General features: G+C 37.6%; 2 protein-coding genes across 2 annotated transcripts; one reads left to right on the top strand and one right to left on the bottom strand.

Moving 5' to 3' along the window:
- Positions 1-110,451: 110,451 nt before the first annotated feature.
- On the bottom strand, positions 110,452-392,682 carry LOC103041514 (leucine-rich repeat and fibronectin type-III domain-containing protein 2). Its single transcript, XM_022673189.2, has 6 exons — positions 392,253-392,682; positions 290,191-290,328; positions 214,551-214,657; positions 182,481-182,574; positions 124,262-125,663; positions 110,452-112,082 (listed from the first exon to the last, which is right to left on the bottom strand). Exons 5-6 carry the CDS (start codon positions 125,641-125,643, stop codon positions 111,122-111,124), a joined length of 2,343 nt encoding a protein of 780 aa, XP_022528910.2. The 5' UTR covers positions 125,644-125,663; positions 182,481-182,574; positions 214,551-214,657; positions 290,191-290,328; positions 392,253-392,682; the 3' UTR covers positions 110,452-111,121.
- LOC125780978 (uncharacterized) lies at positions 235,546-243,073 on the top strand. Its single transcript, XM_049463500.1, has 9 exons — positions 235,546-235,813; positions 238,432-238,692; positions 238,910-238,957; positions 239,156-239,337; positions 239,490-239,586; positions 240,238-240,585; positions 240,697-240,847; positions 241,197-241,324; positions 242,401-243,073. The coding sequence occupies exons 1-9, from the start codon at positions 235,685-235,687 to the stop codon at positions 242,731-242,733; spliced, it is 1,677 nt and encodes a 558-aa protein (XP_049319457.1). The 5' UTR covers positions 235,546-235,684; the 3' UTR covers positions 242,734-243,073.
- Positions 392,683-506,167: the final 113,485 nt, after the last annotated feature.

Raw genomic sequence — 506,167 nt, 5'->3', positions numbered from 1 at the left:
ACTGTATTTTTAAGAAAGATTAATAACTTTCAATGGAGGTCAATGTGAAAAATCTGATTTTATTACGAGTCATTTTGACTTGATTTAATAAAGAACAGCTGCCAGGTTGAAAGAGTATCAAGCATTTACATTACCAGTGTAAGATACCAGTTTTTTTGCATGATATACTGCAAATATATTGCAACAATATATAGCCAATGAGAAGAAGTAAGAATTTGATATAGAGTGAGTCCTGCCCTATGAAGACGCCCTTTGGTGACCAATAGTTCATTGGTCACCAATTGGAAGACTAGAACATCTTATTAAGACTGTATGGTGTATGTATGGTGAAAGGTCAGCAGAAATGCGTCCTCTGCATTTTGCATTTTTTAATTTCTTCATCAAAATAAATTACAATTAAAAACTAACATTTTAAATTGAACTCATTTGAACATTTTTCACATTATTTGCCAAATTCTCACATTGTATCTGTGGCACACAATTATGGTTAATCCAGAGTTTAGAAGGATACATCAGCTGCGTCCTCAAAATAAAAAAATAAATGTCTTCACTTTGGAACAGGCTTTTCTGACATAGCGACCGATAAATACATCCTAATATTACTGCATTTAGGCTTTGAAATGCAGCTATTATTTATATTATATTAAGTGTGTTGGAGTCTATTACTCATAAGGGTAGTCAGTAAAAACAGAGCATCATCATCTAGACGAAGCTCTTCATTGGACCCGCAGCTGCTTTCAGCTGTTTTCTGCTTCTGGCATCTATTGTTGAGCGGTTTGGGCATCCATGCAGGCAGCTAAACCATGTGCATACAAATGAGCTAATATCGCTCCCTCGTATATATCACTGTTTGTTCTCCACCAAGTGCCTGATAAACACGGAGGGACTGTGCAAACAGAGCAACACTCTACAATAGCGCTGTTGACGAGCCACTGGAATTAAGAATTGATGTAAAACAGACTGCTAAGGAGAAAACGGACATTGATTGAACATCTAGCTCTTTGTTAATGGAGTCAGTGTTGAATTAACATTGACATCCTGTGTGGTGAAGCATGTGGGAAGAACATGTGTCATGAAAGCATGTTTGGCTACGTCTATAAACATAGTCAAATTAATGCAAAAATAAAGAATTTAATCCTGGATTTTAGCCTAACAAACCCATTTCAGCCAATCGGGGACCTTTGAAAGTTGGTTGGATCTGGTGATGGATACTGGGGTTGGATTCAAATTATTTGGATCTTTTTTATATATATATATTTTTTATTCACCATTTTATACCCATATTGATAGGCCGAATACAGTGGCGTGAAAAAAGTACTTGCCATTTACACATTTTTTCATTTTTTTCATTCTTATATTCTTCAGATTATCAAAGAAACTTTAATATCAAGCAAAGATAACCTAAGTAAATATATAAAAAAGAACTTTTTAAAAAATGATATTTATTAATGGAAAAAAAAAAAACTATCCAAACCAATCTAGCCCTTTGTGAAAAAGTGTTTCATCACACTTTTTTAAAAGCAGAGTTATTTTTTTAACTATTGATTAAGACCAGACCTGTAGAATCAAGAAATCACTTAAATCGAACTTGTACAGGTCTGACAACATGAAGCACCTAAGAGATCTCAAAAAGCAACACATTATGAAGAAATTCAAAAACAGATGAGAAAACAAAAGTCACTGATCATCTATCAATCATTTCAAAGGCTTTGGGACTCCAACTAGCCAAATAAACAGCTATTATTCACAAACGGAGAAAACATGGAACACTGGTGAACCTTCTCAGGAGTGGCCGGCCAACCAAAATTACTCCAAAAGGGCATGGCCAACTCATCCAAGAACCCAGAACAGCATTTTAAAAAACTGCAGGTCTCACTTGCCTCAGTTAAGGTCAGTGTTATTGATTCAATAATAAGAATAAGACACTGGTTGAAAATGGTCTCCATCAGTATCCTGCTATCAATTGCTAACGTTCTCCGGATGTCAGGGCAATCTTAAACAATGATCTTTACTGATTTTCTTGTTGTGTTGGGAATCTATAATATAATCTTTACTCCTTCTACAATCTTCTTTCAGTGCAGTCGGGGCTACCCCTATCCTGAATTGTATTGAATATTCAATATTTATGACTCAGTATCCTGTAGTGTGGAGTGAACACCGACTGTCGACCAATAAGAGCTGAACCGAACTTTTCAGATACGGACAACAGGGCTCATACATACTGTAACGCGAGCCTGAGGTCAGAGAACACATACACTGTACTTACAGTACATATATACATACACATACTGTAACAATGCAGAAAAAAATAAAAACAAGCATTGGTGAACTATAAATAAAACAAGAATTATTTTTTCCGTTTCAAATTCATATTTGATATCGTTTGAGCTAGAAGCACACAGGTTGGGTCTCCCAGTCGTAGCATAGATTTCTACAAAACCAACCAAAAAGAAAGAAACTACAAGAACACTCAGACTTATTAAGTTTGAAACTGGTTAAAAGTTAAAGAAATGTTATAGCTTATAGCTGTATTAATTATTGCATACAGATTTTAGCCTACTCAGGAAGCAACTATAAACCTTTAGCAACTATTTCTTTTTTTATTCATGCAGCATTAAGTTATAAATAGTAGTAATATCAATAATTTGAAGCATCACAGGCCTTAAACTATTAAAAATCTTACCACAATCCAATAATCTCTATCGCTATCTTCCCTGTGCTTTAAACCCACCACGTCTCAAATCTCAACACTTCTGACCGAAAAAAATCTTCTTTTCTCATCCTGTAAAAGCTCAGTGAGTCACTGCTTAATGAAACATCTGTTTCATGATTCATATATCCACAAGCAAACGTCTTCCAAGGTCAAGCATGAAGGGCAGTATATGAAAGCAGGGGTAAAGAAGCTAAAAGCTAACACCATGCTCACTGGAGAAAACACATCTACAGATATCAGTGCAGGTCAGCTGAGGTAGGGCCTGGGGGCTGTAAATGCTAAAAGCTAACCCAGACAGACAGTCTCTTAGTTGGCTTACCACACTTAATGATATGATAAGTGGACGCTGAGAGGATAGCAACACATTTATTCTGATAAGATATAGAGCCCTATATTAGCGATCTATAGTGAATCGGTCAACTGTGCACCGGTGAGCTGAATCCAGGGCGTGTCAGTGAGGGCGCAAAAAATATGCCTTGCGTGGCTTGGAACATGGAAAAAGCATCTACTCTCTATTTTCTTAATTAATCATGAGTAGGCTATCAGTTGTCATTTGCTTTAAGTTGCAGATGCTCTCAGACTTTGGCGCATTCCTATCTTAACAGGGCTGACTGTTGTCAGGGTGTTAATCAGTCAGTGGCGCACCTGTATTTCCCTTCGCCCACATAAAAACACGCCAGAAACACACCTGAACACACCTCACTTCCAGACCACCACGCCCATCAGTGCCTTGTGCAGGGTGTACAATAAGGCCTCGCACAGTTCCAAAGAAGCCAATCAAAAAATAGCATTATAGTATCCTTCTATAAATAGCATTATAGTATACTTTTTAAAGAAGACATTGCAGACAATGCATTTCATGCATATTCTACTTTACAGAAAGTCATTTGATCATCATTTGATTAGTTTTTTCCAAATGAAATCATAAAAAAAAAAAAAAAAAAAAAAGAGAGCTAATGTTTGGGAATATTGTCTCCAGCTAATAATGTTAACTACTTACAACAACTTACACAACACCAATCATAAAGGCCACATTCCAGTTTTTTTCTTTTAATTAAATAATATAAACCTTTTACTATCACATATGCACATGGGTCGTGATGCTCATTGCTGTCTCACACCCTGCCGATAGTCTTTTTTTTTTCATGCCTTGCAGCTCACACTTAAAAATATATGTGGTGGTCTGGAAATGAGGTGTCTTCAGGTAAATTTCTGGCATTTTGTTATCTTGGCAACAGAAAACACAGGTGCTTCACTGACTGATTTGAACCCTGACAACCATCATACAATCATTGTTTTGTGTGATGATCTCCAGTCTCCAGACTATAATACCCAGAATGCACCACACTCTGACATCACTCCCGTTCTAAGCCAATCACCTGAGTATTGATTTGTCCTGTTACACACACTATACATACTCTCTCACTTTACTTACTCCCTGCTGAGTATTGATGGATTTTTTTCTCATGCAAACTGTTTTGCACTGCTTGTTTTTTTGTATTTTACAACCCTTATTCTTGTCTGTCTTCTGATACTGCCTTGACTATGTATGATCCTTGGACTGTTTATAGTTTATGGTATGTTTTCTGCCTCTTGCTGCTGTTTACCGCTGTTGGCCCTGCTCATTCCAACTACTCTTTTGCCCACTACTTTATGCTTTCAAAATGCTCTCAAAATGCTTCGTAGCTCACTAAGAAACTGAAGAGTGCACAGAGTCATGAAGCACCTGTGTGAGTCAATGCGTGGTTCCAGCCCTGGTGAAAAAAAAAGTAGATTAAAGTTTACTAAGCATTATTATGCTTTAGTGCACTAAAGTGTTCTCGTAGCCACATTAATAATCAGTATATTTATAGAGTGCTAAAATGGAACAACTTTTTTGTACTTATTTAATTATACTTATTTAATTATACTTTAATTGTATAGAAATAGTACATTAAAAGTCTTATTTAAATTAAAGTGCTATATGTACTTAACTGTACTAAAATGGAACTATTTTAAATATACTTAAGTAACATTCAAACATATACTTAATGTATGTAGCCCGATATTTTAAACATGCTTAAAGTAAAATTCTAATACATTTAATCAGTATTACAGCGTTAATCATTATTATACACCAGGTATATTAGAAATGAACTAAGAATTGATGTTATATATATTTACATTAGAGTACAAATATGCTTCATGTTCCTGTCTTTTTAAGTAGCACACTTCTAGCATACTGTGTTGGATATAAAAATATATATTTTTAATATACTGTACTACAATCTTTAGCGTGTTTAAAATGTACTTTTTTATTTTTTATTAATAGTAGTAATTTAATTAACCTTCTAAAAAGTTACATGATACATTGCACTTTAAGTGAACTGCTGTAACAGTTGTAACCCTTTGCTAAAATGTACAAAAGTATCTTTGGAAATAAGTATTTTAAAAGTATACTGAATTACATGTTTTTTTTTTTTCCACCAGGGTGACTTTACATTGCAATTGCTGCTTCCTCACTTTGGTTCACCGGGTAGATATTGTGTGGCATTATGTCTCTGCTACTGTCTCTGCTTTCTGTAGCCATTTCTTCAAATTAAAAGCCCCCTGCTGAGTTTTATAATTGCGATTTAATGACGTTTCATAAAATCGTGAAGCTGCAGCAGCAGATATTTTGCAGCGAAAGGCCGCTGCTGTAAAATATATGTAGCAGAAACACAGTTTAAGACAGGCTCAACATCAAGGAACATCAAGACAAAAAGGTTAAGAGTTCACGTGGGGGTTACCAGATGTGAAGCTGATTACAAATCACCAAAATTACAAGTTTGAGACGGAGAAATTAGGTTTTATAGTCTCTAGAGCATTCAGGTGTGGTTCTCCATTGCTGCAGGAGGATAATTGACACATGCAAATGTCTGCAAACAGGTCAAGAGGGCTGATGGAACCATAGCAGGCATGTCACACTGGGATCCTCAGTCTGCATTGTTTTATGTAGTAGAGTACAAATAGAGCCCATCAAAGATAAAAGAGATCATAAGAAACAACTAGTGAAGTGTTTGTGTAAAAAAAAAAAAAAAGAAGCCAACTGGGACACTTTTGAAACTGCTATGAAAAAGTTCCCCTATGTTTTATGGAAGCAATAGAAGAGTAAACTTGCAAAATATTATGTTTAGTTAGGTAGTCATGTTTTTCCTTGATTTTACCAAATTAAAAAACCTCTGGAATATAATCAAGAGGAAGATGGATGATCACAAGCCATCAGATTAAGCTGAATGAATACTGCTTGAATTTTTACACCAGGAGTTGCATGAAGTTATTCAAAAGCAGTGTGTAAGACTGGTGGAGGAGAACATGATGCCAAGATGCATGAAAACTGTGATAAAAAAAGGTTATTCCACCAAATATTGATTTCTGACTTTCTGAAATTTCTGAGGTCTGAAAGCTCTGCATCTTTTTTGTTATTTCAGCCATTTCTCATAAATTTATGCAAATAAATGCTCTAAATGAGGATATTTCAATTTGGAGTTCGGGAGAAATGTTGTCTGTAGTTTATAGAATAAAACAACAATGTTCATTTTAGTCAAACATAAACCTATAAATAGCAAAATCAGAGAAACTGATTCAGACTGATTTTTTTCTAGAGCTGTACACTTACTCACCTAATGCCTCCCTTGCCATGAGCACATTGGCTAATATTCAGCCTCACTGACAAGATAGCACCTCACAATATATACAGGTGTGGACGTTCTATGCTTTCCCCTGAAGTAACACATTAATATCAATTTAAATACTTCTGTCACATGGCTTTTTGCATGTCGATGTGTATTTTATAGATATTTAGACTTTTATATGGATAAAAGTATTGGGACACCGTCTTATTTATTGTTTCTACTGTCCAGAGAAGGCGTTTTACTAGGTTTTGGAGCATTGTGTCCCGGTTGGACAGGACAAGGGTCAAACAGAGTAAAAATCAGGGTCGGAAATCCAAAAACAAGGTCGTAAAGAGAGAGCTAACACAGAAACACAACAATTAAAGGCTTTGTGGAATGGTGAACCAATAATACTCTGCAACAAATGAGTGAAGTGCAGGTGTGTATGTACTGTATATAGTGTGTGAATCAGGTGTTGTCAATATTCTGGTGATGCAGAGTCATGTAATCATGAGCAGGATTGATGTCAGTGTATGGTTCCTTCTGGGCATCGCAGTCCTAAAGCTGGAGATCGCAGGTAGAGCTGAGTGTGTGGGAGAGTATTGGCAAACCTAATTGAGAACTTCAACTACAAAAAAAATAAAAAAAAATTAAATATTCTAAATCTGAAGTCTGACTGAATATATTGAACTCAGAGATTGTGTTTGGGTCTGTAACCCTGGCAGGAAGGTTATTCTGTAGCTGGGGGGCTTTGTGAGAAACAACCTTGCTGTAATTGGCATTCCAAGGTGCTGATAAAGATTCTACACCTTGAGACTGGAGCAGACAAAGTGGATGATAATGTGCATTCAGTTCACTCGGACTCTGTGGAGTAAGACTGTTTGGAGCTGTACTCAGGCAGAGGTAACATTTGGAATTAATTCGGACTTCAACTGGCAGCAAAGTAGCATTGATTAACATACCTGTCAAGTCTCCCGTTTTGGCCGGGAAACTACCGTATTTTACTCCTCTTTCCCGCCGTCCTCCCGTTTTAGTATTTTCCCGTAAATTTCCCGTATTATATTAAAATAAAAAATTGACCGCTCTGTGTCTCTTAACCAATCGAACCAACCAAAACTTGACAGGTATGTTGATTAAGTAGAGATAAAGCAGAGTTTGGGCTGTATTAGTCCCTGCAGAGAGTGGTGAAACCTGCCAAGAACATCACTTTAGCTTTGGCCCACCCATACATCAATTCTAATTCCAACCCCTGCCATACAGAAAGAGGAAGAAGAACATAAGAGCCAGAAACACAAGGTTCAGGAACAGCTTTTTCCCACACGCTGTCAGACTGCTGACACCAGCAACACCAACCACAACCCAAATATCACCCCATACATCAATTCTTATTCCAACTCCTGCCATCCAGAAAGAGGAAGAAGAACATAAGAGCCAGAAACACAAGGTTCAGGAACAGCTTTTTCCCACATGCTGTCAGACTGCTGACACCAGCAACACCAACCACAACCTGAACCGAACATCACACAGGCTGAATACTGAACCACCACCAGCTCACTCACTACATACACACTGAACACCATCACCTGTACCATCAGACACTGTATCACTCTGCACTTTAACACTTCCTTTATTACTATTGTACTATTGTACTTTTTGTCCATGAACCATGTGTCTTCACTTGTGAAAAGGAAGTATACTTAAGAGCATTAAAAGTGTGCTCAAATTAGGTAAAGAATACAAAAAGTGCATTTTTAATTTAATATATTTTATAAAAAAAATACACATTAAATATAATTAAATATATTTCCATAAATATGTATTTTTAAGCAATATTGGCATTAAATACTGCTTAAAGTGCACTTTTAGTGTAGTTTATTTTTCAGTAACATTAAAGTGTACACAATTTGTGAGTCAATATGCAAAGTAATACATTTACAATATACTTCGTGTATTAAAAAAAAGGCACATACTTAATTCTACTTAAGTTCGCAAAAGTTGTATGTAATGTAATGCTTTACGTTGTGTTTAAATTAAATATACTTAGGCTTTAATATAAGAAACAGAGAGCATATTCGTTATACAGGCCAGAGAGAGACAGTTACTCTGGTGAAAAAATATATACTTAACTGTACTTAAAACATATTGAGAAATGTCTAAGCATGCTGTAAATATACTAGCAGATTTATGTACTTACTAAAAAAAAAATATTAAAAGTACATTGATATTACATTTTTATCAAATGTTTTGAAGTAAACAAAATAGTGTATTTAAAAAAAATAGACTACTATAAAGTACACTTTTAGTTTAATGTAATTCAATATACTTCAAAAATACTTATTTCCAAATATATTTTTGTACACTTTTAGCAAAGAGTGTTTAAGACAGCTGTTACAGTAGTTCATTTAAAGTGCAATGTATCCTACATGTAACCTTTTAGAAAGTAGATTAAATTACTACGACTATTTTTTTTTTAATAAGAATGAATTTTATGAATACGAACCTGTTTTCTTTGCATTATTTGTTATACATATATATATATATTTTTTGTTATTTCAGCAATTTCCCATTTTCTGCAACTAAATTAATGTTCTAAGTGTCAATATTTTTATTTGGAATTTAGGAGAAATGTTGTCTGTAGTTTATAGAATAAAACAAAAATGTTTTATGTTTTGTTTTACTCAAACAAATACCTATAAATAGCAAAATCAAAGAAACTGATTCAGAAACTGATTAAAAAAGATACTGAGGTGATCTCTTTATTTGTTCCAGAGCTGTATAGTAGTACGCACTTTTTACATGCATTTCTGGACAAGCTGAGAGATACAAAACTGGCATCTGAAAGTGAAAGAAGCACATGGACTAAGGTGGCAGACTAATTTTATAGGAGTTTACACAAATATTGCTTAAGTTATGCAGAATTGCACATTTTGTTTGTGGAAATTGTCCTGCCCTTTTACCAAAGTCACAATGACATGCAGTAGAAGCAATTCTCCCCATTACAGATCATCACAATGATTCTGAAGCTGCTGTTCTAAGGTAAAAATGCTACAAAAGGTTTCTTTAACTAAGGCTTGAACAAATGTGAGGAAAAAGTGAGCTAATTTCTCTGTTTCAAGAATTCAAAAATTGCTTTAATGTTAATTTTGTATGGAGAATTTAAATAATAGGTCATTATCTACTCCCCAAAAAGTGGCACACTGTCAACACGTCAACATACATTCTAATACACTTAATATGGATACGGATATAGATATGTATTGTGTCAACTTTTGAGCAAGTTTAAACAAAGTGCAACTACATCAGTCACCTGAAATGCCCCTGTAAAGGGAATTACAGTAGTCTAACATCTAACAATGAGGTTATAAAACTATAAAGCAAGGTTTCAGCATCATTCAATCACCATTACAGCTGTGGCATTCTAAATCTATAATAACACAAGATAGCCTCGGTGGAGTAAGATATCTCCACAAGCTGTCAGCGTCTCACCATTAAAAAAGAATAATGCATACAGTGCAAATGCTTCACTGGTGGATTAATGGAAAATGTGTTGGCCAAAAGGATCACAAACTTGTACAAACTCTCAGGCATGATCAGGACTGCTGAAGCATCGCTGTTGACATTTCAGAGCTGGAATATATTATTCACCTTTCTTGTAATGGTGGCTTGACAACCACATTACAGCTTAACACAAGTGTAGGAATTAATGCAAGAAGGACAATTGCCATATATAAGATAAATACATTTAAAGTTGGGTTGCTTGCTAAGGATATGCTCTTTGCTTTAAAACTGGGGATTAGTAGTTGCTAGCAGACTTTCCAAAAATTTTCTAAGACATCAAACCTGACATGGTTCCTTAATCAATATCTACTTAGAAAAAATCAAATATACCATCTATTTATCATTATGTTCCTCCCAGGCATCTACCTGTTAACTATTACACTGTAAACTACAGGGGTTGGACAATGAAACTGAAACACCTGTCATTTTAGTGTGGGAGGTTTCATATCTAAATTGGACCAACTTGGTGGCCAATCTTCATTAATTGCACATTGCACCAGTAAGAGCAGAGTGTGAAGGTTCAATTAGCAGGGTAAGAGCACAGTTTTGCTCTAAATATTGCAATGCACACAACATTATGGGTGACATACCAGAGTTCAAAAGAGGACAAATTGTTGGTGCACGTCTTGCTGGCGCATCTGTGAGCAAGACAGCAAGTCTTTGTGATGTATCAAGAGTTACGGTATCCAGGGTAATGTTAGCATACCACCAAGAAGGACCAACCACATCCAACAGGATTAACTGTGGATGCTGTAAGAGGAAGCTGTCTGAAAGGGATGTTTGGGTGCTAACCTGGATTGCATCCCAAAAACATAAACCACGGCTGATCAAATAACGGCAGAATTCAATGTGCACCTCAACTCTCCTGTTTCCACCAGAACTGTCCTTCCGACAATAAATTATTGTGGTCTAAAACCAGGTGTTTCAGTTTCATTGTCCAACTCCTTTACATTTTATTGCTCTTTTTAAACATACTTGCTGCTTGCCATTCATGCCTGTAGACAACTGACTCCATCATGAACAAAAAGGGCCCTGTCTTACACCCTGTGCAAGGCATGTTGTGATGCTCATTACTATCTCACATGCCGAAAACAGTTTTTCACACCTTGTGGCTTCATTATTTTAAATAGGTGCTTGTGAATATACAGTATCTATGCCAATTGGCATGATGTTCTGGAAATGACATGCGTTCAAGTACATTTCTGGTGTATTGTTTGGTACATCTTGGTAATGAAAAACACAGGTGCACCACTGACTGAATACAACCCACACAGACATCAACAGTCTTTAACAGACATTAATTGCTAGCTTGGCAAAACAAGATAGGTTTTCAGAGTGCACCTGCTCCTTAAAGGAAATGGCAAATTAAGAGAATCAGTACATGGCTTTTGCGTGTTTCAAGGCATGCAACGCATACTTTTCCCATTGTTACGATAGCAAAGACATACTGACACACCCTACATTAAGCAGCATGGTGCACAGTAGACTGCTCGCCTATAGAATCGCGAAAATAGGGCCCAAATATTTGTTTATACTTCTGAATCAACACATTTTCTATAGAGTTCTCTTCACCAAAGATCAAAAAAGAGCTGCTGCCATTGTCACTCCATGACATTCTGGCATGACTACCTATTATTTTTTTTTTTTTTTCCTCTCAGTTGATTCCTTCTGGGTGCAAAACATTTAAGATGTCTGTGAGAAAGAATAAAGAATAGTTTATTTTGTTAAAGAAGTTTATGGCTACTCAACTAAATTCTGCTTTTCCCAGAACAGTGATATCAGGAAGGCACATGCAATGATATGATGTCACATAACACCAGAGGGCTTGTGGTCATGCCAGGCCCTCTTGATATTTGAAAAGTCTGTTCTTGGTCACTCGGTTCATGCATTCCGTCTTACTAGACAAGCATGAGAGATGTTGGGAGCGGAAAGGCCGTTGCAGTCCCATGACGCAACAGATTTCCTGGCAGCTTGTTTAAGTGAAATGGGATCCCTGGTGTGAGTCACTGTGACATGGCAAGTCTTTTTGTGCAGTGAAGACTCTCAGCAGTGTCTTAGCTGGGTGAGTGCCTGTGGTTCTTTTGCAAAGGGCATTTTGAAAATGCATCCATGACTAGTGGTTCTGAAGACCCCAGACATTCTGGCATTGATACATAGTGCATCTGAAAGTACTGGGAAGGTCTAGATTAGTGCAGGGATAGATGGAATCAAGATTTTCGTGGACACCTTTACCAACAAACACATTAAAGCCACCATTGCACACATGTACAAGGGTTGGACAATGAAACTGAAACACCTGTCATTTTAGTGTGGGAGGTTTCATGGCTAAATTGGAGCAGCCTGGTGGCCAATCTTCATTAATTGCACATTGCACCAGTAAGAGCAGAGTGTGAAGGTTCAATTAGCAGAGTAAGAGCACAGTTCTGCTCAAAATATTGCAATGCACACAACATTATGGGTGACATACCAGAGTTCAAAAGAGAACAAATTGTTGGTGCATGTCTTGCTGATGCATCAAGAGCCATGGTATCCAGGGTAATGTCAACATACCACCAAAAAGGACCAACCACATCCAACAGGATTAACTGTGGACGCAAGAGGAAGCTGTCTGAAAGGGATGTTCGGGTGCTAACCCGGATTGTATCCAAAAAGTATTAAACCACGGCTGCCCAAATCACAGAATTCAATGTGCACCTCAACTCTCCTGTTTCCACCAGAACTGTACAGTACAAAAACACATCTTGTCTAGTCCTAATAAATAATTATTGCCAAGAAAATTGTGCTCAATTCAATACTTCTGGGATGAGTTGGGCAGTTGAGGATGAGGTAGAATGGTGAGCATCCAAGTCATCAAACCCTCACAAGAAATGTGAACGTTAGAGACAGATACTGAAATTTAATTTAAATGTTGGCACACAAAAATCAGGATGTTGAATAGCTATTGGACACGCTGTGCTTATTCCCAGTGTTCCTCCCTCACAATGCTAATCAATTATTGGGATAAGACCCTAATAGATATGTTGCTAATGGCAAAGTTATTTTATTACAAGTGGGCACATTAGCATAGATTGGTTGAAAGGATGTTTTGCCAAATCAGATTTGTTCCATTGCAGATTACAAACCAATTTCACTCATTTGAATTCACTTGCTGTGGATCTAAGCTGACAATCTAAGCTGTCTTAAACATTATCTTGAAGAAGCAAGGTGTATTATACTTTCTGTTTGTATACTAAATGTTTGTTTCATTAAATATTCAAAAAGCAATGTCTTCACAACAGAGCCTTGACAACATTTTGTAGTCCTAGTTCTACATCTCAGCTTTCCACACTCAGCATCCTTCCAAAAAGCAATTGGCAACGTGTTTGATAGATGATGAACAGTTTAGAGCCCAGAAGGACTACAAGACGGATGCCGATTTAACTAATTTTCTCCTGAGCAGGTAAACACTAGGCTTTAACTTTTGCAAGGTAATACTTTGCAAGGTTTTATAAACACTAGTAGGGATATGCATTTTAAATCATTTTAACCCTTAAGTGATGACCATTCATCCACAGTGGTCCACGTGCAGCTACGTACATTATCAAGGCAGACAGTATTTGATACAGGTAAAGTGAGCCAGACTAGTCCTGGCTACCCAGTAAATTCACCAGTGTTAAATCAACACTATTAGAGAGAGTAAAATGTAATACTAAAAGTGTTTATTTAACATTGGTAAATTTACTGTGTGTTTCTCTCACACTGGAACATATTAACATGAACTGCACAATGGCAGAGTAGATAGGCCATATATTTCAAATATATACGTACGTTAGCTGATCAACTTACAGAGTATGTCAATGCACTCCTTTGTTTGTTGCATTCGAAATAAAATCGGATTTGAGCATCAAGTGTGTCCAGACTGAGATCATACTTCAAACCACATGCAAATTACATGTGAATACAATCTAAATATGTAAAAAAAAAAATCAGATCTGGACTAGGATCCTAAATGGTGTCTAAGTAAATATTGTTCCTTGAAGTTTCTTTTTTGTGTGGTTTTACGAAACAACTAAATTCTGGGAGCAGAGGAAGCGGTCAGACATCATTCCTTTTAATCTAACAACCTATGAAGATGATGTTGATCTTGTTTATGTGCCCATGAGAAATCTTCACAACTATGATCGGGAGATCACTGGTTCGAATCCCAGTCATGTAGCTTGCCATCAGCTGCAGGAGCCCTGAGAGAGCACAATTGGCCTTGCTCTCTCTGGGTGGGTAGATAGCGTCCTTTGCCCTCATCACTCCTAGGGTCGATCAGCGTAAGGCTGCGTCTGTGAGCTGATGTATCAGAACCGAGTCACTGCACTTTTCTCCGAGTACACTGTGATGCTACTCGGCAAGGCTGCATTAGCAGCAATTCGAAAAGAGGCTGTGATTGGCTTAATATGTGTTGGAGGAGGAGTGTTCTAGTCTTGACCCTTCACCCTTGTGTTGTGGCATCACTAGTGAGGGGAGATATACAGCTGAGTAGCAGCTGAGTGGGAGGGACAATTGGCCTAGCTAAATTGGGAGAAAATGGACTGACTCTACTTATCAAAAAGGGGTGTTGGCTTCCTACTCCAGCTCAAACAGTTCTCTGAGTTCTATCTTCTCTTCAGTCTGATATTGAATAACCACACACTGATGGCATGTTCAGGGCTAGCAAGCTTGTTATGTTCTACCAGTGTTTACTGTAGAAGTACACTTTAGTCCTTTACAGTTGTCACTGCTCTGTTCCATTATCCAGCAAGAAATTGATGTTTTGAAGCCCAGTGGCATTGAGTCCATTGCTCGTCTCTTGTTCTGAGGGACAGAATGCTCCATTTGTTTTCTTTGTGTCATGCTCTGATGACAATTACTTGTTTTGCTCCCAGCTCTAGCTCTCAGGCATCAGGAGACAGATCTGGATGCCCTCTCTGATGTGAGTTTAGCTCACTGGTACGGCTCCCTCTGGGTGCTTTACCAATGATTTTTTTTTTTTCTGCTCAGTTGAGCTGAGTTTTGTTTCTGCTTGTACAGAGCCTGTGTCATGTGTACTTGTAGGTTTCTGGTCTCCTTGGTTGTTGTCTCACCCATTTCTTCGTGACAGTTTTAGTTTTTCATCAGGGTTTTTATTAATAAATAAAAACTAAATTTCCCAGGAAAGTTTCCTGGAGATGTCCACCTCCCTTCTTCTTAACTATTTAAAAGGATCCGGCTTGTTGCCTCCGGAGTAATCAGTGATATTTTCCAATCATTGCTTATGTGTGCGAATGTGAAGTCTTTGCAATTGCAGTGAACAAAAAGAATGATCATCTATTTTGAATAAAATATTGCTGTATGATTATCTATCAAATGCCTTTGAGGTTTGAGGTTCCCTCGTAAAAAGTGACACATGATATTAATTGTATTCTCATTGTGTGGCTTAGTGTGTTGGTAACACTTTTTATTTTAAGGAACACAAATAAGGCGCTTATTAATGTCTTATTATTTGCTTAAAACAGCCTTAATTAGACATTTGTAAATGATTTATTCACTACTTATTAGGCTTTATTCAAGTTTATGCAAGTGTTATAATGGCTGTTTTAGTTCTTATAGTGCACAATAAACAGTTATGTTAGCACCCTGTTAAGCAGATTAGATTATTAAGCATTAACTATTAGCTAATTCTACATGTTATTAGTGTTATTATAATTGGCAGCCGTTTGATCTATGTGAGTTTGGTAAGGTTATGGCTGTGCTGAAGTTTACTGAGTTAATAAGGGGTTAATAAGTCATGAATAGACCAAGATGTGTCCCATATTCTAAAGTGATGTTCTGTTCATCACTAATTAGACACTAACAATTATTGAATAAATATTTCATCAATCACAGACCCCTAATTAAGCACCAATAACACTTACACGAAATAAATAAAGCCTAATAAGTAGTGAATAAATAATTTACAAATGTGTAATTAAGGCTTTATTAAGCAAAGAATAAGACATTAAAAAATGCCTAATTTGTGTTCCTTAAAATAAAGTGTTACCAGTGTGTTTAATACAACATGTTCTTTCCATTTTATAGGATCAGCATACATGTTGAGATGAACTCTTTTCTGGAACTCACTATATATGGAAAAAAGCAGTTTTTCTTTCATTCACTTTAAAGGGAACAAATTACACCTCTTTTACACATATAAGAAAGAAAATGTCTATACAAAACATGTTCATGAAGTGCTTTGCACAAAAGTCACCCTTACTTGCCACAGATCCCTCCCTCAAACGAAGTCTGCTGGTTAATCTTGCTTCGTGCTGGCCGAGGTTCTCAACCTAAATGACCAAAAAGGCAAATCTTTTAACCGATCTAATGTTTGGAGCTCGGGTGGGGGTTGATGGATGAATGGTGGTGCCAGGGTGGTTCTATGCAGGTTCCCTTAATGTAACATCACAAAAAGGGGGCATATGATTCCTAACACCAAACTCTTTCAGCTGAATCACAGAAAACAGGTGGATGGATTTTTATGTTTGTTTGTTTTTGGAGTTTTTACAGTCGAGACCCAAGTTGAAATATAAAAGCACACAAAAAGTGGGTTTGAGATAAAATGTCCCCATTTAACTCATAATCATAATGTATTATATGAACCCTAGATAATCAGATAAAACACTTCATATGGGACGGACACTTTACGTATGTATTTATTATTATATTTATATATTTTTCATAGTATTTCAATTGGGGGAGTACACATAAATATTTTTGTTGAATAGTTTTATGTTTATATTATATTATGTTATGTGGAATGTTTTATATTTTATGTTTTATGCTGTATAAGTATAAGTGAAGTATAAATAAAGATGTTGATTAATGTGTATTGTCCCTGTTATTTAAATAAATCAATCAAATCAAATCAAACATACAATAAGTGATGGGTTGTTAATGACCCAGAATAGTGTATACTCTTAAAAATAAGGGTGTTACAGTTTTTTTTCAGTGATACCATAGAAAAAAACATTTTTCAAAATGTATTATAAAGCTGCTATATACAATTCTGGAGTACTGTCCTTTAAGTGCTCTTTCAAAAGCCACACCCCCAAACTCAAGCACATTATGTTAAGCAAACTCTACGTATAGCTACTAAGCAAATTGTTCAGATTAAATGATACTGACCTAAAATTTTCTTTGAAACAGGAAAAAATACAAATGTTTCCCACCTATCAAGCAGGAATAGAGCAACATCTTATTCCCTTTTTATGTCTTTGAATCTTTAGAGGTCTCTGAACTGTCTAAAGGTTGCCTTAATGTTTATATACTATGGGCCCTATTTTAGTGATCTATAGGCGAAACATCAATTGTGCATCACACAGCTGAATTTAGGGCGTGTCGGTGTGTCTTTGGTATGGTGAGGACGTAAAAATATGCCTTGCACAGCTTGAAAGGGGCAAAAGGCAAGAACTAATTATCTTAATTAATTTATGTGTTTGTTTTAAGCATAACATGAAATAAACCAATTGGTGTTTCACTTGCCTTTCCCTTTAAGAGCCAGGTGAGCTATGACTTTGGCACGTTGATAGCTTAACAGTGCAGTGCTTTGCGCATCTCAGCAGAGGACAGCAATGAACAGCAAACATCCCCTGATGCTGATTGGCTGGAATAGTCTTTTGTTTCCTAGTTAAAAAACTTTGACTGAGTATGATCACCAGACTTTTTTTTCCAGTGTGCAACTCACAAGAGTATGAATAAACTACAAGGAAAATAAAAAAGAAAAGGTTTATTGCTTAAAAATAATCATATACAACACCTTTATAAAACAATTCTTCGCTGGCATTGCTCAAGGAATTCGTTGTAACACCTTTCCTTTTAAGAGCGCATGTATGAAGGTTGGAAAAACACCCACACGTTTCAAGGTTAACACAGTTTTCTGTTGGCAAATCACCATTTATTTCAGCACTTTTCCCCACATCTATTTATCCTCCGTTCAGTTTTAGGGGATACTCTCCTGCAAACACTGTCTATTTTTTTTTTTTTTTTACTCCTGCAGCTGTCTTGTTTACTGCTCATACAGCCGTGATCTGATTACACTCCGGTGATGAATGGTCATACACAGGATCACTGGTGAGATAGCCCTGAGATAGGATACTTTTTTCTAGGCCACTGATTCTCAGGATTGGTCCTGGAGTAGCCCTGTTCCGCACATTTGAGCGCCTGCCCTGCACCCACACACCTGACCCTAATGATCATTTCATTAACAACCCCTTCCCCCGAGCTGAAGGAGGAGTGCTAAAGAAGATAAATTACTCAATTGTCCAGAGCTGGGTGGACTATCTGTATTCTACACTGAAAAAAAAAAAAAAAAAAAAAAAAAGAATGAGTAAAATTTACTTTAAAAAAGTTTCGCAACTTTCTGCATTTGCTTTTTTTTAAAAGAAATTTAATTTCAGATAAATTTAAGTAACTTCAACTTAAATGTTACATAGAGTAAATACATAGAGTCAATCATTTCTTTTAGTAAACTTCACTTAATTTATTTTTGCTGAATCAATCCTTTCTTTTAGTAAACTTTAATTTATTTATTTTTGCTGAATAAATCCTTTCTTTTAGTAAACTCTACTTAATTTATTTTTGCTGAATCAATCCTTTATTTTAGTAAACTTTACTTAATTTTTTTTACTGAATTAATCCTTTCTTTTAGTAAACTTTACTTAATTTATTTTTGCTGAATCAATCCTTTATTTTAGTAAACTTTACTTAATTTTTTTACTGAATTAATCCTTTCTTTTAGTAAACTTTACTTAATTTTTTTACTGAATTAATCCTTTATTTTAGTAAACTTTACTTAATTTATTTTTGCTGAATCAATCATTTCTTTTAGTAAACTTTAATTTATTTATTTTTGCTGAATAAATCCTTTCTTTTAGTAAACTTTACTTTATTTATTTTTACTGAATCAATCCTTTCTTTTAGTAAACTTAACTTAATTTATGCATACAATATTGCCTAATTACAATTACTTAATTTACACAATATTACGTAAATAATTGGATGAAATGTATTACATGCCATCCATGTGTTGAGGCAGTGTAATGTGTGTGTTTTAACTAAAAATATTTAAATTTCAGGAATTATAATATATTATGTAACATAAATTATTTGAGTAATATTGTATAAATTAGGTAATTGTAATTAGGTAATATTGTATGCAGAAATTAAGTAAAGTTTACTAAAAGAAAGGATTGACTGAAGTTCAGTTCACTTATTTACTCTATGTAACATATAAGTCCTGAAACTGAGTTGAAGTTACTTAAATCTGAAATTAAATTTACTTAAAAAAAGCAAATGCAGAAAGTTGCAAAACTTTTTTAAAGTAAATTTTCTTCATCATTTTTTTCAGTATAGTATTCCTCTCCATCTCCAGAGATCCTTTGTCTCAATCTTGATGATGTTAGCTAGGATACAGCGATAGTCAGGGACAGATGCAGCTCCTCCATCTCCTTCATACTGTTTCAATTGTAGCCTTGTCCTCCAGCAGCTTAGCTCCTCAATCTGTCCTCGATGTTCCTCTTTTCTCCCTGCGAGACCTCAGTCTGAGCATTATTCTACTTCTAGTTCTATTACCTTTTATTACTTGTGTTTTCTTGAGTGTTCATCTAAGCTTCATTTCTCTTTTGTGTCTGACCCATTTCTCTATGGGTCCACTGTTTTGTTCTCATTTCCTCAGACGGATGCTGTGCTTCGTCTCTCAGAGGGATGTTTATGCTTGTTTTTATGTTAAGTGTACTTTGGCTAAAGTTGTGAGATCACTGTATGTACTTTCAGGAAAGACATGGTTATTATTTTACTATTTCAGGTGGTTTGATACTGCCTTGTTGTTCTTTAGGGAAATATAGTTCCCCTGTAATGACATCTCCTCAGACAACCTTTTATATGATACACAGTACATTTGCTGTTGTATCAACACCAACACTATAGTATTGGCTTCCAATGCAATGGCTTCCAATGCAATGGAAATCGCTCCGCTACGTACCACATGTCCATACCATCGTAGTCGAGCCTCCCGCATCTTGTCTGTGATTGGTGCGACTCTCATTTTTTCTCCGTATGTCTTAATTTCTGACATGATCAAGGTGGAAGATGCCCAGGGTCCATAGTAGCATCCGCATTTCCATGGCATGCATGGCTTGTTTTTGTTTGGCTGTTGCTGGCCAGCATTCATTTCCATACAATGCCACTGGACGTAGGATGGTTTTGCATACCTTGGCTTTGAGGCGGTTGGGCATACGACAGTCACACAGCACTCCAGTCACCTGGCGCCACCTATGCCATGCTGCAGTGATTCGGGCTCGGGTGTCGGCTCTCGTGCTGCCGTCGCTGCTGATAGAATAGAGCCCAAATACTTAAACTTCTCGACCTTCTTCAGATCTTCGCCATCGATGTTGATCGTGCCAATGGTGCCAAGACAATACAGTGAGGCATAATAAAATTTACTTCACGTTTAAAAAGCATATGAAAACACTAATGCATTATACCCAAATATACCAAATCTGTGTTATAGTGCATTACAACACTACATTGTACAATGTTCTTATGAACAGATATTATGAGGCATTATACGCCGTTTCTTTATAAACCCTTATACTTGTAGTTTATAATGTGTTATAAATGTCGCAGTAAGTACTTATGAGCAATTATACAGGCTTATTACAGTCATTATAAGGTATTATGCATGTCATAAAATGCATTATAAATGCATTCATGTGGCATTATTTAATCATCATTTTACTGTTTAAGGCATGAAATTAAATGGTTTCCAATGCACGCTTTTCTCTAAACTGTTCTATAGATTATATAATTGAATATTAGAGTCGATCTGTGTGTGCTTTACAGACAGATACTAGCACTGATATATTTTTCATCACTGAACATAATTCAGACCTGAAAGAGTTAAATTAACACATTGCAGAATTAAATAGTGCAAATGATTATTGTTATTACTCTTCAACTAATTAAGCAGAACCAATTAAACACTAAATGACTTTAGTTTAAGTTTATGGTTATGTGTACACTGTAACTCTAACTGTAAGTCATCCTGCACTTTTTTTTACTGCTTCTCTCATTCCTCCCCCCTCTCTCTCTCTCTCTCTCTGCTCAGTATCTGCTGTAATGCAGCAAAGCTCATTTGATTTTAAATGAATATTAATGCTTTAATCTTTGTTTAATATATTAAACCAATTTTGCAAAATATGTGGTTTAATTTTCAGATTTTATAGCATCTAATATACAGTTTTATACGGGTTTGTACGTGTTATTTGAATCAGTGTAAATATGAATAAGTCACTTCAGTAAAATATTTATACATTTATAAAAAATCTTCCTGATAAAATGTAAAAAAAAAAAAAATACCATCAAAGCCTCAAATGCTGGCGCCGAGTGGTCCAGCGGTCTAAAGCGCTGCCACTATGAGCAGGAGGTCGCCGGTTCGAACCCCAGCTCATGCAGCTTTGCCATCAAGCTGCCGGCGTCAGAGGGAGCAAAATTGGCCCTGCTCCCTCTGGGTGGGTAGATGGCGCTCTTTCCCCACATCACTCCTAGGGTAATGTCTGCAGCACAGGGCGTCTGTGAGCTGATGTACCAGAGCCGAGTCACTGCGCTTTCCTCCAAGTGCGCTGGCTGCTCGGCAATGCTGCATCAGCAGCAGCTCGAAAAGAAGCAGTGGCTGACTTTACATGTATCGGAGGAAGCATGTGTTAGTCTTCGCCCTCCTGGTGTGTTGAGGTATCACTAGTGATAGGGGGAGTCCTAATGAGTGGGTTGGGTAATTGGCCGTGTAAATTGGGGAGAAAATGGGAAAAATTAGAAATAAAATTATAAAAAAAAAGCCTCAAATGCTGTGAAAAGTCTGAATCAGAAGGCGTGATCAGCTGGCAGGGAGAGGAAGCACGCCGCGGGGTGGGCAGCTCTGTGGAATTGATGTAAAACATGCAAATTTTAAAGCTGAATTCTTGAGCAGCTTGAGCTATAAAATATAATAATTGAAAACAGCAGAAGACAGAGAGAGCTGAGTGGGCTTGTCCAGTTTATTAATGCAGTATGTCAGCAGTACGGAAATGAGGCAGTATGTTCATTTCTGTTTGTTTGTATGCTTATTTGTTTGATTTGCTGTTACTCAGCAACTGACCAGCAGTGTCTGTGAAGTGTGTTGAGTGCACTTGTTTAAAAAGTGTATTAAAATGATGCTCTGTGAATACGATTTATGGTTACTGGCTACAGATACTGGTATTAGGCTAAGAAATTTTGTTTTTAAATTTATTGTAAAATACAGCACCAGTCAAAAGTTTCGGAAACACCTTCTCTTTCAATGTTTTTAATTGTTTCTTTATTTAATTTATTTTCTACATTGTAAATTGATACTTAAGACATGAAAACAATTCAGTCACACAAATGGAATTCCTGATGATAAACCTGATGAACTGAGATGGTGATTTGAGGTGATTTAACTGGGATGAGCTGGAGGGAAAACAGCAGCAACTGTTGTTCAGAACCTCCAGGAACTCCTTCCTTCATGAAGACACTAAAAGTAAAATACCAACAGTGTCCTCAAAGATCTGACAACTTTTTTTAGAGATGTGGATTTCATTTTCCAGCAGGATTTGGCACACTGCCCACACTGCAAAAAGTACCAATTGGTCTTAATAATAATAATAATAATATTCTAATTTTCTGAGATACTGACTTTTGGGTTTTCATTGGCTGTAAGCCATTAAGCCATAATCATCAACAATAAAAGAAATAAGCGCTTAAAATAGATCACTCTGTGTGTAATACATCAACAGCGTAGGAAAAAAAATAAGAGACCACTTACAAATGATGAGTTTCTTTGATTTTACCAAATTGAAAACCTCTGGAATATAATCAACAGAAAGATGGATGATCACAAGCCATCAAACCAAACTGAACTGCTTGTATTATTGCACCAGGAGTGGTATAAAGTTATCCAAAATCAGTGTGTAAGACTGGTGGAGGAGAACAGACCTAGATGCATGAAAACTGTGATTAAAAATCAGGGTTATTCCACCAAATTTTGATTCTCGTTTTTCTGCAAATAAATGCTCTAAATGACAATATTTTTATTTGTAATTTGTGAAAAATCTTGTCTGTAGTTTATAGAATAAAACGACAGTTTTCATTTTACTTAAACATATACCTATAAATAGCAAAATCAGAAATTAAGTAACTTTTCAATTATATTCAATTTCATTTAGATGCACCTTTATGTAGTACATCTTACTCATATTTGTTATAAATGTTTTATATCCAAAGTATTATATTCAACCTTTGTAAAAAAAATTATATTAATAAAAATAAATAAAATAAATAAAATAAAAATAAGAAAGTCACACTAGTAAGTTTGAGTTTTATGGTTTTTTTTTTTGCTTTACATACTTTATGTACCATACGTGTAGATCCATGAATCCGGACATTTTCTCTAACTAAAGGTCTTGAGATCTTCTATAGAGCAGCTTGTAGGGTTAAAAGCCACAGTGCACCTGGGTGGGTGAGGAAGTGTCTAAAATAGAGATTTTTATTCTTTGGCAGTTTCTGGCTCCAGTTCAAGGCCTCTCTCCACGGCAGCCGTCTGCACTGTTCCCCTTATTATCCCCTCAGCAAAACTTTCACCAGATGTCTCCCCTCTGGCATGGCACACTACTGCGAACTGAGAGAAACTAACCCGTGACCTTTGCAGAAGATACCGCACCGCGGCCGACGACTGATGTCTTGTAGCAGATTCTGTGTTGTGACTCATCTCTCAGGTGGTTGCCGGCAGCTAAGGAGCAGGTGTTACTGGTAAAATACAAAACCATATATGATAAAATAATTTTTTAATGGTGTATTAGTGATAATAATTGATTTATTGAAATTACAGCTGATGGGATGGTGGAAGTCATTATTATTTGTGTAGCCTGACATACCAACAGTCATGCGATGGAAACGTGTATAAAAATGGATTATGAAATGGTATCTTAGGGTATAGCTTGGCTTGGGAACACCCACACCTATATACCTATATAAGTTGTCAGGTGTTATATTGTGAAAGAAGATTAACATTGGCCAACCTGCTCATGGCAACTAGGTGTCGGGTGTCGGGTCGCTTTTCGCAGGAGTTCTTCTGGCCACTTCACGCATCTTTACGTACTTATGTCACACGTGCAGACTCTAAAATTCAGGATTCAGATCAGTTTTACTGAACACAAATGTCTGGTGGAGCATTGGAGACTTCAGAAGGGGAAACTTAGAGCTTACTAGCTCATTCACTCATAGTAAAAACAAAGAAACGAAGTGAAGTTTCTGACTGAACATAACCTGGAATCGGATTCATCCGCTCTGAAAGGAGACCGCATCACACCCGCCCAGTTTAAAATGATTCTTCCGCATGCTCGGTGCAATTAACCATTCTCACCAGAGAGGGCTCTAAATCCCAAAACTTACGAACATCAGCTTTAAAGCAGGCAGGACAACACTGGGAGGACTATATACATCACACAACCCATGTCATGTATGTAAAACCTGCAATATAAAAAAACAATACTATTACTTCAGTCTTCAATCCACACACTCAGCTTGTCCAGAAATGCATGTGTAATGCATGTCCTGTAGAGGCATCTCAAAGCATGAATTACACCCTGTCCAACTGTAGGGGAAGCAAGAAATATACATAATACATAAATTATGCACATCTGACCATTTGGGAGTCCAAATGATCCTTATTGATTGGACATTGGCAGCTCTCTAAAAGCAAGAAGAGCATCACAGGATAACCTTTCAGAATATTGCCTCATAGTTTTCACTGGTAACTTATTAGTAGCACAGAGACACTCAGCTTTCTATTGTAGGAGCACATTCCTGGGAAACCCTTTATGTGTGTGGGTGAGCATTATCCTGCTGAAAACCAAAAACACTCAGACCAAGTGAACACAGTGTATCACAAAACTGTCTCTTGGTATTAAAACAGTGAGGTCAATCCCTTACCAAACCAGAGAGCTGTCTATGGGTGAAAAACAAGCAACTAAAGCTGAGAGAAGATGAAAAATCAATCAGAGCCATTCAACAAACATTGTCCATAGCCTGAAAAAAACAACAACTGATACATCAGGAACAACCTTAAAAGGACAGGAGTGAAGGTATCACAATCTACTGTTCACAGAAAACTTCATGAACAAAAGTACAGAGGCTTCGCCAGAAGATTAAAAGCACTATTAACAAGGTAAATGGGAAGACCAGGCTGGGATTTACCATTTAACAGTACAGAGAGACAAGCCTGTGGACTGATTATGGACTGATGCGACAAAGATGAACCTTTACCAATGTGATGGAAATATGATTCCAAAAAAACCTGCTTATCTGTCAAACACAGTGGAGGTAGTGTCATGACTTCGGCTTGCATGGCCTTTTCTGAAACAGGTTAATAAATCTTCATTGATGTACCATGACCTCAGAAGTCTGGAGAAATATTTTGTTCGTCAGTTTAAAGAAAGATTAAACCAAACTGAGCGGTAGTGTCACACCTTAGCATGTGTCTGTCCAGTGTCAGTGTTCTCTTTTGTTTACCTTTCATGTTTCCCAGCCATGTGCTACTGTTGTGTTTTGGTCTTGTCTTCGCCTTAGCCCCGCCTTGTCATCTGTAACCCCTCCTGTCTTATTTGTAACTCCGCCCCCCTCATTACCTTCACTGGTGTCCCTAGTGTGTGCCTGTGTTTAAATACCCCATGTGCTCCTTTGTTCTCTGTCGTGCTTTTTGTCTGATCTTGTCTTGTTACTCTGTCCAGAGCTAGCTTTTCTGTTTTGTTTTACCACAGACCAGCTGTGTTTTTTGTCTTCAGTGTTTCAGGTTTGATTTTTGTAGTTGTTTTTTTTTTTTTTTTTGTTATTTTTGCTTGTTTGTTTCATCTTTTAGTTTATCCTCTCTCTTTTAGTGTTTTGTTTTTGTTAGTTAAATTATGGAAAATAAAGACTTGCGTTTGCATCCTGCCTCCTCCTTTATGTTACAGGTAGGTCCTTCAATATGCAGTAAGATAATGAACCAAACCCACAGCAGCCTGGAAAAGCAATGCAAAAATGTAGTGATGTCATTGGGTTAATGGGTGCTATCTTCCGAACTGTGTATCAGATCCAGATGTAAATACGTATTTAAATAAGAACGTATGACATAATTGCAATGGATGCCCATTTTCAGTCATGTTTACATAAAAAAAGAACAGTATATACAGTATAATGAGATGAAGATGTTTTTCTGTTGTCCTTTTTCTGACCCATGCCGAGGATAATTACAGAAAAGCGGATCAAACTCTCTCATTCATTTAATTATAATACAGCATTTCAAAATCTGTCACTTTGACATACATTTCTAAGAGCTTGGCAGTCAACTCTGGCATTATATTGTTTCTCTCAGAAATAAATAAAACATCAAAAATATATTTTTTCCTGCATCTGAAATAATACATTAAAAGGAAAAAAGATCCTGAGGGAGATGCAAACAACATGTTTTTCAGTCTGTGTCTGTCATAATTCTGTCATGCATGCCACGGCAAACATGCCCACGTCTTCCCCTCTGTGCCACCATAACTAGTGATCTATTTTAAGAGTTTATTTATTTTATTGTTGATGAATATGACTTAATGGCTTACAGCCAATGAAAACCCAAAAATCAGTATCTCAGAAAATTAGAATATTTTTTAAGGCCAATTGGTACTTTTGGCAGTGTGGGCAGTGTGCCAAGTCCTGCTGGAAAATGAAATACACACATCTCCATAAAAGTTGTCAGAAGCAGAGGGAAGCATGAAGTGCTGTAAGTAAGGTTTTGTGGGAAAACAAAACTGCACTGACTTTAGACTTGATAATAAAACACGGTGGATCAACACCAGCAGATGACAGACATGTCTCTCCAAACCATCACTGATCATCAGTAAATTTTACATTTCATTTGAAAATCAAGGGAGCAGAGTCTGGAGGAAGAGTGGAGAGACACACAGTCCAAACTGCTTGAGGTCTAGTGTGAAGTTTCTACAATCAGTGATGGTTTGGAGAGACATGTCTGTCATCTGCTGATGTTGGTCCACTGTGTTTTATTATCAAGCCCAAAAAAGTCAGTGCAGTGTTTTTCTGGAAAATCATCTTTTATAGAGATTTTCCAGCAGGACTTGGCACATTGTCAAAAGTGCCAAGTGGCCTTGTATAATATTCTAATTTTCTGAGACACAGATTTTGTTTTTAATAATTTTTATCATTTTATATTTTTTATCAATAAATAAACGATTAAAATAGATCACTCTGTGTTTAATACAGTTTCACATTTTGAACTGAATTACTGAAATAAAGTTACTTTTCAATGATGTGTTAATTTTTTTCACAAATGAGTTTTTCTGTAATGGGTTTAAAAAAAGACTACAGACCATACAGATCATTACATTACACAAAAAAACCCAATTTGAAACTTGTTGTCTCAGGGCAAGGATCACAGAAACATACCATATTTAAGATACTTGTTATTACACAGGATCAGTTCGTTTGTGCAGGGTGTCTCACCAGACAGTTGGCAAAAGCAGTGCTGTCTGATTCCCATATTATTAGGAGCAAAAGCCCAGATAGGAAGAAGAATCAACAAGAGCTCCACTGATTTACTGCAGCATCAACTGTTCAGATGCAAAGCTGCAGTACTGAGCTGTGTATTAAAAGCATATCATTACCGGCTGTTTGCAAGTTTGATCACTGTGTACTGTCTGGGCGTGTTGCAGGCTGTCACCCCCGCTGTGTGAAAGCAGTTCAGTTTTATAATATTCATGTAGCTTCATAAAGGCGTGTGTATCTTTCTGTTCAGAATGCTGGGAGTCTTTATGATACAAATCTGTGATTACATTTTAGCTCTTATTTCTTCTTTACCGTGTTTAGAACTGATTATTTACTGATTATTCATGTTTTTAAATCTGTCTGAATGTGTATTTCTCTTACAAAGCTTTTAACTAACTTTTTACTATACATGTCTGTGTATTTTATTGCTAAGCAAAATAATTACAATAATAAGCTTTAGCTTTTAAATTCAAATTTTCTTTATTATACTTGTTGCTACTTTTTTATTTCTTTTTTTTATATATGTTTTTATTTTATTTCTTGTGTAAATACTGTGCATGTTTATCTTGTTTCCTGTGGTCAGACAGTCATCAAAATGATTCTCAGGGGGTCCAGGGCTAATTTTTCCTTTTATGGAGGGTCCTCTGTGATTTTTTTCCCTGTTTGGAACGATTATATATGAGTTTTTTCTCAGAATTTTTTACTGTTTTTCGCTTAATTCCATCGTTCTACAGTAATTTTATTTCTGTCCAGACCCACATCTGAGTTTCATCACCTCGCATTTTATAAAATAGCTTTATGTCCACTGCCACCATAAATACACTTTGGGCGCACATTTCCACGGAGATCCATGTAAACACAACACCAAGTGGAAATGAAGGAGCTACTGAACACGATGTAATGTGCCTGGAAAAGCCAAAAAAGCCAAAAACTCACTGTTCCTGGTTTTATTACTTGAATAGAAGAAAAAAAACTTTTTACAGACGTCCCACTGAGCAACTAATCCCGTCTGGATAGGGCCAACATTGACTTTGATTTAATTGTTAGCCAGGATTTTGATTTGAGCAGGTTATCTTTATATGATGTATGTTTTCACACCCACGGTATAGTTTGCTTGCCCTGGTCTGAATGAATTACAAGTTGGTGAACTCAAAGCATTACCTATTGGTTTGGTTTGTTTTCACACAGGGAAAAAAAAACAAGACAAAGGAAATGCATCACTCAAACCAGGTGAGAACATTCTCTCTGCTTATTGGTTAGATATGTCAGGGGTGGAGCAAGAAAGTAAATACAGAAAGAATGTCTTATGTTCTGGACTAGTATAAATTTACAGTTACAGGAGCTGTGTAGCTCAGACTTGTAGAGAACTTGTAGCATATAGACCGAAATGTGCAGATAGGAAATAAAGTGAAATAATTGGTGTTACTTTATATTAATTAACCATGTTCAGATAATCTAAAATAATTTGTAATTAAAAAATAGTAAAAAAAAAAAAAACAGCACTTGTTGACTGGAGATAATCTGATTTATTAGAAATAAAAAAAAGAAAAGAAATAGCCAATGCATATCGGCATTCAGGCCTAATCAGGGTTAAAAGCAAATTTTGTATTTATTTATTTATTTATTTGTATCTTTGGAAATTTGGAAACTCTCCAATCAACAAGTGCTGCTGATTTTACTCATTTTTTTATTTTTTATTTATTGCCAGACACTATTGCACTTGTTGTGCAGTTAATTTGCAACCAAATCCATCTACTTCAATTAATTATTATGAATATTATTATTATGAATTATGAAGTTTAACATTTTTTATCAGTACAATTTTTTTTTACTTGTTATGTCTCAATTCCTTATTATTTTTAACATTCTTAAGCATTAAAAATGTGTAATATTTAATAATGATGTCTTAATTGGTATTTCCTAGTAAATAGACAATAGACAATATTTACAAACAAATCAACCAATGGTTATTACTGTTGTAAGTACTGTTAATTGTGACCCATATGGTAAAAAAAGTTACCAACAACATAATGAAACTTTCATATAAGAAAAAAAAAAAAAACACCCACAGTTAAGAGTAATCAAATGCATTTACAGTCTATATAGTCTCACGTTCCTAAAGAGGCATACTCATACGATATATTTCTCATTACCACCCACATGATCTCACCATCTGGCTGCACGAATGATAAAGCTGAAATGTCAGGTTACTAAAACTAACTGTTAGCTTCCATCATCTCAATCTGCGTTTCTCACAGAGCTGAGTATGACTCCATCAGCAGTTACATATATGACTTAAACTTTAAAAAAAAAAATCCTTTTGAGAACTAGTGTGTTTTTTCATCAAAAACGTAATTTTACCACCTTAAAAGTGGTCAAATTAAAAGCAATATCTGATCACATAAAACAGACTTCAGTTTTTTTTTATTAAATTTGATCAAACTAAAATGTGAAAAATAAAAACATTAAAGACAGATTTAAAAGCCAGGAGATGTGTGGAGTTCAGAGCAAAGAAAAGAGAGAATCAGTCCAAAGAAAATTAAACTGATTTATTGTGGTTCCTTTATGCACCACAGTGCTCTTTTTTACTCTCTTTTTTTCATTCAGATCAAGCCTAGTTACTGATACACGGTGTGATTCATAGTTAAAGGGGCAATTCAACCCTAAACTAACATTTACAGCTCTGGAACAAAAGTAAAAAGACCACTTCAGTTTCTGAAAAAAAAAAACAGTTTCTCTGATTTTGCTATTTATAGGTGTATGTTTGAGTAAAATGAACATTGTTGTTTTATTCTATAAACTACAGACAACATTTTTTCCCCAAAAAACAAATAAAAATATTGTTAGAGCGTTTATTTGCAGAAAATGAGAAATGGCTGACAAAAAAGATGGTTTCAGACCACAAATAATGCAAAGAAAACAAAAATTCATATTCACAAAGTTTTAAGAGTTTAGAAATCAATATTTGGTGGAATAACCCTGGTTTTCAAACACAGTTGCCATACATTTTAGCATGTTCTCCTCCACCAGTCTTACACACTGCTTTAGGATAACTTTATGCCTGCACTCCTGGTGCAAAAATTCAAGCAGTTCAGTTTGGTTTGATGGCTTGTGATCATCCATCTTTCTCTTTATTATATTCCAGAGGTTTTCAATTTGGTAAAATCAAAGTAACTCATTATTTTGAAGTGGTTTCTTATATAATATGTTACGGAATATATAAAATAATAGGAGACCGGTTAATCGCAGAATGTTCTCTCGCGGCAATACCCGGAATTCATTATTCAGATCCATCATACAACCACCAGGAATATCCCCCCCATGATGAGAAAAAAGCCCTAATTGCTGTCATAGACGCATTGATGTACAGGGAAATAAATACCCTGTTTGAAACACTATTTCAACATCTTACCCTCAATTCCTACTCATCCCAAAGCAATTGCATTTTCCAATAACTTTTTTTGTTTGTTTTTTAAGTATATATTTCTATTTTAATTGGATAATCACCTCTAGAAACTACAGCAGCTTAACTGCAGGAGGTAGACAGGTACGTTCTCAGCATATTTAGTGATGGCTAAATGTTTCATTTTGGTGTTGCTTGAAAATTCATACAGTGATGCTGTTTTTCATTAACATCTGACAGTGATAATTATCAGTTTGGGTGTTTTCACACTTGTCCCGAATTCTGGGCTTGTTTGGAGAAGGACATCATTTTCACTGGTTTGCTTTCACAGAGATAAATTCCACAATAAACAGCGCAATCCTGTCACTTTTCTGCACACGTTTTTGATAAATATCAGAACCTAGTTTCATACTTTTACCACACTTTGGATTTAAGCATTTATGCAGTGAAAAACTGCGCTTTCTGACGGCATGACATTTACTGTGCAGAAACATGTGCAAACTATGAGCTATTCTTGTTGTAGAAGTTTTTGAGCAATTCAGGTGATGAGTAGAAGCAGTCACGTGACAAAATCGATCCAACCAATCACGAAACCCTACATATGGACGATGGGAGCAGACACTTTCCACTCGCACAGCAAAGCGAACCTCAGGCCACCAGTTTCAGCAGGACCAGAGATTGGTTGTCTGGACTGCTTCCATAATTCACCATAATTTATTCAGAGATGAAGAAAAAAAACAAGTTCACTCTCCATTTCTTACTAAATATTATCCCTGGGTTGGAGCTTTGATCTAATGTCCAGTCTTCCTTATAAGGCTTAATTTACAGCTAGATTTAAAAGCGCAAAACTCATTATTTAAAAGTACTTACATCTCCATCATCTGCTAACTTGCTACAGGCAGTAGTTACAGATCCCTCTCTCAGACAAAGTCTGCCAGCAAATCCTGCTGTGTACTGTCTAAGGTTCGCAACCAAAATGAGCAAAAACACCAAAATTGCAGATCTTCTACCGATCTAGTGGGTGGGGCTCTGGTGGGGGTTGACAGGTGGTGACAGGGTGGTTCTATGCAGGTTTCCTTATTGTGAAGTATTGTTATTATTATAGAAGCATATTATTCCTGCGCTTTCTGACGGCATGACATTCACTGTGCAGGAACATGTGCAAACAAGGAGCTATTCTTGTTGTAGAGGTTTTTGAGCCATTCAGGTGATAAGCAGAAGCAGTCACATGACAAAATCAATCCAACCAATCACGAAAACCTACATATGGGTGATGGGAGCAGACACTTTCCACTCGCACAGCAAAGCGAACCTCAGGCCACCAGTTTCAGCAGGACCAGAGATTGGTTTTTTTGGACTGCTTCCAGGCTCGAAAATAGCTTTAACACTTGAGCAAACCTACTGAACTCCCAGAGCAAGCACTCCCATATCTGAAAAAAAAAAATAAGACAAGTGTGAAAAAGACCTTAGCCACACTCTTAAAAGTTGCTATAAAAGGTGCTATAAAGGGTTCTTTGAACAGTGCTTTCAAAGAACCATATTTGTTTCCATATGGAACCATGCTTGTTGGGGCAGAACCTCAATGCAGGTATGTTCAATGCAATGTCTGCTTAACTCTCTCTAAACACATGGTCTTAAAAATAAAGAGTTTTATTGATTTTACCAAATTGAAAAGCTTTGGAATAACATCCAAAAGTTTCCCAAAGCATCTTGGCATGTTCTCCTCCACCAGTCTTACACACTGCTTTTGGATAACTTCATGCCACTCCTGGTGCAAAAAATCACGCAGTTCATATAATCAAGAGGAAGATGGATGAACACAAGCCATCAAACCAAGCTGAACAGGAGTGGTGTAAAGTTATCCAAAAGCAGTGTGCGAGACTGGTGGAGGAGAACATGCCAAGATGCAAGAAAATAATTTCCAAACTTCTATCGCTTTTATAGTGGTAATATCCGACTCTGCAGCATCGTCCCACACAATATACAGATCAATCAATCAATAATGCATCTGGATCTTACCGCCATCAGAGGCGCACTGCTGCTGCCGCAGCTCAGCCAATAAGCTCTCCCTCCTGCCCTGCATCTAAACCCATACATCACCCAATGCTTCTCCCAAACTACCTCTCCAATATTTTGGGCTTTTTCACATTTGAGCAGAGGGTGGAGTTAGATAAAATGAGGGGGTTTAGTGCCTCTTTAACTATGTTTATGCAAACATATAAGATAAATATAAGCCTGAATTATTCAACGAGATTAAATAATCTGGAACTGGAATTGTCTCAGTATCGTGAAAACTGCGGGACAAGTAGAAGAAGAAGGAAATGGTGAAGGTTTTCATACTGTACAAATCCATGTTTTATAGGTAGCCACACACAAACACACACACACACACACATACTCACACACACATACACACATATATAAATGCTCTACTGACCCCTCACAGGTACAAATATTAGAAGGTTCCAAAGTGCTGCTAAATATTGCATGTTTTGCCTCAGGAAAAAGAGCACTATTTCGTGAACTACAGCCCCCAACACAATACAGGTCACTCATCATCTGGCTGACCACAACAGGTATTAGTCCTGCTGATCCGTCCCAGGAGATCTGCTCGTCCACCTCGCTCCCTTTCGCGTAGGGACGTATATTTCTTCTCGCTTCTCCCAGAGGTGGGCTTTCAGGCCGTGTAATAGCCTTGTATGCCCACCAGTAGCTTCATTTGTTTGATTGCGCAAGCTTTAATTGGAAGTGAAACCCGGCTCCCTCCCCACGGGAGAGAAAGTCTGCCAGGCTAAACTAATTAGCCTTTCACATGACTGCTGCCTCCAACTTAATTGAATTGAATTAGCTGGATGGCTAATGTACACCTTATTCACAGCACACTGTAGACGAACAGAATTGTCACTTGTCATAGACAGAAGCGTTTGGGAATATGCACATATGTTTACATATTTACAGCAGTCAACTCCTTGGATATTTTCATTTTTTAATAGCATTTGTACAAGAAATCAAAGGGGACATAATATACCTCGTTTTAAACAAGATAGAATGGGTCTATGGGCTATACTACGAAGCCCCTAAGGTGACATCATGAAAAAAAAAAAGAAATGCGTGGCCACGCCTTATTAAGGCATGGGAACTAGATCCAAAGGCGTGGCCACAACTTATTAAGGCGTGGGAACCAGTTAATTAAATCGTAGTCATTAAGGCATGGCCAAAAATTACTTTTGTTTCACAGACAACAAAGCAAGCAGCTCTCAGGGGTTCAGCACAATATGACTGCCTAGCAAAGGTAAACAGGTCTGCATACTGTCTGTGTCTGAGCCAATCAGCTTTTAGTATGATAATTAAATGTCTTTTACTGAGAATTAAACCATGTCTCACTGCTAGAGACTCCAAAATATCACCATAATTCATTCAGAGATTAAAGTAAAAAGAAACCAGTTCACTCTACATTTTCTTATTAAAGATTATCCCTTGGATTAAAGGAGATTTGATCTAATGTCCAGTCTTCCTTATAAGGCTTAATTGACTTAATTAAATATCTCGTTCCCATGCCTTAATAAGGCGTGGCCACACTTTTTTTTTTTTTTCTTACATGATGTCACCTTAGGGGCTCCGTACTATACAAAACATCTTCATAAAGATATTCAAACAAAATCACTCTTGTATAAAGAGATCTCACCAGCTCTATTCTTGTCAGTTTCAGTCCTTTTCAGAATGAGCCATTTAAGAGCTCTGTCACTTATGCAAATACCACACATTAATGTTAGCTTGTTCTGAACGGCAAAACAAAAACAAGCTAGTTCATGCTCAACTGCATTAAGGATAGAAGGATAGATGCGCAAAACTTATTATTTAATAATTAGTACTTACATCTCCCTCATTTGCTGACTTGCCACAGACAGTAGGTACAGATCCCTCCCTCAGACAAAGTCTGCCAGCTAATCCTGCTGTGTACTGTCTAAGGTCCGCAACCAAAATGAGCAAAAACCCCAAAATTGCAGATCTTCTACTGATCTAGTGGGTGGGGCTCTGGTGGGGGTTGACAGGTGGTGACAGGGTGGTTCTATGCAGGTTTCCTTATTGTGAAGTATTATTATTATTATAGAAGCATATGATTCCTGACACCAACAGAAGTGGGGAAAGTTGACATCCACGTGGAAATACCAAAGCAGACAAATAGAGAGTTTTTGCATAATATGCCTTCTTTAACACTGAAAAAGAAAACAACTATTTGATGGCAAACTTAATACAGATTTCTATAAAGTAATGGGAAAAAACATATATAATGCGAAATGATCTTGCAGTAACTGCCCAAATATTCCCCTCATTACATCGACTGACCTAATTCAACAGATTTTGAAGCGTTTATATTTCTCATATTTTGTGAAATAGATATAATTTGATTGCACAGCTTGTAGTCAAAGTAAAATATGGATTCAATGCATAAATTAATACTGACATAGTCATCCAGACTATGAAGAAACATAGAGAATCAAAAAACTAACTTAAAAAGTAACTTAAAAGTGTGAAACAAACCAAAATATAATGTGAAGCATTTAGGTGCTCTTATCTGGGGGGCTGTTAACTTGTGGTTTCTGAGGTTGGTAACTCTGATAAACTTATCCTGTACAACAGAGGGAACTCTTGGTGTTCCTTTCCTGGGGCAGTGCTGATGAGAGCCAGTTTCATCATACGTTTTTTGATGGGCTGTTCACGTTATACCAAATATACCTCTACACAACACAACTGATGCTCTCAAACACAATTTAAGTAATTAACTCTTGACGAATTCAGCACAGCTGTTAACTGAAAGCCTGAATTCAAGGTGACTCTACCTTATAAAGCTGAATAAAAAAATGTCAAGATGAGCAAAGCTGTATCTAAACAAGAGGTGCTACTTTGAAGGATCTAAAATATATTTTCTAACACTTCTCTTCATAGGATGACTTTAGTATTAATCTACATTGCAGGACAAACACAGAATTTATGGTGTATCGAAGTTGTTGACTGGTACTCTATGTGTCCACAGTTTTTTTTTTAATACAATTTGACAAAATTGCACAATATACTCTTATTTTTACAATTTTAAATCTGTTTTTTTTTTTATCATTGTATGTCATTGACCCACATGGGAATAAAACATGCAGCAGACAGGAGGCTGTGCTATAGATTTGAGAACACAGCACTTGTCACACACTATTTCACTGAGTGCACAGACAAAACCCAGATATGGGGCAGGTTGTAATAGCCAGTGTAAACAGGCCCTGAAGGTAAGGCAGTTTCCGGAGTGTGATTAGAGCGTGCTGCTGAACTGTACAATCCTCCAGGGCTACATGTACACAACTGAAGGTGAGGAGTACATGAGAAACGTGAGGACACGGAGTCCAGGAAATGAAAATCCAGGAATCCCCAGAGGAGCAGGAATGTGAGCATGTGTGGAGGTCTTCTTCAAGGTGTGGGTTCATGTAGAGGTTGAGCTGTAGAATGTAGATGATATATAAACTCTATTGGACTACTGGTAACCGGTACAACCCTGTACTTCTGGTCTGCAGTGCTGTGGGATTACTATCTTGTGGCATTAAGATAGAGAAAGGGAGTGAGGTTCAAACATAAGAGCTTTAATTAAAACATAATTTAATGAAAAGTATGCATGTAATAAACCTGCTCTTACTGTAGTTAGTTCCACATCAGATTAATTGACAGTACGTTACATTACATTACATTACATTACATTTGGCAGACACTTTTGTCCAAATTAACTTACAATAGTGAAGTACAAAAGTAATAGAAGTTAAAGGTAAAAACATCTTTAGACAGGGCATAAAGGAGGTCAAAGGGAAATAATAGGATAGAGGAGTGAAGGAGGGGAAGAAGGAAATGAGGTTAGAAGTAGTTAGTTAGTTAGAGGTGTTAGGAGAGTAAGTGCTCTTTGAAGAGCTCTGTCTTCAGGAGTTTATTAAAGATAGTGAGAGATTCTCCTGATCTGGTAGTAGAAGTTAGTTAGTTAGAGGTGTTAGGAGAGTAGGTGCTCTTTGAAGAGCTCTGTCTTCAGTAGTTTATTAAAGATAGAGAGAGATTCTCCTGATCTGGTAGTAGAAGGTAGTTAGTTAGAGGTGTTAGGAGAGTAAGTGCTCTTTGAAGAGCTCTGTCTTCAGGAGTCTCTTAAAGATAGCAAGAGATTCTCCTGATCTGGTAGTAGAAGGTAGTTTGTTAGAGGTGTTAGGAGAGTAAGTGCTCTTTGAAGAGCTCTGTCTTCAGGAGTTTATTAAAGATAGTGAGAGATTCTCCTGATCTGGTAGTAGAAGGTAGTTTGTTAGAGGTGTTAGGAGAGTAAGTGCTCTTTGAAGAGCTCTGTCTTCAGGAGTTTATTAAAGATAGCAATAAATAATAACAATGGGATCCAGATTTCATTTTCCAGCAGAATTTGGCACACTGCCCACACTGCCAAAAGTACCAATTGTTCTTATACAATATTCAAATTTTCTGAAACACTAATTTTTAGGTTTTCACTGGCTGTAAGCCATAATCATCAACAATAAAATAAATGAACATTTAAAAAAAGATCACGTTTGCAATAAATCTATATACAGTAATATATGGTTTTACATTTTAAAACAAATTACTGAAATAAAGTAACTTTTTAATGATATTCTTTTTTTTTTAAAAATGCATTTTTAGATAATAATCCCACCCAGCACTATTTATTTTTATTGGTGCCTTCAAGTCATTTGTGTCAAAAGTGTCATATTAATAAGAAATATGCACATGAACACTACCACAAACTCATATTCACCAATGGGAAACTGGGATTTTTCTGAAAGCCCTGCTTTTATGAGTTGAGAAGCTTTAATGCTTTAAGGACGTGCATTTGAACTTCTGCCAATTTTCTAATGGTTTAATCCCATCCACCCTTGACAAAAAATAAATAAATAAATAAAAAAAGATACGTACATGCTACTGATACTTCTACCACACGATAATAGTGTTCATTTAGTTTATTTGCAGTAAGTGTAAACAGAATAGTAAACAGAAAGATAGAAAGGAAACAAAAAGTATTTTTTTCCAGGATGCTTCTGAACAGAAAGTCATGAGTAGAAACTTCCAAGTTGGACTTTCAATATTCAATATATTTAACCTCCTACATGTTTTTATTCATGATTTTTTTTTTATCCTACATTGTAAATGAACACAAAAGTCATCCAGACTACTCCAACTCATTTTTTTTACTCAAGCATTTAGGTGATCTTATCTGGGGAGCTGTTAACTTGCGGTTTCTGAGGTTGGTAACTCTGATGAACTTATCCTGTGCACCAGTAGAAACTTTTTCTCTTTCTTTCCTGGGGCGGTGCTGATGAAAGCCAGTTTCATCATAACGTTTTTGATGGTCTTTGCGGTGACTGCACTTGAGGATACTTTTTAAAGTTGAAATCTTTTGGATTGACTCACGATTGACTGACAGTTCACTACCAGATCTATCTCTTTACAATAGAATTATTTAATTATTTAATGACCATTAGCAACATCTATTGCACTGCTCAGTTTACAGATATATCTTTATAAATTACGTTTTTTATAGCCTTATGTATTTTCTATTCTTCTGTGTTTTGATTTTTTTTAAATATGTTTCTTATTGTATTGTGTTGTTGCTGCTGGATGCCTAGATTTCCTTTGGGATATCCATCTATCTATCTATCTATCTATCTATCTATCTATCTATCTATCTATCTATCTATCTATCTATCTATCTATCTATCTATCTATCTTAGTGTTAGCTTGAGCTAAACGGCAAAAAACAAAAAACAACCAATCTAGTTCATGCCTAACTGCGATATAAGAACAGAAGTACAAAACTCATTATTTGAAAGTACTTACATGCTAGCTTTCACAGACAGTAGTAGACAGTAGGTACAGATCCCTCCCTCAGACAAAGTCCGAGATTCTCAACCAAATTGACAAAAATGGGGGCTATTCAACTGATCTACTGGGTGGGGCTCTGGTGATGGTTCAGATCAAGATGAATCATGGTTGGTTTGGTTTGCAGTGTGAAAACACAGACTTGCACAGTTTAGGCTTTCTGAGCAATTGCAAGTAGTTGAGTCAGGCTATCGTCACACATAAAAGAGAAATAGATGAAAAAGAAAGAAAATCCTAAATTAAGTCAAATAAGTCATAAATGGTTCGGTTCAACTGCAGTTTGCGAACACAGTTTTAAATGGTCCAGACCTCCAGTGCAATTACAAAAAGTTGAGTCAACTATCGTTACCCATTAAACAATAAGAAAGAAAAAGAAAGAAAATTGTTAATCAAGTGAAACGATTGGTCGTAGCACATGGTGGTAATTATATTTCTCAGCCGTGCATGTTCATTTGGTGAATTGGAACCCGGAACCCAAAAATACTGCACTTAAAGTTGGTGCTGTTGGTAGCGGTCATAAAATATTTGAGATATTAAAATAGCGTATTATAAATATTTGGATTGGTTTGAGATAGGTCTGTGAGTTTATACATGGTGATCACAGCATATAAAATGCTTCTGTTACTTCTGCCTTACTTGCAGCATGTCAGTCATGGTGGCAACATAAAAGTTTATGATCTTTTTATGCTATTTAGACTCAGAATTAAGATTTGTATGAATATATGCACACCATACAGGTACTTAAATTGCACAGCAAAATTCATACTTTGCCTACATCTCACTAACAACAAGTTTGATTGTAATTGCATTTTAAACAACTTTAAAATGTGATTTGAATCTGATTTGTAAGTATCTGATTTCACATGATTTCAGGCTGTCCATACTATCAAAAAACAGCAAAAACTGGGCCTTAAGTCTAAACAGAATCAACCTGATTCAATCTGGATAAAGTGTAGATCTGCCACAAAAAAAAAAAAAAGATTTAATGTAGATTATTTTTATCCACACTTTCAAAAAATAATCAGAATATAATCCACATATGCAAAATTCAGATATGTTTTTTTACTTAGTAATTTAGTTTAGTGACACATATCATAAATCTGGATCCAATCTAAATATGCCAAAAATCAGATTTGGCCTGAAAGTTATTTAAAGGTATAAAAATATTATTATTATTATTATTATTATTATTATTATTATTATTATTATTATTATTATTATTCAAGTAGAATTATAGATACTAATTTTTTTTTTAAATACTTTGCCAGTCCTATAGTGCACTACCCCCCCTCCCCAAAACACATTGCTCTAAAAGCCATAATGACTTTAATGTTAATCTAATAAAATGTTAATGTTGGTAAATTTGGGATGCACTAGGCTGTTCCCTGTTTCAGCTGCATATATGCTCATTGTAAATGAATGTATTTTAGTAGAATGTAAATATATTAAAGTTAAAGCTTAGTTGGACTGGAGTTTGTCTGGAGTTCTCTTGAGTCTTTGCACCGATCATCTTCATACTAGGCTACACACGTCTGCTATGTTCTTCTTGCTGGAGTGTGGGGGTTGGGACGTAATGCGATGTGTAGGTGTGATGGATCACAGTATAAACCAATAGGGTGTCAGTATATGATGGTATATGTTTATACTTCACTACATCCAATCACAATCAGGTTCACTCTATCTGAATGGAGAGATTTATCTGAATAGTGTTTTTTTTTTTTTTTTTTTTTTTTTTTGAATGATGAGAAGCTGGAATGAAAATTCGCTGAAATTAAGTAGTAAAGAGTAATGAGGCTATTTTTAAAATATAATAACTGTGTGAACATATAAGGAAGTAGAAGTAAAAAGTTCTAGTATAGTAAAACCAACCAATAGCCAAGTATAGATAACAAACAATTCTACTTAAGGAAGGTAATGAAGTACTTGCACTGGAGTTATAGAGGGAGCTTATCATAATTAATTGTGAGTTTGAGAAAAGCTCTTCAGTACTATATAAATATATATATATACACACACATATATATATATATATATATATATATATATATATATATATATATATATATATATATATATATATATATAATTTTAAAGGTCACACGATGACTGTTCTCAGTTATGAACACTAATGACAGTAGTGTGTAAAAATGGTGCCTTCTCTACTGCTTTATTTAACCAGAGAGAAGCAAAAAGGACCTTCAATGCCAGCAAAGACAAGTAATCTACATAACAGTAAACTAGTAATTACAGTAATGTCCGTGTAATATTTCAGAAATCTAATTGGCTGAAGTCTCAGAGAGATGGGCTGTGAAATGGCATTGGACGTGATGGGATGGGGTTTGGGGATGGTGATGTAAAATAGATGAATTTAAAACAAAAGACACCCAACATGCTTTTTGCTATTGATTACAGAATTGAATTTATATTGAATTACAGAAGACATTCAGTTTGAAGGGGAAAAAATTGTTTGCTTGATGGATGAGATTTCCAATCAGAGAAACGTGAGAACCTCTAAGTCACCTTGAGTCCAAACTGCATCAGAGAGCGTTGGAGAAATTGCGGCTATAGTAGTCCTCTCCGAGTTTCCATGGAGACAGTGTACTGAACGTGAAAAAAAAAAAAGAAAAGGAAGAGGAATTGCGCTGCTCGATCAGATAGAATTGAACATGACTGAATAATTTGACAGCCTTAGTAATGGGGAGTAATGGGTTAATGCTGTAAATGAACATAATTCATGGCACAGCCTATAGTTAGCATACAGTATTTCAGAGAATATGGTCACAAGACTGACTACAAATACACTTATACACTCATCTTCAAAGAAGTAGATGCAAATATATCTGCACTAAGAAGGAAGTTGTCAGATTTTAGTGGTATTGGAAAAAGGAAACCAGGTTACCAGGAGCAAAAATGATAAAACATTAGTTGGGTTTCTTGGCATAGAGTTGTTGAGATTGCTACAATGGTGTCCCATTCCAAATTACTTCCTTGACCACAGCTGTATAACAAAACCAAGCATCTAGACATGCTGTAGTCTGCTTCTACAAACATTAGTGAACGAATGAGTCAAGCGCTCCTTCAGGAGCTCAGTGAACTCCAGAACTGTGGTACCGTGATAGGATGCAGCAACAGTGCAACAAATCCATTCGTGAAATTTCACTACTCACTACTAAAGATTCCACAGCCAACTGTCAGTGATATTATAACACAGTAGAAGCGACTGGGAATGAAAGCAATGCACTCTGTCAGTGTAAAACAACAGGGCGGAGTCATCTGAGCAAATGCTAAGGAGCATGGTGCACAGAGTTCACCAACTTTCTGCAGAGTTACTGCATCACTACACACCTCAAATCTTCATGTATAGCTTCAAATCAGCTCAAGAACAGTAAGGCGTAGAGGTCTTGATGGAATGGGTTTCCATGGCCGAACAGCTCCATCTAAACCTTACATCTAGTTACTCCATGACAATCTAGCACAGCTACCCACCAACCAACCAAAATCCAATCCTGTCAGTTGATTCCATCTGGGTGCAACAATTTGTTTTTTGACAGTGAGGGTAGATTGGGATTGTCTATAAATGATAAAACTTTACGTAGCTTCAGATTAGATCAAGAACAATAGAGCATAGAGATCCATGGTTGAACAGCTCCATCCAAAACCTACCTCACCAAACACAATGCAAGTTGTCTTCAAAGCAAGTTCTTGAGATGGCAGCAGTATGTCGACGAGCATTCTCTTGTTGGAATAGGGCGACCAAGTGTACATTTAGAAAAGGTTGGGTCAATTTCTGTCAGTTGATTCCTTCTTAGTGCAACTATTTTTTTTTTTGACAGTGAGGGTAGATTGGGACTGTCTATAAACGGCCAAATTATTGACAAATACAATCTAAAGTAATTGCTGAGTGATTGCAAAATCGTCGAGAAGAAAATTTTAAAGCATTCCTCACTTACAATGAGTTTGTCAGTATTTGAGCCATGTGTGATTCCGGGAAAACCTACCCTTGGAGAAGTATTTTAATACTGAGGTTTACTTACTTTTTCTTAGTCAACATGTGTTTTTCTATTGCAACAACGAAGATAGGTAGATTTTGTATGGCTCAAAACAGGCATGTACTAATTACGTTAATTAACCCTTGTGTGGTGTTCGGGTCTGTGGGACCTGTTTTCATTTTTCATTAAATGATACAAAAAAAAAAAAAATTCTAACTCAAACTCATTGGCATCGGCTCATTTTTTTGTGAAAAACATCAAACATCAAAACACATTTTCGATAAACACACACTGTACACACCCCCTCCCCACACACACATTTATATTACATACAGTATGTTTTGCCAAGGGCTAATAAACATTGCTTCATTTGTAAGTTTGAAACTAAACAAATTTTCTACTCATATCTTGAGTTTAATTCATTTTCTTTTACATTTTATTAAAAAACTAATAAAAAAAGAGTAGCACTTTTTAAAAGAAATGTAACATAAGAAAGGTAAAGGGCAAATATTAACCATGTAAGCTGTTTATATTGCTTGCAATTTAGGTGAAGCAAGCATGTGTAAAGCATTTTAATGAAAAATTGCTTAATTTTGCTGAATTGAATACAAGTAACAAAAATATGAACACCACACAAGGGTTAATCATGGGTGTGTTTTGTGTGTAACAGGAAAAAAAAAAAAACAATCATCGTGTCATTTGCCATTCCCTTTAAGAGTCAGACTTTTGGGATTGTTAGGTTTTCATATGTTAAGGATGTGCTTGTGTTGACAATTCACTGCCAAGATAGCAATGAACGTCTGAAAAAAATCTATTGCCAAGATTATTCATTTCGAGATCACTAGGCCCTTCAATGCAGATATATTCACAAGCACCTTCGCTATTTAAACGACACAGGCAGACAGACTGTTGGCGAGGTGTAAGATAGCAATGAGCATCATGATGCGCCTTGCCCAGGGTGCATGATAGGGCCCAATATCTTAATTATTGATATTAGTTTAGTTAGATAGTGTTTGTTCCTAATTATAACTTATCTAGTCCACATCTTATTATGAATCAATTCAGAAATGCAGGGAAATCTAAATGTTTCTCTTACTGTTTTATTACAAATTTAATGTTATAAGATTATATGGCATTGTCCATTGTAGGAGAACTAAGATAGCTGCAGAAGTAATATGTGGAGAAAAAAAATAAAAATGACAATTTTTTTACGTATTATCATTATCTATTCCTATTATATGATATTATTATATTATATTATATATTCCTAAATTTTCTTCGCGATAAAGTATCTATCTATCTATCTATCTATCTATCTATCTATCTATCTATCTATCTATCTATCTATCTATCTATCTATCTATCTATCTATCTATCTATCTTATATTTCTTGAAATACTTTACATCCGTTTAACAACCAGTCCATGAAAATATATATATATATATATATATATATATATATATATATATATATATATATATATATATATATATATGTATATATATATATATATATATATATATATATATATTTTTTTTTTTTTTAGTTCTATAAAACAGTGTAAAAATGTTAATAGCTTCCTAAACAAAAAACTTTATTTCTTTCTCTTTATTTTAGTTTTTCTTTTTAGATATAAAAAAAACCAACACACATAGCTGAGGTTACAGAGTCTACAGAGCTTCAAAGGAAAATTCCAACATACTTACAATATATACTGTGATTTGCAGACAGACAGTCAGTTTTGCTCTCCCATCACAAAGCCAGATGCCACACATTGTGAAGAGAAATCTTTAATGAAGATCTCAGTATTCTTTGTAATGCGAGCAAGGCTGTTTCTGTTCCAGATCCCTGAATGTCTGTCAGAAACGGCGGCGCTGTGCTCCTCTGCTGGAGTCGTGCTCTACATCTACCCAACACCAGTAAATGCAGCGCGACCTTGCAATGTAATCTCTTTGTTGATCAGACTAACTTTGTTATGTGCATTAGCTCTTAGCGCACCTTGGCAGAGGTTTCCGAAAGATAAAGATAAAGAATCTTTGCAATCCAAGTTGCAGTCTGGTATATCTGAAAAAGCTCTTTTTTGGAGCCAAAAGTGGTTGTTCTGTTTATAGCCAGTGCTGTATTTTATCGGGCTCTTTTGGGAGCACTAATTAAAGATATTGATGCCTGGAGTCGTTGTTATTATGAGCACCAAGGATTTCATTATTATCCAATTGAGTCCAAGGACTTTTACTTTTTTACTGATTATTGTACTCTTCGTCAAAACAAACCAACAAAAAAGGTTGGAAGGAATCAATCGAGATGAATGAAATTTGGTGGTTGGTTGCACCAGACTGTCATGGAGTGACTCCATGGTGGTGAAGGAACATCTTTAGTGATGAAACTTGCTTTTGCGTCTTGGTGAAGATGACCAAGGAATCCACGTGTGGAAGCAGCATCATCGCCATTAGTCTTCATAACAGACACATTGACAGCCCAAATGACCCAGAAGTAATTGTACAGCAAGAGAAGCTTAAATGAATGCAGGAACTTAAATATCTTGGTGTGCTACTGTATGTTTTCTGTTGTCAAGATACCATTGGTAATACTCAGAAATACAGAAATTTACCTGAACTCACCTTATCTCCAGGCAACCACGGCCATCAGATCTATTGTATTGTAGATATATATTCACAAAAACTGTTGCTATTTAAACAACACAGGCGCAAGCTGTTAAAATAGACTGTTTTCAGTCAGGGTGTAAGATAGCAATGAGTGTAGAGACGTATCTTGCGCTGGGTGCTGCTTGAGAATATTCAAAATGCATGGGATGGATTATTAAAGGACAATATTAGGAACCTCTACAACTCTAACATTGCTAACATTATATTTTATCTTAATCCAACACATCCTTCTGGGTGCAACATTACATTTTTTTTATAACTATTATATTACTTGAGTCGAGTTGAGTATAAATCCAAGGAAATTGTATTGCAGAAACTATTTTAGACAGGTCTTTTGGTAAAAAATAAATAAATAAATCTCACATTCAGTAAAATGGCTATAGTGTAAGTAATACTACGAACACTGTTAAGACACAGTCATCCATCTATAACTCTGGGCCATTTCCTGCTAGCCCAAAGCTAAATATATTTATTCCTTATTTGAATAAAATAGTAAAAAAAAGACAAATAAAAAGAGAAACAAATGACTGGCCATTGCCAGTAATCGAATACCTACCTTCCCACAGGCCTATGAATCAGTTGGCCCGCACACAAGCCACAAGGTAATACAGCACCATGGACAGGGCCATCAGCAGGCCTCCGCAGAGGTGGAGACAACATCAATAACGAAGGCCCCAAATCCTATTATCATTGTAATAGGATGAGTACCAGAGGGAGTTAGCGTAGGAGGCCGAGAGCGACACGGCGGAGTAGTACAGCTCTCCCATAAAGGCCTTATTTTTCCTCCCGACTGCTGCCTGCCTGTCAAAACCAGCCTCAGCAAGCTGGGGAAACATCTACAGCACCTACAGGAAGCACCGTAATCAGAGCAACCTAATTAACAGAGACCTGCTGTCAGCCTAACGAAGACAAAGTAATTAATTGGATTGACTTGATTTAAATGTGTACATTATTTCTAGACGAGTGAAGTCAACTGCAGGACATTAATATTAATCTAATTACTGTCAAACTTAAATGAGAAGCGTGACGGAAGAACTGTGATGAGCTATTTTAACGTGGACGTTTTTTTTTTTTTTATCATCATATCACACGTTATATGGGAGGAGTTATGAGGCCAGGCTATAATTCAACTGAATTCAAACTATATTTAGGACAGGAGAGAGCATAAATGATTGTCTATGAGCAGTGATCTCCAATATCTTTTGTCTAAGGGTGAGTTTTCAGTGAAATTTCTCCAGCACTAAGGCTGGGTGCAGCAGTATTAGCATTAGCTGCTATTGATTAGTGCTAAACTGAGGAAATTCGAGTGTTCTGGTAACCCAGTGCGCTATCAGCTAGCGGTTTGTCCCACGTAGCTTGTTTTAACACTGCAAACATGCAGCACAGCACTCTTACAGTCCAATATACTTGCTTTTAAACGTTGAAAGAACTAGAGCTGTTCATTTTTCTCTCACCTTTTTACACTTCATTCTTTCTCACAGATGATGTTAAACAGCACACGGCTGTGACTGTGTGATGAGTCGTTTTTTTTAAAGGTATGAGTGTAAGAAGTGCCTCTGATACTGTGAGCCAGTTTTAGCCGGGTATCTCCAGCTAGAAGCAGCGAGTTTTGATGCAGTGAAGCTGTTTTGCTGGGAGTGAGTGAATAGTGAGGGGTGAGGAGTGTGGAGAGCCACATTTTCAGAATGACTCAAGCGATGATACGCTCGGCATTCAGACTTCAGTCTGTCAAATCCTTATGGAAATGCATCACCCCTGTATCAAACCACAGTGAGTCACACAGACCAATTACAAAACCCACTTTAATACACCACAGTGTATTAAAAAAATACATATTTAATGCAGTCCCGCATTAAACTTTACTCAATATTCTAAATATTCTTTAAAAAAATTTTAATCCTCCTATTATGTTCAGAAAAAAACAATGGTGTTGCGGGGTTAATTTGCCCTGGTGCATGTTTAATTATCCAAAGGAAATCCAAAAAAAATCCTCCATTACTAATTATTCTATCAATATTTGGCATAATGGTGTTCCTTACTTCTAACAGGTAATGGTTCAATTAGGATATTTCACTCGTTTATCGTAAAAAAATATATAAGTTCAAACTTTTGAAATATTTCACTACACCGACATAAAAAAAACACAATAGTTTTACATAACATTGAAACAAAACATTCCAATTTTGTTTTAGTTTTTGCAAGGAAAGATTGACTGCAAATTTGTGAGATAAACCATTTTCATATTATATGTTGATTACACTAATTAAGGCAAGCGGAAGTAGTTTCATACTGAAAAAATACTTTCAACTATTTTTCCTAGATCTTTAAACTTTAAAACGGGTCAAATTGACCAGGAACATAACTGTAGGGTTAACCCAATTTAACCTCCAAAATCAAATACAGAATCTGCAGTCTTTACTGATTAGATCATTATCTACTGATTTACTGATTCTGACATCTTGAAGTTCAGTCAGTTAAATCAAATTAGCTCAATATCGGCTTGTTCTGCCCTTTTGCGTCTCTATATTGTTGCTGTCCAATGAAAAAAAGCATCAATGTAAAAAGAGTTTATTTCAGGTCATTTGGAAGAATTTCCATTGGTCCGTTTATGAGGAAATTTTGACAGTGTAAGGGACAGTTTGTGTGTTCAAATTATGTAGTACACCAAAAATCAACAAAAATGCAAAGCGGCAATATTATGTACATTATATATAAAAGTGTTATACATCAAATATACAGATGTTTATATTGGTTTATATTGGTTATATTGTATTGGTTGCCTTGCCCATATATAGCAATAGATACACATTTATTTTATATATGCTATTTACTGTATGTCTACTGTCTACGTATGTCTATGTATACTGTTTAAAAGGCATCCTACAGATATTAATAATATATGAACATATTATTTTTTTTGCATTTCTCTGTGGATGATTGCAAGTGTTTGTCTTTTAAATGTGATTAAAAAGCTGCTAAAGAAAAAAAAACACTTTAGTGAACCCCAAAAGAAAAAGAAAAATCAACAACTTTAAAAGTATCATCAAGTGCAGTTGCAAAGACCATTAAAACATTATGATGAAACTGGCCCTCATCAGGACTGCCCCAGAAAAGGAAGAATAAGAGTTACCTCTGTTGTACAGCATAAGTTCATCAGAGTTACCAGACTCAGAATCGCAAGTTAACAGCACCCCAGATACTGTAAGAGTCTAGGTCCAGGGTCTCCGTCCATTCCGTTCCCGCTTCTGGACAGCCTGTCCAGGTTGCCACTGGGGGTGATGGGGCTGTTTAATTGTGTCGTCCTCATCCTTCGTTATCTTCGGACTCTTTGGAGGGGGGTACTGTTACGCAGCCTGGTTCTCCTTCCACACTACTGGACTCTATTTCCCAGAATTCCCCTGATTATGACATCAATAATAACCCTTCACCTTCACCCAATCACGTTACGCTCCAACGCTCTGATTCACCTGTGTACTAAATTACTTCCGGTTCATTCTTATCTAGATCCTGTATTTAAGGCATCCGTTTGTAAACAAACACCGCAAGGTATTGCCGACTTATGTTGCATACTAAGCGTTTTCCTGATTACTGTTTTTGCCTTCTCGTTACGACCCTGTTTTCGGATTATCGGTTTATGTCTTTTGTTTTGCCCTTATTGGATTTGTTGTATGGTTGGACTGTTTCTCGGTTTCGAACTCGGACTGTATTTTTAACTACGTCTTTGGTTATCGTTGAGATCATTGTTTACCTGGTTATTCTGTTAGCAGAACCTGTTAGCCTTCCTGCTAATAAACCTGTCTGTATTTTTAACTCGGCTCGCGACACTCCTCTCTACCTGGCGTCACACCAATCACATCAAGCTCCGAAGATCACGTGACAGGTAGCGCCTCACGGCTCAGAGCCGCTCAACGCGAGTCACAGCCCCCTCTGCTGCTGCTGTGGAGGGGGCTTAAATTGTGTATTTTGCTTTGTTTAACACTTTTAAGCTACTACAACAAAAAGTCATGCAATCGCTGTATTGTAACATTTAGACTATATAAAAGAAGTCAGGGATTTTAAAGGGCTCAATTTCAGTCTAGTTCCATCCAATTTCAGAGGCTCCAACCCTGAACCCCTGACGACTTTGATGTAACTGGCAGTTCTCTATCTGAACTTTTTGTAGGTGAGGTATTTATTTATTGATTAGGCTTCTCTCTGTAAGACGGGAAGTTGCGGGAGAGATGCAATCAGGGCTGCCCTAATGAGATCATGCATACAAATGGACTTTACTCACACACTGTTTCGGCCAGTATTGATTAGATCTCTCCCCGTCCACCCTATCTGCACGCCGAGCTATCATTTTGTTCCGATCACGGCAATTTATGATGGTTCGGACTGTAATTGACTGTCTGACCCTGAAAGATGGGCTCTTAAGCAACATTAGGACATAGAAAAAAAAAACAGGGAACACAAACTGATAATATACAGCCTGTGAAGACAACTGCAAGGTCTAGATAAATATATAATTTACAAATCAATATCTTATACAATCTTATCCATTGCAAACATAGACCAGCACTGAATTATATGTTTTACTGTGAGTGACATGCAGTGAATTACCGCAGCGGCCGTGATATTATTAATGTAAAAAATACAGTAAATGACTGAATGAAATTACAGTGTATTTTGATGTCTGAGGGACAGATCGACCATGAGGTCGCTCGCTAACAAAATCCAAGAGGACAACCTGTCTACTGCACTTCACACGACAATTGCTCAGAGTCTCTCAAAGTCATGGGCCGAAATGACGGGATATATATTACTATTGATTTTCTGCTCCCCAAGGATTGGTAATGTGATGATTGAAAATAAAGAGAAAGAAAACTGGAGTTCTGATTGAACCGACACCGGCAGAGCAGGAAACCAGCACACCACCACACCCCCCCTGTGAAGACTGACCTCGTTTCTCAGCCAAAAGTTTGGAAACACCCTCTTATCCAACGTTTTAGTTAAAAAAATATATAGTGTTTGTCCTCCACAATCCCCTGATCTAAACCCGATCACCTGAGGTGGTGATTTGGGATGAGCTTAGGGCTGAACGATTTTGGAAAATAATCTAATTGCAATTTTTTATCTATAAATTGCGATTGCGATTTAAAATGCAATTTTTTTTGTCTTCAAGTATTTTTCAACAACAGAAGCAATAAATCAATCTGTTTAATAATAAACAATGTCAGATTTATTTAAAGCACAGATAACAATAAAGCAAAATAATCTATGCTTTTCCTTTTCACCATTTGTTTTTTTATAGAAAAATAAATACATAAATAGCTTTTCCTTTTCACCATTTTTTTAAATTAGGAAAAACAATAGATTGTTAACTTACTTTAACTTACTGCTCTCCAGCTAGTAACATCATGAAAAATTAAAGTGCAAAAAACATAAAGAGAATTTGCTTTAACCAACTCGTTATTTTCTGTATTTAAAGATGCAGCACTGGTCGTTGGCATTTTAGCCTTGTAAATACCACACGAGGCTTTGTGGTGTTTTTTTAAATGCTGAAAAAGGTTTGTTGTGTTACCTCGCGTCGTAGCAACAGTAGCAAGGCACGTTTAGCACAGTACCTGATGTTGAGCAGCATCTTCTTTTTTAAAGCCAAAGTAATTCTACACAACTGATGTGTTCTGTCGAGCCTGAAGCCACTGTGCAACAAGGGCGTTTTCACACCTGTAGTTCGTTTCTAATGAGTTCGTTTACTTGGAGCGTTTTCTCGCTCTGTTCGGTCTGGTTTCCCATAGGCATAAATGTCAACGCACCAAAATGCGCATCAATAAACCACGCGAGCAGCCTGTGTCCTCTGATTGGTCAGAGCTGTCTGACACGGGAGTACATTAAATATAAATATACGAAAAAAGTAAATACAGCGAGAAGATTTTGTGTTCCAGCGCAAATATCTGTGCTTTAACACTGAACGCTGAAACGCTGCACTTTCAAACACAGTGTTTCTGCGTGCAGCGCAGATTTATACATAATAAACAGAGTCACGCGGCTGTGAGCAGTGAATGCAGCGCAGATTTATACATAATAAACAGAGCAGTGAATGCAGCGCGTGCATGGACACAGTGTTTGTTCACAGCTGTGGTAATTAGCGTTATCTGGCTAATATATTAGTTTAAACTCAAATAAATGGCTTATATTTAATAGGTGGATCCGAGCGAGACCGGATCACGTTCTCACCACAAGCGAACCGCTCCAGAGTTCGTTTGGTACCTAGAGGAGTTGGTCTCGGTCCGGTTCTTTTGATCCGCACCCGAGTGCGATTACTGTTTTTACACCTGCTCAATCGAACCGCACTAAAGTTACAAACGGACCAGAGTTTGTTTTAACCGGACCAAATAGTGCTGGTGTGAAAACGCCCTAAAGTGCGCTGTGTTGGCTTCACTTCTCCACCTCCCTGCCTTCTGCTCGGGTATGCTCCGCTCGTCCTCGGCTTGGCTCGCTCCCAAGTCACGTGACCAGTCAAATCGCAGCCAGTGTGGTTAGAGAATCGCGTTTTAAAATATCGCGAGATTATCGCAAATGCAATTAATCGTTCAGCCCTAGATGAGCTGAAGCTTCACAGCGTGAAGGAAAAAAGCAGCAACTGGCAACTTCTTCAAGGAAGGAATTTCTTCAAGATGCTGAGAAAACTATTCCAAGTGACTCATGGTCCCTCATAAAGACACTGAGATTAAAAAAAATACCAAGAGTGTGCAGATCTGTCCTCAAAGATACTGTAAATGTGCTACTTTAGAAGAATCTAAAGTATAAAACGTATAGAACGTATTCTGGTTTGTGTCATGATTGCACAGGACTTTATTCAAATAAGTATAAATACAAAGAGTAGTCAGAACAAGCAGGGTCAACACCAGTGAACAGCAGCAAGAGGGAGCAAACATACCATGAATGAGAAACAGTCTGAGGGTCATAGACAAGCAAGGATATAATCAGAAGGCAGGCAGTAATCAGGGTCAAAGAGTGGTAAACCAACAATACTCAGCAAGGTGTGTGTGTGTGGAGTAAGGTGGTATTTATATGGGTGTGAACAGGTGTAATTAATATTCAGGTGACTGACTTCCTGGAGGTGCTTTGTGCAGTGACAGGTGATCGTGAGAAGGAATGATGTCAGTGTGTGGTGCATTCTGGGTATCGTAGTCCAGAGATCTCAGGTAGAGCTGAGTGTGGAAGAGACAGGAACGCTTTCGGCTCCAGGCGTGACAGTTTGTTTTACACTTTGTTTACAGAATAATTATGCATGTGTTCCTGTATAGCTTTAATATAGTCTTAATATAGGCCCAAGCATAAGCAGAATAAGAGTCTATTACTCTGACAAATGCCAAAAGAAATGGGACAGCAGTATATAAACTGATCATAAAGTGTTAGCTTAAGGAATGGCTCAATTTGTGAATGCTTACAACTTTACAAACTGTAAGGTCTTATTTTGAGAGTGAGGTTGAGGACTGGTCAGCATGCTCATGGCAAGGCAATATGAATTATCAGCGTTTGAATGAGGCCTGATGATGGAACATATAATTTCTGAAACTGTGTGGGCATTTAACATTCCTATCAGTAAAAAACCACAGAAGGTATTCATGGCTGTCCACTGTGGGTGTTAATGATTGTGACCAGTGGCATCTGGCTGCCACTATGATCAGGAGATTGCTTATTTGAATCCCTGTCATGCAGCTTGCCATCAGTTGCTGAAGCCCTAAGAGAGCTCAATTGGCCTTGCTCTCTCTGGGTGGGTAGATGGCCCTCTTCCCTCTCATTACTCCAAAGGGTGATGTCGATCAGCACAAGGCGTCTGTGAGCTGCTATATAAGAAACCAAGCTGCTGCGCTTTCCTCCGAGTGCGCTATGATGCTACTCGGCAATGCTACATCAGCAGCAGTTTAAAAAACATGATGGCTGACTTCACATGTATCAGAGGAGGCATGTGCTAGTCTTTACCCTTAATGAGTCATTAAGGTATACAGCTGAGTAGCATCTGAATGAGTGGGACTATTGGCCAAGCTTAAAAAAAATTCTAAAAAAGCTTCCTTTTGGTCAATTTGTTTAAAACAAATTCTCTATAAAAGGAAAATCATCAAGTTTAATCTGAAGCAAAATAACAGGGGTGTAAATAGGCTTGTAATGTAATGTTACATGTAGCATCCTCCATCCCAAACAAAGTCATCACACACATGCTATATATAGTACATCATTTCCTTAGAACTTAGAAATTTAAATAGATGCATTTTATGTCACTTTTATGGAAAGTCACCAGAAATTCATACTCATAGAATCCATAAAAAACACTCAAAAAATGAATGGTACCATAGTAATGATAAAGATCCACAGTAATGAGCTGTGTAGCCTACATTCCTACATTCTGTATGCAAATGTCCTTTTATTGGACCCATCCTTACACCTACATGTAGAACATGCTGAAAATGTTCTTTTTGTGGTGCCAGCTCTGCATGTACTTCTCAGTTTGTTTGGTTTCCAGCAAGGAATTTCACAGTGAAATCCATCAGACAGGCATATTTGTGTTTCATGAGCTGGGAATACCGTAGCGCTACATTTGACTGACTTCCACTGCAGCGGAGAACATGAAAGACATCTCAATTTAGCCAAGGAGGCATTGAGCTACATTTTGTTTCAAGGCGAATGCTATGATTTTGAAACAGTCCAGTGTGTTGCTCCAGTTATCTTGATAACTGTATGCTTCCTTTTTTTTTGCTTGAATCTTAATTTAATGCTCAGATGATTTGAATTCATATTTCTTGGCACGTGGTACTATTTAAATAAGCACTTTATATGGACATTTGGAGATGTGCCTTGTGCGAATTATGTTTCTTTGATTGTATCCCAGGACTTCACAATTAGCCACTTCCACAGTGACATCTGTGACCTACCCATAATTCCTCAGGAATCACTGAGCTCACATGGATATGGAAATGAGCTCACAGTGGAATAGCATACAGTTGCAAGAAAAAAGTATGTGAACCCTTTGGGATTACCTGGATTTCTGCATAAATTGGTCATTAAATGATTGGTCTGATTCTCATCTAAGTCCCAACAATAGACAAACACAATCTGCCTAAACTAATATCATACAAACAATTATATGATGCCGCCTTCACCATGTTTCACAGTTGGGATGAGGTTTTGATGATTGTGTGCTGTTCCTTTTTTTTTCTCCACACATAGCATTTTGTGTTCCTTCCAAACAACTCAATTTTGGTTTTATCTGTCCACTAAATAGACAGCAGTGGCTTCCTCCACAGTGTCCTCCCATGAACTCACTCCATTCTTGTTTAATGTGCTCCTTATCGTAGATTTGTCAACAAACATGTTAGCATGTGCCAGATATTTCTATAAGTCTTTAGCTGACACTCTAGGATTCTTCCTCACCTCATTGATCATTCTGCGCTGTGCTCTTGCAGTCATCTTTACAGGACGGATGACCATGCCTAGGGGGAGTAGCAGCAACAGTGCTGAACTTTTTTTCCATTTGTAGACTGTCGTCTGTCTTACCGTGGACACATGAACATCAAGGATTCTAGAGATACTTTTGTATCCCTTTCCAGCTTCTTGCAAGTCAACAGTTTTTGAATGTAGGTTTTCTGAGAGCTTGATCTTTTGTGCGAGGCATGATTCACATCAAGCGATGCTTCTTAAGAAGAGCAAACTCAAAACTGATGTGTGTGTTTTTTTTTTTTTTTTTTTTTTATAGGGCAGGGCAGCTTTAACCAACACGTCAGATCTTCTATGTGACCCTGACTATTGAAATAGCTGACGAGCTGCAAAGTTCAGCAACCTTGCTAGCTCAATATATATGGCAACATATCTCTCCACAGAGGGATGGGGGATAGGGGGTTAAAATGCAACAAAAAAAAGGTTGAAAAATTTGCCCTACTTACAATTATAGTTGTACTACTTTGATTCTTTGATGTATTCCAAGGATTAACCAGAAAAGATGATTCATTCCTGAATTAAGCATCGTGTTCACTGTTGTCACTCCCTCCTGTTTCGGAAGCTATAATCTTCTGTCATGTTGATCATCTTCAAATGTGGATGCTACCTAACATGCCCTGTAGTTTATTTTTTTTTATTTTTTGTTGTTTAAAGGGCCATGGAAAAGTTGGCACAGCTTGCATTTAATTAGCTTTTCATTTATTTTTTCATTCAAAGCCAGGCATCTATTAATATTGGCGCTGCATATTAGTATACATGCTCGGGTTTCCAGGTCTGAGGCCAAACAAAGTCTTAAGAGGAATGCCGACAAACACAAGATCAAATGGCTCAGCATGACACATTATTGAAGAGTGGTTCATCTTTCAGCAGCTCACATGCCTTTGGGCCAAATAAAAGCCGTTTCCCAAGACATGTCATGCAAATGACCGTCCGTCGCTTTATATAGCCGAAAAGAGTCGTTTTAAGGGAAACTAACGCACATTTTGCTCTTTGACTGTCCTTACTTAACAGGTTCATATGCCCAGGAGAGACAATTAATGGCGAGAAGATTCCACTTTACTCATGGCTAATTAATTCTGACGACGCTCTTCTGCTTTCTGCCAAACGAGAGCCTCGCAGTCTGATAGAGGAGGCACTGTTCTTATGTCACACATGGTATTTAGGCAAAGCCAGGCAAACATATGAGTCAGATTCTATGAAATCAGGAAGTCTTTAGGGGACGTGTTATTCCAGAATAAAGTGTTTAAAGATGCCAAGAAATGTGTTTATTGCGTTTTTTTTTGGTTGATCTTTGATGTATAAATAACAAGGATGCGACTTTGATTGCTCAGATGCAGTTTTACAAGCCTATTTACAACACGGTTATTGAACTAAACACACTGAGGTTTTTTTTTTTCATTTGTTTTAGTGCACAAAAAAGATGCATTCTACTTTTACTGGCTTTATTTACAAGTCTTACCAGACAGTAGACATGAAATAGAGTATAGATCAGGTTTTCTTCCGTTTCTGTATCAGCCGGCTCTCAGAACAAATATTAAACTATTTCGAACTGATCCTGAGAGCCAATCAGATCATTTGATCCATATACTGTGAGCACTTTCTCACAGCTCACAGAACTATCAGTTGTACCTAGCCAAACTCCGATTGGTCCATTGTTACCAAACACTGTTGGTATCCTCTACAATATGTATAAGCCATGACTATTTTCCCTTATGATGTGTGTGTTTAGCTCTAGTTTGGTTCAACAGAAAAGATGCAGATGATGAAAAAATAGAGAAAGATGGCCTTTTGCTTTGGCTTTCTTTTAAGATCTTTATTCCTTTGTCTTTTCTTATTTCCCCACTATTACCAGTCACCCCTCTACAAAGGTGCGATAGAGAACTGAAGATTGGTTAGGGTTTTTTTTTGTTTTGTTTTTTTATGCTGTCTTCTCTCTTTCACCTACTGTTACCATTCACCCTTCTACAAAGATGCGACAGAGAACTGAGCATTGGCTGTTTTTTTATGTTGTGTTTTTTTATGCTGTCTTTTCCCTTTTACCTACTGTTTCCAATCACCCCTCTACAAAGGTGCGACAGAGAACTAAGGATTGGCTGGGTTTTTTATGTTGTATTTTTTATGCTGTCTTTTCCCTTTTACCTACTGTTACCAATCACCCCTCTACAAAGATGCGACAGAGAACTGAGCATTGGCTGTTTTTTTATGTTGTGTTTTTTTATGCTGTCTTTTCTCTTTTACCTACTGTTACCAATCACCCCTCTACAAAGGTGCGCAAGAAAACTAAGGATTGGCAGTTTTTTTTATGTTGTGTTTTTTTATGCTACAAAGGTGCGACAGAGAACTAAGGACTGGCTGGGTTTTTTTTTATTTTGTAATTTTTTATGCTGTCTTTTCCCTTTTACCTACTGTTTCCAATCACCCCTCTACAAAGGTGCGACAGAGAACTGAGGACTGGCTGGGTTTTCTTTTTATGTTTTGTTTTTTTATGCTGTCTTTTCCCTTTTACCTACTGTTACCAATCACCCTCTACAAAGGTGCGACAGAGAACTGAGCATTGGCTGGGTTTTTTTATGTTGTGTTTTTTATGCTGTCTTTTCTCTTTTACCTACTGTTACCATTCACCCTTCTACAAAGGTGCGACAGAGAATTGAGGTTTGGCTGTTTTTTTTTTTGTATGCTGTGTTTCACAGCTGAGCCTGGTCTGTGCTTATTCCCACTAAGGATTCTGGTACTTTTGTTGTTTATTGGCCCAGATCCACCAGCTCTTCCACTGCAGTGTCCAGGCCCCCGACTGGTGATTGGTGGTTCATGCCACTTTCTTACAACATAATGATAATAGAATATCATAAAGCATTTATACCCTTCTGAAGTGAATTTAAACATTTATACATTTAATTAATCATATTTTAGAAAAGCACCGACTGCAGTCCACACTGTGTATATTGAGTCACAGTTATTGAAGCACTGATTGGTCATTGCATGACTGGCTAAAATACTGTTCACTATATATGTGAACCAATATACAAACAAACACAACAGAAAATACCATGATTATCAAAGATTACTGAGGTAAAATCCATTTATTGTTTAAAATGTTGAAACAGAAATTCAGACAACATTTACAAATAACTTATTTTGAATCAATGCGTATCTATAACATTTATGTGCAGGAAACAGACCATTTGTATTGAGACACTCAGGGGGAGTGAGCCAAGACTGAGGCATTTCTGAAACAGATTGATACGAGGCTTTGTGGAAGTAAGTGGTTACCTGCAGGCATACAGAAATGGCTGTGGCCGTCTCAGCAGGGCCATGAATGTATGTTCAGCCATGATGGAATCAATTACAATAACCTGACCTGCTTGCCTACTTCACATTGCGAGATCTGCCAAATGTCAGGCCCAATTAATCCCATCCGTCTCTCCGCCTGCCCGCTCGCCCTCATGTAAAATGCATTTCGTCCCAGCGCAACAATTCCGTCTGACAAATTAGTACAGCTAGGCAAAATTCAGAGGCAGCTGGGGTCTTGTAAATCAAATTTAAAAGGTATTCCAATGTCAAGAAAACAAGGGCAGCGCAAGAAAAGCCTAAATTTCCTAACACACGCTACCACGTGGACAGAGACGATCAATAACAGGGACTGCGCATGATAATTACATTAAGAATTGCATTAAATGAGGAGTCACGATAGATTTAGTTGTTGGGAAAAACCTGCAAAGCTAATTAAGTATCTGAACTCAACTTTCCAATCAGCACAATAATCCACAAGCCTCCAGCCTGTTACAGGAAAGATTAATTGCTTTGCTGTTTTCCCGGAGGCTTTCCCTTCAAAGAGAAGCCACGGCCGGGTAGAGTGCACAACAGGTCCTAGTGAGAGAGTGAGAGAGAGAGAGAGTGAGAAAGAGAGAGAGAGAGAGAGTGAGAGAGTGAGAGATTGAGAGAGTGAGAGAGTCCACATGACACCAGTCTGCATTGGTCAGATTTCTGAGACCTATTTTAGTGATCTACAGTGCACTGGTCAGTTGTGAATGGCGCAGCTAGATTTAGGGCAAGTTTTTAATATTGTGAGGAAGGTTTTAATAGTTTAGAATGTTTCATTAAAGTTTAATTTTGATTTGTTTTCAATTTAGTTACTTTTCATTAGTTTTTAGAGTGAGTTTCATACTTTGGGTTAATTGTGAGGTGCAGGATTTAAAAAGGTGTTATGTAATAAAACTCAACAAAATAATAAGTAATTACTTTTTTATAAAAAGTAATTTCAGTTCGTTTTAGTTTTACACACAATTCAGTTTCAGTTAGTCCCTGTTTCTGTTAGTTTCAGATAAAGAAAATTTTTTCACTTTTAGTTTTCATTATTTCATTCGTTTTTTTTTTATTCATGATAACCTAGATTGTCAGGGGACAAAAAAAAAAGCCTTACATGGCTCAAAACACACAATGAACTAATTCTCTTAATTAATCATGGGTGTGTTTTGGGTGTAACATGAAATAAACCAATCAGTGTGTCGTTTGCCATTAGCTTTTAGAGACAGGTGAGCTTTGACTTTGGCACATTCGTATCCTAACAGTGCAGCACTTTGTGCATCTCAGCAGAGGATACTGACCTGCGTGTTCCTGCTGTGAAGATACACCAGCAGCTCATTTAAGGGAACAGCAATGTTATTTTATTCTTTATTCTGTTTATTGTTGAGATAAAAGTCGGGTTTGAGCTCTGCAATGTTGTTGTCTGGGTTTATTTCAGTCAGTGGAGCACCTGTGTTTTCCGCCGACAAACTAGCAAAACACCAGAAATGTACCTAAACACTACTTACTTTCAAACCACCACATTCATCAGTGTTTAGATTTAAGGCATTAAGGCACAATAGACTGTTGTCAGGGTGTAAGATAGCAAAGAGCACCATGTACAACAGGGCCCTCTGGCTCATAACCAGCCTTAATGGCCATCGGCAAACGCCGGGTTCTCAGACTGAGGATGAGGTTGCGGTTGGGTAATAGAGAGTAAGAGTGATTTATTGACGCTCTGTTAGCATAAGGCAGTGCTATCAAGGTCAATGAATGAGGGAACGATTGATAGATAATAAAAGTAAGGCTACAGTATCTGGGACAGGGTGACTGTGATAACAATGGAGACCACAGGAAAGAAATGAGCCAGGCAGGACAGCAGGTATCGCATTTGGAAATAAATACACTACATTACTCATCATACACACAGAGAGAAACACACACACACAAGTGTGCAAATACACTACTGAAACAAAGTCTTGGACTTCATCACTTATACTTGAAGCAGAATCATTCACAGTTGCAATAAAAAGTATGGGAACCCTTTGGGGTTACTTGGATTTCTGCATAAATTGGTCATTTATGTGTTCTGATCTTCATCTCAAATCACAACAATAGAAAAACACACTCTGCCTAAACTTAGACTACACAAATAAATTACGTTTCCATGGTTTTATTGAACACAATGCATGAGACTTTTGGATTTAATAACTGGTTGACCCTCCTTTGGCAGCAAAAACCTCAACCAAACGTTTCCTGTAGTTGCAGATCAGACCTGCATAACAGTCAGGAGGAGTTTTGGATCGTTCCTCTTTACTAAACTTTTTCAGTTCAGGAATATTCTCAGGATATCCGGTGTGAATTTTGTGCCCTCTTGGGGTCATGATGCCACAGCAACTTAATTGGGTCAAGTTGAGGTCAGGACTCTCCAGAAGGCGTATTTTATTCTGTTGGAGCCATTTGGTTGTTGATTAACTTCTATGTTTTGGGTCGTTGTCCTGTTGCTTCATCCATCCTCTATTGAGCTTCAGTCAGTGGACACATGGTCTTAAGCTTTCCTGCAAAATGTCTTTCCGTTGATGACGGCAATCCGTCCAGGCCCTGAGGCAGCAAAGCAGCTCCAAACCATGATGCTCCCTCCACCATGTTTCACAGTTGGGATGAGGTTTTCACATACTTTTTCCACCTGCCCTGTGAATATTAACATGATGTGTTCAATAAAACCATGCAAATATATTTTTTGTGTGGTATTAGTTGAAGCAGACTGTGTTTGTCTATTGTTGTGACATAAAGATAAGAACACATTTAATGACCAATGTATGCAGAAATCCAATCTTTTTCTTGCAACTGTATGCAGGGCTGGGCGTTCCCAACACTACCCTACACAATGATTCACAATTATCCTTTCAGATAAATATAAACTGACAGAATAAACATGAGTAAATGGTTTGTACAAAACTGCAGGTACCTGCTGTTTATTTTTATACTCCCCTTAATTTGTGGGAGGTGCTAGCACTTCATACGTGTGCTGCTTCTGTACATCCTGTTAAAAATAACAAACATCTCCGGGCCTCCTGCATTGATTCAAAAGGCTTTAACAAAGAACCCTTGACACTTACAACATAAAAATAAAAGAGCTGAAAAGAGCACACTAAAGAGTGTAATCTTTCTCTGCTTTAAACTCTGATGAACATCACCTTCTTCTGCTCATTCATAACCTCTGCTGCCTTTTGGCATGTTGCATGTTGAATCTTATCAGCAAAACAGCAAAAACAGACAAATCTGGCCTGATAGATGCATTAAAATGCATTAAAGCAAATATTTTTAAAGCAATCTGTGAAAACACTGTTACATTCAGCTGCTGGTCCATCTGGAATAAAACCTTTTCTACACACTGGAGCATGCAGTCCTTAAACAGTTGCTCTTTCAGTCACATGGAGTCCTACTATTTTACATGCAATGTTGCGATGCTCATTGCTCCATTGAGGTGTAATAGGAGGAATAGCGGTGCTCTCGTGTCTGTGCCGGAGCTCCTCTGAGCTCAAACCAGACATTTTTAGAGGCGGCCGCGACCAACGCTTGCGAGAACTGTGACCTGCTTTCCGACCTTTAGTTCTAACAGTTCTACAAGGACTACTGGTTCATTCTTTACAAACCAACATACAGACACTTTGGCAGAAACGAGAAAGAGCGGATTAAAACTAATCATATATTACACTCTGCAACTGTAGGGGGAGCCCACGAGCACAAAATCTCAATCCTACCTAGTGGAGCTTTAAATGAGCTGCTGGTGTATCTTCACAACGATAACACGCAGGTCAGTATCCTCCCGCACGATACCAAAGACACACCTTAAACCCGAAAACTACAAAAGACCACAGCTTAAATGTACAAGTTGCAATTGTGAGCCAGAAAAAAATAAACGTGATCATTACTTTAATTTGGTAATTTAACAAATGGCTAATTTTGAAAGGTGCTAAATGTTTGCGTTGGGTTGTGCAACATGACAATTACCACTTTAAGCCCTCAAACTGCATTTTCAAAGCAATCTAAAAAAATGTACAGCTCTAGTTTGATTCACAGAAACATTTAGCTGCTGGTTCATCTGGATTAAAACCTTTTCTGAACGCTGGAGCATGCAGTCCCACTTCAACCCTAATTTATGTTTGAACAGTTGCTCTTTCAGTCACACGGTTTTGAAAAAAAGTACTTTACAGAATTAGAAGTTTTATAAGAGCAAATACAGAAAGGGAGCAGCCGTGTGAGTTAGAATACCCCCTCCAGCTTGTTTTACACTTTGAATGGCTGGTATTTCCACCGCTTGGCCAGCTGTTTGGAACGAAAGCCTTTCATAACCGCGCCCCGGCAGCGAGTCAGAGAGCTGATTTGCAGTTGCTTAAGATTCCAAATGTCACGCCAGTACATTGCACCGTGCATCGCATCTTAACAGGAGTTGGCATTATGATTCAAGGTGTCATTTATTCCACTCGTGAGCTTAATAGGAGAGCCGGTGAAGTGTCTTGAAGTGTGGTTGTTTCCAAACGGCAATGACCTTGGAGAACAGCCACGGACCGTACTTCAGAACCTACTGTAGCCACCATATAATAGTCCTTTATCGAGGATGTGTGCTCTGACTTCTAAACATGCAATCAATAGCCTTGGGCAAGATACAGTGCGATAAATAGCCATGGTGTTGTTCTGATTGCATGGTTTGATGTTTCGAGTCTTTTGGGGCATTTTTTCTGCAATAGGTTAAGCTGTGAAAGGTAATAAAATGTACACGTTATGCCCCTTAAAGGAGATCATAGAAACAGGTCATTTATTTAAGCTGCTGTTAAAAGTAGGGAAATTAAAATTGATTGCAGTGCTGGCATGCAATACAGGTGCATCTTAAAAAAATAGAGTATCATTGAAAAGTTACTTTATAGCTCTGTAAAAAAAAAATAAGAAACCACACAAAACACACAAAAATGATGAGTTTCTTTGATTTTACCAAATTGAAAACCTCTAGAATATAGTCAAGAGGAAGATGGATGATCACAAGCCATCAAACCAAACAGAACTGCTTGAATTTTTGCACCAGGAGTGACATAAAGCTATCCAAAATCAGTGTGTAAGACTGGTGGAGAAGAACATGATGCCAAGATGCATGAAAACTGAGATTAAAAACCAGGGTTATTCCACTATACCCCAATTTACAAGGCCAATTATCCAACCCACTCATTAGGACTCCCCTATCACTAGTGATGCCCCAACACCAGGAGGGTGAAGACTAACACATGCTTCCTCTGATACATGTGAGGTCAGACTCCACCTCTTTTAGAACTGTTGCTGATGCAGCATTGCCGAGTAACATCACAGTGCACTCGGAGGAAAGTGCAGTGACTTGGTACCGATACATCAGCTCATAGATGCCTTGTGCTGATCGACATCACCCTAGGAGAGATGAGGGGAGAGAGCGCCATCTACCCACCCAGAGAGAGCAAGACCAATTGTGCTCTCTTAGGATCCGGCAGCTGATGGCAAGCTGCATGACTGGGATTTGAATCAGGGATCTCCTGATCATAGTGGCAGTGCTTTAGACCACTGGACCACTCTGAAAACACATGGGGACCTTATCTTACATTCTGCATAAGGGGCATTGTGATGTTCATTGCTATCTTACACCCTGCCCTGAGTCTATTTTCAATTTTTGGTCCTGTCTCATTTAAATAGCAACAGTCAGGGCTGATAGTCATGATGGTCTTGAAATGAGATGTGTTGAGATCAATTTTTCCTATTGCTATCTTGATAACGGAAGACACATGTGCGCCACTGACTAAATAAACCTAGATAGACGTCAACAATCAGAGATGTTCATTGCTATTGTAGCCAGGTGGTGAATTGAGAATACACCTTTAAAATGTGTGTCTGTGGCTTTGAGGGGCACGGTCAGAGGTGTTGTCGCCCTGGGAGAGGAGGGGGAGGAGCTGGGGGCGTGGTGGACAAGGAAGCTCGGGCTGCAGTGAATGGTGGTGCTTCATTTTGGGATCCATCCAGAGCCATCCTAGTGAAATAAGAGGTAAAAATCAGGAAGTACTGAGCAATATAAGGTTTGGTTGGCCTATAAGTGGTGGATGCCTGTATTGCCTTTCTAGACATGTATTTTGGATGGGTCGCGGCCAGATGCGGGCGGATGGCATTGTTTCTGTGGGGTGGTGTGCTCCTCGTGTTCAGGCCTTGTGTTTTTCTGGGTTGCAGAAGCTGTTTGTCCAGGTTCTCTTGATGGGGTGCTCAAGTCTTGTTGAGTAGGGCTGAGTGGATCGAGGTGAGCTTGGAGGCAAATATTAAAAGAGCTCTGTTGGTGGTATTAATGTGGTATTAAAGTTATTTATCTGTTTTCTGTAATTAGTGCCACTACCAAATACTGTACTGTGTTCTAAGTTAGGGTTTTACAGTGTATTCATTTTTATTTGTATTGTTTTAAATAAAATCATAATAAAATACCCGAAAAAGATCTTTTGTCATTTGGTGTGCGTCCTTTCCCCGGTGACACTATCTTGGCAGATGTTGGATTGGATTGTTATGCACAAATGGACACACAGCGGTGCACAAACCCATAGCGTGTGCCTGTGCCTAAACAGAATGAATGAGTGTGCACAAGCAGGTTAGTTTCCTTTGCAGAAAAGTGTTGGACATGTCTAGTTAGTTGCACCCCAGAATTAGCAATCCGCCAAAGTAAGAGCACACCTGGATCTTAAAGGGAATGGCAAGGGAATGGCATGCTGATTGGGTTATTAAACGTAACGCCCAAATTAGTACATGCCTTTTGTCCCTTTTAAGCCATGTGTGGTGTACTTTTACCCTCATTATGATAGCAAAGACACACTGATACGCCCTAAATCAACTATTGAACTGTTAAATATCTGTGATCAGTTTTAGAATAGTGTGAATAAGCGGTGGTTTTACCATTTGAGAATGCAGTATTTCATCATTTCTGGGCCTGCATATCTTTATATAATAGAATATTTGATTCATATCTCCTCATGTGTCCCACAGACAGTAAACAAACACAACAGCAAACAAACAGATAACTACAGCATTACAATTAACTTTATGACAATACATTTTATCAGGGCAGTGTCGGGGTCAAGTACATGCGGCTGCATAACAAGAACACCAATCTGCCTGAGCACTCAAATCAGTAACTAATGGTCGAGCACAAATCAGTAGCTCTGATGAGAAATCCGAAATGAGGAGGAAAGTGACCATTAAAATAGTGAGAGACTGAAAGAGAGAGAGAAAGAGAAAGAGAGAGAGAGAGAGAGTTCAACAGTGGACAAAAAACTATGAATAATGAAAATGTGAGAGGATGAACTGATGATGAGACACTTAAAACAAAACAACAGGCAAGTGGATTTCAGACATAGCTGTCTGTAATAATGATGGAAAATAAAACTTATATAATAATAATGATTATGCCATGAGTGCCAGTATACCAGCATGTAGCACGTATAGCATTTATCTATGATGATAATGAATATAAAAAACGTCAATTTCCAGAATGGTTACGCAGCTTAGGTGGTTCCTACTTCCGGTCAGTTGCAAGGCTGTAGCTATGTGGTCACTAAGGTAAAAACAAAATGTTTTTTTGCAAGGTTTTCTTGCTGTAGTATTCCAGATGGTTGGTATGGTGTTGCTAAGTGGTTGCTAAGTGGCTGCTATATACAGTATTTGTTTATTTGTTAAGTGTTTGCTTGAAATTTGCATTGGTTTTGCTTCATGATTGATATACAGTACCAACATTTTGGACACACTTTTTCATTCAATTGCTTTTATTTATTTCTTTTATTTATTTTCTACATTATAAATAAATAATAAAAACATGAAAATAATTAAAGGACACATGCAATTACGTAGTAAACAGTACAAAAAACAAAAAAGTGTTAGTCCTCTACAATCCCTGATTTAAACCTGATAGATGGTGATTTGCGGTGGTTTTGAAAAAAAAAAAGCGGCAACTATTGTTCAGCACCTCCAGGAACTCCTTCCTTCAAGACGCTGAGAAAACTATTCCAGGTGACTCTCCCTCATAAAGACACTGAGATTAAAATACCAAGAGTGTGCAGATCTGTCCTCAAAGCTAATGTGCTCTACTTCTATGGAAGAATATAAAATATAAAACATATTTTGTTTGTTTTTTAACACTTTATGTTTACAAAATAATGTCCATGTGTTCCTTTTTAGCTTTCAAATATTCTTTAATTAAATGTTGTCGTTCGTAATCTGACGACTCTTGGCCTCCCTTAAAGGGAAGCCTTGGGCTAGCTTAAAATAGACTCTTAAAAATTATCTAGTCATGCATCGATGTAAAGTTCTAAATTCAAAAGAAAGAAGATAAAAACAGACGAGTGCCTCGAGTTTTAAAGAAAGGAGAAGTCGGGTCATTCTGAAGTTCTAAGTTGATCTTTTTATTGTTCTATCAGTCAGGAAGCTCCGATCTTCTGAAAACACAGAGGAATACACACTTTTATTCCACCTTTCCTTCTCCTGCCCAGCGTTCCCGTGGGAGCTTGGGCCTCTTGAGACACCTGGTATGATAAGCATATTTCTTATCTGTCTCCCCCTCAGTTCACAGCAGCCTGGTACAGATTGGGCCTTACTGAGGAAGAGCAGACAGAGTTTTAACTGAACTCAATAAACTCGTTCATATATGGCCAAATTGTACTAATATATGGGTATTATAACATATATTGATCCCTAATATCTTAATTAGGGCCCCACAATGTACAATGTAGAGTAGAGGCATGGTACTGGTACTGGGTGGCATTGTAGGTGATTGATGACGGGTGGTTGCTAAAGTATTCCAGGCGGTTGGTGTGGTGTTGCTAAGTGTTGTCCTGTTTTTTGCTATGGTGTCACATATGGTCCCAATTTTATCCAAAGTGTTTGTTTTCTAGGCCATTGGTATAGTGTTGCCTGAAGTTTGCTACTGTATGTAATTCCTAAGGTGCTGATAATTTGATAGATGGTTGATAGATGGGTTTTGCAGTATTATAAGATGGTTGCAGTAGAATTTCAGGTGGTTGGTAAATGGATGAGTGATTAGTCTGAGCCTGTTTCTTTTTTTTCCCAGCTGTTAAACATGTTTTAAAACCTCAAAATTCTATATATTTTTTAAAACCCTACTGACCAGCAAATGTTGGTTAATTACACTTTTTTATACAGACAGGAAGAATAAAAACAGATTCAAAAAGCCCTTGAATTTAGGTTTCAGGTAATATTAAAACCTCAAAAGGGTCAAATTTTATCATATATCACATATAACAGCCTGTGTAAGAATAGAATTAGCCTGCTTGACACATTTTATAGTTTGAATAATATGATGCACTTTTGCTAGCTTTTCAGTTTAAAAAAGGAAACATTTTAAATATTTAATTTCAATGTCTGTATTATTAGGGCTCTAGTATATGCATAAAACATAATACATTTTAATAGGTTACACACATTTGTAGGCTAGTAAATTGGAGTTCACTATGACATTCAGCTTTTTTTTTTTTAAATGTCCCTTCACTTTAGGCCCTACCTTAACAACACAATACTTATATAATACTACACGAGTATTTGCGAGTATTTATTGATAAACAAGAACAAACAAATAGACAAAAGAACAAAAAAGGAACATGGAGCACATTGAGACTAGAAGAACCAAAGCAACACATAACCAATAAATAACACAGGAACAAGGAGAACCATTTGTACACACAAAAGGGGACAGGAAACACCTGGGTCCAGGTAACAAGGAGGTGGAGCTACAAACAAGTGAGCAATAGGGGCGGAGACACGGGATAACCACAGGGACAGACCAGAGAAGAACGTAACAATACTACTGTATAATAATGCCAGATCATAGACAGTTCATTAAATAAGCATAAAATAAAAGTAATTGGTGACTAAACTTCCCTAACATGTTTATTTAAATTTAAAAATAACATTAATTTAAATTGTTTAAATCGTGTGGATCATATTGACCCAGAGAATAAAGGGTGTTCGTAAATTCGAGGATAGCAGGAGGTTTAACACAATTACACAATGCAACTTTAATTAATTATGATACCAATCAAACCTGAAGTTTGTAGCTATATAGGCTATGATCCACATGGTCCACCACGCAAATATGAAACAGAAGACAAAGATAGATAAATAGTGTTCAAGTGAAAAACTTGGGTTAAAGTGCAAAGAGTAGTTTCAGTGTTGGTAAATGCTTTTCCCACAGTTTCCTTCAATGACGACTATACAGAAATGAACTTGCTGGGCATAAGAAGATGAATTTGCGGTCATTTAGCTCTCTGCATTATTTACTTATTTTTAAGCTGTTATTAAATTAATTCTGTAGTTATCTGTTCGTTTTAACAGCAATATAAACCACATATTTCTCTTTATAATGATGCAACTGCAGTTAATAGAAGCGAACGGTGAGGGTCAATGAGTAGTCTACACATAACCTGCTGTTTTATGTGCTTTTCACTCACCAGTAACTCTTCCTCTGGCGAAATTCTCTTCGCTGACTCTCCCTCATCATCACCATCAGCATGCGGTTCCTCGTCAGCTTCAGTTTACACCCGGTTCTCAGTCTTGCTCGATGATTCAGTGCTTTATTTGTTGTGTAAGACATTTTTATCATTGCTGCTGCTGCAGAGAAAAAAAAAAGTTGTTTTGAGCTTCGTTCATTTGATGCATCATTTTCAAGAACTTTTATTTACTTTTCAGAAAATCTTTATTTACTTTGAACTTTTCCCACCTTTCTTCTTATGCTTTCTGCCGGATTTCTTGCTAAAACTAACAGTCCACTCTCTTGTCTTTGTTAGCTTTTAGGCCTATGGAATTTGGGTTTGACAAATAGACAAATTTGCTGATTATGTGAAGCAGCTGTGACTGGCTATGCAGTGTTAGGGGAGCTGAAAATGAGCGTTGTGATTGGCTCAGTTTATCAGTAGTCAACATTCTATTAAAAGGGTCAGCTGTCCCATTTCCCCAATTACTACTGCTTAGTGATGGGTCTGACGACCCTGAAACCTCGACACATGCACCGAGCTGTCAAGGCGAAACCCCGTGTCGGTGCGCGTATCAAGTTAAGGAAAATCACGTGACCGATACACTTCCTGTATCGTTTGGTAGCGATGGGTCTGACGACACTGAAACTTCAGCGCATGCACCGAGCAAACAAGGCGAACCCCTGTGTCGGACCGCGTATCATTTTAAGGAAAACCACGTGACCGATGCATTTCCTCGCGCAGTTGCTTGCAATGACTTTCTTAGTCCAGCAGATGTCGCCATTAATTGATACAGCAACACAGTTTCAACACAGTGTCGATACAGTTTGGGAAATGTGCCATACACCCAATGAGGCTTCATCTGCCCATCACTACTACTGCTCCTACTCCTCTCCATTCCTCCACCTTCTTCTGGGGTAGGAGATGAGGAGGATTAGGAAAGGAGGAGGAGAATGGAAGGAGTAGCAAAAGTTTCTGGAAACATTCATGGCGAAACAACAGCCCTCTCTCTCTAGCAGCCATCTTGGATTCCTGCATTCAAAAAGCTGGCTCCTCCCCAAAACTCTAGCAGGCCCCTCATTGGTCAGCTGGGTGTTGGGTTAGCTGAACTTCCTGAGAGAGAGAGAAAGAAAGAAAGAGAGAGAGAGAGGCTGCGTCCAGAAACTTTTCCTACTCCTCCTCTCCTACTCCTCCTTTCCTACTCCTCCTCTCCCACCCCTGAAGAAGGTGGAACAATGGAGGAGAGGAGAGGAGGAGGAGGAATGGAGGGAGGAGCTGTGATGACAGCTGATCCCTTTTAAATAGGATGGTGACTACCGATGAACTGAGCCAATCACAACGCTCACTTTCAGCACATGCCGGATACTGCCCAGCCAATCACAGCTTCTGGATAAAGCTCCGCAAACAAAAATAAAAACGAGAAATCAATAAACACAATTCCAAATTCTAGAGATTATAACTTGACAAACATAACAAGCTTCAACGTACAGCCTGATCAGCCTAAATGTTCTGTCAGTAGGATGTAGTTTAGAACAATAAACACATATATTTTGTGCAGTGAATGCTTGTGTGAGATTTTCTTATTGAGCCCAAAGTGAATAAATGAATAACTGCTATGGTTTATATAACACAGAGACAGTCATATTGCATCAGCAAAAGGCTTGTTTCCTTTATTCATGACAGAAATTTTAACATGATTGTGAATTAAACTTAAAAAAAGGGTCTTATAAGTGTGAAGGTTTGCTCACAGCCTTCTACCAATGCATATGCAGTAATCTGCATGAACAGATAAAATGACACCTGTTCTACAACATGTCTTTACAAACTGTTAAAATTATGTTAAATTCTTTATTTTTGCGTGCTATCTGCAGTAATGTCATTCGAAAATCCCTAAAAGTCTTCCAGAGTAGGATGCTCTTGTAAATGAAATGTCAAATTAAACAAATAATGAGTTTTGGTTCATTTTTGTATCAATTGGTATGGCTCTCCTCCAATCCATTCTGCACTGAAGGTTGTCCTGGATCTAAGATGCCAAAATCTGTCATGGTTTTGGTTTTTGGTTTGGTTTTGAGACTCTGTGGCCTCAGAGTCAAATAGCTTCTGTCTTCTGCACTGGGGCGAGATGCTTCATGTCTATTGTGAGCTGAAGCATCAGAAATAATGCATGAGCTGCATGGCAGTCATGCGTGTGCCAGAGGGGACTTCCACCACGCGCAGATTCAGAGAAAAGCTACTGCTTGTGTCTTATATGCAGCATCTCCTGGAGCTGGAGGGCTGAGGAACGCTCAGCTCCCCCAGCACACGCTATCATCTGCTCCCACAGCATGGTGGGGGATGTTCCTGTAGGCTAGTACTCAGCGTTAGTGCGCTTTCTCTCTCTCTCTTTCTCTTCCACACACCCCCTCTCCCACACACACACACACACTCTCTCTCTCCCTCTCCAGCTTTCTCTATCATCACATTCAGGCACTCATGGGTAAAGACAGCTAATCAATAGCCGCGGCTCAGCATCCCAGCTCATATTGACTTTGTTTTCAGGAAGACTCTATAAAGAGTCAGTGGGGAAAATTCTGTCCCTTTGAGTTCTCCCTCGCAGCATCGGAAACCATCTCAGCTAAAATAAGCCGCCGTCCACCGCGTTCCATAACACGCCGTGGGAGCTGGCGTACCTGGTGGCCAGGTGTGAAAAAGAGAGAGAGACGGAGCTATAAAGAGCGAAAGAGAGAGAGAACAAGAGAGAGAGAGAGAGAGACTTACCTCATCTCCTTGGCAGAACTGCATTTACATGCACTGCTATGTCTGACATGAATATCAAATATAGAACAGAACAATTGTGTAACTGATGTATGGTTGACAATAGTGCATGTTATTTTGGTCCCTGGGTGATATCCAGGGACGTGAATGTACTTCACTGCAGAACCAAAGCACAAGATTTTTCACTCATATGAATACAGGGAATGTTTTTCTGATATTCTCATATGGTACAAATATGGGTAACACTTTACTTGGATGGTCCATTTTATAGCCTTGTTGATGCTCAACTGACATTCAACTAATACTGAACTGAATGTCCATTAAATTTAACTTAAGCCTGTGTTGAATGTTAATGATTCAAAATAGAACCTAATCGTACACCTAACCCTAACCTTAACCCTTAATCAACCATAAAATCAAACCCTACACTTAACCCTAACCTTAACCATTAATCCACCCTAAAATCTAACCCTACACCTAACCCTAACCTTAACCCTTAATCAACCATAAAATCTAACCCTACACCTAACCCTAACTTTAACCACCCCTAAAATCTAACCCTAAACCTAACCCTTACCCTAACCTTAACCCTTAATCAACCCTAAAATCTAACCCTACACCTAACCCTAACCATGAACCATGAATTAACCCTAAAATCAAACCCTACACCTAACCCTTACCCTAACCTTAACCTAAGCTTAAAATCTAACCCTAAATCCAATCCAAAAATATTAAAATAAGCATTTGGATTAGAGTTGAATGTAGGGTTATATTCAATAGAGAATCATTTACTTTCACCTTTTAGTTCATTTGCATTTAATAGACATGTAGTTGAATGTTAGTTGAATGTCAGTTGAGCATCAAAGAGGCCATCAAATGGACCATCCAAGTAAAGTGTTACCAAATTTGTTTAAAATGTATGTGTGGTTCTGTTCTTTGTAATTTAGGGATTGAGATGTGAAATAAGTGGGGATATACTGATACTTAGAAATGAAGGCATATGAATGAATGTTTCCGAATGTTTTGTTATGAATCTCAGAATTGGGGTAGTTACTTGAAAGTGCATGTGTGTGTGTAAATGTTTATGTGATTTTGCCTTCCTTCTAAATGGTAAAAACACAGTTTCATCAATAATTATAGTTTCTTCAAAATACCTGAAATAAAACTCACTAAACTGGTGTGGAATTTGCTACATACAATTAGTCAATTAAATATTTTAATAGTCAATTAAATATGATTCACAGTATTGGGGTAGTTACTTGAAAGATGTTATATATTTATATGTATCCAGTGTGATGCATTGTAAGAAAAAGCAAAAAAGAGTTTCAGTCCCAAAATTGCTTTGTCCGTTTTTTGAAAAGAATGTTTCAGACAAAACAGAGTTTTGAAATCCAATGGAAAATGGAAAAATTACATGACTTCCTGCCATAGTTTGGTCAGAAAGCAGTCAGTTTCCCCTACACCCTCAATGTTTTAGAAGCTCTCAGCTAGCATCTCCCAGCTTTCCCCATTCTGCTCAGCTCATTATAGTTTTTGTCAGGTGTTTATGTTATGTCTAGAGGATCTCAATTAATCAGATCCACCAATCACACATACAGCTCTGGAAAAAAAAAAAGAAACCACTTAAAATGATGAGTTTCTTTGGTTTTACCAAATTAAAAATCTCTGGAATATATTTAAGAGGAAGATGGATGATCACAAGCCACCAAACCAAGCTGAACTGCTTAAAATTTTGCACCAGGAGTAAAGGCATAAAGGTATCCAAAAGCAGTGTGTAAGACTGGTGGAGGAGAACGTGATGCCAAGATACATGAAAACTGTAATTAGAAACCAGGGTTATTCCACCAAATATTGATTTCTGAACTCTTATGAACTCTATATGAACTTGTCTTCTTTACAATATTTAAGGTCTGAAAGCTCTCTATCTTTTTTGCTATTTCAGCAATTTCTCATTTTTTGCAAATGACAAAATTTGTATTTAGAATTTGGGAGAAATGTTGTACTTACATTATAACTGCTCTCAAACCTGATCAATTAGCCTGTTCTAATTTTGAACAGGCGCTATAGGTTTCTGTCAGTTGTTAAAATGCATAGTCAGCCCTTGTGAAGCACAAACATACCTCAAATATTCAATAAAATACCGATTAGATGTATCTTTTTTCATACAAATTCCGAGAAGAGAAGGTGAAACACAGCACATATGGATTTTACCCATGATTTTACTCATTACTGAAAGGAATAAAAATCCTGTAATACTGGATAACATATAGATCATGCTAAATATCGATCAAGATAAAACACTGATTATTTATTTAACCGGAAGTAACATAATATACAATAGAGCAAAACTCCTCCATATTATTTCATTATTTTTATATATATATTTATTTATTTTTCTCATTATTTTCTGGAAAATGAAATCTCATTCCTCATTTTTGTTACTTCTCAGTTGCGTTCTACAATTTTAAATTGCAAACAATGTGGACAGTATGAATCCAAAATACTTTAATTTTTGTCTGCTTAATTTTATTTTATTTAGTAATACACATCTGAACAATTTCAGGCCTATACCGCTATACCTCAGGAGTTTTCATGAGGTATAGTGATGGAAAATGAAGGTACGGGTACTTGGCTGGCCTGATTGCAGTCCTTACCTGTCCCCAACATTGAATTCGTAAAGAATTTTAGTAAAGAAAATGAGACACTGGTGACACCAGTGTCTCATTTTCTGTACTTAAATTCTTTACGAATTTTAGTACAGAATTCGTAAAGAATTCGTAAAGAATTTTAGTACAGAAAATGAGACCCTGGTGAATTTTCTGTACTAAAATTCTTTACGAATTCAATGTTGGGGACACGTAAGGACTGCAATCAGGCCAGCCAAGTACCCGTACCTTCATTTTCCATCGCTATACCTCATGAAAACTCCTTATTTTTAATAGATAGTGGACCATTTCCTGGCAGTAACCTCAAACAACCTGCTTCTGAGGCTGTTCAACAGTCCCTTTGCCCGTTCTTCTATTCAGCGCTCTTGCAGTTCATGTGTATTTTTGGGTTGACTTTTCTGGACCGCCTGCTTTAGATTACCTCACAGCGTTTCAGCGGGATTAAGGTCAGGACTCTGACATGGCTTTTGTAAATTTCACAAAATTCCTTCACACTGACTCACGCTGCTGTCAATTTACTCCTTCTCTTTAGAGTTTCAGATCACAGATAGATGCCTTGACATTCTGCTGCAGAATTTCCTGATATAAATGAGAATTCATCAGTCTGCCGGTGACTGTAAACCATCCAGACCCTGAGGTTGCAAAGCACTATTACTGTATATTCCCTTCACAGAGCTTCACAGCTGAGATGCGGGTGCTTCTATATGGTGTTTTTATGTTTTGTGTAACATCCTGTATACTGGTGTTCAGTGCATCAAGATAACTTGTCATAATAATAATTGTTTTGCTATTTTATTCAATTATATCGTATACAGTACAAGACTAAGACTGTTTATAAGATTTTTTATTATTATTATTTTATTTAACCTTTAATTTAACTAGACAAGTAATTAAAAACATATATTTTTTTATTATTTTTATTTTTTATTATTTAAGTGGTATATTCAAAGCTTTATCAAGATTTTTTTCCCAGCATTTTTGTTCCATCTTTCTATTAATAACTATGACATACACTTTTAAATTTCAGTAATAGAGGGAGGATCAACACTACGTGTTTTTTCCAGGATTTTGGTTGTATTTTAGTTTGGTTTATCCATCCATACATCCATCCATCCATCTATCCATACATCCATCAATTCATCCATCCATCCACCCATCCATCCATCAATCCATCCATCCACCCATCCATCCACCCATACATCCATCAATTCATCCATCCATCCACCCATCCATCCATCAATCCATCCATCCATCCATCAATCCATCCATCCACCCATACATCCATCAATTCATCCATCCATCCACCCATCCATCAATCCATCCATCCATCAATCCATCCATCCATCCACCCATCAATGCATCATAATAAAATTATATATACAAAAAAAAAAAAAAAAAATATATATATATATATATATATATATATATATATATATATATATGGTTTTTACAGACACATATTAACAAGTACGATTAAATTTAAATCAAATTTATCTGTATAGGGCTGATTTTGTCACAAAGCAGCTTTACAGAAATGTCATAACAGGACAGAGAATCAGGCAAAAACTTTAACCTGAAAAAATACAGAATACAAAAACCTGCAGTGACCAGCAGAAGCAAGGAAACACTCTCTCAGAGCTGGAGAAGGAAGAAACCTTGGGAGGAGCATCCTACCACTGGTCAGCTTTTTAACAGCTTTTAAATTAACTTTATAAAGTCATTATACTTTCAAACAGGTTTTATATATTTAGGTATAAAGCAACACCGGTAATGAAACCCCTTTTTCACCATGCCTAAAAAAACAAATGAAAAAAGCTGATATGGATAAGTAATTTATTAATAAACAACCAAAAAAGGCAAAAAACTAGGCCTTGATAACTGGAGCATCCTCACCTGAGGGGAAGCACATTTGCATTCAGGCTCGGCGAGCGCCGCAGTGCGATAATTGAGCATCAGTTTTTATTCAGTGTTGTGGAAAACGGTCAGTGCGGCAGGTCACGCCCAGCTACGCACATCTGTGTCCCCTCAGGAATTCAGGTGTGTCTGTTTGGTGGCACTCCAATTCTCTAGGAGCTGTAAACACAGGCCACTGCGCTTCCTGCACATTCCAGTACCTGCTCTGACCCCTGACCCGCTACACTCGTGAGCCAGCCATCAGAGGTCCTCTGAAAGCTCTTTCAATCATCCCATGCTGCACTCCAGCTGAATTATTGTGTGAGGAGCAGGTTACTGGAATCGCTAGGTGTGGGCAGGTTAAACCCACAGCTGAGCTGATTGGAGCACTTCATTTCAATTACCCTCTTCACATAGTTTTTTGCATCAGTAAACTTGATTATTCAAACCATTCTGCTCAATAAAGATTTGGCAAGGCAAATTGGGTTTTGTTAAATGAGGCTTTTTACCTTTGTGCCAAAAATAATGCAATTAACTCCAATTCAAAGTCATTTTTCAGGAGCCGAACACTCATCGTAAAAACTAAAATCATTTTATTTTAGCACCTAGAAAGAAAACTCACTTACCGCCAAGTGCAATTAACACAAAATGCAGGGCCGAAGTCTCTGTGCCTCCCTGATTACATCCACCACACATCTGGGAGCACAAACCTACCAGACAGTTTTGGAAGAGCAGTGAGGAGTGTGTGACATAAACTGTGTGAGGATTAAAACCCCTTTAAACAAGAAGAAAAAAAAAGGCAAACAAAGGAAATGCAACATGGCACGACTTAAACAGACAAAGGACAGAGAAAAAAAAAAAAAAAAGGGACTTAGGAAACACTTGCTGTAAACAGTCTTCCTTTAAGATCTTTTATTTTCCTTATTTGGCTTTCATTTAAGACGTCTTTAGCCCTACCCGGACGGAATTAGTTTCTCAGGGGCAGGGGGACGTCTGTGAAAAATATTTCACACTTCTTCTCAGTGATAAAACTCTTGCATTTGGACTGTAATTAAAAAAAACAAGGTTAGAAAAAACGTAGGATTGTGCGTCTGGACAGCAATAAAATTATACGGTATAAAACAGTAGGTAAATCTGCCTGTAATTTTCTCAGAGGACTTCTGAGAAAAACATGTACATGGTTGTTCTGGACAGGAATAAAATCACAGAGGACCCCCCAAAAAAGAGAAAAATACCCCAGTACCACCTGATAAACTAATTCAATCCAGCTTTATTTTGTAAGCCTTTTGCTTTTTTTTCTAGTTTGAGATCTTGTTTTCGGCTTGCTTTTAAAATCTCTTTTTTTTTCTTTTTATTTTTTCTGTGCAACAAGGGTGTGCTGTTTGCCAAGGCCTTATACACCAGTGCCTTTTTTTAAATTGCACTTTGGAATTCTGGGATTTGGAGTTCCCTTGGGTGACAGTGCATTTTTGTCTTTGTCCTCCGCTGGCAGCACAGGCTGACTAGCTTACGGTTAAATTAAATTTTTTATTTAATAATATACTAGCTTTTTCAATATGTCCTTGCCAAAATCCAAAATCCTAAAATCCATCTTTTATTCGTTCTGTTCTGTGTCTCTCTTGTCTGTCTTTTTCTTTTTCCTGCCCTCCTGTTTGTTTATTAACCTTTCCCCTGAATGTCTTCAGTGCTCTCACCTGTGTTTATTTGTAGTTCCACTCCCTTGTTACCTGTCCCCAGGTGTTTTCTGTTTCCTGTTACTTCTGTGTGTGTATATTTAGTCTCTTTGTTTCAGTGTCCGTTGTCGGTTCCTGTGCGTTTTGTGTCTGTCAGGTTGCTGTTTTTTTTTTTTTATGTTTTCAGGCTACGTGTACTCAGTGTTTTCTTATTGCTTTAGTTTTGCTTTATTGTTTGTTTGTTTATTTGTTTTCTTGTTTTTGTTGAATAAATATTACTGGCTATTGCATCTGCCTCCATGTCTCCCTTGCTGCACCCTGACAGACAAAAAACGCACCAGTATTGACAAGGGAAACTAAAACAAAGGGACTATATATACATACGAAAGTAACAGGAAACTGGAAATACCTGTGGACAGGTAACAATGGGCTCTTTTTTCCTGTGCATAGGACTTCAAAAAAATCCTCAAAGCATCCAGACATAATATTTAAACCAGGCAATACAAATTAACATAACTGAAATAAAACTCAAAGTGATGTGGAATTTGTTACATACAATTAGTCCATTAAACATGTTATTCATATATTTATCCATTTATCCATATGTATTAGGAAGTATGAATAAAAAAAAAACCTTTTTCACCTTGCCTGAAAAACTAATGACAGAAGCTCATATGCATGAGTTATTAATAAACAACCAAAAACACAAGAACCAACAAGGGACTATATATACACACACAAAAGTAACAAGAAACAACTGGGACAGGAAACAAGGGGGTGGAGCTACAAATGAAGCACACAGATGTTATGCAAAAGTCGACCATATTGCCAGATTGATCCTCTATGAAAAATGCGTGGGATGCTATTGAATAAACCATCAACCCTCCACCCCAAACACAAAATATTCAGTTCAAGCTATTTAAATAAGAGTGGAAACAGGAAATAGTGCTAGTGGTTCCAAAGAGTTTAAGAGGTGAAAATGATTGAAAATTCAAAAATTTTATAACTGACTGCATCAATTAATCGTTGAGCCAAGCTCTTTTTTTCTCCTGTGCATGGGACTTCAAATATTCCCTGAAGCACCCAGGCATAATATTTATGCAGAGTGAGCAGTTTTTGCACGTTGAACAAGCAATATTTCTCCTTATAAACCAGCTGTCTGACTCAGATAACACCACAACATCCTGGAGGAATGTTCCAGCCGACTCGGTGTATTTGCTATGTTGTTTGTTGACACCTGAAGGTCCAGCATGCACTCGAACCTCACCATCCCATACACTTACTGAGTGTAGATTAAGGACGTATACATATTGCAATTCTTTACACTTCCCTGCGATCACTGCAGACATAAGTGCAGTCAGTCAGTCAGTTCAGACTGTGCCGTATTTGAGCGCTGAGGAAATGTTTTGGACAATTTATCTGGACGTTAAATATGTTTGTGCTGGAAATATGGAAATATACAGTTGAGCAATAGAAAAAAAACATACAGTAAATACAGTAAAAAAAAAAGTAACAAGAAAAAAAGTTTGGTCGTGGATTTCTCTTCAGTGGAGCCAGCCATGGTTCAGATGCATTATATTTAACTACATCAGCAGCATATCTGATCTAATTTTATGAATCACTTATTAACCAGTTATTTTACTATAATACTTTACTTCTTTTAGCTCATAAACCATTGCATTTTTGTAGTTTTTAACCTTTTACTCAGAATAATGTGGAAATTTTAACTTTACCATTTCAGAGATAGATGTTGATTACATCTATTAAGGGCAACACAGCACAGAAATATTATTTGCATATAAGAAATTTTGTTATCTAGACAACATTATACACTTGCCAGGAGCCCTATCTTACATCCTGCACAATGTGGGTAATAATGCTCATTCTTTTTTCTTATCTTTTCAATTCCCTCTGTTACCGGTCAACCGCCTACAAAGGCGCGACAAGGGTGTACTGTTTGCCATGACCTTAGATACTTGTGCCAACAGGTGTGCCTGGTTTGCACTGATCACCTTTTGGAATTATGGGATTTGGAGTTTCCTTGGGTGACTGCTGGCAGCACAAGGGTGTCCAAACTTTTCTTGTTGGGGGCCAGAAATAGAATTATATGTGCAGTCACGGACCACAGACTCTGTAATAAAATAAATAATGAAATATACGACTTATAATAATACATGTTCTTGATTACTATCATTTACACATGATTTTGCTTGAGTTACTATCTTTATCTATCTTTAACAGTGTTGTGTAAACTAAGATTTTTTTATTGATATTTTGTTTCATAATGTCTCTTAATATTATACTCCTAATTAGGCAACTGACTAAACATACACATACTTTAGTCCGTTTTCTGCGCCACAACTGCACATTCTTGCCGCATATACACTCTTTGGTACGTTTTCCGCTCCACAACTGTGCATTCTCGCCACTTTTAGACTCTTTGGTCTGTTATTCGTGCCACAACTGCACATTCTTTCCACATATACACTCTTTGGTACGTTTTTCATGCCACAACTGTGCATTCTCGCTGCTTTTAGACTCTTTAGTCCATTTTCTGCGCCACAACTGCACATTCTTGCCGCATATACACTCTTTGGTACGTTTTCCGCTTCACAACTGCGCATTCTCGGCGCTTTTAGCCTCTTTGGCCCATTTTCTGACACCTAGCGTTTAAACTAAGAATCTCACATTATAAAAACCTGCAGGCCAACGTTTGTTTTATTTCTAAAATACCTTGCAGGCCACTTCAAAAAAGGAAACGGGCAGCAAATGGCCTGAGAGCCGTAGTTTGGACACCCCTGCCTTAGAGTAACGGTTCGAATAAAACCCTAATGAAATGGCACATTATTATGTGATTGATTATTTGACAAATTACTTCAGTTTATTGATACACTTGCGATGCCCCAACACCAGGCAGGTGAAGACTAGCACATGCCTCCTCCGACACATGTGAAGTCAGCCACCGCCTCTTTTTGAACTGCTGTTGATGCAGCATTTTAGTTATTTTAGAATATCCATGATCCCACAGTGGTTCTCTGCAGTAACACAAACAAATCCAGAGAATCCAGTGGTTTTAGACCTCAGGAAGAGCTCTTTGGCCACCCTGGAACAGACTATGTTCATCCCTGAAACAGGAACCAACCTTAGCATTTCCTGTTTGAACTCACAGCTCAAACCACTACTGACCAAAAAAAAACTTCTTCTTATTTTAACAGTTATAGAGTGAGACCTGTGATCAACCCACCCCCCCCCCCCCCCTGCTCCAACATAATCCAGAAGATTGGCTCCAGGTGGGAAGTTAACTAATTTGATTGTGAGCCAGACAGTCAACCCTTTCATGAACTCCTGAGCTAACAACATCCCCTAATCCCAGACATTACCTTTCTTCCCCAACCAGTTTTACAGAGTCATCTCCCATCTGATCCGGGATCCACATCAGACGCCGGCATCTTAACCAGACGAGTTAACCTAGGCTACGCAAGCAGAGATCAAAGAGCGTGACGATGCACACGAGGTGGCGGAGGTCAGAAGTGGAGAGACGCGATTAGCGAGAAGCCTCCCCGTGACGTGTAGCGCGGTGGAAGCGATGGGGCTCCAGACGTGTGAAATGAGTTTTGGTGTGAAGATCAAAGTGGTAAAGCTGACAGTGATGTGAGACCGAAAAGCTAACAAGTCAACGGATCAATCTCCCGAGGATTCATCAGGCGCTCTGTACCGACCGGTCTCTCAGAGCAAAAGCAGCTTAATTCAGCTCCACGAGGGCCAATGAGGCAACCCCTGCCTTCCAGACCTTCAGACCCAGACTGTAGCTCAAAGGCTACCGCCATTAGCACGCACCCCACACACACACACACACACACAGAGTGAGATGTTTCATTTTTGGAATATTTTATTCTTGTATACAGGCACAGTAGGGCAGCAATACACCCTAGAAAAAAAGGAGATTAAAGTATACTAAGCATTATTATGCTATAGTGCACTAAATTTTTAGCCACTTGTAGCCACTTTATTAATCAGTATATTTAAAGAGTGCTAAATTTGAACAATTCTTTTTACATTTATTTTACTTTAATTGCATAAAAATAGTACAGAAGTTGTACTATTCTGCTAAGTGTACTTAACTGTACTAAAATGGAACTATTTTAAATATAAAAATAACATTAAATAACATTTAAACATATTACTTCATGTATGTAACCCCATATTTTAAATATGCTTACATTCAAATTATAATACATTTAATGAGTATTACAACTGTATCACTATTATATTTTAATTAATTTTATTATATTTTATTTTAATTTAGTAATTTAATTTATTTTCTAAAAAGTTACATGATACATTGCACTTTAAGTGAACTACTGTAACAGTTGTCTTTAAGATACTTTGCTAAAAATGTACAAACAAGTATATTTGGAAATATGTATTTTAGAAGTGTACTGAATTACATTAAACTAAAACACTTGAAATAATTAAATACTTTTGCAAATTAGCATTAACAGTGACAACAAGAGCAGCAAAAAAATCTCGTCACAATAAAAGTCTTCTGAAAAGAAATCAAATCTTCTTTAGATTAAATGTTTTAAACAGTTATTAAATAAATGTCAACTTTTTAATTATTTAGAGTATTTTCAACCTACTACATAAAGAGCTGTTTCTTCTATTCACTGTTACATTTAATTTGCTGTGTATCTTAGTCAAAATAACAGATGAATAACAAATGAAAAATGTATTGTTTTAAATCTTGTTTGTGATGTACAAAAACATGTAATAATATTTAATAAAAAAGTCCACCTCCTTTTGAGAGATTTAACTACAAGAAGCTTTAAAATCTCCTTCGTTTAAATGAATATCTGTATTTATGATGAGTCTCTCGAGTGCTTGAATGAAACCCAAATAAACATATTGTGGTGACATATTGTGCAGCGTGACACAGAACAGAGCCATATGGCAAACGGGTCAACTGCTTGACTTAGCAGATAAACACGAGCGCTTAGTGCACGACTCGGACACAGCTTTACTCTCAGGGTTTTACTCACCGTATAGACTGAAGCTTTATGATAAAATGGAATTAAATGAAGACATCATCAATATAGAGCCATACGGCGGCTACGAGCAGAGATCACTTCATCAGCTATGTCCCGCCCACCCGTCAGCCTGGCTGCCCATCAGTATTCCGCTGGAGTAGTCGTGTCAATCACCATACTGACGCTGTCCGTCCCGCTGCGCTCCCCCACCATAGCTTCATGTTTTAGTTATTGCTGCTACCAGGTCGCAGGTTCTCATGTCACCAGGCAGTCACCTGGAGGGGGCTGTGGATTTTATGTTCAGCATTTGCTCTTCAGACATCCTCTCATAAATAATGCTCACCACCCACAGAATCAGAGCGACGATAAGACTCAGAAGATCTACGTGAAATCCTGTAAGAGGGGATGAGTGTGCACAAGGCTGTGCTGAATGTATAGCATATTTAAATTAATATTTGAACACGCTCATCCTTGTAAATCCTTATGCTCTTTTATTCTTTCATTCTGTTTTAAATCTCTTCTTAAAGTACAAGTAAGACAAAGCAATATTATAGTCAATACATGCTGTATGGTGCATTCGATGGCATTAGAGGCATAGATGTGATATATATATATATATATATATATATATATATATATATATATATATATATATATATATATATATATATATATTTTTTTTTTTTTTTTTTTTTTTTTTTTTCTTTTTTCAAGCAGATGTTGCCTTGTTGTTCAATTCAATGCCGCTGAAAATCCATATGCTTAATGTTTCAAGCACTTCTTTAAAGGTCATCTGCTCTTATCGACAACCAGTCACATGGTTTCTGGTTTTATACACTGGTTTTCCAACGTGCCATACTGTATATACAGCTCTGGGAAAAAAAATTAAGAGAATCAGTTTCTCTGATTTTGCAATTTATAGTTAGATGTTCGAGTAAAATGAACATTGTTGTTTTATTCTATTAACTACGGCCAACATTTCTCCCAAATTCCGAATAAAAAATGTATCATTTAGAGCATTTAATTGCAAAAAATGTGAAATGTCTGAAATAACATGCAGAAATCAATATTTGGTGGAATAACCCTGGTTTTAATCAAGGTTTTCATGCATCTCTGCATGTTCTCCTCCACCAGTCTTACACACTGATTTTGGATAACTTTATGCCATGCCTGGTGCAAAATTCAAGCAATTCAGTTTGGTTTGATGGCTTTTGAACATCCACCTCCCTTTTGATTATATTCCAGAGGTTTTTAATTTGGTACAATCGAAGAAACTCATAATTTTCAAGTGGTCTCTTTTTATATTTCCAGAGCTGTATAAACATTATATATACAAAATATATGGGTGTGTCATGTTTTGTTTAATTTACAAATTGCAGTGCATCAAAAAAAAAAAAAAATATTTTTGTATTTTTAGGGCCTTTAGGTCGGCTGTTTGGAACACTTTGAACTTAAAGACAAACAAGTAAAGTTCCTGATTGCTCACCAGATATCACTGTGATAACTGCTGATTAAAACGCCAAATCTTACAAGATCAAATCTTTTTCTGAGTCCAATGGTTCACTTTCTAGGAACTATCGTAAATTGACACAAGTAATGCACAAGACTGAAAAATGCACACTGGAACAAAGGGCTACTTATACATAGGGACAGAAAAGGAACACCTGGGGAAGATAACGAGAGGGCTGGGCAACAAATAAGACACAGGTGCGAACACTAATGAATAGGCGGGGCTGAGGTGGAGAAAAAACACAAACAAAACAGAGCCATGTGTTCAAAAGCAAACAAATGGCAAACGCAGAGAGGGATCATACAACTATACAAATACAAATACAAATATTATAATTGTAAATAATATACACCATTATTTCAACATATAAGTGACACCATCTCATATAAACATCTATGGATAATATATAAGATAGATCGTGTTTCTTAACCCTGGTCATGGAGGCACCCTGTCCTGCACATTTTAGTGCTTTCAACTTTACCAACACACCTGTTTTAACATACCAGCTAATTAACAAGCTCTTTCAGGGTTATAGAGGTCTGTTAATGCAGGGATTTTTTTGTAAATATTTGAAATCTCTCACACTGTTGGTGTGTTGAGCTGGAATATAAGCATTAACAGCACTTTGGGATCAAGGGTTTTTAGGTAGATGAAATATTTAAAGATGTCAAGGCATGTCAATCTACCTCAAAAGGGTCTGACAGGCCTCAGACTTCAGAGACACTCCAGTTTAAAGTGTATTTCAGTGGATGAATCTATTGTGTTTTTGTGAGATAAAATGAAATAAGTGAGTGAGGTCTTGTTTAAAGAAGTTTAAAGAACGTAATGTTCCGTTAAAAAAAAGGGTTTTAGTCTGTGTTAAAAATCTGTAAGATATTGCACACTAAAACATTTAGGTGACCCTTACCTGGGGTTCTGTTAACTTCTGGTACCTCTGGTGAACTTATCCTGTGCAACAGAGGTAACTCTTGCTCTTCCTTTCCTGGTGCGGTCCTGATGAGTGCCAGTTCCATCGTAACGTTTTTGATGGTCCTTGCGACTGCATTTGAGGATACTTTCAAAGTTAGTTAAATTGACTTTTTTTGAAGAATCTAAAACATAAAACATGCTCTGGTTTGTTGAACACTGACAAATACCCTGAAAAAAAAAACTTACCTTAAAAAGTACTTTTTTTTCTGCATGTTGATTATTTTATTCACAATATTGATGCACTAAAATTAAATTTGATATTTTCTCTTGAACCAACTGTCCATCCTTCCATTCACCTTCTTATACGCTTCTCATTAAAATCAAACCAACAATAAATAAATACATAGAAATAAATAAATGAAAAATACAGCAGCAGTGCAGTAGAACTGAGTAAAGCGGAGTTGATACAGTGCTGTATCGAGGAAACACATTGACCTGCAGGGTTCACCTGAAGTTCAAATAGTAGAACTTCATTGAGTATAACTCACAGAATCCCCCTCTAACTCTTGCCTCACTCACTTACCATCAGTGTGTTGTCATTCCCCCGGGATACTGTTCCTACACTGTTTACCTGAACTCTGCATTATGCTGCACTGTCTGCTCTCATTATTGAAGACTGAAAAAGCAACTTTTCTAGAACTTTCTCCACTCACAGGTTCATGAAGGACTATTTAACTACAAGTACTTGTCAAGATAGTTAATATAAGTTCATGCACCTAAACATGTATTGCATACATATTTGACTAAGTGTTCCTCAAGACAAATAACATCTGCATGAAGATAATTGTGTATATATTTTACAATTCATTCTACACTACAGCTCCCGTCCACTGGTGGTGCACACAAGCTGGCTGTCATGTGCTCGAAGAACAATTGAGAAAACAGTGTCTCTATATCTCTCATTCATGCAGTTTTTATATAAAAAAAAATTTAATTGGTTTAAATTAATTCATAAATTTAAATTTAGGTTAAGATGTGTGGTAGGCCCCTGGGGTAAGGGGCGTGACCACTGTGACCTGGAAGGAGGAAGCTCATAGAGATACACAGATACGGGGATAAATGAACTCAAAACATACCTTTATTCGGCTTGAAAATGCCCTTCACCACACCCAAAACAAACTTAAAACATAACTCGGCCCAATGGGGCTCTAGAGTCTGTAGAATTACTCAGTTTTTTTTTTTTTAAGTTTAGGATTAGGTTCATATTTAGGTTTAGGATTAGTAGGTTAAGTTTGGGTTTAGTTTGAGGTATATTATGTTAAGTTTAGGTTGATGTTTCGTAGGTTAGGTTTGGGTTTAGGTCGAGGTATAGGCTACATTTGGGTTTAGGTTGAAGTTTATTAGGTAAAGTTTAGGTTTAGGTTAAGGATAGTAGGTTAAGTTTAGGTTAAGGTTTAGTAGGTTAAGTTTAGGTTGAGGTTTAGTAGGTTAAGTTTAGGTTTAGGTTGAGGTTTAGTAGGTTAAGTATAGGTTTAGGTTGAGATTTAGTAGGTTACGTTTAGGTTTAGGTTGAGGTTTAGTAAGTTAAGTTTGGGTTTAGGTTGAGGTTTAGTAGGTTAGGTTTAGGTTGAGGTTTAGTAGGTTAAGTTTAGGTTGAGGTTTAGTAGGTTAAGTTTAGGTTTAGGTTGAGGTTTAGTAGGTTAGGTTTAGGTTGAGGTTTAGAAGGTTAAGTTTAGGTTTAGGTTGAGGTTTAGTAAGTTAAGTTTGGGTTTAGGTTGAGGTTTAGTAGGTTAGGTTTAGGTTGAGGTTTAGTAGGTTAAGTTTAGGTTGAGGTTTAGTAGGTTAAGTTTAGGTTTAGGTTTAGTAGGTTAGGTTTAGGTTGAGGTTTAGAAGGTTAAGTTTAGGTTTAGGTTGAGGTTTAGTAAGTTAAGTTTGGGTTTCGGTTGAGGTAAAGTTGGTCAAGTTTTTCACGTTTAGTAGGTTAAGTTTAAGTTTAGGTTGAGGTATATGTTACATTTGGGCTTAAGTCGAGGTTAAGATGAGCTTAAATGTAGGTTAATTTTAGCTTTAGGTGCATACTGAGGTGTCACATAGGTTTAGGACTAGCAGTTTAAGTTTAGGTTTAAGATTAGTAGGTTAAGTTTAAGTTTAGGTTGAGGTTTAATAGGTTTACTTTGGGTTTAGTTTAAGGTATAAGCCACATTTGCGTTAAGGATGAGGTTCAGTAGGTTAAGTTTAGGTTTTGGTTAAGGTTTAGTAGGTTAAGTTTGGGTTTCAGTTGAGGTATATGTTACATTTGGGCCTAAGTCGAGGTTAAAATGACATTAAATGTAGGTTAAGTTTACCTTTAAGTGCATATTGAGGTGTTGTATAGGTTTAGGACCAGTAGTTTAAGTTTAGGTTTAGGATTAGTAGGTTAGGTTTAGGTTGAGGTTTAGCAGGTACGGTGTAGGTATCAGTTAAGGTTACATTCAACTAAAGTAGGAACCACTTGATGCCCTTGATGAATAATAATAAGTCATTGTCCCACGACTTTTGTTCATATTCTGTATATTGCACACAAAGGCTTACCATTGTGTTTCTACAGTGAGGAAGTACTGACTTATTCTTAAGGTATATAAGAGTTTATAATGAATTAATGGACTCTCTTGTAAGTCTGGAAATAAGGAAACAATTCACTTCCCAACACTATTTTAAGCATGTTTGTTAGTTTGTAGTCTTCAGGGAAGTTAGTTTGCACAACTCGTATTTTCTCTCTTTTCAAAGTAAAACTCCAGCAGCAGAAAGCCCATCTTCACCCAGTTTCAGGTGTTTTGTGCTTTTAAGTTGTTGTGTCAAACTCCTCTTATCATAATTGAGGCGGAAGTGAAAAACTGCAGTGGAGAGAAACACCTGCGTTATCTGAGCGTCTGTGAGCTGAGCCGTGAGCTAGCGGAGTTTAGGTAACGTGGAGACTGTGGTTCTCACATCTCCACTCGCCCTCCAGTCTCAGCTCATTACCAGCCAGCGCAGGACCTCCACCAGCACCCCCAGCAGCTCCCAAAAATTGATCGCTGACATCAAGAAACACCGGTGCATGCTAATTTGGACATGGATTTTCTGCAGGGCTCTGAAATTGAAACAGAATGAGCTCAGAATGTGGTGAGTGTAATTCTAGCCTGGCATGGATTCAAGATCACTCCTATCCTCTAATTCACTGGGGTGGAATTGATCAGTTTTAGAAGTTTGGTAGTTTTGTTTTCCTGTTGCTAATGCGGTTTACTACACTTAGAAAATAAAGTTTTGCAACTTTCTGCATTTGCTTTTTTTAAGTCAATTTAATTTCAGATACATTTAAGTAACTTCAACTCAGTTTTGAGACTTAAATGTTACATAAAGTAGATAAGTGAACTGAACTTCAGTCAATCCTTTCTTTTATTAAACTTTACTTCATTTATTTTTGCTAAATCAATCCTTTCTTTTAGTAACCTTTACTTCATTTCTGCATACAATATAACCTAATCACAATTACTTAATTTATACAATATTACTCAAATTATTTATGATACATAATATATTATAAGTCAGTGTTGGGCACGTTACTTTGAAAAAGTAATTAGTTATAGTTACTAGTTACTTCTCCAAAAAAGTAACTGAGTTACTAACGGAGTTACTTCACTATAAAAGAAACTAGTTACCAGTAAAGGTAACTAATGTGTTACTCTTGTGTTACTCGCCCCGTAATTAGTAATTATTTAGATTACTTGTTACTGAAAAAAGTAACTGCGTTAGTAACACCGTTACTCCCATCACTGATTATTGTCACGCAGCCTTGTTCTTCTTCCACACTACCGGACTCCATTTCCCAGAATTCCCCTGATTATGACGTCAATAACAACCTTTCACCTTCACTCAATCGCGTTACGCTCTGACGCTCTGATTCACCAGTGTTCTGAATTACTTCCAGTTCATTCTTGTCTAGTTCCTGTATTTAAGGCATCCGTTTGTAAACAAACACCGCAAGGTATTGCCGACTCATGTTGCGTACTAAGCGTTTTCCTGATTACTGTTTTTGCCTTCTCGTTACGACCCTGTTTTCGGATTATCGGTTTATGTCTTTTGTTTTGCCCTTTTGGATTTGATGTATGGTTGGACTGTTTCTCGGTTTCGAACTCAGACTGTATTTTTGACGACGTCTTCTGTTATCGGTGAGATCACTGTTTGCCTGGTTTTTCTGTTAGCAGTATCTGTTAGCCTTCCTGCTAATAAACCTGTTTGTACTTTTAACTCGGCTCGCGACACTCCTCACTACCTGGCATTACAATTATACTTCCTGAAATTTAAATATTTTTTAGTCAAAAGACACATTTAAAAAAAAAAAAAGGATGGAAAGCAATATAAAGATTGTATGTAAATATGTAAATAGTTTAATGTGTGTTTTAAAAAATATTTACATTTCAGGAATTATAATATATTATTTCTCATAAATTATTTCAGTGATATTGTATAAAAAAGTAATTGTAATTAGGTAATATTGTATGAAGAAATTAAGTAAAGTTTACTAAAAGAAAGGATTGACGGAAGTTCAGTTCACTTATTTACTCTATGTAACATTTAAGTCTTGAAACTGAGTTGAAGTTACTTAAATTTATCTGAAATTAAATTTACTTAAAAAAAAAAAAACAAATGCAGAAAGTTGCAAAACTTTTTAAAGTATTTTTTTTGCATCATTTTTTTCAGTGCACTAAGTATGCCTCTTGTTCAGTTCTGCATTAGACTCGTTTGTGTAGGCCAAGCTGAATGATAAGCGGAGGAAATCCAGTCACAGCGCTGCACAATTTACTATTTTGTCCTGTTGATCAAATGCAGGGGCTGTTATTTGAAAAAATTCAGTCAAGTGCACTGGAGCGGGAAAAAACACTAAAGCGCACGCGGTGGCCTTCCAGGAATGGACTTCCTCCTTCTGCTTTCTCCATTAAGTTCATGCTGTTTAGCTTCACCTTCCACTCAAAAATAAATACATGTGAATTATTAACACGTCTGCAGCAGCCGTGAGTGTTTTCACACTTCTCTCAGAGTGCATAGGCAGCAGAATAAACTGAATAAACAGAAGAAGTGCTGAAAGATATGTGCATAAGCTGCACAATCTTCATTAATCGCACATTGCACCAGTAAGAGCAGAGTGTGAAGGTTCAATTAGCAGGGTAAGAGCACAGTTCTGCTCAAAATATTGCAATATTAGTTTATCAGTCACTACCTGTGTTAGTGGTAAACATTGTTAGCAACAGCTGACCCAAAAAAATGCAAAAACAGTACGTTCTGCTGCAGTTTAACACAGAGCTTCTCTTTACTCAACACTCTAAGTAATATAAAATTGTATCTAGTGTATTTTTTTAAGCAATGCCTGTCACAATGATTACATTATCAACTTATTGCACAGAATTTGTGCATGACCCTAATACGTTTTGCTAACCACAGTAATGCATATTATTTTTTTGTTAGCGAACCTGCTTTTGTTAACTACCTGCTATCTCCTGTCTCTCAGACTACAATGCCCAGGATGCACCTCAAGCTGACATCTCTCCCACAGACGATCACGTGACTTTGCACACGACACTTCCAGGAAGCTAATCACTGGAATATTGATCTCACCTGTTCTGCACACATTAAAAAACTCCTTCACTCCATTCAATATATATTTAGATTCTGAATGGAATGCCTGAGGATTCCTAACACATAGGTGAAACTGCACTATTATGGAAGTATATTAGCTTTATATCAGTGGCATTCAATGGTCTAAAAATGAAAACAATTTTATTCATGGTTTTCTAGCTAGAGATGAAGATGGGATGTTAACGGGTGTCAAATACAGTGACTGGCAGGAGGTCAGTGTAAATACAGCCAAAAAAAAGCACCAAAGGCTTTCTCAGGCATCTATTCACATGTGCCGATGATGCCATTGGTAAATTATAGTTACAGTATATATGTTCTAATGAAATGAAAGTGGAGGTAAAGCTAATTTAAGCTTATTTAACTGCTAAAATGTTGAAATACCATTGTTTTGAGAATGCACTGGGAACCTTCATGTCCTTTTTATCAGGTTTTTAATTAAAAATGCCAATTAATTACACTGCCACCATTATCACATAATTACTACAGTTGTAACTCCTGTATTATAGTGTATTACTACTGGAATAATGTACTTTAATGTCTTGTTAAAGTCTGTTAATTACAAGGTGATTCACTGGTAATCTATGAAATGAATAATTACTGGATACACCCAGTTTTAATTACCGTTTACTGGTCATTTTACTGATCGTTTAAATGTTTTATGGGTAAAATCCAGGTCCTTGGTCTGAAATAGACTAAAGTACTAAGGAAGACAAATCAAGGTCAACTGTACCACAGAACCATACTCGGCCCCTGAATTAATGCCTGTAAAATACCAATAGCACTGTATTTACTGCAACAATTAATATTCATTTCTAGTAAATAAATAAAGGTGATTATACAGCTGTAAAAAATGCATATCTGTGCAACTACACATCTCTTCATCTATACATCCATCACTCTATGGTTGGAATAAAATAACCCAACCATACATTAAAAAAGGTCTCCATAGTTACAAGTTAAGAGAATGTACCTGTCTACTAAATGTGCTTGAAATTGAAACGCCAGGTAGAGAGGAGTGACGCGAGCCGAGTTAAAAATACAGGCAGGTTTATTATAAGAAAGGTTAACAGGTTCTGCTAACAGAAAACAAACAATAATCTCACCGATGACCAGAGACGTAGTCAAAGATACAGTCCAAGTTCTAAACCGGAAAACAGTCCAACCATATACCAAATCCAACAAGGGCAAAACAAAAGACATAAACCGAAAATCCAAACACAGAGTCGTAACGAGAAGGCAAAAACAGTAATCCAGAAAACGCTTAGTACGCAACATGAGTTGGCAATACCTCGCGGTGTTTCCTTACAAATGGATGCCTTAAATACAGAATCTAGATAAGAATGAACCGGAAGTAATTTAGTAAACAGGTGAATCAGAGCGTCGGAGCGTAACGTGATTGGGTGAATGTGAAGGGTTATTATTGATGTCATAATCTGGGGAATTCTGGGAAATAGAGTCCGGTAGTGTGGAAGGAGAGCCAGGCTGCGTAACAGTACCCCCCTCCAAAGAGTCCGAAGGTAACAAAGGATGAGGACGACACAAGGAAACAACCCCATCACCCCCAGTGGCAACCTGGACAGGCTGTCCAGAAGCGGGAACGGGATGGACGGAGACCCTGGACCTGGGACGACCCCTTCTGGAGCCGCGGACGGAACTGAGGGAATGGACCGAGTCCGAACCACGACGTCTACCCCTTCGTGGAACCGGAGACCTTCTCCGAGGGCGACCTCTGGGACGTGGTGCAGGACGGGACGGATGAGACCGATGAAAGTCCTCCACCATCAAAGGGTCCAGAACATCAGTTGCCGGCACCCAGCTTCTCTCCTCCGGTCCGTAACCCCTCCAGTCCACAAGATACTCCAGGGTCCCCCTTCTCCGCCTGGAGTCCAATAATCGTTCCACTGCATAAACTGGACCACCTTCCATAGCCACTGGAGGAGGAGGAGGTGCCCCAAGCGAAGTCTCATCCAATGGACCAGGGATAACCGGCTTTAGCAGAGAAACATGAAAAGAAGGGCATACACGATAATGAGACGGTAAGTCGAGACGATAAGTGACCTCATTAATTCTTTTGATAATCTTAAAGGGACCAATATACTTAGCTGAGAGCTTCTTATGCATATCTGGCTGCCGGAAATCCCTGGTCGATAACCAAACCCGATCCCCGGGAGAATAGAGGGGGGTCTCGCGGCGCAGGCGATCCGCCTGCTGTTTCTGTCGCTGTTGAACAGTTTCAATGCGCCTATGAGTCTCCTCCCACACCTCCTCGCTCCGACGCATCCAATCGTCAACTGCGGGAATATCAGAGGGTTCGGCTGTCCAGGGCATGATGGGTGGTTGGTAGCCTAAAAAACATTGAAAAGGTGTCATCTTGGTGGTGGAACTAATTAGAGAGTTCTGAGCTAATTCGGCCCAAGGAAGGAATTTAGCCCAGTCATGGGTGTTGTTAGAACAGTAAATTCTTAAAAATTTCCCTAGTTCCTGGTTCATTCTTTCACATTGACCATTGCTCTGTGGGTGATAACCAGAGGATAGACTAACGGATACACCCAATCTGTTCATAAAAGCAGACCAAACCTGGGAAACAAACTGAGGACCTCGGTCAGAGACTATATCTTCTGGGATTCCGAACACACGAAACACTTGGTTAAATAACGCTTCTGCAGTTTCTAAGGCAGTAGGCATCTTACAGAAAGGAATGAACCTAACACCGCGAGAGAAACGGTCTATGACTGTCATGATCACTGTCTGCCCCATAGATTCAGGGAGATCCGTAACAAAATCAACAGCTAAGTGAGACCAGGGCCTAGCAGGAACGGGCAGCGGTACTAATTTACCAGCAGGTAGAGTACGGGGAGTCTTACTCTGAGCACACACAGTACAGGAAGATACAAAGCGGTGGATGTCTGACCGCATATTTTCCCACCAGAAACGATTCTCTAGCAATTGGTAAGTGCGGGTCTCCCCTGGGTGCCCCGAAGTGAGTGAGGTGTGGGCCCATGTTATGAGTCTATCTCTACATTGCAATGGTACAAAAGTCCTGTCTGGAGGGCACTGTACAGGAGGAGGTGAAGTGGAATTAATTTGATCAATCTCATCCGAGATCTCCCATCGAATAGGGGCTAAAACAATACCTGGTTTTAATATAGCAGAGGGTTCTGAAGTTTCTGCACTGTCATCCTCATAAATACGTGAAAGTGCATCAGCCTTTGTATTTCTAGAACCAGGTCGATAAGTAATAACAAAATCAAAACGCGCGAAGAAAATTGACCAACGAGCCTGACGTGAGTTCATGCTTTTCATAGACCTTAAGTACTCCAAATTCCTATGATCAGTTATCACTACAAAAGGATGTAATGCTCCTTCTAGCCAGTGTCTCCACTCCTCTAAAGCTAATTTAATCGCCAAAAGTTCACGATCACCTATTCCATAATTACGTTCAGCAGGAGAGAGTTTGTGGGAAAAATAGGCCACTGGGTGCATCTTGCTGGGAGAGCCAAAGTTCTGGGACAGAACTGCACCCACTCCTACACTGGACGCATCAACCTCAACTATAAAGGGTTCTTTGGGATCCGGATGTTTTAGAAGAGGAGCTGAAGTGAACAACTCCTTGAGAGAGCAGAACGCATCTGATGCTTCACTTGACCATACCAATTTTTTGGCATTGCGTTTCAACAGGTTTGTGAGCGGGGCGGCGACTGAACTGTAATTACGAATAAATCTTCTGTAAAAATTGGCAAAACCAAGAAATCTTTGTAGATCCTTAACAGATTTGGGAAGAGGCCAATTAACTACTGCCAGAACCTTTTTATCATCCATGGTAATACCTTTAGCACTAATTACATAGCCTAAGAAAGAAATGGTGGACAAATGGAATTCACATTTTTCTGCTTTGATGAAAAGTTGATTTTGGAGGAGTCGGTTCAATACTGCACGTACATGGGAGACATGAGTATGCAAATCCGATGAATAGATCAAAATGTCGTCAATATATGCTATTACAAATCTCCCCAACATGTCACGTAGTACATCATTAATGAAAGATTGGAACACGGAAGGGGCATTCTTGAGACCAAACGGCATAACTAAGTATTCATAGTGCCCCCTAGTGGTAGTAAAGGCAGTCTTCCACTCATCCCCCTCTCTGATCCTTACCAAGTTATACGCACTACGCAGGTCTAATTTAGTGAAAATGGAAGCCCCACGTAACTGTTCCAGAGCTACAGGTACTAAAGGAAGTGGGTATGGATACGTCTTCGTAACTGCATTGAGCTGACGATAATCTATACATGGACGAAGACCTCCGTCCTTCTTCTTAACAAAAAAGAAGGATGCAGCCACTGGAGAGGTAGATGGACGAATATACCCCTGAGCTAAGGCCTCTTGCACATACTCCTCCATAGCATTCTCCTCAGTCCGAGTTAACGGGTAGATGCGTGATTTCGGTGGTATCTGATTATCAGTAAGCTCAATAGCACAATCATACGAACGGTGTGGTGGGAGTTGAGACGCACGCGATTTACTAAATACTTCAGCTAGATCTGAATAATTTGGAGGAATATGTGCAAGTGACTCCAAACCAGGACTTTCTACAGTAGTAGATTGGATCAATAATTTAGGGCCAATAATACAGTGATCATGACAGTATGGTGACCATGAGATTATTTCACAATTTGACCAAGAAATCAGAGGATTGTGTCTTTTCAACCATGGAAGTCCCAAAATAATCTGATAAGTTGTGTCCCTCATCACAAAAAACCTGATCTCCTCTGAGTGCAAAGCGCTGACGTTCAGCTTGACTGATGTGGTGGTGTGGGATACGGCTCCTTGTCCAACTGGGGTCCCATCCACCGCTGACAGTCTCATTGGGTTCTCCAGGCATTCTAACGGGATCTGGAGTCTTCTGGCCAGCTGCTCATTAATGAAGTTCCCCTCGGCTCCGGAATCTATCAGGGCTGGAAAAACAAAGGAAGAGGACTGGCAGAACAGTATAACTGATATAATAAAAGATCTTGAATACATGTCAGAGCTAGGTCGGCTTACCCTTTTAGCGTGTGGAACCCCTTCCACACGCTTTCCCGAGTCAGAAGCAGGTGGCTCATATGGACGGTCCGGGTTGCCATGGTAACCATGGGAGAGCCCACCGTAGGACGAGCCTGAAGTAACTTGACGTTGAACTCGGGAAGGGCAAAGTTGACAATTTCTCAACACATGGCCTGCTCTGCCACAATAGAAACAAAGTCCAGCCTGAATTCTCCGCATTCTTTCCTCCTTTGATAAACGGGTAGCGTCCACTTGCATGGGTTCCTCCTCTCTGAGTGTGTCCCGTGGAGTAAATCCAGAAGCACGAGGTGTAGGAAAACGCAGAGTAGACAAAGCAGCTCTACGACCAGGTACCGCGTTCTGTTTTAGCTGATCAAGTCTGATGGCTAGTGATATAAGTTCGTCCAAGGGAAGTCCATCATCCTTGCATGCTAATTCGGCTAACACTTCACTTCTGAGCCCGTTACGAAACATAACCCGTAAAGCGGGTTCGTTCCAACCACTACCAGCAGCCAAAGTACGAAATTCTAAAGCATAATCTGAAACTGAACGATTTCCCTGGCGTAACTTTACTAATAACTCCCCCTGAGATTGTCCGTGATGAGGATGATCAAAAACCAGTTTAAACTCCTTAAGAAAATGCTCGTATGTGCTACCCTCGATGCTAGGCCAGATAGCAGTAGCCCAATCCAAAGCTTTGCCGGTAAGGCGCGATATAAAAAACGAAATGCGCGCTGCATCGACATTAACCGGCGAGTTAACAAAAAATAATGACATTTGCAAGAGAAAACCTCTGCACAAATCGGGGGAACCGTCATATTTATCGGGTTTGCTTACCGGAAAAGCGGCTGCCGAGGGAGCGCTAGCAGGAGAGCTAACCGGGGCCTGGTTAGCGGAGGCTAGGCTAGCTGGAGCAGCTACCCTTAGCTGGGCTAGCTGAGTAGCGATATCCTGAAGGCTAGTGGTGATTTGAGCTAGCTGAGAGTGCTGCTCTGACTGCTGGGTCGTGAGAGCAGTAACCGTGTTAGCAAGGCTCTCAAACAGCTGGCTATGCTGTTCGAGAACCCTCCCTTGATTACCGACTGCCTGCTGGAGGTTATTAAACTCGGCCATCACGCTAGGCGAGGTATTCTGAAACGCCAGGTAGAGAGGAGTGACGCGAGCCGAGTTAAAAATACAGGCAGGTTTATTATAAGAAAGGTTAACAGGTTCTGCTAACAGAAAACAAACAATAATCTCACCGATGACCAGAGACGTAGTCAAAGATACAGTCCAAGTTCTAAACCGGAAAACAGTCCAACCATATACCAAATCCAACAAGGGCAAAACAAAAGACATAAACCGAAAATCCAAACACAGAGTCGTAACGAGAAGGCAAAAACAGTAATCCAGAAAACGCTTAGTACGCAACATGAGTTGGCAATACCTCGCGGTGTTTCCTTACAAATGGATGCCTTAAATACAGAATCTAGATAAGAATGAACCGGAAGTAATTTAGTAAACAGGTGAATCAGAGCGTCGGAGCGTAACGTGATTGGGTGAATGTGAAGGGTTATTATTGATGTCATAATCTGGGGAATTCTGGGAAATAGAGTCCGGTAGTGTGGAAGGAGAGCCAGGCTGCGTAACAGAAATCAGTTAAGCCACTATGTTTTTTTTCCCATTTACAAAACCAAGACTAAGAATGAACACCAGTTCTTTTGCAGCATGTAAAAAAAATAAATAAATAAAGGTTTTAAATTGTATACAGCACATCTACACTGTTTTTTTAATCATTAACACAAGGGTTCACTTATTTTTTCCTCCAGCACTATGACGTTTTATGGTTAGTCCTAATGATCTTTTTTTTGTAATTATTTTAGACACATTATATGGTCAATATCCATGATAAGGTCACATTTTATGGCAAATCTGTAGAGTTTGCTTTTTCTTGCCACTGTAAATGTAAACAGAACCATACACATACACTTTATTACTGACATAAACTTTTTAATTATATATATTTTTTTAGATGCACCTCTATGTACAAACAATGGAAACTGGTCATTTTAAGTCCAAATCCAAAATATGCATTATGAAGGAATATGCATTATATAGGAATAGACAATGCATCTAATAAGCTCATAATGAAAAAAATACTTATGTGGTGAGCTGTAGTCATTATTTTATTTTATTTTTTTAAGACGTGGCTGCAGCAAACCCTTTTATAGAATATCTAATGGGCTGTAGCTCTGGTTTATTTTATTATATATTTTAATATGTATTTATTTATATTATGATGTCCTTTTCCTGGCCATTTGTTATACAAATCAAATAAAAATAATATTAAACCAACAATTTTATATTCCTCTTACCTGGCAGATAAACTTGTAAAAAAAAATTAAAAGTGTGCCAGCTTTAATGCAATCTGTGGACGTAACCCATTTCCTCACTCATTTGTGGTTTGAAAATGTCCCATAAAATATTCATGATGCATATCAGCAGAGGAACATCAGCCCCATCAATTACACACATCAGCCTTTACTCAGAGCGTTTTACACCAAATCTACAGAGCTGTGGGATGAAACACTCGATTTTTAAATCAGTTTTTACCACCAGAATCCCTTTAAAAATAAGTAAGGTGATTTTACACCTATCTTCCTTGGTTTTGAACCAAAATAGCGGGTAAGAAAAGGGTCGCAAACTACAGATTTTGGTTTGATTAAAAGGTGATCTCAGTTTTTTTTCTTTCTTATATTGTAAATTAATATTAAATATATTGATATGAAGGAACATATAAGGAATCATGAAGTAACTTAAAAGCGTTAAATAAACCAAAATACTCTATCAAGCATTTAGAAGGTGTTCTTATCTGAGGTGCTTTTAACTTGTGGTTTCTGAGGCTGGTAACTCTAATGAAAGGTAAGTAACTCTTGCAGCAGTCCTGATTAGAGCCAGTTTCATCATTATGTTTTTGATGGTCTTTGAGACAGCACTCAAGCATATTTTTTAATTCTTAAAATATATATTTTTTGGATTGACTGACATTTATTTCTTAAAGTATTTTTTGACTTTATTTAGTTGAGACATTCTTGCTTCTAATAATACGGATTAAAACATGAATCAAACAAGGCTATTCACTGTATACTAACTCTACTTCTTCACAACTTTACAACTGATGCTCTCAAACACATTAAGAAACAAGAAATTTAAGTTATTAATTAACTCTTGACGAGTTCAGCACAGCTGTTAACTGAAAGCCTAAATTCCAGGTGACTCTTCCTCATAAAGCTGACTGAGAAAATGAGAAAATAATGAGAAGAAAGCTGCCATCAAAGCAAGAGGTGCCTACTTTTTTAATAAAAAATCTAAAATATATCCTTTTTAATAAATACATTTGGTATGCTATGTTAATCTACGTTGCAGAACATTTTTAAATAATAATAAAAAAAACGTAAACTGTATATCGTCGATTTCCAATGAAAAACACTTATCTCCGTTTTGTCGATTTTTTTTTTTATTCTTAAAATATATATTTTTGGGATTGACTGACATTTATTTCTTAAAGTATTTTTTTTGGCTTTATTTAGTTGAGATGTTCTTGCTCCTAATGATACGGATAAAACATGAATCAAAGAAGGCTATTAAAGTTATTAATTAACTCTTGACGAGTTCAGCACAGCTGTTAACTGAAAGACTAAATTTCAGGTGACTCTACTTCATGAAGCTGACTGAGAAAATGAGAAAATAATGAGAAGAAAGCTGCCAGCAAAGCAAAAGGTGCCTACTTTTTTGAATAAAAAATCTAAAATATATTCTTTTTAATAAATACATTTGGTATGTTATGTTAATCTACATTGCAGAACATTTTAAAATAATAATAAAAAAAATTATACTGTATATCGTCGCTGTCCAATGAAAAACTTATCTCCGTTTTTGACGATTTTTAGTTGAGTACATAATTTGAACAGACAAACTGTCCCTTACACTGTGCCAAAATGTCTTGATGAACTGACCAATAGAAACTCTTAAAAAAATGACCTGGAATTAAATCTTCTTACATTGACTTCTATTGAAAGTTTACAATGTTTTTTTTTTCTCTCTCCTGTAAAGTTGCTGTTTTGGAGATAAGTGTTTTTTTTATTGGACAGTAACGATATTCAATATCTAGTAATATCTAGTAGTAGTCCTTTAGAGATATTACTAAAATATTTCTACTTGCATACACTCCCCAGAATGCACCACACATGGATTACAACTGCTCACATGATCACATGACTCAGCACACGGCACTTTCAGGAAGTAATCTTTGTAATTAGTCTCCCCCTGTATATATACCCCTTCAGTCCACTCTCTCATTACTGAGTATTGTTTTGGTTCATCCTGCATTACTGTTTTCTTGTTTATGACCATTTTTCTGTGTATCTCGACTTGTGTGCCTTTTTGCCTGCCCTACATTGCTGTTTGCCTGTTTTTGGCTGACCCTGGACTGTCTCTCGTTTTATGGTATGTAATTCCCTGTTTGCTCCTGTTTTTCAGCATTGACCCTGCTTGCTCTGACCACTCTTTGGATCGCCCTTTTTCTGAATAAAGCATCCTCATTTGACATTTTTGTGTCTTTTATTAAACTTAATAATGTCATAGATAGTATATATCCCAGTGGTGTGCAGTGAGGCCCTTCTTACCCTTCAGAGAAGGGGTGACAGTATGTCAGATAAAATTACATAAAATTTAATAATATATATTATAGTTATTGTAAACTATGAGCATATATTTTATAAATTAACTAAAATAAAAAAGTAATTAATAAGCAACTAATTTAAAGAATTCATCTGTGTTTTTCAGTTGCTACGGGACTCTTATCTGACTGACAGCGGTTCTAACCAATGAAAGCTTTTTAAAATGACTTCTGCACCCTTGTGTCTGCAATACCCTTCTATTGATTTTGTAAAGGATGTAGTAATGAGTATATAAGCAAATCGCGGGACAATCTAACCAATCAGATTCATGATTTTCACTACATGGGCGTGGCCATGGCTGTCTAACACCTTCTCAGCACTGTGCTGAAGGGGCTAAGCGTTGCTTAGTCATAAAACGGAGTGCATGCTGGATTAGTTCAATAGTTAACTATCTAACTATCATGGAATTACAACTGCAAATGAGACATGTGATATTGTGTCACATCATATTAAAAAGCCTTTTTAAAGGCTGTCCTTCAATTTGAAACTAATTCACAATAATAGGCCGCGTGACTGGTGAGTTTTTGTGCGTACTTAATGTTTTGGCTGCTCTGGCATACTGTAGTGGTGGGTTCTGCAGAACGGGTACCCACTATATTAACTGCACGCCACTGATATATCCAGATACAAAATACACATTTATGCCAGGTGTAAACTGGTTTTGTAATCTTTCCCTCAGTTTGAATAATTGGATCAGAAGTTAAAAAGTTGATAATTAGTTGATTACTAAGATTGCCCATAAAGAGAACTGTTTATAGTGTTCTCAGCTGAAGGTGAGGTGAGGTGAGGGGTGTAATAATTTCTCTTGATAGTAAATCAAGATGATAGTAAATCAATAGAACAGGTATTAGTGATCATAATGAATAGGACAGGAGCACGCGGACATTACTGCTCAGCTTTATCACACTCTGCAGCTGGGTTATAGTCCTGCACTCTTCACCAAGATGGAAGCCTTTTGATTTCCTGTCTCATTGTTTATGCCTCTAAAAGATCCATTGATGTAGACTGGCACTGGAGGTGTGATATATGCACTCTTGGGTGGGATTAAAAGTCACATACATAAACACACACACACACACACACCCCAGAGATATCTACCATATACAGCTCTGGAAAAATTAAGAGACCACTTCAGTTTCTGAATCAGTTTCTCCGATTTAGCTATTTATAGGTTTATGTTTGAGTAAAATGAACCTTGTTTTTTATTCTATAAACTACAGACAATATTTCTCCCAAATCCCAAATAATTATATTGTCATTTAAAGCATTCATTTGCAGAAAATAAAGATGCATTGCTTTCAGACCTCAAATAATGCAAAGAAAACAAGTTCATATTTATGACATTTTAAGAATTCAGAAATCAATATTTGGTGGAATAACCCTGGTTTTAATCACAGTTTTCATGCCTCTTGGCATGTTCTCCTCCATCAGTCTTACACTCTGCTTTTGAAATTGTTATGCTACTTCAGGTGCAAAAATCATCTATTTTCCTCTTGATTATATTCCAGAGGTTTTCAATTTGGTAAAAACAAAGAACTTCATCATTTTTAAGTGGTCTCTTGTTTTTATGTAGATATTACCAGCTACAGGAAATGCTGGTAGGACCACTGTTGATGTTTCTGGCATGATTATGGACTGAGTAAGTGTAAGTTAAGGTAATAGGGTAATACTTTTCCTAAAATCTTAACCATTGTATCTCTGCACTGGGGTTGCACCAGTATGGTATTTTCCTGCTACGTAAACCGGCTTAAAAATATCATAATTTTACACTTCATTCTTTACATCACTGTTTTACAACTGTTCGTCTTGTTGTTGGGGATTCATTTTGGATAACAACCTACTCTTTGTCTTTTAGTACTGAACTATTCCATCTACCTAACCTCTTGAACTGTTTTTTCCAAGACAGTGGGTCTCGCTTCTCCATTCACAACAATCATCCTGTCCTGCACATGCTTGCCTTTTACAAGAGACACACTTCTAGGGCCCTATTTTAGCGATCTATAGGAAAAAATACAGTTGCGGATTGTGCAGCTGGATTTAGGGCGTGTTGGTGTGTTTTTGGTATCATGACAGCACATAAAAATATGCCTTTGTGCAAAAGACATACTAATTCTCTTCATTGCTTATGGGTGTGGTTACATTTTGGCGTATTGTGAAACAAACCAATCAGTGTGTCACTTTTCATTCCCTTTAAGAGGCGGGTGAGCTGTGACTTTGGCACATTCGTATATTAACAGTGCAGCGCTTTTGAGCGTCTCAGAAGAGGATACTGACCTGCGTGTTCACGCTGTGAAGGTGAGCCAGAAGCTCATTTAAGGGAACAGCAATGTTATTTTATTCTTTATTCTGTTTATTGTTGAGTTAAAAGTCATACATACCTATCACATCATCACACACATTTAATGACCAATTTATGCAGAAATCCAAGTAATCCCAAAGGGTGCACATACTTTTTCTTGCAACTTTAGCAATGTCACTTCCCCCAGTATCACGTCCTCGGAAATGCCAGTGTAAGTTCCTAAGTTCCCAGTATTTGATTTGATAATACCTCGCCAGTCACACTGTCCTCTTTTCATATTATTTAATTCCCTACCCAATAATCCAGTGTTTGAAGAGCCACCTTTCTGGCACCCATCTCTGTCCTTGTACCTCATTATTTCACTCAATGTACAATTAGCACTTGAAATGTCCCTTTTTCTGCCTAACTTCAGAGAGTAGAAATGATTAGCGTAAGAAAGTCAAAGAGTAAGGATAATTTCCACGGGAAATCTCGAGAATGTCTCCAATTAGATGTTAAAACTCAGACAATTTGAGCTGTTCAGAGCTTCAGAAGCACACTGTAATTTGGGCTCCTGGAGCTGTGTTGGTATTCCGATAATCTACCTGCATTCAGCTTGTGAAGATTACATTTGTACAATGCAGTGGTAAGCACATTATCTGACAGATTACATGGATTACAGTCTTACTGTGTGGCCTGGGCAGCAATCGCCTTGGTTTAATAAGGGCAGTGCTGAGGTTAGTGGGCACTGAAGACCTTGATTAGGGCCCTGCACTAATCACCGGTGGTAAACCTCTGGCAACCCCACACCTTCCCCACCTTTCAGCTGTTATCCTCCTTAATTCCCTGCACCTTCCGAAACCCCGCAGATAAATGTCATTCCTTGATGTAAAAATCGCTGGGGTGCAGTTTGGAGACGTCGTCTCCTGGAACATGATGTGCAGCAGCATTAGGGATTCATGAAGCATTGCAGATTAATACTTCAGACATTTGGGGTTGGTTTTCCAGGGAAGGATTAAGCCTAGGCGTAGACTATTATATCCTTTCAATGGGAAATCTCAATTCAAACAGTTGTGCAATCCAAGACTAGGCTGAATCCCTGTCTAGGGAAATTGCCCAATAGAGTGGGTTTCCTAGATAGAAACTAAGTCTAGTCTAGTCCATTTAGGGTTGGTTTCCCAGAGAGGGAGTAAGCCTAGGCATAGTCTATATTTTATTTTCAATGGAAAATCTTAATTCAAAAAGTTGTGTGGTCCAAGACTACCCCTGTCCAGGGAATCTGAACAATAGGATGGATCCAAATAGGTTTTAGCCTAGCCTTGGACTACACTATTGAAAGAGATATTTAAGCCAAAACTAGAGCCAGCTATCCAGACTGGGATTAAGCCTAGCCTCGGACTACAAAGCTTTTTGAATGGAAATGTTCCAATAAAAGGAAAACATACCCTATGACTAGTCTTAATCCCTGTCTAGACAACTGCTTCATACTGTTAGTTTCCTGGACAGAGATTAAGACTAGTCCAGAACTAATCAGCACTGTTTATGGAGAAATCCACTGAGATGGAGTTTCTCTATTGAAAGAGACATGTAGTCCAAGACTAGTCTTACAGACTAAGAGAGAGTTTCTCAGACAGAGATTAAGCCTAGACTTGGACAATATAGCACTTTGAATGAAGATTCTGCTTTAAAAGAGATTAGTCTTAAACCAATAGAGACAGTTTCCCAGGCTGTAATTAAGCCTAGTTCTGATATACACAGCACTGTGAATAGAGATTCTGAATTAAAAGAGATATTTAATCTAGGGCTATATCTTAAACCCATAGGGGCAGTTTTCCAGACTGGGATTAGGCCTAGTTTTGGACAACACAGCATTTTGGATTGAAATAAAAACATAGTCTACGACAAGGCTTTAGCCCTGTCTAGAAAACCGCTTTATACTGTTGGTTACCTAGACAAAGATTAAGACTAATCCTGGACTGATCAGCACTGTGAATGGAGATATTCATTGAAAAAGGTATGTTGTCTAGGACTAGGCTAAAACCATAGGTTTACGCTCTTAGACTACACTGGTAGTTTCCCAGACAGAAATTAAGCCTAGACTTGGACTGTACAAAACTGTGAATAGAGATTCTGCATTATAAGACTTTTTTTTTTTTTACGACTAAGCTTAAACCCATAAGGGCAGTTTTCCAGACTGTGATTGAGACTAGTCTTGGACTATAAAGCACCAACTAGTCCTGGACCAATCAACCCAGTGAATAGAAATAGCTATTGAAAGAGATATGTAGTCCAGGACTAGGCTGACACTCTTAGAGTCAGTTTCCCAGACAGAGATTAAGCCTTGTACTTGGACTATACAGCACTGTGAATAGAGATTCTGCATGAAAATACATAGTTCATCTAGGACTAGTCTTAAACCAATAGTAGCAGTTTCCCAGATTGGGATTAAGACTAGTTTTGGACTATACAGTATTTGTAATAGAGATTTTCCTCTGAAAGGAAAACATAGTCTATGACTAAGCTTAATCTCTGTCTAGAAAACGGCTTACAAATGTTGGTTTCCTGGACAGAGATAATCTTAAATTCTTCTTCTTTCAATGCAAAATACCCATTTAAAATGTTGTGTAGTCCAAGACTAGGCCTAAATAGAACCTTGAAATGTGGAAACTGAACGAGTATCTCCAGAGCTGACTGACGCCCTGATGTATGACACTGTGTTTAAAGTCAGATTAAGCATTAAAAGTGATTGTGTCTCAGGGGATCTGTGCTGGTTTAATATCTTAAGAGTGAACTAATTGAGGTGATTTGTGTTTTATACATGCCCTGTCCTGTGAGGGATTTCTAGTGATGCTCAGAGTGATATGTATTAGAGAGCAGAAACTGTCTAGTCTCACTTAAACCACCTTAATCATGTCTATTGGCCATAGTCAATAATGCAGTAATGGGAAACATGTGAGAGGTAATTTGTCTTTGCATGCCTGTAGCAGCATCAGGCTTTCAACCCAGACAGTGTGGACTAGGGTCAGGCGTTTGTCTCTAAATGAAGGCGTTATGTCAAATGTATGGTGTTATATAGTGTCATGCAGTCTTTATGTTCTGTGTCTATATCTAGCACACTGCCAAATAAGCTTATTTTCCCAACTGCAGGCAAGAGGGCACTATGGTGGGGATGCTGTGGGAGCTCAGTGATTGAAAACAAATGAGCCACAGTAGCTTCAATTTAAGTAAACTGCTCGATAAACCAGTTTGCTAAATGTGCCTGACAATAGCTGTAGCCAGAAATGGAAACACCTCCAACTAGCAATTTTTAGCTTAGAGTTTCAGTTCTGTTTCAGTCTGTTCTGTAGTGTTTAGCCTATAGGAGCCAAATTATTAAGACCATGTTTTGCATTGTTTGTGAATAAGTAAATCAGGGGTCTGCAATTAACTTCAGGCTTTAGGGCAGATATTTTGTTTTGTAAAATGAAGTGTAATGGGATGGAGTACTACAGACTAGTAGCTCTCCAGCCCAGAGGGTTGTTGAACCCAGTTGCAGAACAGTTGATCTCAAAGCAGGTAAACCCAAGAAGAAAGGAAAAAATAAATGAATAAACACACCGCTCCTCAAGCTGGATCAAACCTGTGGCATCAGGGTCGCGGTCCAATACGCTATCGCTGTTCTGGCTGGTGAATTGGGACCCGGACGAAAAAAAAACCCCTAATAAGGAGACAGAGATCCTAAGAATGGGCGGAAAAACAAGAATGGGTGGAAACTGAAGTCATGCCGAGCGCGACAGAGAGAGACAGGGGAGGAATATAAACAAAACAACCTCACAGGCTAGATGTTTCATGCTTGCTTTCATGCTATTGCAGACCCCTGCTGTAAATAGTTCAGTTCCACTTTATAATAAGTGTCTCTAACAACTGTTTAGTTACACCTTAACAATCTATGTAATAACAGTGTAACTACTGGTGAAATACAAATTATTACAGATTAATTCCAGTTGTGCAGGTTATGTAATTGCACATGTGTATAAGGGTCAGTTAGACATATCAGATCTATTATGTCAATTTTTCTATAAAAAAATCTAGATAATAATTTTTAATATTTGGGCACTGAGTGGTCCCCTCTGGCTGCTGGAGACCAGAGAGAGCACTACTGGTCTTGCTCTCTCTGGGTGGGTAGATAGCGATCTTTCTTCTTATCACTCCTAGGGTGATGTCGATTAGCACAAGGCGTCTGTGAGCTGATGTATCAGAACCGAGTCCCTTCACTTTCCTCCGAGTGCACTGTAATGCTACTCGACAATACTGCATCAGCAGCAGTTTGAAAAGAGGCGGTGACTGACTTCACATGTATCAGAGGAGGCGTTTGCTAGTCTTCACCATCCTTGTGTTAGATATACTGCTGAGTAACAGTTAGATCGATGGGACAATTGGTCTAGATAAATTGGGAAAAAATAATCAAGAGGAAGATAACTACAAGCCATCAAATCAAGCTGAACTGCTTGATTTTTTTGCACCGGGAGTGGCATAAAGTTATCCAAAAGCAGTGTGTAAGACTGAAAATGCCAAGATGTATGAAGATGTATGAAAACTGTGAGGTTTTCCTTTTTTTGTTGTTATTTCATACATTTCTCAATTTCTGCAAATAAATGCTCTAAATGACAATATTTTTATTTGGATTTTGGGACATATGTTGTCTGTAGTTTATAGAATAAAACAAAAATGTTAATTTTACTCAAACATAAACCTATAAATAGCAAAATCAGAGAAACTGATTCAGAAACTGAAGTGGTCTCTTATTTTTTAGAGCTGTTTATTTTACTCTGTTACTTCATTATCCTGTTGAGGTAGTAAACAGCTCTGACTGGTCTTCTCATTCATTGTGACCTACATAAGTTTGCATTAGCACAAAAATAGCCAGCTCGCCCTTTTCAATGGCTGTCGCAAACTGTTTGCTTCTGTTGTGTTCTATACCCGACAACCCTGAGTGTGGAAATGGGCATGCTCAGAGACTAAAACCCACAGAGATTATTGTACCAAACAGTTTAAATAAGAAAATACTGGCAGAGGCTCTGCTTCAACTCATGTCTACATACTTACTTTAGAAATGCCAGGACATATTTTTACCTTTTGATTCAGGTACAGAGATCTTCATCACTACACTGCATTCTAAATGTGACAGTGAAGACGGGTGTGATGTCATTCCCAGCTCAATGGAAAGGTAGAAGAAATGCAGCATAAGCAACCCAACTACTTAAACTGGGGAATGTTGAATCTGAAAAAAAATAAAGAGAAAGCAGCGGCACGTTTCATTTTATGAAGTCGTGTTTATCTTTTTTTCTTTTGTAGCAAATAAATCTTTAAACACAGAAATGTTTCACATAAGACTTTTTGTTTTGTTTTTTCTTCCTTTTTACAAATCAAGGGTAAAATGTGTTTATGTAACTTTCACATACACGCTTTATGTCGTGACAACACACTGAAGCACCTTCCCACTGCTGCTGACCAGGAAAAGAAAAGTATCACTGTACAGTCCGCTCCCGTACATTCTCACAGAGCTATATTGTACAAAAATTCAATAGAAAGAATCGTACACCAAGAGCAGTAACAAAAAATGAAGAAAAAAAAATCCCCCAATTGGTATATATTAATACTGAATAGTTATTTAAATAAAAAAAGAACAAAAAAAAAAAAATAAGATGACCCAATCAGAGATTTGAAATTTGTATTTGGGACTAATTCCATCATTATATGGATATAGTGATGTATATTTTATATGTGTTCCTTCTTACTTTCATTTGTTTCACTTGTACAGTATATGGCATAATAATGTGAAATACAGAAAATGTGGACTAACTGAACGTAATAAAGGCAATACAACTCTTATATTTGTGCAAAATATAAAAATAAACCTTTTCTAAATAACAAAAATAGACATTGTTGACATGTTCTGAAATGATGACCAGATATAAACAGTTTTAACTGTTACTGTCAGAGTGGGAGGGACTATCAGTTGCTTGGCACTGTATAGATTTCAACACCAATTTATAGATCTTTCTTCCATTAAATTTTCTCATTAAAGTCTCTGTTTGCCTGAAATGCGAAATATTTTGAATGAAACTTCAGACCCTATTAACTAATTTTTATTTTTATGTTTAGTATTTTATTAATTAATTCATGAATTAATTAATTTATTTATCTATCCATTTTTATCCAAGTTTTATTTTATTTTTTCTCATTTCTACACATAACTGGCCAAACTTATGATTGAAAAAAAAAAAAAAAAAATATATATATATATATATATATATATATATATATATATATATATATATATATATATATATATATATTAATAGTTATGAAGGTTTGAGTTGCGTGCATCGTAAGTACTGTAAATAACCCTGTACATTGCCAGCTCACAGCTGAATTCTTAATTTACTTTTATTTCTTTCACTTTATGCTTTCCAGGGATGACAATTAATCACTTTCCATCAGCTAGAGTGGACAAACCATTTAATACTAATTTTTATTTCATATTAAAAATGTGCACATGGACAGCCAATATAAAAAAGGACTAATAAATATTTAAATACATTAATGAATTAAACATAGAGGCACAGAATGTCAAAAAATGCTCTTGCTAAATGAAAAAGAAAAAAAAAAAGAAAAACTTCTTTCCATATAAAAATGAGGTGTTTAAACTCCTTCCTTTTTTCCAGGTAGGGCTGTTATTAAAGTATAAAAAAAAAAAAAAAAGCTAAAGTTAAAAGTATAATTGAGCTCTTCCAGCGAATAATCATACATTAACCATATATGAATTTACTTTTTTATTATAGTAATTTATTTTATTTTAAAGTGACAGTCGCTAAATTTTAAGTATTTATAGTAAACTAAAAAATCAGTTTATAATTTCTGTTAATATATGAAACACTGTCAAAAAATGTGGAGAGCAAACCATCCAGCAAACCTGCCAGACCACTTTTTCTTAGTGTTTAGAATAAATATATTAGACGTTGAAATTAACATTAATTCATAACTTACACGTAACCTTTAACCTCACTGTTAAAGGTTAGGGTATAGTGTATAGGGTTAGGTATAAGGTTACATTCAACCGAGAATAATTCACTTTCAACTTAGAGTTTAGTTGCATTTAATGGACATTTAGTTGAACATTATTTGAACAATAGTTACTAAGATTTTTATTTCAAGTCTTAATAAAACATTTTAGGAAAGGATAACATATACATATAACATATATATATATATATATATATATATATATATATATATATATATATATATATGTGTGTGTGTGTGTGTTTATTCATTGGAAGGGCTCAATTGTTTGTGTCCTACGTGTGTTTTTAATATATATATTTTCCTCTTTTCCAAGCAGGCTGTTGGAATGGTGGGATGTTGCTTTTTTTTGGGGGGGGGGAAACATTATTAGTGTTCCTTTTATGAAAAAGGAAGATGTTTGTGTGGGTTGACACTTTCGGATAAAATGAGATAGAAATGATACAAAAGGAAAATAAAAAATACTGTACTTCATTTCATTTGCATTACTTTCATTTGTTTTGTTTTTTTTTCATATCTCCTCTTGAGGAAAATGTAAAAATGTATTCCCGTCCCGTGCATTCAGTCCTATTGTGATGCACATCCATTAAGCTGGGGTAAATCCTCTTGGCGGTGCGTAGCGCACAGCCTGAGAAAGCCTCGCTGTTTCTTTCATTCTCTTCACTTTACTTTACTTCCCCCACTCTTCCCAGAGCTACTCTACTCCCACATCGCTCGAGAGCGAGAGTCCGTCTGTCCGTCAGCACCTGCCCTCGCCACGGTAACGGTTAAGGGCCGATAAGTCAGTAAGCGGTGTCTCTTCCAGGCCGTCAGTGATGAGGGCCAGCCCTTGCTTTGGCCCTTGGTTGGTTTGCCCATGTTCTCTCCCATATTGTTGTACTGTAATGTCAACCTGAAGCTGTAATGTGATCAAATGGACAGAAGGACGATATCATTAACATGGGGATTCTGATTCATGCAGTACACAGTCATTCACATCTCCTGTTATCTATCTGTTGTCACCCATCGAGTTATCCATCCTTTCCGGGTGGTCTTAAGGGTCCTTCTTGCTGTGAAAAGTCACTGGTCCATTTGTTCTTGTTCTGTCCAATGTCCAGTCCATTTTCTGGCCTTTTTTTCTGATAAAAGATCTGATAGAAGAAAAGACACAATCCTCATCAACCCTTTATCAGACTGTACTCTCCATGACCCACTCCGAGCTGTTGCTCAGCATTCCTTTATCGCCCTCCCCCTCGCTCTCGTCACACTGCAGCAGCATGCCGTTCACCGATAGGCTCCGCTTAGTCCAGATGTTGCTGATGCGCCGCGGGTAGCTAAGGCACTGCGCGGCACCGAAGTCGCCCATGTCGAAAGAATGACTGCGCTTGGGCTTGCTCTCCAGCGGCAGCATTAGCAACCTACCCAGCTTGGAGTCCCCGCGGCCCAAAAGCGGTTCTTTGTCGGACAGGGCTCCCATGGCTGCCGTCATGGCTCCTGAGCTGGAGGGACCACCCAAATCCCTGGCTGGAGCCTTCAAATCCAGCGAGGCAAAGGCTCCGAGCAGGTGGTCAAGGTTGGGTCGAGTCTTGGCTGGAGCTTGCCTCCATCTGTTGGGTAAAGTGCTGGACCCTGCTTGCAGGTCATAGCGCTCCAGCTTCCCGCTGCCAATGGAGTCCGCAGAGGAAGAGGAGGAGATGCTGCTCTGCAAGGATCCACATTTAAACTCCACCACCTCGTTCCGCATCACGACAATGGCTTTGGGAGCGGGGGGTGCAGGGGCTCCATTGAGCCGCTGAGCCCCCTGAGACCCGCCGTTGGTCTGGGAGTAAGTGTTGCTCACGGTCACCAACTTGGCAACCTGGGAACCACTGCTGACCTTGTAACGCACCATGAGTATCACAATGAAGACGAGCAGAGTGGCCACGATCACGCCGCCAATGACAAGTATCATAGTGCCCCCGAGGAACTGACTGTGAAGCGACTGACAACGAGGATAATCGTCACGGGTAACAAACTGCACGCATCCCACGATGTTGGTGGCTGTCAGCGTGGTGGCCGTGTCGTCCCAGATGGCCAGCACGCACAGGTCATATTGCATCCCAGGCATCAAGTTATTGACCACGAAGGCTTTGCTGGTCACAGGGATCATCCTGTCATTTGAACAAAAAAGAAAAACAATACCGCAGTTAATACAGGCTTTGTTACAAAGACAGGGTTCAACCAAAGTCTAAGCAGTTGTTCATATCGACAATAAGCATGACTCATTGAACAGAGAACGGATGAGATCAAAGCCACTGCCAAGCGCGACACAGTAGTAGTAAGTAGTTATTAAAATGCACAGAGTCGTTCGGAGAGATTACTTCATCTGAAGCTTTATGTTTGATTCAATATGCATGATGTTCTGCTACTCGGCAAAAAACAATTAAGAATTCTTTCGCTGTGGCGTCATTTTAATTAGGAACCAAATATATCTGATCGCTATCAAATTGCAGCTGGATGAAGGTGTTTAATATGCTAGCAATGGGCAGACAGAGAATTCATTCAGAATTAGTTCAAAGCATCTGTACCTAAAAGAGCATCATTAAAAAAATACTAGAAAATGACTGTTAGCATTAATTGAAATAAAATAAAAAAGGTTTCTTATGAAACTTTGAAGCTACAGGTCAATGGAAAGTGAAAAAATGAAAATGAAATATGGCAAAATCTCACATTTATTTGAACCATTTCATCACCAGACAATAATGTATTGGGATCCTGTAAGTAAGAGAATGTGAAGAACTCAGAGTGAAACTTTGAGTTAGAGTTTGAATGGCTTCTGCTTTGTTAAAAAAGCTTAACCCTGCGTTCATACAGGCAAGACGACAAGTTTCTCATGTTGCACCAAGTTTGTTTCTTATGGATGTGTTCAGATTGCTTGCACTGTCCCGTGTGGGCAAGTATCAGCATGCCCAGTTAGCATAGAGGCTAATCTAGCATACTAACTATCGAGCCAGTGGCTACTTTATTCCACATCATTCCATTTCCCTCCAAATTGTACTTGTATTGGTGCAAATTTAATGAGGAATTAAATACAGTAACAGTCAGTTTGGACACACCTTCCCATGCAATGTTTTATTTTTTATTTCTACACTGTAAATTTATAGTAAAGACATCCAGACTATGAAGGAACACATTATGAAACATGTAGTAACTTAAAAAATATACTTTGTAAAGCATTAAAATCTCTCGCTCTTATCTGGGGTGCTGTTAGCTTTTTTAACGTTTCTGAGGCTGGTAACTTGGTATCCTGACTGGTATGACTGTTATGAATGTATCCTGTGCAACAGAGGTCACTCTTGGTCTTCCTTTACTGGAGCGGTCCAGATGAGAGCCAGTTTCATCTTTCTAATGTTTTTGATTGTCTTTGTGACTGCACTTGAGGATACTTCTTGAAGTTTTTGAAAGTTGTCAAAACGACTTAATTGAGAAATGCTTGTCATAATATAGATTAAAACATTAATCATAATAGAGCTAATGGTAACACTTTTCTTGGATGGTCCATTTGATGGGCTCTTTGATGCTCAACTGACATTCAACTAACATTCAACTACATGTCTATTAAATGCAAATGAACTAAAAGGTGAAAGTAAATGATTCTCTATTGAATATAACCCTACATTCAACTCTAACCCAAACGCTTATCTTAATATTTAGGATTGGGTTTAGGGTTCGATTTTAAGCTTAGGTTAAGGTCAGGGTAAGGGTTAGGTGTAGGGTTAGATTTTATGGTTGATTAAGGGTTAAGGTTAGGGTTAGGTGTAGGGTTTGATTTTATGGTTGATTAAGGGTTAAGGTTAGGGTTAGGTGTAGGGTTAGATTTTATGGTTGATTAAGGGTTAAGGTTAGGGTTAGGTGTAGGGTTAGATTTTAGGGTTGATTAAGGGTTAAGGTAAGGGTTAGGTGTAGGGTTAGATTTTATGGTTGATTAAGGGTTAAGGTTAGGGTTAGGTGTAGGGTTTGATTTTATGGTTGATTAAGGGTTAAGGTTAGGGTTAGGTGTAGGGTTAGATTTTAGGGTTGATTAAGGATTAAGGTTAGGGTTAGGTGTAGGGTTAGATTTTATGGTTGATTAAGGGTTAAGGTTAGGGTTAGGTGTAGGGTTAGATTCTATTTTGAATCATTTACATTCAACATAGGGTTAAGTTTGCTAATTTAATGGACATTCAATTCAGTGTTAGTTGTATGTCAGTTGAGCATCAACAAGGCCATAAAATGGACCATCCAAGTAAAGTGTTACCAAGCTAATTACTGTATACCAACACTAAGAGGCAAGACATTCAAGTAATTAACTCTTGACAAGTTCAGCACAGCTGTTAACTGAACGCCTGAATTCCAAGTGACTCTACCTCATAAAGCTGAAGCTGAGAAAATCCAGGCAAGATCATCCAAGCAAGAGGTGCTACTTTGACGAATCTAAAATATAAAGCATATTCTGGTTTGTTTAACACTTTTTTTTTCACAGAATAATATGAATTTACACACTTTACACAGGATTTCATACACCATGGCTGTGTGGTCCATTAGCATCCATTAACATTAGGGTTCAAAATGTCTGCCATGCATTTTCAATTGAATCTGCCTCAGGCAGCAAAGAGACTCGTTATTGTTCAACAGCATATCTGCTTCACAGACTGACCCACTCATCGCCTCTAGCGTTTACTCAGTGATGAGCCAAAACATTACCACCACCTGCCTGATACGCTGATGGTCATCTGTGAGCCGCCAAAACAAAACAGCTCTCTTTACAAGACCTGTGATGGTGCCCTGTGGTATCTGGCACTGAGATTAGTAGTTGTAGTAGCAGTTCCTCAGCTGCACAGTTATCGGTCTTTCCATCTTTACCACTGTCAACAAAATAGTGTTATTGTAAGCTCCACTAATCCTATAGAAGCACATTGTAGTTTTATTAATTACATGCTGTAGTCATGCATCTATTTCTCTGCATACTTTATTATCCTCCTTTCCCTCTATCAGGACCCCACAGAATAGACCACAGAGCATCTATATACTGCAGTGACACCTGGTGGTGGTGTGTTCGTAGTGTGGGTTGTGCTGGTATGAGTCATTTAGACTCAGCAGTGCTGCTGGAGTTTTTAAACATCTTAATGTCATTTAAGAATAGTCCACAATTCAGAATTAACCAGCCAACAATTTCCAGTGTGCTGTGTCCTGTGAGCCTTTTGTCCTGTTATTTCTGCTGTAAATATGTAAAGATAAAAAGATCAACAAAAGGGCAAACATGTCAGCTTTTGTTTCTATGCATTTCTATCTGAATCCGATAAACAGTTTAGAAGATATTATGTTTTGTCTGAACCCACCCATATTTTCTTGTGAGCAAAATACAAGTTTCAGTTTCAGATTTGGATTTTTCTTGGGCATTTTTGCTAGAGAGGAGAGAGAGAGCTGTCTATGGCTGTAAAACAGACAATTGTGAAGCAGAAAGAAGAGGGAAAATCAATCAGAGCCATTACACAAATATTGGCCATAGCCAGAACAACAATTTGGAATGTTCTGAAGAAGAGAGGAAGAAGAAGAAGAAGATGAAGAAGAAGATTGTTTGGACTTGCACGGCTTCTTCTGGGACAGTCTCATTAGTCTTCATTGATGTACGATGAACCCAGAAGTCTACAGAAGCATTTTGTCTGTCAATTTGAAGAAAGATGCAACCAAACTGATTGGGAAATCATTTCATCATGCAGCGAGATAATGATGCAAAACACTCTTCCGAAACTACAAAGGAGTTCATCAGGGGCAAGAAGTGGAGGGATTTAGACTGGCCTAGTTAATGTCTAGACTTAAACCCTTTACAGGAAACTGAAGGTAGTAAAAACGCACCAAAATGCACACAAATAAACCATGTGAGCAGGTTGTGTCCTCTCATTGGTCAGAGTTGTCTGGCGTGGAAGTAAATATAAATATACGAAAAAATAAATATAGCGGGAAGAACACGCTTTCAAACACAGTGTTTGGACATGCGGCACAGATGTACACATATTAAACCTATTAAGTTACGCGGCTGCAAGTGCATGGACACGGCGTTTGTCCATAGCTGTGGAAATTAGCATTATTTGGCTAAAATATCAACTTTAAACTGTTTAAACTGTGCCTTATCAGCAGTTTAGCTCAAATAAATGGACTATATTTAATAGCTGGGTTGGATCGAGACCGGATTAGGTTCTCACCACAAGCAAAGCGCTCCAGAGTTATAACTGGTCTCGGTTCGGTTCTTTAGATCCGCACCGAGTGCGATTACTGTTTTTACACCTGCTCAATTGAACCGCACTAAAGTTACAAACGGAACAGAGTTCGTTTTAACCGGACCAAATAATGCTGGTGTGAAAACGCCCTAAGGGACCTATGTTAGCGATTTTAGCACCGGTCAATTGGGCGCTTTGCACAGTTTGATTGAGGGCATATTGGTGTGTCTTTAGTATTATGAGGGCACAACAAATATGGCTTGCGCAACTCAAAATGTAGCATAAAATAAACAGTTTGCTAATCAGTATGCCAGTTGCCATTCTCTTTAAGAGGCAGGTGAGCTCTGACTTTGGCACGTTAATATCTTAACAGTGTAGCGCTTTTGAGTGTCTCAGCAGAGAATACTGACCTGCATGTCACGCTGTGAAGATACGCCACCAGCTCATTTAAGGGAACAGCAATGTTATTTTCTTCTTTATTCTGTTAATTGTTAAGTTTAAAGAAGGGTTTGTGCTCTGCAGTGCATCTGTGTGTGTGTTTAATGAGTGGGGGTGTACAGGAATGGACTCTGATGATTGACTGTTGTCAGGGTTTTAATCAGTCAGTGGAACACCTGTGTCCTCCACTGTCAAAATAGCAACACACCTCACTTCCAGACAACCACACTCATCAGTGTAGATTCATTTCTAAACTCTGATGCTATTTTAACAGCTCAGGCGCAAGCTGTGAAAATAGACTGTTGACGGGGTGTAAGATGGCAAAAAGCATTGCGACAAGCAAGGTGTACGATAGGGCCCTAAATAAGCTAAAAAAGCTGAAATATTGTTCTTTTGTCTCATATTTATCTTTTAATGTCAAACCCAAATGTTTTTTAGTCTACAACAGAAATACTGTAAATGGACTGGCCTTCATGGAACGTATGGAAGTTTAAGTATATTTATTTAAGAAAATAACACAGCGCTAAATAAAAATAACAGCACTCAGTCACAAAGTCAATAAGCCTTTCTCGCAAATCCAGCAGTAATCGCGGGTTAATTAAAACATAAAGGTAAAACCTGAAGGCTAAAGTTTGACTGTTTCAGCAGGACCTCGGCCCGAGCCTGAGCCTGGGGAACAACGTGAACAAAGTGTTTCAAAGCTTCTGAAAACAGAAACGAGTCAGAGTAATTATCACAGGCAGTCATCAGGTCCAAATACCAGCATCCAGTGCATTCCTTGAAGCTTCCTGAGTGGTGAAATAGACAGAAAATTTTAATTAAGGTCTAATTGAGCAGCCGACCATGCTGCTCTGAGAGCTCTGCTCATATATTTCCAGCATAGCTAGAGAGACAACAAAGCAGTTAGGGAGAATACAAGCAGGTGTGTAGACCATGGACACAGGTGAGACTGAGAGATAAATGGGAGAACTGGGCTATGAAGGAACACATAAGGAGTCATGTAGTAACTTAACCCTTAGAACCCTATGGACAGATTTTATGTCCATAATCGCATCTTGTGTTCTCAGCTTAATTTCTCAGGAATCCCTTCACACATAAACATAATCCATATATGGTTAGAAAGGGCAGAACTTACTCTTTCTAAAAATATTTCCTCTGAGTTCTAAATATAATTCCTCTGAGTAAATCACATGACGTCATCATTGCCACTGATTCTTTCCCAACCAATATTAATTACCTTTAGTGCTTCAAACATATTTATATGATGTTTCAAACCAAATAAAATCAGTAAATAAAGACTCAAAAGTGTCCACAGAAAAAGTTTGCAACTACCTGCTTTACTCAAACTAAAGCTAGGTATGCTGCACACTACTTTATATAGTTTTATTTTATTGCACATTTTTTCTAAGTAGTTATTTTGCACTATTTTTTTTATTATTATTTAGACTAAAAGGTTTACATTTTGGTTTATTGTGTTCTAAATAAAAGTATTTTTTCATTATTTTATGGATTAACTCTTTATTATAATATCTGTTGTTATTATAAGCAGCTGAAAGTAAATATCTAGTCTAGTAAATCAGTTTTGTTAGTAGTTGGAATATTATTGGCTATATTGGTCCTGATTAAAATACTGAGTGTCAGGTTTTTAGTATCTACATGTATGCTAGAGGTGTGATTATCAAGAAAAATAACTCCGCTTGATGCTGTTTCTCCATGTATTTTGTCAAAGTAATAATCCATAAAATGAACTATCATCAATATTCTTATGCTTTCAATAAACTGTAGTCTAAACATTTTTGAAAATATATCTTAGGTGTGAACATATTTAAAGTCTATACATTCAAAAATAAGTAAACAAAAAAAACAAACAAACAGGCGCTTAGTAAAATTTTGACCAAAACTTGTCCAGTTCCAGGAAAATATAACAATTCTGCTTCCTTTTACATTTTAAATGATTATATTTTTGAGCATCCGTATGTCTTCTGGAGTAAAAGAGATCAGGGCATGTGACTGTCTGATATAATTACTGTGTTATAAGACCTGAAAGAGGAACTGACAAAAAACGAAGAAAAAACACACAAAAACAGCCTAGAGTTCAAAGGGTTAATATATTCTTCTATTTTCATCATCATCATCATCATCATCATCATTAACTTACTCTGACAAAAACTGCCATATTGAATCAGTGTGTGGCAGTGTGTGGAATGAGTCTCTATAAGCCAATAATTGTTATTTAATATCAGCTGTTTATAAAGTTAATGATATTTCATTGACAGAAGTGCCATACACTTCTTTCATTTATAACACTGTTATGAAGCCTACACTCTCCATAAAGTGAATGTCTAATGCAGAGGCCTAGTTTAAACACCATTCATCAGTTTTCTACATTTCTACTGAGCTTAAGTACAAAATTATGCAGACCTGTGTTGCTACAGATCAGCACAGCCAACTCAGTTTTTTTTTACATCTGCAGTCACACTCTCTTTAATAGAACATGTTCATTAAAATAATATAACTGTAATAACTCACTCTACTTCCACTTATAATACGTAAGCACATTTTACAGCTTCCATAGAAATGATAGATGGTGCCGTTAATTAGGCGTCTGCCACACAATATCCATTACACAGGAATTATGCTTCATAGCGGAGTTATAAATATGTGTCACTTTAGTTTAAGGCCCTGTATACCAATGCTGTGTCATTATAACACATTATAATTGCGATTACTGGTGTAAGCTAGTCGTAAGCTAATGTAGTTATGCAGTGCAATTTTTATTTATGACTGTTTATGACGTAGCTCTGCTGCATAGAGCTGTATTACAGCTGCATTGCATAAGGAATTAAGGGTCTGTGGTTTCAGATACAGTTCACGGAAAACCATGCTCATTTTTCTTTCCTGTTACTTTACGTCATCCTGACCATTAAACTGCGGCAATTAATAAAATGCTTTATAGTCTAGGACCCACCTGACTCTCTCTCTCTCTCTCTCTCTCTCTCTCGCTCTCTCTCTCTCTATATATATATATATATATATATATATATATATATATATATATATATATATATATATTAAAAAAAACTGTCACTGCCTGATCTGCATCCATTACATTAAAAATTCTCATTGCTATAATTCTTAATAAACACAAGTTCATTTTAAATTATGTTCCACAGGTAGGAGTATAAAATCTTAAAATTTCCAAGGACTTGATACAGTGGCTTGCAAAAGTATTCATACTGTCACGCCCTTGCCCTGTTGCCCTGTGTTTCTCCGTTTTCCAGTGTGCTCCCCAGTAGTTTTCCACTCAGGTTTACCCTCGTGTCTAATTTGTAGCTCCGCGTTACCTGTTTCCCCAGGTGTGTGCTTCCTGTGTATATATAATCCTCTTGTGTCAGTGTTTCCTCGTCGGCCTTTGCACCTTCCCCTGTCGTTTGTCATTCCACGTTTGATCTAGTTTTGCTAGTTGTTATACTCCTTGTTTATTTCCTGTTTATTCCCTTGTCCTGTTTAGTTTATTGTTCTGTCTAGTTTTAGTTCCTCGTTGTTTTCCTGTTTTCATTACCCGTTTATGCTATCTATTCCTCATGTTTGTTTCAGTTTGTATCTTTGTTTTGAAATCTATCTATCTATCTATCTATCTATCTATCTATCTATCTATACATTTTAAAATATATTTTAAATATATGTCTGTCTATGAATACAAATGTGTATATACATCTCCAGTTTCACAACAAAACACGTGCTTTTATCTCCCTCATGCTCATATTCTAATCCCATACAGAATTCTGCAGCTTCCTCAGTGTTGTCTGTCGTTATTTTGTGGCTCGCTCGAGCGCTGTAAACAAGAACTAACACCACGGACCACGAGGTGCCGCTCGCTCCTGCTGTTGTGCCAAATCTGACTCCCCGCAGAATCCGGCTCTCCTTCGTTAGCAGATTCGGCGCAACACCGCCCGCTGTAAAACTGCTGGAGTGGAAACAGCGCTTATAAATAAATTGACAAATATGACAATGAAGGGTTTTCTATCAGTAATTTCAGTTCTTTTTAGTTAGTTTTATAAACTCTCAATACAGTTCCAGTTAGTAAATTTTTTTTTCTTTTAATTACCGTTTTTATTAGTTTCAGTTAACGAGAACATTTTTTCACTTTCAGTTTTCGTTATTTCATTCGTTTTCGTTAATGATAATACTTGGTTACTTAGCTATACGGTGATTATCACGCTAGAGCTTTATATAGCTTTATATAAAATAAAAATAGCATTAAAAAACAGACAACTAGATCACAGACTCTTTCCTGGAGTCGGGTCGTTTTCGGGCACAGAATCTAAGCTCTAATCTCAAGATAACAAATTGTATGAACAAGCGTAGGAATATGAAAATCTTATGCTATTTATTTATGTATTTATTTATTTCTATGTTTGTTTGTTTATTTACTGTACAGGGAAATAGGGCTGTACAGAGTAAATGAACTACAGCAGGCAGAAATAGGGACGGGCGCTGCTCCAGTTGTTAGCCATATATTACGCATTGCTTTGACACAGGACCGGTTCCAGCATAAAGAATGGCTAACAGGGTTCATTGGTGTGTTTCATACAGTTTATGGCTGACGCATAACTCACTGTATCTGCACTTCACAGTGGCGTTATCTCTGCCTTGCCGATTCCCACACAATTTCCATGCAGGAGACACTGTGATTTACATAACCCGGACTGTAAATCCCCATAACAGCTCTCAACCACCCGCTACCACTCCACCAGGGAAGTATAGATTAGACTGGAGTGCGCTGTTGATGGGTTACACTTCGCCAGCGGAGGTGACTAATTTAGTAAAGGATGAGTCAATGAAAAGGCACGTAATTAGATGATCCACGACACCACAATAATAGAATATCATGAAGTGCAGCTTCCTGTGCAAGCGGCCAGTTTAAAAATAAAATAAAAGTCAAACTGTAGTCAAAAAAATCTATAATAATATATATATACTGTGTTTTTTGCACCCGATTATAAGGTGCATCGGATTAAAAGGCGCCCCTGGTGAAAAAAATGGTCACACTTTACATTAACTGTTGACTAACTAACCTGACATGGAATTAATGCATAAGTTACAATGAACAAGACATGATGTAATACATTAACAATGCTTAGGTCACGTTAATTAAACATTACATTAACATAAACATTAACGGCATTAATTAATGTTACTTTCATATGAAATGTAAATGAACTAATGTTACAAGTGAAGCATTTGTTAAGATGAATAATAAATCATATACTTTATTAATACTGTTAACTAACGTTATTTGAACAAGCAACAACTGCATTAGTTAATATCCTTGTCCTTTTTTATATGTACTGCAGTTATGCTTACGGTGACTGTTAAATATTTATTAACTAAATAACTAAATATTCAAATATAATTGGCTGTATTAACACGTATGCATCGGTAGCCAGTTACTTGTTTTATTTACTAAAATCCATTAAATAATATATATATATATTTTTTATTGTATTTTACATTTTCACTTCTATTGGCAATACATGGGTTAAAGTTATTTGCTTTTACTTTACATTAGATATATTTAGTTCACTAAACAGAGTTGTATATGTGTTTCGTAAGGCAGATGTAAAAATGTAAAATAAAAAAATATTAGTTAATGGACATATAATACTAAATATAATAGTTAATAGTAAATATAACATATATCTGGCTACTGGCAGCCAATTATATGTATAACTAATATTTAGTTAATAAATATTTAACAATTACTGTGTGCATAACTGCAGTACATATGCAAATAAAAAGAATTTTAACAAATGCAGTTTTAACACTATTCATAAAGTATATGATTTATTATTGATCTTAACAAATGCTTCACTTTTACATTAGTTCATCTACATTTCATGTAAAAGTAACATTAATTAACATTACCTAAGCATTGTTAATGTATTACCTCATGTCTTCTTTATGGTAACTAATGCATTAATTCATGTTAGTTAGTCAACATCAAATGTAAAGTGTTACCCAAAATGTATCATTGTAGTAAAAACTTTTAATTTTGACTCTTATTTTTAAAGTGTTACCTTTTCTGCATATTTTTGATTTTTGGAGAGGAAAAAAAAATGTGTCATTACTTTTGTTTATCCCACATTTAGTAGTTGTAATTTTTTTTGATATCTAAAATGTCTGATTTTGTAATATAGTTTTATTTATGAACATTGGTTTACTTTGTACTAACAGCTGCTTATATAATATTAAAACCTGGGATTTATTTGTTTGTTAATTATTTACAAGCTGACTATCTGATCAATGTTGCACTAAAAAAATAAAAATAAAAAGCTCTGTAGTCTGAGATCAAGCTCCTCTATTTAAATTATAATTATTTTATTTATTTATTTATTTTTTTCGATTTAAGGTTTGTCTGTTTGATAAACCTCTTTCATTTAAAGAGTGTACGTCCTGCTGGGTGTTGTATAATATATTTGTATAATATCTGTAAGGTAATCAATCCATCCTTGTGTTATAAAACCTGAAAATAAGAATGCAGACAGCCTGCGGCATGCAGGAGACTGTACACAAGTCTGCTCTCTGTAGGAAAACTAGGTCAAAGAACACAATACATGATGCATGAAAACCAAATGACATTGCTTCAGCAAAGCTCTGTTCAGGGAAAAGCGTATCAAAATGTGGCAGGAGGCCGTCATAATCAAACTGCAGATGTAATCAATGGAAATTATGGAAATGGGGCTTCAAAAAGTATCACCAGCCTCAACAGTATAGATTCATATTAAATACATAAATACAATTTAAGAATACATATGGAATTATGTAGTAAACAGTATAAAAAAAAGTGTTTGTCTTCCACCACAATCCCCAGACCTAAACCCGATGAACTGAGATGGTGAGAAACAGCAACTATTGCTCAGCACCTCCAGGAACTCCCTCAAAATGCTGAAAAAATTATTCCTGTAGTCCTTTTGTTTCTCTGTATACTTTATTATCTTTCTTTTACCTTCTTCTTCAATGGTCAGGATTCCACAGGACCTGCTACATGGAAGTGAATCAGACACAGCAGTGCTGCTGGAGTTTTTAAACAGTAAATATACACTATAAATAGACACTATAGCTAAACACATTTTAGGTGTAAAATCAGTGGTAGAAGCTCTGAATCTGTTGCTGAACATTTTGTGTTGGTCACCTTCTAGTCCTTTATCAGTCTAGCAGTGACACTGAGGTGTTCAAAAACTCTAGCAGCACTTCCGCAGTGTCTGAGCCAATCGTACCAAAACAGCACCACCACCACCATGTCAATCACCGTCACTGCAGTGCTGAGAATAATGACCTTTGACCCAAATAATAATAAAAACAATAGCTGCTCTGTGGTGGTCCAGAGAAACAGATACAGGGCTACAGACTACAGATGGTAATCATATTCTGATCTGCATGTAAACACATAAGCACATTCAGAAGGTTAATTGCTAAGGCTGACTAATGCAAGTAAGACACGTAAGGGAGGGTGGAAAGAGAAAGAGGTGGAAGAGAGAGATTACAGAGAGAGAGAGAGATTACATAACAGAAGAAAGCAAGCATATTTATGCATTCACATAATTAGTATTCACTATAAGTGGTTAGAAGGTCAAGACACTTTGAATGTTTACCTGTAAATCAGGACCTCATCATCTGAGCAGTTGTACTGGAGCTGGTACATCTTCACCTTGGGGGTTGCTTTGCTCACCGTCCACTTGACCAGAGCGGAGACGGAAGTGACCTCCGACACGCTCACCACCTGTTCCGGCTGCTGCGGTTTGGTCTCTCCCTTGCTGGAGACCTTGGTGGAGCTGGTGATGTCGGACAGCCTGGACTTGGGCTGCGAGGTGCGATTGGTCCCGTTGCTCAGGTGAGGCAGCTGAATGATGGAAAGCTCTATGGAGGCGGTGGATTCTCCTGCAGCGTTGGCAGCAATGCAGGTGAACGTGCCGTAATCCTTGGCGGTGGTGACCATGATGTCAAGGGTTCCATTCTCGTAGACGGTGGCCCTCGATGAGTTGCTTATCAGCCGGTCATCTGGGGCCACCCAATGGATGTAGGGCATGGGGTCACCCACTGCCTTGCAACGTAGACTAGCCGTCTGGCCTTCAAGAACCAGAAGCTTGTGTGTATGCTGAGTAATCAAAGGCGGCTCACAGATGAACTCCTCCTCGCGAACGTACCAGAAGTACCTTCCTTTCAAGCTTGGAGGGGAGGCGCAAGTCTCCATGTCGTCCTCCCGTTCAAGCCGTCGCAGCCACAGCACCTCGCAGTTGCAGTGAAGCGGATTCCCGCCAAAGCTAAGCGAGAGCACAGGAGCATATGGCGTACTCAGCACTGCGTTGGTCTGAGATCTTGCGAAAATGGGATCTGGCGGAAGTTTCTGCAGTCGATTCGACGTGAGGTCAAGTCTCGCCAATTTGTCAAGGTCCGTGAAAGTACCTTCCGCGATGTAACTGATGAGGTTGTGGTCGAGGCTGAGCTGGTGCAGGCTAAGCATCTTGCGGATGGCGTCCCAGGGCACGCCCCGTAGGTTGTTGTAGGAAAGGTCTAGATCTTCCAGTGTTAGCAGGAGGTCGTCGAAGGCTTCCTCTGAGATGTGGTTCAATTGATTGTTGTTCAAAATGAGGTGCTGCAGGTTGACCAGGCCTCGCAGGGCATCCGGGCCGAGCTCGGTCAGTCGGTTGCTGTCTAGATGGAGTGAGCGGAGAGTCTCTAGATCCACAAACGAGAAAGGCTGGATGGAGCTGATGGTGTTCCTCGACAGCGTCAGATCCACCAGGCTCGTCATGTTGACAAAATCCTGCTGCGAGATCCGGATGATGTAGTTCCCGCCGAGCCGCAGCTCCACAGTCCGTCTGTCAATGTCCAGGGGGACGAAGAGCAGGCCTTTGGAAGGACACAGTGTGCCGAGCGACTCGGACAGGTTCTGACAGACGCAGTACTTAGGGCAGGCGATGGCCGTCATCACTGCACTTCCCAGGAGCAGGAGGCTGCAGAGCACTTTGGCCATGGTAGATCATGTACACGAGCCTGGAACAGCAAGGAGGGGGAACAACGGTCAGCTCAACCTTTTCACACTCGCGCACTAACATGCAGCAATTACATTTGTGTCAGCACCTCAGCAGAGCCTGTCTGCACAATGTACAGTCCTCATTATGAGCTAATCCCATCCCTGCACCCTTCAGGGCAGGACTAACTCAAACAGACAGGCATACATGTAACACTGGGCATGTGCATACGCCCCCACGATTTCTTCTTCTTCTTCTTTTTCTTTTTCTTCTGTCACAGTGGGTAGCTTAGGACACAGAACATTTCACATTTCTTTTTCCAGTGTGCCCAATTTTTATTTTTTCACTTTCTCAGTTTTAACGGTCTATGGAAGATGTACAGTACAATCGGTTACTCTGAAAATAGGGGAAGGTTAGAACCTTTCGGTGGGGAAAAAAAAGATCACTGAAGAATCATTGCCATCATTCATTTCCCCTACATATCACAAACTATGATCTAATCTATGCATCATTACGAATGTAGTAAAGCATCTACAGTATGAGAGGAAATGTGGCTTGCAAGACCAAAAAAAAAACCAAAATGGTTTAAGAGTTTGGAAGGGTAGGAAAGAGATGTTAAACTGGGCCATTCACTAAAAAAACAATTGACAGTTGGAGGGTAGAACAATTTTAGGGTTGGTGCTTGTTTAAAACTGACGAGTTGGAGAACTGACTGAGCAGACTCAGCAAAACTCAGTAAATCTGACATTTGGAAACTCAATGCTAAACTGGAAATACAATTCATGCACTTATTTAAGATATGGTAGTACAGTAGTACTGAGCAATACAGCTCTGGAAAAAATAAGAGACCACTTAATAATGATGAGTTTCTTTGATTTTACCAAATTGAAAACTTCCAGAATATAATCAAGAGGAAGATGGATGATCGCAAGCCATTAAACCAAGCTGAAGTGCTTGGGATTTTGCACCAGGAGTTGCATAAAGTAATCAAAAGCAGTGTGTGAGACTGGTGGAGGAGAACATGATGCCAAGATGCATGAAAACTGTGATAAAACAAAACAGGGTTATTCCACCAAATCTTGATTTCTAAACTCTTAAAACTTTCTTTGCATTATTTGAGGTCTGAACGCTCTGCATCTTTTTTGTTATTTCAGACATTTCTCATTTTCTGCAAATAAATGCTCTAAATGACAATATTGTTGTCTGTAGTTTATAGAATAAAACAACAATGTTTATTTTACTCAAACATATACCTATAAATAGTAAAATCAGAAAAAACTAATTCAGAAACTCAAGTGGTCACTTTTTTCCACAATTGGTACACTCAAAACGATTTTAAACATTTATATAAATACATTATACATCGTGTGATTCACAATCAGATCAAAGCAGATCAGAGGACTAAATATTGTAGGATTGTAGGCTGCACACATTATAGGATCATTTGGAAATATTGAAATCATTGTTTATGATCTCCCTGATTTCTGGAGGCTGTTTTCGGTTGTAGAGAAGAGCAAATCGTCACTGTCCAATGAAAAACGAGAATCTCCAAAATAGCAACTTTACAGGAGAGAGGAAAACACCTTCTAAACTTTCAATGGGAGTCAATGTAAAAAGAGTTTAGTTTAGGTCATTTTGAAGTTTTTCTATGGCTCCATTTATCAATACATTTCAGCACAGTGTGAGGGTTACTTTGTCTTTCTTAAAATTCAGGGGTTGGACAGTGAAACTGAAACACCTGTCATTTTAGTGTGGGAGGATTCATGGCTAAATTGAAGCAGCCTGGTGGACAATCTTCATTAATTGCACATTGCACCAGTAAGAGCGTGAAGAGTGTGAAGGTTCAATTAGCAGGGTAAGAGCACAGTTTTGCTCTAAATATTGCAATGCACACAACATTATGGGTAACACACCAGAGTTCAAAAGAGGACAAATTGTTGGTGCACATCTTGCTGGCACACTGTGACCAAGACAGCAAGTCTTTGTGATGCAACAAGAGCCACGGTATCCAGGGTAATGTCAGCATACCACCAAGAAGGACCAACCACATCCAACAGGATTAACTGTGGACGCTGTAAGAGGAAGCTGTCTGAAAGGGATGTTCGGGTGCTAACCCGGATTGTACCAAAAACACATAAAACCACGGCTGTTCAAATCACGGCAGAATTCAGTGTGCACCTCAACTCTCCTGTTTCCGCCAGAACTGTCCGTCAGACAATAAATTATTGTGGTCTAAAACCAAGTGTTTCAGCAAAATATCCTGATTGTAGGCCAGGAAAAGCATGGCAGTTCACTGTCTGCCTCAGTACTTCATTCTCCACCACCAGCCGCCACCCCTCTATTCTGAGCTCTCCTTTTCACCCTCCTCCATTGTCTGAGTATTGAGAAACTGCTAAGGGATGAAAAATGGCTTAGTGCCGCAGGAGTCAGATGTTTCGCAAGACTGCTGGTGTGTCTGTGTTGGTCTGTGAATAGCTGAGCAGCTTTAACACCCACCCACCCATCACCCCGTACACTAAGGAAATAGATGGGGAGACTCACCCTCAGACAACAGCCCATAATTCCCCAGGACATTTATATCATTAATTCCAAATACGCTCTTACCTAACCTAAATCAATTTTAATCAGCTTTCCACCGGAGCGATTCTTTAATGACAAGTCAGGCTCGGAGGAACAGGGGAACCGCCTCGGCGGCTGCGACATCCCAGGCGAGAAAAGAGACGGAGTGACTTTAATTTCCAGGAATTAAAGCCCAGGTTAATAGTGCTCACTTCCTGCAACGCACCTTCCATAGGAGAACCGGGCCTTAATCAACGCTTTAAATCTGAGACCCCTGCCCACCTCCTCTCACCTCCTGTACAAACACAGTGGGCTTCCAATAACTCCTAATTATGAGTGACATTACGCACGATGGGCTCGTTCCTTTTCCGAAACAAGTTTGCAATTACATCGTGCAGAGCTGATGCATTTTGACTGCATGTCACAGAGAGATAATTGGATTGAGCCAGCATGCAGAAATGAGCATTTGTAGGGAGAAAAAAAATGTAAATGGAGAATGTAACACTACAAAAGAGGAATGTAGAAGAAGAAAAAAAAAATTAATGAGGGATGTTCCCAGTTAAAGCAGTTAAAGCAGCATTATTGAGAGCTTGACTTTTTTTGTTGATGCTCTGCTTTTTCTACAGTCTGGAAGTCATTTTTTTTTTCTTAGAGACATCACAATAGGACACACATTTCTGGACAAGCTGACTGAGAGGTACTACAGAACTGTCAGGGGAAATGAAAGAAACAATATACAAAACATTTATGGACTTAGAGTAGAGTATTGGTAGAGTAGTATCACTTAACTCAGGTTAAGTAGATATATGTTCTGTAGTGTTTTCAAGTATTTTCCTGTCTGCTTTTCCATATATATAAAAGTATATAGTGCAGTTAGCCCAGTGTAGCATAGTGTCCCAAGCCTAGAGTAGCCTTTTAGTTAGGAGAACAAATATTAACAATATATCACAGCTACCTTATCCTAGGCATGCATTAGTTTAATATATGTGTTGAGTACTAGGTCTCAGTGTTGTAGGCTGTAAGAGCAAGTTACCCTTACATCCTTAAATTAAATTAATTTAAATTAAACTTGTTCGGTGAACAAAACTCTGAAGTGAGCTAAATTGAATAAACATAACTGATTCATCATCTAGTTTTGACTGTATATGTTTTTTTCTGCAAATAAATGCTCTAAATGATAATTAATTTATTTGGAATTTGAGAGAAATGTTGTCTGTAATTTATAATTGTACGTTACAGCTCTTGTATATTGTAGACAAGTCATGAGACATGTGAGAGTGTGGAGATTACCTACAGCATACCATCAAACCCAAGAGAGTCAAAACAAGTAAACCCAGACACAAAAGATGAAAGGTTGTTTTAGTGAGCCTCTCTCCGTACGCTGAGTTTTACTCAGTCAGCTTCTGCAGACAGATATTCATGCCAAGACTATGTTTTACAGCAGTGAAAATCACATAGTGGTGCTGTGACACATGGGAGAAATAGCTCTCAGACAGTATGAATACCTAGAATTCCCAGACAAAATGACATGTCTTTCTAAGAACTACAGTACGTAATACAGACTTATATTCAGACAGTTCATACAAGACACAAAGCATTTTTTTCCCCCGACACACTGAATACCTACATGTCCAATGCTTATTAATAAAGAGCCAAAGCCTCTCTATACATTTGAAGCAATCAGCCGCTAAGAGGCCATGCTAATTCCAATAAAGCAGCATTACTCGGGTTAGCTAGCGTCTTCTGAGGCGCTGACATATTACTCCACGACTATCAGTCATGTCCCATTCAGCTATGTTGGTTGACACTCATTCTACATTAATGTGGCACTCCATTAATTTTAAGTCACAGCAGCTGAATAATTGCCCCACGCTTTGGTGCATGGTGACCCACCCGTCGCACCATAGTTCACACGCCATTGTGCAGCTTGGGAAGACGTGTCAGTTTCTGTGACAGGCACATGATTTCAAATAAAAGCCTACCCGATTTATCCTCACACACTCTGGGAGAATCTGCGGGAGAAAAAGAGGAAAAATGGAGAAAAAAGGAGTTCACTTTTCTCTCTGATCTCTAGACTGTATTCTGACATGTTAATGCTAATGCTGCTGCACACTTAGCGGACTCCAAAAAAAAAGAGAAGAAAAAAATGTTAGTGGCACAAAATGATCAGTAAGCCTCAATGATGACTCAATCCTTACTGTCCAAATTAAGAGACCACTTCTGTTTCTGAATCACTTTTTCTGATTTTGGTATTTATAGGTATCTGTTTGAGTAAAATGAATGTTGTTGTTTTATTCTATAAACTACAGACAACATTTCTCCCAAATCCCAAAATAATATTGTCATTTAGAGTATTTATTTGCAGAAAATGAGAAAGGGATGAAATAACACAAAAAGATGCAGAGCTTTCAGACCTCAAATAATGCAAAGAAAACAAGATCATTTATAACATATAAGTTTTAAGAGCTCATAAATCTATATCTATATTTGGTGCAATTTGGTGTTTTTTAATCACAGTTTTTTCATGCATCTTGGCATGTATTCCTCCACCAGTCTTACATGCTGCTTTTGGATAATTCTATGTCATTCCTGGTGCAAAAAGTCAAGCAATTCAAGTTCAGTTTGGTTTGATGGCTTGTGATCATCCATCTTCCTTTTGATTATATTCCAGAGGTTTTAATTTGTTAAAATCAAATAAACTCATTTTTTTTGTTTAAGTGGTCTCTTATGTATTTTTCCAGAGCTTTATTTTTATTAGAGATTTCCTATTAAAAAGGAAAATCTAACCTAGGTATAGGCTTAATCTCAATTTGGGGAAACTATTGTGTAGATTAGTTAATAATTTTTTTTTGATGTGAAAGGCCTTGATGAACATGGCTTGGGACTAATGCTGGGGTAAGGTAAATCTAATGTTGCTTCTTGTCACAGTTTTCTTAACACTAATTAATATTTATATTTTGTTTTTTATTCTTTCTTTATTGTATATTTTCTATTTTTATCTTTATGCGGCATACTTGGCGAGGGGCAAAGAAAGAATTTCATTGTACGAGGAAACTTGTTTCTTACTGTGCACATGACAATAAACTCTTTGAACTTTGAACTTGAACTTTTAATCTTGTTCTCCTCCATCAGTCTTACACACTGCTTTTGGATAACTTTATGCCGCTCCTGGTGCAAAAATTCAGGCACTTCAGCTTGGTTTGAATAGTTTCCCCCCCTGCTATTGTAACAGTCATGTTGCATGGCCAATGCTAATGTTGCTTCTTAAAGATATAACATATATACAGCTGAACTAGCTAATGTAAAGGGAGTGTCAAAACCGCAGGGGGCTACTTAAGGTGGAACAGCTAAATTCTGTAAGAAATGAAAAAGCAATTTTCTCAGCTTTTAAAATCAATCTTTAAATCAAGATACTATAGATGGGTTCTACAGTATCTTCACACCACTTTTGTATAGCATAATATTTCAAGCAGAATCACTGAAACACAGACAAATCTGATGATAATGTAAAAGCCAGTTCTCACACATGCAGGTTTCAACAAAAGTGCATCACTCTCTTATTCAGTTTTTTAATAAGCAAAATTGGTTCTGAACAAAAATTAGGAAAAAAAAGCAAGAGACGTAGAGAAAATTAACACATAGATACATACAGCTGAAACAGATAATATAAAGGTAGTGTCATAACTGCAGGGGCTATTTAAGGTGGAACAGCTTAATTCTGTTAGAAACGAAGGAGCAATTGACTCTTCTTCTGAGTCTTCTGAGTCAAAAAAAAAAAAAGAAGATACTGTAGTTAAGCTGTGTTTAGCAAATGCATTCATAGCACTGTAGCAGGTCTACATTATCTTCACACTACTTTTCTATACAACAATATTTCAAGCAAAATCACTGAAACACAGACAAATCTAAAAGATAGCGTAAAAGCTAGTCCTAACAAAGTGCGTCACTCTCTTCAGTTTTTCAGTAAGCCGAATTGGTTCGGCAAAAAAAAAAAAAGAGGAAAAAAAAGCAGGAGACGGAGAGAAAATGGAAAATGAACGCTGCTGCTTTGACACAAACAACGGAGGAGAAGAAAAAGCCACGGGGGAAGATACGCTAACAAAGAGGAGCGAGCGAAACGTATTAAACAGGCACTAAAAGGAAATATGGCGCAATATGCACTTCCGCCGTTTCTGCGCCGCTCGTAAGTTTTAATGATGCCGTATCTGATGAGCTGAAATGCATTAGCATGGGTTTCGCTCACAACTACGACTCCATCCTGTTGTGCGGAATTATTGAGGGCGTGCTCGGGGCATCGGCATATAAGTCATTTTTGACAGCTGGAACCTGATTAGGCTGAATGCAGCACAAGCATGCCCTTTAGCAGCCTCATGCCTTTCAGGAGCCCATCCCGCATTACCAATTCTCTCATAACTGCCTGTCAGTCCTCATCTGTATTCACCCTGATCCGGCCCAATAAGGGTGCAACCATCAAAGACACCCTTAACAAAGTAGAGTAGAGTTTGGGTTTGTTGAGCCCTGCATTTTTTTTTTTTTTTTTTTTTGCCCGCCACCTCCCCTCTTCGGAGGACCAATTTTAACTTTATTTATCAGTGTTTATACAGAGTTTTAGGTACTGCAGACATTGTGAGAAGAAGAAAAAAAAAGAAATAGAGATTAAAAAAAAGGTGTAACAGGAAAAAAAGGTGGGGAAGTGTAAAAAAAAGAAGAAAAACAATAATAATAATGTTTAACCCTTAGAACCCTACAGATGGATTTTCCATCCAAAATCGCACCTTGTGTTCTCAGCTGAATTACTCAAGAATCTCTTCACACATAAACATAATCCATATATGGTTAGAAAGGGCAGAGCTTACTCTTTCTAAAAATAGTGATGACATCCCAGTGCAGTAAAGCTAAATCTACAAGAAACCCATTGAGAGAAAAACACCTAAAAAAGTGAGATCTCCTTCCCCAACCAATTTTATTTACCTTTAGTGCTTCAAACATATTTATATGATGTTTCAAACCAAATAATATCAGTAAATATCAGACTCAAAAGGGTCCACAGAAAAAGTGTGAAACTACCTGCTTTTCTCAAACTAAAGCTATTTATGGTGTGCGCACTACTTTATATAGTTTTTATTTTACTTGCACATTTTTACTTTTTAAGTAGTTATTTTGCACTAAACATTTTGTATTTATTTAAATTAAAAAGTAAAATTTTTATAGTATATAGTTTTCTTTGTGTGTCCTGATACTGAAAATACTAAAATGCATAGTCTGCTCTGAGTGTCAGGTTTTTATTAATCTACATGTATCCTAGAGGTGTGATTATTGATTATCAAGAAAAATAAATCCGCCTGATGCTCTCCATGTATTTTTTCACATTAATAAGCCATGTAATGAACTATCATCAATATTCTTATGCTTTCCACTCATAAACACTAGTCTAAGCTTTTTTGAAAATATATCTTAATATTCTATACACTCAAAAAAACAGGCGCTTGGTAAAATTTTGACCAAAACATGATCAGTTCCAGGAAAATATAACAAATCTGCTTCCTTTTACATTTTAAATGATTATATTTTTGAGCAGCCGTATGGCTTCTGGAGTAAAAGAGATCAGGGCTCATGTGTCTGTCTGATATAATTACTGTGGTATAAAACCTAACGTTCTAAGGGTTAAACAACAAAAGAAAAAGGGGAGGGAAAGAGAATAAAAAAAGAGCAAAAAGGAGACAAATATTAGGGAACAACAGCAAAGAATTCTGAACATGTACAAAGAAAAAGGATAAGAGAAATAAATAAGCAAGCATTGTGCATGAACACAGATTTTATATATATTCGGATCTACCAGCCTGTCTGAGAGGAGATGAGGTGAGCCCGGACTCTTCTGATGATCAAACGGACCAAGAAGCTCCTCTCCCATTTGTCAGAGGTGCTGTTAAACAGGAGCTTAGCATGCTCCCAGCTCCCTCGAAGGAGACCAACAAAGAGGATAAGGCTCGCCGGGTCGAAAACTTTCTCTTTTTTTCATACTTCGGCGCAGACATAAAGGCCAAAGAGCCCCTTAATGAATAGGTGAGAGCTGGAGCACATCAGAAAGTCTTTTATCAGAAGAAAGGTAGAGGAGGGGGGGGGGGAGGGGTATAGAATCTGCACGAGTCTGAAAAGGTGGAGAGAGGGGCTAACCTTCTAAAAAGCCGGCCAGCGCAATCACAGAGCGAGATGAAGGTAGATGCACTTTCATACCGGAGTCCACTTACTCCCAACCCAGACAGGAACTGCCCAAATGAACCCCTGATCCTCTGATTGGATGCTAGGAGCAAAAAGGGCAAAAGCATAATGTAAAAGCGGAGATAGAGAGTGACCAGTGAAATTCGCTTGACCCCCTGTTGCACAGAGCTGCTTTAGAGCTACTCAGCGGAGTACGACCTCTTACTACCCTCCAAAAACTTCAGACCTCGTTTTATTCAGTCCCTTAAATCTATCAGTACCACTGGATACACAGCTAGCCAGATACAATGCAGATACAATACAGGGTTAAAAATTGGCCTAGCAGTGCTTCCGGTACCACTTTAAAATAAGACTACCTTTATAAAGGGTTATAAATGGTTTATAATTAGTTTATTAATGGTTACTAATTAGGTTGTAAATGCCTTAAAAATCATTAATAATCAGTTATAACACATACGTAGAAAGGGCAACAACGACCTGTTGTTTGCCAAATAGTGATCCCACAGCCATCTCTACTGTTAAGCTCCAGATCTTGTCAGATATTCAACTTACTTTGTCTTCTCTATCTAACTGAACTTGCTTCTTCATCTCCATACTGTCCATCGGTTAACATCAGTTTAACCATTTAACTCCCAAGTTTAATCATTCAACCACTAACTCTTTCTATGTATGTGTTACAACTGATTATTAATTTGTTTTAAGGCATTTACAACCTAATTAGTAACCACTAATAAGCTAATTATAAACCAATTATAAACCCTTTATAAGGGTAGTCTTATTTTAAAGTGGTATCGCGATTCCTAATAGAGATGTATCAATATTGGTATCACTGGTTGATGCGGATATCTGGCACGTCTGCTACTGCAAGACTGATGCTGATATCAAGATATAATTTATTTAAAAAATAATAAATTATATGGAAATTGTAGGCCAATGCTTATATCTGGTATTTTTCAACCACATTTACAGATATAAATGAATACGCAGTTTAAATAAATAAGGAAACAGTGGGCTGATGCTGCTGTGTGTATATTTAAAACATATCGTCGCTGTTCAATGAAAAACAAGTATCTCCATTTGTGTGGATTTTTAGTTCACTACATAATTTAAACAAACATTTTTTTTGTAATTCTTTTTAATGAACGGGCTAATAGAAATACTTAACAGCCTTGTTAGCTAATTGACATCACCCTTTGGAGTGATGAGGGGAAAGAGCGCCATCTACCCTACCCACGAGAAAGCAAGACCAATTGTGCTCTCTCTCAGGACTCTGGCAGCTGATGGCAAGCTGCATGACTAGGATTCGAAGCAGCCATCTCCCGATCATAGTGTCAGCACTTTTAGACTGCTGGACTACTCAGTGCCCATAAATGTAAAAATGGATGAGAATTGTGAGTTGATAGTGATATCCAGTTATTTTCATGCACATTTTCATCTACTACTAAGACTGATGCTGAAACCAAAGCATAAATAACTACAATTGAGACCAAGGCCTAAAAAATGAACACACATATACAGTATAAAATATTCCTTTCATTCTAAGTCAAAAATTGATGGACTGTGATCCAGGATAAAACTATGAATTATTAGAGGGTTATGAGCTATGAAGTTTCTAACCCCTTTTAATGTGAAGTTTCTACTAAATTAAAAGTGAAATCTGTTTTTTTTTATACTAAGCCTTAATTCAACCTGGTTCAACACTAAAGATATATCTAATTTTAATTCTAATAGATGGCAGATTAGAGATGCAGTGCTGGACAGTTTTTGAGCACACAGAGGTGACATCCACAGTGTAGGCTACAATCATCAGCAGATTTCAAGGAATGCTACAGCATCTCAATAGTGTTGAAGTCAGAAATGATGATTTATTTGTGTGCTTTGGGTCATTGTCTTGTTGCATCACCCGATGTCTCTTCATCTTAGAATCAAGAACCTCACTGCTGCCCTTGTATAGTCTAGCAAAATGTAAAAAAAAAAAAAAAAAAAAAAAGATTTCATTTGGTTGGAAGGCATCCAGGCCTTGAGATAGCTGACAATGATGCTCAGAAAAAAAAAAAAAAAAAAAAAAACATGATGCTCCCACCACCATGCTTCACAGTTGGGATGGAAGCTTTTGTGCGTAATTCGTTTATATAGGGATCAGGCCACATTTTACTTGCACTCAGAAATTCGGAAATCCAGGTAATTCAAACAGGTTATTTCACTTCTATTTTTTTTTTGCAGCTGCACACATAATGAAAGCCTAATATTTAAAAAATGACATAAATGTTGTTTTCAACAGACAGCAACGCTATGAAGCACTGCGAAAATAATTGTAGTTTCCCACTGAGAGCTGTCACTGAGTTCTCCGGCTCTCAGTCGGACAGTAATTGATTATTATGGGGTTACGGGCTGAGCTAGGTTTCTGTTGTGCTTCACACCTATTGTTATTGTCATCCGCAGCACAATGTTATCTTATATACGGCAGAAAAGCATTTGTTTCAGTGTGGTAATTAATGAGCCGGAGAGAGATGGGCAGAAAAGCAATGGGAGCCAGGTGAAACCTAACATGAAACACTCAGAGGAGGGGGAGTAGTTATGAGTAGTTAGACAATAACCTTCACTTGGACAACAAGTACGAGAACGCAGCTGCAGAACCATCTGCTCTGAACTTCAGGTGTTTGGGAATAAGGCAGGACAGAGCAGAGATCAGAAAGAACACCAAGGAGTCTTCCTTCCTTTCCTTTCCCCAGGTGAAGAACGAGCTCCTCATCAATCACTCCACATCACCGACACGGAGCGTTCCTAATGAGTACTGGGACTGTGATAATCTACTGGGCTTTTGAGTGGAAAGTGTACTTTGGCCCAAAGTAGGCACCACATTAATTACTGAGATAATCATTCAATATAAAAATAAGTCACCTTAGATATATTAGAATTCAACTTTGGAATATTGCTAACACTTTCCATGAATGTCACGTCTGTAACACTCTGTGAACACATTTATAACACATGGTCACCCATATAATATATCATACCATATCATATAAAGGCTATAACTATTTGTAAAAAATACTGTAGTTGACACATTATAGCTATGACTAACAAAGCTGCTATAATTACTAATATACGGTCAAATGAAAATGTTTGGACACCCCTATTAATCTTAATCATTTTAAGTTCTAAATATTTGAGTGTTTGCAACAGCCATTTCAGTTTGATATATCTAATAACTGATGGACACAGTAATATTTCAGGATTGAAATGAGGTTTATTGTACTATTTATCAGAAAATGTGCAATATGCATTAAACCAAAATTTGACCGGTGCAAAAGTATGGGCACCCTTATCATTTTATTGATTTGAATACTCCTAACTACTTTTTACTGACTTACTGAAGCACAAAATTGGTTTGGTATCCTCATTGAGCTTTGAACTTCATAGCCAGGTGTATCCAATCATGAGAAAAGGTATTTAAGGTGGCCAATAGCAAGTTCTTCTCCTATTTGACTCTCCTCTGAAGAGTGGCATCATGGGCTCATCAAAACAACTCTTAAATGATCTAAAAACAAAGATTGTTCAACATAGTTGTTCAGGGGAAGGAGACAAAAAGTTGTCTCAGAGATTTAACCTGTCAGTTTCCACTGTGAGGAACATAGTAAGGAAATGGAAGACCACAAGGATTAAGATTAATAGGGGTTGGACAATGAAACTGAAACACCTGTCATTTTAGTGTGGGCGGTTGCTAAATTGCTTAATTGTTCCAGCTTTAATCTTCATTCATTTCACATTGCACCAGTAAGAGTGTGAAGAGTGTGAAGGTTCAATAAGCAGGGTAAGTGCACGGTTTTATAGCTCAAAATTATATTACAATGCACGCAATATTATGGGTGACATACCAGAGTTTAAAAGAGGACAAATTGTTAGTGCACGTCTTGCTGGCGCATCTGTGACCAAGACAGCAAGTCTTTGTGACGTATCAAGAGCCACGGTATCCAGAGTAACGTCAGCACACCACCAAGAAGGACCAACCACATCCAACAGGATTAACTGTGGACGCTGTAAGAGGAAGCTGTCTGAAAGGGACGTTCGGGTGCTAACCCGGATTGTATCCAAAAAAACATAAAACCACGGCTGATCAAATCACAGCAGAATTCAATGTGAACCTCAACTCTCCTGTTTCCACCAGAACTGTCCATCAGGACAATAAATTATTGAGGTGTTTCAGTTTCATTGTCCAATCACTGTACATATGCATATAGGAGCAGTCAAATGTTTGAACACACTTCTTCTCATTCAATGTGTTTTCTTTCTTTTTACGATTTTTTACATTGTTAATTTAATATTGAAGACTATAGCCTTATCCAGATAGGATAAGGGGTAATTTTCTCTTTTATGGGGGGTCCCCTGTGAGTTTATTTCCATCTGGAAGGACCATGATTGTGTTTTTCTCAGGCTGAATTACCTACTGTGTTTTTTGCTGAACTCCGTGGTCGTCCGGTAACTTTAGTCCTGTCCATAATTAAACTTTGGACACGCATTTCCACGGAGATCCACATAAACACAACAGCGAGTGGAAATGGAGGAGCTACTGAAAGCAATGTCATGTGACCAAGAAAACAAACAAACAAAAAAAAACCCTCACTGGTCCTCCTGTTTTTTTCAATAGCAGTTCGGATGCAAGAGTTTTATCACTGAGCAGAAGTGTGAAACATCAACAAGTATCCTCAAGTGCAGTCACTGCAAAGACCATCAAAAACATTATGATGAAACTGGCACCCATCGGGATTGCCCCAGTAAAGGAAGAGCAAGAGTTACCTCTGTTGCACAGATTAAGTTGATGAGTTGATGAGTAACCAGTCTCAGAAACTGCAGATTGTAGAGGTTTTTTTTTTTTTTACTTTGTTTAACACTCATTACATGGTTACTACATGATTACTACCTTATGTGTTCCTTCAGTATCTATTTAGTCATAGCCATGTCTTATAATGCTCTTTAAATGGATTTGTTACATATGTTATGAATGTGTTCATAAAGTCTCACAGACCTGACATTCATCATAGAAAGTGTTACCGAAATACGTACTTACAGGACTTCTATTAAAACCCTGAGGTTGCCCTTTATCAATATCAGTGCAGAAGTTCCACCAGGAATTAGCCTGAACTATTTTGGAAATTTCTCCAGCTGTTTTCCCAGGATCCGTCAATAAGAAGCTGGTAGAAGACGTAAGACAGACTGCAGGCTTTACCACCAGGAGATACACTATGACCTTGGCTGAACTTCCCCCATCTGCCAGAACGGTAATGAGATCCTACACTGCGAACATGGGGGGAGACGGAGTTGGGGGGGGTGGATGCTGATGGTAATGCATGCGTATAGCTGCAGTCCTACACTGTCTGTTTGTTGTTCATATTCATGTTACATTTTCCAGCTCAGGTCCTGGACCACGCAGTAACCTTGGAATAACAATCAGATAAAGCAAGTGAGAGACAGCATTGTGGGCTGCGTCTCCTGCATGCATATTAATATCCAACTCTAATATTTGGATTATATAATAAGTGATGGCTGCCACTGACAATCATGAAGTTAGTTTACTTTTTGATATATGTTTTTTATTTATTTATACAGTGTGGCCATTTTAGAAGAATGGTTTAAGCCTCTACAAACATAATTTTAAAAGATTTAAAGAGACAAATGATCAGATCTGATTAGAACACATGCAGGTAAATGTGAATTCAGCATAAAGTATGCTTGTAGTTGAGATCTTGTTAATTCCAGATCGTTCCCAGATGCCCCAAAGTGGACGTATTCTATTCTATCAGCAGCTCACATAATTTGACATTCAACATCTGACATCAACACTGTAAAAGGTAACATTACTACTTTTTTTTTAAATAGCATTAGTCAAATTTATGTGTTTTATAAAATCCTAATATTTAACTTATTTTTGAGGTGTGGTCCCAACCACTAAGTAACCCTTAGTGTGCAGTCTTGCCTGCCAGGGCTACAATCCTTGGATTTTCAGTTGATTGCCTGGCCACAGTGTTGTAGGCCATAAGAGTAAGTTACCCTTTTCGGTAACATTTCTATGAATGTCATCTTTATTAGACTCTATAACTACATTCATAATATATTATAATGCATTCATAAGGCATTATAAACATGGCTATAAATATTTATAAAAATGCATAACCCACTATAGCCATGTTTATTAAGCATTATGACTTGTGATTATAATACATTATAAGCCATGCTTATGATATACATGTTAAAATAGTGTATATCTATCAATAATAATCCAGTCCTGCAATAAAAAAGTATGTCACTTTACTTAGAGCGCACAAAGACCTGTTATAATGCATTATAACTGACTATAACTAATATTATATTCAAGACAAGTATAATTCATGAGTGGTAACTGAGGGTGTGTTTATGAGTTGGAAGCTGTTTTAGTCATGATACAGGTCTACAAGCTGGGACTGAGTTTCTTGGTATTGACGTATAACATGTTATAAACACAGCTATTAATGCATTATAATCACAGTTCATGATGCATAATAAACATGGCTATGATGAATTATACAGTTTTATAATTATGTATAGCCATGTTTATAATGCCTTATGAATGCATTATAATGTGTTATGAATATTTTTATAGAGTCTTATAGAGATGACGTTCATAGAAAGTGTTACCCCATTTTCTTTACAGCAAAGCAGAGTCGGTACACAGTAAGACAAGCAGGAGAAATGGGGATAGGCAAGAGAGTAGTCAAAGAGCAAGAATAGGGTAGATAAAAAGAAGAAAAGAAAGCAAGTAAAACACGTCATAACAGAGCTAGAAAACTAGATAATACTCGGTGAGGAGCAAAGGAATCAGAGGGCTATTTATACAGGTGAAAACAGGTGTGGGACATTGGCCTAAAGGAGGTCAACGGGAAATAATGGGATAGAGGAGTGAAGGAGGGTAAGAAGGAAATGAGGTTAGAAGTAGTTAGTTAGAGGTGTTAGGAGAGTAAGTGCTCTTTGTAGAGCTCTGTCTTCAGGAGTTTATTAAAGATAGTGAGAGATTCTCCTGATCTGGTAGTAGAAGGTAGTTAGTTAGAGGTGTTAGGAGAGTAGGTGCTCTTTGAAGAGCTCTGTCTTCAGGAGTTTATTAAAGATAGTGAGAGATTCTCCTGATCTGGTAGTAGAAGGTAGTTAGTTAGAGGTGTTAGGAGAGTAAGTGCTCTTTGAAGAGCTCTGTCTTCAGTAGTTTATTAAAGATAGTGAGAGATTCTCCTGATCTGGTAGTTGAAGGTAGTTTGTTCTGGATTGCTTTGTGTGTATGTTTGGCAAAGATAGGTGACGTTCACTGAAGGAGTGCAGTGGTCCGGGGGGTAAATATGCATAAATATGTTAAATATGCAAATAAATGACGCTAGTTTCCAATAAGTACATCAACTTTGGTTATACACATTGCTATACACTTGTACCAGCTGTATTTACTTAACATTTCCAAAGAAATCGATTTTGGTATTTGTATAGCATGGCGTTGCCCTCAGGCAAGAAACTAAAATTTGTATTATTTCACCACCCTCTCACATTAAATAATGGGGTGTATAATTACACCAATACTTTTTTAGGATTTATCAGTTAAGGTAGTTTATTCTGATTGTGAAGACAATGAGCTTGATGAGGTTGAATACATAAGTAAAGGGTAAGTCAGTCAGATTACATGTGTGGTGTGTGAGGGTAAGCAGTGGTTTGTGTGTATGTGTGTTCATGCATGAACATAATTTTTGTTAAATTTACACCGCTCTCTCCCAACTGTGTCACAAGTACTCTATATCTATAGAACACCATAATGGTTAAGTGCCCTGTTGGCTTGTTGCCAATCTCTGGTCAAGAGGGTGAGTTTTTATATTCTGTGATTGATTTATGCATTGTTATTCAGTATTTTTATGTGGTATTGTCATGGTGAGCACAGAATTGCAGACACGTGCAGATACTGATAAAACAATGTGTTTATTATAAAATAAACAGATATAGGACGTAGTCAATACAGAAAAATGGGTAATCACCAATAACCAGAGCAATGAAGACAAAACCATACCATAAACGAGAGACAGTCCAGAGTTCATACACGAGAGGTCCAATGTCAGAGGTAATCCAAGAGGCAGTAGAGAAAACACAGTCCGGGTAATACACAAGCAATCCAATATCAGAGGCAAAGGCAAAAATCGGCGTCGAGAAAACAAAGGCAAGGTCATACACAAGATAAACTGAGACAAGAGATATAGAACACTTTGTAAAGAGGAGAACCAACAAGGAAGCAGGTGAGGTGTCACGTGATCAGGTGAGTGCGTGATGTCAGCGGGTGGTGCATTCTGGGTAATGTAGTTGTTGACCTGAGTACCTTCGTTAGAGCTGGGTGTGGAAGGGACAGAGGAGCTAACAGCACCAGACGTGACAGGTATTCTGAGTAAACAAAAACACTTCCTGCCCAGATAAGGAGCTTTTTAATGCCTAAAATGTTTGCACAGTTCTGTGTCTCTGTGGTTTATTTCAGGTCTAGGAATAAACCTCCTTGTCAGACACTCCTAGAAGTTCTAATCCATTTTACAGACATGTGGAGATAATATATGCCGCTCGTATTCATTACACAAATACCATCAAACTTAATCTGCTCCTGCCTAAGTAACCCAAGTTCATCCAAGTTCTCAAAGACTGGAATCGTGCCAATTTCTGAACGCACATATTAATCACTCCACGAGAATCCAGGATTTGTTCGAGAGTGGATTAGTGGGGTCTTGGTTCAGTAAGAATGTGCTTCTACTAAACTGTGGATTGGCTTATATGGTGAAATGTCCTCATCTGAACAGATTTTGAGACAAATAAATGACAAAATGTAATGTTTCCATCAAATCTTTGCAGAGTTTGCTGTTAAAGAAAAGGCTGTATAAGATTTAGTACTACCTGAGATACTCTGTGCTGAACAGGTTTCCTGAAGATGTTCAAGCATCTCTGTAAGCAGCTTTCAGTAAGGTGTTTTACAGGAACTGTGTTTAGGACTTATTGCTGTCTTTCGCTAGTCTGACTAGTTAACAATGTCCAACTGATGCAATACTGTTATATACTCTACCCTGCAGTTAATCTGTTTAACTGCACGTAATACAGAGAGCCTAACTACCTGATTTCACTTTGAAAACACTACAATGACATGCTAAAGTTAGCAACAGGAGCTAGTAATGTGTCCCAGGATGATTCTGAATACACTGTTGGTCCTGGAGTCCTTATCCTTATGGTGTTTGATGCTGTGTGTATTAGAGAGAGTTTGTGTGTGACCTTTATACTTTTCTCTGGTGTTTAAATGCTTTTATTAATTTCATTTAATTCACTGTGACCCATAAGACAATCTTTGTATCCCAGTGATATACAGCCCACATGGAAACAAAACAAACAAAAACAAAGGATCGCTCTTACTTATGATGGGGTGCCTTTAGGAAAAGTTATAAAATTAAAGTTGGAAAAAGATAGTTTAAGGGATTTTTTTCTACAGCTAAACATGGTAGTGGGTCACTTTTGACCCGCAAGACAACAACCCGCAAGGGTTAATCACTAATTCCATTCAGCCATATCTCCCTTAATCCAGGATTTGCTCTGTTAACTCCAGCTGAAGGTAACTGTAAGTAAAGTAAAATATCTAAAAAGGAATGTAATCAGTTATCAAAAGTGCTTTTGGCCATTTTTAACCAAATAATGAAATTTTTCCAGTATTTTTGTATCCATACCAAGGCCCAATCCAATTTCACCCCTTGGCCCTATCACTTACCCCTACACCTTCTTTTCGAGCGCACCCCTTCCCCTTGGAACAGAGTTAGAAGGGGAAGGGGTGAAATCCTCGGTCTAAGAATTGGGTAACCCTTTAAGCACCCAATACGTCATCAGGAATGCTAAAGTTCAGTAATCTAGCTGCTGCTGCTTCGTTAACTAGTTAACTTCAGGGCGTATTTTATTGTATGTCTTCAGAAAGTGGGGAGGTGAAGCAGAAATTAATTATTATGGTCCATTTCTTAATTCCTATATGAGAGGAAGCTGAAATTAGCTTTGATTAGCTTTTATTTTATTTTATTTTTCCGTTTCGTTTAATTTTTTCCTTAAATGCTGCAGCTTCTACTGTCTGTTGCACCATTTAAGGTGGGACGGGAAAGTTAGATAAGCTAGCTAGCCACTGAGACATACGACTAGCGATCTTTGTCATGCTTGTTATGAAGAATTGTTATGTGTTGCCATCTTTCCAGTAACTCTCATAGCACTTTGTTTAAAGGGTCTTTCTCTGAAAAATCTCCATTTGAAGGGCTAACAAGCCCCATTCCTTTCCCTTACCTACTCTTCCAGCCTAACCAGAATCTCTTGGCATGCCCTTGCAAAACATAAGAGTAGGCGTAAGGGGTAGGGCCAAGGGGTGAATTTGCCGTACACCAGACCACCCAGATTTAGAACCACCACCCCCATATATCACCCAGGTATAAGTATCTAATTAATATACTATTCCTTTAAATCAATTACAGATCATCCCCCACCTTTCTATCCCACCTCAGCATAGCATTCCTTTTCAAGTCTTCAACTGCAACTCCACAAGAGCCGAATGGAAACCTGCCTCATCCCTGGATGCTCTGATGTAATACTCTAACAGTACTGTTGCTGTAATCCAAACTAATGACATTCCTTAATCCCGACCAAGCATGTTGCGGCACTGAGCAATTACAGCGATATGAAAACATGGCGAGCTTGATAAAATCCGCGCTCGATACACTGGCGCTCCGTCTCCGCGCTGGCATGCAAATGTTTTCATTGCGCCTCGCTTTTCATTTATCTTCTGTGGCAGCGTTTTTCATAACAAGCCCACCGTGGAAAAGGTCAGCTTTATTAAAAGCTCCCTCTCTTGCTCTCCATCAGCCTCCATTTCACCCCCCTCACACACATTACCCCCCCCCCCCCCCCCCCCCCCGGCCCCCGGGCTCTGCTGGCCTGCTATCTGCTGGTGCTAATCATCATTCCCACCCTCACAGATACACACACATACAAAACACACACACACACACACACAAACACTCGTTCCATCTCCTCAGCCTTTGATGAATGTGCGGACGTCGCCCGGTTCACCGGCTTATCTGGACGCGATGAAAGCCCTCACGAGAGAAAGAAAGAGAGAGAGAAAGAGAGAGGACGGAGGGGGGCTGAGGGCTGGGAGCTGGGGGCTGGGGGCTAGGGGACGGCATCGCCGGGAGATGCGGAGGGTGGATCACACGAGGCGCTCAAATTAATTTTCACCACAGGACGCACCAGTTAAAAATGAGATTGCTTCCCTGCTCAACAGCAGGCTAATTAACCTTAACAGCTTATGTTGTGTCTACACTCTTCTAATCGGAGGCCTCGTGCTCATTGTTTGGGGGCGATTGTTAGAGTGTGTTAAAGTGTACGACTGTATAACACTCTGGCGATTGTGTGTGTGTGTGTGTGTGTGTGTGTGTGTGTGTGTTTGTGAGAGTGTGTGTCTGAATGTGTCTAACTCGCGTTTCCATTTAAGTGCAGCATCGGAGCAACATTTGCTTGTCAGTAATGAGATAATTTTGCACATGTGAGGTTCAGACATAATAGAGAGAGAAAGAAAACAAACATAAAAACCAGACAGATGGAAGAGTAGAGAAAACAGAGAGTTTAGAATAAAGAGAACATTGGTAACCAATATTTAAACATTTTTAATGTTGAACAACGTGCAGACACACTCCATCAACATGAACTCTCTACTCTCTAAAAGCAGAAGAAAACATCATGGTAGAGTAAACTCAACTGATCCGTGGGCCATATGTGGCCCGCAAGCATGAAACATCTGGCCCGTGAGGTTGTTTGAACTATAATGAATAATGAAAAAAAAAAATGCTTCTCTGTGAGCTTTTGATTACATTCCACCCCGGTCTCTGTGTCGCGCTCGGCGTGACTTTAGTTTCCGCCCGTTCTCGTTTTTCCACCTGTTCTCTCTTTTCTCTTGACTTGTTTCTCTCATCTAGTCTCTCTCTTGTATTTCTCTCTCTCTTTTCTAATCTTTTTTGTCTTGTCTTGTAATTTCTTTATTTGTCCTCTCTCTCTCTCTCATCTTGTCTCTCTTTCCTCATTTCTCTTTTGTTTTTTTGTTTTTTTTTTCTTGCCTCCCTCTTGTCTGTTTTTTGTCTTGTCTCTCTATTGTCTTGTCTCTTTCTTGCCTCGTTTCTCTTTTTTTGTCTCTCTCGTCTAGTCTCTCTCTTGTCTTGTCCCCCTCGTCTAGTCTCACTCTTGTATTGCCTTGTCCCTCTCTTGTCTCATCTTTTTTGTCTCGTCTTGTCTCTCCCTTGTATTGTCTTTTGTTCTGACTTTCTCTCTGTTTTGTCTTGTTTTTTGTCTCTCTTTCTCTCTCTTGGCTTGTCTCTTTCTCTTCTCTTGTCTCTCTCTGGTCTTACCTCTCTCTTGTCTTGTCTTGTTTTCTCTTGTCTTGTCTGGATACCCTCTGTTAACACTCACCCCAAAACAAAGGAGTCGGCTGTGTTTTTATACTATCTTTTAGCTCTGTTTTTATACTATGGTTGGCACCGATCACGGCCAGGGATTCTGGGAATTCCACTTATTTTTACCCTCCACCACCCAGGCTCCCTGTATTTGTGGTTTAATTTGAAGGAATTTGTAAAAAACAAACAAAAAAAAAACTAATGTAAAAGTAGCACTGTATGTTTACTATATGCTTATATTTGTGCTTATACATGTGCTTATTCTCACTTAATTTCCACAAACCTTGTCAATTTTTTACAAACGACTGAACCTACAGAAAGGTCCCTTACAAGATCATAACTTGCCGTAAAAATAAACAACTTATGAGAATTGCCTACATGCTATTTATAGCCATAAACCATTAACCATTCTCCAGAGCTCCTCCTCTGTTTCCTGGAGTGCAGCAGAGCATGGTAAATGTGCAGTCTTGTGGAGTGCAGTCAATGTGTTCCTTTAGTCCAGTCATGGGGATGATTCATGCGTATTTAGGATCGGTGCAGATCCTACGTGCACACTGCATATACCACTCCACATCACTGAGCTTCTCCAGCAACACCTTCACCAAGCTCTGAAGCATGAGAGAGCAGAGACGTGCGGGGTAACAGACCACTCAAGCACATCGTGAAGTCGGTGTGCATGTGAGTGACAGAGAGACAGAGAGAGAGAGAGAAAGAGAGAGACTCTATAGGTCACAGCACTCTAAGAGTCATGGAAATGGAAAGGTGAAAATGTAAATATGGACACAGTCTGTACAGTGTTTTCCTAGCTTTCGGCATCTTTCAATATGGCAGAATGGGTCTAAAAGAAAAGACACTTAGCAAACTGTCAGTTGCCAATGAAATTAGTTGTGGGTGTGGCCATGACAGATCATATCTTGTGTGCGAAAGTGCATTAATGTGACGATGGAGCAGACGGGAGGCGGACGTATACGCGGGTAAGACAGACTTTGATAAATAACAAATAAATAAACAAAAAATTAGGAAATAACGAGAAAATATATAAACATAAACAAACAGGGAAAACAACGAGGAACAAAACTAGACCGAGAAATAACTAAACAGGAAAAGGGATATATACAAGGAACTAGTAATAAACAGAGCACAAAGAAAACCGTGAAAAACTACTATAAACGTGGCAAGACAAACGACAGAGGAAGGTGCAAAGACCGACAGCAAACATAGACTAAAGGGTACTATTTAAACTAACATGAAACAATGAACACCTGGGGAGACAGGTAACGAGGGGCGGAGCTACAAATTACAGACACGTGACGGAAAATTACAGGGGAAACACACTGGAAAACGCAGAAACACAGGGAAACAGAGCGAGAGTGTGACAATTAATGCATAAACAAATGCATTCGATTGTATCTACGAGAAATAATGACGTTTTGTGAAACGGTAGTTGATTTGGGTTGAAAAATGAAAAAAAAAAAAACACTATACATTCCTGTTTTTTTTTTTTTTTTTTATGCAACAAGCATTATTTGATCTCTGTCATACCAGCATATTTTCTTTATTTAAAACCAAGAGACGCAACATACAGCTTGAGTTATTTTTTTGGAAAACCATTTTCCACCATTGTGGAACCGGCATTGTTCTGGTTTGCGAAAGATTTTGCGAATTTCGAACCGGTTTTCCACGTTTCCACGTTTCCACCAACAAAAGTAGGTTCCAGAACCAGGAACGTCCTTTCGTAGCAGAAACCAAAAAATACTAGGTTCTTCAGCATGAACTGTGATGAGATTTGTGGGCGTTTCTGTTTTATATTGGAGCACTATCGCTGCACAATGCTCTCTATTGACAACATATGTTTGATGGCTACTAATATTGGTGAAAAGTACCACGGTTCTAACAAGACCGCACAGAACTGGTTCAAGATCCAGATTTCTTTTGTTACATTTACATTTACATTTAAATTTACAGCATTCAGCTGACTCTCATATCCCCAGAGCGACTTACAAGGTTATTCCTTTTACAGATGTGGGCCAATGTAGTGTTAGGAGTCTTGCCCAAGGACTCTTATTGGTGTAGTGCAGCATTCAGTCACCCAGACCTGGATTTGAACCCCAGTCGTCCACATGGAAGCTTACTGGCAGGCAGTGGTCACGTTCAAGTGTTAGGAGTGTCAAAGAAATGTAAGGCATGGCGTGAAAAATGTGAATACAGACACAGCCTAGACACTCAGACGCTCAGCAGCACTGACAAGGACTCTCAGTGGAGTTTTAATGGATCAATAGAATCTTAATGGATCGATGAATTGTAGATCCTCTGTGCCATCGAGTGCATAATAACGGGTGTCTGAGGAGGTGAACAAGTGCCTTTATATTCCCAGCCATTCTTCCAGCCCAACTCCTGAGGCTCGTCGGAAACTGAGACATCATCCCTGACAGAAATTGCACTTTGGGGGAAAATAATCCTTCGCCTTATTGCGTCTCGGACAATGACTCCATTTGCTTAATAATGAGAGGAATAATAAAAGCGCTAAACATGACTTAAGCAGCCCCACAGCAGGAGGTGAATGGCAGGTCACACACCATCACACAACAGCGCAACGTCCCAGCGTTAACCGCCAGCTCCTGCACGCGGCGGGCCAATCAGTGACCCGTAATACAGCCGCCGTCCAGGGCCTCTCCAGGAACTCATTACCCGTAATTAGCGGCGTTATCTGTCTTTGTTTAGTGTCTGACTCCTCCCATGGGCTTGTGACCGTCGTCTATTGATGAATAAGTTATAAACCTCGCGCGAAGAGAAAGAGCTTTTTAATGGCAGTGGTTATAAGGCTGCGTCGAAGGCCTGCCATAACGATTATGCCTCTGAAGGCTCAATATCAGAATACACTCAACTCGTTCACTACTAATCAAAAGGCCTGAACCTCACGCATTTAGGGGTGGGGCTGGAGGGGCTGGAGACAGGAGATTTGCTGAAATTATATTTTTGAGAGGAAAACAAACTAAACATTTGGCCAATATTTTATTTTTCATTGATTTTCATTCATTTTTCCACCTTTTCCACAACCGAACAAATAAAATAGGTTAATATTTTAACCATACGTTTACAGGAGCTGTCCAAAAATGCAGGAGCAAGAAGGCAAGTTAATCTATTAAACAAAAAAACAATAATAATAAATTAAGCAAAGAAACACAGAGAATTAGAGAAACTAACAGACCACATAACCTAACAGATGTAAAAACACATACAAGACCAATACAGGGGCTTTACATACACAAATGGGAAAAGGAAAATACCCGGGATTGCTGATGAGGGGGGTGGAGCTTAAAATGAACACAGGTGGGAGCACAGAAAACATGGGAGGAGACAAGTAGAGAAACGAGAGCCATGTCCATGACAAGGACATGACAGGAGTAGTGTTATTTCAGTCGTAAATGTACCTCAGAACTGCTTCTTTTTTTTTTTTTTATCATAAATGTACCTCAGCAGTGCCACTCGAGTCATACATGAGTGAAATTTTTAAGAGTTTGCTCAGCTAGCATTACTATCCTAGTCCTGTACAGCTTGTATATTTCAGCTGGAAAACATTAAACTAAGACAGCAAAAATAAAATAAAAGTCATCAGCCTTTTCACTTTTTTTCGCCACTTTCAGATGGAAATTTTTGGATTCCTAATATGCCTAGTATTTAATGTATCCCTACAGGCCAGCCCATGCGATGGTGGCTCTTACGCCCATACACTTTCTGCCGCTGATTCAGTGCATTCATGGTATATTCACGGAGACTGCTAACCACAGCCCCAGTAAATCAATCAATACGCATCCCTCTCCGACATGCGCTACATGTGCATTGTGCAACGCTACTTTAAAGATTACATCCCGGGGGCTCTGCTGTCGCCGCTCTACGACTATCTGGCTACAGTCTATTCCGCCCACAGTCTTAGACAGAGGTTTTCTAGCTTGCCAGGAAGGAAAGGTCCCTGATGTGGCCGACTCCTCTCCTCCCCCACCTCCGGTTTCGGCAATCCAGAGAACCAGGTCCTAATCTTATCGGAAAGTGCCAGACATCAGCTCCACCGCTAGAATCCCGCACAGCGCCTGCAGACATGCCTCAACATGAAGGCATCACACCCCTACGAGAACAAAGCTGCGAGAGAGAGCGCGGGAGCTGGTGCCGCTGCCGAGAAAAAGAGTGTTACTGCAACAGCACTCACACAGGAAGAGGCAGTGCTGGGTGGAATGAAGATGGTAGACGTGGGGGTTGAACTCCTTCTAGCTTGGACTTACTTACGCTATTGATTTAGGGCTTGAATGTTTTTTGGTTGCATCGGTTTGCATGAAAAATTCCAGCCAGATGCCACTAGTCATTATCATACCACCCACTGCACTGTCCACTGTGGGTGGTAATGCCTACAATATATTCCCACTACACAAGTGACTCTGTGGTTAGAGGAAAGTTAAATGTCTGTACAACTTAGGAAATATAATGTCGCATTCATCTGGTACAGACACTAAAATGCTTTGCTCAAACTCACAAGATAACAACTCACAACTTAAAGAAAATAAAGATTTGGGTTTATTTGAGGATTTAATGAGATTTTATTATCATTCACATCACATGTGGTACATGAGGTAGAATGAAACTATAATCTCACTGTTCAGTTACAAACCAAAGAGCAATTGTTAAAATAGATAAATACAAGATAAAATAGAATAAAATAGACATCAAGGTAAATACACAACATATAAAGAAGAGTAGGAAAGTAGCAGCAATGTAAAGTACAGAGTTTTGCTATAGCAGCATGATAGTGTAAATGAACTTAATGTTGAGAATGATACAAGGTAATCCAGTACGATTTGCTTTATAAAACAAATAGGAGAATATGAGGCTCACCAAGACTAAATAGCAACTAAAAAATGTAACCTGGTATGATGACTTTTTGCTGAGGCAAAGATGGATGGTTTTGGATCACAGATGGATCCAAAACCTAGAAAGAGTTATAGGTTTTCTTGGAATATTTTGAGTCCATTAATACCAACTAATCATTGACTGAACGACTGAGTATTTGCATGGTATTGCTGACCCTGTGCATCCCTTCATGTCCTTAATTTATCATTCTAAAAACTACAAGTTTCATAAACATGACTGTGAGTTTGAGAATTTTAAGTCACCACATTTATCAGATTGGGACCATAAAATTGTGCAAATCGACACTTAAATATGTAGAGACAAAGCAGATAAACAAGAACCTTTTGGCACCACGCCTGAGCCAGACTTGAGCTATGAAGTTCCCCTGCATTTATGTGTGGAACAGTGGAAGTAGTAAAAGTAGTGTTTTCTGGAACGTGATAGTGCTCCATCCAATACTTTTAGCCTAAGCTGGGAAGTTGGGAATGTGGTGGGGTGGTGCTCACCCAACATCTTGATCTTACTATTGCTCTTGTTGCTGAATGCAATCAAATCCTCACTAAAATTCTCCAAAATCTAGTAGAAACTAGAGAAAGTTACTTCAACCAAATGTAAATGGGATCAAATGTGATGTAAACAGTGGTTTTTAACAAGCTTCTCATGCACTTTTTAAGTTATTAATGCCTGGATAACGATGAAAAAAGCGATTTATGGGGGAAAATTATGCCCTGTGTCACCCAGTCTGAAGAGAGTTTGGAAAAACTGTTACATTTTCTGGATCTCCAAACGCTGTGGGAGTCTGGAGTTGCACTTCTAATCAAAGGTAAGTACGTTTTATCACGTTTTACTGCACCAAAAGTCCTACTACACTATTTTACACCCTTTAACACGCAATACTGAAGCTTTAGTAGACTACAGCAATTTCACATTACCATATAGCACACAGCATATTTTCAGCTGATGAATAATAGGAGTCACTGTCTCCAGTCAGATCATTGAGCTCAGTCTCTGAGCTTACACTTCCTCTCTCTCCCTCTCTCAGATCCCTCTCTACTCACTCCTGAAGTTAAGATCTCCTCAGCAGACGTCTTTGTCGAGCTTCAGACGTGACAAGCCCGTCTCCTGCTACTCCGCTAACCTAATGCAGAGAGACTGTGGGGTTAGAGAGAGTTACGCTCTAAAGCAGGCTGATTTATGGCTGCCACTCCAGCTCTGGAACAGCCCTTTACAGACGGTAAAGATGCAGATCAGCCAGAGCTAACAGGTTCCATCCATCACTCCCCATACATCTCCTTCAACATCAGCACCAGCCAGAGAGAGAGAGAGAGAGAGAGAGAGAGAGAGAGAGAGAGAGAGAAAATGAGAATGTAAAATAGAAAGGAAAGGTGGTGGTGGGGGGGGGGGGGGGTAAATGAGAGAATGAGTGAGTGTGAGAAAGAGAGTGAAAGAAAGAAAGAGGGAGAGTTCTAGAGATAGGGCGTCTTACCATCCTGTAGTTACTGAGAGAGACTGAGGGAGAAAGAGAGCAATATTTTGAAAGGAGAGAGACAGAGATAGAAGAGTGTAATACAGAGAAGAGAGGGAGCTAGAGAGCACAAATAAGAGGAAAGTGATGATAGATTGAGTGAGTGAGAAAGAGAGAGTGTAGGGGCAGAAAGACATGAGCGATAGTGTAAGAGAGACAGAATAGGGGGAGGGAAAATGATATGTAAGAATGCTAGAAAGAGGAGTGGGATGGAAAGAGAAGTGGGGCAAGACAGTATATGGTAAAATGAGTGAGAGAAAGAGCGAGAGATATTGAGACTATGAGAGAGAGAGAGAGAGAGAGAGAGTAAGGAGAGCGACAATGAGATGAGATATGTTAGAATGAGAATGTAAGTAAGAGAAATTAGATGGAAAGGTAAGCGAGGCAAGGATAAAGAGAGAGAGAGAGAGAGAGAGAGAGAGAGAGAGAGAGAGAGAGAGAGAGAGAGAGATGTAAGAATGAGAATGGAAGAAAGAGAAATGAGATAGAAAGAGAAGTGAGGCAAGAAAGTGTATGATAAAAGGTAAAATAGTGGTTGGTGTGACGCAGTGGATAACACCACCACCTGCTTATGAGCTACCACATCATGTGGGAGACTTGGGTTCAATTCTCACTCTAGGTAACTGAATGCTGGGATACACCAATAAGAGTCCTTGGGCAAGACTCCCAACACTACATTGGCCCACGTCTGTAATAGAAACAACCTTGTAAATGTAGTCATACAGGGTTTGGACAATGAAACTGAAACACCTGGTTTCAGACCACAATAATTTATTGTCCTGACGGACAGTTCTGGTATAAACAGGAGAGTTGAGGTGCACATTGAATTCTGCCATGATGTGGGCAGCCGTGGTTTTATGTTTTCCGGATACAATCCGAGTTAGCACCCGAACATCCCTTTCAGACAGCTTCCTCTTACAGCGTCCACAGTTAATCCTGTTGGATGTGGTTGGTCCGTCTTGGTGGTATGCTGACGTTACCCTGGATACCGTGGCTCTTGATACATCACAAAGACTTGCTGTCTTGGTCACAGATGCACCAGCAAGACGTGCACCAACAATTTGTCCTCTTTTGAACTCTGGTATGTCACCCATAATGTTGTGTGCATTGCAATATTTTGAGCAGAACTGTGCTCTTACCCTGCTAATTGAACCTTCACACTCTGCTCTTACTGCTGCAATGTGCATTTAATGACGTTTGGCCACCACGCTGATTCAATTTAGCCATGAAACCTCCCACACTAAAATGACAGGTGTTTCAGTTTCATTGTCCAACCCCTGTAGAATGTAAGAGAGAGAGGGAAAGTGTATGAACAGGGGACACATAATGAAAGAACAAAAAGAGAGGGAGACAGTAAAGTGATAGAAAGAGATAGAAGGAGGGTGAATGATGTAGTGTCCTACATCTTTCTGAAAGTGTATGAAAGAGGAAGATGAAGAGAGAAGAAGACTGTATGGGGTGAGAAAAAGAAATCTTACGACTTGTATTTTTTTGCAGATTTCGACTGCCTTTAAATTTCAGTGCATCGACACCTTAAAAATTCCATTCCGCGAACACAATCTGTGCCAAGTCATTCCAGCATCGCCCTGCAAGCCGAGCGCTCGTCCAGCTCCCACTAACACACAGGCAGATGAAGGCAATTACCACTGCCAGTAGTCATCTCTCCACACACACACACATACACACACAAACAGAAACACACTCGCTACAGGAACAGGGGGTGGGCTGTCGCGGACCGAGACAGGAGACGAGAGTCTCTTAAAGGTTAAAGGAACAGAAGGGTGAACTGGATGAATAACAATCGCTGTCAGTGAAGTGTAAAGACCAGGAGAAGGAGAGGTAAAAATAAAAGAGCGGCGTAGAGGAAGCCACGTCCTTTATACAGACGCTACTTACGTGCCTCAAAAAAACAGCCTCTTACACACACTCCACTGAGGAGCCTCTCACCAAGACTTGCCTCGCCAAATCACAGCCGCTAGCTCCTTAATTGAGACTGCAGCGTGCTAGCAAAGCGCGCCTGGCGTCGACAGCAGATGCACTTGTTTCTCATTTGCAGGCCGTGTGTAGTTGTGCGGCAAGATTTGTTCGTTTATGCTCAAGGATAGGCAGGCCCAAAGGGGGAAGACAGTTATATAATTGATGGTGCAGATGCTGGAAGCTACACACGCCGTTATAGGGGACAAAACAGGCCGTGGAAATATATAGACGAGGCTTTTTTTTTATTGTTCTTAATTTCTTAATTGGCAAAGGTTCACAGGTACTGCTTAGTCATTTTATTGTATACATAATTACCTTTTTTTCTTCCAAATTTGGCTATTCAAATGTCACACCCCTTTGTGCGTCCCCATCACCAGTGGCACAACACATATTAATTTCAATACTCGGATTATTTCCTTGTTTTATTCTTAACTACACATGGCTTTTTTTTTTTTTAAATATCCGACTTAATCCAGCCACATTTCAAGTCATTTTTAATTCATGTGCAAAGAATACACACAAAAAAAGACATTTACTATATGTTTCACCTGGCAATCACACCATCAATAAGGTAATCAAGTCAGTCCATGGTTATGAAGAAGTGATGATCACTGGTAAAAAGTCAGCCACCCCTTTTTAAGCTGCTGCCGATGCAGCATTGCCGAGTAGCATCGTCAAGCACAGCGACACGGTTCTGATACATCAGCTCACAGACGACTTGTGCTGATCGACATCACCCTTTGGAGTGATGTCGATCACTCCAAAGGGTGATTTCGCCTTCTACAGAGAGATCGCCATCTACCCACCCAGAGGGAGCAAGGCCAATTGTGCTCTTTCAGGGCTCCGGTAGCCAATGGCAAGCTACATGAACGGGATTCGAACCTGCAAAATCTCCCGTTCATAGTGGAAGCTCAGTAGACCGCTGGACCACTCGAAAACCATTATTTCTACAGTCTATAAGAGCACATACTGTATCTGGCATCCCACCCTGTTCCAATATAAACCAATAAATCACAATAGTTGCTGTAACTGTTGCATTTACCCACTTACCACACATAACCACAAGGGAGCGTCAACAAATTATAGCACTTGATTTCTGAAAGCGACCGCCTACAAACCACAGAACTGGATTTTCTTTTACAGGGACTGTCTGCAAATCGCAGTGTTTGTTGTTACCTATAAAGAACTATCCACAAATTACAGCACATGATCACTGATAGGGACTGTCTACAAATGACTGCACTTGCTGTCTAAAAAGGGACTGTCTATAAATGACACTGACTGATTTCTATAAGGGACCATCTACTAATTACGGTGTCTGATGTCTCAAGGAGACAGTCAACAAATTATAACAATTGGTTCTGTAAGGGTCTGTGTACAAATTACAGTGCATGGTTTTAAAAGAGATCATCTACAAATTGCAATGCTTTATGACTATAACAGATCATTTAATAGAATAAACAGTTATACAAACATGGCACCAGGAGGTCGCTAGTTTAATAGCAGCACCCGCACTCCTAGCTGAGATGGCCATGAGCAAGTCGTCTAACTGCTCCCTGGGTGCTGACTACAAATTAAAGCTCTTTTATGAAAGAGAATGTATTCAGTTCTATTTCACTAAATATAAGAGTGAATAATACTTATTTACTTTTTATTCCAAATTACATGTTATTTTTTTAATATGTGACTTACTCCAGCCACATTGTATGTCATTTTAAATTCATGTGCACATAATACACACAAAAAATACATTTACTGTATGTTTCACCTGGTAATCAAACCAACAGGTAATCAAACCAGTCCATGGTTATGAAGAAGTAATAATCACTGGTAAAATACAGAAATAATGTATGATGGAAGAATATGTCAAAACCTTGTAAATCAGAACATACTAAATTGTATTCCAGCCATACAGTATATCATACAGTATTTGCAACAATGCACCTGGTTATTTTACAGCCCTAGTATCCTAGTATCATGCAAATTTTGACATTTCCATCAGGGATATTGACAGTTTCCTTCCATCCAAAAATAGCAGCAGCAGCTCATGAATTCTGCTTAAAATGAACTGGCTGATTCTGTGCATATCTTTATTGTTAGATTTTTTTTTCTCATTTGTATTTAGAGAAAAAATAAGAAAACTTTGGACCACATTTTAGCGATCCATAAGCGAGCCATCAACCGTGCATCGCACATCTGAATTTAGGGTATGACGATGTGTCTTTGTTATCACGAGAGAATAAAAAGCATGCCTTGTACAACTCAAAATGCGCAGAAGGCATATACTAACTCTCTTAATTAATTAAGGGTTTGTTCTGGGCGTAACAGGAAATTAACCAACCACTGTTTTACTTACCATTCCCTTTAAGAACCAGGTGCTCTAGGTCTGACTTTGGCGTGTTGTTCTCCTAACAGTGCAGCACATCCCTTTGCGCGTCTCAGCAGAGACCTGCACATTCACACTGTGAAGATGTGCCAGCAGGTAATTTATAGGATCAGCAAATGTATTTTATTTGTTAAAATGTTTATTGATATTATAAAAGCTGAAAGCATGCCACACCTGCGTAGCGAAGAAGCTAGGTATGGACGGGTGAGTGTAGACTGTTGTCAGGGTTTAAATCAATCAGTGGCGCACCAGAGTTTTCCGTTGCCAAGATAGAAACACACCAGATATTTACCTTAACACATCTCAATTCCAGACCACCATGCCCATAAGTGTAGATATATTTATAAAGTTCGATGCTATTTTAATGGTGCATGTGCAAGACATGAAAATAGTCTGTTGATGGGGTGTAAGATAGCAAAGAGCATTTATTGATGCAGCTTTTTCAAAAAAGTACAACAGTATTACAGTAACCATTGTGAAACAAGGGAGTGTCTACAAATTACAGCACTAGATTTCTAAAAACTACCATCTACATTTTGAATCATTTGATGTGTTTTAATTTTTAACAGACAGCCTTCAAATTACAGTGAATGCCTTTTTTTTAAAGACAAAGTCCACAAATCACAGTGTTTGATTTATGAAAGGGAACGTCTACAAATTACAGTGTTTCATTTCCGACAGAAAGTGTCTATTATTACAGTCCATGATTTCTAAAATTATAATGGTTGATTTCTGTAAGTGACTGAGCATGGATTACAGTGTTTGATTTTTAAAAAAAGAATCGTCTACAAATTACAGTGTTTGATTTTTCCTGAAGTGCTTAAATTTAAACCACATGAATCTTTTTAAAGTTATTTATTATGATGCAGCAGACTGCAGAGTGCAATCCCACTGAGCTAAACTAATGCTGTGGAGTATATCTAACTATATCTAACTGAGTATATTTAACTGTATGAACTCAGGTGAACTCAGAACCAGCTGCTAAATAATTTTTACTTGTAAATAATATATTTATATATTTAGTGTGTACCATGAATACTGGAGGCTGGGTTCACACTGAATTCTGCATGTACAGAAGTTCAGTTTTCAGCTGTGTAGCTAAATAATACACACTGCACATCCAGCTCAATGCCTCAATGTCAGCGTAACTTTGTATTTGATGCTGAATGTGCTTTTTAAAAAAGAGAGACAGAGGAAAAAAAGAGAAAAAAAAAAAAAACTCGACAACAGTTGGTGGTCTGGTGGAAAATAAAAATATTTCTGCATCTGTGAGAGCATTAACACATACCTGGAGCAAAGCAAAACACAGCTAGTGCACTATATTTTCATAAAAAAAGTGAAACTTGGATTTGTGACATTGTAAAAGCAACATATGCTAACTTTAAAAAGACAAGTTTAGATGGACATCCAGACTGTTATCAGCCACAAGTCCAAAAGTTGGGGTCCGATAGCAACATATATTGCCTTCAAAAGGGCAATTTTTAAGGGATTTCCATTTATTTTTCAACAAGACAAGGTAAAATCACATGCTGCACACAGTGTAAACAGCATGAAAGCTGCTGAAACACAACACACTATATTGTCATTAGAAACTCAGGCCTGAGAGTCACTTGCCTGCCCCAATATGAGGACCTCCTGTTTTTGGTGGATCCAGACTGTTATCAGCCTCAAGTCCAAAAGCCAGGGTTCGTCATGGTATGGGGATATTTCTGAGATGCAGGGTCCATGTATAAAAGTATACTGAGATCTTAGACCAATTTATGCTGTCTTCAAGACTACACCTTTCCAGGGATGTCCATGCATTTTTCAACAAGACAATGTAAAACCTCATGCTGCACACATGATGAAGACTTAAATAAACAGTGTAAACTGCATAAAAGCTGCTGCATCTACAACAGCATCAACACAGACTTAGAGCAACACAAAACAGGCGACACACTATATTGTCATTAGAAAGCACAACTCAGGCTTGTGACTCACTTGCCTGCCCTCATATGAGGAACTCCTGTTTTTGGTGGATCCAGACTGTTATCAGCCACAAGAAACAAAAAAAGCCAGGATTCGTCATGGTATTAGTGTAGAAAAGTACACTGAGATCCTGGAGAAACATATGCTGCCTTCAAGACTATAGCTTTCCAGGGACGTCCATGCATTTTTCAGCAAGACAATGTAAAACCTCATGCTGCACACATGATGGAGACTTAAAAAAACAGTGTAAACTGCATAAAAGCTGCTGCATCTAAAAGAGCATCGACACACATCCACAGCAACCCAAAACAGACAACACACTTTTTTGTCGTTAGAAAGCAAAACTCAGGTTTGTGACTCACTTGCCTGCCCCAATATGAGGACCTCCTGTTTTTGGTGGATCCAGATTGTTATCAGCCACAAGAAACAAACAAAGCCAGGGTAGAAAAGTACACTGAGATCCTGGAGCAACATATGCTTTCCAGTCTTGAAGGCAGACAATGTAAAACTTCTGTTTCTGATGGATCCAGACTGTTATCAGCCACAAGTCCAAAAGCCAGGGTAAAAAAGTACACTGAGATCCTGGAGAAACAAACATTGCCTTCAAGACTACACCTGTCATTAGAAAGCACAACTCAGGCTTGTGAGTCACTTGCCTGCCCTCATATGAGGAACTCCTGTTTTTGCTGGAGTTCAGTGTCAGCGAACAAAGGTTCTCGCTAAGAGACGGGGCGTCTGCCGCCGCATTTCTAGCGCATTAGTTCCACGCTGACGGTTTTGTCACGCCGATTCTCAGGGATATAAAACTTGTGCAGCTTTCGCTAGATCAATGCCGCTTCTCCTGGGGAATTTTTGCATTGTGTGCAATGCAGCGAGAAACATCAGAGGTGTCCTACTTTTGCTATTGTTCCTACCACAGTCGTTTAACTAATGGGGTCCCCTCTTTCTAAAGGAGTTTTAAAATGGCAGGGATTGTTTTCTCTGCATAATTAATTATCATGTGAAATAATTATCACTCCAAAACACCGAGCGATCTCGCTGTAATGAGCGATGAAATCCTGCTGAGGTATGACAGAGGGCCTTTTATGACTCCCCTCCATTCTGCACAGTCAGAATCCTGTTACAGGGTAAACCAGAGCTGGCGATCGGCAATAAAACCCAGGCTTAAAAATAATTCATGGGTGAAAATTGCTGATCTGGGAACAATGCAGCAGCTTCGGATATTCAGTCATAAATCAAATTGAAGACAGATGCTAATTGACTGGGGTTGTGTGTGAACCTGATCCCATCACTGCTCACCGCTCGACAATGGGGTTTAAAAATGCATGATGCTACTAGGAATGCACCGCAAAGGAAAGTAAAAAAATAAAAATCACCAGATACAGAAGTGAGAATACATTTTTTTGCAGGTTTTAATTCATTTTGTTGCTTTTTATTTTTACTACTGAATACATTATATAGCCTAAATGTGTTTTATTTTATCTCTTGCTCAAAATTTGAAAAAAAAAAAAAAAAAAAAAAAAAAACATTAGATACAAAACTACAATGTAAAAATAAATAAATATTGAAATATTAAATATTGAACATTTTTAACATTTCAGTAGACACATTGACAAAGCATAATACATTTTCCTTAGCAGCGCTATTCTAGTCACACATTTAGGTAGCTGTCTACCTCAGCAGTGCAACTTTAGTCATAAGTTTACCTCAGCAGTGCTATTCTAGTCACACATTTAGCTAGCTAGATACCTTAGCAGTGCACATTTAGTCATAAGTTTACCTTAATGCAGCTTTTCTAATCACACAATTAACTAGATAAATACCTCAGCAGTGCAAATTCAGTTATAAGTGTACCTCTGTAATGCTATTGTAGTGACACAATTACCTAGCTATCAACCTCAGCAGTGCAACTTTAGTCAAGAATTGACCTCAACACAGCTTTTCTAGTCAAAGAGGTAACTAGCTATGTACCACACCAGTGCAACTTTAGTCATAAGTTTACCTCAGTAATGAGATTCTAGTGACATAATAACATAGCTATCAACCTTAGCAGTGCAACTTTAGTCATGCGTTTACCTCAGCAGTTCTATTGTCGTCACACATTTAGCTAGCTATCTACCTCAGCAGTGCAACTTTAGTTATACATTTACCTCAGCAGTGCTATTCTAGTGACACAATTAACTAGCTGCAACTTCAGTCATAAATGTACCTTAGTAGAGCTATTGTAGTGACACGATTAACTAGCTAACTACCTCTGCAGTGTAACTTTAGTCATAAATTTACCTCAGCAGTGCTATTCTAGTCACACAATTAATTGGCTAGCTACCTCAGCAGTGCAAATTTAGTCATACATTTACCTTAGCGGTGCTACTCCTTCCTAAATTTCCTTCAGGATAAATAAAGTATCTATCTATCTATCTATCTATCTATCTATCTATCTATCTATCTATCTATCTATCTATCTATCTATCTATCTATCTATCTATCTATCTATCTATCTATCTATCTATCTATCTATCTAGTCATACAGTTAACTAGCTAGTTACCTTAATAGAGCAACTCTGGTCATAAGTTTACCTCAGTAATGCTATTCTAGTGACACAAGTAACTACATATCTACCTCAGCAGTGCAAATTTAGTTAAAATTTACCTCAGCTGATCACCGCAACTTTAGTCATACATTTACTTCAGCAGTGCTATTCTACTCACTCATTTAGCTAGTTAGCTACCTCAGTAGTGTAACTTTAGACATAAGTTTACCTCAGCAGAGCTATTCTAGTCACACATTTAGCTAGCTAGTGCAACTTTAGTCATACATTTACATCAGCGGTTCTACTCAAGTCATATGTGAGTTAAATTTATACAAAGAAAGGCATCCAGTCTTTTGGTAACCAAAGAGATACTAAACCAAAGTTAGCTCAGCTAACATTACTATCCTAGCCCTTTAAAGCTCATATATCTTTTCAGTTGAAAAACAGCCAGTTTGTAAAGAGAAAAAATGATATTAACTGATATTAAGTATAAGTGATGCTTAACACTTTATTTTATAATTTTTTTTAAGTAGAAAGAAAAGTAAAATTAAACCTGTACAACCCAAACATGTAGCGCATCCCTAGATGCTACCTATACAAAAATCACAAAATCGATGAAAAATGATGATTGTAGTAGTTAAAGCAGCTCAGTAAGTAAATGTATGATGAAGAATGTCCATTTTGGGCTGGAAATATGGCATTTGCTTAGCCTGCCTTAAACAAACACAATCCTACGTTTCTATGGTCTGTGGAAAAAGTGGAAAAGGCCGGAACGCGAAGGTCAGGAGAGTTGAGGAGAGCAGTCAGGGGAGGGGGAGCAGTTGGGAGGGGGTAGGTGAGCATGGAACAAATGGAGCTGAGATGGCCATGCCCTCTGGGAACATGATCGGCAGCCTGCACTGTGCAGACTGACAGGTGTCTGACAACACTATCTCAACAGTCCTCAAACATCCAATGCCCTGTTACCCCATAAAACACCGAGGCCTGAAAGGGCATCCGTGAGTGACAGGCCGGTACATTCACCTCCTTCAAAGCGGCTGCCGTGATCAATGCCATTTTCCTGGGAGATTCGTCTGTATGGATTTTGAAATATGGTGTGTAAGCAAGGGAAATCCATTAACATTATAGATCTATGTGTATATGTATACACTCTTGGCTAAAAGGGCTCCATATAGTGCTGAAAAGGTTCAAGATGCTATATTGTTCAAGGAAAATACAGTATAAATATAAAAATACAACAGACCCGGTAGGAATGTGTAAAAAAAAAAAAAAAGTAAATTACAATGACATTTAAACGATTTGGAGGAAAACAGTACTTACATTTACATTTATGGCATTTAGCGAAGCTTTTATTTTATATTTAAGCTTTTAGCTTTTATTTTATAAGCTTTTATCCAAAGTGACTTACAGCAATAGTCAAAAGTTTGGACGCACACAAGTTTTTAAACAAACCAGAATATGCTTTATATTTTTGATTCTTCAAAGTAGCACATTTTAAGTACCAGTTAACAGCTGTGCTATACTTGTCAAGAGTTAATTGCTTGAATTTCTTGCCTCTTAATAATCTAATAATCTAATGTTTTAGAGCATCAGTTGTAAAGAACTATTGCAAGAACTATTCAACTAAGTAAAGGAAAAAAAAATACTTTAAAAAATGAAGGTCAGACAATCTGAAAAAAAAATCAACAACTTTGAAAGTATCTTTATGTGCAGTCAAAAAAGACCATCAAAAATATTATGATGAAACTGGCTCTCATCAGGACCGCCCCAGGAAAGAAAGAACGAGAGTTACATCTGTTGCACAGGATAAGTTCCTCAGAGTTACCAGCCTCAGAAACCACAAGTTAACAAACAGCTCCCCAGATAAGGTCACCTAATTGTTTCACAGAGTATTTTTTGGTTAGTTTATCACTTTGATTCATTATGCTTTCCTTCATAGTGTGGATGACTTCAGTATTTATTTACAATGTAAAGGAAAACAAATAAATAACCGCATTGAATAAGAAGGTGTGTCCAAACCTTTGACTAGCACTGCATAAAGTGAGTCACTCAGGACATCCAAAGCTAGTCTAGTTAAGACACAATTCGAGATACTTTGAGCTCTTATACTTGCTGAAATAAGCCAAACTCTAACACTATTGCTAGTAATACACAATTCCTAAAATCTGAATGTAGAGATTATTACACTATTCAGAAACAATTAAGAACATAGTGCAACTGAAGTCTTAATAGGTAATAAACATTGCTGTTAATCCAGTATTCAACAGCAAACATTACCAAAGAAAGTGTCCAAGTGCAAAGGTAAAGGGGTGTTTACCCAACTAAGAATTTTTGGTTAGTAGGGAGTTTTCTGGACCTTAAAGAACGTTCAATCTGTCAAGTTTTCTGACTGTTCTTATAACATTATTATTTTTTACTTTTTAAATGTTCTTTTAACATCACTGCAACGTCACTTTAATGTTTTCATTGTTAGTTTTAAAAATGTTACTTAACATTTCCATAATGTTTTATTCAACTTTTTACAAGTTTTGGTAACATCACTGCAACGTCACTTCAATGTTTTTTTTTTTTTTATCATTAGTTTTAGAAATGTTACTTTAAACTGTTAGTTTTAGAAATGTTACTTTAACATTTTCTTAACTTTTTAAATGTTCTGGTAGCATCAATGCAACGTCACTTCAATGTTTTCATTTTTAGTTTTAGAAATGTTGCTTTTAATGTTTCCATAATGTTTTTTTTTTTACCTTTGTAAATGTTCTGGTAACATCACTGCAATGTCACGTCAATGTTTTCATCGTTAGTTTTAGAAATGTAACTTTTAACGTTTCCATAACATTTTATTTAACTTTTTAAATGTTCTGGTAACAGTACTGCAACATCACTTCAATGTTTTCATTGTTTTCATTGTTAGTTTTAGAAATATTACTTTTAACATTTCCAAAATGTTTATTTAACTTTTGAAATGTTCTGGGAACATCACTGCAATGTCACTTCAATGTTTTCATTGTTAATTTTAGAAATATTACTTTTAAGGTTTCTATAAAATTGTATTTAACTTTTTAAATGTTCTGGTAACATTACTGCAACATCACTTCAATGTTTTGATTATTTGTTTTACAAATATTACTTTTAACATTTCCATAACATTTTATTTAACTTTTTAAATGTTCTGGTAGCATCAATGCAACGTCACTTCAATGTTTTCATTTTTAGTTTTAGAAATGTTGCTTTTAATGTTTCCATAATGTTTTTTTTTTTACCTTTGTAAATGTTCTGGTAACATCACTGCAATGTCACGTCAATGTTTTCATCGTTAGTTTTAGAAATGTAACTTTTAATGTTTCCATAACATTTTATTTAACTTTTTAAATGTTCTGGTAACATCACTGCAATGTCACGTCAATGTTTTCATCGTTAGTTTTAGAAATGTAACTTTTAACGTTTCCATAACATTTTATTTAACTTTTTAAATGTTCTGGTAACAGTACTGCAACATCACTTCAATGTTTTCATTGTTTTCATTGTTAGTTTTAGAAATATTACTTTTAACATTTCCAAAATGTTTATTTAACTTTTGAAATGTTCTGGGAACATCACTGCAATGTCACTTCAATGTTTTCATTGTTAATTTTAGAAATATTACTTTTAAGGTTTCTATAAAATTGTATTTAACTTTTTAAATGTTCTGGTAACATTACTGCAACATCACTTAAATGTTTTGATTATTTGTTTTACAAATATTACTTTTAACATTTCCATAACATTTTATTTAACTTTTTAAATGTTCTGGTAACATCACTGCAATGCCACTTTAATCTTCTCATTGTTAGTTTTAGAAATGTTACATTTAACGTTTCCATAACCTTAGTATTCATCTAGTTGTAAACATTATGTGAGAATTGCTCTAATAATGTTGTATGTTATGTAATGAGTCTATGTGAGGAATGGGTTGAGTTGGGTGATCTCCAATGCTAAGGACTTTGTGGATGCAGAAATTGGTATACTATAAATATATGTGTGTATGTGACGGAGGGAACAGTGTGATGGAAAACAGTCTTTTCATTTGTCCTCAGTATCCTCTAGGGTAGAGTAGGGTAGGATATGGTGTTGCAATAAAAAGACTCCAAACCACACAGATATGCTCAAAATGCTCTCAATCGTGCATCTGTAGAATATTCTGTGGATATCCTGGGGGCATAAAAGGATTTCTCAGTCTGCACATGAGGTAGGGATGCTCTTGGGCTTTCCTGGCTGTGGAGCTGGTCTTGAGGGAACCAAGTGAGGTTCTCTGAAATGTGAACATCTAGTGCCTTGGATATTTCGTAGATCTCCATCTCTACAGCTCTAGAGTCATTGATGATTGCAGGAACAGAATTTAGGGAGCGCAGAATATGTCATGAAAGTGCTGGTGTGGTAATGAACCATAATTGATCATCAGTAAATTTTGCATTTAATTTGTAAATCAAGGGAGCAGAGTCTGGAGGAAAAGTGGAGAGACACACAGTCCAAACTGCTTGAGGTTTAGTGTGAAGCTTCCACCAATCAGTGATGGTTTGGAGAGTCATGTCTGTCATCTGCTGGTGTTGATCCACTGTGTTATATCAAGTCTAAAGTCAGTGCAGTGTTTTCCTATAAAATCTTACAGCAATGTTAGAGCTTTATGCTTCCCTCTGCTGACAACGTTTATAAAAATGCGGATTTCATTTTCCAGCAGGACTTGGCACATTCACACACTGCCCAAACTAACAAAAGTGCCAATTGGTCCTTCTGAGATACTGATGTTTGGGTTTTTATTAGCTGTAAGTCATAATCATAAACAATAAAAGAAATAAACACTTAAAACAGATCACTCTTTGTGTAATACATCTATATAATATATGAGTTTCACATTTTGAACTAAATTACTAAAATAAAGTGACTTTTCAACGATATTAAAAATGTTTGAGATGTACTAGTATATCGGTGCTGTCCAATGAAACACAAGTATCTCCAATACAGCAACTTTACAGAAGAGAAAAAAACCTTATACATTTTCAATGGAAGTCAATGCAAAAAAAGTTTATTTCAGGTCATTTTGATGGATTTCTATTGGTCCATTAATCGAGAAATGTTGTCACAGTGTAAGGAAGTCAAGTCAGGTCACGTAGTTTTATTGTCAATACTGCATATGTACAGGACATACAGAGAATTGAAATTACGTTACTCTCCTTCCCAAAAATTACAGCAAGTACAGAAAATAAGATTATAAATATAAAGGAATGGGGGACACTATATTTACAATACAACAAGGACAATGTCTGTTCAATGTCTGAACAGTTTGTCTGTTCAAATTATGTTATAAACTAAAAATTGACAAAAATGGAGATACTTGTTTTTTTATTGGACAGCGACAATATATAGTTACCCCAGTCAATCTGAAAAAAAAACTCAATAACTATAAGTGCAGTCACAAAGACCATCAAAAACGTTATGATGAAACTGGCTCTCATCAGGACCTGGGGGCATATAAGGATTTTTCAGTCTGCACATGATGTGGGGATGCTCCTGGGGTTTCCTGGCTGTGGAGCTGGTCTTGGGGGACTCGAGTAAGGTTCTCTGTAATGTGAACATCCAGGGCATTGGATATCTTGGATATCTTAAAGATCTTGGAGATCTTTATCTCTACAGCTCTAGAGTCATTGATAATTGTAGGAACAGAATTGAGTTTAGACAGCACTGAATTGAGATGTTCATGATTTAAGTCTCCTGCAATAATTAAAAATTAAAATAATGTTTTTTTTTTACTGCCCATAACGTTTGCAAAGCAGGTTTGTACACTGCTATTATAAGTGCGGTATTAAATTTATGAGCTAAATAAAAAAAGCACCGCATCCAGCAGTCATAATCTCCATCAGTGGTGAGCAGTAATTAGACACTTGTACAGTGTTCCTACATCATTAACTGTTGATGTAAGCACACAGGCACTCTCCTCGATTCCTGCCACACAGATTGGCAGCCCTGTCTGCTCACAACAGCGCTAGCACGTCCAACTGAATGACAGTGTTTGGGGTGCTGTTTGTCAGCCATGTTTCCATGAAAACAAAAACGCAGCAGCCTCTAAACTCCTGCTGGGTCATCAGCTAATTCTGCAGTCCAATTCTGAGGTGGGTATTGGCTGATTTTTAAGTTTTTTATAGTTAGCAGCGTCTGGCAGTGGTAAACATGAGTGTTTGTTGCTATAAAATTCATCATATGTGTATCATTTTGCATTAGAAATGGGCTGTGACAAAGAATCGTAACAATTTATCAGACACAATTTTTTAAGTTAAACTGTTCCTACAAAACACCTACAAAAATACATAACAAAGCAACACTTGGTATTATTTTGGAAATTATATATATATTTTTTTGCCAATAATTATTTACTTCTTTCCTCATTAATTACTAAATCACTCTCTACCAACATTTCATCTTTTTTCTATTCCAAACCATTTTGGTTTAATTTAGATTTTTCTATTTTTTTTTTACCCATTCCCATTATCTCCCACTTTATTATTTTTCCTTCCTACTTCCTACTTTTTTATTTCTTCCTTTTCTTTTGTGAGTCTCATGTTTGCTTATATCCCTATCCTTCCTCAACAAATAAACAATAAAAATAAAGTCTTAAAGAGTCCTCCAATGATGGGAGGTGGTAGCGAGCCAAAAAAAAAAAAAAAAAAAAATCCCTAATTTTGTTTTTGTTTTTTTGTGACTGCAATATGTCATAAAAGTGTTGCAATGATTGTGACGGGTGATGTCTGGCTAAAACTGTCCATGAGAACACTTAAGCAACCCACAACAACCAATGCAGGACATCCCATGCCAGACTTGGCACACTGCCCACACTGCTAAAACTGTTAAAAGTACCAAACGGTCTTATATAATATTCTAATTTTCTGAGATAATATTTTTTGGGTTTTTATAAGCTGTAATCATCAACAATAAAATAAATTAACACTTATAGATAAATAAAATAGATGGATCTGTGTGAAATACATCTATATAATATATTAGTTTCACATTTTCAACTGAATTACTGAAATAAAGTAACATATATTCACTGATATTCTATTTTTTTGAGATGAACAAGTATATGTATAGTTACCCCATGACATTTGGCATGCCAGCATATGTAAGTATAATTTACCATATATATTTTTTTAATATATTAAGATTACATAAGCATTTATTCATATTTATTCTCATGCGTGTCTATTCTATTCATGCTCCTACAGGTCTCTTTCTGCAGTACATGCGTTTGTTGGTACCTTGTTCACGCCTGCATGGTTCTGCCGTCCTGCTGCTTGCTTGAGTGAACTGTGCATGTAGTATGCATGTAGCTCCAAGACAAATGGCTATTCCCACTGTGCTTCAGCAGACTGCACAAAGCCTTAGAGATATCTACCTTATCTCATACTGTATAATACTATATCTGCAGGAAGACATGTCAGTTTAAACATGAACATGTGACCATTACAGATGGAGGGGACACACCACACGACAGGCGTCTTACCGTGATCCATAAATAGATGGACTACAGCTCGCAGTCAGTCATTCTGAATGAAATATGACATCCAGAATACCTGCGTACTGTATAATGAGAGCTCTGTATTTGGCAGTCTTGTTAAAAAGGCAAGAATATATATATATATATATATATATATATATATATATATATATATATATATATATATATATATATATATATATATATATATATATATATATATGCAGTACAGGCCAAGAGTTTGGACACACCTTCTCTTTTTCAATGTGTTTTCTTTATTTCCATGACTATTTACATTGTAGATTCTATGAATGAACACATGTGGAGTTTTATGTACTTAACAAAAAAAGGTGAAATAACTAACAAAAAATATATATATTCTAGTTTCTTCAAAAGCCACCCTTTGCTCTGATTACTGCTTTGCACACTCTTGGCATCATTCTCTCAATGAGCTTCAAGAGGTGGCCACCTGAAATGGTTTTCCAACAGTCTTGAAGGAAGGAGTTCCCAGAGGTGTTTATTAGCACTTGTTGCCCTTTTGTCTTCTTCACTCTGTGCTCCAGCTCACCCCAAACCATCTGGATTGGGTTCATAATTATACATTTGGAATCCACCACATTTAAGAATAAAACATTATGTAGCACTGTTGAATTCAAATAAACTTTTAGAGGATTCTAAAAAAAAAATGTACAATAGTTTTTTAATTCACTATTTTTTTCCCACTAGTTTTGTTCAGATATCCAGATATTTAGTTGGTGCAAAGTGATTGGTTCTGTTGCCTGTCAGTCCTGACAAAATCCTGAGTAGTGGGCAGGGTTAGAAGCTGCGTTTGGAGCAATGGGGAGCTGAGAGAGAAAAAGAAAGAGAAAGAGAGAGAAAAAGAAAACAATAGAGAGGCACAGAGAGAGAGAGAGAGAGAGAGAGAGAGAGAGAGAGAGAGAGAGAGAGAGAGCACATTTAATCATACAGCACAAAAGCTAAATTTGTTCTCTAAACATGTCCAAAATGTGGCTAACAGACACATTTTATATATATATGCCTGCTCATATATACTCAGTATGGGCTAAATTATGATGTGTAGCTGCTTGTGTGTTGAAATGTGGTAAAACTTTGCTTATCTAAGTGTAACTGTGTATTTACAGTAACTACTCAGCACAGAGAAAGAGCTGCTGACAAGGGAGCTGTGTCTGACTCTTAAATAGTCATTAAATTGTATACCTTTATATTTGCAGTAGTGTTTATACTGGTACTGTCATTCCCTTTTTAATCTCCCCATCACTATAGCACTATTACCGTATATTGTGTCTCTTGTCTTATGTATTGTCTGTATCTGTGACCTTGTTTTAATGTACATTTATTGTCTGCCCTTCTTTTATTATTTATAATAATATATATTTTTTTGCTGTAACTTTGGGAAGGAGAGTAATGTAATTTTACTATTCTGTATGTCCTGTACATAGGCAGGATTGACAATAAATGTACTTGAGCTGACTTGATGCGCTTGGAAATTAAAAAAAAACAAAAAAAAACTAAAAGACGCGTTTGTAGGTAAATCAGGTGTTTAACAATGTGTTAAATATACCACAAATGTTCAAAATCTCTGCCTGTACTGATTCAGATTTTTTATATTTTATTATATATGGTTTTTAATTCCATTTATACATAATTAATCAGTTTTAAACTGAAATATTATTGCTAAATAAACTTTAATATTACCAGAGTTCATTTTACCAGCTGCAGCTTTTCATTCACTAAAACCCTGAATGCTCACAGTTTGCATTACACTGTTAATTGGTTGACCTTTCAACGGAGCAGACGAGCCGATCTCTGTGATGCTAAAAAAAGTGGAGGAGAAGAAATGCAGCAGAAATGTCCTCGTGTCACTTACAGGCCAGTGCAGAAGTTCACTAAGCAAAAAAAGCTGAAAATAAATTAGACAAGCTTTCATAATTTCCTAAACGGAAAAGCGGAGTTTTCCTAAAGCAGTGCTTCCAGCTCCAGTTCCAACTCGAGACCCTCGAACACAGTACGCTTAACTCTCTCTCTCCTCTCTACCTGACCCGAGCCTCGTAATTAGCTGATAATTAAGCCCTTCATGAGTTAATCAGGTGTGTCGGAGCAGGAGAACATGAAATTGTGCAGAGCAGGACTGATACAGGAAAGCACTGTAGGCTACTACTGGATTTCTGTATGGTAGGAACTCTAATTCACTGTACTGTAGTTGTACAGAATAAATACAAAGAAATTGGAGTTTTCTGCACAATATAATAATGCAAAAAATATCACTAAAATTACAATGGAATAAAAAAGAGGAACCTTTCAATTAGAGATAAATGTTACACTTAAAATCTAAAAAGGGGTTGGATAATGAAACTGAAACACCTGTCTTTGTAGTGTGGGAGGCTAAATTGGAGCACTCTGGAGGCCAATCTTCATTAATTGCACATTGCAACAGTAAGAGCAGGGACCAAACACATCCAACAGGATTAACTGTGGATAAAAGAGGAAGCTGTCTGAAAGGGATGTTCGGGTGCTAACCCGGATTGTATATATATATATATATATATATATATATATATATATATATATATATATATATATATATATATATATATATATATAAATTATTGTGGTCTAAAACCACAATAAAAGTGTTTCGGTTTCACTGTCCAAACCCTGTATATAGATCACAGTATATTTCTTCATTTTGGTCGACATTATATATCGATATAAATTCTGCCAATATTACATGTACATGTAAACATCAAAAACATATACATTTGCCAACATCATTGATAACGTCATTACTGCGACAGGCCTAAAGAAAAATAATAATAATAATAATAATAATAATAATAATAATAATAATAATAATAATAATAAAAAGATTCTGAAGCATTTGTATTGGTCTATTTATCATAAAAATACATAATGCACAATGTAAAAAACAAACAAAGACTTAAAAGGATAACACGACAATTCTCCAAAAGTAATAAAATATAAATAACATAACCTTTTATATTTTATTTATCTGTCCTTTATTTTATAATTAACTCTTAATTTTAATTATTTTTAGTCTCTCTATTTCTTTACTTCACATTTTATCCTGTTATTCAGAATTATTTTATTTCTTCTTAATTAAATTGTAAATTGTTTGCATGTTTTTCTAATGATCTAAAATAACATTTAATTTGTATTGTTTTGTTTAGGAGGTTCCTTGTTTTAGCTCACCTGATTAAATACTTGCTTTTATGTTCAACTTTAATTCGTTTTTCAGTCTCTTTAAGTTGTAAATGCTCGCATGATTAAAATAAAAAAAGAGTGTTTTCCCTTAATGTAATACTGAGTAAAACTAAAGGTTGATTGCTTGATTGATTAATTGATTGATTGATTGATTTACATCTACTGTTTTAAATATAATCGATATAGCGCCTCATTCACGTTAATGCTAATCCATGCTTAAAAAGCACAATGGGTAATATTAAGGTCAGCTAAAATGATTGAGGTCATGTCCACATGTTGTACTATGCATCAATATTGTAATTATTGCAATAAAGGGATTATATGTGTGTTATCTGGCTTAGTGCTGGTGTTCGTCTGTGTGTATATATGTGTGTGTGTGTGTGTGTTTGTTGCATATACGTTCCTGTGAAATGGCTTGTATTTGTTTTTTGAAAGTTTTAGTTAAATGTAGCTGATAAATGTAGTTCTAAAATTTATGGGTTCCAATTCTAGCTTTAATATAGCAGTGCTCATTAAACGTATCATTTTTTTTTTTACGTATTATTTAGAAAACAACGTAAATCTGAATAAATAATTTATTGTACAACTTTATCCAATAAAAAAGAAAAAAAAAAAAAAACATCACATTTATTTCTCCTTTAGAGCTGCCCCTCGGGGCTCCGGCACAACAAATTGGTAAACTTTGCAATTCATGCTGTGAAATGCTGAAAGAAGGGATTAGGAGAGAAATCGTGGAAAGAACTCTGACTGCGGAGATAAGTCACCGGCATAAAGAACCATATCCGCAGCTCTAAATGATTTGTTTATTTGCATTGTGTGTAAACACCAGGATCAGGCCGTTTGCTACTTTGCCTACAGCGGGGCAGTGTAGCGCAAAAAAATAGTAAAATAAAGGAATCAATGTGAACGAACCCAAGCTATAGAAAAAAAAAAAAAACGCCTTCAATCCCCAATTGAGCCTCTGACTGACAGTCTAAAGATGAGCAGAATTTACACTCAACGCTCTGTTCCAACACCTGTCAGCCAAACAGCAGCTAAGTGTGAGGCATCTTCACGCCCATTATCTGTCTCCCCAAACCAAACTGCTGGAGCCACTCTGGTGTATGTGAATCTGAAAGAAATATAGTTTAAAATGTAATATTATTTGAGTTATATTACTGGATGATAAAGAATAGACAGGAAGAGAAGATAAAACATTGCTCGTCTTCTTGAATGATTGAGGCTCTTTGAGAAATATGCTTCTTTGGGGGGTAATATATTGACATCCAAGGGCGTAGGAGCAGGTTTGATATTGGGGGGGACACATTTGCCAATATGAACCCAAGCCCACCCTAAAGTTTCTTAGAACAACATTTGTGGAAATTACTTTTAATCATAAATAATAATTATTTTTCTGTATTTTGTTTTTTATTAGTTAACAAGGTGATTTTACAACCTAAACATGTTACTTCACATTACATTTACTGTTGTAAGAAAACAATATGCATATACATATACATCTGACAAAAATGATCAGTTATCACCTAATATTTAAAATAATATAACAGATTTGGTTATTATTATTATTATTATTATTATTATTATTATTATTATTATTATTATTATTATTATTATTATAATCATGTATTGGCATGTCAATTCTGTTGTATATTTACATTTTCTCCACTCTTTAAAAAAAATCCTACGCTTTTATTTTTCTATTAAGAGCTCTTCTAAAGATTGGTGTCCTTTTATGTAAAAGAATGTAACTTTACGTTTCATAAAGATTTTAATTATAAACGTCAGGACATGTGGCCTTACTGTGAACCCTGTTCTTACATATTCTACTGAATATTAACACTGTTCTGCATATTCTAGAGCTTCCTCTGCTTTAAAGACATTTAATAAAGTAAGTGATGTGTCTAATACACTGCTGGATATACATGATTAAACTCAGTAAACTCAGTAAATGACTGTTTATTAGCTGATCAGCTGGATCAGGTGGAAAACACAATTTTGGGGCAGTGATCAGAGTTAAGAAACTGCTTTAAACGACAAACATAAAGTACTGTACTAAATTCTGACTATCCACTACATCTGGCTTCTAGATAACTAGTTAACTAAATGATTTTTTGTTCATTATTGCTCACAGTAAATCCTGTAATCCTAAATTAATAAAGACAGTTTAAAAATGAAACAGTAATTAGCTGATCAGGTACAGGGCAAGTTGAACATTACGTATATAGTTTATTTTTTCTTTAACGTTGACTTCCAATCTATCTAATTCCAAAGTTAAGCTAACTCACTCACACAGCTGCAGTTTATTAATCACAGTGGGTTTAAACTGTGTGCTCATTTAGAGTCTTGTATTTTTAACCAGCTATCAGAAACATATCATCACAGTTTATGTGGTTAGCCTATCGTTACCTTTCTTTTAGAAAAATCCCCGTATATCCAGATCTTAATCAGCTGAAGCTGCTGCAGCCCGATCCCGCTGCTAAATCTCACAGCGAGGGGGCGGGGCTTCCCCCACTAGCACACCGCGGGCCGCAAAACCAGCAAGCTGATTGGCTGTTTGTGCTGAGAGGCGGGACTTAATACCTGAACCGGCTCCGTGATTGGTCCGGTCTGTCTCCTCATTAATAGTACAGCTGATCTGAGCGAAACGATATAATTTTTTGGGGGGACAAATCCACCTGTTTCCAATATTGGGTGGGACATGTCCCACCCATCCCCCCCGGTTCCTACGCCAATGTTGACATCCCACCAACCAAGACACAAATAATGCTAAACTATTCAACTAGTGCTATAAAACACCATCAGTACAACAAATTATTAAATCTCAATACCATATAAATACAAATACACTTTAGCTAGGTAAATTTTTCCACCCATTTAGCTTCTATTCAGCTATATATTCCCCTATATCACTAGTGATGCCACAACACAAGGAGGGTGAAGACTAGCACATGCCTCCTCCGATACATGTGAAGTCAGCCATCGCCTTATTTCCAACTGCTGTTGATGCAGCATTGCAGAGTAGCATCACATCGCGAACGCTCGGAGGAAAGCGCAGCGACTCGGTTCCGATACATCAGCTCACAGATGCTTTGTGCTGATCGACATCACCCTAGGAATAATGAGGGAAAAGAGCACCATCTACCCATCTAGAGAGAGAGCAGGGCCAATTGTACTCTCTCAGGGCTTTGGCAGCTGATGGGCAAGCTGTATGACTGGGATTCAAACCAGTGATCTCCCAATCAGAGAGTGGCAGTGCTTAGTTTAGTGGTGTCAGATTGCAAAGCTATTCAGATGGAAGATAAATTTGTAACAATACAATAAGATGTGTGTAATGTATATTTAACGCAACATGTCAGACATCTCAGACCTACAGCATAGAGCTGTAGAGCTTCCAAATGCTGTTCTGCGATAATTAATTTCATGCATCTTGAAAATATCCATGCAGACATCAACAAGACAGTGGCAGCAGGTCATTTTACATGATCCTGCTTTTTCCTTGGAAGAGACCTACCACATAATCCAATGAAATACTCAAACTGCATGGAATAGATTATCAAAGGATATCATTAGTAACCTCTACAACTCCATTTCAATATATCGATATCTGCATGTAATACTCACTACTCCTGTAAGTATAGCTCAATGAATATTATCAAATATATATTTTAGATGTACATATCTAATATACATTATCTATTATCTATGCCTATATTGAGTGTGGTGGTCTGGAAATAAGATGTGTTCAGGTAAATTTCTGGTGTATTGCTATCTTGGCAACAGAAAACACAGGTGCGCCACTGACTGAAAACAGCCTAGACAGATGACAGCAGTCAGACATTTATTGCTATCTTGGCAGCAAGTTGTCAACACTGGAGCATCACTAACTTGTGTAGACCACCTCATGTTACGGAAGCATTGGACATGTTCAGGTAGCTGCACAATTTAAATAGCAATTCACCAATTCAATTCAGAGAGCACCAGGCTCTTAAAGGCGTTTCGAGCCATGCAAGGCATACTTTTCCCGCTGTTATAATAGCAAAGACACACTGACACGCCCTAAATTAAGCTGCTTGGAGCACGATTGACAGCTCACCTGCAGCATATAGGCCCTAAAAGTACAACAAATACCATATTATTACCATAGTTTAACCCTCCCAAAATCTCTGCTTAAGAAAAAAAACTAGTAGCCGAACTGCTGGTAGAACTTATCAAGTACAAGCAGTGTGTGGAGCTCACAGAGAAGATCAGCACCCAAACCTGTGCTCTTCTAACTGTGTTCTTCTAAGCAACATTAACCAACATCATTAACATTACTGACAACCCACAAACTCTGCTGACTTTGTATCGTTTTTATGCATTTTTCTATTCATTTTGATGGAGCGCAGTATTTTACAGTCCCAACACTCTTAAAGCACTACTGAGATAAATAGTTTTCATTACAGCGAGACTTTAACACAGTCTGGTATACGGAGACACTGGATAATTATTCATACAGCCTACTTTGCACATGCACAGCGTGTTTCTACAAGACCAACATTAAGCTAATTAGAAAGCAATCGCGGCTTAGGCTTCCCGGGGACTTGCCTCGGTATTGGTTACATACATTTGCACTCAAACAATACAATGAATTTCCAAATAGATTAGGCTACTAAATTATGAGTAGGACTCGATACGAAGTTTGCAGAACGTTGTTCCATTAATTCCACAGATAAGCACTTCCTTTCTGCACTGCGCAGAAGAACAGTATTTGCCAGAATGAACGGCGAGGCCTTGCTCTTGGGTTTTTGCAGTTTGCACAAACTGTAATTGAGTTAGCGACAAAGACGACAAAACCCAGGATAAGTGCTGTTAGTTCTTTGTTATAATTGTGTTCACTGATGTCGTCGTTCTGTACGAAGCAGAATTAAGCAATGACTCACTCAACACTGTCTATATTGTTGTGGCTGCCAGCAATCTTTGTCTGCATATCTGCAGAAAAGTATTCTTTCATCTTTTTTTTTTGAAAAAGAGCAATGTAGTTAGTTACCAATATTGGTTTGCAAGTACAGGGATTGGAAAATGAAACTGAAACACCTGTCATTTTAGTGTGGGAGGTTTCATGGCTAAATTGAAGCAGCCTGGTGGCCAATCTTCATTAATTGCACATTGCACCAGTAAGAGCAGAGTGTTCAAAAGGTTCAATTAGCAGGGTAAGAGCACAGTTCTACTCAAAATATTGCAATGCACACAACATTATGGGTAACACACCAGAGTTCAAAAGAGGACAAATTGTTGGTGCACGTCTTGCTGACGCATCTGTGACCAAGACAGCAAGTCTTTGTGATGTATCAAGAGCCACGGTATCCAGAGTAACGTCAGCATACCACCAAGAATGACCAACCACATCCAACAGGATTAACTGTGGACGCTGTAAGAGGAAGCTGTCTGAAAGGAATGTTCGGTGCTAACTCAGATTGTATCCAAAAAACATAAAACCACGGCTGCTCAAATCACGGCAGAATTCAATGTGCACCTCAACTCTCCTGTTTCCACCAGAACTGTCCGTCCGGACAATAAATAATTGTCGTCTAAAACCAGGTGTTTCAGTTTCATTGTCCAACCCCTGTAATTTAATAACGATTAGTTGGGTCTACATTATTATACACAGTTATAAGATCAGTTGCTACCCCTAATGTAGGGCAGTAAGCCAATCAAAGCCAAAGGCAGTAAAGCAGCATTAATCTGGATGCACGTTGGAGCCACAGGTGAAGTAGATTTACAGTAAGTTTGTAGTAAATTCATTCAATTCTATGTCTTCTCCCACTTAGAGTTGCCAGAGCCTGCTAGAGTAGTTAAACAAGATGTGTCTCATTAATTTTTGTCAATATCTCATTCATGTTTAGCAAACAAGTTAGAATTAGCGTTTATTTAGAATCACCTCCACCTTAAATTCCACCTTAAATATGTCTAATCGACCAGCAGTTAAAAGAGTTTTAGTTATGTTTAGTAATGTTAGCGACAAGTTCTATTTCTTCTCTCACTCAATATTATTAGAGCCTGCTAGAGTAGTTAAACAAGATGTGTCCCATTTTTAGTGAATTTATATCTCACTCACATTTAGAGAACAAGTTAGCATTAGCATTTCTCAAATTACGCTTTTTTTTAATATAATTAGCATTAGCATTGCCAGAGTTTTCGCTTACAACAACATTCCGACATATTCCCAGTACATATGACTCTGTGGGTCGAGGAATGTGACAGTGAATGGTGTGATTGGTGTGGTGCAGTGGATAACAGCTTCCATGTGGGAAACTAGGGTTCAATTCCAGGTCTGGGTGACTGAATGCTGTGCTACACCAATAAGAGTCCTTGGGCAAGACTCCCAACACTACATTGGCTCAACTCTGTAACTGGAATAACCCTGTAAGTCGCTTTTTTTGATAAGAGCTTCAGCTAAATGCAGAAAAATGCGACAAAGACGACAAAACCCAGGATAAGTGCTGTTAGTTCTTTGTTATAATTGTGTTCACTGATGTCGTCGTTCTGTACGAAGCAGAATTAAGCAGCGACTCACTCAACACTGTCTATATTGTTCTGGCTGGCAGCAATCTCCGCTGCCACTGTGCCCGACGACTTTGCCTGCATATCTTTAATCACCATTCTTTCATCTTTTTTTTTTTTTTTTTGTGAGTCTGGGGGCCTTCGCAAAGTAGCAATGTGGCATGATACTGTATGCGGAATTCAATCTCTGAGAGTATATGAAAAATAAATTAGGTTTCCTATCACAAACATCTCGCCGTGCTCCCGGCTCCTGCCGCAGAGCTGCCGGGGAAAATCGTGTAGATATGAATAAAAAAAAAAAAAAAATGTCAGCACAGTCATGTTGATTATCAGGGAAAGAGGCCGGGACAATCGCAATCACTCAGCAGACATGTGCGAAGTGGACAAATTAAGCCATTATGCCATTTAAATTCAAATTGAGCTGTAATTTCCATTGTTGGTGTTATAAAAGTAACTGAAAATTGAACTGAATCATGAGAGCAAATTTGTCCGCCGAGCAGACGGGCGTGACGTCCCCAAATCCACACAAAGCTCCTCTGTTTACTTTGGCTGTAATGCGCTGACGAGGCTCTTGCAGCGAGCAACAAAAAGTACAAGACAAGTACAAGATACATTCAGTCTGAACAAAGATTTCACAGTCCTGCACCGGAAAAAGACACTGCATGAACAAAAGTGCTGATCCAAGTGCAGAGCAGATAGGAAAAGTTATATAATTAATATATAACAAATATATATATGTGAATCTGTTTTTAATTTAATTATTTCCTTTTTTTGTTTCATTTTTTCAGCCCTTTTATTTTATTTATTTTATTCATTTCATCCTTTTATTTGTTTTATTACTGCTTTTACTTTTGGCCTTTTACCTTTTCTTTTATTTATTTCCTTCTTTTATTTTTTTCTACATTTGTATTTATTATTATTATTTATTTTAGTTTCATAATTTTCTTTTTTTATATTTGTGGTTATTTTAGTCCTTTATTTCTTTAATTGTCTTTATATTTTATTATTCTAAAAATGTATCTCTTTGTTTTATTGCTCTACATTTTAGCCTGTTTGCATATCCTTTTATTTTGAATTTTTTTTTTTTTTCAAAATTAAATCTTACATTATTTGCTTGTTTTTATCATTTAAACTTAATTTTCTATCCCTTTAATTTTGTGTATGCTCGACTGCATAAAAAAAAGGGTTACTCTCAATGTTTTTACCGAGTGGAAATAAAGATTGATTGATTGATATGATATAGTTCTATTATTTATTAGTCAATTCTATTAATCATTTTGAAATCAATATGTAGTAAGAAATGTACTTATGCAACTGTTTTTTCACCAAGAAGACTGGAAAATGGGTGGAAAAAAAAAACTCAGAAGAGGTGTGGAAGAAAAAAAGTGAGAAAGAGAACTAAGGAAATGCCCTAAATTGCATGTTTTCAGCTTCAAAAGAAACCAAACCTAAACACGACCAAACTCAAAACGGGCTGAGCACAGCTCTCTCCACTCTTTTTTTTTTTTGCTTTCCTTAAGATCTTTTCTTTGCTTTTTTGTGTCTTTCTTTTTTTTAGATCTCTTTGTTTCTTTTGTAACCCTTTTGCTTTCTTTTGAGATCTTTTTTTCTTTTCTTTTCTTTCCTTTTCTTTTCTTATACCCTCTGTTACCAGTCACCCCTCTACAAAGGTGCAACAGAGAGGTCTGGTTTGACTGAGGTTTATATAGGGTAGTGCACAGGTGCAGCTGGTTGATGCTGATTACCGCTGGAGATTCTGTGAGTTGGAGTTTTGAGATCCAACTTTACCATTTCTTCCACTCTGTCTACCAATCAATCACAGTCTCAAAGAGTTCATCATGCTTTTGTTGGAGTAACTGTTTCTAATGAACAGGGAGCCACACTAGTCCAGAGAATACAGTTCCACTGCTCAACAGCTCAATGCTGGGAGTTTATACCCCTTCAGTCCACACTCGGCATTACGTGCAGTGGTAGCACTGGTTCGTGTCAGCACATCTCTGTCAGCAATGGGTGCAACTCAACTACGGCAAATAGCTGAATGCATTAATTAAAAGGGGTGTCTAAAAACATTTGGACATACAATCACATGCATTATTAAACAGTATTAGAAGCATCGTGTCCCGTGACTTTTGCCACATTCCATGAATGTTAAAGAAGATTGCACTTATCTGGGGTAGGCCTATATGTATTTGAGGTCTCCTGTATTAAATGTGGATGTAATTTCTTCTAGATGCTCTTGTCTGTATGCATGGACAATTTAAGCCAGATGCTGCCGGTCACAATCATTACCACCCACTATGGACAGTACTGGTATTGGTAAAACAACCCTGGTTTTTAATCACAGTTTTCATGCATCTTGGCGTGTTGTCCTCCACCAGTCTTACACACTGCTTTTGGATAATGTTATGCCTTTACTCCTGGTGCAAAAATTCTATCAGTTCAGTTTGGTTTGATGGCTTGTTATCATCCATCTTCCTCTTGATTATATTCCAGAGATTTTCAATTTGGTAAAATCAAAGAAACTCATCATTTTAAGTGGTCTCATTTTTTTTTTCCAGAGCTGTATACTGTAATTAACTATAACTAGAATTCGCCAACGTGATAAAAATAGCCCCCAGTATACCCCGAGGTAATAAAGTAGCTGGGTTTCATACATACAAGTCAATAAATGGTTTATTAGCTCTGAATATCAAGCTCTGAATATCTGTACACCCTATAAACAGAATATAAAGCAGTGGCCCAGTACACATTCCTTCAAACAAACCTCAGCCCTGAAATAATGCAGAATTATTAATGTAATACTGGATCCAGTGAACTGTTCTCATTTTCTTCACTATATTATAATCATACAAGACATTTCTCTACTTATTAATGGAATTCATAGTTACTGTTAAGAGATAGAAAGCTGTCCTTGCTCACAGTTTGGAAGCACATTGTCAGAAACATTAAAAATAAAATCATTCTTACCTATATAGTGTAGTTTTCTGCCATAAGGTCCCTCTCAGCCTTTAAACAGCAAAGATATTTTCAAGTTCACACCTCCGGGTCTCACGTTGTCAGACTGCAAAGAGAAAATACACGTTGTTCCCAAATACAACGTCTGTTAATAGACTTTTTCAACAAACTTTAAACAGTAAAAAAGTGCCCATATTTCAAAGAATCCAATGGGATTTCTGCTGCTAAGAAGCAGAAAAAAACATGTACAACAACTATAACCATAAATTAGTGCTGCCAACGTTGGCTTGTTAACAAACGTGATGCATCTGAACACTTAAATGTGCTAATTTGTTTTAACGTATTAATCATTTTACCCATTTTTTTTTTGGACTCAACAAACGGTCTACAAATGGAGAAAGTTCAGCACTGTTGCTGCTACTCTCCCTAGACGTGGGCATCCTGTAAAGATGACTGCAAGAGCACAGCGCAGAACGGTCAATGAGGTGAGGAAGAATCCTAGAGTATCAGCTGAAGACTTATAGAAATCTATGGTACATGCTAACATTTTTGTTGACAAATCTACAATGAGGAAAGCATTAAACAAGAATGGAGTTCATGGGAGAACACGACGGAGGAAGCCTGGACTGCTGTCCAAAAAAAAAAAAAAAAAAAAAAAGTTTGCTGCACGTTTGAAGTTTGCAAAAGAGCACCTGGATGTTCCACTACTGCACTACTGGCTAAATATACTGTGGACAGAAGAAACCAAAATTAAGTTGTTTAGAAGGAACACACAACTACGCTATGTGTGGAGAAAAAAGGCAAAGCACACCATCATCAAAACATCATCCCAACTGTGAAACATGGTGGAGGGGGCATCATGGTTTGGGGCTGCTTTGCTGCCTCATGTCTTGGACGGATTGCCGTCATCAACGGAAAAATGAATTCCCAAGTTAACCAAGAAATTTTACAGGAAAACCCAAGAGTCAACAGTGGATAGATGATGCAACAGGACAACGACCCAAAACATAGAAGTAAATCAACAACCGAACGGCTTCAATAGAAGAAAATACTGGGCCTTCTGGAGAGTCCAGACCTCAACTTGACCCAATTGAGATGCTGTGGCATCACGACCTCAAGAGAGCACATGATTCACCCCAGATATCCCAAGAATATTATAGCTGAACTGAAACAGTTTAGTGAAGAGAAATGATCCAAAATTCCTCCTGACCATTCAACAGGTCTGATCTGCTGATCTACAACTACAGGAAACGTTTGGTTTTGGTTTGATTGAGGTTGTCGCTGCCAAAGGAGGATCAACCAGTTATTAAATCCAAAGGTTCACATACTTTTTCCACCCTCACTGTGAATTTTAACATGTAGTGTTCAATAAAACCATGCAAACATATATATATATTTTTTTTCTTTTGTGTGGTATTAGTTTAAGCAGTCTGTGTTTGTCTATTGTTGTGACTTAGATGAAAATCAGAACACATTTAATGATTAATAAATGCAGAAATCCAAGTAATCCCAAAGGGTTCACATACTTTTTCCTGCAACTGTAAATGAGACACATACAACATTAGGTTTAGCAGTATTAGTCTTTTCCAAACTATCTCCGAAATGCTATACTGTAAAACCTGATAAGTTGACTAAACTGAAAACTTTTGTTGTAACCGATTACCTAATAAATTTTAAGTTCATGTAATATAATTTTTAAGCACAATAAACTACATATACATATATATTTAAAGTTAATATTTTCCTGAACTTGTATTTAGTCTTCTTTCTGGTTCCATTCAACTATTTTTTTAAATACTCATAGAAAAGTGGATAAAAGAAAACAGTAAAAAATTAAAAGTACTGAGAGCACAGCAAGAACACAGAGTTACTGCAGCTCAGTAAATGATGTTGTTCTACAGCCTAAACAACACAGAGACCAAGTACTTAATTATAATATGTGATCTACAAGTTTACCTAACCTAGCGTAGGTGGAATCACTACACAATGATGGTGAGTGTCAGTCAGAATCTGTTGGACACACCCCCGGTATGCAAATAGATTGTGACAGAAGCCAATGGAAAAGAAGCTGTTAATGGCAACAGACTAAACTCAGGTATTATAAGTTGGTTCAACTCAAAGATCTCAGTTTAAGTGTATTCATGTGTCCATGGATGTTCAACTAACTCAAAATAGTTGAATATTGTTTAGAAATATCAAATTTTATGTAAAACAGACTTAATTTATTTGAGTTTAAACAACTTCTGGGTTTACAGTAAGTGTTTTACTGATAGCTTCTTAGATGTATCACTTTTAATCAGCTCCCTATTACATCCCTCACACTTAGATATTAGAACTAAATGCTCACAGAATATGTTTTGCTCCACTGATAACATAAAAAGTAAAGGGAATATGCAGGAGAGCAGAGACAAGGAGAACAACAAAGAAAGCTGGGAAAATATGAGGAGAGCAGACTAGAAAGGACATGGAACAGAACTAGAAAGTGACAGGAAGGGAAACACAAAACTAATACAACATGACTAAGAAAACCAAACTAAGAAAACTGGACAAAGAACATAAACTTAAGAACTTTAAACTGAAAAAAAAAAAAAAAAACACAGAGAACACTAAGAACAGAACTGCAGTTGTGAAGAAGCATGAAGAAAAGTAAGTTCTCAAGCTTACTGACACGAAATCACAAAGCACACAAAGCAACACAAAGCAAACAAAAGACTAGACAAGAAACACTGGGGACTGGGAACACCTGGGGTAGGTAATGAGGAGGCAGGGAAAGCAACAAAATAGGTGGGTGCGATGAGCAAACAGGAAAAGCACTGAGAGAGACCAGAAAAGACATAGAACAGAAAGAGCAAAGAAAGAAAAACAAAAGACATGCTGGGCAGATGGGTGCTGGTTTCTCATTGAACCCTCATGTCTATGCTCCTCCTGGCTCTTCTTTAAAGCTAGGCTGTTGTTTAATAGCTAGACCTGCTGAAATCACCGTCTCCACTCGTTTTTTTTTTTATTCTTCCTCTCTTTTTCTGCATCTGTTCACCTCACACATAATATAGCTGTCTGTGTTTTGTGTCTAACTGCATTTGTGCCATCCTGAACCTCCCTCCAGTTTGGTTGATGCTGGTGAAAGATCGATGCTGACTGTGTGTTCCTGCTGCTGCCTGCCCTCCAGATCAACCTGGCTGCCATGGAGTTGCCTGCATGTGCCATTCACCCTCCGGCCAGGCCAGAAAACCTTACCAGCATGCTCTACTCCTCTTCCTGATAAGATTGATTCCTGTAGAGACTCTATACTAAAGCCAATATTGCTAAGAAATCTATTTATATTGATTTTTTTTACCTATTTTTTAGAATGACAATCATATACTGTATCTAATCTTCATTAGACTCACTATAGACTATTTCTGTCTATATATTTTTTAAATTACTGAATATCCATTATTATTTATCTCGTTTCAGAGACTGGGTTTCCCTATTGGCTCCATTGTGGCTACTGACTCGCTTACTTGAAATTTGGACCTGGTTTCCTGTAAAGCTCCTACATGACAATGGCTGTTGTTGACTGGTCAAGGCAAAGGATGATGAGAGTAGATCCATGGGAATAAGGCAGCTAAAGAAATTAAAGTTTGGTGCATTTTTATTTAAATATTAACCCTTAGATCCCTACGGACGTATTTTCCGTCCAAAATCGCACCTTGTGTTCTCAGCTTAATTACTCAGGAATCCCTTCACACATAAACATAATCCATATATGGTTAGAAAGGGCGGAACGTACTCTTTCTAAAAATAGTGATGACATCCCAGTGCGGTAAAGCTAAATCTACAAGAAACCCATTGAGAAAAACACCTAAAAAAGTGAGATCTCCTTCCCCAACCAATATTATTTATCTTTAGTGCTTCAAACATATTTATATGATGTTTCAAAACACAAAATATCAGTAAATATCAGACTCAAAAGTGTCCACAGAAAAAGTGTGAAACTACCTGCTTTACTCAAACTAAAGCTAGGTATGGTGTGCGCACTACTTTATATAGTTTTTATTTTACTTGCACATTTTTACTAAGTAGTTGTTATTTATTTTGCACTAAACATTTTTATTTATTTAGACTAAAAAGTTTACATTTTTATAGTATATAGTTTTTTAGTCTTTGTGTGTACTGATACTGAAAATACTAAAAGGTATAGGCTGCTCTGAGTGTCAGGTTTTTAGTATCTATATGTATCCTAGAGGTGTGATTATTGATTATCAAGAAAAATAAATCTGCCTGATGCTGTTTCTCCATGTATTTTGTCAAAGTAATAATTAATATATCTTTTCTAAGTGTGAATATATTTATAGTCTATAAATAAAAAAAATAAAAAAATAAATAAAACAGGCACTTGGTAAAATTTTGACCAAAACATGTCCAGTTCCAGGAAAATATAACAATTCTGCTTCCTTTTACAATTTAAATGATTAGATTTTTGAGCAGTCGTATGTCTTCTGGAGTAAAAGAGATCAGGGCATGTGTCTGTCTGATATAATTACTGTGTTATAAGACCTAAAAGAGGAACTGACAAAAACAAAGAAAAAACACACTAAAACAGCCTAGAGTTCAAAGGGTTAAGATTGAAACATTGAAAACTTAAGTTAAGTTAAAGGAAATCTAGCATTAAGCACCACTCAAAACCTTCTGGTATCAGTTCCAAAATCAGTGTTTAAGACTGGTGGAGGAGAACATGCCAAGATGCATGAAAACAGGATTATTCCACCAAATATTGATTTTTAAGCTCTTAAAACTTTATGAATATGAACCTGTTTTCTTTGCATTATTTGAGGTCCGAAAGCTCTGCATCTTTTCTGTTATTTCAGCCATTTCTGAATATATATACTGAGGAATTGAACAGTGCTTAGAGTCATTAAGTGCCTGTAGGCATTGAGGTGTGGTGCCACCGTAGATGTGCAGATGGGCTTTACAGCATTGCATTGCAAATGTTCTTTTTTTCATGTTAACTGTAAAACTTTGCTTAATCTATGTTTCTAGCTGTGATTCAAAGCCGAAAATGCACAAAAGGAAGTCCTATGAAGACTCTTTCTAAGCACTTTCTAAGCTCCCTGCAGAGTTTTATAATTGTGATTTCATGAGATTTCAGAAAATTCTACAAATATATAAATTTATACTCTGACATGAAATCTGATAATCTCAGAATTCTGAAGCGCACCATCAGGCACAAACAAAACGCATGCTGGAAATGTGCATCTCTGGTCGGATGCAATATAATGTGGAATGGCTTTAGATCAGATGGATTGTCATGTTCATGCAGGTTGAAGATAAGAGCCCTATTTGACTTTATAGCTTATAGTCCCTGCAGGGTGGCCAGCTTTATGTTCTCTACTACAGGATTATAAAATTGATTTTCTATTTCATTTTTTTTTTCATGAGGCCAACAACCTTACTGATAAAGATTTGGTCTTTTTTTCCTTCCACTGGTATCTACACCAATACATGTACCACTGTCATAGGCTTGAAGTGAAAAAAAGTCTTAATATAGCTTATATTATATATTCTTATACGTTTGTTATATGTTGCATGCATTGTTGAAAAAATTACACACATATCATATGTTTAATTTTCCCCAAAAAATGAATCCAATCCGTTTAATCCAGTGCGCCTTATCTATGAATTCTACCAGTCTGGTATTAGGGAGCAGTAAAGCCACTCCGCCAAATTGCAGTGTTATTCAAGATTTTCAGTTTAGTTTAGCATTAAAGCATTAGCATTAGCTGCTAAACATGCTCACTATTTCCCCGTTCAGAGGGAAGTATTATCAGCCTGTAGCCTGCTCCTAACCCCGGCTAGCACTGCTGGAGCTGCATTAGCATTACCCGCTAAATGAGGTGAGTATTATACGAGGCAGTTAGCTGCTAATGCTAATGCTAATGCTCCGGCTGATAATCGAAGATTTCTGTAAATAAATGAAAGTGCTTTACTCACCCAAATAAACAGTTTTCAGAAATCTGTGTAGATTTACACACCTCGTTTGACTTTAAGAAAGTAATTTTTTTAGAATAGTTTTGTTTACTTAGTTTAGCTTTGCTTAGGTAACTTAAGTTAGCTAATCCCCCACTACCACCAGAACTACTAAATTAGAAGTTCCTTATAGTGTCTCTAAAAATGTGCCTTACAATCTAGAGTGCTTTATGTATGAAAGTAGACCAGAAAATATACATTGATAGTGCGAAAAATATGGTACACTAAATAGATAGTATTGACAAAAGGCTTTATATACCAGTGCCAACAGGTGCACCTTGTTTGCACTGATCACCTCATGGAATTCTGGGACTTGGAGTTGCCTTGGGTGAAATTCTCTTCATAAAGTCAAATCTACCTGGTAGATTTGACTTTATTTGTTTGTGTATATTAGTATGTTATAACATGTTATGTACTGTATGTTACCGTTAGCACACAAGCTTATGAAGGTCATTATACTGTATTTTATATATTCCTTATAACGCGTTATGAATAGAGGATTCATTAAAAGTATTACCACTCTTTTATATACCTTTGATACTCAGAAAAAGTAAAAAAAAATAAAAATAAATAAAAAGGTGTCCCAATATTTATGTCCAAATAAAGTACCTACGATTGCCTGACAAGATCCTAATCAATCAAATTATCAGCATTTATTCGTACATTAATTAAAAAAGATCTAAATTTACATTATAGAGATCTGCACAATATGGTTTTGCCTGCAGGTGAGTTATTGGAGTTGAGTAATTGGAGGATGGGATCAAATTTGCTGTGCCAATGAGGGAGGTGGTCTCGGGAGGTTAGATTATCAACAAAACTAAGGATGTGTAAAATTAAGGTACATAACCTAAAAACATAACAAAAAATCAATTTGCATAATAATTCAAAATGCTGCCAGTTAAACATAATCAGTTTAACCTTGATTATCTTTTTATGTGAAATGGAACTTGGCAGAATTGATGAACCCATGAGAAACAAGACATCAAAGCAGGCAGGTGAAGATACGGATGACAAAGGTTAAACATGGGCGGGACTGCGAGAAGAATAACCTGTGTCAAAGTGGGCAGAAGTGGGCAGAAGTGGGCGGAAGCAGCGTGGTTTAAGCAGACAGGTGTGGAAATTAAAAATGACGTCTGCACAGGCCACTACTCCATAATGTCACTACCGCCTGGAACAGTGGTAGTGCAAATTGATGTGGATGCTTTATAAATAGAGTGCCCTTGTCTAAATTGAAAAAAAAAAAAAAACATGAGACCCTGGTTTATAATCACATTTTCATGTATCTTGGCGTGTTCTCCTCCACCAGTCTTACAGACTGCTTTTGGATAAATTTATGCCTGCACTTCTGGTGCAAAAATTCAAGCAGCTCTGCTTGGTTTGATGGCTTGTGATCATCCATCTTCCTCTTGATTATATTCCAGAGGTTTTCAATTTGGTAAAATCAATTAAACTTTAAACTTTTCTTTTCTTTTCAGAGCTGCATATATATAGGAGAGGACGCGAAGAGGGGACGCAAATTTGAGTTTATAAATGTATTAAACAGAAATAAAACAAAATAAACATAACAGACAAATAAACAGACAGGGTAACTATGCTAACTATAGACTACACAAAGACTGAACACTCTACAAAAAATCTACAACCTTACAGATGTAAATTCTGCGAGCACCAACAAACTAACACTGAAAACTAAGGTCTATATATATACACGGAAGGGGACAGGAAACAGAAAACACAACTGGGGGCAGGTAATGAAGGGGCGGAGCTACAAATGATCACAGGGGGGAGCACCGAAGACATGGGTGAAGAGGCGAAGAGGTGGCAAGTACAGTATATAATAGGCTCTACCAGAGGCAGTTTATATCTGCGCATTACAATTTATTTTACTTTATTTTTTTGGATACAAACATGCATTATTTAATGTCATATGTTGGATCATTGACTTAAAATAAAATAAAAAAAAAACTTGCATTTATTTTTTTTTATATTACAATATATCACAATAAAATGTCAGTTTTCACATTTAAGAAGCATATTAATGTCACGCCTACCACAGACTCTGCAGTTCCTTTCTCTGACTCTGCCGTTCCCGTCTATGGACAATCCCCGGTCTGGAACTACACCTCCCAGCATGCACCTGACAACACCACGCGCTCGGACTCAGCCAACCACGGCTCACTGGGGCATTCTATGTCACCGGAATTTTAGACTGTGTTCAGGTGTTAGTAATTTAGTTTAGGTATAAATACCTGTTTGTTTGTCTCGCGTGTCACGAGGTATTTTCTCTGTATTTCCAGCAATATACTGAGCGTTTATCTTCTATCTATATTTCCCGTGTATGACCCTTGCTTTGTTGGTTTCGACTACGTTTTTTGCCTTATCCTTTTGTTCTGTTTGTATTGTGATTTCCTGGTTTATTGAACTCTGCTTCTGTTTAATGGTTTCGTTTTTGGTTTGTGATTCGGCTCTGATGTTTTGGTTGGTTGTTTTTCTGGCTTTGACCCACGCCTGTTATCTGACTGTGCTATCTGCTTTCGTGCTTTATAATAAAGCCTCGTTTTGTTTTTACCGTGAGCGTCTGACTCCCGTCTGTGGCGCTACAATTAATACAAAGTGTATAGCTTTTAATAGGTAAAACATATCATGAAAAAGGATGCACTGGCGAAAAACTAGCTTTCCTAGTTCCCCCCGTGTTCATTTGAAATTCCTGAATGAGAAAGAAATCCGGCCGAATCATATTGGATTGTTTTTCCCCCCATTGTGTTTCAGTGAGCGTGTGCTTTCACAGTGATGATGTATAATCTGTGCTTCTCTCAGCAGAGTGTGATCACTTGTCACAGCTGCCCAAACACATTCCTTCTCACTCCAAAGAAATGGTTTTTTATGATAGGGCCGCTGAAAAGCAGAGGGCGTCGGCGGTGATGAGGGCGAATAATAAGGGAAAGCTGGGTAATATCCTGTCGCTATTTATCTCCCTCCATCTCCCGGCTTCTCTTTCACCGTCCTGTTTCACAGGGAACGCGTGCACGTTCTCTCATTTTCTCCCCATTCTGCAATTCAGTCTCATCCTCCCTTTGCCCACACACACACACACTGACACACACACACACACATATATATCAGCCCCAATGCGCTACCACACCTTATTTCCAGCTTTAAACCCAAGCATTCGTGCTCCTCTGCTCTCTCGCTCGCTAAGTGGGGCGCACATCTAATAAACTCTAACAAATGCTCATCACTTCCACACAGAAATAGTCAATTCTAGGGCAGCGCACTCATCACACTGCTGCTTACCAACAATAAGGTCCACAGAGGGACGTCCATTTATAGACACCACCACCATATCAGATCCAGATGAGCACTCTGCACTATTTAGGCTACCAGGACACAGAGATGAAGGTGTGCAACATAAATATAAAGTCAGAAAGCCAAAGGTTTAAGAGCACTGACGCTGTAATATAGAAGAAAACTGCTGTACATGGAAGCCCTTTACTCACCCAAATAAACAGGAGTTTTCAGGAGATAAATAATAATAATAATAATACATTTTATTTCAGGCGCCTTTCTGTCACTCAAGGACACCTTACAAAGTGCAAAATAAGCATTAAATAAACATACAAAATACACAACATTTAAAAACAGGTTAAAAAGGGAAAACAATCAGATGGAATAGGCAATTTTAAACAGGTGAGTTTTGAGGGTGGATTTGAATTGTGAGAGTGAGTTAATTTGTCTGATATGAGGTGGTAAAGAGTTCCAGAGTTGGGGAGCAGAGCGGCTGAAGGCTCTGCTCCCCATGGTGGTGAGGCGAGCAGTAGGGACGGTAAGGTGGATGGAGGAAGAAGATCGGAGGGAACGAGATGGAATTACAACCTGAAGAAGATTAGAGAGATATGGTGGAGAAAGATTGTGAATGGCCTTAAAGGTGAGCAGGAGGATTTTGTAATTGATACGGAACTTTACTGGGAGCCAGTGGAGCTGTTGGAGAACAGGAGTGATATGATGGAAGGTGGGGGTTCTACTGATGATACGGGCAGCTGAATTCTGGGCCAGTTGAAGCTTATGGAGAGTTTTATTGGTGAGACCAAAGAGAAGAGAGTTGCAATAGTCTAATCGAGAGGTGACAAGGCTGTGTACAAGAATGGCAGTGGCATGAGGAGTAAGAGAAAGGCGAAGACGGTTTATATTGCGGAGGTGGAAGTACGCAGACCGGGTAATGTTGTTGATGTGTGATTGAAATGAGAGAGTACTGTCCAGGATGACACCCAGACTCTTTACCTGTGGGGAGGGGGAGACGGAACAGTTGTCAATGTTAAGAGACAGACTGTTGGTTTTGGATAGTATTGATTTTGTGCCTACGAGGAGAACCTCAGTTTTATCACTGTTAAGTTTTAGTAGATTTGAATTGAACCATAGTTTTATTTCAGACAAACAGTCAGTAAGGTAGGAGGGTGGAAGATTTGAATTGGGTTTGGTGGCAAGGTAGAGCTGGGTGTCGTCCGCATAACAGTGGAAATGGATGTTGTATTTGCGGAAGATATTTCCAAGGGGAAGGAGATAAATGATGAATAGGAGGGGCCCCAGGACAGAGCCCTGGGGCACACCTGAAGTGACAGGAGAAGGCAGAGAAGTAAAAGTTTTGAGCTGAATGAACTGAGTGCGAGAGGTGAGGTATGATTTAAACCAATTTAAAGGAGTCTGAGTGATACCAATGGAAACTAGTCTATTGAGGAGTGTGGTGTGACAGATGGTGTCAAATGCTGCACTAAGGTCAAGGAGGATGAGGATGGAGAGTAAACCAGAATCAGCTGCCATGAGGAGGTCATTAGTGATTTTTATGAGCGCGGTTTCTGTACTGTGGAGAGGGCGAAATCCAGATTGGAACTGTTCATACAGGTTGTTGCAAGACAGATAAGTATGTAGTTGAGCTGCTACTGTTTTCTCAAGGATTTTTGAGATAAAGGGTAGATTAGAGATTGGCCGTAGGTTATTAAAATTTGTGGGGTCAGCACCAGATTTTTTTAAGATTGGGGTTATTGCAGCAGTTTTAAATGACGCAGGAACAGTTCCAGTGGAGAGAGAAGAATGGATAATAGCGGAAATTAGAGGGAGCAAGGAAGGGAGGCAGGCTTTGACCAGGCCTGTAGGGAGAGGGTCTAGCTGACAGGTGGATGGTTTAGATTTACGGATGGGATCTGAAATTTCCGAATTTGAGGGAAGCTGAAACGAGGAAAAAGAGTGGACAGGGGGGGAAAGTTCAGGAAATATGCCAAGCGTAGGTTGTGAAGTGAGATGTTTATGAATGTTCAGAATTTTTTCATTGAAAAATGACATGAGGGAATTACAGAAAGCAGTTGAGCAGAGGTGAGATGGCAGAGAGTCTGGGGCTTGGGTGATATTCTTATATAATGAAAATAGTGACTTGTTACCTTCATTGGAACAGATTAGACTAGTGTAGTAGTTGGATTTGGATGCGGTGATGCAGTCCTTATAGTGTAGCATATGATTTTTGTAAATGTCCTTGTGAATAGTTAGACCAGTTTTCTTACAGAGCCGCTCAAGTTGCCGTCCTTTGGCTTTCATGAGCCGAAGTTCGGGCGTGAACCAGGGGGCAGACTGAGAAAAGGAAACAGACCTGGTTTTTAGCGGAGCGAGAGAGTTGAGTATGTGGTGGAGTCCAGTATTATAGTGTGATATCAGCTCTTCAAGGGTAGTTGAGTTGAGAGTGTTTGTGAGGTGGTGAATAGATGAGGAAAGAGAATCTAAATTAATGTTCTTAATGTTACGGAAAGAAATGAGACGGGGGGGCTTAGAGATGGAGAGAGGGAGATTAATAGAGAATGAGAGCAGGAAATGGTCAGTTATAGGGAGATAATCTGTTGTAAGGTAGGAAGGTGAGACACCAGAGCAGCAAATCAAGTCCAAAATGTGACCTTTAGTGTGAGTGGGAGCATCTGTGTGCTGCTGGAATCCAAAACTGTCAAGACAAGATGTAAAGTCTTTGGTAAGAGGGTTATTGATATTGTCCATATGAATATTGAAATCTCCCAGTACTATATTATTTGGTGAGAGGGTGGAGAGATGAGTAAGCAGAGCAGCAAAATCATTGAGAAAGTGGTTGTTTTGTTTTGGGGGACGATAGACAGTTGTAATGATAGTGGGAATAGGTCCAGACAATTGACACACTGTTGATTCAAAGGAGGAGAAGGTAGGCACAGACACCGGCGAGACTTTACACTTCTCGCGGTGAATTATCGCGAGACCTCCCCCCCTCCGGCCGGTGTCACGAGGTTGGCAGATGTAAACAAACCCCGGAGGAGTGCATTCGTTAAGTTGTACAAAGTCATTTGGTTGTTGCCAGGTCTCAGTTAAACAGAGAAAGTCAAGCTTACGGTCGATGAGGAGATCCTGGATGAGATGTCCCTTGCTTGTGAGTGAGCGAATGTTAAGAAGACCGAAGTTGACAGTGGAGTTGTCTGGTTTGCCGGGGGTGTTAGCCGACCGGGCTAAGCAGGCTAGCACACTGTGGTCAACAGCCCGGCTGTAGTTGCGAGATGGACGGCGAGAAGTGGACCAGATGGATTTTATTTCTTTCGTTGAGTCCTCGTGGAAGTTTCTGCGAGATCCGCGGTGGATGTATCTCCGGCGGGGAAGGAAAGCTGCATCCGAATGGAGGAGTAGTGCAGCCAACGGAGGATCAGACAGTTGGTACCGCAGCCGGAGGAGTTCAGCAGCGGAGTACTGAAGCAAGCCCGTCGCGGGTTGGTGAACAAATGCCAGGAGAAGCCACAGAAGCACGGACCAGATGTGGGTCATGCCGGTCAACATTGTGATCGAGGACTCAGGTAGCTTGATCAGGTGCGCAGAGGCAGGTAAGGCTCAGAAGCTGTCCGTATAACTACACAGAAGTGTAGACTAATTTTCAAAAACAGATGTAAAGTCTGCCAGATGAGATCTTGTGTATCATTCTTTTGTCCTAGGTCGCAGGACCAAAGACCGTAGGACAGCTTAAAAAAAAATACAAATATTAAAATTCCGGGCGAGCAGCGGCAGCAAGTCGCGCCAGCGTTCACTCTAGAACGTACAGATTCACATTCAGCACTCGTTTGACTCGTTTGAGGAAGTCATTTTTTTTATAACAGTTTTGTTTACTTAGCTTAGATTTGCTTAACTTAGTTAGTTGCCAATGGGCTTATATACCAGTGACAACAGGTGCACCTGGATGACCTCCTGGAATTCTAGGATTTGGAGTTACTTAGCAGAACAATCTACTTCATAAAGTCAATTCTACTTGGTATTTGGGTGTTTGTTCGTTTATATTGGCATTTTAAAACATGTTATGTACTGTGTGTCACTGTTAGCATACAAGCTTATGAAGGTCATTATATGGTATTTTATATATTCCTTATAATGCATTATGAATACAGGATTCATTGAAGGTTTACCACTCTTTTATCTCTTGATCCTATAGTCGCTACAAACTATCTATGGATATAAATGTAAATGTAAATGTAGAAGAAAAGGTTTACTGAAGCTCATTATCAAACTAAAAGTGGATCTTCTATGATATACAATCTCCAGTATATAGCATATACAGTCCCTTGCAAAAGTATTCGGTTAAAATTGATGGGAAGCCAAATACAGGACCATTCTCGAGTCTGTAAAAGACCTGAGACTGGGACGGAGATTTATCTTCCGACAAGACAATGACATCTACAATGGAACGGTTCGCAAATAAACGTATCCAGGTGTTAGAATGGCCAAGTCAAAGTCCAGACCTAAATCCAATCAAGAATCTGTGGAATGATCTGAAAACTGCTGTTAACAAACACTTTTCATCCAACCTCACTGAGCTCCAGTCTCTCGATGTGCAAAACTGATAGAGACAAACCCCAAGTGACTTGCAGCTGTAATCGCAGCAAAAGGTGGCGCTACAAAGCATTAACGCAATCCCATTTTCTCCGTAATTTACACGGCCAATTACCCAACTCACTCATTAGGACTGCTACTATCACTAGTAATGCCCCAACACACCAGGAGGGTGAAGACTAGCACATGCCTCCTCCGATACATGTGAAATCAGCAGCCGCTTCTTTTCAAGAAGTAGTTTCTGAGTAGTTGCTGAGTAGTATCACAGCGTGCTCGGGGGAAAGCGCAGTGACTCGGTTTCGATACATCAGCTCACAGACGCCCTGTGCTGCGGACATCAACCTTTAGTGATGTGGGGAGAGAGCGCCATCTACCCACCCGGAGGAAGCAGGGCCAATTTTGCTCCCTCTGAGCGCCAGCAGATTGATGGCAAAGCTGCATGAGCGGGGGTTCGAACCTGCGACCTCCCGCTCATAGTAGCAGCGCTTTTTATTTAAAAAAAAAAAGTTTAAAATATCCAATAAATTTTGTTCCACTTCAGGATTGTGTCCCACTTGTTGCAGATTCTTCACAAAAAAATTACAATTTCATATCTTTATGTTTGAAGCCTGAAATGTGGCAAAATGTGAAAAATTCAAGGGGGCGGAATACTTTTGCGAGGCACTGTATGGATGCTCAAATTTAGGGAGCTTTATAAGCACAGAATTGACAGAATTATATATGTGCAAATAACTGTATGATCTCAGTCTGAAGAAGATTCCTAAACAGGATGCTGGGTGGGACAAAAACAAGACTTTGTGCGAAGCAGCTTCCTCAACAATCAATTTGCATTTCTTTGCTCTGAGGCCAGACTCTATCATTTCCATAAGCTGAAAAAAAGTCGTGCACGAATCACACTTCCTCGAGCTCAGCCAGTCACACTTATTTCTTCACTTACTTCACGTACCCTGCTTTACATCCGCACATCCGCGTCTCATTCCCGCTTCAATATTACCTTATTCCTGCACTCAGAATCAGACGGCTTACGAAAAGCTCTTGAAAGAGAAAAGGACTTTCATAACTCTTTATAAACTGAATTCATAAAGAATGCTTTGATGGGAACGGAATAAAATTCCAAAGCAAATATTTCCAGCGGTAAAAGGTTTTTAAATGAAGCTGAACGAGTGCGGATTATTAAACAGATCTCAGGCTAAAGGGAAAAACAAAATCAAACCTAATCGAGTGCCTTGACCTTTTCAGAATCTCTGTGGAGACGAGTGAACTCAATACCGTAATGTTTGCACTGGCATTTGCATTCAGTATAAACAAACACTACCTCTTTTAGTAGAAGCCATTTGAGATGTGCTTAATTGTCAGGCCTCAAGAGAACAGGGTAAGAAATTAAATAAAGTAAAGCTAATTTAACGTATAAATTAACTGATTACGAAGTATTTTGGAGGTAGCTTAAAAATAGTTTATTTAAAATTTACATTAACCTCCTGAGAAACAGACTTTTTCTGGGTGTAAACTTTTAATTTCTCCAAACTATTTGGGACTAATAGGATCTAACAAGCATAAAAACTAAACTTTGTTTATGTACAGGAAGTCGTTTTTTTTTTTTTTTTTTTTTGCAAATAACATTTTTTGAAACTTTATGAAAAATGCATGCCATATGATGGTAGATACTTTATTGTAGATAAATGATAAATGAACTACTTTCCAACATAAAATTCAATGATAACTTGGTAACACTTTACATTAAGTGTTGAATAATTAACATGAATTAATGCATTCATGTTACCACGAATAAGACATGAGGTAATACATTAACAATGCTTAGGTTAACAATGTTAATTAAACACGGAACAACAGCATTAATTAATGTTATTTTCACATGAACTAAAGTTAGAAGTGAAGCATTTGTTCAGATGAACAATAAACCATATACTTCATTAATAATGTTAACTAATGTTAGATAAACAAGTAACAACTGCTCTTCTTGTCATTTGCTTATACGCTGCAGCTATGCATATAGTCATTGTTTAATATTTATGAATTAAATATTAGTTATAAATATATTTGGATGTGATAACACTTATGCAGTGGTAGGCAGTTACTTATTTTATTTACTGATGTCAGTTAAATACTATAATATTATATATTTTACATTTTTACTTCTATTGGAAATGCGCTTTACATCAGGTCTATTTATTTTACTGAACAGTAATGTTTAACAGATGTTAATAATGCTTAACAAAGGCATTATTGGTTAATTGTAGTTTCTATGTACAGTTTTTACATGTAAGTTGAATTCCAACAAACACTCACACGTATATATGATCAAATGAAGCATAAGACTACTTAATATTTTTTTTAACGATTACTGTATGCATAACTGCAGTACATAAGCAAATGACAAGAAGATTAACTAACACAGATGTTACTTGTTTACCTAACATTAGTAAAGTATATGATAATAAAGTATATATATGATTTATTGTTCATCTTAACAAATGATTCACTTACAATGTGAAAGTAACATTAATCAATGCTGTAGTTCTGTGTTTAATTAACATTACCTAAGCATTGTTAATGTATTAGTAATGTATTATGTCTTATTAATGGTAACTAATGCATTAATTCATGTTAATTGGTCAACACTGAAAAGTGTTACCGATAACTTTTATAACTTTTAACTGGCCCATATTTTTGAGCTTAAGCTCAAACAAAAGGCACATAGGTCAGTGTTTTCTGATTAACAGCTAGCCCAGTATAACAGAACTTCAATTCTCCAATGTGTTATTCTAAAATATGGAGGTGGACTTTTTAAAAAGAAGGAAAAATAAAAAAAAAGAAATAACCTGCAGAAAAGAACAGAATCGTCCAAAAATAGATAGTCACTATAGTGACAGAATATGAATTATGAACCTTGAGAAAGATGAGAACATTCTGACTATGTAGAAAAGAGCCAGCCTTTTCCCCACAGCCAGCAAAACAGCTTCAATTTCATTATGTCAATGCAGGACATTATTAGGGTCAGTGCTTCTGGAGAATACAGCCAACTGAGATTCAAATACAGAATCAGAGCTGCGTAGCCGGCCAACAAAAACGCAGGCCCATCCTTATTAGAGGAGGAACCTGAGCTGACCTTGGTGTCGGCTCTCTGAAGGTCTTCTGCCTGAACTGAGCAAATGAAATGTCTTCCTGTTTTTTTTTATTTTTTATTTTTTTTAACATTATCCCTTCAGTAAGTCTAAAAATACTCTGAGCACAGTGAGAACTGCTAGCCTGACTCGAGTAGAATACTGTATCTCCAGCACTATAAAACCAGCTGTTACCATAAAGCCAGCTGTCAAAACACAATCAACGTCTTCAGCCTGATAGGTCTAGACTATCATCGTTTTATAGTATAGTATCACTTTCTCCATGACCTTCTGGTAGCTCTGAAGAACACGGATATTGCTAAGAGGCAACAAGCGAGGATTAACCTGTTACTGCAGAAGCGCCATGTTAAGTAGAATGCTTAAAAGCCCCAAAAATTCTAAACACAATGATCAACTAACCAACTCATATTTCTTATTCCTACTTTGACTACCTGCATGCACATTTTCAGCCATCTACATGGAACCAGTCGCCAGAAATCACCAACTGAAAACAACCTGTTTTTTTTTCACATTATTTACATGGGAAACACGCCTCCCCAACAACTCAGCCTTATAAAATATTATTAGTATGTAAAATAACATCAGATTATACTACAGAAAATTTACTTACTACCCCAGCATCCACAATACAGCACTTTTTTATTCGCAAATAAAAAATCCTCACAAACACAGCTTTTTTTTTTCAGCGCAACCGGAACACAATATTCTCAAGCTCCTAGCGATCACGTAATGTAATGTTTTCACGTAAAGTTGTACGTGAATACAAAGCTAAGGATGTTCTCTTCTAGATTCTGTGGTTTTTACTGGTCAACAAACAACTGTTTTTCTTGAGTGATCGTCTTTTGCACCAATGGTGTGAGCGCTGGATCATGGTGGTGTTTTCAGGGGTGTCCCATCAAATCAGGTCGTAGCCTCAAAAGTGATTGACACCTCCTTCAACCAATAGTCCACCCTCAGACGAAAACATTGATATGTAATTCGTATCATCCCTGATTGGTCTACTAATAGCTTGGGGTGGGGCATGCCAAACCGTGACCACGTGGTGCGCTGTCTCCAACACCACCCCACTGAACATCGGGGCGCACACATGTTCTTCTGCATTTGATGTTCTCAAATGGAACCAAATAATGGAAATTAAAGTCTGGATTATTGTTTTGTCCCAAGTGTCTACTCCAGTTTAAGCCCTGAATGGTCATTGTGCTATATGTAAAACTTTATTACAAATATCCATTGTTATATCGTAGTAGTGCCAATCACATGAAAATGAGCATAAAATTGGATCTGCAATAAGAGGTTAAAACAATGGCAGAGAAATGGAAGGTCATTGGTTTGTAGTTTAGAAGTAGGAGGACATGATTCTTGAGGATTCTTCAATTTGATACTATTTCTTAAAAAATAAAAAAATCTTATGGATGACTGCCTTTGTAAAGAGCTAAGCTATGGTTTAAGTCAGTCTAGAAAAAAATAAGATTTTTTTTTTTATATAGATTTACATATACATATGGGCGGCATGGTGGCTTGGTGGTTAGCACGTTCGCCTCACAGCACTGGGGTCTTGGGTTCAAGTCCCTATCTGGGTGGAGTTTCAAATGTTCTTTCTGTATCTGAGTGGGTTTCTTCTGGGGACAACCGGTTTCCTGCCACAGTCCAAAAACTTGGAGATCTGGTAAATTGGATACTCTAAATGGATTGGCACTCTGTCCTCGGTAAAATGCTATAGAGCCCAATGCAGTTCTCCAGGTGGACCGTGGTTGTTTCCGGTTGAGAGTACGCTGTGTGCTATTGGCTGCCACTACTCACTGGTGTGTGGATGAGTGCTGAGTACAGTATGCATAGTTGAACTTCATTCATTCATTTATACTACCAGTCAAAAATCTGGACACACCTTAAATTCAGTGTTTTTTTCCATTTTATTCCATTCCATCCTATTCGTCTACTGCTTATCTGGGGCTCTGGGTCACAGGGGCAGCATCCTAAGCCAAGAAGCCCTTCCCTAACTCCCTAATGAACAAGATCCAGAGATATTTTAACTTCTCCACTCGGGGCAACAACTCATTCCCCACCCAGAGAGAGAACTTCATCCTTTTCTGATTGAGTCAAACAGTGGTTTTTCATTATTTTAAAATGTTCTGCATTGTATTTTAATACTAAAATTATCCTGTACGCAGCACTGCTCGTGTTAGACCTTTCATTAGCCTGCTTGATGCTTTTGTTTTTTTGTTTTTTCTTCATGAATCGATTGCTGTAATTCTTTATTTACTGGTCTACCAAAAAAAAATAAAATACTGATTAGTTGTAACTGGTCCAGAACGCTGCCTGCAGCTGCAGGGTTTTAACGACAACATGACGGAAAGAAAGCTTTACACCAGTTTTGGCATCATTACACTGGCTTCTATTCTCTTTTAGAATAGATTTTTAAAGTATTGCTATTAGTTTTTAAGGCATTACATTTTAAGGATTGGCACCATCGTATTACATATTACAAATGGTCTATTTCCTTATTTTCCCAGTCGATCCTTAAAGGTCGCATTCCATCACTTTTTCATTTATTTTAAAATGTCTAGTAGTTTTTTGTAAAAAAAAAAGAAAAAAAAAGGGGGCTAGCCCTGCTTTATTTCACTGAATGAGAGGTCTCTGAAGAAAGACAGGATTTGGCGGGAGGAGACTTTTAAGATCTAGCACTTCCAGTCTGGTTAAATCACCTAAAGCTAAAGTTAATAAGAAGAAAAGAAGAAAAGAAGAAAAGAAGTGGGGAAGCAGCATTATGTTTTTGTACTCCAAAAAAGGAAAGAAAGAAAAAAAAAACAGCTTACCAGTTGAGATCAGACAAACAGCATCAGTAAACAGTTTTTTACAAACAATATTTTACATTTTTATAAACTTTGTTTTAATAATTGGCCCATTTGTATTATTATACATCAATATACTAAATGTATCGATTTACATTTTCTATGTTTTATGTTTTTTTTTTTCAATGAATGTATCGATTTACATTTTCTATGTTTTATGTTTTTATTTTTTTTTAAGTTTCAATTTATTTATTTTAATATATCACAGTCACAACCTTTTGTAATTGTACTTGATATTATTATTATATTTATTTAACTTTTTTACAGTTTTACTATTTTTTTATTATTTTATGTTATTTTCTATGGCCTTATCTTAATTGTTAATTTTTACTTTACTTTTACTGTGTTTTTTTTTTTTTTTTTTTCATTTTTTTCCACTTTTCCATTTTTACTTTTTATTCTGATTACCTCTCTGTATGTACAGCACTTTTTTTTTTAGCTGCATTTTTAATGTATCGAAGATGCTTTATAAATAAAATGTCTACTATTATCCAAACTTTGTGGAAAAATATATATGTATATGTATTTGTAAATCAAAATGTGTGAAACAAAGCACAATATGTTTTATATTTTAGATATATCTCCAAAGGTACCCCAAAGATCATGTCAGTTTCCCAGTCGTTGCTAACAATGACCGTACATTAAGATATGTTCAGATATCTACAGCTTTGTACACAAACTTCGTACAGCTACCATCCTCCAGCCATCATAATCTCAAGGCTCGGAAAAAAATAAAAAAAAAAAAGGTATATTTGACCTCCGGAACCATGACCTCGTATAACACCGTCCTGGTGTGAGATATATTTGCTGTCTTTTTCTGTTAGCTCACCTATGTGGTTCGCCTGTGGAGATGTGTAATCACATTTTCCAGTAGGGAAGGGACGAGGGCCCCGAGATAAGAGCTTATCATATTTCTCCATGTTGTCATTACGCGGCCCTTGCTCTTTGGCCCGAGGCATGTCCACTTATCTGGTCCAGGCAATTTGAGAGGGACTGGTGTGTTAAGTGTCCTGTCCGTCCTCTCTCTCCCAATGAGACGAGTCTCTAAAAGACATGTTATTCAATCTTACTCTACCGACTACCCGGACACACATAAGGAATATGTTCTCAAGAAAAGAAGGCCACTGCTGTAGACATTAAAAAAAAAAAAAAGTGCTGTAAACCTCATATAGGAAGGATTTTACAAGACATCATCCCAGTGTGTGTGCCTATAATGTAATAACTGAAGGCTGAGTCTAATTAAATCCAAATATTCTCATATTCACAAAGATATTATGAAAATCCAGCAGACCAGTGTAATAACATTAAGTGTAACTACACACGTCAAAAGTGAATTGCATAATCAGATTTGCAGTAATTAAAGCGATATGCACCCAGTTTCTAAGGATCTGTTGTAACACTTTCTATGAATGTCATCCCTATAAGACTCTATAAACATACCCAGGTACCACTTTAAAATAAGACTCCATTTATAAAGGGTTTATAAATGGTTTACAATTAGTTTATTAATGGTTACTAATTAGGTTGTAAATGCCTTAACAATCATTAATAATCAATAAGTTATAACACATACATAGAAAGGGCAACAATGACCTGTTGTTTGCCAAATAGTGAACCCACAGCCGTCTACACTGTGGCCCTTTCTACATATGAGTTATAACTAATTATTAATGCATAACTAATTTTTAAGGCATTTACAACATAATTGGTAACCATTAATAAACTGATCGTAAACCATTTATAAACATTTTATAAAGGTAGTCTTATTTTAAAGTGGTACCCATACCCATGACAGATTATAATGCATTTTTATTTATAAGGCATTTTCAAATATGATTATACATATTTATAAAAAAAAGTATAACACATCATAGCCATGTTTATTATGCATTACGAATTGTGATCACAATGCATCTTTAGCTGTGTTTATAATATGTTATACCTTAATACCAAGAAACTCAATCCCAGCATGCAGACTGAATGCATTATGACTAAAAAAGCTGCCAACTTATAAACACTCCCTAAATAATGCTAATTATTTTGAACTGCTCATGAATTATGCTTGTCTTAAATATATTATTAGTTAGACACACTAATGATGTTTTATAACATTAACAGTATTTATTCACTCTAAGTAAAGTGACAGACTTTCATTGTGGGAATCCATTATCAATGAATGATATATACAATTTTAACAAGCATATAATGTATTATGTATAAGGTATTATGATCACAATTCCTATTGCATAATAAACATAAGTTATAATAAGTTACGCAGTTTTATTTAATATTTACTTATTGAAATGAGGTTTATTGTACTATTTATCAGAAAATGTGCAATATGCATTAAACCAAAATTTGACCGGTGCAAAAGTATGGGCACCCTTATCATTTTATTGATTTGAATACTCCTAACTACATTTTACTGACTTACTGAAGCACAAAATTGGTTTGTTAACCTCATTGAGTTTGAACTTCATATCCGGGTGTATCCAATCATGAGAAAAGGTATTTAAGGTGGCCAATTGCAAGTTGTTCTCCTATTTGACTCTCCTCTGAAGAGTGGCATCATGGGCTCATCAAAACAACTCTCAAATGATCTAAAAACAAAGATTGTTCAACATAGTTGTTCAGGGGAAGGATACAAAAAGTTGTCTCAGAGATTTAACCTGTCAGTTTCCACTGAGGCTGTATGGGAGAGTGATGCGAAAGAAGCCATTTCTGCAAGCACGCCACAAACAGAGTCACCTGAGGTATGCAAAAGCCATCAGTTATTAGATATATCAAACTGAAATGGCTGTTGCAAACACCCAAATATTAAGAACTAAAAATGATTAAGATTAATAGGGGTGCCCAAACTTTTTCATATGACTGTACATTGATTTCGATTGAAAGTTAAGAAGGTTTTGTTTTGTTTTTCATTGGACAGCAACAATATGTTGAATCTCAATGTATAAATTTAACTGGGAATAACTGTGGTAAACCATGGTTAACACTGAAAACCTTAAACAAAAATCATAAGCTTTTTGTTAAAGGGGTGAAGATGAAGTCAGATCCTGTCTGTTCTTTCACAGAACACAACATTTAATGATAGATGAACCACTTTTATAGCATCAAACCATGCCAAGACATTTTTTATTTATGATGAAATATATAAGCTTCCATTATAATTAATTGCCCATCAACATTCAGTCAACGGGTATCGCAGACAGTGCCATAGTAACTGTAATGGCCAGACAGAGCTAAGTTTTCCAAAAGCGTCTACACGGTAGAGAGACAATGTTGAGTGAGACAATGTGATGCTCGCTCGACCAATTAAGAAGAAGCTTTATGCTAAGATGTTTCTTGAAAAGCTCAGTTTAATAAGAAACAGACTCCAGATTCTACTGGATTTCACCGCTAATCTTCAACATTGCAACATCCTACACAAAGACTATTCATTTACTTGTATTTCTTCTTTCAGAGACTAGTGTATACATTGACAATCTCTCCCTGAGGGAGCAGTCGAGGATACACTGCATTACTTCTTAATCGACCATTAACTATCATGATGTAAAAGACTGGACATGCTGAAAGATATAAATGAAGAATTTCAGTGATAATGAAGCTGTGAAGCTCTATATTAAAAAATAAATAAATAAATGATGGTATTTCTTCATTCAAGAGACATTTGCAATCAGATAAGGATAAAAGCCCTTTGGATTAGTTGAGAGCATTAGTCATTAGTTTCTGTACATTTTCATATGAGTTGAAAACTGTGAATTTTTCTAATGTCAGAGTAAGAAATTAATAAAATTAATAAATTAATACAAATGTTGATTATGTACTTTAAATTTTGCCTTCATCAAAAAAGCCACTTTTTGCAGCAATTACAGCCTGGCAGACTCTAGGCATTTTAGCTGTCTAGCCGACTCCTTATTTCTCAAATATTGACGACACATTTTGGAGGTGTGTTTGCGGTCATTATCCTGTTGTTTGATGAAATTGGCCCCAATCAGGCGCTGTCCACAGGGTACGGCATGTTGTTGCAAAATCTTGTGGGTTTTTTTTGTGGTCTTTTTTTCTTTAAGTTTCCTTCCACTTTGTATAAATCTCCTATTTTACCAATTCCAAAGCATCCCCAGACCCTCATGCTGCCTCCACCATGCTTGACAGACAGCATTAAGCATTGGTCCTGCACCTCACAAATGTTCTTCTGTTTGATCCAAAGACATCAAACTTTGACTCATCTGTCCACAACACCTTCTTCCAATCTTCCAGTGTCCAATGTATTTTCTCTTCTGCCCATTGCAGTCTTTTCTTTTTATTGGCCAGTGTGAGGTATGGCTTTTTCTTGTCAATTCTGCCATGAAGTCCAGCATCCTGAAGTCACCTCTGGACCGTTGATGCTGACACTGATCTTTGACGGGTTCTATTTAGTGCAGCTGTCAGTTGACAGCCTTTGAGCCGTCTTTCACTCAAACTGCACACTCTAAGATATTTATCTTCTTATGCACAGTTGTGCATCGGGGCCTCCCACTCCCTTTTCTGTCCTTATTAGAGCCACTTAGAAGGGAGTAGTTAACATCATGGTAAGATATTTTCAGTTTCTTAGCAATATCTCGCATTGAGTAGCCTTCCTGTCTTAACACAACAAAGGACTGACGGGACACACCTTCTCCTTTTCATTTTTCCTACACTGTAAATGAATACTGAAGTCATCCAGACTATGAAAGAACACACATGTAGTAATTTAACAGTGTTAAACAAACCAAAATACTCTTATCTTGAGTGCTGTTCATTTGTGGTTTCTGAGACTGGTAACTCTGATGAACTTATCCTGTGCAACAGAGGTAACTCTTACTCTTCCTCTCCTAGGGTGGTCCTGATGAGAGCCAGTTCCATCGTAACATCGTATGCTTCATAAACATATTCTGGTTTGTTTAACACTTTTTTATTTAATATATTTATTTCTTCATAGATTGCATCAATTTCTTATCCTTTTCTGTGTCTTTCTTGTTTTATCTCGGTGTTTCTATCTTTTCCTGTTCCTGTTTTTTTGCACGTGGCTCTGTGTTCTCCTTGTCTCCGCCCCTGTCTTCAGTGTTCCCACATGTGTTCATTTGTATCTCCACCCCTCGTTACTTGTCCTCAGGTGTTTCTTGTTTCTTGTCTACTTTTGTATATATATAGCCTCTTTGTTTCTGTGTTCCCATGTCGGTTCTTGTACACATTTTACACGTCTGTTAGTTTGTTCCATTTGTTACCTGTAATGTTTTTTTTTTTTTTTTTCATGTTTAGTGTATAAGCGCTATATAAATAAAATTTAATTGAATTGAATTTAGCATTAATCTATAATGCAGACAGTTTTAAAATAATGAAACAAGAAAAACACTGAATATAAGGTGTGTCCAAGCCCTTTCGCTAAATGCAGTGTTTCTTAAATCTTGACTAACACAGTTTTAACACGCTCTTCTCTTTGATGTTCTGAGCCTATATCAATAGATAAAAAGGACGTTCTGAGTTCCAGTCCTGAGGCATTATCTTCAAGGTGACTGTCCTTGAATTGCATCCGTGGAAGCCTGGAAATATATGCATTTTTTGGGAGCTTGTTATTCTCCCATACTGACGTGAGGTCTGTGTGTAAACTGGTTCAAAGGAAATTCCCCGCCGTGCGAGGACAGCTTCTTTAAATCCAGAGGCTTTTATTCCACGGGCGGGGACACATGCATAAAGATTTGAATAGTGAGGTCAGAACGGGCTAAGCGATTTTCAGCATGGCGTGGCTCATCACCCCTATAGCTGCTGGGGAATATTTCCTTAGCGTTCATTAAGCTGCAACTTCGACATACATTCAGGTTTGAGGCATTGTTAAAAGTGAGATCTACAAATAATCACATTACCTGTTGGTTGGGTTGAGGAAATTGCCTAGGCTCTGGGATGACAATTTGCACTTGGCCCCAGGCAACGAACACACAAACAATCAGGGAAATGTGGCGGCGAGGTAGGCTTTGTGCTTTCCCCGCATGTAGCATTATGTTGACATTTTGGAATTGTGTTATTTTTTTTATTCATAAGTCAGCCACACAATAGCTTTCAATCTATTACCACCACCCCCCCAACACACTCATAGAAACACACAAACACACACACACACTTCCTCCGACTCTGTGTAAACCATTTAAACCTTGAAAAATGACATGTACACTAAATAAGCTCAATCCAGCATGGGGGATGACAGAGGGAGGTATATTGACGTGAATGTTTAGTAGTTTATCTTCTAAGCCGCTGCTATTCCGCAGTTTAATGCCTGGTTTCTCTTCTCTGGCTCTCTTGCCGAACACCCCTCCAGCCCCCCCTCCTCCTCAGATCAGGGGGTATTACAGTGTGGAATCTGAACCCATCCCAGTTCATCCCTTTCTCTTTCTCAGTGGAGGCTTGGGGAAAAGCTTGGATTTGTGAAAGTTATCAGCATATAAATGGCTCAGCTCATCACCTTCAGCTGTGATGTCTGTGATGCATCTTCTAATCTTAGTTTTTATTTTTATTTTTTTGGTTTTGGTAGGATTTCCTATGTTTAATATAGTGTATGTGTAGAGTAAACATGACTATAATGGGTTATGCATGTTTATAAATATTTATAGCCATGTTTGTAATGCCTTATGAATGCATTATAACATGTTATTAATGTGTTTGTAGAGTCTCATAGAGATGACATTCATAGAAAGTGTTACCAGTCATTTAATATGTTATTATAGTTAAAGGAATGAAGTTATTAACTTAATATGTTAACTTATTGGTGTAGTCTTCCACATGATGTGGTAGCTTACTGATGGGTAGTGGTGTTATCCACTGCACCACACCAACCACTCTGTTTTATTTATCTGCCACCATTATCTTTAAAAAAAAAAAAAACTTATGACTTTGGCATTGCACCCTGGATCCTTGTTTCAAATATTCACATTTAGAACTACTTTTAATGATGTTTTATTAAAAATCTACTTTCATATCCCACTTTAATAAGTATACCTCCTACCTTTCACCAAAGAATATAAAAAAAAAAAATACCCATGCTGTGAACCTCTGAGCCAGAACTACCCTCAGGCTGCTTCTACCTGGCTTTGTGTGGGTTGAGTCTTGACTGAAGTATCAAACGTGGTCCTACAAAGCAGCTGTAGATGAGAGAAGACCACACACACACACACATATTGGGAGCATGGATTGAGAGGTGGCCACGCTCAGGGGGGCTTTGATGAGAGTGAAGGAGTCTGGAGAATGGCGGAGAAATCGCTTCTCCACACTGCAGCAGGGCTGTGCAGCGAGCAGGTGCGGCTAATGTTGCTCTGATTGTCAACATCAGGATATGTAATTATGTCAAACCTGGATTTTCTGGCCGACCAAAATGATGATCTGAGTATTGCTGCTGAAATTATCTGAGAGAAAGTCTGGAAAAGTGGGGGATAAAGTCTGTATATGATTTTATTATTTCAAATAAACTTCAAATTGAGTCTACAGAGATGTGCTATGTACACTAATGTCAATGTAGCGGTCACGCTAGGACTGTCTGGATTTCACACTTGAGTTAAAATGGAAATAAGTGTGTCCACAACCTGCTAGAGATGCATAAAGATGCAGGATATAATACAAACCCTGGAAAATCAATGTACTCTCAACATACTGCTTTCATACTATTGATTAAAGTAATAAAAGTAGTTTCATTTTTAATGCAGTGTTATAAATAATTATTTAAAAATAACTGAAAGAAGAATATGTATACAGACAGTGCTCAATAAGATGCTGTCTAGTCTTGTCAATCAATAAGGTAACAAAATAATAAACAACAAATAAATAAATGATTATTAAAAACAGCCATAACATTGAAACTACTGACTAGTTACAATGGCATCTGTCGAAAAGTGGGACAAACAGTTCCTAATGTGTCAGAAGATGGTAAAATGGGCAAGCATAAGAATCCGAGCCATTACATTAAAACCACTAACATGTCCAGTGAATACCATTGATTTTCTGCTGACAATGGCACCAGAAGAAATGGCAGGAACAGACAGTTTCTAAAGTTGTTGCATTAAAAGCAGACAAAAAAGTATATAAACTGCACTCATCAAATTGTAATGGCTAGTATTGCCTCCCAAAGGTTCTTTAATTGCTTGTGCATAGTTTCCTCTGAAATCAAGAATATTTAACTGGAGTAACTGCCTTTACTGTCCAGAGAAAGCATAATGCATGTTTAATACACACAGGGCCTTATTGTACCAATCTTTATGCAAGCCGTCAACTTGCACCATGTTCAGCTTAATTTAGGGCGTGTCAGTGTGTCGGAAAAGTATGTTTTGCGCGTCTAAAAAACAGCAAAAGACATGAACTAATTCTCTTAATTAATCATGGATGTGTTTTGGGCGTAACGTGCAATAAACCAATCAGTGTGTCGCTTGTCATTCCCTTTAAGAGTCAGGTGCACTCTGACTTTGGTCAGACTTTTTTCAGTCAGTGGCGCACTGGTGTTTTCCGTTGCCAAGATATCAATACGCTAGAAATTTACCTGAACACACCTCACTTTGAGACTGCCATGCCATTGACATAGATATACTCACATGTGCTGTTGCTATTTAACAAAAACAGGCAGAAGGGATGAAAATAAGATAGATATCACAATAAACATCACAATAACATAGGGCCTATAGGGTACGTATAGATACAGAGAAACAAATAAAGGCAAAGCTAGGCAAGGAAAGAGAGAGAGATAGAGAGAGAGAGATGCAGATAGACAGGGATGGAGGGAAAAAGAGAGAGAATTAGAAAGACAGACAAACAGATAGATAAATTGGAAAAAAAAGAGTAAAAGCAAATATAGGCAAGAAAAGAGAGATAGGAAGAGACAGAGAGAGAAACAAAGAGTTAGAGAGAGATATAACGAAAAAGAGAGAGAGAGAGCTGCAGATAGACAGGTAGAAAGAAAGACAGGGAGGAAGAGAGAAGAGAGAGAAATAGGAAGACAGACAATCAGATAGATAAGTAGAAAAAGAGATAGAGTAAAAGAAAAGAGGGGCAGAGAGAACCATAGTGTATACCGAGAACCAAACAAAGATATAGGCAAGAAAAGAGAGATAGGAAGAGAGAGAGAAAGAGAGAGACAGTCAGAAAGACAGAGCGAGGAAGAGAGTAAGAAAGAGAGAGAGAGAGAGAGTTAGATAGAGATATAACGAAAAAGAGAGAAATAGGAAGACAGACAATCAGATAGATAATTAGAAAAAGAGATAGAGTAAAAGAAAAGAGGGGCAGAGAGAACCATAGTGTATACCGAGAACCAAACAAAGATATAGGCAAGAAAAGAGAGATAGGAAGAGAGAGAGAGAAAGAGAGAGACAGTCAGAAAGACAGAGTGTGGAAGAGAGTAAGAAAGAGAGAGAGAGATGAACTCCTCCACTGTAACTGTGCTGTGTTTGTTCTTCACACTGTATGTGCACTGCCTTCAGACATCAGTGAGAGCACAGCTGCAGTGCTCTGGACACCAGCGAGTGAAATGTCAGACACAGGGGGAGAAGTCACAGATCTCCGGCCGCAGCGTATCAGAATATCAACACAGCCCTCCAGCTAGATTAAAAAAAGCCAACTGCTGAGAAAGGCATGTTTTCCCAAGATTCTGTACAGATGGTTTCCCCTTTCATGCATAGCAATGTCCTCGACACTGAGTGAGATGGATAGCTTTAGTTCAGCGCCGCTCTCACTGCGAGCGTCTCTCTCTCTCTCCCTCCCCAACACCAGCTTCCCTACTGTTGCAATTTCACCATGTTTTTTTTTTTCTCAGCATCATCAATCTGCACTCCGCCTCACTATCTCACCAGGTGTGTACAGTGATAGTGCCCTATAGCGGCTTTACGAGACACTCAGGTGTCTGGAGTAATTCATTACCAAAGCAAGACTGAAGCTTAAGCATTCAGTGCTGATTACAGCGGGGTGTGAACAAACAACCATATACTGGCGCTAAGCTAAATAGATTTAACTGTTTTATAGCTTGTTGTTATGTTGGGTAATATGAACTCAAATCAGTGTCATGATTAATTAAACATTTTGCCTCAAAAATGATTAATAAACGATAATTTTAAGGAACAATCGTCACTGCATTTTTCATCTTTGGTGTGGACAACTCTTGTGTTTCGTTAAAACAGCAGGTAAAAGTGGCCCAAATCCAATTTTCTGACTAAATCTGATTTTTAGAGTTTATTGTAGACAGTTCATAAAATCTTTTTAATGTGACCAATATATCTGACACCTGTTTGAGCAGTTTGTGCTTTGTAAGTGGCATGCACGCACAACAGAGCCAATGCTTCCTGTTAAGTTTCACTTTAATCCTTGTCAGAATTTCAAAATCTATGAATTAATTTTTTTAATTAAGTACTTTTTTTTTACTTTGGTTGTCACAGTAGCTTAGCATTAGCATGTTCGCCTCTCAGCACTGTAGTCTTAGGTTCAAGTCCCTATCTGGGTGGAGATTCCATGTTCTCCCTGTGTCTGTCTGAATTTCCTCCCATAGTCCAAAACATATAAAATTTGGACACAAGCCTTTCAATATTATTGGAACACCAGTCCAAATATTTAAGAGAGTTCTGTTACCTCGTTTTGCCTGTGCTCTTTCTTCCCTGTTTCTTGACATATATATATATATATATATATATATATATATATATATATATATATATATATATATATATTTTTGTTGCATGGATTCTGATCTGGCTGTTCAGATAGAGTCTGCAAATCGAATATGTATTTTGGATATATGGATTTTAATACCACGTTCTGAAGTGTTCCAAATTACACTGACACACAAAGACACATCTGTGTCACAATCGACTTTAAATATCATATTTGAACCACATTTACTGTACCTGCTGCGTAAAAGTAGCCTAAGTTGGCTCACTGTTTGAGTTCTGTTCCAAGTTTCTTCATAGACTGAATGAGGTGATGTTGGTTATAGTATCAATTATGCAAGATTTCATTGATTGGAGGTCCTGAATATCAGTTTTGATAAACTTCCCAATAAAATGAAAGAATGTACTTTTCATTTTAAGTACCCAGAATTTAAGTTCCCAGAATTTCCTGTGGCTCCTCTGAATATCAAGAATACCTTGATGGTACCATACTTCGCTTTGTTGTTGTTGGTGGTGTTATTTAAGCAATAATACAAGAGAGGCCAATATTACATGTTATAGCACGAACCTCAAGTGTATTATTGCTTAATTATACCACAGTTCCATTATCGCTGTTTATTGAAAGATTTTGAGTTAAAGAGGATGAGAAAATACGATCAGTTTGGTTATAAACACTCCGCAAGTAAAAAATAGTTCCATTGCTGCTCTGTTAGTAGCTGTGCTGTTTGGCTTGTAAGCGCTGCATCATTGCTAGGTTCCCTGTTTGTGGCACAGTAATACATCGAGAGCTTGGTTACAGTGCATTACCGGCTGATAATGGCACTCATAAAATGCCTCTCAGCCAATCAAATTGCAGGGTCGGAACTAACTGTGGTATAATTTGCTAATTTAATGATACTGTACGATAATACTTGTCCAGTAGTCTAGTGTCCATTAGTACACCAACAGGTCCCACTTTATAATAAGTGCCTCTAATTACTGTGTAGTTACATGTTAATTCATGTATTAACAGTGTAACTAATAGTGAAGTATTTACAGTTACAGATTTATGACAGATGTGCAGGTTGTGTATTTACCCATGTGCCAGCATCAATTGTGACTTGTGTTTAATAGGGCACAGTGTGTAATAGTGAAATAGTGTGTGTACAATAAGTTGTGTATAAATGTATATTTCTTCAAACAGCTTTTGAGTGGTATGTAATTATTGCTTTTCTATACTAAAAATCACTATTCATATTTTACTACGGGAAGATGGAAAACATATTCTGCTATGTCTGACCGACTGTTATAAACCTGTGTATAACACTGTTATTACATGGATTATTGAATATAGAGTTTTTAGAGGCCCTTATAATAAAGTGGGACCCACCAACAGCCTTATCTGCACAGCTTAAAAATAACACACAGCCCCCAACGTTCTCCATTGAATGTTAACCATCAAGCATATGCAACCTTCTCATCTCATCTAAGCAAGCAAGCTCATTCAGATTCACAGCATAGACAGCTTTAACCCCAAGGGAACGGCGGCCAGGAACGGATTTAACTGTTTAATTAATAAATGCAACATACCAAATCCAATTCTGTCTGCTGTTCTCCTGACTGTCAAGGAGTTATCCAATGGAACCTCCCATATGCTTCAGCCTGCGAGACAGTGGTGTTTCCAGAAAAGCACCCTCCTAGAAAAGAAGAAGTAATTAGTGTTACAGTATTACAGTAATAATACTACACAACAATACCCCTGTTCACTAATACACTGATCATCAAATAAACAACAAGTTGAACCCAGAAGGGAGTGTCGGGTTGCGGTCCTATTCAGAACAAAACATAAAGATTACCAGGAACAATGAACGGTTGAAGATTTTGACTGATATGGGAAATCTTGCTCATATGTATGTTGAGCTACTCATAGTATATCACAACATGTCAGATATCTCGGTTGTAGAGTTGTAGAGGTTCCTAATGGTGTCCTGCAATAATCCATGCCATGCAGCTGGAATATTCTTTCCTCTATACACAGATTCATTGGTCGTCTCAAGGCAGACCAAGGCACAAAAAGCAGAAGTTGTCACTGAAGATGACCTGCTGTCATTCTGCTTTTGTCTTGGTGTAGATCAGGGGTCTCAAACTCGTGGCCCGATATTTTATGGCCCGCTACTTGAAATAAAATTTTGGTGTTAGTGTGACTCGCCCGCAAGAAAGACGTCCACTAGCACAACGCATCCTATTCATTTCAATGGAGAGAGCCGGCGCATGCCGCGGTGCAGGCTGGGTTGCGTTGAACGCATTCCCACCCTCCAGCAAAAAGTTCAGCAGAGATCAACTTTATTTAAACAAATCCGGTTGCCACACGTACATCCAGCCAATCAGGGAACAGCAGACTGCGACTTCGAACACACAAAACAGCTGCCTACCAACCACGGAAGAGAAGCTAAAAACAGCAGAATATAGATTTATAGAAAGATAGATCACAGTGAGGCTGATTAAAATTCAAAACCTTAAACTTATGATAGACTACATCTGTTGCTTTATTTGAATTCAAGATATGCCCCCACGGCAAGCCGAGAGATCTGGTGTTCTGTCGAGTTGTGCTACCCTGTCAAACCGTGCTACCCTTTTTGTGTATATTTAAAGGTAAAAATATAAAAGAAGCACAATATTAGAGTATGTTTCCAGTAGAAGTTTGTGTACTATTTTTTTGTCACCATTATTTTCCAGCACTGCCTTAAATCTCTTGGGCATGGAGTTCACTGGGGCTTCACAGGTTACCATTGGAATCCTCTTCCACTTCTCCATAATGAGATAATTTCCATCACAGATCTGGTGGAGGTCAGAGACCTTGCTCTCCTCCACCATCCTCCATGTGAGGATGCCCCAGTGGTGCTGGGGCAATTGGGACTTGGGTTTAGATCCAGAGAAATATGGTGCTTGATTGAAGATGTGTGAGATGCTATCAATACTTCAACCCAACTACAAAATTTGCAGGAACTGTGAGAGATATTATATTCATGCTGCATGGGGAAGATTATTGGTAAAAACCATTAGGAACCTCTACAACTCTGAGATATGTGCTGAGGTATGTGGCATGTTGCGATACACATGCATTTCATACATACATACATACATACATACATAGGTACATACACTGTAAACCCAGAAGTTGTTTGAACTCAAAATAAATTAAGTCTGTTTTACATAACATTGGATATTTCTAAACATGTGTGGGCACATATACTGTACTATTCAAACTGAGATATTTGATTGAAACCAACTTAAAATAACTGAGTTTAGTCTGTTGCCATTGGCAGCTACTTGTCCATTGGCTTCTGTCACAATCTATTTGCATACTGGGTGTGTCCAACAGTTTCTGACACTCACCATCAGTGTGTAGTGATTCACCCAGGGCTACCTTAGGTAAACTTGTAGATCATATACTATGATTAAATGCTTAGTCTTTGTGTTGTTGGTTATAGAACAACATCATTTACTGAGCCGCAGTAACTCTCGCTGTGCTCTCAGTACTTTTAATTACTGTTTTCTTTCATCTACTTTTCTATAAGTATTTTAAAAAAATAGTTGAATGAAATCAGAAAGAAGACTAAATACAAATTCAGGAAACTATACATTTTTAATATATATGTATATGTATTTCTTAGGTTCACTGTACTTAAAAATTATATTACATGAACTTAAAATTTATTAGGTAATCGGTTACAACAAACGTTTTGAGTTTAGTCAACTTATTGGGTTTTACAGTGTACAAGTTACATACAAGTTCTGTATGTGTTGCTTAATAAGTACAACCCGTAATAGTTTTGATTTCTGGTAACTTTTATCTTCTTTCTAAATTTCATCTTTCTTAATCTTTCTTAATCAAACACTTCCATGTGGTTGAAATCCTTTTGTTTGTCATTTTTGATCATGATGAGAATAGCAATAAGTATCTGAAGAAAATGAATGAAAGAATGAAAAATACAAATGCTACAATAAATACCACCATGAAAAAAAATGGGAAATAGATTGGTATAGCTTCCAAAAACATGCCCCGACCCCTTCTCAGAAAATCGTTACAATACACAAGCAGAGAAAGTGGCGATTTTAAGGGTGAAATATTCTGCACGAATGAACACCGAGACCGCTCTCTCGTATCGATCGGACAGATTGAATAAATGCCACAGTTCACATGGAGTTCAAGAACGTGGAGGAGCAGATATGGAAAACATCTTAAAATACACTTGAGTTCACGATCAATTGGAGCCCGAGCAGCAAAAAACACCCAAATCACCTCCACAGAGTGAGGACTGACCCCAGTGGTTGCGTGCATGCTGTTACAGGAAGCCTAGAATTTTACAAGAGGCCTGCAGTTGCATTTCACTTTACCGAAGAATGGAGATACAAATCCCTTGAGGTAAATCCATGACAGTGTTTTTTTTTTTTTATGTCCATATCTAAGACCTAAAAAAAGGATATCAATATTTTAATGGGCGCAGTGTTGCTTTTTTTATTATTTATTATTTCTTTCTTTCTTTTTTTTTTTTTTTACATGTGTTTCTCCGGCTCAATACATGCCGCATGTATATTCATGAGGCCGTGCTCTGCAGGGAGCGGAGTGAGCCAGATCTGATGTATCTCCTGCAGACTGATGCAGAGTAACTGGAGCTGACGTCTGGCTGTAATGAGAGGGATTAGTGGATCCAGATTGGGCTCGGGCTGGAGAAATGGTGGAGGGCGCTCAGTAGAAAGCTGGAATGGATTCGCTGCTGAAGCACTAAAGGCTGTCGCTGCCTACATCCAGGTGTTCAGCTTCACAGGAGAACCAGAGAGAGAGCCCACCATAGCTGTTATAAGCAGCACTTATCTTCAGAGAGGGGAAAATACACACTTTAAGCAGCGTGCAGATGCTCGGCGGCGTTTACTGGTGATAAAATATAATATAGAACCGTTGTCGTTTGAGAAAACACATAAAGAATTCTATATAGAACCAGCTAAATTGGATTTCCACCTATGTGAAAAGCTCTTTAACCAGACCAAGATCTACTTAAGCACCCAAATAGTTTTGAGTTTGAGTTATAGAACCATTATAGAGACACTTTTACTGCTTTTACTATAGAGCCACAGATTGCTCCACTGTGAATTTAAGGTAGTTGGGGCTATCCTCTAGAACAGACCTGGGCAACACTTCAAATATCCACCTCAAAAACTCACACTAAGAGAAAGAAACGTTGGGAGGAACCAAGACTCAGTAAGAGGAACCCATCCTCCTTTGTTTGATCTGGACATTGCAAAAAAACGAAAAAAAAAAAAACAAGAGTACAGAAAGATAATGGAGAGCTATAGCTAATGTACCGGGGTTGGACAATGAAACTGAAACACCTGGTTTTAGACCACAATAATTTATTGTCCTGACGGACAGTTCTGGTGGAAACAGGAGAGTTGAATTCTGCCGTGATTTGATCAGCCGTGGTTTTATGTTTTTTGGATACAATCCGGGTTAGCACCCGAACATCCCTTTCAGACAGCTTCCTCTTACAGCGTCCACAGTTAATCCTGTTGGATGTGGTTGGTCCTTCTTGGTGGTATGCTGACATTACCCTGGATACCGTGGCTCTTGATACATCACAAAGACTTGCTGTCTTGGTCACAGATGCGTCAGCAAGACGTGCACCAACAATTTGTCCTCTTTTGAACTCTGGTATGTCACCCATAATGTTGTGAGCAATGTTGTGCTCTTACCCTGCTAATTGAACCTTCACACTCTGCTCTTACTGGTGCAATAATGTGCAATTAATGAAGATTGGTCACCAGGCTGCTCCAATTTAGCCATGAAACCTCCCACACTTAAATGACAGGTGTTTCAGTTTCATTGTCCAGTCCCTGTAGACACAGGTTCAGAATTATGGGTGGGACCTGGTGCTGCTAAAACTAGCTAAAAGTCCTTAGCTTCATTGGGCCACCACTACAAAATATAACTAGCAGAAATAAGGCATGGTATTGTATTTTGCTTAAACCTGCAACTCAAGTAGACTCTCTGGAAGTTCACCAAAAGTCTGCATTCCAGATTTCATGAATGGCAGTGTCAGTCAGCCATCTTTCCCTGTAGGCACTCTGGGTAATGGGTACACTGCGTCCGTGTGTGTCTGTACGTCTGGAGAAGTCTGGAGATTTGGATTGAGCAGTTGTCATTGCCACAGATAGAGTATATGGAGTCAACCACGGTGCTACTGACTTTCTGCATTGATATTAAGGTTCATTTTAATGCCAGATATCCCTGATGCTGAAATATTTATGACTTCACTCTACAAAAAGCATATTTTTCTCTAGGTTCTGACTTCAGTCAAACCAAGTACTCCATTCGGACAGTAGACGTTCTGTAAAACAAACTTTTCTGTGTGTTTTAGGTGTTTGGGGAAAACCTGTTTAATTTGCATCTGCAGCTATGAAAGGAAAAACCAACAAAAACAACAACAGCGGGTCTCCAGGGTAAAACACAAGACTTGACAGTTATAAAATAGCGGAAGAATAAGAAGAGGTAAGTAACTAGGCTAGGCCTGCAAGTATTCTTACATTGCACTGCCATTGCAGCTTTGTTATAAATGGCACTCTCATTAAGATTCTCTTTCTGAAGGTCTCTTTTAAAAAAAAGCCACCATAAAAGGTTTAGATCAGCCTTGACTTTTCCTTCACCTGTCTGTCTGTCTGTCTGTCACTGCAAGAAACACAGTAACGTGTGTATTTATTTATTTTAGCAATACAAAAAGCATAGCTTTTACTATGATGTAGGATGTAAAAATACTTGTTACTCTAATTCGACCATTAAAATATGTTATTTCCAATCCAGTGATCAGATTAAATTTAACGGTACCACTTTACAGTTTTTCTCCATTGGTTTGGCTCATTTCTTGAAACTGAGATGACATTCTCAAAATAACATGGACAAATTCCCAAACTAACTTGCAGTTTCTCATAACAGAATGGCATTTCTCATTGCTTTCATCACATTTCAAATGCTTTGTACATGTCTCAAGCACTTAGTACATCTTTGCAAATGGTTTTGTACAAGTAGCCTACACTTAACACAATCATCCTACATTTAGTACATTTTCCAAAAGAATGCATCTTGTTGATCTATCTTAATTGGTTAGTTCTCAGTGTAGTGGTTGTTCTCTTCAAAACATGTCAGCACAATTTCATCATATAAGTCATCATCTGCAGAATAGTCTGCTCAATTCTCAAAATGAATTAAGAAATTGTAATACAATACAGAACACATATTTTGGAACATTTCATAAATTCATTACAATCAGGTGAGTAGGTAACAGGTGAAAGCAGGTTTTGGCGAAAATGAGTGTCCCACATTACTGGTGACCAATCCATCAGTTTGTTGTCTATTATTTTGAATGCTGGCATTGCTCTATATACAGTGGATATAAAAAGTCTACACACCCCTGTTCAAATGCCAGGTTTTTGTGTTGTAAAAAAAATTAAAGCAAGACAAATAATTTCATAACTTTTTTCACATTTAATGTGACCTATAACCTCTACAATGCAATTGAAAAACAAACATAAATCTTTACAGCGAAAAAATATAAAACAAAAAACTTAAAATCACCTGGTTAAATACATATAACTAATACTTTGTTGCAACATCTTTTGCATTTATTACAGCACTCAGTCTTTTTGGGTAGGAACCTATCAGCGTGACACATCTTGATGTGGCAAAATTTGCCCACTCTTCTTTGCATAACTGCTCAAAATCTGACAAAATGTGAGGGCATCTTCTGTGCCCAGCCCTCTTCAGATTACCCCACAGATGTTCAATGGGATTCAGGTCTGGATTCAGGCTGGGCCATTCCAAAGCCTTAATCTTATACCGCTGAAGCCATTCTTTTGTTGATTTAGATGTGTCCTTTGTGTCATTGTTGTGCTGAAAGATGAAGTTCCTTTTCATCTTCAGTTTTCTACCAGAGGCCGAAGGTTTTTGCCAATACTGACTGGTATTTGGAACTGTTCAAAATTCCGTCCACCCTGAATAAAGCCCCAGTTCCAGCTGAAGAAAAACAGCCCCAAAGTATGATGCTGCCACCACCATGCTTCACTGTAGGTATGCTGTTCTTTTGGTGACGAGCAGTGTTGCTTTTGCGCCTAATATACCTTTTGGAATTATGTCCAAAACGTTTAACCTTGGTTTCATTAAACCATAACACATTTTCCCACATGCGTTTGGTAGATATCAGATGAATTTTTGGAAAATTAAGTAGAGCTTAGATGTTTTCTGGATGTTTGTTTTGCACAGACATATGAAGAAGTCGGCAGATTGTTGTCACATGTACTACACAGCCAGTACTTGCCAGAAATTCTTGCAGCTCCTTCAGTGCTGCTGTCGGCCTCTTGGCAGCCTCCTTGACCAATTTTCTTCTTGTCTTATCAATTTTTGTCAAATGTCTTGTTCTTGGTAATGTCTTGTTGTGCCATGTTTTCTCCACTTGATGATGACAGTCTTCAAAGTGTTCCATGGTATATTTAATGACTTTTGTAGCCTTCACTTGACTGATATCTATGAATAATGAGATACCTCTGATGCTCTGGCATCTCTTTGTGGACCATGGCTTGTGCTGAAAGATGTGGCTACAAAAATATCAGGACAAGCCTACTAGAACAGTTAAACTTTATTTGGAGTTGATCAGAGGCACTTTAATTGTTGACAGGTGTGTGCTGACTTCAATTTAAAGTGAGTTTGAAGGTTATTGGTTAAATTTGAACACAGCAACACCCCTAGTTATAAAAGGGTGTGCACACTTATGCAACCTCAATATCTCAGTTGTTTATTTTTACTTCACCTCCCTGAAAGATTTCTGTTTGTTTTTCAATTGCATTGTACAGGTTATAGGTCACATTATAGGTAGAAATGATTTGTCTTATTGTAATTTTTTTACATCACAAAAACCTACCATTTGAACAGGGGTGTGTAGACTTTTTCTATCCACTGTATACATCTTGGCCTGGTGCTAGTTCTTTGATGCTAGTCCTGTGATTATATAACGATGATATAGTCCTGTGGCGATCAGTGTAGAGGATGGCTCAGGCATTCTTCCCACAGTGCATTGCTAAAGAACATATCAGATGCAATGTTGATGAGAATTTATGGCCAAACAGACTGCAGCGGATGGATGGCCAGGAAGGTGATGGAGAGAGGGGAGTGACACAGAGTAGTCAGAATGTTACTGTATTGCATTTGTGATGCTTGACTATTTTTTTACCTACTGTAATGTATTTTGTTTTGTTTTTGTAATTTGTATACATAGTATATTTGATACATTTTCCTTAGTATTTTCTTTTCTTTCTACCTACAGTAATGTGTAAAAATGTACTTGTAAATAAAAATAGTTACAATTTCCTCAGCAGAAAGAGTGCAGTGTGTGTGGTGTGAACATTGTATTCCTTTAGCTAGACCTCTGCCATAAAGACAAAACATCTAAGCATTTTGACTTGCAGTACTTACACAATGCCAAAGGGACAATGCATTTTGGGGGCACTGATGATTTGTGTGAGAAAGGAAATTAGTTTTGACACGTGGGTAAACTGTTTTTGGAGCGATATGAGCAGTGATGAGGATCCATGTAGTTTTGCTGCACCGTCCAGTTTATTTTGACAGATGGACAAAATTAATGAAAATGTGCCAAAGCAATTGAGAAGGATCTATGCCATTTTTATGGTATTGACTATTTATATGGGAGAAAGACTTCATTTTGAAGCAAGAATGAACGTTTTGGGAGACATATGACATTTTGCTGGTTATCTGAAGTGTTGTGAAGAACTGTAAGTCTGTTTGGCCAATTTACCTTTTAGTTATAGGAATGTCATCTCAGTTTCAAGAAATGAGCCAAACCAATTGAGAAAAACTGTAAAATAAGACTACCTTTATAAAGGGTTTATGAATGGCTTACAATAAGTTTATTAATGGCTACTAATTAGGTTGTAAATGCCTTAAAAATCATTAATAATCAGTTATAACGCATACGTAGAAAGGGCAACAATGATCTGTTGTTTGCCAAATAGTGAACCCACAGCCATATAAGTTGTTGCACTTTCTAATTATGTGTTATAGCTGATTATTAATGGTTTTTAAGGCATTTACAACCTAATTAGTAACCATTAATAAACATATTGTAAACCATTCATAAACCCTTTATAAAGGTAGTCGTATTTTAAAGTGGTACCAATTTAACTATCACAGTCACTGTGTGTTACTTTTTTTTGTCATTTTTCTTAGTAAAAAGATATTGTAGTGTCCAACTGGATGTACTGAAAGGATGAAAGAGAAAGACGTTTACAGTCGTTGCTTTATTGATGGAATTTACAACGGATGCTGTTGGCTGCAACCATGCCAAAATAACAACAGGCTAGCGAGATAACAAGCTAACAGGCTAAATCTAGTGCTCGGGCTGCACATACAGAGCAAATAGCTATATAACAAACACCTTAAAAGCTAAAGATAAGCCACTAAAGCCACTAAAAACGCATCTTCATACTGAAGATTTTCCATTTAAGGTGGAATGGTAAATTCAAACTAATCCAAGCTAAAATGTTCATGTAAATGATTTATTAAAGGCAACAACGTGTAATTAACACTTTAATCTGAACCATAAGCTCTCAAATAGCTTCAGTAATTAAGTGCAGCTCCCTTAATCAATGAGGAATCAGGGTTGGACAATAATAAATAATTGCTTATTCACCCCCCCCACCCCCCATATGATTTTGCTGTCAGGGACACCTACAAAGCACCACTATTTGATGATTAATAAAGCTAAAGAAGGTGTTTTTTTTTATTTATTTTCATTAGGTTCTTGAAGGGCTGTTCCATTCTATAGAGGGATAAAGCTTTTCCATTTAAGGTGGAATGGTAAATTCATACTAATGCAACTTAAAATGTTCATGTAAATGATTTATTAAAGGCAACAAAGTGTAATTAACACTTCAGAATTAAGGTGGAATGGAAATATCTGAACCATAAGCTCTCAAATAGCTTCAGTAATTAATTGCAATCCCATATGATTTTGCTGTCAGGGACGCCTACAAAGCACCACTATTTGATGGTTAATAAAACTAAAGACGGTGTTGTTTTTATTTATTTTCATTAGGTTCTTGAAGGGGTGTTCCATTCTATAGAGGGATGATTTCAAGCCTGTGTCTTTGTAAATACGTCCTAAGGGGAAAAGTCACACCTGAAAACAAGAAGTAGGCACACAAATGAGAAATTATGGGACTCTGATACTGCGGTCTAGGGATTACGAGTGCCTCAGCATCAGCAGCCAGACCCAGAGAGAGCAACTACTACCTGGGTCTGTATATGACTCTCTCTTCCCTCATTACTGAGAATTGGCTAGTAATGCTATGCTGCACTGGCGGCAGTTTGAAAAAGTGGCAATATCCATCTATTGGAGGAGGCATGTGCTTGTCCTGATCCCCCTAGTGTTGGGAGCATTGCAAGTTATAGGGAGAGGTGGGGAGGGGGTCCTAGTAAATGGGTGGGTGTTATCAGGCACCAAAAAATTGGGGGGAAAATTGGGTAAATTTTAAAATTATAGAGGAACAGATTCACAAGTCACTGTAGCCCAAGCCATTTGCTTCTGGACTGGAGGGGGGATTGTGCACCACTCCCCTTCACCTTCAAAGAGCATGACTTTGAGACGCACTTCGACACAGCGGAGCTTCGTTCATAAGTATGCCTGAGTGGAAGCAGAGAGCAGAGGAAGGAACATAATGGCACAACCTGAGGCCTGAGGAAACACACTGAATATGTAGCATACGCTGATTAACAGGTAATAGAAAAATAGTAATTAGTATTCAGTGGAGGTGAAGTACGGTAGAACAGCCGGAGGTGTGGATGTAAAAGCTGACATCGGTACTGTAATTTAATTTATGTGCGCTGCAGGAATTCATACGCCGAAAAAAAAAGATAACACACCAAGAAGGAGGTGTTGGAATGAAATTAAAACTTGTGTGAACGTATGTGTGAATGCAATGATGGTATATAGCGTCGTAAAAAAAAGTTTGGACACACCTTAAATTCAGAGTTTTTTCATAATTTAAAATGTTTTGCATTGCATATTAATACTAAGGTCATCCAAACTGTGAAGAATAACATGTTTTTTTTAGCTTTACACATCTTCAATTGCATCAAAAACATTATGATGAAACTGGCCCTCATCAGGAAATAAGACATGTACCTAAAAACAACTCATTTTAAGACCACCATGCCCATTGGTATAGATACTGCATGTAAATGAGCACCATTGCTATTTAAACAATGCAAAAGCAAGGCGTGAAAATGTGACTGTGACTTTTGGTGTGGTGTAAGGTAGCAATGAGCATCTTGACTTCTCTTGTGCAGCATGCAAGACAGGCCTAATCAGATCACACCTCTAATAATTTACAGATCTGCCTGATACACAACTTTATGCCACCTTTTAGAGGAATCTAGGGTGTGTACATACAGTATACATACAGTTGTTTGCAAAAGTATTCGTACCCTTTTGAACTTTTTCACATTTTGTCACTTTACAACCACAAACTTAAATGTATTTTATACATTTAAGCTACAGTGGAATGGTTTAAATAAAAAAAAAAATCATATGCTAGAATGGCTTAAGCTGTTTTATAAAGAAGAAGGAGCAAAAACCTCTAGTCTCTAGATGCAGCAAATGGTGGCTCTACTAAGCATTGCTATAAGGGGGATGAATACTTTTACACGTCCCACTTTTCAGATTTTTATTTGCTAAAAAATGATAAAAAAAAAAAAAAAAACATTTGTTCCACTTCACACTTATGCAATACTTTGCGTTTGTATAATGACTTAAAATCTCAATAAAAAAAAAAAACATTTAAGTTTGTGGTTGTAAGGTGACAAAATGTGGAAATGTTCAAAGGGATATGAATAATTTTGCAAGCCACTGTATACAGCTCTGGAGAAAATTAAGAGACTGTTTCAGTTTCTGAATCATGTTCTCTGATTTTGCTATTTATAGGTATATGTTTGAGTAAAATAAACTTTTATTTATTTTATTTTTTTTTCTATAAACTACGGACAACATTTTTCCCAAATTCCCCCCCAAAAATATTGTCATTTACAGCATTTATTTGCAGAAAATGAGAAATTCAGAGCTTTCAGATCACAAATAATGACAACAAGACAACAAGTTCATATTCATAAAGTTTTAGGAGTTTAGAAATCAATAATCAGTGGAATAACCCTGGTTTTCCTGCATCTTGGCATGTTCTCCACCAGTCTTTCACACTGCTTTTGGATAACTTTACGCCTTTACTCCTGGTGCAAAAATGCAAGCAGTTTGATGGCTTGTGATCATCCATCTTCCTCTTGATTATATTCCAGAGGTTTTCAATTTGGTAAAATCAAAGCAACACATAATTTTCAAGTGGTCTCTTATTTATTTATTTATTTTTTCCAGAGCTGTATACTTATAGAAAATTCAGAATACAGTGTTTTTTTTTTTTTTTACAGCTACAGCCTTTTCACAGTATTTTTATCAATTCAAACCTTTCATGTGCAATAGTTTCATATGCAGCTGTCCAACATATTTCCCTTGGCCAATTTCTGTGCGAAATGCTGAAATACTATACCCATAACCTCTTTCAGTCTATCGCCTTCCGCACACTTCTTCAGTCACGACAAACTCGCTACCTCTCCTGCTGTCACTTTTCATCTCTCAATCTAGCGAACACACTGTGGCCCCAATTCTGTTATCTTTCTTCAATCCACGTCCACAATCGGACCGTTTCAGCAGCCAATGTCCTTAAGGTGCACGCGCCATTCTCTTTCCCTCTCTTTCTCACTTACCTGCAGTCTCTTATCTGTCCCTCCTCTTTTACAAAAAAAGAGAGGGGGGAAAAAAAACAAAAAACAGAAAACACAGGTAGATTAGCTCAATGTCACGCTGGCTTTGTTTCTCGAGCCAGGGGGAGAAAACAAGAAGCAGAGGAAGCCTGTTCTTAAAAGGCTCTGCATGCTTCTCAGACAGAACGGGGGGCTCCTGGGGGGATAGCTTAGACCCGCATCCGAGTTTGAGAAGCAAAGAACTCTGTCACTTCTGCTGACTCAAGGGTTCCTGCTGATTCGGCCTGATTCGTATCGCCCAATCGCGGCGGGCTGTCAGTATGATGGCGAGCTGCGAACCAATCAGTAAATGGGCTCTGGTAGAGGGGAATGAGGAATGGAAACATTGGCTTAGTTGACAGGTTCTCATGTTTAACTGACCTGGGAATAATGGCTTTGGGAGGAATTTTTCCCCTCGCCCCCTTTAAACGGGGTCAGAAATGTGCTGCGCGAATCTGTTTCAGAGGCCAGGAGCTACAGTTTATCAGCAATCTGTAGAAGCAGCCGACTTCTTAATATCCTCCTTCTTCATCACCGGCTCAATGGCTGCACTGAGGTAAACCATTACCCTGAGTATTGATGGCCTACGGTTTTACACACAAGCACCTCTTGTACTTGTAGTAAATATAAAATGAATACCTATTAGGAGGTATTACTAATTTTATTATAGACTAACCATCACATTAAACACATTAAGCTGAGACACTACTGGACCACAAGAGCCAGTAATGGGATTTTACAGCTCAGGTATTTCCACAGGCGATCATTATGAAGTTCAACTTATATAGCGCCTTTCTAGAAACCCAAGGACGCTTTACAATTTACACGTTTTACACACAAGCACATTACACATCAACACTCATCCACACACCGGTGAGAAGCGGCAGCCAATAGCACACAGTGTACTCTCAACCGGAAACGACCGTCCACCTGGAGGACTGCATCGGGCACTACAGCAATTACCCAGCACAGAGTGCCAATCCATATCTGGGCACAGTCATGCATACATTTACACACACACACAAACTTACATACATACCACACACTTACCGGATCAATTTTTTCTGGGCAATTTAGAGTATCCAATTTTCCTGATCTCCATGTTTTTGGACTGTGGGAGGAAACCGGAGTCCCCGGAGGAAACCCACGCAGACACGGGGAGAACATGGAAACTCCACCCAGATAGGGACTTGAACCCAAGACCCCAGTGCTGGGAGGCGAACGTGCTAACCACTAAGCCACCGTGCCGCCAAGACTGAGGCCCTGTCACTGTTTTTTGGATAACTTTATGCCACTCCTGGTACAAAAAATTCAAGCAGGTCAGTTTGGTTTAATGGCCATCTTCCTCTTGATTATATTCCAGAGGTTTTCAGTTCGGTAAAATCAAAGAAACTCGTCATTTTTAAGTGGTCTCTTTATTTTGCAGAGCTGTATATCGCTAAAAAAGTGCTCTTCCTGTTTTGTTGGTCTAACTTCACCATAAAGACCAGCCGTGTTTCGCTCGCTAACAGTCAGTCAACAGTCTCTCACCAGGAGGTACACTACTATAGGGCACTAGGCGAAGCACTACTTTATGATCTTTTTGTATCAAGACCCATGCCACCATGCTTATTCTCACTCAAATGCTGGAGATTTAGAAATTAAAAATTAAAAAAGAAAAGCACTTCGACTGAACATACATTTATTTTACTTTAAAGATAGAGTACTTTTCTAAAGAAGTGACAGAACTGATACAACCCCATACCATGAAAGACCCTGACTTTTGAACTTGATGGAGCTGATAACAGTCTGGATGGTTGTTTGGTCTAGAGCTTAGGGTCCATTTATTCCTAGAAATATACTGATTAATCTGACCAATATGGTTAATCCCAGATGTTTCTGAGTCAATGTAACCATTTTCCAACATCCACCTGTTTTTAAAAGACTGCCACCTACAGTAAATGCCTGCTCTGCTGCCTTTCAGATATGACGTTTTCATTTATTCCTCTATCCTCCCAACCAGTTTGGACCTTTGGTAGACTACACCCTACACACTACACTATGTCCTGCGTATAGAATCCCTGTCACACAATATCAATCACGTGACCATATGGGCCATTTACAAGCTCAACAAATGTCCAAAGCTATGAACACCACCAGCAGACCAGCAGAGGTTCACTAACAATCAGTCAACAGTCTCTCACCAGAAGGTACACTATACAGCACAAGGGGAAGCCCTTCTTTTTGACCTTTTTGTGGCAAGATCCAGTGTCTAATCTTAGCTTATCAGCAATCTGTAGAAGCAGACGACTTCTTAATAGTATCCTCCATCTTCATCACTGTCTCAATTGCTGCACTGAGGTAAACCATTACCCTGAGTATTGATGGCCTACGGTTGTAAATATAAAAAGGAACATCTATTAGGAGGTATTACTAATTTTATTTCAGCCTAACCATCACATTAAACACAGTTAGGAACACGAGCAGTACTGCTGGGACTCTACTGGACCACAAGATCCAGTAATGGGCTTTTACAGCTCCAGTATTTCCACAGACGATCAATACCCAAGACTGAGGACCACTATGTCCTGTCTATAGAATCCCTGTCACACAATATCAATCACATGACCATGTGGACCATTTACAAGCTCAACAAATGTCCATGGCCATGAACACCGCCATAAAGACCAGCCGAGCAGCTTAGTACTCTCAGGAACCTAAATACCTTCTCTAGAAGAAGGTAGTCCCAAAGACCAGGACTCTTTTTTAAGCTTTACACCAACAGCTAAATTGGAGTTTAGATTCTTTTAATGGAAAGAAAAAATGCAAGAGACAATATGGGGTCTAACTACCACCCTGCACAAGGCTCGTCACGATGCTCATTGCTATCTTACACCTCGCCAACAGTCTATAGGTATGCCTTCTGCCTGTGTTGTACATAGCAAAGGCGATTGTGAAAATACACCTCTACACCAAGGGGTTTTCAATGAAATTTCTGGCGTATTGCTACCTTGGCAGCAGAAAACACAGATGTGCCACTGACTGAAAAAACATATTCTACATGAAAACAAAATATACGTAATATTACTTAATTCATATTACTTTTGTGTTTGTGTTTTAGTGTTACGAGCAAGTCAGCTGAAAGTAGCTGAAAAGCATTAGACATGTCCAGGGATCTGCGCGGTTCAAATAGCAATTCGCCAAAGTCAATGCGCATCTGGCTCTTAAAGGGAATGGCAAGTGAAACATTAATTGGTTTAGAGCATATTACGCCCCAAAACACACCCATGTTTTAATAAGAGAATTAGTACATGCCTTTTACACATTTTCAAGTTGCACAAGGTGTACTTTTCCTGCCGTTGTGATAGCAAAGGCACACTGACACGCATTAAATCGAGCTGTGCTGTGCTTGGTCAGCTGCAAGCATATACACCTCTGGAAAAAATTAAAAGAGTCCACTTTAGTTTTTTTAATTAATTTCTCTGATTTTGCTATTTATAGGTATAAATTGAATAAAATGAATATTGTTGTTTTATTCTATAAACTACAGACAACATTTCTCCCAAATTCCAAATAAAAAATATTGTTTAGAGCATTTATTTGAAGAAAATGAGAAATGGCTGAAATAACAACAACAAAAAAAAAAAAGATGCAAAGAAAACAAGTTAATATTTACTATGTTTTAAGAATTCAGAAATCAATATTTGGTGAAAAAACCCTGGTTTTTAATCACAGTTTTCATGCATCTTGGCATGTTCTCCTCCACCAGTCTTACACACTGCTTTTGGATAACTTTATGCCTTTACTCCTGGTGCAAAAATTCAAGCAGTTCAGTTTGGTTTGATGGCTTGATGGATCATTCATCTTCCTCTTGATTATGTTCCAGAGGTTTTTAATTTGGTAAAATCAAAGAATATCACTTTTTTATATTCTTTTTTTAAGTGGTCTCTTATTTTTTTATAGAGCTGTATATCACTAAAACAGTGCCTTTTATGTTTTGTGTGGTTAACCTATACATTTCATTTATTAAAAGTCATCCATCTCAACATCTTTTTACATGTTTAGTAATGTGTGCAGTGTGGTGTGGTTTTGCATGGTCTTATTAATAAAATGCATGGATATCTCAATCTCAATGTACTTTTCTGCATTAATGCTATCTGTCATCACAGGAGTGACAGAACTGACACAACCCCATGCAATGAAAGACCCTGATTTTGAACTTGATGAAGCTGATAACAGTCTGGATGGTTCCTTTAATATTTGGTCAAGAGATGAGGGATCTATTTCTTCCTAGAAAGATATTGATCAATATGGTCAATCCTAGATGCCTCTGAGCTAATGTCCTATATATATATTTTTTTTTAAATATATTTTTTATATCTTTAATCTTCTATACTCACCACCAGTTTGGTCCAGGGGTTGACTACGCCCATGCAGGATCTGTGAGGGGGCCAGATGTGACAAACCTGGGACAATAGTGGGCCTATGCCCGACTTTTTTTCTGAAATAAAACTTTACAAATTGATTCCATAAGGAGTTCTTACAAGAATAAGATACAGTTATTAGGTTCATACTGTCTGCAATGAAATAAAAGTTAAAGTATATTTTTTATATTGCAATTTCTATACTGTAAAAAAAATATATATATTACAGCACTACTTTGTTCATTTAAAAGTGTTAAACTGCAGAACTGTCTCACGCAAATTCATATAATTGTATAAAGCCATTCACATACAGTACGCCACTTCACAGCCCCATAGCACTGTTCCACCACCTGCAAAAACACAGCTGAATTATTATGCACGCTGAAGGGGAATAAAAAAAGAAAAAGGTAATAATTGCGGAATAGCAGCATTACTTCAGATGATTAATGAAATAATTATCCAAACAAAAAAAATCTGCAAATAGATATATAGATATATAGCTCATATATATATGAGGTTCTTTCATTCCAGCCGTAAACAAACAACGCATCTATACAGAGTGGCTCATCCAGCGATGGCTGCACAATGGCCCAGCGCCATGTTTTCACACCAGCTGTAAGTGAGTGAATGATCACCACATCAAACTGACACTGTGATGCAGGGTAATAAAAACACTGTCACTATAAACACCATATTAAAAAAGAAGGTTCTCTAACCTCCTCTAGGTGTGATTATGTTTGACTTATACTACATATGACATAAGAGGGCTAATGGCTGACCAGTCATATAGCTGTGATCATTGCCAAATATGTAAAACTCAACAATCAGTACAAGAACTGCTGCCAGAGAAAGCCACCCCCACAGTACTGTGCAATTAATCTTTAAAAAATGGAAAAGTATTCTACACCTGCAAACCTACCAAGTCATGACAATTCACCCAAACTGACAGATTTAGCAAGGAGAGAGCACTGGTAGGAGAAGCAGCCAAGAGGCCCATGGTCACTCTGGAGGAGCTGCAGAGACCTTTGTTAAAACAAATATATACATTGTGGAAAACATGTAGCATGTAGCATGTAGCAAACATGTGGAAGAAGGTGCTGTGGTCAGTTGAGACCAATATCCATCCATCCATCCATCCATCCATCCATCCATCCATCCATCCACACATCCATCCAAGGATGCACGTACAATTTGGCAACCAAAAAAAAAAAAATGAATGAAATAAATTACTAATGAAACATTATAAGTGGATAGTGCAGTAATGAGCTTTATAAAGAGCACTGTGGGGGTGAATGTACTGTGTTGTATTTTACTGTGTGAAAAGTATTTAGTACATTTTGAAAAAGCAGGAAAAAATACATTTAGACTGTGCAATTTATTCAGTGGTGAAATTAAGTAATTTACAGTACTTACAACAGAATGTCTCAACTAATTATTACTTTTAAAATTAATTGACACTATTTTTCATTTAAACATTTTTTACAATTACTTAATTCATCATAAATGAACATTATTTGCAAAGTACTGTGAATGATTATGCCTCCTTGTAAAGTGTTACCATTAAATTAAATGTTAATCAAAATGTGCTCAGTTTCTATACAATTAATTTCGATCTGTTTCAGTTATGGCCATATAATTAATTAATTCATCCATCCATCCATTGATCAATTCATTCATCCATCCATCCATCCATCCATTGATCCATCCATTCACCCATCCATCCATCCATTGATCAATCCATCCAACCATCCATACATTCATCCATCCATCCATCCATCATTCCATTCATCCATCCATCCATCCATACATTGATCAATCCATCCATCCAACCATCCATCCATCCATTCACCCATCCATTAATCCATCCATCCATCCATCCATCCATCCATCCATCAATTAAAAAAAACACTTTCAAATGAGGGCAACTAGTTTTACAGAATAATGACTAATTTATTTTGAGCCATATTGCAGTGTTTTCTCTAATGTTTTAGATTTTATAACAGCCATAAAATAAATACATGATTAAAAAAGAACTGGTAAGGTATATGTATTGCGTGTTCCTAAAAAAAAAAAAATAAATTCAATTAATATTTTTAAATTGTAGTTGTCTGTATTAAAAAAGTGTGAAAACCCAGAGATAAAATGGAAATGTGCCATATTCTGTATTTAGGCCTTCCGTCAGCTCCATTTTGCTAAGTTTTGGCTAGATAATCTCTCTACCCGTCCATCCTCTTGACGAGTTCAGCACAGCTGTTAACTGAAAGCCTGAATTCCAGGTGACTCTACCTCATAAAGCTGACTGAGAAAACCCAGCCAAAGTTGTGTAGCAAAGATGTCATCTAAGCAACAGGTGATACTTTGAAGAATCTAAACATAAAACATATTCTGGTTGGTTTAATACATTTTTCTTAAATCAATAAATCTATATGTTTCATATGTTTTCATAGATCTACAATGCAGAAAAAAATTAAATACTGAATTTCTGGCGTTTTTTAAATCTTTTGACTGGTTCTGTATATTTATATGCACAATACTTTTCCTCTGTCTATCCTTTCTTCTCTCTCTTTGTATATATGTGTCTCTCTCCATCCCTCTTCTCTTGTCTATTCCACTGCTACGTTTGACATAGTACTGTCAGCACTGCTGTTTACAGTAATAGTCACAATCCCTAAAAACTCAGAGCATTATTAGACGGATGGAGAAATGGTTTCCGACTCTATAAATTTAGTGTGTTTCCATCACCGCCGAATGAATAATGCATCAGGTAGCACTCTGCTAATACAGCGGTACTGGGCACGGGTAACCTGTGCAGCTCTGAACAGCAGGAGGCCATTGGCTGGCCCCTCTGGGCAGCACGTCCCCTGCTTCACTCATTATAAAGCAGACTGCGGGAGCGGCGTGCGGACGCCATGTTTTCTATGCTGTTCAGAGAATACGGATTAGGATTTTTCTCACTATAATATTCATGAGTACTCGGATGTATAAATGGCCTTTTGGGCACTGGTTGCTTTGGTTGTTAGTGGCCTACGCAAATACAGCATACCCCATATCAGAAAGGATGGAGCAGTGAGGAAATAATATATATATATATATATATATATATATATATATATATATATATATATATATATATATATATATATATATATATATATATATTACTAAAGAAAAGACTGGATGGGATTTTGCTCCTAATAATGATATTCATCCTTTTATGGTCAGTAGATCTAGTACTGTAGTTCACTACTGTATTTAAGTACCCTGGATTTAAGTAAGTATGTGCTGTGTGTGCAAAATCCCAGTAGATCAGCAGTTTCTGAAATACTCAGACCAGCCCGTCTGGCACCAACAACCATGCCACATTCAAAATCACTTAAATCACCTTTCTTCTCCATTCTGATGCTTGGTTTGAACTGCAGCAGATCGTCTTGGCCATGTTTCTGCCATGTGATTGGCTGTTTCAAGGCCAGTTTCCACAAGTAAAACATAGCTGTACATCAGGCCAATTCCAAAACCCCAAAACTGCTATGTAATAGTAGGACAATGGTTCAAATATGAAAGCTAGGCTAAAAAGGTTGTAAGTTAATTCTAAGCTGACCCAAATAAGGACTCATCCATTGGTAGAGGCTTATTAGACACTGGGCCAAATGGACACAGAGTAGTCCCAGCAAGAACTATGCTGTGCTATGCTATGTTAGACTAAGCTCTGCACCTGGATTTAAGTAAGTAAAGGATGTGGGGTTGATGCTGCAGTTGGTCTGCAGGTTTAGGTTCAGCAGCAGTATGTGCTGAAAGAATGAAGTCAGCTGACTACCTGAATATACTGAATATAGACCAGGTTATTCCATCAATGGATTTTTTTTTCTTCCCTAATGGCACAGGCATGTTCCATATTCCAAGATGACAATGCCAGGATTCAGGATTCAGGATTTATGTAGCTGGAATTGTGAAAGAGTGCAGGGTTCAGGGAGAATGGGATCATCATTTTCACACATGGATTGAGAGAGTTCACCACAGAGTTCAGATCTTAACCTCATTGAGAATCTTTGGGATGTGCTGGATGGAGAAGAGCTGCTTTGTGCAGTGGTCAGACTCTACCATCATCAATGCTGCTGCAAGATCTTGGTGAAAAAATGAATCCAGCAACACTGGACTGAAATGAATCTTGTGGCATTGCAGAAGCTTATTGAAGCAATGCCACAATAAGGCACACCCTTTACAACGTAAAGTAGAGTGGTAAACTAGGGTACACTCTCATAAAAGATGTGTTAAAAGTTAACACAAAAAATGTGTTGTCACATACTTAACACAGTTTGTGTTGATATTAGCACAACATGTGTTAAGAAGCTCAAAATCTTAACACATATTGTGTACTGGACAAGTTAACACAACTGTGTGTTATTTCAGTCTACATGGCGGGAATTTGCCCTTGCGCTTCTGCCCTGGTGAACCTGTGCAAAGCAGGTTTGAGCTTTCCCGCCGCATTTGACAAAGGACTTGCAATGGAGGCTGCTTCTCTTGGGATGCACTACGACCCCTTGGTAAGTAATCATTAATATATTATATTAATGTGCTTCATCGAACTGTAAAGTGTCAGGATAAACCTGGAATGTAAATAATCCACTAACTCAGTTGCGTTTTTAACAGCATTTCCGATCAAATTTATCTTTGTTCAGCTGGCATAACATTACTGAGGTAACCTGACATTAACGTTAGCTAAGTTAGGCAAAAGGCAGACGTCTAATGTGGTTATGACATTTATATTTTTAGCCTAACTACAGTAATGTTATCGAACACGACGTAAAGAAAAATAATTGGCAAACATCGCTGCTCGTTTAAACTTAGCATTAAACTAGTGAAATCGTTAACATTTATGCCAAGTATCTGTTAGCATTAACGTAGGCTAACCGCCACTTTGATAATGTTAAAGGTGCATTAATTAGAGCAGGTGCAGTGTCTTTTTTTTATTTGAGTGAACAACTACTCATTTACCCGCAGGGACTAACGTTAGTGCTTAGTTTTTCATGGTTTTTAAACATCATTTGACAGAGGTTTTCTTGACAAAAAGGCAAATTCTTGATCATTTTACAGCCACGCTATTTTCATTATGCATTTATGTTCAATTAACACAAAATTTAAAAAAAATAATAATAATAATAATAATAATAATAATAATAATAATAATAATAATAATAATAATAAACATACCTGTACACAGCAAATTCACCTGAGTTAAAAATCTGGTGTTGGTGAAATATGTGAGAGTAGAGAGTCAATCTGACTATTGCAAGAGTAAATCCAACTCTGGATAGAGTCGTATAGGTTTCTTTTCACTCCCAGTAGAAAAACAAGTGGTGTAAAAACAGTGTTAAACATGCTCTCCTTAAAATGAACTCTGAGTGTTAACACAAATATTACTCAATTCTAGGACTTAGGTTAACTCCCAGAGTGTTACCCTCATTGACTAACCGCACCCACAGTTTTTTTTTTAAACTTATGGAAGCCATTTTACAGAACACACAAACGCAGCGGGGAAAAAGCAACAACAGGTAGAGCGGAGAAGGCCATTTTATTGTTTTCCCATGTAACGTTACATATAAGCTAACAAACATTCAAATTAACCAGTATAGGTTACAAATTACATTGGTAAGTGCTGTAACAGGTTAACAGGTCACTTTTGTAGGTTAATTAGGTTACTGTAGTGTATGGTGTTGAAGTAAAGACCAGGCGTTGTACTTGGTGAACTTAGGTCTGTCGTGTGCTTTGTAGGTTAAAGCTATTAATGAACATTTAAGTACTTCTTAGCTACCACTTGAACTTAATGTAAAAATAAGCTAGCGAGGAAACTCGGGGTGTGGAGCGGGGCTGGGGGTGGTAGCTAGTGCTGTTAGCGGGCTAAATGCTAGCGAGGAAACTCGGGGTGTGGAGCGGGGCTGGGGCTAGTAGTTAGCGGTATTAGCGGCTAAATGCTAGCGAGGGAACAGGGCTGGGGCTAGTAATTTAGCTGTGTTAGTGTGCTAAATGCTAGGGAGGGAACTGTGTGTGAAGCAGGGCTGGTAGCTAGCTGTGTTAGTGGACTAAATGCTAGCGATGGAACAGGGCTGGTAGTTAGCGGTGTTAGCGTGCTAAATGCTAGTGAGGGAACTTGTGGTGTGGAATAGGGCTGGGGCTGGTAGTTAGCTGGGTTACCGTGCATTCACACCGAACGCGACGCGAGCGACAAAGCAGCCGGCTTGAAATCGCTGCTCTGATTTTCAGTTCCTACTGAAGATTTGTTCTGCTCGCTAAATAGAAGAGTCTGATTCTCACTGAGTCCGGTTTCCCGGTTTTGTATGATGTGTCCCTGTTTGCGTACAGAGACCTTAATAAAAGGAATGATGCCTGGAAAAAGGAGTCAGAAATTGTTGAGGTAGTCAAAAAAGCTGAAGTAGTTTACAGCATTTTAATGGTCTTATTAATCCAGAACGTAAGTGTGTTTAGTCAGATTAAACTTTTGTTAGTTTCAGTGCTGATAGATCTTTTAGAGTATGAACGATGTTGTGTGTGTTTCAGGAGTATTTAAATGCTTTGAAATGATGGTTAATCAAGCGGTTTTATTATTTGCATTGTAATCGTTTTTACTACAAATATTGGAAAATTAGTGTACATCTTTATATATATTTTCCAAGCCAAATAAATAAAATAAATGGCAGGTCAGTTTGCTTAGTTGCATAGGTTATACTTTTTTTATGCATAAGACATTTTAAATAACGTTAAACGTTTGTACGAGTGTATAAAGTTTGATAGTGTGTATATTCTGTATACTTGCTGTCTGAGTGCCTGTTTTTGGAAACGCCCACCAGCGACAGCTCGTTCTGTGTAGACACGCCCCTAAGCGACTCATCGCCTGCTGCACCAGCGACACGGAGCGATTTAATCGCGTTCGGTGTGGACGTACAGTTAGTGTGCTAAATGCTACCAAGGGAACTCGGGGTGTGGAACGGGGGTGGGGCTGGTAGTTATCTGTATTGGCGGGCTGAATGCTAGCGAGGGAACTATGGGTGTGCCTAATAGCCCTAATGGGTAGCCAAGGCCGTCACCCAATACAGTGTGTCTCTATTGTCTGTAGGTTGTGTTGGTTATTCAAATTATCTAATTGTAGCTTTCCCTTTTCCTATAGAACACACAAGACAGCCCACCCACCAGCAACAAAGTTCTTGTCACAGTAATCAGAAATGACATAGAGGTGTCAAAAAGAGTCCTCAATGTGACTGGGACAGCTGATCTCATAGAACAAACTCTATCCCAGCAAAGAGACAGTGTATTCCACCGGCTGTTAAAATACAATCCAGAGTTCAACGACTACATTGATGATGATGATGAGCCCCTGAAGCACCTGGATAGATACCAAATCATCTTGATGGAGGCTAAACAAAATGAGGTACTCTTTGCTACTCAAATCTCTAGTGTCACTGTTTTCTTTGTGGGATGTAATGGTATGGAATTAAGCATTTTGCACATTTCACAACTTACTTTTGGTGCGACTCATGGAACTACATTGAATGTCCAGTACCTTATTTTGATTGTGAGTATTACGAGTAATAGTCACACAATCTTAACAATTAGCATTCCAGTAATGACAGTTTTTTCTTTCAAAGGCTGAACCATTGAATGCAGGTGAAGATCGTCAAAGTGGGCTATTGGAGGTATTTACAGCATCTATTGATTACAAATTGATACAATGGTAGAATGTAGGGCTGGGGCATATGAGGGGGAAAGTCTGATCACAATAAGTGTTTTTTGTATTAGCCCGTTGGTGCATATTCAAATGTGTATTTATTTATTCTGTGTTCTATTATGTATTAGGGGCCATAATGCATTATGTGCTTTATCTGCTTTCACAGAAAGAGTCTCTAAGACAAACTGATAGCGTGCACAGCTTTGATGCTCCAGGTTTGGTGGCACTAATCAAGAACAAAGCCCCATCTGTTCTCGCTGAATATGAAAAAACTGGAACACTCTCTCTCACATCCCGAAAACTCCTTGTAAGAACAGGTGTCAGCAGTCTGGTTGAGCGACGGGGATTGTGAGTTTATTTCACATCATATCTACATCATTCAAGTGCATGTGCTCAAATTTTTTTTTCCATTGATGAGCTCTGTTTGTATGTTGTCACTCATGCTGCCACTGCCTAAACCTATCTGATGTATTCATTACAATCCTTTATTTCGATTACAGTTACCCCTCCAGTGCTGACAAGCTGATGTTGGCTAAAAGCATGATTGCAGTCTTCCCATCACTCATGATCAAGATACAAGAAGAGAACAAAGGATTTGTAAGTGTTATCAGTTTTTTTTCAGTAGATATAAAGTAACTTTGGGAATCATACTGATTGTTAATCAGTATAAATATCTGGGGTCCATTATTGATGATAAACTCAATGACAGACTTTTAAAAGTAATACTGAAATGCTATACAAGAAAGGGCAGCAGCACCTATAATGCCTCAGGAAACTGGTTAGGTTCCATGAGGACAAATCTGTAAGACTTTGTTTTATTGATCTTTTATTGAATCCATACTGATGGTCTCTGCCATCTGCTGGTACTCCTTTCTTAATGTTAAGAATGCCTTATCCAAGGTTATCAAAACTGGTACTCAACAGAAAAGCATAACTGTACTGTATGAAGAACAGGTTATTAGGAAGGCTGATTCTATTCTGGAAAACTACACCCATCCCCTCCACAGGGAATTCCAGTTTCTACCCTCTGGTTCCTGTTTTAAACACATATTAGCCAAGACCAAAATATATAAGCACTTATTCATACCCTCTGCTATTCAGTTGTTAAACTCCCATGCATTGTGTTTTTAAGGTGTCTTATACTGCAGATTTCTTACCTTATTTATTTACCCCCTCCCCTTTTAGGTGTTTTTAAATGCTTTTATATATGTTCTGTGTTTTTTTTATGTTTTTTTTTTTATGTTCCAGGAGCACTTATATGACCCAGTGTCCCACTGTGGATTCATTGAGATGAAACTGAGGAACCTGCGGAGAAGCCTTCATGATGATCAGAGACGCTATCGCAAACGTAGGAGGTCCAGTGAGGGTTCTGCGGGAGCGGTAACATTACAAGTAATTGCAGAAGGAGAAGACGAATCTACGCAAGATTGGATAACGGCCACCAAAAGGATGAGACCATCTCCCGAGAACCTTGCATCCATCAAAATGGGCATGGAGAAAACTTTCAACAACCGAAGGCTCTGGATCACAACTCAGTCACCAACCATAGAGGAGATTTTTCATCAGTACCCTCGCTTTGTAGATCTGCCATATTTGGTAAGCTTTCAGCACGTTGTACTGTAGTAATTGTAGCAATATTGATGCCCATGGCCTTAGAAAACCTAATCAGTATTTGAACATGAGCTAATATGAGTTCCAACTTCTCAGTTTGATGCAGAGTTTGCAAAAATATTTCCGGGCAAAGAAAATCAATTTCTTCGGAAATGGGAAGGACATATTGTTCCCAAACTCCTGAAAGTGGCCAGACTGGAAAATGAAAATGATCCTGATGTTCTGTCAGCTGGTGAGGAGAGTGATGGTAAGTTCAGTTAGCCTCCTGATAGAATATGAATCTATCATTTGTATTGAATGGCCAGTAGGCTTTTGCCATATTTTTTTAAAACCTCGTGTTCCTAAGGTTATTCCTAGACCCTCATGAACATGGTATATCAAATTATGCAATTTTGTGTCATATTCCCACTAGGGACAATAATATTAAAAATGACAAAAATGTTTTGAGTCTAAATTCAAGTTATTTATATTTACCTTTCTAGACACACTGAAGGTCAGAGTACATAGGATAAAAACAGCAAAAGGTTAAAAACTGATTTTGGGCACAGCTTTCTCAATAACTAACTGTATGTCTGCCAATTTCTCCCTCTTCACAGAGTCACGTTGTCTCAGAGCTCTTAAGTCACTCACCAGTTTTCTACCTCCGACTGCAACTGGGAGGAACAAAGGCTGGTCCAAGTGCAGCGTGAAATCAGCCTTGTCATATATCCTAGAGGTGAAACAGGTAAACTGCTGACAAACAAGGAACAACTCTTTGAAGTACCTTTGCTGTTATACTGCAGTAGGGCTGGGCGATATGGAAAAAAACATATATCACGATATGTATTACTTTATATCACGATAACAATATATATTACGATATACCACAATTACGTAAGTTATTCTCTTTATTGTGTCATGTCACAAAACCACAGTTCTTTAAAATGAATCATTATTTTTTCTTTTTACAGTTATGTGAACTAAGAGCATGCCTAGAGACAACCAGAAATTATATTAAAATATGTTAAATTGTATATTAGCTGTAATAATGAATAAAATTAGTTTATCACAATATAAATGATAGAGGGAAAAAGGGCACGATAGACACTTTTCTTTCTCTATAGCGATATATATCATCATATCGCCCAGCCCTACGCAGTATGTTGCAGCCAGAAGGCTCCAGCTGGCTGCACCCATTTTCCTCAGATTTTGTCCAATGGTATTACACTATTGAGGCTGTTTACGTCTCTTAAACCCACATTTTTCTCCACAGATACCCTCAAGTGGCTAACAAAAAATATATCCAACAGTTTATATACATCATGCACATGCGCAGTACGGCACGACCTGTAATAAGTTGATATTTAAAACATGGTGGCGTGTATGATGTAAATAAACTGTTGGATATATTTTTTATTAGCCACCTGAGGGTATCTGTGGAGAAAAATGTGGGTTTGAGAGACATTAACAGCCTCAATAGTGTAAGTACCATCTGCCTCCATTCATATCTACCGAGGTGATGCGGTCACAGTCAGAATCAGGTCAGAGCTTCCACTAAACAGGAGCGAATAAACCGAAAATCTTCAGAAACTTTAGTTTAAAAAAATGGAATCTATGTATTTTAGTCTTCCTGTGGTCTGAATGTTAAATGGATTCATTCATAATTATGTGTATCAACAAATAAATTACTATGTGCACAGTAGTTGTCAGGACAAAACCAGTATAAGTACTGATGGATGTGTCAGAATGAATAACTATTTACATGTTAAAATACTTAATTTCATTTCCAAAATAACAGTTGATATATTTTTATCTTCCCAGACTGGAACAAGTATCCCCAGCCTCTACCAAGAACAAACAGCAGGAGCAGCGGAAGTGCAACAACCAAAGCTTGTGTGTCTGGGAGATCCATGTTCAGCAGCACAATATATTATTGTGGCAAAGCATGACAAAGTTGCCATCCCTTTACAGGACGAAGGACTGACATGTGCCCTGGACAAGCTGTTCAAAATGTTGTGGGTCTGTAATGTAGCCTATCCTGTCCAACTTAACTCTGTGTATTCTTTTATTGAGCATGTTTATGACTTGCCCATCTCAGGACCAAAGAGATCAAAAGTTTTGGAGTTGATTGCCAAGCTCCGTGCACTAGGATAGATTAAACATGTACACGTGTCCCAAGTGCAAAAAGTCAATTTCAAACAGTGTAAGGACTCTGATCAGACATCTTAGGCAAGTTCACGCAGTTTCAGATGCACAGGAATATACAATTGTATGTAGTCAAAACCATTGTCAGAGAACATATCATAATTTCAATTCATATGCCAGACATCTCAATAGAGAACACAATCCAGTTGCAAACCCACAACATCTTGAACAAGTTGATCTAAGTGATGTGTTGGAGGATGTTTCTGTGCCATCTTGCAGTCATGCCATGGACACTTCTGAAACTACTTTGGATGCTGATTTGGACACTTCTAGGGATCTTCAATTTTCAAACCACTGTGAGTGTGCCGCATCATTTGTTGCTAAAATGTACTCCTCATCAAATGCCACCTTGACTGATGTACAGAAAAGCATTACATGCACCAAGGAACTACTGGACAAGACATTGGACTCTTTAAAAGAGAAAACTGCATCTGTTATTAACAGCTACTCTATATCAAATGATGATGATGCTGTACAGTCTTTAATGCAAGATTTTGAAAATGCACGAAATATGTTTTCAGAGGTCGATACTCCCTACAAAATGTGCAAATATTTTTCTGAAAAACACTCCCTTGTCAAGCCCACAGAAATTTTCTTAGGACACAGAGGTGACACTGCTAGAAAGCAGGGAAAATTTTCTCAAGTACTAGCTGCAGACACTTTCCAGTACATTTCAATTATTGATACCATAAAGTTCCTCTTTGGAAGTGAAAAAATGCAGAAACTCTATAAGCAATCGACAAAAAGTGTTGATGGTAAAATGCGAGATTATTGCGATGGCACACATTTTGCGAATCATACGTTATACAACAGGTATCCCAATGCTCTACAAATCCAAATGTATTTTGATGACTTGGAAACGACCAATCCTTTGGGGTCAAAAACAAAAGTTCACAAAATGGGAGCTGTTTACTTTTGTTTAAGAAACTTGCCTGTGGAATTGAACTCCTCCCTTGCAAACATCCACCTCTGTCTACTCTTTAATTCTATCGACCGGGAAACCTATGGCTTTGACAAAATATTAGCACCTTTTTTAGATGACATTCGAAGACTTGAAACGGATGGGATAGAGGTTGTAATTGAGGGTCAGATTTCTGTGCTTCATGGTACTATCTGCCTTTTGACCGCTGATAATCTGGCTTGCCATTCACTTGGTGGGTTTTTAGAGAGCTTTTCAGCTAACAGATTTTGCCATTTTTGTCTAACTGACAAACAAACTGCCCAGTGTGTGTTTGATGATGATCACCAGGAGTTTCGTGACAAAGTAAACTATGAAGAGCATGTCTTGCAAAATACTCCAAGTTTAACAGGAATAAAAACATATTCCTGTTTAAACTCACTAAATTACTTTCATGTTACTGAAAATATTTGTGTGGATGTTATGCACGACATTTTGGAGGGTGTTGCTTTAGTTGAAGTAAAACTGATGTTAAAACATTACATTTATGAAGACAAGTTGTTCACTTTGGACCAGTTCAATGACAGATTAGAAAGCTTTGACTATGGTGTTGCAAATGAAAAAAACAAACCAAGTGTTATTCTTAATTTAAGAACATCAGATAATCCCATAAAACAAACAGCAAGTCAGATGTGGTGTCTCTTGCTCTTTTTACCTTTTCTGATTGGAGATTTTGTCAGTGAACATGATCAACATTGGAAATTGTTTCTTCTCCTCAGAGAAATATGTAGTATTGTATTTTCTCCAGTTGTAAGTGTTGGGCTTAGTGTTTTTTTAAAGCAGTTGGTTATTGACCACCATGATTTGTTCAAGATTCTTTATCCAGACAGACCACTCACCCCAAAACATCATTTTATGACTCATTATTGGCGCATGATGATAAAGTTTGGCCCACTTTTAAAATTATGGTGCATGAGATTCGAGAGCAAGCATGGCTCTCTGAAAAGACATGCTCATGTTGTGTGTAATTTTATAAATATTTCTAAGACATTGGCTTATAAAATGCAGGTACAAAGCATGTACAACTGGAAATTTAGCAATCCCCTCGTCAAAAAAATGACAGTCACAAATGCCTTTGCAGTCATGGTTGGATCATTGAAAAAATGTGATTTGTTAATTCAAAATCTAAATGCACTTGGCCATGATGTCAGTACTTGCAGCATAATACATGTGGCCCACTCTGTCTTTTGTCTTGGTCATACATACAAAACTGGTTCTGTTCTTGTTTTAAACTGTGATATAAGGGGAGAGCGTCTATTTGGAGAGATTGTGCACATGGTTCTGAATTCAGAAAGTGAAGAGATGCTCTGTTTTTTAAGAGTTTTAACTGTTGTTTATTTTGATGAGCACCTGTTTTCATATGTTGTGCAAAGGACCAATGAGTATGAAATGAAAGATGTTAAAGGCTTAGCAGACCCAAGACCACTAGACATAATTTCCTTTTCTAGAAATCAGTTTTTTATAAATCCAAGATACAAATTAATTGTTTAATTATTTTCCTGTGACATCTCTGTATCAGCCTGATTGTTTACCAGTCTTGCCTGTAGTGGTCTTGCAATTAATGATGGTAACGCCTGATGTTCCTGCATGATCTTCTGCTGGTTAGTCCTGGCCTTAATTATTTGCAGTTTGTTTATTTGCATTTGCATGTTAAATAAACGTCACTTTACACAAATTCAGTCTATGCATTTATATATATATATATATTTTAGAGCATTTTAACCGTATGATTTCTATTCTAGAAAAAAGTATTAACACATTATGTGTTGTTTTCTAACACATCTGTGTGTCTTTTTAAGGGCAACACATTTTGTGTTGCTTTAACACATCTTTTGTGTTAAAATATTTAACACATAATATGTGTTGTGTTCAAATTAACACAAAATGTGTTGTCCTTAACTAGACACACAGATGTGTTAAAAAACAACACATGATGTGTTATTTTTAACACATCTGTTTTGAGAGTGTACAAGTCCCTTCAGACTGAGCTGAACTCCTGTAAACATTGCCTTACATTCCTCCTCACGGCCGCATCACAACACAGCCACAGGCTCCTTCTCTATACGCCTGGTTTAATATGATGTAGAAACATATGTCCTCCATAAGGCCTGCACTTTGATGCCTGCTTAGGCCAAACAACAATAGGCCTTTGTCTGTAAGATCAGTCGCCACGCCATAAGGTGACTATTGGGAGCAGCCTCTTTGAAGACGTCAGCTATTTGAATTCAAAGGGCCGGACCGTGCCTCGCGCCGCCGAGGCTTCAATCAGAAGAGCAGCCAACAGCCTGGACGTGCGCTGCATCTTCACAGCAGCCTTAAGTCTTTGAGATAGCTCATTTGCACCCGTGATACAATATGGAAATCCACTTTGATTTAATGGAACAGGATCCTCAGCAAGCTGCTGTGTCATTATGTTTACATTAAGAGATTGGATCCACACTCCTCCGGCCTTTTTTTCATACCGGCCGCGTTTCTTTGGATATGGATTTGCACAAATTCAAAGCGAGGACGGAAGAAGGGCAAACATACTGTACGTTTAAGCTGGTATGAAAAAGCTGCTGCATAGCCCTGCATTTCCCAGTACAAACTAAACCAAGCGTGAGCGTTTGCTTTCCCAGTGGCCTTTGCTGCGGATATTTAATTCCACGAGGACCAAAAGGCACCTAGTTATTTGATATCTGCTTTTAAATTAAGATAAATAAAACAAAACAAAAAAAAACAAACAAACAAAAACAAAAATATATATATATAAAAAATATATATATAAAAAAAAATATATATATATAAAGAATAAAAATCGATGTTAAAAACATATAAATAAACAGCATTATATATATATATATATATATATATATATATATATATATATATATATATATAATGCTGTTTATTTATATGTTTTTAACATCGATTTTTATTCTTTAGGCATAGTGGAATTGTAGCCACAGAAAAAAAACTTTTCAGTGAAAAACTTTAATATTCTACTGTAAAATCTATATAGCAAATAAATCCAATTAACTAAAATATTTTTTTTTCCTTGCATTGGAAGACTGTGTAATATTTTATATTTCATATTGAAAAAAAAATGAGAAAATACATTTCCATTTTAATGGACGCAGGGTCTGAAAGGGTTAAAGGGCTTGTAAATCTATAGGAACATTTTTTTTTTTTTTTATAATTTTATTTCTAATTTTTTCCCATTTTTCTCCCCAATTTACACGGCCAATTACCCAACCCACTCATTAGGACTCCCCCTATCACTAGTGATGCCACAACACACCAGGAGGGCGAAGACTAACACATGCTTCCTCCGATACATGTAAAGTCAGCCACCGCTTCTTTTTGAGCTGCTGCTGATGCAGCATTGCCGAGCAGCCAGCGCACTCGGAGGAAAGCACAGCAGCTCGGCTCCGGTACATCAGCTCACAGACGCCCTGTGCTGCAGACATTACCCTAGGAGTGATGTGGGGAGAGAGCGCCATCTACCCACCCAGAGGGAGCAGGGCCAATTTTTGCTCCCTCTGACGCCGGCAGCTTGATGGCAAAGCTGCATGAGCTGGGGTTCGAACCTGCGACCTCTGCTGGACTGCTGGACCACTCGGCGCCATCTATAGGAACATTTTAACCCCACCCACACTTACTTACTGTACATACCTACTCATTTACACATCAACCCATACATCTGAAACACATGTTCTATGGTATATTTAAGATTTCTTCTTTCCTTTCTCAACTTCCTCCTCCTCCGTATACACATGTGGAAATAAGCGCCATCCATGTTCCTCTACGAAGAAGGTCAGATTCCAGGCTATTTAAAGGGTGACATTTTTAAAGGCCAGCACATTCCAACCTACTCTGACTTCCGTCACCTCCACGTCCATCCGATCAGTTCCTCCCAGCAGATGTTGGAGAATTAGATACAGAAATCCCTCCCGTCTTTTTCGCAGCTCATGGAAATGAGCAGACTTTGAGAGCTTGCCGAGGAACCGTGCCCAAAGCTGCCGCTGGAGTTCCGCCCTCCCGCCGAGTTCAGCTCCACGACACACCTGATGAAACGCTGTTAGGAGCACACTGAATATCAATTCCAGCCTTAATACCACACAAGAGATCTGCCTAATCAAGGTCTTCACGAGCGCCTGAATATTCGAGGCAGGTGTGTTAGATTATGGAAATTCACGCAGAATTCACTCTAGAACTGAGCTGAGAAGTAGTGCAGAAAACTGGGTAAGCACTCAAAATCAAAACGCCAATCAGGAGATGCTACTCGCAACTTGGTTACGACAAGTTTTAAATTATTTATTTTACACTTTTAGTCAAATTCACTCTCTGCGGTTGATGAAAGTGTTGATGCATCAAATTCAGTGTTTCTCAATGCTTTCTTTGCAGTAGTACACTTGCTGGCCACCTGGATTTAAGTAAGTAAATGATGTGGGGTTGGTTGATGCTGCAGTTGGTCTGCAGGTCTAGGTTCAGCAACAGTATGTGCTGAAAGAATGAGGTCAGCTGACTACCTGAATATACTGAATATAGACCAGGTTATTCCATCAATGGATTTTTTCTTCCCTGATGGCACGGCCATATTCCAAGACCTTAACCTCATTGAGAATCTTTGGGATGTGCTGGATGGAGAAGAGCTGCTTTGTGCAGCGGTCAGACTCTACCATCATCAATGCTGCTGCAAGGTCTTGGTGAAAAATTAAAGCAACACTGGATTGAAATAAATCGTGAAACAAACGTGTGCTGCAATCAAAGCTAGAGGCGTGTGTGACTTTTTTGTTTTTTTGGCCAGGCAGTGTAATACAGCGCTGTGTCTGGTGGAATTGGTGTGTGAATCACTACGGACTATAAGTGAGTAATAAATTAGTCGACTAAGGTGCTATCATCATGATCTGAGGAACACTGGTTCTAAACCTTGCTGTGATAAGGGGTATAAGAAGATATCAATATATTGTATCAATACCGCAAAATATATATTTTTTAATACTGTATAGGTTTTGTTTAAACAAAGTATTAGTTTTTAATTAGTATACATGTAAAGATTAGTGTAAGTCAGTGGTTTATTTTGTGTTGTGTTTAAACTCAGTCTTCTGGATAGCAGTGTTGTATTATTAGATCCCGGTCAATTACGCATTAGGATTTAGGGTGTGTCGGTGTGTCTTTGGTATCTTGAGGGTGCAAAAAAATACACCTTTCACAGCTTGAAATGTGAAAAAGGCATAAACCAATTAGCGTTCTACTTGCCATTCCTTTAAGAGCCAGGTGAGCTCTGACTTTGGCATGTTGCTATCTTAATAGTGTGGTGCTTTGCACATCTTAGCAGAGGAAACTGCTGATCTGATCTTCCTACACAACATAGTTAATAAAACAATAGGTTTAAACCATGCTGTAAGTGCAGGCAAACAAAAAAGAAATTACATGAATTGTCAATTATTCAATCTTTTATAACCTTCAAACCGGAATCAGTACATGTAAAATGCTAGTAACAATAAAAGGCCAGGGGCCTAGCATTTAGACACCTATTATACTAAAGTTCATCACACTACATTTTCTGCTGAGTTGCTTTAGGAAATGTGGACAAAAGTATTGGGACACCAATACTAATTTGCTGTTTCTTTAAAAATTAAGATTTTTAAAAAAGTTCATTCAACTTTGCTAGAGTAACTGTCTCTACTCTCTAGTGGGAAAACTTTCTAGTTGATTCTTGAGAATTGCGAGGATTTGATTGTGTTCAAAGTGACATGAGCATCAGTGTGGTCAGGATGTTGGATGAACTCCAACCCAACACATCACTGACTCAGCAAATCCATCATCCCAGAGAACACAGTTGGTTCCACTGCTCCACAGATCAATGCTGGTGGATTTATACCTCTCTAGAATGTATCTGCAATAACTGGCATGGTGCCAATAGGTCCATGTTTATGTGCACATCTGTGTCAGCAAGGAGGAGGGCTAAACACAGTCCTCAAACATTTAAACATGCAGTAGTGCATGTCTACTCTTTCGTTGCGTTTTAAGTGTGAAATCTGCATTCATTTTCTCGTCTGGTCTGATTAGGACACATCCTGAGGGTTTCTCAATGATGCTTCACATCATAACATATTCCACACGTCTAAAATGCAAAAAAAAAAAAAAAAAAAAAAAAAAGCCCCACTTTAAGCTAATTCAGCCTATATGGTACGTGCAGATCTCCTATTTGGCTCGATCCAGAGGTAACAGATTCAGCACTTTCCTGAGGGAAGCTTTAGCCATTGTGCAAAAATCAGATAGGGGCAAAAACATGGTTTTTGACATCAAAGCAATTTAAGCACCGCAGCATAGCCGCCTAAATATAGCATAAGGCATCTTAGACAAGCCCTATGCTCTGACATATGACACATGGCTGACTGCACAATAATTTAAAAGTTAGAGTACATCTAAAAAAAATCCATAAATAGCTATAGTCTGCACTACACAATACAGCTTCTTCAGCTCTGTGCAACTCAACAACAGCCCTGTTCTGAGAAGCCTACCAACCTAAAAAAAAGTTCAGGGTAAAATGTAGCATGGTTCTATGTAAAGTTGCAAGAAAAAGTATGTGAACCCTTTGGGATTACTTGGATTTCTGTATTAATTGGTCATCAAATGTGCAACAGCAACAGTGCAACAGCCTGTCACTCACACAGACACAGCGCTGTGTATCTATTTCTTGTGTCAAGCAGCAAAACACTGCAACATGAGGTGTTTGATGACAACGCTTAAAAGATACATCGTGACTCTTGACTTTACATCTACATGGTGGATTTGCTAGAAAGAAGATTCTATTATGAGTGACCGGACACAGTGTTTAAAAACTCCAGCAGCACCTCTGTGGATAATGGATAATAGGTGTAGAAACAAGGAGGCGGTCATAATGTTGATCAGTGTTGCTCAGTGTATGTTGTAGAACAAAAATACAGTATATCACAATGCCAGGTTTTCTTCTTTCTAATATAATGCAGCCCTAGTATGGACACTATATTTTGAAATTGTGAAATATGCAGATATCTGGCTCCTGTTTACACAAAGCTCAGTTAAATGGCAGCACATCATCCTCGAGAAACATCTCGCCTCCGACAAATCGGATGCCACCGAAACTGCTGCCTCCCTGCGTGAGCACTCACTGGGTAGAAAACCCATTTCAGTGTCCGCTGGTCAGGCTGGAACTACAGGAGCAGACCAGGTGGCAGGAACGCGAGTGCTCACTAACAAGGTGGGATGACACCACTATAGAGAAAGCAGAGTTATTTGCGTCATCTGGCCTGAGGGCATCAGACGCGCTGACATGTCGCCAGAGAACCAACTCCACCACCTACATCTCTCTGTTGCCACGGCAGCAATTAAGGAAACAGGTGAAAAATTCCCAGGTGGATGTTTTCTCTGTAGTATCCGCTGAGTTCCCAATACCGGCTCAACACAAGCCCTTGAGTAGAAGAATGGAAAAACATGAAAAACGTGTGGGAATCTGACTGGAGGTGATAAAATTGATGAAAGTGGAGGTTAACAATGCTGAGGTTAGCCACAGTGCTTGTTAGCGCTTCACGCTGCTCAATTACACAAGTCATCAGGAATGAAAATAATGGGAAGGTGATCCAATTAGCCATTTCCATTATCAAGAACTAAGCAGAATTTTATTCGAATCGCAAATACATTTTTTTAACTCAACAATAAACATAGTAAATAATAAAATAGCATTGCTGTTCCCTTAAATTAACTCCTGGCGTACCTTCATAGCATGAAGGCACAAGTCATTATCTGCTGCTGAGGCGCAATTAAGTATTCAACCCCCCTAATAGGGTAAAAACAATAGTTTTTAAATACTAAAAAAAATGCAGTATCTGTGCCTGGAAGAATACTGTGATACGATTTTAAGCCCCCCTAAAATGGATCATACCATTATTCCATGTTAATTATCATTCATCTTGTTCCCCTACCTGGATCATTATTGGGCAAGTGGCCTATGTCTAAGTTAAGGTACGCAAGCTACTACAGTCTTAAAATGGTCCTGTGTTTTAATGTAGAGAAATGTTGTTTTAATGCAGAGAAACTGTTAAGGTGGAATGGAAATGTGCTTTAAGGCGGAAGGGAAATGTGAAAAAGAAACTAAAAGCTTCCTACGCTGCAGTAAGTAGACCTAGTGAGGAATTAGTTACTCAGATGACTAATTTTATAGTAAACTGGTGTATTACATATTACATTTAAGGTAAGACTTATTTTCTATGTTTTTATTAGGCTACTTTGAAAATGATCAATAGCCATGATTTTTAAAAGGCATTAGCCAAGCTACATAAATGCATTCCTGCATCTCCCCTTATCATTTAATATCGTAGTCCAAGTGCCAAAACTCTCATGTGGAAGAGATGGGGGACAAAATCCTTATCTACAGGGATTTTTTTTTTCAGTTACATTGTCATTTCCTATTTATTTAGAATTAAATAGCAAATGATTCCTGTGGGAGAGATCCTGTAGAATATGAATTAAAAGTAATGAAGGGAAAGCTGATGAAAAATAGCAGTCAGTAGCATTGTGTGTGTTTTTGAGGTATTAACTGGGGATTTTGCTGTATAATATATTATTTATGACTATAAAGTGCTACATTAGCTGATGTAATGAACATATCTTTTACGCGCTGGAGACATTACAGTAAGGAAGCAAGACATTTGTAAGACTTCAGTTTAGTGAAGCATGTGCCTTCACTATACTGGTTTCCATTTATACCCCAAAGAAGTACTTGACCCCTAATTATCATTGTGTAATTTGCACGCTGTGCGCAGGTAGTTTAACAAAGTTTATTAGCAAAGTGTTAAAACTTGCCAAAGTTACATGGAAATAGAAAGTACAAATGAGTACAAATAATGAAAACAGAAACAGGGGGTATTTATACAAAGGGAGACAGGAGGAAATGACAGTTGGAACATTCAGGTGAGACAGAACTCCAAAACGCCATATGACCGGCATGTCTGAGAATTTAGAGCCGTGTGCATTCTGGGAAATGCAGTCTTTAGTCAACGACAGGACTGATACACACTGTTAAGATCCCAATGCGCCAAAGTTAGAGTGCACCTGCCTCTTAAAGGGAATGGTTTATTTCACGTTGCGCCCAAAACACAGCTATGATTAATGACACAAGAGAGTTAGTACATGCCTTTTGCATGTTTCAAGCTGTGCATTCTGGTGTATTTTTGTGCCCTTAAGATACAAAAGACTTACTGACACACCCTCATAATGTGTGTTGACTGGTGCGCTATATAGATCGATAAAATATGGCTATAACTGTTCCTACGTTCTCTTATCACTGAGAAGCGCTCGCCAAAAATTGAAGATGAATCTCCCATCTAAAGCAGTTAGCAATCCCCATGATCAAGCACCACAGCTCCAGTCACACAGCATGATCTTCAGAGGAACACTGTGTGTGTGTGTGTTTTTTTTTTTTTTTTGTTAATTTTACGAATCTGTAGCTTCACACACTTTGATTTTGATTTAAAATTTGGAGTAAGCGCTATGTACATCCTATACTACGCCGTCTAGGTTGAGATGCTGTTCACATCAAAGCTCCAAACAAAGTACAGCACGTCTTTGCGGGGCTCAAAGTGCTCGGCTATGGGGAAATTTTACATTTCCTGCCTCGACTGAAGTCCCACTCAAGTTAATTTCACACCATTCACTCTGTTTCACTCATTTTCTCTCCACACACACACACACTCTCTCTCGGAGCAGCCAATGTCAATAGCCGAATTTCGGTCACACGAGCCTGATCCCTACAAAGCAAATTAAATCTCTCTCTCTCTCTCTCTCTCTCTCTCTCTCTCTCTCTCACACCAGGCCAAACTGAACCCTCCTCATTAGCTTTACTGGCTCTACTGAATCTGCTTACTCACACCGACTAACCAGAACAGGTGTGCCCTGGTGTGCTTTTGCTTTTTTTAACCCTTGTGTGGTGTTCATATTTTTGTTACTCGTTTACTTTGTTACTTGTATTTAATTCAGCAAAATTAAGCAATTTTACATTAAAATGCTTTACACATGCTTGCTTCACCTAAATTACAGGTAGTATAAACAGCTTACATGCTTAATATTTGCCCTTTACCTTTCTTATGTTACATTTCTTTCAAAAAGTGCTACTCTTTTTTTATTAGTTTTTTTAATAAAATGTAAAAGAAAATGAATAAAACTCAAGATATGAGTAGAAAATTTGTTTAGTTTCAAATTTACAAATGAAGCAATGTTTATTAGCCCTTGGCCAAACATACTGTATGTAATATAAATGTGTGTGTGGGGGGGTGTACAGTGTGTGTTTATCGAAAATGTGTTTTGATATATGTTTTTCACAAAAAATGAGCCAATGCCAAGTAATATAATACAGGAAATTGACAAATCCTGCACCTAACAGCTGGGGTTATGCATAGGGCTCAGCCAGGATCTACTACTCACTCAACTAACAACAATAGCAAAACCACCACAATCTGATACTGGCTCGACAAGAATCCAGAAGCACAGCCTAACACTATGTTCATGGTCCATTGCCTCAACTGCCAAGTAACAGACCTACCAAAAAATAACCTATGAACACATAGAATCCCTCCTTAATCTAAGCTCACTTCCTTTAACTATGGCAACAACACACTTACCTAAGCACAATCACACACAATAAATCACATTATAAGTTGCGTGAGCAGAACACAGCAACCACTACCATCTGATACTGGCTCGACAAGAATCCAGAAGCATAGCGAACTATGTTCATGGTCCGTGCCTCAACTGCCAAGTACTCAGACGTCTACAAAAACTCATGAGACAAATTATTACAAGAGCAGGACCACACCAATCCCCTTCATCCAAACTTTAACACAAACTTCAGTGCCAATGAGATTGTGTTAGAAAAAAATATTTGTTTAGTATCATTTGATGAAAAATGAAAACGGGTCCCACAGCCCCGAACACCACACAAGGGTTAAATAAATGAGAACCCTTTTATGACTCTAAAATCTATTTTTCCCTCTCTTTTTGCAGCTCGTTTGCCAGGTTTACTGTGGCATAATGCTCTTTTTCACATTGTAGAGTGAGTATATCTCTAAACTCTCTTAGTAGAATATGTTATAATTGCTGTTCTGCCAGGAGTTTTACAGATTCCAGGTCCTCGGCTGTTAAAAAAGCATTAGCTGTTGATATTCTCTTCCTTTCCTTTTTTGTATTAATTCTTAACTGTGCAAAATGTAGTATATAATAAAGCAATACCTATTTTAGCAGCCATATCAGTGTATACAGTAGATGGATGTTTGTGTGTGTGTTTGGAGGGCAATAAATACATACATAAATACATAAAATACATAAATAAAACTTTTTGCAGACATTTAACTGTTATTGATCCACAGTTTCATGTGTGCACTGGAAATACAAAGGCATTACCACACAGAGTAGACAGTGCAGGGGGTGATAATGATTTTGACTGGCAGTGTCTGGCTAGAATTGCCCATGTGAACAGGCAAGGCACTAAAATCCCTTCCAAGGGACATGGCAAAAGTCATGGGACACAATACTAGTTTCTTTTCTATGAGATCTGATATGTCCGTTTATATCTTCATTATTCAGTAACTCAGAGCTCAGTAACAAAGACTTGGCTGCAGTTGACAATGCTTACCACTAACACAGGTAGTGACTGATAAACTAATGGGACTAACTAATTGATTATAACAACTATTGACACAGCAGCAAATCATTGGCAGCTAAATTTGTCTTTTATTTGTATTGTGTTTTAATTTCACTACCAAAAGGCTAAATGTCAGAATACAATGCTAACAACATCAGAAACTTCAGACACAGATGTTCGATGCTCACTCTGGCAAAACCCAGCTGCACACAGAGACTGTAAAAAAAAAGATGGACGCCGTGTCGCCGTTCCCATTCATTTAATAAAAATGAAGCCAAAATCTTCCACCATGTTGGCGATGTTGAAACCCGAGTCTGTGCAGTAGAGACCAGTGGAGGGAGAAAGACTGTGGAGAGACAGCCTACTCATTTAAATAACCCCGCCCCTGAGGGCTGCCTCCACAGAGCTCACACAGTCTATGGTCCCGCCCCGGCTAGGTGTAACCCAGCCCTTTTACAATAACCACACCTTTTTAAATAGAGCTGAATAACGTTTTAAAAAACAAATTCTGTGGGGATATAAAATGTAACAATATAAGCAGAGGTTACACTAACTGTTGCTTTAAAACAATGGAGGTAGAATTACAGTATATTGGGGGGGAAAAACGTGATTGAAAGTTGTCTGTTTTGCCATTGAAACCTATGGGGATGGGTGGGGTTACACAGCTTTCTGCAACCGAACAGCAGGGGGCGCCCGACCTGTGGTGGCTTCACTTTTGAGAGAAGATGCTCTCTCCAGCTATACAGAGTTTATGGCTGCACATTATTAGATGATAAGAGATTTTTAAGACATGCTATGTTTTCAAAGCATGGGAACAGAAGGCAGGTCTAAAAAAAAAAAAAAAAAGATAAGAAAAGAAAAAAGGCTGATTTCAGTGTTGTTGTGTTCACTGGCTCTTAAACTCTGGAGGTGGCGTTTCTGGAATCTCGACTTACGCTCCTTTAAAAGGTTAATTGTGTTAATTTTCTCTTCGCACCTTCCACAGCCTGGAAGGGGTGAAGCACCAGAACATCCACAAAGGAGAATATCTGTGAAATCTGAGCGAGATTAGGTAGAATGTGTGTGTGTGTGTGTGTGTGTATATATGCGGTTTGGAAGTGAATGTGCGAACAGCATGGCGATGCATGCATTATGTTTTCGAACATCATTTGGCGGTGTTGGATTTCATTGACCTGAGATGTAGAGAATGCTGATACCACGGGGAGCCATTTCCCGTAAAGACTCTGACCTCCTACACCACATCCCATAATCCCCCAGACATGGCATCATTTACATCTGAAAACAGCTTCAGTGGCTCTGTGGGCAAAAAAAAATAAATAAAGCAGAAGAGAAAAGAATGGACCTCGGTCTGCAAATGTCTTTTCAGGCGGCTGCACAATGGGGGAAACACACAGCTGCTCCTGTGATACTCTGCTGTAGGCGTCCGAGCCAACAGTCTGGATACAAGAGACAGGTACTTAATTGAAATGAAACAATTAGAGCTTCAAGGCAGTGTGCTAAATTGCTGGGCTTCCCTCGCTTCATTCTTTATTTCCAGACATGCTTTCTTTATGTGACAATCACAGTTGATTTGCGACGCAAAACAGTGAAATGGTACCTCTCGGAGTGTGTTTCTGACGGATAATATATCCGAAAATATAATATTTTTTTCTACACCAAGATATTCTCTTATATGCTTTAATCAGCAAAACATTGTTGCACCCAGAAGGAAGCGTCAGAGTGTGAATTCCTGTGTAACACAACATTCTAAACGTCTTAGAATGGAGTTATACAGTAGAGGTTGTAGAGGTTCCTAATGGAGTCTTAGACAATCGCCTACAAGGTGATGATAGCTTCTTGATAGCTACCCCCCCCCCCCAGCCGCTGCACTCCTTCAATGAACATCGCCTCGCTTTACCAAACACACATTCACACAAAGCCCACAAATCCAGTCTGTTCTCATTCAGAGTTCCCCAATGGTGGAACAAACTACCTTCCACTACCAGATCAGGAGAATCTCGCAATAAACTCTTTAATAAAATCTCTTTAATAAACTCCTGAAGACAGAGCTCTTCAAAGAGCACTTACTCTCCTAACACCTCTAACTAACTACCTTCTACTACCAGATCAGGAGAATCTCTCGCTATCTTTAATAAACTCCTGAAGACAGAGCTCCTCAAAGCACTTACTCTCCTAACACCTCTAACTAACTACCTTCTACTACCAGATCAGGAGAATCTCTCACTGTCTTTAATAAACTCCTGAAGACAGAGCTCTACAAAGAGCACTTACTCTCCTAACACCTCTAACTAACTACCTTCTACTACCAGATCAGGAGAATCTCTCTCTATCTTTAATAAACTCCTGAAGACAGAGCTCTACAAAGAGTACTTACTCTCCTAACACCTCTAACTAACTAACCTAACTACTTTTAACCTCATTTCCTTCTTCCCCTCCTTCACTCCTCTATCCTATTATTTCCCTTTGATCTCCTCTAAGCCCTATCTAAAGATGTTTTTACCTTTAAACTTCTATTACTTTTTGTACTATTGTAAGTCGCTTTGGACAAAAGCGTCTGCCAAATGTAATGTAATGTAATGTAATTTTTACATTAATAGTTAAAAATGTGTTGCACTGTAGGTGTAATCTATACCAGCCCTGCTTAAAACACTTAAAACTAGATGCAACTATTAAGAGAATTAAGATATTTGACCATATTTTTATTAAAAGTATACTTAGTAAAGTCAATTTTTTTTCTTGGTTTACAAGAAAAAGTCTGCAAGCTGATCTGATTACTTTTTTTATGACACATAGCGGATAGTAGATTAGCTGCAATGGCTAACGGCTAGCCGGCTAATTGCTAATTTCCTAGCTGATTTAATCACTGTTTTTTTAATAACATACTGTCTTCTTAGTGCTGGTTAGAGTGGTTAGGATCTGTTGTTCAGTATTTGATGTGGATTGTAGCTGTAATTGAGCTGACGGCCAAATGCTAGCTAGGCTAACAGACTGCAGATTTTACTGAAGATGGCTAACGGCTAACTAGCAATGCTAACTGTATTCCCGAGCTAAATTAATCACTGTTTTCTTAATTAATTATGCTTAAAACACGCCTCGTCAGATTCTGAGTCAGGTTGAAATATAAAAATTGGTCGCACTCTAGAGCCCTGAGCGTGGGATGGATTAGACACCATTAGGAACCTCTACAACGCCATGATAAGAGGTGTAGCTCAATAAATGTAGCTCATTCAGTCCAAAAGTGTAATAATTTATTGTTCTTAGTAACTTTTTTTTTTTCGTAATCTTTCTTATGAATATAATTGCATTTGTGTTACTTAGCTATAATGCACTATTTATTTATTTATTTATTTATTTATTTATTTTGGATGATGGGAACAAACACACAGTTACACAAATAATCTACCTGCCAAACAGATACTCTAGAAACAGCCAGGAAGTCTACCCTTGAATTGGGCATTCCACCATAGCAGGGAAAGCACAGTGTCGATCCACTATAATCTGAAATACAAGCCCCACTCAATGGGAAATGGACTGCCTCGAAAAAGCTTGTAAAATCATTAATATATATTAAACACTATCAGAACAGTCTCTCATAAATGTGCTGAGAATTGGAATTAATGATCTGCTGAGCTCTATAGAATCTGCATATGCCCAGACCTAAAAAACAACCCACTGAGTCATTGCATGATTTATCTGTATTCATTACTTACCCATTGTGCCTGGGGGCAGGATGTTGGGCATTATTTCATTTCTGCGAGCTCTCTCGCAAAGTTCCAGTAGCGTATTCCAGTAGTACATTAACTACCCCACTCTGTACATTTCATTTTTATGGGTTGTTAACCATGACTTTTTTTATACACAAGAAACTCCAGAATAGCTAGAGGATTTTTACAGTTTTAATGTTAACCCATAACCGAATGCATTGTTGGCTGTATGCTTAAAGAGAGAGCGTAGTACAGTAATTTTACTAATACTAACTAGTTTATATTAAAAGTGTCAAAGTTGAGTATACTACAAAATATTCAATTTTTGAGAACAGTTTCAATGGGCACTATTAACCCACAATGCAATGTGAAACAGAAAGTGTGGTGCTACTCATGCCTCTTCACCATGGACTCTTCACCACTTCCTGTTACTACAACATCTTGTCAAAATAATTTAATTTAATTTTTTTTTTCCATTTTCTCTCCAATTTACACGGCCAATTACCCAACCCACTCATTAGGACTCCTCATAACAGGAGGGTGAAGACTAGCACATGCCTCCTCCGATACATATAAAGTCAGACTCCGCCTCTTTTCCAACTGCTGTTGATGTAGCATTGCCGAGTAGCATCACAGAGCGCACTCGGAGGAAAGCGCAGCGACTCAGTTTCGATACATCGGCTCACAGACGCCTTGTGCTGATCGACATCACCCTTTAGAGTGATGTGCGGAAAAAGAACGCCATCTTCCCACCCAGAGAGAGCAAGACCAAATGTACAATGGCAAGCTACATGAACAGGATTCAAACCAGCAATCTCCTGATCATAGAGGCAGCGCTTTTAGGAAAATTAAAGGATGTTAAGTGTGCCTTATAGTGCACTCTTAAAATACAGTACTATTTTGTGCAAAATCAATGGTTTACACAGTGGCTCGAGACCGTTTTCTTTGTTTCTTACTCCTGATGGTGGTTATGTTACATGTCCAGGGCTATAAGACGAAAGGCTCTGGCCACTGCAGAGCTGCCCAGATTGCCATGGTTACTCATCTGTCAGGAGAGCACACGAGGTAATCCCGTCTGAATAGAACTGTTCAGCACAGCCCGTACATCATCAGCTACAACAGAGTTCAGCTTCAGCGGGAGCAGTTCCCCTGACGCTCCTCCAGCTAAAAAATCAAGTAATTGTTGTGCGGCTTTAGCCTAGCGCGCTACAATTAAGCAGGCCCACTGATGGAGTTCAAATGGACTTAACGGATCTGTGGGGATGTATAAGAATGAAGTATAGGGAGGTGGTGGTGGTGGTGGTGGTGGTCTGGGCGGTGTGTCCTGAAAAGAACAATGTTGAGAGTTAATTTGTGATCCAGCAGTAGCAGCAGGAGCGTTTTAAAGGAAGTGCACTGAGTAATCCAGTCCCTATATAAGCCCTATTCACTCCGTCCCAAAAGCTTAAATGTGCCCATCACAGAGGCACAGAGGCACTGCTGACCCGAGTCTGACCACTTTACTGCTGCCTCCGACCTTCTATTCAATCACTGCTTTAATCCCTTAAACCCTAAAGATCTGTACCGTATATGTGCCCACATTTACTGTACACATCACTTCCAAAGAAATCAGCAGATTCCTGTTCTTTACAAGACAATTTTTTACACAATCGTTTTCGCAAACTGTCATTTCGTTCGCCTATAATTATATAAACCTATTAAAGACAAAAATGTATTCCTGGTATATTCTTTTTTTTTCTTCTTTTGTTTCCCCAATTTACACAGTCAATTACCCAGCCCACTCATTAGGACTCCCCCTTATCACTAGTGACGCCCCAACATCAGGAGAGTGAAGACTAGCACATGCCTCCTCCAATACATGTGAAGTCAGACTCTGCCTCTTTTCAAACTGCTGATGATGCAGCATTACCAGGTAGCATCACAGCGCGCTCGAAGGAAAGCACAGTGACTCGGTTGCAATACATCAGCTCACAGACGCCTTGTGCTGATCCACATCACCCTTTGGAGTGATGAAGGGAGAGAGTGCCAAGGGGAGCAAGGTCAATTGTGCTCTCTCAGGGCTCCGGTAGCCGATGGCAAGCTACATAAACAGGATTCGTACCACCGATCTCCTGATCACAGTGGTAGCGCTTAACCCGCTGAACCACTCGGAGCCATACTGCTACATTCTTTGATAGTAATTACCAATAAGACATTCTGGTTCATCTCAACACAGAAATACAGAAATACAGACCCAGAATCTTCTTACTATATTTACTTTCCTGCTTCTGCGCCAGCCAGCTCTGACCAATCAGAAGTGACAATAGTGCTTGCATGGTTTATTGGTGCACATTTTGGTACACTAAGATTTATGCCTGTGTGAAACCAAACCAAACAGAGGGAGAAAAACTCCAAGTTATCAAACTCATCAACTGATCCGGGCCAGAGAAACCCACTACAGGTGTGATAACGCTCTTTTATACACAGCTAATTAAGTTCTTATTCAGTAATCCTTACAACCAAGCTGAGATGTTTACAATAAAGTAAAAAAAAAACTTTCCTCTATCTAATTAGTCACATATAATTAAATAACAAAAAAGGCCACAAACAATGCAAAGCAAACAAGTTCATATTCAAAAAGTTGTAAGAGTTCAGAAATCCGTATTTGGTGGAATAACCCTGTTTTTTAATCACAGTTTTTATGCATCTTGGCATGTTCTCCTCCACCAGTCTCACCCACTGCTTTTGGGCAGTTCAGCTTGGTTTAATGGCACGTGATCATCCATCTTCCTCTTGATTTTATTTCACTTTGGTAAAATCAAGGAAAAACATCACCATTAAGTGGTCTCTTATTTTTTTCCAGGGCTGTAAATATATTATTCTTTTTTAACAGCTTTCCTATCAAAATATTCCAGTCACTATAATGAATTTTTACATACAGAAGGCTATCAAGATTATCCCGACAGGGAAGCTGCTCAGCTTCTTTACAGCTAAGTCAGTTATTACTGCAGTGTTTGAGTAGTGGAGCTCAGAGAGTTCTATGGATTACTCAAGCTAGACTGGTAAACACCTGAGGCTCAGACCTCATGTTCCTGACCATCAGCCTGGGGCCTTCTTTCAGTAGCTCAGCGATTAACATGTACTCAAAGAAAAATCATAGGACCAGAAGGTGGGAATTATACTACATGTTAAAGAGACCATAATAGGTTAATTACAACTTCCATTCTGTAATACTGCATCCCCATTATGGTCCATTATGGTACAAAAAAGTCAACAAACAGGCTGCCCTCCCAAATTCTTCTCACATGCCGAATCCGCAGCAGATAATCCGAAAATAGAAGAAGATCCGACAGCCCTCGTATAATATCCAATGTATTTATTTGACTCACAGATAAAACACAAATAAAACACTGGTACCCTGTGATGTTAAGTTTATGGCAGATCAGTGTAAAACTCACTTGTTATAGTTAGTAAATGTTTATATAACGGTGCATATTTCATATTTATGGTCCTGGCACACTCCCCAGTTCTCTCTGTTCTTGTCACGCCTGGTGCTGAAAGAGCTCCTGTCTCTCCCACACTCAGCTCTTCCTGCGATCTCCAGTCTCTAGACTACATTACCCAGAATGCACCTCTCACTGACATCACACCCGTTCGCGATCACATGCATGGTCACTGCACACGGCACCTCCAGGAAGCAAATCACCAGAATATTGAACACACCTGCTTTCGCCCACATAAATAGAGCCTCACACCACACACACTTTTTGCTGAGTATTGACAGACTAATATACTCATTCTAAAAACTGGGGTGTCAGCTCGCTTTTCGCAGGAGTTCTTCTTCTGGCCTCGTCACGCGTCTTTACATACTTAAATCACATGTACCTCAGACCTCAGTAGCTCATTCACTCATAGTAAAAACAAAGTGTGTAGTTAAAGTGAAGTTTCTGTCTGAGCGCTCTCTATCTCTCTCTCTGACTGAACATAACCTGGAATCGGATTTATCCGCTCTGAAAGGAGACTGCATCACACCCGCCCAGTTTAAAATGATTCTTCCGCATGCTTGGTACAATACCCATTCTTACCAGAGAGGGCCCTAAATCCCAAAACTTACAAACATCAGCTTTAACCTCTATTGCTGCAGTTTATCGGTGTTGACCTTGCTTGTTCTGACTACTCCTTTGTCTTTTGATATATTGATATTTTTACTTGCATCTGTGCATTTCTTAATACTGTCTGATCATAGCAGTTCTTTTTCTTCTTCTATTGTTTAATGGGTGATGATAGCCTGCATCATCCTCCTTTAATTTTTGAAAAAAAAAACACATGGCATATGTTTGTTTTCTGTATGGGTTAGTTAAAACAAAACAGAATGAAGACCAAATTTCATATTCCAAAATATTAAGCTTGTGTTTTTAGCTCAGTAATTCAGTATTAAACACGCACACAGAACAGAACAAGCATTAGAAGCATGGTGCTGCTGATGGGATTTATTTTATTTTCTCAAGGGACCATTACTTACCAAGTACACACATTAGGAAAATATCTTTCGTGTCACAGCATGGTGTTGAGATGTTTTTATATTTGTTTATTATTTATTAAATTTTTCTCAGAGGGCCTGTTAACACAGAGTGAACGAACCAGACGCTTGCGGATGCAAAACAAACCAATGGTTTATTTAATAAGAGAACAGGCAAAGTCAAGAACAAGAGAATCAAAGCACAATACATGGGACTAAACAACAAAGCGTATAAGGTAAACAAGTGACAGTCAATTCCAGAGAGTAAAAAAAAACTATCATCCAGAGCAAAAAGGGCAAAATTTGAAACAACAAAACAACACAAGAGGGTAAAATAGGTAAAACACAGACACTGACATGAATCAAAGGAACTCAGAAACACTTTGCACTGATAACAGAGGCACACTTTGCAATGAGAAACATGAAAAGACAGGTTGATACACAGGCAAATGCAGGCGAAATGCATTAGGATTCAGGTGATGATGTTCTGGAGTGTTGATTGGTTGACCAAGTTTACAGTAGGACTAGCAGAAATCGGACTTTTTTAAATTCAATATAAGAAGAAATAAATCATTTTCTTTTTAAAAATGTAAAAACGCAACTTTATTTAATTTTTAGATCTTTCCATCTTGTAGCAAAAAATTCCTCCTGTCATTTCTTACTGTGAAGTTCTGAATGTGAGGGGAAACAATGAAATTTTCAGAATTGGAAGAAATTATTATCATTAAATCTAAATCTTCTTTACTACATTAAATTAAAAAAATAATAATAATAATTTTGTTTACTTGCAGCGTTTTTGCCGATGTTTTTTTTTTTTTCCAGTAAAAGTACAAAATTGTGTCCCAACAAAACCATGTGAGCACACTGTCTCCTCTGATTGGTCAGAGCCATCTAGCATGGGTGCAAGAACATAAATACAGGATAAATCACACTTTGTGTGATTTTCAAGAAAGTCAGCATGCAGACTTTAGCAAACTTCACTAGTACAATGACTCCAGCGTGAAACTAGTAAACGGAAATGGTGGGGGTTCAATAAAAGTAAGAAAAATGAGAAAAAATCCATAAAGAAAGCATTCCAGTGGAAATAATAAGCAATCTGTAAGTCGTGATTGTATGATTGGCCACTACCGCTACTTTCAGACATTGAATGGTGTCCTGATATTTGATGGGTTCGACCAACAAACACTGAAACGTATTCCTCTCAGAGAAGAATGTGAGCGCAGGTAAAGTGCTGTACTTCTTGCTTCCGGTATTTTATTTCATTTCATTTCGTTCTTATACGCTTGCACCCGACTGGCCTTGCAGACGTGATGTCATAACACAGAAAACTACACCTATCAAGCCTCACATTGTGACCTCCTCCTTGTTCCTACACCCATTATCCATTTAATCAGCTCCACTGAGCATATAGGAGCACTGTGCAGTTCTTTTCTATAATTACAGACTGTAGTTCTGTATCTGTTTCTGTTTCTTTTTACTTTATTATCCTCCTTTTATCCTTTTTTTCTAATGGTCAGAAACCAACAGGACAGAAAACCACCACAGAGCAGCTATTATTTAAATGATGGGTCATTATTCTCAGCACTGTGAGCTAGATAGAAGTGTTAGATAGCTATTAGAGTGGAGGACAGTGAGTGAACACAGGTGTTTAAAAACTCCAGCAGCACTGCTGCTGTATCTGATCCACTGTTCAATGCTAAGGCATTAAATGATAAGCATTCAGCATCACTTATTAAGCTTAGCATCAGTTTAGTCAGCTTCCTACCTCTTTATAAACTGTAAACGGTTTTATAATATAATGTTATATACTGTTTAATGTAATATACAAGCTGTACAGGGCTAGGATCGTAACGTTAGCTCAGGTAACTTAACCTCAGAACTTGTATGCTTAACAAAAGTCTAGCTGTTACGGATGACGATTGAGGCACACCTGTGTTTTCCATTGCCAAGATAGCAATATACACCAGAAATTTACCTGAACTCATCTCATTTGCAGACCACCACGCCCATGAGTGTAGATATATTCACAAGTTCTTTTGCTCTTTAAACAACACAAGCACGAGGCATTAACATAGAGTGTTCGCAGGGTGTAAGATAGCAATGGACATCGCGACACTCGATGTCGACACACGAATGTTGTAATGTAGGGCTCATTGTTTTTGCCCATGGTTTATACAGTCCCTGAATGCATTAACACACACTTCATAATCCAACATAATACTACAGACTATTGGAATTTGTGCATAATCTCATCAATCAAATTGGAAAACAGGATTACTTAATTACTTAACCCTCCTGCTATCTTCAAATAAACCTCCATAAAATTAATATGATTACATTTAAATGAACATTTCAGCAAAGTCTATTCCCCAGTTACTTCACGTTTCTTTGATAAATTGTCAGCTTATGGTTATGACGTTATTATAATGTTATATTAGTATTATATAAAAATTGAAAGTATTGTGCTGTTAAGTCAGGACTTAAAGTGAAGGAATGTTTAGAGACCTTTACATCACTATCACACAAATGTATGCGTAAAATGTTGATATTTCTTATGTTTTATGCCAATAAAACAGCCTTAAGAAAACATATATTAAAAATATTTTAATATTTCTTCTGTATTGTCTTCATTAAATTCAGAAAAGAAAAAAAAAAACAATAAATATAAATCACAAAACTAATGTCAATCATTTTTTCAAAGACTTTTGACAAATTGACCCCAAAGATAATAGGAGGGTTAATTACTCATTCTTAATCTGATTTTTAGATTTTACTCAGATCTAAGAAAAAAATAAGTATCTACTTAAATAATCAGATAACTACAGAAATCTATTTTTAAACTACAGAAATGGATTATAAACTGCATGTTAAGGCATTTAATCTATTTTGAGCTTAAAAGCAGAAGTAATTAAAAGATGATTCGGAAATGGTCATTGCTAAACCAAGCCAACATTTTATTTTGCTATTTTTGCTATAAGTTCACCTCGTAAGTTCATACTTGTGACTTTGGGGCTTGTCAGTAATAGGTGATTGCTGTTTAAGTAGTTTAAAGTGGAATAAAGCTTTAATTATCTTACTTCTATCTTTATGCTTCTAAAAAATAATAATGATAGAAAATTACAGGTGCATCTAAAAAAAATAGAATATCATTGACAAGTTACTTTATTTCAGTAATTCATTTCAAAATGTGAAACTGATATTTTATATAGGTGTATTACACACAGAGTGATCTATTTTAAGAGTTTATTTATTTTATTGTTGGTGATTATGGCTTACAGCTAATAAAAAAAAAAATATATATATATATATATATATATATATATATATATATATATATATATATAAGTCAGTATCTCAAAAAATTGGAATATTATATAAAACCAATTCATACTTTTGTTAGTGTGGGCAGCATGCCAAATAAAAAGCCTGCTGGAAAATGAAATCTGCATCTCCATAAAAGTTGTTCTCAGCAGAAGGAAGCATGAGGTGCTGTAAGTAAGATTTTGTGGGAAACCAAAACTGCACTGACTTTAGACTTGATAAAAAAACACAGTGGATCAACACCAGCAGATGACAGACATGACTCTCCAAACCATCACTGATTAGGGGTGTGATGAGATCTCGTGGCATGAGATCTCGTGGCACGAGATCTCGCGAGATTAATAGTGACGATATTTCTTGTCAAGCAAAATAAACACAAACCATAGGCTTAATATGACTGGTTATGGGTTGCACTTATTGTTTGCACTATATAAGACCTAGAAAAGTTTTATTTTTATTTTTTATTCTTGTTCTTATTTCTATTTCTTATAGAATCAATGTGTGAGAGAAATCAGTCTGTTAAGTTTGCGTTATATGATTTTGTCAAATAAAACTCTAGTTTTCAAGCCATTTTTAATTTTTGACGTTTTCTTAAAAAATATATTTTTAAATCTCGTCTCGTCTCGTTCTCGTGACCCCAGTATCGCGTCTCGTCTCGTGATATTAGTGTCTCGTCACACCCCTACTGATCATCAGTAAATTTTACATTTCATTTGTAAATCAAGGGAGCAGAGTCTGGAGGAAGAGTGGAGAGACACACAGTCCAAACTGCTTGAGGTCTAGAGTGAAGTTTCCACCAATCAGTGATGGTTTGGAGAAACATATCATCTGAAATAAAGTAAGTTTTTAAAGATATTATAATTTTTTTTTATTTTTTTGAGATGCAGCTGTAGTATACAAGTATAAAACTTTGGGAGAACCATATAATTATCCAGTAAAAATATCAGTAGCATATATGTACTGTATCTGACTTTTTTACACGTGGTTGAGAGCTAATCCTTAAAGCATAGACTGCGGTTTCTGTTAAATCAGTTTTTAAACTCGAAAAATCTGGGTTTATCGAAAAAATCCACTGGTTTTCCACTGGTAAATACTGATTTGTGGCGACATTCAGATTCATTCATCTTGTAAATACGATATTTCTGACATAAAAATAGGCAGCATTACTCGCTGTGCGTTCTGAGTGACAGATTTGCACAAAACATCTCAAAAGAGGTTTTTAATGCAGCGATCTTAAATGTTTCTTCAAACAAAGGGAATCTAAGCACACTGAGAATTACCTCAGCGCTCGACACATCTCCCTCACTTAATGAAATATCAGAGGAGCAATTAGGAAGCTCTGATTGCAAATCAAATGAAGTGACTCATCGCTGCGTCGAGATGGAATCGTAGTTGAGTAAAAGGATGAAAAATGTGTTTGAATGACGCTCGCCGCACGAGGAAGCAGTCATTCACGCACAGTCCAAACAGCCCAGCAGAATCCAATTGAAGAAACCCATAATGATGCTATTTTCTCGTTTTGTGGGCGGCTCCCAGACGCTTCTGCAGAGCTCCATTTCTGAGGCAATCTTCCTGATCAATATGTAGTGCCAAGACTCAGAGCAAGACAGCCTCCCCTGACACTGACTGATAGCAGGCAATCTTTTTTTTTTTTTATACCTCAGTATACCTCGCTTTGTATATATGTGTGAAAAGACTATAATACTGTGTTTACTGAATGCACTATACATACTATATTTACACATGATATATTACAGTAACATGAGTCTCAAACACTGTTGACTTCTCTTTTAAAAGAAAATCTAGCATAACAGTTTCTCTGATTTTGCTATTTATAGGTTTATGTTTGGGCAAAATGAACATTGTTGTTTTATTCTATAAACTACAGACAACATTTCTCCCAAATTCCAAATAAAAATGTTGTCATTTAGAGCATTTATTTAGAGCAGAAAATGAGAAATAGTTGAAATAACACACAAAAAAAGATGCAGAGCTTTCATACACTCTAAAAAACAGAGGTACGATACAAGTACTTTTTTGTACTCAAAGGTACATTCTTTATAATTGTACCCTCAAAGGTACAATATTGGTCTTTACAGGGTCAGATTTGTTCCCTCTGAAGTACAAAGTAATTTCTAACAGCAATAAGTACAAATTTGTACCATTTAACCAGCCAAAGGGTACATTTAGTATTCTGTATCACTGTACTAATAAACAATATATATTTTAATTGCATATTTTCTATTTGAAAGCCAGACAATTTTCGATCATCACGTTTTTGAGCCATATTTACTTGATGATAATTCAAACATTTTTATAATCTTTACTGGCATAAAAACCATGGGTACAAAAAAGGACTTTCACTGAAAGGTACTTTTTTGTACCTCAATATAAGGTACAGCCCCAGCGACAAGCTTTGTACCCTTTTAAGTACAAATCTGTACTTTCTTTTTTTAGTGTGTACCTCAAATAATGGAAAGAAAACAAGTTCATATTCATAAAGTTTTAAGAGTTCAGAAATCAATATTTGGTGGAATAACCCTGGTTTTTAATCACAGTTTTCATGCATCTTAGCATGTTCTCCTCCAACAGTCTTACACACTGCTTTTGAATAACTTTATGCCTGCACCTCTGGTGCACAAATTTAAGTAGTTCAGCTTAGTTTGATGGTTGTGATCATCCATCTTCCTCTTGATTATATTCCAGAGGTTTTCAATTTGGTCAAATCAAAGAAACTCGTCATTTTTAAGTGGTCTCCTATTTTTTATTTTTTTCCAGAGCTGTACATGTATACAGTGAAGTCACAATATTACCCTAAACACAGTGCCACTGACCATATAGGAACAGTGCTGCTGGAGTTCTTAAACACTGTATCCAGTCACTGTCCATTATATTGCAGATGTAAAGTCAGCACACTATCTACAGGAAGTTGTGCACAGAATGGTGTTGGTTTGATTGTTTAAAAACTCCAGCAGCACTGCTGTATCTGACCCACACGCACCAGCACAACACACACTACTAACACACAACCACCATGGCTGTGTCGCTAAAGTGCAGTATATATGCACATAGCCACAAAAATATACACCAGCAGCACCAGTCTAACATTTGGACACACCTTAAATTCAGTGTTTTTTTTTTTTTTTTTTTTTTCATTATTTTAAATATTTATATATTGTAGATTAATACTACAATCATACAAACTAGAAAGAAAAATCATATGGAATTACTGAGCAAACAAAAACATGTTAAAATAACCAGAATACATTTATTTATTTTAGATTTTAGATTCTTTAAAGTAGCATCTCTTGTTTAGATGACAGCTTTCTGTGAACAGTTGGGCCTTATCAAGAGTTAGTTACTTGGATATCATGTCCTCTTAATGTGTTGTGAAGAGGTAGTATAGGTAGTATACAGTAAATAGCCCTATATACATATATAATCCATATAATGGCAAGAACTGCTCAACTAATTAAAGAAGACACAATGAATTTAAGAAATGAAGGTGTCACATATTAGCCTGTCTGTCCTTTGTTTTTCCCTCTTTTGGTTTTCTGTGCTCCTGCCCTGTTTTCCTGTCTTGTGTTTCCAGCCATGTGCTTTTTTGAGCACATGGCATTGTTTTGTTATTGTTCTGTCTCCACCCTAGCCCCGCCCTAGCCCAGCCCTAGCCATTAGTGTTGTCACCTTGTGTCTTGTTTGCAACCCCGCCCCCTCATTACCTGTCTTCACCCTCCTTGTGTATAAATAGCCTCTTGTATGAGTGTTGCCTTGTGGAGTCTTTTGTATCTTTGCTGTCTGTATATCCAAGTTTTGTATTTTGTGAATTTATGGTCCCTGAATCCAGGTCTGTTGTTTTGTTAATTCAGTAAGTGTACCTATTTTATTTTGTGTCCCTAGTGTTCTAGTTATTCAGTGTTTTGTTTGTTTAGTCATACTTAGTTTTGTTCTATTCAATATTCTACTTCTAAGGGTTTATTTCTTTATTTATGCGATACCCGTGTTTGTTTTCTGTTTGTTTTCATTTATCTTGTTTATTAAAAATACTTGTAATATATCTGCGCTTACGTCCACCCTCTCATTCGTAACAGAAGGTCAGTCAATCTGAAAAATGTCAAGGACTTTGTACAAAGTTCCTCAAGTGCGGTCGCTTTTGAAGACCATCAAACATGTTATGATGAAACTGGCTCTCATCAGGACCGCCCCAGAAAAAAAGAGCAATAGTGTTCTCTGTTTTACAGCATACGTTCATCAGAGTTACCAGCCTCAGTTAACAAGCAATTTAACCCCTTAACAGGCCAGGATTTTTGTAGTTACACCATTAAAACTTGAGGATTTATATTCAAGCATTACATAAAAAGCTTGTATGTTTGATAAGGAACATTACTGAAAATCATAATTGTAATTGTAATAGAAAATATTTCAAAATATTTAAGTAAATCTGCTCATGTCAAAATATCATGAATAAAATCATAATATTAACTTGTAAAATCAGTATTTTCCAGAATACAAATCAAATCTAGTGTCTAGTTTTTACATCTATTTTCAAACATGCAGAATTTGGGTTGATTCCTGTTACTGATCTGGAATTATTAAGTGAAGTAGAGAGTGAACAGGCAGCTTCTTCGAGTGTCCTGTAGGAGATTTCAAAGCCCTTAAATTTTGAGGATGTGAATAAGATATTTTACCTCAGGAGAAAATAATTTTGTATCACCTACACCTTTAGCCCCTATACGGGACAAGGCATTTTAAGGGGTCCCCAGATAAGAGCACCTAAATGCTTCACATAGTATTTTGATTTGTTTAACACCTATACGTGTATTATGTGGTTCCTTAGGTTTTGCACTTCGAGTGACTGACATTTTTGCCCGTTCTTCTTTGCAAAACAGCTGGAGCTCAGTGAGGTTGGACGGAGAGCGTTGGTTTGTGAACAGCAGTTTTCAGCTCTTTCCACAGATTCTCGATTGGATTCAGGTCTGGACTTTGACTCGGCCATTCTAACACCTGGATATGTTTATTTGTAAACCGCTCTATTGTAGATGTTGCTTTATGTTTTGGATCATTGTCTTGTCGGAAGATAAATCTCCAACCCAGTCTCAGGTCTTTTACAGACTCCAAAAGGTTTTCTTCCAGAATGGTCCTGTATTTGGCTCCATCCCTCCTTCTATCAATTTTAACCATCTTTCCTGTTTGTACTGAAGAAAAGCAGGCCCAAACCATGATGCTGCCACCACCCTGTTTCACTTTGGGGATGGTGTGTTCAGGGTGATAAGCTGTGTTGCTTTTTACGCAAAAAATATAGCTTTGCATTGTGGCCAAAAAATTTTGATATTGTTTTCATCTGACCATAGCGCCTTCTTCCACGTTTGGTGTGTCTCCTATGTGGCTTGCGACAAACTTTAAACGAGAGTTTTTATGAGTATCTTTGAGAAATTGTTTTCTTTTTGCCACTCTTCCATAAAGACCAGATTTGTGCAGTTTATGACTGATGGCTGTCCTATGGACAGAGTCTCCTACCTCAGCTGTAGATCTCTGCAGTTCATCCAGAGTGATAATGGGCCTCTTGGCTGCATTCAAGGATTCAAGGATTCAAGGAGATTTTATTGTCATTCGCATCTTATGTGGTACATGAGGTGGAACGAAATTGTGATCTCACGATCCAGTTTACACCCAGGATTCTATTTATCCTCATCAGTCATTTAGGTCAACTTTGGATCATTCAGAGATCTTCACTGAACTTCTGGAGTGAGTTTTTGCTGCACTAAAAGTAAAGGGGCTGAATAATATTGCACGTCCCAAATTTCAGTCTTTTATTTCTAATATAAAAAACATATATATATATATATATATATATATATATATATATATATATATATATATATATATATATATATATATCCAATAAATTTTGTTCCACTTCATGATTGTGTCCCACTTGTTGTTGATTCTTGACAAAAAAATTCAATTTCATATCTTTATGTTTGAAGCTTGAAATGTGGCAAAAGATTGAAAAGTTCAAGGGGGCCGAATACTTTTGCAAGTAGTTTATCAGTTTTAGAAATAACCTGTCTGTAGCCAAAAATTCGAAATATAGTGACTTATATATGAAATATAGCACACAACCCAATCCAAAGATTCTGTGAGACTGAGAAAGGGTGGGGAGGCAGGCTGCATCTGTGTGAATGTGTGCATGTCTGACATTGTGTGTGTGTGTGTGTGTGTGTCTCTGTGTGTGTGTGTGTGTGCATTTGTGTCAATGGACACAGAAAGGAAACTTTGGAGCGAAGAACAGAGCCGTAATAATAGTGATCAATATAATGTTTGGAGAAGAAAGGGCCACTAATTCAAGAATTATTTGTTTGGAGTGAACTTCCAGTGACACATGCCTTCACGATCCAATTTTCCAATTTCCTCCTATTGGCCGAGTTAGAGAGGATGTGTTTCAGCCATCAAATGGTTTCCTCTGTGACCCGCATAGCAATTATGAGCCTCTGCTGGTAATGTTATTCAGCTTTTGTGTCGGGGAAATAGCGCCGGCTTTTCGGCTCTCGCGCTTTTCCGCTTCCCTGTTTCCTTCCTCCTTCTCGTGTGAACTGTGAGCGACGGGAGCCGCGCTCGTTCTTCATCTTTCATTAAATAAATCAATAACAAAACCATATGAATGATAGAGAGGATGCCCGGCGCGATAATGCCGACAGTGTATTTTGTGGCTTAGGCATATTGAGTGCTGAACAGTTCAGTGATTAAAACTATGGGTTGTTCAAAAATAGAAAAGAAATTAAATTGTAAAAGAAAATAGTAACACATATAGCATGACTGCATCGACCTGATAAAGATCACGATTAAATTTCACGCCGTTCAGAGATCGCAGGACAAAAAGCACACGGTACACGATACCACTGCTGGATGAATGTGTAATACTGCTGTTCTGATGAGTCAGCTGATTTCAGGCAGACAATAGATGGGACACATCTCACCTTCCAGGAGGTAAAGATGATATCTGATTGAGTATTCTATTTTAGAGCTGCAATTAACCACAATTTAAATGAACCTAAATCAATCCTTTTATTATATCATATTGAATGATATGCTATATGAAGTAATATTATATGGTATGTCCCATATCATGGAACACTGAACAGAGAATTGATTGCTATTAAAGTATGTTTTGTGTAGTACATCAACATTATTAACCCTTTAGAGTTCAGCTCAACTGTTTTAAAGAGCAAATTTAAAAGATTATCTCAACGTATGACATATGACAGGCATGTTAGGTTTAACAATAAAAAAATAAATAAAAAATCAAACACTGTGAAATGCAACACTTCCTTGTGCCTGCAATGCAATGCAAATGAGCAATGCTTTAGACAATAAAAGATAAGTGAAGAAAAAAAAAAAACAACAAATGCTAAAAAAACTAATTGGTGCAGACAGACAGATAGCAAATAGCAACAGTGCTTGTAAATATATCTGCACTGATGTGCGTAGGGGTCTGGAAATGAGGTGCCACAGAAAACACAGATGTGCCACTATACTACTATACAACTAGACATATGTCAACAGTCAGACGTTCATTGCTATCTTGGAAGTGACTTGTCAACACTGCCACATCCCCATATACACACGTACATCCCTGCTTGGTACCCAAACAAGGACATGGACTTTTACACCAACAATAAACAGAATAACGAGCTCAAACAAGCAGGTCAGTTCCCTCTGCTGAAAAAATGTTGGACACGTCCAGGTAGCTGCACCCCTGAAATAGCAGGGCGCCAATGTCAGAGCACACCTAGGTCTTAAAGGGAATGGTGATAGTGACACACTGGTTGGTTTATTGCATGTTACGCTTAAAACACAAAACACAGCCATGGTTATTCAAGAGAACTAGTACGTGCCTTTTGCACATTTCAAGTTGTGCGAGGTGTACTTATCCCGTCGTTACGATAGCAAAGACACACTGAAGCGCTCTAAGAAATAAATAAAGGCCCAATGGTTTGATTTTTCAGACAGAGATTAATCCCAGTCATAGATACTGGATACATAGGTACTGTGCAAAAGTTTTAGGCACCTAAGCAAATTACACTAATCCATTTATCTCAAGAATTTCTCGTTTTTAGGTAAGTAAGTTGTACCCTGAGCCAAGCTGAAGCCCAAAGTGTAGGTCCAGATTTCTCCTGGATGATTTTCCTCAGCCAGCATGTGTAACTATATGTTCAGTTCCATCAGCAGCTCACCTGATTTACCAAATTTACCAATTTACCAAACCAGAACCAGAAATAACTCTATTAAATGAGAGATTAGGAGATTAGGGCTGTTTAAGCAATGCTTTTTGTAAAATTGCTGTTTGTATTTATTGTAATGTTGTATTTAGTGTTTTACTAAGCTAATAAACACTTACTTCACCGATAAGAATCTTTTTCTTTACTTAAAATTCCCACAGGTGCCCAAAGCGTTGGCACAATACTGTATATATATATATTTTTTTTCTTTCAATAGAACATTTCTATGTAAAATGCTGTGTTAAAATAATAATGATACTATAAGTTGACCTCCTGAAAATAATCAACACAAGAAAATGACACAGTCTGAGCATTTTAGGACATAATTAGCATTTAAGACAAAGAAATCTGGATTAATGATGGCCTCATACACACAGTGTATACACAGTGGTGTCTATGTGCAGCCAGGATTACAGACAGCATTTTTTTCCACTGCTGAAGCTGATTGTAAGTAGAGAGCTAAAGCCCTTGCCAATACCCAGAGCAATCACTGGTTATTCATAATAAAAAGTCCTGCATGTGGATGTGTTGTGATCTCGTAATTTTTAGCCTAAACGAAACGACCGTACCGGGCAAACGAAAGTCCGGCTCGAGCGTAGATATGCAGGGATAATGATTACAACATAATAGAAATGATTACAAGATTACAGCAGCAGTATAATCAACACTTACATTTCCAATACAATTAAAGTGGTCCCATTTCGAGGCTGATAGTCGGTGGACGGTTATATTTACAGCGTTTGACAGATGCTTTTTACGCAGAGTGACTTGTTGAATGTTTCAGAGCATGCTGTAGAGGAAGCAGCACTAGCACTAGTGTTACCCAAGCTCTCTTAGTTGTATAGCATAGTAGGGGTGGGCGATATGGCTCTAAAATAATATCACGATATTTCATGGTATTTTCACGATAACGATACTTTTGGCGATATGACAAAACACTAAATTAGAAAATTGTTATTAGAATTTTATTATTGCATGCAATATGATATGGCTAACTAATAGAGTTGTACCATATTGTATCGTACGCGATAATATCGCCAACATTTTTTTATATTGTGAACGATATTATATCCTAAAACATTGTGCCATATCACCCACCCCTAATTTTCACATCAGGGTATTACTTTTTTGGCTGTTTTAAGCAAAACAAAAATTCACACTGTTCTCATTTGCCATTATACATCTATTACAGACAAATTATATCTGTTTAGTATCACTTATTTTAATTTAATCCTGGATATATGGAGATATTTGGAGTGCATTATTATTAGTAGTATCATAACATTCTGAATCATTGACTTCGGTTACAAGTCTGCTAAAATTCTTGTTTTTTTTTAATATCTTAGTCAGAGGTGTTAAATATCATACCGTATACAATAATGAAATATAAGTTTTGTTTTGTTGCAGTAGTGTTTTTTTTTTTTTTTTTGTCATATCACCAAGAGTATCGTCATCGCGATAATACCATAAAATATTGTGATATTATTTTAGGGCCATATCGCCCACCCCTACTGACTAAGATATTTAAAAAATATATTTTATCAGATTTGTAACAGAAGTCCATGATCCAGAATGTCGTGATACTAATAATGCACTCCATATATCCAGGATTAAAGTTGACAGACATATCCTCCTGAGACCTGGACATATGCCTATATAAAAACTAAACTTTGTCCTTGGACAGAAGTCTTTTTACAAAAAAACAGTGTCCTCATGTGGGGACGGTGGTTTATTTTAACATTTAAAAAAGACCCATTTGGGATCAGAAGGACAAAATTAGTGACACAACTAAATGTTAGCTTTCTACAAAAATAAAATAAACTAATTTCAAACATAAAAATGGAGGATAATTTTTTACCTATGTTTCTATGTTTCTGTCTGGAATGGCTGTAAAAACCTTTGACTGGGCTTCCCGCCAATTGGTTTTCAACCAATTCAGTGTAATGTTGTCTTGTTGTGACCACTAGATGGTACGGGCAGTGTCTCCATATGAGGCCAAAGGGTCAATGTTTGAAAAAAGAAAAATTAAGTATCTTGGTGCAGAGAAGCAGAAATGTAATGTCCCCTTATGAGGACACTGGGTCTCAAGAGGATATAATCTGTCTCTAGTAGATATATAATGGGAAATTAGTAAAAACGGCAAAAGAAATAGCACCCTGATGTGATAATTAGGTGTGAGTGATATGGCACCATATTTCAGGGTATAATATCGTTGACGATATTCAAAAATGTTGCCGATATTATCAAGTACGATACGATATGGCACACCCCTATAGCATAGAGGGTTGGGCTATAATTGGGTCAACATAACCCATGTTTCCAATTTACTTCCAAAGCCAACTCATATACACTAAAATACAAAGAGTCATTGGATAGCAGTACATAACTTGATAATGAAGTGTTACCTCAAGCAACAGCATGCTCATGGCAAGCCAACATGAATTATCAGGGTTCCAGCAAGCCCTCATAGTGGGTGTCAGATGGATGGGAAATTTAATTTCTAAATTTATACTGAATGCATTTAACATTCTTCCACCCACAGAGTCACGTGTATACTAGGAATACGTCATAGTATCCTAGGTAATACCAGCCACAGTGAACAGCACAGTGGGTGGCAATGATCGTGACTGGTGGCATCTGGCTAGAACTGTCAATGCAAACATTCAACCAACACTACAATTAGCGCATTAGGCCTCAAAACTTCTTTAGATTCCATGGGACATGGCAAAGTCTTGGGACATAAAACTAGTTCCTCTCTCATTACTTTAGGTATGTCAATGTACACAATCTTGCCAGTATTGTCTTTGGTGATGTGAGGCTTGGATGAAGCTGCTCAGCCATGGAAACCCATTATATGAATCTCCTACGCTCTACTATTCTTAAGCTAATCTGAACCTGCATGAAGTTTTGGAGATGTGTAGTGATTGGTGTAGTGACTCTACAGAAAGTTGGTGAACTCTGTGCACTATGCTCCTCAGAATCTGCTGACCCTGCTCTGTTATTTTACAATGAAAGAGCACTGACAGAGTCGCTGTCGTTCCCAGTCTCTTCCACTGTGTTATAATATCACTGACAGTTGGCTGTGGAATATTTTGTAGTGAATAGTGAAATTTCACTACAGTTGGTTTTATTATGCACTGTGGCCATTGAAATATGGTTGGAAGTTCAATGATTTGGATGGGTACGTGAATATTTTGGCAATATAGTGTACTGTATATTATAATTTTAACTACCAATAAAAAATGATTCAATTGTAAGAAAAATGGGACTAATAACCATACAAGATCTAAAAGATGACTATTTTTAAAAGAACTCCAAAATTCACAGGTGTTTCTTTTCATCCTCTGTTTCTTTTAACCCTGTTTGGTTTGGAAAGACATGGAACTGAAGAAGCTCTGACTAAAACAGGTTATCTCCAAATTGTAGCTGTTATTGTTTTTTTTTTTTTTTTTTTTTTAGTATTATGTGAATCTGAAAGTTGTGGAGAGCGGATGCAGTTGCGAGTACTTATTAAAAAAAAAAAAAAAAAAAAAACAGGAACAAACAAATCAAGAACCAAAAACTTAAAAGAAATACGGGTAACACAGAAAACATGAAAACACCTAACCTGATGGACGGTAGGACGTACAACCAGGAGCACAGGAACAAGAAGGAGTATGTATACACACAGAAGGGGACAGGAAACAAGAAACACGAGGTACAGGTAACAAGGGGGCTACAAACAAACAGGTGAGCACACTGAAGACAGAGGCGGAGACACTGGATACACACAGGGCACGTGCAAAGGGGTAAATAATAAACAAACATGATGGCAGGTCAAACATCTTCTAAGACTTCCAGCAAACAAATGATGCTAAAACATGTAGAAGGACAAATAAGAACGCCTTAATTAAAGTACTTAATGTACTTAATGTCCGTTTTGACTATAAAAATGAAATAATTAAGGCTGATCTTTGACTTTTTCCCAGCACTGCTACACACAGAGGTCCACTTTTCTGGTACAGTTACTGACTGTAGCCCATCTGTTCCTGCACAATTCATCATCCCCCCTCTACCCCATCTATCACAGGCACAGGGAGCACTATAGGGTCAGCGCAGATATTACGAGGATGATAGCTTGTTCACGGCACCAGCAGTGACACCAGCATCCAAGTGGGTGTTGGGCTGGTATAAGGCAGAGCGGCATGCTCTGCGGCATGCGCGTCAAAGTGCGGAGATAATAAACCCTTGCCACTAGATGCTATTTAAGACGCTTTCGTCCACTTAGAGATCATAAACAAGCCGGCGCAGTTCCCCACCTCTCATATGTTTAACACAAGTGATGTAAATGGCGAGGCTTCTGGAAGTCTGTATCAGTGAAGACACACTACATGTCTTATGATGCAAGCAGGGCGAAATACCCAGGCGGCGCAGACCGGCCAGGCTGGCAACATCAAGGCTTCAAGGAGACTAACAGCTTCCGAGTGATTACCATCTGACACAGTGGTGGATCCGGGTGTTTTAAGACAGTTTAACCCTACATGAATGCTAATCATTCAACCATTAAAAAAAGTTGCAGTGTGCACTGGTCACTCATCTGTCAAACCCAATACGACAGACCGGGATTCTGCCACAGCAGGTCAGACTGATGAAACGCAGTCCGAAGGTTTGGGTTCAAGTTGAGAGTCTTAAACGAGGCCTCCATGTCACTGGATGAGTCAGAGCCAGTCAGAGATGACCACTTTAATAAAACTCAGCCCTGCACATCATCATTTGTAGTAATATAGCGGGATTACACCATTTCACTCAAGACAGGTATTCTCCTGACATCCAGCACAGTCTACAGACAACACTTCGACACCCTTTAACATCACTCATCACATATTCCAGCATCATCATAATAGCCTGAGGGCAAATAAACAATATATATATATATATATATATATATATATATATATATATATATATATATATATACATATATATGTATATATATATGTATATATATATATATATATACATATATATAAATATATACAGGGGTTGAACAATGAAACTGAAACACCTGGTTTTAGACAGTTCTGCTGGAAACAGGAGAGTTGAGGTGCACATTGAATTCTGCCGTGATTTGATCAGCTGTGGTTTTATGTTTTTTGGATACAATCCGGGTTAGCACTCGAACATCCCTTTCAGCTTCCTCTTACAGCATCCACAGTTAATCCTGTTGGATGTGGTTGGTCCTTCTTGGTGATATGCTGACATTACCCTGGATACTGTGGCTCTTGATACATCACAAAGACTTGCTGTCTTGGTCACAGATGAGCCAGCAAGACGTGCACCAACAATTTGTCCTCTTTTGGACTTTGAGGATGTCACACATAATGTTGTGTGCATTGCAATATTTTGAGCAAAACTGTGCTCTTACCCTGCTAATTGAACCTTCACACTCTGCTCTTACTGGTGCAATGTGCAATTAATGAAGATTGGCCACCAGGCTGCTCCAATTTAGCCATGAAACCTCCCCCACTTAAATGACAGGTGTTTTAAAAAAAGATGCAGAGCTTTCAGACCTTAAATAGTGCAAAGAAAGCAAGTCCATATTTATATAAAGTTTCAGAAATCAAGATTTGGTGGAATAACCCTGTATTTAAATCACAGTTTACATGTTTCAGTTGGCATGAGCTCCTTCACCAGTCTTCCATACTGCTTTTGGATATCTTTTATGCCACTCTTGGTGCAAAAAATTCAAGCGGGTCAGCTTGTTTTGATGGCTTTTGATATAATCATGCTTACTTACAGTTAGGGTAGGTAATAACCTGTAATAGTAACTTGTAATAACAACTGTAATATATATGTAACAATGTGTACTTCATCAGTAGTTACACTGTTATTACATGGAGTGTTAATGTGTAACTACACAGATATTAGAGAAACATTAAAAAGTGGGAGCGCTTTTTTATTGCTTCAACTGCTATGAAATATGACAAAAACTGTTTCAAAAATGAATAACCTTGCTTTACTATCCTGGATTCCCTACAAAACATGAACAATGAATGAGCAGGTGTCTCAATACGTTTGTCCATATAGTGAACACAGGCCAAAGACACTATATACTGAACAACTAAAGCTTTATATCTGATGTTCTTACTGCTCACTGCTTTAGCCTACTGCTAACCCTTCCCATCTGTTTGCGTTTTGATTGCAACAAGGGCTAAGTAGACAGCAAATGGTGTTGATCAATGTAAATGAGGTCGTCCACTATAGTGTGCGCTCCAGAACAATCCAAAACAACAAGAAAAAGGGAAGCGTTCCAGACCGTGCAGCGCTGGAGCTGAATGAAACCAGCAGTCATCTTTCTTCTTCCCGAGACGCCTCTATTCCTGGGTCTTGTGAGCAGTTGACTGGTCTATTTTGGTGCATCGTCTTTCTTATGTTGTTCATTGTCTGCGGTTCTATTTTTGGGCGCTCCGGAGTGTTTTTTTGGAGAGGCGTCTTCTCTGAAACTGGGCCAGGATCTTTGTTTGTGTTTGGTACAAACGAATTATATATATATATATATATATATATATATATATATATATATATATATATATATATATATATATATATAAATATATATATAATTCAGGGCAGCGTTCATTTCTCACACGAATGCTGCCTCAGTGAACCAGACGTGAATATTTACACTTTCAACTATTCCCTGTCAAGAGTGACGCCGTGAGAATAATACATTATTTATACTCCTCCAACAAATTCTCTGATCAGGTTTATTTTAAGACTGATGACTAATGCACTGCTTAATACACTGTCATGCCAAATGTCACGGAACAGGAACCAATACTGTGTATCGTGTAGGAGTACCAGTGTACCAGTATATTTCTGAGCAATGACAGTTCCAGCCAGTAGGAGTGTGCAATATCGTATCGTACGCAATAATATCGCCAATATTTTAAAATATCGTGAACGATATTATACCCTGAAATATCATTCACAATATATCACCCACCCCAAATTATCACATCAGGGTACTACTTTTTCACTGTTTTATTTTATTTATTTTTTTTTAGCCAAAAAAAAAAAATCACACTGTTCTCATTTCTATAGACAGATTATATCTGTCCAGTATCAATTATTTTACCTTAATCCTGAATATATGGAGATATTTGGAGTGCATTATTAATATTATTAATATCATGACATTCTGAATCATTGACTGATAAAATTCTTGTATTTTTTTTTTATATCTTAGTTAGGGGTGTGCAGATCATATCGTATACAAAAATAATATATATATATGTAGTAGTGTATTCTTGATTTTTTTTTTTTTATCAGTGTTTTTTCACCAAGAGTATCGCTACCTTAAAAAATACCATGAAATATCGTGATATTATTTTAGGGCCATATCGCCCACCTCTACAGTCACAGTTATTATTACCCACTGCTCTGTCCACTGTGAGGGGTAATGCCTTCAATGACTACGTGCAGCCCCCTGTTGAACCCTGTTATTTACATACAGTGTAATTCTTTATCTGTGCTCATGCATTTTAATTCACTCATTTCTGTTGGTTCTTCTTTTTTTAGTTGGGGCCTACTGTCTGCCACATATTAGTTTAAAATATTGCAACATATACAAAATATTGTGGTGCAACACAATGATAATATCCTCTTATTCTCTCCTTATTCTGCTATTGTACAGTCTATTTTTATATATTTCCTCACTCTTCTTCTATTTTCCTCTAGTTCGCTTTGACAAGGCTTCAGTTACCAAACAGTTTACATAATCTACCTCATCTAAATCCCCATCCCCTGTAATACTGTGTATCAGTGCACTGTATCTCCTCACTATAGCAGCCTAGAAGAAGCAGCCAGTCCTAGAGCCAGTAGATAATTCCTGAATAAGCTGCGTAAAAGCAGCGCCGAGCCGAGCCAATATCAGCCTCTCTGATCATATCTAACCACGCTGTTCCCTGCCTATTCTTCTCCTTCCACTGTGAAACTGTTGTGGTTGGTGTGACGGAGGAGTGTGACTAATCGTGTCTGAGGAATGAGAAGTGAGGCGTGCCAGACGGCAGAGTGTAGAGGCAGAAAAGAAATATGTCAGGTGGTGGACAGACAGACAGACAGACAGACAGGCAGGCGCTCTAAGAGCACAGTGGCTCACTGACTGGTTGACAGCAGACTGCAGGTGGTCTTGCCACTCTGCTGGTGGGTCACTGGCTAACGCTTCATCCAACAAGCTAAAGCTACGTTCCCACAATCTGGATACACACACACACACACACGGACCGACTGGCTGAGGATACAGGGAGGGGATACAGAAAAACACAGTAAATCTTGATTATTATAATAATAATAATAATAATAACAATAATAATAACAATAATAATATGCATGTACTTACATACATAGTAAGTGTACTATTTTAGAACAACTTAAGGTAACTTAAGTATATTTCAGTTGTAATTAAGCTATATTTAAATACAACATAAAAGCATAAGGTCGTGCTTTTGAGTGCTTTTTTCGTACAACTTCGGCGACCTTAAGTAGTTTCAAGTATGTGTATTTTTTTTACATCATTTTTAATACACTTAAAGTATATTGTAAATGTACTTGTAACGCCAGACAGAGTGGACCGAAGCTTGCCGAGTAAAATGAACAGGTTTATTAACAGGCTGATAACCAGATGGTACAGATGTTAGAGCCAAACAAACAATAATATCACCAGAAACCAAAGCCGTAGTATAAACAGTCCGTGTTCGTAACCAATAGACAGTCCAACCAAGCATTAGATCCAAAAGGGGCAAAACAAGAGACATTAACCGATAAACCAGAAAAGAGGGTCGTAACGAGAAGGCAATAGAAGAAACCATGAGAAACGCTTAGTATGCAACCAAAGTCGACAATACCTCGCGAAGATAGAATACATAATGCAGCCTTAAATACAAAACACATAATGAGCATAACCCGGAACTTCTTCAGAACACAGGTGAATCTGAGCGTCGTAGCGTAACGTGATTGGGCGAAGGAGATCGACTGACGGTGACGTCATAAATCATAGGATTCTGGGAAACGGAGTCTGGTAGTGTGGAAGGAGACTCAGGCTGCGTAACAGTACTACTTTGCATATTGATGCACATATTGTGTACACCTTAATGACACTGGAAAAAACAATACACTGAAGTGAACTTTATTTATATATGCAGTATTTGATATATTTTCTCTCAACACAACGTATAATTTAAAGCATATAGTTTATAAATTCATTTTATGGAAATGCAGAGAAAGTATGCACTTTTAGTATTCTTTACCTAATTTGAGCATACTTTTAATGCTTTTAAGTATACTTCCTTTTCACAAGGGTAACAATAATAATAAAGAGAAGAAGAAGGAGAAGAAGAAGAAGAAGAAGAAGAAGAAAACGAAAAAGAATTCAGCTTGTGCTGAGCTCTGACCAAAAATGTGTTACTTAGTATAACGTATTACTTTATCTGATCACTTTTTTCAGTAATAAGTAATTTAACAAGTTACTATTTTTATTGAAGTTACTTATCCAAGTCACTGTGCATACCATTTTTTTTTTCATTTTCCTAGTGAAAAAGATGTGTTGTCTGGCCTATGCAGCAATTAAGTCACGTTTAACGCGTCAAGTAACTCACGTAAAATACCACCGCGACTAATGAGGAACTGCGACTAATGCAGGAGGTGCTCCACCATCCACACAACAGAAGCTGGACTTCTGTGTAAATCCAGTAAGTTTGGCCATTAAAGTGTTAACAGTTAAATATGTCAGGTCAAGAAAGACTATCTTTTTATTTTATGGTTAAATAACCTATATCCACATGCAGCTCAAACAGGGAATGTCATCATCATCACATCAGCAAGTAATCCAGCTGAGAAAAACAGTAAGAATCATGTATAAACCTCTCCAGCCCAGACAAGACTGCTGGATGTGTTTGAATGCAACACTAGTTTTTTTCAAACAACCAAAAATGCTAACCTGTGTTAAACACTAAACAGAGCTAGGTGACAACCAGTATGTGGAACACTGTGTCAAACAGGCTGGCCTACGAGTATTATAGCTACACACTAAAAAAACAAAAAGGACAGATTGTACTTTTCCACTAAGGCTATGTGCAGCAGCATTAGCTTTAGCAGCTAACTGCTAGCGCTAGCCATGGTTAGCGGCCAATCCCGCCTGACAGTCCTATGGCTAATGCTAATGCTGGTCCAGCAGTGCTAGATGGGGTTAGCAGCAGAGTACAGGCTGATAATACTCACTTTGAGCGTACAAATAACGAAAACAGTACCTCTGAGTACAAGAAAGTACTTATATCATAGACCTATAAGCCCAGAGTCTATTACTGTAGCCATAAATTACAGCAGCTTCTAATGAATCTTTGAACCTATGCCAACTATTATCATACTGGTACATTTGGCACATTCTGTGCAAGCATGTTATCCAACACTTTTTGTATATTTATATATTTATTTTCCTTGATATATATATATATATATATATATATATATATATATATATATATATATATATATATATATATATATATATATATATATATATATATATATACAGTTAGTCCAAGAAGTATTTGATCCCTTGCTGATTTTCTTCGTTGGCCCACTAATAAAGACATGATCATTCTATACTTTTAATTGTAGATGTATTCTTACATGGAGAGACAGAATATTAAAAAGAAAATCCAGAAAATAAATCTAAGGAATATATATTAATTGATTTGTATTTCATGGAGTGAAATAAGTATTTGATCCCTTAGTATTCATGAGCAGTTCTGGCTTTTACAGACCAGTTAGACACTCCCAATCAACTTGTTACCTGACCTGAAGCCACCTGTTCTCACTAATCACTTGTGTGAAAAACACCTGTCCACAGAATCAGACAGATCACACAGATTTCAAGTCTCCAACATGGGTAAAACCAAAGAGCTGTCACAGGACCTCAGAGTCAGAATTGTTGACCTTCACAAAGCTGGAATGGGCTACAAAAAGATTAGTAAGGTGGTGGATGTGAAAGTAACAACTATTGGTGCAATTATCAGAAAGTTTAAAGAGTATAAAATGACAATCAACAGACCTCGGCCCAGTGCTCCAAAGAAGATTTCGCCTCGTGGGGTGGCAATGATGCTGAGAACGGTCAGAAATCGTCCTGCAACCACTCGGCAGGAGTTAGCAAATGGCCTGAAGGCAGCTGGGACCACAGTTTGCAAGGAAACAATTGGCAACACTTTGCGCAACAATGGATTCACATCCTGCAGTGCCCGAAAGGTACCCCTGCTGAAGAGAGCACATGTGGAGGCGCGCCAATGATCATTTGAAAGATGAACCAAGTTATTGGGAGAAGGTTTTGTGGTCAGACGAGACCAAAATTGAACTTTTTGGCCTCAACTCCACCTGCCATGTGTGGAGGAAGAAAAATGCTGCCTATGACCCCAAGAACACTGTGCCCACCGTCAAGCATGGAGGTGGAAGCATAATGGTTTGGGGGTGTTTCTCTGCCAAGGGTACAGGGCTACTTCACCGCATCACTGGGAAGATGGATGGAGCCATGTACCGCACAATCCTGAGAGACAACCTCCTCCCCTCTGCCAGGGATCTGAAAATGGGCCGTGGTTGGGTCTTCCAACATGATAACGACCCTAAACATACAGCAAAGGCAACAAAGGATTGGCTCAAGAAAAATCACATTAAGGCCATGGAGTGGCCCAGCCAGTCGCAAGACCTCAATCCGATCGAAAATCTATGGAGGGAGCTGAAGGTCAGAGTTCACACCCCCTGGTGTGTGTACTAAACTTGTGGTTAACTACAACAAACGTCTCACCGCTGTGCTTGCAAACAAAGGCTTTGCCACTAAGTATTGAGTGTGTTTGGCAAGAGGGATCAAATACTTATTTTCCTCATTGAAATACAAATTAATTAAAATATATTCTTTAAAATTATATTCTGGATTTTTGTCTTGATATTCTGTCTCTCCATGTTAGAATATATCTACCATTAAAAGTGCAGAAGGATAGTGTCTTTATTAGTGGGCAAACAAAGAAAATCAGCAAGGGATCAAATACTTCTTGGACTCACTGTATGCAGTCGCTTATGCACTGCCTACTTTCCAAAGAAACGGGTCAATATGCATTTATGAGTTTAATATGCGTAAGTGTTGATCTGCTATGTTAATCTACTGTATATACTGTACAGTTTCAGTCTCATGTATTGGCCCTTAGCACCTTGGATGCTACCCAGCTTTTATTTCATGCACAGTAACACAGAGGAGGCTAACCTGAAAACACAGAAACTTCTGCAGTAGCTGCACTTGGCAGCGCCTCATCAAGGTCACAGGGTGGCTTTCCCATCCTACACAATTAACCTACTTTCTGTGTGAGGCAGCAATCTGTGGGGAAGCAATTAAAAGCCCACAGCATCCTGCTGTGCGTAGACTTAACACTACAAAAACCTTGAACGCAGGGCTGCTGCTAGTGCACGAGCCATGAGCGCTCTGCCATCTTTTTTCTTTTCTTTTCCTGGGACATGCAAGACAGCAATTCCAGTTGGCCGCGGGACACTTCATTTGGTTTTCCCTATTCGCGATGGCTCCAAGGACAGGAATCGACTGAAAGCACATTTCCCTATGCTCCATCTCTTTAACTGGCCATAACAAAGGGTATTCAGTTAAAATCATGTCCTACTTACTACCTAAAATCAAATTTGTTTTTACTAAATGCTGTTGATGACAGAATTTTACATTAGTAACCAGATACCCCTCTCACGAGAGTATGACAGCTCATAACATTGTGCTAAACATGGAAGCCTGCACAGAAATTCACAGACAAAGTTTTAAACATTACAACTTTTACAAGTTTGTGACACACAAGTTTTGTAACACTTTTGTAATGAGCCACGAGCGCTCTGCCATCTTTTTCTTTTTTTTCCTGGGACATGCAAGATAGCAATTCCAGTTGGCCGCGAGACACTTCATTTTTTTTTTTTTTTTGCTATTTGCGATGACTCCAAGGGCAGGAATTGACTGAAAGCACATTTCTCTATGCTCTTCGATACACTTGCATAGCAACGCACTTTATCATCTCTATCTCTTTAACTGGACATAACAATGGGTTTTCAGTTAAAATCATGTCCTACTTACTACCTAAAATCTAATTTGTTTTTACTAAATGCTGTCGATGACAGAATTTCAACATTAGTAACCAGATACCCCTCTCACGAGAGTACGAGAGCTCATAACATTGTGCTAAACATGGAAGACTGCACAAAAATTCACAGACAAAATTTTAAACATTATAAATGTGTACACTTTTCAAAAGTTTTGTAACCCCCCAGGTTTCTAACACTTTTGTCACAAGCCACGAGCCCTCTGCCATCTTTTGAATTTTTTTTCTGGGACATGCAAGACAGCAACTCCAATTGGCCGCAAGACACTTCATTTGGTTTTCGCTTTTCACGATGACCTTCAAAGACAGGAATTGACTAATAGCACATTTCCCCTATGCTCCTCGATACACTTGCATAGCAACGAACTTTATCATCTCTATCTCTTTAACTGGCCATAACAATGGGTATTCAGTTAAAATCACGTCATACTTACTGTCTCAAATCAAATTTGTTTTTATTAAATACTGTTGATGACAGAATTTTAACATTAGTAACTGGAAACCCCTCTCACGAGAGTACAAAGTAGGCCTCTTAGCAGAGCTCATAACATTGTGCTAAACATGAAAGTATGCACAGAAATTCACAGACAACGATTTAAAATAGGGCTGCAACAATTTTAAATCTCATGTTTAGCTGTTTCCATCATTTTTTAGAGATGGAGGACATGGCAGAAATAATCGTTGACTAATCAACTAATCAAAAAATAATCAGACTCAGATTAGTCGACTAGAAAAATAGTCAGTAGTTGCAGCCCTATTTTAAACATTACAAATGTGCTCACTTTTCAAAAGTTTTGTAACACTACAAAAACCCTGAACGCCGGGCCTACTGCTAGTGCACGAGCCACGAGCACCTCGCCATCTTTTTCTTTTTTTTTCTGGGACATGCAAGACAGCAATTCCAGTTGGCCGCGAGACACTTCATTTGGTTTTCGCACATTGCCCAATGCTCTTCGATACACCAACATAGCAACGCACTCTATCATCTCTATCTCTTTAACTGTCCATAACAATGAGTATTCAGTTAAAATCATGTCCTACTTACTGTCTCAAATCAAATTAGTAACTGGAAACCCAGAAAATCTAATTTGTTTGTTTTTACTAAATACTGTTGAGGACAGAATTTCAACATTAGTAACAGGATACCCCTCTCTTGTGCTAAACATGGAAGCCTGCACAGAAATTCACAGACAAAGTTTTAAACGTTACTAATGTGCTCACTTTTCAAAAATTTTGTAACACTACAAAAACCCTGAATGCAGGGCCTCCTGCTAGTGCACGAGCCATGAGCACTCCGCCATTTTTTATTTTTTTTCCTGGGACATGCAAGACAGCAATTTCAGTTGGCCGCGAGACACTTCATTTGGTTTTTGCTATTCGCGATGGCTCCAAGGACAGGAATTGACTGAAAGCACATTTACCTATGCTCTTCCCCCAGTGGAAATGTAGTCTATGACAAGAAAGAGATGTACTCCTCGGAAAGTAAATCAGCGACTTCAGCTCGGGCGTACTGACGAGCCACTCGCGGCACCTTAAACCCAAACCTGAACTTGTGTTTCTTGTTTTTTTTTATTTTATTTTTTTTTCGACCGCCGCACTGCGAGGCAATATTTAGCTTGACAGCAGCCCCTCCGCCGATAAATCATGCAGCACTGCAGACGCTCCGGGGTGCAGTCACAGGAACCGACCAACGACCGGCACACAGCAACACACACATATACACAATACACACACACACACACAAAATACACACACGCAACAGCAGCAGCGGCAGCGGTGGCGGCAGAAATGCAGTGAGGCTTGTTTACTGACCTTCCCTTCTCCCTGCTGGCAACAAACAATCAAAGACGTCGCTCCCTCTCCCTCCGCTTGTGCTGGAGTGGGCTAAGGTGACTTCTCTTTCGGCACACTGACAAGGTAGTATTCCACTTCATTGGGTCACTCTTTCACCTGCGAGACAGAAGAAAAAATAAAAAAGACATTCAGCTACCTCTGGACAGGTGTTTACAGAGACACCGCAACCGTGTGGCTGATATAAAGTGAGACGAATGCTTCAGACCAGGCTGTGAATCCCAAACTACACCTTAAACACCTCGAACAAGTGCCTTTAAGCCGGGTAAAAAAAAAAAAAGTAATGAACTGATATAGATACAAATGTAGCGAATAAAGTCAAATAAAATCATTTAAATGTACAATTTTCAATCAAATTTACAGCATTACTAGATAAGCAATATGAACAATTTCGAAATAGAGATTTAGATAAAACCCTTTTGGATAAATTTATGTCACTCCTGGTGTAAAATTCAAGCAGTTCAGTTTGGTTTGATGGCTTGTGATCATCCATCTTCCTCTTAATTATATTCCAGAGGTTTTCAATTTTGTGAAATCGAAGAAACTCATCTTTTTTTTTTTTTTTTTAAGTGGTCTCTTATTTTTTTCCAGAGCTGTATAACATTTCCCAGCTAGATGAAACAAATTGTGGTAGAGATGTTAAAAGTAAATCTCACAAAACAAAAAACAAGATAAACATTGGTTGAAAAATAGTAAAAAGTATTGTTGCAGAAACCTTACTAAAACATTAAAAAATGTTAAATAAAAATTATGAGAACATCCAGGGAACTAGATAGATTAAACTGCAAGTTAACTGTGACATTCAGAAAACGTTCAACTAACCAATAAATGTTAGCTGTGTAAAGACCAAGGGGCACTGAGCCACTACTGCCCTCCACACCTAACTCATTCACGGTCAACAGTGAGCACAAACACTACAGTCAGTGAACTGGAGGTGTGAACACACTCCAGCCACCTCAGCCCCCCAGGGAGAAGTTTGAGGTTAGGTGGCTTTCTCAGGAGAACGTCAGCTGTGAAATGTTGAGAAAGGAAGAAGAAGCACTGTTTCTTCACTTTCACCAGCATAGCAACACACTATCTCTATCTCTTCAACTGGCCATAGCAATGGGTATTCAGTTAAAATCATGAAGAATTTTAACAGTAGTAACCAGATACCCCTCTCAAGAGAGTACCTGCCTGTTGGCAGAGCTTGCAAAGACTACTAAAAACATACAGATAAACATGGAAGCCTGCACAAAAATTCACAAGACAAAGTTTTAAACATGACAAATGAGCTTACTTACCAGTATGATTTAATATTATGACCTACACGACTAAAATATCTGCAATTTATTCATAAAATATGTAAGAATTCTCTGATATGCTGATCCAGGTGGACACTGATCCGGTCCTCAATGTCTACAATATATGAATGTTACCATAGAGATACTGATATACAGCTCTGGAATAAAATGGATTTAGATTTTACCAAATTGAAAACCTCTGGAATATAATCAAGAGGAAGATGGATGATCACAAGCCATCAATGCAAGCTGAACTGCTTGAATTTTTTCACCAGGAGTAAAGACATAAAGTTATCCAAAAGCAGTGTGTAAGACTGGTGGAGGAGAACACGCCAAGATACATGAAAACTGTGATTAAAAACCAGGGGATTCCACCAAATACTGATTTCTGAACTCTTAAAACTTATATGTTATATATGATAACATATATATGATATGTTATTTCTTAATTTTCTGCAAATTAATGCTCTAAATGACAGTATTTATTTGGAATTTGGTAGAAATGTTGTCTGTAGTTTATAAAATAAAACTATAGTATGAAACTAAAGTGGTCTCCTAATTTTTTTCCAGAGCTATATATCATACTGTATGTAGGGCAAAATATGAATTTCTCCATATATTAAAGCAACAACATTTTCGGCTATCCAAACACTCATTCTTAGCTATATAAAATATGTTATTCATGAACAAATGATGTAGACATTTGAATTGAGAAACGTCAACCTCCAAATCACCTTTGTTTTTGAGTGTAGACCTTCAAACGCACAGCTTTCTAAGAATTCCTTGAGGACATTTCCAACAAAGGACTTCAAATGACCGGAAAAGTGGTCCAATTGTGTCCCTAATATCACATATATACAGCGCAGGTGAGTATATGAGCCCAGTGTTCCACTTTCTGGCTTATTTTATAACACTGCCATCCATATTAGTTCTGGAGGAAAGTCACTTTTCTGTCTCTACTCTGAACCCCAGGGACCTAATGTTATTATCTAGCTGGAGATATATGTGATTAGGTTACTGCTATCAGTGTCTCCAAGGTTGCCAGATATCTGCGTCTTTCTGTGCGCCTCTATCTCTATCTAGACTGAGGTTTTCCAGCTTTACTAAACAGTTCTGCCTTTTTTTGTTGTTGTGGGAATAGGGGAATGTCAAAAACAGTGTAATCTGAGGTGTTACTAGAAAAGGAAACAAGGCTGTACACTGCAAAACATGTACAAGACTGGTACACCCTGGTGAAAAAAAAAAATATATATATATATTTATTTATTTGTACTTAAAGCATGTTAAAGAAAAGTCTAAGCATGCTTTAAATATACTAACACTTAACTAATTTATGTACTTACTTAAAATATATTAAAAGTACATTTATATCATGCTTTCATCTAACGTTTGAAAGTAAGTTTTGATCATACTTAAAAAAAAGGTCTAATATAGTGCATTTAAAAAAAAGAAATTACTATGAAGTACACTTTTTATTTGAATGTAATTTAATATAACTTATAATCGCCAAGCAAAGTGTGTTAAAAACAGCTGTTACAGTAGTTTTCTTAAAGTGAAATGTATCATGTAACTTTTTTTAAAAAGTAAATTAAATCACTACTACTAATTAAAATAAAAATTGTAGTGCAATATATTAAAATATATTTTTATACCCAAAGAAGTATACTAGAAGTGTGCTACTTAAATAAGCATATTTGTACTCTAATGTAAATATATTTAACATCAATTATTAGTACATTTCTAATATACCTGGTGTATAATAGTGATAGTTGTAATACTTACTAACTAAATGTATTATAATTTTACTGTAAGCATATTTAAAATTTAGGGTTTCATACATGAAGTAGTACTGTATGTTTACATGTTACTTAGGTATATTTAAAAGTACAGTATATTTTAGTACAGTTAAGTTCACTTAGCACAATTTATTTTAAAGACTTCTGTACTATATATTTATAATATCTATTATAGACTAGATAAACTGTACAATTTTAATAAGTCTGTAACAATGAGTACTTCACTATTAGTTACTAGTAGTACTATTATTATATGGATTGTTCATGTGTTACTACATAGTTATAAGACACTTATTGTATTTTTCGGTATATAAGGCACACTTACATTTTTTTTTCCCTTAATTTTCCCAAAAATCGACAGTGCGGCTTTTAATCCAGTACATTTTATGTATAAATTCTACCAGTCAGGTATTAAGAAGTGGTAAAGCCACTTTACTGAAGTATAGAGTTATAAAGGTGAGTTTTTAGTAAAGTTTCTTTAGCACTAAGGCTGGGTGCAGCAGCATTAGCATTAGCCGCTAACCACAGTACTAGCTCTTTTGCCTTATATTATAGTTTAATATATTGGACTGTAGTCTGCGTGGTGTTTTCCGTGTTAAAACAAGCTGCTAATGCTAATGCTGCTGCACCCAGCCTTAGTGCTGAAGAAACTTCACTGAAAACCCAAATAAACGTTTTTTTTTGTTTGTTTTTTTTTTTAACATCCAGTAGTTGCTTGACGTTGCAAGATTATTATATATATTTATATATTTTTTAAGAATTACAGTTTTGTTTACTTAGGTGCTTCCCCATTAGAAAGGAAACATGGTGACACCCTTGCTCACTTCGATGTAGGCATCCTTGCTAATGTCGCTTAATGTGCCTTATAATCCGATGTGATTTATGTATGAAAATAGACGACAAAATAGACATTCATTGATGACCAAAAAAATACAAACACTTTTTTAGATGGTTCAGGCATTTAGACCAATTACAGGACGGCTATCATCAATCGATAAACAATAGAAGAAGAAAAAGAAGCAGTGTCATGTCAAAATTCTGCTACCTTAGCATGCACACTCATCACACAGCAGAATGGGTACAACAGATTTCTCTGGTGATTACCGTTTCTACTGTAACTGTAGATTAATCGTTATTCATTATCAGAAATTAAAGCTCATTCTATTGCATGACACATGAAGTGCACATGAAGGGGAGTCAAATTCTGTCAGGAAGGCATAAATAAGCACAACACCTGAAACAAACAAAAAAAGACATCAAGCAACACTGACAAAATTCTAGAAACCAAGTAAGTAAGTTTAGTCAGAAGATTCACAAATGGGTGATGATTACAGACTGTAGGAAAGCTTCTAACTAAACTGCAGTGTGAAACCAAAACGAACTGGATCATACACCACCAAGAAGAACGAACCACATCCAACAGGATTAACTGTGGACGCTGTAAGAGGAAGCTGTCTGAAAGGGATGTTCGGGTGCTAACCCGGATTGTGTCCAAAAAACATAAAACCACGGCTGATCAAATCACGGCAGAATTCAATGTGCACCTCAACTCTCCTGTTTCCACCAGAACTGTCCGTCACCACAATAAATTATTGTGCTCTAAAACCAGGTGTTTCAGTTTCATTTCCCAACCCCTGTATATATATATATATATATATATATATATATATATATATATATATATATATATATATATATATGGTAGCAAAAACAAACAAAAAAAATCTGATTCTGACTTAGGTGTGAAAATGCCTTAAATCAACTTTACAATGATAAAAAAAAAAAAAAAAATCATTATTAAAAACTAACCATTTGTGTCAAAATAAAAGTCACAATGCTACAAACAAAAGTCTATTTTGCTAATTCAAAAAAAAAAATCACTTAAATCACTTCAAATCCAAATTGTACATTTTGTGACCCAATACACCACTATTTATACAGTAGATTACAGTGGAAACGATGAATCCAATCAATGTTTTCCAGTCTACAATGTAGCAACATTCATGTTTAATGTCCTTCACTTCAGTGTAGTAAAAATCTAGTAAATGAAAATCCATTAAATGAAGGCTTTTTGAATGGAATTGCTCAATAACGTAAAAAAAGAGACAGATGTCCTTTAACACCACACTGAATATTTTCTTATAATAAGACTCTTATTCAGTCCTCATACGTGCAAAGCTATACAACTTCCTCTCTGAATAAAATAACCAGAACTAGAATCAGATATTAAATAATAGATACAATAGCAGTTTTTTAACACCCAATTTGTTGAACCGAAGCTAAACTTTTACCAGCAGTTGTATTTATCAGGAATCTGGTACACTTACTCATTACACAAGCTATTTTATATAATATACTGCCTGGCCAACTGGATTTAAGTAAGTAAATGATGTGGGGTTGATGCTGCAGTTGGTCTGCAGGTTTAGGTTCAGCAACAGTATGTGCTCAAAGAATGAGGTCAGCTGACTACCTGAATATACTGAATATAGACCAGGTTATTTCATCAATGGAATACTTTTTTTCTTTCCTGATGAGAACGGACATATTCCAATATGACAATGCCAGGATTCATGGGGCTGGAATTGTGAAAGAGTGATTCAGGGAGAATGGGATCATCATTTTCACACATGGATTGTGAGAGTTCACCACAGAGTCCAGATCTTAACCTCATTGAGAATCTTTGGGATGTGCTGGATGGAGAAGAGCTGCTTTGTGCAGCGGTCAGACTCTACCATCATCAATGCTGCTGCAAGATCTTGATGAAAAATGTATGCAAATTTTTGTACCAGGAGTAAAGGCATAAAGTTATCCAAAAGCAGTGTGTAAGACTGGTGGAGGAGAACATGATGCCAAGATGCATGAAAACTGTGATTAAAAAGCAGGGTTATTCCCCTAAATATTGATTTTTTGGATTGAAAGCTCTGCATCACTGGATTGGAATAAATCTTGTTACTTTGCAGAAGCTTACTGAAACTATTCCACAGCGAATACATGTCTTAATCAAAGCTAAAGGCAGTCCAACCAAATATTAGAGTGTGTGACCTTTATATAAAAATGACGAGTTCCTTTGATTTTACCAAATTAAAAACCTCTAGAATATAATCAAGAGGAAGATGGATGATCATAAACCACACAACCCAGCTGAACTGCTTAATTTTTTGTACCAGGAGTGGCATAAAGTTATCCAAAAGCAGTGTGTAAGACTGGTGGAGGAAAACATGACAAGACGCATAAAAAACAGGGATTAAAAAATAGGGTTATTCCACTTAATATTGATTTCTGAACTCTATGAAAACTTTATGAATATGAACTTGTTTTCTTTGCATTATATGAGGTCTGAAATATCTTCATCTTTTTTGTTATTTCAGCCATTTCTCATTTTCTGCAAATAAATAAATGCTCTAAAGGACAATATTTTTACTTAGAAATTGGGAGAAATGTTGTCCGTAGTTTATAGAATAAAACTAAACTGTTTCTTTTACTCAAACATATACCTATAAATAGCAAAATCAGAGAATCTGATTCAGAAACTGAAGGTTTTTTTTTTTTTCCAGAACTGTATTTCTCTTGACAAGTTCAGCACAGCTGTTAACTGAAAGCCATTCTAGTTGACTCTACCTCATAAAGCTGACTGAGAAAATCCAGCAAAAACTGTCATCTAAACTTTAAGGAATCTAAAATACAATACAAAATGTATTCTAGCTTGTTTGGCACTTTTTTGTTTAGTATGTTTTTCTCCATAGTTTAGATGACTTACTACAATTCTTCTTCTTCTTCTTCTTCTTCTTATTATTATTATTATTATTATTATTATTATTATTATTATTATTATTATTATTATGTTACTGGTACTGTATAAAGATTTATTCTACTTAACAAAAAAAACTCCCTCTGTAGTTTGCACTGCATTTTACCATTTTTATATCTTCTTAACCAAACTGTATTATACTGGTTCTGTAACCACAGGCTATGTGTGTATGTTTCCATCAATATCTTAGAGCTTAAAATGACAGTTTCTACCTACAGAGATCTATTCATTTTGACAGTTAATTAATTAAGAAAGCAGCTTTTTACAGCTTCTAAATACAGATACAGATTTATAAAAGGCCAACTTGACTTCATTATCACATAAAAAGTACAGTCCTATATTTTCTTTAAGGTCTTTTCTTTATCATTAATGGTTCTGAAACATTTGTATACACTACCATATGCTCATATGCACTGCTACTAGAAGTTACTACAAGCTTTTATGGGTCAGTTAAATACACATATTGTGTATGAAAACTGTGTAATTTGGAGAAATAAGCCTTAAGCTTGTTTTTCCTGCATCACTTGAGAAAAATGACACAGGTTAATAAGGAGGTTAAAAGAAGCACAGCTAGAAAAAAAATAGATTTTCATGATACTGAAACTACGTTATTTCCTCTCTATCTCTGTGGTTTCATCGTGGATTTCCAGCAGCGTGAGGAGAACCCGAATGAACTCTCAGAGAGCACTCCAGCGTATTTTTATCCTTCAGAAAGAGGGGGTCAGCTGAGTCATGTAACACAAGTAATTATGCCTCTTCCTCAGTTTATTATAATATGACCTGTTAAAACGTGGACAAGTGGATCTAATACCGCTGCTGCTAAGTTTAGAAACATATCTGTGGCAAAAAAAGAGAAAAGGAAATTAATTACAGTAATTATTAAAGAGAGTGAAATTATTTTCAGTTTAATTCCACCTAGAAATGTGTGTTTTGCAGCTTAAAGTGGTTCCCTTTTCCAGGCAGGAAGGCGCTAGGCTGTTGCTATGTGGGTAAAACCTTGGTGATTGTGTGGTAGTTACTGCTGTCACAATAATTACAATGCCAGTGTATCGTATAGGGCTGCACAATACATCATTACAGCATCGCCATCGCACTGAGATTATGTGCAATATCATATAAAGCAAATTAAACGACACACATGCTTACAAATTTGTCTGATACAACTAGATTCGGCCTGCCACAATAACTGATTTTAATAGATCTATAAATAATATTATTGTACTATTAAAATTAATGCATAAATGTAATGCAATAACACCCATTTAAAGAGCAATTCACCGTTGGTAGTTAAAAAAATTCAAACTTTAAAACTGATATATGAGAAATTACTTAAATAATATAAAAAAAAAAACTTGCACTCTATTCATTTCTAAAGGACAAAAAAGTAAAAAAAAACAGTTAAAAAATATATAATAAAATATATAAAATAAATAGAAAAAATATATATGTTGAAAAATATTGCCTGCTTGTGTTTTCATTGATATATAAATAAATACTGATAATCTGTAAACTTTCTTTTCTAGATTAAAAAAAAACATGTTTATATTTTTTTACACAAAATATTTTAATCAATACTTCAATATTTGTTCACATTATTTATTTGCACCCATAACACGATTTTTTTTGTTCTATTAAAATATGTTTTTCTTTAGATACACCAAATTTTAATTAAAATCTAATAAAAAAAAGATGAGGTAACACTTTATAATAACTTTCATTAACATACCATTAACTAATGATTAATAACTGTTATTTTTCGCGTTTTTAGAAACTAAAAAGTTGCTATCACTTTTGTAAATACTAATGAACGTATTGGCAGCATGAACTGCAATTGCGATTTATTAATGTTCAAATTTGATAACATTTTTAATATGAATCCATGCTGATAGATAAGTGTCATGTGTGAGCATTTGTTAATATTCAAATTCTGATTAAATCCTGCTTTGTTCACATCTACTGATCATTAGTTAAAAATATATGAATGAAAGTTATGATCAAGTGTTACCAAAGATGGTTATAATCCCAGTCATGCAGCTTACCATCAGCAGCCCAGGTTCTTAATACTAGGTTCTTTAGCGCAAATCGTATCCATCACCACTGTGCAAAGCCCACTGTTGATGTGACGTATGACAGGTTTACTAAATGGTGAAAATGCGGTCTGGTTTGCTGAAAAGCACCAAAGTTCATATAAGCCCGAATGGAACTGGTTCAAGAGCCTGAGATCTTTTGGTGGAAAAAAGGTCATTTCGGTCAGATAATCAGCATAGATGAACTGGGGGGGAAATAAAATAAAACAAAAACAAAACAAACTTCTAAAACTATTCTCATATACAGCTGTTCCTTTATGTATGCCTTTGTTTTATCTATATCTAAGGTTCCCATTAATGTATATGTGCGTATGCTTATGTATTTTATTTATACATTAATTTACCGTTCTTTTTTTTTTTTTTATCACCCAAACAGCATCAGCATCCAAGCACAGCTCTCGGTTGCCATAGGGATTAAGCCTTTCCGGAGAGGCAGTGATATTTCACTTACCCAAATGAGTCAGCAGAACGATTCAGCTCCACTCGATTTTAGCTGAACAGTCGGGGGGCTATTTTACAGCCCACTGCTCGCCTCCATTTCACTCATTTGTTTGTGATCTGTGAGCCTGCTTGGTAACAGAGAGCAGAATGCTCCATTAGACAGAGGCTGGATGGTGCGGGCGAGTGCGGTTCAGCTGTCTTTAGGGCAGATCTCGGCTCTGGACGCCACCCTGTCGGCTTCCCACAGGCCGGCGGCTCGGAGAGACGGAGTCCAGACTGGGAGCAGAATCAGACCAGTGCTTAGTGGTTCCAGTAAGACCACAAGTTTTCTCTCAACTAGGTGGCTAGGTGGGTCCTGTTGTGTATTTTGCCAATACCTTTTATGATAGGGGCCACCCATCAGCTGCCGGCGCTCAGAGGGAGCACAATTGGCCTTGCTCCCACCGGGTGGGTAGATGGCGCTCTCTCCCCATCATGCTTAAAGGAGGCGTCTGTGAGCTGATGTATCGGAACCTGGCCGCTGTGCTTTCCTCCGAGTGCGCTGTGATGCTGCTCAGGCAATGATTCATCAGCAGCAGCTCGAAAAAAGGGGTGACTGACTTCACACGGGTCGGAGGAGGTGTGTGCTCGTCCGCATCCTCCTGGGATCGCAGGTGCCACTGGTGATGGGGACACACAAAGGGGTGGGACAATTGGATAGCCAAATTGGGAGAAAACAGGCCACTATGATCTGGAGATCACTGGTTCAATTCCCGGTCATGTAGCTTGCCATCAGCTGCTGGAGCCCTGAGAGAGCACAACTGTCCTTGCTCTCTCTCTCTAGGTGGATAGATGGCACTCTAGACAAGGGTGATGTCGATCAGCACAAGGAGTCTGTGAGCTGATGTATTGGAAGCGATGTGCTGCGCTTTTCTCCAAGTGCACTGTGATGCTAATTAGCAATGGCGATCCATTCACTGAACTTAAATGTAATCTTTTTCTAAATACTACTCAACAACTTTGAGTTAGGTAAACATTTGTGGATATTCTAGATCCACAAATAGGATCTTTTGGAATGGGGATCAACTTAATTGTCATTTTAATCTGTTGCCATTGACAACCACCTTTCTTTTGACTGCTGGCGCCATGTATTATTATATGAGAGTGTCCTTCAGTCACTCCCACCATGCTACCTTATGATCACATAACATTGAGTTTGTGTTTATTTCTGGAAAAAAAATAAAATCATTGAAATTGTAGTTAGATTAAATCAAAAAGATGAAAGTAAATACCATTTGTTTTGTTTGAACATCAAATATATATGAAGAAGAATAATTGTGCAAAGCAACTGATAAAGAAAGTTTAATGTAACTCAACTTTTTAGAACAAATTACGTTAAAAAATGTTAAGGTGACTGGTATCCTCAAATAATTTAAGAGGGATTATTGTGCAAAGCAACTAACATAGGAAAGTTTAATTTAACTCAACTTTTCAGCACAAATTACTTAAACATGTAAAGGTAAACTCAATTTATCTGGGCTTACAATGTGGAGAAACACTACATAATAGATGTACAATAGATACTGCTTTTCCATGACTTCTGGCATGTTACTGTATGATTGTATTTCTATCATTTAAATGTGTAACTTAAAAAGAAAAATGAAAATAAATAAAAAAACTGGAGATTGATTGAAAGTTGCTCTCTTGAGGTTTTTTTTTTCCAGCAGGCTCGGCTAACGGGAAGCGTGATGGAAAACCCATCCACTCGACCAAATCGTAAATGGTATGGGTTGGTGGTACAAATCCCCGAAGCACCCGGGTTCATATCTCTCTCTGTTGGCGTTCTATACACTGTCAGCTGTCAGTTATGTCAGATGTATTGTACACAAGCTGAAGCTCAGGTGAGCAGGAGCTTTAGCAGGCATTCTGAACGCTCAGCCTTTTCCGCTTCAGACTTTAACAGGCACGTACCACAAGAACCGGGATTTACTACATATTGAAAAAAGAAAGAAAGAAAGAAAGAAATACAAAGAGGGGAAAAAGTGGTATACATCATAATTAACAAGGCTAGGGATGCAACGATCCAATACTACGATACTACGATATATCACCAGATTTCGTCTGTGATACATTACCAATATTTTATTTGAAAAATAGCTGCTTTAACTCAAACTCAATGTCATATTTAACCATAACTCAAACAAATGCAGATGTAAACAACAGTGTTTAATAGCTAAAGGGGAGTAGTCGATCAAAACAGGGTATATACCGAAAAACATAAGCATACAGAGAAAAACATACCGTAACGGGGTACACAGTCCACGGTCTAACACAGGTAGGGCAATATCAGAGAACAGGCAAAAATCAGAGTAGAATAAACGATCCAATGGTCGAAAAACACTGATAGAGCGGAAAAACTGGGCTGGCAAAAATCGAAGTCGGGGTACACGGAAAAAAGGTAATACATGTAGTAACAAAATAGAGATCAGAGAAATGCGTTGTAACGCAGGACGAACCAAACAATACTCAGCGAGGAATGAAAGTTTTGAGTACCCGGTAAAACAGGTGCCAGTAATTAGGAGAATTACTTCCTGGAAGCGTCACATGATCGCCAGAGTGTCTGTGTGGTGTGTTCTGGGTATTGTAGTCTTGCGGTGCAGAATCGCAGATAGAGCTGAGTGTGAGGGAAACGAGAGCGCTGACAGCGCCAGTAGTGACACTCAAAACCAAATTTGAATTCATTATTCAGTTACTGCTTCATTACTCCATGTGGTGGCGCTTATCAAAAAAAGAGGGAAAACTTGCAGTGAAGAAAACTGGTATTTGCTTATTTAGAAGTATTTTATCATCTTTAGTAACACAGAATTGTATCATGAGATGATTCCTTTACATATATGTTGTGTGTTTGGACTGACGTAAAAATGCACAACCTCGGACGTGTGAGACTGGACGAAAGGGAACTATTTATACACACAGAAGGGAACAAGAAACAGGAAACACCTGAAGGCAGGTAACGAGGGGGTGGAGCTACAAACAAACAGGTACGCACACAGACGGGAGCATGTGTAGGGACACAGGTCTGGGGCGGAGCTACAAATGAACAGAGAAAGAGCACCTTAGACACAGAGACAGACAGAGACAGGAATGGGGCAAGGACGTGACAATTTTATACAAAAACCTGAAAAATAGACTTTTTTGTTGACTGATGTATTGTAGAAAACTTTAATATCCATTTTCACTGCAGTAGAATAGAATTTCTTTTTTATTCAGAGTTTTGTCATGTTGCCATTAATATCATTATCACCAAAATACCCAAAAGATATGAAATAGCACCCACCCCTCGTATAAACACTTCATATGAAGCCTCTATTGAAAAATTCTCCACTCCATGCCCTTCCACATGAATGGACATGAGCAGAAATGTCATTCTGATAGCAAACCAGCAGCTTTAGCCAAATTATGATTTGACCATTTAGCTCAGAAGGCCCAGAAAGCTCATTTACAGGCAGAGGCCGATTTAAACACCCTCTGGACGCAAGATGGTCAAGGCTTTGATGTACTTTACACCTTCCTCCTTCCTGGCAGGCAGTCAAGTCGAGCTGTCTTTATAATCACACAGCTCCCACTCATCATTCAGAGAGCAGCAGAGAGCAGAGCGGATCTGTTCTCTCTCAGGACGGATTATAGCGAGTGCAGATATGCCTGTTTATACCCCCTCATTAGGTCCGCAGACCCCCGTCTGGCTCGCAGGTAAGGACCGAAGCTGCAAGCTTAAAACTAAGACTTGCTTTTTCACTTCTCTCCCACCAGAATCCGCTGTATCCCTTTATAAAAATCTAATTTGGACTCGTGAGTATAATTTGAAGGGTTTCCTTTTTTCCCCCGCTTTTTCGGAACAGCTGTTGTTTTTGCCTGTTCGCAGATTTGTTGGATTGGAGAGCGCCTCATCAGATGTGGAGAATAATCCAAGCCCGATCAGCGGGGAATGTAATGTATGGCCTCCAAACATCTGCTTAACGCCGTGCACAAAATTTTAGGGGTTGATAAAAGAACAGTATAACCCAGATATGCAGCGAATAGACAAATATTTTGATTGAACTGTTCGAAATTGGCAAAGACAAGCTATTACACAAATATGTCAGCAGACATGTTACTCATACACATGCACAAACACTCTTTCGATGATTAATTAACCCAAATTAGTCATTTTCATTTGTTTTTGCATCAACAATTCTACTACAAACAGTGTTACTATGTTGTTCTACTGGACAACTAGACAAACCAATGCAGATCTGAATCAGAAACTACTTCAAATCATTATGAACTCTACTAAAACATGAGTAGACTGATAAATCACTGTGCTGCTCAGTTACTTATCTCAGTGTTACTAAGCTCTACTAAAGCATGAGTAGACTGATAAATCACTGTGCTGCTCAGTTACTTATCTCAGTGTTACTAAGCTCTATTAAAGCATGAGTAGGCTGATAAATTACTGTGTAGCTGATCACTTATTTATCTCAATGTTAGTAAACCCTACTAAAGCATGAGTAGACTGATAAATCACTGTGCTGATCACCAGTGTTGGGCACGTTACTTTGAAAAAGTAATTAGTTAAAGTTACTAATTACTTTTCCAAAAAAGGAACTGAGTTACTAACATAGTTACTCCACTATACAAGTAACTAGTTACCAGTAAAAGTAACTATTGCGTTACTTTTGTGTTACTCGCCCCCGTAACCCCCCACCTTCTCAGAGCATGTTTCATAAGCAAGACGAATAGAGTGCACGAAATCATTTATCTCATCCTCCCCTCCCTTTTGACTCTGACACACAACGCGCACACACACACATTTGCGCCTTTGTCTGTATGCACAAAGTAAAAAAAAAAAAAAAAGTTAATTGAGCGGCTAAAGTAACGTGCAGTAACAGGGTGTCAGAAATGGTAACGTTGTTATAGTGACAGTTAGAGTAATTAGTTAGATTACTCCTTACTGAAAAAAACTTTCAAGTTATTTCAACGCCGTTATTCCCATCACTGCTGATCAGTTATTTATCTCAGTGTTACTGAGTTCTACTAAAGCATGAGTAGACTGATAAACCACTGTGCTGATCACTTATTTATCTCAGTGTTACTGAGTGAGCTCTACTAAAGCCTGAGTAGACTGATAAATCACTGTGCTGATCATTTATATATATATATATACATACATATATATATATATATATATATATATATATATATATATATATATATATATATATATGTATGTATATATATATATATATATATATATATATATATATCAGTGTTACTGAGCTCTACTAAATGCTGATCAACTTTATTTATATAGTGCTTTTTAGAATTTATGTTGTTACAAAGCAGCTTTACAGAACAGAAAAATCAGACAGATTCTTTATCTCTGTTACTGACCTCTACTAAAGCATGAGTAGATGGATAAATCACTGCACTAATCAGTTATTTATCTCAGTATAACTGAGCTCTACTAAAGCATGAGTAGACGGATAAACTGTGCTAATCAGTTATTTATCTCAGTCTTATTAAGCTCTTCTGAAGCATGAACAAATATTACTAAGCTCATCATTAAGCTACTGAGGATGATTAGTATTGAACATGGTTGTAAGTAGGGATGCACCAAAATTAAAATTTTTGACAGAAACCAAAACCTAACAAAATGAAATCTTTAAATATCAATTTGATATGAAGTATCCTCTGCTGAGACTCACAAAGCTTTGCACTGTTAAGATACAAAGGTAATGTCAAGCCACATAAAATATATCATTGATAAAATATATTTATAGAACATATTTATAAAATACATTTATGTTAGGAGGCTTGCAATAAATAAAAGCAAAAATTATGAAAATTAGCTTCAGTTGAGGGATCCCGTGGGGCATTATCATGCTGAATTATAAGATTTTTTAAAGTATTGTATAGGAATGTTGTATTGAATCTAAATATGTAAATATAGGAGAGTATATTTAGTATGCTTTTTGCCAAACTTTTTTGGGATGTATGTATTCTGTCCAACTTCTGGTTAAGCGACAAATGATTCATTTCTGTCTTTTAAAAATCAAATTTGCACTTAAGGACACGAAACATGAAAACACAATGAATACCAGAGAAATATATCACGGAGTAAATCAGAGCTGTATAAATCTGTGTTGTTTATTATGTTTATCATTTCATAAATATTCAGTGTCTGTATGAGTATATGTGTATTTTTCAAGCTTTATTTGAAGCTTTATACAGTATTTAAGGTTTACCCTTGGCTTGGAGTTGACAACTATGGGAATAATTCTTCCAAAAAAGCAAAAATACAGGTAAAACATAAATAAACAGCAAACAATCCACAGTCCTGTCACCATTCATCAGAAAGTTTTTTTTTTTTCTCTCTCAAGGTGAAACTTTTATTTTTTTTGGCGCACAACTAATTGACTGTCTCTCTTCCTCCGTCCCATCAGAAAGTTCCTCTAAACTTTCCCATCCGCCGTCTCTTCTCTTTCAACCTTGCTCTCTGATATGACGTATTTATCAGATTAATAAATAACCCAGTGCTTGGCTGGAAAGAGGGATGACAAAGTGCTCTGTGAGTCATTAACAGGAGGCGACACACTGTCAAAACAAGCGCGCTGTTCTTTGTCACCTTCAAGATGCTTTGAGGTGAGTGAAAGAAACACACGGCAGGACATGCCAGCACGACACAAAGCCAGATAGCTCAGCGCTTCACTCAGGACTCGCTGTGAAGTCTTGCATCTCTGAACTTTTTTTTTATTTCTTTTATGTTGTGCTGAGAGATAGGAGTGCATCTGTTTAATTCTACTGTAAGACTTTCCAACATCTAGTACCATCTTTCTGCTCTTATTCAGAAGGATCTGGGGCCTTATGTTAGCCCTACCGGTCAATAACATACCGCACATCTGGATTTAGGGCGTGTCGGTGTGTCTTTGGTATCATGAGGGCACAAAAAATACACCTTATGCAACTCAAAACGAGCAAATGTCATGTACTACTAAATCTCTTAATTAGTCAAAGGTGTGTTTTGGCCGTAACATAAAAACAAACCAATCAGAGTGTCACTTGCCATCCCCTTTAATATGCAGGTGAGCTCTGACTTTGGCACGTTGATATCTTAACAGCGATTCGCTGTTTATTCTTTATTCTTGAGTTAAAAGTTGGGTTTGCAGAGAAAACAAGTTCATATTCATAAAGTTTTAAGAGTTCAGAAATCAACATTTGGTGGAATAACCCTAGTGGTTTTTAATCACAGTTTTTTTCATGCATCTTGGCATCATGTTCTCCTCCACCAGTCTTACACACTGCTTTCGGATAACTTCATGCCACTCCTGGTGCAAAAATTCAAGCAGTTTAACTTGGTTTGATGGCTTGTGATCATCCATCTTCCTCTTTATTATATTTTTTATTCAATTGAATACCTATTCTGCTACTTATTCAGTGCTTTTGAAGCTTATAAAATGCTTTTAACAAATTTAACATTTAACAAATTTTAAAAACATATAACTCTAATAATCTCAGACATTTCCAATTAATTATTTAATGCAAGGCACATTATATGGACAATTTTAAATTTGTAGTTCAAATTATTATTATTTTTTTAACACAATTATTAAGCTTATTTTTAATTCATTATTAAATTTGGGTTTCTGCTAAAAAGGGCCAATGCTCTATTTAAAATAGTCCAATAAGGATTCTTTGGACTGTGGTATCGAGGCAGATATAACATTAATTCTAATTCTAACTGCACTGTATGTTTGTTTAAGTAGAATTAAATCAAGATAAACGTGTCGGATCTGTCTAAAGAAAGGCAGAATGAAAGAAATGCAGAAGACTGAATGAAATCTGAGAGCGCTCTCATCAGACGCTGTGACTCATCGTGCATTCTGTTATTCTCGTGAATGACTGCATTCTCTAAAAATATGCTTCAGTGTGCACCTTTCATATACAGCGTAGTAGAATTAATCAAATCTGCTTTTTCTTTGAATATATACACTGCAATATACACTAATTAGCCATAAACATTTAGCTTGATCAGAACTTAAGTGAATAACATTGATTATGCTATTACAGTAACCCTCTCAGATGTGGGACCTACAATCAATTGTTAATATGGATTGATATATGATTGATATGACACAATGTAAAGATTCAGATTCAGATTCCAGTGGCGTAGAGTTAATAAAGTGGATTCCCCTTCTGCAACAACCCCCCCTGTCGACCTACATATAGATGAATATTACAATAACTACATATTCTCTGTCTTAACTTAGTTATATGAAATAAGAAACGACAAAAGTACCATTTACTGTACAACAGACCACAACAATCAGTGCTTCATTTTCCTACAAGCACAGCCGTTCAACAAAGATCACTCATTTGTATGCCTACAGTACACCAGGTCAGCCAAAACATTAAGAACACACAAAAACTCACCAGTCAGGCGGCCGATTATTGTGAATTAGTTTCACATTGAAGGGCAGCCTTTAAAAATCTGATTTGCAGTCGCAATTCCATGGTAGTTAGCTAACTATTAAACTAATCCAACATGCGCTCCGTTTTACGACTAATCAATGTGTGTGTAGCCCCTTCATCAGAACGCTGCTGAGACAGCAGGGGTTGGACAGCCATGGCCCCGCCCCTTAGTGAAAATCATGAATCTGATTGGTTAAAAAGCTTTGATTGGTTAGTACCACTGTCATATAGACTAATGCTTTGAATTAACATTAGTTGCTCTGTATTATTTCAGGTAATTTATGAAATATATGCTTACACTTATATGCTTACAATAATTATATATATATATATATATATATATATATATATATATATATATATATATATATATATATATATATATTACGATTAAATATTACGTACTGCTTTACATGCACCTAATGTCAGATAGATAGTTAGATTAAACAGTCAACCTTTGACCTTTTTCTGTGGATTCAGGTGTGATTTAAATATTACCCACACCTGTTACTATAGCCACAGGTGAATATAAACGTGCAGCACATGCTTTAAGTTTAAGTTATTTGCCCACAATTTTAAATATAATTGCCACTAATTATTTTTCCATCCCATGTTTGAAGGACTTTCTTTGGAAATGTTCTCTTTTTTTCTGTTTTGTATAATTATGCGTACTTTAAATAAATGTCTACTTTTTGCTCTGTTTTCATACAAAAACCACACTGGATTATAGGGCACACTGACGATTTTTCGGAAAATTAAAGAATTTTAAATGTGCATACAGTGAGAAAAAATATGGTACACACAGAAATAAATATGAACATGTTTGTAACAAGATGTGTGTAGTTGAAATAATTTTTCTTGGATTTTTAAAAAAATTGTGTATAGTGTCAGAAAGTAAAAAAAAAAAAAGTTTAATAAAAAAAAGTCAATTTGAGATTACTCAACATCTCAGCCCTATCTGAGGTAAGGCTTCAATTATTTATTAGCTACACTGGCCTTCAGGGCACGACTAAAGACGCAAAAAACTTACAGGCCAGGCTGTTCTCGGCTGATCGACTACACGCGAGGTGAAGTGAGTCTATGTAAATTTGATTTCTGGTTGAACAATCGCTTTAATAAACACCACGGCAGCAACGGTTCACTGTTCAAACCCCTGTACTGTTAAAATAAACCAGCTTAGACCTAATTGGAAATGTTCAAACCGGCACTGTACATCTCCAGACTCTACTATTACCACCAACTGAGCATGCTCCAATTTTATAGTGGATATTCATCTGAATACTGAACTATATTCATTTATACTTTATTTGAATATTTGGTAACACTTTACCTTAAGTGTTGACTGTGCAATGCACACAACATTATGGGTGACATACCAGAGTTCAAAAGAGGACAAATTGTTGGTGCATGTCTTGCTGGCGCATCTGTCACCAAGACAGCAAGTCTTTGTGATGTATCAAGAGCCACGGTATCCAGGGTAACGTCAGCATACCACCAAGAAGGACCAACCACATCCAACAGGATTAACTGTGGACGCAAGAGGAAGCTGTCTGAAAGGGATGTTCGGGTGCTAACCCGGATTGTATCCAAAAAACATAAAACCACGGCTGTTCAAATCACGGCAGAATTCAATGTGCAATTAATTACTGTGGTCTAAAACCAGGAGTTTCAGTTTTTATTGTCCAACCCCTGTATGTACTACTGTGTGTTGGTTTATCACTTTAAATCTACATAAAATATATTTAAGTTGTAAGGACTATGAATATTTTGCAAGGCACTGTATATGTTTATTCATGCAAGCAGCTATGACTAATAAACACTGTAGCTTATAGTTGTAAACAATTTGATCAGAGGAAGGTAAATCTCCCGCTTCTCTGCTGTCCACCCACATCCACCTGTAAATCAGCCCCGTCTGCCACCAAAGCATCTGCCCATATTCACTCCCTCTAATGCCTGCAGGTACAGAAGTCTTCACTCAATATATTATGTAAAGATTATGAGTAATTTTCGCCTAGTGTGATTCAATTATTCAAATGAGCGAGTGGTCACAGTGTGAGGGAGTGAATGTATGTGGGACGCCAGTGTGTAATTGTGTGTGTGTGTGTGTGTGAGTGAGGGATATATGGATAGACTAATATATGATAAACAGATTTAAAAGCTTTGACAGTATGGTTACTATATATGGATATGCCAGAAAAGCTTCTTTAAACTGAGCAGAAGAAGAAGAAGAAGAGAGAGAGAGAGAGAGAGAGAGAGAGAGAGGTGGTTTTATAGCGAGATTAATACGTTTGTACGATTACTTTTTTTTTATATCACCAAAAGTGGATTAGATAACATTTAAGTCAGTCATTTTCAGCATATTTTTGATTGGTTGGTGTGGTGCAGTGGCTAACACCACTCCTTCCCGGTAAACTCACATCACATCATTTGGAAGACTAGGGTTTAATTCCCAATCTAGGTGACTGAATGTAGTCCAAAACACCGATAAGAGTCCTTGGGCAAGACTCCCAACTCTATATTGGACCAACTCTGTAATAGGAGTTATAGAAATTAGGGCTGCACGATATATATTGTTTAAGCATCGTCATTGCGATGTGCGCATGCGCAATAGTCATAATTGCAGGACGTGCGATGTCACTTAATGGCAATTAAATTTAAATTAAACACATTATGTTTCAATATTTTGATTCTTGACACAAAAAGTAGATACACAGCGCTGTCTCTGTGTCTGTGTAAATGACAGGCTGCTGCTGCCTAAGAAGCTAAAAAAAGCTGTGCACCACAGTCCAGCACAAATTTGCAGCACAGATGTTTCCAGTTACAGCTGAATTCACGCTTTTAATCACAAAAAATAAACGCTCGTATTTACCTTTTAAAAAGCCATTCAAATGCAAATGACTGATTAAATGGCTGATTACTGTTGTTTTGCTGTTTTCCTCGGGTTTTGAGTTAAGCTCAGCGCTGACTCAGCTCTTGATTGGTCCGGATGTGAGACAGTGCACAGGTTGGGGCGGGGCTGGTGATGTGATGGACCCTGCATTGTTTAATACTGTAATATATATCGTTGAAAAAAAGATAATTTGCAATGTAATTTTTTTCCAATATCATGCAGCCCTAACTCGCTCTGAACATGTCATATTGAACCAGAACTCGCAGACGTGAAAAAAACTGTATTTAATAGAAAAAGGGGCATACAGAGAGTAGTCGAACGAAGCAGGGTAAATACCGATAAACAGATGAATACAGGGCTAAACATACCGTAACGGGGTACACAGTCCAGGGTCTAACACGGGCAGGGCAATATCAGAGAACAGGCAAAAATCAGAGTCGAATAAACAATCCAATGGTCGAAAAAACACGAATGAAGCAATAACACAGGCAAAAATCAGAGTCGAGGTACACAGAAAAAAGGTAATACACGGATAAACAAAATAGAGATCAGAACCAAACAATACTCAGCGAGGAGTGAGAGTTCTGAGCAGGCTTAAGTACCCGGCCAAACAGGTGTTAGTAATCTGGAGAACTACTTCCTGGAAGCGTCGCATGATCGCCAGAGTCTCTGTGTGGTGTGTTCTGGGTATTGTAGTCTTGAGGTGTAGTCTTGAGTGTGGGGGTAACGAGAGCACTGACAGTGCCAGGCGTGACACAATAAGAATGATATGGTTAAAATATATTTTTAATGCAGAGAAAACACATACAGTAACTCTTAACCCTCAATACAAGAGCAGGTAAACTTGTGACATTAGCTTGTGAAATATACATTGTATTTGTATTATATATTTAATATGAGGTGAGTGGTGTATTTAGGTATGATTGATATAGGCAGATGCTAAAAGTGGCGTCTTACTTGGGCAGTGTGGGATGCCCACATAAAAAAAGAGGCCCACTGGGAACATCCTCAAACGTCCCTATGGTCAGTCTGCATCTGGGCTACTGCTGCCTGGGATGAGCTCCCATTGGGAAGTATGAGATAGAAAGGAAAAAGGGATGATATACTTTGCAGTAGACAGAAACAGAATGAAACAGAAAAATTGTGAGGTTTTAGATAAATAGTCTTAAAATATAAATAAAATGAATGTAAACCTGTAAATATTCAGTCATATGGTAATGGTCATATGGTGATGGTAAGGTATAAATCGAGTAGTCACTCCCATCTCATTCATCTATGTTAAGATTTCTTACCCTGTTTGAATTAATTATACATATCAGTGATAACCCACTCTCTGCAGGTAAAAGTAATCCCGCCTTAATATAGCTTTTGGGTGTTTAATTGATATTTACTTTACTAAGTTGAGAAAAAAACAAAAAAAACAAGAAGTCTATTCTAGCAGAGACTGTGGCAGAGAGCTCCAGGGTTTGGCAGGCTGGTAGGTAGGCTTGTGCAGTAACACATGTGCAGATGTTCATGCATAGCATTTAAATTCAGCACACAAGTGCCTGGCTGTCTTACAAGGTTCTGTTATAAAATCCTAATGCAGTGTCCAAAATCAGCTGGTTGTTTATTAAAACAATTATGAGATACATCTGATGTAATTTTATATGTTTTTGGAATTTTATTGTATTTAACAAAAATGGTGCTCTTAAAAAAAATAGCCACAAACAAAAGATAAAAATTAATGTTTAATTTAGCCTAAATTAAATCCCTTAATGTTTTAATACAGTGGCTTGTAAAGGTATTTATACCCCTGGAACACATTTTGTCACCTTTCAAACATAAACTTAAATGTATTTTATTGAGATTTTTATTGACTGATAGACAAACAAGTATTGCATAAGTGTGAAGTGGAACGATATATGATATGATATATGTTTTTTTTTTTTATATATATTTTATCAAATGCAAATCTAAAAAAGTGTGACAAGCAAACATATTCAGTCCCTAAATAAAATCCAGTGCAATCACCTGTCTTCAGAAGTCACTAAACAGGTAATTTAGTGTAATTTAGTCTCGGTACAAATTAGGGGTGGGTGATATGGCCCTAAAATAATATCACGATATTTCATGGTATTATCACGATAACGATACTCTTAGCGATATGACAAAAAAATACAAAAAAAATACAAAAAACGCTACTGCAACGAAACAAAACTAACATTTTATTATTGTATACGATATGATATTGCACACCTCTAACTTAGATACTAAAAAAAAAAAACAAGAATTTATCAGATTTGTAACAGAACTCCAAATATCTCCATACATCCAGGATTAAAGTAAAATAAATCATACTGTACAGATATAATCTTTCTCTAGTAGATATTTAATATGAAATGAGAAATGTGTGAATTTTTCTTTTGCTTAAAAAGAGCAAAAAAGTAGAACCCTGGTGTGATAATTAGAGGTGGGTGATACGGCACAATATTTCAGGGTATAATATCGTTCACGATATTCAAAAATGTTGCCGATATTATCGCATACGATGCGATATGGCACACCCCTAGTACAAAAACAGCTGTTCTGTATCGACCGCAGTGGTTTGCTAGAGAACACTAGTGAACAAACAACATCATGAAGCCCAAGGAACTCACCAAACAGGTCAGAGATGAAAATGTATTCTACAACTGTTTATACAAACCTACCAAGACATGGCCATTCCCCCAAACTGATCAATCGAGCAAGGAGAGCACTAGTGAGAGAAGCAGCCAGAAGTTCCATGGTCACTCTGGAGGAGCTGCAGAAATCCACAACTCAGGTGAGAGAATCTGTGCACAGGACAACTATCATAAGTCTTGCGTTCCATTAATATGGACTTCATGGAAGAGTGTCAAGAAGAAATCCATTAATAAAAGAAAAGCAAACATGTGGAAGAAGGTACTGTGGTCAGATGAGACCAATGCTAAACATTCTGGCCTAAATGCCAAGGGCTATATGGGCAGGAAAAGTAACACTGCTCATCACCCCCACTGTGAAACGTGGTGGTGGCAGCATCATGCTGTAGAGATGCTTTTCTTCAGTAGAGACAGGGAAGTTGATCAGAGATGATGAACAGATGGATGGAGTTAAATAAAACAGGGCAATCCTGGAAGAAAACCTGCTGAAAGCAACAAAAGACTTTAGACCTTCCGGCAAGACGATGACCCTAAACATGCAGCATTATAGAGCTACAGTGGAATGGAATTCAGATCAAAGAATATTCTATGTGTTAGAATGAACCAGTCTTAAATCGCATTGAGCTTCTGTGGCAAGACGTGAAGATTGCTGTTCACAGACGCTCTCCAGCCAACCTGACTGAGCTTGAGCTGTTTTATAAAGAAGAATGAGCTGAAATCTCAGTCTTTAAATGCACAAAGCTGGTAGAGACAACCCCCAAAAGCACTTACAGCTGTAATTGCAGCGAATGGTGGCTCTACTAAGTATTGATATGTATTGGGCTGAATACTTTTGCACGTCACACTTTTTTTTAGATTTTTATTTGATAAAAAAATTGAAAACCATGCATCATTTTCGTTCCCATTTCCTTAAACCTTACGCAATACTTTGCGTTTGCCTATCACTTAAAATCCCAATAAAGTGCATTTAAGTTTGTGGATGTAAGGTGACAAAATGTGGAAAAAGATCAAGGGGGTTGAATCCTTTTGCAACTGTAAGTAGGTGGGAAGACGTCAGGGATGATACTAGTGTATTCATAGAGATAAAGACAAAATAAAACAGAGAAAAAGAGAGAGAGAGAGAGAGAGAGAGAGAGGGAGAGAGAGATAGTAGAGAAAGTAAGAGACAGTTGTGTGTATGAGACGTCCTGCCATCCCTGCATGTGACCCGCAAGTCATGTGTCTCGCTCTAATTAATCTGATTCTGAGCTTTGCTCCACCGGCTGCCTGGCAGGGAGGTGTTCTCTCAGCCACACAGTCTGCAGTCACACCACGCCCCCCCCCCCCCCCCCCTCACACCCACCCGCCACCATGTCTAACAACTCTTCAGCTACGTTACACCCTCCGCATCTTCATGCCAACTCGGGGAGGCCTGTAGGGCAGGAATGCTAAATGCTAACGCTAACTCAAAAAGTCATTAGCCAGCCAGTGACGCTGTGGTCCAGGGGGATGGAGAATCTCTAATCCAGACATTAAAACCCTTGACCAAGACTAGTCGTCCATGAGCTCATTTCTTACTAGGGGTGAAACGATTTCTCGATTTTCTCTGTCTCAAAGAATCGTTTATTTAATTGTAAAGCTCAAAGCACACGGTATTTCACATAATACTAATACTCTAAATATGACACAAATCATATCTTGTGTTCTTCTCAGATTTTAAACTCAAAAATGCCTCAACACCTCAACATAAACCATATACAGCTCTGGAAAAAAAAGGAGACCACTTAAAAAAAGAGGAGCTTCTTTGATTTTATCGAGTTTAAAATCCTCTGGAATATAATAAAGAGGAAGATGGATGATCACAAGCCATCAAACCAAACTGAACTGCTTAAATTTGTGCACCAGGAGTGGCATGAATCCAAATTCGGTTTTAAAAAAGCAGTGTGTAAGACTAGTGGAGGTGAACATGCCAAAATATATGAAAACTGTGATTAAAAACCACCAAGTTATTCCACCAAATATTGATTTAGAAACTGAAGTGGTCTCTTCATCTTTTTCAGAGCTGTATATGGTTAGAGAGATCTAGAAAGAAATCCTATAGTTTCGAAAAACTACAGCGTCATCGCTTTCCTTTAAGAATCTGTTTTTTTTTATCCATTGTAGGAAAATACTCAATAATAAGCTCTCCTCCAACAATTCTTTCAAAGTAAATTTCTGTGACTGGTTTACTGCTTTTTATCCCAGTTTTCAGTCACAAACCCACATTCTGAAGTATAATCCAGTGTCTGAGGAGAGCTCTGTGTCATCTCTGAGTCTTCCTGAAGCTGTATTTACGCCAGTTTAGAACTCGAGATTAACGCATAGGCTTGTACACAATGTTTTGAATCATTGATCTGAATTTGCACTCGATTTGTGACCCGATTCACTCAATGAGCCAACTCTGCACTCAACTCAACGTGTAAATTTCATCCGAACACCACCTATAGCAGCAGATTTAAAAGCTGAAATGTCTCCCGGCCTTCAAGTCACAATTTGCTATTATGACAACATTTTTTTATAACAGTTTGTTGCTATGCACAGTGTGAATTTAAGCTATTTAAAAAGGAAACCAACTAACTGGTCATTCATTATTATGTGCAATGCCTATTCTCTTTTGTGTAAAAATGTATAATTGTTCTATAACCAAGCAAAAATATGTTTGATCCCATTTTTCGAAAAAAAAGGAATCAAAGGAATTTTCATTTTCCATTTCTAGATCAAAGGAATCAAAAGAATTCTTGAATACACACGGTAATTTCAGAATGTTACGACCACCCAGCTTTTTCAACTCCAACTGCCATATAGGAGCACTTTGTAGTTCGATATTACATTAGTTAGGACCCAACAGGACCACAAAAGAGAGAAGCTAGTATTTGGGTGGGGTTATTCTTTCTCAGCACTTAATGACATGGTGGTGGTGTGTTAGTAGTGTGTCCTGACCCTGAGGTGTTCAAAAACTCCAGCAGCACTGCTGCATCTGATTCACTTATACCAGCACAACACACACTACTGCAGTGCTGAGATTAGATTGATCCACCCCCCAAATAATACCTGCTCTGTGGTGGTCCTCCTGTGTGGTGTAAATGCTAAGCGCTGGTGCTAATGCTATTGCTAACCCGTAAGTCATTAGCCAGCCAGTGACACTGTGGTCCGGGGTGATGGAGAATCTCTCTAATCCAGCCTTTAAATCCCTGAGCCTGCCTCACCCCTCCGCCCACTCAAGACTAGTCTTCCATGAGCTCATTTCTCGCTAAACACCCCCCCTATCCGCCGCGGAGGTCTCTTTATTCTCCTATTCATTGGCCCTTACTTTTCGAACAGGCTTTGCCAAATAGAGTGGAGCCCGGCAGCCGCAGAAGCAGAGGCAATCTGTTTAAGGAGTGTGAAGAGCACTCATAATGTTTCATTAAATTATCCCTATTCACCACTAGTAGTTGGAAGCAAAGCTTCGAACGCAGACCGCAAAGCCTAGAACGCCGACTGCGGGACGCGCCTTCGCAACCGCTCGCAATCTGATACCTCCCCCTCGCTTCCCTAGAAAGCATGAAGAGGTGTGACAACAGGATTTCCAGAGAGCACCATTTTCACCACAGGCCTGCACTGTAAATCTGCAACACACGCATACACCACACAAGCTCGTATTAGACCTGCACGCCACCAAGTGTTAAGCCTACACACAATGCCCATTCCACCGCTGGGCTTCGAAGGGCCAATCGTATTCCTGAGCCTCACCCTGCAGTTGGTGAAGGACAAAGAAAATACGTACGGTACAGATATATACACATGGCCAATGAAACTGAAACACCAGTCATTTTAGTGTGGGAGGTTTCATGGCTAAATTGGAGCAACCTGGTGGCCAATCTTCATTAATTGCACATTATTGCACCAGTAAGAGCTGTAAGAGTGTGAAGGTTTATTTAGCAGGGTAAGAGCACAGTTCTGCTCAAAATATTGCAATGCACACAACATTACAGGTGACATACCAGAGTTAAAAAGAGGACATATTGCTGGTGCACGTCTTTCTGGCGCATCTGTGACCAAGACAGCAAGTCTTTGTGATGTATCAAGAGACACGGTATCCAGGGTAATGTCAGCATACCACCAAGAAGGACGGACCACATTCAACAGGATTAACTGTGGATGGAAGAGGAAGCTGTCTGAAAGGGATGTTCGGGTGCTAACCCGGATTGTATCCAAAAAACATAAAACCACGGCTGATCAAATCACAGCAGAATTCAATGTGCACCTCAACTCTCCTGTTTCCACCAGAACTGTCCATAACCACAATAAATTATTGTGGTCTAAAACCAGGTGTTTCAGTTTCATCGTCCAACCCCTGTATGGCCGAAATCCTGAACATTAAACGCAATGTTTGTTGTTGTGCCAAATCCTGAATACCAAGTCAGAATACCAAAAGTTTTTTTTTACACATTACAAAAAGCCAAAATTTTCAACATGGTTTTTAATGGTTTGCCAAAATAAAAAATTTCTGAACACATATTTTTACACATTACCAAAATTCTGAATACCAAAAACAATTTTCACTGAATTTTCCAAAATTCCATAGTTTTAATTGTCAAATATTCTTGGTTGCCAAATATTCTGTAAATCCTTACTACATTCAGATTGGAACATGAAATGGGCATGGTCCAATCTCAAAGCCTATGCAAAACAGGATACATTAAAACGTTTATCTTTTATTTCTTTTTTGTATCTAAGAACAATGGAAGAACCAATGAAAGAACTAAGCCATCACACAAAAACTAGGACAATGTTCTTGCATGACAAGAATGATATACTGAAAATACATTTTCTTTTCTGTTTTCAGCAGAGATCTGAGATCTTCCCTGCTCTCAGCATGTGTTTTGCGTGGGCTGTATAGAGCGGCAGCTCTGTTGGCATAAGACAGCAGGGCATTTTAAAACGTAAATATTAAACTGAAATCATATTTCAGTCGGTAAATATCTGAATTTAAGCTTATTTGTAGAATAATTTGGATTTTAGCAAAAGTCATGGGGTAGCAGTATGTAAAGTTATCATATAGTGATATCTCAGTGCTCATAGCAAGTCAGATGACATGTCTCTCCAAACCACCACTGATCATCAGTAAATTTTACATTTCATTTGGAAATCAAGGGAGCAGAGTCTGGAGGAAGAGTGGAGAGGCACAAGTTTTCCAGAAAATCTTACAGCACTTCATGCTTCCCTCTGCTGACAACTTTTATGGAGATGCGGATTTCATTTTCCAGCAGGACTCGGTACACTGCACACACTGCTCAAACTACCAAAAGTACCAATTGGTCTTATATAATAATCAAATCTGAGACACTGATTTGTTTTGGGTGTTTTTATTGGATGTAAGCCATAATCATCAACAATAAAAGAAATGAATAAACGCTTAAAATAGATCACTCTGTGTGTAATACATCTATATAATATATGAGTTTCACATTTTTAACTGGTTTACTGAAATAAAGCAACTTTTTAATGATATACATTTTAGTTTTAAGATGCACTAGTAAGCAAAAAGCAGGAATTATGGATTTATTGGTGTCTCACAGAATATGACAACCAATATTCTTCACCACTGATTTACCCCATTGTTACCCTATGATTAGCGCCACCATATGGAGTAATGAAGCATAGGGGGAGAGTTTAAAGCATTAAAGTTCGGACACTCCTTCTCCTTCAATACTTTTTCTTCATTTTCATGACTATTTACATTGTAGATTCTCACTGAAGCATCAAAACTATGAATGAACACATGTGGAGTTTTATGTACTTAACAAAAAATGAGCTGGCCTCCACAGTCACCGGACCTGAACCCAATCCAGATGGTTTGGGGTGAGTTGGAGAACAAAGTGAAGAAGACAAAGGGTGGTATTTATTTTGAAGAAACTAGAATATAAAACATGTTTTTTGTTATTTCACCTTATTTTTATTAAGTACATAAAACTCCACATGTGTTCATTCATAGTTTTGATGCTTCAGTGAGAATCTACAATGTAAATAGTCATGAAAATAAAGAAAACACATTGAAAAATGTTGTGAAATATATATTGTGTAGTAAGGTCGGTGAGTAAATACCTTTCAATTGAAGTGGAACAGAACGTTTCTACTGTTGTTTTCTCCACCAACAAAACAAACTTTTCCCCTGCTGATATACGGCACACACCTCGCTGCTGCAGAACGGATAAGGTTACCTATAGAAATGCAGCAGCACCGCCTCAGGCCTCACTTCACCACCACGCCGAGTTAAACCCCAATTTACACAAACAGCAAGACTGCATTCATCATTCCCAGCCAAAGTAAAAGCCTCCATTTGTTAAGAAGAGGAATGGCTCCAGTATAAAAATCAGTTTATTTACACCAAATATTATGCCAGCTCTCCTTTCCATCGCGCTGCTTGTAAATGTCATGGCAGGAAGCGAGCGAGAAAAGCAGACACTCAGTCTAATATGTTTATTTACAACTTCCACGTGAACAGCCCTCCTCCAAACTCCGACAATGCAGTTTATCTGCAGCGGCAGAGCGGAGAGCCACTCCGGTGGGAGAAATAAAGCTTGACTGTAAACCGTGCTTCAGCTACATTACTGCTATCTCTAAACAAACTCCTCGCCCTCTTATCTCCTGTGTGTGCTGCAGCTCTTGTTTGTGGTGTCTGATTGGGGTTGCATGCAGTCCAAGGCCTGGGGGTCTGCAATAGTGCAGCCAGCTGTCCTTCCACTGGGTGGGAAACATGTCGAATGTGGTTATGGGGAGGGTTGGGTTACATATCATTTATATCACTGCAGTGGATTTAGAGTCAAAATATTGTTCATATTTTAGTGATATTTAATAGTGATGTAACATAGGGTTGAGGTCCTTTCAAATCTGTAACTTGAATCAAGTAATTACAAATAAAATTTGTAATTCTTGGTAGGTAAGTGGCCAATCAATTGTATTAATTTAAATTTCATCAAGAACAAAGTCATGGTCATTCTTCAATTTTTGGAATGAAAGATGATTTTAAAATTGAACACAGACCATATTATTTTATATCACATTGACTTTATATATATATATATATTTTTTTCAGCATTTATTTAAAGATAGGGAAGATGACAGTAACACCAGGGACAGTAACACCAGGGAGGATAGCACTAGTGATGGAAAAAGTGTGACGGTACCAATAATGACATAAACAAGGGACAGTAACAGCGACCTTAAAACCAGTAAGAGCAACACTAGGGACATTAACTGTAGTGATGGTAACACTAGTGAAGTTAAAACTAGGAATGGTAACACTAATGACAGAAAAAAAGGGACACCAGGGGTGTCAAGGACATTAGTGAGAGTAACACTGGTGACAGTTACACCAATGACAGTAACACAAGGGATAGTCACAGCATTGATTAAAATACTAATGATGGTAAAAGATAATCACGGTAACACTAAAGACAGAAACAAGGGACAGTAACAACAGTGACAGTAACACCAGTGGTGGTAAGGCTGGTGAAGGTAAAACCAGAAATGGTAACACTAGTGACAGAAACAAGGGACAGTAACAGCAGTGACAGTAATACTAGGGGTGGTAACATTAGTGAAAGTAACACCTGTGACAGTTTCACCAATGAGAGTAACACCAGGGACAGTAACCCTAGTCAGTAATGGTACCACTAGTGATGGTAAAACTAGTGACCGAAACAAGGGACAATAACAGCAGTGACAGTTACACCAGAGGTGGTAACATTAGTGACAGTAACACCAGTGACCGTAAAACCAGTGATGGTAAAACTAGGGAAAGTAAAACCTGAAACAGTAACACCTGTGACAGTTATACCAATGACAGTAACACCATGGACAGTAACACCAGTGACGAAAACACTAATGATGGTAAACGATAGGGGCGATAACACTAATGACAAAAACAAGGAACAATAACAACAGTGACAGTAACAGCAGAGGTGGTAACATAAGTGACAGAAACATTGGTCCATTGGACCATTACACCAATGACAGTAACACCAGGGACACTAACATCAGTAATGGTACCACTAGTGATGGTAAAACCAGCAATGGTATCACAGAAACAAGGGACAGTAACTGCGGTGACAGTAAGACCAGGGGTGGTAACATTAGTGACAGTAACACCGATGACAGTAAGACCAGGGACAGTAACACCAGTGATTGTAACACTAGGGAAGGTAAAAGCAGGGGTACTAAAACCAGAAGCAGTAACGCTAGTGACAGTAACACTAGTGATAATAATACCAGTGACAATAACACCACTGGCAAAGACACTGGGGATGGTGACACCAGTAATGGTAACACCAGTGAGAGTAACACTACTGACAAAGACACCAAGGATGGTGATATCAGTGATAGTAACACTAGGGAAGGTAAAACCAGGGACAGTAACACTAGTGACAGAAACACCAGTGATGATAAAACTGGTTACAGTTACACAGAGGACCGTAACAACGGTGACAGTAACAACAGTGACAGTAACACCGATGACTGCAGCATCAGTGACAGTAGCACCAGTGATGGTAACACTAAAGAAGGTAAAATCAGGGACAATAATACTAGTGATGGTAACACTAGGGACTGTAACACCAGTGATGCTAACACCAGTCTTGTTAACACTAAACATTGAAAATCCAGTAATGATAACACCAGAGACATTTTTCATGAAAAATGCATAAGGAATGGCCACTACTTGGCATTAAATCATATAACAAAATTACGTAATTTATCCCAGTGACTTCAAACAGGACATTCATATGAAATCATAAGAGACAATACTTTTTATAATCTTGGAGGAGAATTAAAGAAATCATGAGATAAACTCAGCATTGATGCATTTCGGATGGATTTATCATGTGCCCTTAATCACAGAAAATTTAGGGAATATGTAAAATATTTATTAAACGAATTTATTAAACAGATTATTTATATTTATTAGCCATACGTCATTTATTTTACATTTTTGACCTGCATGTTTGAAAAGGTGGCACTTGTCAGATATTGAGATATGGCTAAAAAAGATATTGAGGCTATAAAACCTCAAAAATATTATCTTTATTACCATTAATGCAAACTTACATGTTAGAGTTTCAGAGATATTTGAGATATCTGAGAATATTATGTTCTAGTCTGATATCATATACTGTATATTAGGAAGTATAGTGATTATAGTTGATTTATCAGTACCAATCAGCAGCAGCTAAACAGGAAATATTAAAATCACTGATGTTTACACTGATTTAAATTAATGTCATGTATTAATGTCCATTAAAGAATCAAAATAAGCCAAATGCATAAAAAATGCTGTAAATAAAACTTCAATGCTGTAAATATATGAGAGTGTATTCTTTTGACTCTAGTGATGTAGGAAGCATGCCAAGATGATACCGCAGTTCAGGAAACTGGAGACAGACGTGCAGATGCATCCTATTAACTGCGGATAAGAATAACACTATTTTAGGGTCAAATCCTCTCGTCATGCTCAGATCATCCTCAGCCGTACAGCCTCAGAGAGACAGCCGCCGCAACAATCCCCAGCTCTGAACGCTCACACAAACACGCGTCCTCTCGCTACATGCTCTCGCTTTATTAATCTATAATTTATTTAACCTCAATTATGCATGTGCTTACAATGAGGGAGCTTTTAAATGCTTCCAATTAACTAGGGACTTAAAATGTATTTCGAAAACAGGGCAGAAAGACATGGAAATTAAGCCCCTATGGTTTTCATTTCAGCGCAGGAAAATCAGAGCATTTAACACGAAAATCAAGGGCAAAAAATCCATTCGCTGTAATTCAATTCATTTATGTGGTGCGTTTCAAAACAAACACTGTCACAAAGCAGCTTCACGGAAACGCGGGCCCAAGCCCCTAATGACTACAGCCGAGGGGAAGAGTGACACAAAAAACTCCCAAAGCATCTGTGGACAAACCACTGAGAGAGAAACCAAGACTCAAAAACATAAACTCACAAAGAGCAAACAGACAAAACACTGAGAGAAACCAAGACTCAAAAACATAAACTCACAAAGAGCAAACAGACAAAACACTGAGAGAAACCAAGACTCAAAAACATTAACTCACAAGGAACACAGAAACAAAACACTAAGAGAAAACAAGACTCAAAAACATAAACCCACAAAGAACAAACAGACAAACCACTGAGAGAGAAACCAAGACTCAAAAACATAAACTCGCAATGAACAAACAAACAAAACACTGAGAGAAACCAAGACTCAAATATAAAAACTCACAAACAAACAGACAAAACACTGAGAGAAACCAAGACTCAAAACTATAAACACACAAAGAACACACAGACAAACCACTTAGAGAAAACAAGACTCAAAATATAAACTCACAAAGAACACACAGATAAAATACTGAGAGAAAAAAACAAGACTCAAAACTATAAACTCACAAAGAGCAAACAGACAAAACTCTAAGAGAAACCAAGACTCAAAAAACATAAACTTACAAACAACAAACAGACAAAACACTGCGAAAAACCAAGACTCAAAATATAAACTTACAAAAAACACACAGACAAATCACTGAGAGAAAACAAGACTCAAAAAACATAAACTCACAAAGAACACACAGATAAAATACTGAGAAAAAAACAAGACTCAAAACTATAAAATCACAAGACAAAACACTGAGAGAAACCAAGACTCAAAAACATAAACTCACAAAGAGCAAAAAGACAAACCACTGAGAGAAACCAAGACTCAAAAACATAAACTTACAAAAAACACACAGACAAATCACTGAGAGAAACCAAGACTCAAAATATAAACTCACAAAGAACACACAGATAAAATACTGAGAAAAAACAAGACTCAAAACTATAAACTCACAAAGAACAAACAGACAAAACACTGAGAGAAACCAAGACTCAAAAACATAAACTCACAAAAAACACACAGACAAATCACTGAGAGAAACCAAGACTCAGAAAACATAAACTTACAAAAAACACACAGACAAATCACTGAGAGAAACCAAGACTCAAAATATAAACTCACAAAGAACACACAGATAAAATACTGAGAAAAAACAAGACTCAAAACTATAAACTCACAAAGAACACACAAACAAAACGCTGAGAGAAACCAAGACTCAAAATCATAAACCCACAATGAACAAACAGACAAACCACTGAGAGAGAAACCAAGACTCAAAAACATAAACTTACAAACAACAAACAGACAAAACACTGAGAGAAACCAAGACTCAAAAACATAAACCCACAAGGAACACACAAACAAAACGCTGAGAGAAACCAAGACTCAAAAACATAAACCCACAAGGAACACACAAACAAAACGCTGAGAGAAACCAAGACTCAAAAACATAAACCCACAAGGAACACACAAACAAAACGCTGAGAGAAACCAAGACTCAAAATCATAAACTCACAAAGAACCAACAGACAAAACACTGAGAGAAACTAAGACTCAAAAACATAAACTCACCGAAAGGATGGAGACAAAACAAATCGCTGGTTTGAATCCTGGTCATGCAGCTTGCCATCAGCAGCTGGAGCCCTGAGAGAGCACAATTGGCCTTGCTCTCTCTGGGTGGGTAGATAGTGCTCTTTTTTTCCGCTCATCACTTTAAAGGGTGATGTCAAACAGCACAAGGCTTCTGTGAGCTGATGTATAGGAACCTAGTTGCTGCGCTTTCCTCCGAGTGCACTGTGATTCTATTCGGCAGTGATGCATCAGCATCAGTTTGAAAAGAGGCAGAGGCTGACTTCACATGTGTCGGAGGAGGCATGTGCTAGTCTTCACCCTCCTTGTGTAGCTAAATTGTGAGACAATTTAAAATAATTCTCTCTATGCGATCCTATTGCCCGCTCATGACTCATAGTTGATGACTTATCTAGATATTAAACCTGCTAGATGTTTGCTAGGCATCTTTGAATGGTCAGCCGTTACTCTGGATGGCTTGGTGAGCATCTTTCAGCAGTTTACACTTCACAAAAGCGCTAAATGATTGGAGTTCTTTCTTTAAGAAGGAGGTTTTTGTAAGCAAATACTCCAAAAGACTCCAAAAGAATACACAGAACATAGAGTGGTGTAATTTACTATACACTAACTCACATGAGCAGGCCGAGATTATTGCTGCCATAAAATGCTCTGTGCTCTGTTGTATTTATGTAATAATAAGAGTCTCTAGACAGCAATAAAGATTAAAGTGAACGAGCCCCAGTAACGTAGCGTCTGCAATTCATATTCATAAACAACTTGCAGAACTTCTCGAGGTGTAATATCACTCCCGCACACGAAACCCCACGGAAGCAGTTCTCGTTATAAAGGTACGTATCGGTTACAAATGACTTGGGTACTAAATGTAATGATAAGGTCTTTGAGAGGTAGGTAATAATGATTGCCACCGAGCTATCGGCGTGTAATGGAGCCGTAGACCGAGTCTCAGTAATTAAACCGCCCCCACGACTAAGTTCGGTTGGAAGCCGCGTGCACCCGAAGAGAGCGCTCCTGAAATAATGCATGAATCCCAGCTTTCAAAGAATAAAAGCAGGTTCTGTGCCCTAGGCCTCATTAATGTGTAATGCGCTGATGTTTGCGTGCGCAGTCACAGCACAGCGCAGCAGCACAAGCATTGTTTTAGATACATGTATTCCCAGAGCCACACGCCGCTGTGGATTATTTATAGCCGTTACATCAACCTTGCAGACAGCGGTGGTGCCACGCGCTGTTGGGCCGTCGCTGAAAGAGATAGATGCCAGACTCCAGCTGTCTCTCAGTAATACCCTGTGGTCTGCTGACACAAGCCCTGATTTATGCAGACGTGAGGGCAAAGTTTAAAAATCACTGTCCTTTTACAGACGCTCTGATTATTCAGCCACGCATCAGCCTGCACACAGTCCTGCCTGCCAATCAACACTGTAATAATAATAATAATAATAATAATAATAATAATAATAATAATAATAATAATAATAATAATAATAGCTGTCCTTGCAAGACCACAGCTGCCACTTATATCAGTACTATAGCAACTATTTGTGACATCATAGCAACACTATAGCAACCACCTGTGACACCATAGCAAACATCTGGGATACAATAGTCATCCTTGCAAGACCACAGCTACCACCTAGCAACACTATAGCAACCACCTTTGTTGCCATAACAAAAACGCCTACGATACCATAGCCATCCTTGCAAGATCACAGCTAACACCTAGCAACACTATAGCAAACGCCTAGGATACAATAGTCATCCTTGCAAGACCACAGCTACCACCTAGCAACACTATAGCAACCACATGTGATATGATCCCAAACGCCTAGGATACAATAGTCATCCTTGCAAGACCACAGCTACCACTCTAGCAACACCATAGCAAACGCCTAGGAAACAATAGTCATCCTTGCATGACACATCTACCACCTAGCAACATTATAGCAACCCCACTTGATACCATAGCAAACGCCTATGATACCATAGCCATCCTTGCAAGATCACAGCTACCACTCTAGCAACACCATAGCAAACGCCTAGGAAACAATAGTCATACTTGCAAGATCACAGCTACCACTCTAGCAACACCATAGCAAACGCCTAGGATACAATAGTCATCCTTGCATGACACATCTACCACCTAGCAACATTATAGCAACCCCACTTGATACCATAGCAAACGCCTACGATACCATAGCCATCCTTGCAAGACCGCAGCTAACACCTAGCAACACTATAGCAACCACCTGTGATACCATCGCAAATGTCTAGGATACCATAGCCATCATTGCAAGACCACAGCTGCCAGCTAGCAACACCATAGCAAACGCCAAGGATCCCATAGCCATCCTTGCAAGACCGCAGCTAACACCTAGCAACACTATAGCAACCACCTGTGATACCATCGCAAATGTCTAGGATACCATAGCCATCATTGCAAGACCACAGCTGCCACCTAGCAACACCATAGCAAACGCCTAGGATACAATAGTCATCCTTGCAACACCACAGCTACCACCTAGCAACACTATAGCAACCCCATTTGATACCATAGCAAACGCCTACGATACCATAGCCATCCTTGCAAGATCACAGCTACCACCTAGCAACACTATAGCAAACGCCTAGGTTACAATAGTCATCCTTGCAAGACCACAGCTACCACCTAGCAACACTACAGAAACCCCATTTGATACCATAGCAAACGCCTATGATACCATAGCCATCCTTGCAACACCACAGCTACCACTCTAGCAACACTATAGCAACCACCTGTGACACATTGACCCCAGAGCGAAATTCTGAAAAACTCAGAAAAACAAGCAAAGAGATGGAGTTACTGGAACAGATGCCACACGTGCTGGTACCAGAACTAGCTACCACCTAGCAACACTATAGCAACCACCTGAGATACAGCAAACACATAGAAACAACACAGCATCCAATTAACATAGAAACCAGGTAGTATAACAGAAACCATCTTGAATACCACAGCAACCACATAGCAAAAGCCTAGAAGTGAAACCACTTTTGCCGTGCAATCATACTTCAATTCTTTTCTAGTTGTAATAATAATAATAATAATAATAATAATAATAATAATAATAATCATAATAATAGACCACAGCTACCACATAGTCACGCTATAGCAAACACCTGGGATACCATAGCTGTGCTTACAAGATCACAGCTACCACCTAGCCCCACTACAGCATGATACCATAGCCACCTTTTAGGACCACAGACAGACAGACAGACAGAGACACAGATAGATACTTTATTGATCCCAGAGCGAAATACCAGAAATAGCTACCACCTAGCAACACTATAGCAACCATCTGTGACACCATAGCAAATGCCTTGGATACCATAGCCACCTTGCAAGACCACACCTACCACCTAGCAACGCTATAGCAACCACCTGAGTTACCATAGCAAACACCTGGGATACCATAGCATCCTTGCAAAACCACAGCTGCCACCTAGCCACACTACAGCATGATACCATAGAAAATGCCTGGGATAACATAGCCACCTTTTAAGACCACAGACAGACAGTCAGACATACTTTATTGATCCCAGAGCGAAATTCTGGAGAAATTCAGAAAAACACGCAAAGAGACGGAGCTACTGGAACAGCCACATGTGTTGTTACCAGAAGTAGCTACCACCTAGCAACACTACAGCAACCACCTAAGATACAGCAAACACATAGCAACAACACAGCAACCAATTAACATAGAAACCAGGTAGTATAACAGAAACCATCTGGAATACCACAGCAACCACATAGCAACAGCCTAGAAGTGAAGTGACCACAGCTACTACATAGTCACGCTATAGCAAACACCTGGGATACCATAGCTGTGCTTGCAAGATCACAGCTACCATCTAGCCCCACTACAGCATGATACCATAGGAAACACCTGAGATACCATAGCCACCTTTTAGGGCCACAGACAGACAGACAGAGAGACAGACAGAGACACAGATAGATATACCAGAAAGAGAAATACCAGAAGAAATACCAGAAGTAGCTACCACCTAGCAACACTATAGCAACCATCTGTGACACCATAGCAAATGCCTTGGATACCATAGCCACCTTGCAAGACCACACCTACCACCTAGCAACGCTATAGCAACCACCTGACTTACCATAGCAAACACCTGGGATACCATAGCCGCCCTTGCAAAACCACAACTGCCACCTATCCACACTACAGCATGATACCATAGGAAACGCCTGAGATACCATAGCCACCTTTTAAGACCACAGGCAAACAGACAGACAGACAGACAAACAGACAGTTAGACAGACAGATAGATACTTTATTGATCCCAGAGCAAAATTCTGAAAAAAACTCAGAAAGACATGCAAAGAGACGGAGCTACTGGAACAGGCAGCCACACATGTTGGTACCAGACGTAGCTACCACCTAGCAACACTATAGCAACCATCTGTGACACCATAGCAAACACCTGAGATGCCATAGCTATCCTTGCAATACCACACCTACCACCTAGCAACACTATAGCAACCACCTCAGATACAGCAAACACATAGCAACAACACAGCAACCAGGTAGTATAACAGAAACCATCTGGAATACCACAGCAACCACATAGCAACAGCCTAGAAGTGAAGTGACCACAGCTACTACATAGTCACGCTATAGCAAACACCTGGGATACCATAGCTGTGCTTGCAAGATCACAGCTACCATCTAGCCCCACTACAGCATGATAGGAAACACCTGAGATACCATAGCCACCTTTTAGGGCCACAGACAGACAGACAGAAAGACAGAGACACAGACAGATACTTCATTGATCCCAGAGCGAAATACCAGAAGTAGCTACCACCTAGCAACACTATAGCAACCATCTGTGACACCATAGCAAATGCCTTGGATACCATAGCCACCTTGCAAAACCACAGCTGCCACCTAGCCACATTACAGCATGATACCATAGAAAATGCCTGGGATAACATAGCCACCTTTTAAGACCACAGGCAGACAGACAGACAGTTAGACAGACGGATAGATACTTTATTGATCCCAGAGCGAAATTCTGAAAAAAAAAAGCTCAGAAAAACTTGCAAAGAAACGGAGCTACTGGAACAGGCAGCCACACGCGTTGGTACCACAAGTAGCTACCACCTAGCAACACTAAAGCAACCATCTGTGACACCATAGCAAACACCTGGGATACCATAGCTATCCTTGCAAGACCACACCTACCACCTAGCAACACTATACCAACCAGCTGAGATATTATAGCAAAATAGCAAACACCTAGCAACAAAACAGCAACCAATTAACAAAAACAAAGTAAACAGCTAGTACAACAGAAATCATATGGAATACCACAGCAACCACATAGCAACAGCCTAGCAACTGCCTGGAAGTGAAACCACTTTAGCTGTGCAACCACACTTTAAGTCTTGTCTGTGGCTGTTTGCTATGGTATCACAGGTGGTTGTGGTGTTTGCTATAGTGTGGCTAGGTGGTAGATGTGGTCTTGCAAGGTGGCTATGGTATTCCAGGTGTTTGCTTTGGCGTTGCAAAGTTGTTATGGTCTCAACACCATATGAAGTCATATACAACGTAACACTCACTGAGTATTAATGTGTGAACACATTTTTATTCGACAATACACACCATACAGTGTTAATTTAACTTTATATTAACTATACATCAGAAAATTTAGATTATAAAATGTTAGCTAAATCCTATAAATCACCTATTTGTCCAGAGTGAGCAAAGGGTTGTGAGGATACTACCCAGGCAGTTAAAATGTTAATGTGATTTTTAACAGTGTGATTTTATTATCATGCTTTAGTATTACAGGTGGTTGTCATGATGCTGCTTTGCAGTTGCTAGGGTGTTGCTAGGGGGTTGATTCTGTAGTTTACTCACTATGTAAAGGTTTTATGCCACAGGATTTCTGCCATAACCACACATACAGGCCAAGAACCCTGTAGAAATTCTTCATTTTAAATCCAAAGGTAAAACAAAACAATAGGACAACACAGATCAGTAAAGATATTAGATAACAAAAAATACTGCTATTCAACACAAAACATCTACCGGCTAAAGGCAATGACAAAGCAGCAGAGCAGCAGAGCTCAGTGAGATAGCAGCAGAAGAAGATGGATAGGACCGTGTGTAAAAGTACTGTAGGTATTCAGGGTTTGAAGGCTGAGAATGTGATAGCGAGGCTCTGTGGGAGTTTAATCCAAAGTTTCGGTGTCACCTGCCACTCACAGACGCTCGAAACTTGGTGTGAAAAGTGGAGCATCTATTTGCGTATTAGATTTGTTATTGTTTTAAAGCGCTTATTGTCTAAATAAAGCTGTTATATTGCTTTAACAGCTTTTTTCTACATTTTGATAAATCGTTTTCACGCTGCAGAGGATTTGAGAGTGCAGAGCAGGGTGTGAGGATGGAGGGTAACAAGTGTATAAGAAAGGAAAAAATGGTAAAAAAATAATGAGTGTAGTGTCACAATGATATCACAATGATATAAATATATATAAATAAATGAATGAAAAACAAATTGCAAACTCTTTTCATTTTCCGATCCAAAGGTTTTTGAGACGCAATGATGCAAGCAAATCCTGAATGGTGATCCAGCCAATTTTATAATTATATAAAATAAAAAAGATAAAGATTACCATAAATAGACAACATATTCAGCAAAAACAATTACAAACAGAACTTAAATAACACTATTAGAAAGTAATCATTTAAAACCCCTACAAAATGATTTAAAAATTCTGTAGAACGCTGTGTAAAATGCCAAAAATATATGTAAATAAATCAATGAAAAACAAATTGCAAACTGTGTTGGTATTGGTATCATTTTCCCATCCAAAGGTTTTTAAGATACAATGATGCAACCAAATCCTGAATGGTGATCCAGCCACTGGAGCGAGTCTGATATGTATTATTATTAGCACTGTCCCACATTTGTCACGTGTTTTTCACTTGAATTTAGATTTCTTTGTGTGCTGTAAACAACCTGAGCTCACTGTCATTATTCACTTGAGTGTTACAAAATATTATTCATCCAAATTGCCAAAAAAATAATAATAAATAACAAATATATAGCATACTGTTGTCTATGTTCTGTAACATTTTATGCAAAATAATGAGATTAGAACTGTGACATAACTCACTGTCTTCCATGTGTTTTCTGTGTCTATCACTGGATCCAGGTCACATGTATTTTTTTGTGTGTTTGTTTGTTTGTGTTTTGTTTTTTATTATTAAGATTTCATGGGCATACTGTGTAGTTGATTGTATGACAGTTTAAAAAATAGCTAAAGAAAACTTTTTTTTATGTTTGTATTTTTGAATTGTATTTGTATGTTGTAATTGTATTAAGTTTGAATTTGTTATGTTTAATATTACATTACATTACATTACATTTGGCAAACGCTTTTGTCCAAAGCGACTTACAATAGTGAAGTACAAAAGTAATTGACGTAAAAGGTAAAAAATATATTATATTGTGTGTAGTATGTTTTATGGGGAGAAAAAAAAAAAAAATATATATATATACATATGTGTGTGTGTGTGTGTATATTTTTTATGTGTGAGTGTGGTTATGTAGTGGTTACTTTTAGTATACATACATATATACTATACATATGTATGTATATATATATATATATATATATATATATATATATATATATATACATACATATATTTAAACAAATCATTTTAAATGACCAGTAAAAGGGAACTTGATTGAGTGGGTAATTGAAGAAAAATGTGTTAATAAAGTTGGAGATGCAAATATATACAACATTACTGCACTGTGCATCACTTTCATCATTAATTACATCTTTTATCAATTTGATCATGCATTCATTAATGAGTGTCTATATAAAGTTTACACCACCATTCACCCTCAGTTTATCACATTTACTGTATCTGATTTCTCACACTCTGAATGTGAAGGTTGGGAATGTGTGCATTTAATCAGGGTCACATATTACTGTATATATCAGCCACTTCTATATATCTGATTTACATAAAAGACAAGGTGAATGATGAACTCAACACCTTTAATTGCTGCTCATGAATAATTTACATATCAGAGGAACAATCGCATGCATCCAATTGATGCATTTACACACGCTGTGAGCAGTCTCACCACGTAGATCAGCGCAGAGAATGAAAGACTTGAAGGGTTTTATAAAGACGTTTGATTAAAACTTTTTTAAAAAACGACACGCTCTCGCGCTCATGCTCTCATTAAAGATATGAGGCTGGAAAAATTCTGAGCCGGAGGGCGGAGCTGCGTTAAACACAACGCAACCCGGCATACACCGAGGCATGCAGCGGCTCTCTCCATTGATTTTATGTATGATGTTATTATGATGTTATTTTAGTAAGCAGTCGCTGTTAACTGAAATTATAAGATGTAAAATGTTAACATTGTCTTCCTGGTCTTGCCTAGGCTGTAGCAATGAAGAAACAAAAAACAATAACATATAACAATAACAATATTCTAAAGTTTATTGCATCATATACACACCAAATGTCATATATATATGATTTTACAGCTTGGTCCCCCCCAGTTCAAAATTTCCATCTGCGCCCCTGAGTGAAATGCTGATTGGTTTATTGCATGTTACACAGAATGCCCAAAAACATATTTTAGTATGGGTACATGCCTTTTGTGCATTTTGATGATCCGTTATGATGGAACAACACTTCTTTAGAAAGTTATACATATTTTGTTTACAGCTACTAATGACAAATTAGCTTTAGGCTTGTACAGGAAAACCTATGAGAGTGCAGAGACAGTTTTTTTTTTTGTGTGTCTTTTGAGCCAAATGAGCGTACTTTTCCAGTCATTACGATAGCAAAGACACACTGACACACCCTGAATCATGCTGCATGGTTGATGACTCAACAATGGATCACTAAAATAAGGATCTATGAGGGGAAATGAACTTTACACATCTCTTAAATTGGACCATTTGGGTTCATTTTTGAAATGTCAGATTTAGCATCTTTATTTGCTTCTAGAATTGAACAAATTTGAATGACGTTAACTAGCGCTAAAGTGCTAAATACTGTAAGCAAACCCTGAAAACATGTTTCCTTGTATCAGCGCAGCCTTTGGTTACTTCATTTCGTGCCTCTTTTTTTTTTTTTCCTGCAGAGACGTGAATGTGGGTTAAGGGACTCTTTGGAAAACACAAGCTGTGAGCAATATTTCAAACCAGATGCCCCAGGTAAGCAATGGGGCTTTGGGGAGCGCTGTAGGCCGAGCGCGTTTCTTTAAACCTGAGCTAATGCTGTAGCCTTGTATCCACTGCAAGCTGCAGCTCTCTCAATGAAAAGAACCCGAGTCGATTTTATCTTCCATGTGTTGCGTCTCCCGTGTCTTGGCTGTGGAACAGATAAACGTGAACACGGGCAGAGAGACGTGCAGGTTTTCGAGAGCCCAGTTTGCAGGAATTCACTTTCGCTTCCCTCTGATTGTCCTTTGAGGCTGCAGGTGCTCCGCCGGCCGTGTCTTTGATAGCTCTTTGAAGATAATCTGCAGTAATTCCAGGCAGCCAATTACCACCACAAGGTTTTTCCGGCCAGTGCGTAAACGCTGCAATAAATAGAGGTTCCCACCGAAAAAATAAAACTCTCTCATCTACATCTCAATAAACGCTTAATTGCATGTGTGTGTTCACATTCTTCTTCACGACGAGGAAGCCCTAACACTAACGTTCACAATTTCACATTAGCTGTGGCTTCACACTGGGCGTGTGTCATATCACATACAGTACTTAAGCAATAGAGCACGAGAGGGAGTGTGTTATCGCGGTTCGAATAACATCACCAGCCCACAACTTCTGTCATGATGCGCATTGCTATCTTACACCCTGCAGACATTCTATTTTTTTTTTACACCTTCCACCTGTGCTGTTTAAATAGCAACAGTGCTTGCGAATATATCTTCGACAATGAGCGTGGTGGTCTAGACTAGGCTTGTCCCGATCTGATATTTGGATTGGATCGGCCGCCGATATTTGCCAAAAATGCGTATCGGATCGGAAGGCACGTGAAAATGCCGATCCAGACTCCCGATCCAGTTTTTGTAAAAATCTGGTCCGCATTTTCCAGCACACCTTCAGCACACGAGCATAGCATCTCGGACGGAGCCTGGAGTTTCTCTACAAATGTAAGTAATTTTCTACTGTATTTCCACTCACCGCTGCGTGTGTAGACTAGTATATTTTAGACTGTTTTAAGTTGTTTTCCAGTGTTGTTTTTGCCTGTACTTTATTTAAAGTAAGACCTGACCGGGTGAAGCTACCATTAGCTTATCGCGCTAATTTACTGAGTAAGCTAACACGTATCTAGCCGAGTTACAGAGTACCAAACGCGGCTGCAGCACTGAAGAAACCCCGCTAGGAAACTAAGAGTACCTGGCCGTTCAGTAGAAAACATTTCACTATTTTTAGTCACTGTTACGTATAATTAAGTTATTTAATGTGTAAATAGTTTAACTGTTAGACTGAGTTACTGTGGATTACAGTGTAACTGAGTGATTTAATGTGTAAATAGTGGAATTATGCGCTGTTAGCTCTGTTAATAATTCAGATTATTTTGTTCACAGGGATGAACGCAGGCCGGGAATGATGAACTCCGGTCAAACCGGCTGGAGGCAGCGGTAGCTTCCCTTTTTCTTTGAATTTAAATTTTTCTCTCTTAACATTCTGATGTTTGCTTGTCTTGTTTTTAATGTTATTATGCTTATTGTAGTATCACAACTTAACTAGTGGGTATGGGTAAATTTCTCAATTACTTGCAAATAAAGAAGTTTATGAAACATGTTATGTTTCTTATTTATGCAACTAAAAGGTAAAACTGTGTGAAACGTAGCTTAATTTGATAATTTCGCTTTGATGACTTATACAAAATATTAAGTATATTATGGTTACATTACTAACACAGGAGCAGGAGCATCAACCATTGTGTATTATTCAAACACACCTAATCCAGCTGGCTACCTGTTATCAAGTGTAAAACGCTTTTCAACATGAGTTTGACAACAAAGTAAGTTGGCTAAATAACTTTAAACTTTAATACATGCTCGGAGAGGCTGGTATCGGCCGATATCTGTATCGGAGAGGAAGTGCAAATAAATATCGGCATCGGATCGGAAGTTAAAAAAGCTGGATCGGGACATCCCTAGTCTAGACATTTGGTGTGTTTAGAAAAAAAAATGTTTGTGTACTGCTATCTCGGCAACAAAAAACACAGGTGCATATTCTTAGGGTTGCATATTCTTTAAATTAACAAAGTTACACTATTATATATGTTATATAGCGCCTTTCTCTTTACAATCATGTTTTTACACACAACTATTCATACTCAGCACTGATCCACACACCGGAGACAAACCAATAGCGCATAGCGTACTCTCAACCAGAACCGACACACCAGATCAATTTTGAATATCCAGTTCTCTCAGATCTCCGTGTTTTTGGACTGTGGGAGGAAACCAGAGACCCAGACACAGGGAGAACATGGAAACTCTAGCCAGATAGGGACTTGCGCTGGCAGGAAAACATGCTAACACTGTTAGCAAAAGTGTTCTTTGTAAATTTTAAGCAAGTAAAGCTACAGCACACTCTAAAAATATTGGTTGAGGATTGTAAGAGATACAGTAGTGCTGCGCGGTATACTGGTTCATTCTGTATACCGCGGGGTGAGCTAGAACCGGTATGCGTTTCTCTCATACCGCCATTCCGCTAGAGGGCGCTGCGGAGCACTGTGCGGAACAACACAGTCAGAGAAGAGAGTCAAATGCTGGTCTAGCTCTGTCCTGCCTGGAGAGAAATCAGAACACCTCTTGCTGCTGTTTCTACTGTATGAGTTTTTTTTTTTCCCAGTAAAATAGAGCCTTGTTAAATGTGTTAGCGTATGTATTTTTAAGGTCTATTGTTTACATTCTTTAGCTGTTTTTTCTGCTAATAAAGTCTGATTTTTTAATATATTGTGTATATATTTTGTGGGACAAAGTAAACCCAATACTAATCAAAGCCTTAATTTAAAACCTCAGTGTTTTTTTTATTTTTTATTATATATACTCCTGACAGTACAGTAACTCACAAACCAATATTAAAGCCCAGTCATGCAACAAATAATAATAATAAAAAAAAAAAAATAATTAAAAAAATACTGTGATATACCGTGAAACCTTCAGAATCTTGAACAATAATGTGATATGCATTTTTGGCCATACCGCCCAGCACTAAGAGTGACAGTATTTACAGCATCTGTTACAGACTGAGGTTCAAGGCTTTAATACTGTTCATTTCGATATTGGATTTATATATTGCATAGAAAACAAAAAATAAGAAATATATTGTGATATAAGTTTTAATGCAAGGCCATATAGCCTTGCATTAGCATATTCTTGAAATTAATACAATGTTTTTTTATGTTTTCAATGCCAAGAAAAACACTATCGCAAAAATACCATAAAATATTGTGATATTATTTAGGGCCACATCGCCCGCCCCTACTTTTGCTCTGCAGGTGATCTGATAGTAAATAAAGCCACATGATTCTAGAAAGCACTGCTGTTTGGGAGGTGTCAAGAAGCTGCGGGGTAGTCACCATATGCGCCTGGAAGTCGTCTGGCAAGCGTCTTGCTCTTCTACCCACATGCAGAATCCCCCTGTTGTGTCCTTGAGACACTGACAGTGCCCACGCTTCTCGCAAAACATCAGAAAAAAAAAATAAATAAATAAATATGTGGGTGCCGAAAGAATAACACATGCACACGTACGCACTGACGGAGATCAGGAGAACCGCATCTTCAGAGCCGGAGCTCCTTTGTTTTTAGCATTAAGGCGAACATGGAAGAAACCTACACACTGCTCACATGTCTGATCTGTTTAAGAACCGAACGAAGAAGCCTTTCATCTTCTCCGAACGTCACATCCCATAAACGAAATGGCGCGGTTCCGCCATCACTACGAGCTCGGGGTGAGAACTCAGGATTCTGGATCACTGAAGAACTGAGGATCAGATGAACCACACGGAGTGTGTGTGTGGAGTGTGCAGAGAGAGCTGTGCATGTGTCTAATTGGTTGTGCCGTAGGGGCGTGGCAGAAGGCCAGACGAGCCACTCTGGTGAAAACACAGAGAAAGAAAAGATACAGTTCTGGGGAAAAAAAAGCCACTTCAGTTTCTGAATCAGTTTCTCTGATTTTGCTATTTTTAGGTATATGTTTGAGTAAAATGGTAAAATGAACAGTGTTGTTTTATTCTATGAACTACAGACAACATTTCCCCCAAATTCCAAATAAAAATACCATCATTCAGAGCATTTATTTGAAAAAATGAGACATGGCTGAAATAACAAAAAAAAAAGCAGAGCTTTCAGACCTCAAATAATGCAGAGAAAGCAAATTGATATTCATAAAGTGTTAAGTTTAAGGTTCAGAAAACAATATTTGGTGAAATAACCCTGGTTTGTAATCACAGTTTTCATGCATATTGTTAAGCTTCATGTTCTCCTCCACCAGTTTTACACACTGCTTTTGATAACTTTGATAATTGCATGCCACTCCTGGTGCAAACATCCAATCAGTTCAGCTTGGTTAGATGGATTGTGATTGTGCATCTTCCTCTTGATTATATCTTATTTTTTATTTCCCAGAGCTGTACATGTATTGTGGTCAGATTAGTCAGTATTTCAGATTATCTTTCTTGGAAGAAATATACTGTATATATTGTATATCATGAACTCTGAAGCAAAATTAAGGGCAGGAGAACTGAATCATTATCAATAATCAGTGCACACACAACATATTATGTATTTTTTCTATCTAATTATGTCTATAATCCCACTAGGATATTTATGCTGTTAGAACAACATGTTGTTGAGAATAGGCAAGGTTGTTTTATTTTGTTACAGGACTCGAGGCCAAGATGTTGACAACTGCGGTGAAAGAGGGACCCTGGATGGAAAAAAAAAAAAACGAACAAGCTATCTGAGTCATTGTGTTGGTAACCTCTCCTCAGCGTAGAAAAGACCTACGCATGCCTTTTCTACACGGTTTAAAGCTGTAGACAGTCCAGAACATCAGGCTGGAGCTTCAGAAGGCCATGAGAATGGAGAAAAATGTGCTGATTAGACTTTGTTGAGGTGTCTAACACGCCCAATTATTAGAACATGTACAGTACAGGCAAAAAGTTTGGACACTCCTTCTCATTCAATGCGTTTTTTTTTTTTTTTCGTGACTATTTTCATTGTAGATTCTCACTGAAGGCATCAAAACTATGAATGAACATGTGGAGTTTTATGTACTTGACAAATATGACATGTCCTCCACAGTCACCGGACCTGAACCCAATCCAGATGGTTTGGGGTGAGCTGGAGCACAGAGTGAAGAAGGTAAAGAGGCAACAAGTGCTAATAAACACCTCTGGGAACTCCTTCCTTCAAGACTGTTGGAAAACTTTTCATTTCAGGTGGCCACCTCTTAAAGCTCATTGAGAGAATGATGCCAAGAGTGTGCAAAGCAGTAATCAGAGCAAAGGGAGGCTATTTTGAAGAAACTACAATATAAAACATGTTTTCAGTGATTTCACCTTTTTTTGTTAAGTACATAAAACTCCACATGTGTTCATTCAAAGTTTTGATGCCTTGAGCTCTGAATTAAAGTTAGTAAATCTCTGAGCTGATCATAGAGTAAATAATGTCTCTGACCGATACTTTTACACTTTTTACAAACATAATCCTCACATTATTAAAGTACATGAAATTAACAGCGCACACTGTCTCGAAATGTTGCCAGATTGGGTGGTTTCATGTCAAGTTGTGTCTGAAATTGTCTGGAGGGAACGCTGTGCTTTGATGGCTGGGCAAAACTACCAAGTGTTAAGAGTTTGGATATTTATCTCATCAGTGTTGAAGTTAGATATCTAACCTTGCAGAGACAGAGCTTTTAGTCCTGCTGATGGAAAGGGTACTCATCAGTGTTGTAGTTTGATATCTAACCTTGCAGAGAGTTTTTGTCCTGCAGATGGAAATATAATTGAATAAGATGTGTTTATGTGTTATTATACACATATATAAGTATTTATTTTCATTTCTTTGGTTCGTGTGTCCAATGATAAAATGCACAAAACACATAATACAAACATGCAGATACATTCATTTAAATATATATTTTTTGTAATTAGTGATATTTAAGGTATTTTATTTAAGATCATGTTTGAATAAATGCTGTAATATTGTTGATATGATTGATGAACATCAGCTGTTTGGGTGGATTTCTCAGCATTTTGGTGGATTTGAAACACGTTTTACCCAGTGAATAGATTGTAACAATCTGGCAACCCTGATGGCTCAGTGTTTGCTCCTTTAATTCGACTGTCAGTTGCTTAGTGGCGAGACCCGCAATGCATTCTGGGACACATTTAGCTCGCTTAGTAAGCAGCAATGTTTAGTATGAATCATGATGCATTATGGGAGTTTCTAGTGCCCTCAAAATCACGCTCAAATTCCTCCTTACGATTCAGACAAGCTGGACAAAATGGACGACAAGCTCAATAGCAATAGTGCCCTAACTAGTAAATAGATAGATAGATAGATAGATAGATAGATAGATAGATAGATAGATAGATAGATAGATAGATAGATAGATAGATAGATAGATAGATAGGTAGGTAGGTGGGTGGGGATGGATGGATGGATGGATGGATGGATGGATAGATAGATACTTTTTTATCCCGAAGGAAATTTAGGCATATAATATAGGCATATAATATATATATATATATATATATATATATATATATATATATATATATATATATATATATATATATATATATATATATAAAATAGGGAGCCATAGAAGCTTTTTTTGAGATTGGATTACTTCACCTTTGACCATCTACACATTTTTTCCTGTAATGCTTTTCTTATTACTTTCTCATCTTTTTTTATTTTTCTCCAAATCATTCACTGGTTTGTCTACAGTACCACAATGATTTTCTCCAGTAAATTTGATTCTAAACTGGAAATCCTACTTCCTGGTATTCCTCTCGTCCATTTGGCTTACGTACATTCATGTTGTGGTAAATTACCCTGCAATTATGAGGAACATGGAAGAAACCTACACATTCCTCACATGTCTGATCTGCTTAAGAACAGAATGAAGAAGCCTTTCATCTTCTTAAAACGTCACATCCCATAAACGAAACGGCACATTGCTGCCATCCCTACGAGCAGGAGATGGGGATGCTTCAGGATCACTGAAGATCTGTGGATCAGATGAACCACAGTGAACAACTTTTCTCTGGGCTCTGAGGAACCTCAGGTGGACCATCACACAATGGAAATGTGTTTTGTGGTCAGAAAAGACCATGTCCAGAAGCTTCAGCAACTTCTTTGGGCTTGGATGCATCCCAGATGGACCATCACACTATGGAAACGTATGTATGGTGTGTATGGTGTGTATGTATGGTGATTAGACGATGCTGTGAGCTCTGAACCAAAGTTGAGAGCATAAGAACCATAAATCAAAACCAAAAATGAACAGATGTGGAGTTTTGTACTTAACAAAAAAAGATGAAATATCTGAAAACATGTTTTATATTCTAGTTTCTTCAAAATAGCCACCCTTTGCCCTGATTGCTGCTTTGCACACTCTTGGCATCATTCTCTCAATGAGCTTCAAGAGGTGGCCACCTGAAATGGATGGTTTTCCAACAGTCTTGAAGGAATGAGTTCCCAGAGGTGTTTAGCACTTGTTGCTGCTTTGCCTTCTTCACTCTGTTCTCCAGCTCACCCCAAACCATCTGGATTGGGTTCAGGTCCGGTGACTGTGGAGGCCAGTTCATATTTTTGTTAAGTATATAAAACTCCACATGTGTTCATTCATAGTTTTGACTCCTTCAGTGAGAATCTACAATGTAAATAGTCATGAAAATGAGTAAAAAAGCATTGAATGAGAAGGTGTGTCCCAACTTTTGGCCTGTACTGTAGGTTCTAATCACTTCTATGGTCACAGTTGTATAATAAAACCAAGCTCCTAGACATGCTACAGACTCCTTCTACGAATTAGACTCATTAGTGAAAGAATAAATCGCTCTCAGGAGCTCAGTGAACTTCAGCATGGTGCTGGGATTGGATGTCCAGTCAGTGAAATTTCCTCACTACTAAATATTCCACAGCCAACTGTCAGTGATATATAATCTCTACAGCCGTCCAGACTTCATGTAGCTTCCGATTAGCTCAAGAACAATAGAGCGTAGAGAGCTTCATGAAACTGATTTCCATGGCTGAGAGCCTTATATCACCAAACCCAATGCAGACGAGTTGATACTTCTGGAAATATAATGTATCTTTAGAGCTGGAGTTGGACTAAAGTGGTCTGTTTGAGAACCGAATAAATAAAGAAACCTTTTATCTTAAGTGAAATGCCACGGTTCTGCCACCCCTACGAGAGGGGGTGAGGAAGCTTCAGGATCACTGAGGAACTGAGGATCAGATGAGCCACAGAGAGTGTGTGGAGTGCGGAGTGTGTGGAGAGAGAGCTGTGCATGTGTCTAATTGGCTGTGCCGTAGGGGTGTGGCAGCAGGCCAGACGAGCCACTGTGATGAAAACTAAAAAAAAAAACAAGAAAAATAATGGATAGAGGGATAGAGACGGATAGAGAAGGACATGGATAGAGAGACTCCAGAAGGAGTCTGATGAGAAGACTTCCCACACAGATATGCTAATGAACCCTCCATATCATCTTCCCTCAGAAATCAATAGTGCAGCCTTTTCATAATTGATAGTGCCACTTATGGAACTATGGGCTAAATATGCAAAAAGCCAAAGAAGCACGGCCCTGTAAAGTCTTTATGAATGTCACGGCCGATCAAAGTGGGTCGCGCGTCTCTCTCATTCGCGCCCTCAGTGGCGCGAGAGTCAGAAAGTAAGACATACTACTGGGACAGCTAATCCTCGCGCGCACTTGCGCCAGCCAAAGCCCAGCAGAGAGGCTGTAAATTGGACGCGGGCAGTGGAGGACTTTTGTGTTTCGCAGCTGTGCCGACATCAAAACCAAGCTGACACAGAATAGCGGCTTGTGTGCGGAGGGCAGCCGTGGCAATCCCCACAGAGCCACACTCAGGAGAAGTATTCTGTCAACACGTTAAGTCGCGACACAAAGTCCTACTGTCACTCCTTTTCGGATGCTTCCGACTGAGGATCTGAATACGGAGACGGCGAGGAATCGGCCCTGCTGTTGAAGACGACAGAGATGTTGAGACAACAGTGCTCTAAAAAAAAAAAAAATGTAACAATTGTACACAGTGAACGGTCTGTAGAGATCTACGAGAAATGGGACAAACACAAAAAAATGCACTGTAGGGGGCACCGAGTGGTTCAAGTCGCAGGTTCGAATCCCGGTCATGCAGCTTGCAATTAGCTGCCGGCGCCTAGAGGGAGCACAACTTGCCTTGCTCTAGAGCTGGGCGATTAATCGTTTTCACCACCGATGCTCCCCTGATCTTAGCCCCGCCCCTCTCTCCCGCGCAGCCCCGCCCCTCTCTCCCTCCCTTCCGCGCGCATATTTAGAGTGTTTTTTACTCACTTTTTTCTCTCTCACAATTTTAATCCTTTACAGATTCAAAAACATGTATTATGCAAATTAAGCGATGACGTCATTTAGCAACTTCTAGTGTAGAAAAAAAATCTATTTAAATCGAAAATCTGATTTTTTTTTTTTTTTTAAATCGAAGTTGTTTTTTTTTGGCCCATATCGCCCAGCTCCACTTTGCTCCCTCCGGGTGGGTAGATGGCGCTCTCTCCCCATCAAAATCGGCAGGAAATTAATGAATATTCATATGAATATGCATGGGATGGATTATCGCATTTGGAAGGTAGCATTGCATACGCATTTCACAGTACGTCTGTATGTGTAGCTCAATAAGCATGGCCCATAGTTTCTCATATCAGTTCATCAATTTGTAATAATAAAATATCATCCTTCAGAACAGCACTGCAACCCGAACGACACGTCCTTCTGTGTGCAACTATTTTGGGACCTTTTTTTTTTAAGATGAGTGTAAATTACAGGTTTTACTGATTAGATTATATATTTCACTTAAGCGAAAATAGTGTATTGACATGTTGACATTAAGCAACATCTAGAAAATGAACATTGATAGTGGAATTATATCCATTATATCCATACTTAAATATTTCACTGATATTTTGATATGATAACTATCAAAATAACTAATATTTAATGATGTTTACTGTACTCCAGCATAGTATACGTTTTTAGAACATTATAGAGATAATCATAAAAATGCACTTAATAGTTAAGCAACTTAAGTTGGTTCCATTGCCAGTATTTGAATTAGTAGGTAGGGTAAAGTCTTACTAAGTTTTACTAGTTGATTACCAAGGTGTTGCTTCATAGTTGCTATATGGTTGCTGTGGTGTTTCTAGGTGGTAGGTGTGGTACCTCTCAAATAGGTTACTATGATGTTGCTTAACAGTTGCTTGGTAGAGAACATGGTGTTGCTAGGTGCCTGCTATGGTAATCCATGTGATTGCTGTGTTGTTGCTAAATGGTTGCTATAGGTGGTTTATATGGTGTTCCAGGTGGTTTGATAACATGTTGCCAAATGGTTCCTATGGGTTCTCCATGTGGTTGGATTGGTGTAATTGTAATACTGTAAAACTGTGTATCATTGTAACATGTGTGAAAACAAATCTATAAAAAAAAATCAGTTGCTATGGTATCCCAGGTGGTTGCTATGGTATCCCAGGTGGTTGCTATCATATGGCTGGGCGAGACTAGTGTATTTGTTTCATTGTAATGGAATAAGGTACACAAACGTTTGCTTAATTACTTCATTTATTCCTGTAGAGAAAAAAAAAAACGCCCTGCAAAAATCTAAAGGAGAAACCAAATATCTGACCAAAAAGCAGATTTAATATATAAATATATCTTGAAAACTATATTATATTCTAAATGTTTCGATTTTTTTTCTTTACAGATACCCATTCTACACTGTGAATCCAGCCTCCTTAGGGAGCACACATTAACCCCAGCTTAATCTCCAAAGAAAAGCATTGCCAAATAAAATAGACCGCTCTGGAGCTGCTACACATGAGCCTAAGGTCACCATGCCCAATGCCAAGCCTCAGCCTGAGAGGTATAAAATCCCCAAAACTATATTTAGACACAGAATCTGCATAAAATATATGAGATCATAGTTTTTTTATTATGCGCCCGGTTATTCCTATACCGTTGCATCCCTTGTAAAGTCAGGGTGGCACAGGGTGAATAGAGTATTATAAATATCTGTGGAATATGCAAATTTTAAGCATGTACAGTTAATAATGCAGTGCTCGCATATTTTGCATACATTAACAAAGCTGTGCTGGTGGTGGGGAGTGTTTATGGTTCTCAGCGCTGGTGTCTGCTGGGAAGTGTTAGGCCGTAGCTTCTCACTGCAGATATATTTTGTTTTCTCAGGAATTTATCAGAAAAACCTCGAGCAGTTTGTAGACTGTTGGAAAATATTGTTTACTTGAACAGTTTCAATTAAATGTGTTAAAATGATGCCATGAAAAAACAACACTAAGCACTAAGTTTATTATGAATACTAGTGCTGGGCGATATGGGAAAAATCATATATCACAATACAGATTTTTTATATCACGATAACGATATATATCATGATATACCACATTTGAATATGTTTTCAGTTCAGTTCTTAGAAAAATATGACAAAATAATATCATTGCTTACTTTTTTTCAAACTTTATTTCAAAGTGACATTAAACCAAACTTTCACAAATGAGAATGACTACCTTTTAGTGCAGCAATATATATATAAAAAAATAAGAATCATAAATAACACCACAAGTATTGCAATTTTTTTATTGCAACATTTTTTTTTAATCCACATACCCCACCCTCTTATTCTGAGCATTTACAGTGTTTGACTGTGTTTAAAACAAGATCTAAAGCAGTCTTGGCATTTCTCTTGTTCCTCTGCTTTAAAAAATTGTAGCTGTGAAATGTCTTATTTTGCCAACTGTTGGGTGCGGATATCTGTAGCTGTGCAGCAATGATAGTTCAGACACCCTTAAATTACATTTGCACTAAAATTGAATAACAGAGAGAAAGTGCTAGAAGAGAGCGAGTCCTGGGGTGAGAAGAGTGACTCATGTTTTCCCCCGTCCTGCTCCTCATTCTGGAGAAAAACAGGTCTATAGGTGGGAAGGTTGGGAAGGAAGAGGGTACAGCTGAGAGTCAATCATTGAATTGATTACACTAGTCACCTCCCAATAGACCACAGTGCAAGCAATGAATGGCTAGATAAATACTAAACTAATGCAAAATTAACTGATGGAAAAACAGTTATTTAATTTATTTAATCAATTATTTAATTAGTACAGCCACAATTGTGTAGGCAGAGATTTAAGGGGTCCAAGATGACCGCACACCAAACTGTGTGCGGTCCAGTGAGCTCAATGACTTCAGGCCAGTAGCTTTGACCTCCCACATTATGAAGACCATGGAACGACTCCCACTCCTCAGACCCCAGGTACAGCATGCACTGGACCCTCTCCAGTTTGCATATCGCAAGAAGATTGGTGTTGAGGATGCCATCATCTACCTCCTCCACCGAACCTACTCTCATCTGGACAAGGGCAGTAGTGCTGTGAGAATCATGTTTTTTGATTTCTCCAGTGCTTTTAACACCATCCAGCCTCCACTTCTCAGAGACAAGCTGGTGAAGATGCATGTGGATCCTCACCTGGTGTCCTGGATCACAGACTACCTCACCTGCAGGCCACAGTATGTGAGGCTCACTGATGGCACATCAGAGACTGTGGTCAGTAGCACTGGAGCACCACAGGGGACTGTGCTCTCCCCCTTCCTCTTCACTCTCTACACATCAGACTTCCAGTACAACTCTGAGATGTGCCATCTGCAGAAATTCTCGGATGACACTGCCATCGTTGGGTGTGTGAAGGGTGGTCAGGAGGAGGAGTACAGGAGAAAGGTGGATGACTTTGTTGCTTGGTGCCGACTGAACCAACTGCAGTTAAACATATCCAAGACCAAGGAGATGGTGGTTGACTTTCGCAGGTCTGGACTACCCTTGCAGCCAGTCTCCATCGAGGGGGTTGATGTGGAGACAGTGAAGACCTACAAGTACCTTGGTCTGCAGCTGGACAACAAACTGGACTGGTCAACAAACACAGACACCCTGTACAGGAAGGGACAGAGCCGGCTCTATTTCTTGAGGAGACTGCGGTCCTTTAACATCTGTAAGAAGCTTCTGCAGATGTTCTACCAATCAATCGTGGCCAGCATTCTCTTCTACGCTGTGGTGTGCTGGGGAGGCAACATGAAGAGGAGAGATGCATGACGGCTGGACAAGCTGGTCAGGAGGGCCGGGGCAGTGGTTGGAATGGAGCTGGACTCTCTGGTTACAATAGCTGAGAGAAGGACTTTGGATAAACTGCTTTCTATCATGAACAATGATGGTCACCCACTTCACACCACCATCATGAAGCAGAGGAGTGTGTTCAGTGGCAGACTGCTGTCACAGAGCTGCACAACAGACAGACTCAGAAAATCCTTCATTCCGAGAGCCATCAGACTCTTTAACTCCTCCCATCGGGGACGGGATGCTGCTACTGACTGAGTTTAACTCAGTCACACCACATGGACTTTATTACTCCACCACTTAATTATTTACATTAACACTTCCCCAACCTCGCTTACGTTCAAGTACACTTTACTCATGATTGGGTATTCACATATTCACAATCTCCTTTTAGAACTATATTTGTTACAGTTGCATATTTATATTATATTTCTATGTCACATCAGCCACTTTCATAATCAATGTCATTGCACACTGCACTTTACTGTTAATTATTTAATGAACATCAGCAACAACTGCACTGCTCTGTTTACAGATAGATATGTATCTTACATTGTATAGTACGTTTTTGTATAGCCTTATATATATATTTTTTTTTCTTTTCTTTTCTTCTTCTTTTTCTCTATTCTTCTGTTTTAATTTATGTTCTGTTTTATCACATTACATTACATTGACATCTTACAACCTGTGAAAGGTTGCTCATTGTCACAATGCTGTCACAATGCTTATTGCTATCTTACCCGCCATCAACTTCCACCTGAGTCATTCAAATAGCAAATATGCTTTCGAATATACAGCTCTGATTTTACCAAATAAAAAAAAAAAACTCTGTAATATATTATGAAGAGGAAGATGGATGATCACAAGCCTTCAAACCATCAAGCTGAAGTGCTTGGATTTTTTTTATGCCACCAGAAGCGGCATAGAGTTATCCAAAAGCAGTGTGTAAGACTGGTGGAGGAGAACATGCCAAGATGCATAAAAACTGTGATGAAAAAAAAAACAGGGTTATTCCACCAAATATTGATTTCTGAACTCTTAAATCTTTATGAATATGAACTTGTTTTCTTTGCACTATTTGAGGTCTGAAAGCTCTGCATCTTTTTTGTCATTTCAGCCATTTCTCATTTCCTGCAAATAAATGATGTAAATGACAATATTTTTATTTGGAATTTTAGATAAATGATGTCTGTAGTTTATAGAATAAAACAACAGGGTTATTTTACTCAAACTTTTACAGATAAATAGCAAAATCAGAAAAACTGATTCAGAAACTTCATTTTTTCCAGAGCTGTATGTTCTCTGATGGTAGTGGTGGTCTCGAAATGAGTTCATGTGTCTTCAGGTACATTTCTGGCGTATTGATATCTTGGCAACAGAAAACACAGGTGCGCCACTGACTAAAAAAAAAACAACCTAAGCAGACATCAACAATCAGATATTCGTTGGCCACGTTAATATTTGAAGCAGATGCTGATATCTGTAGCCTTTTATATGCGCATTTAAAGACGCATTATTGGGACATTTGGTGGAGTCTTGAAATCATTCACTATTACAAAACACTTGTCAAAAATGGTTTCTTTAAATATATTTGATAATTGCTCTATTAAATTTCCATTGTTCCTTTTTACCATGACACAGCAGCTCATGTTACTAAAGCAGATGAAACCGAGATGCTTCATTATATATATATATATTTTTTTTTTATAAATATAATTTACTGTGATAATTTGGCAGGTGATAATCTTTGGCACTGTCTCACACAGATAGACAGAGCCCGGATTTCTCAGGCTGTCCTGCTTCCTGTTAAAATGCTATTTTTCTGGTTTATAAAGATGCAGGGCTGCAGACGTGTTTTCAGTGATGAGTCATCCATGGAGTGCCGTCGGCGCCTGATGGCCGATCAGACGTCACCCCTCATTGGTGTGAAACTCACGTTTTGGGACTTGCTTGCGATCGCTGTCACAGGCCTGACACCTCTACAGGACCCACGCGCCGCTCAGATGCGCGAGTGTGGAGCATGCAGGCGAAAAATTGCAATTTTGAAATGAGACATGCTGGATGGCAGCAGAACAGTGAGGACCTCACCCCTCCACAAACACACACACGAGTGTGTAAACGGGTGTGTAAAGGTGTAAAAGAGAGAGGTCTGAATTTAAATTAATAGAGAGAGAGAGAGAGAGAGAGAGAGAGAGAGAGAGAGAGAGAGAGAACATGTAGAGAGAGACATACACAGAGAACAGAGAGAAAAAGTAAGAAAGCAAGAAAAAAAGACAGAGAAAGACATACAGCAGGTGAAAGAGTGAAAAAGAGACAAAGGACATATAAAGAAAGTAATAGAGAAAAACAAACTGGACATAGAAATTGAGAAACTGAGAGAAAGAGAGTGAAAGTGAGACAAAAAAAGAGTAAACAGGTAGAGACAGAGTAGTAAAAAAAGAGTGAATGAAAAAGGACAAAAAAACAGAGGCAAAGAGAGAGAGCAAAAGACTGAGACAGAAAGAGAGAGAGAAAGAGAGAGAAACCAAATGAATGCTTGAGACAGGGGACATATAAAGAAAGAGATAGAGAGAGACAAGCAGGACATAAAAAAGAGAAACTGAGAGAAAGTGAAAGTAAGAGACAGAGAAAAGGGAAAAAGAGAGAGTGAAAGAGTAGAGACAGACAGCAAAAAAGAGAGAGTGGGTGGAAGAGGACAAAAAATACAAAGGCAAAGAGAGAGAGAGCACAGACTGAGACAGAGAGAGAAAAAGATAGAAAAGAGAAAGAGAGTGTGTGAAAAAGAGTGAGTGAGAAACTGAAAGAAACAGACAGAGGACATACAGAGAAAGAGATAGAGAGAGACAAACAGGACACAGAAATAGAGAAACCGAGAGAAAGAGAGTGAAAGTAAGAGACAGAGAGAAAAAAAGAAAAAGAGAGAGTGAAAGAGTAGAGACAGACAGAAAAATAAGAGAGAGCAGGTGAAAGAGGACAAAAAATACAAAGGCAAAGACTGAGACAGAGAGAGAGAGAAACCAAACGAACGATTGAGACAGGGGACATATAAAGAAAGAGACAAAGGGAGACAAACAGTACATAGAAATAGAGAAACCGAGAGAAAGAGAGTGAAAGTAAGAGACAGAGAGAAAAAAGAAAAAGAGAGAGTGAAAGAGTAGAGACAGAGAGCAAAAAAGGGAGAGCAGGTGAAAAAGGACAACAAATAAAAAGACAAAGAGAGAGAGCAAAGACTGAGACAGAGAGTGAAAGAGATAGAAAAGAGAAAGAGAGAGAGTGAAAAAGAGAGTGAGACAAGGAGATAGAGAGTGAGAAACTGAAAGAAACAAACAGAGGACATATAAAGAAAGAAAAAGAGAGAGTGAAAGAGTAGAGACAGACAGCAAAAAAGAGAGTGAGTGAAGGAGGACCAAAAATACAGATGCAAAAAGAGAGAGAGAGGCAGAGAGAGAGAGAAAAGATTGAGACAGATCGAGAGAGGGACAGAGAGAGAGAGAGAGGGAGGAGGGGGCAATAAAAACTAACATTGAGGAAGGAAAAGAAAGAGGACAGAACATAGAGAGCAAGAAAAAGAGAAAGAGACAAAAAAAGAGAAAAGAGACAAGGAGAAGAGACAGAAAAAAAAGTCTGAGAGAGAGACAGATATGTTTATAGAGAGAGGACAGAGTGAGAAAAAGATAAACAGACAGACAAGACACAGAAAGGGGGAAGGGGGGAGGAAAAGGAGTGAGGGACAGAAAGAAAAATGTACAGAAAAGAGAGAATGAGATAGAGAGAGAGGGCGAAGAGGAGAGAGAGGAGAGGAGAGAATTAAAAACAGGAAGATAGACAAAGAGAGACAGACCATGGATTATATATCTGTCTGTGTGTGTGTGTGTGTGTGTGCGTGTGTGTGTGTGTTTGGGTGTGTGTGTGTGTGTGTGTGTTTGGGTGGGAGTGTGTGTGTGTGTTTGGGTGGGAGTGTGTGTGTGTGTGTCTGTGTGTGTGTGTGTGTGTGTGTGTGTGTGTGTGTGTGTGTGTGTGTGTGTGTGTGCGTGTGTTTGGGTGGGAGTGTGTATGTGTGTGTGTGTGTGTGTGTGTGTTTGGGTGTGTGTTTGGGTGGGCGTGTTCTCTGGTTTTTGAATAATAGCCCGTGTATTTTGTAAATTATCCAAAAAGCCTATTAACTTGCTCTCATTCTTTGACAGGCAATTAGAAGCATCTCTGTGTTTATTACTGATGATGAACACATTAATGGTGTCTACACTCGTACTCTCGCATTTCCCAGCCAATACCAACACTCTCAAACTACGGTGTAATTAGACTTTCATGCAAAGAAAACAAATAGAAAGCATCTGAAAAATAGGTGGTGATTTTTTTTTCTCTACAAATACTGCAGCTGCTATGGTTTGTCTATGGTTTTATCATCAATATTCTTTAGGAAGCATGGTAATCTATCTATCTATCTATCTATCTATCTATCTATCTATCTATCTATCTATCTATCTATCTATCTATCTATCTATACAGCTCTGAAAAAGATGCAGTGCTTTTTTAAATCACAGTTTTCATGTTGTTTTATCTTGGCATGTTCTCCTCCACCAGTCTTACACACTGCTTTTGGATAACTTTATGCCACGCCTGGTGCAAAAATTCAATCTCACATTAATTAACTTTTTTTATTTTTTTATTTTAATAGTTTATCATATTTCAGTGCCATTCTTTCACAACACTGCCACCCAGTAGATGTAATCAGCAATACAGAGTCTATTCAATGAGGGGAAGAAGATCAAACACATAAAGATAAGTTTTGCCAAGTTTGTATTACAACAATTACAAGTTAAAATGTGCTTAACTCTTCACCAGGCATTGTATCACTATGGACAACTGACACAATGCCTGGTGAAGAGTTAAGCACATTTTAACGCAATAAAACTGCAGTCAGCTCTTCATAATGTCTAAAAAGACTGTAAGGTTTTAAGAGTTCAGAAATCAATATTTGGTGGAATAACCCTGGTTTTTAATCACAGTTTTCATGTTGTTGACATCTTGACATGTTCTCCTCCACCAGTCTTACACACTGCTTTTGGATAACTTTATGCCACTGATGGTGCAAAAATTCAAGCAATTCAGCTTGTTGGTTTGATGGCTTGTGATCATCCATCTTCCTCTTGATTATATTCCAGAGGTTTTCAAATTGGTAAAATCAAAGAAACTCATCATTTTTAAGTGATCTCTTATTTTTTTCCAGAGCTGTATTATACATATATATATATATCACATCAATTTCCTTTTTTATTTTATTTTAATAGTTTATTATATTTCAATGCCATCCTTTCGACAACACTGCCACCCAGTAGATGTAATCAGCAATACAGAGTCTATTCAATGAGGGGAAGAAGATCAAACACGTAAGGATGGGTTTTGCTAAGTTTGTATTACAACAATTACAGGTTTGACCATGGTGTTACATTGCCTGGTTAGGAGTTAAGCACATTTTGACACAGTAAAACAGCAGTCAGCTCTTTATAACTTCATAACCTCCAACAAGACTGTGATTCATCCCCTCAAACTGCAAACAATTACTGCCCAAAACTAACCAAACTCTACCTCACCATTCAATACAAAACACTTCCAGGCTTTTAACCATGGTCCTACTCGCCAACCTCTCAGAGGCTTAAATTCACAATAATAAACATCTCTAAACACTTTCTTCCTTCATAAGCCGAACAGCTGAACAGCAGCTGCAATTAGTCCACAAACTGAACACAATGCTGGCACTGGCGCAGTGCCCTCCAGAGTGCGGCTTCAGAAGCTTCAGTTAGGGAACTTAATTATTTCAGATCCTGCTGCAGTTATTGATTTTAGGTTGGATTATCTGTATAAACCTGCTCTATCCTCCAGGCTTGTTTTGTTGTTTTTTCACTGTACTTTTAGAAAGAAGTTAAATTAAGTAAATATAGAAACACGCACCTCTCCTTTGGGATGTAGCGTATTTTAAAAATCATTAAGGGTTCAGAGTTAAACTTCAAAACCATTGCTGTACCTTTTTTGTGCCTTGGGGGACAAATGTTTCTGTTTCTGTGCAGAACTCTACTTTCTAAATCTGTGGAACATCTCTGAGTAATAAAAAATTCACAAATACAAGATATATGTCTCTAAACATAGTAGCATTTACAAATCAAAGTCACAAAAAAAAACAAGTTGGGCCCTAATTTTCAACCTGCGCAAGGGATGTCGCGATGCTCATTGCCAACAGTCTATTTCCATGCCTTCTGTCCGCATTGTTTAAATAGCAGTGGTGCTTGTGAACATATAGTACAGGCCAAATGTTTGGACATACCTTCTCTTTTTCAATGTGTTTTCTTTATTTTCATGACTATTTACATTGTAGATTCTCACTGAAGCATCAAAACTATGAATGAACACGTGGAGTTTTATGTTCTTAACAAAAAAAAGGTGAAATATCTGAAAACATGTTTTATATACTAGTTTCTTCAAAAGCCACCCTTTGCTCTGATTACTGCTTTGCACACTCTTGGCATCATTCTCTCAATGAGCTTCAAGAGGTGGTCACCTGAAATGGTGGTTTTCCAACAGTCTTGAAGGAAGGAGTTCCCTGAGGTGTTTATTAGCACTTGTTGGCCCTTTGCCTTCTTCACTCTGAGCTCCAGCTCACCCCAAACCATCTGGATTGGGTTCAGGTCCGGTGACTGTGGAGGACAGCTCATTTTTTGTTAAGTACATAAAACTCCACATGTGTTCATTCATAGTTTTGATGCCTTCAGTGAGAATCTACAATGTAAATAGTCATGAAAATAAAGAAAACACATTGAATGAGAAGGTGTGTCCAAACTTTTGGCCTGTACTAATAGGAGTGGTGGTCTGGAAATGAGGCGTGTTCAGGTAAATGTCTGGCGTTTTGCTCTTTCTACTGTACCTTGGCAATGGAAAACACAGGTGCTCCACTGAATGAACACAATCAAGACAACCAAGACGACAGTCGTATGTTCATTGCTATCTTGGTGGTGAATGGTGGAGAATATATGGAGACATAGCAGTGCACATACCCTACTTTTATATCAACAATAAACAGAAAAAAAAACAAGTGTGAACGAGCAGCTGAGAAGCGTTGGACATGTCCAGTTTGCTGCACCCCTGTAATAGCAATCCGCCAAAGTCACAGCACACCTGGCTCTTAACTGGAATAGGAAGTTGCACTGATTGTTTTAGCTTTTCACATCACTCCCAAAACACAGCTATGATTGATTAAGAGATTCAGTACTTGTCTTATGATAGCAAAAAACAGTTTAAAAATACATATTTTCACATATTTTACACACTCTATCCAATATTTAAGGTAAAAAATATATTGTTACTATATAATAACTATTGTAATACTGTATTATAAACCTAATGAGAATCAAACAATTCTTCTGTACATTGTCTAGAAATATTATGAAGGTTCCTCATTCTCCTACAAAGTTGGTATTTTGACTATATATGACTACTTTTGTCCAGCAGTGATGATACGTATATAAATATATAAACAGAGAACAGTTGGGACCAGTTTAAGGGCGTGGCTACAGATAAGGAAAAGCATGGTGATCAAAACAAAAATAAAGAAGTAGAGGAAAGACATGATGTACAATTCAATAGAGAGAAGGGAGAAGGTTTAGGTTTTAGTGGAATATACTGTGGGTTATGCTGCCGACTGCACTGCTGGTTAGAATTCTGCTATAACCGCACTTTTCTTTGAAAGAAACATATAGTGCAGGACTTGTGAACTAAAAGCTTAATATACCAAACCACCTCCTGCCTGTTTGAGAGTCAGCACACCGGCGTCTCAGCAGTGCACAGCATACAGAGTACAGTGTGAATGAAGCTGGAATTGTATTACAAAAATTGTACTTGCTTATTGTTTTACAGTGTGGATGCTGTTTCTGTAACATGCAGCAAGTTTAGGGTTGCTCTGATCTAAATATTAAATATAAGTCGAAGAATCAACTTTGATAAAAACTGACATTGCAATACAGTTTTTTTTTTTTGTTTGTTTTTTTTTCCGCAATAGACCATATATTGCATTTATCCAAAATTGAAACAAAATGAAACATTTCACAGGCTAAATAACAAACAGATTTTTTTTGGCAGGTTTTCAATACTTTCCCCACTTTCTCACCACTCCATATATTAATTAGCTTCAAACAAAAATGCATATTTGTTTTACTGTCCAAAAAAAATCACCAAAAAAAGTTCACCAAAAATATCGTAAGTGCGCCTGACTCTTCCACACTCTGGACTACATTACCCAGAACACACCTCACCCTGACATCACACACTCACACACGATGACATGACTCTGCACACGGCACCACCAGGAAGCAAATCACCTGAATTCTAAACAACTGTGGACTCTGTATAAACAGAACTTTAGCACACACACACATACTTTTCACTGAGTAACTGTTCGGTTTACCTGCTTTACAAAACATTATTATTACCTTTGCCTGTGTTTTTCTCTCATGTATGACCTTGGATTGTTTATTCACCGACTTCTGATCTCTGTGTTACCACCATTTCTCTGTTGCATCCCTGCTGTGTATGATCCCTGGACTGTTTACCGTTTATGGTATGTGTTTTCTATATTGCTGCTGTTTACCGTTACTGAACCTGCTTGTTTCGACAACTCTTTTGTATTCTGATTCATTTAATGAAACATCTTTACTACAGCTGCATGTGTGTCTAAGCCCTGTCCAGTCATGATATGTGCATCTCTAATACTAGGTAAATATAATCTGCCTCTGGTAGAGTTTTTATATATTATATATTCTAATATTCTAATTCAGATTTTTGTTTTCAGCAGTGAAAAAGTTGTAATATGATGTTATTTTATACTGTGTATGATACTGCACACTCTGCAATGTTTACCCTGCTATTGAAATGCAAATTCTATATTGTGCAGCCCTACTCTGAGATCAGTCCGCTAACTCTGCTACATTGTGAATACCCTTTCAGAGTAAAAGTCTTGCAGAGCTGAGGTCTAGATGAGTCCTGATAAAATTCAGGTGGTGACAGGTCTGCTACTCTCTACAAATATTTAACCAGTGTGATTATTTTCTATATTTTTTTACTCACTGTGTGCACTCAATATTGAATTTTCTTAGCACTGATTACAGTGTGTGACTTCAGACAGGCATGACGAATGATGATAAAAAGGCTCATCACTCAGAATTTTGCCTGGGCTGCTGGACTTGATCTTAAAATAAAAAAACCTCAGTCAGAATTCTTATTAATTACAAAAGTGTCCATTGTAGGAACTCTCTTATGATTTTTGAAGAATGCTTATACATGTGCAGCATGAATGAAGAAACTGATCAACAATTCATATGTATCTGAATAGAACACCATGTGGATTTGACCAATAAAGAAAAAGGCTTATTACCATAACACAAGTTGCTTGGTCCGTTAGGCTATTAAGATAACATTGTTAGAAGAATTCATTTTTTATTACATCACCTCTAACTGCTTGTTTTCATGTCTTGGGAATGGGAAGGTACAGGGGTTGGACAAGGAAACTGAAACACCTGGTTTTAGATCACAATAATTTATTGTCCAGACGGACAGTTCTGCTGGAAACAGGAGAGTTGAGGTGCACATTGAATTCTGACGTGATTTGATCAGCCGTGGTTTTATGTTTTCTGGATACAATCCGGGTTAGCACCCGAACATCCCTTTCAGACAGCTTCCTCTTACAGCGTCCACAGTTAATCCTGTTGGATATGGTTGGTCCTTCTTGGTGGTATGCTGACATTACCCTGGATACCGTGGCTCTTGATACATCACAAAGACTTGCTGTCTTGGTCACCGATGCGCCAGCAAGACGTGCACCAACAATTAGTCCTCTTTTGAACTCTGGTATGTCACCCATAATGTTGTGTGCATTGCAATATGTTGAGCAGAACTGTGCTGTTACCCTGCTAATTGAACCTTCACACTCTTCACGCTCTTACTGGAGCTCTGAATGTGCAATTAATGAAGATTGGCCACCAGGCTGCTCTAATTTAGTCATGAAACCTCCCACACTAAAATGACAGGTGCTTCAGTATCAATGTCCAACCCCTGTATATATATATATATATATATATATATATATATATATATATATATATATATATATATATATATATATATATATATATATATATGTTAAATGATCAGTCTTCTTAGCAAGGATTTTCTTTTTAATATACATATTCAGTTAAATAATCAGAATCAGAATTTCTAATACTGGTTAAAATGTTCACAGTAGGACTGTTGGTTTTGGTGGAACTCCAAAACAAGCTCCAATACTGCAAACATCTCAGTGCTTTCAGCTCTGCCCACTCATTCTACCTTTCCTACCTCTGCTCTGCACTCACCGCTGTGCCACCGCTGTGTTTGTAGACTGTGCCACGTGAGGAGTCATCCAGCACAGTGTGTTTATATGTGAAGATCTGCGTTCTTTTACCTCCAGTGCCGCAGAAGCTGCCTCTGTTAGCGCCCGTGTTAAATACTTCATTAGCAGCCGCGCTCGCGACGCTCGGCTTTGCTCAAACTTGGAGCAGGATGGCAGTCTCTGTACTCCAGAGAGCCCATTTGCTTTGCTGAAACGAGACACGCCGTATACATCATATGCTGTTTGTGTTTTCCAGCACAGTCAATACCCAGAGGCCTCCAACGTGACAATAAATGTAGATAACTGGATGTGTGCTGTAGAGTGTGAAGACATTAAGACGTTCTCTTCTTCACCACCTCCCCCCCCCCTCCCCCCCGAATACACACCAGCATACATATCAGTCTGAGCGAAAACACACTCATATATCCACATTCACGAACTTTACCTCGTCCCATTCATCCCTCATCCCCCACCAGAAAACGACATAAAAGCCCTTGGGAACCCAAACTCAAGTTTCTCTTTGTAGTCATGTTGTTCTGGATCCTCAGGGCCCACAGCGTAAATATGCAAAGTATGTCTTATAAATGTCTTCTCAAACTCAAACTGATAAATAGATGCAAGATTTCAACAGCATTGCTATGTTGAAAACAATATCGATGTAGAATGAGTGAGCAGGTTTATGTCAGCCTACCCTGGCCAAGGTACACTGAAAAAAATGATGCGTAAAATTTACTTTAAAAAAGTTTCGCAACTTTCTGCATTTGCTTTCTTTAAGTAAATTTAATTTCACATAAATTAAAGTAACTTCAACTCAGTTTCAAGACTTAAATGTTATATAGAGTAAATAAGTGAACTGAACTTCAGTCATTCCTTTCTTTTATTAAACTTCACTTAATTTATTTTTGCTGAATCAATCCTTTATTTTAGTAAACTTTACTTAATTTCAAATCTTAAACAAATGCCCTATTGGTTCTTAAAAATAAGAGTGTGACCACTTAAAGCTCCACTAGGTAGGATTGAGATTGTGTGCTCGTGGGCTCCCCCTATAGGTGTAGAGTGTAATAAATGTTTCAGGCGGATTAGTTTCTCTTTCTCGTTTTCTGGCTTTCACAGACGTATTCAGTCTCTTTCCAGCTTCTGCCAGAGTGTCTGTATGTTAGTTTGTAAATAATGAACCAGTAGTCCTTGTAGAACTGTTAGAACTAAAGGTTGGAAAGCAGGTCGCAGTTCTCACAAGCGTTGGTTGCGGCCGCCTCGGAAAACTTACAGAGTCTGGCTTGAGCTCAGTGGAGCTCCGGCACAGACACGAGAGCACCGCTATTCCTCCTATTACACCTCAATGCAATGCTGCAGTGAGTTTCAAGCTGTAATTTTACCTCTTTAAAAAGATAAAAATCAAGGAAATCCTACCTAGTGCTGCTTTAAAGAATGAATGAAGTTTACACCATTTACACTCCTCCACACACAGGGGCAGCCTATCGAGCACTGCTTACTCCTAACCGGAAACAACCGTCCACCTGGAGGTCTGCATCAGGCACTGTTGACCCATCGCAGCGTGAGTCCCACTAAGCCACTGAAGCACCATGATATGGACAAAAATGTTGCGTGTAAAGAAGTTAAATTGGTTTAAGCTCCTCAAAAGTTGTTCATTACTTTGCTTGACTGCACTGATTTACCCAGGATAAGAAGTAGTTTGGTGTGTTGAGTCCACTGTGGACCTCTACCTTGCTCTGCCATGCTTTGCCTCGCTCTGCCTCCAGCTTTTGTAATGTCACAAAAGCACAGTCTGCATCGTGAAGAGCTCCCTCTGTCAGTTTGCTGTTATTCACGATGTCCTTGAATCTTTTGATGTGTTTATCAAGAAAACTAATATGGCAATAGTGATACAAATACGATTGACCCTCTACAGCCCTACCCCAGCCAATCACAAAGCTAGAACGGCTCCACCCTCTCCACACTTTTGTGCAACCTAGAGAGCTTATATAAAAGATAAAGCTAAACATGACCACCTAATGCTAAAACCTTACAGTATCTTTTCTTTTGACCTTTCGGGATGGTGCATAGCCTTTCCACTAATTAATGCAGTGCTGCTGGAGTTTTTAAACACTGTATCCACTCACTGTTGACTCTAGTGCTGGACGATTTTTTTTTTTTTTACAATTAATTCAGTTAATTCGAATTACCGTTTTAAAGCATTTTTTAAAAATAAAGTAATCACGATTTTACATAGAGACATTTTAACTTTTTAATCTAAAATATCTGAAAACGCTACTCATTTCTGAAGTGTTTATTATTGGTCTTGCTTTGTTGCTCTATGGTACTCGGCCTGCGGCCTCGTGCCTACGACCACAGCACAGGAGTGCCAATAATACACGTCATAGCACGAACCTCGAGTGTATTATTACTTCAAAATGTGTCCCCATGGGCTTTAACCCATGGAAAACTAAACAGAGATTGTACTCTGAGTTTAAGAAGGTGGGCAGAGATGTTTTAAGGCAAGTTTCTCCATCGCAAAATGACTCATCCTCGGGAGTTCTTTCTCTTTTTTTTCCCCCCCTGCGCCTTTTCTTCCCCAGCACCAGGACGCCGGCTGATAAGGCTGAGATCCCTTCTAAATTACAGCTTCCTCACAGAGCCCACGTCCCCAGCCGAGCCTGAATGTTATCACCTCTCCGCTCCACGAGTAGCTCTCCATTTTGGCACCACAGAGCAAGGCTGTTTTTAACACCTTCCTAAGGGCTTGCCGAGCCTTCCCCCCAACCCCCCCCCCCCCTACCCCATTCGTCCATAGAGGTGATGATGTCTTTGGTAGCCTGTATTCCGCCGCTAGTTTAATATGCTCATTCTGGAAGTCTTTATTATGGGGATTGGCCTAATGTTCTGACAGTTTACAGTGTGTTCTATCAGTATGTTAACTGTATACTTTCTACATTGTAGATTAATATTAAAGACATCAAATCAGTTAAAGGAACCAATATATGGAATTACGTAGAAAACAGTAAAGAAAAAAGATTCTCCAGCACTAAGGCTGGGTGCAGCAGCATTAGCATTAGCATTAGCCGCTAATCGTAGTGCTAGCGGGACATAAACGCTGCCTGATAGTGCTAGACTGAGACTGAGAAACCCTGAGTGACCTAGTGAAAAAATTTAGATTAAAGTATACTAAGCAATATTATGCTATAGTGCACTAAAGTGTTCTTATAGCCACTTTATTAATCAGTTTATTTAAAGAGTGCTAAAAAGGACTTAAAAAAAACTTTTTTTGTACTTATTATACATTTATTGTATAAAAATAGTACAAACCTCTTACTTAAAGTGTACTTAGCTGTGCTAAAATGTAACTTTTATTTTTTTTTTAAATATAGCCTACTTAAGTAACGTTTAAACATACTACTAAAATGTAGTATGTATGTAACCCCATATTTTAAATATACTTACAGTAAACTTATAATACATTTAATGAGTACTACAACTGTGTCACAATTATACACCAGATATATTAGAAATCTTCTAAGAATTGATGTTAAATATATGTACATTAGAGTACGAATAGGCTTCTTGTTCCTGTCTTTTGTAAGCAGCACACTTTTAGTATACTTTGTTGGGTATAAAAATATACTTTAATATACTGCACTACAATTTTTAGCATGTTACAAATTTACATTCTTTTTTTTTAACTAATAGTTAAAAGTTAGTAGTTGCCTAATAAATTGTACTTTAAGTGAACTACTGTAACAGTTGTTTTTAACACGTTGCTAAAAATGTACAAAATATATTTGGAAATAAGTATTTTAGAAGTGTATTGAATTACATTAAACTAAAAGTGTACTTCATAGTAGTCTATTTTTCTAAAATACACTATATTGAACTTTTTTAAACAAATGATCAAAGTTTACTTTCAAATAGTTGATGAAAGCATGAAAATTAGTTAGTATATTTACAGCATACTTAGACATTTCTCAATATGTTTTAAGTACAATTAAGTATATTTTTTTTTCACCAGGGTGATCCAGTAACCCAGGGTGCTGGCTAACGGCTAACGGTTTATTTTATGTAGTTTGTTTTAACACGGCAAACACGCACTGCGCATTGCGGTTAGCGGCTAATGCTAATACTGCTGAAAACTCACCCATATAACTCTGTACTTCAGCGGAGTGGCTTTACTGCTCCTTAGTACCTGACTGGTACAATTTATACATAAAGCGCACTGGATTATGAGCTGCACTGTCGATTTTTGGTCAAATTAAAGGATTTTGAGTGTGCCTTATAATCCAAAAAATATGTTTTTTATTTTTATTTTTTCACCTGCTGCTGCTGGTGAGAATTTCCAGTGTAGGGAAAATAGAAACTAGAAATAGAGTCCTTCCACCCAGACCAAGTGAGCAGTTGAGAGAATCTTTGAAAGAATCAATTGTTTTGGGTTTTTCTGAAATTGATATTGATACGCTGGAGACCGCATGCTGTGAGTGCAGTGGTCAAAAAACCCCTTTGTGACTCTGTGTATCTGAATCGGAACAGGACTCAAACCTGTTTGATGATGAAAGACTGAAAGTAATTTAGCCACTAATTTTCTCAGGGAAGGAGGGAGAAAATGACCAATATGGCCGATCCAGATGGAAAAATAATCCATGTTAAATAACCCTGTCTGAATTGGACCACAGTGTTTTGGACTATAGTTGAAGACTAGACTGTGGTACTTTGGGCAACATAAATTAGTGCTGAATTTAATGGATTACATACAGGGGTTGGACAATGAAACTGAAACACCTGCCATTTTAGTTTGGGAGGTTTCATGGCTAAATTGGAGCAGCCTGGTGGCCAATCTTCATTAATTGCACATTGCACCAGTAAGAGCAGAGTGTGAAGGTTCAATTAGCAGGGTAAGAGCACAGTTTTGCTCAAAATATTACAATGCACACAACATTAAGGGTGACATACCAGAGTTCAAAAGAGGACAAATTGTTGGTGCACGTCTTGCTGGCGCATCTGTTACCAAGACAGCAAGTCTTTGTGATGTATCAAGAGCCACGGTATCCAGGGTAATGCCAGCATACCACCAAGAAGGACCAACCACATCCAACAGGATTAACTGTGGATGCTGTAAGAGGAAGCTGTCTGAAAGCGATGTTTGGGTGCTAACCTGGATTGTATGCAAAAAACATAAAACCACGGCTGCCCAAATCACGACAGAATTCAACGTGCACCTCAACTCTCCTGTTTCCACCAGAACTGTTCGTCTGTCCGTCACCACAATAAATTATTGTGGTCTAAAAGCAGGTGTTTCAGTTTCATTGTCCAACCCCTGTACGTAGTAGAATATATATTGATAGATGTCTGATATGCTTATTGCAGCTTTCTGCAGTATCAATACTGCAAATGCCAGTATCACAATATAGCCCTAGTTTATTATATTGTATTTGTTTGTTGAGTACTTTACAGAAGGGTTATAAGGAGTGTTTCATCCCAGAATGCTTGTTGAATACATCATAAAACAGCAAAACAGGGCCTTTAATCAGACAATACAGTAAAGGAAAAGGAAAGATTTAAAAAAAGGGGGCAGAACAAACATACTACTACATATTTTCCTGTACAATCATATCTGTTTGTGGTTATTTTTATTGAATTAATCGAACATTAACTACTGTGACTTATTTAATAGCTAATTAAAGCATGATTCATTATTCATCATCTCCATGTTACACTGGGTTTGCACCACAGTACATTCATTTTACAGTTAAGAGCTGTAATTATGGGGTAATACTGTTAGAATTGGCTGGACATTTACAGACAAAATTAAACTGACAAAAGAGAGCCACTTATTGAAAAAACAGCAGGATACTGGTGAAAATAGCTGTTATTCTCTTGTTTGGAAATAGCAGTTAGAGTACGGCACTTTCAAAAATTGTAGGAAATTGTTCCTTGGTGTCAAAGCAATGTTTGTCTTATGAGAACCACTATTGCTGCTTTGAACAAGCTAATACAAATAGGCCACTGTTGTGTAAGAACTAGGTAAACATAAAAACCAGTTTTGAGTATTTTTTTTTTTTACCTATTGACAGTATAACCAACTCACCCCTATTCATAATGAAGCAATCATCTGCTTTGTTATCATGGGTATCCAATACTGGTATCTATAGTAAACAAGGTACAGTATATGACCTTTTATGTAACCCTTCGGGACACAAAAACTCACCAGTGCATTAAAGACAGTGCTTCTTTAAGTCTCTATTAATATATTAGTGAAAATATATATGATATACCATATCATTCCAAAAATCAACAGTGCGCATTATAATCTGGTGTGTCTTATGTATACATTGTATCAGTTATAACAGGTATTAAGTAGCAGTAAAGCCGCTCTGCTGAAGTACAGCATTATAAGGGTGAGTTTTCAGCGAAGTTTCTCCAGCACCAAGGCTGGAGCAGTATTAGCATTAGCCGCTAACCGCAGCGCTAGCTCTTTCGCCATTCAGAGGTGAGTATTATTAGACTGTAGTCTGCGTGTTTATTGTGTTAAAACTAACTAGCTAGCTGATAGCGCCTTGGGTTACCGAACACTTACGGTTTCTCAGTGTTGGGCTGTCGGGCAGCATTTACTAGCGCTAAGCACTGCTGCTAACGGCGCTGTTGGAAATATGGGAAAACTAAGCTTCACTTTAAACACCCAAGTAAATAGTTTTCAGGAGAGAAATCTGTGTAGATTAACATCCAGCACTTAATTTATTATTATTTTTTTTATGAATTACAGTTCATTACAGTCCTGTCACAATAACAACATTATCAACCTATCGTTCTTCAAATTGACATGACTTCAATCATTTTAATAATGGTGATATCCATTTTCCATTGTGTTTGCATTTACAAAAATGCACTTACACGTTTTGTGACTGTGGGCATGATTGCAGTGACCCGGTAGTGCGGAAGCACAGAGAGACACAGACACAGGGAGTGAATTAACTAAAAAAATACCTTTATTAGGAAAAACATCCAAAACTAACTTAAAGAAACACAATAACGGCCCAGTGTGGCTCTAGCTGCTTATCTTTAGTGTTTTGGGTTCATGTTGCCTCAGCCTTTCATTTACCATCAGCGTATCTCTTGAGTGAAGGCTGAGGTAGGGTCTTTATGCCGGTCCAATGTGGGCCAGCTGGGGCAGACGGGGGCTGAACATCATGGTGTGGGGTGTATATGTATATACTGTATATGTTAAAGAACCTACTATAACCTACCTTGGTTCAAAATGAGGTGTGTGAACAGGAAGGGAAAGTTTATTTTCTTTAAAAGGGTATAATTTCTCTGGTATGATATTATGTTATTATATAAGTGCCATTTAATGGTCGTGAATTGCAAACAAAATCATTTATCGCAATCATTTCTGGGACAACATATCGTTTACAAAAAAAAAAAAAAATATTGTGACAGGCCTAATTACACTTCTCTTTACTTATAATCTGGTGCACCATACGTATAAAAATAGACCAGAAAATAGACGTTCCTTGATAGTGTGCCTTACAATACGGTGCGCCTTATAGTCCAAAACATAAGGTATGTAAAATCGTAAAAAAAAGAAACAATTACTTCTTTCAACATGTTTCTACAGCGAGACAAAGAACAGTGCACAGGGGTGCAATAAAAAATCTCAATCCTGCGCATACAAACCAAGACACTTTATTTTTACCACTGTTTATAACAACACTGGGGTCTTTTCAGTGTGTGAGGCTGGCCAGCCAGCAGCCACTGTAACTTTGTAAAGAGCCTCAGCCAGCTGGATGTAATTAACTAATAAAGCAGTGGTAGAAAGGCAGCCCACACTGTTCTCACTGAGGGGATAGAGCTTACCACGGCTACAAAGAGAGCTGTGTGGTCTCTGAATAGCTGCTCTGAACGTCTGTGACTTTTGCTGCGCAAAGAAATTAAGCCCCAATAGGCCCGGCCTGCCAGTTTTAAACACTGGAAGAAAGATGTTTAACACCAGCAGAGTATTACATGTTTTATTTGCCTGCAATGGGGCCATATGTAATGCACTACGACATTAATTTAGAAAAAAGTGGTTAAAATACTGCATACTCAGGGCTCCGAGGAGGAGATCGCCGGTTCAAATCCCAGCTTGCAGCTTGCCATCGGCTACTGAAGGCTTTGCTCTCTCTCTGTGGGTAGATGGTGCTCTTTTCCCTCATAACTCCAAAGGGTGATGTCGATCAGCATAAGGCTGCGTCTGTGAGCTGATGTATCGGAACCGAGTCGCTGTGCTTTCCTCCGAGTGCACTATCAAGCTACTCAGCAATGCTGCATCATCAGCAGCAGCTCAAAAAGACGTGCTGGCTGACTTCACATGTGGCTTCTCTGGTAAAACTGGTGTATTATGAATATAAAAATGATTACCCTATTATTCTGAATCTTAATCACTGTAAAATTAATCCATTATGATACAAGAGCACTGTGGTATGGACCTGGTGTGGTAGTACGCTGTAATACAGTGATAACTGAACTGTAATTAACTGTTTATTTAAACAACTGCAGTAACACAGGTGCATTACATATAAGTACTACCTTATTTACTTCCCTGAAATTCACGTATGTTGTTTATCATTTCATACGATGTTTAAAAAAATGTATTTATCTTGTTAAGGCCAATTTCTTACTCTTTATTCTTTAAAATGAGGAAATATGACATTTTCTTAACAAATATTTGTCTCAGTTTTTATTCATTTCCTCTATCTAATACAAAAAAAGTAATATGTTGTGGTTGATTATTTTGTTAAATTTTTTGTCAAATCATTTATTTCTTTAATTATTTACTTATTAATTTTATTATGTATAGTTTTGCTATTTTGTTGCAGTTGTATAGTCTTTAAATTAATCAAATATTTCTCAGTGTTTTGTCACAATGCCAATCTTATTTATTTATTTATTTATTTATTTATTTATTTATTATTTGAGCTATTTTTTGCAATAGTATATTTTTTAAATTAAATATCATATCATTTTTCATAATACCAATATTATTTATTTATCTTTTTTTTTTGCTATTTTGTTGCTGAAGTATATATATATATATTTTTATTAATCAGACATTTTTCACCATTTTCTTATAACACAAATAATATTTATTTATTTATTTATTTACTATTTCACTATTTTTCTGCTGTAGTATATTCTTCAAATAATCAAATATTGCTCAGCCTTTTGCTATAACACCGATAATATTTATTTATTTATTTAATTATTTAGTTATTTTGTTGCGGCAGTATATTCTTCAAATTAATCAAATATTTCTTAGCATTTTGTCAGAACTCTAATGATATTTATTTATTTATTTATTATTTTGCTATTTTGCTGTAGTAATACATTTTTCAAATTAATCAAATGTTTCACACCATTTTGTAATAACACTAATAATATTATTTATTTATTTATTTATTTATTCATTTATTTTCTATTGATTTATTTACTTATTTATTATTTTGCCATTTTGTTGCAGTAGTATATTCTTCAAATTTCTTAAAAATTTCATAGCATTTTGTCATAACACCAACAATATTATTTATGTATGTTTCTATTTATTTATTTACTTATTTAGTATTTTTGCTATTTGTTGCAGTAGTATATTATTCACATTCAACGTTTCTCAAAGTTTTGTCATAATACCAATACTATTTATTTATTTATTTTGTTAGTTAGTTAGTTATTATTTTTGCTATTGTGTTGCGGTAGTATATTCTTCAAATTATTCAAATATTTCTCAGTGTTTTGTCACAATACCAAAAATAACATTATATAGCAAAAATACCCTGCAATATTGTGATATTATTTTGGGGTCACATCATGCACCCCTAGCTACTGGTAGTCTGAATAGTTGCCCTGTTTTGTATCTCATTCTAGGATCATTCTGGGCTGAAACACTCAGGTACTCAACAAATACAACACACTCAATGATCTCCAGGATTCCTAGAGGAAGAGGTGGAAAACAATTATTGTGTAGCCCTGGTGAGAATAATAAGATGATAAATCACTTTTTCCACACAGTTTAGAACGGAATTTAACCCTGTAAATAGCTGTGAGATGTTATGATGCATGGAGTAGAGGCTCTGCACTGGAGTAGAGGCTCTGAAAGTAGGCCACTGGATGCAGAAAACCACTAATGGGAGAAATTAACACCAGCGTCAACAAAACAAACACCCGAAAGATGCATTAAAAAGTGAATACATGCATATTGTTTGCATACATTGACCAAAATACCTTGAAAACTCCTACTTAAAACAGCACATTTGTATAATGCCTACGCTAAGCTGAATACCAATGCCTTCACCTCGCGTAGCATCTGCTAACAGCCAGGGCCACCAAATTACGCTGCCAAGCCACATATTCCTTCTCATCAGGCTTATGATGACACATCTGCTCGTCAATCTCTGCATTACTGCTCAGCTGATGGAGATAATGGAGGTGGATCTTCAGTTTGCATGATTTAAAAATGTCAATAACACTTTAAAATAAGACTTCCTTTATAAAGGGTTTATAAATGGTTAACAATTAGTTTATTAATGGTTACCAATTAGGTTGTAAACGCCTTAAAAATCCTTAATAATCAGTTATAACACATACGTAGAAAGGGCAACAATGACCTGTTGTTTATCAAACAGTGAACCCACAGCCATCTATATTGTTGCCCTTTCTACGTATGTGTTATAACTGATTATTAATTATTTTTAAGGCATTTACAACCTAATTAGTAACAATTAATAAACTAATTGTAAAAAGTTAGTCTTATTTTAAAGTGGTACCAAAATGTCTTTATCAAAATACTGCGCTTTTTTTAGTCTCATAACTAACAAATAAAATGACTTTTTTAAAAGATTCTTACATTAAACTATTTATTATATTTATTTTCCAGCTTAATCACTTTTTATTTTTTTTACTGCACAAAAGAGTTAACAATAACAGAATGGACAAGAACAAGGTGGACAATTTTTTTTTATAATACAATTTTACGCAATCTGATAAAAAAACAAAGTTGATCTAAAGCTGCAAACTTAAATTAAAGCTTTACATCAGTTAAGAATAAAAACAATATAATAAATATTAAGTGAAATTAATATTAATAATTGTTGAACATGCAGCAGTAAGTGTCTTCAGTCTCTTGAAAATAAAGCAGTATGAAGCTTGTGATGCTAAGTCAAAGATTACTTTCATAAAGGGGCGGAGTTATCCCAAGATGACAGGGTGATCATGGAATTTGAATTTCTAACCTATTAAAATCATATTGCGAAAGTGGGAAAAAACTACCCCCACATCAAAGAAAACTGTATAAAATGTACAAAAAAAGTGTTTTAAAGGCATTTTGAAGCTTATCATTCCCCTATATACGTAATAATGTGTTTATATAGAGTAAATCTTGAACATCAAGGCTGTGGATCTAATACCCGGGTTTGGTGGGCCGCAATGGTTGGTCCCTTGACCCTCAATTCAGAGGGCTGCCCACCACTTCGGGCATGTGTGCTCACCAAATCACAAATGGTTACAGTGAAAGGCTAAATTCTGTCTTCAGTTCTTTTTTTTACCTTTTTTATTCCTTACTTTCTTAATGCAGTAAAAAGGCTGTGATGCAAAGTCAAAGGTTACTTTCTAAAAGGGGCTGAGTTATCGCAAGATGACAGGATGGTCAGGGAATTCTAATTTCTAAATTAATTTAAAAAAAACTGAATGTCAGACACGGCAAAATAAAACTGTATAAAATGTACAAAAAGTGTTTAAAAGTGAAGGTTATCATTCCTCTATATTTGTAATAATGTGTTAATTCAGAAAAATGAATTGTTAAATAGTGTTTGTACTGAATTAAAAAGAAATAATGAGGTTGACCCTCATCAAATATCTGGCGAGCAAAAATATTAGTTTGAAAATGAAACACTGGACTGAAACTGAACAATTATTTGATTTAGGATATATTATGAGCAGTGGCGGTTCAGTGCATTAAACACTGCACCATCAACGTCAAGGTTGTGGGTCCGATATCTGGGTTTGGCGGGCCGCGACCTCACTGCTTCCTAAAGGCTGCACACTGCTCCGGGCATGTGTGCTCACAAAAATTGCGAATGGTTAATGTGGAAGGGTTAATTCCATCTGTGCCCAGCACAAGTATGGGATATACATTTTTCTTGTCTTGTCTATATCGCACTGTCTAGGATCTAGAATTTCTTTCAGCAGTAGCAATGGCACTTCACTGATTTCCAAGCCACAAAACAGAGTCTAAAAACATTAGAGTTAGCTAAAAACAGGCATGAGGTCTCCCTATAGACCTAGACCTGTGTAACGATTGAGCTCACACAGGGACTTCAGTCTGTCATCCACTATGAGTGAGTAATCCAGCTCAGAAAAACAGTCAGTCAAGACCTGCCAAGACCTATAACATTTTGTAAAAAAAATATTAATACTAATGTAACAAAATAAATAATGCAAAATAAAAATACTGTAATGTAACAAAAAATCTGAATAGTGCACAACAATTAGTGCATGCTTATAAACTGCAAACATACTGTCAAATGAGCGCTTGATGTTAATCAACACAGATTTCTCTCCTAAAAAAAATGTTTTTATGGGTGAGCTAAGATTTCTAGATTTCCACTAAGGCTGGGTGCAGAAGCATTAGCATTAGCAGCTAACTGCTAGTGCTAGCCATGGTTAGCTGCTAATGCTGGCCGACAGCGCTACACTGAGAAACCCTGAGTGTTCTGGTAAGCCAGGACGATATTACCTAGTGGTTTGTCCCACGTAGCTTGTTTTAACACAGCAAACATGCAGACTACAGTCCGATATACTCACATCTGTATGGTGAAAGAGCTAGCACTTTGTGTGGTTAGCGGCTAATGCTAATGCTGCTCCAGCAGTGCTAGCTGGGTTTAGCAGGATGCCACGGGCTGATAATATTCCCCTTGGTAACAAGCGCTTAGCGCGGTTAGCAGCTAATGCTAATACTGCTGGAAAACAAAACTGAAACTCCTGTATAACCTTGCATTTTAGCAGAGTGGCTTTACTGCTCTTTATTACCTGACTAATAGAATTCATACATAAGGTGCACTGTTGATTTTTGGGAAAATTTAATGATTTTAGGTGCAACTTATAGTGCTAAAAATAAGGCAAATAAAAAAATCTTTAAAGCTTCACAGTAAATATCAAAGCAAAAACAAAATACAAACTATGCCGCCTTAAAAAAAAAAACAGTATACTGCTATTACTCAGTATATGTGCAAGTTCACTATGTGTACCCTGATCTCTTTACCCCAGTTTGTGCAATATTTTTTATATTTTCTGTACATTTTTGTATATATAGATTTATTATTGTGTTTATATATTTTCCTGACCTGATCCCTCTGCCCTTTCCTCTGTGCTGCTGTAACATTGCAAATTTCCCCATTGTGGGATTAATAAAGGAGTATCTTATTTTATCTCATCTAATCTTATCTTATCATGATATGGATTTGATTTTATTTGATTAAAAAAAAAATATAAGGAAATTACTGTGTATGATATTTTATGATTAAATTTCACCCAAAACAGCTCAGTGCTTCCTTACTAAACACAGGAATGAAGGCCTTTGCTCCTCTCGAGCTCCGGGGGTCACATGGTCAGCTGAAACGCTGTGCTAATGGTCAGACTCTCATATTTCACAGCGAGATTGAGAACCATTTTCCCGCATCCCAAGAGGAGCATCTAATTCAGTGTGTGGCTCCCAGGCACAGTCCATCTCTCAGCTCTGCTCTGTTCCCCGTCCCTGAGGTGCCATTGCTCCAGTTCCTTTCTGCCCTTGTCAGGAATCAGCCCTCACAATCCCCACCCTCATCATTCCCATCATCAGCGCAGCATCCTGCCCGGCCTCAGATCAGCGCTGCGGCCCTTCACTTTCAGCTGATTACCATTTTCCACAAGAGACGAAAGACAAGCCCAATACGTACGTCATCCTCAGTTCCACTACAGCGGCCCACCATTTACCCCCAGCCAGTTCACGGCTACGCTTCCTGTTTGTTTGTTTGTTTTCGTGTCACAGCTATTTTATTGGATCCTGCACGAGCGCTCGACTTGTTTTGTCAGTGCGCTATCTGTAGTGACTAATCCTAAATTGAAACTGAAGCCTGGAGACACTGAAAAAATGCACACTAAGAAAAAAAAAAAGACCAGGCTAAAAAAGTCACTACTTTACTGTCAGTGAAGAGGAAAGTAGGCCTGACGTGAGTGGATGATGCACTGTTCCAGAAAATGCATTTTTAAACATTTAGTTAATAATTTAATTTGAACGTTTTCTGGATGTTCTTAGAATGTTTGCATTTAAATTTTAAAACATTCTGGTATAATGTCCCTGCAATGCCACTTGTTTCAATGTTTTATTTTGCCTAGTAGAAGGTTTTATTAAAGTTCTTAGCATTTACAACTTTAAGTGTTCTGGTAATGTCAGTAATGCCAATTCTGTAAAAGTTCATTTTTTTTGAGAATATTACCTTTAACATTTACATAATGTTAATTTTCTTTTAAAACTCTCTGTTAGCTGGTGTGTTTCTTACATTTCCTTTGGCTATTATTTGTCCATGACCAAGAAAGCCCAGCAGCGCCTCTACTTCCTGCGGAGACTGAGGAGAGCACATCTCCCACCTCCCATCCTCACCATGTTCTACAGAGGCACTGTAGAAAGCATCCTGAGCACCTGCATTACCGTCTGGTTTGGGAACTGCAACACCTCAGACCGCAAGACCCTACAGCGGATAGTGCGGACAGCTGAGAAGATCATCGGAGTCCCTCTTCCCTCCATCACCGAGATCTACACCACACGCTGCATCCGCAAAGCTACCAGCATTGTGAATGACCCCACCCATCCCTCACACGGACTCTTCGCTCTGATGCCGTCCGGCAGAAGATACAGGAGCATCTGAGCCTCCACTACTAGACTCTGCAACAGCTTCATCCACCAGGCAGTCAGACTTCTCAACGCACAGAGACAGAACTGAACCCCACCCCACCCACCACTCACCCAACACACTCACTCAGAACTGAACTGAACACACCACCCCCACCCCCCCCCCCTTTACACACACAAAGACTGAACTTCACCCACACACACACACCCAGTCAGCACACAGAGGCTGACATGACTTTATTCCCTTCAGCAATATTTGCTGCACTCTAAAAAACTATAAACTATAAACTATCTACCTCAGTATATGAGTATATGTTACAGTATGTTACACATCTCTGCACCTTATCCCAACTATACACTTTATTATACCGTATCGGTACTGCACTGTCCTGTCTTTAAATTGTCTCGTCTTTTGTATTTATTGTATTTATTGCTATTTAGTGTTATAATTTTATAATTTTATGTTGCACTGTCGTCACTCCTGCACTTTATGTTGTCTATTGCTTGTGGTTCTATGTTGCACCATGGTTCCGGAGGAACGTAATTTCATCACACTGTGTACCTGTACTCAGATGTAATGACAATAAAAGCCTCTTGACTTGACTTGACCTTGATCTTGTTTGCACACAGTATAAACTTGATATATTTAATGTTTTATCATTAATAATTTCATATATATATGAATATTTTTTATTCTTTGGTAATATGCAGGAGCCAAAAAGTCACAGGACACATTTCAATTCTAGACATGAAACAAAATACCTCAGCAAGAAATGGGTGAGGGGTCCTGTCATTTAACCTATATCTGGAACATGGAGCTTAAAAGCCGCAATATTTTGTTATTGAGTTAAAAGAGTGTCTTGCTACTTTTGACTCATCCTGTACATCCTGCATTTCAGGCCTGCAATAAATGCCCAAAAAAAGGAATGGACGGTAAAGATTTTGCTACTTTGCAACTTTGCAATGTAGCCAATCTTTCTAACAACATTTAAAGATTTTTGGCACCAAGCTACTAAAAATAAAGTGTTTTAGGTGTTATATTGTCCTATTTTTGCTGCAAACACCTCTTAAAACATGTGACAGTAAAAAGTCATTATCACATTTTTAATTTCAAAATTCTGCTTTACTCGGACATGTGACATCATGAAACAGTAATATATAAATTTAAAAGACAACTTGCCTTGAGAATGCCCATATCTGTATAAGATATGAGATTTTACCTACTGAGTGACCTTGAACATGGACCAGCGTGCTCATGGCAAGCCAATGTGAATAACCAAGCATTGAGTTAAAAGGAAGACTATTATTATGATTATGATTATGGGTGTCAGATAAAATCCACAATGTTGTGTGTGTACCAGATATAAGTCAGATCATAACTGGCAGCATCCTGCTAGAATTGTTTATGCAAAGAGACTCAGGAACACTGTGACTCAGGCTAAAATCACATCCACATTCAATGCACATATCCCACAGCTCAGTGCAACATTATTAAAGCTCACCTTCCGCGAAAATCCGATTTTTCTTGTTTTTTGTGGAATACAGTAGGTCTCTCCGAGTTGAATGTGTACACCTGCACATTACACTGTTTTGCAGCCCCCATTGTCTGCAGGAGCTAAGCAAAGAAATCCCCCCTCCCCCCCTCCGAAAAATGGGTGAATTTTGAATTATCTTTCTGCCTACGTAGGCAGAAACTCACAGACCAGCCCACCTTGGCTCGAGAAACTCCCAGAGGCGGAGCTGAAGCGACGCAACATCACCGCTCATCAGTTAGGAGGTGGGAGGCAGTGAGCGGCAGAGCGGTGGAGGGGCGTCGCAGTGCTCCTAGCCAATCAGAGGAGAGATATTTGCATGCTGTTTGCATGTATGAATATTCATGAGCAAAGCTGGAATCCGGTCATTTTGGACACACCCCTAAAACAGTCCATTAAAAAAGAGCTATACAGAGGCACCTGAGCACTTTTCTTTTACAAAAACGGCTCACATGTCATTCATTCATACTAGAGACCACAACTAGACATTTTAAAATGAAAGAAAAAACGACGGAAGGTGAGCTTTAAGCTTCCATTGGATGTGGCAATATTCGATATCGGGTGATATCGTAATCACCTAAAAGGACTGAGTTCATATCTATTATATGGCTGTAACCAGTAGGGCTGCAAATTTAGGGCATTGTCGGTTATTTGTTCATCTGTAACAGTACCGTATTACACAAAGTACTGAGGACAGAAGCGCAATGGGAGATGGGTAACAGGCTCACTCACACAGGTTACACTCAATTACATATTTACTCACTAATTAACAGTACTTTCCACTTTTAAACAACACCTAGACAATGTAATACCTTAACCCATCCTGTGCAACAGAGCTACAGTGCAACTCTTACTCTTCCTTTTCTAGGGCAGTCCTGATAAGAGCCAGTTTCATCATGCCATTTTTAATAGTCTTTGCGACTGCACTTGAGGATACTTTTAAAGTTTGTGAAGTTTTTGTCTGATTGTCTGACCCTAAGCTATTTTGGTCTTAACTTATTTGAGTCATTCTTGTCATAATATGTATTAAAACATTACTCAAATAGAGCTATTCAGTGTATACCAACACTACCTCTTTACAAAGCTCTGTGCAGCATTACTAAGCTTCCATTGGAAGTGGCGATATTCGATTTTGGAATCATCTGAAAGGACTGAGTTCATATCTATTATATGGCTGAAACCAATAGGGCTGCAAATTTCATTGTCGACTATTCATACTGTTCATCTGTAACAGTACCGTATTACACAAAGTACTGAGGACAGAAGCGCAATGGGAGATGGGTAACAGGCTCACTCACACAGGTTACACTCAATTACATATTTACTCACTAATTAACAGTACTTTCTACTTTTAAACAACACCTAGACAATGTAATACCTTTTAAATCTCTCGTTCAGTTGTCTCTATTGTTTTTAGAGATGGAGGACATAATTGACTTACTGAAAAAATAATCATCGATTAGTCGATTAGTCTACGATTATTTCTGCCATGTCCTCCACCTCTAAACACGATATCAACAGCTGATCAAATGTCTGGATGTTTTTAAATGTGGAAAGTGCTGATTATTTAGTGAGTATATATTTATTTAATCTGTCATATTTGGGCACTTTTGGAGACACAGACTAGGTTGAGTGTAAACTGTGTGAGTGATTAATTTGCCCATCTTCTATTGCACTTCTGTCCCCAGCACTTTTTGTAATTTTTGTAATGCGGTACTGTTACAAATTAACAATTAGTTGACGATAAAATTTGTAGTCAACAATTTAAAATAATCGATATCGTCGATTATATCGACTAATCGTTGCAGCCCTAATCCTTATATTGGATGATAAGCCTGTAAGATAACCATAGAACAGCCCCTTTATTAGATTTAGCCTCAACATTCTACCGAATCGTGGAAGTAAACACACACACACACACACACACACACACACACACACATTGTGTACAGCAAAGCCCATAAACTAAAGAAGTGGATTTGGGGTTGCTGGTAATAGCTCTCAATCATCCACATCCCACATAGGTGTCTGTTCATTATTTCAGCTATGTGTTTTTACAGCCCTGTCCTACTACTCTCACTAGTGTGTGTGTGTGAGCGAGAGAGTGTGTGTGTGAGAGAGAGTGTGTGAGTGTTCTCCCCATTGGTTGTAGAGAGTGAATTGTACTGCTGTTCACTGGCTGTAAAGTAGGTTTGTAATTGTAGTAAGCAATTACACACACACACACACACACACACACATTCCTCGAGCTGTAGGCCCAGGGGGGTTGGTGCCTTGACTTGAACCTCAGCTGTATTCTGAATGTTGATGGAGAAGAAAGTGCTGTTCCTTCACCCCCCCCCCCCCCCCCCCCCCACCTGCACTGAACTGATGACCTTGTGGTCCTGAGCCAGTTTCTCTAATCTCAAAGCCACAGCTAATATTGTGTTAGAAAATAGCCAACACTAAATAAAGCCAGATTTATAATCCATAACATGTTATAAATATTATACATAAACTAATCCTTTGGAAAAAAAAATACATGAACATAAATATGATATTTTCCAGACAAATTTAGGGCTCAGTTTTTTATTTATTTGTTGGGTTTTATTTATAGCCAAATATACAATACCATTTAAAAGTTTAGACACACCTTCTCATTCAATTTTTGTTATTTATTAGTTTTTTTCCCTACATTGTAAATGAATACTGAAGTTATCCAGTTATATATAAAGAAACACATAGGGAATCATGTAGTAACCAAAATACCCTGTAAGTATAACTTGCGGTTTCTGAGGCTGGTAACCCCGATTAACCTACCCTGTGCAACAGAGCTACAGTGCAACTCTTGCTCTTCCTTTTCTAGGGCAGTTCTGATGAGAGCCAGTTTCATCATGCCATTTTTAATAGTCTTTGCGACTGCACTTGAGTTTAGTTTTAAAGTTCCTGAAGTTTTTTGTCTGATTGTCTGACCCTCTCTTTCTTATAGTATTTTTTCTATATTTAGTTTAGAAGTTCTTGCCATAATATGAATTAGAACATTACTCAAATAGAGCTATTCACTGTATACCTGTAACTCTACCTCTTCACAACTTTACAACTGATGCTCTCAGACTAACATTAAGAGGAAAGAAATTTAAGTAGTTAATTAACTCTTGACAAGTTCAGCACAGCTGTTAACTGAAAGCCATTGCAGGTGACTCTACCTCACAACTCTTAAAACTTACTCTTATAACTGTCTTTTAAGCAAAAGGTGCAACTTTGAAGAATCTAAAATATATAAATCATATTCTGATTTGATTAACCCATGTTTTGCTTACTAAATAATATGTGCAATATGTGGATTTTTTTTTAGGGCATAGCTTGGAAATGGCCACATCCGTATGTATAAGTTCTGAGTTGCTATCTTGTAAGTGAAGTTTTGTTGAACAATGGGTAACGTGCTAATGGCAAGGAGACATGGATTATCAGGATTATGAGTTGGGATTATAAAGGGTGTAGATGAATGGGACATTTCTGAAGATATCCAGACATTTAATGTTCCTCATACTGGGAATATATCATAGATGGCATTACCACACATAGTGGACAGTGCAGTGGGTGGTAATGATTGCTACCAGCAGTGTTTGGCTAGAAGTAACTCTGGCAGAAATTACATCTACGTTTAATGCAAGAGGCCATTTATACACAAATATGCACATCTCCATGAGACATGGCGGACATCATGGGATACAATACTAGTTAATACATGATACAGGTTCCTGTCTTGTGACTTTTTTGCATGTCAGTGTATCACTAGAAACTGTTAAATTGTGTGTTACGATTTGCAGAAGTGTGCCTCTGTAATGGATGTAATTTGATCAGAGGGGCCCAAATGTGTGCCTGTAATTTGAAGAGAATTTCATTATAAACAGAAAGATAAATCAACATTATTACATGCTTAAACAGACAGAGACGGGTTCTTCAGTATCAAACAGAGTCAAATAATTCATTTGAGATGAAACAGAAAAAAAAAGGAAATTCCTATCAGATCTCCAGCCACAAATGTGTTCTCTGTTAGCAACTGTTGCTAGGTTGGGAAAGCTATACAGAATGGATAGAAAATGGAAAGACAGGTGCTCCTTGGGCATGGCTGATGCAAGTCTTTCACAGTAGAGAAGGAGTTGTTATAGAGAAAGAACTCAATATACATCTGAATTATATATATATATATACAGTTGTGGTCAAAAGTTTACATACACTTGTAAAAAAACATAATGTTATGGCTGTCTTGAGTTTTCAATAAGTTCTACAACTCTTATTTTTCTGTGATAGAGTGATCGGAACACATACATGTTTGTCACAAAAAACAGTCATAAAATTTGGTTCTTTCATAAATTTATTATGGGTCTGCTGAAAATGTCACCAAATCTGCTGGGTCAAAAATATACATACAGCAACAAAATTTGTCAATTTTGGTGATGTAGCGAGTTGTGTCAATCAAATTAGCTTCATGTCATGGCCTCTTCACTTCTTGTAAGTGATTCTGATTGACTACAGCTGTTGACTTCTCATGAGCCAATTTAAATAGGGCTCATTTGACCCAGTGATTAGACTCAGCTACAAAAGCTACAATGGGAAAGTCAAAGGAACTCAGTGTGGATCTGAAAAAGCGAATTATTGACTTGAACAAGTCAGGGAAGTCACTTGGAGCCATTTCAAAGCAGCTACAGGTCCCAAGAGCAACTGTGCAGACAATTATACGCAAGTATAAAGTGCATGGAACAGTTGTGTCACTGCCACGATCAGGAAGAAAACGCAAGCTATCACATGCTGCCGAGAGGAGATTGGTCAGGATGGTCAAGAGTCAACCAAGAATCACCAAGAAGCAGGTCTGCAAGGATTTGGAAGCTGATGGAACACAGGTGTCAGTCTCCACAGTCAAGCGTGTTTTACATCGCCATGGACTGAGAGGCTGCCGTGCAAGAAAGAAGCCCTTGCTCCAGAAAAGGCACCTTAAGACTCGGCTGAAGTTTGCTGCTGATCACATGGACAAAGATAAAACCTTCTGGAGGAAAGTTCTCTGGTCAGACGAAACAAAAATTGAGCTGTTTGGCCACAACACCCAGCAATATGTTTGGAGGAGAAAAGGTGAGGCCTTTAATCCCAGGAACACCATGCCTACTGTCAAGCATGGTGGTGGTAGTATTATGCTCTGGGGATGTTTTGCTGCCAGTGGAACTGGTTCTTTGCAGAAAGTAAATGGGATAATGAAGAAGGAGGATTACCTCCAAATTCTGCAGGAAAACTTAAAACCATCAGCCCGAAGGTTGGGTCTTGGGCGCAGTTGGGTGTTCCAACAAGACAATGACCCAAAACACACATCAAAAGTGGTAAGGAATGGCTAAACCAGGCTAGAATTAAGGTTTTAGAATGGCCTTCCCAAAGTCCTGACTTAAACCCCATTGAGAACATGTGGACAGTGCTAAAGAAACGGGTTCATGCAAGAAAACCATCACATTTAGCTGAACTGCACCAATTCTGTCAAGAAGAGTGGTCAAACATTCGACCTGAAGCTTGCCAGGAGCTTGTGGATGGCTACCAAAAGCGCCTAGTTGCCGTGAAAATGGCCAAGGGACATGTAACCAAATACTAATGTTGCTGTATGTATATTTTTGACCCAGCAGATTTGGTGACATTTTCAGCAGACCCATAATAAATTTATGAAAGAACCAAATTTTATGACTGTTTTTTGTGACAAACATGTATGTGTTCCGATCACTCTATCACAGAAAAATAAGAGTTGTAGAACTTATTGAAAACTCAAGACAGCCATAACATTATGTTTTTTTACAAGTGTATGTAAACTTTTGACCACAACTGTATATATATATATATATATATATATATATATATATATATATATATATATATATATACTAGTGCATCTCAAATTTGTACTTTTGGCAGTGTGGGCAGTGTGCCAAGTCCTGCTGAAAAATGAAATCCGCATCTCCATCACTGATTGTGGAAACTTCACACTAGACCTCAAGCAGTTTGGAGTGTGTGTCTCCACTCTTTCTTCAGACTCTGGTCTCTTGATTTCCAGGTGAAATGCAGAATTTACTGATGATCAGTGATGGTTTGGAAAGTCATGTCTGTCATCTGCTGGTGTTGATCCACTGTGTTTTATCAAGTTTTGTTTTCCCGCAAAATCTTATAGCACTTCATGCTTCCCTCTGCTAAGAACAACTTTTATAGAGATAAGGATTTCATTTTCCAGCAGGACTTGGCACACTGCCCACACTGCGAAAAATACCGGTTGGTTAGAATATAATATTATATTATATTCTAATAATATTATAATTTTCTGAGACACTGATTTTTGTTATTTTTTATTGGCTGTAAACCATAATCATCAACATTTAAAATAGACCATTCTGTGTTTGTAATATATCTATGTAAAAAATGAGTTTCACATTTTGAACTGAATTACTGAAATAAAGTAACTATTCAATGATATTCTAATATTTTGAGATGCACTACTCTATACAATCTTTAAAACTTGTGTATAAAATTTGTGGTGATGCATAGCAGCCTAATAATTAAGAAATAAAAACAGAAAAACTAAAGATTTTACTAAAATCACTGTAACTACCCCAAGTTCTATTCATTTTTTAAAGGTATCAAACGTTTTCACTCTCATTCCTCAGGTAGAAGTATAGATACTAGGGTTAAAAAAATAATAATTCTATTGAAGTTGAAGTATCAACTCAAGTTATTTACTCAAGTAAAAGTGTAAAAAAGTACTGGTTTTAAAACACTAAAAATGGAAAAAAAAAACATTAAAAAATTAATGCATTTTAGTACAATTTAAATATATTATAAAGAAGCTTTGTTATAAGTTATGAGTCATTTTCTTCATTCATTATGGTTGATCAGTGTATAATAAGAACGAAAGAGCAAGTCACAAATATAGAAATACTATAGATCAGAAATAGAAGCATTATTTCCAGCTGCTCTGAGTTAAACTTCTCTGACTAAAGTGCCACTTCTGTCGTCACACTGACTCTGTAGTTCTTAAAGCTCATATCTCCCTCTCTATCTGACCTTTAAAGCAACGATGACAAGGGGAGCGTTATCAGAACTGAATGTTCATGATCCTTCAGCACTCCAGTGCAGTTCGTATGAGGATTAGGAGATGCAGAGGGATTTGCAGGGCATAACGTGCTCCGTGTTGCTTTATGTGCTACACCTAAAAAAGCAGAAAGTAAACATAAGGTTGACCTTCAGATTGACTCCTGGCATTTAAAATAGTAAAAAGCAGAGGTTAGCAAACAGAGATGTCCTTTATGAAAGCTGTAATCATGACCCATTATAAGCCCTTTGATTTGCGGGAGTCTGATGGTTCTAGGAAATTCTAGGAACCTTCTAGGAACTCGTCTATTTGTGTACAATCTCAGGTGGGTGAATTCTTCCTGAAGTGCATTTAACTGTCATTGCAAAACCAAGAGAAGATAGCCCTGGTAGGCAGGAGTGGAAAATATACAGGGGTTGGACATGAAACTAAAACACCTGTAATTTCAGTGTAGGAGGTTTCATGGCTAAATTGGAGCAGCCTGGTGGCCAATCTTCATTAATTGCACATTAGAAGCACCAGTAGGAGCAGAGTGTGAAGGTTCAATTAGCAGAGTAAGAGCACAGTTTTGCTCAAAATATTGCAATGCACACAACATTATGGGGGACATACTAGAGTTAAAAAAAGGACAAATTGTTGGTGCACATCTTGCTGGCGCATCTGTGACAAAGACAGCAAGTCTTTGTGATGTATCAAGAGCCACGGTATTCAGAGTAATGTCAGCATACCACCAAGAAGGACCAACCACATCCAACAGGATTAACTGTGGACGCTGTAAGAGGAAGCTGTCTGAAAGGGATGTTCAGGTGCTAACCCGGATTGTATCCAAAAAAAACATAAAACCACGGCTGATCAAATCACGACAGAATTCATTGTGCACTTCAACTCTCCTGTTTCCACCAGAACTGTCCGTCGAGACAATAAATTATTGTGGTCTAAAACCAGGAGTTTCAGTTTCATTGTACAACCCCTCTACATAAAATATGCAAAGCTAAAAACACATCTAAAAATCTTAAAGGTACCTGAGCTCAAAAACAGACTTTTTTTTACCAGTTTCACCAGAGCCCACCCTTCTTAACAGTTCTAATCAGCCGTAAGCTAAGTTAGCATCTGTCAGTTCTAGCGTAATTCCCAGCTCAGACAGTTGTATTTTGCCTGCAAAGTCCAGCATGCTCTGTAGCAGCCTCAGTAAATTGGGTCCAGTGGGTGAAAAGGCTTTAACTCTAAGTTCATTAGGGAAATTTCCTTAATCCTCTGCAGGCCAAGGCAGCTCTCCAACACCAGACACTCAGATTAGCCCAACAGTTTCCCCGGCCTGGTGTGCCTCTGATATAGCATGTGTCAGAAGGGTTGCTTAGAGGTCTCCAGCAAGCTTTCCTGAGGAAACGTCCAGTACAGCCACCATGGTCTTCAAGGTTCTTTGCAGGGGCTTTAGTCATAATTGCCTAAGCGACGGAGATTACGCTAGCTAAAGATAGCGTCGGTTCTTTAGGCTAAGCAGTGCAGGAAAAGACGGAAGGACAAAAACACCAACTCCAGCACCAGTCAAACCCACAAACTATATAAAAAAAATATATTTGCATAAAGCGTGGGATCAGTCAGACTCGTCGTAGATCTGGAATGGCTTTGAAGCTGATAATAAGAGGTTAATGAAGGGTCAATCAGTGGGCAATTTACATGAACGGGTTGAGAAGGTGTGTTTCTTCTCAATTATCCATCAGTCTGTTCTAGTACCCTATTCAAACTCCATCCATATATATATATATATATATATATATATATATATATATATATATCACTTTCTCTGATTTTGCTATTTATAGGTATATGTTTGAGTAAAATGAACATTGCTTTTATATGTTATGAACTACTAACAACATTTCTCCCAAATTCCAAATAAAAATATTGTCATTTAGAGCATTTATTTGCAGAAAATGAGAAATGGCTAAAATAAGAAAAAAAAGATGCAGAGCTTTCAGACCTCAAATAATGCTAATAAAAGTAGTTCAAATCAATATTTAGTGGAATAACTCTGGTTTTTAATCACAATTTTTCATGCACCTGAAATGGCATCATGTTCTTCTCCACCACTCTTACACACTGCTTTTGGATAACTTTATGCCTTTACTCCTGGTGCAAAAATTCAAGCAGTTCAGTTTGGTTTGATGGCTTGTGATCATCCATCTTCCTCTTGATTAAATTCCAGAGGTTTTCAATTTTGTAAAATCAAGGAAAAACATAATTGATTGGTCTCTTAATAAGCTAGTACTAAAAACAACCTTTTTTGTTTTTGTTTTATTTATTCTGTCTCTTGACATGTAGGGACTTGCATCAAAACATTAGCATCAGATTTATGCATCAAGGTGGGGTCTCCATGGATCACATCAATAGAAATAACCACTGCCATAGAACATGATTATCCTAAAATATCCTGTTTTTATGAAAATGCTCTGTCTAACCCTCACATTTTGGCTTTTGACAGAGCAGCACAGATCATTTCTGGCCGCCTTTAATGCATCACCTTTAAGAACGGGCTGTTCCACGTGCCTGACAGGTACCATTATGCCAGATGTAACAGGAAACACACTTTTTGGAAGGTGTGTGTCCCATTACATCTGGCGTAAAACTAACACATAATTTCAGAAAAAGAACATCATACTGAATGTAAAACATGGTGGAGGTAGTGTGATGGTCTGAGGCTGCTTTGCTGCTTCAGGGTCTGGACAACTTGATGTAATAGATGGAAACAGAAGTTCTGCTGTTTATCAGACAATCCTAAACCTTCATGACCTCAAGCTCGGGAGTACTTGGGTTCTGCAGCACCCAAAGCACACTAACAAGTCCACCTCTGAATATATATATATATATATATATTAGGGGTGTCACGATCTCGATATTTTATCGAAATCGAATCGAAATGAGGTCACGATCTCGAGTATCGAAGTCAAAAAGAGGATCGACGATCCCTCCCGCGCGCGCTACGCAAATAGCGCAGCGCGCTACGCAAATGGCGCGGCACCAACACAGCGCATCCTATTCATTTAAATAGAGATAGCCACTGCATGAGCGCAGTCGGCGGGAGTGTGATCACTGTTTTTATCTGTCCAACGGGGGAGGGGGGGCGGGGGTTGGGCGCGCAGGTTTTGTATCTGTATCTAACGGAGGGGTGGGTGCGCGCAGGTGAGAGCGTGTGAACTCGCTGAAATGCGTGTGTCAGTGTGACTTGAGAACACTGACTATAGATCACAGTGAGGTGGATTAAAAATCTTAAACTTATAATTGACTACACCTGTTGCTTTCCATTGAATTAAAAAAACATCTTTCTCTCAGATAAAGTAAACACAAGCGTGTTTCTGACTAAAATAAAAGCTTTTCAGGAGAGATATAAGTTATGTGTAAATATTTATAAGACAATACCCACATCACTTATCTAACCAGCCTGTACTGATTTCTGCCCCCCAATAATGCTTTCAATAACCTCTTGTAACCCCTGGGAGCCAGGGGTTACACTCTAATAGCCTTTAATAGTCTTCAGTAGCCTTTAAAAGACTTACCTGGCGGCCGTGGTGTGTCCACTAAACTCCGTAGTGCCTCCGTGTCGGCTGTTCTAACCTGCTGCTGTTAGCTGCTTGGGCTGAAAGATGAACTGTAGTGAGCTGTATTACCCGGTTAGTGGGGTTAAAACCTTTATTTGTTTACAGAAACAGTAAAAACGGACTGGCTGAGCTCTGTAGCCCGTGGCTGGGCTGTACTGAAGTAGTGACTGAGTGAAGAGAGCGGGGCTTGTGCTGCTGCAGCTCCGACTAGTGGTTTGATGAAGAACTGCAGCTTCATGTAATGAGCAGTTTCACCAGCCATCCACACACAGCTCTGATAAACTGCTTGTTTTAATAGTGCACACTGTTGCTACCAAAAAAAGTCACTAGATGGCATTACCATATATATCTTAATAAATAATAATAATAATATTTATAATATTTATAATAATAATAATAATAATAATAATAATAATAATAATAATAATAATAATAAATATATTATTTAAATTTTATGAGGCATAAAATAATAACAAGAAAAAAAAACAAGAAAATCGAGAATCGAATCGAATCGTGACCCTCAAATCGAAAATGAAATCGAATCGAGGATTTAGAGAATCGTGACACCCCTAATATATATATATATATATATAAAAAAGTGAAGGTTTTGGAGGAGTGGCCTAGTCAAAGTCTGATTGATTGAGATGTGGTGGCATGATCTTAAAAATGTGATTCATGCTGAAAATCCCTCCAATATGGCTGAATTAAAACAATTCTGTTAAAACGAAGAGTGGAACAAAATTCCTCCACAGAGATGTGAAAGACTCGTTGCCAGTTATCAGTAAAGCTTGATTGTAGTTGTTGCCGTCAAGGGTGGCACAACCAAGTTATTAGATTAAGGGGCAAATACTTTTTCACACAGGGCTAGATTGGTTTGGATACTTTTCTTTTTTTTTTTCCTTGAATAAATACAATTTACTTTTATTTAAAAAGTGCTTTTTATATTTACTCAGGTTATCTTTGTCTGACATTAAAGTCAGCACAATGAAAAGAAATCTGTAGGGGGCCAAATACTTTTTTTTTCCACTTCATTGTACATGCAAGTCTGACATTCTGATATACTGCTTTATAATAGATGACAAACTACCTCCCATTATTCTGTGCCCAACAGCTAAGAGAAGACAGGATCTTGTGAATAAGAAACACTATCCATATGGTTGCTAGGAGTTGCAACTGCCTCAACAGCACCGACTTGATAATATAATAATGAGCCCTCAAATCATCAAACGGTTATGTGTGATATACGAAACCTGCTGCCTGGTTCTGCTCCCCCTCAGTATTTATATCAAATCCTTGCATGCCTAATAAATATGTTTCATATGATAATATGATAAATATGGTTCATTTTACTGCTGTATACACTCTCAGTGTATACAGAGGCTACATCTGGGTAGTGTTCCTCTTGGTGAGAGATCACTGACTGCTAAACAAGCTTCTTCAATGGAGTCTTCTTCTTAAAAAAGACATTTTGCTCAATTTATATTATAAGAGGAAGCTCATCATTTATTGCCTGAGAAAAAATGATGGCCATTTCAATGAATTGCCCACCTTTTAGACCATCTGTTCGTTCTCATTTAGTAGTGGTGTCATTAATGAGAAACCTGTATTGCTATGAACTTTTCTTTTCTTTTCTTTTCTTTATTAGTATTACTATCATTATTATTATTATTATTATTATTATTATTATTATTATTATTATTATTATTATTATTATTATTATTATTAGTGTGCTGTTGGACAAATGAATTTCCCCATTGGGGATTAATAAAGTCAGTTTCTCAGAGTATAGATCAGTTTCTCTTATTTTGCTATTTATAGGTTTATGTTTGAGTAAAATGAATTATTATTATGAATTTATTCTATAAACTACGGATAACATTTCCCCTCAAATTCCAAATAAAAATATAGTTATTTAGAGCATTGAAAAATGGCTGAAGATGCCGAAGTTTCAGACCTCAAATAATGCAAAGAAAACAAGTTCATATTAATAAAGTTTTCAGAAAGAGTCCAGAAATCAATATTTGGTGGAATATCCCTGTTTTTTAATCCCAGTTTTCATGCATTCTGGCATGTTCTCCTCCACCAGTCTTACACACTGCTTTTGGATAAGCTTGATTCGATGGCTTGTGATCATCCAGCTTCTTCCTCTTGATTATATTTCAGAGGTTTTCAATTGGATAAAATCAAAGAGATTAATCATTTTAAAATGGTCTCATTTTTTATCCAGAGCTGTATATATTGTTTCCAGGATAGAGGTGCCTAAATGAGCAACAGAGAATCAGCTTAATTTACAAATTAATCAATTTAATCTTTTATTTTACATCGATAAGTGTGCACTGTACGGGAGGTAAGACGGTAAGACGCTGTCTGTGGTCCTGAAATCCAACAGTAGTAGCATGCCATTTATCTTTTTACCTTCAGGATGGACTGATTTCCCAACCAAGCCTAAGGTTGGGTTTAGTAGGTTAGAACTGGTACTAGATGCCTGTCTACTGAATATGCAGTTTAATACAGGTTTAGGCTTAATCTGGAAAGCATCAGTATCAGTAGGTTGAATAGCTGTTAATTTTGTTTTTGTTAGATCAAACAAGACCTATATATATATTTTTTTTTTTATTAAACAAGACCTATATTTTTTTCATTACAGCTCCTTATAGACAGATGTTCATAATGTCTCTTATTTTTTCCAGGCAAATCTTAACCAGTCAAATGGGTAAAAACTGATACTAAATGTCTTCTACTGAAGGTTTAGTTTAGTTTCAATAACTTCTTCTTTGTGCATTATTTATGTTATAAATATAAATATATATATATAAAAAAAACTCTAAAAAAAAATATTTTAGTAGACACTAGTTTACTATTTTAGTACTTCGTGCAAAACTTAAATACTGACTCACCATGTGTACTGTGATCTGTTTATCACCATTGGTGCAATATATTTAACGTGCACTATTTTCTCACCTATTCGTCTTCTATTTATTTGCTATTTATTCACTGTTACTCTTTGTGCAATAATACTGGTCACACCCTACCATAGTCATATCTTCTTTGACCTTATCTTATCTTAGCTGCACTAGATGTATATATATATATTTTTTTTCTTTACTATATGTTTTAGTATTTTTCTATATTTCCTGTAACCTTTTGTATATATATAATTTTATTACTATTTTGTTCATATGTTTTCCTGACCTGTTTCTCCGTCCTTTCCCCATGTGCTGTTGTAACATTGCAAAGTGTAGTATTAATAAAGGATTATCTTATTTTATCTTATCGTATCTTATACGTGTGCATTGTATGGAGGTAAGACTGCCCATGTGCTGTCCATGGTCCTGAAATCCAACAGCAGTAGCATGCCATTTATCTTTTTACCTTCAGGATGGACTGATTTCCCAACCAAGTCTATTAGATGGCAGTCAACTAATCTGGTGATTATTTTTCCGATTAGTCGATGACTCGATTAGTCAACGATTATTTCTGCCATGCACTCCATCTCTGCTTGCAGTGGGTACGACTTCTCGATCTAGATTTCTCTGTCTTTGCTTCAAATTGATAGAAACAGCTGAACATGGGATTTAAATGTCCTTTAAATGTCCAGAACACTGATGTGGAAAGTGCTGATGTTAAGTAAAGAACTATGTAATCTGTTGTGTTTGGGCACTTTTGGAGACACAGACACAGAAGTTGAGTATAAACTCAAGTTGAGTGTCTTCAGTATTTTGTGTTATTTAGTGCTGCAAATTAACGATTAGTCGACAATTAAAAATTGGGGTCGACACATTTTTATAATCAACATAGTCGATTATATCAACTAATCGTTGCAGCCCTAGTCTAAGGTTGGGTTAAGTAGGCTAAAACTGATACTAGACTAGGTCTGTCTACTGAAGAAGCTGTTTAGCTTATTGTGGATGTGGATTTTGTTATATAATGCGCAATAGGGCTGGGCGATATGGCTCTAAAATAATATCACGATATTTCAGGGTATTTTTGCGATAACGATATACTTGGCGATATAGGAAAACAAAACAATAATTTATTAATTTCAGGAATATAGTATAATAGTATAACAGCATAATCATAGTGTGGTAAAATAAATAATATAGCAAAAAATAATATAATGCAGCAAATAATATTGCAGAATATTTAGTGCATTCATATAAACTGCAAACTAAAACAATTATACAATAAATACACCTAAAGCTTCACAGTAAATAATAGACTACTTTTAAGACAGAACAGCCCTATTATCACAATATGGATTTTTAATATCATGATATTTCTGTGTCCCGATATATTGTATACGATATAATATTGCCCACCCCTAATGCATAATCAAGCTGAATAATTAATGCACCTTATAGACAGATGTTCATAATATCTCTCCATCTCTCTCTCTCTCTCTCTCTCTCTCTCTCTCTCTCTCTCTCTCTCTCTCTTTCCCACTTACTCTATCTCTCTCTCTCTCTGACACACACAGACTGGTTTTATAGGGCAAATCTATACACACCTAGTTGGTATCTAGTGGGTTAATTGACTCATTAAAGCACCTTATAGAAAGATGTTTATAATATCTCTGCATCTCTTTTTATCTCTCAAACACACACACGCACACACACAGACACACACACATAATACAACAGCACTACAATGCCATACACTCTTCTTGCGTTCAGAATGCTTTAGAACTGGTACTAAAGGGTCTGTCTATTAAAGATACAGTTCATTACAGGACAGCAATCAGGACAGTATCATATAAGGGTTTTGTTAGATTAGACAAGACCTAATTGATTCATTAAAACAAGCACCTTATAGACAGATGTTCATAATAGCTCTGCATTTTTTTTTTTTTTTTTCGCTGCAACCCTCCCTTCTCTCTCTCTCTCTCTCTCTCTCTCTCTCTCTCTCTATCACACACACACAGGCTCGCACACCACTCCCTAAAAAAGGTGCAGCATATAACAGCTGTGAACGCACATTTCCCTTCACCGTGTTCCACATCTCTGAGGAACGTGAGCCGTTAGACCATCATGAATCATGAAAAATGACTCGATACGGATCTCTGCATTAATCTAAACGCATCACAGGCACTAAAACACAAGAGATTACAGGCTCTAAAAAGCTAGCAAAGTACAAACAGTGCAAATGTACCCTCAAATGTACAACACAGTCCTTTAAACGTAGGGTAAAATCCAAAAATCCACTGGAAACCATTATAGCATATACCTTACCAGTAAGAGTACAAGGTACTGAAGACATAACCTTGAGGGTACCAACTCCCCCCCCCCTAATGACAAGAGGAATACCACCCTAAAGACAGTTTTTATCCCTTGTTTTGTTGTAGTTCTAAGACTGTGCATTATTACTTATATTATTATTACACCCCCATTGCTCATATAGCCTGGCTCTGCATGAGGGTTTATTGGGTTATGATTTGAGTAGACCCTTCAAATAAACCCCAATTACTGCTGATTGACAGCCAGCACACCTCTAGCTATTAAACCTACTTTACCACTTTACCAGTGCTGGGGAGGCTGGGGGGCTGCACCCCAGTGGGACTGTGTGTTATAATTGAGGCATATTTTAAAAATCTGTGTACTACAGTAATACTTTTATAAAAAAAAAAAAAAAAAAACTGATATCACCATATTTTGTTGTTCTGTTGCGAAATGTAAAAATAGATGCACAATATATCGATATACTGTTATAGCAAAAGCAATTTGAAGCACATCACATGGACGCACACTGTCTTGTTGAATTATTATATAAAACGATTATATTAATTGCAATTTATTCATTTAACATTGAAAGATATAATCAGAGGATTGTATCTGGCCTTTAGTCTTTCTCTCTTTTTAGTCTTTGAAACACAGAGGGCATTATTTGTATTTCGAGAAATATTAAATTAAAACCTTGGTAACGAAAAATTGGTTTGCACTATTTGTAACATTACAATATATATTACATATTGCAGAAAAAAAAATATATATATATATGTTGCATTTTTGTTGCATATGTTGTATTTTTTTCCCAAGATTTTGTTTTAGCTTGGATTCACAATACACAATACTGGCGACTAGAGGTGGAACAAAATATCAATAATATCGATATCTCATATCATTTTCGCTTGTACATTATCAATAGGTGGCATCAAATATTGATATTTTTACTGAAACATAGGTGCTCTATACTCCCAAAGACCAACCCCCAATTTTAGTTTCTGACTTAGTAAAGTTCCCTTTTCATTGGCGCTAATCAAATGAATAGAGTAAACCTGTGATGTTGCTAAATTCTGTGAAACTGACACCAATAAATCCATAATTCCTGTTTTTTGCTTATTATTTAAGAGTATTTTATCCTCTTCAGTAACACAGATGCTGTAAAGTATCGTAGGGAACTGTCTTGTACAATATATTGAGTATTGCAGAATCACAGTATTGTGATAGGTAATATCGTATCCTAACATCCACCTGTGATTACCAGCCCTAGTGAGGATATAAATGTCATGGGAAATAAGCAGAAAACACAGCAGAAATAAAGTGTAACAGCTAATTAAAGATGCTGAATCAATCGATATATCATGTAGCCCTTAGGCTAAGCATCCTGCATCCATCTGCAGTTGCTATATTTCTGTTTTTCTCACATTGACATTGTAATTAATTAATTTATGATAACTTTCCTTAGGCTATCTTCAGCCTCCCCAGCTCTCCTCCAGCTATATTTCAGCTCGCTGGTGGCCAACATCTCAGATCCCTCTTTAAACGCGCCTGGCATGATGACACTCTTTACCATGTTCATGTATGTATGCTGGATAAAGGAGATTTTGCGTGGAAAACAGCCATCAAACAAAACAAATTCAACAGACCCAACAAATTCAACAGACCCAACAAACCCAATAAACCCAATAAACCCAACAAATCCAACAAACCCAACAAGCCCAGCAGACCCAACAAATCCAACAAACCCAACAAATTCAACAAAAGCAATGAATCCAACAGACCCAACAGAGTGTGCAGACTCCAGACTCACGATCCGACCCAACTGTGGTTCTTACCTTGTTAAACGGCACCGTATCCATCCTGTCCCGTTCAGATCCGTTCCAGCAGACGCCCTTCTGGAGCGGGTCGCTCTGGACCATCGTGCTTTCTCATTCCCGCAAATCGACGCAAGCGCACGCGCGACGATCCCGCATCCCCTCGCCCCGCGTCTCCCCGCACCGCGCGCGCCGCAAACGGTGCGACGGTGGTGCGGCTCTGTGCACACCAAAGTTGCGAGGCTGCAGGACGGGCTTCACGCGCCGATGAAAGAGAGAGAGATATTCCCCAGGATCGCGCTCGAGCTCAACTCAAGCAAACTGCATTCCCAATCCAAGCCGCGGCGGAGAATCCGAGAATCCTTGCGCGCGCGCGCACGCTGGAAATCCCGTGTCTCCAGTTTCTCTACTCTCTACTGGAGCTCTCGAGCTACCATCAGCTCCTCCAGTTCCCAAGCAAACAAGAAAGCGAGAGAGAGAGAGGTGCACGACGCGCATGCGCAGTGAGTGCAGTACAGCAGCTTCAGATGGTACCGGAGTAAAACTCTGTAGAGAGCAAGTGGAAATAGGAGGAAATCTCTAGATGGCACAAAAACGAGGTGCAGCAGCAGCAGCAGCAGTGGGCACAGTAATGATGGTGCACAAAGCCCAGAGGTGCCTGAACAGTGATGGTGGAGAGACTGCAGGGCTTTTACTCGTAGCTGGAGTAAAATTCAGGATCTGATACAGCTCTGCACTTCTGACTCCAGCACACCTGGAGCTACAGCTGCTTTATAAAACATTTCTTTTGGAGCATTTTGCACTATCAGTGCATAAAATGCACCACAGACAATTCTTTGTAGATTTGTAATAGAGTTTTCACTGAAGAAAATTCTGCATTTGCTTTTTTTTTAAGTAAATTTAATTTCAGATAAATTTAAGTAACTTCAACTCCGTTTCAAGACTTAAATGTTACATAGAGTAAATAAGTGAACTAAATTTCAGTCAATCCTTTCTTTTAGTAAACTTAATTATAATATTACCTAACTACAATTACTTTGCATTTAAATATTTTTAGTTAAAACACACATTCAAATATTTACATAATCTCAAATATTTATTTTGTAAACAGACCAAGTCTCACTGTCTCAACACATGGATGAAACACCCCATTATATGATTAGCTACATAATATATATATAAATATATATAATTTTCAAAAAAGCAAAAACAAATTTGTACAAGTTGTCTAAAAAATCATCAATAATAAAGGTGGTTTGTCATTATTGACAGAAAAAAAGGTTCTCTATCCTATATATCCATGTTAAGATGTTCTTAATGCTATGGTGCTTTTGGGAAACAGGTCCCAGATCTGTGTCAGATTAACCCTTTCAGACCTGAATTATTTCCAGTAATGGAAAAATAAATTGTAAGAATGCTTTTTGTTTGTCTGTTTTGTAGAATAAAGACAACTCTAATATTCTACTATGAAATCGATTTATATACCAAACAAATCCAATTACTTCAAATATTTAAGAGGTTTTTTTTTTTTATTTCCATTGCATTGGAAGCCTGTGTGTAATATTTTATATTTCATACTGACCTTTTTTCATAATCCCTAAACAGTAAAAAAAAAACATGATTGAAAAATGTTCTAAAATCACATTAAATGAATAAAAAATAAATTTAAGCTGTTACTTTGCCTCAAAGGTTTTCTCTAGTACTACTGTTTTTTTCGAGGGCAGTGGGCGGGGCCAAGCTCTACTGTATGATTGGTTTTTAAAATTGTTTATTGGCTGGTTCATGGTCTATTCTGATGGACGACAGCTCTTGAATAGTGTTAGTGTATGTGCAACAAAATGTTTAAAAACAAAAAAAGTCAAAAATACTTGATTCACTACAGCCAGGAATATGATTGTAATTTCTGTAAGTTCATTTTTGAATGGTTTCTGTTTCGATTGAATTGTAATAGTTTGATTATTTAATTTTAATGAATTTGGCCCTTATTTTTATTGTAAGCTTGTTTACATAGTTCCTCATTTTAGTTAAGCCTGATTAAAAACCTCAACTTAATTTGATAAGAAAAAAATTAAGGCCATTTAAGTTGTAAATGCTTGGCTGTACTGAAAATGAGGGTTACTCTCAATGTGTTGCTGAGTGAAAATCATTGATTAATTGATTGACTAATTCATTCATTTATTTATTTTAATAAACCATTAAAGCCAGGCTTGTTCCGTAAGATTTGCTTCCTTTACGTTAAGAACAAACCCTGCTGGGTGGGTTAATGACTAAGCTAAATTGGGTAGAAAATCATATTGAAAAAAGGTATATATATATTCAGGAAACAGGGGTGCATTTCCCAAAATGTCTATGGCAAACGAACTTTGTAAGACTTTCATAATCTATTGATCGAAATGTAGGATTCACAAATTAAATACATGTTTTTAATAGGCTTGATGTGAGATTGAGAGTTTTTGTATACAAGTTATACTAACTTTATAGTAAACATCATGCTGCTATAGCAAACTTGTACTCTGGACTTCATGTTGCTGCAACCTGTCTACTCTCCCTATTTATTTGTATTTTTTGGGGGGTATTTATTCTTAACAAAGAACAAAACACTATGGAATAATATAACAAAAAGGTAACTAAAACAAAACACTATGAACCAGAAGATAAACTAAAAGACTGAAACAAACAAGCCAAAATAACAAATAAAGAAACAAACTACATAAAGCAAACCTTGAAAACTGAAGACAAAAAACACAGCAGGTCTGAGGCTAAACAAAACATATAAACACGAGCTGGACAGAATAACAGGACACGGTCAAACAAAAAAAACGTGACAGGGAGCAAAGGAGCACATGGGGTATTTATACACAGGCACACACAAATGAGACAGGAGGCGTTACAGATCACAAGGCGGGGCAAAGGCGGAGACAAGACCAAAACACAACAGTAGCACATGGCTGGGAAACATGACAGGTAAACAATAGAGAACAGGACAGGAGCAGGAAGGAACTAAAAAAAGGAAAGACACTGGACAGACACAGGCTAAGGTGTGACATAAAGTTTGTTCATAACTTGGGAGACTAAGAAGGGGTTTTGGGAAACAGGCACAAAATTGCCCACATCATATTTAAAATTGTTTGTAAATCACTAAGATCAATCTCTATTAGGAAAGACACTTGTGATCAGTGACTGCTCAGCACTAATAAATGGGAATTCCACCAACAGTTCAAAGTGTCTTTGGAATTCAGTGGTTGAAAGAATCCCATTGCGAGATGTTTGAATGAGTGATTCACTGAAAAGAAATGTACATTTAATGAACCAGGGTTGCAAGGTCTACAAGTTCGAGATCATTTCGTTTTATTGGAATTCTGCAATATAGCTTGTTAACTTTGGAATGCGATGTCATGCCTCAGGCCCATGGTGCCCATATAGCCTGTATTACTGATACAATGGTAATTTACTAGAGGTTACGGCATCTACAAGTTCAAGATTAGGTTCAAGAGGTTTTATTGGAATTCCACAATGTATCTTATACACACTGGAATGAGATGTCGTGCCTTAGGGTCACGGTGTAACAACACAGCAGCACATTACTACATACAGGAGGTCTACATACAGCATAAAGCCTGTATCACTGATATAGTGATAAATTACCAGGGTTACAGCATCTCCAAGTTCAAGATCAAGTTCAAGTCAATCATCATGTACATTTATATGTATGACATGTATACACTGGAACGAGCTGTTGTTTCTTCAGGTCCTTGATGTAAGACAACACATCAGCAGATAAAGTAATAGTGGTAAATGACTGGTTCTGACCTCTGAACAGCTTCTAAACAGCCTCTGAACAGACTACAGACTGTTGACACAAGTGCAAAAACAATGGAATCCCCCTAAAATGTGAGTAATTCTGATAATTTGTCTGAAGCCAAATTTCTGGTACTGGTGAATACCTTTAAAGCAGCACTACTTAATATTTTTTTTACCACAAATTGAAATAAATAGTATCTATAGTATAAAAAATGGCATCAGTGTGCTTCTATGAGCAGACTCGTACACGGGTTTGGACAATGAAACTGAAACACCTGTCATTTTAGTGTGGGAGGTTTCATGGCTAAATTGGAGCAGCCTGGTGGCCAATCTTCATTCATTTCACATTGCACCAGTAAGAGCAGAGTGTGAAGGTTCAATTAGCAGGGTAAGAGCACAGTTCTGCTCAAAATATTGCTAAAACATAATTGTAAGTTGGCTGAACTTAATATATTTAGTCGAGGTAATTGAAAAATGTATGCTAGACTTGCCAACTAAAAAATGTGTTGAAATTAGACATTTTAGTTAGATTAACAAACTCAAAAGTGCTTGTTGTACGTGTCAATAGAAAAACACTACTAAACTGAACAATTTTATAAAAATATATAAAAAATCATTTTGATATAACATTTTTTTCACACAACAATAGTTTAATTAGCTCAACAGTTTTTCTGTCAAGTACTGTGGGCTTAAATTATTTAGTTTATTTAATACATATATATATACATTGCTCTTACAGCCTATAACACCAAGGCCTCCTGGCAATCAACACATATATTACACTAATGCACGACTGGGATAAGGTACCTTTGGGAAACAAAAAAAAAAAAAAAAAAGAGGGTAAGTAAGGGAGGGGCCACACCCAGTATGCAAATATATGGTTCCAGGAGCCTTATGGAAAAGCTGTGTGAACCCTACTCTGGAAAGAGCATTGACACGTCTAGTAACTAAATGTTTGTTGAAATCATTTTTTTTTTTTTTATTGGCTCAATAAGCATTTTTAAGATTACAGGTTAAAGTTCTCTGAACTAATTTTATTGAGTTGTATTGGCCGGTAAGTTCACTAAACTTGATAATATTAGTTCTCCTGACTAAAACACAAAATAAAATTTTTAAAGTGTACAGTACAGGCCAAAAGTTTGGACACAACTTCTCTTTTTCAATGTGTTTTCTTTATTTTCATGACTATTTACATTGTAGATTCTCACTGAAGCATCAAAACTATGAATGAACACATGTGGAGTTTTATGTACTTAACAAAAAATGAGCTGTCCTCCACAGTCACCGGACCTGAACCCAATCCAGATGGTTTGGGGTGAGCTGGAGCTCAGAGTGAAGAAGGCAAAGGGCCAACAAGTGCTAATAAACACCTCTGGGAACTCCTTCCTTCAAGACTGTTGGAAAACCATTTCAGGTGGCCACCTCTTGAAGCTCATTGAGAGAATGATGCCAAGAGTGTGCAAAGCAGTAATCAGAGCAAAGGGGGGCTATTTTGAAGAAACTAGAATATATATATATTTTTTAAGTACATAAAACTCCACATGTTCATTCATAGTTTTGATGCCTTCAGTGAGAATCTACAATGTAAATAATCATGAAAATAAAGAAAACACATTGAAAAAGAGAAGGTGTGTCCAAACTTTTGTATCTGCAGTATCTGTCTGTGTCTATGTCTATCAATCTTTATGTACAGTATGTTCCGTCCTTATTCACACAGTAAGGACCGAACAGCACACAGTGTGACTGTGGGCTCGGTGGTTAGCATGTGATGACCGCTTGCCTTTTTGTTTTTATGCCGATAGAGTTCACCCACCGGGCTCCATCAGCCTCCCCTCAGCGCGTGATCGATGCGGACAGGAGGTGCCCCGTTCCCTTTATTTTACCCTCACTTGCATTGATCTCTGCATTCACACCGATGGCACACAGGAGAAAGATCCAGAAACAGAGCCTGCAGTGGACACAGCCCTGCAGCAGAGAGCTCATTATTTCCATTACATTTCAAAGACTCTCAGAGTCACAGAGCAGCGCTTAGGTGACTGAACTGCAGACATGGTCACGCCTTGATGACGGATAAGGCATAAAACAGCAGCGCTGGTGTTATGAACGAGTGAGCCACTTGATCGTTGTTTTAACCTTGAAGGCGTTCTGTTATGAGCGTTATTCATTTATGAAAGAGTTGTCAAAAAATGATATTTTATATGAAAACATCTTGATTTGAACTATATGGAGAGGTGGAGATAATATTATATAACTCAACACTGAGTAAAACTGAATAAATGTATTTTATAAATAAGTAGAAATCCAATTAGCTGATCCCTTTCGCTTATATATAACAAATAGGGGTGTGACGAGACACTAATATCACGAGACGAGACGAGACACGATACTGGGTTCCCGAGAACGAGACGAGACGAGATTTAAAAATACAATTTTTAAGAAAACATCAAAAATGAAAAATAGCTCGAAAACTAGAGTTTTATTTGACAAATTCAGACTGGTGTCTCTCAAATATTGATTTTATAATAAATAGAAATAAGAATAAAAATTTTTAAAAACTTCTCTAGGTCTTTTATAGTGCAAACAATAAGTGCAAACCACAACCAGTCATATTAAGCCTATGGTTTGTGTTTTTTTCTCCTAAATCTCTTGTAATTTAACTATGCATAACCATAACCACTCATATTAAGACTATGCTTGAAGTGCAAACAGAGACAGAACTTTTTTTTTATACAGTACAGAGCTAAGGGATTAGTACAGCTGTCTATGAAACAGTCACGTGTAGGATTTACTTATTACAGTATTTATATATGGTTTCTGTCTTGTTGGTCACTCTGTTACCGTCTATTGTTTCCACTGGAGCCAAAATGCAGCCAGACATACAACTTCAAAAGTGGGTATGCAGCCTATGCGACGCATAGAGGCGCTGCACTACAGGGGGCGCCAAATGAAAGCCCCAAATGATTTGCTCTCAGGAGAAACAGCCAATCAGCTTGCTGGTTTTGCGGAGCGCGGTGGGCTAGTAATGACAGAACGTATCTCCTCCACCCCCTCCCGCATACAGCACAAACAGAACGTAGTTGCTCTCCTGCTGTGTTGCCAGATCCCGCTTAAAAAGTCCACACTAAACTATATTTTTTTCCCCGTGAGACAGGTTAAAGCTTGACGAGAAATATCGTCACGTTTAATCTCGTGATTTAATCTCGTGGCACGAGATCTCATCACACCCCTAATAACAAACACTCGTTCAGTACCAAATTTACTGCTTTTCAGACAGTGACGGCTCGTTCTCCCCCACCTTCTTCCTCACCGCCTCAAGGTTGGTCCCTGGGCGTGAAAATTAACCAGCGTGTTTTAACATTTTGTGTGTAAATTAATTATTGTGAGGGCAAATGTGAAACTAGCGCTGAAGAGAATATCGCTCTCGAGCTTCATTTTTCTCCTCTCAAGAGTTTCTTTTCCTCTCGAATTCACAGTTCTCTTCATGTGCTATCCGAAATACCTGCGGCTTTTGTTTTTGCTCGAGCGAAGCTTTGGTGCTCGATTTTAAAAAGAGGTGGTTTTGACAGTTTGGGGGCGGGGTAAGGCTCACGTCCCTCAGCGAATACCATTGGCTGATATCTCCAGGGTTTGTGACGGACCGCCTGCTAACAACAGCCGGAGGAGGGCGGAGAAAGAAGGACAGCAGGAGAGTTAGCTAGCTGGCTATGCTAACATCCAAACAGCCCGCTCTCCGGCGCTGTTAGCCCGGGTCGTTCCAGACGCTGAACGAGATAGACGGTCGCTCAAAGTACTATACCCAGGCTTTACAGGTTTACCAGGTGGTACACTGTAAGCTCAGATAAGTTGAATTTACTTAAAACAATTGAGGAAACCGGTTGCCTTAAAAAAATTAAGTAATGGGCAAAGAAAACTTAAGTTAGCATAACTTCAACAACATCAAGTTACTATAACTAAAGGGGAAGTTGTTTTAACTTTTTTATTTTTGTTTTACTGTAAGACCGAATAAGTTGAGTTTACTTTTTGCTCAATTTTTTTAAGTAACGGGGAATGAAAACTTGAGATAGCATAAATTAAAACATCAAGTTAATACAACTAAAGGGTAAGTTTATTTATTTCTAAGGTAGCCCAGGGGGAATCACTACACACTGAAGGTGAGTGTCAGTCAGAAACTGTTGGACACACCCAGTATGCAAATAGATTGTGACAGAGGCCAATGGAAAAGAAGCTGCAAAGGGCAACAGACTAAACTCAGTTATTATAAGTTGGTTCAACTCAAAGATCTCAGTTTGAATGTTAATATGTGCTCACAGATGTTCAATTAACTCAAAATAGTTAGATATTGTTTAAAAATATTATATTATATTAATATTAATATAAATCATTTGAATTCAAACAACGTATGGTGGTATTTACAGTGTAATGTGTAGGGGTACCATACATCATTACACATATCACGACCTGATGAGCTGATGACAGGGCCTAAACCAAAGACTTTATCTAGAAAGACTGTTTGACTGGAGACAAAGAGACACTATGAGCACATGGCTAGGACAAGAAACAAAAGAGGCTAAACATGGAAAAAACATGGAGGCTAACAAGAGACAGGACAAGGACGTGACACTTATAAACCTTTTTATTAAAATTATAATGGCCAAAAAGCACAGTATTCTGCTAATGACCCTCCTATTTATTTTTTTATTATTAATTCACACTACATAAGCGCAGGTGTGTAGTGTTATAAGAGCTGTGTAAAATGCTTCCAGTTGTTTTGACCGAGCACACACGGCGAGGTGTCTTCACCTCTGCTGTGTCTTTGGTACACCGTCTTTGTAGTCAGTGATCATAAATATACATGAACACCCAGAAATGTCTAAGAACAGTGGAAGCAGCTGGGTGGTGTAAAGAGAGAGTCAGATAGTGTTTTAGAGAGCCAGCGCTGGTTTAAGCTCTTCTCAACTTTTGTTTCTGTATGAAATAAGAAAGAGTTGCATCACGCCTCAGTAAACACACTCCCAACACCGATCCATACTGTTTACTGGAGACAGCATGGCATAACCTTGACTCTCGCTACGGGAGGAAGCGGCAGCAGCCTATTAGAGGCTAACTGCTCATAGTTTGACGCATATGGGAGATTCAGAGAATTTCCTTCTGAGAAAACGGAGGGCAGACCTTCAGATTATACTTTTAAGGCCGTTATTTGGTTAGTATAAGCTGTACGTACTATTATTGCTTTAGGACAGCGGTCGGCAATAGGCGGCACATGGCAGGTGATTTTGTTTTAACTGTAATGAACGATAATGAAAAAAAATTAAATAAATAAAATGCTTCTCTGGTGAGCTTTTGTTTACATCCCTCCCCTGTCTCTCTGTCGCGCTCGGCGTGACTTTTGTTATAATCCGCTCTCGTTTTTTCACCCGTTATTGGGCTCCCTATCTCCTTATCAGAGCATTTTTTTCCCGGCTGTGTCCCAATTCACAAGCTGGGGCAGCGCTAGTGAGCGTACAGAGGAGCATGTGTTTATTTATTATTTTTTTTCCTTTCTTCTTGGGTTTACCTGCTTTGAGATCAACTGTTCTGCAACTGGGTTCAACAACACTCTGTGCTGGAGAGCTACTAGTCTGTATCACTCCATCCCATTACACTTCATTTTCCAAAACAGATTTTTTTTTTTTGTGGAAAATATCTGGCCCGCGGCCAAACTTAATTGCCGTCCCCTCTTTGACTCTGCAATTTTATTCTCCCCAGTTATTATATCTGATCCAACATGTCACAATATTAAAATTGCATTCTCTGTATCCAAGATTTAATTGAAATAGACAACACTAGGCAAATATAATCTGTCTCTGGTACACAGTTTAATAATACAATGATATTGGTGCCTGATAATGTGTGTAATAATGCATATTTTCAAATTGCTGGGCTTATTTATTTATGGGACCACGTCTTTGCCTGCGCCGCCTATTGAAGACATAGCATTTCTGTGCTGAACCTCTATGGGATCCAGCGTCTCTTAGTGGTGTATATTGACATTGCATTTGGTTTGTATTTGGATTGTAAGCGCTGCGTAGTTGTTAGGTTACCTGTATGTGGCGGAGTAATCCATGGAGAGCTTCAGTTACAGTGCATTACCGGCTGATAATGTCACTCATAAAACGCCTCTCAGCCAATCACATTGCAGGGTCCGAACTAACTGTAGTATAATAAGGCTTAATCCACAGTTACAGTAGCTACAGGAATCACCAGCTCAAGCTATTGAGCCCATGCTGCTGTGTGATGTATGTGAACAAGAAGGAGAGTCAGATTTCAGCAAGACATAGGTTCTTTCTCTTCTTCTATTGTTTAATAGGTGATGAAAACCTGACTCAACTTCCAACACCGGAAACAATCCTGACCGTGGTTCAGTTAAAACTACCTCGTCTTATCATCAGACCAAATTCTGGTCCTTCTGTCTGGACTGTGGGTCGTGTCACCTTTCACACCTGTTATTTTAATCCAGATTAAACAAGGTAGGTATAAAAGCAACCTTCGCTTTTTAAGATAAATATAATTTCAGATGTCAGCACTGTGAATAATGAATATTAACAGCAGCATGTGTGGTACTAACTCAAACTATGAATTAGTCAGTAGCACACACAAACATTTATCTACTAAAGCACTCTATGAATTACTAAAGAGCAAACTGACACCAAAGAGGGAAAAATCAAAGAAGCTTTTAACACTTCAAAAGCAGCGATTAGAAACTGTTAAAGAAGAAAAGAGGAAAATAGGTAGACAATTAAACTTTGCGGATCTGGTTGAAAAATTACACAAAGCGCTGTAAAAAATGCTTTGACAAAAAAGTCTTATTCATTTACTTCTTTTAGTTAAGAAATATTGCATTTCTTTCCACATCTGACGCAGATCATTTTGAAGTTTGTATAGAAGAGGAGGTTTAAAGGAGCAATCAAATTCATCCAACTTTGAGGCAATTACAGAGCTGCATGTCTTTTCTAGGAACAGAATTGACTTTTTTTAAGCACTTCAAAGAACGCAGAGCATTGTGTCATCCTTGTGGCTCGCTTCTGATTAACTGTGTGGGTGAGATATGCCTGTTGGGTGTCCTTTGCTTCAGACATATTAAAGCAGCGGCCCTGATGCTTCATTTACTTCACAACAGAAAGAGGACTCTTGGGTAAAAGTGACAATTTAAAACGGCCAGAGCAAAATTACATTATTTTTACTGGACATAATAGTCTTCACTGCACAAATAGCTGGCTGTAAGAGAAACTCATTATCCATACATCCATCCATCCACCCATCCAACCAACCATCCATTCATCCATTCCTTCTTCCAACCATCCATGCATCCATATATCCATCCATCTGTGCATCCATACATCCATTCATTCGTCCATACATCCATTCATCCATATATCCAGTCATCCATCCATCCATTCGTCTGTCCATACATCCATCCATCCATTCATCCATCCATACATCCACCCATATATCCATTCATCCATCCATCCATCCATACATACATTTTATATTATCACTCTCAGATTAACTATCAAATCCTATTTTCTTTATTTAGCATAATAAAAAAACAGCTGTTTATGGTGTGTGGAAAATAATTTAAATAAATGAGATGATAGTAAAGGTCCTTTTATAATGTAATTTTGTGCAATAATATACATTCACACTTGACATATAAATAATAAATAAATAATCTATAATAATCTATGATGAATACAACAAGACATACGCCGTTTTAAAGACAGAAAGCTAGTTTGTTAAAAACTTAATGTAAAAAGACATTTTACAGACTTTTTTTTTACAGATATAAGATACATTCAAATCCTATTTAATAGTAATTTATTAGTAAAACAACATTTTGTGTGTAAAATCACAGAAAGTGCACAGTGTTTTTCCTTTTTGTGAATAATTTACTTACAAAGAGTTTTCACTTTCATATTTTTCTTTCATATAATTTTAATAAGAAGTGTGTTCTTGTCATATAATGTGTTTTTCCAGTATAATAAATTACAGGGGGAAAAAATACAATTTAAATACAGTATGTACATAGTGCAGAATAGTGCATTTCAAATTTTATTGAGAAATGTATGAATCTAAGTGTATTTAAGACCATTTATGTGGTGAATTCCTATGTAAAATGTCTAATTTTAGGCATACAATGTTCTGATATATTAGTAAAACATTTCCTTGTGTAAAACTAAAGAAAGTGCAATCAAACAATACTGTTCCTTTTTATATATAATTTAGTTATACATTTAAATGTTTTTACTTTTTACTTTCACATTTCTTTCATATATTTTAATAAGAAGTGTGTTCTTGTAATTTTATGTGATTTTCCGGAATAATAAATTACAGGAAAATAAAAAAGAGATAAAACTACTATACTGTAGGTATAGTATGTACACAGTTTTGAAGATCCGGTCAGAGTTTATGTAGAAAGGTACAATTCTAAGTGTATTTAAGTGTATTTAAGACCATTTTTAATGGTCAATTCTTATGTAAAATGTTCAGAAGGTTCTCGAAAGCTAAGTAAAATATTTCAAAAAGATATATAAAAAATATATATATATATATATATATATATATATATATATATATATATATATATATATATATATATATATATATAACATATATAAATATATAAAAAATAGTTTATAGTAATAATATTATAGTTTTATGAAGTTCTAAACTGAAATCAGTATTTTCTCATTTTCTCATCTTCTGGTTACTTGAGAAAAAAACTCATTTGCATGTTTACATTCAAAGCCTAGTAGAGCAAGGAGGAGCTATGATGCCTTTTCAGCTCTCTTTCTCTCTCTCTCTCTCCCTTTCTCACCCCAAGGCCATTGGAAATGAGCTGCAGCAATGAGTCAAAGGAGCTCTTTACTCCGTAATTAACAGCACAGTAAACAGTATATTCACAGACTCCATTTCTCTGTGCCTATGAGTGTTACTGCTGCAGCCATTTAGCCTCTGTTCATCACTCCTTCCTGCCTTTTTGACCTTGGCTAAGTGCTTTTTAGCACTGAATGATTTATCAGAAACAACTGTGCTGTAGTAGATGAGCCTCTAGGAGAAGTGCTGTAATTCAGACTCACTGTCCAGTAGTTTTAAATACTGCCTATAGAACAGTGGTTCTTAATCCCGGTCCTGGAGCACCACTGTTCTGTTTGTTTTAGTGTTTAACTGCTGTAACACACCTAGTTTGTTTCAGCAAGGTCTTATTATGTGAGTTGAAATTGAAGAAAATTCTGAAACCTTCAGCACAGAGGTTCTCTTGCCTTCTTCCTCTTGCAGCCACAGTTAATCCTGTTGGATGTGGTTGGTCCTTCTTGGTGGTATGCTGATATTACCCTGGATACCGTGGCTCTTGATGCATCACAAAGACTTGCTGTCTTGGTCAAAGATGCGCCAGCAAGACGTGCACCAACAATTTCTCCTCTTTTGAACTCTGGTATGTCACCCATAATGTTGTGTGCATTGTAATATTGTGAGCAGAACTGTGCTCTTACCCTGCTAATTGAACCTTCACACTCTGCTCTTACTGGTGCAATGTGCAATTAATGAAGATTAGCCACCAGGCTGCTCCAATTTAGCCATGAAACCTCCCACACTAAAATGACAGGTGTTTCAGTTTCATTGTCCAACCCCTGTATGTATTTTGTAGCAAGTACAATTGCTACATTTCACTCTAAATGCCTCCGCTTACTTCATGCATAGTGTAATTCGTGAGCGACTGGCACAATTAGCTGTCCCCTACACTTTGACCAATCACAGGCATTGTCTCATAGTGCCTTCGGCCACAGAGTTCTTCCAGCTTCTAACACACTTTTGGTATGATTTAGGGCCCAATCGTACACTCCGCAAAAGGCATGTTGCGATGTTCATTGCTATCTTACACCCCGTCAACAGTCTATTTTCACGCCTTGTGCCTGCACCGTTAAAATAGCGTTAGAGTTTAGGAATAACTCTACACTGATGGGCGTGGTCGTCTGGATGTAAGTTGTGTTCAGGTAATTACTGGCATGTTTATATTTTGGCAGTGGAAAACACAGGTGTGCCACTGACTGAAATGAACCTAGACAACAGTTGCGATTAGCTGACTCGACACAGTTTTCGAGTGTGAGCAGAACATAAAATGCACAAGTGATCCCCAAATCTCAACATCTGACGCAATTTTGGAACGACCCTGTGGGCTGCATTTCTCAACCTCTATGTCAGTCAATGCCATTACAAAGTGAAGGACCCTTCATATACAGCCATGAAATCCAGCTGACATGTGGACTTATTTTGAGGGCGCAGCTGATGTATCCTTCCCAAAGATTTAATACAATTTGGGTCATGATTTGAGAGTGTAGATTTCTTTTAGATTTCTTGTCTTTTATTATTACGTTTTAAGACACGTTAAATTGTAAGTTAATAAAGATACATTGTAAATTTATAAAGATACCATATTTAAAACAGGTGACCCTAATTTTACAGTCAACTTCAAGTATATTCCATTTTATAGCATGTTCTTATAGAATTACTCACGCAATCAAGCACTGTATAAATCACACCTCGCTGTATCACTGCAACCACAAACAATAACACATCAGAAATAAATACATATTTAAACATATGTTAAAACATCATACAAGCTTTGACAACGCTGACTAACAGATTGCCGGTCATGGAGTGGTTCTGTTCCCCGCTGAGCCAATTAAACAGGGTTCTCTCATGCATTCAGCAAAGTCTCGGAATCTGCCATGTGTGAAGACACGGTGTCAATGCTTTTCTATTTCATATTTAATCAGCTACTGATCCAGTAAGCCCACTCACAGCTCAGCGGCCATTTATTGTCCCAAATCACACATCAGAGAAACCTGTGCTGCTGCAGGTACGGTAACTGTGTTCGACATCTGGAAATATATTAAAAATACTAAAAATAATAAAAATAATAATATTCTGTTCTAGTTTTGGGAGGGAGGGACTCATAATTGCTGGTTTGTTTTTACACATAAGAAAAAAGATTGGAATGAATTTGCATATTTCTTTCTTTACACTGCATAATATCATTAAAAATTATATAATTAAATATAAATTTCAGTGTGTGAAGGGCAAGAGCACAAGCCCAAAGCCCAAATTACACTTCTGTGTCAAATCTACGCTGTAGCCTACATGTCCCCTATACGCGTAGCATCACATGACACAGGCGGCAGCAGCTGTGATTGGTCCGCTGAGACGCCCACACATTCCCGCCTTCACAGTTTAAACTGCACAGTGAATCAGAGATGCAGACATGCCTAATCTCTGGACTTTAGATGGCGCCACATCAGGAACCATCATGCAGCTCCAGCTGATAGACTAAGCAATTGCCTGGGGTCCCAGACAAAAAATTTAATGCAATGATAAACTGTCTGAGAGGCTGTTTAAGTTGTGTGACAGTCCATGCAGAAAAAATACAATGACACAGTTATCAGAATCCCCCTCAAGGAGGACCCTTACACTAGTTATTCACAGTAGCATATAACCAGACTGGAACATGTTCAGCAGTATCCACTCTCTTTAACACTAGAACAGATAAAGCTACTGACCAACTGACATTATTTTCACTTTTAAATCATGGAAACTGCACATTTAAAACCTTAATCCCTCCTTTTATTTAACTGAACTGAGTTTTATATTTATATTTATACTTGTGGCATAAATCAGTGCATTTTGCCTCAATAACGGTCAAAAAACAACATAGCGTTTCAGATGGTGGTTATAGTGTGTTTTATACCATTGCTTTGCTGTCTGAACTACACTTTATTCGACTATTTTTTATGTTATTCAATTTTTGACCAAGAGAGAGGTACAGAGACAGTAGGGTACCACTTTAAAATAAGACTACCTTTATAAAGGGTTTATAAATGGTTTACAATTAGTTTATTAATGATTTCTAATTAGGTTGTAAATGCCTTAAAAAGCATTAATAATCAGTTATAAGACATACGTAAAAAGGGCAACAATATAGATGGCTGTGGGTTCACTATTGGCTAACAAAAGGTCATTTTTGCCCTTCTACGTATGGTTTATAAATGATTTACAACCTAATTAGTAACCATTAATAAACTAATTGTAAACCATTTATAAACCCTTTATAAAGGTAGTCTTATTTTAAAGTGGTACCGACAGTAGTATTTTAGATTGTTTTACTATGTCACTAACTGTGAACTGTGGGCGTAAATGTCCTATAGTACTAATTAACATATAAAATAAGTGTATGTCAGTAAAAATACTTAAAAAAAGCTTAATTATTGCTGCATTATATTGTGTATTTTACTGTGCATTGTAAAGGCAACTGCATAATATTGTAATTTTATTTCACTACATTTAACATTCTACTTTATTTCTTTTGGGGAAAAAAAAGAAACTTGCTTAAATCATATATGTCTTTGGTAATGCAATCCTTAATCAAATGTTTGAGAGGATCAGGCCTTCATTTCTGCATAAAGCTCAAGACTTAAAAATCAGCATAAATCAATCATATAGAGCCTACAGATTCATAATACGTTTAATAAGTCCCTCCATACATAATCTGCATTTATGTGTTTCATCACAGCCCTCACAGAGGTTTAGAGCTGAATTTAAAGCAATGTCAAACAGACCTGTTTTATGTCTCTGCGTTTATAAAAAAAATGAATTCATGAATATCAATGGAATAAACCATAAGCGTGGATAATTTACCATGCATTTAAAAGCACAAGCTCCACATATTTTCTGATCTGTATTTTCTGCCAGTAATCCTAATGCATTAAACATATTCTATAATAAAATAAAAAAATATATATTAATAATAATGACATAATAAATTGGGCTGTTTAAGCATGCTTAAGTACAGTATGTAGCAGTCTTTAATACAGGTTTAATTATGCTGTTTCAGAGTGCACACATCTACCAAAAGGATTAACCATTAATCTTAATCATATTATTATTATAATTATGTATTCTAATAATGCTTAATAAACACTTAGTTACCACCCTGCTGTGCAAAACCCTTGAGCATGAACTATTAACTAAATCTACATGTAATTAATGTGTATTTTTAACTAGCAGCACTTTGGATTATGTGGAATGTTGCTTTATTGAATTGTGCTGCTTTTTTAATTGGGTCTATTAAGGTAAGAATGAGAGCTCTCATCTTATACATCCTATATATACATTTTCCTATATCTCTGGATCAGTTACAAATAAAAATATTGTCATTTAGAGCATTTATTTGCAGAAAATTAAACCAGAAATGGCTGAAACAACAAAAAAGATGCAGAGCTTTTAAACCTCAAATAATGCAAAGAAAACCAGTTCATATTCATAAAGCATTAAAAGTTCAGAAATTAATATTTGGTGGAATAACCCTGGTTTTTAATCACAGTTTTCATGCATCTTGGCATGTTCTCCTCCACCAGCCTTGCACACTGCTTTTGGATAAATTTATGCCTTTACTCCTGGTGCAAAAATTCAAGCAGTTCAGCTTGGTTTAATGGCTTTTGATCATCCAGCTTTCTCTTGATGCCTGCCATGAACTCTGCTACACACACTAAAGACTCCAACTCCCAGCATGCACCTGCACCAGACCCTCTGGACTCAGCTGATCATGTGAAGCTACTGCGTTCTAACTCGCCAAGCTTCTGATTACCCACACCTGTCCAGTTTCATATGTACCCCCCTGTTTCTATACCTAGTGTTTCTTTTTTAGTAGTCATTTTTGTATTTCTGACTACTCTTTTGCCTTGCCGTAGTACTGATTACTGATTATTGTTGCCGACTTTTATTTTTGTATTAGACAATTTTTTTTGCATCGTCCTTCCCTTTTTTGGATATCCGGTGTATGACCCTTTTTGCCTGCGCTCTCCCTCGTATGTTATTTACTATTGCTGCAATTTTGTTACTGATCTTGTTTGTCTCTGACTATTCCTGTAAGTTTGATCACTTTTTTAACCACTAAACTGTGTGTTTGGGATCCACGTGTTTGTGTTGTGTGTTTGCCAGCGTGGTACTGGACTTTTTTTTTTCGTTATTTTGACCATTTTCTGCAAATACATGTATTTTAGAAATAGAATGAAAGTTGGCCCGCTGTTAAGCAGGTTTTTATAATGTGAGATTCAAAGTTTGAACGCTAGCTGTCAGAAATGGGCCAAAGAGTCTAAAAGCGGAGAGTGCGCATTTCTAGCGCAGAAAAAAATTGGGGCAAAAGAGTCTAAAAGCGGAGAGGGTGCGCATTTCTAGCGCAGAAAAACGGGCAAAAGAGTCTAAAAGTGGAGAGAGTGCGCATTTCTAGCGCAGAAAAACGGGCCAAAGAGTCTAAAAGCGGAGAGGGTGCGCATTTCTAGAGCAGAAAAAACAGGCAAAAGAGTCTAAAAGCGGAGAGGGTGCACATTTCTAGCGCAGAAAAACGGGCCAAAGAGCCAAAAAGTTGCTGTAATTAAGGAGTTTAATATTAAGAGACATCATGAAATGAAACATCAATTTGAAAAATCTTAGTTTACACAACACTGTCAAAGATAAAGATAGTAAGTCAAGTAAAATGGTGTGTAAATGAAATGAAAAATGTATTATTTAAAGTGGTATATTTCATTATTTGTTTATTACAGAGTGTGGCCCGTGGCTTCAAATATATTTCTCCTTCTGGCCCCAACAAACAAAGTTTGGACACCTCTGATCTAAATAATAATACGTTTATTTGGAATTTGGAGAGATTCTGTCATTTTGATGTTTATTTTACTCAAACATATAATTATAAATAGTAAAATCAGAGAAACCGATCATTTTTAAGTGGTTTCTTATTTTTTTTTCCAGAGCTGTATATGGTTTAAAACAGTCTTGGATCAAACTTTGTTACATTTGGACACTGAGTATCAGTTAAGTAGACTTTAGGCTTAATGCTGGAGAAAAAAACTGGTTGTGAGTGAGACAGACTGCTGCCTGGCTGTATTTGTGTAAATCTGGGCAGACTGTATTGGCAGTTTTATCAATACTCAGCCTTATTTCTCTCAGTGGGCAAGAAGTCAGGCAAACCTGCAGTATGTTCTTCCCAGCAAACACAACATAAGTGAGGAATTAGCAACAGTATGACTGTTTTACTTTAACCTTTAGAACCCTACAGACGGATTTTCCATCCAAAATCGCACCTTTTGTTCTCAGCTAAATTACTCAGGAATCCCTTCACACATAAACATAATCCATATATGGTTAGAAAGGGCGGAACTTAATCTTTTTAAAAACAGTGATGTCATCCCAGTGCGGTAAAGCTAAATCTACAAGACACCCATTGAGAGAAACACCTAAAAAAGTGAGATCTCCTTCCCCAACCAATATTATTTACCTTTAGTGCTTCAAACATATTTATATGATGTTTCAAACCAAATAATATCAGAAAATAAAGACTCAAAAGTGTCCACAGAAAAAGTGTGAAACTACCTGCTTTTCTCAAACTAAAGCTAGGTATGGTGTGCGCACTACTTTATATAGTTTTTATTTTACTCGCACATTTTTACTAAGTAGTTATTTTGCACTAAACATTTTTATTTATTTAGACTAAAAAGTGACCTGATCAAAATACTGAAAGGCATAGGCTGCTCTGAGTGTCAGGTTTTTAGTATCTACATGTATCCTAGAGGTGCGATTATTGATTATCAAGAGAAATAACTCCGCCTGATGCTCTCTCTCCATGTATTTTGTCAAAGTAATAATTAATAAGCCATGTATTGAACTATCATCAATATTCTTATGCTCTCAACTCATAAACACTCTTCAAAGTCTATACATTCAAAAATAAGTAAAAAAAAAAAACAAAAAAAACAACAACAGGCGCTTGGTAAAATTTTGACCAAAACATGTCCAGTTCCAGGAAAATATAACAATTCTGCTTCCTTTTACATTTTAAATGATTATATTTTTAAGCAGCCGTATGTCTTCTGGAGTAAAAGAGATCAGGGCATGTGACTGTCTGATATAATTACTGTGTTATAAGACCTGAAAGAGGAAAACACACTAAAAGGGTTAATACCAAATTGTGTATTATACACATGATAGCTGTATTTCTGTGTTTCAATATCGTTTCTCCTGCTGAATGTTGAATTTAGTTATTTAAATGAATGTTTAATATGCAAATCACATTCCACCCAAGACAATAAATGTCTTATTCATTTACTAGATTCTAATTAAAGACTGGGAGAACTGGGGTGAGGAGGAGTCCAGCATAAGCCACTCTTGGCAGAAGCCGCTAAATAAACAGAGAAATATCACTTCACTCCTCTTACACGTCTACAGAGCTGAATCCACACCGAAAATCTGCTTTATTTACGGAACCGAGTTTTCATTCCATTTATAAAGTTACTGTGAAGATCTCCGGGACTGAGAAGAGCTGAAGCAAACAGAAAGAAATGTAATAATAGAAACGAGAGGACATGGAAGGAAATTGCATGTTCTTCTTCTCCTCCATGCAATCCACCCACTGCCAATGTTACCATGTTATGAGTTCATTTTAGGGGCCTGTTTTTTCCCATAGGGTCCACTTGCAGTATAATGGGTTTATAGGGTGTATGCGTCCAATATGTTTACTTTACTGATTTAAAAAAATGGTCTTGGATTTTGAGGACTATTATAAATGACCTTTTGTCTGACTGAGTGATTTATATTGTGATTCTTTCGAAAATAGAGCTGAAAAACTCTTTTCTCCTATAAACTTCAAAATGATGAGTTTCTTTGATTTTACCAAATTGAAAACCTCTGGAATAAAATCAAGAGGAAGCTGGATGATCACAAGCCATCAGACCAAGCTAAATTGCTTGATTTTTTGCACAAGGAGTAAAGGCATAAAGTTATCCAAAAACAGTGTATAAGACTGGTGGAGAAGAACATGCCTAGATGCATGAAAACTGTGATTAAAAACCAGGGTTATTCCACCAAATATTAATTTCTGAACTGTTAATTTTTTTTTATGAATATGAACTTGTTTTTTTATTTTGCATTATTCAAGTTCTGAAAGCTCTGCATCATTTTTTTGTGTAATTTCAGCCATTTCTCATTTTTTTGCAAATAAATGCTTCAAATGAGAATATTTTTATTTGGAATTTGGGAGAAATGTTGTCCGTAGTTTATAGAATAAAACAACAATGTTCATTTTACTCAAGCATTTACCTATAAATAGCAAAATCAGAGAAACTGATTCAGAAACTGAAGTGGTCTCTTGATTTTTTCTAGAGCTGAATATTGGCCAACACCTTTAAACGTACAGGACTTCAACATCCTGCCACTAATGACTTGGTGCATTCCTCGAGCAGTTAGATCTGCTGTGGTGGCACAACTGCGATCTACTCAATGTCAAAGCTGATTAGTGTAAATGTGTTTTTTTGAGTGTAAACATACTGACCTGCATTTTCATATTTTATATATATTTCTTTTTGGCTGACAAAATGCAAATTTGGCAATCTAGGCTAAAATGGTGGACATAAAATACCAGTCAAAGGTTTTAGAACACCCCTATTTTTAAGTAGTCAAGCAACATTGCCTGTCAGATCTCAACATTTTCTCTTCACTACTGAAACTGAGACTTTTTCACAACTGTAGTTGATTTTCCTGGTCTGAATCAGCTGATAAGTTTGTTTACTTTAAGCATTTCCCCAATGGTTTGTTTTGTTTTCACACAGGCACAAACCTAAATGCACCAAAATGCACTTCAACAAACTTGTGGTCTCCTCTAATTGGCCAGCAAGGGAGCAGGAAAGTAAATACAGGAAGAGGCTCCTGTGCTCCAGCGTGTAGCGTAATGCTGCTTTTTCCCACTGAATGCAGAAAATTTGCTGCTGTGCTTTCAAACACATTATTGTTAATAAGTAGCACAGCCTCCACACAGTTGACTCTGTGAGCACAGTTGCACAGGTGTCAGCGGCAAGTTCTGCATATATAATGCATTCAGTGTTAAAACAGCTTAGCATAGAGCAGCCGCAAGGACAGTATTTGTTTCCTAGCTATGGTAATTCTGTGCATAATTAATCAGTTTAAACTGCACCTGAACAGCAGTTTAGCTGAAACTTGAGGATATTGTATATTTGATAGGTGGGTCAGCTCAAGACTGGATCATGGTTCCTCAACAGAAATGAACCACTCTGGAGTTTATTTGGAACCGAACCGAGACCTCAGGTCTTAGTGCTTTTTTTTTTTATCCACTCTCAAGCGTGGTTATTTTTTTTTTTTTAATATCATATTGAACTGCAACAAGAACCAGAATCAGTTTTAACCAGAACAAAAAGTGCAGGTGTGAAGAATCCTTAGTCCATTGTTAAGCTAAGATAAAGGTGTTGCCAGATCTCTTCTTTTGACTTTTGAAGGTGCAGTACTTATTGCACTCTAGCTTTATTTCCCCTAAACACACACACACACATACAGCTCTGGAAAAAAAAATAAGAGACCACTTAAAAGTGATAAGTTTCTTTGATTTTATCTAATTAAAAACCTCTAGAATATAATAAAGAGGAAGATGGATGATCACAAGCCATCAAACCAAACTGACCTGCTTGAATTTTTGCACCAGGAGTGCAGGCATAAAGTTATCCAAAAGCAGTGTGTAAGACTGGTGGAGGAGAACATGCCAAGATGCATGAAAACTGTGATTTAAAACAAGGGTTATTCCAGCAAATATTGATTTCTGGACTCTTCAAACATCATGAATATGAACTTGTTTTTTTCTTTTGCAGTATTTGAGGTCTGAAATAATCTGTATCTTTTTTTGTTATTTCAGCCATTTCTCATTTTCTGCAAATAAATGCTCTAAATTACAATATTTTTATTTGGAATTTGGGAGAAATGTTGTCTGTAGTTTATAGAATAAAACAACCATTTTACTCAAACAATAAACCTATAAATAGCAAAATCAGAGAAACTGATTCAGAAAGTGAAGTGCTCTCTTTAAATTATATATATATATATATATATATATATATATATATATATATATATATTATACATTATATGTTACATATATTGGGGCCCACCTTTAAACTTACAGGACTTCAACATCCTGCCACTAATGACTTGGTGCATACCTCGAGCAGTTAGATCTGCTGTGGTGGCACAACTGTGATCTACTCAATGTCAAAGCTGATTAATGTAAATGTGTTTTTTGAGTGCAAGCATACTGACCTGCATTTTTTAAATATTTTTTTCATATTTTTTGGCTGAAAAAAAAAATGCAAATCTGGCAACCCCACAAGGGAAAGAACCTTCGGGTCAGATATGCACATGCAGAAGCAGCATATTTTCTGGTACAGGTATTGACCCTGAAGCTTAAAATTCCCATACCACTGTTAAATATATAGTTTGCAGAGTGTTCTAGAGGTTTCACCACCACAGCGCTTTAAAGCCTGGCTCTGGGACATTACCTCCCGTCTTAAGTTTCTTGAGTATCACTTCACATACTGAGAATCTTCGATTTCCGATGCCTGTGCAACATATTCACATTTTAATGGAACGTCTTGCTTCTTTCATCACGGCCCTTGCTGGTTATTAATTTGCCTCTGTTTGCTGGTATGGCGTTGGTTCTGTTTACAGCACACTTACAAGCAATTTGTGCTAATAGTGTTTAAGAGAATATTGGAAAGATATATGTCACCAAAGAGTTTTGCTACATTTTGTTGTCATCACCTACATGGTTTTGACATGGGCATTGCCCTTCCAAGTGTTGTGTCTCATTCTACCTCTCTACCAGATTTGGATTGCATGGATTTTGTGCAGCAGAATAAGTATTACAGATTCCCCTTTTATTCCTTTTATTTCTATTCATTAATAAGGGTTAATCTACAGTTACAGTAGATACAGGAATCACCAGTATAATCTGTTGTACCCATACTGCTGTATTAATTAATTAATTAATTAATTAATTAATTCATTCATTTGAAATATATACAGGGGTTGGACACCTGGTTTTAGACCACAATAATGTATTGTCCCAAAGGACAGTTCTGGTGGAAACAGGAGAGTTGAGGCGCACATTGAATTCTTCCATGATTTGATCAGCTGTGGTTTTATGTTTTTTAGATACAATCCGGGTTAGCACCCGAACATCCCTTTCAAACAGCTTCCTCTTACAGCGTCCACAGTTAATCCTGTTGGATGTGGTTGGTCCTTCTTGGTGGTATGCTGACATTACCCTGGATACCATGGCTCTTGATGCATCACAAAGACTTGCTGTCTTGGTCACAGACGCTCCAGCAAGACATGCACCAACGATTTGTCCTCTTTTGAACTCTGGTTTGTCACCCATAATGTTGTGTGCATTGCAATATTTTGAGCAGAACTGTGCTCTTACCCTGCTAATTGAACCTTCACACTCTTTAAGCTCTTACTGGTGCAATGTGCAATTAATGAAGATTGGCCACCAGGCTGCTCCAATTTAGCCATGAAACCTCCCACACTAAAATGACAGGTGTTTCAGTTTCATTGTCCAACCCCTGTATATATATATATATATATATATATATATATATATATATATATATATATACCAAGCACAGTTCTGAGGGTGTACTCATGATAATCAACATTAGCCAATGTGAGAAAGGCCTTCAGAAGTCTACTATTAAAAAAAAATTGACTTTAAAACACATAGCGCACCCTTGTGGTCACGTAAGAAAAAGCAAGACTACAAAGTGAGGCAATGGCAACCAAAACATGATTTAGAATAGATTATACATTAATATATATTAATAGAGTATAACTATATAATTAACTAATAGCCCTCAAGGCTAATCACGCTGGCTGAAGCTGTGTTTGTGGATGTCCTGTGCATGTGGTAAGGTTGTACTGTGCTTTGAGCATCTGCTGTATTCTAATTCTCCTCTAATCTCTTTAACCTCAGGGATCAGGGACAGAAGGTCTGCTGCTGCCTTTAAGTTGCTCTATCTGTTGCTGTTGTTCTGCAGAAGCTTAATTTTCTAGGAACACAAAAAAAAAATCCACAGTCCTTCATAATTTATAGAAATAACCACTAAACATTATAAACATAATTATCACAGCTTTGACTTTATTACAAGTAAAAATAATGTTACTTCTTCTTTTCACTGTTTAAGATCTGGCTTTAAAGTGCCTCTTCAAAGTCTGCTGATCTTTGAAGGTCAAGCTGTTTGGAGAGCTGATAATCCAGGAAAAAAAAACACATACTAGTGCATCTCAAAAAATTAGAATATCAATGTAAAGTTACTTTATTTCAGTAATTCAGATCAAAATGTGAAACTCATATATTATATAGATGTATTACACACAGAGTGATCTATTTTTAAAGTTGATGATGAATAAAAACCCAAAAATCCGTCTCTCAGAAAATTAGAATATTATATACTGTAACACCAATCTGTACTGTTGGCAGTGTGGGCAGTGTGCCTGAAGTCCTGCTGGAAAATGAAATCCGCATCTCCATAAAATAAAAGTTGTCAGCAGGGGGAAGCATGAAGTGCTGTATGATTTTGTGGGAAAACAAAACTGCACTGACTTTAGACTTGATAATAAAACACAGTGGATCAACACCAGCAGATGACATGTCTCTCCAAACCATCACTGATCATCAGTAAATTTTACATTTCATTTGGAAATCAAGGGAGCAGAGTCTGGAGGAAGAATGGAGAGACACACAGTCCAAACCGCTTGAGGTTTAGTGTGAATGTCATGGTATGTACAGAATGGCAGACACGTGCAGATACTGATAAAATCAAAATGTGTTTATTATAAGAATAAACAGATGTAATCAGAGTCGATACAGAGAAATGGGTGATCACCAGTAAACAGAGTAATGAAGGCAAAACCATACCAGAAACGATAACCAGTCCAGAGTTCATACACGAGCAATCCAGTATCAGAGGCAAAGGCAATAATCGGCGTCGAGAAAACAAAAGCAAGGTCATACACAAAGTAAACTGAGACAAGAGATAAAGTAACGCTTTGTAAAGAGGAGAACCTACAATACGCGGCGTGGTAGTCTGTTTGGCGTGCACCTTTATAGTGCCAGTAATCAGTATTCGGGACTTCCTGGAGGAAGCAGGTGAGGTGTCACGTGATCAGGTGAGTGTGTGATGTCAGCGGGTGGTGCATTCTGGGTAGTGTAGTTGTTGACCTGAGAACCTTATTTTCCAGCAGGACTTGGCACACTGCCTACACTGCCAAAAGTACCAATTGGTATTATATAATATTCTAATTTTCTGAAGAATTTATTGTTGGGTTTTCATTGGCTGTAAGCCATAATCATCAACAATAAGAAAAATAAATGCTTAAAATAGATCCCTATGTGTGTAATACATCTATACAGTATAATATATGAGTAACTTTTTAATAATATTCTATTTTTTTGAGATGCACTAGTATACTGCTAATCCAACTGATTAGGCAGCTTTTGACCAATATATCCCTGCTTTAAAGAAATTAATTGTGTACATTTCTGCCATCCGGAGCCTGTTTAAAGGATCATGTTGCTTAGTAGGAAATTATACATTAGGTCTTATATAAGAGTCTTATTATTCTGCAGTAATTCTGCATAAGACATATGGTGCCACATAGTCTAAAAAAGAGGTGTTCTGCGGATACAAGGCCATGCTGAACGCGGGAAAGGTGTCAGCAGGGCTTATATTTCTGCTTTTCAGAGCAAAAGCAAACCGCAAATCCATTCATCTCAGCGAGGCTCTGTGGTATATATTAGCCGCACGCTTCCCACACATGAGCGTTTTACAACGTAGCCTCGTGTGATTCGCATACTGCATCTTTTTCTGCATAAAAATAAAAATTAATTCCACAGAGTATGTGCTTATTAGTATCATCTTTGCCTCCCAACTCGACCAATTATGTTCGTGTAAACACTTTGCTGACAAAGCAGCGAGAGAGCAGTAATACACAAGGCAAATATTTTTTTTCTGCGAAGGCATTATTACAGCCGGGTATAAAAGCAATCATTACGCTCATGCCACTTGTTAGTCAGATAAAAGGCAAGAATGAAAACAGGAATGTCGGGGAAACAGGGAAATAAATAAGAGCAAATGATTGGTCCGTTTGCAGCGGCCGTGTGCCGGAGCCCGTGTGCCGCCCATTTAAATGAACAGATTTGTGGCAGAATCAACAAATAACAATGAGATGGAAAATGTCATATTCCTCTCGGCTGCGGCGTGCAAACACCGGACCACATCCTCCCCCACTACAGGCAGTGTGGGCTGTGCGAAATATGCTCTTATCATCCATTTCAGCGGTGGCTGCATGCACATGGGAAATAGGTGAAGCCTTCAGAGATCCACACTCCTCCCACTGCCTGGGCAATCCTATTAGTCTTACTGTACTTAAAAACGGCACACACTCGCAAAAAAAAATAAAATAAAACACCACTCTTCTGCTCATCCTCCTGTGTGGAGAGATGAATGTGTAACAGGTTGTTAACAGGTTTATTTTTTATGATAACTGCCTGATATTATCTACAGCTTTTATTATGAAAAGAGATAAAGCATTCTCTGACAACATAGAAAACATAGAAAAGAAGTTGTATATCATGCGCTTATGTGCAATATTATTTTTTTTCCTGTTCCTATGTGTAACACCTGGGATATGTGCAATCTGTTTTTTTTATTCACTCATTAATAAAAACTTGTTACTTGTAGTTTTTTTTTTAATATTTATTTTTCTTTTTAGTATTATTTCTTTTCTTTTTTATGTTAAATTATCGCCTGTAAATTTGTAGATTTTTATTTATTTTGTTTCGATAACAGATGTCTATCTATTTTTGTTGAGCTGTCTATGTATCTTTTTATACTCTTTGCTTTTATACTTTTTCTTCTATTGTATATGCTGCTGTAACAATGCAAATTTCCCCAAATTGAATAATAAAAGTCTATCTTATCTCATCGTATCTTATCTTATTTAAAATTATTTAAAAAATATATGGATTGTTCTTTAACCTGCAATCATCCAATATGATCTTTTTTTTTTTTTTTAGAAGTTTTATATGAGAATGGATATATTTGCTCCTGAGCTCCCCAGACATGTGCACAGTTAATTCACCAGTGTTAAATCAAAACACTGTTAATGTCAAATTTTACACTCACAGTGGTAATTTAACACTGACAGTGAACGGTGAATTTATTGTGTGGGATGTATAATTCACTATCACACCACTGCTGTAAATACAAATTGTGCTTTGACTAGAACCCACACAGAGACAGCTGTACACATGCATTTGTTGACAAGCTGAGAGTTGCAGAGGCAGCATTTTATACGATTTTACACAAATGTCTTGTGTAGCTTCACTAAAGTTCCATAGTGCAATAGAAGCATTCCAACTTGAAAAGGGAATTACAGTGATGTCCTACTAATCTTATTATTACAGTCAGTAATGCATCAACATGATTCTGAAGCTAATTTAAAAGTATAAATGCCGCATAATGAAGGACACTGTGTATACAGCAAATGATGTTGGGATATATATTTAAGGACGCAGCTGATGTATCCTTTCTGGCTCTTAAATACACATACAAGGAAACACAAAAACAACACCAATAAAACTGGACCAAAATAGTATAAAACTAAAATTTGGAACCTTTATGGTGATTTCATACATTGAATGAGTCTTCATATTACAGTCCTACAGAGGACCCGCCCTACTTCGACTGCTGCCTTAATTTTGGAACGCAGCAACAGTGACCCATTCATACAGTAGTCTGAGTGGCTTGAAAAAAAATTTTAACTGCTATGTCAATGGGTGGAGCTAATCTAGACAAAATAACATACTTGCTTTACTTTTAAACCATGTCAAAACCCTGTAGGTAAGCCCACACACTTTATTATCACTCTTAAAACTGCATTACTTGTTATAGTTAAGTTCAGTTTAAAGGACCCCAAAATAGAACCCTGTGGGACTGCAGAAGATAAAAACCAATCTGTGCTAAAGCAACACGTTGACATGATTAGGATAAACAAAAAGTAATGAACCTAGGGTTTAGGGAGTGTTAATGGCATCACTAAAACAATAAACTTAATCTTAATTTTAGCTGCTTAGGCATAAATAGAAACTACTTTAACTATTTGATTTGAGAAAAAAGGTGAATATTATTTGGATCTCCATGAAAATGGACCCTTCAAATAAAGTAAAAACGTACTGACTGTGTAATAAATTACCAGCCAACTACTGCTTTTACCCCTTTTTTTTTAATGCCCTACGTTTTTGATACTTACAAGAAATCCAAAGTTGAAATAATTTAACTTAATTTATTAAATTATGAATTATTAAATATTAACTAGTGGTATTTATGTCTATTTTGTGTTTTATCTATTTCTATTTGTGTTCGCAATGTGGAAATGTTTTGTGAATTTAAAAAATCAACTGTCACGCCTACCACAGACTCTGCAGTTCCTTTCTCTGACTCTGCCGTTTCCGTCTATGGACAATCTCCGGTCCAGAACTACACCACCCAGCATGCACCTGTCAACACCACGCGCTCGGACTCAGCCAACCACGGCTCACTGGGGCATTCTATGTCACCGGAATTTTAGACTGTGTTCAGGTGTTAGTAATTTAGTTTAGGTATAAATACCTGTCTGTTTGTCTCGCGTGTCGCGAGGTATTTTCTCTGTATTTCCAGCGATATACTGAGCGTTTATCTTCTATCTATATTTCCCGTGTATGACCCTTGCTTTGTTCTTTTCGACTACGTTTTTTGCCTTATCCTTTTGTTCTGTTTGTATTGTGATTTCCTGGTTTATTGAACTCTGCTTCTGTTTAATGGTTTCGTTTTTGGTTTGTGATTCGGCTCTGATGTTTTGGTTGGTTGTTTTTCTGGCTTTGACCCACGCCTGTTATCTGACTGCGCTATCTGCTTTCGTGCTTTATAATAAAGCCTCGTTTTGTTTTTACCGTGAGCGTCTGTGGCGTCTTTGGCGTTACATCAACCAATTGGTCTTTAATTTCAAGAATTTCCCCTCGGGGATCAATAAAGTATCTATCTATCTATCTATCTATCTATCTATCTATCTATCTATCTATCTATCTATCTATCTATCTATCTATCTAATTATTAAGTGAAATTTCTTGTTTTCTCTTTTTCTTTTTTCTTGTGTATTTTTAATTGCTATATTTTAAAGAAAATATGTTTTATCCATTAAAATGATTCAATTAACTGAATCGATTTTTCAGTAGAGTACTCGATTATTAAAATAATCAATAGCTGCAGCCCTAGTGTTAATGGCATCACTAAAACAATAAACTTAATCTTAATTTTAGCTGCTTAAACATAAATAGAATCTACTTTAACTATTTGTTTTGAGAAAAAAGGTGAATATTATTTGGATCTCCATGACATGAACCCTTCAAATAAAGCAAAAAACGTACTGACTGCATAATAAACTACCAGCCAACTACTGCTTTTACCCTTTATTTTTTATTAATGCCCTTTATGTTTGATACTTACAAGAAATCCAAACTTGAAATAACTTATTTAATTTATAAAATTATTAATTATTTATTTATTACTAGTGGTATTTATGTCTTTTTTGTGTTTTATCTGTTTCTATTTGTGTTTGCAATGTGGAAATGTGTGTTCTGAATTAAAAAAATAAACCAATTGGTCTTTCATTTTAAGTGAAATATCTTGTTTTCTCTTTTTCTTTTTTCTTGTGTATTTTAATTTATATACTTTAAAGAAAATATGTTTCATCCATTAAAATGATTCAATTACTTGAATAAATGTTTAGTAGAGAACTCAAAAAAACAATAAACTGAATCCTAATAACTCTCCTAATAACTATCCTAATAACTCTCAATAACTATTAATTTGAGAAAAAAGGTGAGTAAAATTTGGATCTCCATGACATAGATCCATTTAAATAAAGCAAAAAAAAAACAACAACATACTGACTGTATAATAAACTACCAGAGAACTACCACTTTTACCCAGAGAAAGTTATACACATCCACTGAGAAAGATGTAATTGGCTTCTCAGGCAATATCTTGACAAATCTCATCGTTGGTGGTGTCCAACCACATTAATCAATACACCCACCCCTGAAATGTATTTGACCTGTAGGCCCGAGACCATCCCGCTGTCTCATCAACTAAGAAGCGCAATGAGAGAAGTCCTCCTCCTTCCAATTACCCTGACCCCGTAATCACACACTGCTCACCGCCCAGCCCAAATATAATAAAAGCACTATCGAAAAGGCCATCGCCAGGCTCCGTCTCCACGTCTGCGGGGAGAGGATAGTGCTGCTGCGTCTATGTAATGGAATACAGAGCGAGGGGGGGGGTGCTGGAGACCATGCACAGCATTTGCTTTCTGATCACAGAGGGGATTTCACACAGCGCATGACAACCACTTCCTCCCCCCAGCCCTCAGCCAAGCCGCCTCCCCCCCAACGTGGATTAAACAGCCAGCCTTTGACAAACGCCTCAGCGTCCAATCAATATATAATTACCAGCCATTTAATTGCCCATTTTAAGTGCAGATCAGCTTCCTGTTAAGTAGTAATCGATAAGCCCACTTTACGTGTATGCTGGCTTGAAAGGGCAATTTCAAAGCGAATTATGAGTGCATTAAATGTCATCAAGGATCTTCTTCATGGCAGGGGGAAATGAATCTTTTGAAGATGTATCTGTACTATCTATTCGCACGCGGCCGAGGGCACGTCTCAGATCAACAAGATCTGCTAAAATACATGCCTATAGGACTAAAGTGCACTCTAAATAATGTGCACATTTGCACAAACAAACATTTTGGCACATTTCGTACATATATTACATTTGATTAAGAGCTCCTGTCCAGTGTTGGCACTGTTTTGCCACCTAAAACAACGCATATCTCCACTTTTGTGTATTTTTTTATTTATTTACTACATAATTTGGACGAACAAACTGTCTATTACACAGTGTCAAAATGTATTGACAAAAGGACCAACAGAGATTATCTAAAATGATTTAAACAGGCATGTTTAATGTTGGGGTTAGGATGAGGTTATGTTTAGTATGAAGTTTTATTTGTTTATTAAGTTTATGTTGCATTAGAGTCACAGTTAGGTTAAGTGTTTGGTTAAGTTTAGTTTACAGTTATGTTAGGGTTAGGTTAAACATTAGGTACAGTTTAGGTTACAATTAAGTTTAGGGTTGGGTTTATTTTTGGCTATGGTTATGGTGAGGTTTAGGGTTTAGTTATGTTTAGGAGTTAAGTTTAACTTATGGTTATGGTTGGGGTGATGAAGTTGGGTTTAGGGTTAGGTTAAGTGTTTGGTTAAGTTTAGGTTACAGTTAAGTTTAGGGTTAGGTTAAGTGTTTGGTTAAGTTTAGGTTACAGTTAAGTTTAGGGTTAGGTTAAGTGTTTGGTAAGGTTTAGGTTACAGTAAGGATTTGGATTAGGTTAAGTGTATAACTAAGTTGAGGTTATGGTTAAGTTTAGAGTTAGTTTAAGCATTTGGTAAAGTTTAAATTACAGTTAGTTTTAGGGTTAGGTTAAACATTTGGTAAAGTTTAGGTTACTGTCAAGTTTAGGTTTAGGTTAAGCATTTGGTTAAGTTTAGGTTACAGTTAAGTTTAGTGTTAGGTTAAGGGTTTGGTTAAGTTTAGGTCTTGGTTAAGGATAGGGTTAAGTGGAATTTTGGCTATGGTTAAGATTATTGTAAGGTTAAGGGTTTGGTTATGTTAAGTTTATTTTATGGATATGGGTAGAGTAAGGGTAAGGAAGTTAGATTTAGGGTTAGGTTAAGTGTTTGATTAAGTTTAGGTTAAGGTCAGATTTAGGGTTAAGTTAAGCAAAGTTTAGGTTAAGTTTAGGGTTAGGTCAAGGGTTTGGTAAAGTTTAGGCTGCAGTTACAATTGGGTTGAGTGCTTGATTAAGTTCAGGTTAAGGTCAGATTTAGAGTTAAGTTAAGGGTTTGGTAAAGTTTAGGTTACAGTTAGGATTAGGGGTAAGTGATTAAGTTTAGTTTAAGGTCAGATTTAGGGTTAAAAAATTAGATTATGGTTACAGTTAGGGTTAGGTTAAGTGTTTGATTAAGTTTATGTTACAGTTAGGATTGGGTTAAGTGTTTGATTAAGTTTAGCTTAAGGTAGGTCAGATTTAGGGTTAAGATAAGGGTTTGGTTAAGCTTAGGTTAAGGTCAAGTTTAGGCTATGGTTTAGGTCATGGTTAGGGTAAGGGTAAGAAAGTCAGATTTAGGGTTAAGTTAAGCATTTGGTAAAGTTTATGTTTAGGTTAAGGTTAGGGTTAGGTCAAGTTTAGGCTATGGTTTAGGTCATGGTTAGGTTGAGGGTTGGGTTATGTTTTGGGGATAAGTTTAGTTTATGATTATAGTTAGGGTAAGGGTCAGGTTAAGTTTATGCGTAGGTTCAGGGCATGTTTAGTTTGAGGTGTAGGATCAGGCTGCTTTGTGAGACTCTGTTTAATTGGATTGTATTTAGCTAGTCTGGGCTGCGTCAGTAACGTGTGCATATGAATGAGGTTTAATCTGTGTTTAGTGCTTGTTGTACTAATCCTGTAATGGTCATATCATAGTCACATTTGTACAATGTGTTGATACGTTGATAAGTGTTTAGATAACGTGTCTGGCTGGAGTAGGGGATAAAGCTGGGAATAACGCTCGTTCACTGAAGCAGGAACGCCCTCACGGATACCCTGACCGAAGCGAAAGAGGAGTGAAAAATGAAAGAAGCCTCCGGCCAGGTTTCTCTCTCTCTTTTTTTTATTTTTTCTCCTTGTTGAATTACATAATGGCAGAGCCGAGCTGATGAGGGATTGAAACATACTCCTACGTATGAAAAGCCTCTGGTCGGGCTTTGAGAGAAAGACACAGCTGTCAAAAGAATTGACTGCAACAACAAATATTGAGCCAAGCCATTTTGTCTTTCGCAACACCCACCACTCATTGTGAATGCAGGTTTGCCCAGGTTTTTTCTGTAGTTCTCCCTCCCTCCCACTTCCAGAGCAGAAGCGTTTCATACTCTCGCTCTTTACATAAAGCGGCAGAAACGATTTAACAGAATCCTCCAAGAATTACATTCTTCAATATGTCTGCCAACCGACCTGAATAGCTCCTATCTACTGTGAGCTGGGGAGATTATGATGACTTTCTTGTCAGTTGGGACATGAATGACATTTAATTCCTCACAGCCCGGCCTCCAGAGAGTGAATTCCTCCAGTGACACAACAAGCAGTGTTACTCCACCACAACGCACTGAAGCGGGGGGATTCTAGACTTAGCGGGGGGACGGTTATGCTGCCCTGTACGCTCACAAAAGGACGCCACAGCCTAAACAATTCCACACAATGGAATAACAGGGTTTAGCTTCTGTGATGCAGATTAGCGTATGTAGTGAATTTGCAGATAAAGGCCTACAAGTCACTATGAATGAAAACATGAACCAGAAACAAGTTATTCTACTATATAAATGAGGCTTCAGGGGCAGAAAGAGCATCTGGGACTAATGGTAAAAAAAAAGGCAGAAGAGATATTGTTAAAAAAAAAAAAAAAATGCTAAACTGTTCAACTTTTCACTAAAATGTGTGTAAATTATTGATCATGAAGTGTTACATCATAGGAAAGCTTGACTTAGGAATGCCCACACCAGTTTTAGTTTTGTGAGGTATTGTCTTGTAAATGAGGTCAACACTGGCCAGCATGCTCATGGCAAGGCAGTGTGAATGATCGTAGTTTAAGCGAGGCCTGATACACTGTAAACCTAGATGAGTTTAACTTACTTTGTATAGATTGCACTGTGCAAGCTTTTTTATACAATTGCTGTCATTTATTTGCAGAGCTTTCAGATCTCAAATAATGCAAAGAAAACAGGTTCATATATTCATAAAGTTTTAAGAGTTCAGAAACCAATATTTGGTGGAATAACCCTGGTTTTAATCACAGTTTTCATGAATTTTGGCATGTTCTCCTCCACCAGTCTTACACACTGCTTTTGGATAACTCCCGGTGCAAAAATTCAAGCATTTCAGCTTGGTTTGATGGCTTGTGATCATCCATCTTCCTCTTGATTATATTCCACTATATTCAAATACACACCTAGTATGCAAATATATGGTTCCAGAAGTCAATGGAAAAGAAGCTGCCAATGGTAATAAGCTAAAATTTGCTACTTGAACACTATAATACATTGATTCAACTCAAATATTCTCCATTTGAATGTTTATGTTGATGCACATATGCACCTAACTCTAATCAGTAGTTGAGTAATGTTTGGCAACATTAACCCTTTCATGCGCAAGATGTGTCAAAATGACCCGGTTGGGTTTTTCCTATATTTTTGCAATAAATTAACCTAACCATTCAGTATTCAAGGTATTCCTCAAATTTTTGAGGATTTTTTTTAAGTTTAAGTTTTAAGTTTTTTAAATTTAAGTTTTTAAGTTTTTAATCATAGTACATCCTTATTTTATTTTTTTCCTTTTTAACTTTTTTAATAAAAGCCCTTTTTGTATCACTACGACTCTCACGCACAACATGGGTCCAAAATGACCCACAATTATTTTCTATGTAACTTTATGTATGTCTGAGAGTTTCTATGATATATTTTACCAATAAATTAATTCAGTCATTTAGTTTCCAATGTATGCCTAAATTAACTTGTTTTAATCATAGTACATCCTCATTTTATTTTATTTTTTGAGGGATTTTATTCAAAAAGTAGGTAAGGTAAAAATGTAAAAAGGATGTATGATGATCAAAACAAGTTAATTGAGGAATAAATGATTAAATAAATTTATTGCTAAGATATATCATAGAAAACTAAGTCATACATGAAGTCACATAGAAAATAAATGCGGGTTATTTTTGCATAATGTTGAGCATTGGAGGAGGTGTGCATATGTTGCACATCAAAGGGTTAAATTTGACATGAAACAAACAGGATGGTACAGATGGAACATTTCAATTTGATTTTCACTTATATTTCTGAAGGAAGTTGTGCGAGATTTGAACCTTCCTAAATCCTCATTGTCACTTGTGTACCAGGAATACATCACAGAAGGCATTACCACCCACAGTGGACAGTGCAGCGGGTGGTAGTGATGGTAACCAGCAGTGTCTGTTGAAAAATTGTCTATAGAAAGAGACAAGTGACCAAAATTAAGTGTAGGAGGCTTTCATTAGACAAAATATTAGCTCCTGTCCCATAAAGTGTGTCATGTAATCTATTTTTTCCTTGGCCAAGATGAATAATAAAAGTCCCCTAAGGAGGGGAACTAACAAACAGCGGACTGAAGACAATGTTATTCAGCCCAGTCAAAGCAGAGCTTACATAATAGTCTGGATTTATATGGTATACAGTATAAAAACACACGTTTTCATGCTCTACTACAGCTCTTCTCTTTGGTTCATCTTCTGAGAACTCTCCTCAATAAAGTCCATTATTAAAGTCCATTAATGGTGAGTTGAGAACACTATAGTGAAAATAAAGACCCAGAACTGGGAATTGGGATTAAATAGCTAATACCAATCTATTCATATGCTTGCATCAGCCTCAATCCAGAGTCCCTGGACCAGATTGAGACATCCCTAGTGCTAAAAATGCTAAAATCTTAAAAAGAGCTCAGCACATTAGATTAACAAAAGCCATTGTGAAAGTTTGTAAAAAAAAAACAAACAAAAAAAAAAAAATCATATACTTGTCCAATGGTTTTCCACAGTTTAAGCCTTGATGTGTAAACCAGCCACATTTTGTTAATATTTGGTGTATAAACTTGGTGTGACCCCGGTTATGTGATGTAACTCATTTGTAGTCACGCAACCAGTGAAAATGCCTTTCAAATCCAGGAAGGAGGTTCAAACTGGAGGGGAAAAAGCGTATAAAACTAAAAAAACTGCATTTCTAAATGCATAATGAGCCCACAGCTTCTTCCCATCAAACACTGGTAGCTGATGCTTTTCAAAACCAAGAGTTATCTGAATATGAAGCCTATAACTGACAAGAATGCAGAGTGTGAAGTGGGTAAAGAGGCACTTCTAATCAATAATGGATGGACAGGGCTTTTTTTTTTCCCTGGCAATACTTTAGCCTGTGTGTCCGCGACACACTGAAGTGACAGCCAGGCTGAATGATTCACTCTCTGAATGACCTCAGATCAACGTCTGTGTTCCAGAGCTTTTTAAAGACACCTCGCCTGACAGTGATGTCCATATTATGGGACTGAGTGATACAAATCAGTAGAGGGATTGGAGGGTTAGTTTTTGGATCTTTTAGATTTTTGGTTTTGATGATTATACACTATATTATATACTCTGGGGCAGTTTTCTAAACTGGGATTACACCTAGTCTTGGACTACTCAATACAGGGGTTGGACAATGAAACTGAAACACCTGGATTTAGACCACAATCATTTACAGTTCTGGTGGAAACAGGAGAGTTGAGGTGCACATTGAATTCTGCTGTGATTTGATCAGCCGTGTTTTTTTGGATACAATCCTGGTTAGCACCCGAACATCCCTTTCAGACAGCTTCCTCTTACAGCGTCCACAGTTAATCCTGTTGGATGTGGTTGGTCCTTCTTGGTGGTATGCTGACGTTACCCTGGATACCGTGGCTCTTGATACATCACAAAGACTTGCTGTCTTGGTCACAGATGCTCCAGCAAGACGTGCACCAACAATTTGTCCTCTTTTGAACTCTGGTATGTCACACATAATGTTGTGTGCATTGCAATATTTGGAGCAAAACTGTGCTCTTACTCTGCTAATTGAACCTTCACACTCTGCTCTTACTGGTGCAGTAATGTGCAATTAATGAAGATTGGCCACCAAGCTGCTCCAATTTAGCCATGGAACCTCCCACCTCCTTCTAATTGATATATTCAGATTCAACAACTGTAACACTGCAAAAAATGAAAACATAGCAAGATGAATGCTTTTAAATCTAGATTTTTTAAAAATAATTTTTCCCATTTTTCTCCCAATTGCCACACTTATTCAGCTCCTACTCAGCTGTATACCCCCATCACTGGTGATGCCGCAACACCAGAAGGTAGAAGACTAGCACATGTGTCCCTTCTGATCAGACTCCGCCTCTTTTTGAACATTGCCGAGTATCATCACAGCGACTTGATTCTGATACATCAGCTCACAGACGCCTTGTGCTGATCGACATCACCCTTTGGAGTGCCCACCCAGAGAGAGCAAGGCCAATTGTGCTCTCTCAGACTCCGGCAGCTGATGGCAAGTTGCATGAACTTTATGTCTAACATGTTTTAGACCGCTGTACCACTCAGTACTCCAATATTGAACTTATTTCTAACCCTTTTTTTTTTGCTTTAAGTAATTTAATCTACTAAAAGTGTCTAATTTCATTGGCAGATATGTTCGCTTGTCTTAAACATTATTTCTTTAATTCACAGATTAAACCACTTAAAAAACAAGTACAACCACAGTCACTACTAAAAACTAAAAACCCAAAATACGACTTAAAACTCATCCACAGGAGCATTTGCAGGCATGTAAACGATGTGGAAAAATAACGCAATGTGTAATATTGCTGTTGAATATATTACTTTCATTAACATTTCTCAATTTTGTCCATATTAGAGATGTTTTATCTGATAGCGACACAATGTCATGGTCTCCAATGAAACCAGGCAAATTCTTAAGACCCAGAGACTTGTAATCACATGCATTTTCCTGTATAATCTTTTGTTTTTGATACATTAAAAATATTTTTTTAGTAGTGTACCACCTTGGTGTGCTTCACGTACCACAGTTTGAGAATCACTGATCTAATATATATTATAAAATCTAATAGAAAGCTTTTTTTTCTGGACAGTAGAGACAGTTACTCCAATAAAAAAAACAGGAAAAAAATACTTGTATTACTGCTTTTAATACCCTTAATTTCAGTAGAAACAATACCTTTGCCCATATAGTGTATATATATATATATATATATATATATATATATATATATATATATATATATATATATATTCAAGAGCATTAAGTTATGCAAAGCTCATCATCAAGCCAGAAGCAATTTACTGTAGCAGCTAAATCCAACAGTTATTGAGGTTTTGCCCTTGTTGGACTAAATCCAACTTCATTTCATAAAAAAAGAGAAAAATCCCGTAACCTAATGTCATTTCTCACACTTTAAACCATAATAACGTGTTGGAATGCTATGGCTTAATGAGCCGTTGCCAGAGATAGTAGCAACATTTGCATTTGCTCCTTCTCATCTGAATTCCAAAAGCCTCCACCACGCTATAAGGGCCTTGTTCTACTTCTCCGTGTATCCTGAGCAGCCAGCGACATCATAACAGCTTTTATCTATTTTTAATCAACTGTTCGTCTTAAAGACCACACAGAAAGAACGATGTACGAAGGAGGAATGTAAAAAAAGGAAAAAAGCCCACACAGTCGCTCAAGGACTGTCTTTCATGCTCTTCTATGCTCCTGGCATGTTCATTAAGACCAGCTTATAAAGATATATATATGTATATATATATATGGAGCTATGGTATATAATGTACACTGTATACTGTTACTATAGACGACTGTAGAGTTCTTCTAAGAAGAGAGGGGAGAAAGAAGTGGCCACAGAATATGATTACGATGATAAAGTTCAATGTTAAGCTAGGGTTAACTCAATCTTTTTATATTTTTTTTACATGGTTTTACAGTGAATGCATGTGTTTAGCATCATAGATTAATGTATGACACTAAATGGTTAAACAGGTAAAGCAGAAAAAAAATCATGCCTGCATTATCTTTTTTAAACCCTTATAATAATCAAAAAATTTAAACAGAAATACAATGTAGAAACCTTTTTTTTATTTTATCTATCCGAACTTTAATATTAGAGGGTGTGTATGTACAGTATTTGTTAATCCCTTGCCTCTGCCTTCAGTGTTTTGACCTGTGTTTTATCTGTAGCTCCTCCCCCTCGTTACCTTCACACAGGTGTTGCCAGTTTCCTTTTCTGCCTTGTGTTTGTATTTATAGCCCTGTGTTTCCTGTTTTCTTTGTCGGTTCCTGTACATTTATCTTCAGTTCAGGTTGCTTGTGTTTAAATTGATTTATTTTAGCATAATTTGAAAAAAAAAAAAACATATAGTTTTATAAGCACTGGTTGCTGAATGAGATGTAGCTTAATGAAACAATACTGTCACGCCTGTGTCTCCCACATTCAGCTCTGCCTGCGATCTGCAGCCTCTGGACTACATTGCCCAGAATGCACCACACACTGACTTCACACCCAATCCTGATCACATGACACAGCACATGACACTTCCAGAAAGCAGGTCGCCTGAGTACTAGCCACATTGTTTTGGCCCTATAAAAAGGGGCTTATTTGGACTGTTAATCAACCCTGGTATGTTATCTCTTTGTTGCTGCTGTTTACCAGTATTGACCTTGCTTTGTCTGACAATCCCTTTGTCTTACACTATATTTGATAAAGTATATTTTGATTTCTGAGATCTCTGAGATTTTGATTTTCCTGCTCTATCATGACAAATATGTACTAAATGACAGCAAGCATGTAAAATGTCTCGCGCAGTCCTGTAAAAAACCCAGGGTGTGTCACAATTGTTTACTAATTACCCAACCAAGTATTAAATTTGTAGTATAGAGTGTTACAGTTGAATATACTCAAAAATCCACAATATTATCACACATATTGAGAACCAGTTGGTTTTGAGTGTGGCAACAGTGGACACTATACAATGCTGTGCCAGAAAGAGCTTTCAGAGGATCTATGATCAAAAATAGCTGATTTACATAAAGCTGGAAAGGGTTACAAAGACTTACAAAGTGATAACTCTGCCAAGAAATGGTCACCCAGTAAAAATGACCCCAAGAACACAACAAAGACTCACCATGGAGGTAACAAACAACCTTGACTGACAGCCAACGATTTGAAGGCATCGTTGGTACAGCTAACTAACATATGTGTTCATGATTTACAGTCCATAAAACCTTGAACAAGCAGAGTCTCTATGGTAGGACACAATGAAGGAAGCCTCTGCTTACTAAAAGTACATTTCTGCACAATTTATATTTGTGAAAGAGAACACAGACACTCCACAATGGTACTGGCAAAATTGCTGCACTAAAGCGGACCTAAAAAAAAAAACTGCACCTCGATTAAAACATCTAAAAAAATATTTAAAAGATATGGGTGTTATGGTGCATTAAGGACTGGCTTACAGTTATTAAAGGGAAGAGGAGAAAACATTTAAGGAGAGATTGTGTCTGTATATCAGCTAAAACTCTGTAGTAGTTGGGTGTTGCAACAGGACAATGATCCAAAATTGCTAGTGCAAGTGCACAACATAATAGCTTAACCCTTTCAGACCCTGGGTCCATTACAATGGACATGACCTTTTTCTTTGTTTTAAATGTTTTGTTGCACATAACGAAAATTGAAACTTGTTGTCCATCAGAATAGACCACGAACCACCCAGTGAAAAAGTTTACAAACCAGTGAAACAGTAGCTTAGCCCCGCCCACTGCACTGGAAAACACAGCGACTCAGATATTAGAACATGGTAGCACTAGAGCCAACGAGGCAAAGTAAGAGCTCGTTTTTACTAATTTTATGTGGTTTGGAACACTTTTTATGATCTTTATTTTACCTTTTAGGGATGGTTGGTGGAATAAAAAGGTCAAAATTAAATATAAAATTAAAGTGCTAAACAATAAATTGGACATTAAAAGGGTTTTAAAAAGATTTGGGATGGTTGGGGGATGGTCAATGGCAAAATGGGGAGAAGAAGGGTGGTGGGTTTATACATATAATCTAAACTAGAAGAAATTATTCTTGATTGCTTATATTAAAATTAAAAATGAATGACAAAAAAGTAAATACATGTTTTGTTATTTGTATTTCATTTGGATTACATTTTATATTAAAATATTATAGTCCTGTTTTCTGTATGTCACAGAAAAAAACAGCATAACATAATTCAGCTCTGAAAGGTTTAAGAAAAAGTAAATCTGACTTTTGGTGTGGCCAAATCAGAGCTTAGACCTCAGATGCTATGGACTGAACTAAAGAGGAATATAACAGAGCTAAAACAGTTGTGGAAGAACCAGAAAAAATGGGGGTAAAATTCTTCCTGAATGATGTGCAGGTGCAGGTACAGTTACACAAAGTGCCTGGTTGAGAGGGTGATGTCGATCAGCACAAGGCTGCGTCTGTGAGCTGATGTATCAGAACCTAGTCGCTGCACTTTCCTTCAAGTGCGCTGTGATGCTACTTAGCAATGCTGCATCAGCAGTAGCTCGAAAAGAGGTGGTTGCTGACTTCACGTGTCAGAGGAGGCATGTGCTAGTCTCCACCCTCCTGGTGTTGTGACATCACCAGTGATGTCAGGGAATATACAGCTGAGTAGAAGCTGAATGGGTGGGACAATCGTCCTATCTAAAGAAAGATAGGAAAATGTGGGAAAAATAAATAAAAATAATAATAAAAAATACTGCACTTTTTTTTTTACATTATGCCACCTTACAACCACAAACTTAAATGTATTTTATTGAGATTTTTAATTAGTGACAGTCCAATACAAAGTAGCACATAAATGTAAAGTGGAGCGAAAATGATACATGATTTCTTTTTTATATTTTTTTTATTTTAACCAATTGTCTTCAGAAGTCGTTTAATTAGTTAATAGAGTCAAGCTGTCTGTAATTTAGTTTCAAGAACTCACCAGAGAGGTCAGAGATAAAGTTGTGGAGAAGAAATTTAAAGCTGGGTTAGGTTATAAAAACATGTCCCATGCTTTGAGCATCCCAAGATGCACTGTTCAATCCATCATCCAAAAAATGAAAAAAAGTATTCTTGGCCATGAATGATGTGCAGGTCTGTTGCACAAAGTTACAAAAAGTGCCTGGTTGAGGTTGTTGCTGCAGGAGGGAAACAGATGTGGCAAAAAAGTGGCGAAATTAATAAAAACCTGGGAAAAAACAATGTGTTCAGTACATGTTCTGTTCATATGTTTAATTTCGTTCGCTTTTGCTTTCAGCACCTAATGTTATTTTCAGTGCATCCCTATTAGCAGTGCATTGCTTTGCAGCAGTGTGTAACCATAAAAAGTGCAACTAGCTTCAACACCAATCTTGACAGAAGTGGGACGTGAGACTGCGCTGTTTTGCTCCATCATGTTTGTCTTGGTAGAGTTGGGTTTGAAGGGAGGGAAAACATCTGTTTCTCTAATGTGAAGAACACAGCCCGCTCAGCCTTCACAGTCTGCACTGCACGCCGCGGCTGATTCATCTCAAGCTGACTGTTTTACTCTAGGCATGTCACGATGACACCCAGCCACCGCTAAGCAGGTTAACATTAGGATCAAACAACATATCTACTTCCCACACCTATTTGTCACTTGTGATGGGCGTCGCAGTTTATTTCTGAGCGGCGCCGCGGCTTTGTGCGACCGTGAAGACTTGACAAATGGAACGGAGGGGAGCAGCCATGCGTCATTTAGTACCGGCTTAAGTGCCCCCATAAACACTCGGATAACGTCGGCTGCTTGATTTATTTAGAGTCCTGTTTACTGTTATTTAAAATTAAGATATGTTTGCAAAGTGTAGACAACAAAGGAGGGCTATATGGCAGAGAAGCAAAACATTATGACCAATTTCTTGTTTCTACAGCTATTAACCAGCTAATTTTTTGACTGTATATAGGGACAATTTGTATTTAAAAAAATTTAAATCACAGAGGTTAGTGTAATCCTCTATCTGTTTCTCTGCATACAGTGGCTTGCAACAGTATATATCTTCCTTGAACAGGCGCAGAGCAGTCCAGCGGTCTATGATCAGGAGATCGCTGGTTCGAATCCCAGTCATGCAGCTTGCTATCAGCTGCCGGAGCCCTGAGAGAGAGCACAATTGGTCTTGCCCTCTCTCTCTGGGTGGGTAGATGCCTCTCTTTCCCCTCATCACTCCTAGGGTGATGTTGATCAGCATAAGGCTGCGTCTGTGAGCTGATGTATCAAAACCGAGTCGCTGCGCTTTCCTCCGAGTGCGCTGTGATACTACTCAGCAGTCTGACTTCACATGTATCGGAGGAGGTGTGTGCTAGTCCTCCTTGTGTTTTGTAGCATCACTAGTGATGGGTAGGATAATTAGCCTATTAGACTGGGAGAAAATAGGAAAACTTTTTTTTCACATTGTGTCACCTTACAACCAAACCTACATGTATTTTATTGATTTTTTTTTTTTTAATGATAGACCAACAAATTACCATATATTTGTAAAGTGGAGCGAAAATGATACATGGTTTTTAAAATTTTAATGAAATAAAAATCTGAAAAGTGTGACGTGCAAAAAAAGTTTTCAGCCGCCTTTACTCTGAAACCCTTAAATAAAGTCCAGTGCAATCAACTCTGTCTTCAGACTGCCTTCAGAAGGTACTTAATTAGTTAACGAGAGTCCTTTAGCTCTGTATAATTTAGTCTCAGTATAAAAACAGCTGTTTTGTGAAGGCTTCGGTGGTTTAATAGAGCAAACAGCATCACAAAGACCAAGGAACTCACCAGACAGGATAAGAAATTTAATGGTCCCACTTTATAATAAGTGTCCCTAAGTACTATGTAGTTGCACGGCAACAATCCATGTAACTACAGTGTAACTACTGATGAAGTACACATTGTTACAGATTAACTACAGAGGTACAGGTTATGTAATTACACATGTGTATTAAGGTTAATTTTGACTTGTGTAAGTACACATGTGTAATGGGGGAGTGTAATTACACAAGTAATAGAGCAAGTGTACTTACACACGTGTAACAATGTTTGTGTGTACTCAATCAGCCCTAATTACATACTAGACAATATAAATTATCACACACTATAACATATATGTTAGTACACACACACACATTGTTACACATGTGTAAGTACACTTGCTCTATTACTTGTGTAATACACTCACCCTAGTACACCTGTGTACTAGGGTGTAATACACATACACCTTAATACACATGTGTAATTACATAACCTGTACCTCTGTAGTTAATCTGTAACAATGTGTACTTCATCAGTAGTTATACTTTAGTTATGTGGATTGTTACCGTGTAACTACATAGTACTTAGGGACACTTATTATAAAGTGGGACCAATTTAATTAAAGCAGGGTTAGGTTATAAAAAACATATCCCAAGCTTTGAGCATCCCAAGGAGAGCTGTTTCACAATCCATCATCCAAAAATGAATGAAAAAGAACTCTACAACTGTTTACACAAACCTACCAAGACATGGCCATGGTCCACCTATGACAACTGACAGATTGAGCCAGGAGAGCACTATTCAGAGAAGCAGCCAAGAAGCCCGGTCACTCTGGAGGAGCTGCAGAAATCCACAACTCAGGAGGAAGAATCTGTTTATAAGTTGTGCACTCAAAAAATGTGGCCTTTATAGAAGAATAGCATAGGGAAATCCCTTACTTTACACACATTAAACTACCACCGCCATGCCAGTGTTATTCACTGCAGTGCTGAGAATATTAATAATAACTAGAAAAGTGCATTTCCTAAAGGAAACGCAGGATGGTTGCGCCGCTAAAATGGCTCCCACTGTTCACTATGGTCATTGCTATGATGTTGCTAGGTGCTTGCTATGGTGTCTGTGGTGGTTGCTAATGTGTTGTTGCTAGGCGGTTGCTAAGGCGTTGATATGGTATCCATGGTGGTTGCTATGGTGTTGCTAAGCAATTGCTAGGTGGTTGCTAGGTTTTTGCTATGATGTTGCTTAACAGTTGCTAGGTGGTTGCTAAGCTGTTGCTATGGTGTCTGTAGTGGTTGCTAAGGTGTTCCTGGGTGGTTACTAGGCAATGTATTTGCATAAATGAGATTTAAAGGGGTTTGCACGTTGCTAATGGGAAAAAATGCGTAGGTTTACGAAGGTTTTTACGAAAAATGTACGTCCGATCAAAAACCTGTGTACAAGCACGCATCACACCATCAGGCCGCACAATCTGGAGTTGGATAGGTGTCGATATCTCGAAAACTGCGGGGGAAGAAGAGTGGCGACGAAAGTGCAAATAATAAAAATAATAATATTAACGCAGAATAACAGTATAGTTGCCATATTAATAATAATAATAATAATAATAATAATAATATCAGCTCTATGGTGTTTTTCTCTTCTCTGGTGTCCTGAGCATTGAAGAACAGGCTGAAAGGAGGACGATAATAATAAAAAAATAAAAAAATAATAAAGTGCTCCTGCATTATATGATCATTTGAGCTGAAAAAAAAAAATAGAAAATGGGTGTTAACACAAAAGGACCTGGTCATAATGTTATGTTAGATCAGTTTATATTTCTTCATAGCATCAGGCTAAAAAAAAAGAGGGTGAAAAAAGAAGAGTGCCACTAAACCACTCAGTGTGAATCACTGGGTTTCGCGCGGATGAGATATGAGACGTAAATGTGAATGCAAATGAAAGCATTAGCATGCAAACAGGAACAGGGCTGTGTCACAGAGCCTCCTCTCCTTCAGCCCAGGTCGTCTATGTAATGGCTGATAATCATGTAGAGCTTCTTCTCTGAGTGTCACAGGGCCCTTCTGAGCCTCAGCTGCAGCACTTTTACTCCCAGACTAAAAGCAGTGCCAGTCTGCACGGGCAGAATGACAGCACACACAGCGTGTACGCCAACCTCGCGGAATGCTAATGCACCCCCGGCTAAGATCCTCTTTCATTCGGCCTAGTCTCCTCCAAAGCTCACTGCTATTTCACCACAGCACTGCCATAACCGCTCGTCTGATCACGGGATCGTCTGATCAAAGTAGCAGCGAATGTAGGTTCTGACCACTGAAAAGAATTCATAATTAATTCATTAATTATAATATCTTTTAGGGTATAAACCTTTGTATAAACCCCACCGTTCGGTATGTTTTTGGTACAGTTGGTGGAAAAAAAAATAAAGAGGCTGGGCATTCTATATAGTCTCACCTTTTATTAACCTTATATAAAAACAATGAATCTTCATTCTAACCATGTTTTATTATTATTTTTTGGGATGGAATGCTGTAACGGGACTGAAGCTCTTTTATTATTAAATGCTTGAAACCAGGTTTCTTTCCTACTGTCATCATGAGAAACGCCATCTTTTAGATCTTGTTGGAACAAACAAAGAGTCAGCCTGATTGTGAAGCTTAATTAAGAACAAAAACAACAGCATTACTTTAACTGATTAAACTACGCATAGAGAAAGAGAGAGAGAGAGAGAGAGAGAGAGAGAGAGAGAGAGAGAGAGAGAGAGAAAGAGAGAGACAGAGAGGGGGACAGAAAGTGATGCACAACCATCTCTTTCCTATGGAAGGGCACAATTTCAGCACAGTGACGGATGCTCCTGTGAACATTAGTCCTGCATTATGTTAATTGGTTCCTCAAGTCTCCTATAGGCTGTACCATGTACTCTGTGTGCATTTATGCAAACCATACCGTGACCCCACTACCATAATGGTTCGCAAAGAATACACGTACCGTTACACCCCTAACCTCTTCATAACCAGGTACAGTTAAGTTCTTAAGAAAATTTAAAAAAAGGGAGAGGAATAGGTTCTCAGCTCAACATGAACACTATTATATTTGATCTGATTTTATCGCATAACACACTTCCATTCTATGAAACATGCAATGTACAAGATAGACAAGTCACTAGCTTGGTTTCCATCCAAATGTTTTGCAAAAGTTATGTGCAATTCTGAAATTCTGACAGAAAACAATGTTGGATAGAAATTTGCCTTAAATTAAAGACTTCCACAAAGCAGCTGGGAGCACATACACTCCAGACAGTTTTGAGAGTTCATAGTACAGAGCCATTGTTGCCCCTAAACCCATACATCACCCACTACCCCTCCCAAACATCCCCTCCCATTTTTTTTAGCATTTTTTACATTCAGTCAGCTATAATTAGATTCAGTTTAGTGCCCCTTTAAAACAATACGTGCCAAAGCAAAAAATATATATATATATATATACATATATATAAGAAAATGGCCAGAGTACTTCCTATTGCTTTAGTAACTTTTGTGAAATAAGGATAAATCTACAAACACGAGCAAATAAAGTGCAGAAACATTAACACTCATACTGTACTTTGAATATATACGTTCTAGATGTCTTAAAAAAAAAAAAACATATTATGAAAGCTAAACACCCCAAAATCTCTAAATTGACCCATGCATTACCGCAGTGTCTTGCCTTAAACCCAAAAATCTGGGAGCACAAACACTCTAGACAGTTTTGGGAGTTCATAGTAGCCCATTGTTCAGACAAGCCTAGAAAAAGCAGTCGGTCGCACTTTATAATAAGTGTCCCTAAGTACTATGTAGTTACACGGTAACAATCCATGCAACTACAGTGTAACTACTGATGAAGTACACATTGTTACAGATTAACTACAGAGGTACAGGTTATGTAATTACACGTGTATTAAGGTTAATTTTGACTTGTGTAAGTACACATGTGTACCAGGGTGAGTGTACTTACACAAGTAATAGAGCAAGTGTACTTATCCAACAGCTATTGTCTACTACAAACACTATTACACATGTGTAATTGCACATGTGTAATAGTGTGTGTACTAGACAATACCTGTTGGATAAGTTTATACTAAACTTAACACACACACACACTATTACACATGTGTAAGTACACACACATTGTTACACATGTGTAAGTACACTTACTCTATTACTCGTGTAAGTACACTCACCCTAGTACACATGTGTTCTTACACAAGTCAAAATTAACCTTAATAAACATATGTAATTACATAACCTGTACCTCTGTAGTTAATCTGTATCAATGTGTACTTCATCAGTAGTTACACTGTAGTTACATGGATTGCTATTGTGTAACTACATAGTACTTAGGAACACTTGGGACCATGCATTTATTTATTATTATTTTTATTTTTTTGCCAGTGATGTAATTCTTAAGCTGCTTAACTAGTCGGTTAAGCCGGTTGACCAGCTAAGCTCTTGTGTAGGGATGGGAATCAAAGGGCATCTTACGATACACTATTATCACAATATGTCTCCCATGCTAACAATGATTTCACAATATTGTGATACTCAATATCAATAGTCACTATATATCTATAGAAATAAGCTATAGCTCCCTGTTATCGCTCTGTACTGCTGTTTTTGCTCTGTTATTTGTTCGTGCTGTCCGGGTTGACCAGAGGAGGATGGGTTCCACTTACTGAGTCTTGGTTCCTCCTAAGGTTTTTTCCTCTTAATATGAGGGAGTTATTTTCCTTGCCACTGTTGCCTCTATTAGTGTAATGTTTACTCAAAAAAGGCTTGGACCCGTATCTCTGTAAAGCTGCTTTTTGTTGTACAAAGTGCTATATAAATTCATTTTAATCAAATTGACTTTACTCAATGAAGGCCTAAATCTTTGCCACCTCAAAGACGTCCACAGAGCAGCTGGGAGCACAAACACTCCAGACAGTTTAGGGCAGGGGTGTCCAAACTTTTTTTTGTTGGGGGCCAGAAGGAGAAATATATTTGAAGTCACGGGCCACAGACTCTGTAATAAAACAAATAATGAAATATACCACTTTAAATAATACTTTTTTCCTGATTATTTCATTTACACACCATTTTACTTGACTTACTACCTTTATCTTTGACAGTGTTGTGTAAACTAAGATTTTTTTCAGTTTATTTTCATGATGTCTCTTAATATTAAACTCCTTAATTATGGCAACGTTTAGACTCTTTTGCCCCGTTTTTCTGCACTAGAAATGCGCACCCTCTCCGCTTTTAGACTCTTTGGCCCGTTTCTGACACCTAGCGTTCAAACTTTGAATCTCACATTATAAAAACCTGCTTAACAGCGGGCCAACTTTCATTCTATTTCTAAAATACCTCGCGGGCCGCTCCAAAAATACTAGAGAGCCATTGTTAAGACAGGTTTTGGAAAAGCAGTCTTTTCTAAATATGGCCAGTTGCTTCTTAAATCATAAATGTAAGTAATTCTTGAGTTGGTTGACTAGCTGGTTAAGCTGGTTGGTCAGCTTAGCACTTGTGTAGGACTGGGAATCACAGGGCATCTCACGATACACTGTTATCACAATATGTCTCCCACTATAACGATGATATCACAATATTGTGAAGACTCAATTGCAGTACTTAGTATATTGCTAGACAATTTTCTATGATACTTCAAAAAAAATCGAAAAAATAAAATACTCCTAAAAACTCAAATACCCAGATGCCCAGCTTTTCAACCACCTTCAACCATCAAAAACCATTTTAGACCATCTAAAACCAACTACCAGAAAATACTGGGTACTGTAATTAGATACATCTGATTACATAATTACATTAGAACTGCATTGCACAACAGTAATAACCCTAGAAGCTATTAAAGATAAACATGCATGTTGACTGTTTACAGCGTAAGCAGTGAAGCGTGAAATGGAATTTGTACTCAGGCAAGTGAGAACTGAACTGGAGTGGTTTATCACTGTGGGTTTCAGAGGGCTCCAGAGGAGTTGGGTATACATCTACTAGTACAAAAGTGCAGGAGCGGAGTATCAGGCTCGAAGACTGTTACCCTGTTTTCACAAGAGCAGGCGACAAAGCGACCAAATAAATCCGTCTGTGGAGGCATCATTGTGTGCACCACGATTAAAGGCCCTATCGTACATCGCGCAAAAGGTGATCTTACACCCCATCAACAGTATATTTTTCACGTCTTGTGCCCCCCGCCATAAAAATAGAGCCAGAGTTAAGAAATACTGTATATTTACACTGATGGGTGTGGTGGTCTGGAAGTGAGGTGTGTTCAGCTACATTTCTGGTGTGTTTCTGCCTTGACTGCGAAAATAATACAGGTGCGCCACTGACTGATTAAAACCATGGCACCGTGCACCATGCAAATCTGACTTTTACCTCAACAATAAACAGTATAAAGGATAAAATAACCTTGCTGTTCCCTTAAATGAGCTGCTGGCGTACCTTCACAATGTGAATGCCCAGGTCAGTATCCTCTGCCGAGACGCTCAAAAGTGCCGTCAGAGCTCACCTGCCTCTTAAAGGGGATGACAACTGACACACTGATTGGTTTATTTCACATTATGCCCAAAACACAACCATAATTAATTAAAATAATTACTACTGTATGTGTAGCTTAATAAATATGACCAAGAGATGCTCATATCAGTCTAATTTTACCATTTATTGTTCCTAGTAATTTTCCTAGTAGCATTCTTCTTCTTCTGAAAAGCAGTGCAAATCCAACACTTCCATCTAAGTGAAACTATGAGCGTTGTATGCATTTTGCATATATACAGGCACAATTCAAATGAAAATGAAGCCTGCAGAACTCCATCTTGTTGGTGTTTTTGGTGGTCTGTCCTCTCGATAAGTTGCTAGCTAGATTAGCCAGCATGCTAACGCAACATACTCGTAAAAGGCCACATGTGACAACCTAAATTGCCTTGAACACGCCCACAAAAGACACATTCGGAGTGACGTGAACGCTAGAATGCTGTTTCACTTTTTCTCAAGTCTTCACAAGAGAGGAAACCCTTGAGGAAGAATGCTCATGCCTGGTTTGAATACTGCATGTACTCTGCATGCAGTATTTCTGTGGGAGCAATCTCTTCCAGACAAATTGCAAACAGCAGTGTTTCTCAAAAAAAAAAAAAAAAAAAAATATATATATATATATATATATATATATATATATATATATATATATATATATGTATATATATAACTGACTTAAGAAGACTTCAAAGTATTATAAATGTATCTCTGCTCAGACAAGATGTTCCACGGTGCCCGGAAGACTATAGGTTAAGTAACGATTATCCATTTAAAATGAAGGTATGAATAAAATATTTCATAAGCCGGCGAGCTTCCATCTGGTTCCTCCTTCTGGTCCTCCTTTATATGCATGAAAACGAGCTGCCTTTAATGAAAACAACAGCATTGTAATGAACACATCATAAAAGAAAAAAAAAAAGAAAAAAAAAAAAACAGAACTGCTGACTGCTTTCTAGCGTGGCAGATCTGAATTTAATGCCGAGGGTGGTCGTTAACATTCCAGCGCAGTCCCCGCATGCAGTTGTTCAATTTCAATTTTTTTTTTGCGTGATTCACCCAGACCTCCAATCCTATGTACGCTGAAAATTGAAAATGAATAATCCATTAAATATATCTGCGCTCGGTAATTGTCCGTAGTTGGGCGTTGGGGAGGGGGTGCGACAAAGTGGGTGCAGCTACAGTAATTTGCTGCCATTGGACACGAGTGCTTATCTTGCTCTTCTTTGTGACTCGATAAGGACAGAACAGTGAGAGGAAGATGAGCCCGGCATGCAGAGCAGATCCTCAGTATTTCCCTGTAATGCAGACTGACGCTAATGGCGAGGCTGAACCGAACCGGTCGCTTCGCAGCTTCCAGCTTCTGAACCACAAAGCCTCTGAGCACATGGAAATTATAATGCCCTTCAGACATTGCTCTTTTCTGATAGAAGCCAATGATCGAGTGATGACTCACACACACACACACACATGCTAGCATAGTTGGACACATAAAGATGAATATATATATATATATATAGATTATACAGATTTAACATCCCCTAATCTCTCCTCATCAGTTATTTTTACTTCTCATCATATTAATCAACACCTGGTTTGGCAAATAGGTAAATGTGGTAAATCAGGTGAGCTGCTGACGGAACTGAACATAATATACACATGCTGGCTGAGGGAAATCATCCAGAAGAAATCTGGAGGAACTACACTTTGTTCTTCAGCTCGGCTCACAGGATATAACATACTCATAATTAAAATAAGAATTCCTTGTTACGTTTTACTGTATGTATGTTTGTTTGCATTTGTTTAAAACATACATGGTGCTTTTTCAGGTAAAGACACAAAAATATTGCTGATATACTGTATATATATATATAGAGCACGATGGCTTAGTGGTTGGTACGTTTGCCTTCCATCACTGGACTGCTCAATGCAGTCCTCCAGGTGGACGGTGGTTGTTTCCGGTTGAGAGTACGCTGTGCGCTATTGGCTGCTGCTTCTCACCAGTGTGTGGTGACTGCTGAGTAGAAATTGTTGTGTGTAAAAAACATTGTGTGATTGTAAAGCCTTCTTGGGTTGCTAGTAAGGTATATACGCTATAAAAGTGTAACTTCATTCATACATAGAGGTGGAGGTGAAAAATATCAATATTAAGTTCTTATTGTAATAATTAATTTAAAAAAAAAATGCTAATATTTCACCAGGCTCTGTGAAAGAGTGAAATGTGGCAGGATGTTGAGGCAAAAATAGGTAAAATGATTAATGTTTTAACATGTTCAAGTTTTCAGATTAATCACTTGCGTTAATGCATATCATTAAAACGTACATGCAATTATGAACTAAAAAAACTTAAAAACTATTTTTTTAAATCTTTAATTTTTTATTTATCTACAGTGTGATAATCAATATAAATGAAGAACAAATATTAATGAGAATGTGTCCAAACTTTTGACTGGTACATTACATATATGAAGAGAAGATTAAATACTGATGTTTCTTATTTGCGTGTTAAAGCATAATCTCGTGATTAGAATAGTTCAGAACAGAAGGTATGATGGAGGGAGATGCTGAATCCACTCTTTTACCCTCTTTTGGTGAAGTCATTAACACCCAGTGCATCTATTCTATACTAACTTCAGGGCTGAGATATCGGGTCTGGCTCTGAATCTGTTCACACTGACACAATATAACGACTGCTGTCTATTTTGTGCGCTCTAATTCTTTAAATAAAGAACAGCTCATGACTAAGTGTAATACTGGACTATCAGTGTATATATACCATCTGAAATTACTGAATTAGACATCATGGAGAGTTTGATCACTGTCTTAAAACTCCTTTCAGGCAGGTAACATTAATGCTAGTCTCTCTGTAAAAAATGCTAAGGCTAAGTTCACACAGCTAGCATTATTAGCCAGTCATGTACAGCCAGTGCGTAAAGAGGTAATAACATGTGTAAACTGATACCAAGCGTGATAAGTGATGCTTAACACTTTTATTTATTTCACTAAAAATTCACCAACATGGTGGACAAGCATCTGCAACCACTAATTAGGGTTTTTATAGAAAACACTAAAAAGAGCAAACTGAAAAATGAAAAATGACTCAAGTACAGATCCCCTAAGATGACATCATTAAAAAAAAATTGAATAATGTGTGGACACACCTTATTAAGGGGTGGGAATGTGATCCTAAGGCATGTGAACGAGATAATGAAGGCGTGGGAATGAGATCTTAACACATTAAGGAGTGGGGTCGAGATCATTGGCGAGATCATGGCCAAGACTTATTAAGGCGTGGGAACAAGTTAATTAAATCTAGCTGGAGACTAATAATAAAGCTTGCTTTTCAGTAAATAAATGCTGATGAAAAAATTTTATATTACTTTAAAGCTCCTTTAATTTAAGAATAATCTTTAGTAAGAAAATGGAGAGTGAACTGGTTTATTTTTTTATTTTATCTCTGAATAAATTATGGTGATATTTTGGAGTCTCTTGCAGTGCGACGTGGAATAACTCTATTTAAGTGTAAAAGACGCTTAAATCTCATGCTAAAAGCTGATTGGCTCAGACGGAGACAGTATTCAGTCCCATTTACTTTCCTTAGACAGTCATATTGCGCACAACCCCTGAGAGCTGTTTGCTTTGCTAGCTGTGAAACAGAAGGACTTTATGGCTATGACTTAATTAATAAATGCCCACGCCTTAATAAGTCGTGGCCATCCCTTAATTATCTTGTTCTCACGCCTTAATTATCTCATTCCCATGTATTAGGATTCTGTTCCCACGCCATCATTATATCGTTCCCATGCCTTAGTGTCTTGTTTCCACGCCTTAATAAGGATTGGCCACGCATTATTATTATTATATATTTTTTTTACATTATGTCACCTTAGGGGCTCCATACTCAGGAAAGGCAGCTACATTCGGTCCACTATGAAAAGGTTGGCATTGGCAATACTTTGCTAATCTTATCATAGGTGTATATAGTATATAGTAGTATAGAGTAATGAGTAAAACAGTCATTTAAAATCAGTACTCTGGGGAGGGGGGAAACATGAGAACAGTTTGTGATTGGTGGAGGCATTCTGGGAAATGTAGGGAAATCGTTTAACAAAGGGTGTTGGTAATACTTTGTTGATTAAAGCCTATTGACTTCACTTTATGGGAGGGACATGATTTACATTTAAAACTCTGTTGCAAAGTTGTCTAAACATTTAAAAACAACACATTCAGTCCGTATATGCCATACATTGGCATGCAGGACTGGTTGTGTTTTTATATTTTTGTGATTGACATGAATTATATCCAGCCCCATCCATCTATTTAGCCTTCAGCAGTTTAGCTCCATCTGTTCACTTTAAAGTTACAAGCATTGTTGCAGGCCAGATTGCTTTTCAATAAAACACGATTTAGGGGACGGCCAATCAGAACAGAGCTTAGCGTTAAATGCACAGCAACAAAAACAGCCTGCTTAAAACAAAGTGATAAAAACGCTTGGAAACCATTAATGTAAAAATTAATTATGATGGTATATAAAACAGCACAAATGTGATAAGTGGAGCGTAACAGAAAAATGTACAATGCAGGCCTTTTAAATGTCGCAGGAGCGAAGCTTTGGCAGCGTCTTGATTTGGAAGCGCCAAGACGAGAGTCTGTCAGCCGAGGGTCACCTTTAAAATTCTGCAGGAATTCCAACTTGCGTTCTTGCCTCGTGTGAGGGATACGGAGGCTGGCGAAAGCCTGGCAGGACGCTGGTGCAGTGACCCGCTTCCTAAAATTCTATTACAGCTGTCCTCAATCTCTGTAAGCATATGATTTAATGTGCCCTTACGCCATGCCGCTAGCTCCCTCGCCCCTCTCTCTCCCTTTGGGGAGACCTATCGGAATAAATTAAATAACTTTTAAACCATATATTTTTTTGCAGATATTTTCACACGAAAATGTCTCAGAGTGTCCCTGGGTTCCTGAATAAAATATCATTTTCTGCCCTCATGTTTATGGAATGTGCTGCATGTAAATATGTAAAGCAATAGCACAGTCAGGAATGCTAATGTAGCGAAAAACAAACATAAATGCTAATTGGTGCATTAACATGACTTCACTATATATATATAAGGCATATACAGAGGTTGGACAATGAAACTGAAAGACCTATCATTTTAGTGTGGGAGGTTTTATGGCTAAATTGGAGCAGCCTGGTGGTCAATCTTCGTTAATTGCACATTGCACCAGTAAGAGTGTGAAGAGCCGCTTCTGGTCTGGATGCGACATGTGTTCAGGTAAATTTCTGGTGTGTTTCTGTCTTGGCAGCGGGAAAACGCAGGTGCGCAACTGACTAATTAAAACCCTGACAACAGTCAACGGTCAGCCATGGATCATGTATGGACCATATATGGATCACTGTGAAAAACCACAAAATACCACACACTCACTTCTTTACCACAGAACCTTCAGGAATCAACTATAAAATAAAATATACCTAAAATGTGCACAGTAACTGTTAGTTATAATTTCTTATATTTTTTGTGACATTTAAAAGGGAATCTGGTATCTTCACAAAATGAACGTGCAGGTCAGTATCATCTGCTGAGGCACACAAAGTGTAGCACTCTTAAGATACGATTGTGCCAAAGTCAGAGCACGTCTGGCTCTTAAAGGGAATGACAACTGGAACACTGACAACTGGTTTATTTCATGTTACGTCCAAAACAAATGGGTTAAAAGTATGAGAAAAAAAAAAAACTATGAGAATAAATAATCCCATTTAAAGAAAAAAAAAAAACTAAAGGCTGGGTGGTTTACTCCCATCTGAATGCAAATTAGACAACAAATAAGGATTACAGCTTCTGAGCAGTTTCTCCACACCCTGATCTAATAAAGCACTAAATTAGTGAGAGGAAATCCTCGGTGGCTCTTAATGGACAAAAGAGAAGTAGACACATTAGCTGAGCTCAGTCAATTACCCACACCTACCAAATCCAGATGTAGCACCGCATATCTGACTCTGTGAGTAGATGAGCTGAACCTTTACGTGACACCTAGCAGTAGATCACAGCTAATCGCTAATCGCTAAGCACTGTGCTGCAGCTGATGAAGGTTTATCAGAGACGTTTGTATACGTATACACAGGTCAAGCATAACATTATGACCACCTACTTGTTTTCCTTTTTTATCAGCTCCACTGATCAGATATGATACTGTTCTATAATTACAGTTTGTACAGTAGTGTTGTATCTGTTTCTCTGTATACTTTATTATTATATTCCTTTCAATCTGTTCTTCAATGGTCAGGATCCCACAGGATAGACCACCACAGAGCAGCTATTATTATTTGGGTGGTGGGTCATTATTCTCAACACTGAAGTAACACTGGGATGGTGATGACATGCATTGTTGTGCCAGTTCACAGCTTTTCTGAACTGGTTCAAGTTCAGTTCATACATGCTCAAAGTGAACAGTTCACGTTCAAAGTTCACAATTTTAATTCTGAACTAGTTCAAAGTTCAGTTCATTTTACTTTTTTCGTGAGATATTCAAATAAATACTTTTTTTCACACTACAAGCTAGAAATCACTATACGTTCTTTGAAACTGCTCATTGTAGACATTTGCTCATGACACTGCAACTGTGGGTTTCTTACAAGGTGATGAAAATGTTCATAAGGAGAATCGATGTCTGTCTCCGTGCATCACTTCCACTAGCCATTTTTTTTTAATTGCAGCACTTTCTCTCACTCCCGTCATTGGTCTCTCTCTCTCTGTCTCTCTCTCTCTCTCTCTCTCTCTGTCTCTCTCTCCCTCGTGCTCCGCCCTCTCGTCGTTAGTCTCTCTCTCTCGCCCTCGCGCTCCACGCTCTCGTCGTTAGTCTTTCTCTCGCCCTCACGCTCTCGTCGTTAGTCTCTCTCTCTCGCCCTCGCGCTCCACGCTCTCGTCGTTGGTCTCTCTCTCGCCCTCACGCTCCACGCTCTCGTCGTTGGTCTCTCTCTCGCCCTCGCGCTCCACGCTCTCGTCGTTGGTCTCTCTCTCGCCCTCGCGCTCCACGCTCTTGTCGTCGGTCTCTCTCTCTCTCGCCCTCGCGCTCCACGCTCTCGTCGTTGGTCTCTCTCTCTCTCTCGCCCTCCACGCTCTCGTCGTTGGTCTCTCTCTCGCCCTCGCGCTCCACGCTCTCGTCGTCGGTCTCTCTCTCTCTCTCTCTCCCTCCACGCTCTCGTCGTTGGTCTCTCTCTCTCTCGCCCTCGTGCTCCACGCTCTCGTCGTTGGTCTCTCTCGCTTTTGAACTCGTTCACGCACAACACTGATTACATGTTATTGTGTGTTGTGTTGGTATAAGTTGATCAGACGCAGCAGTGCTGCTGGAGTTTTTAAACACCTCAATATCACTGTTTGAGAATCCCTTGGACAGTGTATGTTCCGGACTATTGATGAAGAACCAGAGGATGAGGTGTTGCAGTTCCCAAACCAGACGGTAATGCAGGTGCTCAGGATGCTTTCTACAGTCCCTCTGTAGAACATGGTGAGGATGGGAGGTGGGAGATGTGCTTTCCTCAGTCTCCGCAGGAAGTAGAGGCGCTGCTAGGCTTTCTTGGTTATGGAGCTGGTGTTGAGGGACCAGGTGAGTTTCTCTGCAATGTAAACACAGAGGAACTTGGTGTTCTTCACAATTTTCACAGCAGAGCCGTTGATGTTCAGTGGGTGGTGGACACCTGGAGCTCTTCTGAAGTCAACAACCATCTCTTTGGTTTTATTCACGTTTAGAGATAGGTTGTTGGTTCTGCACCAGTCCGTCAGCCACTGCACCTCCTCTCTGAATGCCACCCCGCTCAAAGTGCAGATTATTCATTTTTTTCTGGAGCGGTTCGCTTGTGGTGACAACGTGATCTGGTTTCAATCTAACCCAGCAATTAAATATACTTTTTACTGCTGATCAGGTGCAGTTTAATCTGATATATGGCCAGATAGTATATTGCTATAAACAAAAGCTGTCTCTGCTGCTGCTCCATGCTGTTTACACACTAAGAGTGCAGTATGTGCAGCATTCACTGCTCACTTCTGCACTGCACGTCCTATTAAAAACACTGTGTTTAACAGTAGAGTGCACATTTTCAGCATTCAGTGTTAAAGCAGCTACGTGCTGGAACACAGAATCTTCTCGATATATTCACTTTCTTGCTCTTGCATCGGATAGCTCTGACCAATCAGAGGAGACGATGTGCTTGCGTGGTTTATTGCATATGGTTTATTCGGTGTGATTAGGTTTATGCCTGTGTGATGTAAACAAACTCATCTACTGATCCAGACCAAAGAAACAAACTACAGGTGTAAAAATGCTCTTTTTTTACTCAACAAATTAAGTTCTATTTCAGAAATCAATCTAAGATGTTTACAATACAGTAAAAAAAGGAAGTTTCCTCTATCCAATTTATCATACATTATTTATTCCAGCACCACATGTTGGCCATATCTCCCCTCAAACATACAAGTACAGGGGTTGGACAATGAAACTGATGAAACTGATGAAACACCTGGTTTTAGACCACAATAATTTATTGTCCTGACGGACAGTTCTGGTGGACAGTTTTTGGATACAATCCGGGTTAGCACCCGAACATCCCTTTCAGAGAGCTTCCTCTTACAGCGTCCACAGTTAATCCTGTTGGATGTGGTTTGTCCTTCTTGGTGGTATGCTGACATTACCCTGGATACCGTGGCTCTTGATACATCACAAAGACTTGCTGTCTTGGTCACAGATGCGCCAGCAAGACGTGCACCAACAATTTGTCTTCTTTTGAACTCTGGTATGTCACCCATAATGTTGTGTGCATTGCAATATTTTGAGCAAAACTGTGCTCTTACCCTGCTAATTGAACCTTCACACTCTGCTCTTACTGGTGCAATGTGCAATTAATGGAGATTGGTCACCAGGCTGCTCCAATTTAGCCATGAAACCTCCCACACTAAAATGACAGGTGTTTCAGTTTCATTGTCCAACCCCTGTATATACTAGTATTTTAACTGACACCCCTAATATTATAAATATAATTGAATTTTACATTTTTGCATTTATTCTTTTATTTACATTTAAATATCCACTATAAAATACTTGTGCCTTAAAAATTTAATCACAGTTAATAGGTTTAATTTTTTTTAATAGATTGAAAACGCAAGTAATTATACATTAGAACTATAAAGTCCTTCTCTACTCTCAGTGGACCTATCATAAAATAAATTATGCATGCAGAAACACCCAAGAGGTGGTCATAATGTAATACTTGATCAGTGTAAATGCAGTTTGCTGCTACTGGAAACAGTGTGACAGAGCTCTGAGAGGAAATGTGAGTCAATAACCTTTCGTTTTCTGCCTCAGTGAACACGTACGTTTGAGAACTGAAAGGAACGATGTCTCGCGCCGTGGTATTTCAGAGCACTAGCTAATTGGAAATCACGGTAATCTATCTTCCTGAATGCAGCTAGATTTATTTCTATTTGTGTGTTTACGTGATGCTCAATGTCATCCGGCCTTGGGAAATATTAGGGTAAAGTCTTCTTTTTGGCTCTACAATCAACGAAAAAAAAAGTAAAGTCACACTGATGGCAGGAGCAGAGTTGTTGTGTTCAGTCATGTTTTATTTCATTTTATTTTATTTTACTTTATCTATTTTTAATAAGGACTCCAGAGCTGCACACGTGACCTTGAAAAGGCTGCCATGCTTTCATGTACTGCAGCTCTCTCTCTCTCATCGTTCAAATATGTACGACATGCTTTGAACAGTGCCTGAGGTTCTTATGCGCAGAAATTGCATGTATTCATCCGTATTGAAACTGATTTCAGCTTGATAAAAGAATAAAGAAAACATCCACAAGTATGCAAAAAAAAAAAAAAAAAAACATCAATTGGGCGTCAATACAAAGAAATACTGCGCTTTTATAAACTATTCACAAAAGAAGATCTATCTATCTATCTATCTATCTATCTATCTATCTATCTATCTATCTATCTATCTATCTATCTATCTATCTATCTATCTATCTATCCCTGTGTCTGTCTGTCTGTCTGTCTGTATATCCATCTATCTATCTATCTATCTATCTATCTTTCCCGTCTATCTAACTATCTCAAAGTCAAACATGCACTGGATGTTAATCTACACAGATTTATCTTCTAAAAACTGTTTATTTGGGCGAGTTAAGCATTTCCAGTTGCAGTAAGCAGCAGTGCTAGCTGCAGTTAGCAGCAGCACTTAGCGCTAGTAAATGCTGCCCGATAGCGCTCCACTGAGGAACCTAAGAGTTCCAGTAACCCAGGTGCTTTCAGCTAGCGACTCATCCAACATAGCTTGTTTTAACACAGTAAACATGCAGCCTACATTTTGATATACTCAACTTTGAATGGTGTAAGAGCTAGCACTGTGGTTAGTGGCTAATGCTAATTCTGCTCCAGCTGATAGCAATGTATACTTTCTTTAGATCCCACTTCTTTTGATTAGACAAAATCTAAACTTTGCTTTTTAACTCAATTTGAACCAATATGCAGCTCCATGTCCTTGTTTTAGCCCTAAAATATAGATGATCAGAGCACACCACATGCACCACAATACTGACCCCATCTCCACTAAATATATCCCTTCCCTCAGACTGGGTCACCTAAAGGAAATGGAGCAAGGATTTCTGTAATTGTTTGATGAGCAGGAATTCTTCACTGGTAAAGTGTGATTGCTGGAGCACATGATTATACAGCCAATCTGGAATAACCCATCAACCTCTCTTTATGAAAATAACAGCCTGAGTGCAGAAACGCATTTGGCTTGCCATTTACTTCCTGCATTGACTCACAGGCCGTAATTTTGGAGGGGTGCCTTTGCAGTGGAACGCTTATATACTGTAGAGAAAGAAATCTCCAGGTTTACTGAGGCTACAGTAAGAATACCTATTTGGAAGGTTCTTCCAAGAACCACTTTTGTAACTGAGTTATAAACCAACTCACAACTGGGTCAATATTAATATAGCATGTGTTTTGTTGTTTTGTGTCTGCAACGTATTTGATATTCGTATATATATTTCAAGATTTACTCTAAATTAACACATTATTGCACATATAAAGCAATAATAACCTTTGCTTTTGTACTATTTATACAGTTTAATTTTTTTTTGATGAGGGGGTTTTCACTATGTTCGCAGTTCTCCCTGGTTAAATATTAGGAATCTTTTAAAGGTCTCATTCCGCTAAAATCTATTTATTCTTGTTCTTTGTTAAAAACTATAAGTCTCTCTGAGTTGTATATGATGCTGCACATGAAACTATTTCTCAGTCTCCATTGTCTGCAGTAGCTAGAAAAAGAAAATCCTCAGAAATACGAGTTGATCAGAGAAATGTTAAGTGTCTACATCAACCAGTGACTAAATGGCCTCGCCCACCTCGGCTCAGGACCGCCTACAGGCGGAGCTAAACTCGGGCTACAGCATTAGGAGCTATAGGCAAGGGGAAGCTAACAGCTCCGTTTACTCTGTTTACAGCTTTTGTTTACAGAGCTAGTTAGCATTAGCTATCATTTGTGAGCAACTATAGGTTTAAATGGGATCTCCGGTTGATTCTGCGTTTTACCGAGACCTTAAATATACACTATGGGAGCATGGTTTGACAAGGCAGCACAACTCGACAGAACACCGGTAAAAGCCAGGCACCGTTCATGACGGATATTTTATTATATAGAGCTGACTCTGGGGCTTTGTTAACAGAACAAAAGACAGCATGTCTGCAACTCTAGCTCAATTATGTCTTAATGAAATGTCAATTTTTCACTAAAATTATCTACCCTGTGGTGAAATTTGTAATTTTGCAGGGTGGACAACAGCATATATGGCAGGAAAAATATGTTTTCTGCATAGTCTGATGTCTTATAGATAAATAGTAAAAAGAATAAAAAAAAATATTTTATTGTTAATGTTTTAAAGACCCACTCACTGCATCCCCCAGAAACACATTCAGACTGAGAGCATTTATGTTACAGAGTGTATTTTCAGAGGCTTTAATGTTGTTTTGAAACTTTCCATATTTAGACGGTTAGTTTGTTATTTAGGTGTGAAAGCAGCAGTTGACACAGCATATGTGGAACATAATTATGTGAAAATCAGCAAATCTGTGCTTATTTGCAAGATTAGTGGAGGAATATTGAGCAAGGCTGAGGGAAGCAGCGAGAATAGCTACTTAGGGAAGATGCTGTTTTTTTTAATGGTTAGACAAATTTGCAAATGATGCTTAATATAACCTTTTTTAGAGTCTTATATAGTTTTCTTTGCACATAAAGAATTGACTGTTCAAATGCTGTGGAATATAACCAGAGCTTTAATCTAAAATAGGGCAGAAAACTGGCAATTAAATATGGATCATAATACAGAAATTACAATCCAATAGAATGTGATATACTGTGATAACGTAAGCAAGGCAATATGTTTTTTTTTTTTTTAGGAAAACCCTAGGAGTTTAAAAGTGGACAAGAGGCAGTGACTTAAGTACTACAATACTGTATCTGTATCTATTGGAGTATTATTTTTACTTCACTACTGTACTTAAGAAATACTAAAATGCTGTATCTGTGTCTATTGGAGTATTATTTTTACTTCACTACTGTACTTAAGAAATACTAAAATGCTGTATCTGTGTCTATTGGAGTATTATTTTTACTTCACTACTGTACTTAAGGAATACTAAAATGCTGTATCTGTGTCTACGGGAGTAATATTTTTACTTCACTACTGTACTTAAGGAATACTAAAATGCTGTATCTGTATCTACTGGAGTAATATTTTTACTATACTACTGTACTTAAGGAATACTAAAATGCTGTTTCTGTATCTACTGGAGTATTATTTTTACTTCATTACTGTACTTAAGGAATACTAAAATGCTGTATCTGTATCTACTGGAGTAATATTTTTACTTTACTACTGTATTTAGGGAATACTCACATGCTGTGTCTGTATCTGCTGGAATATTAATTTTTCTTAACTACTGTACTTAGTTCTAAACACTGTATCTGTATCTACTGGAGTATTATTTTTACTTTACTACTGTACTTAAGGAATACTAAAATGCTGTTTCTGTATCTACTTGAGTATTATTTTTTTTACTGCATTCCTGTACTTAAGTACTAAAATGCTGTATCTGTGTTTACTGAAGTATTATTTTTACTTTATTACTGTATTTAAGTACTAAAATGCTGTATCTGTGTTTACTGAAGTATTATTTTTACTTTATTACTGTATTTAAGTACTAAAATGCTGTACTGTAAAATACAGTACAGCTGCATACTAACAGGCATTTCTTTTAGATTAGATACCATTTTTCCGTGTGATTAAACAAGTAGGATCTGCTGTGATTCTGCCTTAGAATAAAATCCTTCAGTCTGAATTGAATAATTTGATTGATTGACAGTATATAATGTCATGGCATTTCAGTACAGCCATGCACAGAAAATATTTTGAAATATGTATGTTATTGCATATGTTTGTGGCATGTGGAATCACATAACAGCTGCAAGTGAATGACTTGAGTTGAAAATGCTATTGTGGCTAAAGCAGATATAGCACAGTGCTTCCAATTAATGTCATGCAAATGAGCTCAGGCTAATTGGTGAATAGTAGCCTCCTCTCATCGTTAGCTACATTAGCATGATTGGATGAGCTAAATTACATTGGGAATTTTAGCCCTGTATCTGGAATGAGATTCTCCGGGTAGTAATGGCTGGAGTTTTTTGCATGAATGCTTTAATTAATTGTATTTAGCTGATGATTTTATCTAAAGAGTTTTCACTTCAAGAAAAGCTTCATTCTCAACTAAGAAAAGATCCCCAAGCTAGTCGGAATAGACAAGAGTACAATGATCTGTCTGAATGCAGATACTGCTAATTAAAATAAAAAAGTCGGTATAGATACTCAGGCTTTGTTCACACAGCAGATACAAGTATAAAATATAAATAAAATAGATATAAATAAAATAAAAGAAAAAGATCTTTAAAGAAAGCAAAAGGGTCACAAAAGATGCAAAACGATCTGAAATGAAAGCCACAAAAAATAAAAGATCTCCAAATAAAGCAAAAAAAAAAAAAAAGTTTTAGTGGTATTTCCGTATTTCCGTTCTATTTCCCGCCTTTTTTCCCACACCTCTTCTTCGTTTTTTTTTTTTTTTTATCCCACCCATTCTCCGGTCTCCTTGGTGGAGAAACAGTTGCATAAGCACATTTCTTACTACATTATTACTTTACAATTATTAACAGAACTAACTAATAAATAATACAACTATATGCATATATGTAAAAAATACAAACAATATATATATATATATATACCAAAATATATTCATCATATGTATTCATTAAATAAATCTTCCTATATGCTCTACACTTGGATCCAACACCTACCCCAACTGTAACAGGCAGTTTACAATTCATATAAAATAATGACTGAACTATATGTTAGAAATGTTATGAATGATAACCTGTCTGGTCAGTTCTATAATGTAAATTTATGTTATGTGAGATTAAGTTTATGTGAGTAAAATTAAAAAGAAGTAATCTCACAGTTTGCATATTTTAGCTCAAAATATTTTAGCCATGAAATTGCTTAACCCTGCTTTATAGTGGGAGTGTGGCAGTCCTTTTCTTTTTTATTCTAATTTTTATCCCATTTTCACTCCCAATTAACAGAGCCAATTACCCAACCCACTCAATAGGACTGCCCCTATCACTAGTGATGCCCCAACACACCAGGAGGGTGACGACTAGCACATGCCTCCTCTGATACAGCATTGATACAGAGTTGCATCACAGCGCGCTCGGAGGAAAGCACAGAGACTCGGTTCTGATACATCAGCTCACAGATGCTCTGTGCTGATCAACATCACCCTTTGGAGTGATGAGGGCAAAGAACGCCATTTACTGTACCCACCCAGAGAGAGCAAGGCCAGTTGTGCTTTCTCAGGGCTCCGGCAGCTGATGGCAAGCTACATAAATAGGATTCAAACCAGTGATCTCCTGATCATAGTGACAGTGACAGCGCTTTAGACCGCTGGACCACTCTGAGCCATGTGGAGTTTGGCAGTTTAGTGCACAAAATATTAATGATCTGATGAAGCATTGCTATGCCAAAATAAACCAATGCAAGATCTCCTTTTGCCATGTAGTTATTCACCTATTTTTTTCTACTACTCCTTCCAGGTGTGAGAAATTTTATTTTGCATTGCTCTGTGGGATAATAGTGTCTATCATAACTTAATTAAAAAACTACCAGCTTTGACAATGAGTCTTGGATATTTGAGTGTATACTATCTATAACACTTTTATCAGTACTACATACTTCATACAAAAACTAAGGAGTTTTCAGAATTAGTCGATAGTCGGTATGTGTCCTCTGTGTTTTTGCCTCCTGTCCACAAACACACTCCATTTGAACTTTCACATTATGCTGGAGACTTGTGAGTGGCTATTACTGAACGTAATGAATGGGTCTACCTTCCATTACACTGTGCCAGAACATCCTGTACTCTGATTTGGAAAAAAAAAAAATAATAACTCAAATTCTTTGCATGATCGAGAGTGTTTAAATGATACAGAGACAGCTTAACACTGTCGCAACAATGTAAAAGAAGTCTGAAAAAGTCCATTTGAATGGACATGAAATGAAATACATAGATTTAGGTCTATTTTGCCTGTTATGCTTTTTTGAAAATGCTTAAATATTTGTGAAATGTTGAGTTTCCTCTGGTGGACTGGCCTGATCACACAAGCATTTTATTGACATTTCTGCACTTTTTTGTGTGGTTGTGTGGATTTTCAGAAACTCTGCTGGAGCTGAAAAGAGAAACATGGGTATTCGAAAATATCTGGATATATGTGAACAGGGCTTGAGTACAAGACAGATACAGAAGGCTAAGCAGCAGATCAGGAGTTTATGAAGCAGTTGACAGCAGATGAGGCTGATTAGGAACCACAAGGCTTACGAGCTAATGAGGGATGTGAGACTCACTATTGATTAAAACCATTTTGTACATTTTGGAATTGACCATCAGGTCACAATATTGAAGACTGGTAATTATTGCATTGTAGCACCTGCACATGGCTAATGACCATTTCATTCATATTTTCCTTTCATAGATTTTATTTTGGAGCACTGCAGTTAGCATGTGACTGCATTCACTGATAAGCACATTAGTTGGGTGAAAACGTTGGAAGATCAATACAAACCTAACTTCATTCAATCTCAAACTCCTCAACTTAAAAAAAAATATATATATATATATATATATATATGTTGGATGGCGCTCCATCATTCCAGAAAACACAGTTCTACTGCTCCACAGTTCAGTGCTCGGTCGGCTTTATATAGCTCTAGTCTATGCCTGGCATTAGACCTGTCACCAAAAAGTTTATATTAACCAGCTCTAGAGAGTCATATTCTATTGGAAATGCTTCTTTATAGGACTACAGGAACTGGACAAACTGTCTGAAAAAAGCTCGAACACGGACAACACAATGACCTACTTTAAGTTCCGGCCCAGATAGTGTGTTAAAATCATGCACGTTCCTCTGAAGATGAGCGCCAATTCCAGCTGGGTGGTTGAGGAGGTATTACTTAGGTTCTGGCTGCCAACCTGTTCGTGGTGCTTTAAATTCAGAATGCCTTACAACCAAGCTAAGATGTTTACAATAAAATAAAAAACTTTCCTCTATCCAATTTAATCATGCATTCTTTATTACAGCGCCCCACCCTACCCTCAAACATAGTTGTATATAAAGTATATACTAGTATCTTAATTGACACCTATTTTGCATTAATTATTTGGTAACACTTTACTTGGATGGTCCATTTTATGGTCTTGTTGACGCTCAACTGACACTCAATTAACACTGAATTGAATGTCCATTAAATTTAACTTAACCCTATGTTGAATGTAAATGATTCAAAATAGAATCTAACCCTACACCTAAACCTAACCTTAACCCTTAATCAACCATAAAATCAAACCCTACACCTAACCCTAACCTTAACCCTAAATCAACCCTAAAATCTAACCCTACACCTAACCCTAACCTTAACCCTTAATCAACCCTAAAATATAACCCTACACCTAACCCTAACCTTAACCCTTAATCAACCCTAAAATATAACCCTACACCCAACCCTTACCTTAACCCTTAATCAACCATAAAATCTAACCCTACACCTAACCCTTACCTTAACCTAAGCTTAAAATCTAACCCTAATCCCAATCCTAAAATATTAAGATAAGCGTTTGGGTTAGAGTTTAATGTAGGGTTATATTCAATAGAGAATCATTTACTTTCACCTTTTAGTTCACTTGCATTTAATAGACATGCAGTTGAAGGTTAGTTGAATGTCAGTTGAGCATCAAAGAGGCCATCAAATGGACCATCCAAGAAAAGTGTTACCAATTATTTTATTTACATTTAAATATCCACTATGAAAACTTATGTCTTAAGTAGAACAGAAGAGTTTTTTTTAATTGAGTGACACCACTACTTATAATCGTTCTGTTTCTCACAATTTCTTGCTACAAAGATCCATGTTGAATATTTAGTGGCCAGTTTGAGGGAATTTTGTACCCAAAACACCGAATTTAACACAACTGCTCCCCATTCACACCTGAGACCTAATGAGTAACACTAATGAGTCACATGACCACAGGGAGGGAAAATGGCTAATTGGGCACAACTGTACATTGTCCCAAAGTGGCATATGTTCAGTGTTGCCCTATGAAAAGGTATAATCAAATATTTACAATATTTATTTTAAGATGTGAGGGGGTATACTCACTTTTGTGAGATACTGTATACTGTTGGTTGGTATAAAAAGGACACTTAAAAAAAAAGTTAAATATTAAAATGAATCTACTTCCCTACTAAATAAATGGAAGACCTGAGCACAACACAGCCCGCTATCTATCTTCCCGGGACAGGACAACCCCAAAAAAATGAATGAAGGACACGGTCTCTGCTGAGATTACTAACTGTAACTGCGACCCTGTCACAGCCATTAGAGTGGAAACAGAAATCACCAGTGTGACCTGCCTGTCAGCGCGGGTTACTGGTGCCTCTTCTCTAATTAGCTGGCACATGTGGACGGCCCACTGTTATCTGTGATTGCCTCTAAGTAGTGCCAAGGCTGATTACGCTTCTGCCTCGCCAAACAGTCGAGCTGATAAAGAACGGATACATTTGACTTTCAAATAACAAAAGAGGAGTAACTGAATGATAAAAACACAGCAGCAGAAGCAGCAGTGTGGTTATGAAGAGTGGAAAAAGCAACCTTTTACGCAGAAAGGGCACGAGTGTTTCCTCCATCTCACTGCCTGAGAGCTTAACCTTTTAATATACTTTTGTTGATCCTTTTTGAAATGCTTCCAAAAGGTTTCTGAGAATGATTAACTTTAGATTAGCCTGCGTTTAGCTGCAGTTTTCATTCAGCAGATGGGTTATTATCAGAATACCTTAGCACCTTTTTGGACCTAAAAAGCATAAATAAAAATGTTTTTGACTATTTATCTATTTATCATGTTTAAAAGATTCCAAACTAAATACAAAAATCGAATTTATACAGTTTAATCACTCCACTATTACTATCATATGTACAGGGGTTGGACAATGAAACTGAAACAGCTGGTTTTAGACCACAATCATTTATTGTCTGCCGTGATTTGGGCAGCCGTGGTTTTATGATTTTTTTGGATACAATCCGGGTTAGCACCCGAACATCCCTTTCAGACAGCTTCCTCTTACAGCGTCCACAGTTAATCCTGTTGGATGTGGTTGGTCCTTCTTGACGGTATGCTGACATTACCCTGGATACCGTGGCTCTTGATACATCACAATGACTTGCTGCCTTGGTCACAGATGCGCCAGCAAGACATGCACCAACAATTTGTCCTCTTTTGAACTCTGGTATGTCACACATAATGTTGTGTGCATTGCAATATTGTGAGCAGAACTGTGCTCTTACCCTGCTAATTGAACCTTCACACTCTGCTCTTACTGGTGCAATGTGCAATTAATGAAGATTGGCCACCAGGCTGCTCCAATTTAGCCATGAAACCTCCCACACTAAAATGACAGGTGTTTCAGTTTCATTGTCCAACCCCTGTATTACTAACATTTTTTCCACCGATTCTAGTTAAAACTGCCATTTGATGAAGACCTGATTTATCCAGTGTTACAAAATGTTTTAGAAATGTATTTCTATTATTTTTTTATACCATTTTTTCATTAGGACTATCACTATTACAAATGATGCCACAACACAAGGAGACTAGAGCATGCCTCCTCCAAAACATATGGAGTCAGACTTCGCCTCTTTTCCAGCTGCTGCTGATGCAGCATTGCCGAGTAGCATCACAGCGCGCTCGGAGGAAAGCGCAGCGACTCGGTTCTGATACATCAGCTCACAGATGCAGCCTTGTGCTGATCAACATCACCCTTTGGAGTGATGATGGGAAACAGCGCCATCTACTGTCCCCACCCAGAGAGATAGCAAGACCAATTGTGCTCTCTCAGGGCTCCGGCAGCTGATGGCCAGCTGCATGACTGGGATTCGAACCAGCGATCTTCTGATCTTTTGGACTACTCAGCACCCCTTACAAAAAGTACTTTAAAGTGAAGGTTAATAATCCTCTATATTTGTAATCTTTAAATCTTACAAAATTATTTGTGACACAGTGTTTGTATTAAATTAAACAACTAAAGGCCCATTATATTGATAATTTTTGCTGATTCTTTTGAAACGCCGGCAAATGATTTCTGAGAACGATTAGTTTCAGACTAGTTTACTATAAGATACAGTTACAGTTTTCATTCATCATATACTGTATTACGTAGGGTTTTTCGGGCTCGGCGACACATCTGTGCAAGACCTTGGGGTTTTAATTAAGCTCTTGTAAAAGCTCATTTGCTTTAGTGAAGCAGAACACACAGAGACAAGCAATTGGGTTCTTGTCAAACGACGCCGTTCGAGTACTTATCAACAGCCAATTATCAATTGCTATTCTGCAACATTGTGAGGCAATTATTATTGTAATTAAATCCTATCAGAATTAACGAGTTTAGCATAACATGAGCTTGATTAAAGCAACACAAAACACTTAAGCACCAGGTCATTGTGGGTAATGAGGCCTGTACCTGCAGAATGCACATCAGATCCAACACACACGTGATTTAGAAGAGTTTGTTGAAATTGGGGAATCTTTTGGTCCCACTTAAAACACAATAAGTGTGTCTAATAACTTTGTATCTCAATTTTGTTTGTCATTTTAATTTTTCTTGTCCCATCACTTAGCTACTTATTGGACATTTTTGAGACGTTAACCATTTATGATATGGTGAATCACGGTTTTGACGATTACATTGTCCTTTCACTGTTTTATTGTTATTGGACATATATGTGGCTATTTTGTTTTTATGTACTTACGAAAACATGATGCATCCACCCCCATGCTTCACAGCTAAAAAAAGGTATTCTTTTCATTACATGCAGTTCCTTTCTTCCAAATATACCTGATTATATGCTGATTGGTCTCACTTTTTAAATTCAATGTGTCTAAAAACTGTCATACAATTTTAAGTCATGTAAAACAGCAATTCATACAACATATTAAAGATTAATGTAATCACTATTAGCATATTAACCATGTAATTATGCAAGCGCTGATCTGCTCTTTTATTTATTGTAAAACACTTATTATATTAAGTCTCTGGAAATAAAAAAAGAGACCGCTTCAGTTTCTGAATCGGTTTCTCTGATTTTGCTATTTATAGATATATGTTTGAGTAAAATGAACATTGTTGTTTTATTCTATAAACTACAGACAACATTTCTCCCAAATTCCAAATAAAAATATTGTCATTTAGAGCATTTATTTGCAGAAAATGAGAAATGGCTGAAACAACAAAAAAGATGCCGAGCTTTCAGACCTCAAATATAAAATTTATATTCATAAAGTTTTAAAAGTTTAGAAATGAATATTTGATGGAATAACCCTGGATTTTAATCACAATTTTCATGCATCTTGGCATGTTTTCCTCCACCAGTCTTACACACTGCTTTTGGATAACTTTATGCCTTTACTCCTGGTGCAAAAATTCAAGCAGTTCAGCTTGGTTTAATGGTTTGTGATCATCCATCTTCCTCTTGATTATATTTCAATTTGGATTCCATTGAATTCCATAATCTACACTATTCCAGCCCATCTGTAATATCTAAATACATCTTAAGAGTCCCAACAAAAATAGCTTTTACAAATTCTACATAGAACTATAAGCACTCAGTTATAACTAGACTCACTCTCTGCTTTATATATAAGCAGAAATTGAACAATCTCTCTGTTTTCATACAGGACTGAGTAGATTTCCTGAGATCTGCTCCTGTTAGGAAGTGGTGAGATTTGCAGGAGCACTGAGACTGAAAGCAGTTCAGTGGCTCTATGGGCTGCTGAGTTGGTGTAAGAGCTGAAAGACTGGACTGTGAGTTTCCTTATCTCTATCTATGAAGGAGATTATAAGGCCAACCACAGAGAATAGGAGATTGAAAAGTCTGGATCAGGCCAGAGCTTGGAACTAAGGATACTGGATTCAATAGATACGGGGAAGTGATGAAGTGGGAGATGACGTGTGTGTTGCATCACATTTAATTCTAAATTTAATGATAAATGAGCTCACTTAGACTTTTTTTACTTGGATTATAAAGCACACTATCAATGAATGTCTATTTTCTGGTCTATTTTCATACAAAAGACACTTTTGGATTGTAAGGTGTATTACATGACACTAGTAAGGAACAGGGGGTGTTGCCATGTTTCCCTTTAAATTCATCAGGTATTGCTAAGTTAAGTTAAGTTAAGTAAAGCTAAGCTACATAAACAAAACTGCAATTCTTAAAAAAAACAACACTTTCTTTCAAAGTCAAACAAGTGCTGTTAATGTTAATCTACACAGATTTCTCTCCTGAAAACTGTTAATTTGGGTGAGTAAAGTGCTTTTGCTTATTTACAGTAAGCTTAGATTGGCTCGATGCAGCTTTATTAGCAGTAGCAGCTAACTGCTAGTGCCCAGAAAGCCTGGGTGATATTAGCTAGCAGTTTGTCCCATGTAGCTTGTTTTAACATTGTAAACACGCAGGCTACCGTCTGTTATACTCTGCTAATGCTGCTCCAGCAATGCTAGCCAGGGTTAGCAGCAGGCTACAGGCTGATAATACTCACCTCTAAATGGCAAAAGAGCTAGCGCTTAGTGCAGTTAGCAGCATTGATGGAATAATCCGTAACACTTTATAATACAGCCCACGTTTTAGAAGGTAAGTTCTGTGTACTTACAGAGTATGAATGGTAAAACACTTTATACTACATAATACAGCCTGACGCTGCCTGTTGTTTCTGAGTACTTACTGAGTAAAGTACTGTGTACTTTTTAAGAACAGTAAAAATCAGGTGAGGTGTAGGATTATTAACCATTAATATAAAACCTTGTGTTTTTTGTGTATTAATGAATTCATGTTCTTACAAATAGCAGAACAGCATTCCTGATTGTGTTATTGAAGATATATAAATATTATTGTATTTTAGTTTTGACATTACGAAATATACATTTTCTTCTTATTCCACCCTGACTGTTTTTAGGTGCTCCAACCTTGACAGTTTTAAAAGCATAAATCAAATTATCATCTTCTTTTTTTAAACTCTAATATTAAAATTATTAGAATAATAATGATTCCCTGGAGTGTGACTGGAATCAAGTCTTCATAACTTTAGGGAAATTGCAGTTTCTCCTGTGCTTTATTTGTACCTACATTTAAGTACGAGTAGGACCCTGTAAATATTTTGTATTTACTGATTCATAGAGAACAGTTACACCATAAGTGTTGGGAAAGTACAAGGTAAGTTTCAGAAAGTTACCTAGTTGTTACTCTCTTGTTCCTGGTTGTACTTTATTTATACCTGCAGTTAAAGTACCTGTAGGACAGTTACACCATAAGTAAAGAAACTTACCCTCTAAAACGCAGGCTGTATAATAAAGCGTTACTGAATAATCTAGTCATTCAGTATATTCAGGTAGTCAGCTGACCTTATTCTTTGAGACTTTTGATCAGGCAGTGTATCAGTACACCTAATGTTCTGAAACTTACCTTGTACTTTCCCAACACACAGGCTCTTTATAAGAAAGGTCAGAGCAGGCTCCATCTGTTAAGGAGGCTCAAGTCCTTTGGAATAAAGGGTGCTCTTTTAAACTCTTTTAATGACTCTGTGGTGTCATCAGCCATTTTTTATGGGATTAACTGCTGGGGGAGTGGCATCACAGCAACAGAGAGGAAGAAATTGGACAAGCTGATCAGGAGGGCAAGTTCAGTATTGGGCCATGCACTAGACCCAGTGGAAGTAGTGGGAGAAAGGAGGATGCTGGCCAAGCTGGCAACCATAACGGAGAACACTTCCCACCCACTGCAGGAGATGGTCATAAGACTGGGCAGCTCCTTCAGTGATCGGCTTCTCCACCTGCGGTGTGGAACGGAGAGGTACCGCAGGTCTTTCCTGCCTTCAGCCGTGAGGCTTTATAACCATCACCTCTCCAGGCGGCACACTAGTCACTCTAAGTGATAAATGCACTCTAAACTTTACTTATTCATTGTATGTATGTTTTTTCTTAAATTTAATCGTATTTATTTATTTGTTATGTACTTTTTCCTTTTGTTGTTTGTGCTGCTGAAACGATGCAATTTCCCCGAGTGGGATAATAATAAAGGCCATCCATCCATCCATCTATCCATCCATCCATCCATCCATCTAAAGGTACAGCTACTATCTTATGTGCTGGTACTATGATTGTTTTACTGCTGCTGCCTAAGGATTGCTCGCTGGAGGTTTTTTATGATTTTTGTAGTGTACAGTACATTACTGTAGAAGCTGCTTCACTGCTTTAAAACCTTTAAAGTCTTTAAAGTCAATGATTTACAGTTGCAAAGGTACAGGACCCAGTTTCCCAAAAGCATCTAAGCTTTAAGATCTTCTTAACTGAGATGGAATAAGAGAATAAGAATAAGTCTGATGCTCGCTTGGCCATTGAAGAATCATCTTTTGAGTTTTTGTAAAAAGCAGCACAGGTTATTCGCATAAAATGGTAATATTACCATGATTTCATCTTCAGAGCAATAATAAATCCACCTGAATCCAAATATGAAAATAAGAAGTATAATTTGAGAAAATACAGACTTTGTGAAAGAAGAGGAGTGCTGCGTGTTATTCCATTACTGAGTGTATCACTATCACCTGTTCTGCACTCAGATCAGGCCCGTGGCTGAGGACAGTCATTTTCTCGGTTGAGTGGCGTCTGATGTGTTTGATGTTTTTCATCCCAGGTTTAAAGGGGGAATTCACATTATTTCACGTTTAAGCACTTCAGTGAACTCACGGGGAAAATCCTCCGCTTCACCGACAGGTTTCACATTAATTGCTTAATTAATTTGTTAGAGCTAATTCAAATAAAACAACCCCCCCCCCCCCACGCTCAATGAAGTCCATTCAGTGGAACAGTTCAATTATACACATTGACTCAGCTGACACAGATAAAAATGCTCGTCACAATGACCTTGTCTGCATTTAAAGGAAAAATGACGCTAGAATAATGAACAGGTACATTGGTAGCAAACTTTGATTAGGTCACCTGTCTCCAGCCTACAGACTACGATACCCAGAATGCACCACACACTGCACAATGTCACTCCCTCGCACAGTCATATGTCACTGCACACGGCTCCTTCAGGAAGTCAATCACCAGAATATTGATTACACCTGTTCACAACCATATAAATACACCCTCACTACAAACACACATTGCTGAAACACATTTGCATCCTTTTTTTACAGGAGATTAAAATAAAATAAAATAAAATAAAGGGGTAACCAAAAATGTGGTCAAAACACAGCAAGGCAGTATCAGAAGAAAAAGGGTCATACACAGAATAAACAAAGAGAATGGGCTAGATACACTGTATAGACGGACAGAATAAAATCAAATACTTAGTGTGTGAGGAGGTAAAGTGTAGGCAGAGGTGGAAAGTAACAAATTACATTTACTTATGTTACTATAATTGAGTAGATTTTTTGAGTAATTTGTAATTCAAGTTCAAGTTCATTTTGACACAAGTATTTTATTTCATTAGATTGGAAAACGCCCTGTTACTGAGAAAAAAAAAACAACAACTCTGAATTAAAAAAAAAAAAAATTGGCGTGGATGCACCGGCGTACGAATGTTACTTTAGCTTATCGTTGGAAGATGTTTTATCACGGTTAGCGTGTGAGACGCTGTGTAAATCGGCTGTGTAGCCTGGGGTCTGTGTATGCATCTCGGGGGAAGCGGTGTTCTGTCTAGTTACGCTTCCCATCGATATGTGCTCCATCGATAATAGTTCATTAAAAATGATTTAATTTATGATTTGTTGTACTTTTTTACTTAAAGTCAATTTTAAATTGAGCAATTTTTTACTTTAATTATGTTTTTAGATGTGTACTTTTACTTTTACTTGAGTAGAATGTTAGCAAAGTAACATTCTTACAATTACTTACAATTTTTCAGTACTTTTTCCACCTCTAAGTGTAGGGGTATGTATAGGACTAGAAACAGGTGAAGTCAATATTCAGGTGATTGTAAACTGGGAGGTGTCATGTGTTCAGTCATTCATGTGATCTGTGAAGTGAGAGCCTGGGGCATGCTGGAAACTGGAGTTCTTTGACAGTTGTTCAGTGTCAGACATAGATGTGACAAAAATGCTACACCAATACTGTATACGGCTCAGTTTGCTGTATAAAAAGTGCTTGAATTCTTTATGGCGTGATGACTTAGCGATGCTGAAAACACTTTTTAGTTTTGTTGTTTTGCTTTTCTGATAATAATAATAAGTTCTGACATTCTCAACAGTTATAGTTTCCCAAGACTCAAAGAAGCTTCTGATCTGTTCATTTATAATAATCTGTTGTTTGACTGTTTTCTTTTTTCTTTTTTAGAAAAATAACATAACTGTTGTATCAACATTGTGATGACGATAACATTCTTCACATACTTTGTAGGGAATTGTGAGGGTTATTTATCCCTGTATGCACTGTGGATTGATTTAATAATTTCTGCCTTTTTTTTTTCTAATTGAACAATAAATAGAGAGACACATATCAGCTGATATAAAATTCTCTTTGATTAAATAAGCCATTCTGTTTGATTTATTTCACATGCATGTTTTTTTTTCCTTTCGTAAATAATAATAGGCACGGCATATAGCGTCTGACTAACCTGAAAAGAACTCAGGCAGGTCTGGAAATGACTTGTAATTATTCATAATTGTTTTCATCTGGAGGGCGAACAAGGCCGCAGACATGGCACTTGATGCGTTGAGCTATTTAAATTCGTGAATGAAGCCGAGCACTTAAGTGGGTCGTGCTAATAAACCCGGGGCGGAATCGGCTATAGAGCACAAAGCAGAGCGGGCAGTTGGGTTAGCAGCGACTGATGAATTCTACAGGGGCTTCTGAAGGGTCATCCGGCTGCTGGGGCGCGGCGGCTTCGCCTGCGGCTGCTGACCCCAAACTGAGTCAATGCTCAGGCTTTCCCTCATTAACTCATAAAGGGCAGACAGGAGCAGAACCAATTAAACCTGCTGTGCTCTGGGAGGCAAAGACCCCACAAGCTGCCAAATGCCCCCCCAGCTCCAACGCCTCTGAAGACAGTCAACATGCCACGTGTCATTACCATGAAATGTCATAGGACCCAGAAGATAATTATAACTGACAAGCCCTGCTATTTACTGTACAATATAATAAACAAGACATTTGTTGCATGTGTTACTTTATTACTTAGCATGAAATGCTATAATGTTGTACAGTTTTAAATATTAATGTTTATAGACAGACAAAAATTTATATCTTAAAAGTGTATCGCATAGCACCATAGTACTATACATAATGATTTATTAGTTTAAAACAACCTTGAACCTTTTTGTTATGTCCTATTATATGTCGATTTACATATATAGCAGTAAAGGTGTGTTGTGATGCTCTTTGCTATCTTAGATCTCGTCAACAGTCTATTTTCGCGCCTTGCATCTGAGTTCATGAAAAAATCTACATTAATGGACGTGGTGGTCTGGAAGTGAGATGTATTCAGATACATTTCTGGCGTGTTTCTATTTTGACGGTGAAAAACACAAGTGCACCACTGACTGATTAAAACCCTGACAACAGTCAATTTTCAGAATCCATTCCAATAGGTGTGCCATGCTGCAGAGCGCAACCCCAAGTTTTAACTCAACAATTAACAGAATAAAGAATGAAATAACATTGCTGTTCCCTTAAATGAGCTGCTGGCATACCTTCACAGTGTGAACTCGCAGGTCAGTATCCTTTCCCAAGACGCACAAAGTGCCACGCTGTTAGGATACCAACGTGCCAAAGTCAGAGCAAAGTCTGCCTCTTAAAAGTAATGGCAACTGGCACACTGATTGGTTTGTTTCAAGTTATGCCAAAAACACACCCATGATTCATTACGAGAACTAGAACTTTTTTGGAACTAGAAAATCATTAATAATCAGTTATAACACATATGTTGAAAGGGCAACAATATAGATGGCTGTGGGTTCCCTATTTGGCAAACAACAGGTGTACGTACATTTCTACGTATGTGTTATAACTGATTATTAATGATTTACCAAAAACTTTATGTGCAGACTTTAGGAAAGACCAGACCTTCATAAGTGGACCCACTCTGACTCCACTTACTCCTATTGCCAGTGGCGTGCATCAAAAATGATGAGTGTAGCTATTAATAATGATTAAATTGAATAGAAAATGCTGCCAGTTTATCCCTATCCCTAACTACTCTGGGACTTCCAATAGCATCACAATATTCCTTTCGATAATTTGACGTTTATTATAAGTGAAAATCAGTATAATCTGCTCTGAAAAAAAATATGATGTTGGAAACTTTTTAATGTTGGTTTCATTCCCTTTTTTCTAGCATCTTGTCCCATGATTTCATGATCCATGACTGTAGACTACGCTGACTTGTGAGATATGTGTGGGGCTTCCTACATTGACTTTGGCTACCAACATTTCTTGTCTGTACTCATGGACAGTATTAGCCAGATGATGCCGGTCACAGTCATAGGAGTGGGAAAGAAAGGACTTGTATTTAGAGGATTGTTAAGCAGATCAAACTAATATGTTTTATTATATATATATTTTTTTTCTTTATATGAGTTTTGAGCCCTCACCATCATGTGAATAGTAAATAAATTAGAGATCTCATGTACCAAACTCTCATTTTTCAACTACATCAAAGAAAACATAGCTTGACATTCTAAGGTCTTTTCAAGAGAAAAAGTCGCATAAAAAAACAACACAGAGTCTCAAAGGAAAGACACAACAATGCTACAGCGGTGTCCTCTTTGAGATCATTGATCATGAAAGGGTCTAATGCACACACATTTTTTAAAGCTGTTTCTGACAGTCTAACTTGAAATGCTTTTGTCTCGCTGTATCGCTGTCAACTGAAGCATTATTCACTCTCTCTATGTGGTTGTCACCTTGAGTCTGGTTGGTGTGCGGGTAGGTGTGTTGGTGTCTCTGCAGCTCTGGATGTTCCACAGAGCTGACCTTTCCCTTTGAGGCAGACTGACATTGGCCACACTCTGTCGGAGAAGGCCTATCAGGAATGAAAGGCTCCTGGAAATCGCGTTTGAAAAGGTTAGGGTGCACCCAGACTGTGCAGGTCTCACTGGTCTGACAACAACAAGCTATTTTTTGCACCCTTCTTCCAGGTTCGAATGCTAAAAAAAAAAAAAACACTCCTCTCTCAGACTGCGATGAGTAAAAATATGAAATAATGGAAACAATGGAAATGGAAAGTGCAGCAGGTGAGCTTGGGGTTGGAACATTTCACAGAGAATTCCTCAATACTGTTGAATAAATAGGATTTAATGGCTTTTAATGAGTTATGAGGCTGCACAATATTAGGCTGCAAATGAGCAAAATACACAGAAATTATATCTTCACAGCTGGAGACTCTTATCCACCTTTCAGCCCAAACTAAGTGGAAAAATTCACATTGCTTCATGTTCTGTAGGACTCAATGAAGGCGGTCTGAGACCAAGGCTTAGTCTGGAAGAAGAGGATGCTCCACCTCTTATCTGTACTGCACAGAATTTGTGGCTAACAGTTTAGGTTTTATTTTTATAGGACAGAAAGGGGTGGAGCCACAACAGCCCTGTTTTATACAGTTACTGGAATAAACAATGTAGAGCTTAGATTGGACCCCAAAAAAGAAATCCAGCCGCCCAACTCGCCCAAACCTGTACACTTTCTGTACTATGAGCCCAAACAAATTTGATCTGATCTAAACAATTTGTTTTTTTTTGTAAGAATAGCATTAAAACTATATTTTCTAAAAACATTATCGGGCTGTGTGAATGAGCGAAATCCATTTAGAATGATCTCAATTAACATTGCAACACTGAAGAAGCATAGACCTATTATTTAGAACAATGTTCAAATATTTTCTCAAATATACTCAAATATATATATATATATATATATATATATATATATATATATATATATATATATATATATATATTTAAGCAATAAGGCTGCACACTCATTAAACCGAAATAGACTGAAAACAATGACATAATTTACAATTTTGCACTAAAGCTATATGCTTAAAAAAGTTAAAAAAAAAAAAAACTGTCTTTTTATTGCAGGCACTGTAAACAAATAGCATTAATAAACGCATTGCAGTCTGCAAAAAATGTTGACTACACTGTGTACCCTGTCCCTCGGTGCGTTTGCATGTCACTCAATCAGTCCGTTGATCAGTCAATTACCCTGATGTCAGTTTTAATTTGACCCAAACTCGGCCCACGTTCAACATTTCACTGGTGGCCCACAAAGCAGGCCAGATGCAGTTATTGGAACCCAGTCTATTTACAGCCATTATTCCATGTGGTGCGTGAGCCACCAGCATGGACCGTTTAATCCAGAGGCTTAGCTGAGCTTAAGCCCCGGCTCCCTCGAGTACTCCGGAGACTTTGATTTGTTGTTTTTCATTTGTTTGTTTGTTTGTTTGCTTATTAAAGGAAGACTCATTGACCCTCCACTCACCCGCACACATGTACTTAAGTATGCCAGTCATTTTCATGGCAGTTGACTTGCTGGATTTATTCCAAGCATCAGTTTGACTGATGACTGGTGGCTCAAGGCGTAGAACCAACCCTGCGGATAAAACCAGGCCTGCTTTGGCTGCTAACTGGTATTGGTGGTTTAAACTGGTTTTAAAGTTGATTAAGCTGGTCAATCAGGCAAAAACTAAATACCCTATACTGGTAAGCCATTGGAAGCTAGTGTATGTTACATTTGACTTTGTGCATGTTTTGTTGACAAATTTGGTAATGTTCGTCAAATGTATCAATTTAATTTCATTCTAATCCCTTTCATTTTATACAAATAATCCAAAATTGTCTGCCATGATGTAAAATTTACTGTTGAGTAGAGGCCAGAGGCATATAATATGGTATACCCTCCACCCTTACACCAAATCAAGAGTCTCAAACTGACTTCCTTGAGTTCACAGAATGTCTAATCTGCAGCAATATTTGCCAATCATAAACCAAGGCAGCAGATGCATAATGTGCATGCATTTGCAGCATTTGATTTTGTGCAAGCTTGATTGACAAAATTGGTAATATTGGTCATATATGTCAATTTACTTCCATTTGATTCTATACAAATAAACAAAATTAACCTGGTAGAGGTAAGGAACACCATTGCACTAAATATTGAGAGAATAATTAGTAATGGAGTTAGTAAATAAATATTCATAGTGCTTGTTAGAATTTTTTTGGTTTTAGACATTTTTTGGATAACTAAACATGCACCGGGTCAAACTGACCTGGGAACACCATTGCTGTTCCTAACTAATGAACATATCAGATGTAAAACCATACAAATTCTATTGTCAAATTCACAGTACACCAGACTTGTCTACTCATCTGGGAACAAGCGTCTCAGACTGCCTTCACTGATTTTACAGCCTAAAAGACCAGCAGCAAAGTGGATTTTCTCTGTTTCTATAAGCAATTTGTCAGAATTAGACAGTTTACAGGATAAAAATGGAAGGGAAAATATGCTGTTTTGTCATTTAAACAGATGGTAATCTGTGACAGACCTGCGATGGCTTCACTGTTTGAGAAATTATGTGCCATCCTTGTTTTCTACAGTCATTGGTTTAAACAATGCCAGCCAGTTAGTAGCATTAGCTGAGGTGAAAAATTATGATCAGCCGTTTGGATTTTAACTGCTGTGATTTACTGCAGCTTTTGTGGTTCTGGATTAAACGTGATAATTGAGATGATGAGTGGTGCTCATAAACAGTCAGCAGCCAGTTGACACTGAATGCCATCGGCGATGTGTGCACCCTGGTGTGTTTTTGGAGTTTTTGGATGCTGCATGTCACGCTGTGTGTGGTAGCGCTGGTCCACAGCAGTTGGCAGGAAACTCATTTTCCATTTAATACAGTTATTTTTTTTTTCATACTTTTTAAAAATGGATTTTAACTAGACCCACTGGCCCCAGGACCACCTGCAGTACCCATGCTTACAAACAGATTAAAATCATATATAATATACAAATATATATCAGTTTCTCTGATTTTAAAAATGTGTAGGAACATGTTTGAGTAAAATGAACATTGTTGTTTTATTCTATAAACTACGGACAACATTTCTCCCAAATTCCAAATTAAATTATTGTCATTTAGAGCATTTATTTGCAGAAAATGAAAAATGGCTTAAAAAAAAAACAAAAAAGATGCAGAGCTTTCAGACCTCAAATAATGCAAATAAAGAAAACAAGTTCATATTCATGAAGTTTTAGGTCGGAAATCAATATTTGATGGAATAACCCTGGTTTTTAATCACAGTTTTTATGCTTTTTATGTTTTTATAAGATATTTTTATCTTATCATTTTCTCCTCCACCAGTCTTACACACTGCTTTTGGGCCACTTTATGCCACTCCTGGTGCACAAATTCAAGCAGTTTAGCTTGGTTTGATGGCTTGTGATCATCCATCTTCCTCTTGAATATATTCCAGAGGTTTTAAAAATGTTGTTGCATGATGTACTTTATGTCGTCTATGAATCGGACTGTCTGTTCCATACTTCCACTCTGTACTCAAACTTGTACTCATGCACAACGCCAATAAAAGCCTCTTGACTCGTGACTCATTGAGTGGTTTGGCAAAAATATATTTCTATTTTTTCAAAGTTTAAGATTTTAATGTTCTATTTTTCTATATTTTTATTATGTAAGTTTGGACTGGGACTCAAAACTTGAACTGCATCAGGTTTGCAGGATCACATGTATAATGTACAATTAAACAATTCTTTCTTTGGGACAGAAAGGAACTGTGCCCAGATTTGCAGCCTAAGCATGGAAAGAGATGTCACAGGCAATTTGGAAGAATTTGTAAAAGGTTCCAGATTGCCAAGGGTTGATTAATTACGCACATGTTTTGATTAGTTCTGCTGGATAGTTTCATTAGTGAAAGGGGCTGATTAAAGAACAAGAGATCTTTCTGGCGTAAAAAGGGCACGAGGTAGAGAAGACTGCGCGAGAGCAGCGAAATCACCTACTCACTCCAGAACCGTGTAAATGAGGGGAAAACAAATAAACGTCTTAATCAGAGGAAGAGGAAAAACCAAGGGCAAAGTTTCTGCATTCATTACTGTAACTGATTCGATTGTCATAAAGAGGCAGAGTAATAGCCTGGTCACTTATCATGCCTTGTGGAGATAATTCGGTTAAAGGAGCTGCAGACAATTCTCTTAATTATGTGTACTCTAAATACACTGCTAATGGGTTTTCATGTTAACATGTGAAATCTCAGCATCCTGATGACTCTGCACTATTGAGACCAGTGTTAATAGCCTATCTAAGGGAAAAAAAAAACTTGTGAAGCATGATATGCATCTAACATAAGCACTACATTGCATTCCCTGGTCTTAAGGAGTAGATCAGGGGTGTTCAAACTTTTTTTTTTTTTTTTTTTACTCTGTAATAAAACAAATAATGAAATATACTACTTATAAATAATACATTTTCTTGATTACTATCGTTTACACACAATTTTACTTCAGTTACTATCTTTATCTATCTTTGACAGTGTTGTGTAAACTAAGATTTTTCAAATTGATGTTTCGTTTCATAACGTCACAACTGCGCACCCTCTCCGCTTTTAGACTCTTTGGTCAGTTCCCCACACTACAACTGCACATTCTCCCCGCTTTCAGACTCTTTGGACCGTTTTCTGCGCCACAACTGCGCACTCTCACCACTTTTAGACTCTTTGGTCAGTTTCCCGCGCAACAACTGTGCATTCTTGTCGCTTTTAGACTCTTTGCCCCGTTTTCTGCGCCACAACTGCGCATTCTCGTCGCTTTTAGACTCTTTGGTCCGTTTCCTGCGCTACAACTGCGCATTTTTGCTGCTTTTAGACTCTTCGGCCCATTTTCCGCGCCACAACTGCACATTCTCACTGCTTTTAGACTCTTTGGTCCGTTTCCCAGGCTAAAACTACGCATTCTCGTCGCTTTTAGACTCTTTGATCCATTTCCTGCCCTACAACTGCACATTCTCACTGCTTTTAAACTCTTTGGTCCATTCCCCCCACCACTACAACTGCACATTCTCGCCAGTTTTAGACTTTTTGGCCCGTTTTCCATGCCACAACTGCGCATGGCCTGTTTTCTGACACATATCCTTTAGACTTTGAATCTCACATTATAAAAACCTACGGGCCACTTCAAAAAAGGAAACGGGCCGCAAATGGCCCACGGGTAGTTTGGACACCTCTGGAGTAGAGCTTAGATTCTCTGCCCAAACCCGACCCAAACTCGGGCCAAGATTTACCACCACTTTCCTTGGGCCGGGCTCTGTTTTTAATGCTATTTTTATTATATATAAAGCTATGCCATAATAATCACAATAATAATATAGTAAATTAACAAATCAAACTGTTTTAAATAAATGTTGCACATGTTAGAATGTTATAAACTACCTGATTCCTTTATTAATTACCTATGTGTTCCTTCATAGACTGGATGACTTCAGTATACATTTACAGTATATGTAGGTAAAAAAAAATAATTCAAATACATTGAATGAGAAGGTGTATCCAAACTTTTAACAAAATATAAATGAGCAATGTACAGCAATGTCAACTTTTTTATATATTTATGTTAGAATTGAGATATGGAGGTCAATTTATTGTGATGTGAGGAAAAGATTAAAAGCAAAAAAATATGAGCCATACTATGTATTTTCATTAATCACATTTAATGTATAAGTTTGTTTGGCATGTAATGGGAAGGGAACGGATGTATTCCAGTGGAAATGAGATAATAATAATAATAATAATAATAATAATAATAATAATAATAATAATAATAATAATAATAATAATGTTGTTTTAAAGAAATCCATGATTAATATACAATTATAAAAAATGACCACAAAAAAAGAAGACGCATTTGATCACATTTTCTAAAACAAAGTTTTCAGGCGTTTTCAGTGAATATATTTTTCTTTTCCATACCCAGGAGTGCCTGTTCTGAGAGCTGGGTATATTTAGTGAAGTGTGAAAGCTGTTCTGGAGCCTGGGAGAGGGCCAGAGAACGAGTCTCTGATCCTCGTGAAAGTGGTGATCTGGGATTGGCTGGAGGCAGACTCTGGTTCGGTCTGCTGCACATGTGAAAGCTACCCGCTCCCAGTGTGAGGTGTATGATTTTGTCATATGACTGCTTCAACTTACGGCCTACATGACGGCAAACCTTCTCCTATGAGAACTGTGAGATATTTTAGAGAGTGAAGACCAGCTTCAGATTTCTCCTGGATGCCCCCAAACACTGCTCCAGTGGAAACAGAGCTTAGACAGGGCCTAAAAAAAATCCAGCCTGACCTGTCCCTAAACCTGTGCACGTCCTGCCAGAGCCGGACCCGACCCGCCCTATAAACTGCCATTATTAGCCAGAGCCAGATTTGAAAAAACGTAAGTAATATGGTGATTAAAACGGTAAATAATAATTATAATGAATATAAAAATAAATACATATACAGGGGTTGGACAATGAAACTGAAACACCTGGTTTATGAGCACAATAATTTATTGTGGTGACGGACAGTTCTGGTGGAAACAGGAGAGTTGAGGTGCACATTGAATTCTGCCGTTATTTGATCAGCCGTGGTTTATGTTTTTTGGATACAATCCAGGTTAGCACCTGAACATCCCTTTCAGACAGCTTCCTCTTACAGCGTCCACAGTTAATCCTGTTGGATGTGGTTGGTCCTTCTTGGTGGTATGCTGACATTACCCTGGATACCGTGGCTCTTGATACATCACAAAGACTTGCTGTCTTGGTCACAGATGCACCAGCAACGATTTGTCCTCTTTTGAACTCTGGTATGTCACCCATAATGTTGTGTGCATTGCAATATTTTGAGCAGAACTGTGCTCTTACCCTGCTAATTGAACCTTCACGCTCTTACTGCTCTTACTGGTGCAATGTGCCATTAATGAAGATTGGCCAAGAAACCTCCCACACTAAAATGATAGGTGTTTCAGTTTCATTGTCCAACCCCTGTACATAAAAATAAATATCTTAATCATTTGTTATTTATGGATTTCTTTATTAACATTGTTTAATTTTTATTTTTTTATTAATTTATTTTGGCATTCATTTATTTCCAAATTTATTTATTTCTGCATTCATGTACAATCAATCTAGAGAATCTGATATCGATTAGCCAATAGGAATGCTGAGACACTGTGACATCATTGCTGGACAGCCCCTTCATTATCATATAAGGACAAGGAAAAACAGAAATAAATAAATTGGGAAATAAATGAATGCATAAATAAATACATCAGGAAATAAATAAATACAGAAATAAATAAATTAGGAAATAAATGAATGCATAAATAAATAGTTATGCAAATAAATAAACAAATGAATTACAAAAAAAGTTAAACAATGTTAATAAAGAAACCCGTAAATAACAATTTATTAAGATATTTATTTGTATGTTTGTATCTATTTTTATATTAATTATAATTATTCTTTACCATTTTTTTAACCACCATATTACATTTATTGAGTGATTTACATACTTTTTTTATTATTTATTGATTTATTTATTTATTTATTTTTTGGCAGTTTTGATCCTCCGTACAGATTAAAAGATTTGTTTCATTTTCCGCTACAGGAAATGATCAGTATATTTTATGTATAATATGCTCCATATTTACTTACTTACATATATACTCAATATATGAGCTATTCTAACAGCAGAAAAATGATAATTAAACTAAAGAGAAATACAATAGCACATAATTGAGAGAGTGAGGTTAATAATAGGTGTTAGTTAATGAAGGTCATGCTTGTCTTCAGATGATATCATCACTCCACTTCATACTGCATTCAGTAATGTGCTGATGATCGCACTCGCGGGGTTACATAATGACTCAGTAGAAACGTCTTTATGTGAGGTGCTATGAACGCTTCCAGGACCTCCCTCTGTATAAAGTGTTATCAGTGAGGGGACTGAACCTCTGGACAGTGAGTGGCATCTCATTACACAGATAATAGCAACTTAATAAGAGGTTCATGGCGGTGACTTTCCATTACCCTTGCAGTGCGGTGGCAGGTAAGGAGAGAACAGCGCGGTTTTGTTAACTGACTTTTTTTTTCTTTTTTTTTCTGCTGTAGACTTAATATTTAAAATTTAGACAATTTTATATAAATTCATAGAATTTTTTTTTTTTTCGTATTTTTTATATATTTATTTGCTTTTCTTTTTTTATTTTTCAATTTTGGTCTGGGTGTCTGAGCAAAAGTATAAAAATTTGGTAGCACTTCAGAATATGACAGTAATAAGACATCATAGACAGTAATAGACATTATAAGATGGATGAGCAATGTCTCCAATTTTTATTAATGGACACTAGGTCACACATTAATTGAATATTAAAAGCTTAAAAATGTTGCGAACACTAGCTAAATCTTTTTCAAAACGTAACAATGTCTTAACTAGTGTGAATTAAAAATTAGCTGAAAAATGATGTTGCAAATACTGTTCATTAGTGCTCGGCGCAGAGACTGTGAAAAAAGATGGACGCCGTGTCACCGTTCCCATTCATTCAACAAAAATAAAGCCAAAATCTTGCGCCATGTTGGCGATCCTGATACCCGATTCTGCGCAGTAGAGACCAGAGGAGGGAGAAAGACTGTGGAGAGACTGCCTACTCATTTAAAAAAACCCACCCCTGAGGGCTGCCTCCATAGGGCTATACACAGTCTATGGTCCCGCCCATACAGTCATTGGTCCCACCCCGGCTAGGTGTAACCCAGCCCTTTTACAATAACCATACCTTTTTAAATAGAGCTGAATAACGTTTTAAAAAATGAATTCTGTGGGGATATACATTTTTGACAATATAAGCAGAGGTTACACTAACTGCTGCATTTAAGTAAAGGAGGTAGAATTACAGTATATTGGAATTAAAAAACGTGATTGAAAGTTGTCTGTTTTGCCATTGAAAACTATGGGGATGGGTGGGGTTACACAGCTTTCTGCAACCGAACAGCAGGGGGTGCCCGACCTGTGGTGGCTTCACTGTTGAGAGACGATGCTCTGTCCAGCTATACAAAGTCTATGGCTGGGTGGTATACCGGTTCATTTAGTATACCGCAGGGGGAACTTGAACCGGTATGCATTTCTCTCATACCGCCATACCGCTAGAGGGCACTGCGGAGCGCTGTGCGGAACAGAACCATCAGAGAAGAGAGTCAAACGCTGGTGAACAGCTCCTTCTGCTGTTTCTCATTGTACGAGTGTTTTTATCCCAGTAAAATAGAGCAGTAACTACAGCTATTTAAAATATATTAATTCTGTAGCTTGAAGAGTGATCTGAATGTATTTTTTGATTGGAGAAAGAAGGGAATTGTGGCTGATTTAAATACTGTAATGCCTCTATTGGCTTCAGGAATAACATATAGTACATTTATATTAAACTTGTGTCTTACATGTTGTAGAAGTTCTCCACTGGAAGGTGTGTGAAACCAGGGGAACTTAAGGATTTACGCGTGGAAAGCGCCAAGGAAGGAGATCGGAATCCACCACACCAAGATCAAAGGATACCTCCAGGTAAGTTCAAAGTGCAGAATTTACTCAAAAAAAGTGTAATTAAAGAAAAAAAGAAAAATAAAGAATTTAAAAATACAATGCAAATTAAAGGACTATAATGCAACTTAGCATTGCACAGCAGCCCTACAAATAAATACTGTGCCTAGGCTTCAGGACAGTACTTCACTGAGCTTACTAACTCTTCAGCAGTCAGTTACACAATGAGAAAAAAAAGCTCCTCCACTCTAACTTACTGCCCCTTTAAATACTGGAAGCCCCGCCCCGGGCTAAACCAAATCTCAGCAGGTGAGTTAAAACATCCTAATTAAATGCATACAAACATTAACATTTTCTACAATGTGCACATATTCTCACACAGATTTAAAAGGGCCATTACATCACAACATCTACCGGTAAGTATTCCTTTCAATTAACTTAGTCTTTTTCTTTTACAGGTTCTTCACTCCAGCTCCCCTCTCTCCTGCACTGCCATGGGCCCTTCTGGCTAGTACAAGAAGAGGAACTGTAATGGCTGCCAGTCCTTTGGAACCCCCTTCTCAGGTAAGTATCTCCATGTGTTTGTTAAAACAATTGTCTTTACAGAACATTAAATCTCTAGCAACAGCTTTGGTGATGAGGGAGACTTCTTACCTCATCACACATGTGCAATAGAACTCTCTTTAATTACTCAAACATATTTTTTATGTCCATTTATAGTGTTTGTGGAACTATTTAAAATATCTTTGAATGTCATCTCTATAAGACTCTATAAACATACTCACAACACATTATAATGCATTCATAAGGCACTATAAACATGACTATATCTGTGCATATCTGTTCTGTGCAATATTTGTCTATAGTGTAAGTTATCATGTTTATTGTAATTAAGTGTATTGTAAATAGTGTTTATACTGTAAGTTATCTGTATGTCCTATTTTTATATATTTTATATTATTTTATTACTCTCTTGTAAATATTATTCTTTACGCATTGGTGGGAATCTGCACCCAAGTTTTTCACTCACATGTACACCTGTACTCTGTGATGTGACAATAAAAATCTTGAATCTTGAATCTTGAATAAATATTTATAAAAATGTATAATTCATTATGGTCATGTTTATTATGCATCATGGACTGTGATTATAATGCATTAATAGCTGCGTTTATAACATTTTACAAACGCATATCAATACCAAGAAACTCAGTCCCTGCTTGTAGACTGTATCATGAATAAAAAAGCTTCCAACTTATAAACACACTCTCAATAATCCTATAAATATATTTTTAACCACTCATAAATTATTCTTGTCTTGAATATAATATTAATTATAGTCAATTATAATGTATTATAACAGGTATTTGTGTGCTCTAAGTAAAGTGCCAGACTTTCATTGTAGGACTAGATTATTAATGATAGAGATTTACTATTGTAACATATATATTATAAGCACAGCTTATAATGTATTAGGATTACAGGTCATAATGCTTAACAAACATGGCTTTAATGGGTTATGCATTTTCATAAACAATATTTATAGCCATGTTTATAATGCCTTATGAATGCATTATAATATCAGAATCAGAATCAGAATTGTCTTTAATGTCACATGGTCACAAGTACCAGCGAAATTAGCCATCAACCCATCCATACAATAACATACAAGGGGGAAACAGGACAGGACAGGAAGACAGGGTAAGCAGCAGCGTGTGCACGCGCAGCCAATATGTTATGAATGTGGTTATAGCGTCTAATAAAGATGACATTCGTAGAAAGTGTTACCATTTTTTTTATATATATTTTGTAAAGGAAGCCGTGTTAAAATTGTTGGAGTATCTCTTTTTTTTAAGGTCTATGGTTTACATTCTTCAGCTGTTTTTTCTGATAATAAAATCTAATTTCTTCATATATTGTGAATATATTTTGTGGGACGAAGTAAACCCAATAGTAATACAATCCTTAATTTAAAGCCTTGATGAGGCCTAATAAGCAAATGTCTATACGACAGTCAGTCACCCCTAGTAGTGATTGATATGAGGGACGCTAACAGCTCAGTAATATGTGCAGGACATCCTGCAGTCACATGTGTTACCACTCATTTCAGGGCTTTCAAATAACATTTTTTAGAAGGATAATTCTTTTCCTGAAAGGACCTTAAAGGACAGTTTACTGCAAAATTTTGTACACTGGAAATTTCTACAATTTCTGGTTATTGACTGGACCTGAAGAGCTTTTAAATGTCAAAAATAAAGGAAAAAATATAATATATGAAGGGGATATAATATATAATTAAGCCATGTTTCTGTCTATCCTCTGCAGGAACTCTCTCCTCTCTCTGCCGAGAAGAGAGTGTTAAATTCTTTCCAGGAAGTTCTTGTCTGGCGCTGGGAAGACATAGAGTTTTTGCTGACTGAAGCAAGATATAGTGAGGACACATCAGCCCGGCCCAGCGGAGTTTTAAATATACAGTTGCCACATTGAAGTATGAAGTTTGTGCCTGGGCCGTTCCAGTCACCTGCGGTAAAAAACACAGTTGTCTTTATGCGAAACGCTACACACTAACATTTATCTATGTCAGCGTTTCTGCCACAGCGAGTCCGAGCCAAACTGTCCTGAGGGCAGCAGACTGTTTCATTTGTACTGAAGAGCTGCAGGGGAAGGAGCAGAGAGCCGGTGCAGGACAGAGCTGTGTAGGCCACACTATCTGGGTTACCTTTAACATGAGGCTTTTGCTGTATACCATTAGTTTTAAACATAAGCTTGTCACTGGCAACACTTAATGCTAGAAATCTCATTCACACTAAACTACTGCTGACAGAGTTATTTCTATATATTTTTTCCATTTATAGATATACTGTACATTCATAGAGATACTGTACATTCATTGAGATAAAACAGACAGGTAGGATAATATTATATATTTTAAAGGTCTCATTGCATCGTTTTTTAAATTCATTTTAAAATGTAGAATCTAGTATGATTAAATGCCATGTGAGCCATTTTTTGTGAAAAAAAAAAAGTGCTCCGGTGTTTCTGTATAAGCCTGACAGGATTTACGCTCTTGCTCGTTAATATATTTATACATGCAAATATATCGCCTCTGATTGGCTAACAGCTCTGCTGCACAAAGCTCCTACCTGCCTTCCCCCACAGTCAATTTTACAGCTCTAAAACTCAAAGGACAAAATGTTTTTGGAGATACAGCCTTAGTTATAAAGATACAGCCCTGAGTGGTAGGTAAACTTAACCCCTAGACATCACTTAACGGCAGACTCTCAGCGTTGCTCAGCCGTGGCAAGCAGCTCTCACGCTATGTTTTACCATGTAGAAGCCTCAGAGTTCGCTCATAAAATTCGATGATAACGGCGCCCGCTTTGACCAGTGTTCTGTGGAGTTGTACTGCCTTGTCAAACCGTGCTTCCCTAATGTATATTTAAAATTTCGTTAAACTGCAGAATCAACCGGAGATCCGATTTAAACCTATAGTTATTTCTTCAAGAAGAACAAGCTGGTGTCAACAGAGCTGTTAGTTTTTTAGCTAACGAGACAGTGTCGGCTCTGCTGCAGCCTGGCTTCAGCACTGCTTGTGGGCGGTCCCAAGCCAAGGTGGACAAGACCATGAATACTATTTCTAATCTCACATATCCATCACTGACAGTGACATGGGCACAAGTCTTTGGATAGCAGTAAATGTATGTAGTAAATTGAACATAAAGTGTTACCTGAGGGGAGGACTTGGCTCTTAGGGAAAGCTCACGCCTATATAAGTTTTGAGGTGTTATCTTGTATGTGAAGATGAACAATGATTAGCGTGCTCATGGCAAGGCAATTTAGGCAATTAATGAAGGGACTGATCAGGCAAAGTACACTCATGTATAAAAAATTATTTCTGTACATGCTTTTTTATCCTGTTTTGCCCAATACACACAACCTGACCATCATGTACTCGAAGAAGAACTGAAAAAACAGAATCACTACAGAATTCAAAATAATTCATCCTGCTTTTCTCTGTTACAGAGCTTTTATAGAATTAATTAATGGATAGATTGGTGTATGGTGAATGCTTCTTTTAGTTTATGGTCTATGCAAAGTCATGGGAAACAGTATGTTGCTGGAATTATTGTTAGATAGATAGATAGATAGATAGATAGATAGATAGATAGATAGATAGATAGATAGATAGATAGATAGATAGATAGATAGATAGATAGATAGATAGATAGATAGATACATACATACATACATACATACATACATACTTTATTGATCCCCGGGGGGAAATTCTTGATAATAATAATGTTAATAATGTTATTATGATTTGTATGAATTATTAGTAAATGAACTAACAAACTTGAATACTACTGAACTACATATACACATCATCTTTGTATGCAAATGTAATGTGAATTAAAAATTAATCACAACCATGTACAGATCAAGTTATACCTTAAAATATGATTTATATATGATCTATAACAACTTTAACAACTCTCTCAACCATGAAACCAGCCAATCTATGCTCTCTGCCTGTAGTTCATATGAGGATGCTGGTTATACATCCCAGAGCTGCTGTTTTGAGGTATATTGCCATCCACCCTCATAGATCTTGCGCTATAGGATGCTCCAGAGACTCTCAATAGGATTTGAGGTCAGGGGTGATGATGACCACCCCATCATTTTTGCTCATTTTATGTTCTCAGTGACCAAAGAGTCAGTGGCGTTATTTGCAGCATGGCAGGAAATGACAGGATAGGAATTCCACATATCTTGCAGAGCTCATTTTTACACCCTCAGGGACCCCGAAGGTACCTACCATCTCACTTCCCATGTTTCTAGGCCAAAGCATCACTCTGCCACCTCCTTGCTGGCGCCACAGTCTTGTTGGAACAGGCTGGTCATATACCAAGCATCCAGTGGAACACAGCATTCATAGCTGAATAAAACCATTGAAAAAAGTGTCTTTTTGGGGTTTTCTTGAGCCTACAGCAAATGTTTCTGAAATGCAGTGGCTGAAATATAGCTTTAGGCACAAGTGCCAACCTCTGGAGGATCACGCATCAAGAGCTTCATGAGACATCAGCAGTTTTAAATATAGACTAATTGATGAAAAAAAGGAAATAGACACTGGGGGCTCTATCATACACCCTACGCAAGGCACATTGCTATGCTCATTGCTATCTTATTCTCATGCCTTTAAAATAATATCAGAGTTTAGGAACATACCTACACTGATGACCGTTGTGGTCTGGAAGGGAGTAGTCTTCAGGTAAATATCTGGTGTATTTCTATATTGGTGGAGAAAAATACAGCTGCGCCGCTGACCGATTAAAACCCTGACAACAGTCAACAGTCAGCCGCCCAATAATAATTCAACAATAAACAGAATAAAGAAGAAAAAAAAAACATCTGCTGTTCCCTTAAATTACCTACTGGCAAACCTTCACAGCATGAACGTGCATGCCAGTATCCTTTGCTGAGATGCACAACAGCGATGCGCTGTTAAGATATCAATGTGCCAAAGTCAGAGCTTACCTGGCTCTTAAAGGGAATGACAGCTGGCACACTGATTGGTTTAGTTCCAGTTACAGCCAAAACACACCCATGATTAATAAGGAGAATTAGTACATGCCTTTTGCTTGTTTCAAGCTGTGCAATGTATATTTTGTATGCCTTCACGTTACCAAAGACACACCAAGACACTCTAAATCCAACTGCATGATGCACAATTGACTATATTATAATTTTATAATATTATAATTCCTGAAGTTTAAATATTTTTAGTTAAAACACACATATAACACTGTCTCAACACATGTTTACAAAATAAATCTTTGAGATCATGTAATTTTTTTTATGTGTGTTTTAGCTAAAAATATTTAAATTTCAGGAATTATAATATAGTATGTATCATAAATTATTTGAGTAATATTATATAAGTTAAGTAATTGTAATTAGGTAATATTGTATGCAGAAATTAAGTAAAGGTTACTAAAAGAAAGGATTGATTCAGCAAAAAGAAATTAAGTAAAGTTTACTAAAAGTCGGGGCGCCGAGTGGTCCAGCGGTCTAAAGCGCTGCAACTATGAGCAGGAGGTCGCCGGTTCGAACCCCAGCTCATGCAGCTTTGCAATCAAGCTTCCGGCGATCAGAGGGAGCATAATTGGCCCTGCTCCCTCCGGGTGGGTAGATGGCGCTCTCTCCCCACATCACTCCTAGGGTGATGTCTGCAGCACAGGGCGTCTGTGAGCTGATGTACCGGAACCAATAAGAAGTGGTGGCTGGCTTCACATGTATCAGAGGAAGCATGTGTTAGTCTTCAGCCTCCTGGTGTGTTGGGGCATCACTAGTGATAGGGGGAGTCCTAGTGAGTGGGTTGGGTAATTGGCTGTGCTAAATTGGGGAGAAAATGAAAAATTTTGGGAAAAAAAAAAAGTTTACTGAAGGTAAAGGATTGACTGAAGTTCAGTTCACTTATTTACTCTATGTAACACTTTTGAAACCAAGTTGAAGTTACTTAAATTTATCTGAAATTAAATTTATTTATAAAAAGCAAATGCAGAAAGTTGCGAAACTTTTTTAAAGAAAATTTTACTCATCATTTTTTTCAGTGTAGCTCATCTTGTATTCAGGCAAGAGGCACCCACCAGGGTACTAGAGCTTCCATTAAATTGTACACTTTTGCCTACATTTTACTCTAATAAAACTGTACCCCACTTATATATATTATATCATCATTACGCTCACACATAAAGCGTTTCACTCCATTTCTACATCTCCTCCTGATACATTTTATTATTATTATATTGTACCTGTCTTCTGCTCAGCAGTGCCTTTTTATAGCTGCCTTTTTTATACCACTCATTTGTCTGACAGAAACTTTCCTTAACAAGCTGATATCTGACCTAATTCATCTGAGCACTGAATTACTCCCAGATCTTTTCACAGTTCGATGGTCTCACTTCAGATGTTCTGATATTTTTCATGCCTTGTACAAGACCTTGCAGCATTTCATGCTTTTCATCTTCAGAAGGATCTTTCCTATTGGTCACAGTTCATGATAACCGTGCTTAATAATGTGGAACTACCTGTTTCAGTAGGATCCATTGATTTTCCCTCTAATTAAGACCACCTGAAAAAACTTTTACTGAATGGATTTGTTCATTTACACCAGCAGCTCATCTGATTCATTTTAATCAAGGGTCCGATTAGGCAAACTGCACTTATGGCTAAAGACATTGCTTTAGATTGCATTGGAACAACACAAACATGCCATTCGGGAAATTGTTGCACATATTTTACCAGTCCATCCACTGGCAGAGCTGTTTTGCCCAATACACACACTGTTCGCCGTGTACTCCAAGAAGAACTGAGAAAACTACAGCTGCATCACTACAGCTACAATTATCCTGTTCCCTCCTGTTATAAAGCTTCTAACAAAGATATTAATGGATAGAAACTGTTTAATAGAAATTTCACATTCTATTAAGGCAAGGGTCTTTTTTTAGATATTTAAGTTTGGCTAGGTTGCGTTAGTAATTTATGCATAAGCCTACACTGTAAAAATTAAGTAATTGAGAAAATTCAAGGTAACATACTGCACTAGATTTTTTTTTATTTTGAGGCCAACACAAACTTTTAAGTTTTGAAAAAGAATAGAAACACAGTTTATGTTCATAGACTGTTCTGCCAAATAGAAATCTTTAGTTCAGATAATACATTTTTCATATGCATAAAAACTTTAAACATTATGTCTCACTAATGCAACACTATAATTTATATTAATTTAAGTCAGCTTCTGAAAATGTATGACTATTATGTATATGTCTCACTGTCAATTATACAAGTTTGCTATAATGCAAATATGACCAGCCAAACCCAGCAGGCATAAAGCCCCAACTGGCAACATAAAACACAGTAACTTGCTCTTATAGCCTTCAACACTGAAGCCAGGCTATTATATAATATTATTATATAATACACTATAATAGTACTATTATATAATACACATATAAATCCCAGGAGAAGCAGCAGCAGCCTGTGAAGAATGACGACACACTAATGGTGAGTGACAGATGGGAGAATATGCCCAATATGCAAATAACGTGACCAACATCCAGTGAAAAAAACCCTGCAGAATTGCTCAGTAGACCTGTTTAACTAAAGAGTCAAACTGAGCATGTGCAGAGTAGTTGGATTGACAAGATAAGATAAGATAATCATTTATTAATCCCACAATGGGGAAATTTAGATTTTTTAGCTAGGGTTCAACTACAATTTGTAAATTTTGCCAACAGAAATTATTTACTTGGACCTGAAATAATGCAAAGAAAACAAGTTTATAAAGTTTAAGAGTTAATAAATCAATATTTGGTGGAATAACCCTGGTTTTTAATCACAGTTTTCACTTGGCATGTTCTCCTCCACCAGTCTTACACACTGCTTTTGGAAAACTTTATGCCATCATCCATCATCCTCTTGATTTTATTCCAGAGCACTCTCTCTCTCTCTCTCTCTCTCTCTCTCTCTCTTTCTATATATATATATATATATATATATATATATATATATATATATATATATACAAGTATTGATACATATACATAAACAGAAAATGAGAGTTTAAAAGTGTAATGTGAGCAACAACATTTTTATTAATATTTTAAATAACGGAATCTCCACAGAGAAGGGGAAGGCCTCTAGGCTATTTAAGCATTTCTGTGTAATAGAAATAAATTTACTAATCAATATTTCGCCTGAAGTGATTCAGATGAAAGGGTAGAGGCTCTGGCACTGAAAGGAGGAGATGTCCTAAAGCATTGTCCTTGTACACCGGGCCTGGAGCTCGGCACAGACTTGTAGCTTTAAGACACGTTTAAGCTATTCCAGTTTCCCCGTATCAAAGTGTTCCCCACTGGGCATATGTGGTAAAAGCACTGCTCAGCTGTACAGAGTCACGCCCTGCTGCTGGGATCCAGCTGTGCTATGTGCCATCCAGATGCTCGGGAGAGCAATGAGCTGTATCCTTTCTCCCTCGTCGCTGCATTAAGAACCAGTCAAACACACATCTGTGTTAGTCTGCGGGAGATTCGAGTACAGTGATGTTCTCGTCTGCTTTACACGGATGGTGGTTTCATAGCTAAGGGCTGCTACTGTCCCTCTTCTAGGTGTCGGTGATGCTGCTGATTATCATTATCATCAGATTCATTTGTGTGTAGGGTGTCCACGGATCTATAAAAAGTCTTAAAGGTCTCTTACTGCTAAAATGTACTTTTTCTTGTTCTTTGTGAAATATTATAGATCACTCAGTATCCAATCTTCAGAAATATGAGTTGATCAGAGGGTGCTTTCACACCTGCCTCGTTTTGTACGGACTTTCAGACTTTTCAGTTTGGTCCGAACCAAAGTAGCAGGTGTGAAACCGGACCAAAGGACCAGATTTTGGTCCGACAAAGAGAGGTGGTCTCGGTCCGGATCTTCTGAACCATGGTCCGGTTCGCCTGCAGTGTGAAAGCGCTTTTCTAGATGGTTCGAACTTCCGGACCAATTACAGGAAGCTGAGCAGGCGTTCCTCAACAACGGCAGCAGAAGAAGAAAAATAACCGTGGATACAGTTGCTTTAGGACAAGCACGTTCGTTTGGCGAATTTGAACCTAGAGTACTGTGCCTGAGGTTGCTGCTGCTGGTATAAAAACCACAATAGCAGCACTAATTACTATGGAGATGAAATGAATCTGTTCATTCATTTTATCTTTATCCTGCAAAGACTTCCCACCGAATGAACCACCTGCTGAATTGTCAACATGCCAACGTCCGACGCATGTCCTTCTAAAACCAATCAGCGTCAGGTTTAGGAAAACGCATCGATACGTAAGTGATGAGGAAAGGATGTAGGAGTATCACATAAAGGTCTTTGGTGCGCTCCCTAAACTGCAGTGTGAAAACAAAAATAAGTGGACCAAATATATACAATGTAGCAAACACATGAACCTTGGTTCGGACTACTGTCCGGACTTTCAGGTGTGAAAGCACCCAGAGAGACGTTAGCTTACAGCTCTGTTTACAGAGCTAGTTAGCGTTAGCTATATTGTGTAGGTAACTATAGGTTTAAATCAGGTCTCTGGAAGAGATCCTAAGCTTGTTATTGATAACGTTTCTCGGCCACAGGGCCGTTCGACGCTGAGCAACGCTGAGTCTGACGTTAAGTTTAAGGGTTTACTTTACCTAGCACTCAGTTCTGTATAAAGCTTAGTGCTTTATAACTAAGGCTGTATCTCTGAATACATTTTGATCTTTGAGTTTTAGAGCTGTAAAATTGACTGTGGGGGAAGGCAGCTAGGCGTTCTCTGCTGCAGTGCTGTTAGCCAATCAGAGGCGATATATTTACATGTATGAATATTCATAAGCAAGAGCATCATGGAACAAGACCTTTAAAAATCGGTACAGTGGGCATGTAGAATTGTAAATTTAACAAAAACTGGTTGGATAACCCCAATTTTGATTTGGACTTGATTTGTCAGAAAATACAGGAATTATAAGTTCAAATTTTGTAACTTTAATATTATTGTTGTTTGCTTTTTTTTTTATTTTGTTATTGTGAAAGTGGTCTTAATTTCATCTCTGAGTGGCATTAAAAGTCTTACATTTAATCTACCCATATCTACAGATTGATTTTATTTTATTTTAAATTTGCTCTAAATTTGCACTTTATATGGCTCAAACTAAGAGCTAGTCAAACTGAACATGGAAAACTAAATCTGTAAAAAGTTGTGAAACAGTAGTTATCCCTAACCATTGGACATGACTCTAAGACGGGGTCACTTCATTCTAAGTGAGGTTAAACCTAAGGTCAACCCGCAGGGTCTTTAAATCTCTCTGCTATTCCTGTTCACAGTTTGAGTTTGAAATAACAAGCTGCACAGTCGTCACAGCCCACAGGCTCGGCAGGCGTGTGTATTGTCAGATCTACAAAGAAGAGCTGCAGAGCTTTCTGAAACGTTTGAGGCCTGTGAAAATTTTGACGAGTGCCTATCCAGGAGTTTTACCAAGGTGGGCAATCCAGATCCCTTCCTGAGCAGAGCTGAGATTCAGAATAATTACACTGTTCAAAAGCAGACTGGATCTGGAATTGAACAGTATTGGAGATCTGGACAGTCTGCTTTTAAAACTTATTTCTGCAGAACTAAGATCAATTTGTGTCTGTTTAAAAGTGTTAAATAAGGTGTACTTTGAAATATTCATATAAAAAAAACAGAATATCATTGAAAAGTTACTTTATTTCAGTAATTCAGTTCAAAATGTGAAACTCATATGTTATATAGATGTATTAAACACAGAGTGATCTATTTTAAGCATTTATTTGTTTTATTGTTGATGATTTTGGCTTACAGCCAATGAAAAGCCAAAAACCAGTGTCTCAGAAAATTGGAATATTTTATATACTACAGACATATTTTATTTTATAAATTAAATATATAATAAATAATAAATAATAAAAATACTATAAAAAAAAAAATTCTACAAAAACTGGTTTACAATGAGGCCCCAACCTGATATCATTATTAATTGACACTATTTAAGACATTATTAATCATTACATGTTTAAACTAATATCTCAATTCCTTATTATTTGCATTCCTAACATTCTTGAACATTTAGATTTAGTAATTGGTACTTTTGTTAGTTTTGGCAGTGTGGGCAGTGTGCCAAGTCCTGCTGGAAAATGAAATATGCATCTCCATAAAAGTTGTCAGTAGTCAGCAGAGGGAAACATTAAGTGCTGTACGATTTTGTGAGAAAACAAAACTGCACTGACTTTTTTAGACTTGATAATATAACACAGTGGATCAACACCAGCAGATTACAGACATGACTCTCCAAACCATCACTGATTGGTGGAAACTTCACACTAGACCTCAAGCAGCTTGGACTGTGTGCCTTTTATCTCTTTACTGATGGTTAAAAAAAGACAAGAGGGGAGCGGGGCTGTCAGAATGGAATATGGTAATACTTCTCAACCAACCATAATCAGATTCACTCTTTCTGAATGGAGAGATTTATCTGGATAGGTGTTTTATTGAATGATAAGAAGCCGGAATGAAAACAGAAAAATTCAGATAATTGGGTGTAAATGTAAGGAGTAGAAGTAAAAAGTCATCTGATAATAAAACAATTACTCCAGTAAAGTATAGAAATATAGGCAACCAACATTTCTACTTAAGTAAGTAAACTAAGTATTTGTACTTCATTACTTGAAATCTCTGGCGAGTAAATATATGGCAAGTATATTTGCATGGTATCGACCCAGATAATGATGCTGATATCGGAATTCATGCATCCCTATTAATTGTAAAAGATACACAGATTTTTGAAAATGATCTGAATACAGCACAAGATCTAAAGTACAATAAAATACAAAATCTATATTAAAAAAATGGTTTACAATAAGGGCCCACTCTGATAGCATTATTAATTGACACTATATAAGACATGAAACTAATGTCAATTCATTCCTAACATTCTTGAGCATTTAAATTGTAATGTTTAATAATTTCTTGACTAGTTAAGTAACTAATAATTTTGTGAGACATTAATTAACAATTTATTAATGTTTATTACTGTTTTAAGTACTGCTATCTGTGGCCCTTATTGCACTGTATACTAAAATTATAAAAATATGTCCCTCCTTTAACAGAATGCCCCTCCATTCTAAATGAATTCATTAATTGGTTTTGCTGTACAACAGTCTTTACAAGTACAACATAGATTTTTTTTTTTCATTTGCAACCAATGAAAATAAGGTTCAGCAGTATTTAAATTCAGTGTTAACATAACAGATGTTCTTATCTAGAGCGAGTCACAGATGTTAATTACAGCAGTAGCCCCCCTACGGCAGCTTAGGTTACATGTCTTGTTGAAGAACACTGTGTCAGAACCAGCAACAGGGAGGAACTCCAGCAGGAATACCTGAAATACTGGGTTTAGCACTGATCCTCATTTAACACAATATATTCAATCCATCACAAAATTAACCTAGACTTCATAAACTGAGTGTTAGAGAAAGGAAAGCACTTATCTCTGCAGGATAGAGTCTGGGATAATGGATAATGTTGGAGTAATGTACCGGGGAGGCAGTAAACAGTTTCACTGTATACTATCATATAAAAAATTACATTTGTATTACCATTTTTTGGTCTTAACAACTGCCATTACACACACAAACACAAACAAAGCACATCTGATTTGATCAATATTTAGCCCTTTTTATTATTTTTTTATTTTTATGAAAAATTCTATCAAACATCACCATTGTGGGATTACTATGGATGCTCCCTAAATTAATGTATGGTTCATCACCACTGCCAAACACTATCAGCAAGTAATCCAGCTCAGAAAAAAAAAAAAAAAAAAAAAAAAAAAAACTGTCGCATCATGACTAACATACTCCAAGCCTTCTGAGACTGGAAATGGGGTTGTTTAGCATTGTGGCTAAACCACTCCAAAATTAGTAAGACCTTAGTGTGTGTTAGCATCTTGCCTTGGCTTTAAACCGAGCCCAGCTATTAAAATTGTGGCTATACTACTTCTCTAGGCTTCATAACACAGTTTATATAACTACAGAAACAATAGACATTTAATTGCAAACACAAAGATCTAACAAGTGTGATTCCCTTAGTCTATCAACAAATTTCAGTGAGTAATCCAGCTTGGAAAAACAACAAAAAACACTGGTTTCCAGAAATTGAATGCCGGCAACCACCAGTACATGTGTCACATCTGGAGCTGAAGGTGCTTCTATTCCTCCTGCACATCTGTCTAACAGCAATCGTTTATCCCCGGACTTCAGTGCACAGAATGCACCACACACTGACATCACTCACTCTCTTCCTCACATGACACCCCCCAGATCACAATCAATGGAATATTGATCAAACCTGTTTCACACACTATATATACCCCCCTTCACTTCACACACACCCTGCCGAGTATTAGATTGGTTCCGTCCTTCATTACAAAGCGTTCATCGTGCCTGTGTTTTGTTTGTTCTGTGTATGACCCTTTTTGCTATCTTCTGTACAATTTTTGCTCTGCCCTCTGATATTACTTTGCCGTGTCTTGATCTAGACTGTCTCACTACCCTTGGCATGTTTGTGCCTTATGTTTTTTCTATTCTGGTTTTAATCCTGCCTGTTGATGACCACGATTTTGGATTGTCTCTTGAATCTGAGCTTGTCTCATCCCTGCCTGGCCCTGACAGCATGTGTATTAATCTGTGATCCATCAAATTTAAAATTCAGTTATTATTATTATTGTTCTATTCATGATTTAGGGTAATTGTTAAATATCAACATACGCCATGATGTTTTATAGGACGGTCATTATACCCTGAAAATCATTACCATTACCATTACCATTGCATCCTGTGTTATTGCATATTGTTAGACTTTTGTTGCTAAACGTAAAATTACCCTTTATACATATTGGTTATACAGGATTACAAACATAAGCATAAAAGATAAATCTATAAGTGACTGTTTGCTAATATACAGCTCTGGGGAAAAAAAGAGACCACTTAAAAATTACCAAATTGAAAACCTCTGGAATATAATCAAGAGGAAGATGGATGATCACAACCATCAAACCAAACTGACCTGCTTGGATTTTTGCACCAGGAGTAAAGGCATAAAGTTATCCAAAAGCAGTGTGTAAGACTGGTGGAGGAGAACATGCCAAGATGCATGAAAACTGTGATTAAAAACCAGGGTTATTCCACCAAATATTGATTTCTGAACTCTTAAAACTTATTTATGAATATGTTTTCTTTGCATTATTTCAGACATTTCTCATTTTCTGCAAATAAATGCTCTAAACGACAATTTTTTTTTATTTGGAATTTGTGAGAAATGCTGTCTGTAGTTTATAGAATAAAACAACCATTTTACTCAAACATAAACCTAAAAATAACAAAATCAGAGAAATTGATTCAGAAACCGAAGTGGTCAGACACAGCCGCTCAAAATTTTTAACACCCACTCTGATGTTTATCCTCCCTTTAGACAAGATTTCCTCATGAATTTAAATACATTTTATATGCTATTCCATTACTTCTAACATGTCAGTGTCAGTAAAGTAATACAAATTTGCTAGGGAAACATTTTTTTTCTGAATTATCTTTTGAAAGAAACTATTTTGAAAGTCAAAAAAATTGATTTTAACATTTTTTTTTCGTGACTCCCATCTTCCCATTAGTCAAAGCATATTCCCATCACTGCAAGTCTATCAAAATCACTCAACAGTACCATCAATCTCATAGAGTGAAGGCAAACAGATGCTTTTGTCCTCAGCACGCAGAGCCATCTGTCCAAACGCTGACCATCCAAAATCATCAAGCTCAGCCCAGGTCGTGGATCAGCCCTCCCGCTCACAGTTTACTGTTCTACTCATTCAACACACTGATCCCAGTTCAGAAATGATGTGTTAATGATCGGTTGAGTTGGATCAGATGTGTTAAAGGAGAACTGTGGTGTAAAATGGACTTTTGTTGCAGTAAAACATGATAAAAAGTACTTACCTTTAATGAATAGCACACCTCCGTTCTCCCACAGCGTTCCGAGATCAGTTTGTCCAAACACCCTTCAGACTGGGTGACATGGGGCATAATTTGCCCCCATAAATCGCTTTTTCCATCATTATCCAGGCTTAAAGTAGCTCCACACCTCCTTTTAAAAACGAGGCATTAATAACTTAAAAAATGCACAAAAAAGCGTATTAAAAACCACTGTTTGCATCCTATAATGCAGAGTCTACATAGCATAGCATAGCAGCTGGCACCAGAAGAACTAGTGGCGCTCAGGGCTGAAAAGCTAGCATTATAGGATGTAAACAGTGTTTTTTAATAAGCTTCTTGTGCACTTTTTTAAAGTTATTAATGCCTTGTTTTAAATGTCAGGGCTCTCTGGATTCTAGCAAGAAGGTGTGGAGCTACTTTGAGCTGGATAACGGTGGAAAAAGCGATTTATCAGGGCAAATTATGCCCTGATAGGGTGATTTGGACAAACTGTTGAAATTTCTTCATCTCAGAACGCTGTGGGAGACCGGAGGTGTGCTATTCATCAAAGGTAAGTTCTTTTTATCATGTTTTACTACATCAAAAGTCCATTTTACACCGGAGTTCTCCTTTAAAGCAAAAGAATAACTAAATATACAGAACAGGAGAAGTCTAAAAGCAGGGCTGTGAACCGCTACACTGGGAGGACAGTATTTACTGCCTTTAGCCACACTGTGTATCTATCAGTGGACACTCAAAAATACACAAGTGGTCATTTTAACTCAATGGCAGCAGGGTCAGTAACACTCTCTAGCAGCCTTGGCCACAGCTGGCAAATCAAACACTGAAAATCATTGAGATAGAGCCTAAAGCACTCGCTGAAATATTGTTTTAGTTGGTTGACATCACATTTTATCTTTTCTCTGCCCCAGCTGTTCACCTGAATGGGTGCAACTCTATGCTAGCTCCTGTTGCTGTATACACTGAGTAAAAAGAACATGCTTACATTAATCAGATTGTGATTAACTGTGATTAATCGCATTTGCTCTTTTTAAGACGCAAGTTTTTACAATAGATATTTAAATTTAAATTAAAAAAAAAGAAAGAATGTAAAAAATGTGAAAAATGCAATCATATTCGTATTAAAGCGGTGTCAATTAAAATAGTAATATATATATATATATATATATATATATATATATATACTTGCATGTTTGAAGGGAGATAAAGCCACTGTGGGACATGACAAACATGTATATTGTATATTAAACACGGCTACCGGAATAAATAATTGGCCGTTAACTTATTTAAATGTTAGTCAGCAACCGCAGGATAACATCAAGTGACCTACAAAAAAAATGCCAAATAGCAGCTGGGGTGAAGTGCTTGGAAAGAACAATTGGAAACAGGTTTTTATAGGCAGGGTTCAGGTCATATAAAGCTAGAAAAAGCCCTTCAATGAGTCAATGAGAATGTTTTCTTCTGCTGTGGCAATGTTCGCCAACTCTGAGGACTGTTTTTTTTTTTTTTGTTTGTTTGTTTTTTCAGCAGGCCAATGCTCCATGCTATAGAGCTAGGTCAATCAAGGTATGGAGGAAGGACCACTAGATCAAAAGCCATTAAACAAAGCAGAACCATTAAAACATTTGTTTTATTCTGTATGAATGAATATGAACTTTTAGTTTTCTTTGCGTTCTGCATATTTTTCTCTAAATTATAATATTTTTATTTGGAATTTGGGAGAATTTAAAATGTCATTTTTACTCAACAATGTTCATTTTATTCAAACATATATCTATAAATAATATATCAATTTACACACACGATTATTGTGGAAATATTACCATTTTATGCATATTAATCTTACTGAGAGCTGAGGCACTCTCTCCACCTCTTTACACGCCTGACTACTCAGATATTTAAAAATGTAAATATTTTTAGTTAAAACACATGTTCAAATATTTACATAATCTCAAAGATTTATTTTGTAAACAGGATGGCATGTAATAAATTCTTTGTAGTATACTAAAAAGAATGTAATACATGCCATCCATGTGTTTTGTATGTGTTGTGTGTAATATGTAATATTTTAACTAAAAATATTTAAATTTCAGGAATTATAACATATTATGTATCATAAATTATTATAAAGTAAAATTGTGTAAATAAAGTAATTGTAATTAGGTAATATTGTATGCAGAAATTAAGTAAAGTTTACTAAAAGAAAGGATTGATTCAGCAAAAATAAATAAAGTAAAGTTTACTAAAAGAAAGGATTGACTGAAGTTCAGTTCACTTATTTGCTCTATGTAACATTTAAGTCTTGAAACCGAGTTGAAGTTTTTAAAGTAAATTTTACAATTTTTTTTTTTTCAGTGTGGGATAAATATTTTAACAGTACAGATTTAACTCTTGAACAGAGTTTAAAAGCCAACTCCCAGACACTTTCTGTCCCGCTCCCCTCAGGCCGGAGGCTGCGGAGCATCAAGTGCAAAACAACGAGACTGAGAAACAGCTTCATTCCGGAGGCTGTAAGACTCTTAAACTCCACATAACAACACACTGCACTGACACACAAGGACAAATTACTCTAATTCCATATCATGCTGCTATAGCACACTTACACTCTGGACTTCATGTTGCTGCAACCTGTCTACTCTCCCTACTTATTTTTATTTTATTTTTTGGGGTATTTTTCTTTATCTATTTTGTATATTCTATTTTTATTGTATTCTTTATTTTATCTATATATCTATACATATACACTTAAAACGAGTTAATATTAACTCTCAGGGAGTTTATTACACAGAGACGGCGTCATCGCCATGGTGTGGAATGCAATTTTGCATTCTATTCTGACCCCAGATCACCTTTAATCACTTCCAGTGTCAGCTGTTTGCATTATTCATTGTAACATCAGTGTTTTTCCGTGTGACTGATGATGTTAGCATCTTGATTGAACTCTTCCTTTAGGCTTAATTAAATGCAACACATTTAAGACTGCCATTCATTAATGTCTAATCATGCTGACAGTGTTTCCTAGCTTCGGGGCACAGGTCATTTAAATAGTCACACTTTGATTTACAAATGAAGATGTGCATGCATAAAAGAGGTTAGACAATTAGACAATTAGAGAACTAGACAGTAATAAGAGAATGTGAATAACAGTAGTCCTGCATTTCTAGTAGTTTGGCAAAACCTTTAAAAAAAAAATCTCTGCATACTCTCTGAGTAACTACTTTAACCAGCAATAAAAGAGGATTAGATAGACCTCAAATAGCTCAATATCTCTAGACCTCAAAGAAGAATATTAATGCTCTTTTTTTTTTTTTTTAGTCTGATAATTGCATTATTCAGGCACGATTATGGGAAGAGTAATGAAAATCCTCTGTCTAATAAAATTCCAGATAAAATAGTTCCCTACAGACATATTCTTCCGTAATGAATTAATAACTCCAACACTTGCTGAACTTAAGTTTCTTAATTATTCTGAAATATTCAAGAAGCGTGACCCCTTTTAATAGTCCCCCCTATCATTTTCACATGTATATTTTATAGCAATGTTTAAAAAATATATATAATTTTACTGTCTCGGCTGGTAGAGGCTTTAGTGTTGCGGCGTCAGTTAGACTGTTCTACTGTTCTCTTAAAGACATTTCATACAGTGTCATCAGATGAAGCGGCTGAAGGAAAAGTGCGGGAAAGCATCAAACGAGCGCTAATTGAAGTGAATATAGGCCTGTAAGTGGGATCTGCTGTGGGCTTGTGACTGGGGCACACGCTTTCTTTTTGAAGACACCATGTTTCACAAACATTGCATCACCTGCCAATCTATCTCGACTCGATCGCGCACATCCTCAACAATACTGCTGCATTAGAGCGAACACTGGGAAAAACATGTGCATCATTAGACAATCTGCACATCCCTGTCTCGCCCCTTTTCTGAGCTTTCCAGTGATGTAAACACTCACTCTGCTGTTTCACAGTCCAATGGTTTCAGCCTGCCATCAGGAATTCATAGAGCGTGATGGACAAAATGATCATTTACATTTATTAATCTGTCCTAATGCGGTAACTGAGGGTTGGGGGGGAAAAGGCAATACTTTATCTTTAACTTTAGCCCCTTCCTTTTTTGTTATGTTACGTGGAGACGGACGTAAATGCAGGTAAGAAAGAATATTTAATAAATAAATAACAAATAAACAAAGAAACAAGGAACAAGTAAACGCGTACACATAAAACAGGGAGATATATACAAGGAGCTAGGGAATAAACTAAACGACTGAAAATAGATAAACAAACACCAAAACCAAAACCAATAACCAAAAACCAAAACAAACGAGAGAAACTAAAGAACATAAACTAAACCAACTAGGGATAATAATAAGAAACAAACTAAACAGGGCAGGAAAATATACACGAGAAATAAACTAAGAAATAAACAAGGAAATAGACTAAATATATATACAAGGCAAAAACAGAGAAAAACACAGAGCAAGGAACTAGAGAACGAGGAGAATAAACTAGAGAAAACGAGGAGCGACAAAACAACAGAGGAAGGTGTAAAGACCGACGAAGACAAAGTGCCACATGAAGACTATATATAGGAACAGGAAACAATGAACACCTGTGGAAGGGCGGAGCTACAAATGAGAAACACATGGTGGAAAACTACTGAGACAGGAGACACAGAGGAGCAGGGGTCACGTGGGAACAACACACAGGCACGAGAACAGACAAAAACAGGGCGAGGACGTGACAGTGTTATTTCTAGGGCTGTCAACGTTACTGTTAATTTGGAATCAGTAACATGTTACTATTTTTTTAAACGCAAATTAATTAAGGCACCAAGTTTGACCTCTAATCTGCCCTGCAGACATGACACGAGCATTTACAAAAACAGGGATTGACATGACAGAGAATATAATTTTAATTATTTTATTTTATTATTTTAAAATAACAGTAATTAAATAAAAAAATAAATAGATAAAAAAAAAATAGAATTAGAACAAAATAAAAAAAATGATAAATTAATGATTATAATAACGTATGGTTTAATTGATAAAAAAGTAAGATCAAAAGAAAATAAGATTAATACGACACAAATGAGTTAAAATGAGCTAAAACTAACTTTTACATAATACAATAAAAATACAAATAAATAAATTAACAAAAAAAAATATCCACTATAAAAAATGTGCATGTGAAGAAAAATAAATGCAATTAATCGCAGTTAATCACAGAATTTTGTTGTGATTAATCGTGATGACACCACTAGTTATTATATGTCCTTCTTTTTTTTCCCACAACTCCTATTACAGTATAAGCTACTTTTTGATCACTGGCCAGTGGATGTCCATCCCATAAATTCAGTTTTAAATGCAAATCAGCTAGATTCTGCCCATGGGTTGCCAATATTATGTAACAACTTTTATGGGATCTACAGTCAGATCTAATTCATTTTGCTTCAGTAATCAATATGTTTTAATATGAAGTGATAGAAACATACGTTTTTATAGGTACAAAAGTATGTGGACACCTGGCTGATAAGCAGTTTTATGGTGAGGTGTGACCTGTCTTCACATTGTTTTACAACCCCAAATCAGAAAGAAAAATGTTGGGACAGTATGGAAAACACAAATCAAATCATTGATAGTTGCAATCAGTAGGAACCTAGATATTTCATGTTTCATGCCAAATAAAGGTTGGGACAGGAAAAAAGAACACTGGGGCAGTAAGTGGTACTAATAAAAAACAGTGGCAATAAAAGCAAATTGCAGGTAATTCTCATCACTCATCAAGAGGCAGAGTCGTTTAGAAGCAAATATGGGTAAAAAGCATCTAAACATTGTGGAAAAACTTCAGCAAATGTTGCTCAACATAATAAAATTGCTAATATTTTCAATTTCCTACCATTTACAGTAACGCATGTTTTTGCACTATAAGACACACTGGATAATAGGGCGCACTATCAATGAACATCTATTTTCTGGTCTATTTTCATACATAAGGAGCATGGGATTATAAGGCACATTATGTAACAATAGTAAGGAACAGGGGTGTTGCTATGTTTTCCTTCTGATTCAGCAGGTCTTGCCGCTGGGCAGCTAAGTTAAGCTAAGTAAAAAAAAAGTTTGTTATCTACACAGATTTATCTCCTGAAAATTGTGTTTATTTGGATAAGTAAAGCACTTCTTCCTTTTACTTACAGTAAGCTTAGATTTCCAGATTTGTGCTAAGGCTGGGTGCAGCAGCATTAGCATTAGCAGCTAGTGCTAGCCTCTACACTGAGCTAGTGGTTCATCCCACATAGCTTGTTTTAACTGAACTCTGGTTTGGTGAAGCTTTTGTGGGCATTCCAGGTAAAACTTTCTACACTGAACTTAACACTGAAGTTAAAACTGAGTGTACAGCATTAAGGCATGGGCATGTATGGCTGCCAATTAAACTTAGTCCATAAAATGTATATAAATAAATGCAAATAGTTTTGGTTTTATAGCATTTCTATGGTTCGTTAATGTTAATGACACGATCAGCTCAGGACAGCTCAACTCTGTCAGGCCAGCTGCTGAAGTCGATAAAAAAAGATGATAAAATAAAAAGTAATATATAGAGAACAGGTGATAGTGTGTGTGTGTGTGTGTGTGTGTGGTGCTGTCTCACAGGAGTGTTAGCGGTAGTATTTTTTTTTTGCAATAGTAGCAGACTCCATGAAAAGATAGAGATACAAGCCTCAGACTGGTTCTATTGTTTACCGACAGAAAAAAAAAACACTGTTTCATCCCGCAAACATCAGGTATACGTGTGAGAAGATGCAGCTGGAAATATGTGTTGATGTGCACACAAATGCATGCTATTCTTTCACTGATTCTATTTCCTGAGCTGGAGTACAATTTTACACCCCTGTAGATATATCCCTGTTCAGCTGAGGAAAAAAAAAAAAATTCTCCACACTAAACTTTCAGCTTCTCTTTTTTTTTCACTGAAAGCTCCACAGTTTCACTACACTTTTACACCCTGTGCCTCGTGAGCAGACAGCCCACAGCACAATTAGCGTGATTAGCAGCAGCCTCCGTAAACCCAACATTCATTTCGGCTGTATTTTGAGTGCATATTGTGATCGCCTCCAGGCACATTAGGCGCTGCGCCTGCTCTTGTATATCTGGCTCAATGTGTTATTCCCCTTTTCCAGAGTTTGGCTTTTGTGCTGCAAACCACAAACCTCCAAATTCATGATTTTTATCAGCTAGAAGCAAAACGTTCAGCATTCTATAAAGTAGATTATTATTATTATTGGGAAATGCACATTTTTTGGTACTGTAAGTGAAAAATAATGCTAGAATTCTAAGTTAAAACCAATCCAGTCTGTTATTTTTACTGTTATTATTATTTTACGAAATACTAAAAAACATAATTGAGTTTCTGACAATGCTGATTAACTGATTAATCTCAATCCGGTTCCAAACAAACTCCGGAGTGGTTTGTATTTTTGGTATTGAGCGCGATCCGGTCTCAATGTATCCCAACTACCAAATATACCCCTCATATTTGAGGTAAACGGCTGTTCAGTTGCACTTTAACTTGATTAATTACCCTGATAATAACCAACAATGATATAACTCCTCTTAACCATTTGAACTCTAGGCTGTTTGGTGTGTTTTTTCTTTGTCACTTTTGTCAGTTCCTCTTTCAGGTCTTATAACACAGTAATTATATCAGACAGACACATGCCCTGAGCTCTTTTACTCCAGAAGACATACGACATATATATATATATATATATATATATATATATATATATATATATATATATATATATATATATCATTATATATCATTTAAAATGTAAAAGGAAGCAGAATTGTTATATTTTCCTGGAACTGATCATGTTTTGGTCAAAATTTTACCAAGCGCTTGTTTTTTTTTTTGTTTTGTTTTTTTTTCTTATTTTTGAATGTATAGACTTTATATATATATATATATATTCAAAAATGGTTAGACTAGACTAGTGTATATTAGTTGAAAGCATAAGAATATTGATGATAGTTCATTACATGGTTTATTAATTATTACTTTTACCAAATACATGGAGAGCGTCAGGCGGACTTATTTTTCTTGATGATCAATAATCACACCTCTAGGATACATGTAGATACTAAAAACCTGACACTCAGAGCAGCCTATGCCTTTCAGTATTTTGATCAGGACACACAAAGAAAACTATATACTTAAAAAATGTAAATTTTTAGTCTAAATAAATACAAATGTTAAATGCAAAATAACTACTTAGTAAAATGTGCAAGTACAATAAAAACTATATAAAGTAGTGCGCACACCATACCTAGCTTTAGTTTGAGTAAAGCAGGTAGTTTCACACTTTTTCTGTGGACACTTTTGAGTCTTTATTTACTGATATTATTTGGTTTGAAACATCATCTAAATATGTTTGAAGCACTAAAGGTAAATAATATTGGTTGGGGAAGGAGATCTCACTTTTTTGGGAGTTTCTCTCAATGGGTTTCTTGTAGATTTAGCTTTACCGCACTGGGATGTCATCACTATTTTTAGAAAGAGTACATTCCACCCTTTCTAACCATATATGGATTATGTTTATGTGTGAAGGGATTCCTGAGTAATTAAGCTGAGAACACAAGGTGCGATTCTGGAAGGAAAGTCCTTAGGGTTCTAAGGGTTAATGCATGAATATCCCAATGAAAACACTGTGTTTGAAAGGGCAACAGCAATTTGTTGAGCTTTACACAGCACAAATATATGCGCTGATCTGTAACACAGAACCTTCTTTATATATTTACTTACTTTACTTACTTACTTAGGTTTTTACATGTGTGAAAACAAATCAAGCCGAGAGGGAAATGGTCCAAGTAAACAAATCAACACCCTTAAATCAACTCAGAATCTGCAATTTTACATCTAAAATTTGGACTCAAGAGTCAGAATAACTTGACTGGTGGGCTTTTGTTCTTATTCTGAGTCCAATTACTTAAAATAAGGTGACAATTCTACGCATATAAAATATAATAAAAATATAAAATATAAAATAAGCAAAATCTTACATTTACACAACACTTAATACAACTAAAATTATTAAGTGGTTTATTATCAAGTAGTGAACAAGTATAATAACAAAAAGAGACCTTAAAAATAAATAAAATCTAATAAATCTGATAATAAATATTGAAGTGTGTTTACAATAGATTTCTATTACAGTTTCAGTATGATTCTTTGCCAAATAATGACTTTTTGTC

The sequence above is a fragment of the Astyanax mexicanus genome, chromosome 14 (genome assembly GCF_023375975.1).
Source record: "Astyanax mexicanus isolate ESR-SI-001 chromosome 14, AstMex3_surface, whole genome shotgun sequence".
NCBI classification, from domain to species: domain Eukaryota; kingdom Metazoa; phylum Chordata; class Actinopteri; order Characiformes; family Acestrorhamphidae; genus Astyanax; species Astyanax mexicanus.
The sequence above is the reverse complement of the archived record's forward strand: the minus strand, read 5'-3'. Positions and strand labels throughout refer to the sequence as shown.

What these genes read in the sequence shown, in the direction of transcription:
- LOC103041514 (XM_022673189.2), bottom strand. Translation starts at nt 125,643, where the DNA reads ATGGCCAAAGTGCTCTGCAGCCTCCTGCTCCTGGGAAGTGCAGTGATG. An exon ending in GATGAGGTCCTGATTTACAG is followed by an intron (nt 112,083 to 124,261) that starts GTAAACATTCAA and finishes TTCAAATGACAG; the next exon opens with GATGATCCCTGTGACCAGCA.
- LOC125780978 (XM_049463500.1), top strand. Translation starts at nt 235,685, where the DNA reads ATGGCGGGAATTTGCCCTTGCGCTTCTGCCCTGGTGAACCTGTGCAAA. An exon ending in GGATGCACTACGACCCCTTG is followed by an intron (nt 235,814 to 238,431) that starts GTAAGTAATCAT and finishes CTTTTCCTATAG; the next exon opens with AACACACAAGACAGCCCACC. An exon ending in CTGGTTGAGCGACGGGGATT is followed by an intron (nt 239,338 to 239,489) that starts GTGAGTTTATTT and finishes TTTCGATTACAG; the next exon opens with TTACCCCTCCAGTGCTGACA.